The 500,558-nt window shown below is 60.7% G+C and overlaps 32 protein-coding genes, 2 long non-coding RNA genes and 1 pseudogene across 86 annotated transcripts; 17 read left to right on the top strand and 18 right to left on the bottom strand.

Annotated features, from left to right (window-relative positions):
* Positions 1-22,609: 22,609 nt before the first annotated feature.
* LOC128334897 (gonadotropin-releasing hormone II receptor-like) lies at positions 22,610-26,809 on the bottom strand (annotated as a pseudogene).
* Positions 26,810-28,230: 1,421 nt separating this feature from the next.
* On the top strand, positions 28,231-43,886 carry LOC128334910 (uncharacterized). Of its 5 annotated transcripts, none has more exons than XR_008311447.1 (4): positions 28,231-30,572; positions 30,859-30,910; positions 32,202-32,698; positions 33,131-34,438. It is a non-coding gene; the product is annotated as an uncharacterized LOC128334910 (long non-coding RNA). The 5 variants fall into 5 exon arrangements; XR_008311449.1 differs by lacking the exon at positions 30,859-30,910 and adding an exon at positions 34,455-34,493 and having other exon boundaries at positions 28,233-30,572; positions 33,131-34,011; XR_008311448.1 differs by lacking the exon at positions 30,859-30,910 and adding an exon at positions 43,622-43,886 and having other exon boundaries at positions 28,234-30,572; positions 33,131-34,011.
* Positions 43,887-46,171: 2,285 nt separating this feature from the next.
* On the bottom strand, positions 46,172-68,055 carry ANPEP (alanyl aminopeptidase, membrane). 2 transcript variants are annotated; one of them, XM_053272405.1, is made up of 21 exons: positions 67,734-68,055; positions 62,572-63,531; positions 61,174-61,319; positions 58,893-59,029; positions 58,550-58,676; positions 57,954-58,108; positions 57,630-57,743; positions 56,926-57,069; positions 56,528-56,593; positions 55,715-55,780; positions 52,907-53,079; positions 52,561-52,637; positions 51,597-51,736; positions 50,882-50,937; positions 49,463-49,610; positions 49,184-49,275; positions 48,911-49,021; positions 47,950-48,117; positions 47,555-47,695; positions 47,385-47,466; positions 46,172-46,755 (listed from the first exon to the last, which is right to left on the bottom strand). In XM_053272405.1, exons 2-21 carry the CDS (start codon positions 63,300-63,302, stop codon positions 46,606-46,608), a joined length of 3,024 nt encoding a protein of 1,007 aa, XP_053128380.1. In that variant the 5' UTR covers positions 63,303-63,531; positions 67,734-68,055; the 3' UTR covers positions 46,172-46,605. The 2 variants fall into 2 exon arrangements, with proteins under 2 accessions (XP_053128380.1, XP_053128379.1); XM_053272404.1 differs by lacking the exon at positions 67,734-68,055 and adding an exon at positions 66,785-67,169.
* A 6,600-nt stretch (positions 68,056-74,655) lies between these two features.
* On the bottom strand, positions 74,656-84,261 carry ARPIN (actin related protein 2/3 complex inhibitor). Its single transcript, XM_053272481.1, has 7 exons — positions 84,080-84,261; positions 81,548-81,649; positions 79,927-80,002; positions 78,877-79,009; positions 77,667-77,873; positions 77,107-77,270; positions 74,656-76,296 (listed from the first exon to the last, which is right to left on the bottom strand). Exons 1-7 carry the CDS (start codon positions 84,259-84,261, stop codon positions 76,288-76,290), a joined length of 873 nt encoding a protein of 290 aa, XP_053128456.1. The 3' UTR covers positions 74,656-76,287.
* Positions 82,944-103,538, top strand: ZNF710 (zinc finger protein 710). Of its 5 annotated transcripts, none has more exons than XM_053272425.1 (5): positions 82,944-83,046; positions 99,614-101,117; positions 101,468-101,659; positions 102,457-102,631; positions 102,772-103,538. In XM_053272425.1, exons 2-5 carry the CDS (start codon positions 99,639-99,641, stop codon positions 102,954-102,956), a joined length of 2,031 nt encoding a protein of 676 aa, XP_053128400.1. In that variant the 5' UTR covers positions 82,944-83,046; positions 99,614-99,638; the 3' UTR covers positions 102,957-103,538. The 5 variants fall into 5 exon arrangements, with proteins under 5 accessions (XP_053128400.1, XP_053128402.1, XP_053128398.1 ...); XM_053272427.1 differs by lacking the exon at positions 82,944-83,046 and adding an exon at positions 85,467-85,482; XM_053272423.1 differs by lacking the exon at positions 82,944-83,046 and adding an exon at positions 87,060-87,198.
* A 128-nt stretch (positions 103,539-103,666) lies between these two features.
* Positions 103,667-122,536, bottom strand: IDH2 (isocitrate dehydrogenase (NADP(+)) 2). 6 transcript variants are annotated; one of them, XM_053272437.1, is made up of 20 exons: positions 121,055-122,536; positions 120,307-120,358; positions 119,174-119,254; positions 117,761-118,140; positions 117,572-117,665; positions 117,344-117,458; positions 116,436-116,932; positions 115,123-116,003; positions 114,274-114,685; positions 111,971-112,266; positions 108,374-108,465; positions 107,572-107,737; positions 107,115-107,275; positions 106,139-106,282; positions 105,751-105,887; positions 105,481-105,632; positions 104,824-104,936; positions 104,592-104,689; positions 104,224-104,316; positions 103,667-104,082 (listed from the first exon to the last, which is right to left on the bottom strand). In XM_053272437.1, exons 11-20 carry the CDS (start codon positions 108,422-108,424, stop codon positions 103,998-104,000), a joined length of 1,200 nt encoding a protein of 399 aa, XP_053128412.1. In that variant the 5' UTR covers positions 108,425-108,465; positions 111,971-112,266; positions 114,274-114,685; positions 115,123-116,003; positions 116,436-116,932; positions 117,344-117,458; positions 117,572-117,665; positions 117,761-118,140; positions 119,174-119,254; positions 120,307-120,358; positions 121,055-122,536; the 3' UTR covers positions 103,667-103,997. The 6 variants fall into 6 exon arrangements, with proteins under 6 accessions (XP_053128412.1, XP_053128415.1, XP_053128416.1 ...); XM_053272440.1 differs by lacking the exons at positions 120,307-120,358; positions 121,055-122,536 and having other exon boundaries at positions 115,123-115,252; positions 115,605-115,699; positions 115,834-116,003; positions 119,174-119,320; XM_053272441.1 differs by lacking the exons at positions 120,307-120,358; positions 121,055-122,536 and having other exon boundaries at positions 115,123-115,252; positions 115,605-115,699; positions 115,889-116,003; positions 119,174-119,320.
* Positions 122,537-127,150: 4,614 nt separating this feature from the next.
* Positions 127,151-146,451, top strand: SEMA4B (semaphorin 4B). 5 transcript variants are annotated; one of them, XM_053272408.1, is made up of 15 exons: positions 127,152-127,537; positions 131,492-131,849; positions 137,485-137,645; positions 138,770-138,832; positions 139,065-139,163; positions 139,520-139,631; positions 139,905-140,021; positions 140,350-140,507; positions 141,455-141,627; positions 141,767-141,917; positions 142,567-142,777; positions 143,752-143,870; positions 144,295-144,461; positions 144,690-144,760; positions 144,913-146,451. In XM_053272408.1, exons 2-15 carry the CDS (start codon positions 131,711-131,713, stop codon positions 145,692-145,694), a joined length of 2,523 nt encoding a protein of 840 aa, XP_053128383.1. In that variant the 5' UTR covers positions 127,152-127,537; positions 131,492-131,710; the 3' UTR covers positions 145,695-146,451. The 5 variants fall into 5 exon arrangements, with proteins under 5 accessions (XP_053128384.1, XP_053128383.1, XP_053128385.1 ...); XM_053272410.1 differs by lacking the exon at positions 127,152-127,537 and adding an exon at positions 130,041-130,284; XM_053272407.1 differs by lacking the exon at positions 127,152-127,537 and adding an exon at positions 131,160-131,294 and having other exon boundaries at positions 141,773-141,917.
* A 249-nt stretch (positions 146,452-146,700) lies between these two features.
* CIB1 (calcium and integrin binding 1) lies at positions 146,701-149,910 on the bottom strand. Its single transcript, XM_053272451.1, has 7 exons — positions 149,778-149,910; positions 149,505-149,539; positions 148,856-148,958; positions 148,364-148,517; positions 147,573-147,691; positions 147,372-147,460; positions 146,701-147,260 (listed from the first exon to the last, which is right to left on the bottom strand). The coding sequence occupies exons 1-7, from the start codon at positions 149,826-149,828 to the stop codon at positions 147,239-147,241; spliced, it is 573 nt and encodes a 190-aa protein (XP_053128426.1). The 5' UTR covers positions 149,829-149,910; the 3' UTR covers positions 146,701-147,238.
* GDPGP1 (GDP-D-glucose phosphorylase 1) lies at positions 148,952-152,024 on the top strand. The gene is made up of 2 exons (XM_053272443.1): positions 148,952-150,177; positions 150,724-152,024. Exons 1-2 carry the CDS (start codon positions 150,116-150,118, stop codon positions 151,880-151,882), a joined length of 1,221 nt encoding a protein of 406 aa, XP_053128418.1. The 5' UTR covers positions 148,952-150,115; the 3' UTR covers positions 151,883-152,024.
* A 133-nt stretch (positions 152,025-152,157) lies between these two features.
* TTLL13 (tubulin tyrosine ligase like 13) lies at positions 152,158-164,242 on the top strand. 5 transcript variants are annotated; one of them, XM_053272413.1, is made up of 16 exons: positions 152,158-152,898; positions 154,707-155,060; positions 155,323-155,363; positions 155,898-156,016; positions 157,038-157,168; positions 157,407-157,563; positions 157,719-157,862; positions 158,230-158,315; positions 160,010-160,235; positions 160,883-161,067; positions 161,466-161,654; positions 161,764-161,935; positions 162,336-162,536; positions 162,743-163,106; positions 163,559-163,796; positions 163,888-164,242. In XM_053272413.1, exons 2-16 carry the CDS (start codon positions 154,720-154,722, stop codon positions 164,012-164,014), a joined length of 2,721 nt encoding a protein of 906 aa, XP_053128388.1. In that variant the 5' UTR covers positions 152,158-152,898; positions 154,707-154,719; the 3' UTR covers positions 164,015-164,242. The 5 variants fall into 5 exon arrangements, with proteins under 5 accessions (XP_053128388.1, XP_053128390.1, XP_053128387.1 ...); XM_053272415.1 differs by lacking the exon at positions 152,158-152,898 and adding an exon at positions 153,123-153,321 and having other exon boundaries at positions 161,466-161,576; XM_053272412.1 differs by lacking the exon at positions 152,158-152,898 and adding an exon at positions 153,124-153,321.
* Positions 164,243-165,585: 1,343 nt separating this feature from the next.
* On the top strand, positions 165,586-167,420 carry NGRN (neugrin, neurite outgrowth associated). The gene is made up of 3 exons (XM_053272449.1): positions 165,586-165,867; positions 165,979-166,089; positions 166,420-167,420. The coding sequence occupies exons 1-3, from the start codon at positions 165,725-165,727 to the stop codon at positions 166,988-166,990; spliced, it is 825 nt and encodes a 274-aa protein (XP_053128424.1). The 5' UTR covers positions 165,586-165,724; the 3' UTR covers positions 166,991-167,420.
* A 137-nt stretch (positions 167,421-167,557) lies between these two features.
* HDDC3 (HD domain containing 3) lies at positions 167,558-170,003 on the top strand. Of its 2 annotated transcripts, XM_053272453.1 has the most exons (4): positions 167,558-168,525; positions 168,651-168,706; positions 168,869-169,109; positions 169,610-170,003. In XM_053272453.1, the coding sequence occupies exons 1-4, from the start codon at positions 168,411-168,413 to the stop codon at positions 169,738-169,740; spliced, it is 543 nt and encodes a 180-aa protein (XP_053128428.1). In that variant the 5' UTR covers positions 167,558-168,410; the 3' UTR covers positions 169,741-170,003. The 2 variants fall into 2 exon arrangements, with proteins under 2 accessions (XP_053128428.1, XP_053128429.1); XM_053272454.1 differs by lacking the exon at positions 168,651-168,706.
* Positions 170,004-170,465: 462 nt separating this feature from the next.
* VPS33B (VPS33B late endosome and lysosome associated) lies at positions 170,466-179,743 on the top strand. The gene is made up of 23 exons (XM_053272428.1): positions 170,466-170,642; positions 171,239-171,319; positions 171,770-171,831; positions 172,029-172,078; positions 172,662-172,729; positions 173,061-173,106; positions 173,355-173,449; positions 173,961-174,065; positions 174,394-174,490; positions 174,958-175,035; positions 175,388-175,461; positions 175,591-175,677; positions 175,768-175,858; positions 175,952-176,026; positions 176,782-176,846; positions 176,940-176,994; positions 177,070-177,116; positions 177,279-177,411; positions 177,535-177,608; positions 177,703-177,804; positions 177,947-178,022; positions 178,361-178,477; positions 178,824-179,743. Exons 1-23 carry the CDS (start codon positions 170,547-170,549, stop codon positions 178,904-178,906), a joined length of 1,857 nt encoding a protein of 618 aa, XP_053128403.1. The 5' UTR covers positions 170,466-170,546; the 3' UTR covers positions 178,907-179,743.
* A 1,601-nt stretch (positions 179,744-181,344) lies between these two features.
* On the top strand, positions 181,345-189,057 carry PRC1 (protein regulator of cytokinesis 1). Of its 6 annotated transcripts, none has more exons than XM_053272430.1 (14): positions 181,345-181,509; positions 181,892-182,024; positions 183,135-183,257; positions 183,354-183,587; positions 183,661-183,831; positions 183,960-184,109; positions 184,419-184,566; positions 184,661-184,797; positions 184,949-185,044; positions 185,149-185,295; positions 185,883-185,984; positions 186,986-187,087; positions 187,383-187,586; positions 188,159-189,057. In XM_053272430.1, exons 1-14 carry the CDS (start codon positions 181,499-181,501, stop codon positions 188,234-188,236), a joined length of 1,836 nt encoding a protein of 611 aa, XP_053128405.1. In that variant the 5' UTR covers positions 181,345-181,498; the 3' UTR covers positions 188,237-189,057. The 6 variants fall into 6 exon arrangements, with proteins under 6 accessions (XP_053128405.1, XP_053128407.1, XP_053128404.1 ...); XM_053272432.1 differs by having other exon boundaries at positions 181,346-181,509; positions 187,407-187,586; XM_053272429.1 differs by having other exon boundaries at positions 181,346-181,509; positions 185,883-185,993.
* On the bottom strand, positions 188,962-195,115 carry RCCD1 (RCC1 domain containing 1). 3 transcript variants are annotated; one of them, XM_053272444.1, is made up of 8 exons: positions 194,847-195,115; positions 192,547-192,759; positions 192,264-192,417; positions 192,038-192,159; positions 190,341-190,454; positions 190,054-190,218; positions 189,548-189,577; positions 188,962-189,462 (listed from the first exon to the last, which is right to left on the bottom strand). In XM_053272444.1, the coding sequence occupies exons 1-8, from the start codon at positions 195,004-195,006 to the stop codon at positions 189,203-189,205; spliced, it is 1,218 nt and encodes a 405-aa protein (XP_053128419.1). In that variant the 5' UTR covers positions 195,007-195,115; the 3' UTR covers positions 188,962-189,202. The 3 variants fall into 3 exon arrangements, with proteins under 3 accessions (XP_053128419.1, XP_053128420.1, XP_053128422.1); XM_053272445.1 differs by lacking the exon at positions 189,548-189,577; XM_053272447.1 differs by lacking the exon at positions 192,547-192,759.
* A 1,412-nt stretch (positions 195,116-196,527) lies between these two features.
* Positions 196,528-204,617, bottom strand: UNC45A (unc-45 myosin chaperone A). Its single transcript, XM_053272411.1, has 20 exons — positions 204,557-204,617; positions 204,289-204,459; positions 203,587-203,623; positions 203,319-203,494; positions 203,085-203,177; positions 202,420-202,587; positions 201,696-201,864; positions 201,174-201,344; positions 200,923-201,094; positions 200,263-200,563; positions 200,063-200,157; positions 199,765-199,906; positions 199,417-199,557; positions 199,083-199,210; positions 198,261-198,327; positions 198,060-198,173; positions 197,796-197,911; positions 197,562-197,679; positions 197,322-197,477; positions 196,528-197,206 (listed from the first exon to the last, which is right to left on the bottom strand). The coding sequence occupies exons 1-20, from the start codon at positions 204,596-204,598 to the stop codon at positions 196,943-196,945; spliced, it is 2,841 nt and encodes a 946-aa protein (XP_053128386.1). The 5' UTR covers positions 204,599-204,617; the 3' UTR covers positions 196,528-196,942.
* Positions 204,618-209,541: 4,924 nt separating this feature from the next.
* MAN2A2 (mannosidase alpha class 2A member 2) lies at positions 209,542-222,264 on the bottom strand. Of its 4 annotated transcripts, none has more exons than XM_053272402.1 (24): positions 222,233-222,264; positions 221,145-221,319; positions 219,950-220,207; positions 219,728-219,872; positions 218,973-219,144; positions 218,182-218,309; positions 217,077-217,250; positions 216,487-216,673; positions 216,179-216,356; positions 215,801-216,003; positions 215,533-215,715; positions 215,325-215,439; positions 215,132-215,199; positions 214,777-214,942; positions 214,377-214,613; positions 214,141-214,263; positions 212,965-213,079; positions 212,744-212,877; positions 212,491-212,632; positions 211,880-212,013; positions 210,893-210,970; positions 210,474-210,668; positions 210,271-210,381; positions 209,542-210,159 (listed from the first exon to the last, which is right to left on the bottom strand). In XM_053272402.1, exons 2-24 carry the CDS (start codon positions 221,274-221,276, stop codon positions 210,004-210,006), a joined length of 3,534 nt encoding a protein of 1,177 aa, XP_053128377.1. In that variant the 5' UTR covers positions 221,277-221,319; positions 222,233-222,264; the 3' UTR covers positions 209,542-210,003. The 4 variants fall into 4 exon arrangements, with proteins under 4 accessions (XP_053128377.1, XP_053128375.1, XP_053128378.1 ...); XM_053272400.1 differs by having other exon boundaries at positions 221,892-222,247; XM_053272403.1 differs by lacking the exon at positions 210,893-210,970 and having other exon boundaries at positions 221,892-222,240.
* A 1,617-nt stretch (positions 222,265-223,881) lies between these two features.
* FES (FES proto-oncogene, tyrosine kinase) lies at positions 223,882-233,257 on the bottom strand. Of its 3 annotated transcripts, XM_053272417.1 has the most exons (18): positions 232,901-233,254; positions 232,244-232,417; positions 231,872-231,968; positions 231,577-231,760; positions 231,303-231,440; positions 231,070-231,195; positions 230,743-230,865; positions 229,903-230,089; positions 229,517-229,603; positions 229,160-229,372; positions 228,299-228,421; positions 228,129-228,182; positions 227,429-227,547; positions 226,875-226,969; positions 226,320-226,443; positions 225,693-225,853; positions 225,257-225,379; positions 223,882-224,639 (listed from the first exon to the last, which is right to left on the bottom strand). In XM_053272417.1, the coding sequence occupies exons 1-18, from the start codon at positions 233,111-233,113 to the stop codon at positions 224,488-224,490; spliced, it is 2,493 nt and encodes an 830-aa protein (XP_053128392.1). In that variant the 5' UTR covers positions 233,114-233,254; the 3' UTR covers positions 223,882-224,487. The 3 variants fall into 3 exon arrangements, with proteins under 3 accessions (XP_053128392.1, XP_053128393.1, XP_053128394.1); XM_053272418.1 differs by lacking the exon at positions 228,299-228,421 and having other exon boundaries at positions 232,901-233,257; XM_053272419.1 differs by lacking the exons at positions 232,244-232,417; positions 232,901-233,254 and having other exon boundaries at positions 231,303-231,462; positions 231,872-231,965.
* Positions 233,258-234,529: 1,272 nt separating this feature from the next.
* FURIN (furin, paired basic amino acid cleaving enzyme) lies at positions 234,530-255,938 on the bottom strand. 3 transcript variants are annotated; one of them, XM_053272422.1, is made up of 16 exons: positions 255,868-255,938; positions 246,923-247,236; positions 243,139-243,237; positions 242,023-242,118; positions 241,221-241,349; positions 240,625-240,701; positions 239,743-239,831; positions 239,426-239,598; positions 239,128-239,340; positions 238,914-239,014; positions 238,683-238,786; positions 238,298-238,415; positions 237,320-237,499; positions 237,083-237,207; positions 236,527-236,643; positions 234,530-236,216 (listed from the first exon to the last, which is right to left on the bottom strand). In XM_053272422.1, the coding sequence occupies exons 2-16, from the start codon at positions 247,091-247,093 to the stop codon at positions 235,660-235,662; spliced, it is 2,349 nt and encodes a 782-aa protein (XP_053128397.1). In that variant the 5' UTR covers positions 247,094-247,236; positions 255,868-255,938; the 3' UTR covers positions 234,530-235,659. The 3 variants fall into 3 exon arrangements, with proteins under 3 accessions (XP_053128397.1, XP_053128396.1, XP_053128395.1); XM_053272421.1 differs by lacking the exon at positions 255,868-255,938 and adding an exon at positions 252,000-252,128; XM_053272420.1 differs by lacking the exon at positions 255,868-255,938 and adding an exon at positions 251,414-251,601.
* LOC128334907 (gametogenetin-like) lies at positions 251,626-256,025 on the top strand. Its single transcript, XM_053272452.1, has 2 exons — positions 251,626-252,261; positions 255,900-256,025. Exons 1-2 carry the CDS (start codon positions 251,723-251,725, stop codon positions 255,904-255,906), a joined length of 546 nt encoding a protein of 181 aa, XP_053128427.1. The 5' UTR covers positions 251,626-251,722; the 3' UTR covers positions 255,907-256,025.
* On the top strand, positions 255,969-260,024 carry MFAP1 (microfibril associated protein 1). The gene is made up of 9 exons (XM_053272442.1): positions 255,969-256,156; positions 256,518-256,737; positions 256,929-257,058; positions 257,384-257,571; positions 257,859-257,967; positions 258,055-258,215; positions 258,828-258,987; positions 259,253-259,342; positions 259,509-260,024. Exons 1-9 carry the CDS (start codon positions 256,075-256,077, stop codon positions 259,689-259,691), a joined length of 1,323 nt encoding a protein of 440 aa, XP_053128417.1. The 5' UTR covers positions 255,969-256,074; the 3' UTR covers positions 259,692-260,024.
* An 845-nt stretch (positions 260,025-260,869) lies between these two features.
* HYPK (huntingtin interacting protein K) lies at positions 260,870-263,279 on the bottom strand. The gene is made up of 4 exons (XM_053272456.1): positions 263,045-263,279; positions 261,728-261,783; positions 261,200-261,251; positions 260,870-261,097 (listed from the first exon to the last, which is right to left on the bottom strand). Exons 1-4 carry the CDS (start codon positions 263,228-263,230, stop codon positions 261,002-261,004), a joined length of 390 nt encoding a protein of 129 aa, XP_053128431.1. The 5' UTR covers positions 263,231-263,279; the 3' UTR covers positions 260,870-261,001.
* A 2,381-nt stretch (positions 263,280-265,660) lies between these two features.
* Positions 265,661-273,097, top strand: SERINC4 (serine incorporator 4). The gene is made up of 12 exons (XM_053272435.1): positions 265,661-265,765; positions 268,573-268,740; positions 269,171-269,349; positions 269,697-269,776; positions 269,904-269,997; positions 270,137-270,348; positions 270,887-270,982; positions 271,079-271,205; positions 271,441-271,513; positions 272,122-272,173; positions 272,422-272,569; positions 272,681-273,097. The coding sequence occupies exons 1-12, from the start codon at positions 265,661-265,663 to the stop codon at positions 272,898-272,900; spliced, it is 1,554 nt and encodes a 517-aa protein (XP_053128410.1). The 3' UTR covers positions 272,901-273,097.
* Positions 273,098-273,671: 574 nt separating this feature from the next.
* Positions 273,672-274,837, bottom strand: SERF2 (small EDRK-rich factor 2). The gene is made up of 3 exons (XM_053272710.1): positions 274,683-274,837; positions 274,393-274,501; positions 273,672-273,989 (listed from the first exon to the last, which is right to left on the bottom strand). Exons 1-3 carry the CDS (start codon positions 274,687-274,689, stop codon positions 273,920-273,922), a joined length of 186 nt encoding a protein of 61 aa, XP_053128685.1. The 5' UTR covers positions 274,690-274,837; the 3' UTR covers positions 273,672-273,919.
* Positions 274,838-276,914: 2,077 nt separating this feature from the next.
* Positions 276,915-282,840, bottom strand: LOC128335021 (peptidyl-prolyl cis-trans isomerase FKBP8-like). Of its 2 annotated transcripts, none has more exons than XM_053272741.1 (8): positions 282,130-282,840; positions 280,364-280,533; positions 279,880-279,968; positions 279,511-279,731; positions 279,074-279,246; positions 278,779-278,856; positions 277,869-277,988; positions 276,915-277,705 (listed from the first exon to the last, which is right to left on the bottom strand). In XM_053272741.1, exons 1-8 carry the CDS (start codon positions 282,410-282,412, stop codon positions 277,673-277,675), a joined length of 1,167 nt encoding a protein of 388 aa, XP_053128716.1. In that variant the 5' UTR covers positions 282,413-282,840; the 3' UTR covers positions 276,915-277,672. The 2 variants fall into 2 exon arrangements, with proteins under 2 accessions (XP_053128716.1, XP_053128717.1); XM_053272742.1 differs by having other exon boundaries at positions 279,074-279,243.
* A 6,209-nt stretch (positions 282,841-289,049) lies between these two features.
* On the bottom strand, positions 289,050-298,343 carry PDIA3 (protein disulfide isomerase family A member 3). Its single transcript, XM_053272457.1, has 14 exons — positions 298,103-298,343; positions 296,657-297,158; positions 295,778-295,856; positions 295,192-295,309; positions 294,734-294,838; positions 294,360-294,489; positions 293,605-293,721; positions 293,383-293,508; positions 292,013-292,198; positions 290,616-290,724; positions 290,144-290,272; positions 289,886-289,965; positions 289,660-289,717; positions 289,050-289,479 (listed from the first exon to the last, which is right to left on the bottom strand). Exons 1-14 carry the CDS (start codon positions 298,341-298,343, stop codon positions 289,357-289,359), a joined length of 2,103 nt encoding a protein of 700 aa, XP_053128432.1. The 3' UTR covers positions 289,050-289,356.
* Positions 298,344-298,483: 140 nt separating this feature from the next.
* On the bottom strand, positions 298,484-300,366 carry LOC128334708 (zinc transporter ZIP1-like). Of its 3 annotated transcripts, XM_053271762.1 has the most exons (3): positions 300,213-300,366; positions 299,981-300,111; positions 298,484-299,348 (listed from the first exon to the last, which is right to left on the bottom strand). In XM_053271762.1, the coding sequence occupies exons 1-3, from the start codon at positions 300,325-300,327 to the stop codon at positions 298,674-298,676; spliced, it is 921 nt and encodes a 306-aa protein (XP_053127737.1). In that variant the 5' UTR covers positions 300,328-300,366; the 3' UTR covers positions 298,484-298,673. The 3 variants fall into 3 exon arrangements, with proteins under 3 accessions (XP_053127737.1, XP_053127736.1, XP_053127738.1); XM_053271761.1 differs by lacking the exons at positions 299,981-300,111; positions 300,213-300,366 and adding an exon at positions 299,573-299,950; XM_053271763.1 differs by lacking the exons at positions 299,981-300,111; positions 300,213-300,366 and adding an exon at positions 299,497-299,865.
* A 9,697-nt stretch (positions 300,367-310,063) lies between these two features.
* CKMT1A (creatine kinase, mitochondrial 1A) lies at positions 310,064-321,429 on the bottom strand. 2 transcript variants are annotated; one of them, XM_053272466.1, is made up of 9 exons: positions 321,285-321,429; positions 313,146-313,344; positions 312,965-313,060; positions 312,146-312,367; positions 311,818-311,903; positions 311,012-311,135; positions 310,735-310,869; positions 310,496-310,621; positions 310,064-310,301 (listed from the first exon to the last, which is right to left on the bottom strand). In XM_053272466.1, the coding sequence occupies exons 2-9, from the start codon at positions 313,305-313,307 to the stop codon at positions 310,185-310,187; spliced, it is 1,068 nt and encodes a 355-aa protein (XP_053128441.1). In that variant the 5' UTR covers positions 313,308-313,344; positions 321,285-321,429; the 3' UTR covers positions 310,064-310,184. The 2 variants fall into 2 exon arrangements, with proteins under 2 accessions (XP_053128441.1, XP_053128440.1); XM_053272465.1 differs by lacking the exon at positions 321,285-321,429 and adding an exon at positions 317,274-317,567.
* Positions 321,430-322,515: 1,086 nt separating this feature from the next.
* Positions 322,516-343,462, top strand: PPIP5K1 (diphosphoinositol pentakisphosphate kinase 1). 6 transcript variants are annotated; one of them, XM_053272459.1, is made up of 30 exons: positions 322,516-322,725; positions 323,203-323,398; positions 323,491-323,581; positions 324,140-324,225; positions 324,740-324,894; positions 325,326-325,427; positions 325,536-325,697; positions 325,991-326,112; positions 326,284-326,385; positions 326,762-326,848; positions 327,105-327,180; positions 327,285-327,391; positions 327,624-327,709; positions 328,101-328,229; positions 328,719-328,840; positions 329,099-329,281; positions 329,925-330,066; positions 330,160-330,383; positions 330,490-330,617; positions 332,657-332,771; positions 333,301-333,408; positions 333,504-333,623; positions 333,717-333,896; positions 334,141-334,228; positions 334,978-335,100; positions 336,744-336,806; positions 338,641-338,820; positions 340,319-340,456; positions 342,231-342,344; positions 342,442-343,462. In XM_053272459.1, the coding sequence occupies exons 1-30, from the start codon at positions 322,516-322,518 to the stop codon at positions 342,900-342,902; spliced, it is 4,200 nt and encodes a 1,399-aa protein (XP_053128434.1). In that variant the 3' UTR covers positions 342,903-343,462. The 6 variants fall into 6 exon arrangements, with proteins under 6 accessions (XP_053128434.1, XP_053128433.1, XP_053128435.1 ...); XM_053272458.1 differs by having other exon boundaries at positions 333,714-333,896; XM_053272460.1 differs by lacking the exon at positions 338,641-338,820 and having other exon boundaries at positions 333,714-333,896.
* Positions 343,463-344,927: 1,465 nt separating this feature from the next.
* Positions 344,928-378,618, bottom strand: MAP1A (microtubule associated protein 1A). Of its 2 annotated transcripts, XM_053272793.1 has the most exons (7): positions 378,395-378,618; positions 369,511-369,612; positions 358,910-358,992; positions 358,319-358,459; positions 349,154-357,473; positions 347,602-347,846; positions 344,928-347,320 (listed from the first exon to the last, which is right to left on the bottom strand). In XM_053272793.1, the coding sequence occupies exons 1-7, from the start codon at positions 378,603-378,605 to the stop codon at positions 347,165-347,167; spliced, it is 9,258 nt and encodes a 3,085-aa protein (XP_053128768.1). In that variant the 5' UTR covers positions 378,606-378,618; the 3' UTR covers positions 344,928-347,164. The 2 variants fall into 2 exon arrangements, with proteins under 2 accessions (XP_053128768.1, XP_053128769.1); XM_053272794.1 differs by lacking the exons at positions 369,511-369,612; positions 378,395-378,618 and adding an exon at positions 363,979-364,044.
* LOC128335046 (uncharacterized) lies at positions 362,498-366,173 on the top strand. The gene is made up of 3 exons (XR_008311488.1): positions 362,498-362,734; positions 364,820-364,973; positions 365,927-366,173. It is a non-coding gene; the product is annotated as an uncharacterized LOC128335046 (long non-coding RNA).
* A 2,644-nt stretch (positions 378,619-381,262) lies between the features above and the next one.
* Positions 381,263-401,210, top strand: TP53BP1 (tumor protein p53 binding protein 1). Of its 3 annotated transcripts, none has more exons than XM_053272797.1 (24): positions 381,263-381,772; positions 381,916-382,101; positions 383,271-383,295; positions 383,685-383,878; positions 385,323-385,434; positions 385,873-385,964; positions 386,358-386,494; positions 386,865-388,008; positions 388,658-388,783; positions 389,311-389,529; positions 389,924-389,975; positions 390,569-390,664; positions 391,247-391,733; positions 392,934-393,092; positions 393,722-393,981; positions 394,512-394,688; positions 394,799-395,202; positions 395,292-395,483; positions 395,816-396,022; positions 396,272-396,475; positions 398,409-398,503; positions 400,059-400,258; positions 400,456-400,601; positions 400,908-401,210. In XM_053272797.1, the coding sequence occupies exons 1-24, from the start codon at positions 381,406-381,408 to the stop codon at positions 401,090-401,092; spliced, it is 5,466 nt and encodes a 1,821-aa protein (XP_053128772.1). In that variant the 5' UTR covers positions 381,263-381,405; the 3' UTR covers positions 401,093-401,210. The 3 variants fall into 3 exon arrangements, with proteins under 3 accessions (XP_053128772.1, XP_053128770.1, XP_053128771.1); XM_053272795.1 differs by having other exon boundaries at positions 381,329-381,772; positions 386,361-386,494; XM_053272796.1 differs by lacking the exon at positions 390,569-390,664 and having other exon boundaries at positions 381,329-381,772.
* Positions 401,211-403,093: 1,883 nt separating this feature from the next.
* On the bottom strand, positions 403,094-448,537 carry IQGAP1 (IQ motif containing GTPase activating protein 1). 2 transcript variants are annotated; one of them, XM_053272036.1, is made up of 38 exons: positions 447,455-448,537; positions 445,148-445,247; positions 437,427-437,583; positions 436,879-436,956; positions 436,309-436,385; positions 434,754-434,821; positions 434,293-434,406; positions 433,538-433,716; positions 432,868-432,958; positions 432,273-432,436; positions 431,850-431,934; positions 430,426-430,589; positions 429,215-429,375; positions 428,689-428,813; positions 427,651-427,814; positions 425,025-425,115; positions 423,230-423,397; positions 422,918-423,060; positions 422,252-422,422; positions 421,204-421,287; positions 419,890-419,961; positions 419,635-419,704; positions 418,929-419,137; positions 415,312-415,467; positions 415,031-415,194; positions 414,064-414,288; positions 412,938-413,078; positions 412,761-412,845; positions 411,165-411,397; positions 409,669-409,801; positions 409,194-409,296; positions 408,536-408,671; positions 407,283-407,370; positions 406,811-407,023; positions 406,525-406,691; positions 405,926-406,048; positions 404,605-404,713; positions 403,094-403,401 (listed from the first exon to the last, which is right to left on the bottom strand). In XM_053272036.1, exons 1-38 carry the CDS (start codon positions 447,507-447,509, stop codon positions 403,288-403,290), a joined length of 4,980 nt encoding a protein of 1,659 aa, XP_053128011.1. In that variant the 5' UTR covers positions 447,510-448,537; the 3' UTR covers positions 403,094-403,287. The 2 variants fall into 2 exon arrangements, with proteins under 2 accessions (XP_053128011.1, XP_053128010.1); XM_053272035.1 differs by lacking the exon at positions 447,455-448,537 and adding an exon at positions 446,836-447,179.
* A 1,655-nt stretch (positions 448,538-450,192) lies between these two features.
* TUBGCP4 (tubulin gamma complex associated protein 4) lies at positions 450,193-462,207 on the top strand. 3 transcript variants are annotated; one of them, XM_053272038.1, is made up of 18 exons: positions 450,193-450,457; positions 450,685-450,893; positions 451,111-451,215; positions 451,789-451,842; positions 452,069-452,125; positions 452,501-452,580; positions 453,020-453,221; positions 453,878-454,043; positions 455,095-455,219; positions 455,473-455,523; positions 456,108-456,213; positions 457,625-457,732; positions 458,084-458,222; positions 458,379-458,556; positions 459,165-459,299; positions 460,134-460,250; positions 460,751-460,890; positions 462,020-462,207. In XM_053272038.1, exons 1-18 carry the CDS (start codon positions 450,208-450,210, stop codon positions 462,033-462,035), a joined length of 2,238 nt encoding a protein of 745 aa, XP_053128013.1. In that variant the 5' UTR covers positions 450,193-450,207; the 3' UTR covers positions 462,036-462,207. The 3 variants fall into 3 exon arrangements, with proteins under 3 accessions (XP_053128013.1, XP_053128012.1, XP_053128014.1); XM_053272037.1 differs by lacking the exon at positions 462,020-462,207 and adding an exon at positions 461,767-461,997; XM_053272039.1 differs by lacking the exon at positions 462,020-462,207 and adding an exon at positions 461,767-461,994 and having other exon boundaries at positions 450,314-450,457; positions 450,685-450,852.
* A 3,771-nt stretch (positions 462,208-465,978) lies between these two features.
* LOC128334742 (collagen alpha-2(I) chain-like) lies at positions 465,979-477,413 on the top strand. Its single transcript, XM_053271837.1, has 11 exons — positions 465,979-466,665; positions 468,148-468,243; positions 468,987-469,065; positions 470,122-470,200; positions 470,706-470,797; positions 471,601-471,717; positions 472,461-472,539; positions 473,787-473,865; positions 475,787-476,756; positions 476,921-477,023; positions 477,132-477,413. The coding sequence occupies exons 1-9, from the start codon at positions 465,979-465,981 to the stop codon at positions 475,907-475,909; spliced, it is 1,431 nt and encodes a 476-aa protein (XP_053127812.1). The 3' UTR covers positions 475,910-476,756; positions 476,921-477,023; positions 477,132-477,413.
* The last annotated feature ends 23,145 nt before the right edge of the window (positions 477,414-500,558 follow it).

The following is a 500,558-nucleotide window of genomic DNA, read 5'->3' as shown; positions in this document are numbered from 1 at the left end:
CATGCCCAAGGCCGCAGGATCAGTCCCTGGCAGCAGCAGCAGCGGCAGCATCTCCAGGTAGGGCTGAGAGAGCTGCTGCCAGTCAGTGTGGACAGTGCTGAGTGAGAGGGACCGAGGGCCTGACTCGGTAGAAGAGCCGCTTCCACCCCACCCCGTCTGTGCCTGCCAGCTCAGGAACGTGTCTTCAAACCCAGAAGATTCCTCTCTCTATGGGGGTGCCTTCCAAACACCCTCTCCAGGTATCTCTAGACATTCTGGGCACGGTCCGGCCCCTGCCTGGGATCTCCCTCAGTCTAAGGTTCAGATTCAGATTCGCAGCTGCCTCTTTGGAAGCACCCTTCTCCAGACCCCCAACTCCCAGCCATCTGTCTCCTCTTCTCGACAGGCAAGGTTGCCACCTAGGGGTCATTTCATCTCCGACCCACCGGTGGGCTAATCAAGGCAGAGCTGTGCAGCCCTGCAGGACCCAGGGCAGGGAGAGGCACCTTTGTGGAGCCAGAGACAAGGAGGCCCCTCTGTGGTTCTTGGATTCCAGCCTGGCTGCCTCCAGCTCCCCCACTCCTGGGATGGAGTTGCCACTTTCTCCAGCACCTGTAACCGAAATAACCAGTTTGACACGGATGATGCTTCTAGGAAGGGAAACACTTCCCTGAAACTTCAGCCCATCTGGAGACCAGCATCTGCGCTGATCTGTGGGTGGAGGAGGGAGTTATTTGGAGCACATCCACAGGCAGCCAGAGAAGAGGGCACTTCCATGCCCCAGCCGGGGGCTGTGTTTCAGAAACTGCTCCAAGGATGATGCAAGCCCTTTGCCTCCCACCTGCCGTGTTTGTAGAACTCCCTAGCCCCATGGCAGAGAGCCTGGCCTGAAGCCTGGAAATGCTTCTGTTGGGCCACTGGACTCAAAAGAATCCAGCCTGCAAACCCAACATGGCATCAGTCATTGGCAGCTGGGCGGCATCAGGCGTGTTCCGTGAGCCAGGAGAGGAGGGGGCCGCTGATGCCCAGATGGGAGCAACAGTCAAGCTGATCTTGGCCCAGTGGGGCTCGTTTCCCTTCCTTCCTAATTCTGAATAATAATGACAGTAATCTCCAATTTCTCCCAATGGCCATAAAACAGCACATTTGTAGACCATTTCAGGGCACCTTCCCAAGGCCAGGTTCCTCAGGAGGAGGATAAAGGGACAAAACTTGTGTTCCTCGTGGAGACAGGTTGGCATCTACACAAAATGCAAGCCAAGCCCACCAGCAGGCAAGACTGGCCTTAGCAGCCATCCAAGCCCCAGACTCTTTAACATAAGCACAGCCCTGCTGCTGGATCAGGCCCCCCAAGGAAGCCCATCTAGTCCAGCATCCTGTTTCCCACAGTGGCCCACCAGATGCCTCTGGGGAGCCCACAGATAAGAGGTATGTGCACGCCCTCTCTACCGCTGTTGCTCCCCTGCAACTGGGATCCAGAGGCATCGTGCCTCTGAGGCTGGAGGTGGCCCACAGCCACCAGACTAGTAGCCATGGAGAGACCTGTCCTCCATGCATTTGTCCCTTTTAAAGCCATCCAAGCTGGTGGCCGTCACCACATCCCATGGCAAGGAACTGGGGTGTTGTAGCCTTGCCTCATAAGGAAGGTGCTCCAGGCCCTGATCATCTTGGTTGCCCTCTTCTGCACCTTTTCCAGAACTCCAAAAGGTTAGTGAGGCAAGACTGGTCCTTGCAGGAGCCAGGCTGGTTCTCCTTCAGCAAGGCCTTTTCTTCTATATGCTTAACTATTTTGTCCATCAATCTGCCTGGCACCAAAGCTAAGCTGACTGGCCTGTAATTTCCTGGATCCCTCTGGATTCCTTTTTAAAAATCGGAGCCACATTGGCTACTTGCCAGTCTTCTGGTTCAGAGCCTGATTGTAGGGACAAGTTACATATTCTTGCTAGGAGATCGGCAATTTGGGTGGATGCCACCTGGCCCTGGCGATTTGTTATTTTTTAGTTTGTCAAGACAGTTTAGAACACCTTTCCTAGTCACCCCAAATTGGCCCAGTTCTTCAGTCTCCCAACCGGCTGGTGCAACATCTGTGCAAGAACCTGCAAACGCCTCACCCGCTGACTTGGCTGGGCACCGCCAAAGAGCCTGGCCAAAGCAAGGCTCTGTGACTGGGGGGCCTCCTCCAGAGTGAAGGCGGCATCTGGTGGCTCAGCCGTGTCATTACAAGGCACCAGAGCGGGGCGGGGGGGGGGTCCATCCGTCCACATCCCCAGGTATTCAGCTGCAGCAGGAATCCAGCCCGCAGGGTCTCCTGCTACCAGGGCTGCGGCTATGAGTCAAGTTCACCAGGGCTGGAGCGGGGGGGTGGGTCTCACACGGCAACCCTGTGAGGCAAGCTAGTTTTCTCCAAGACCATCCAGTGGGGTGCTGGTGGGGTGGGGGTGGGCCATGGGGTGTGGAGCCTGCACTTCTCATCAGGAAGGCCAGTGCTGCTGCTGCAGCCCCCCCTCCCCCCTCCCCCATGCCCCAGTGCCTGCCTGGACTTGCCCAAGTCAGGCCAGGCCAGGCCAGGCCAGGCCAAGGGGGGCAGCCGGTAGCTGTAGCCGCAGCCACTGTGCCATCCGATGGGCTAGATGCTCCTTGCTGAGCGCCTTGGACTGGGGGGCGGGGCGGGGGGCGGCAGCAGCCCCAGAAGGTATGCCTACAATTTCCTCCTGGCCCCAGAGCAGGAGGATATGCTCCCTGGCTGCAGGTGGGGGCAAGGCAGGACAAGGGGGGCCGGAGTGCAGAGTCCCCAGAGCTCTATATAACAGGCAAACTCTGGGGCTGGGGGGGGGCTGGGGGGGCTGAGGAATGTTAGAGAGCTCAGAGGGGAGCTGTCTTGATGTGCCCCAGCTGCAGCAGACTTGCAGAGGGAAGGAGAGCCTTGCCTGCTACTGGTGTCCGGAGACATGGAGTGGAAGCTCCAAATCAAGTACTTTGTGTAGGAATTACAGGAGGGAGAGAGTGGGGTGCTGGGGGGGGGGGCTACGTGCCTAGCAGGTTGCTACATACAGGAAGAAGGGGAGGGAGAAGACAGAGGAAGTCTCTCTCTCTCTCTCTCTCTCTCTCTCTCTCTCTCTCTCTCTCTCTCTCTCTCCAGGTGAGAGGACGGAACCTGTCAGCCTAACAAGGGGGAAGAGGAGCAGCAGAGAACGGCTGGCCCAAGGGCGGACGAGGCCCTTACTGGCTGCTCTACCCCCAAGGCCCCTCGTGGTCACTAGGGTGGCTGCTGCTGGTGCCCTTGGGGGCTGCTGCATCTGCCACAAGGAAGAGCAGCCCAGCCAGCCGCTCAACAGGTCAGCCCCACCTGGCCCAAGGGAGGTCGGGGGGGGGGCAGTGGCCGGACAGGAGCTCAGGCCGCTGCAGAGCAGAGATGCTTCCTTGGGGCAGGCTTGGTCTCCAGGAGGGTTTGCACCCCTCTGCCCCCCACCTCCTCCAGCCTGGGTCTCTGCTCCCAGCTCTCACCACCCAGTCTGGACAGGCCAGTGCTGGGCCCAGGCCTGAACCTCAGCACCGGGCTGGAGCCTGACCCCCCCCTTCATCCTTCCAAGAAACTGGCCCCCTCCCTGAGGAGCACCAGCAATAGGCGGGGGGAGGGGTGGGCTTGGTGGAGAGAAGCATTGAGGGGCCCCAGGCCAGATGGCTGCCCCTTGAAGACCCCCCCTCTCCAGCAGCAAGGGGAAGCCTGGGGCAGGTGGGTCACCTGGACCCAGAGGGCTGAAGGACCCAGCCCCTCCCTGCTGCTGAGTGAGCTCGTGGGGGGCAGCTGTCCCACTGATGGACTCTCTCTTCACACTGGGGACTTTTTAGTTTAGAGAAATGGTGTCTAAAGCAGGGTGTGTGGGGGGGAGGGAGGGAGGGAGGGAGAAGTTTATAAAACATGCAAGAGGGGAGAGATAAGTTTTTCTTCTTTTCTCACTCTGCTAGAATTCAGTATCATCCAATAGAACTGATTGGCAGGAGATTTAAGAAAGACAAGAGGAAGTACTTCTTCACATGGTGCCTATGGAACCCCCTGCCACAAGATGTGATGACAGCCACTAGGTGACTCCAACAGTGGACTAGAGAAAGTTATGGAGGGCAACTAATCCCGACGGTGGCACCATGCTGGCTCCAGGTGCAGAGGGTCCTTTGCCCGCACGTTCTGCTCATGGGCTGCCAAGCAGTGGCCCTTTGCTCTGACCCAGCAAGGCTCTTCTTATGCGAAGCAGGAGCTCCCACCCACTGGCTGGCCAGGCTGGGCCATCCTCAGCAGTCTGCCTAACAAAGGAAGGACAAAGGGAGTGCCTCTCCAGGGCGCTTTCCAGACGGCAGGCAAGCACAGCCTCACAAGGTATCCCTGGAGTGTGCTTCTGCACTGCCTGTGCTGTCAGCAAGATGCCCTTCACATTTCCGATACCTTCTTTCGGATTCTGTTGCTGCGTTGTAGCCCTAGAACGTCGCATACGCGTCGCAGAAAAATAGCTGTGTCACCCCCCCACCCCACCCCCATTGTAGCTTACAATGGATTTCAACGTTGCCGTTTGCACCACTTTTTGCACTGGAAGGCCCGCTATCTGGAAACCACCCAGCAGAAGAGCAGCTGCAGAGGGCCCCCCCCCACCGCTCCCCCCCAAATGCAGCTGCCCTTCCTGGCCAATCACTCCAATAAAACAGGAGAATTAGCGCTGCCAGCCAGAATGGCACAAAAGGATCCAGCTAAGGCGGTTGGCCAGAAGCCGTGGGCCAGTACACAGCAGGGCCGGGCCGGGCCGGGCCGGGCAGCCACCACCCTCTGCTGTGGGTGGTCAGAGGAGGAGGGCAGTGGCACCTTTGGCTACCAGGGCCACGGAGCAGCAGCTGGCCCACCCTCCACCCTGTGGGAGCACCGCTCTGGATTGTGTGTGGGGGGGGGGTCCCTTCCCAGATCTCCTCCGCCCCTTCTTCCCCCCTGAGAGGGGCCAGGGTCAGGCTGGCACTTGACCGAGGCGGGCTGCGGGGTGCCCACCAGCCGCTCAAGGCCACGGACTGGGGCTTGTGGGCTGGCCTTTCCGTGCCAGTCTCCCCCCAAGAGGGCCTGAGCGGCCCGGCTCTGAACCCGCCCTGGGCTGGGCTCCCATTGCTGGCCACTGAGTCACGGAGGGGTGTTGTGTGCTGAGCTGCCGCTGCTGCTCGCTGGAGCGGATGCTGGGTGCCTGCGGGAAGGGGGCCGGGGATTGGGAAGGGCTTAGTGGGGCTCTGAGCACTGCAAAAGAGAACATTCCTCGCCTGGTTGCGCTGGGCAAAAACAGCTGAGGCAGCTGGGAGGGGGGGGGAGGCACCCCTGCCCCCCCCCCCGCCGCAATCACGTGGGAGAGGCTGTTCAGAAACAGCCAGGCAGACTCTGTGGGGCTTGGAGGTCCGCTGGCCTGACCTGGCAAGCAAGGCAGCTCTTGGATGGCCACCTAACGGGGATTTCAGCAGGAGTGAGTCTGTGCCAGCCTCAGATCACAGGACTCAGTCCGACTGGCGGGGGGGGGGGAGGGGGGCTGGCTGGCTGGGAGCCGACCCCTGCCCTGCGACCCCTGCCCTGCGTACCTCTCCCTACATGGACCCCTCACATGCATGCAGCATTTCAAGGGGGCCTGGGGGGAACAGGGCAGCCAAGGAAGGGGGCCTTGGCACCAGCACTGGGGGAGGAGGTGGGGCTTCTTCTGGGGGACTCACCCCACCGTCTTCCAGCCTCCACTTGAGACTGAAACAGAGAACCTGCACAGAGAGACCTTGACCCAACTGAGAGATCTTTCCTCAGAAGCTGGTTACTTGGGGAGGGGGGGTAGAGGGTGGGAAGCGTCCTCTGTTTGCCCCCCCTTTTGGGAAGGGTCTGGCAGAGACCCACACAGCCCCGCCACCACACCTGACCTGCTCCAGATTCCAACCCTCCCCTCTGCCAGCCTGGGAGTGGCCTGCTTTGGCAGGGAGGTGTTGTGCCAGGGCACCTGAGCTGGCCCCAGGCAGGCGTCTGCCTTGCAAGGCCCTGGGAGGCTCACCCCACCCCCCCCCCCACCCCACCCCACCCCCCCCACACAAGTGGCTGAGCTCTGTCAAGCCGCTCCTGCTCACGGAGCGTCTGATGGGTCAAAACTCCACCCCCGAGCAGGAATCCAACTTACTGCAGGGCACAGAGTGGAGTCGAGCCAGTCAGACCAAGAATGAGGGAAGAGGGAGGTCCCCTCCCAAGGACGCAAGGAGGGCACCTGAGGGCCAGGCGCTGAGCTGCTGAGCCTGGAGCAGAGAGAAGAATGCAGGGCCTCTGTGCCAGGTGAGAGGGCTGGCCGCACAGCTGCTTCCTGGCCTGCGGACCAGCGGAGACCAGCTGCCTCCCCCGGCTCCCCACCCCACCCCACCCCCGCAGCCATTGCTGAGCCACCAGCCTGGGACCCGGCTGCCTCCTCGCGGCGGGGAGAAGAAGAAGAGGCTCCTGGAGGCTCCGGGGGCAAGGGGCGACCTGTGCCTTCCTGCCCTCCTTCTCCGGCTTGCTCCTGTCCTGGGAAGACCCCTGAAGCCACTCATGTCTCCTTATCACTTTTCCAGCCAGCTTCGTGTTGTAACCGTTGGACGGAGAACTGATAAGGGTATGTGTGTGGCGCGCACGACACCCGGGAGTCTCCGGACGCATCTTGAGCTGCCCAAGGGGTTCCTCTCCACCTTGGCTGCTCTTTGTGGTACAGGAGGCAGTTTCTGATCGTTCTGCGAGCTAACGGGCTTAGCAGCCCGAGAACCTTTTGCTCTTGCTGTGTGTGTCTGTGTCTGTGTGTGCGCGCACACTGTTCTTACAAACTTCTTTCAGTGGCTTGATGCAGCTTTTCTATGGAGGTCTAGAGTAACCCCAGATGGGAATAACTTTTCAAACGAATGATACACTAAAAACGAGGGTGCTACTATTTTGCTGTTGCTGCTAATTCCGCCAGGAGCTAGTTGAGGCTCAGGCTGTTGAGCCTGCGTCCCAATCCAACCAGACCATTATGGTTGAAAGTCTCCTTAAGTGATCTTAAATGCTGTACAGTCTTTTAAAATATACTCTGTCTTTAAATGAAGAATGGTGAAATATTTGGATGCATTAATATTGCAAATTATATTGAATGATGAGGATGAAAAAGTCATTCCAGAAACGATCACAATAAAACTTGTTTCCTGGGATTGTCCTTAGCCACAGATCTGCTTGCAGAGGGGCAGGGGTGAGCCAGCTTGGAGGCCCCGCTTGCAGGCAGACTCCTCAGGGCCGGGGTGGCTGCTTCTGGCCCAGCGCTAGTCTGAGGCTCGTGTTGAAGCTGGGTTTGCCCTGAACAGAGTCCCGTCCAGCTCTGCCCACTGTGTTGTGCTTTTGTGTTTGCTTGCAGCCCAGGCAAGAGGAGATCCCCGCTTGGCTGGCCAGTCACCAAGGAGCCCTGCAAGTCACGGACATGCAGGAGGCCTCGGACTCGCCTCCCTCACCGGCACCTGAGCAGTCCTTGGCCCTTTCCTCCCAGCCCACAAGCAGAGGCACTTTTACCACTGGACTTTGGGGCCAAAGCCCAGGGCCTCTACACCCCCTGGGGGCCCCCCAAATCCTCTTTCATCTGTCCCGGGTGGTGTGGTTTGTGCCCTCAAGAACCTACGTGTCAAAAAATGATGCTTAACTTGCAGTGGGGAGGGGGGCCTCCAAAGGCCCCCAAATTACCTAGGTGCCCCTCTGCCCACAAGAGCCGCTCCTCCTGCCCCACACCCCCAGCAGGGAAATGCAGCCCCTTCCTGTTGAGGAGCCAAGGGGGGGCCTCCAAATTCCTTCCGCTCGTCCCTCCTTGGCCAGCCTAGATGGTGAGACACTTCTGTGTTTGGTCTGGACGGGTTTTCCACAGTCCGGAAAATGCGTTCTCTGCACTTTGCACTCTGTTACTTCTTTTCTTGCACATCCACAGGCACATCCCTATCAGCCAGATTTTTATCCTCCTCTGCTTCCAAACTTCAGGGCAACAGATATGGTTCTCCTCTACAGTTCTGCTCACAACCAACCCTGTGAGGTAGGAGCTGTGGTGGTTTGAACAGGAGTTTCTACAGGATCAAATATGAGGACAGGCAGACTGTGTTAAGTTAAATGTGTGTCCCTTGAAGTTTCATTTTTAAAAAGATTTGTAAATCGTAGCCCACAGTGGGGCCGGAGGGTGGGGTCAGGAATCAGGTTTGGGGATGTGCCAGCTGGGCAGAGTTTGGTCCCCTCTCCTTGCACCATGGTTCGATTGCAGACCTGCCTCACCCTTGCTTTTGGCCCTGGATGGGGAGAGTGGAGTGAGTTTGGCCGTCTTTCTGGATGCACAGAATGCTGCTTCTTCAGGCAAGCAGCAATGCTGAGCTGGGTGTGAATGATCGCAAGCCTTACCAGTTAAGAAACTGTTCAGGAGAGATGAGGAGGTGAGCCGGGCAGGCTTGTCCTTGTGCTCTGCTTCTGCCTGAGGCCTTCATGATGCAGCAGCATCCCAAGCTGACCCTTCAGCCCCCATAGGTGGTCAGGAACCGGCCAGAGCAGAGGGGGCCGCACTGGCTGGTTGGCTGGTTGATATAGGCTGACTTTGGATTAAAAATGTAAAAACCTCCTCAAAGCCAAAAAAGGTTGGCTAGAACAAAACCCCAGCCAAAGAAGCCTCCACAAAGACGTGCCCCTGTTGGGAGACCATCAGAGGCACAGGGTCACTGTTTTGGAACAGGGGAATTGAGGTCTCCCCCACCACCACCACCACCGCCATCAAAACAGCCATTTAAGCAGGTGGGAACTTTGTTGAGGGTGAAAGGAGTCTTGTTGGGGGGGGGGGAGAAGAATCTGTTTTCCAGCTGAGGAGAGCTGTGCCAAGGGTCTAACCTCTAGAGTAAGGAAGAGGAAAGGAGATCCCCCCCCCGCAGTGCAAACACAGAGTCCATCCTAAGCGTCCTTACTCCGAGTAAGCCCCATGGAGCTCCTTGGGGTTTGCTCCCTAGTAGCTGCCTTTAGAGCGGCAGCCAGTATCTGTGGCAGACGTGGAGAGTGCCGAGGAGGAGCTGGACTCAGAGCCAACAGAGATACAGAACGGCTTTTGCAAAAAGGCTGACACGGCCATTTTAGGCCAGCGGGGGCTCCTACAAACCTAATTCAGGAGCTTATATCGGAGAGAGTCATTCAAACATGGCTTTCCATCCACCAGCGGCCCCCTCAGATGCAGGCTTTCCCTTTCAAAAAGCTGCCACCCTCCTGATGACTTGGTGCATTTTCCTGAGTTCCAACCAACAGTCTCTCTCCACCACAGACCAACCTTCAGTGATCTTCTGCCTTGCTAGGAAACTGCGTCTCCCAAGGCTTCCTTTTTTGCGTAGGGCAGCGATAAAGCAAACAGGTCCCTGCCCCAAGGAACATACAGGGAAGTGGGGGAAAGGCTCCACAAGCCCTGATAGGCTCAGGCTTAAGTAGTGAATCTGTATCAACTGGGTGGGCAGACAGATCTTGGGAACCCATTCGGCCAGTGACCAGGACTCCAGGCCTGACCCTAGCCTCATGGCATGCCAGGGACCCTATCCACCCCACCAGAAGAGCTGTACCAACAGCAGGCAATCTAGCAACACCAGCAGGTGCACCCCCAGCACCCCCCCTCCCGGGCCACTCTGGGGCCACCCACCAACCCTGAAGCTACAGACTGAGGAGCACCCCTCCCCCATGCATGAGGGTGCCAGCCATGCATGGAAGGCACCCCCTGCTGCCCCCCCCACAAGGCCCCTTTCAGGTGGCAGCTCTTGGACATCAAGCAACTGGCCCCCTCCAAGCCTCACAGTGGCTGTGGCTGGGGGCTCCCTTGGGTTTCGCTTCAGATGGTGAGCCTTTTGGGGACAGGGAACCATCTGATCCATGCAGGCATTTATATTGTCCTCTGCAACCCGTTCTGAGAACTTCTGCCAAAAAGCAAACATTCACAGCCCCAGCAGCAGGAGGAGGCCCCAATCCCCCGGCCCAGGCTACTCACTCCCCCTGAGCACACCAAGTGGCAGCAGGCTGCCAGGCAGAGCCTGCCGTGCCTCCCTTGAGCAGAGAGCAGAGGACGGCCACTTGGCCGCTTGGGGGCTCAGGCACTTCAGGCGGCCTGCCCCCGTCTGCGGAGGGGTCTTGCTGCAGGAGCCAAGAGCACTGGTGGCCAGGGAAAGGGGCGGGGAGGCCGCGTGGCCAGGGAAGGAGGCAAGCCGCACCAAGCTGACTTGGGTTCAGGTTTAATGCCTGGGAAAGGGTCAGGCGAGCTCCACGGGGCCAAGTTCCCTTTCTGGATATTCTGTCAGCAGCAACAAGTTGGGAGAGGCACCAGGATTAGAACCCAGGGCTCAGAGTGTCTAATCACACACAGCCACTAGCAAGCCCCGCAATGGGGACTTGTCCTTTCCCAGGGGCTCAGCCCAAGACATGCCCCCACCTCCTCCACTTAAGCTGCTGGTGATTTAATCAAACTTTGAAACAGAAGGACTCGGGGGGGGGGGTGAGGGTGGAATCTCTCCTGTGCCCTCAGATGGGCCAAGGGAGGAGGAAGGAACACAAAGGGCACACCAGCCCGCTCTGGTCTGGTTCCAGGTGGCAGAAGCCAGCAAGGCAGGCCAAATACACAGGGCAGACATGGATGTGCTAAGTTGCATGCCTACTGCTTAGAGGACCCCTTGGTTCCATTTTACAGCCAATGGCCACTGAGGCCCAGCAATAAGTGACTCGCTCAAGAGTTCAGTCAGTTCCGAGTTCACAGCACAGAATTCTTAAGCACAATCCACAGCTGATGACTCATAAAGAGTGTGCCTCTGAGCATATGCAGTGTCCCTCCCTCACCAGGGCGCAATGGCAGCCTCCCCACACATTCAGAAGGAAGAAGCCGGAGGATTTTTCTGTCATGGCAGCATCTGCCTCTTCCCCACAGCGTGGAACTGCAGCACCTCTTGACAGCAGACTCTAAGCAGCACACACACACACACACACACACACACACACACACACACACACACTGCTCCCCTCTTCACCAAAACCACCACTTTTGGTTTCCCCCTCCCTTCCCATCACCACTCTTGGGGGGGGGGGAGTCCTGTTTTTCTACGCCTACCCCTGCTTTCTTTGAAGAGGTATTGGGGGCAGGGGGCTTAAACAGTAACATGGATTCATGGCCCTGCTACACTAGGCACTTGGTTGAAACAGAGACAGAAAACAAGACCACAAAAGTCCAGATGAGCCTGAGATGGAAGGGAATGAGATGGGTGGGGGGCTAGATCAGAATGACACCCTTCAGTGCCACACAGGCAGTTTTAGGAGTGGGGAGAGCAGAAGGGCCAAGAGTGGCGAGGCCTGACCCCTTTTTGCCTCCTTTTCAGCCTGGTCTAACGGGGGGGGGGTGTCAGGGTGCCAACAACACCTCGCTCTTCCCGGGCTGTTATGTTAGTCATGAAAAGGCGGCTTATCGGAGGCTGGGAAAGGGCTGAGGCAGCAGAAGCAATGAAGCCAACCGTGAGGCCAGGGTCAGCTAAAGGCTCCGGCCCCCTCTGGCTGGGTCTGCCTGGGCCGGTGGGGGCTGCAGACAAGGCCCTCCCACCCCTCACCTTGCTGAGCACACAGTCTGAATGCTAAACCCATCCGTCGGAAATTCCACTCCTCTAGAAAAAAGAGCCAGGAAGCAACCAGCGTCCGGATATTTCATAAGTCTCAAAGCAAGGCCAGGAAATTTCATTCAGCAACGCAATATTAAAGAAGGATGAGCTTCAGGCTGGTGCTGGGACCGAGATGCCCGAGGCGTGGCGGGGCCCCTCCCTGCTCCGTGCAAAGAGCCCTCTTCCTCCACGCCACCCTGGCCTGATTCCCCGCCACGTGCACAAGGAAGGAAGCCCGGCCGGGGAGCAGGCGTTCCCCCTGGCCTGCACTGGCCACATCCACACGCGGCACAGCCAGAAAGAGGCCCCAAAGCTCTTGCAGGTCTGGGCCATGTGTGCAAATGCTCTCCCACCCGCCAGCACTCTTGGCGTGCACTGAATGCACCAGCCCAGATGTGGCTCTCAGCAAAGCAGCTCCTCCTCCGTGGCCCAAAGTGTTCAGAACTTGCCCTGAGCCCAGGCTGGGTCCGCCTGCTGCCTGCCCTGGGTGGGGTGCTGGGGGTGCTGGAGGGGCCCCTCAGAGCCTCTCAGAGCCAGGGTGCCCGCACGGCCCTCTTTCCCTGCCTGGCCCCTCTGCTCGCTGCACCCCAAAGGCAGCAGCAGAGGAGCCGGATGGCAAAGCCGCCTGTTTGCATAACCTCCGCCCGGGGTGTATAAACAGCGGATCAGCTCAATGTGGCTCCCATTAAAATGACCAGACAGCTCAAGCACTGAAGCATCAACTCTGAAAGGCTGGGATTCCTCAGCACGGCTGACTCAGCCCTTCCTTGGCCCACCTGCTCCCTTGTGCTCCGCAGCAGCTCACGGATTCACACGCAACCAAGTGCACAAACCCGCGCCCCCCCCCTCCGGTGCCCCCATTCTCCATGGCCTGCATGGGGCTAGGCAGTGATGCAACCTGTTTGGGGGTGATTAAAAAAAACCCAAAAGGCTTCTGGGACACACACAAAGGGGCTCGGATCCGAGATGTTACTCCGGAAGAAGGAATCCAGATTGGCACGGAGAGGCAAAGGGGTCCAGAGCAAATACAGCCCCATTGTGCACTAAAAAGGTAACCACAGCTGGGATTTCTTCACTACTAAATGGTGACTTCCACAGGAACAGAGGAAGCTGCCATATACTGAGTCAGACCCTCGGTCCATCTAGCTCAATATTGTCTGCACAGACTGGCAGCGGCTTCTTCAGGGTTACAGACAGGAGCCTCTCTCAGCCCAATCTTGGAGATGCTGCCAGGGAGGGAACTTGGGACCTTCTGCAGGCAAGCAGGCAGGGGCTCTTCCCAGAGTGCTCACATGCAGTCTCTTACAACAAGCGCTTACAGTGCTCACATGTAGTCTCCCATTCAAATGCAAACCAGGGTAGAGCCTGCTTAGCAAAGGGGACCAGTCATGCCTGCTACCACTAGGCCAGCTCTCCCTGTGATGGATGCAAGCCAGCTCAGTGGGGCCAGCCGGCGCTCTGGGGCATAAGCCACAAGCCTAGAGCATGATGGGCGCTTGTGAGGCAAACCCAGGAATCAGGCAGGGAGGGGCTAATCCTGCAGAGGGGCACAGAGCAAATGGAATGACCCTTCACCCCACAGCTGTCAGGGCCTGGCCAGCTGATCCACAGCCTTCTCCTAACATGGAAGCTGATCCATCCATCAACCGTCTGCCCCCCAGTCCCCGAGGTGTGCTCTAGGATCCTGTGCAACTCGGTGGGGGAGACTGAGGCACAGATTCATTCTCTAGGGGTCTGTGGAGATGGCACAGGAGCTCTGGCTGGCCTTACAGCCTCTCCTGGCAAAGGCCCTGGCAGGGGAGTTTCCATAGCAGTGGGATGTGGTGGGGCTGGCGTTGCTGTTGGCAAGAATGCCCAGGTGTGGCCCCAGGAGAGGGCTTGCCTGTGTGTGTATGTGTGCACGTATACATGCACATGTGCCCGCATGTGTGGTTTTCTTTTAATTTAACTGGAAGGGGTGTCTGGCAGAGAACGACTACACAGTCTTCAAAGGGAAACAAGAAAAGAACAAGGTCAAGTAAGTTTCTGGCTCAAGAAGGCAGCAGTTGCTGGGAGGAGGGGGCTGCACCGGGTGGGGGGCTTGTCTGAGTTATCAGCTGTGACTCTCCAAAGTGCATAAGAGTTAGGAATGGGACTGGTCTGGCAACACCCAGCATTTGTGACGTAAGCCGTTTTGTTTTGCTGAACAGAAGGACATACATATTGATTATGATGTGTAATGGTAGGGAAGTGGTCCCGTTTCTCTTCTGTCTGTCAGGCCGCTTTCCAAGGCCCAGGAGGAGGGCCCTGCGCGGAACCAAAGCCCCTTGGTGGTCCTGCGACCCACCACCAGAGGGACCTTTCCATAAAAGCTGTGGCTGGGTCAGCTGCAGTCTCCTGATGGGGAGCCAAGACGGATCTTCCCCCAAATCGTTAACTCACCTGGGTTTGCCCTCTGTTTTCGGAGTCTGTTTCACAGCTGTGCTTCACTGAGTGCAGCAATAGTGCTCCCACAGGACGTGGAAACGGACTCCCCACGGAGGACAGAGCAGCACTGCTTTGACTTTGTTTGGGGGCCGTGGTCAATCTGCTCTGGCCCCGCTGACACCAGACAGAGATGAGTCTGTGCCCCCCTGCTGCCTCTGCCTGCACCCACAACACGGCAAAGTGTGCAAGAAGAAGTGGGCTGCAGAGAGAGGCGCAGGTGTGCTCTGAGCCGCTGGTGCAGCGGAGGAGGAAGCTCGGCCCACCCAAAGGCCCCTCAAGGCCTCAGCAGGGCAAGCAGCAGCTTCTAGTTGCTCAGACGGTTGGAGTCAGGAAGAGCGGAGAGACTCCCTTTGCCTCTTGGGCAGGCGGACAGACCTGCTCAGAGGTCCAGAGAGGCTTAGGCCACCTCCAGCCTTTGAAGCCCCTGGTCACCGTATCCATAGTATCACTGAATCAAAAATTCAAGTGCACAGAATAGAATAGAATTGGCTGAGCTGAAGACAAAGGGATCACACACACACACACACACACACACACACACACACACACACACACACACACACACACACGGATAATGTCCAAACATGTCAAATGGGCGTCTTTATGAAACTCGCTGTACAAGACAGTCCTTACAATTGTTCATCTTGAATCTGGGCCAAGAGACCACAAAGCCTATGAGGATGGCCAAGCCACCAAGCTAGGGTTCAGCCAACCAACCAGTTCCCCCTCTCTGATACTGTATGAAGGTAACCACGAGGAATCCCCACACACAAATAAGTCCTTCGTCATCCAGACCTCAGTCCTAAGGAGTTGGGGGGGGGCACCAAAGGAGGCAATGTGGCTTGCTCCTCTCTCTTTTTGCCACCCTGTCTGAATGCTGCCTGGCTCTCGGGCTGGCCATGTGGCTCTCGAGCAGGGCAGGAGAGGGAGAGGAGCAAACTATGGTGCCCCGCTGGCTCCACTTACTGCTAGACATAAAACTGTGAAGACACTAAAGGGTAACAATCCCTCACCTTTCAGCACTAGTCACTGGTTTTGGTTTGTTTCTAAAACCAGCTGTTCTGAGAGGCCACCTTCATCACTGTCTAATCTTGAGCCTTCAGAACTGATATAGTTCTATTATTATTTATGAACCTTTTAAACTCTTTAGCATGACAAAATCTATGCCACTTAATTACAAATTATGTATTTTACCAACCAGATCTCTTATTTGTGGAAATGTGCAGCTCTGAGCTGAAAGGGTGGGTCACATTTTGGTCCAATAGGGGTGTGCCTAAAAACAAGTTGCAAAATTTATCTAAGACCAAAACAATCAACTGGTGTCTAAATGTGAGGCCCCTTTTAAGCTGGAGTCCCGGGCCAAATGGCCTGCTGGAACCCCCCGTGAGTAGTCCTGGTCGGTGTTGGGCTGAATTAAGTGCTGGTCAGCTAGAAGTGTTCCTAAGCTGAGCAAAGAGACATAGACAAAGTCTGTAGGTGGTACGTTACTGTGGAAATAGAGCGTGTGGGTTGTTCAACAATCCAGGTCATCCCCAGCCAAGCACTCTCCGGAGCAGAGAAGGCACCTGTAGGCCAGGTGTTCTGCTGGTGGAGGCTGGAGAGAGTCCCTGTCTTCAAGCTGGAACAAACCACCCACAGTGGTCTCTTCTGAAGTTGCCAGCTTTGGCCTCGAGAGAACAATTCCAGACATTTGCCTGCACAATCCTTAATTGGGAAATAATCACTCCAAATTGAATTTCTGTTCCACACCTCCTACACACGTCTATTAACTCCAGGATAGCGGAATAAAAAGGCGGCACTGCTGGGAAGTCAGGGGCCTCTCCGTCTGTCAGTGAGCATCTCCTGAGCTGGACAGTAGGCTGGCTGCTGCATTTTGATCCCATCACACGGGGCGGCAAGGAGGACCTTCCAACCCGCTCGGGCAACCAGGGCTGGCATGTTCTGAAAATGTGCTTCAGCAGGGATGCTCCAATTTGGGTCCCCAGAAGCTGTTGGACTGCAACTCCCATCATCCTCAGCCACAGGCCATTGTGGTCATGGATGATGGGAGCTGTAGTCCAACATCATCTGGGGACCCAGGTTTGAGAACAAACCCCCTGCGTTAGAGGGGAAAGGTCCTGCTCCACCTTTCAAGCCAGACCGTAAAGGCAGCCCCAAGCTGGGAATTCTTTCACAAATATGAAAAGATGAATGAGCATTCCCACCAGGAGCACTGGCAAATTAGAGGGGAGGACCAGGCCTGTTTCCCTCCCTGCTCTCATCCCCTTGGAGGAACAGCAGCACCTGAGCCACAGCCCTGAGTTGGGGGCTGTCGCTGCCCAGGCTCCCTCCCTGGCATTGCCATCCATTTTGCACCCCACCCACCCCAGTGGCCACCTGGAAGGCCACCTCTGGGCCCAACCAAGGCTCAGGAAGATGCTGCCGCTGGCTGGCCGAGGTCCCTCTCATTCCCCCGGAAGAAATTGATGCCTGCCGTGTTGCTGGGAGCAGCTGAGGCAGCCAAAATAGGTTTCCATACATAGCACCCCCACTTCCATTCAGTTGCACCCATTGTTCGGGGCGGGGGGGCGGGGGAGACCAGACACCCAAAATAGAAAGTGCGACAGCAGCCTCAAGTCCCTCAGGAAGCAGATCCCTGTTTCGCTCACCCAGTTTGAGTGAGGCAAGGTAGAGCATCAGGCTGCAGCTCACACAGCCTGGAGCAGCAGCAGGCCGCGGTGTGTGTGCACGGTGTGAGTGTGTGTGTGTGTGTGTGTGTGCAGTGACGTAGTCATGAATTCAGAAGTTCAGGCATCCTCCATGACAGCCCCCTGGCCACACATGCCATGACAGCCACACCCCTCACTTAGGTAGATGCAGTAATTCGGGTGGGACTGTGACAAGATGTCAAGATCATGTAGAGTCGAGGAAATGGGCTAGAATGGCTGGCTGACTGGCAATGGCCCTAGAAATGCGTTCAACGCCAAGGGCTTTGTGTCCCTGCTGAGACCTTGCGCGGGGGGGGGAGTACTGGGACTGTTTCCCTGCCCTTCCCTATGGCTCTGTGTGTGTGTGTGTGTGTGTGTGTGTGTGTGTGTGTGTGTGTGTGTGTGTTAGCAGGAGTCACAGGGCTGGTCGCCAAGCACAGCAGCACCCAAGGTGGGCAGGGTGCCTTCTTAAAGAGAGCTCACCTCTTTCCCCACATCTGGGTGTCACAGCACTGACAGAACCTCCTGGAAATGCGAAGCACATGGCTGACAAGGAAAGCCAGCCGGGTCGAGTTGTACTGCGGATTGTCTGTCACAAGAGCGACATAGTTAGGCAACTGAGGCAAAAATACCTTCACAACAATGCACGGTATGAAATGCGTTTCCCTTGAGGCGATGTCTCATGCAGGTCCTGCTGCTTCTGAAGCTTGTAAGCGCGATGGGTAGGGAGCCATGCGCCATGCTCCCTCCCTCAGTGTCTTTAAAAAACATCTTAAAACACACCTTTTTAAGGAGGCTTTTAAATGCTCTATTATTATGTTAGATCTGGTAGGTTCTTTAGCTTCTTATAATTTTCAGTTTTAATTTGAACCTAATAATTGTGGTTTTAATCGGACTTTAAATTTTTTTAGTTAATGTTATTACTTTTATTGTATCTGTGTCTACCTTATTGTTGTGAGCCGCCCCGAGCAGTAGTGCACTGGAGGGGTGGGGTATACACATTTTAAACAAATAATAATAAATAAACCATTGCCAGCAGCCTGGTCCGCGGTCAGCCTGCTGGAGTTGCACGCTTGAGAGCCGCTTGGGAGAGAATATGGGCTGATCTGAATTTTCCCCAGTCATCGTTCACCTAGAAGGGGTGAGAATAACTCAGAGAATTATTCTCATCCCTTCTGGGTGAAAAAAGAAAAACCAAACTGGAGAATATTCTTTTCCAAGTCCAGGTTTTGAAGACCGCCTAGTCGGGCTCTGTCCTTGCATCTATCTGTCCTGGCGTGCTTGAGGGTGGGGCAGCAATCTGGAAACCTTATTACTCTCCTGCATGAGCTCGTGCCACGGGGCTCACAGGCGCGCCGCCGGCAGCCTCCCAGCTCGCCCAGGCGCCTTCGCCTCCCTTCTTGGCTGCAGCGCCCGCCCCCCCCCGCCCCCCCGCGTCTCCTCCTCCCGGCCGCTGCTCGCCAGGCAGCTGCCGTGAGCCAGGCCGGGCGGGCAGGAGGTCTGTCTGAGCCACCGTTTGCTCGCCCCTCGCAGGCCCAGCTGGCTGCACCCCCGTCGCGCGGGGACTGGCACGAGGAGCTGCCTGCTTGGGGGCTAGCGGGGAGGCGCCTCCTCCCGAGCCGGCAGCGGCCCTCCAGCGAGCTGGCGCGGAGAGGAGGAGACCCGCCTGGGATGGGCTCCCAGCCGGGAGAAGGTGAGTGTGGCTGCCCGGGAAGGGGGTTGCGCGCCGCAGCCCCTTGGAGAGGCCGCTGCCACCCTGCCCGCCTCCACCGCCTGGCGCCGGCCGGCTGGTTCAGCACCTCGGAGAGCTCCGGGTTCGCGCTCGCTCGGCGGACCGTCGTCCGGCACCGTCCGGGAGGAGGCGCCCCTCGCCAGACTCTCCTCCGCGCGCTCCCGTCCGGTGGTGGGAGCCTCTTGCTCCGGTTCCACCACTGCTGGAGATTTGTGACCCCCATCCGGAACCTCCGCCCCCTCTGCAGGGCTCCATTTCAGCAGGCTGAGCCCCCTCCGACCCCCCAGGGCAAAAGGGGGTGCTGATGGGGGGCGGGGGGCGAGGGCCACTGCCAGTCCCAGGAGCGTCTTGCAATGCCGGGCCTGGGCTCTCTGCCTGATTCGCCCCCAGATCCTGCTGGCAGCCTCCGAGGCTTCTTCCCTGCCGGGCCCCCCGCCCCGCATTCAGGAAAGCTGTTGCCTGCCTGTTGCTGGGCATGCCGGGCATCTCCTCTGGTGCGCAGGAGCCATTGAGCCGGACGCTACTGACCCCAGGGACTGCCTCATCGGGCGGGCAGGGAGATGTGGTGGCCGAGAGAGCGCGGCTGTGGCTGAGCGCTGGACCGTGTGAAGTTCCGTCGGTGGCTGCGGAGCGAGAGGAGGAGGAGGAGGAGGGAGAAGAGGGCTGCCCTGCCGAGGAGGCAGCAGATGCTCACCACAGATCAACCCCCCCGGAGTAGGGACTGGAGAGACTCTCCCCTCCTCACCATGAGCATTTGGGCGGACTTCTGCAGATTGATCCCTTCCAGTCTGCTTGTTCCATCTGTAAAATGGGAGTCTTAGCGGCCTACCCTGTAGGAGTGTTGTGAAGAAGACGGAGCTCTTTGCTGCAAAGCCTTAAAAACAAAGCCTCCCAGAAGAGTCCCATCCCCAGGAGGGAGGCTCTCCCGAGGAGGCTCCCCATCTCTCACGGGGACTCTCCCTGGAGCCAGCTGGGCCTCTGCTTCACTGGGGCCCTCACCAGGTGCTCTGGGGGGAGGAAGTGCAGGAGAGGAGCCCCAGCAGGGCAGCATTTCCTGGAACATGCACAGACTCGGGCTCTTGCTGCTCCCACCGGGTGGGTCAGGCCACAGACAGGGCGGTGACTCACCAGGAGGCCTTCCTCTGGGCTGAGGTGATGGAGCTGGCGTGGCGGCTTCTGGAGGCAGGCAAGACCCCTCCGCTCTGCAGGCGATGGCAAGAGACGAGGGAGCTGGAAACTGGGCTGCCGGGAACAGGCTCTGGCTGGCAGAGTTGCCCAAACCGGAGCCTGGGAGGCACGGCCTGCTGGTGATGCTGCTGGACCTGCATCACCTGGCCTGTGTGGAGGCTGAGCGGAAGTGAGGGCCAGCAGGCCCCTCCCCTCCCCCCTCTGGGGCTCCAGTGGCACCAGCTGGCTCCCGTTCTGTCTCTTCCTCCCGAGGAGGCCCCTTCTCCTGAGGAAGCCTTCCCTCGCCAAGAAGCCAAGCACTCTTGTCATGCTGGCATTTCTCCAGGGGTCCTGCTGGAGAAGGAAGCAGTACCCCCTGGGGTGGAGCTGAGAGTGGGCCTGGCTCCGGGGATGAGTGGAGAGGGATCCCTCCTCAGGAGTCGTGTTGGGGTCCCCAGTGGTGGGTGACTGGCTGGCAAAGTCCCCAGGCTCCCCATGGGGGGGGTCCCCACCACGCCCGACCAGGACGTCCTTAGTCTCTGTGCTGAGGGTTTCAGTGGCCCTTCCTCATCTGGGGTGATGACTGCAGGAGGTTTGGGCTCACTGCCCAGGGCCTTGTCCTCAGAGGAGGCCCCAAGGCTCTTGCGGGGGAAATCCTGGCACTCTGCTGCCTGGGAATGGCTGCCCTCGAAGGGCCTGCAGGGGAGGAGAGGTGAGAGGAAGGGTCCCCTGCCCACCCGCCCATGAGCTATAGGCACCCAAGAGCCTGGATCAGAGCTCAAGTAGGAGTTTCAGGGAGGGCGAACCACCACCACCCACCTTCTTCTGGACAAAGAACAGGTGATTGTTCTGCCCGCTTTCCCTTGTCCGTGGGTCTGGTGTCTGATCCGCTCTGCTCCATGGGCCCAGAGAGCAGCTAATGATTCTCAATGCATGCTTAGCCTCTTGGCCCCACGTCTGGGCTAGCCTCTGCTGACTGGACCAAGAGGCACCTTTTAAAGCAGCGACTCTTTTTTTATAGGGGCGGGGGAGGCGAAACAGCTGCTCCTGTCCAGCCCCAGTGGCTGCTGCCAGTCTCTGCCTTGCGTTCCTTTAAAAACTGCAAGCCCTTTGGGGGCAGAGAACCATCTTCTTCTGCTTTCTATGTAAACTACTTTAGGAACTGTTTTTGTAAGACATGTAAGTTCAGACCCATTAAGGAGGAGGAACCTCCAGTTTGGAGGGAAAACCTCAGCCCTGGATTGGCCTAGGACCAGTGTTACATCAGATGTGCTGACTCTTTCCATTGGATCCCAGAGCTGTCTATCCCTGGAAGATTGGGGAAGCCTCACCCCTCATTGATTGCTATAAAGTAGGGGCAAAGACACCCACCATTTGGGGGGGTCCAGTCCAGTCACGAGTTGCCAGAAAAGGAGATGTCGTAGAGGCTGATGCTCTCTCAGCCAAGGACTTGCCTACTACTAGACTAAGGTAAAACTCAGGGCTAGTTAGTTAGTGCCTTTGAATTTTTTTAAAAATTCCTGCCTGCCTTTCTTTACTTCCAGTTTCCCCAGCCCCACCACACCCAGCTCCTTACTCGATGTGCAACCCGTTTCTTAATAAAGTTCGTATACTTAGAAGCGGCTTCAGTCTGATTTAAAAAGTTCTGGAGGGTTACTTGCAAAACTCTTCCCCATGTGTCTCATAAGGTCATGCGTTACTGATGGCTGGATCTAAGCGCAGTCAGTGATTTTAAATCAGTCTTCAACTGTTGGCAGCCTACCTTGAAGGAGCAGTGTTGCTCCTAGCTTGGGATCAGAGCAAAATCTCTCTACTGGGGGTAGATCCCAGGAAAGCATAGAGCCACCCACATCTCGCCACATGCCGTGATGGCTGGCTTATTTCCTGTGTTTCGGTCCCTGCCCACCGGAAGCAGATATATCACCCACAAAAGGGAGGTGGGATGATTGACCTTCACATTCCAGGAGAACCTCCTTCTGGCAGTTTATGGGAAACATCTCAAGGAGCAAACAGGCCCCAGAGATTCAGGCCTGCAGGCCACACAGACCCCAGGCTGCCTGAGGTTTCGGCATGTTTGCAGAGCGGTCCAGAGACCACACCTGGGGATGTGAATGCGTGTGATGGAAATGCAGCTGCCCTCTCTGTTGCCAGGGCCACAGACTCACTAGCCCCGGCTGCCACTTGGCGATAAACCCAGGAGGCCTCTCAGAGGCTGCTGGGTCCTCTGCGAGAGGGGCAGGCCTGGCCCCAGGCCAAGGGTGGACTGGCCCCCATCTCTGAGAAGGGCCTTGTCAACAGTGCCACTGGCCTCTGCTTTGGCCAGGGCTTGGCCGTCTCTTGCAGACAAGGCCGCCCACCTTCAAATCAGCTCCCTGCTTTCCTCAGCCCAGAAGCCCGCCTGGCTGCTGACTGCTCTGATGCACAGACTATCCCTGCCGCTTGGCAGTGCCAGGCCAGGGAGCAGGAGTGGGAGAGATCAGGGCACGTGATGTTGCCTGCTAGGAAAGGTGTGGCCTGAAAGGTGCTCACAGCAGCTCTGCCTGTCACCCCCTCGAGGCCTGGTCCCGGGCAGAAGGAGGGGCCAAACCAGCCCCAGGTGACTGGGTCCTTGTGTGGGGAAATGTCCCCGGGGGGGGCCACAGGAGGGGGCTCTCCAGAAGGTCCTTGCTACCCGTCGTCCCCTCTGCCTCCAACTGGTGGATCTCAGCCCCTTTCACAGTCTCTGAGTCCAGGTGAGGAGCGTGAAAAGGGCCAGGGAAGCAGTGGGGGGGGGTGCCTGCTGCGGCCAGAAGCGGAGAGCCAGAGCCAGAGTCCCAGCAGCAGCAGCAACAGCAGCAGCAGCAGTGGGGACTCTCATTGGGGCCGCCTGCGCGGCTGCCACCACCACAGCAATCAAAAGATCTCAGAGAGGGACTTTGCGGCTTTATCACTTTTTAATTGAGACAAACAAAAAGCGTTGATGGGGAGCTCAAAGCACCTTCATGCACACATGGTCTTCGGGTCTTGGTTCAGGCTGGAAGCAGAGAACCCAGCCCTGAGAATCAGTCTGGGTTGCTCTCCTGAAAGACACCCCCCCCCAAAAAAAAATAACCCAGCCCAGGGGTCCAATGCAGGGCGCTGAGGGAGGAAAGGCAAGAGGTTGGGGTGTTCGGCCTTCCCACGGCCAAACTGCGGCTCTGAAAGCAAGCAGGGCTGCTCCGCTCTCAAGCCATGGAAGCCTCCCCGCCCCCCCGCCCTGATTTCCTCCAGTCTCCCAGGGCAGCCGAGAACAGGTGGCACCAGCAGCAGTAGCGGGGGGGGGGGGGGTAGGGTGTCAGCAACCTTCAGCCAGAACAAGGAACAGCCAGTCCCCGAAGGCGTCAAGGCCCCGGGGATTCAGGGTCAGGAAGAGCCAGGCTCAGCGGGGGGGGGGGGTGCCCTTGGCTCGCGAGCTTGGCTGCTGGCCTGCTGGGCATTTGCTCCAGCCTCCTCTGGCAGAAGGAGAAAGGTGCTCTGGGGTGGGTGTGGGGGTGTCTCCCGCTCAGGACACAAAGCCCTGGAGGCTCGCAGGGTTTCACGCTACCCCAGCCATTCAGAGGCGCCCCGTGCTCAGGCTGGAGCAGAAGTATCGGCTGAGGCCTGGATGGGGAGCTTGGAGGACTTGCCCTCTCGCCGGAGGGGTGGGGGGCCCCTGGCGGCTTTGGCCCAGCCAGTGGGGGGAGGGGAGGGAGGACCCCAGAGCCAGGGGTCCGTCCCCCCCCCCACGGCAAGGGGCTCTCACAGGCAGCTGCTGCCCACGGGCTCCTTGGGCCAGGCGTTGGGGGACTGGGCCGCCTCTCCAGTGGGCTCTGGGTGGGGGAGCCCCCCTCGCCGGGCGCGGAGGGAGGAGGCTGAGCAGTGGAAGGAGCCGGTGAGGGGGGAGGGGGGCTGCAGCCGTGCCCCCCGCCCCCAGCAGCCCCCTCCCAGCCGCCGGCGCAGGGGCAGGGTGAAGAGGCCGTAGGTGATGGGGTCGAGGCAGGCGTTCAGCAAGCCGAAGAGGAAGAGGATGTGGGTGAGGGAGCGGGGCACGGCCCCCTCCATGGCCGCCGGCCAGAACCAGTACCAGAGGCCCAGCAAGTAGTAGGGGGTCCAGCAGACCACGAAGGAGCCCACGATGGCCACGCTCAGGCACAGCATGCGCAGCCGGGCCCGGGGGATGGGGTTGCGCGAACGGCGCAAAGGCAACTCCCTCGCAGACTCTGGAACGACAGAGCAAGGCGGGCAGGTGAGGGGAGGGTGGGGCACACTGGGGGGGGAGTGCTGCGCACACACAGAGCCCCCCCACCCCATGCCAGACACCTCCTTTTGGATATGGGGAGGAGAGCTGGCCTTGTGGGTAGGAAGCATGAATGGCCCTCTTCGCTAAGCAGGGCCCACCCTGGCTTGCATTTGGATGGGAGACTACGTGTGTCAGCACTGTAAGGTATCCCCCTGAGGGGAGGGGGCCGCTCTGGGGAAGAAGGTTCTAAGTTTCCCCCCCTCCCCGCCCCCGGTATCGACAGTCCTGAGCTAGATGGATCAAAGGCCTGACTTGGCAGAAGGCAGATTCTCCCCACTCCCAATTCCCCACCCTATTGGAGTCTTGTGTCTAGATGTGGATGTTTCTGTGTTTTATCCCACATCAGAGGAAAGTGTGCCTGCCAAAATTCTCCCCCTGCAACTAAGAACACAAGAATTGCTATGCTTGATGAGGCAAAAGGTCCCGGATGGTACCTGGAGTTGAAAGGCCTCTGAGCATACGCAGCTAACACCCACCACTGGCTCTCCAGGTATTTTTATAACCCTTAAAAAAAACAAACCCAAACTCCTGTGGCAATGAGTTCCAATGACCAGGAAACACAGCATGTGCCAAAGCCACAGGAGCCTTGCTCCTTCTTACCCCCTCCCTGCACTGGAACTCACGGCTAGTACTGGGGGACCTCGTGCGGCGGGAGATCTCCAGCAGGATCCGGGAATAGCAGGCAACCATGATGAGCAGCGGGAGCAGGAAGAGGCAGAGGAAGGTGAGCATGTTGTAGGCTGTCTCGTGCCAGCGCTGAGCGAAGGAGCCCTGGGTCGTGCACTGGGTGAAGTTCTGGGGGGAGCTGATGGTGACCGTGTGGAACAGGAACAGCTGGGGTGGGGGGAGAGACCTAGATGGGGAACAGGTGTGAGAGGAGCCCCCCGCCACCACCGAGGTGGAGTTCCTGTTGTGGGCACCACAGGTGCTGCACCCAGCATCCAAGTCTCAGGGTCTCCCCCCCTCCCAGCTCATTGAGGGCCAAGATACCTCCCCCAGCCCGGAGCATCGCAGCTCCGGGGGACCCGTGAGGAACCCTTCCATCCTGCCCAGAGGCTGCAGCCCAGCGGAGGGGGGGCGGAGGGGGGGCCCAGGGTACCTGAGGGATGGAGAGCCCGGCGCTCAGCACCCACGCCGCATGCAGCAGGATCTGGTTCCTGCGCCAGGCCTCGGCGATGGCCAGGGGGTGCAGGATGGCGGCTTGCCGGTCCAGGCTGATGAGGGCCGTGACAAAGGCCGATGCGTACATGGCCAGGAGCCGGAGGAACATGAGGAGCCGGCAGGCCACGTCGCCCCCCCCGCCACTGCAGGGTGACGTTCCAGGCCGCGTCGAGGGGCATCACCACCAGGGCCACCAGCAGGTCTGCGCCCGCCAGGTGCCGGAGAAGCACCCGGGCGTGGGAGCGCCTGGCAGGACGCCCGCTGGTGCCGGCCCACAGCACAGCCACGTTGCAGGCCGTGGAGACCACGCACAGCAGCAGGGTGATGGCCACGCGGGCCTGGGCAGCGGCTGAAAATGTGGGCAGCAGCACCCCGGCCCCCTTGGAGCTGCTACTACTGCTGCTGCTGCTGCTGGCCCCCTCCCAGGGGAAGACGTCCCTGCAGGGTGCCAGGGCGCCCATCACGCTGGCATTCACCTCCTGGGTCCTCATGGGGAGGCCACGGACTGTCCACTTCCTCCTGGAGTGGGGAGGGGAGGGAGTCAGAGAGGGTTGCAGCTGACTGGCTACTCAGCATGGCTCCATGTACAAGGCCCTTCACACAGGATGAGAGGGCAGGTCCCTGCCCTGAGGGGCTTGCAATCTAGAGATGGGCACGACAGAGGTGTGTGGGGGGGGGTTCCCATGCAGTGCTTGGGCTTATGGTGAGCAGGAGAGTACAGGGACTAGGAAGAGGCTTCCCCCAAAACCAGCTGGAAAAGGTGGGATTGTGAAGCTGGAACCCAAGTTTCTCCAAAGCAGAGTTAAGACCAGAAAAAATCCCAAGATGTTAGAGTTGGAGGGGAACCCTCAAGGTTGTCTAGTCCAACCCCCGCTCGGTGCTGCCGCATCCCTGACCATCACAGCATGTTTAGCACTCCAAGCGTATTTCCGAACATCTCCTCCCGCTGAAGCCGGTCCCCAGAGGGCTTCTCCTCCACACCCTCCGGATGGGAGGAAGACAGGTGCGCCCTCGACTCCCCACACCACACCAGCCGCCTCCTCTCCCTGCACCACCACCGCGCTCCTTCCCGCCTCACCTGGAGCTCTTCGGGGTGGTGGCGATGCCGCCGCCGCCGCCTCGACCTCCTCCTCCTCCAGGCTGCTGCAGCTGCTGCTGGTGGGCCTCCCCGCCGAGGGCTCCGGCTCCAGCGCAGCCCCTCCTCCTCCTCCTCCTCTCGCCCGCCCCGCGGGGCAGGGTGGGGGAGCTCCGCGTCTCGCCCGGCTGGCGCTCGACCAGCTCTGCTCCCGCAGGCGGCCAGACTGGGGAGCTCCCCCCGCCCGCAGGGCCTCCCCAGGCGGAGCCACCTGGCGGCGGCTGCCCCCTCGCGTGGCCCGGCCGGCACTGGCAGCCACACGCCTGGCCTGGGCGGGTCTCTTTCGCCCGCTCCTCTCGTGGCGGCTGCGGTCCCGACTCCCGAGGAGTCCCGGGCTTCCGTTCCCGCCCGAAACGCGGACGCGGAGCCCGGGCCATGCCGGGTCAGGCGGAGCTGAGAAGCGAGGCGGCGTCTTCGGAGAAGGGAACAAGCGTTGCCTGGCGGCCGCTCTGCCCTCCCTCCGTCCCAGGAAGGCGGCGGCTGACCACGAAGCGTCCAAGCGGGGCTGCTGAAGGGGTGGGGTGGGGGGGTCCCTTGGAAGGGTGCTGCGCCCTCCCGCCTTCTCGCGGGACCTGACTGAAGCGCGCAGCAAGCTCCTCGCAGAACTAGACGCCGCACACAAGTCGGGCTTTGTCTTGCGAATTCTAGGAGCGAGCGAATGACTCTTTATTAGGGTCAAGGACCCATAACCAAAACAACACAACACAGCTCTTTTCACAAAACACAAGGAAAATGTTAATTAACCTATTTATCATTCTAATACCATTTACTCAAAATTTTGGATCTAGTCTGTCTTGCTGGTGCACCAAATTTAGCCCGAATTCTCGCTTATCTCGATGTCTTTCCGGGTTTTTAAAATGCTGGTTTTAAGCGACTTTTCCTGAAAGCGTCTCCGCCGGCGGAGCAAACAGGGAGAGGCGCTGCTGGCCTAGATCCATGAGCCCGGTCAGAGCAGGGATGCTGCTCTCTTCAGACACGCAGCCGGCCGAGGCAGCTCTTGAGTTCTCTACCCGCCCCGCCTCGTGAAGGGGCAGCAGCTGCGCCATCTGCGTGGTGGGTGCCACTTTCTAGGGGGCAGCAGCAGCAGCAGCAGCAGCGTGGAAAGGCTCTTCCCTTCTTCATGCCCTTCCTGGGAGCGTCCTGTGTTGAGGCATTTGGCGGGCCTTTGTGGGCAACAAGTGGGATGCTGGACGAGAGCGGAGCCAGGAGGACTTGCCTTGCCCTCTGACGAGGCCGACGGGGAGAAGGTGGCTGGAGCCTCCCGCGGAGACACCCGCCTGGCGACATGATTTCCAGCTGACACACAGGCTGATTGCTCGCTAGAGACCTCCCTCCTCCCCGTACTAGCCACGGGCCACCAGCCAGCCAGCCAGCCACCTCGCGCCAGGACCCCGTCTTCCTGGGGAGACAGTTCTCTGCCGAGCACACCCCGCCCGGGGCTGCAGCCGAGCCCACCTGCCTCCCAGGAGGGAGAGTGAGTGTGCCACAACCAATGCCTTATAAAACCACGGGAGCCGCGCCGTGAAAGAGAAGCCGCACGATGGGTGCTGCTGCAGCAGGAAAGGCGAAGCCAGTAGTGCAAAATCACGCGCTCTCCCGCGGCTCGGCACCCGCCGCCACGCCTGGCTGCTGCGGCTGCGGCTGCTGCATTGCTCCCGGGCTCAGCTCTGCAGGGGGTTCGGGTGCTGGCTGGGGGCTTCAGGGCGGGCCACTGGGCATGCGCAGGGGTGCCGAGCCGCCAGACCCCCGCGCGGGAGATTCAGGCGGGCTCGCTCTCCGGCCCCCCCCCCCGACTCCCCCCGCGCGCCCCTGGGAGCAGCCGAGCCCACTGATTGGCTGGCGGGGTGACAGGAGGCGGCATCCTAAATTGGCGGGCTGCGCCTCCCGCAGCTGCTGAAGCGCCTCGCGAGGACGACGCCCGGAGGAGCCGCAGCAGCAGCAGCCCCCGCGCCCCCCCCCGCGCCCCCCCCCAGCCCCAGCCAGGAGGAGAGGTCCTGCTGGTGGTGGTGGAGGAGGAGGAGGAGGGAGAACTGGGGGGCTTCAAGCCCCACCACATAATGGCCACCACTTGGCTGGCTACCGAAGAGCCTCCTCCTCCTCCTCCTCCTCCTCAGAGAAGCCCGCTGGAAGACGGAGCCGGCCGCTCTCCCCCCAGGGCCACCCGCCGAGAATGCCTCCTCCCAGGCAGGGCGGGAGGGGAAAGGGGGGCTCCGTGCCCAGCAGGGGCTTCCCCCTCAGCACTGGAATAAGAGCAGTTAACAAACGAGAATTGCTGAGGGAAAGCTGCCTCCAAGCCTCCTCCTAGCCCTCTGAGGGAAGGGCTCCAGGCCCAGCGTGGCTCTCACCTCACCAAAAGGATGAGGATAATGATAATTAATAAGAAGTCTCTGTTGCCTCAGGAAGAGGAGGAAACCCCTTCAGCCATGCTACTCAGCCAGGATATGGCTTTTTTTAAAAATACCTTGTGGGAGAATGGTGGGGATATGGTCTTCAAGACCCCCTGCCAAAAACCAGTTTCTGAGGGGAAGTGGAGTTTCTGAGAGGGGAGTTCATCTCTCTGCTTGGGCTTCATCTTGTTTTCCAAAAAAAGAAAAAACCTGAGGGGAAAGGAAGTTTCTGAGAGGGGAGTTCATCTCTCTGCTTGGGCTTCATCTTGTTGTGCAAAAAAAGAAAAAACCTGAGGGGAAAGGAAGTTTCTGAGAGGGGAGTTCATCTCTCTGCTTGGGCTTCATCTTGTTTTCCAAAAAAAGAAAAAACCTGAGGGGAAAGGAAGTTTCTGAGAGGGGAGTTCATCTCTCTGCTTGGGCTTCATCTTGTTGTGCAAAAAAAGAAAAAACCTGAGGGGAAAGGAAGTTTCTGAGAGGGGAGTTCATCTCTCTGCTTGGGCTTCATCTTGTTTTCCAAAAAAAGAAAAAACCTGAGGGGAAAGGAAGTTTCTGAGAGGGGAGTTCATCTCTCTGCTTGGGCTTCATCTTGTTGTGGGGAGAAAAAAAACCTGAGGGGAAAGGAAGTTTCTGAGTGGGGAGTTCATCTCTCTGCTTGGGCTTCATCTTGTTGTGCAAAAAAAGAAAAAATCTGAGGGGAAAGGAAGTTTCTGAGTGGGGAGTTCATCTCTCTGCTTGGGCTTCATCTTGTTTTCCAAAAAAAATCTGAGAGGAAAGGAAGTTTCTGAGTGGGGAGTTCATCTCTCTGCTTGGGCTTCATCTTGTTTTCCAAAAAAAATCTGAGAGGAAAGGAAGTTTCTGAGTGGGGAGTTCATCTCTCTGCTTGGGCTTCATCTTGCCAAAAGAACTCAAGCAAACCCCTTCTGTGGATGCTGCAGCCGTGCTGACGTGAACAAAAGCCCGGCCACCTCACTGCCCACATTTGTAGCATTTGTCTGCAGAGGGCAACACGCGACAGATTCTCCCCGTCCTCAGAACACTGGGGCGCCACAGTCTTCTGCATCACGGTGAAAACCTGTCCACTCTTAGCGCGTTCTTGCTCTGTGCAGACAAATGCTAGCACTATGGACCGCGTAGGGCAGGACTTCTGAGCGCAACAGCACAGGGGCTGTAGCCGAAAATTCCCTGAGGCCAGGGGCTGCTGTGTAACTACAGACTGGCCCTTTTAGTCTGAGAAAACTGGGTGCGACTTGAGGCTGTCCCAAGAAACCGGAGGCTTCTTTATTCTCCCAACAGCTGTGTAAGGCAGCATAATTCCTAAGAGAGTGGCTGGCTTGAATGGAACACCCTCCCTGCACATGAGAAGCTTCAGGCTTCTAGATACTCGCAACACCTTTCTGAGGCAGCAGCATCTCTAATTTCCTGGCAGGCTTGTACGGAACATGCTTCATGCATGTGGGAAGCTTCAGGCTTCTTTATTCTTTCAACAGAAGAGAGTTCTCTTTATATTCTCTCAAACTTGTTTTCGTGAGTGATCTCTTTTTATACCTGTGAACCGCTTAGAGCTATCTGGATGCAGCAGTATAGAAACTTAATGAAAGAATGAATAAATAAAAGCTGTGGGAGGCAGCATAATCTCTAAGATGGTGGCTGGCTTGTATGCATGTTAGAAGCACCAGGCTTCTTCATAATTCTGCCACCTTTATCAGGAAGCATACTCTCCAATTTAGTGGCTGCCTTTAATTGAACACGCTTCATGCGTGTTCTATTCCATCCCCTCAACATGACTTCGAGGAAAAATTGGCAAGAAGAAAAAGAGTGGGCACATGTGTCCCAATGAATTCGGTACCTGAGTGCTGCTTTTGGACCATTTTCTCCTCCCAAAAGGCCTGCGTGACAGGTAAGGTTCAGACAGAGACTGGACCAACAAAAAGAACTCTCTGGGTATAGGAGACAATCTGCTGGCGGGTGGGGATCCCTAGCTGTATCACTGCATTTTGTGATGAGCTTTTTCAAGAGAGGACTGAAGAATGTATTCCCAAAATGTTGATCCAATATTTATGAGTCACTGAAAGTGACAAGATCACTTAAAACTCAAATAACTGAAAAGTATGTATGCAAAAGCCTCATGTTATAAGATAAGAATGTGATATTGCCCTCATTTTCCAAACGATTTCTTTTCCAAGAGATTTCAACAAACAACGAAAGGAGGCAACGACATACAAGCCAAGAAGAAATGTAAGGGTGCCAACCACAGACAAGACAAGCCAAACCAAACCAAACCAAACCAAACCAGGGGCTGTGGAGAAGCTTCAGGCTTCTTTATTGTACCCCAAAGAAAAAGAAAAATAGTTCCCTGGGCAGCTCACAACACAACATTACAATACATGACATAAACACACATAAAACACAACAAATGAAATGGCTGTGGCAGGCAGCATCACCTCTAAGATGGTGACTGCCTTTAATGGAACCTGCCTTTAATGGAACATGTTACAAACTACAGACGGATTTGGCAAGAAGAAACAGAATTGGCACACAGATTTCCGTATGCCCTCCATGTGGAGTGTTCACATTCAAATGCCTTTATTACTGGCTTTGACCAGCAGACTGGAAACACAATATACACTATAAACAATGCAATATAATTGCATAATATACAAATTATGGAACAGAACAACACGCTTCATGCGTGGTAGAAGCTTCAGGCTTCTTTATTCTCCGAACAACATTGTTGGGCTACATACACTTTAAGATGGTGGCTGCCTTTAATGGAACATGCTTCATGCATGTTCCATTCTGCCCTCTCGACAACGCTTCATGTCAAATTTGGCAAAAAGAAACAGAGTAGGCGCATGTGTACCAATGACCTCTGTGCCTGACTGGTATGTTTGGACCATTTTCTCCTCCCAAGAGGTCTGCATGGCAGGTAAGACTCAGAGACAGAGACTGGATGAACAACAAGAGAACTCTCTTGGTATAAGAGATAATGTATCTTCGTTGGAGGCCATCCACAGAACCTTAAAGACCCTACATTTTAGCCTGGCTTTAAAGATATTTAGTTTTAATGTTACCTAGATTTTAATTATATTTTTAATCTGCTTTTAAAGCTTTTTAAAATTTTTTTACTTTAATGTAAACTGCCCTGAGCCACATTTGGAAAGGCAATATATTAAATAAATAAATAAATGATCTGCTGTATCATTGCATTTTGTGATTTTTCCTCAAAGGACTGAAGAATGTGTACCCGTATGTGTACCCATGTCTTCAACGTATACACAATACGTTGTTTATTGTTATTATTATTACCATTAATTTTATTTGATTGTTTGATTTAATTATCATTATCATTATTTGATATCTACTAGAAATTGATAGTCACAAGATAATACAAAACTGAAACAACTGTTTAAAGTATCTTATCCCAGAACTCTTGTATGTTATCTTTAGGCCAACTTTACATATTATAATAGAAACATGTGATATTGACAACACTTCAAAATGAATGACCTACTTTCTTTTCCAACAGAATTCACCAAAGGAGGAAACAACACTCAAGTCAAGCAAGCAGGAAAAGAGTCTCCAGGAAGAACTAAAAGAGGCAGCCACACACAAGCCAAGAAGGAATTGAAAGAGCCGACAACGCACAAGATAGCCAAGCCAAGGGCTATGCACTTCACAGCCCAGGATGCTCTGTCAATCCAGGGGCCATCAGTAGGAACTTCAGGCTGCTTTGTTCTCCCAACAGATGTGGAAGGCAGCATGATCTCTCATTCTGTGGCTGCCTGGAATGGAACACGCTTCATGCATGTTAGGAGCTTCAGGCGTCTTCATTCTCCCAACAGCCTTGTCCAGCTGGACTGCCTTTAGCAGGACACACTTCATGTGTGCTGCATTCTGTCTGCTCAGCAACCCTCTGTGGCATGTTTGGCAGGAAGAGACAGAGTTGGCACCAATTTGCAATGACCTCCATGCTGGAATGGCGATTTTGGAACGCTTTCTCCTCCCAAGAGGCCTGTGTGGGAGGTAAGGGTCAAAGACAGGGACTGGACCAAGGTGAAGGGATCCTACCCCTGCCCCCCACCAAAACAGAACCCTTAGGGTGGTGTAAGAGACAATCTAACAGGAACAAGACTAATGCCTGCTGAGGCTCTTCGGCAGAATCTATACAAAATAGGTATTGTTATGGCTGACAACCAGACTACGTTGCTCAACAGTACCCCTCGATGGTTACTCTAATGGACTACTCAATTGCAGTAGGGCTTCCATTGGGTGATTTTGCCAGGATGTCAGCCAGTATTCATTATGCATTGATTTTTGCAAGACAAGATGAAACAGCTGTGAAAATAATTACCAAGACATCTAAGAATTCATCCTTAATGAACTTCTCATATGCTAACAGAAGAATGTGGTATTGCTCACACTTTAAAATCAATGACATGCCTTTTTCTCTTCCAGTGGGTTGCAATAAAGAGCACAAGGAATGAGGAGGATGCAGAAGACAAGACAAGCTGACCTGATCAATCGTATGAAGAGGAGGCGCTTTGTCAGAGAATTGAAGAACTATTCAACAGTTATTCAGTTTTGTTTGTTATAGTTCTTCGATTTTATTCAAAATCTAAATATGTGTAAATATTGAGCATACATATTTATTTCACACTGATTGTTACAAGGGAATGTACAAATGAAACTGTGAAAAGTATATTCACCAAGATTTGCTCACACTTCACAATAAATGACTTGACTTGTTCTTTCCCAACAGATTTCAGGAAAGAGCCGAAGGAGCAAGGAGAGTGAAGACAAGACAAGCTGTCCCAATCTCTTTTGTGATGAGGTTTCATCAGAGAACTGAAGAACGTATACAAAATATAAATATGTATACAAATATTGAGCATCCTTATTGATTACATACTGATTGTCACAAGAGAATATAAAAATGAAACAACTGTGAAAAGTGTATGACACGCATCACAGGGGCGCTCTTGCTCTGGGCAGCAAGTCCTGCCTTATTTCTTATAAGAACAGAAGAAGCTGCTGCTGTCTACCGAGTCAGACCATTGGGCCATTGAGCTCAGTATTATCTGCACAGACTGGCAGCAGCTTCTCCAAGGGGTTTTTCCTTCCTCTCGCGACTGTTATGTGTTGTTGTTGTTGTTGCTCTTTTTGTTCCTTCTTACCTTTGTTATCTAACCTCTCTTCGGAGCACTAGGGAGCTGGCGACAAACTGAAGAAGGAGGGGATTGCCTCTCCCTCCTGGCAAGAGGAAAGCTCTCTGATTGTCGAGGCAACCCATGATCCTTCGGATGCAATCCATACTTCTGAGGAGAATGACCTTTCAGGTGAGTGCCAACGGTTCATTATCTACACAGACTGGCAGCAGCTTCTCCGAGGTTACAGGAAGGAGTCTCTCCCAGCCCTGTCTTGGAGATGCTGCCTGGGAGGGAACTTGGGACCTTCTGCTTGCTAGCAGGCAGGTGCTTTTCCCAGAGCGGCCCCGTCATCCCCTCAGGGGAATCTCTTCCAGTGCTCATGCATGCTGTCTCCCATCCAAATGCAGACCAGGGTGGACCCTGCTTAGCAAAGGGGACGAGTCATGCTGGCTACCACCAGACCAGCTCTGCCTCAGCTCCCAGCGCTGTGAACTACACAGTATTGCGTGTACAGGAGCCCTGAATAGGGTTCTTCTCAGGAATCCCCCCCTCCCCTACCCCCACCAGTTTTCTGGGTTTTCCTCGTTGTCTGGTTTTAAAATTTAATGTGAATGTTACTCTGATGCTAATAGTATTCTTGTGACCTCCCATGGTTGGGCAAGGTGATTGAGAGGGTGGTGGCATCTCAGCTCCAGGCAGTCTTGGAAGAAACAGATTATCTGGACCCATTTCAATCTGGCTTCCAGGCAGGCTATGGGGTTGAGACGGCCTTAGTCAGCCTGTTGGATGATCTCCAGTTAGGAGTCAACAGGGGGAAAGTGACCCTGTTGGTCCTCTAGGATCTTTCTGTGGCTTTCAATACCATTGCCCATGGCATCCATAGGAACATAGGAGGCTGCTATATCCTGAGTTCGACCATTGGTCCACCTAGCTCAGTATTGTCTACACAGACTGGCAGCGACTTCTCCAAGCTTGCAGGCAGGAGTCTCTCTCAGCCCTATCTTGGAGATGCTGCCAGGGAGGGAATTTGGGACCTCCTAGATGCTCTTCCCAGAGCAGCTGCATCCCCTAAGGGAATCTCTTCCAGTGCTCACACTTCTAGTCTCCCTTTCATATGCAACCAGGGTGGACCCTGCTTAGCAAAGGAGACAAGTCATGCTTGCCACCACAAGGCCAGCTCCCCGCCTCCTGGAGCACCTGAATGGGTTGGGGGTGGCAGGCACTGCTTTGCAGTGGTCCCGCTTCTACTCTTGGGCAGGTTCCAGAAGGTGTTGCTTGGAGATCCTTGCTCTTCAACATGAGAGCTATTGTATGGGGTCCCACAGGGCGCCATTCTATCTCCAATGCTTTTTAACAGCTACATGAAACCGCTGGAAGAGAAGATCCAGCGATTTGGTGCAGGGTGTTATCAATATGCTGATGACACCCAAATCTTTTTCTTCATGTCCTTCATCAGGAAATGGCCTAACTTCCCTAACAGTCTGCCTGGAGGTGGTATTGGGATAGATGAGGGAGAACAAACTGAATCCAAGCAAGACAGAGGTACTAATTGTGGGAGGTCAGAACTTAGGAAGTGGCTTAGATCTGCCTGTTCTGGATGGGGTTACACTCATAGTGTAACTGGGGGTACATAGTCTGGAGTACTTCTGGACCTAGACTTCTTCCTGGTTTCTCAGGATGAGGCAGTGGCAAGGAGGGCTTTCTATCAGCTTCGGCTGATATACTAGGTATGTCCATTTCCGGATATAAATGACCTTAAAACGGTGGTACATATGCTGGTAGCATCCAGACTTGACTACTGCAATGCTCTCTATGTTGGGTTGCCTTTGTATGTAGTCCAAAAATAAATTGAACCTGGTACAGAATGCAGCAGCCAGGTTGGTCTGGGGCAGGGGCATAACTAGGGGAGAGGGGGCCCGTGTTCGCTCCTCTCCCCAGTGGCCACTCAGAATGAGGGTGATAGTGAAGAAAAATAGGGAGGGGTGGAGCTGAAGGGCCCTCAGGAGCTGGGGGCCCGGGTCTTTTGAATCCCGTTGTGCAGTGGTAGCTACACCCCTGTCTCCGGGGTTACCTGACGATATCATATTACACCCATTTAAAAGAACTGCACTGGCTGCCAATAAGTTTCTGGGCGAAATACAAAGTGCCGGTTCTTACCTATAAAGCCCTGAAGGGTTTGGGTCCAAGGTATTTAAGAGAGCGCCTTCTTCTTCATCAGCCCACACTGCCTGTTGAGATTATCTGGGGAGGTCCGGTTGTGGTTGCCACCGGCTAGGGTGACCAGACCTTTGCTAGGGTTGCCCCGGGGATTCTGGAACGCACTTCCTAACGAAACTAGAGCCTCCCCTTCTCTGGATGTTTTTAAGAAGGACGGGGGGCCTGCAAACATGCCTATTTAGTCTGGCTTTTCGTTTATGGTTTTAAAGTTTCCGGTTTTCGAGTTGTTATCTGCATTTCGAGTGGTTTTAATTGTGTTGGTGTTTTAATGGTTGTGTCTTTAGATTGTGAAATGTGTTGCGTCGACCCAGCAATTCTGCAGAGCCTCCGCGCTCCTCCAGGAGCTCCCGGTCGCTTTCATCCTGCCCCGGATAGGTGGGAGTGGGGGAGGATTTCCCTGGGGCGGGCTGGGCTTGGCAGAAGGCCGCGCCGCCCCCGCCCCGCCTTTGAGAGGGCTCCGGCTGGCGTGGCTGCCCAGCCAGGCCGTGGGGGGCGGCGGGGCGCCGATTAGAGCCTCTCTGCTACCTGGCTTCTCGGCGCCAGCCGGCCGCCAGGACTGTGGAGGAGCACGTGCCCTTCTTGGGCGGGGGGCGTTGCTGGGGGAGAGCCCCCCCCCGCTCCTCCTGACCGCGCCGCCGCCGGGACCACCAGACTCAGACTCGGCTTTTCTCTGAGTCGCCTTCCACCCCCGGCTGCAGCAGGCGACTCTTGAAAGACCTCGAAATGGCTGGGTGTCTTCTGGCACCGGTTGGCGGGGCGGAGGGCCGCCGGCGGGGCGTCTCTAGGAAGAGCTGGCCGCGTCCCTGCCAAGGAGCAGCAGCCCCTGCCTGCGTGGCCCCGCCCGCTTCCCTCCCTGGCAGCGTCCCCAGGTAGGACTGAGAGAGAGACGCCTGCGGTGACCTTGGAGAGCCGCTGCCAGTCTGTGCAGACAATGCTGACCCCGTGTCCCAGAGGGTCAGTCAGTCAGTCGGGCTCGGGCAGGAGGCAGGCAAGGGCTGCATCTGGGCAAGGAGGAGGTGCCAATCCCAGGGCAGGCAGCCACCAATCTCCCCCTCCTGCGGCTGCGGGCGAGTGTGTTTTACCAGCCCAAGCCAGAAAATAGCCCTGAGAATGTCCCCAGATCTGGGAAGTCTTGGAGGGGGCTTTGCATTGCAGCTGCGTTCTCAGGGAAGGGGTAGCGCCGCAGCGTCGGGGAGTGGCGGGGGTTGGGGGGGGCTGCTATGGTGGGCTGAGGCTAGTGGCCCCTCCCAGTCCCACTGGGTGGCCTGCTGGGCCAGTCACTCTTTCTGCACTGGGTTTATTTGATGCGTTTACAATATTTGCATACCATCAAGAGTTCTACCATCAAGTAGTTTACAAAATAAGAGTTAAAACTAATCTAAAAGCAGTCAAAAAAAATTTGTAGACAAATTACTTAAAATGCCACTTTATTCCCAGTCATTTCTGCCCTACTAGTCTCTCTAAAAGGTCCCCAGAGCAGTTAGCAATAATTTATAAAACATCAATAAATACAACTGGAATTATTAAAATAATGTTTAAAAGTTACGAACTCAACTCAGCTTACATCAAAAAACCAAGTTTTAGAAAGCACTCAGAAGAGGTCTCCTCACCCCATGTCACTGCTCTGACTTTGAGCTAAAAGCAAAAGCCACCCCCGCCCCCGCTGCCCTTTTTCCTGCCAGGCAGCCCCAAAGAGCAAAGGGGGGGCACCTTGTATTCTCAGCCCCCCCCCCACAGCTGCTTTGCAGGGTGCTCTGTGTGAGCCACCAGTCCAGCTGGAGAGGAGGGAGGGCCGGCCAGGGGAGCCGCTGGAGAAGCCTCTCTGGGGGCTGGTTTGCTCTCGGTGGCAGGAGGAGGGAGAGGAGCTCATCTGGGCAAGCGCCTGGGCAAGTCCTGGTGGCCCCAGCAGCAAGGCCCTCCTCTCGAGGTTGCCCTGGGCTCCAGAGTTGCAGGGTGCAGTCCTGATGTCAGGTTAGCCGGCAGAGTGTGGGGGTAGCTGAAGGTCAGTCCTGGGATGCCAGGGGAAGGAAGCCCTCCAGAAAAGAGACCAGCTCCCCGGGCAGGCTCTGGAGAGGGAGAGAGAGAGAGAGACAGCATCCGCCGGTGAGGCGCACCACACTGGTCCTGGCCAGGCTGCTGGGCGTGTCTTGCAGCCTCGCTGCTGGGCCTGCCTCACAGAGCCACTCCAGAGGGGCTCCAACTCTGGCTCCGCTCGGCTTGCCCCCATGCAGAGGAGGACAGCCCCACATTCCCGTGCACTGAGCAAGGAGGCAGCGTGCTGCTTGCTGGCTTGGGAAAGGGCCCCCACCCTGCCGTCCTACCCAGGAGGGCCACAAGAATTGCCCTCCGCCCAGAAGCCTCCCTTTCTCCCTGGTGGGCCTGCAGGACACCGGAGGGTTCCTCCTGCGGAGGAGCAGCAGAAGAGCCCTCCTCTGGCGGCTTCGGAGAAGCGTGGGGGAGAAGAAGCAGGGGCAGAAGCAAAGACCACCTACCTGAGGGGACAGGCCCAGGTCCGCAAGCTCCGCCGGCAGGAGCAGGGGCTCTGCTGCTCCCAGCCCTCCTCCAGATCCCGCGGGGGCTGCAGCGTCCCCCTCTTCCGGGCAGGACAGGGCAGAGCTCCAGGAGGCGGCTTCCGTGGCAGGCGACCCCCAGGCGCCTGGGGAGCTGCCAGGCCTGCAGCAAGGGGCCCCGCCTCTGTCTGTGCTGCTGGTCTCCAGGAAGGACGGAGGCGGCAGGCAATTGGGGGGCGAAGGCCAGGACTCTGGGCCCGGCAGGTCCTGCCTCTCCTGGGCCGGCGGCGGCGGTGACGACGACTGGGGCTGGGGGGCTGGGCCCCGTTGGCAGGGGCACGCCAGGGCGGCTCCCCGGGGGTGGGCCAGCAGGGCCGCCTCGCTGAGCCCCAGCAGCTGCGAGAGGTGGGCGATGTAGCGGATGGCCAGGCGCAGGGTCTCGATCTTGGTCAGGGCCTGCCCGGCAGGGGCCACCGAGGGCGGCAGGAAGTGGCGCAGGCTGCGGAGGGCCTTGGCCAGCTGCCTCATGCGCAGCTTCTCCCGCTGGCTGGCGCTGTGGCGCTGCCCGCTGCCCAGCCGGCCCCGGGGGCCCTTCCTGGCCCCTGGCCCCAGCCGGGGAGGTCCCTCCTCCGTGCTCTGGGGGCCAAGCCAGAGGAGTGGGGCAGTGGCAGCAGTGGCCGCTCCTAGGCAGGCGGGCGAGAGGCTGCAGGAGTCTGGAGAAGAGGCCGGAGAGGAGGAGGAGGTGCTGGCGCTGGCGCTGGCGTAGTAGCCCTGGGTCTCCAGGCAGGGCCAGCCCCACTCCTGCAGCAGGGGTGGGGGTGCCCAGAGCGAGGGCAGCTCAAGCGGCTGGCCGGGGTCCATGGCGGCTGGAGGGCTGGCTCTGTCTGGCAGGGAGCCCAGCAGAGGCTGCCTTTATGCAGGCTGTGGCCGGCAGAGGTGTGAAAGGGCAGCACCTTCTTCGCGGGGCCTGCCTGCCTGCCCGCCCACCGCAGCACATCAAAGCTTCCTGGGAGGGGGAAGCCCTTTGAACAGACGGGCCAGAAATGCCCCCCTGCTGGAGGGGTGCCCCCTGCCCCCCAGGACAGCCCCCTCCACTCGCCCCCCACCCCCGGATGCCCGCCGTGCCTTTGCAGGGAGAAGCCCTCCTCTTGCAGCTGGGTGGGCATGGCTCTCGCTAGCGGTGGGCAGGGGCCCTCCCCACTCTCCTCTCCCCGCCATCCCAAGAGAGCCTGGCTGGTCCTGCAAGGACAGACGAGGAGGACTCCTCCTGGGAGAGGCACTGGCAGTGGAGGGGGCGATGCCCGAGGCCCCGGCAGGCAGGAGCCAAGGAAGGAGGAGGCCCCAGGCGGGCAGCCGCTGCCCTTGCGCTCCTCTGCCTGGCCCTGGCTCAATGGCCGAGCATCTGCTTTGCCTCCAGAAGTCTCCGGCTCCAGGTAGGGCGCTGGGAGGGGGAGACTTCTGCCTGGAACCTGCCTGAAGCCAATAACCATTCTTAGTGGTTTTAAGAGGGGTTTGGATAACTTCCTGTTGGAGAGGGCTATCAGCGGCTACTCGTCGGAGGGCTAAAGGTCACCTCCAGCCTCAGAGGCACACAATGCTGCTCAATCCCAGTTGCAGGGGAGCCACAGCAGCAGCAGGAGAGAGGGCCGGCCCCTTTCCACTCCTGCCTGTGGGCTCCCCAGAGGCATCTGGTGGGCCACTATGGGGAACAGGAGGCTGGACTCGATGGGCCTCCTGATCCAGCAGGGCTGTTCTTGTGGTCTTAACCTCCAAGAAGCTGCTGCCGGCCAGTGTCGGCTATAGTGAACTGGCTGGACCAGTGCTCTGACTCAGTAGATGGCAGCTTCTGTGTTTCTATGTTCCTTCCTCCTCCTCCTCTTCATCATCAGGCAGTCTTTAGGGCTCCTTGTGGCTGTCATTGGCACTCCCTCTGCACAAAGCCCACCACGAGACCTTTCCTCCCAACACCCTGACGGGGTAGGCTGTCCAGAGAGCTCGGTGGCTCCCTGCCCAGCCCTCAGTCCGTGGCACACTCTCTCTATGGGTCATTGCAGCAGGCTCTCCCCAAGAGAGGCCTCGCCCAGCCAGGAGGCCTCTGCTGTGGCCGGTGGGGGGGGGGCAGGCCAGCTGGCTATCCAGGGCTGCTGTGGGCTGGCCTGAGCCTGAGCGCCCAGCTTGGCCTGCAGAGGCCGAGTTTTGAAATGCAGTTTGGGGGAGCGACTTTGGCATCGCCCGAGTCCCGACATCATCAGCTCACTGTCTCCCAGCGAGCAGCACCTGCCTCTCCATAGCAGCCCTGGCTGCCCCCCGCCCAGCTCCTTCCTGAGCTGCTGCTCACCTTTGCTCCATGCAGGGCAGGGAGGGCACCCCAGGGGGCTCCTGGCCCTCCATCCTTTGGGGCACCAGCCCTGGTCCCTGGAGGCTGTTGCTTTGCCCCACAGCTGGTGTGCCTTTTGTGGCATCTCCTCCAGCCCTCATTGCCTGCCTCTGGGCCCTCCCTGCCAGGAGCCCATTCGCACCTCCCCTCTAATGAGCTGGGGATGCCCTCCAGCCGGAGGCGGAGTCTGGTGCAGGCCTGCCACCTCGCAGAGCTTGGCACTGGCATTTTCCTATGTAAATATATGCAGATTGAACCAGTCAATTAATGGCTCAAAACTCATCAGGCATCAACCAAGACTTCTCGGTTTGGGTGACAGCTCTAAGGCTCTCTGCATGAAGACGAGGAGGGAGGCTGGAGCACCTCCTGGCTGGCGCTGGGCCTGCTGGGGCCTGGAGTGGCTGCAGCACCGTCCATCCAGGGACGCCGGGGGTCTGCTCCCTCCGAGCTCCTGGGCTGCACCCCCAGGCCTGGCTTCCCCGTTGCCCCCAGACAACCCCCCCCGGCTGCCAAGAGCCACCCAAAGCAAGCAGAGCGGGTCCCTGCGCCTGGGTTCCCAGCTCAGCCTGCCTGGCCCTTTGCGGGGCGGGGGGGCGCCTCCTGCTCCTCAGCACAGAGTGTGAAACAGCTGCAGGGAGGGGGGGCCTGGGCCGCTTTCCCAGGCCCAGCCGAAGGGGGGGGCACTTGGCACCACAGGTGCAAAGGTTGCCGGGGAAACCTGGGGTGACCGTCCTGGAAAACAACAAGCCGGTTGGGGACAGGCCCAGAGGGAACGGGGCGCAGGGGCAGCTCCCACAATGCTGGCCAGCCTGAAGTGGCGGCAGCAGGGGCCGCATGCTGCAAGGGAACAGAAGCCCATCCTGGGGGACAGGATGCCCCTTCTGGCCAGCAGGGGAGAGGCCCTGCCCAGAGAGGGCCTCCCGTGTGGACCCTGGGGCGCAGGAGGAGGACCCAAATCTGGCGGCTGCTGCCAGCTGGGATATGTGGGTGGGGATGGGCAGCCCCATGGTGTGGCACAAGGCAGACCCCCTTCTGCAGGGATGGGCACAGCAGCTGGGGGGGGGTGTTTCTGCTGCCCCGGCAAGGCAGGCTGGCTCTCTCCAGCTCCAGCCCTGGGGCCCCACTCCCCCCTTCACACCTTGGAAGCCTCATTCGCTGCAGGCCCAGCTAAGCAGGCCCAGGGAGGGGTGATGGAGTGGGGGACTTCTTCACACCTTCCCAGGTCATGTTTGCACAAGTGCAGGGGGTGGCTTCACGCCCAGCCTCTTTGCCCTGGGAACTCGCTCCATCAACACAGATTTCCCAGCTCTTGAGAAAAGGTGCCACTGCTTGGGGGTCCGGGAAGGCGAGGGAAGGCCAAGCGGCAAGCCCTCCCATGCCCTCCTCAGGCGTGCCACCCGCCAGGCCAGCGCTGAGCTGAGCACCCTCCTCCTTCACCGGATCCTTGGCTGCCATCTCCCCCACCCAGCCCCTCTTCCCGAGGATCAAAGGACTGGCCGGGGTTTCCCAGCTTAGGGTGCCCACTCCCTCCCTCCTTGTGCCAAGGGTGAGCTAGGAGCTGTGCCCAGCACAGAGGCATCACAACGCCTGCAAGCAGCAGCAATGGAGGAGCAAGCTGGGAAGGAGAGGCTGATTCCGTAGCAAGCCGCCTCCTACTGAGTCCGACCCTTCATCTAGCTCAGTGCTGACAACACTGGCTGGCAGCAGCATTTATGGACAGAAGAAGAAGGCGGCTTGCAAACCTAAGAATCATTTGAAGATCTTGCTGGATCAGGCCCAAGGCCTGTCTGCTCCAACATCCTCTTTCCCAGGCCAAGGAAACACCTGTTGCTTGTTTCTTCTTCTGAAGTCAGTTTGTTATGGGGTGGCTAGCAAAGTTTATTGTTCGTATTCTTTGTCAAGTCAAAAGTGTCCAATGTCCATGTTGGACTCCCTCGCCAAGTGCCCCTGCTTGCATATATGCCGAGTTTGGCTGCACAATGTTGGCTATCGGAGGCCACTCAGGATTAAGTCCAGGTTTGCCTTCTCCCTGTCAGTTCCATGATCAACTTTTAAAAGGAGAGCTGGTCTGGTGGCAGCAAGCATGCCTTGTCCCCTTAGCTAAGCAGGGTCCGCCCTGGTTGCATATGAATGGGAGACTAGAAGTTCGAGCACTGGAAGAGATTCCCCTCAGGGGATGAAGCCGCTCTGGGAAGTGCAGAAGGTTCCCAGTTCCCTCCCTGGCTTCTCCAAGATAGGGCTGAGAGAGACTCCTGCCTGCAACCTTGGAGAAGCCGCTGCCAGTCTGTGAAGACAATATTGAGCTAGATAGACCAAAGGTCTGACTCAGTAGATGGCAGTTTCCTATGTTCCTAACCCTGTCTCTCTTTGATGATGCCTCCCTGATTTCTGGGCCTTCCAGTTGGCTCGATCCCATCCCTCCTCTAACTCTCAGTGCCCCTCCCTGTCCAAGGGTGGACAGGGGCTCTTCTTCCCCAGCCCCACCTGCAGGGAGGCTGGGGGGGGGCTGCTGTTGCTGCCGCTGCCGCCATTGCTAGGAAGCAGCAGTGTCTGTGCTCCTTCCTGGACTGCTAGGGAAGCACAGAGATGGGCGTCTGGCAGGGCCTCCTGGCCGGACCCTGCTTAGGCTCTCCCTGCCCCACTAGAAATAAAGGCACAACTTGCCTGCTTCTCTTCCCTTCCTCCCACCCGATAGTAGGAAGAAGCGGCCAGATGCTTGGCCCAGGCGGGCCAGCAGCACCTGCCTCTGGAGCAAAAGAGGGACCCAGAAGACGTGCTGATCAGCCAGCGCTCTCTCCAAGGCACCCCACTGCGGCCTGTTTCCACCACGGACCACCGGTTGGTAGGAGTCCCATCTTTGCCCTGCCAGAGGAAGAACCTGCATCGGGCTCCCCCCACTACCCCCCCATGTCTTCACACAGGGCTCTCCCTGGCACCAGCTGGGCAGCGGAGAAAGCCACTTGGAGAGGGGAGGAGGCGAGGAGCTGGATCTCACCCTCTCACTGGGGGGGGGGTCCCTGGGAGAATGGGGAGGGGCAAGGGGGCTCTGGAGACCCCATCAGGGGACAGACCCTCTCCTCGGGACACATCATCTTTTGGGCACTTCTGAGGAGGCGGCCAAGGCGGAGAGGAGCCTCTTGGGGGGGGAGCCTCCTGGACAATCCAGCCCCATGGCAGAAGCCTGCAGCTCCCCCGCCCCGATCCTCCTTTCCTTGGGTCCCAGCTCTGAGTGCCTCTGGCTGGGAGGGGCCCAGGGGGGCAGCCAGCCTGGCCCCCCTGAAGTAGGTCAAGGTCCTCCTGGCCGCAGGGAGAGGCCCCCTCAGGCTGCCCTGGTTGCCGGGCCCTGTGGAGGCTGGAAAGAGGATTAGCAGCTGGCAGGCCTGTGTGAATTGCTCTCTGCACACTTCCCAAGGCCAGGGTGGCGACAATTAAGAGCCGAGTGGCGAAAAGTCACACCTTGGCCAATGGGGCGGCTTTTCCCACCGCTCCCTGGCCAGGGCTCCGGCCTGCCCTCTGACCCCTCCTGCTGGCCTGATGAGGGGCCACTTCGCACCTCCAGAGGCAGCATAAACTAGCCCCCCCCCCCATGGGGAGCTCCCCAGCAGCAGCAGCAGCAGCGCCTCCTTGGCCAGCAGCTCCTTCTCCCCACCTGGCCCAGCTCCCATGCCGCCACCGCCGCCTCCTCCTGGGGCTCCCACAGCCTGCCAGGAGGGCCCCTTTGCCCCCCAGCAAGCCCCCAGTGGTCTGCTCCCCAAACCCAGAGCACCTCCAAGCCGGAGGGCACCATGCAGCAGCAGCAGAGTCAGCCAGCCAGCCGGCAGGAGCAGCTGCGCATGAGGCACCTGGCCAAGGTCCTCCTCCGCACCCTGCACCGCCAGGCAGGCCCTGGCAGCCAAGAGCGAGACCCTGCGCCCGGCCCTCCGCTCCCTCGCCCACCTCTCGCAGCTGCTGGCCCACCACCGGGGAGCCGCCCTGGCGTGCCCCTGCCAACGGGGCCCAGCCCTCCAGCCCCAGGGCCCTGTCCAGCACCTCCCTTCCGCCTGGGAAGGGTCACTCTGCCTCCAGATCCTCCGGAGCGCCAGGCTCTTCTTGCATCCGGGCAGAGCGCCCTCCAGAGCTGGGGGGGCTCCTGCTGCTGGGGCAGGGCCCTGGGGGCAGCCCGCTCCCCTCGGCAGCGGCACAGGACTCATCCGCCTTCATGGCACCCCAGGCGGCGCCCTGGGCAACTGGGACCAGCCTAGGACCAGCCCAGCCCTGTGTGGGGAGCAAGTGGCCTGGAAGGGTCTGGACCAGCCCTCTGCAAGGTGTGTGCTGCAGGGCCCCCCCCTCGTGCAAGGCCCCCCCTTGCCCTGCTCAGTTGCAGTCTGTGCTGCCGTGGCGCCCTCCTCCACGCCCCACCCCACACCCCGCAGCAACAGATGCCACCCAGCCCCACTTCCCCAAGCTGGGGAGGCAGCTTGCCTGGATCCCCCGCTTGGGCAGCAGGATAGGGTGGTGGGAGAGTCGGGGGGGCGCCTTGGGGATCACTCGTGACTCAGAAAGCTCATGGCAGAAGCTGAGCCGGGGTGGCCTCGTCATTGGTGGTGGGGGGAGGGAAGAGTGCATTCTGCACATGCTCAGGGCACTCTGGTCTTCTTACCCCTTACCTGAGAATCCTTCGCCCCCTCCCCAGCCTGCAGTGCCCAGGATTCTTGGGGGGTGGGGAGGTGCGAGAGTTAAACCAGGTACTGCAAGCAGCAACCTGGGCAAGGAGCCCCCCCCGATGCGCCCCCCCCCCCCGCCAAGCATCCTTGCTGGAGTCAAGAAAGGGGGATGCACATCAGGAGGTGCCCTGTGGGGGGTGGGCTGAACACCTCTGAGACGGTGAACAAGCTTCACGCAGACTCTGCCGCTGCCCCCCCCCCCGGGCCAGCTGCTCAGGGGCAGCCCATACACAAGGCCTGAGGAGCAGAGCAGAGCAGAGCTGGGGGGCTCCCTTCCCAGCTGGGGTATGTGTGCAAAGAGGGTCAGCCGTGTCAGCTTTCCGATCAGGGGGCAGGGAGCAAGGAGGTTCACCTTTGGCAAAACAACACAAGGGGTACCTGGACACTTTTTTTTTAAAAGGGAAAGTTTCTCCATAGTGTAGAGGCATTCCCACCTTCATTCAGAATATGAGCCCCCGCCCCGATGCTTCCCAGTTTGTGACATGAATTAATATCACCATGACACACACACACACAGAGCGCCATACTTCTGCACCCGGACATAAAATTCAACAGGGCCTTTAATTAACAAAGTTGGGGTTACAAAACTATACAGAATTGGCTGGAAGGGGGGATATCACAATAGTCAGAGGGGAGATTCCATCCCGCCCTTTCCAGGACCCCTGAGATAGTTGTTGGAACAGGCAGTGCAAGAGGCAGCCCCTGGGCAGTGCAAGGCATTGTGGGAGCAGAGTGGACTGCAAGGAGGGAGGGCGTGGAGTGCACGGGCAGCCGGGCACTGCAAAGCATCATGGGCAACGAGTATGGCTGGAAAGAGCAGGGCAGGAGGGGAAAGGAAGTGGCCTCGCCTGGGTCTTTGGGTGCTCCCGGAAGAAGCAAGGGGGTCACCGGGGCAGGAAAGGCTGAGGAGAGTCAGCCTGGGCAGCAAGGGGGCCAAGTGTCCTCTCCCCACCACCACCACGGGGGGCGCTCTCTACTAGCTGGCCTCCTGGAACCACTGCAGAACGGCTGCCTTGTTCTCGGCCACCCACTTGATGTTGGCCTTGGTCTTCTCGATGGCCTGCTCCAGAGCCCGGGTGCCGGAGCCGAATCCCACGTCAGCATTGTCCTGCTTGAACTGCTCCAACTGCCGTCACAGAGAGAGGGGGGGCGGGATGGGGGGTGTCTCTGTGTGAGTCACTGTCGGGGGCATTCCATGGCGTCACGAGACGTACTCGGCAACGCTGCACACATTACCAGAAGGTCCCGTCTTGACAGGAGCCGGAAAAGGGGACGCAGGGTGGAGGGGGGCTGGAGGGGCCAAACCAGCCGTGGGGTGGGTAGATCTGTCTCCAGCGGCAGGAGCGTTGGAATGGGGGCCGTGGCCTGGGAAGCAGACCCTCCCCCGCCCCCAGCACAGCTGGATCCGAATTGCCCTGCCAGACCTCCCAGTCACCCAAACATGGGTGCTTGGGGAAGAAACGGGACTTGCTTGGAGCCCAGGACAAGCCCAGCAGGCCCCATCTGACACCCAGTAACAAAAGGGGGGGGGGTTCAAAAGAAGGCAATCTGTGGGGGTGGACACCTCTGTGGGGGCAGCTTTGCCTTTTGGACCCAGAAGCCTCCTCCCAGCATCCCACAAGCCGTGGGGCCCCCAGGAAGGTGTCTGGCCCTTCTCCATGGGGACTGCAGAAGGTTCCTGACTCTCCTTGGCTGCCCCCCACCCACCCCCAGTGCTGCCCTCCTCCCTCTCCCACTGCCCTGGGCCGTCCTTACCTGCTGGAGTTCAAATTCAGAAGCAAATCTCTGCGTCACACCCTGGATGAGGTTCGAGAAGGAGAAAGAGCCTCCGCCATACCTGGTTGTGGGGGCAGCCAGGAGGAAAAGGTCAGTGTGGGCTGGCAGCCTGTCCCCCCCAGCCCTGCCCCATCAACCCTCACACTCACTGCTCAAAGAGGGTCTTCCAGTTGGCCCTCACAAAGTCCCACACCAGGTTCTGCCCAACCACGTTGCGGGCGATGCTGGTGATGGTGGACGTGGCATCCTGCCGGCGGATCTTGGTGGGGTTCAGCGAATACTGGAGGTATCTGTGGGTCAAGACTGGGACATGTTTATGGTCTATCCCCAGCTGCAGCCAACCCCCTGCTCACCTCCTCTCTCGCCTCCACTCCCAGGGCTGTCTCCCCCAGAAGTCGAGATGGGGTAACCCTCTTCAGATGCCCCAGGGCTGCACTCCGGGGTTTGAAGAAAGGGTTGTGGGGTGCCCCCTGGCCATCCCTGGGTGGGGCAAAGCCCTGTGCATTCTCCTGCCCTGCCCCCTTGGAGCTCATGGGCACCTCACCTCTGGAGGATCCAGGGCTCCTGGCTGCAAGCCAGGGCTCCACGGAGCTTGTCGGCCTCCGAGGCGACAGTGGACGCCCCGAACTGTGCCCAGGCGAAGTCCCAGGCCTCCTCGCCTCCCGTGGCGATGGCGCTGCAGTAGATGGCGGAGCGCAGGTTGGGGGGGATCCTGGGGGCAAGGAGGACCAAGCATGAGGAGGAGGCAGAAGCCAGCCCTGCCCAAGGGCCAGGCGTGCGGAGGGAGGGCAGAAGGGGGGATGGGCCTGTGCCAAGACCGCTCAGCAGAAAAGGAGTGCCACCCTAGGGAGCCTGCATATGCTTGCTGATTCGGCAAAGCAGCAGCTGAGGCCAGACAAAGCATGCCACTCTCGTCTGGCCCCAGCAAACTCTGCACAGAAGCCCCAGAACTGAATGGCTGAGGAGCACTTTGCAATCGCGAGTGGTGATGCAGAGGGCTGATCCTGCCAAGTGTGAAGTTTTGATCTAACAAGCTCAGCCCTCAGGAACCCTGAAGCGCCAGTAACAGGGTTCAGGAAACTCAAAGGAAGGTGAGAGCAACCGAGACCACGTTGCGCAACTCCAGAAGAGCCCTGCTGGATCAGAGCAGAGGTCTGTCCCACCCGGCTTCTCCCAGTGAGGCCTCCAGGAAGTCCACCAGCAGGGCAGGAAGGCTGGTGCCCTCCCTTGCTGTTACCCTGCCAAAACGCTCTGGTATTCAGAGCGAGACTTCCCCTGAACATGGGAGGTCCTCACAGCGTCACGACTGACAGTCAAAAACAGACGCCCTCCTCCATGAGTCGCTGTAGGTCAAGCGTCCCCTAATCCCTTGGAGAGATCAGCCCTCAGATCAGCTCTTTAGGATGCAGAAGCTCACCCAGAGCACCCCCCCCATCCCCACTTTCCAGAGAGCATCAGGAGCTGCCAGTGGGTGGCACTGCCATCCACTTACACCATCCACTTACGGGTTGACAGTGGCATTTTGTCTCCATTCGTTGAATAAGGTGGTGGCCAGCTGCTCGCAGTCGGGGATGCCGTAGGAACAGGCTGTACTGATGGCTTGGATCTCGTTGTACCTGTGCACGGAGGAGGGGACGTCCAGTCAGGCATGGGGCGGGGAGGACAGTCCTGCCTCTTCCCCTTGGCCACAAAGGACTGCTGGACAGCTCTTCCCCAGCCCTCCTGCTGGGGCCAGCCCCAAAGCCAGGCCCCGCTGCCCCATCCACTCGGGGACTTACTGCTCCATCAGGCCAGCTGGGATTGTGTTCCAGTTTGCAGTGAGGTTCTTAAAGTACTCGAAGAGGGGCCTCACCTGCTTCCGGACATACTTCTGCAGAGGGCGAGAGGAGGGAGGTGTTGGCATCACCTGGCAGACTCGCCCCCACACGGGCCGGAGTGCAGGGCCTGCCGCCAGCCGGTGGGCCATCTGGGGGAGGTGCCCAAGGAAGCCGCCGTGCCGGCCTCTCCTCCAGCCTTTGCTGGCTTCCGCGGGGGCCCTGCCTGCTCCCAGCTCTCACCTTCATGGGCCCGTAGACTTCACTGCGGTCAAACATGAGCTTGAAGTAGCCGAGGTTGCTGAGGGCAGCGTCCCATGGGAGGTACTCTCTCTCCTGGTCCAAGTAGAGGGTTGTGTTCAGAGCCAGCAGGGTGCTGATGTGCTTCGCCCTGGAAGTTGGAGTAAGGAGGTGATGGGCGGGGGCTTCCCCTCACCCTCCACAGGCAGGCAGTCCTGCGGCCAAGGCCCCCACTGACCCATCGCCAACCTCCTCCACCTGGGCCATCCCCACCTTGCAGCTCAGCCTGGCCCTGCTTCTAGTGGGGGGCCCGAACTTGGGACTCATAAAGCAATGGGGCAGCTGGGTGGGGCTGCATGACTTTGGCCCTCCAACTGCTGTTGGACTACAACTCCCATTATCCACTGTGGCTGGGGATGACAGGAGTTGTAGCCCAATAACAGCTGGAGGGCCCAAGTCATGTAGGCCTGCAAAGAGGGTGCTCCTGAACATGTGCAGTGTGTCTTTCCCTCACTGCTGAGTGACCCAAGGGGCTCTTTCTTTCTTGCCAGGCATGGTGGGGCCAGACACTCCTTGCAAGGTGAGGCCCATCAGCCTTCCCCACAGCCTCCCATAAGCCAAGCGAGCTCTCCAGTTCCTCTGCTATGCATTGGGCTCTGGATCCCTGCCGTGGTGGAGAGGCTCAGCTCACTGCCTCCCGGATTCCTCCACAAGAGCACCAGCCACCACAAGAGTGCGGGGGGGGGGGGGGTCACATGATCCATGCTTCATACACAGCATCCTACGTCAGCTCCAGGAGGCCATCCCAGTGGGACCAGTGGCCGGGATTGCTTAATGCCGAGGGCTCCCTGCACGCACAGGGCAGCAGCAAAAGAGTCCAGCAGTAACCGCATCACCCACCAGAGGGCGCCAGGACACAGGTTGGGCTTGCGCAGGTGAGAAAGGGAACCCAAAGGGGACCCAATCTCCTTTCCTTGGGCAGGAGAAGCCCTGAGGGTTGGGAGCTCCGCAGCTTGGGGGGGGGGGGCGGTATTCCTTCCTTAACCCCTTCTACTTGGGCCAAAGAAGAGGCACCTTTGCAAGTGATGGTTCTCTTAAATTTAGGAGGGGAAGAGCAAGAGCCCCAATTTCAGCCCAGTATAGCATTCCAATCCCCCCCCCCGCACACTCTGTCCTCCCTCCCCAGGGTGGTTTCTGAGGTCTCCTAAGACGGCCACTCCCCATTGGGAGAGGGAACCACCTTCGCCTTCCTTTTGCTCTGTAAGTTACTTTGAGTGTGTGTGTGTGTGTGTGTGTGTGTGTGTAAAAAGGCGTGTCTAAACTATTCCGAAGGATAATACTTGGACACCCTGGACCACGAAGGGCAGCCTGGCCACGATCCCCAGTGCATCAGTGAGTGATGGGCAGGAAGCAGCTCCTCACCTGGCCAAGTTGAAGGTATCATCTATCATCTGGGCACGGTTCAGGATGGGGACTGCCTGGAAGTAAGCAGGAGCAGCTTAGTCGGGGGGGGGGGGCAGTCGAGCCCAGTCAGCTTCAGATCAGAGAGAAACTCCACGTGGCTTCAGGGCCAGAGTGTGGTAGTGGCTGGTCCTCATGACCCAGTGGCGGGAGGGGGGGAGACTAAAGAAGCAGCTCGGATTGCTCTTCTCTCTCCCACCCCACCTGAGAACTGCACTGCCTGCAGGCTAGCCATTCGTCAGGTAGAGCTGTATGGTTATCTGCATAGCTCTACCTAATGAATGGCCAGCCTGCAGGCAGTACAGCTCAGGCGGGGTGGGAGAGAGAAGAGCCACCCCAGCTGCTGCCGGGAAGCGGAGGCCATGGCGACGCCTTGGGCAACCCCCTGGCTTGTTAGGACATGTCCAGGAGGAGGCAGGCAGGGCAAGAGCCGTCCCAGGAAGACTGTTCTGATGAGCCCGCGGAGGGTCCTTGGGGAGAGAAGCAGCCGCGGGGGGGGGGGGGCACAGAGTGTGTTCCAGAGACCTGGGGCCACCCTAGAGAAGGCCCGGTTTGGGGGTCACTGCAAGCGGACCGCTCCTGGTGACCTCCAGAGGCGCCAGTGGGGTCCCTGCCCCCATCAGGGCACTGCCAGGAGCACAGAGGTGGGTGGGAAAGGGGGAGCACCTGAGCCTACCGTGTGGTTCGTCTCCAGCTGCCTCAGGAGCCGCTCCCAGTTCCCCAAGTCGTAATTCACCCGGAAATAGCCGGTCACATTAATGTTGAGCAGCAGCCACTTGTTAGGATCGGAAGAGGTGGCGAAGGAGGAATTGGTCGCTGCCAGAAGGAAGAGGGAGAGCCGCCATGGGGGAGCTGGCTTCCAAGCCCGCCCGGCAGCCCCTGTGCTGATCTCACACAGGCTGAGGCTTTACGCGGAATCCGCACAGGCGGGGCCCCTTGCATGCGACGGCCATTTGGCCCCACAGAGGACGGCTGGCCATCTTGGTTTCCTCCACCCCAGACATGCACATCTGGGTGCTGAGGGGGCTCACACTTCAGGCGCCCCTGAGAGGAAGGGGCTCCGGTCCCCCATGGCAGCTCTGCCAGGCCAGTCTGGGAGCCCTTCCTGGCTCTGAAAAGACTCCCCGAAGGTGCCCTAGAGATGCCAGAGCCGTGGGGCTGCCTCCCCCCACCAGCCTGCTCTAGGGATGGGCTCCCCGCCCTCCCAGAAGCCCCAGCCGGACTCCCAGCACCTGCTGCAACCTTGGTTTCCTGGGGAGGGGGCCAGGAAGGGGGGCAGGCAGCTTGGCCAAAGGTGGTGCCAGTCAGAGAAGGGGGGTGGGGGGGAGACCAGCCTCCAACGCGGCCCCCCCTCCCGCCTGGTGACTGGGAGAGAGACGAGCCCCTCCTTGCTCCCCAACTGGCACCCCACAGCAGTGAGCCTGACCAGGCTCAGTTGCAGACCCAGCTGGGACCACAGTGGGGCAGCAGAGGGGCGAGTCTTGCTGGGCTGCCTCAAGCAGCCCTCGGCCTGGCCTTCTTCCACACCCTGGGAAGCCAAAGGGAGGGGCCGTAGCCCAGCAGGGTCGCCCATGAGCCCCTGGGGGACCGAAGGCTAGCAAGGGGGGCAATGGAGGGCCGGCGGGTGCCCGGAGCAGTACCTGTGCGGGTGGTGAGCCAGTACATGCCTCCCTGGCCTTCTGAAGTCATCCAGGGGACAGGCGCTATCCAGGTGTAGCTGCAGGAGGAGGAGGAGGAGGAGTGACGCCTCAGGTGAAGGGGGGTCCTCCTTTGCCCTCCCTCCAGCTGCCCAGGCACAACTGCCGCTAGTCCCCAAGGAAGGGCACACTCAGGGGAGCCAGGCTGGCCCGGGGGGTGGGGGAGCCAGCTGCCCCAGCAGGCACTGCCAGTGGCAGAGAGGACCCTCAGCAGGGCGCCCAGGGGGGTCCTCTCTGCACACCAGGAGCCTCACCGGGCCCCGCCAGTGGGTCAGGGCTGCCCACTTACTTGAATGGCGAGAGTCGCTTAACGGAGGAGGCAGAGTCCAGCAGGAAATGCTGCTGGGTGATGCTGCCAGTGCCGGTGTCCACGGTCAGCACCGGGAAGCCCATCTGCAAGGTCCAGGTGTCCATAATCTCCTTGATGGTGCCGGGGAGCGGAAAGCTGTCCACGTCGACTGCCTGTCCAGGGAGGGAAGAAGGGCTCAGGGCAGGGAAAACCCCACCACCACCCCCAAAAGGAGCCCAGACAATCCCTTCCAGTCGCCTCTCTTGCTCTGGGGTCCAGCTGACCTCCAGCCCGCAGGGGGGCCTGCCCCACTCGTACAACTATTGAGCAGATGGCCCTTCTTAGCCCACTGGGCCAGAAGTCCGGACTTCTGCTGGCTTCTCCACCAAGAACCAGCTGGGCTTCTTTCCTTGAGAAAGGCACGGAGTTATTCAGCAGAGGGAGGACAGCTGGCCTTGTGGCAGCAGGCATGAACAAGCGGGGGGGGGCTTTGCTAAGCAGAGCCCCCCAGCCAGCTTTGGGATGGGCAACTATGTGGGAGGGCTGCTGGCCGCAGGTCAGGAACAAGAGGGGAGGGGGCCATGGCTCAGGGGCCAAGCACCTGCCGGCAGGCAGAGGTTCCCAGGTTGGCAGAAGCATCTAGAGGTAGCAACTCCTGCCTGAAACCTGGGAGAAGCTGCTGCCAGTCAGAGCGGACAATACGGAGCTCCATGGACCAAGGGTCTGACTCGGGAGAAGGCAGCTCCCTACACACCAAGGGGGAGTCCTGAGGGTGCTTTATTTCCACTCCTGCACAGACTTTGGGCTGCTCCCATCAGTCATTCCCCGACCCCCACCGCTGCAAGCAAGCCGGAGCTTTGGCTTTGGCTCCTGATCCAGCGTGTTCAGCCACACAGCCCCCCACCAGCCAGGCAGCCTCTAGGGCTACATGGAGCCCAGCTGAGCTGTCTCAACGTGCCCCCCCCCACACCCCTGCTCAGCTTCTGAACAGGCACGGACCCCTCCCCCAGCATCTGGCTCAGGGTCTGCCAGCATGCCAGGCAACAGGGCAGCTGGGAGCTAGCTGGGCGCATGCGCACATGCACACACAGCCCCTCCCGCCAAGCCTCGGAAGGGCGTTCTCAGCAGCAGAGAGGGCCAAGAGCGGGAGGGGGCAGCTAGCCCTACCCAAGAAGAGCTCTCCTCCAGTCCAGAGCTCTCTTCCAGAAGGAAGGGCTCTCTGTGTGCGTCACGGGTGTCTGGTGAGCACACGTCACTGGACAGCATTCACAGAGCTACGTGTGTGGCGTGGACAAAGGCCTCCCCCACTGCTGAGATGCAGACTGTAGCCTCCTTGGGGCAGAGAACAGAGCAGTGAAGAGGGGTGATGGGAGCAGCTCCAGCCATACAGGCTCGGGTCTTGGCAGGGTGGGGGTCTTGCGGGGGGAAGAGAAGGGAGAGAGAGGGCGGCCCCCAGGGCAGCCTGGGAGGGGGCTGCCGCCAGAGCCAAGGGCCGAGGTGGGGCTGAGAGGCCCTGCGGGTGGGAGAGTGGGGGCCGCAGCGGAGGGCAGCACGAGGCCAGCCAGAGAAGCCACAGGCCAGGAGTTCAGAGCAGCCCGGGGTGGAGGGGAGCTGCTGAGCCCAGGAAAGCCCGACGGGACCTGCAGCTGGGCCGGAGGAGGAGGACCGGCTGGCAGCCACAAGCCACCAGCTGAGCAGGAGGCCAGATGCGCGTTGAGGCTCTGGCCCAGGCGGGTGGCCCACACCCCTTCCAGCAGGGAGGGAGGGAGCAGAGACTCCGGCACCAGGAGAGCCACAGCCCAGCCAGAACAGAGGAGCGTAGGAACAGCCCTGCTGGATCAGGCCCCCCAAGGAGGCCCATCTAGTCCAACACCCTGTTTCACTCAGTGGCCCACCAGATGCCGCCGGGGAGCTCATCCAGGTTCTTGGCTGTCACCACATCTTGTGGCAGAGAATTCCACAAGCGGATCACGCGTTGTGTGAAAAAGTACTTCCGCTTGTTGGTCCTAGATTTCCCGGCAATCAATTGCATGGGATGACCCCTGGTTCTAGTGTGATGTGAGAGGGAGAAGAATTTCTCTCTCTCCACTTTCTCCACACCCTGCATGATTTTATAGACCTCTCTCATGTCTCCCTGAAGTAGTCTTTTTTCTAAACTAAATAGCCCCAGGTGTTGTAGCTTTGCCTCCTAAGGAAGGTGCTCCAGGCCCCTGATCATCTTGGTTGCCCTCTTCCGCACCTTTCCCAGTTCTATAATGTCCTTCTGTAGATGTGGTGACCAGAACTGCATGCAGTACTCCAGGTGTGGCCACACCATTGTTTTGTATAAGGGCATTATAATATTTTCAACCCCCTTCCTAATGATCCCTAGCCTGGAATTGGCCTTTTTTACAGCTGCCGCACTTTCAACAAGCTTTGAACCACGACCCCAAGATCCCTCTCTTGGTCATCCATGTCTCCCATCCAGGCACTGAACCTGGGGGGGGGGGGCGCGGGGGGGGGGTAGAGAGAGAGAGGAGTGTTCACAGCCTACAGATGTTTCAAGGAACGCCAGCCAGGAGTCAGTCAGGGTAGCAACAAGTTCTTTGCTGCAGCAGCTTTTTTAAAAGGATAAATCCCTCTGGCAGGCAGGGAGCATGGCCCCCCAGTGGACACCTAACAACCACACAGCAGTGCTGGAGACCCACATGACAGCCCCCCCCAGGCAGCCTCAGCCCCCCACCCCTGCATGGCCTGGGGTGGGAAGAAGCACTTCAAACTGAGGAGCACACCCCTGTGGGAGGAGCCAGAGGGGGATTCAGGACATACCTGCTGCAGGTGAACCCAGAGGTCATTGACAACAGTGTTCCCGTAGGCAAAGGTGTGAAGGTACGACTGTGGGCAGAAGAGAGTTGGGTGAGGCTCCGCTCCCGAAAGGTCTCCTTCTGGTTTGGTTTGGCCCCAGAAGGCTCTGGGTCAACTGGCCATCCGGGGGGTGGGGGGCAGCAGAAGGCACATCAACTCATGTCTGCTGCACCAGCCCGGACAGACCCATGAACTGCAGAGCATCTGGGGGGCAGATGGGGCAGGACCCTCGTGGCATTCTGTGTGATGGGGCATCACCCCATGGTAACTAAGCATGCTGGGCAGCCACCTGATGCAGGAAGCCCAGCACTGGGGGTGCAGGGGGTTGGTCTAAATGGCCTCCAAGGGTCCCACCCACTCGAGGGCGCCATGATTTTCCAAGAGGGCACTACAAGACTTCCAGAACAGTGGAGCCCAATACATTGTAGCCAGAGGTGCTGGCAGTTGTTGTAGAGCAATACATCTGGAGGCCCTCAGGGTGGGAACCACGGTTCTAGAATAGCCATGGCCTCTGAGGGCCCAACTAGACGTGATGTTTCCCATCAGGGCCAAGAGCAGCTGCCGGAATTATTTCACGGGATCAATGGCGAGGCGGGAGAGGATCATCTCTCCCTCCCCACACGCTGAGGCCCCAATCCATATGGGATCCCCCCCAGCGGCCACCCGCAGAGGGCGTGAAGAGGCCGAGACGCAGTCGCACCTCTCCACCAGTGAAGCGAGAGCAGGCCCAGCCCGCCCTTGAGAGATCCGGCCCACTGGTGCCAAGGAAGACCTTACCTGCAGCCCCTTCTTAAACCGCTCCTCCGTGAGGAATTCTGAGAGCATCCGCAGCACTGAGGCCCCCTGCAAGAGAGGATCGGGGCCAGCCATGGGTCAGAACAGGAACCCAACCCAACCCACCCATTTCACACCTGAGTGACTCCCAGGGGACTCTTGGGTCAACCCCCCCCCCAGCATGGCCACAATCCTCTCCTCCTCACCCGCCACCATGCGCAGACAGAGCTCCTCCATCTGGCTGGACCTTTGCTATGGGGGGGGGCAGGGGAGGGAGGGAGGCAGCGGCTGTTCCTGGGTTACTTCTTGGCAGCCAGCGTGACGCTAACGGGGGAGTAGGAAACGGGCCGGGCACCATGCATCCTGCCCCCCCCCCGCTGCCGCACACCACACACCCTCACCTTGCTGTAGGCAATGGCGTCAAAGACTTCGCTGATTTGGGCGGGGCTGTTGATCTCATCCTCGAGAAAGGAGAGCGGGTGGGAGGACGCCAGGGCATCGATGGCCATGACGCGGTAGACCTCGTTGGATACCATCAGGTCTTTCTGCAAATGAAGATCTCACTGAGGATGCAGTTTGCACCCAAAGAGCCCCGGTGTGTGGGTGGGGAGGGGACACACACATGGGAGTGGTCCCATTTTGCCCGCTGCTCTGAGGTACGTTCAGGGGAGGGACTGGCCCAGGCACCCCGTGAGCGCTGTGACAGCAGAACCCGAACCTGGGTCTCTCTGGTCCCAGTCCAGGGTCTCCTGGGGCCCAAATCCACCTGCCCCACCTTTTCCAGTGCACCCGCCAACCCCCCTAGCGAGATAGCAAGGCTAGTCTGTGCCCTGGAGAAGGAAGCCACCGCCCCCCCCCCACTGCCCATGGGCCACCCGGCTCCCGTCCACACTGTGCAGGGCTTTCCCCCAGTTTAACCCTGAGGAGCTCTGCAGGGAGGTAGCCAGGAGTTCACCCTCCTTTCTGGGGGTCTTGGGAAGAGGGAGGGAACTGCAGCCGTCCTGGCAGGGAGTGTGGACAGGCTCCCGGAGAGAAGCCCCCTGTGGAGCCCAGGCCAGGAAACCCCCCCAGCCAGCCAGCCAGCCCCCTCCCCAGGAGGACTTACAATGTGCCAGGTGGGCTCAGCCGCGTCAGCGCCGAGATATTCCACGTAGGATGCAAATCCCTCGTTCAGCCACAGATCGTTCCACCACTTGAGCGTCACCAGGTTCCCGAACCACTGGGAAGAGGCAGGGAGGCCATGGGTCACAACTCCACCCCACCCGCAACGGAGAGCCCAGAGCAGGCAGCAGGGGAGTTGCTGGGCGGGTGTCCTGCTAATGATCAGGAGGCAGGAAGGGCCAGAGAGGATGGAGCAAGCCCCTTGGCCTGGCCCGTTCCGTGGGGATCATGCCGGGGGGCTGCCCCACACCCCAGGCGCAGAGAGTACCTGGTGGGCCAGCTCGTGGGCGATGACGGTCAGCACCCGCTCCTTGTTGCCAATGGAGGAGAAGAGCGGGTCAAAGAGGAGGGCGGTCTCACGGTAGGTCACCAGCCCCCAGTTCTCCATGGCTCCGGCATTGAAGTCTGGGAGGGCGACCTGGTCTGTGGGTGGGGTGGGGGGGGCAGAGAGAATTCCCATCAGCAGTCTGGACTCCCTGCTCAGAGACTCGCGGCTTTCAGAAGGAAGAAAGGGCATCCCCACAAGCAAGGCCTTCAACCCAACAGAAGCCGTGGACGGGGTTCACATGCTAAGGCCCCTGGAACCGGACCGTGTGTCCTGAGGGGTGGGATGCTCCATTCAGCCACCGGCAATTCACATACGGATCTAAGCAGTGCCTGTGGAAACGCCATGTGGGCGGTGGAGGGAGGGGGAGGCCAGGGCCGCAGCTCAGCCTGAAACCATGGAGGGCGATTCCAGTGGCGGCAGGCGCAAGGCCTGCGGATTCTCCTCGTCGCCCTCCTTGGGGTCGGTCATCCTGTCTGGGGGGAGGCCCCGTTGGGCATTCCAGAGCCCACCCCAAGGGCTCGCCACACCTCACCCACCTGACTTGCTCAGAGGATACGAAGTGTTGTAGTGCTGCTCAAAGAAGCTGAGGATGGTCCCCGTGACGTTGAGGGCGTAATCGCCTTGGCCCTCATCAATGGCTTTGGGCCGGCCCCAGATCCGGATCTGAAAGGGGCCAGACAAGAGTGGCTCAGGCGGGGGGCGGGTCAAGCCCCAGGCCCAGAGCCGGCCGGGGAGGGGGAGGTGCCCGGGACCTCCAAGCAGGGGGCCCTTCCCGAGGCCAGCAAGGGTCAGCGGCAGATACTCGCCCTGCTCCTGCTCCTCCTCCTCCTCCTCCTCCTCCCGAGCACCCACCAGGCCAGGCCCTGCTCCCTGCCCTACCTGGATGGCATCCTGGTAGTCTTCCAGGAACTTGAACTGGCTGACGATGAAAGCCAGCAAGTAGGTGGACATCCGGACGGTGGGCTGGAACTCTGTCCTGTTCCATCTCTCCCCGTCCAAGAGGATCTCTGTGGAGCCTGGGCGGGGGGGGGGGAGGAGAAAGAGACCTTGGAGCCACCAGCCCGGCTCCCCAGCCCCTCCCTCACCTCTGCGCCCCACGGGGGAAACAGAACCCTAACCCTGCCCCACAGGATCATGGACAGACTCTTCCGGATGGAGGCTTGCCAGGGCTGGAGGGGGGCCTGGAAGCATCCACTGACATCAGGGGCAGGCATCGGCGGAGTCCAGCACCGCCGGAGAACACCGACTGGCCACTTTCCTCCCGTGCAACCAGACTAGACTCGTGTCCTGGCAACTCTTCGGGGGGGGGCCTCCAAGGAGGGCTCCCTGTGCCAATGCCCAGCTCAGCCAGGAAGCTCTTCCCAGGCCCCAGCTAAGCCTTTTGGGGGGGGGCGCCTGGGCTTCCGGCCCTGCTGCTCACACCAGCTGTGAGGAGCAAGGACCCCACCAGCACCTGCCCTCCCCACCCAGCCTTGTGTGGGGCAGCCCCAGTGGGGGTGGAAAGGCTTGGAATGCTTCTAGCTTGCCCCGAGAAGGGAGCCCCCGCTTCAGCCAAGGGCCCCCCAACACTCAGCGGAGTGGAAGACGTTGCTCTGGGGCCTCCACACAGGATTTGCGGTGTAAGGCAGCTTCCTGGCTGGCCGGCTCCGGGTTCCTGGCAGGAAGGCCACCCCCACCACCCCTCCAGGCCCTTGGCTGGGCACAAGTCCTGAGCTGGGGGTTGCTGCAGAGATCAGGTCCTGTTCTGAGCATGGGTGAGACCCCCCTTTTGGGGGGGGGCAGCCAAAAGGGTGGGGGGCTGTAAAGGGGCAGCTGGCTAGCCCCTCATCATTCCTGAGTGAAAGCAACAGTCAGTTATTTAGAAAGTAAGTGTTTACAAAGAAAAGCAGGGGGGCTGGAAAATGGGGGGGGCAGGGTGAGCCCGCCCCTCCCCAGCTACAGGTCTCCCTGCCCGGCCTCCTCCTCTTCATGACTGCCCTGCTTCTCCAGGCTGCGGAGACCCTAGGCTGCTTCCACACCGGTGGGGGGCGTGTGTGTCCCTCCGGTGAGTCCCCAGTTGCCTGAATCAGCTGGAGGTGGAAGGGGGGGTGGCCACGCAGGGGGTCCCCCCCACGGCACTTGCCCCCCACCGCGTGCATTCCCCAGCTGTGCCCTCCCCTGCGGCCTGGATCCTTCCGTAGCGCGGTTCCCTCCCAAAGAAGCCCCGTTGGGAGAAAGTGCTTTCTCTGTGGCATTACTGACACCTTCAGGCTTAGCAGGAGTGAGACCCTCATCGCTGAGCGGCAGGACACGCCCGCCCAGGGAAGGCTGGGGTGGGGGGGGGGCTGGAGCAGACTCCCTGGCATTGGCGCTGCTGCCACTCGGGCTGGACGATGGAGCAAAGGTCTGGCTGGGCAGCAGGCGGGCAGCCTCCTGCGCTTGTGGGGGCCGCGCACCTGAGCGCTTCCTGTGGATCCCTGCTGGTGGATTTGGGATGGATGGACTCTGGATGGCCTTTTATTGCCCTGCTATCAATCTCTGTTCCCAAGGAGGGGCGCGGGCTGGAGCGCGGACTTCCTCTCTAGCAGAGCAGCACTGCTGGGTTATTAGAGCAGCAAAAGGGGAAAGAGCCACACGGGGGGGGGGGAGGGAGGAGGGCCCGCACACCCACACCTACTCGGGGCCCTGGCGGTGAGCTTCTGGCCACACACCCTGAGTGGCTCTGAGCACCACCACGCCTCGCTCACTCGCTCGCGGGACCAAGATGCCGTCCGAATCCTCCCCACCAGGGGCGTAACTACCATTGGGCAAGGGGAGGCGGCTGCCTGGGGGTCCCCACGCCTCAAGGGGCCCCCCAGAGGCAAGTCACCTGTGAAGTGAGTGTGTGTGTGTATCAGCGAGGGGCCCATTTTAAAATTTTGTCTCTGGGCCCACTCCAGCCTCGTTACGCCCCTGCTCCCCACGCACACACAGTCAGTGGCCATAGCCCTGCCCCCCCCCACACCTCTCTCCCTCTCCTGTCTGAGCACGGGGGGGGGGGTAGAGCAGCAGCCCCCCTGCCAGGCCCCTCTCCCGGCTCCCTCCCTCCCTCCAACCCCTCTGGCTTCTGCCCACGCAGGGAAGGAGCCGCGGGTGTGGGAAGCGAGGAGGCCAGAGCGCCAAGCCAGGAGGTGCCCCTTACTCTGGACGGGCATGTTGGAGAGCGCCACGTGGTCGGCCGGGTGGATCAGCACCACCGAGAAGTTGGCCTTCATGGCCGGCTCGTCGAAGCAGGGAAAGGCTTTCCGGGCATCGGCCGCTTGCATCTGCGTGGTGGCCACCACCACCCTGAGGAGAGAGGAGAGGCTGCTGAGCCAAGCGGGCCACCCTGACGCCGGGGGTGGGGGGGTGGGGGGCTGTCCTCTTCCTTCCGTGGGGCTGTCTCCCTTCTCCCTTCACTGCCCCCAAGAGACTCTCCAGGCAACCCCAAGGAAGCCTCCCTAGAAGAGCAGGCTCCCCAGGGAGCGAGGCGCCTTTATTCCTGGGGGGCTGCAGGGAGGGGTCCAGCCCTGTTTCCCGTTCGGGTAGCAAAGCTCCATTCCCTCCTCACAGCTCCAGCATTGCTTTCATGCCTGCCCCCTCCGCCCCCCATCCCCCCAGCGTTTGCCCTCATCATGGCCCTCCAGGGATGCTGCCCACCAAGCAGAAAGGTCATGTCCCCCCCCCCGCCCCGTCCTGCCTCCACAAAGAGCCTCTAAACATGGGCCCCCGAGTGCCAGGAGGCGGCCAGGAGAAGGAAGGGCTCAGAAGACCTCACTTCTGACGGGGGGGGGGGTTAAGCACCCAGGTTTGGACCCCACCCCATCATGCACAGCCGCTGCAGGTATCTTCTGGTGGGGACAGGACTGGGGGAGGGTATGGGGGGCCCGTCTCTTTTACCTCTTGGAGGGAAAATCAGCTGGGGGGGGGGTTGCAGTTCTAGGTGGGCAGGTGGCTGGAGCTGAGCATCCCCTTCTCTCCACCTGCATCCCCACCCCGGCTGGTCCCTCCAAGACCATCAGCTGAGATGCCCCAAGCTGCGTGTTTTATCCCCCCACCGGCAGCCCCTAAGGGGCGCTGTGGCTGCCCCAGAGCAGTGGCCGGGGGTGGGGGGGCCTGATGCCAGGTGAGAGAGAGCTCAGCCCCACCTGGGGAGGGATTTGCCATCGACCCTACACAACGGCTGATCCCAACAATTGGGGCGGGCGGGGCAAGGAGGCGCAGCTGCCTCTGCTTCCTGGCAGCCATGGGCTGGGCGGCTCCCCTGCCTCCTGCCCCGCCCAAGAGCTGCGCTGCCTGCAGGGCGGCTGGAGAGAGAGAAGCAAGCTGTGCTGCTGCTGTTGCCAGGGGGCAGAGGCAGCTGTGCCTCCCTGCACCCCCCAACCCCCCTCCCACCCCGCTGCTGACAGGGGGGTCAGCTGGCAGGACTCCGCTTCTGCCTCCTTCCGGCTTCATGCCCTGCGGCGGCCGCGGCGTTCACAGCCCTGCCCTCCCCAAACTCAGACCCCCACCTGATGTGGCCTGGGCACACACACCCCCACCGATTCTCCCCTCCACATACGTGGTGTTTCCATCCTCCTTGTATTCGCTGCGGTAGAAGCCGGCCAGGTCATCGGCCAGCTCGCCCGTGAAGTTGCTGTGCAGCTCGTAGGTCTGGTTCACCTGCAGGTCTGCGCTGAGCTGCAGCACCAGGTACTCCCTGTCACTCTGCAGCCAGCTCTTGGTGATGGAGGGGGCCGGGGCCCCACCCGCCCCGGCCAGGGAGGCGTGGAACCCCCCCTGGAGAGTGTAGTTCAGTTTCTTGCTGTGGATCACGATGAGGTCGGTGGGCTCCACGCACACAAAGGAGGCGGTGCTGCTCCCTTGGAAGACGTAGAGGTTCTCGCTGTTGGGCTTCAGGAAGGGCTGCAGGGTGACCCGGTAGGACTCCGGGAGCAGCGTCTTGGGCAGCCGCCAGCTGGTCCAGGGCATGCTCTCCTGGGCAGTGGTGTGGCTAGTGGTGCTGGCTGGCACCGTGCCAGGTCTGGTGCTGGGCGCCAGGGTGCCAGGTCCAGTGGTGGGCGCCAGGGTGCCAGGTCCAGTGGTGGGCGCCGGCGTGGTGGGCGCCGGCGTGGTGGGCGCTGGGGTGGTGGGCGCTGGGGTGGTGGGTGCCGGGTTGACCACCGGGTTGTCTGCCTTGTGCTTTGCCTGGGCATAGACCACCGAAAGGGCAATGATGGTGGCCACGGCGGCCACCCCGAGGACAACGGCCACGATGCCCAAAGTCCTGCTGATGAAGAAGCCCTTGGCCATGGCTGAGGGTGGCAGGAGGGAGGCGAGCCCGCGAGAGAGGGGCAGCCGAGATGGCACCGCCTTTTCTAGCTTGGCTCAAGGGGCGTTCGGCTCTGGGGCAACCAGTCAATGATTGAACAGCCTGGAGGTGGGCAAAGGTCGCTGCCACTTCCCCGCCCAGGAGGCAGCGTCTCTCCCCTTGCCCCGTGGGAGGGTTAATGGGGAACTGGGTGCCCAGTGTGTGCCGTCCCTGCAGAGGAAGCCAAGAGACAGCGTGTCAGAGTCCGCAGAGCAAGAGCAGGGCCACCTGCCTCTCCCTCCCAGCCCGAGTGGGGCGGGTCCCATGAGGAGGGTCAGGGCTAGCGGGAGGGGAGCCCTTTGCCGGAGGAGCCAGGGCGGGGCAGGGAGGGGCCCTTCCCTTCTGGCAGCCTCTGGACTCTTTGCTGGGCAGAGGAACGGAGAGCCTGTGACTGCTTGCCATAGGAACATGGGAAGCTGCCTTCTGCGGGGTCAGACCTTTCTAACTCAGGATTGTCTACCCAGACCGGCAGCGGCTTCTCCAAGGCTGCAGGCAGGAGTCGCTCTCAGCCAGAGAGAGAACTCGGACCCTTCTTCCCAGAGCGGCCCCATCCCTTAAGGGCAATATCTTGCAGTGCTCACACATGTAGTCTCCCATTCAAATGCAAGCCAGGGCAGATCTTGCTTAGCAAAGAAGACAACCCACCTTAAGTGGCACAGCAGGGAGATACTTGACTAACAAGCAGAAGGTTGCCGGTTTGAATCCCCGCTGGTACTATATTGGGCAGCAGCGATCTAGGAAGGTGCTGAAAGGCATCATTATCTCACGCTGCACAGGAGGAGGCAATGGCCAACCCCTCCTGTATTCTGCCAAAGAAAACCGCAGGGCTCTGTGGGTGCCAGGAGTCAAAATCGACTCAAAGGCACACTCTACCTTTACTCGGCCACAAGGCCAGCTCTCCGGAGGCCTCCATGGCCTGTGTGTGTTTCCTCCCTCCGCCCGGCGCCACGGGCTTCCTCCTCCCACGACTGCCTGTCAGGAATTAGGGCCTGCCAGCCTGTCTCTCTGTAATCATCTCCCTGTTCGTTTTCCTGCTCCAGTTTTGGGCACCGCAAGGAATATGCCTGTTTCTCCAAACAGCCTCCTACTTCATTTTACAGTTCATGCAGTTCTTCTCGTCCTGTGTTGTGCAGTCAAGGCTGTTTGATACAGGCACCAAATAGGTCTTAAAGTTGCGCTGTCGAGTCAGTGCCGACTTCTGGCAACCACAGAGCCGCCCTGTGGTTGTCTTTGGTAGAATACAGGAGGGGTTGGCCATGGCCGCCTCCTGCGCTGTACGAGACGGTGCCTTTCAGCACCTTCCTACATCTCTGCTGCCCGATGTAGGTGCTTCCCATAGTCTGGGATACAAACCAGCAGGGATTCGAACTGGCAACCTCTTGCTCACTAGGCAAGTTATTTCCCACGGTGCAATTAGGTGGCTCGAGTTGTCTTTTCTTGTTGTCATAGTGCACTGTAGGGGGTGTCAAGCACCCACACACGCCCAAGGCATCAGCCGCAGCAGCTGATGGGAAGGCTGTCGGATTCTGGCTGTGCAATGTACAAATGTTGACTGTTCTTCCTTGCTAGTCCCGGGCAGCCCTGGGCATCGCTTGGAATTCCTCTGCATAAGACGTGCTGCATAAGACCAGGCACAACTTGTCTCTTGTAGGCATCTGCATTGGCATTTCCTTTGCCCCGGCCGAGCCCCCCTTGGATGTCTGAGCTGTATTTCTCAGAGCCCAGGTTCCAAGCTACTGAACTGTCAGGAATGCCTCGCCCCATCGCCCCCCCCCCCGCCCTGCAGCCACAGCACAGCCCCAAGAGGGCAAGGAAGCCCCTCAAGGTGTCCTTCCACCCCCCACGCCAAGATGCCCTCCTCACCCGCAGCGGGATCAGCCCAGCCGCTTTTACACAGAGACAAGCACACACACACACACACACACAGAGTCACCACCTCGGCTGCTCCCCTCTCTCGTCTATTTCCCCTGCCCTCCTTTTCCTGCCGTGCTGCCTCCTGGGTCACCGTCCCCCACGCAGCAACGTCTAATGCAACCCTTCGTTGTACAGCAGAGGCACCTTCTGCACCTGTTCGGAGGCACAGCCTGTCCCTTCTCGGGCTGTGCCCAGAGGTCCGAACAATCCCACTTCTGCTCGCAGGCAGCTCTCCCGCCTGCTCGGTCTTGACTTCCTCCGGACGGACGTTCTGAGCTCTCTGGCTGGCAGCCACCAGACCTGCACCTCTCTCCTCCCCTTGGCCCAGGAAGAGGGAGGGTTGGCCCCAGGCGGGCAGCGGCCACTCCCTGCTGGGGGCCTCAGGCATGGGGCGGCGGAGGAACTGCTGAGGGCCATCATGCCAGTCCACGGGGCACTTCAGGAGGCCTCTGACAGACACGGTGGCCTTGAATCACAATCACAATCACACACCCCCCACCCTGCCCCGCCAAGAGCGACAAGTACTCCTTATTGCCCAGACTCTGCGACCCAGAGTCCGTTTCAGACACTGCCAGCCGGGACCAAAGGAAGTCTGGGCCGGAGACATGGCTGGTGCCCCAAAGGGCATCTCCTGACCCCAGAGTGGCCCCATCTGCAGGGGGTCCTGGCTTCTTTGGGGTGCACAGCACCTGACCTGGGCTCTCATTCATGGGTGCCTTTGGAAGGGAGGCCATGAAGGGGGCAGGCCCCAAAGCAAGGCTGTGGGGCAGGCAGGCAAGGGCAGTGCTGAGGCTGCTCCTCCCAGGGGCAGCCTCCTCCTCCGGGTCGCGAGGGTGCCTGGCGTGGGGTGGCCCCAAGCTGGCTTGGTGGGTGCAGTGGCCCCCGCCGGAGGCGAGCAGCCCAAGCAAGCCTTGGGGCCAGGCCTGTCATTAGCTGTGGCTGGCGGAGCCCCATTGATGGATTGATTGGTGTTTTTTGTTTGTCTAGTTAGATTTATATGCCGCCCTATTCCCATAGGACCCAGGGCAGCTCACAAGCAACAACATCCACAACAACACCGTTTCATAACAATATCTCTTACATAGCCTCGTCAACCACAACCCCATACAAGGCTCCTTCCACATGACGCAATAACCACGGATTAGAAGAGCTCTCTCCGCGACCCAACATTTCAGTCTTACACGCCTTGCGAAAGGCCCACTGATCATGGAGAGCGAGTCCCATTCCAGGACACGCCCTCCTCTTCCTCCTCCTCCTCCTCCTCCTGGGGCTGTCCTCTCTGGCTCAGAGGCTGGGAGGAGGCTGTCTGGGGGTGGGGGGCAGAGTTGCTCCCTGGCCTGGGATCTGTGGGGTGCAGCAGAAGTGGGTCAGCCTGGGCTCCTGATCCAGGCTGCTGCTTGTGCAGCCCCCCCACCCCCCCGGGCGTCCCATCCCTGGGAGGAGCCGGCTCCCCCTCCCCTCCCCCTCCCCCAGGAGCAGCAGCAGCCCCTCCCACTTGGTGCCCACTCACCTTGCTGCTCCCCTCTGCAGACTGGCCCAGCAGCAGCAGTGCTCCATGCCAGGGCTGCTCCGGCCCCTTCTGGGCAGGGGGGCTGGCTCCCCTGCCCTCCCCGCTCTGGAGCTCCCAGCAGCAGCAGCAGCAGCAGCAGCAGCCGCCCAGTCCGGAGGAGAGGTTCCTTCCAAGGCTGCAGAGGAAGTCGCAGGCCCTGGGCTGATCCCTCTCCACCACCTTAACCCCTGGGCTGCTGGAAGAGACAGATGCCCGGAGGGAGAGAGGGCCTCGCAGCAACCTGGCCGGGGGCCCTGCTGCCGCAGCGCCCCACACCCCGGCCCTCTGCCCCCCACCCCCGGCACCGGAGCCATTCCCCGCAGCTGCTTGATGACACGGCGGCCACATCTGGAAGGCATTTGTGGCTGGGTGCTGCTGCGAGGGCCCGGGAGCCAAGGTCCCTCCTGGTGCATGGCCGCCAGGACGGGAAGGGCTGCCTCTGGCCAGAGATGCGCACAGGGCCCAGGACGGCCCCCGGGCAGGAGGCGCCTGGGCCCACCCCAGAGGCCAGGCCAGGCGGGAAGGCCCTCTGCCAGCCCAGGGCCGCCTCCTGGCCAGAGCCCCGGCTTCCAAGGAGATCTCCGAGGCAGGGCCTGCTGCAGGGCTCTTCTTCCTCGGCCAGGCGCTCAGCAGCCAGCAGCCGCCTTCCCCAGAGTGGCTCTCCGGCTCCACAACACCCCCCCCCCCAACCCAGGCGGCTCTCTGCAGGCCTCAAGGGCAGGGGGGAGGACGAGGAGCAGCCTCAGGGGTCGGTCACAGCGGTGAGGCTGCCACTCCCTTGAGCCTGGGCTGGCCCCACTTCTTCAGAGGGGCTGGGCAGCAGAGGGGCAGGCGGGCAGCTGGACTGCTCCTGCCCGAGAGGGGCCAGAGGCAGCAGAGGAGGCCCGCAGGAAACGCCTTCCAGCCTCACCGTGCCCCACGGGATCCTCAAGCAGGGTGCTGCAGCACGGAGGGAGAGTTGCCAGGAAGGGCCAGAGAGCCCCCCCACCCCGGGACGAGGGGAGGAGGCAGCTGGAAAGAGAGCCCTGGGCCGGACCCCTGGTTGGCTGCCCATAAGCAAGCCCAGTCTGGTGGCCGGGGGGGGGGGCTGTAGCAGCCCCCTCCCTTCCTGGCAGGCTGGCTTGCTCCCCAAAGCCACACACCCCCTTCAGCCCAGGCGGCTGTGCAGGGAGGATCCCCTGGTCTCTCTGCAGTTTGCCCGCCCGGATGGGGCAGGAAACCACACCCTCCTCCTCCTCCTCCTCCTCCTCTCTCCATAAAGCACCCTTCTTGGCTGAAAAGCGGCACAGGGAGATTCCCACCAGGAACCCAACCGGGGGACTCTTGCGGCTCTGCGGTCCTTTTTCTGGCTGTGTCTGTAGCAGGGATGCAGCGCTGCCTTCCTTGGGCAGGGCAGAGAGAGGCCATCCGTCCAGCGGCTTACTCTGCCCTGGCCACGGAAGCTCGCTCTGCTCTTTCCATCTCCAGCTGAGTCACACTTCCAGCCAAGGCCATCTGCTAACTGCGCTCTATCTTATCTCGTGAGCTTGATTGTGCATAAATCTTCTTCCTTGAAATTTGTGATCCTACATGAGAGTGAGTCATCCATGCAACCAACTTCTGAGGAAGGTCCATGTGACACCCCCACCACCACCCCCCGCGCTGGAGATGGGGCGAGTCTGTGGGAGGGCAGCTCCCCTAAGACGTCCTGGCAGAGTGGAGCTCCAGTCAGTGCTCATTTATGAAATGACTTGCCAAGCATGAGGCTGCCAGTTCGAATCTCCGCTGGTCTGTTCCCCAGACTATAGGAAGCACTTCTGTCCCAGCGATATAGGGAGATGCTGGAAGGCATCGTTCTCTCAGACTGCGCGGGGGGAGGCCATGGCCAACCCCTCCTGTATTCTACCCAAGACAACCCCAGGGCTCTGTGGGCAGCACCAGGAGTGGAAATCAACTTGACTGCACCCTTTACTACAAGACCAGCTTCAGATAACAACTCGAGGGAGGGCGAGTGGCAGGGAGGGGCGTCAGGCTTTGCTTTCTGTGCCACCACCACCAGCAGCAGCTTCTTCTCTGGGCCCCCCCTCCCCCCCTCAAGGGGCCTCTGGCCCCACCAGGCTCCCCCCTCCCCCAGCCCAGGAGCTCCCAAGTGTTGGACTTCAAAGTGAAGGGAGCCTCTAAATGGGGCAGGAGGAGGGGGAACTCCAGGCTTGCAGTGGAATAATGCTTTGGTGGAGAGGCTCTGTGGGGAGGTAGAGCGAGGGGAAGCCGGCACCCACTGCAGAGGGGCAGAAAGGCTGAGCTGCTAGCCCAGGGGCACAGCAAGCTTGGAGGGGCCCGCCCCCTTGGACCAAAAGGGAAGGCAGCCCCTATGTGGCCCCCTTGGGCCATTTGTCTCCTCTTGTTAAACTGTAGCTATGCCCCAGTGCCAGCCAGGCGGTCCCTTAGATTGCAGGCTCCTTGTGGGCAGAGACCTGTCTCCCTTTACTCATGACACTCGGCAAAGAGCCACATACATTGACGGTGCTGTATAAAAGGTAAAGTGGCACCCACAGAGCCCAGTGGTTGTCTTGGGTAGGAAACAGGAGGGGTTGACCATTGCCTCCTCCCGCTCAGTGTGAGATGATGCCTTTCAGCACCTTCCTAGACCGTTGCTGCCTGATATAGTGCCAGCAGGGATTCGAACCAGCAACTTTCTGCTTGTTAATCAAGCATTTCCCCACCGCTTGGTCTTGTAGTAGCCAGCATGACTTGTCCCCTTAGCTAAGCAGGGTCCACCCTGGTCTGCATTTGAATGGGAGACTACATGTGTGAGCGCTGTAAGAGATTCCCCTGAGGGGGTGATGGGGCCGCTCTGGGAAGAGCCCCTGCCTGCCTGCTTGCAGGAGATCCCAAGTTCCCCCCACCCAGCAGCATCGCCAAGACAGGGCTGAGAGAGACTCCCGCCTGCAACCTCTGAGAAGCTGCTGCCAGTCAGTGTAGCAAGGGTCTGACTCGGCAGAAGGCAGCTTCCTAGGTTCCTATGCACCTGAGCGCTGCAGCTCCGAGGAAGGAGACAGGATTCGTGCCCAGCTGCAGGAGGCGCATAGGGCCGGGAGAGGGAGAGGAGGGAGCCCCCGGGGGTACCTGTCTCTTCCGCTTTCCAAGCTGGATCTGTGTGCCCCCCAGATCTGAGGGGGGCACCTGGAGGCCCTGCTAGCCGCAGGCAAGGAGTTAACTCTCCAGACCATGGGGTGGGTAGGCCTGAAGCACGGAGCAGCTTCTGGAGAGAGGCCAGCTCGGCCAGCCTCCAAACCCAGCGCAGAACCCGTCCCGTGAGTCGGATTTCTTCTCCTCCGCTCTTGGGCAGACCAGGAAACCAGCCGGCACTCCTCCGTCCCTTCCTGCCCAGTGGGGGATGAGAGCAGGGAAGCAGGCAGCCCGCAGACGGCGCCCCTCCCCACCCTGGGGGGCTGAGCACCTGGCCAGCGGGTGATGCCCTCCCCCCTCCCCAGGACCCCAGCCCACCTCTGGGCCCTGGGGGTCCTCCACCCAGCAGGGCTCTCCTCTCAGCCTGGCAGTGCCTGATGGTGGGGGCGTCCTCCCCAGCCTCTGGCTGCAGGAGATAAGCACCCCATAAAAGGGGGCAAAGGTCCTGCCAGACACAAAGCACCAGGCTGGCAGGGAAACCCCCAGCCGGCCTGGGCTTCCTGGAGCAGGAGCTGGCCCCACCTCCCCTAGTCTCAGAGAGTTCCAGAGCTCTCCAGGCCAGGAGGAGGCCGTGAGCGGTTCCGTGCAGGGAGGGAGGCAAAGGGCTCCCTGCCTCCTGGGCAAGGCTGGGGAGAGAGCCTGTGTGTCCTCGGAGGCACTCCTGGGGCTCCAGCCAGCCAGAAGGGGCTGGGGGGGGGGCGGCGGCGGCAGGCAGCCACTGGCTTCCTGCAGGGCTCCAGCCACTGTGCAGCTTAAAAGCCCCCGCCCTGCTCCAGGGCTTGGAATCCAAGAGACACCCGAGGAGAGGGACAGGATGGGCGGAGGAGGAGGAGGGGAGCCCACGAGGAGACGCTGGTGGTGCCCAAGTGGCCGGGCTGGGCGGCTCCATCGCTCTGGCCCCCAGGTGGGCCGTGTGGCCCAGGCATGCCCAACCCCGGCAGCAGTGCCCAGGCGCCCTGCAACCAGTGGAGTGCTGGGCTCGGACCAGGGAGACCCGAGTTCAAATCCCCACTCCGCCATGACACTCACTGGGTAACTCGGGGCCAGCCACTTCTCTCTCCGCTTGATCTACCTCACAGGGGTGTTGTGGGGAGAGAGAGAACCATGTACACTCCTCTGGGCTCCCGGGAGGCAGAGCAGGACAGAGATGCAAAGAAAAAACGAATAACGCCCAGCACCCCACGAGCTTCAGATGGAAGTGTCTCCATGTCCAGCAGAGCAGGTCAAGCTCTGCTGCAGCAGCGAGTTCCTCCCAACCCTAACCCACCATTTCCACTGCCCTGATGGCAGCTGGCACTGGGCAAGAGGACGCCCACACAGGCCTGGCACAGCAGCCTCCGAGATAAGGTGTTCACCAAGAGCAGGGTTTATTTCCCTGTGGTGCCGCTGGATTGCTTTATGGGCCCTCTCAGGGCCACGGATCGGCAGAGTTCCCTGCAGGCCAGATAGCTCAGGCGGGGGGGGGGAGGGAGGGCCCAGGCGGGGCCCTGACCTGAGCCGTCCTGCCAGGGCCGGAGTGCCCCGCCGACCACCCACCCGGAGAAGGCAGCCCTCTCTCTCCGGGGGTGCTCAGCTGCGTCCTCTCCGGGGCTGCTCTGGCCCTCCCTTTTGAATAGCGACCAGAAGCCAAGGAGAGCAAGAAGTCCCGGCCGGTGCCCGCCACCAGCCTCTTGCCACAGGAGCCGGGACGTTCTTGCTGCCCCACAAAAGCAAATGCCAGCAGGACCTGCAATCCCTGCTTGCCAGCCGGCAGCAGAAGGGCCCCCCCCCCCCCGCCACCCCGATGCACCCCAAAGTGCCACAGGAGCCTGGAGGGCCCAGCACGGCCCCGGTGCGCGCTTCCTGCCGCCCGTTCAAGCGGTTTGCTTTCCAAGAGGCTGCCCGGTGGTGGCTGTTTTTCCATGGACACAGAGTGCCGAGGGAAGCTGCTCGGCCCAAACAGGAGGGCCAGGGAAGGAGCACGTGAGGCCGGCCAGGCAGGGGCAGAGGCAGAGGAGGGCCTCCTGCTGCAGCCCAGACCCCAATCCGGCGTGTGCAGCCAGGTGGGCCAACAGGCAGGGCTGGAGATCCGCTCTCTCTTGTGCCTCAGCAGGCCTGGGGGTCCCCTGCGGAGGAGGAGGAGGAGTCCTCCTCCTCTGCTCACAGCCTCTCCTCCTGGCCCTCTGCGCGCTGCTTTGCTGTGGGCCCAGCACCCTCCCAGCACCCACGTACCCCTCCGCCACAGCCAGGCTTACCAGGAGGCGGCCGGTTCAGCAGCCGCCACAGGCAGATCTGGGGAGGCTGAGCCAGCCAGGGCCTTCCTTGCCACTGTGGCGGAGACCGAGAGGACTGTGTGTCAGGAGCTGGTGGTCTGGGGATGGCAAGCCCCAGGCCGCCCAGTTCCCTCACTGCCTCCTTTGGGGGCAGCCCTCCTGCTGGGTAACGGGCTGAGCTGGTTCTGGGAGTGCCCTGGAAGCACGGAGGAGGAGGAGGAGGTGGAGGAGGAGGAGGAGGAGGAGGCGGCACCCTTGGCCCCGAAGGCGCTCCTCCCCACTCACACTGCCCTGATGGGGAGGCTCCCGTCCAGAAGGACCTCTCCATCCCCAGGGCAGCTGGCAGCCATTTCACAAGCAGGACCTCCCGAGGGGCCACCTGGAGCGGGGCCAGCCAGCCCGCTGCCTTTGGGCCCCTCGGTCTCCGCCATTTGGGCATCTCCTGCTCTGTCGCCAGACTCTCCCCCAAGGGCGGGGGTGGGCAGGGGGGAAAGGTGCCAAGGGAGCACATGCACCGCCCCAGCTCAGCAGCAGCACCTCCGCCTTGCAGGTCCCAGGACCACGGTGGAAGGAGCCGGGGAGCAGAGCAGGGGAAAGACCCCTTCCCTCCTGCGCCCCGGCTGGCCTCATGGGCTGGCTCAGCACAAGGAGCCTTCATGGGTTCTGGCAGCGTTGCTCAGTCCAGCGGGGCCTCACAGGGGCTGGCTCCTTTCCAAGGGCCCCTCTCTGCTGGGCCCCAGGCCCTTGACTCAGTACAGCCCCTGTAGCTCCAGACCCTTCGACTCCCCCACTTCAAGCAGGAGAAGCCCCCCTGGGACAGCTGCCTTTCCCTCCTCCTCCTCCTCCTCCTCCTCCTCTCCCCAGTTTGACACCTGATCTTACAATTTCACTTTTGCCCTATCCAAATTTTCACTTCTTTGAGGCTTCGAAACCATCGGAGGGACCATGAAAATCAGCGTGGCAAGAGCAGGGCCGGTTCCCTGGGATCAAGACACCCGTGTGCGGCCCCCGCCAAGCTCCTCTGGGGTGGGGGCAGTGTGTGCACATGCGCGGCTGTTCTGCCTTGATCCGGCCCTCCTTCCCGCCCCACCCCCCGCCCTGGGCGCTCAGTCCACCCGAGCTTTGCAAGACCTGTGCTGCTGCCAGATGGCCAGGCTGGAGCTCCTTTGCAAGCGGATAAAGGGCTCTGCAAAACCTGAGCTGCTCAACAGCTCCATTCAAATGTCAGGGGCAGGAGCTTCTGTTCTGCCATCCAGCTAAGCTGGAGCCATGATGGCCAGAAATAACTGCGTAATCCTCCTTTCTACGCGATGCAATCTGGGCACAGGGAAGAACATGAATCACCTGAGACTGGCAGCCGGCTTTGTTTTTAGTCCTAGTTTTGGAATGCACTGTCAAGACACACACTCTTGCAATGACTTCTCACCGATCAAGTGACGGGGAGCAAAAGTGCCCTTGTTTGTTTACTTTCTCCAGTGGCTTGGCTGGGATCCTCTGGGGCACCAGTTTGCTGAGAAAGGGGGGCGGGGGAGCCCGTGGCAGAGCCCCCACCTTCTGCTGGTCCGGCCAGCTCAGGATCGCCAGCTCTGACTGGCAGCAGCTCTGCTGGGTCCCAGGCACGGGGGTCCTCCTCAGCCCTCTCTCTCTCTCTCTCCCTCACACCCCCCTCGCTGCCTGCGCTGCGGTTCAACAGAGACCAAGCTCCCAGTAAAGCAAGATGTTGCGGCAACGCCAGGGAAGGCCACGCCACACCGCGCGGCCCTCAGCCTGCTGCTGGCTGCCTTCCTCCGCCACAGATTGCCCGCCCCGCCCTGCCCCGCCCCAGCCGCTTGCTTCAGCTCAGGGGCTGCTGGTGGCTTCCTTTCTTGCCCAAGAGCACCTGGCAAACCCAAGGCCCCAATCCCCCGCGGCCTGCAGGCCGGCCCTTTCTCTGGCTCTGGTTCGCGCCGGGGGGGGGGGGGCAGGATGGGGCAGAGCCGCTTAGCAAGAGCCGCTTCTGATTTATAAACTGCTTTTCAAGCTTCCCATTTTCCCAGAGTGGTTCACCGTTCAGAAGAGGAAATCACAGGCCAATCCAGCTGGTGGTGACTGGTCTGCAATGACTCACTTGTGCCAGTCGGTGCCAAAGGGGTGAGCCTGCAGCAGCAAGCCAGGCAGGCTGGGTGTGGTGGGTGAGTTCTGGGCTAGGAGCCGGGAGTGCCGAGTTCAAATCTCAGGAGGTGACTCTGGGCCAGTCGCTTCTCTCTCAGCCTAACCTACCCCACAGGGTTGTTGTGGGAATAAACATAACCCCGGACCCCGCTCTGGGCTCCTTGGAGGAAAAGCAGGATAGAAACGCAAACAGAAAAGAAATGTTTAGGCCACTTGGAGTTTGCACTCTCAGCCACAAGGTGGAGAAAGAACCAGAGGTGATTGGTGCAGGGGTTACAATTTATTGAGGCTGGGGGTGATGGGAGTTGTAGTCCAGCAACATCTGGAGCACCACAGGTTGGGAGCCCCGGCAGTAGCAGCCGCTGGCCTCTAGGGGGCCTGGGGGGGGGCTTCCTTTTCAACGTGCCGAGCGGCCTTTTACTGAGGCGGACCCCCCCCCCCCCGATCTGCCTCGCTCAGCAGAGACTGCCCCAACTGGCAGTGGCTCCCCCCCCCGGGCGGGGGGGGGGTGTCCAGACAGCGGTCTCCCCCCAGCCCTACCTGGAGATGCTGCCGCCTGGGGCTGAGCCTTGGGCAGGCCAAGCAGGGACTCTGCCCTGGAGCGAGGCCCTGGCCGTCCAGCCACAGACAGACACACCCAGAGCGGGGGGAGCCAACTCCCTCAGAAGAGAAGAGCCCGGAGAAGCCCCACGGCGGCATCTGGGGAGGGGGCTCAGGACTCCGCTCCTGGCCCTGACCTGTTAGCCAGCCACAGTGGCCGGGCTCTTACTTGCCCTTCCCGAGGACTCGAAAAGCCAGTCGAGGGCGAAACGGCCAAGCCGAGGAGGGCTGGGGCCGTCCAGTCTTCCCAGCCCAGCAGGCAGCGGCATCCCCAGCACAGCCCAGGCCAGGGGCGCACAGCGATTGCCGCCTGGCCCCCGGAAGCTGCGCAGGGCTTTCGAGGGGGTCTGGAGTCACTCCCGGGGAAGAGCCGAGACCCTCAAGAGCAGCTCCGGCTCCTTGCTGCCTCACGCCCGGCACTGCCTGCTCTGGCGGGCAGCAGCTCCACGGCCTCGCCTCGACCCCAGCACCGGCCCCCTGGCTGGAGACGCGGGGACGGAGCCGGGGGCCTTCTGCCCACACGCTCCCTTTGGGGCGGCACCCACATCCCGGGGGGGGGGGAGGAGGAGGAGGGTCTGCCGTCACCCACGCCTGGGGAGCTGGTATGCAAGGTGGGCCAGGCGAGGCCAGGGCCGCAGCTGAGAGCCCGGCCGAGGGAGGCACAGCAACGGCCGGCCAGGCCAGGCACCAGTTTCCAGGCCGCTGCTTGGAATGGGAGGGGAGCCCTCGGTGGGACGCCCCCTCCGGGGTGGAGGGGCCCCTCCGGCACTCTGCCTCTGGCAGCATCCAGCCGCCCGGGATGCAAGCAGCCCCCCCGCCCCCCCCCGGAACTTCTCCAAGGAGTTCTGAGTGGAGGGTGCCCCGAAGAGCCCCCCCCCCCCGCTGCAGGGGCTCCCTTGCTCCAGGCCCACAGCCAGGCAGGGACCCCTCGGTCACAAGGAAAGGTCGCCAGTGTGGCCTCCCTCAGGTCGCTGGGAAGCAGCCAGGACGGGGGGGGGGGTGCCGACTCCCCAGGCGTCATGGGACTGCAACTCCCATCATGCCCAGCCACAATGGCTGAAGGTAACTGTAGCCAGGGACGATGGGAACTGTAGTCCAGCATCATCGGCGGGGCCAAGGCCGAGTCCCCCGAGCCAGGAGGAATCCGGAGTCCAGGGCAGGGACCTCCATCCCGGAGGGGCTGCCCTGCAGAGAGACGATCCAGCCACGCAGCCACCGAGGGCAGAGCACACCAAGGCCTCCGAGACGGGGCCGCGAGCCACAGACGTCCTCGGGAACGGGGCCCCCCAGGGCTCAGTCCTCCTGCAGGGGACAGCCAAGGGAGAGCTGTGACCCCCAGAGACCCTCGCTGCGCAGGGCGGGTCCCCACCTGCGGCTCTAGGCCAGAGGGGGCCCCACAGGACCCACCACCAAGCGGCTTCTCCTCTGAATTAAGTGGCTGAAAAGAAGAGAACTTGGGGAAAGGAAGTAGGGGTGGGACGCAAGGCCCCCCCTCTGCCGCTGAAAGCAGCCTCCTCGAGGGACACCCCCGCCCCGCCTCAAGTGCAGGCCTGCCCTCCTCAGCCGCTGCTCTGCGCTTGCCTCTGGTTGGTGGATCTCGTGCTGGTAGCAAACACAAAGCAGACCCTGCAACCTGGAAGAGCAGCACAGCCTCACACTGGCAGGAAGAGGCCAGCTGGGCCCGGAGAGGAGCCTCCAAGTCCCGGGCTGAGACCTCCTGCCAGAGAGAAGCCGTCTCCTCCAGTAGTGGGGGGAGTCCTAGGGAGCCGGGGGGGGGGCGGCGGCAAAGGAGGTGCAGCTGCCTCTGCTTCCCGGCAGCAGCTCTGTTTGATCTTCTCTCTCCTGCCCTGCCCTGAATGAGAGCCCTGCTGCAGCAGGCTGGCCATTCATCAGGTAGAGCTGCACAGTTCACTGCACAGCTCTACCTGACGAATGGCCAACCTGCAGACAGTGCAGCTCTTGGGAGGGGTGGGAGAGAGAGGAGCAAACAGAGCTGCTGGAAAGGAGAGGCAGCTGTGCCTCCTTCTGCGCCCACCACCATGCCCCAGATCATTGGGACCAGCCAGGCTGCTGTTCTGCCCCCCCCGCCCCCCCCCGCTAGCAATCACATACCCACTCGGCATCTTCTGCGCCGTCCCCGGGCCCTCGGGGCTCGCCAGCCAGCTCCCCGTGCTGCTTGTTAGCAAAGATGTTGTCCGTCCAGGACGCTCCAGCCTGCTGCTCACCGGCAAAGTTGCATTTGGTCACCGTCCCGGCTTCCAGCTTAGCCAAGGAGACTAGAAGGCGGAGAGGAGGATTTGGAAGGCAACGGGGGCCAGTGTTGTTCCCTCCGAGGCGTGCGCATGCTCACTCACGGGCTGATCTCTGCTCAGTTCATTTCAGGTCCCGCTCAGGTTGAATCGGGAAGGGACCCCCCCCGCCCCGCCCGAATGCACACACTGCCTTGATCCTGCCGCCCAGAACCAATCTAATTCTGCACATGGGGGGGGGGGGACAGAGAGGGCAGTGGCGGAGGCCGGAGCAAGGGAAGAGGCGGGTCCCAGGAGGAGTCCTCTCCCAGGGCAGGGGCCGCGGGGGGGGGGGCGGCCAGACTCAGTCTGGCACGCTGGGCCCTGGGATGGGCAGCGTGGCAGGGGGGAACGCCAGGGCAGCCAGGCCAGAAGGACACTTACAAACGAAGGGGCTGTCCCCCAGGGTCTTCAGGCGGACCTGCGTCCCCACCTCCAGCTCCATCCGCTCCATCTCGCTTTCGGGCAGCCAGAAGGCCACGGCCTGGCTGGGCGTGTGGGGCTGCGTCATCTTGGCCAGCTCCGGCTTCCCCACCAGGCACTCCAGCTCCTCCAGAGTCAGCCGGTCTGTGCTGCCCTTGGCTTCCACCTCTGGCCCCACACACAGAGAACGGGGGGGGGGTGTCAGAGGGCACCCAGCACAAAGGCCCGGAACCCCGGCCCTGGTGTGTGCAGGCACTCCGCTTCCCAGCCCTTCGGGAGGAGACAGCCAGGCGCCCGGGAGCTAGCAGTCAGCCAGCAGCTCCAACTCTGGCCCCAAGAGGAGGATTCTAGGCCCAGTTGAATGCCCGTCCTTCTCAGAGGAGCCCCCCAGGGCAGAGAGGGTCCCCCCCTGCTACCCCCACGGGGGGAGTGCAAACACACCTCCCTGAGGTTCAACCCCGCTGCTTTCAGGCCTCTGCTTTGCAGAGGGGGGGCTGCCCTCCTTTCGGGACCCTCGCCCCAGAGGAGGCCGGGCCTTGCCTGTTCTGCCTGCCCCGGCTCCCGGCTCCCGAGCAGGAAGGCCCTTCGGCCACCCGGCCTCAGAGGCTGGCATCAGGATGACTCCGATCACGGGGGGGTGGTGGAGGCCTTTCAGCACTCCTCACCTTAGGGGCACAACCAGACAAGCCAGGGGGTGCCCACGGAGATGGCTTGGGCTGCTCCTCTCTCCTCCGCCCCACCTGATAACCCGCTGCCTGCAGGCTGGTCATTCCTCAGGCAGAGCGGTGTGGGGAACCGCGCAGCTTGACCCCAGGAATGACCAGCCTGCAGGCAAGAGCACCTCCTTCTGGCTTGTGAGGACAAGCTGCTACGGGCTCAACACACGCCATCTTGCACCCAGACAAGGCAGCCCACATCTTCAGCCCCCGGATGCAGACGCAGGACAACTTCCCAGCCTGCTCTGGAAATGCAGAAATGGAGCCCCACATCCAATGGCCCTTGTAACAGGGATTCCCAGATGCTGCTGACTACAACTCCCATCACCCCCAGCCAAAGGCCGCTGCAGCTCGGGACGCTGGGAGTTGCACCGGGGACTCCCTGGGAACACTGCCCACGCCCCCTCCCCAAGCAAAGCAAGCCGGCCACGGGAAGGCTCCTGGCAAAGGCTTACTGTAGGAGGCCATGAGGAAGCCCGTGGTCACCTTCCGGGTCTGGCTGAAGTTGGGCTCCACCTCTTGCCCCTCGGAGTCAAACCTGCGGCGATGGATGAGCGTGGGCCTGACGTACAGCACAAAGTAGCGCCCCTGGCAGTCGGAAAGGGGAGCCATCAGAACGCAAGAACCGCCCGGCTGGATCAGGCCCAAGAAGGCCCTTGTAGCCCAGCCCCCCGTTTCCCACAGGGGCCCCCCAGATGCCTCCGAGAAGCCCACCCACGGGCAGCACCCTCTCCCCTGCCACTGGGATTCACTCTCCGGCTGTGCAGACACAGCCCTTCTTGGTGGCCGCAGTCGCCCCCCAGTGGTGAATCTTGCTGGGAGCATCTCAGTTCCCGGGGATGTCACAAACTGGAAGGTGCTGGCAGCCAGCAGCCAACGATCCTCCCACTGGCCACTGACAAAATTCACACACACCCCGCCAATAAACAAAACAAGCTTGCACCTTCCAGCTTCTGACTTTCAGAGCACCGTTTGCACAGCCCAAAGCTGCAGGACTTTGCATGAGTCACACTGGGGTGCACAGGAAGGAACACACTCTACCCACAACTAGCAAAAAGGAATCGCTCCATGCAGCCTTCCTCTGGAATCAGCTGTGTGCATGTGTGCATGCACGCCTCACCAGTGGGATCTGGTCACAAGACACGACATGGCAAGGCAGATGGTCTACAGCAAAGCCTCTCCTGTTTGGGGGGCTGCCTCCTGTCGCCCCACACGCACCCAGAGCCCAACCCCACCCGTGACCAGTCTGAAATCCCGAGAACTGCAGCTTGGGTAGAAGGTGCCACAAATGATGTTACGGCTCTTTAACCCCCACCCTGTGCCAGGATTCGGGGGCGGGGGTGGGGTGGAGTGGGGCGGGGCTACGATTCACTGGTTCTGGCTTGCAGCACAAGCATGTGCCTCGGTTTCCCGAGACAGGAGCAGATGATAGGCTCCCGCGCTGCCCTTGCCGCTCCCAGCAAGCCAAGGGGCAGAAGAAGGCTCACGCCCAGGAGGAACCTTACCTTCCTGTTAGCAGCGTCCAAGATGAGGTGCCGAGAGCCGTCCAGGAGTTCTCCTTCCACCAACACCCCGTTGCCGCTGCAGAAAAGAAAAGCCAGGCGCAAGCGGGCATCACCAGGGAGCCCCCAGCCAGGCTGCAAGGCCTCCCCGGGCCCGGCTTGACGCCCGGCTCAAGGGCCAGAGCAGCTGCGCTCCCGGAGACGGAGGATCCAGCCTCTCCGTGTGCACAGCCAGGCGGCAGCAGCCCTGTGCACCCTGAACCGAGGAAGGGCGCTGCTGAACCCCACGGGACTTGCTTCCGCGTACACATGCACAGAACCAGGCGGCAAGCACCGCTACTAATTCTCTTCCAGTTTCCAATATTGTTTTTATTTACTCTGTTTCTTTCCTCTTCCTTCATCCCAGTCACATTAGTTTAACACAACTTTTCCTCCGACTTGCTTTAAATTTGGTGGGTTTCAGGAAATGGAAGATTTACCCACACATTTCAAAGAGGCCCCTGAGCTCTTTCATGTGTTAGTTTGTCCCGCAGTTGTTGGTGTGCCTTGTCAAACACTTATTACAGGGACAGGGAGCCATCTTATTTATTTATTATTTTTATGTGTGAACTACCCTGAGCCATTTTTTGGAAGGGTAGTATAGAAATCAAATAAAGATAGGAGGAGGATGATGATGATTAATAATAAGCCTCTGCATTCGGCAGGCTCTGCCTTTGCTCCCAAGATGAGCACCTCTTGCTTTGCGTGTCTGTCTATTTCACCTTTTGCATCCCGCCTTTCCAGTGCGGCACTCAAGGCGGCAGGCAGCAAAAGCGAGACAGGATTGCCAGCAGCCCCTCCTCCTTCGCAGGGGTGTCCTTCTTCCAGCCCACGGCGGCCTGTCCCTTGCGGGATGCCAGGCGTCCCCTTCTCTGCAGGGCTCAGAGTCTCACGAACAAGGAAGGGCTCCTGCGCGAGCGCCTGCAGCGGCCCCTCTCCCTTCTCCCCCCTCCCTCCTCGAGGCGGGCTCCGTGCTGCAGGCCGAGGGTTGCCCCCAGCCCGCCCGCCGGCCCGCCCGATGCCAGGGAGGACATGCTGACCGCCCGAGCGCCTTCGCCAAGGATCCGGGCCAGCGACAGCTGCGGGGCCGGCTTCCCGGGAGGCGAGCCCGGCGTGACTGCTGGCCCAGGCGGCCGCGCGGGCTCCCTGCTGGGGAACCCACCGGCGGCCTCATCCCGCCCGGCGGGGCTGACCCAGACCCACGCGCGGAGGGAGGAGGAGGAGAGGAGGAGGAGGAGGAGGCGCCTTCCGAGCTGCACCGTGTGCCGCAGCCTCGGAGCACAGCCGGCACTCCGGGCCCCGACGGCGGCGCTCGTGCGCTCGTGCCCCCCGGGAAGCGGGGGTGGGGAGCGAGCCCCGCCGCCAGGCGCTCCGGCTCTTCTGCAGAGGCACCGCCTGCTGCTGCTGCTGCTGCTGCTGCTGCCGGCTTTCTCGCGGGCCAGTCCCGGCGGGGCTGCAGCCCTGCAGGGAAGCCCCCGCCCGGCGCCCTCCTTTCTGATGCCACTGCTCTGCGGGGCGGGCGCGGGGGAAAGAGAGAGCGGCGCAGGGGCACTCTGCACATGCTCAGGGGCCCTCGCGGCCGTACCGCTGCCAGGCAGGCGGGTCCCAGCGGCTGGACTGCGGCAGGCGCTCCCGGTGCACCGGCTTGGCGCGGAGGAGGGCGCGGGGCGGCGGGGCCGGCGACGGCCTGCGACAGAAGGGGCGGGGGCGGGGGCGGGGCCCCCGTCTGCTGCGGGGCGGGAAAGAGGGCCCTGGCAGCGACAGCGATTGGCTGACTCCAGGTCCTTCCGAGCTAGTCATTGGCCAGAGATCCTGCCATCGACGGTATTGATTGGCTGTCCCGGAAGTGTTTCGCCAGAACACATAGAGAAGTAGTCCAAAGCTACACAACCCAAATTTCCGGTATACATGTATAGCCCTGAGAGGCCCGGTTTCTCTATGGTCACCAGAGAGAGAAAGAGAATCTAAATTTTTACACAAATAGAGACCTGAGTTAGAAAGAGCACGAACTCCTGACCTTTTCTCTGACAGGGTGAGGAGTCAAGCCTGGAGTCATCCTGGCTTTCTGCAGGGATTTCTAAACCTGAAAACCCCCATTAAGGCCACGGGATGGGCTACTCTTGCATTTTCTTCACAGACGCCGATGGAGGGAGGAGCCGAGAAGACGGAAGCCCCGCCTCCTTCTCTATTAATTCCTTTATTAATGTGCTTGCAAAAGGGAAGTAAAAGGACAGTCTGAAATGTAAAGGGTTTCTTCGGCTTCAGACATTATTTATTTCCTTGCATAATGACCATATGTGGTAAATCTGAATCTGAGAGAGATCTGCTGCTTTTCTTGGGCATTTGCTAGTTTTTGAATTATTGTTGATCTGATTATTGAGTGTTAACAATCTGTTGTGAACAATCACATTTAGAATATGGTGATTAATTTAGAATTTCTGCTAAAAATCAATTCATAAAATATTTAAATGTCTCCTCAAGCATATTCCGGTGTAAAAAGTAGTGCAGTTAATTTAAGTGGCATGATTGTTCCTGCCCAATTTGGTATCTGTAGTATGATCAGTAAGTAGGATATTCAGAATTTCTTTTTAAAACTACAGAAAAGTTATTTAAATTTTCACCAAGCATATTCTGATGTAAAAAGCAATCCATTCAGCTAGTTTCAGTGACAGGACTGTGTATACAAAATTTGGTATCTGTGGGTCTTCAGGAAGCATGACTTTATTTTGCACAAGCAAATTCTTCAAAATATATAATACTGTAGATAGTTTTACCAAATAACATATAACTTCATTTTTTTTAAAAGCTCCACATTGGCATCCTAAAACGACAAATGATTTCAAACTTCAAGATTAACCTGATAAAGCAATGATTCTGATGGTTATTAATTAGAATATATTTTTCTGCCTTTCGACCCGAAGGTTCTGAGAGCAGCTTTTTAAATTTTGTTGACAGGGGCCTTCAAAATGATTATGCTCTTCTCATCCTGCCTGTCTTCAGTTTCTGAGAACCAGGGGTATCTTTCCTTGAAGAGATAGCATGTGTCAGATGGCAGAAATCCCAAGAAGATGAGATTCAGCGTAAGTAAGTGCATGGCGTGACACTCTGGGGGTGGGGGGTGGGGCCCCCCCTCTAATTTCATATATGCACTGCTGGGGTCCAAATCTGGTGGAAATACTCAGGAAAAATACCTTGGAATCACAGCAAAAGGCTCACTAAACATGTCAATGCTATGTCTGCAGCAATCAGAAAGGCTATCCCATGGTCTCAGAGTGGCTTGCTTTTTTTCCTAAATGGTCATAATCCTGTAACCAAGGTGCTCACAACCTGATGATGATGATGATGATGATGATGATAGTCGTTTGGGGAAATCACAGAGATCAAATGAAATCAAAATTACTTTGTAAATATAACATCTATTGGAAAGAAAGTAAGACCTCCGTCCCCAAGCGTGGCTCTTGTGGTCGTGGCCTGGAACTCTGCTTAGTGGGAAGCAGCCTAACAAATTCTGGGTTCGGAATTCTGAAGCCCGGCTAACTGAGCCGAGAGGCACCTTTTAAAAGTCGTGATTTTTTTTATTATTGAGCAGGGGGGAGCCACTGGCCAACTCTCCATCCCCAGCACAGCATCCCTCCAGTGGCGGCTGCTGGTGTCTAGCTTCTGTTTCTCTCTTCAGACTGTGAGCCCTTTGGGGACAGGAAGTTGTCTTTATTTCTTTATTTTTATTTCTCTGTGTAAACCACTTCGGGAACTTTTGTTGAAAAGGGGTCTATAAATATTTGTTGTTTTGTAGTAGAAAAGGACTGGAAACAAAGTAAGTGTAACCACCACCACTGAATAAATCTATGATGCAGCCAATCTGCTCACCACACCTCAGAGAGGATACTGTAGGAATGATAACGAGCCAGAAAGGCGGCTCAGAGCACAATCCGTTCCTTGACATGTGCCTTCTGTGGGTGGGATGGAGTTCTCCCAACCCCTCGTGCACTAGCAGAACACACTGCTATCTATGCCATGCCGGCAGGGAAAGGCCGTGCCCGTGCAGTAGTGCTTCCTTTGCACTAGTGGGAAGTGTTAGAAGCCAGCTACTGTGAGCATTTCATTACTCACTGCTGACATAAGGCTGAAGCCAGCAGAACTCCACCAGCACAAAGGGGGAAACTGGACGGAGCTGGTGGCATGGAGGGTGCGGAGGGTGAGCCGGACTGCCCCGCACTCACTCCGGGATGGGTCTTGCTCCTGAGGGTGGCATGGTGTAGTCAGCCCGTCCCAGCCCTCCCCCTGTGCCTCCCCAGCCATGGTGGAGGAAAGCGTTCAGTGGCCACCTGCAGCACACCCCCCCCAAGGGCATGGGAGCCCCAACTGGGAACGCAGGTGGTGTAGCACAGGGCTGCAAAAACCATCGCTCGGTCCCTGGGTCTAGCGATACTGGAGAAGAGGAGACACCACCTTGCACAAACCGCCAATACCCCAAAGCCTGGGGGCGGAGTGGAGCTGAAGACAAGGAGCCAAGTGCAGGGGAATACTCTTTGTCTTCTCAGACTCCCTCAGGGCTCCCCGTACCAACACCTACCAGGAGCCTCCATTCCTTGCATGTCACACAGGTAGGCCGGGGCGGGGGGGGGGCGGCACCTTATGGCAGAGCAGGACCCTCCCTTGCACTGCCTCCCTTCGCCCTCCCCAGGCACCCCAGAAGAAAGAGAAGTGGGCCCGGCGAGGACTCAGGCCCCGGTGGCTGCAGAGTGTCTCCCACTCCACCTCCTGGAATGTGAGGAGACTGCATCGGCTTCCAGGACTCCACAGGTGCAGCAGGCAGTGCCCTCCCCAGGAGGAAGAAGGGTGCAGAATGCCAGAAAGAGGCCACTGAAGCCTCCCCCCCCCCATGTGCCAGGGCAGGCCGTGGGGAGCGCAGCGGCCTTTTCTTGCTCAACAGCGGGCCCTCCACTCTACCCATTGCACTGCTGACCAGAGACTTTCCTTGGGAGGCTGGGGGCAACGGGCCCTCTCCAGCCCCAACCCTCCAGTGGCTGTTGCTGGTGTCCATCCATTGCGGCTGGGGATGATGGGGGCTGTAGTCAACACCATCTGGGGAACCCGTTACCAGGCACGCCCCCCCCCCCCGCTTTGCCATGCAGAGGCAAGTGAGGGCTAGAGCAGCATTCACTGGGGTGGTGGGGGGTGCCTTCTTGTGCCAGCAAGGCTCCTGTGCCTTTGCGGAGTGCATGGCAGGTAGCTAAGGTGCAGCAGCATCACTCAGCTTGGAAAGGCCGTGCTGATGGGGAAAGATGGGCCCGTGACTCCACTGTCCGTCAGGCAGCTTCCCAAGGCGTGGGGGCCTTGCCAGAAGAAAAAAGGCTGGCAACTCGCTCTGCTTGTGGTGGTGCCAGAACTCGCTCCACTGCTGCTCTTGTTCCACAAAAGCCTCGGCTGGTTCCTCTCTCCCCCGGAGGGGCAGCAGCTCCTGTGTCCGGAACACGGGCCTGGCTGGCGGTGGTGGTGGTGGTGGTGCCTCCAAGACTGGTATGTCGTCCGTGGGGCAGGTGGCACCAAGCTCTCTCTTCTCCTGAGGGCGGGCAGGCCAGGGGGAGCCACCCCCTCTGCTCCTGGCTCCCCTCTGCTAGGACCGACCGGCAGGTTCTCCACTCCCCCACCCCACCCCCGGCAGGGCTGAAGGTCTGGAGCGTGGCACTGGGCATGAGCAAGGGGCAAGATTACGGAGAGGTGGGGAGGGGCTCGGAGCAAGAGCGGTGCTTGCAGGGATGTGCCCGTCTCTCTCGCCAGCCCCTTGCCCTGGGAGCCCAAAGCCTTTGCACGGCCACCCTTCTCCTGGGCAGCCTTTCTGGGCCTGCTTCTTAGCCACAGCCCCCTCGTGGTGTGTGCAAGGCAGGGGGGGGGGTGTGCAGCAGCTTATGTCTGGCTGGGTGAAAGTGGGGTGTGGCCGGGGTTGGCTGGTGCCACGATCAGGGGCATCGCGAAGAAGGGGCACCTTCCATGGGTAGGTGTGTCGGTGGGCAGGCGGTCTCCAGCCTGGCGGCTGCTTTGGCTTCTGTGCTGGGGCGTCTGCTGCTGGCTGAGCAGAGGATCGCGCGGGGCCGCCTCCCATCGGCCTTAGGAGCTGTGGCCTTGCAGCCGCCGGGTGTGCCAAGACCTGGTCTGCCCTGGAGGGTCCGCAGGAGCGTTCGGGGGCACTTTTCATTTGACAAGAAGAGCCAGCTGAGGACCGGCTGCCTGGGGTTGGCTTGGTTTCTCCCCCCCGCTGGGGGGTCATCATTCCAGGAGGCAGGACCCTCCCCCCCCAGCCCCTCGGAGCGCCGGAGCTGCGGGGGGGGGCGGCGGCACCGCAGGCTGCTCTGCCTCGGGTGGCCTCTGGGCTGCTGGCTGCTGCCTCGGGCCAGGCTCGGCGGGGGGGGCTCGGCCTCCCTCTCCCCGCTCCTTCCCGGCCCTGCCCCCCCCCCCCCCGCGCCGCCACACTTCCCCAGCGGCGCCTCTCTGCAGCGGCGGCGGCGGCAGGAAGGGAGAGAAGCAGCCGGGCCGGGGCCGGGCTCCCTGCAGCAGGCCCGAGGAATCGGGGGGCGGTCGGGGCCGGGGTGTGTGTGGCGGGCCTCCCCCTCGGGGGTTCCAGTGGGGCTGCAGCGGGCGCGGGGGGAGGAGAGCGAGGGACGGAGAGAGGCGCTCTGTGGGGCGGAGGAGGAGGAGGAGGGGGGGGGGAGAGCAAAGAAAACTTGGCGAGGGCCGGAGGAGCGAGAGCGAGCGGGGAGGAAGCGCGGAGACAAAAGCGAGAGATAAAGGCGCTGCCGCCGCCGCTCCGGCTCCGGCTCCCCCGCCCGCCGCCTCCTCCTCCTCCTCCTGCGCCTTTCTTCTTCCTCCTTCTCTCTCTCTCTCTCCCCCTTTTCGAGCGAGGAGGGGCGGCTGCTCCCGCTGCTGCTGCTGCTGCTGCTTTGCATCCCTTCACGTCAGCCCTGCCTCGTTCCCTTCTTCCTTCCTTCCTTCCTTCCTTCCTGCTCGAGAGGGGGAGAGAGAGGAGAGGGGAGAGGAAGGGAAGCTGCCTCCGCCTGCCTGCCTCCCTGCCTGCCTGCCTGCGCCGGCGCCCCGATGATCCGGAGCAGCAGCAGCAGCAGCAGCAGCAGGAGCCACCCCTGGAGGAGAGGCGGCCTCCGCTGCCCGCCCCGCTGCTCCCCGGAGTGGGGTTAGCCGCCCCCGCGGCAGGCCAGGCTCTCCGCCGGCGCGAGTCCCAGGGTGAGTGCGCGAGCAGCCAAGCCGCTGAGCCGCCCGCGGTGCCTGGCTGCGCGGGCCGGAGGGGAGCTGGGGGGGGGGGCCCGGGGTGGTCGCAGGCAGCAGGCAGGCCCGGCCGAGCTCGGGCGGCAGCCAGCGCCTCCCCCCTCCCTCCCCCCCGCCGGCTCCCTGCTCATCAAGCCGAAGGCGGGCAGGAGGAGGAGGAAGGAGGGAAGCGCGATGGCGGCGCCTGGAGAAGCCCGGGGAGGGAGGGAGGGGGGGGGACGCGCTCGCTCGCCCCCCCCCCCCGCTGCCGGCGGCACGTCGGGGCGCACAGGACTCGGCGCGCCCCTGCCGGATCCTGCCTGCCTGCCTCCCTGCCCCGCAACAAAGTTTTGCTCCGCCGGGGGCCGCTGGGTGGGGCGGCGGCGGCGTGGGGGGGGGGAGGCCAGCCCGCGAGGCGCTGGGCGGGAGGGATCACCCGGCGGAGGAGGAGGAGCAGCAGCGCCTGCCGGTCCGGCGGGAGGCAGCCGGCGCGCTACGACCTGTTGCCACCCGGGCCAGCGTGCGCCAAGTTGGCCGGGGCGGCGGGGCGCGCGCGCGCGCGCGGGCGAGCTTTCCCTCCAGCACCTGGCCGCGGCGGGCAGCTTTCCCGGGAACAGCTCCCCAGTTCGGAGGGCTGGACTCGGAAGGCAGCCCGCGGGGCTCGCTTGCTCCGAGGAAGCCTGCAGGGGAGGGGGCAGCCTGCGCCCCGCTCGGAAGCCTGCCTGGCCGGGGGGTGGGGGGGGGGCGAATGCTGCCGCCTTGCCTGGAGGAGGACCGGGGGGGGGTCTTGTTCTTCGAGCTGCTGCTGCTGCTGCTGCTGGATCCCTTGGCTCTCTCTGGCGGCTGGGTCAGACCCCCCGCCCTCTTCTGCCAAGTGAAACCTGACAGTTGTATTTGCTGGCCAAGTTTTGTGGTTTGAGCTGTGCTGACTTTCCTGCCCTAAGGGGAGTGGAGGGAAAGCACCCGACAAAAGCCAGGCCTTCTGCAAGCACTGCAGGGAGGGGGCTTGAGCCCTTCATGGCAACTCACTAGTCCATTGGATGTCTGCTGCATCTTAGTGATGCTTAGAGGCTTTCAGGAAGGCAGGTTTGCAGCAAGAGCAGAGGATGCAGATCAGAGATGGTACCCTCCCAAATGACAACTTCAAAGGATTCCATCAGTACTGACCACATGATGGACACTGAAGGTTTCTCACAGAAATGCTCCAACCTTGCCCTTGAGTAGCAAGTGTGCACTGAGTAGGGGTTTTCTGGGTGCCAGCAGGCTGCAGAGGAAAGGCTGTTCATAGGAAGATAGGAAGCTGCCATATGCTGAGTCCGGCCCTTGGTCCATCTAGCTCAGTATTGTCTGCACAGACTGGCAGCGGCTTCTCCAAGGCTGCAGGCAGGAATCTCTTTCAGCCCTCTCTTGGAGATGCTGCCAGGGAGGGACCTTGGCAGCTTCTGCTCTTCCCAGAGCGGCTCCATCCCCTGAGTGGGGGAATCTCTTCCAGTGCTAGTCTCCCTTTCATATGCAACCAGGGTGGACCCTGCTGAGCTAAAGCAGCTCTCCTCTTGCTCAGCATCTCCCGAGCATCTGTTCAAAGGTGACGCTGTCTTGGCAATAAGTCAGGCTGGCCTTTTCAACTTGCCTGCCTACCACTTGGAATGGTGTCCATATCCGTTTGCAACTGAATGGGGCAGTCGGAGGGCTTTTCCTAAGACAGGGCTTCCTTCTCGGCACAACATCTCAGCCTCCTCGATGCGACCGGAACAGATTAGTTCTTGCCAGAGAAGGGCTTCCTCCCGAGCCAAGCTTCTGTTTCACCAGGCAGAAGATTCTGGTTTCCATTGCAGTTGTATTCGATCCGTTAAGTGTTTCTCTGCGCCTTTCCTAATCGCTCAGAGCCCTGTGCAGACATCATCTCATTCGTCCGCATCACCGTCCGCTCAGGAAGGCTGCTGCTCTTTGCCTTCCCACCACCCAGCCTGAAGAGCTCCAGGATGTCCCTTTGGACTGGAGCTCCCGGGCAGGGCCTCCGTGAACTGCCTCTGCATAGCATCGCCTGACTGGAAGGCGGCAGCCCGAGGAGATGTGCTCCCTTCCGGGGTCCAAAAAAGCCCTGCCAGTCTCCAGAAGCCGACATGCACACACACACACACCCCCTTCCCCTTGAATCTGGCTGCAGACCCTTGTAGGTGGAGAGGTCTCCAGTGGCGGCGGGGGGGGGGGAGAGCAGAAGGTGCTGGAAGTTCGCTGGAGACTTTGCAATGTTTTCTGTCTGTGTTTGGGCCCACAAAGCAAGTTAAACAGAGCACAAGAGATTGCTCAGGACCGAGGAGGAGGCGCTCAAGGACCCGAGGCACGGCGGGGGGGGGCGTTCTTCCGGCGAGGCAGAGGCACTGTGGCCCCAGCAAGAGAGGCTCCATGTCACGAGTGCCCAAAGTGCTCAGCTTGCTGTGGAAGCTGCAGAGAGGGCAGCAAAGATGGGCAGCTGTGCCCAGGGGTGTGGCCAGAAGGCTGACGGTGCGGCCGCCTTGCTGTGGCTCAGCAGGTCGGTCCCGTGATGGGAGACTACTTGGGACTGTTGTCCATTTTGAGTTCCATCACGAGAAGAGGGCAGGATGTAGGATGAAGCGAAGGAGAATCCCATCCATGCTTTGCCTGCGGGGGGGCGGGGGGGGGGGGGCGGGGGGGCAGGTTCCATCCCTGGCCTCACCAGCTAAAAGCATCAAGTAAAAGAAGATGGTGAGAAAGGTCTTTCTTTCAGCCAGAGGAGGCAGTGCTGTTTTGGACAGACCAAGGTCTGCCTCGGATCACGTGGCTTCCTGTGTTCCTATATGAGGGCTGGCTGGAGAGATGCTACCCGCGAGTGGCAGGGTCTTCAGAAATGAGGAGAGTTTAAGGGGGGGGCAGGTCAAAAAGGTTGGAGGAGCCTACTGTTTTAGGAGGAAAAGAAGGCTGGTCTGCTTGTCTGCATGATCCACAAAGCCAGAGGTTTGGCCTCTTTCTCGGCCACCTTCCTCTTCCTGTGTAGCAAAGTAGACACGGAAAGCAGGTGACCTGGTGGCGATGGGTGCGTGAGTGGTGGTTCTCCCGTGGAGAACAGGGCGAAGGAGCACTCCTTGTCCTTGGGAGCATTCAGCTGAGCCCTCCCAAGCTGGTGTTTCACTTTCTGTGGGTGGTTGGCACACCCACACCCTGAGTTTCATGCATTGTGTAAAGGTGGGAAACCTGCCAAGGACTGGATAGGTGGCATTTCCAGGGAGCTTCAGATGATCCTGGATTCAGGGACATAAGCACATGCTGAATCTCTCCTGAGGACTGCGAAAGCTGGTGAGGCTGCCACTGCTTCCCCACCAACCTCTCCGGCAATGTCGGTCCATCCAGGTATGGGATCCCGTTCAGTAGTGGAGCCAGGCTAGGCTGCGGTTCCCTTGCGGCAGCTGTCCCAGGTGATCCGGCAGAGAAATGAGGAGAAGAGGAAGGAGTGATGGAGTTACCGAAGGAAGAATGCTGGCTTGTTCTAATGTTATCTTTCCTGTTTCAGCCTCTGCCTGCCTCGGAGTGTGTCTGCCAGCATGCATGTGTGTTCCCTCTCCCTCCACAGACACATTCGCGACGGCTTTCTTTGCTCTGGATTGTTAGGGTGTCCGTCCATTTCCCTCCCTGCCGCACAGCCTTTGGGTCTTCTCACTGCTCTTGCTTTTGTCCGTGTTGTTTTGCTGCTGCGTGTTCTTCCCGGCCTCTTCCCCCTGCCTGGCCCACAGCTCAGCCCAGCTTGGAAGTTGGGGGTTGTTGCCCCCACCCCACCCCACCCCACCCCACCCCGGTTGCCTAGCGTGTGCCTGCTGGGGGAGAGGCAGAGCCCTCTCCTAGGACCCCTGGGTGCCTGCTGTCCCGTGGACCTTTTCAAAACTCTGGAGACTGAGGGCACGTTGCTTTCTGTGTGTTCCTGGTCACAGCACTGCAGTTGCAAGGGGTGCACTGCGTGAGGAAAGAGGGACGTTTCCCTTGGGGAGGTCTTTGTTCCGTAAGCTGGATCTGCTGCTCGCTCCGAGACTAAAATAGGGATGTGCCACTTCCCTCTTCTCCCTTGCTGCCCTGTCTTCACTTTATTTCTCCAGGTCATGAGCTATTCTCAGCCGCCGCCCCCCCCCCTCAGCCCTTCAAGTACACCCCCCCCCGTCCCACCTGTTCCCTTTTCCAATAATATCGCCTGCCAATCTGTGGTCTGCAGCCACTGACCAGAGTCTGAACACTCACTTTCTGAGAGCATTCTCAGCTCGCGCGTTGATCTCAAGGTCATCCCTGACCGGCTGACCGTTGTGTGCAAACCTTCCTTCTGTCTGAAGATGTTTGATCATGAAATACAAATTGGCCGGGTACAAAAGGAGCAAGAGACATTCTGTTAGAAACGTGCAGGAGAACCTTCTCTTTACCTGATGGCTGCTCCGTGGCCATTGTGCCCACCACTGCTGGAGCCGGCTTCTTCGGGGCTTTGTGGAAGTGTGCGTGCAGATTGTCATTGTTCCTCCTCCGAGTAGGGCCTTCAGAGCTGGGCCCCGCATGCTTAACCTCTCGTCCCTGGAGGACTTAAGAAGAGCCCCTCTGGCTCCGCGCAAGGGCAATCTAGTCCAGCACCCTGTTTCCAGCCGCGGTCTGGGAAGCCCCCAGGCAAGGCATGAAGGCCACTGCCCGCCCATCAGCTGAGATTCAGAAATACCGCACTAGCCTCTGAACACCAGCAGCGGATGGCCATAGACACACCTTTCTGAATTATTCTCATTTTAGCAAAGGTCAGGGGGTTGCAAAACAAGCCTTGAGAGGGGAGGCTGGAGGAGCTCTGTTTAGCCTGGAGAAGAGAAGGTGGAGCAGGGCCCGAGGCTGAAGGCGGTTGCAGGGAGAAGCATCAAGAGGTCCTCTGCTCCCCAGAGGGCAGAACCAGACCTCATGGACTTAAGTTACAGGAGGGGGCACTTTGCTTGAACATTAGGAGAAATGCCATAATTGTATATAATGATGTAATTTTACAATGGGAAAAGTTGCAGGGGTGGGGGGGATCTGTGCCTCACTAGAAGTCCTCAAGCAGAGGTTAAGCAGTCGGGGGGGGGGCAGTTCTCTTGCCCTGGATTTCCTGCATCAAGTAGGGGATTGGATGGCCTACAAGGGCCCCCTCCAATTCTATAATCCCGTTAGGTCCATCTAAACCATTGTCCATCGCTAGTCTTGTGGCAGAGAATTCCACAAGTTCGTAACGTGGTAAACATGGAGGTACTTCCTTTTGCCTGTCCTGACTCCACTGCCAATCAGTTCCACTGGGTGACTCCAAGTCTAGTACTGTGGGAGAGGGAGACAAAATCTCTCCACTTTTTTCGGACCGTGTATCATGTTGTGTTAACCCTGATTTGTATCTACTTTAGTCCGTCGGTTCTTTTCTTAAATTATAAACTTTTATGAGTTAAAGATGCAATGTTATGCAGCAAGTATGTGGAGAGAGTTGGTTTTTCCCCGTTTGCTTGGAGAATGTGTAAGAGTGGCCGTTGTTGCTGCTGCTGCCACATCCTGAGACTTGCTTGGCTTTTAGCAACTGGGGAATCTCCTGACCTTGGCAGATCTCACAACTTGGGTTCTAATCAGTTGACGCTGGCACCTTGATTTTTGTGGAGATTCTTGCTCCATGTATTTTCTTCCTGCAGAAATCACCTCAACACATTTCTCATGGATGTTTTGAAGCCAGTAGGAAGCAATTCACTTTGAAGGCTGGGAGCCAGATCTCGGTGTCTTGCAGATTTCCAGGCAGAGCAGAGTTCTTAGGCCTGATATATGACTCTGCTAGGCTAACACTATCTGGAAAAGGTGCAGAAGAGGGCAACCAAGATGATCAGGGGACTGGAGCACCTTCCTTATGAGGCAAAGCTACAGCATCTGGGGCTTTTTAGTTTGGAAAAGAGGCAACTACGGGGAGACATAATGATAAAGGTGTAGAAAATTATGCATGGAGGAGAACGAGTGGGCAGAGACCATTTCCCCCCTTCCTTTCTCACAACAGGAGAATCGGGTCATCCCATGAAACTGAAGGCTGGGAAATTTAGGACCGACAGAAGGAAATACTTTTTCACACAGCACATAATTAATCTGTGGAATTCTCTGCCACGGGATGTGGTGATGGCCACCAGCTTAGATGGCTTTACAAGGGGCTTAGACAAATTCATGGAGTTTAGGTCTATCAGTGGCTTCTAGTCTGGTGGCTATAGGTCACCTCCAGCCGCAGGCAAGATGCCTCTCAGTACCAGTTGCAGGGGAGTCACAGCAGCAGCAGGAGAGGGGGCACGCCTTCCTCTCTTGCCTGGAGGCTCCCCAGAGGCACCTGGTGGGCCACTGTGGGAAACAGGATGCAGGACTAGATGGGCCTCCTGATCCAGCAGGGCTGTTCTTATGTAACACTGATCATGTAAACAAGAGCTCCAGCCAGAGGTGCACCTAGCTAATTTTGGAGCCTGGACCTCAAGGCCTTTGGAGGCCACCCTCCCCTGCAAATTAAGCATCGTCATGCTTGCCTGGGCGACCACACCATCCCGGACAAACAAAAGAGGATTTGGGGGACCTCGGGGGCCGTGGAGGCCCTGGACTTTGGCCCAGAAGTCCAGGGGTAAGAGCTCCTCTGGCTCCAGCCCTGAAGAGTTTTCCTTATTTATTCCTGCCCCCCCCCCACTTCAGTGTCCTCCCGAATCTCACCTGTGGTGGTTTAGACCTTTTGTCTGTGCAATGTGATTCAGATGGGAGCACCCCAATAGGCAAGATAACATGCAGAGGCCTTTGGGTTGGGCGCTGGAGGCTCTGCCCATCTGCAGCTGCTTCATGAAGTCCTTCACAGAGTGCTTTCCGCTCCTGGCCTCGGGGACAAGCCTTGCGATGGGGCTCTTGGTTCTGGCGTAGGAAGGAGAAGGAGGTGTCCCTCCCTCGTGGGGCCTCCTGGAGTTTCATGCCTATTGTCCTTGGTGGGGAACCAGGTTTTTAAAAAATCCTCCTTGAGTGTGTCTGATTAGCTCCACCTTCACTCAGATCAGGGTCACAGATTCAGAATCTTTTGTGCAGGCAGCTGGCGAGCTTCTCTCAATGGGATGTCTGGATGTCTGGGCAGTGCCCCATGCGAGGTGGTTCAGGCCAGCCATGCAGATGTTCCTGTGGCCGCTACTCAGGCAGCTCCTGTTATCCCAGGTGCTCTATTTGCATATCAGGAAATCTGCCTGCAGGCGAGCCTGGCTGCTGGCAAACTGGAGCTCAAGCCTTGGCCTCTTGACAGCAGCAGGTGGCTGCTGGAAGGATGCCTGGCCCTGTGCTCTGAGCAGCAGCAGCAGCAGCAGCAGCAGCAGCGCCCAGGAGCACTTGGTGTGACTCCGCTGTCAACAGGAACAAAAGCCTGCAAGGTTGTCCTGTAGCTGCTGCCGAGGTGGAAAGCTTTGCTGTCCTCCCAGGAGCAGCAGCCGCCGCCTGAGGGGCGGGGTGGGCACCTGCCCTCCCTCCCTCCCTCCCAGTCACTGTTTAGCCCCAGGAGCAACTGACCTTGGTCCACAGGAACTGGGGCTCTCCTTGGTAAAAGCAAAGCCCACACTAGGATGCCGATCCCAAGGTAGCTTTCGAACCCTGCGTTGTAAGTCACTGAACTAAAACCTGTCCTTGGCCACCTGAAGCCTCTGAGGACCGCCAGGCCTCTCTCCCTGCACCCCACATACCTGGCTAGAAGTTTCAGGGGGGACTCCAGGGCTCGGTTGTGCTGACAGCCTCATGATCACTTACCTGTTTACAAACAGTGGCGCCTTTTGCTTCTGTGAAAGCATTGCTCTTCATTTGTGAGAGTCTTTGTCTTTTACGGAAGACGCTTCCATCTTAGAGCATTTCTTTTTTTAATTCTGTGTGTAAACGAAGGTTCTTAAAAGTAGCTTCACCTCTCCTTTGGCCAGATTTATTTTCTGTTAGGCTGAGAATAAATTCTCCTTTCCCCCCTGCCCCCAATGGAAAGAGGGAGAATGTAAAAAAGAATATAAAGAAGAAGGAAAGGTTTTTACATTGTGGTAGTGATTGGCACAGCCTGTGAATCAGAGGTCATTTTGTGTAGCTGTTTCTTTTCAAGCATTCTCTCTCTCTCTCTCTTTCCTCCTTCTATGCACATTCTATTCAGGCAAGAAGCATTCTTTCTTTTCAGAGCTTTTCTGCTTCTCTCTCTCTTCCCCCCCTCCTTTATTTTTCATCCCTTTTCATTCTGTTTCTCTCCACCCCCTTGAGGCTCCAGGGTTTTTTTCTTTCTTTCTTTCTTTCCTCTTTTCAGTTCCCTTTTTTTTTTTTTTTTTTGGTTGCTTCTTTTTGAATAGCTTTTCTATTTTGAAAGAGGACAGGGAACATGTAGGAAGCGAAGCTCTTTCAGCAAGGAGGAACTTGAAAGTCTTTCTCCATTTATTTCAGCAAAAGCACCAGAAGTCTCTGGAGAAGAACCTCATGGCTCTGCTGTGCCTAACTCTTAAAATGGTGCCTGTCCTCCCCACACAGCACAGCCCCAATGCCCCCCCCCCCCCGCATGCTTGCAGACGATAACTTCTCCATTCACCTGCTCAGACCGCTCCTAGCTTTGCTTCTGAGTTGGCTGCTGCCCTGGAGGGGACCCCCTCGGTGCTGGCCCCTCCAGGTCACTTGGCAGCCTCCGACCTCGGCTCTGTGGGTGAAGCGGAGCCCTTGCTTGTGGCTGTGGCAAGCAGGGGCAGCGTGTGCCAAGGGGCTGCCTTGCCTTCGGGAAGGCACTGCTGTGCTGGGCCTGCTCAGGGAGCATCGCAGAGGGCAGGGATGTCCTCCCACAAGCTTAGGGGTCATAAGCTGGGATGTCTCTGGTGTGCAGGGGGTGCCTTGTGGAATGCAACAGGGAGGGCCCATCATGCGTACCCTTAGGCTCTGGGGCCTCCACGGGGGGGGGGGGGGCGTGCCTAAGGAGGCAGCTCGGGTGTGGCTCCTCTCTTCCCCATTCTGCCTTAAGGCTGGCCATTCACCAGGGAGAGCTGCACGGTTAGTGCAGTTCTACCTGGCCTGCCGGCAGGGCAGCTCTTGGGCAGGGCAGAAGGGAGAGAGGCCACAGCCACGCTGCTGCCGAGAACGGAAAGTGGAGGCAGCTCCAGCTCCTTCGTAGCAGCCCCTGGTAACTGTGGCCTGCGCGGCTGCAGGACTGGTGTGAAACAGAATTCCATTCTTGGACAAGTTCTGGCAGAAGGTCACAGAGAGAGACCTCTTGGCAGTAGTGAGGTGGCTTTTGTAGTGCTGGCAACACTTTGCTTTGGGAAGAGAGTTTGGATGCTCAGTTCTGAAGGGAGGAAGTCAGGCTCTCAGCTGGTGATCAGGGCCACACGGGCCTGGGGTCCCATCCAGCCAGGAAGCTGGCTCCAAGGGCAGCAAATGAGCCCTAGAACACTCCTTCCTGTGCCTGAATTTGGCGGTCCCTTTAGGGAGGGGCAAAGGTCTCCTTGGAGGGCCACCCATATCCAGTGTCGGGCCTCACCCTTCACGAGATGGTCCTTCTGGGGGCTGGATCTCGTCCACACCCACCAGGCAACCTCATTCTAAGTGGGGCCTTAATGCCCCACCTTAAACCACCCCCCTTGTGAGGAGAATATGGACAGGAGACAGAGAGGAGGTCAAGCGACTCCTAGGTAGCATCATCCAGGATGCAAGGGCTGTCGGTCCAATTGACAATCGGTCACAAAGGTTCAAGGCGGACCCTTGGTGCGGGAGCAGAAGGCTGGATGGCGTGACTGGGTCCCTGATGGTGGAGAGTGGTGGGCCAGCTGGGTCTGGATCCAAGCCCACAAGCCAGTTCTGATGTGCTCTGCTTCGATTAAATGTGCGCTCACAAAAAACCTGGTCAGGGGTTGTGATTGCTTGTTGCTAGGAGGAAGATGCTGTTAAAGTAGGCAGGTGGAGCAAAGCTCCCTCTGCCAAAGGGAGGCGAAGCCTGCTGAGAAAGAGGCTCTCTCTTTGGCCTGCTGGATGAGGCCAAAGGTCCCTCTCGCCCAGCATCCTGCTCCCCACAGACTCCTCTCCTTCGGGGTGCCCCTGTCTGCACTCAAGGTGGCTGGCCGCGAGGGGGCACAGATCGCCGCCTTTGCCTGGGAGGCAGGCCTGGCCATGCCGGATCCTGGCTGCTTTCTGGAAGGCTGCTGGCCTGGGAAGGTGAGGGAGGTGATCCCGGGGGGGGGGGGGAAGGGGCCTGCTTGGGCGGCCAGAGGCCTCTGGGCTCCCGAGGGGCTGCAGGAAGGAGGGCCAGCGTCCTTGAAAGAGGCCACCAGGGCGGGATTCAGACCCACCTGGAAATGGAGGTGGGGGGGCCCTCTGGGGGCAGAGAGGGAGGAGGAGGAGGAGAGGAGAGGGGGGCACACGGGGCGGAGCCAGCAAGCAGCGAGAGGCGTTGCTAGGCAACGGGAGGAAGGAGGGAGCCAGAGGAGGAGAGGAGAGAAGCATCAGCCGGGGGGGGGGGGAGAAGGGGGGCTTGAGCACGCCTTGGGGGGGGAGACAAAGGCAAGTGCAGGGAGGGCTTGGAAGCAGCTGCTGCCCCCCCCAGCCTGGGCTCTGGAGTGGCCCCTCTGCTCAGGGACCCCCTGCCCGCCTCCCCCCCCCCCCCGCCACTGCCATTGGGGGTGGTCAGGCTGAGGCCAGGCTTTGGGTCCTGCAGGGAGGAACTTGAGGCCAGGGCCGGCTGCTGGCTGGGAGCTGGGTGGAGGAGGGCTGCATCCTGCCCTGCTCAGTTCAAGGGGGGGGCGGGAGTGGTGGACACGAGGGTGGGGGGGTGACGGGGGCTGCAGCTGGTGGGCCTTCAGGGGAAGCATGTGCGGATGTGGAGAGGAGGGCTGCCCGCCCTCTGGACTGCCCCCCAGGCCCCACCCCGCTGCCCAGCACGGTGGCTGAGCTTGCACACAGATGGGTGGTGAGGGCCAGCCTGTGGCGGTGCGGCGTGACACCCTGCGTGGCTTTGGCTGCTTCTTGGGTGACCGGATGGAGCCCCACAGCCCCCCTGGCGGAAGCCTCAGCAGCAGCCTCCCTTCCCCCGCTTCTCCCCCCCCCCCGCTTTCCTCTTTCCTGCCTCCCCCCTCCTCTTTGTCTCGGCCTCCCTCCCCCCCCCCCCGCCTGCCTCTCTGCATCCTTTTCCTTCCCCCTTTTAGTTTCTCTGCTCTGCTCCAGCCAACCTGACCTCCGGGCTCTTCTGCAGGCAGCTGGCAGGGGGTGTCCTGGCTGAGATGTGGAGCCTGCAGCCCCTCTTGCCTCCCTGCCCTCAACCCGGGAGCGGAGGAGCTTGCCCTGAGACTGCCTCTGCCTTTCGGGTCAGCAGCCTTGGCCTGACCGGCCCGGCTGGCAGCTTCCAAACTCTCCCTGCCCTGCAGGCCTTTCATAAGGACATAAGAGCAGCCCCAAGGAGGCCCATCCAGTCCAGCCTCCTGTTTCCCACAGTGGCCCACCAGATGCCTCTGGGGCCCCCTCTCCTGCTGCTGCTGCGACTGCCCTGCAACTGGGACTCAGAGGCATCCTGCCTTGGAGGCTGGAGGTGGCCCACAGCCCTCCGACTAGTAGCCATGGAGAGACCTCTCCTCCAGGAAGTGATCCGAACCCCTCTTCAAGCCTTCCAGGTTGTTGGCTGTCACCACAAGTTGGATATGTGGTGACACATATCACAGCTGCCACAGTGTGAAACCCTAGCCGCCCTGAGCCATTTCGGAAGGGCGGTATAAAAATCAAATCAAATAAATAAATAAATAGGATGCTGGACTAGAGGGGCCTCCTTGGGCCTGATCCAGCATGGTATTCTCATGCTCTTTTGGTTTACAGGCCTGCACTTTGACCCTGCATAATAAATAAAGGCAGAATGCTCCAGACTGGAGACCCTGAGGTTGACATTCTTGCCTGCCTGCTTTCAGAAAGCTAAAACCTCTAAAAACTCCTAGCTGCTATAGGCCACCTGCAGGCTCTGAGCCCGCTGCAGGGAAGCAACAGCAGGAGAGAGGGCCTGCCCTTATTTGTCTCTCGGCGCTTCACAACAAAGCAAGCAAACAAACAAACAGAACAAACATTAAAACACCAGTTAAAACAAAGTAAGTGATACAGCAAAAGTGAAAACACTAGAACAATTCAAACCTTAACACATTTTAAATCCTGTTAAACCAATGTTTAGTTGAAGGCCTGGGTGAATAGATGCATCTTTAAAGCCTTTTTAAAAGTTGGGTTTGGCTGAGGCTTTTGGTCACGGAGATGGTCCCGGGCTCCCAGATGGCAGCCGGGCCAGCCGTTGGCTAGTGCAGGCCGTGAGCGCCAGTGGGCCCTCCTGGCCCAGAGCCCCTGCCTGGCCAGCAGCTGACGCGCTCCTCTTCCTCTCTCATTGCTGCAGGCCCTGAAGCCGGAGGGTGCGAGACATGGACCGCTTCGCCGACTCCGAGACGCAAACCGACGCAGTGGTGGTGCTCTCTCTGGCCCAAGCAGCCGTCCTGGGCTTGGTGTCTGAGAATGAGTTCTTGGGCGCCGCCATCAGCGCCGGAAGTTTCTTGCCAAGCTTTGCGAACCAGCCTGAGCGGAAGGAGCCCGAAAGGGACCTCCCGCTGGAGCCCGAAGGCCCAGGCCAGGCGGAGCCCCCCGAGGAGGAGGGGCTGGAGGCGGAAGCCTCCCTTGGGAAGCATGCACGGCGGAGGAAGCGCCCCCCTGTGCGGCTGGTGCCAAAGGTGAAGCACGAGGAGGGCGAGCTGCAGCCCGAGGAGGAGGAGGAGGTGGCGGCGGCGGCGGCACCCACCTGCGAGAGGCCTGCCTCCAGCCAAGACAAGGAGGAGGAGGAGGAGGAGGAGGAGGAGCTGGGCGGCCTCCTCCCCGTGGGTCTGGAGGAGCCCAGCCGCGAGCAGACCACCGTCCAGAGCAGCACCACCAAGATGCTTGACCTCAGCACGCTGCACAGGAAGCCTCGGCGCCTCCGGCACCTGCGCAGACCCGTGGGGCAGGAACTGGCCCTGGGTGGCTACGAGGAGGAGGGGCTCGCTAGCCCGCCGCAGGCCAGCCTGGAGAGCGGCCCGCAGGGCACAGAGGCCTTCCCCCGCGCCTGTGGCTTCCCGGCCAGCGCGCCTCCCTTGGGCGGCGTGGAGGGGCCGGCGCCAGACTCCCCCCCCGCCGAGCAGCAGGGCAAGAGGGAGCCGGGCTTTGTGTGGCAGGAGCCCCCGCTGGACTTTGGGGCGGAGGTCCCCGCTGCGGGGGGGGAGCACAGCAAGAAGGTGCAGATGGACCGGCTGGACATCAACGTGCAGATCGACGACTCGTACCTGGTGGAGAAGCGCTGGCAGTGCCGCCTCTGCGAGAAGTCCTACACCTCCAAGTACAACCTGGTGACCCACATCCTGGGCCACAACGGCATCAAGCCCCACTCCTGCCCGCACTGCAGCAAGCTCTTCAAGCAGCCCAGCCACCTGCAGACCCACCTGCTGACCCACCAGGGCACCCGGCCCCACAAGTGCCAGGTGTGCCACAAGGCCTTCACCCAGACCAGCCACCTCAAGCGCCACATGCTGCTGCACTCCGACATCAAGCCCTACAGCTGCCGCTTCTGCGGCCGGGGCTTTGCCTACCCCAGCGAGCTGAAGGCCCACGAGGGCAAGCACGAGAGCGGCCGCTGCCACGTCTGCGTGGAGTGCGGCCTGGACTTCTCCACCCTCACCCAGCTCAAGCGCCACCTGGCCACCCACCAGGGGCCCACCCTCTACCCCTGCCTGGAGTGCAGCAAGTCCTTCCACTACCGCAGCCAGCTGCAGAACCACATGCTCAAGCACCAGAACGTGCGCCCCTTCGTCTGCTCCGAGTGCGGCATGGAGTTCAGCCAGATCCACCACCTCAAGCAGCATTCGCTGACCCACAAGGTACCGTGAGGGGCCGGCCGGCCGGGCGGGTGGAGGAGCCCCTTCTGCCTGCAAGCAAGCACCAGGGGCGGCAGCGGGGCTCCCTGTAGCCTCGGGGGGGGGGCTCATTGCCCAGAGGCTGGTTGGTTCTTGGCGGAGGAGCAGCTGCCTCTGGCTGCCTCTCCGCGAGGGCTCCGCGCGGCCACCACGGATGTCCCTGGAGTGGCTCCCACGGGACCTGCCTTGCTCCTGCACGGCCTGGCCCCTCTCCATGGCTCTGGGGACGGGTTTCCAAGGCGGCCTGCAGGACGGGAGGGGGCTTCCCAGTCACACTGACGCCCAGCAGCTCCCCCCCCCCGCGTGGCTTTCAGGGCGTGAAGGAGTTCAAGTGCGAGGTGTGCGGGCGGGAGTTCACCCTGCAGGCCAACATGAAGCGGCACCTGCTGATCCACACCAGCGTGCGGCCCTACCAGTGCCACATCTGCTTCAAGACCTTCGTGCAGAAGCAGACCCTCAAGACACACATGATTGTGCACTCGCCCGTCAAGCCCTTCAAGTGCAAGGTAGGCGCTGCAGCGGCAGAGCCGGGGAGGGGGGCGGCCGGCGGGCCAGAGGGGGGCCTCTGCAGAGATGGAAAGCGGGAACTCTCTCTCTCTCTCTCAGGGGCGGGCTTCAGGCTCGTGGGGTGCAGATGCAAGGCAGCCCCTTGGGGTGGGCAGTGCCCACGTGGGGTTGGGGAGCCAGGGCTTAGCCCGGGGCGGGGGAGCGTGTGCAGTCCCTCCCAGAAGGCAGCCCTTTGGCACAAGAATCCCCTCCCGGTATCCCCGGAGCGCTTTCTCTTTCAGCTGCTGGCTACCGATGATGAAGATGGCAGCCGCATATGGATTTGCTCCAGGGTGCTCCAAGCACCCTTCTTGTGCATTCTCTTGTTAGGCCAGGCACATAGCAGCCCACCACGCGGCCGCTGAGGCTGAGCAGGAGCAGCTGGCCGAAGGCCCCCGCTTGCATTCATGGCAGGGGGAGACTCGAGCTGGGAAATCCTGGTTTGTGGTTCCATCTCTGAGCAACTGGGCTCTTCGTTAACCACCGGGCGTCAGAACCGGGACGCCCCCGCCAGCCCCTCCGCTGCCAACCCCCCCTGGATTGCGGCACCCCCTTCTGCCGCCTCTGCCGAGCCCTCCCTCCGGCCAGCCTCGCAGGTGCATCTCCGTGGCTGCTGCTTCATCGTGGGGACCTGCACGGAGTGACCGGCGGAGCTGGGCTGGGGACCGGGGTGCTCTGCCCGACGGCCCTCAGCCTGGAGGAGCTGGGAACTCAGCCCGCCAATCCCTGCTGACGGCCGCCCTGCCCTTTCCTCCAGGTGTGTGGGAAATCCTTCAACCGCATGTACAATCTGCTGGGCCACATGCACCTGCACGCCGGCAGCAAGCCCTTCAAGTGCCCTTACTGCTCCAGCAAGTTCAACCTGAAGGGCAACCTCAGCCGGCACATGAAGGTCAAGCACGGCGTGATGGACATCGCCCTGGACAGCCAAGGTAGGGGGAGGAGAGGCCCTTCCTTGGGCGGGGCGGCTGCGCTGCAGCGCCCCCGCAGGCCACCCTGGGGCAGAGGCCTCCGTCCCCTCCGCCCGCTGCTCACCGCTTGCCCCACCTTGCCTCCCCGCCCCCCCCCCCAGATCCCATGCTGGAGCTGACGGGCAGAGATCACCACGCGGAGCTGGACGGGCCGCAGGAGATGATGGAGGACTACGAGGAGGAGGAGGAGAACGTGTATGACTACGGGGTGGGGGGGGACCCCACCGACGCGTCTGCCTTGACGGAGCAAGCCATGAAGGAGATGGCCTACTACCGCATGTTGTAGCCGGGGGGGGAAGGCAGGCCTGGCTTGGTCCCCGAGAGGGAAGCAGGGGCCCCCACTCACCCCCCCACCCCCCGGAGTTCTGCCTGGGCTGCACTGAGCGGGGCCCCCTCAGAAGGAGCCTCTGCCTGGGCAGCTCCGGCTCTGTAGCCCCGCCGTGGGCCTGCGGACGTCTCGCCATCGCCCCTGCCTGGGCTCTCCCCCCCCCGCAGCCTGGAAGGGGCAGGAGCGGCCTCTGACCTCCTCTACCTCCCCCCGCCTCCGTGCTGCCCAGAGCTGGACTGGCCCAGCTCCTGTGGGTCTCTCTGACAAAGCTACCTCCGCCCGACACCAAAAAGGAATGACCCGGGGCAGCCCCACGTGGGGGTGAGCGAGTGCCCCTCCCCGTCCCACCCAAGTGGTCAAGCCAGCTGCTGTGCAGAGCAGGGGCCCCAACCCCCCCCCCCCCGGCAGGCTGTGGCCGTGTTAAATTATTCTGCCACTTCCACCAGGTGGGTGGTGGTCCCACTTGTGCATAGATCTACTGTCTTTATTTTCCTGTTCTGAAGAGGTTCGGCAATAAAAGAATATTCTTTGGCAGAAGGACCACGGGCTGGTGCCGTAGCAAAGCCACACGAGGAGGGAGGGAGGCCAAGACGCTCCTGGCCAGCCGGGACGGAAAAGGGCCACTGTGGTGGGCCAGCAGCACCAGAAAGTGGCAGGCAGGCAAGAGGTGTGTGAAAGCTCGGCTTTAATCGCTACGCTGGGCATCGTGAGGCCCAAACCACAGTACATAAATTACAGCCCGGGACCACTCTCCCCCCGGCCAGCCCTAGCAGCAGGTGGGACATCTTCTCGCCCCCCCCACCCCATCCCCACCCCATGAGCCAGGTAAAAAGGGCCTTGGAAACCGGGTGTCAAAGAGAGGGTTCCCTGGTTGGAAGCCTCACCAGCCAGAGCTGCTGCTGCCTAAAAATGAGGTAAACCGTCTTGACGTGGCATTGCCTCCCAGCGACCCCCCTCCCTCCACAAGCCAATGCTCCAGGAGGCAGCCCCACGCCGCCCCTATTTGCCCAGGGCTCTGTCCAAATTGTTCTTGATGGCGTCCAGGAAGTCGGTGGTGTTCACATAGTGCTCGTCCAGTTTCACACTGGAAATTCACAAGGAGGAGGTTAATTGGGGGGGGGGGAGAGCCAGCCCACGACCCCTTCGGCGCCTGCTGGGCAACCGCTGCCACCCCCCACCCCGCCCTAGGAGGAGGCAGCGGCCGGGAAGAGCTGCCTCTGCTTACTTGCTTAATCCGTGGATGCAGCCAGCCAGGTCCTTGGTCATGGAGCCGCTCTCCACGGTCTCCACGCAGACCTTCTCCAGAGTCTGAGCAAACCTGGCATGGGGAGAGGGGAGGGTCAGGCCGGCCTCCGGGGAGGGAGTCGGTTTGCTCTCGGGGTCTCCCTGTGCCCCCACCAACCTCCTCCCGTCCCCCGGGCAGGGGGGGCTTGTGGGGGCACTGGCAGACCCTCACCAGCAGCAGCGGACTGGGGTCCGGCACTCCTGGCCTGGGCGGGCCCCCTCGCTGCTTCCCAGCCTCCTGGGCTGAGCCCAGCAGAGCTGCCCCCCCACCCCCAGGGCCAGAGTCTGAGTGCTGGGCCCCACCCTTACTTGATGAGGTCTGGGTTGCTGTCGAGTTTGCCTCTGTGCTCCAGGCCTCGGGTCCAGGCAAAGATGCTGGCGATGGGGTTGGTGCTGGTGGGACGGCCCTGCGAGGAGGAGGACAGACCCAGGCGGCTGAGTGCACGGCTGGCCAGCGAGGCCTGCTGGGAGGGGAGTCCCGGCCGCAGCGCGCAGAAGTGGCAATGCCACGCTGGGCCAGGAGGGGGAGCACACGACCCACCTTCTGGTGCTCCCGGTAGTGGCGGGTGACGGTGCCGTGAGCCGCCTCCGCTTCGATGGTCTTCCCATCCGGGCAAACGAGGACGGAGGTCATTAGGCCCAGCGAGCCAAACCCTAGAGTCAGGGTGAGACAGAGGAGGCCTCTGGGAAGCTGCTGGGCCCAGCACATCTGGGAGCGGCGGGGGGGGGGGGGAGGCTCCCGTGGCACACCCCACTCCAGGGCCCCCTGGCTGCACTGGCTGACACAGGCCCCCCTCCCTCCCAAGGGCCAGTGAGCAGGCAGGTCAAATCAGGTCTGCTGGTTCACCCTCAACTCAATCCATCCGTGGGGCTCCTCGCATCCTCTCTGCTCCATTTGGAAGCTGAGGACGTCCCTTCTAGTTACAGAGCAGTCCAGAGAGGGACCAGCAAAGGGAAAGCAGCAGCAGCAGCAGCAGCCCTCTCCTGGGATACGAGGCGGAGCGAGGAAGAGGGCTGGAGGACACCCCCCCACACACACACACACCCCTTCTGCACCCCATTCATTGCAGGGACAGAAAGCTGCCCTGGTCAACAGAATGCCGAGGGGGAGATGTGGGGCCAGGCAGGAAGCGCATTCCCTCGGGCCTTCCTTGGCGGGGGCTCCTGCAAGAGGCAGCGCCCCGGGCTCCCTCCGCACCTTGGGCCAGGATGTCAGACTGGACGTCCCCATCATAGTTCTTGCAGGCCCAGACGAAGCCCCCGGCCGACTTCAGCACCTGGGCCACCATGTCGTCAATGAGGCGGTGCTCGTACCAGATCTTGACCTTATCAAAGTCGGTCTTGTAGTGCCTGGCAAGAGAGGGCAGGTGAGGCTGGGCCAGTCTCCCACCCCCACCCCCTCCAAAGCACTCCAGCCCCAGCAGGGAGGCCTGCCATGCTGCCAAGGGGCTGGGCTGGCCTGGCTCACTTCTCAAAGATCTCCTGGAAGATGTCCTTGAAGCGCCCGTCGTAGGCCTTGAGGATGGTGTTTTTGGTGCTCATGTAGAGGGGCCACTTTTTCTGGATGGCGTATTGGAAGCAGCTGTGGGCAAAGCCCGAGATGGACTGCAAGAGGCGGCAGAGAGGGGTGTTCAGTGGGCAGGCCCTGGAGACGAGCGCCAGCAGCCACCCCCTCTTCCCCCCTAGGCCACGGCGGAGAGCCAGCCCGCCAGGCTTCGTGGCAGGGAAAGCCCCCCCCCCCGAGAGGAGCCAGGCACCAGGGCCTGCTCTCAGCCCAGCGTGAAATAAGCTCCCCCCCGCCCCGCCCAGTATGTGTTGCCCCATGCAGGCCAGGCTCTGGCTGGCACTGCCCTCACCTCGTCGGTGTTGTACATGCCCATGCCGACACCCCCGCCAGGGAAGTTGTACACCTCCCACTCCTTGACTCCGCTGCCGTCCTTGGGAGTGAAGACCATCTTGAACGTCCCAGACTTGTCCACCACGAAGTCTGTGGCCTTGTACTGAAAAGCAGAGCCCCAGAGGGGTCAGCATCCAGACACATCCGCAGTGTGGCCCGACACCCTGCCCCACATTGGCCGCGTGCCTGGCAAGGGGACCCTCTGCCTCCTCCCATCTCTTTTAGTAGGAGGATCCCTCTTAGCCGGCGCCGGCGGACTGCCCCCTGGGGAGCAAAGGCAGTCTTCTGAGGCTCTCTGGAAGCGCCTGCCTGGAGGGAGGAGGAGGAGGAGGAGGAGAGGCATTCCCCCAAGTGCCCGTGCTCCAGGGGCTGCTGCCTGTGCCCCCCAGCAGCTTCCCCGCCACAGCCAAGCTCTTCTTCTTGCAAAACACTTCCAGATTCCAGAGGTTAGGTTTTGAACAAAGGGTGGAGACTGTACAAGTTTGTGCCCAAGGCATTCATCTGCTTACATGGAATAGAGCTGCGTGTGTTATTTTGCCAGCCTGGGAAGAGCCCTGGCGAGACAGGGAGTGAGAGCACAGCTGCCAAGCCATCTCCCCTGCAAGGAGGAAGCCCAGATGTCCTTGACAACAACTCCCAGCAGCCCCACCTGCAGGGGCCTCGGGCTGGGGATGCTGGCAATGGGGGTCCACAACAGCTAGGGGAGCGAGACAGGCCAAGGTAGGGAGAGCGAGGGAGATGGGGCAAGACCCCTTCCATCCAGCCATCCCTCACAACCTGCCCAGGGGGTACAGGGAGGGATCCACTCCGCTGTCTGGTTGTCTATCCCACCTGGTTCCTCGTTCATGGGCAGACTGCCACTTAACCTGCCACCGGCCACTGAAAGGGGCTCGCCCTCCCAGCCACATGGTGCCCACTTGCTCCCTCTCACCAACCTGGTCGCCATGGGCATGTCTGCCGATGGTGATGGCCTTTGTCCAGCCTGGGACCAGGCGGGGAATGTTCTTGCAGAGGATTGGCTCCCTGAAGACCGTCCCGCCCAAGATGTTCCTGATTGTGCCGTTGGGGCTCTTCCACATTTTCTTCAGCTTGAATTCTGGAGGGAGGGTTGGAGATTGGAGGGCAGGGAATGTGAGAGAGAGAACAAATTCCCTCGCCCGAGAACCAGCCTTCCTCTTGCCTCTCTGCTTTCATGGGTATAGCAGCCGCAGCTGCTGCTGAACTCCAACCCGCCCTTGAGACAATGGGGGGAACTGATCCCCTCCAGGGGAAACCCGTGCAGGCTCCCTGCTTGGGGCTTGCTCTGGCCGGCGTTGCCTGATGGGCGGGTGGCTGCCGGCCACGTGTGGCTCCCTGAACTCCCGCAGGGGCAGCCGTGCCTCCTCCACCTACCTTCCACTCGGGCCTCGTCGGGGGTGATGGTGGCACACTTGACAGCTACGCTGTACTTCTGGGTGGCCAGGGCAGAGTCGATGGTGACCTGGTCGTCCGTCTGGTCCCGATGGGGCAGCCCCAAGTCAAAGTACTTCAGCTGAACATCCACATTGGGCAGAATCAACTGGGGGGGGGGCAGGGCGAGGATGAGAGTGTCAGTGAGGCCGAGGCCCACGCGCAACACCCCCCCCCCCCGCAGAGGCCGCCCTGTTCTGCAGAGGGCACACGCAAGCCCCAGGAAGTTCTATGCCACTGACAGCCCATTCCACGCAATCCACTTTGTATACAACACATGCCCACACGTGGACTTGATCCACATCTCTTCTCTTAAGGTAGCCCTTCTGTTGCTCGGGTGACACATTCTCTAAATAAAGTGCAATATTTTGTACATGGGGAAATGGCTCCTTCCCAGCATCCTCCTCTGCTGTGTGTGTGTGAGATGCCATCAGTGCCAAGTCACAACCCGAGGAGCAGGAGGAAGGGCTCCCTCTCCCCACCCCTCACCCCCAGGTTATGTTGCCCATTTCCTCAGATCTCAGCCAAAAGGACCTGCCCCCCCCACTGACTTTCTAAACAGAGCAGCGCCCAGCCTTTCGTCAGAGGGAGGGGGCTCCAAACCCTTTCCGTCTGGGCTGCCCTTGGGTGTAGGCGTCCCAGGCCCTTATGCACAAGCCTCTCTCTAGCTCTAGCCTGCCGCTGCCCCGCTCCTCTCAGCCCTTGCTGTGACTCTTGCTCAGTGGGAGCTGAAGGGCTCAGGTACCTTCTCCTTGATGAAGGCCCAGATGATGCGCGTCATCTCGTCCCCATCCATCTCCACCACAGGCTTGGCCACTTTGATCCTTCTGTCGGCATCTGGGGGTGGAGAGGTCAGCATGCTCAAGAGGCCAGAAGGTGGCCCCTCTTGGGCTCAACCAAGGCCTCGGCCACCCACCCCTCCCACCAGCTGTTTTCTCCACACGGGGGGGTCGGGGGGGTGGAACGCTGCTTGGGAACTGGCATCCCGTGAATTAGAAGCCACTGGGGACCACCAAAGACCAAAACAGCAGCCTTGCTGGGGGGGGCACACAAGAGCTGTGCCTCTGAACTGACTGTACCCATCAGGGGCTATTTCCAGCCCCCCCCAGTACTCTTCATTGCAGCCCCCTCCCCGGGAGCCCCAGTACTCTATCTAGCCATCATGTGGTGTGGGGGGTGTCAGGGCGGAGTTGAAGGGGTTGTGGCTAGAGAAATCCTGGGTGCCTGGGAAGGTGCCATCCGTCTTCAGCCCCGTCCCGGGATGCCTCAGTGTCCTTCAAACACTTTGGTGTCAAACCCTTTCTGGGAAATTCCACAGACTGGGCTCTGCTGGGTGCGGGCAGGCAGCGTCCGGAAAGGGAGCCTCGCCAGGCTCCTCCTTTGCAAACACCCGGATTGGTCCCCCTTTGTGTGTTCAGCCACAGCTGCTGCTGCTTCAGAATTTGAACCCTTTCTCAGCCCTGCAGGGGACAGATGGAGGCAGGCTGCTGCCTTTGTACTCAGGCCAAGCTCCCCGCTCAGCCTCCACTGCTGTGACCCAGGCCAGGCAGAAGGGAAAGTGAATTAACCGCTGCCCAGTGGGATTCTAATCCCAGCTCAGTTCTAAGCCCTGACTTTCACAGGCCCTAATCTGAGCACAACGCAAAAGGCTGGCATTCGCCTGGGCGGAAATCTGCCCACCGCCCAGGTTATGTGGGTAGGATCTGTGGCTCTGCTGATCCAGCTGGCCAAGGGAAAAGGTCACCCTCAGAGGACAGGGGGGGGGGGGAGCCAGTCTCTGCAGCCGCCTCCCTGCCCCTCGGAGAATGACCCGGCAGCCTTTTCAGCAACAGGCGCTCAAAGCCACTGCCAGGGCTGCCAAGAGGGGCACCCACAATGAGGAGGAAGAGCAGCCCCCCCCACATTAAGGCAGGGGGGCAGCTCTCGGTCAAGTGGGGAGAAGAGGCCTCTTCAGGCCTGGAAAGGCTTGGGGGAGTGGAGCCAGGCCCCCCCCCATCAGGAGATGAAAGAGCCCCCAGGCAGGCAGAGCGGCTGCCTGACCTAGATTCCCAGGACTGGCACCGCCACAAAGGAACCAGCCAGGGTGCCCAAGCAAGAGAGAGAGTCCTTGTGGGAAGGCTGCAGAGGCTGGGAGCAGACAGAGCCCAGGGGAGCCTCTTCTGTTCCGGGCCCATCCCGGCCAATTAGCCGTGCGCCGGGCACTTTCTGTCCCAGGAGGCAAGGCTGCACAAGCCCCCCGGGGGGGCTTGTGCAGCCTTTGCCTCCTGGGACAGCAAGTGCCCGGCGCACGGTAATTGGCCGGGATGGGCCCAGGAACAGAAGAGGGCTCCCCTGGGCTCTGTTGCCCTCCCAGCCTCTGCAGCCTTCCCACAAGGACTCTCTCTCTTGCTCGGGAGCCACCCTGGCCTGCCGTTCCTTTGTGGCCGGGTCGCCAGTCCTGGCCGCCTCTAGGTCAGGCAGCACTAAATATAGTCCCCCGGGGGAGGCCTAGAAGGGCCAGGCTGGGCGGGCTCTGGAAGAGGCAGCTGGCGACAGCAGCAGCAGCAGCAGGGCCCGCCTGGGCATCCCAAGGTCACCAGCGGAGCGGGCCGGGGAGCGGGAGAGGGAGGCGAGGGAGGGAATGGCCGGAGCCCGCCCGGGCCGAGGGGCTGCGGCAGCGAGCGGCCCGGGCGAGAAGGGCGCAGCGAAGCGGCAGCTCCAGGGCGGGCGAGAGGGCGGAAAGGCGACGCGGCTGCCTCCCGGCCCCTGCCCAGACTCACAGTGGCGCCGCGGCGGCGGGCGATGCGCGCTCAGCGCCGGGAGCAGCGCTGCAACAGGAGGGCGGCCCAGAGCCGCCGAGGCGGGCGCTGCGGCACGGAGGTAGCGGGCCATCGGAGCCGGTGACGGGCGAGCGGCAAGCAGGCAGGCAGGCAGCGGGCGGACGGAGCAGAAGGAAGAGGAAAAGGAGGAGGAGGCAGAGGCGGAGGCGCCGGCGAGCGCAGCAGGCGAGCCGAGCCGGGCGCAGCAGCAGCAGAGCTCATGGAGCCGCCCCCAGCCGCCAGGCCGCCCTGCCCCCTCAGTGCCGCCGGCCCCCCCCCCCCCGCGCGGCGCTGCTGCTGGGCCCTCCCCGGGGCGGGGCGCAGAGGGCGGAATCGGGCCCGGCGGCTGGGGGCGCGGAGGGGAACCGGCCACGCGGCGGCCGCGGCCCTTCCTGCCTCCTGCTGCCGCCGCGCCGCGGAAGCGGTCACCACGTGCGCCTTTGTTCCTTTCCCGCCCGCGGGCAGCAGCAGCAGCAGCCGGCCTGTCTCCCCTGCGGTGGGGCCGGGGGGCTCAGGGGGCGCCCGCCTGCCCTGGCGCGGCGTCGGCGGCTCTCTCGGCCTGGCTGGCACAGCCCCCAGCAGCAGCAGCAGCGAGCAGCAGCAGGGCCTCCGGCTGGTGTCAGAAGGCTCGGCCTGCCGCGAGCACCAAGGTCGGCGGCGCGATAAGCAGCAGCCGTCCGTCAGCGCGGGAGCCAGAGGGCAGCGGTCGGGGCCGCTTGCAGGAGGCGCTACTGGCTGCTGCTGTGCGCTCGGGAGGCGCCCCTCGGCCGGCTGCCCGGGACGCCCCCCTGGCTCCCGCCGGGCGCCCTGCCTTGCATCAGCCCTGTTTGCAGAAGGAGCGGCCCCCGCCCCATACACACGCGGGGCGGCCAGAGTCCAGGCTGATGCGGGGGGAGGGCAGCCAGCTGGCGGGGGCAAAGAGCAGCTTGCGCCGAGGGTGGGCTGCTGGGTGGGCGCCGCAGGGACGAGCGAAGGACGCGGCCTCCAGCTGCCCGCCCCAGTTGTACAGAAGGGAAAGCGGCTGCTTCTAACGCAAAGAGGCTGATGGCAAGATGACTGCTTCGTTTCTGGTCGCATCTTTGCCAAGGAAAAATGAAGCGGTACTGTCCCTCTTTTCATTTTCACTGTTTCTTTCCGTTGTCCTTTTGGCTAGAATGATATTTCTTGGCGGTAAGGCTGCTGCAGCGCAAGGCTGTGGGGTTCCTTTGAGCAAGCCACATCCTGGGGACCCTTTGGCCAGAAGAGGCACACCAACGGAGCGTTCTCCCCCACAACCCCTGGATGGCTGAGAACCTCCTCCACACAGAACGGTACCCTAACCCTAACCCTAACCCACTGAAGCCAGCCTCCCACAAAGCTTATTTATTGAATGCCATTTCTAAAACGGCACCAACTCGGTTACAACCCACTTTTTACCTTTTAATTGCAATGGATACTGGTGGCCAGAGCACAATGTGGGCCTCTTTTACTCTGCCCTGCTCCGCCTTTGTTTGACGATGATCACACGTGATGTTCTTGCATCTGGCCAGCTTTATGGTCCTCACCTTTTTGTCCCAAGTGGGTGAGCAAAGGGCCTTGGTTTCCAGTGGAACTCCTTGGTGCTTCATTGTGAACTGATGCTGTGGCTGAGGTGGACGGGAGTGGACCTGCTGCCTCCGGGGCTCTTCCACTCTTCCAAAGTCCGAGGCGCCTTCCTGGCACGCAACGGCTTGTGTGTGGCCTGTGCTGGCCGCTCCAGGAGGACACAGGGGAGGCCCAAGGCCAGCCAGGCCACTAGGGTCTCCCCCCACACCAGCAAACGAATGTGGAGCCATAGGGCCAGCGCCACCCACTGGGCCATCTGGAGGCACAGAAAAGACAAAACCCCCAAGAAGAGACTGCTCTGTGCTGAGACTCACGGGCACAGAAAAGCTCAAACACAACTGGTTTAAAAAGGATCGCAGTTAAAGCCATCTGTCCTTGGGAGGATCAGGCTGCTTGCTTCTCTTCCCTCCCCCAACAAAACACACACGGTAGTCAAAATATTCTGCAAGATAAGAATGTGGGCAGAATTAAGCCAGGAAGCAGCTCTCCCACAAGCCCTGATGGGTGGTGCACTGGCACCTTTGCCTTCCCAGGGGCGCAGCTCTAATGGAGCAAATGGGTTCGAAGAACTGGGGGCTCCCAGCTCCACATCTCCCTATTTTCTCCATTATCTCCCTCGCTTGGAGGGGCCTCCAGGGCGAGGGGTGAACACGGGCCCCTTCTCCCCTAGCTACACCCCTGTCCATCCCAGTGAGCGAGCGAACCTCTTTCTCAGAGTCAGAACAGCCTCCGCTGGGGCAAGGGTGACATTGGCCGATGAGAGGGGACAGTTGGGAGGGGCAAAGTACCCCCAAATGGGTAAGAGGGGGAAGAGAAAATGCTCCCTCCCCTGGAAATGAAGGACTCAGTTGGCAGGGTAAGAGGAGGCAGAGTACCAGCTGAGGACAAGCCAGCAGTGGAGGGCAGGAAGCTGGCAACCCCAGCTGACCTGCACCTTCTCCGAGAGAGGATCAGCGACCGCCACCAGAGAGCGCTGAGCTTGAAACTTGACAGTCCAGGCCAGCAGCTAGCAATGCATGGCAGATGCTGCCCCCGAACTGCAGGAGGGCCGGCCATATTCCCGGCTGCACACGGGGCAAAGAGGCAGCTTTTCAAAGTGGTGGTTCTCTCTGTTGAGCAAGGGGAGAGCAACTGGCCCTCTCCAGCCCCGGCCCTCCAGTGGCTGTTGCTGGTGTCTAGCTTAGGTTTCTTTTTAGATTGTGAGCCCTTTGAGGACAGGGGGCCATCTTTATTTATTATTATTTATCTATGTAAACCACTTTGGCAACTTTTGTTGAAAAGCAGTGTATAAATACTTGTTGTCATCTTAGGACATGCTGCCTCACAAAAGGGCGTGTGCCCCATTCCCTCCAGGCCAAGCAAAGATCTCCACTGAGAGATACAACTCCCACACGTATTGTTTTACATGATTATTTATATGCCGCTTTTCAGCCAACAAGTTCCCAAAGCAGAAGGGGAAAGATGCATCTGTTGGACTGGTGCAGGGCAACACCAAGGAGACAACATTTGTTGGCTGAAGCCAGAGAAAGGGCCCATTCAAGCTGCTTAAACATGTTCACCGAGAATTCCCTCTGGCCAGCCTTAGGCATTTATATTGGGCTTATGGCAACCATTTTACCAATAGCCGGCCCTTCAGAAATAAGTGTGGGGCCGGCGGCCACCTGGGGGCATCAGGGCGGGTGAAGGACAATACAATGCACCCCCGGCGCATCAACCGTGTTCTAATTTTTTTTAATCTGTGTGTGGAATGAGTTGGGATCTGGGCGGGAGAATCAAGGCAGTGTGTGCACACCATGTGCATGCAGAATGGGACCTTCCAGATTACACCTGAGTGGGATCTAAAATTAACTGAGTGGACAGAAAAAACTTGTGAGCGCGGGCAAGCGGGCAGCATGTCCGAGCAGGGCCAGAAGGGCGCGGTGCTAATGGACAGCAGGGCGGTGTCCATGGTGGTGGGGGCCAGTCCCTCGCACCGCCTCCCCTGAGGTTACCATCTCACCCTGCCCTGCAGAAGGGCTGCCCCACCTGGCTCTATTAGGGGTGCACCAGCAGAAAAAGCAGGTGCTCTTGGGAGTTTCCCACCACGAGGCAGGATGGCTTGGAAATAAATTGGGCGGGAGGCGCGGTGGATTTCCCCTTTGGCTTACTCTTTCAGGAGCCCTGGGGGCACCCGAGACGGCTGAAGCTAGCAGGGCCAGTTCTGGTCCGTGCCTGATGGTGGAAGGCCACCTAGGCTGGGAACAGCCTCACGGATGTCACTCACCTTGAGATCCACCCTGGAAGGAAGGGAGGGAGCGAGGAAGGAAGGCGAGGTACAACATGAACCGCATACAAGGCGGCGGATCGGGCAGGCGCTGCCGCCGAGGGCGTCCTCCCCGCGACCGACACACAGAGCCCTCGGTCGCCGATGCCTGCGAGGCTGAAGCGGTCCATGATCGCAGCGCAGCCCACCAGAGGGGGGCGCTGCTCCCGCAGGCTTCAGAAGCGCCGCCGGGCTTGGATCCGGCAACCTGGACCAGCGTCCGCTGTTGCTAGAGCGGCCTTCGCTCGCCTTCTTCGCCCTTCCTGGTTGTCATGTGCAGCGAAGGACGCGCCGACGGATGCGCAGAGCTTTTTGCCGCCGCCGCCGCCGCCACCTCAATCACCGTGCCCAACCATGGGAGGTCACAAGAATACTATTAGCATCAGAGTAACATTCACATTAAATTTTAAAACCAGACACAGAGGAAAACCCAGAAAACTGGTGGGGGTAGGGGAGGGGGGGATTCCTGAGAAGAACCCCATTCAGACGTCGACAGGGCTCCTGTACACGCAATACTGTGTTGTTCACAGCTCTGGGAGCTGAGGCAGGGCTGGGCTGGTGGTAGCCAGCATGACTCGTCCCCTTTGCTAAGCAGGGTCCACCCTGGTCTGCATTTGGATGGGAGAGCATGCATGAGCACTGGAAGAAAGTCCCCTGAGGAGATGATGGGGCCGCTCTGGGAAGAGCACCTGCCTGCTAGCAAGCAGAAGGTCCCAAGTTCCCTCCAAGACAGGGCTGGGAGAGACTCCTTCCTGTAACCTCAGAGAAGCTGCTGCCAGTCTGTGTAGATAATGAACCGTTGGCACTCACCTGAAAGGTCATTCTCCTCAGAAGTATGGGTTGCATCCGAAGGATCATGGGTTGCCTCGACAATCAGAGAGCTTTCCTCTTGCCAGGAGGGAGAGGCAATCCCCTCCTTCTTCAGTTTGTCGCCAGCTCCCTAGTGCTCCGAAGAGAGGTTAGATAACAAAGGTAAGAAGGAACAAAAAGAGCAACAACAACAACAACACATAACAGTCGCGAGAGGAAGGAAAAACCCCTTGGAGAAGCTGCTGCCAGTCTGCGCAGATAATACTGAGCTCAATGGCCCAATGGTCTGACTCGGTAGACAGCAGCAGCTTCTTCTGTTCTTATAAGAAATAAGGCAGGACTTGCTGCCCAGAGCAAGAGCGCCCCTGTGATGCGTGTCATACATTTTTCACAGTTGTTTCATTTTTATATTCTCTTGTGACAATCAGTATGTAATCAATAAGGATGCTCAATATTTGTATACATATTTATATTTTGTATACGTTCTTCAGTTCTCTGATGAAACCTCATCACAAAAGAGATTGGGACAGCTTGTCTTGTCTTCACTCTCCTTGCTCCTTCGGCTCTTTCCTGAAATCTGTTGGGAAAGAACAAGTCAAGTCATTTATTGTGAAGTGTGAGCAAATCTTGGTGAATATACTTTTCACAGTTTCATTTGTACATTCCCTTGTAACAATCAGTGTGAAATAAATATGTATGCTCAATATTTACACATATTTAGATTTTGAATAAAATCGAAGAACTATAACAAACAAAACTGAATAACTGTTGAATAGTTCTTCAATTCTCTGACAAAGCGCCTCCTCTTCATACGATTGATCAGGTCAGCTTGTCTTGTCTTCTGCATCCTCCTCATTCCTTGTGCTCTTTATTGCAACCCACTGGAAGAGAAAAAGGCATGTCATTGATTTTAAAGTGTGAGCAATACCACATTCTTCTGTTAGCATATGAGAAGTTCATTAAGGATGAATTCTTAGATGTCTTGGTAATTATTTTCACAGCTGTTTCATCTTGTCTTGCAAAAATCAATGCATAATGAATACTGGCTGACATCCTGGCAAAATCACCCAATGGAAGCCCTACTGCAATTGAGTAGTCCATTAGAGTAACCATCGAGGGGTACTGTTGAGCAACGTAGTCTGGTTGTCAGCCATAACAATACCTATTTTGTATAGATTCTGCCGAAGAGCCTCAGCAGGCATTAGTCTTGTTCCTGTTAGATTGTCTCTTACACCACCCTAAGGGTTCTGTTTTGGTGGGGGCCAGGGGTAGGATCCCTTCACCTTGGTCCGGTCCCTGTCTTTGACCCTTACCTCCCACACAGGCCTCTTGGGAGGAGAAAGCGTTCCAAAATCGCCATTCCAGCATGGAGGTCATTGCAAATTGGTGCCAACTCTGTCTCTTCTTGCCAAACATGCCACAGAGGGTTGCTGAGTAGACAGAATGCAGCGCACATGAAGTGTGTCCTGCTAAAGGCAGTCCAGCTGGACAAGGCTGTTGGGAGAATGAAGACGCCTGAAGCTCCTAACATGCATGAAGCGTGTTCCATTCCAGGCAGCCACAGAATGAGAGATCATGCTGCCTTCCACATCTGTTGGGAGAACAAAGCAGCCTGAAGTTCCTACTGATGGCCCCTGGATTGACAGAGCATCCTGGGCTGTGAAGTGCATAGCCCTTGGCTTGGCTATCTTGTGCGTTGTCGGCTCTTTCAGTTCCTTCTTGGCTTGTGTGTGGCTGCCTCTTTTAGTTCTTCCTGGAGACTCTTTTCCTGCTTGCTTGACTTGAGTGTTGTTGCCTCCTTTGGTGAATTCTGTTGGAAAAGAAAGTAGGTCATTCATTTTGAAGTGTTGTCAATATCACATGTTTCTATTATAATATGTAAAGTTGGCCTAAAGATAACATACAAGAGTTCTGGGATAAGATACTTTAAACAGTTGTTTCAGTTTTGTATTATCTTGTGACTATCAATGTCTAGTAGATATCAAATAATGATAATGATAATTAAATCAAACAATCAAATAAAATTAGTGGTAATAATAATAACAATAAACAACGTATTGTGTATATATTCTCCAGTCCTTTGATGTAGAGCCTCATCTTAGAAGGTGCTGGTAGAGCTGGAGATTTTTTTCCATTAGATTGTCTCTCACACGCTGAGAATTCTTTTTTTCATAGATGGTTTTCTCCTTAGCTTGGTCCAGTCAGTGTCTTTGAGCCTTACCTGCCACGTAGGCCTCTTGGGAGGAGAAAATGGTCCAAAATCAGAACTCAGCGATGGAGATCATTGGGACATTTGCGCCAACTGTGTTTCTTCTTGCCAAATTTGCCACGCAGCACTGTCGAGAGGATAGAATGGGACACACATGAACTATGTTCCATTCAAGGGAGCCATTTAATCTTACGAGGATTTTGCCAAAGGATTGCATATTTGATTTCTGGGATAACGTACCTTTCCCAGTTATTCCCGTTTTGTATTATCTTAGGTGACTTCCAAGGGCTAATATATATTGAATGAACACATTGGGTACACATTCTTCAGTCCTCTGAGGAAAAATCACAAAATACAATGATACAGCTAGGGATTATTTTCTGGTAGATAGTCTCCTATACAATTAGCATTCTCTTTTCTTAGGCTCACTTGCCATGCTGTCCTCTTGGGAGGAGAAAATGCCCCGGAAGCTGCTGACAGGCATGAAGCGTGATCCATTAAAGGCAGCCACCATCTTAGAGATGCTGCTGCGCCTCGCACAGCTGTTGATTCGTCTTGATGTGTTGTGTGTGCTCTTATTGGACGTTTTTCAGTGTTGTGTTGCGAACTGCCCAGAGGACTATTTGTTATGGGTGGCTCACAAATAAAGTGTATGATGATGATGTTTGGGACAATAGAGAAACCTGATACTTCTTCCCAGCCCCTAGTGTGGTGTTTGGTGTGGCTCGCCCGTGTGTGTCTCTGTTGTCAGCTCCTTTCATGACTTCTTGGCTTCTGTCACGTTGCCTCCGTTGGTTGTTTCTTGAAATCTGCCGGAAAAGAGCAAGTTGTGACACTTATTCCAAAGTGGGGGCAAAGTGGCATTTTTTAATCTTATGAGGATTTTACCAAAGGATTGCATGTTTGATTTCTGGGATAACGTACCTTTCCCAGTTGTTTCAATTTTGTATTATCTTAGATTATGTTGTAAAAAATTGAACAAAAAGTATTGAATAAATATATAAATAAATACATCCCAAAGTAATTTTGTATTATCTTAGGTGACTTTCAATGGCTGATATATATTGAATGAACATGTTGGGTACACATTCTTTAGTCCTCATCACAAAATGCAGTGATACAGCTAGGGATTATTTTCTGGTAGATAGTCTCCAAAATAATCAGCATTTTCTTTTCTTAGCCTCACCTGCCACGCTGGCCTCCTGGGAGGAGAAAATGGTCCAAAAGCAGCACTCAGGCCTGGAGGTAATTACGAAATACGCACCAACTCTGTTTCTTCTGGCCGCGTTTGCCACGCAGCATTGTCGAGAGGATAGAATGGGACACGCATGAAGCATGTTTCATTCAAGGCAGCCACCATCTTAGAGTGTATGCAACCTAGCAAAGTTGTTGGGAGACTAAAGAAGCCTGAAGCTTCCAACACGCATGAAGCGTGTTCGGTAGATGGTACAATATAAATTATACCTTGTATTGTGTGTGTAATGTTCCTAATGTGCTGGACAGAGCCAGTAATAAAGGAATTGGCATTTGAACACTCCAGCATGGAGGTCGTAGGGACACATGCGCCAATTCTGTCTGTTCTTGCCAAATCCCCCAGAAGGTGCTGACACGCATGAAGCGTGACCCATTAAAGGCAGCCACCATCTTAGAGATGTTGCTGCCGCCTTGCACAGCTGCTGTTTCGTCTTGATGTGTATGTTGTGTTGTGTGTGTCCTTATTGGAGGACTACCCAGATTTGTTATGGGTGGCTCACAAATAAAGTGTATGATGATGACGTTTGGGACAATAGAGAAACCTGACACTTCTTCCCAGCCCCTAGTGTGGTGGTTGGTGTGGCTTACCGTGTGTGTCTCTGTTGTCGGTTCCTTTCATGTCTTCTTGGCTTCTGTCATGTTGCCCCTGTTTCAGTATTTTTTTTAAATCTGTCGGAACGAAAATTTCAATATTTTCTTGAAATCTGTCTGAAAAGAGCAAGTTGTGATACAGCTTGGGAATTCCCCCCTCTACCCCCCGGGCAGATTATTTATTTATTTATTTATTTATTTATTTATTTAATATATTGCCTTTCCAAATGTGGCTCAGGGCAGTTTACATTAAAGTAAAAATTTTTTAAAAAGCTTTAAAAGCAGATTAAAAATACAATTAAAATCTAGGTAACATTAAAACTAAATATCTTTAAAGCCAGGCTAAAATGTAGGGTCTTTAAGGTTCTGTGGATGGCCTCCAACGAAGAGACATTATCTCTTATACCAAGAGAGTTCTCTTGTTGTTCGTCCAGTCTCTGTCTCTGAGTCTTACCTGCCATGCAGACCTCTTGGGAGGAGAAAATGGTCCAAACATACCAGTCAGGCACAGAGGTCATTGGTACACATGCGCCTACTCTGTTTCTTTTTGCCAAATTTGACATGAAGCGTTGTCGAGAGGACAGAATGGAACATGCATGAAGCATGTTCCATTAAAGGCAGCCACCATCTTAAAGTGTATGTAGCCCAACAATGTTGTTCGGAGAATAAAGAAGCCTGAAGCTTCTACCACGCACGAAGCGTGTTGTTCTGTTCCATAATTTGTATATTATGCAATTATATTGCATTGTTTATAGTGTATATTGTGTTTCCAGTCTGCTGGTCAAAGCCAGTAATAAAGGCATTTGAATGTGAACACTCCACATGGAGGGCATACGGAAATCTGTGTGCCAATTCTGTTTCTTCTTGCCAAATCCGCCTGTAGCTTGTAACATGCATGAAGCAGGTTCCATTAAAGGCAGTCACCATCTTAGAGGTGATGCTGCCTGCCACAGCCGTTTCATTTGTCGTGTTTTATGTGTGTTTATGTCATGTATTATAATGTTGTGTTGTGAGCTGCCCAGGGAACTATTTTTCTTTTTCTTTGGGGTACAATAAAGAAGCCTGAAGCTTCTCCACATCCCCTGGTTTGGTTTGGTTTGTCTTGTCTTGTCTGTGGATGGCGCCCTTACATTTCTTCTTGGCTTGTATGTCGTTGCCTCCTTTCATTGTTTGTTGAAATCTCTTGGAAAAGAAATCGTTTGGAAAATGAGGGCAATATCACATTCTTATCTTATAACATGAGGCTTTTGCATACATACCAGAGGCGTAACTATAGGGGGGGCAGGGGGGGCACGTGCCCCGGGCGCCATCTTTTCTGGTCACATGGGGGGCGCCGCCATGACAAAAAATTTTTTTTTAATTTTTTAAAAAAATTCTGTTAATACAAATGTTTCCTGCTCAGTGCAGCAGCGCTGCAGCAGTCAAGGGAGCGCATCGACGCCCCCTCCCCGACGAGCGGTCCCTTCCGCACTGCCCGCGCGCCCCCCATTGCTTTGCTGGCGCCTGGCAGCCAGTCAGTGGCCTGGCTTGGCGGCGGCGGCGGGCACTTGTGAGGAAAAACCTAAGTATAATGTAGTATGTTGGGGGGCGGGGGCGCGCGGGGGGGCGCCATTTCAGTGCTTGCCCCGGGCGCCGTTTTCCCTAGTTACGCCTCTGATACATACTTTTCAGTTATTTGAGTTTTAAGTGATCTTGTAACTTTCAGTGACTCATAAATACTGGATCAACATTTTGGGAATACATTCTTCAGTCCTCTCTTGAAAAAGCTCATCACAAAATGCAGTGATACAGCTAGGGATCCCCACCCCACCCGCCAGCAGATTGTCTCCTATACCCAGAGAGTTCTTTTTGTTGGTCCAGTCTCTGTCTGAACCTTACCTGTCACGCAGGCCTTTTGGGAGGAGAAAATGGTCCAAAAGCAGCACTCAGGTACCGAATTCATTGGGACACATGTGCCCACTCTTTTTCTTCTTGCCAATTTTTCCTCGAAGTCATGTTGAGGGGATGGAATAGAACACGCATGAAGCGTGTTCAATTAAAGGCAGCCACTAAATTGGAGAGTATGCTTCCTGATAAAGGTGGCAGAATTATGAAGAAGCCTGGTGCTTCTAACATGCATACAAGCCAGCCACCATCTTAGAGATTATGCTGCCTCCCACAGCTTTTATTTATTCATTCTTTCATTAAGTTTCTATACTGCTGCATCCAGATAGCTCTAAGCGGTTCACAGGTATAAAAAGAGATCACTCACGAAAACAAGTTTGAGAGAATATAAAGAGAACTCTCTTCTGTTGAAAGAATAAAGAAGCCTGAAGCTTCCCACATGCATGAAGCATGTTCCGTACAAGCCTGCCAGGAAATTAGAGATGCTGCTGCCTCAGAAAGGTGTTGCGAGTATCTAGAAGCCTGGAGCTTCTCATGTGCAGGGAGGGTGTTCCATTCAAGCCAGCCACTCTCTTAGGATTTATGCTGCCTTACACAGCTGTTGGGAGAATAAAGAAGCCTCCGGTTTCTTGGGACAGCCTCAAGTTGCACCCAGTTTTCTTCTCAGACTAAAAGGGCCAGTCTGTTACACAGTCTGTTACACAGCAGCCCCTGGCCTCACGGTATTTTCTGCTACAGCCCCTGTGCCGTTGCGCTCAGAAGTCCTGCCCTACGCAGCCCATAGTTCTAGCATTTGTATGCACAGAGCAAGAACGCGCTAAGAGTGGACAGGTTTTCACCGTGATGCAGAAGACTGTGGCGCCCCAGTGTTCTGAGGACGGGGAGAATCTGTCGCGTGTTGCCCTCTGCAGACAAATGCTACAAATGTGGGCAGTGAGGTGGCCGGGCTTTTGTTCACGTCAGCACGGCTGCAGCATCCACAGAAGGGGTTTGAGTTCTTTTGGCAAGATGAAGCCCAAGCAGAGAGATGAACTCCCCACTCAGAAACTTCCTTTCCCCTCAGATTTTTTCCTTTTTTGCACAACAAGATGAAGCCCAAGCAGAGAGATGAACTCCCCACTCAGAAACTTCCTTTCCCCTCAGATTTTTTTTGGAAAACAAGAGGAAGCCCAAGCAGAGAGATGAACTCCCCACTCAGAAACTTCCTTTCCCCTCAGATTTTTTCCTTTTTTGCACAACAAGATGAAGCCCAAGCAGAGAGATGAACTCCCCACTCAGAAACTTCCTTTCCCCTCAGATTTTTTTTGGAAAACAAGAGGAAGCCCAAGCAGAGAGATGAACTCCCCACTCAGAAACTTCCTTTCCCCTCAGATTTTTTTTGCACAACAAGATGAAGCCTAAGCAGAGAGATGAACTCCCCACTCAGAAACTTCCTTTCCCCTCAGGTTTTTTTTGCACAAGATGAAGCCCAAGCAGAGAGATGAACTCCCCACTCAGAAACTTCCTTTCCCCTCAGATTTTTTTTTTTGAAAACAAGATGAAGCCCAAGCAGAGAGATGAACTCCCCACTCAGAAACTTCCTTTCCCCTCAGATTTTTTTTGGAAAACAAGATGAAGCCCAAGCAGAGAGATGAACTCCCCTCTCAGAAACTTCCTTTCCTCTCAGATTTTTTTCTTTTTTTGCACAAGATGAAGCCCAAGCAGAGAGATGAACTCCCCTCTCAGAAACTTCCTTTCCCCTCAGATTTTTTCTTTTTTTGCACAACAAGATGAAGCCCAAGCAGAGAGATGAACTCCCCACTCAGAAACTTCCTTTCCTCTCAGATTTTTTTTGGAAAACAAGAGGAAGCCCAAGCAGAGAGATGAACTCCCCACTCAGAAACTTCCTTTCCCCTCAGATTTTTTCCTTTTTTGCACAACAAGATGAAGCCCAAGCAGAGAGATGAACTCCCCACTCAGAAACTTCCTTTCCCCTCAGATTTTTTTTGGAAAACAAGAGGAAGCCCAAGCAGAGAGATGAACTCCCCACTCAGAAACTTCCTTTCCCCTCAGATTTTTTCCTTTTTTGCACAACAAGATGAAGCCCAAGTAGAGAGATGAACTCCCCACTCAGAAACTTCCTTTCCCCTCAGATTTTTTTTTTTGAAAACAAGATGAAGCCCAAGCAGAGAGATGAACTCCCCACTCAGAAACTTCCTTTCCCCTCAGATTTTTTTTTTTGAAAACAAGATGAAGCCCAAGCAGAGAGATGAACTCCCCACTCAGAAACTTCCTTTCCCCTCAGATTTTTTTTTTTGAAAACAAGATGAAGCCCAAGCAGAGAGATGAACTCCCCACTCAGAAACTTCCTTTCCCCTCAGATTTTTTTTGGAAAACAAGATGAAGCCCAAGCAGAGAGATGAACTCCCCTCTCAGAAACTTCCTTTCCTCTCAGATTTTTTTCTTTTTTTGCACAAGATGAAGCCCAAGCAGAGAGATGAACTCCCCTCTCAGAAACTTCCTTTCCCCTCAGATTTTTTCTTTTTTTGCACAACAAGATGAAGCCCAAGCAGAGAGATGAACTCCCCACTCAGAAACTTCCTTTCCTCTCAGATTTTTTTTGGAAAACAAGAGGAAGCCCAAGCAGAGAGATGAACTCCCCACTCAGAAACTTCCTTTCCCCTCAGATTTTTTCCTTTTTTGCACAACAAGATGAAGCCCAAGCAGAGAGATGAACTCCCCACTCAGAAACTTCCTTTCCCCTCAGATTTTTTTTGCACAACAAGATGAAGCCTAAGCAGAGAGATGAACTCCCCACTCAGAAACTTCCTTTCCCCTCAGGTTTTTTTTGCACAAGATGAAGCCCAAGCAGAGAGATGAATTCCCCACTCAGAAACTTCCTTTCCCCTCAGGTTTTTTTTGCACAAGATGAAGCCCAAGTAGAGAGATGAACTCCCCACTCAGAAACTTCCTTTCCCCTCAGATTTTTTTTGCACAAGATGAAGCCCAAGCAGAGAGATGAACTCCCCACTCAGAAACTTCCTTTCCCCTCAGGTTTTTTTTGCACAAGATGAAGCCCAAGTAGAGAGATGAACTCCCCACTCAGAAACTTCCTTTCCCCTCAGGTTTTTTTTGCACAAGATGAAGCCCAAGTAGAGAGATGAACTCCCCACTCAGAAACTTCCTTTCCCCTCAGTTGTGTTTTTTGCACAAGATGAAGGCCAAGCAGAGAGATGAACTCCCCACTCAGAAACTTCCTTTCCCCTCAGGTTTTTTCTTTTTTTGCACAACAAGATGAAGCCCAAGCAGAGAGATGAACTCCCCACTCAGAAACTTCCTTTCCCCTCAGGTTTTTTCTTTTTTTGCACAACAAGATGAAGCCCAAGCAGAGAGATGAACTCCCCACTCAGAAACTTCCTTTCCCCTCAGATTTTTTTTGGAAAACAAGATGAAGCCCAAGCAGAGAGATGAACTCCCCACTCAGAAACTCCACTTCCCCTCAGAAACTGGTTTTTGGCAGGGGGTCTTGAAGACCATATCCCCACCATTCTCCCACAAGGTATTTTTTTAAAAAGCCATATCCTGGCTGAGTAGCATGGCTGAAGGGGTTTCCTCCTCTTCCTGAGGCAACAGAGACTTCTTATTAATTATCATTATCCTCATCCTTTTGGTGAGGTGAGAGCCACGCTGGGCCTGGAGCCCTTCCCTCAGAGGGCTAGGAGGAGGCTTGGAGGCAGCTTTCCCTCAGCAATTCTCGTTTGTTAACTGCTCTTATTCCAGTGCTGAGGGGGAAGCCCCTGCTGGGCACGGAGCCCCCCTTTCCCCTCCCGCCCTGCCTGGGAGGAGGCATTCTCGGCGGGTGGCCCTGGGGGGAGAGCGTCGGCTCCGTCTTCCAGCGGGCTTCTCTGAGGAGGAGGAGGAGGAGGCTCTTCGGTAGCCAGCCAAGTGGTGGCCATTATGTGGTGGGGCTTGAAGCCCCCCAGTTCTCCCTCCTCCTCCTCCACCACCACCAGCAGGACCTCTCCTCCTGGCTGGGGCTGGGGGGGGCGCGGGGGGGGGCGCGGGGGCTGCTGCTGCTGCGGCTCCTCCGGGCGTCGTCCTCGCGAGGCGCTTCAGCAGCTGCGGGAGGCGCAGCCCGCCAATTTAGGATGCCGCCCCCTGTCACCCCGCCAGCCAATCAGTGGGCTCGGCTGCTCCCAGGGGCGCGCGGGGGGAGTCGGGGGGGCGGAGAGCCCGCCTGAATCTCCCGCGCGGGGGTCTGGCGGCTCGGCACCCCTGCGCATGCCCAGTGGCCCGCCCTGAAGCCCCCAGCCAGCACCCGAACCCCCTGCAGAGCTGAGCCCGGGAGCAATGCAGCAGCCGCAGCCGCAGCAGCCAGGCGTGGCGGCGGGTGCCGAGCCGCGGGAGAGCGCGTGATTTTGCACTACTGGCTTCGCCTTTCCTGCTGCAGCAGCACCCATCGTGCGGCTTCTCTTTCACGGCGCGGCTCCCGTGGTTTTATAAGGCATTGGTTGTGGCACACTCACTCTCCCTCCTGGGAGGCAGGTGGGCTCGGCTGCAGCCCCGGGCGGGGTGTGCTCGGCAGAGAACTGTCTCCCCAGGAAGACGGGGTCCTGGCGCGAGGTGGCTGGCTGGCTGGCTGGTGGCCCGTGGCTAGTACGGGGAGGAGGGAGGTCTCTAGCGGGCAATCAGCCTGTGTGTCAGCTGGAAATCATGTCGCCAGGCGGGTGTCTCCGCGGGAGGCTCCAGCCACCTTCTCCTCGTCGGCCTCGTCAGAGGGCAAGGCAAGTCCTCCTGGCTCCGCTCTCGTCCAGCATCCCACTTGTTGCCCACAAAGGCCCGCCAAATTCCCGAGATAAGCTAGAACTGGCAAGATAAATGCCCGACTAGTGTATGGCCTGGGTGGGTCGCGAAGGGACTTCGGGCTGAGTTTGGCTGGTGTGTGCACGCACACACTCCCTCCCGGAGGAGATTTGGTATACAAGACCTGTGTGTAAAGCCTCCTGGCTGCAGATTTTTGGAGCGCCAGGTTCCCAGGTTAAAGCCCTGGCCGTTCTGGGTAGGGCTGGAAAAGAAAGAGCCTTGCCTGGAACCCTGCAGAGCCGCTGCCAGTCCGTGCAGATGATGCGGAGCTAAATGGACCAAGGGCCTGACTCAGTATTTGGCAGCTTCCTAGTCCTACGTTTGGTGAGAGGGATAAAGACTTCTCTTCCCACTTTCTTCGTACCCAGCATGATTGTATCAACTTGTCACGTCCCCTCTTGTCCAGTTCTTTCTTTAAGAACGCGAGAAAGTATCAGCATCGGGTGGTTGGCTTTTTTTAGTCTGTCGCCAATGCCTGCGAGGAGTGTTTTAATGAAGGGGGTGGGATTTAATGAACCGCCTTGGGATTGTTTTAATGAAAGGCGGTATACAAATTTAACAATCAAATGAAATAAATAAGGCTATTCCTTATGAGTCTGTTGTCCTCCTCCTTGTTATGGATGCACCACGCAGTAGCATCGGTGTACATGACGCGTTGTCACCTTCACCATCACTGTCTATAGACAGCTTTCCAAAGGGAAAGGCCTCTCACACCCGTTTCTTCCCGTATACAGCAAAAACTCCCTGCCGGGCTGCCGCAAAGAACTCGCAATCTACAAGCCACAAGGAAGAGCCCAGTTCTAGCAGCCGCTGACTGCAGAGACGTCGCCGAATAAGCTCAGCTGCTCTCCTTGGCCCGTTCGCAGCAAGGAATCTCTTTCCAGAGCGCCATCGTCAGGAAACTGGCAGGGTTCTGCCAGCGAGGAGCTTACAATCTAAATTGGAGCGGGCGGGGGAGCGAGCAGCTACCCACGAGCGAAGATGTTCTTGCACGGATGGATCTAGCCCTGCTGCCACTGGGAGACGGCGGCTGAGGGGTTAACCCGCCGCAGAAACTACGCTTGGGCGCCCCACGGAGAAGGGGGCTGGGAAGGATCCCCCCACCCCCAGTCCCCGAGGAGGAAGGAAGAGCAGAGCCCCCCACCTAGGAGGAGGCCCGATGATGCGGGAGTCGCGAACCACACAAAGAGGAGGGGGCGGGACCCTCGGCCGGGGAGGGGCGCGGCGGCGCTTGGCGGCCAGGAGGGAGGGAGGGGGGCAGCCAGATCCGGAGACCCCGAGCGGCGCCCGCCTTGGCCGCCTCCTTGCAGGCAGGGTCGGTTTGGAGCGGCAGAGCGGGCGCCCTTTGCCCGGCTCCTCTGGCCGGCAGCAGCCTTTGCTCGACGGCCGGAGCGTCCCGTGTCGCTCCCAAGGCTGGCGCTGGCGCTGCCTCTCGCCCCGCCCCTCTCCCTGCCGCCACCGAGCGGGCCATTGTCTGGGCCTCCTCCGCGGCTCGAGGGGCGTCACCAGCAACAGCCCGCTCCGGGTGCCGCCGCCGCCGCCGCCGCCGCCTCCCCTCCTGGATGTCTCGTCGCCCGGCAGCAAAGACTGGGGCCAGGCAGGCGCTCGCGGGCGCGCTGCGCGTTCACGGAGGAGGTGAGCTGGACGAGGGTCTTGGTTGCGGCGCAGGGGATGAAAGAGGGTGCCTCTGAGCATGTGCGGAGAGCCTCTCGATGGGCGAGGTCGGGCGAGCCAGCGGGTGCCCTGCCAGACCAGGCGAGTCGTCCTCTCTCCTCCCTCCCTGGCTCAGCCCCCAACCCGGGCTGCCTTTGCCCACCCACTGGGTGGGGATCCTGCCACGGCCGGAGGCTCAGTTCAAGGCCTTCCCCTAGCAAGAGTGGATCAAAAGTCTCTCCACCCACCGGGGTCTCCGAGGAGGATAGGAATGCCGTCTTTTCCTCTCTTGTAAGCTCTGGCAAGCAAGCTGCTGCCAGTCAGAACAATCAGTGGTGAGCCAGACCCACCAAGGGCGGACTCAGCAGAAGGCAGCTTTTCACACCAACCCAGGGTCTTGTTTGGGGGAGGAGCCAGAGGGCAGCAGGAGGCCCCTGGCTGGCACCTCCCATTAAAAAGGTTATTCAGTAGCAGGTGGTTGGAAGGGCCACCCCACCTGAGGGCCGCCATTCTGCCATGGTCTGAGTTGGTCTAGAGGAGACCAGCTGCCTGTCACCACACGAACAGCTGACCACCTTTGTGGCCATTGGTCACCGCACCTGATCTAGTGGTGGGCAGTTCCACAGCCAGCTCTGCCCTCTCCCCCAGGAGCAGAAACTGAGTTGCCTCCAAGCCTTGTATGCAGCCTGGCCGTGGCTTGTTCACAGCTTCTCATATTTGGCGGGGGGGGGGGCCTGCTCTCTCACTGCTGCTTTCTGGGCAAGGGTTAGGCCACTGGCCTTCTTCCCCCCGGCTGGGTGGCCTTGGCACTTCTCTGGGCGGAAGGCGGAGACGCTTTCCCACGGCCAGCTCCCGCCACCCGCTGGCTGGGGCACCCCCCGCCCCTCCTGGGCACCCTGACCTCCCCAGCAGCAGCAGCAGCAGCAGCAGCAGCTCCCCTCTCCCTCTGCCAGGGCGAGATTGGAGAAGAGGCAGCCCAGGGAGGGGGCCGGCTGGGAACTGGTGGTGTGTGTAAACAGGCCGGGCTGCCAAGGGCTGGGCTGGGGGGGGCAGCATTCCAGGGTCTGCTCTGGGCACAGCCCAGGCGCTTTGAAAGGGGCCGCTCCCCCACTCCCGCTGGGAGCAGAGAGTGGGACCTGGAGGCGTGGGGCCCCCCCTTGTGCAAGGGGTCACGTCCCGATGGAGGGGGAGCAAGGGGCAACAGCGAGGACCCTGTCTGTCTGCAGTGAGGCAAGGAAGCGGGGAGGGGGCCGGTCTCTGGGCCCCTTCGTTCCCTCCCACACAGCCTGACGTGAGGCGGGAGACTGGGCCAAGCCCCCCCCCACTCTACCCTCTTCTGCCCCCCCAGCAGGCTTCCACTGCCCCCCCCCCCAGCGATGCAGTTCTGATGTAGCAGGCACCACCTGCCCCAAGACAGGGGAGGGCCGCTCCACACCCTATTCCCGGCTTCCCCCAAAGCCAGAAGCGGCTCCTCCGGAGCAAGACCTGGGCTGCCTGCAAGCCGGCCATTCATCAGGTCGAGCTAGACAGTTAACTGCACAGCTCTGCCTGAGGGATGGCCAGCCTGCAGGCAGCGCAGCACTTGGGTGGGGCAGGAGAGCCAGGAGCAACCCTTGGCACCCCCCCCCCACAGACCAGCTGCTCTTGCCCAAAGCTCTCCCCCCCACCTCCCCCCCCCAGGGTGCCTGGTCCTTGCCCCTTGCTGCCTGCTGCTGCCATTCAAATCTTGCCAGGCAGCAGAGCTGCTCCAAACATGCTCAGAGGCACCCTTTCCTCACCAGCCCTCCAGCAGCCCTGGCCGACTCTGGCACCCAGTCCCAATCCAGCAGGTGGCTGCTGCTCCCCCCTTTGGCACTCCCAGGCCAGGGACAGGCTGCCAGCAGGCAGGGCAGCTGAAGGTGGACTAGGAGGAGGAGGAGCGGCCCAGACCAGCCAGGGGGAGACTCCCTGGGAAAGCAGGCCTTGCGGGAGGGGGGCCGAGGGGCTGGGCGGGGCCAGGGCTGTGGCCACTCCCCCAGCTCCGCTTGGAAGCGGCAGAGCACTCTCTCCATTCACAACCTCCCTGCGAGGGAGGCAGCGGATGGGGCTGGACCCAACCTGGGCAGAAGCCGCTCTCCCAGGGCAGGGCCCCCCCTCCTGGCTTGCCAGGAGCCACCCCCACCAGCCACGCCGCCACCACAGTGGGGCAAGCCTGGGGCCCACAGCGGCCTCCCTCGCCTGCCGGCCCGCTCCTGCCCCTCCCCTTGCCCATTCTCCTCAGGCCTCGTTGCCATGGCAAAAGCAGGGGCTGCCATTCATCACGGGTTGCTGTGGCAACCGTGAGAAGGAGGCAGGGGGCCGTCCTCCTCTTGGAGGGGCCTCTGCAGAGCCAGCCCAGCAGCCCCGGGGTGGGGGGGGGGCTAACGCTGCCCCAGTAATTGCTGCTTGAGGTGCCCCCCGCCCACCCTCGCCTCCCCTGCCTGCCAGGGCTCAGCACTCCTGCGAAAGGAGCCTGCTGCCTGCAGGGGGGCTGTTCTGTGGAGGGCCAAGCCTTGAAGCGCACACCCCTCCTCCCCCTCTGTGGGCCAGCAGAGGGGTCAGGCCCCCCTGCAGTCCTCTCCCAGAACTGCTCTGGGTTCGAGGCAAGAGACACGTCTGAAAGGCATGTCGGGGTTGCCACCTCCAGGTGTCCCCGTCCCTGCGCTGCGTGCAGAAGGCGGGCCCGGTCCAGTCCCTGGCAGCGTCTCCAGGTAGGGCTGGGATGGGTCCATGTTGTGCCCGGCCGCTCCCCATGTGCCGTCTGGGGTGAAGAGGCTCTCAAGGAGTCCCTGCAAAACTCTCCCTCCCCTGCGCCACCCAGTCACCTGGGCACTTGGGTCTGCAGGGTCTCTAGCCCTGCCAGCCAGTCCCCAGCCAGCCAGGCCGGGGGGGGGGGGGCGAAGCCAGTGACTTGCATGGTGGCCTCCCTTGCAGGAGCGGTGTGCTCCTGAAGTGGGCGCTGAGCATCTCTCTGCTGAGGGTGTCTCGTGGGGGCCTCTGTGGGGCGGGTGGGGGGAGGGAAGCAATTGGCCTGGCCATTGCTGAGCGCGAGGGGGGGTCGCCAGAGGAGGAGGCAGAGGTGGGAGCCCAGAGGGCAGGAGGGGGGGGACTGGGCCGGGCGGGCCCTGCAGAGCCAACTCTGGGGTGCTGGCTGCTGCTGCCAGTTGCCAGGGCGACAGGCTGGGGCCTGCTGTGCGCCAGGCCCCAAGAGAAAGGCTGCCTGCCTGGGCCCCAGAACCGCCCTGCTTTTTGTCTGGCTCTGGCTCCCTCCTTGCCAGTCCTGGGAGTGCTGCCAGGGCCTGAGTGGGCACCCTGCCTGCACCCGCTCCAGCTCTCTGCCCAGCACAGGCAGTCCAGAGGCCGCCTCTGCCCTGGAATTGCTGCTGGGCGGGGGGGGGGTCCCGAGTGTGGCCCCCTCCTTACCCCCCTTCTTCCGCCAGTGCCTCAGCCCAGCCTCGGGGGGGGGGGAAGAGGAGGGGGCTTTGAGCAGGGGCAGCAGCGGGTGCCATCAGCAGAGGTCCTTTTTCCGGGGGGGGGGCGCATGTGCCAGGTAGCCCGGGTAGGGTGGCGGCAGGTGGCCAGCTGGGTTGGGGGCGGGTAGCGGGGCGGCCACGGGATGCTGCCTGGAGCTCCGGGAAGCCGGCAGCGGCAGCCGCTCCAAGAGGAGGCGGCCCGAGGGGGGGTGGCGGCGTCGGCGTCGTCGTCGAGGTGGAGGAGACAGGTAGCCCTAGACGGGTCTCTCTCTCTCGGCCGGGGCGGGGCGCCGGTGGGCGAGGCTGCCTAGGAAGGCGGGGGCGGAGAGCAACGCCCTCGCGGAGAGGCTGGGCAGGGCAGCGGGGCCGTGCCAGGCCGGCGGGGGCGGGAGGAGCGGCCGTGGTGGGCCTGCCCGCCCCTGAGCGCTTTCCTCTCGTCTCGCAGCAGGTCCAGACCTGTCACTCCCAGCGCGGGGAGGCGGAGGCGCTGCCAGCCGCGCCCGCCCCGACCAGGAGGAGGAGGAGGAGGAGGAGGAGGAGGGAGGAAGAAGCGGCGGCGGCGGCGGCGGCGGAGTTTTGCCGCTTGATCCGCGCCCGCCCGCCAGTCGGAAGGTGCTCAGCCGAGCGGCCAGCCGCTGCCCCGCGGAGGAGCCGGCGCTGCGCCATGGCGCTCAGGACCCCAAGGGCCCTCGGCTGGGGGGCGGCGGCGGCGCTGCTGCTGCTGCTGCTGCTGGGCCTGCGGCTGCTGGTGGTGGCCGCCTCCGAGGAGACGGTGGTGGTGCCGCGCCTGAGTCTGCGCTACGGTGAGTGACCCGAGTCTGCCCAGGCCCGGCGGTTGCCGTCGTCGGGGCTAGTACCGTAGTGGCCGCGTCCTGCCCCGTAGTGGCCAGCGGGCGGGCAGGTGAGGCGGCGGGCTGCCCTGGGGCCGGAGCGGCAGCGACTGAGGGAGGCGCGGGGACGCTGCCCTTGCGGGGCTGGGGTGGGCGAGAGGCTGCTGCGCGCGCCCAGATGAGGCGGGGCCCGCCAAGCCAGCGCTCCGCAGGCCCGCTGTAAGTGGCGTCCAAGGGGGCAACCTTCGCTCCGCCCGGCGCTCGTGGTGGGAGGCGGCGGAGGGGCCTGGCAGGCAGGCAGCCACGCACCGGCTCCCCCGCCCAGCCCGAGGGGAGGCCTCCTCCCTCCTGTGGGGAGGGGAGTGACCCTGCGCGCGGCAGGCAGGGAGGGGGGCTGCTGCGGTGTGGCTGGGCTGCAGCGGGGGCCGTGCCCGCTCCAGGGCGCCGGCCTCTGCGCACCTGGCAGCAGCCGCTGTGTTGCAACGGGAGAAGGTGCTCTTCTGGGCAAGGCTGCAGTGCCCGCCAGGCCTCGCCCGCCCGCACCAGCTTCGAACCTGCTAGCTGTGCATTCAGGAGGGGGCCCCTCGCCTTCCCTCCCAATGGGGATGCCTCCTTTTGGTGCCACCAGTAGCACCACGAGGCGGGAGGTGCCGCTGCCTCTGCTTCCCGGCTGCTCCTCTCCTCCGCCGCACTGCCTGCAGGCTGGCCATTCATCAAGCAGGGCTGCGAATGGCCAGCCTGCAGGCAGCGCGGGAGACTGAGGAGCGACCCAAGCAGCTGGGAAGCAGAGGCAGCAGAACCTCCTTTGGCACCCACCTGACTTACTAGGACAAGCCACTGCTGGGTGCCACCACCAGCCAGGCCCTGCTCCTCCACTGGTGAGGCAAAACTGGACGCTCCAAAGCCTCATGCTGCCTCTCCATCCCAGCAGTATCCCTCAGTGAGCCCCTGCCTTGGACGGAGGCCCAGCAGCACGGCAGCTTCTCCCTGCCCCGGTGTGGGGCAGCAGGCAGGCAGGCAGGCGGGGCGGGCAGGCCTCCCTCCTCCACCCTTCAGGTTTGTCTGCAAGCAGCAGGACCTGTCCCAACAAGCTTTGCCTGGTGGAGCTGCTGGGCCAGCTGGGCTCTTGGGCAGGAGGGAGGGAGGGGGCCCTGCAGCAGCTGGGGAGGAAGCACTGAAGACTCCAGCGTCCATCCCCTCACCAGGGGAGAGCTCCTTCTGCCTGGGCTGCCCCCCAAGTTCTTGCTGCCTCCCTGGATCAAGTTCTCCTTTTGTGCAAGCTGTTGGCCAGGGAAGGAGGAAGAGACGCCTGGTCACAAAGAGCCCCCCCCGCGCACACAAAGCAGGTGCACAGCTCGGCCCCCGCTTGGTGCAGCTGGTGAGCTGCTTAGCAGAACTGGGAACAGCTGGGGCTGCTGGGATTTGGGGGCCCAGCAATTGGCGGTGGGGAGGGTCCCTGCATGCGGAGTCTGCATCTGCCCCAGAGGAGTCTGTTTCCACTTCAGGCGGGAGGGAGCCCCACCAGGCAAGAGCTCTGGGGGAACTGGCAGCATCTGTGCTCACCCCCCGCCAATCTCCAGTGACCCCCTGTGCAGGTAGCCTCCACTCCTCCGTGGCTCAGGCAGGAGGCCAGTCTTGCATTTCATTGGAAGGGAAAGCTGTTGAGTTGCCACCTGCTCTGCAAGATTGGCGCGGCCTGGCCCTGCTCCCAGCAACAGGGACCCCAATAGCACAGGGAGCCCGTCTTGGGGCCACCCCCTGGAAATGCCTGTGAGCCTTGCAGTTTTATAGTCTGTGGGGACAGAAAGCATCTTCTTCCGGTCATCCTTTTCCTATGTAAACCACTTTGTGGACATTGTGTGGGAAAGCGGTTTATAAAGAGTAGCGGTCCGTGCAGAGAAGGGCTTGAGGTGCCCCCTCGCTGTGGCCTTGCGGATGATCCTGGGAACGTGTGCCCTCCTTGGGGCAGCTGCGGCGGGGGGGGGATGCAAAGGAGGTTTAGTGGAAGAGCATGGAGGTGGCGGGGGGGGAAACACACCTTGTCAAGGTGATCTGGAGCCTCCTGCTGCTGCTGCTGCTTCTCACAGCCTGAAAGGGCTGATGATGGTCTAAAGTGGCACACAGGCCGGCCGGGAACCAGAGCCATCTGCCCAGGGAGCCCCGTCCAGGGAGAAAGCCGGCTGCAGTGCCCTGCTGGGGGAGTCTGCCTGCCGCCCTCAGAGGCAGAGCACTCTTGCCGCCCAGGCTGTGACCCTGAGCCCCGGCCCGGGAGGTCCTGGGTGGGCGGAGAGGCTGGAGAGCCCGGCTTCTTGGCGCTGGCTGGCTGGCCTCAGCCAGGAAGCCGCCCTGCCCGGCTTCCAGAGAAGGGAGGCAGTGGTGGCCCAACCCGGTGACGGGGCCAGGAGTCACCGCGAGGCACCCGTGATGCAGCTGCTGGTGCTGACAGTCTTGCGGGATCACTGCCCTCCCGGGGCAGCCGCTCCCCCAGCTGGCAGGCAGCGCCGGGTGCCTCTGGGGTGGGGCTCCGGTGCCTGGGAGGAAGCCCGTGGCCTGCCTGTGCAGGGAGGGAGGCGACTCCGGGGGGGGGCCTGGAGCTGGAGCCACCTCCCGGGGCACTTGCCCTCTCTGGGCTGCTGCAGCGCACACTCCAAGCGGCCGGCCCTGGATGCTGAGGCCGGGGCACAGCTCTGGCACCTCGTGCAGGCGGAGGAGGCCCCAGAGCGGTGAGCCAGGCTCCAGGGTGACGTTGCCAGGCGGATCGCGCTGCCGGGGGCCTTTGGCATGCAAAGCAAGGGGCTCTGCCAACCCCCCAGCGTCCCAAGGTTAAACAAATGGAGGGGCCCCCACCCCACCCTACCCCAGCCCACGGATGCTTCTTGCCTGGGACAGCATTTGGCCGAGGGCCAGCCCCAAGTGCACAACGGGTGCCTCTGTTTAATGACTCCTTTGCAGTTGAGCTCCTGGGCGGCTCTTGTGGGGGAAGGAGGGGCAAGCAGGCATGCAGGGCCTGACCCTGCACTGTTTTGTGGGAGTGACAGTGTCCAGCCCTGGGCCCTCTGCCCCCTCTGCAGCAGGTGCTGCTCCGCTTCCAAGGGGAAGGAGCTCGGTCTCTCTAGAAGGCAGAGCCGAGGGCGGCCCTGGGCAACTCCTTGCAGCCTTTTGCTCCAGGCCCGCGTTGCCCTGCTGGGACCGAAGGGGCTTCCCTGGATCCTGCGAATACTCCCGCCTGCCAAGAAGCTTTCTGCTGCTCTCAGCGAAACCCAGGCGGCTCCATTTGCTTACAGATCTCTTGCCAGGTGGAACTTGTTGGCCCGGTTCCCACATCCTGTGTAGCAATTTCCCAGGAGAAGTGAAGGCTGATCCAGAGGGGTCTCTCCTCCGTGCCCTTCCTGCTGGGGGGCAGTGAGGGGGGCTCACCCTTGGGCGGGTGGGGGGCAAAGGGGTCCTCTCTGGCTGGCCTCCTTCTGAGCCGCTCTCCGGCCTGCTGCCGCCCTCTGCACGTTCTTTGCTGTCTTTGGCTGTGCAGAGGAGCCTGGCCTGCGCTGGGCACGGGGGGGGGGTCCTGGCTCCCCCCCCCTCCTGGGCAGTGGCTGCTGGACAGGTGATGATGCCAGCAGAGAGAGAGGCAGGAGAGGCCCCAGCCCACAAGAAGAGCAAGGACGCTGGAGCGGTTTCTTCTCCCTCCAAGGACAAGATCCTGACCCTGCACTTGCGAGAGCCTCGGGCCACAGTTGCGCCAGCAAAAGGGACTCTCACTGGATCCTTCTTGCTCCCGCCTGCAGGGGAGCGGCCCGCTTGTTTGGCTCAAAGGGTCTTGGGATTGTGCCGCTTGCGGCTGCCAGATTTGAGCGCGGTCCTCTGGTGGGGCAGCAGCAAAGACAGGCGGTGGGCGTGTGGTGGCCCTGTGTGAGTTGCCCTGTGGCTGTGCAGAGGGGTGGGGCTGTGTTGCAGAATGGGGCTGCCACTTGCGGGCGGGGGGAGCCCTGGCTTTGCATGCCGAGGAAGGCCCCAGGTCCGGCCCCCGGCACCATCTCCAGGCAGGGCTGGGGAAGACCCCTGAGGAGCCTGGAGTCCTGGAGGGCTGCTGCCAGACAGAGCAGGTAATTCTGAGCCGGATCGACCAAGGGTCTGGCTCAGTTTAAGACGGATACAGCAGATATTTATATCCCACTTTTCAACAAAAGGTCCCAAAGTGGTTTACATAGCTATAAATAAATAAAATGACTTCCCGTCCCCAAAGGGCTCACCATCTAAAAAAGAAACGTAAGACAGATAGCAGCAGCAGCCCCTGGAGGGATGCTGTGCTGGGGATGGATCTCAGGTCGGGCTGGGGAAGAGAGACCTGCCTGGAACCCAGGGCCGATGCTGCCAGCCTGAGTAGGCCGTGCTGAGCTAGAGGGACCCAGGGTCTGAGACAGTACAGAGCAGCTCCCTATACTCCTGCCATGGTTGTGCAGCGCTGGGCCTCCAATGCACCGAGGGTGGGTCAGCAGCCAGTTCCGGCCAGGAAGCTCAGAGCAGGTCAGCAGAAGTGCCTGGCCGGAGGCTCCACCTGTGGCCAAGCCAGCCAGCGGCCAGAAGGGTCCTCTGAGCAGCAGCGTGTGGGCCTGAAGGGAGTCGGGAGGCCCCCCCAGATCCGGAGGGGAAGGAGAGGCCAAGGGCTGCCCAGGGCCCTCCTGCTCCCTGCCATCGCTGCTGCGGCCAGGCCTCGCCATCCGCCCAGGAAGGACTCTGGCGGGGAGCGTCGTTTTCCAGCCGCTGACTCCCAGGGCCTCACCCGAGTAGCAGCAACAGGCTGGAACCAGCCCGGCCCCGGCAGTCAAGCACAGGCCTGCTCTGAAGGAGGAGAACAGGCTCTGCTGGGCGCGTGTGACAGGCAAGGTCAGCCGAGGTCATCTGGGCTGGGCCTCGGAGGAGGAGGCAATTCCCAGGCTCCGCAGCCAGCCATTTCCCCTTGGCGGGGGCCAGTGGGTCTGCTGCCTGCACTGCCAGGCATCTCGAAGATGCCCTCCCCAATCCGAAAAGAAGCGGGGCTGTGCCCCCAGGGCCGGAGCTGGGCCCGCCCCACAAGGAGCTGGGCCAGGGCTGACTTGACTCATAGCACACGCGCACACACACACACACACACATACACACACACACCCCTGCCACCCCCCCCCCTCAATCCTTTTGCCAGGAATGTTGCTGTAAGAACTTCTCTGGCATTGCAATCCCTTTAAGGATAGTAAAAGTGTGTAGCAGGAACCCATCCTGTGGGGGCTGAATCATCAGCTCAGGTCAGGTGTGTCATTTCCTGCTTGCAGGAGCCAAGCGGGACCAGGTGCCCTGAGGTGTTTGGGGGGGGGCCGTGGGAAAAACTCACTGAAGGGGGGAGGGGGAGGAGGTTGTTGCCCCCGTGGGTTGGGCAGAGCCGGAGGGCCTCCTCAGCACCTCTTGCCCCCCTGGCAGGAACACCCAGGCCCCGGGGCAGGAGGTGCTGGCGGCGGGGAGGGAGAAGAGGATCCCTCTGCAACAGGCCCAGGCCCTTTGTGCCCCGCCTGGGGCTGGCAGGTGGGGCTGGGCTGTATGAGGCACTCACGGTGGGGGGTGTCTCTCTTCTCCACTCCAGACTCCCCCCACCGGCGCCTGGGCCGCTTTGAAATGCCTCCGGTCACCAACTACACCACGATGGTGCTGAGCCCGGACGGCAGAGTCTTGTACGCAGGGGCCCGCGAGATGCTGCTTGCCCTCGACACCAGCGCCTTCTCCCCCGGGCCCCAGCACCGACTGGTAAGGGCAGGGCAGGGCACCCCGCCCCCTTCCTGGGAGGCCTCCCTCCCCCTCCAGGGTGGCCCCCTCCCTCCCTCCCTCCTCTCTTCCTTTTCGTGGAAAAGTGCTGTCGCCTTTGAGTCGGGAGAAGAGCTTCGGAATACTGGTCAGGGCATGCTGCACTCCTAGGAGGAATATCCGGGGGGGGGGTCTGGCTTCTGGCGCTTCTTGGCGGTCCCTGTGCCCTTCGCACCCCCAGGCGGGAACTCTGGGGCTCTCCTAGTCCCTGCCCGTGGCAGACAGAAACAGAATGAATTCGGAGGGGGTCACTTGTGACGACACTCATTGTGCTCCTTTGGGTGGGGTGGCTTTGGGGGCAGGCCGTGGCTTTCCCTTTTGCGCATCTCCAGTCCGGGCACTGAGCATAGCGAGGCTGATGTTCTCCCCCCCCCCCCCCGGTGGCGTTGCGCAGGCAAGAGAGAAGCTGTTGCAGCTGACGGGGGGGGGGCTGTGTGTGGAAGAGGTCCAGGGGAGCCTCGCAGGTGGCGGCCGGTCCCAGCGATCTAGGATGGCGGGGCAAAGGAGACCGCTTGGGCTGCCCCTCTCCCCGCTGCCCTGCCTGAGAGCTGTGCTGCCTGCAGGCTGGCTGCTGAGCAGGGCTGCTGCACTTCCGCCCTCCTGCAGATGCTGGCCTACCACTCCCACAATCCCTGGCTATTGGCCACTGTGACGGGGGATTATGGGAGTTTTAGTCAAAAACTGCTGGGGGGGGGGCGAAGTTGAGCAGGCCTGCTCCACCTGACGCATGGCCAGCCTGCAGGCAGCGTGGGTCTCAGGCAGGGCAGGAGAGAGAGGAGCCCCCCCCCCCCGAGCTGTGCCAGGAAGCTGAGGCAGCTCCTCCTCCTTTGGCAGGCAGGCACAGGCACACACACACACACACACACACACCCCTCGCCTGCAGAGTTGTGAGGAGGCAGCCCCACGGAGCACACCTGAGTGCCAAGGAGAGTGGGGGGGGCACCGGGCCTGGCCCAAGAGGGGACCTTGCTGAAATGGCTGCTGGGAGCCGCCTCACCAGGGGGGGCAGAGGGGGCAGTGGGCGCACCCCCACACCCACCCACCAAGTGTCTCTTCCTGCCCTGCAGCTGCCGTGGGGGGCTGAGCAGGAAAAGAAGGAGCGGTGTGTCTTCAAGGGCAAGGACCTCCAGGTGAGTGGTGGCCCCACTGCAGGGGAAGCGGATGCTGCTGGTCCAGAGCACCAGGCCGGCGGTGCTGGGCCAGCCGGGCATCGCCTCCACCGCCAGGCAGGGGGTGCCAGCCAGAGCCCAGGGCCGTGGGTGGGCACGGAGGGCTGGCAGCAAGGCCGCCGTGGGGGGTGCGTGTGTGTGTGCCTGTTGCGAAGGGCTGAGCTGAGGGGCGCAACCTTCCCGTCCCTTGCAGAGAGACTGCCACAACTACGTCAAGATCCTGCTGCCGCTGAACAGCACCCACCTGTATGCCTGCGGGACCAGCGCCTTCAGCCCCACCTGCACCTACATAGTGAGGGCCGGGGATGCGCTGGGGGTGGGTGGGTTCCTTGGCCTCCCTGGAGAGCCTGGGCCTCTCGGTGCTGAGCCCCTTGGACAGCATCGGGCCTTTCTCCAAAGCCAGCTGCAAGCAGCTGACTGGGCAGAGGCCGTGCCCGCTGATGTGGGCCTAGGCTTGGGCCTCCCAGCTGTTCAGTGCTGGGCCTTGCTGCTGCCTAGAACACGTGGAGGAGAAGCAGAAGAAACGTGAGGGCCTCTGAGCATGTGCAGAGTGCCCCATCTGTGCAGGAGAGTGCAGCCAGTGGTTTGAGAGGGCTGAGCGGGGGGGGGGGGGCTCTTTCCGAGCCTGACCAGCTCCTCTCCCCTCAGAACACCCCGGACTTCCGGCTGGAGCTGGGCGCGTCTGGAGAGCCACTGCTGGAGGACGGCAAAGGCCGCTGCCCCTTTGATCCGGAATACAAGTCTACGGCCATCATGGTTGGTAAGGAGCTGCGCTGGGGAGGCGGGGGGAGGCCTGACCCTCCTGCGGGGGGGGGGCGCAGCCTCCCAGGAGGAGGAGGAGGAGGAGGAGGAGGAGGAAGGGGGAAAGGCACCCAGAGCTCTCCGGGGGGGGGTCACCCCTAGCCCTGGACCTCTTCCCCCTTGGAAGCCCTCCGGAGGGGAAAGGGGGACGGTGCCGAGTGGGCAGGGCAGGGCCCAGCGGGCGGCAGAGCTCTCTGGCCTTGACAGGGCTGCTCTCTCTGCTCTCTGGCAGAGGGAGACCTCTACACGGGCACCGTCAGCAACTTCCAGGGCAAGGAGCCCACCATCTCCCGGAGCCACAGCAGCCGGCCGGCCATCAAGACGGAGAACTCGCTCAACTGGCTGCAAGGTGTGCGGCGGGGGGGGGGGGGGAGGCTGGCCTGGAGGCAGCGGATGCAGCCGGAGGGAGCAGGGCCCCAAACCACGCAGCAGCTTGACTGCTCACGCGGCCCTGGGGGAGGGAAGACTGGCCCCCTTCACTTGCCCCCTTCACTTGCCATCTCCGGGCTTTGGGGTGCGTGGTGGGTGGCCTGGGAAGAGCCTCCCCGAGAGCTTCTCCGGCTCTTCTGCTGGCCCCACGCTCGGCCCCGGCGGGTGGGGAGGTGCCTGGAGGGTGCCCCCTTGCTGGGGCCTGCGGGGGCCGCGCTGCTGACTGCTCTGTCTGTGCTGCTGCCCAGACCCCTTCTTTGTGGGCTCCGCCTACCTGCCAGAGAGCCTCCCGCCCAGCAGCCCCCAGGAGGACGACGACAAGGTCTACTTCTTCTTCAGCGAAACTGGCAAGGAGTTCGACTTCTTCGAGGACACCATTGTGTCGCGCATCGCCCGCGTGTGCAAGGTCAGGCCTGTGCGTGGGGTGGGGGCTGGCGGGGGCTGCCCGAGCACCGGAGCCCCCCTTCTCTGGGCCCGCAGCGCCCCCTAGTGGCCAGCTGTGGCCGTGCCACACCTGCTGGCCTCCCCCTGTGCCTTCCTGCCCCTTGGCAGCCGGGGGTTGCCAGCTGACCTGAGAGGGTGCAAGGGCAGCCCGGCAGGCACTGCCCGCCCCAGATCGGCGAGCGGCCCCCCTGGGGAGAGCACCGCGGGCTGCTGCACCCTGAGCAGAGTGGGGGTTCCTCTCCTCAGCACCCCACCTTCCCGACCTGGGGATCCTCGCTTATTATGGTCTGCAGCAGCCGCCGGCCAGAGGAGCCAGGGGCCGTGGCCTCGGCCTCAGCGGCCTCCGGGATGGCCGTTCTCTCCAGCGTGCCACCTCTGACCCAGCCAGGCCGCCGTGGCCCATCTGGCCAGGGTGGGCATGTGGTGGCCTGGGTCTCCAGCTCAACGGGGGCCTCACATTTAGACCATTTGTTGGCATTTACCAAGTTTTGCAACTTTTAAAAATGTATTGTCATTTAAATTAAAAAAAAAAAACATTAGGGAGGGGGGCCTCAAAAGCTGGAAGCGGAGGGGGCTCTGAGAGGGTCTGGCCAGGACTGGCTGCCCAGGTGGTCTCCGCGGCAGCAGCTGCCTCTCCTCCTCCTCCTCCTCCTCCTCCTCCTGGGATGTTCTCTGTGCAAAGTGTCCGTTTCCTCAGCCCCTCTTGAGGTGGGCAACTTTTTTTGCAAGGGGCTGAACATCACCCACCCACACTTCCTGGAACCATCGCCCGAGCCTGTTCTGCACGCCCCCCCCCCACACACACGGAGCTCCCCAAAGGAGCTGAGGAGCAGGCAGGGGCTTCGAGAGGCCGGGCTTTTGCCTGCCTCCGCAGCCAGCTTTGCCCCCGTTTGCTCCTTCCCGGGCCAGGGCGACGTGGGGGGCGAGCGGGTGCTGCAGCGGCGGTGGACGACCTTCCTGAAGGCCCAGCTGCTCTGCTCCGAGGACGGCTTCCCCTTCAACGTGCTGCAGGACATGTTTGTCCTGACCCCGGGCGAGCGCTGGCAAGAGACCATCTTCTACGGGGTCTTCACCTCCCAGTGGTGAGCCTCTGGGCGCAGGGAGGAGGGCCGTGGGCCAGGACCTCCCCTCCCGCTCCGGGAGCTCCTTCTGGGCTCCGGCGGGTGGGTGCTGTGGAGGAGATGCGCTTGCCTGTCCTTGACCTCTGCTCCCCTCCGCCAGGGACAGGAAGGGGACAGAGGCTGCGGCAGTGTGCGCCTTCTCCATGGAGGATGTGAAGAGGGCCTTCGGTGGTCTCTACAAGGAAGTCAACCGGGAGACCCAGCAGTGGTACACAGACACCCTCCCTGTGCTGGAACCCCGCCCTGGAACAGTAGGTCCTGTGGATGGGTCTGCCTCCCGCAGGGAGCTGAACGTCGTGGTTCCCCTGTCACTTCTGCCCCCACACACCACACCAATCCCAGGGGTCCCAGGGATATTCCCCTCCCCTCCTCTCCTCCATGGGGCTCAGGGTGGCCTGCATGCTTCCCACCCATTTTATCTCTGCGACGACAACCTTGTGAGGGAGGCTAGGCTGTGCGGGGGGGGTGGCCAAGGCCGGGGTGTGAGCCTCATGGCTGGGTGGGATTTGAACCGGGGTCTCCTTGGCCCAAGCCCACTCCTCTGGCTACTACCCCACAGTGCTGGTTGGGCCAGAAGCTGCAGAGAGCCCCTGGCGGCAGGCGGAGGGGATGGCCGGGCCTGCAGCGGCTGCTCCAGCCCAGCCCGGCCCAGAGGGAGCCGCTTTGTCCTGAGTCAGGCCGCCCGCCCGCCGGCCGCGCTCAGTCTTGTCTGCACGGACGGGCAGCTGCTCTGCAGGGCATCCGACCGGAGCCCTCCTTGCCAGCCCTGCCTGGAGAGGCGGCTGCCGCCGCCTGGGGCTGAAGTGGGGGCCTTCTGCCGGCCAAGCCGCTGTGCTGCTGCCCCGAGCCACGGCCGGCCCCACCCTTCAAGGCCGCCCCTGTGTCCCCCTCCCTGCCCAGTGCATCAGCAGCCAGACGCGCCAGATGAAGATCGCCTCTTCGCTCCAGATGCCGGACCGGGTGCTGAACTACCTCAAGGACCACTTCCTGATGGACAGTGCTGTGCGGAGCCGCCCGGTCCTCTCGCAGCCACGCGCCCGCTACCAGCAGATCAGCGTCCAAAGCGTCCGGGGCCTGCGGCGGGCCTACGATGTCCTCTTCTTGGGCACCGGTGGGTGGCGGGAGCTGGGCGGGCAGGGGGCGCAAGGGCTCCCCCCGGCCTGGCAGGGGCCCCTCTGCAGCTGGGCAAGTGGCCCAAGTGCCGTCGGGTGCCTTTGAAGCCCTCCGTGGCGCCTTGGCCCAGCCGGGCTGCCTGCTTCGAGAAAGTGGCTCCCAGCGCCCCCAGAGAGCGGCAGGAGGCAAGGAGGGGCCCCTGACCCCAGGGGGGGCTCCTGGCCAGTCCTCTGGAGTGGCTGACATCAAGACCCTTCTGAAAAGGCAGAAGCCCCAACCGGGGGGGGGGGGGGCTGGAGGAGACGCCCTCAGGGAATGCAGCCCATGCGCCACTGGGTGGAGGAAGGCGGCCAAGGCCAGGGAGGAGCCCGGCAGTGAGATGAGGCCCTGTCTCGGCGCGGGGGGTGTGTGTGTGTCATTGCCGCCGCCTATGTTTCCAAAAGGGGCTGGCCGCTGGGCCCAGATGAGCACCCTTCAGACCCCCACCCAGGCCATAGGGCTTGCGTTGGGCTTGGAAGGGAATCGCCCGCCCCGTGAATCAGGCCTGGCATTGAACCAGGGAGCTGCCGAGGGGGGTCTTCTCCGTGGGGGGGGGGAGCCTGGGCTCTCCGGCGGTGGTTGTGGCTGTGGATGAGGGGAGGGGCCGTTCAGCAACAGCTGGAGCGCCAGAGTCGTCCCCCCCCAACCTAGTGGCTGCATCTTGGACTAGCCAAGACTTCCGCTCTGGGGCAGCCCCACATTGGTAAATGCTGCTGCTGCTGCTGCTGTAGTGGGGGCAGGCTGAGTTTTCTGAAGAGGCGTGTATGTGGGGCAGGGTTGGGGGCAGAGGGTCTGAAGAGGCGCCCTTGAGCAAGGTGGGCCCCGGCTAGAGGCGCCGAGCAAGGGCTGGCCTGCCTGGGGGGGGGGAGTCCGGCTGGGGGGCAGACCTCCCGCGGGCCCTGACCCTTGGCCACCGCTGCTTGTGCTCGGCAGATGATGGGCGACTCCACAAGGCTGTGCGGCTTGCAGGGCGGCCGGCTCGGGTGATTGAGGAGCTCCAGCTCTTCCCTGCTGGGCAGCCCGTCCTGGAGCTGCTGCTGGACCAGACCCAGGTGAGGCGGAGTCGCGCCCTGGGACCCTCCTGCACCTGCCGGCCGTGTCCAAGCCAGGCCCTGGCTCGGGGGGGGGGGCGGCTTGCCTGCCGTTCTGCTGGGCTGCCCGGGCTTCTGCCGGAGCCTGGCTGGCAGCCTCCGCCCCGCCCTCTGCTCCTTCCCAGAAACCTCTTCTTGGGCTGGGCTCTCCTCCGACCCGCTCGGAACCCGCCTGGGCCCTCCTGGGTCCCCCCAAGGGGGGCTCCTTCCTGGTGCCGCCAGAGGGGGCCGTCCGGCCCCAGCAGGGCTCCAGGGGGGAGGAGGAGGAGGAGGAGGAGGAGGATCTCAGCTTGGGGGGGGGCTGGGGGCACCTGCCTGGCTGGCCCTCCGGGGAGCCTGCCTGCCTGCCTGTCCCAGCTGCCCCCTTCCTCCCCCCACCCCACAGGGCCTGCTTTACGCTGCCTCCTACTCTGCGCTGGTGCAAGTGCCCGTCGCCAACTGCAGCCTGTACCGGAGCTGTGGGGAGTGTCTCCTCGCTCGGGACCCCTACTGCGCCTGGAGCGGAGGTGCCTGCCGGCCGACTGCCCTGTTCCACCAGCAGCCCCCCACCGTGTAAGTGCCTCCTCCAGACTCAAGTGGGGTCGGCCCTCTTCCCCCGCCCCTGCTCTACCCCAAATAGCCCCCCCCCAGTCCCTCCATTGATGGCGGGGGGGCTGTGCATCTGTTGGGGCGGGGCGTCTCTTCTCCATGCAGGGCTTCCCAGCTGGCCCTGGCCCTGTGCCCCCCCCCACCTCGGCCCCTGCTCACCCCCCCGCCCCCGTTTCTCCTCCCCCCCCCCAGGCCCTGGCTGCAGGACATTGAAGGGGCTGACGTGGCCCAGCTCTGCCCGAAGAGCAGCAGCAGCTCAAGGGGTAAGGAGTCTGCAGGGGGGGAGGGGGGCATGTGGGGAAGAGGGGGGCTCTGGCAGGAGGAGCCCCTGGGCCCTCCTCGGGAAGGGGGGGCTGCCCGGGAGCTCCGGCCTGGGCGGAGGGCCGCAGCCTGACCCAGTCTCCCTCTCCCTCAGGAGACGAGCCGCCGTGCCGGCTGGTGCTGCTGCCCTCCACCGGCGTGAGGCCGCTGCCCTGCCCGCTGCTTTCCAACCTGGCCTCCCGGCAGTGGCTGCACGAGGGGAGCCCCCTCAACGCCTCCTCCTCCTCCTCCTCCCTGCTGCTGCTGCCCGAGGGGCAGCTGGTGCTGGTGGGCAGCCCAGGCCAAGCGGGCCGCTACGAGTGCTGGTCCCAGGAGGCCGGCTTCCGCCAGCTGATGGCCAGCTACTGCGTCCGGCTGGAGCAGACCCTGCAGGCCTGGCTGGTGCCCGTCCGCGAGCCGCTGGAGGCCATCGGCAGGAGCACCTCGGCTGACGCCTTGGGGGGCAGCCTCTCGGCCCTGCTGGAGGGCAAGAGCTACTGGACGGAGCTGCTGGTGATGTGCGTCCTCTTTGGCCTGATGGTGACGCTGCTGACCCTCGTCCTCCTGCACCGGCACCGCAAGGCCATGAAGGCTTTCCTCAAGCAGGGCACCTGCACCGCCTCCCACCCCACCAAGCCCCGGAAGCCGGACCTGCCCCCCACAGAAAGCCTGCCCCCCAGTGGCGGCGGCGGCGGCAGCCTGCCGGACCACAAGGGCTACCAGACGCTCAACGACAGCCACGTGGCCAGCACCCCTGTGCACGATGCCCCGGGCACGGCCTTCTCCGAGTCGGACCGGCGCCCTCTCAGCATCCGCGAAAGCTTCGTGGAGGTCCTGGCGCCCTCCCAGCGGCCGCGGGTGCGCCTGGGCTCCGAGATCCGGGACTCGGTTGTGTGAACAGAAAGCAGCCGCCTGTCACGCCCAGCCTTTGCCGGAATCCGAGAGGGACCCTTTGGGGCCGGCCTCACACCGAAGAACTGCCCAAGGGTGGAGCCCCTGCTGCTTGGGGCCCCCAGCCGGAGGCGCTGACGCTGCAGCGGGGAGCACCACAGGCGTGCTGCGCCCAGGACAGGATCCCACCCGTCAGAGGCGGTGCAGGCTAGAGCCTCCCTGCAGAGAGAAGGGCTGGGCTGCAGGGCTGCCACCGCGGAGCAGAGGAAGGAGGGCCGAGGCGAGGCTGGGCCGGGGCAGCCGCCCTCCTCCCAGCTCCCTGGGGGCCACGCAGGGGCCCACGCGCCCGGAGTGCTCTGGAGTCATGATGTGTCCTGGGCATGATGGGGAGTGGTGTGTTGGGGGGGGGGTTGACCACGTGGGGCCCAGCGCCCTGGGTTGTGTTCTGCTCTTGTGCATGCTGAAGGAGACGGGGATCGGGGCCGGGGCCCAGGAAGCCCGTGTCTGTGTGTGGTCGTCTGATGCTCACGGGGAGCGCCTAGGGCTGCTCCTGGCCGGCCGGCCTCCACCGGTCCTTCTGGAATGTCGGGCCATGTGAACTCTGCCCCCAGAGGCTCTGGCCTCCGCCACCTGGTGCAGCGGGGAGGGGGCTTGCTCGGGCAACAGCCACTGCCCCCACTGCCCCCCACCCTTCACAAGTGCACTTGCACAACATGCCTGTGATAAACTTCTCAGTGTACATAAAGTTGATCTTCAGAAAGGACCCAGGACTGACTTCTGTGGGTGCAGCCCCAACTCCCGCTCCAGCCCTCTCCCGGGGGCACCCGCCGCCGCCGCCAGTCCTGCTGGTTTTCGGTAGGGCCCTGGAGCTGCTGCAAAGACCTCCTCGCAGTCGGACCCACAGGGGCAGCGGTCGCCTTGCCTTTCCCGGCCCTTCCCCTAAAGGTGTAGCCACCTGGGCAGGGCCCCCTCCGCTTCCAAGGGGGAAATCAAGACCCCACAACAAAGAGGGTCTGGCTTCTGAGGTTTATTAGGCTCCAAGGAGAACGAGCACAGCAGTGACGGGATGTATTAAAGGCGTTGGATGCTTAAGGCTTTCAAGAGAGCCATCGCGGGTGCCCCCTCTCAGCTGGAGGGCCCAGGGAGGGCCAAAGGCCTCTGGCCGGGCCCCCCAGCCACTTCCCCATGCCCAGGGCCACCCCGAATCGGCAAGAGGGCAGCAGGCAGAGGCGGCCTGGCTCTGCTGCGAAGGCACTGCGTCACTCCAGCACCCGGCGAGCCGAGCGGGAGACAGAGGAATGTTCTCGCAGGTCTGCTTCTCACCTGCATGCCAGACGGGAGCTGAAAGCCAGCCCAGGCTGCCTGGGGCAAGGCTGCAGTTGGTCCCCGAGAAGTCCGTGCCCGCTGGGGGGTGGGGGTGGATGCATGGCTCCGGTCTGGACACAGCAGTCCCCGACCCCGCAGACCATTGGGGGTCCAGTCACGCTGGAGTGGGGCCGCAGCAGCAGAATCCTCCCGCAGGCAGCCCAGCGGGGTCTGCGGGGAGAAGCTCACAGCACGATTTTGAAGGAACTGGAGTGGGAGAGAGGACCCAGGTTGGCGGGTTCTGCTAAGGCAGCCCCCAGGCCAGTCAAGGAGGGGTTGGAGACCTCAGCCGGAGGGCGGGCAGCAGCCGGGAGGTACCTGGTGAAGTCTGGCGAGCGGGAAATGATGTGCTGGAATTCCGAAAGGTTGATGGTCCCGTCTTTGTCGATATCCGACTCCTCTAGGATCTGCAGGAAACGGGAGGAGCCTTGAAGGCCAGAAGCAGCGCCCCCCCCCCCCGAAGAGACTCCCCTCCCACAATACACACCTTCCCTCCCTCCCTCCCTCCCCACCACTCACATTCTGGATCAGCTGGTCCATCTCCACACGGCTCAGCCGGCTCTCCTCGCCTTCACCAGTCAGGCAGTTCACCAGGTTTTCCAAGTCCTTTTTGTCGAGGGTCCCGTCATCATCAAAGTCTGGGGAAGGCAATCACTGAGCTGCACCCCTTTCCCCGACAAGGGGGCTTCTTTGGGAGGGAGTGCCTGCCCTTCCCCACTGTCCTCACACCTCCTTTTGGTACCAAAGCCCATTCCCCATAAGTGGGCCCTTTTTAGCAGAGCTGGGGGGCAGGGGCACTCAAGACCTACAGGCTCTGCTGTCAGGGGAAGGCCCCACTTTGGCCACATTCACACATGCATGTCACTCAAAGTGGAGGAGTCTACACTCCTCCGGTCTCAAACTCTCTTCTGTGGCAGCAGTAGGGGAAAAGGCAACGGGATGGCGGGCAGGGATGGCGGGAGAGCTGCTAGAGCCGCCTGGGAGGGAGGGAGGGAGGGAGGGGAGCCCAGGAGCAGCTCTGCCGGCAGAGGCCCCCCCCCCCCCGCCCAGAGGAGCACAGTCTGCCTTGCTGGAGACAACCAACAGCCACTCCAAGGAAGGGGCCAGTGGGGGTCCTCTTCCTTCAGCCCCAGCTCCTGGGAATCGGGCACTCAGCTCCACCCGCCGGGAGGAGGCCCAGCCCCTCCCAAAGGCACTCGGCCGCCACCCCGGCTTTTGCTCTGGGCTGCGGGGGGGGGGAGGCCCCTGCGTTCCCGGCCTGGCAGAGGAGGACCTGCTCACGTGGGGCCTTCTGGAAAGACGCCCCTCACCAAAGATGCGGAAGGCGTAATGCGACTTGATCTCCGGCGTGGCTGAGTCGCTGAAGACACTCAGCATGTCCAGAAAGTCCTCGAAGGAGAGGCCGCCCTGCCCGTCCCCAGCTGTGGAGAAGACCCGGCAGATCCGGTGCCGGAACGGGTTTGCCTGGCAACACAAAGAGGGCCCCCACGGGCATGAGGAGGGGGCGGGGAAAGGGCGGCCCAGCGTCAACGGTGCACGTGGGCACCCCAAGCAAGGGGTGCGGGCCCTGCCCCAGTGAGATCACTGCCGCCCCCCACAGCAACACTTTCTGCTGGTGTGTGACTTGGGAGAGGCAAACTCTTGGATTTGGAAATGTGCCCAGACGGGATGGGGCGGGGGGGGCACAAGCAGGGAGATGCCGCTGGCCCTGTGGGCTCCAGGCTGGGAGTGCTGCCAGCCGCGTGCCAGCCCAGGCGCCACAGGGGCCTGCCCCACTCCGGCAGACCCCCCCCCCCGCATACCCGCAGCTCAGGCAGCGTCAGGATCTTGCTCTCGGGGATCCGCGTGGCCAGAGCCTGCTCCCGGCTCTCCTTGGGCAGCAGTTCACTGAACCGCCGGTGGGCCCTGGAAGAGACACCCGCAGCTGACACCTGCGGGGCCCAGCACCCCTCCGCGCCCACCCCTGGGAAGGGCGCTCGCTCTCCGCAGCAGGGCAAGGAGGGCGGCCCAGCCGGCCCGGCCCCCACGGCCGCCTAGCCTTTGCCCCCCTGTGGGCTGGGCACACAGCCAGCAGCAGGCACTGCCCCCCCCCCCGTCTCTGCTTACACGAAGCCCGGGGGGGGATTCCCGGCAGCTTAGTCCGGGCTTTGGCTTCCTCGAGAGGCTGCCAGGAGCCGGGGCGCGGCGGGCAGCAGGCCTGGCGGCCCCCGAGAGCCCTCGCCAGGCACCGCTGCTGCTGCTGCTGCGACCCGCGCGCCGGGCGGGCTGGCACCCCCCGAGCCGGAGGAGGGCACGCGCGGGCGGGGCGGGGCCACAGCGGCGAGGAAGCGGAAGCAACCGGCTGCTGCCCCGCCGCCCTCCCCGAGCACCCCCAGACCCGCCGCCCCGGGAGCCGGGGCCCCACGGCGGGAGGGGGGCCAGGCTGGGCGCGGGGGCGGGGGGAGTACTCACAGCAGGATCTCCTGTTTGGTCAGGAAGGTCAGCTCCTGCGGGGGGGGGAGATGGGGGGAGGAGGGGGGGTCAGTGGTCCGCCGGCGGGAGGAGAGCCAGAGCGGCCGGCGGTGGCGGCGCACTCACCGCGGCTCTGCTGCGATCCCGCCGCCCCCGGTGGGGCATGCAGGGCGCAGGGCAGCCCCCACCCCGGACCCCGGACCCCGAGGCGGGGGGGCAGCTCCTCCCCCCCTCTCCTCCCCCGAGGGAGGCCCCTGCGCGCCGGCCCCCCACCTGGTACTCCCCCAGGAGATCGCGGGGCAGGCGGCTGCCCGACCCCCCCATGGCGCCTCGAGCGGACCCGACCCGGCACTTCCGCGTCTCCTCCTCTTCCTCCTCCGCCCCCTCCCCGCCCCAACACGTCACCGTTGCCAGGCAACCGCTCCCCGGCCGCGGCCGCCCCTTAAAGAGACAGGGGGCCCGTGGGACTCCCCGCCACTGCCGCGTTGGAGCAGCGCTTCGCGTGACGTGAGACTGAGACGGGTCGCCCCCTGGTGGCTTTCGGAGACTCTCCCACGACAGAGCGGGCGCGGGACGCTGACCCCCCCCCAGGCCCCGCAGCGGGGGCGAGGATGCACGTGTGCCAGGGCGAGCAGGATCGGGGCGCAGCCGCTGCCCGGCGGCGGCGCTGCAGGTGAGTGAGAGGGTCGGTCGCGCCCCCACCTGTCCGGGCGGGCCTGCCTGCCTTTCCCTCCGGGGCAACGCGGCTGGGCGGGGGCTTTCCTGGCTCGGCTGCCTGCAAAGCCCCGCCCGAACGCCCCGAGCGCGGGGGGGGGCAGCGGCAGCCTCAGGCTTGCGCCCAGGAGCTCCAGCCCCGCGGGGAGGGGGAGGTCAGCAGCAGCAGCCGGCCTTGGGCGTGGGGCTGCGGGACCCGAAGGGGTCGCCCTGGAGGCCCCCCAGCCACCCCTCGCCCCTTCCCCGAAGCTTTGCTTCTTCCTCAAGCGACTTCTGTAGGTGCTCAGAGGAGCCCACACCGGAGGGCTGTCTCCAGGAAGGGCTGCTGCCAGCCTGTGTCTGTCTGGCCTCCTGGGGGGTGGGGTGGGCAGCGCCGCTCCTCCGAGTCCCAGCAGGCAGGTTTGGGGCCTTCTTGGCAGCAACGAGAGCAAAGAGAGATTGGGGCGGGGGCTTGTGCTTGTCCTCCTGGATGCGGCCACAGCTCTTCCCTTCCCTTCCCTTTCAGAGGAGCCGCCTCCGCCTCCAGTGAGGCCACCATGGGCTGCCAGCCAAGCCCTGAGCGACCCCTTGCAGAGGCCTTTGTCTACCACGAAGAAGACCTTTTGCTGCATGGGGTGGCGTGGCAAGGAGAGAGGTCTGTTGAGCTGGCCGGCCACGCTCCGTCCCACTTTGACCAGGCTCTGCAGTCCACCTGGGAGGACAGACTGAATCGGGGCCTCTTCCGCTACCGCTTGGGGGTGCTGCCGACCCGGATCCTGCCCGGGGATGTCGGGTTTGTGGCCCAGCTGAACATCCAGAGGGGCGCGGAGAGGAGAGCACCCCAGGAGATCCACAGCGTCCAGCAGAGCTTCGACCCCCAGCGCTTTGGCTTCAGCCAGATCAGGCCTGAAGAGGTTCTCTTCCGCATGGCCAAAGGCTGCACCACCCCCTCCGTGCCCCAGGTGGGGGGTCCTGGGCCCTGGGCCGGCCCCGCCTGGGTCCTCGTGGTGATCAACGTCAGTCCTCTGGAGTTTGGGCACGTCCTCCTGGTCCCGGACCCCGCTCTCTGCTTGCCTCAGGTCCTCACCGCAGAGGCCCTTGCCTTTGGCCTGGAAGCCGTCCTCCTCAGCAGCCACCCTGGCTTCCGCGTGGGGTTCAACAGCCTGGGGGGCTTTGCTTCTGTCAACCACCTGCACCTGCATGGCTTCTACCTGGACTGGGAGCTGCTGGCCGAGTCGGCCCCCTGCCAGCCCCTCTTGCCCCCAGCGGGCCTGTTCCTGCTGCGGGAGTTCCCGGCCCCGGCCTTCCTCTTCTACAGCCAGGGGGGGCGGCTGGAGGGGCTGGCGCGCCGCATCTGCCAGGTCACCACCTTCTTGGTCCGGAAGGAGGTGGCCCACAACCTCTTTGTGACTCGAGGCGCTCCGCCCGAGGGCCCCGCTCGCTCTCCAGCTCGGCCGGGCCTTCGCATCCTGCTCTGGGCCCGCAAAGCCTGCTTCGGGGCCAAAGAAGAGGCTGCCTTCAACGTGGCACTCTGTGAGCTGGCAGGGCACCTGCCTGTCAAAAGCGCCGAGGAATTTGAGGGCCTCACAGAGGCATCTGCCATCCACACAATCCAAAAATACCTCCTCCCAGAGCCTCAGTTTGCCCAGCTCCAGAGGGAGCTGGTGGCCCTCCTCCAAGAGTGACCTCTGCCTCCTCCCCCTGCCCCAGACATGCTGCCGCCACTGGAGCTTGTTCTTCATAGGGGAGCCCCCCGCCAGGCACAACAAATACGGCCGAGGACATGCCAGGTTATTGCTGGTCAATAAAACTGAACACTCCGCTGGAGGACTGGAATGGCTATCATTTTATGTCACAAGTGGGAGAGAGAGGCCTGCTGGGAAATTATTTCTGTAGGCCACATGCTCCTGGGTTTAGCACAGAGGCTTCTGATGGAGCAAAGGTGCCTGCGTGGGGTGGAAAGGAGCACTTCATCTTTGCGGGGGGGGGGGGGGAGTTGCGCTCTCTTGTACCTGGGACATCATGTATGTATGTGTTTGCAGTAGAAGCAGCCGTGAGGAGGTCTAGAGAGAGAGAGAGAGAGGGGCAGAGACACTTGGCACACAAGAATGCAAAGCTCAGCTTTCTCCCAGCCCCCCGTTCAGTGCCTCTGCTCCATTCATTCGTAGTGCCATGCTGTCTTGCACTCTGGGGAGGCCTACTAAACATTGCTCCCTTCTTCCTCAGAATGCATCTGCCGCCAGTGGAATACAGTTCACCCGGGCAGCAGTTAAAGATGGGTGCTGTGTGGTGGAGCCTTGTGCACTGGAGGAGGACCTCCAGTTTCAGGGGATGAGAGCCCCAGGAAAGCTTGAGCCATTCAGCTTAGCTATGCTCTGTTCTGGGGAAAAAGACCAGAGAGCAAAAAGAGGCCCTGCCGCAGAGGGAGCCTCCCTATCCAGAGGCAGCCTACCTCTAGTCACCAGAGGGGGGCTGCCAACCTACCCAGAGACCCCTACCAGGCTAGGGAGAGCGCCCAGGAGGCCTGCCTTGAACCTTGGCCTCCGGGCGCCCATGCACATCGTCGGAGGAACCCGGTTTGGGCCAATGGCGACGGAGGTACCACTTTGCGTCACAGAGGGCAGGGCGCCTGTCGATTACGTCATGAAGCAACAGGAAGTGTGTTTCCAGTGCCGCCTGGCAGGGCTTCTTAAAACTTATGGTAAGTGCTAACTCTGTGCCTTGGGTGGGCAGCTGTCCCCGCGCGACCCAGCAGAGCCTCTCCCGGGGGCTGTTGCTAGTTGGCGTCTCTTTTGCGTGTCGTAATGGTCGCACTTTCTCTTACTTGGCCGCGCCTCCCTTCCTGTGCATCTGAGCATGCGCAATCCCTTTCCTGGGAGACAGGAAACCATCTTTCCTTTGCGGCCCATCAACTTCCTGTTCCATGGCGCTAGCCAGGATGGGCGCTCTTGCCAGCTCGAGGCGCAGCACTCTATGACGGCGCGCGCCGCTGTGCCCCGCGCCTTGCGCCGGGGGGGCGGGGCCTGCTGTCGGCATGGTGACCGCGTCGGGGCCGAAGGAGCCCACGGGCCGGGCGCTCTCGCCTCCGCCGCCGCCGCCCCAGGGGAAGAAGCCGTGGGGCCCGGTGAGAGGGGCCGCCGGGGAGGTGGCAGGGCGGGGAGCGCCTCACCCAGCGCTGGGTCCTGCTGCGGGTCTCCGTGGCCGGCTCGCTCAGGGCCTCCTCCCCTCACAACAGCCTCGCGAGGTGGGCCGGCGCGGACTGGAACCCGAGCCTTCCCCGCTGGCCGCCCTGGAGCGCCCCTCCTGAGAAGCAGCAGTCTCCAAGGCCAAAGGGGCCCGCAGGACCAGTGTTCCCTGTGACGGGGATTCCCAGAAGTGGCTGACTCCAGCTCCCATCATCCCCAGTCACGATGGCCTTTGGGATGATGGGAGTTGTAGTCAACAACAGCCGGGAATCCCTGTAACAGGAAGCACAGCCCAGGACCCTCTGGGGCGGCGGGTAGAGAGGGATTCCGGGTCTGGGCCTCTCCTCCACTGGTCAGAGCCTGTCCGATGGGGGCTGCCTTCCCCTCCCCGAAGGAGACCCTGGAAACAGCAGGGTCAGCGGGGCAATGAGACCCTACACAAGTTGACTCCCAGTTGAATTCGGTGGGGCCCACGCCCCAGGCACACTAAATGCGTGGTTGGTGGTCTTGTTAGAGGAGAGCTGGTCCTGTGGCAGCAAGCATGACTTGACCCCTTAAGCTAAGCAGGGTCCATCCTGGTTGCATTTGAATGGGAGACTCAAAGTGTGAGCACCGTAAGGTATTCCCCTTAGTAGGGGATGGAGCCGCACTGGGAAGAGCATCTAGGTCCCAAGTTCCCTCCCTGGCAGCAGCGTCTCCAAGAGAGGGCCGGGAGAGAGACTCGTGCCTGCAACCTGGGAGAAGCCGCTGCCGATCTGTGTGTAGACAATACTGAGCTAGATGGACCTATGGTCCGACTCCATGTATGGCAGCTTCCTCTGTCCTGAAACAAGCACAGTCCTCGGACAAGGGCCTTCTCCTTGCCTTGCTTTGTTCTGGGGGCCCGACTGTCTGGCCCAACCCTTTGCAGCCCTGTCCAAATTGTCCCTTCTGTGGTTTACTCTTGCCTGGATTTTCTTTCTTCCAGCCCTCCGACTGGGAAGCTTGTTCAGCTTTAGCTTCTTAGCTCTTGCCCAGTACTGGCATGCCATTTGTAGGAGACCATAGCCTGCTTTCCTGGCAAGCGCCTCTCCAGAGTTTGGGGAAGCGTTTGTCTCCTCTGCCAGTGGATATTAGCGGGTTAGGTAGCTCACCTTTCTGCTTGGCTGGAAGAAGGGACACTTTCAGGCAGCTGGAGGGGCCTAGGGACAGAGCTGAGCAGCACAGAGGGCCTTACAAGGCAGATGGCTGGTTCCTCTTTGGATGTCTTTCTTGGTAGCTAGTAACAAAAGCAACACTGACAAGCTCTGCTAGCAGCACTTTATTCCCTCTTCTCTTTTGCAAGGCTGCCTGAAAGGATGAAGATCAACACAGAAAGCAGTGAGTCTGAGGATGAAACTGATGAAGATGAGGAGGAGGAGGAGGAGGAGGAGGAGGAAGACGAAGAAGGGGATCTGTCAGATGAGTCTGCAAACGAATGCCTGAAGAGACTGACGGCAGGAAGCAAGGTGTCTCCGAAGAAGAGCTCCCAGGATGAGCCCCGAGCCCCGAGCCGTGGGCGCAAAGGCAAAGGGCGAGCAGCGCGCAGGAAGAGTGGCCAGCTGATCGACCTGGAGGAGCCAACCACAGAAGAGTGTGAGTCAGAAGAGATCCGGAAGAGGAGGAGGAGGAAGAAGAAGAAGCAGCAGCAGCAGCACAGGTGAGTCGGGTCTCCCTCCTCCCACATCCCCCAGGCGGAATCTCCTGCTCGGAGCCAGGTGGGGGCACCTCCACGGCCAGTGCTGGTCCCCTGAACCTCCCCCCCCCACTCCCCGTGGCTCCCAGCCAGTTACTGTGTTCTGGGCCCTGAAGCCTGCTGAGTTGGCCCGCTGCTCCTGGAGCCCTTTTCCTCCCAGCTGCCACTGCTTTTGCCCAGCTCTTTCCGGCTGCTGAGCTGTTGCTTTCTCCCGTCTTGCTTCCAGGCTGCTGTCCATTAATCTAACCAGCTGCAAGTACGAGAGTGGTGAGTCCTGGCTGTTTCGGGTGTCTTCCTCCTGTGGCTCTGGCCTCCCACACTGGTTTTCTGCAGTGCTTGGGAAATGGCCCAACAGCAACTGGTGTGGCGCTAGGCAGCCTGGACCCAGAGCCATAGAGCGCCAGCATTAGGGAAGAGACTGGTGATCCCTGGAGGAACCCCTGCTGCCTGAGCACAGAGACACCCTTTAACGTGGTCATTCTCTTCTATTTCGCTGGGGGAAAGCAACTGGTCTTCTCCAGCCCCAGCACAGCAACCCTCCAGTGACTGTTGCTGGTGTCTGTCTTGTGTTCCTTTTAGATTGTGAGCCCTTGAGGAACAGGGGACCATTGGATTTATGTATTATTTAGTTTTCTTGGTAATCTGCTTTGTGAAGTTTGGTTGAAGAGCGGGATATCAATATTGGGAGGAGGAGGAGTGTGTTGCCTCCAAGTCCTGCCACACAGGGGAGGCTGCGGGCAGGACCTGGGGATCCAGGTGCCTCTTGGAGCCCTCCATGGCCCTCTGCTTGTTGGGTTGCAGTGAGACGTGCTGCTCGGTGCTGTGGCCTGAAGGAAGTGGGGGAGGATGAGGAGTGGACCGTTTACTGGACTGACTGCTCGGTCTCGCTGGAGCGTGTCATGGAGATGAAGAGGTTTCAGGTACCTGCAGCAGAGCCTGGCAGGGAGGGAGTTGCAGCCACGAAGTGGGTGGGGAGGAAGAGGGTCCCCAGACAAAGCCCAGGGCTGCCCCCTTGGCCAGCAGCCACCCTCTGCTGGCTCTCCTGGCCCTGGTGTGCCTTCCTGCTGGGAGGCTCTCCCGGGCCCCCACTAGTGACTCTGCCTCTGTGCCGAAGCCTTGCTCTCTTTGGGGATTGCTGCAGGCTGGGAAGAGAGACACATGCTGGCCACAGCCCCTGCTGGAGAGAAGTCCCTGGTCCACAGTGGTCCCGGTCTAGGCCAGCTGCCTGCAGTGCATCCTATGTGAGGCTGCATTTGAAGCCGACTCCTCCGACACCTCCGCTAGAGTCCTGTCTGGAACCAGCAGCATGGAGAATATCTCTTGCTAGTGCTTCTCCATTGCTGCTGGCATCTTTCCAGGCCTTGGCCACTGCAGTCTGCTGTGGTCCTGGGTGGGTGGGGGCTGAGTGTGGAAGGGCTGGCTGCTCTCCAAGGAGCCTTCTTCTCTGGGTGTTCCTGCCTTCAGAGCCCAGGCGGGTGACGATGGGGGCAGGGTGATGGATAGCACACGGTGGCCGGAGTCCTGTCTGGAACCAGAGAGAGGGGGCCTTTCCCCCCAGCTGTGGAAGCCCCCTCCCCACCCAAGATTTGCTCACCCTTAGGCACCAGCTGGAGACGGTTCTTTCTGCTCCTCCCTTGCAGTAGGCTGTGAGAGGCTTTTCAGCGGTTGTGGGATTTGCCTGCGGTGTGGCTATATCGTTCACCTGCCTTTAACGCTGGGCTGGTTTTGCAGAAGTCAGCTACAGTTTGCATTTCTGGTGACATCAGCCAGTGTTTTATCATGCTTTGTGTTCTGTTTTAATTTGGAAGCCCCTGCCCCCCAGCCCCCATGGAAGTAAGCTTGAGAATGCCCTAAATAAATACAGTAGGACCTTGCAGGACACGGAAGCACAAGCAGCCCCTTTGGCTTCCTGGCAGCTCTCCTGCTCTTGCTGCCTTTCAGAAAATCAACCACTTCCCAGGCATGGCGGAGATCTGCCGCAAGGACCTCTTGGCCCGCAACCTCAACCGCATGCTCAAGCTCTTCCCCAAGGAGTACAGCATCTTCCCCCGCACTTGGTGCTTGCCGGCCGAGTGAGTGGCCAGGGGGCCGGGGGAGGACTGGGGGCGGGCCTGGACAAGCCCCACCTCGCTGGGGAACCTGGTCTGAACCCCCCAGATGGGGGCAGGGAGAGAAGCGAGGGAGACTTCTCGGCCTCGCCTTCATTCGAGGCCGGCTCTGCCCCCACTCCCATCCCAGACAGAGAGCAATGGCTGCCAGCCTAGGTGAGGCCCCCCCTGCAGTGCCAACCGTTGCCTTGTCCTTGCCCAGCTATGGGGACTTCCAGGCTTATGGGCGCATGAGGAAGAACAAGACGTACATCTGCAAGCCCGACAGTGGCTGCCAGGGACGGGGCATCTTCATTACACGCAACCCCAAGGAGATCAAGCACGGCGAGCACATGATCTGCCAGCAGTACGTCACCAAGGTGGGTCTGGGAGCCCCGAGGGTGCAAAGGGTACCCCTTGCCCGCTGTGCCCAGCCCCAGCTCTGATGGGCCTCTTTGGGACAAGTCTCCTGAGCCAACCTGCTGGAGAAGCGACCCCTGGTCACCTGGCTTTTCCCTCCCTCCCTCCCTCCTAGCCCTTCCTCATTGATGGCTTTAAGTTCGACATGCGCATCTACGTCTTGGTCACCTCCTGCGACCCGCTGCGGATTTTTGTCTATGAGGAGGGGCTGGCCCGCTTTGCCACCATGAGGTACATCGAGCCCAGCAGCAACAACTTGGTAAAGAAGGGGTTTTCCCAGGCGTTGGCATAGGCTCTGTAGGATAATAAGCAGCTGTTGGCACCCGATGGGACCTCTGGGAACTGGCTACCAGGCAGGGGGGCGGAGGAGGAGTGTCTGTTGCGTGCAGAAAGCCACCCCAAGGGCCATCCCTGGCAGCTCGAAGCTCCCTGGCTGGCAAGGCTGAGGAAGACCTCTGTTGAGAGATGCCGGCTGAATGGATCATAGGCGGCTGCTGATGTGCTAGAGGGAGAGGAAGGCTTTGGTGCTGCAGGGAGGCTGGCAAGCAGAGGAGGAGCCCTCCTGCTCTCTCGCTCTCTCTCTCTCTCTCTCTCTCTCTCTCTCTCTCTCTCTCTCTCTCCCCCAGGAGGACATCTGCATGCACCTGACCAACTACGCCATCAACAAGCATAATGAGAACTTTGTCCGTGACGACAACACGGGCAGTAAGAGGTATTGTGCCACTGTCAGCAGATGATTTATTATTTTGTTTATTTTTATTTTTACATTTATATCCCGCTCTTCTGCCAAGGAGCCCAGAGCAGTGTACATCCTCACAACAACCCTGTGAGGTAGGTTAGGCTGAGAGATACATGACTGGCCCAGAGTCATCCAGTGAGCTTCATGGCTGAATGGGGATTTGAACGTGGGTAAAGAGAATTAAATATTAATATATTAAAGGGTTTAAATTCAGTTTTCACAACAAAAGCATCATAAAGCAGTTTCAAAAATCAAGAACAAAGCATAAAGGTACCGCAGCAACCAGTAGCAAGATCCAGTTAAAGACCACTTTAAAACGTGGTTAAAATCAAACAGCAAAGGCCTGATGAAATGAAAACGTGTTTGCATTCTCAGATTAACCTTGACCCTTTTAGAAGCAGCTAATGGGGCCCCCAAGGTACACCCCCAGAGAAGGAACTCCACCAGCGCGGAGGCCCCTCCACCACAAGAGCTCCGGGGAGCCCTGCTTGGTCACCAGGTAGCTTTGTGCTGGAGCAGAGTCTGAATGAAGAGGCAGACGAGAGGTTTCCACGCAGAGGCTGGGCAGCAGCGGGGCTGAGGCTGACAACAACAACCTAGGGCGAAGGTGGTCCTTGAGACGACTCGGTGCTGGGCCACTCAGAGCGTTGAAAGCCCCAGTCAGCACTCTGGATTGGGCGCCAAATGAACTGGCACCCAGTGCAGGAGCTGCTGCAGAAGAGGCGCTCCATGCAGAAAGGGCTGGGCCCCTGTCAGTCAGCAGCCTGGCTGCGGCATTCTAGGCCAGTGGCAGTATCCATAAGGCAGGGCTGTCCTATACATCCAGTCTGGGGGTATAGATAGGTCCTATGATTAAATGAATAAAGTTGAATTTCAAACAGTGTGACAAGTCTGGAGATTACGGAGACTGGATCCACCTCCTCCAGACAGGGATGCAGTTACATAGGGGGGCATTGCTGGGAAAGACCCCTCCCTGCCCGAGTCCCTGAAGAGCTGCTGCCAGTCACAGGACTGGCCGAGACAGAGCAGAGGTCTGAGCCTGGATCGGGCCGCTTCGGTGTGCATAGATCTGCCCCTTGAATCTCTGCTCCGTGCTGCTCTTGTGAGGATGAATGGATCGGAGAGCACCCCAGGGCTGCAACCCAGGGTTCCCTCTAATTTCTTTCATCCATGCGCGGACTGAGTTTTGTTCTGGGCGGCAGTATCAAGGCTGTGTGTGTGTGTGTGTGTGTGTGTGTGTGCACACCATGTGCATTCAGAGTGGGGCCTTCCTGATTCAACCTGAGCAGGATCTAAAATTAACTGAGTGGACATCAAAAACCGTGTGTGCCTCTCAGGCAGGGGTGGGGAACCTTGGCCCTCCTGCAGATGTTGGCCTACAATTCCCACAATCCCTAGCTATTGGCCTCTGTGGCTGGGGATTATGGGAGTTGTAGTCCAAAAACAGCTGGAGGGCCAAGGTTCCCCACCCCTGCTCTAAGGCGCACACCAGTCCAACCCTGAGCTAGCTTGTTTGCAAGCCAGCCCCACTGAAACAGACAGGGGATCTGCAGTGAGCCGCATTCATGCCCCAGCCCGCTCCTGCCCCTTTCTCTGTGCTGTGGGGGGCGGGGCCAGAGTGGGGCATCCTTGTAGCGCCCCCTCCTCTCCCTGCCTCCCTCCGCCAGGAAGCTCTCCACGCTGAACGTCTGGCTGCGGGAGCACAACTACGACACAGCCGAGCTCTGGCGGGACATTGAGGACATCATCATCAAGACCCTGATTGCCGCGCACCCCGTCCTGAGGCACAACTACCGCACCTGCTTCCCCAACCACATCTCCGGCTGTGCCTGCTTCGAGATCCTGGGCTTTGATATCCTTTTGGACCGGAAGCTCAAGCCTTTGCTTTTGGAGGTGAGCGGGGGGCGCGGGTCCACCTCACAGCTCCTTGGAAGCAGGACCCCCAGCAGGGTCTGCCCTGCCTCTCCATGCCAGCTGCCATGGAAGAAGATCCCATGAGCCTCCTGGCAGGAATCCCACCAGGTCCCCTTCCTGTTTCCTCGCGCGAAGCACTTTGCCCTTAGCAGCTATGCCCTGGTCTGCTCCAGCACTGACAAAATAGGGATGTGTACCAGAATGCTTGGGTGCCATCCCAAGGGTGGTGAGGAGTTTCCTTAAGAGGCGGCGCTGGGGCCAGGTCCTACCTGCCCATCCTCCAAGCCCCACCTGCCCATCCTCCAAGCCCCTGCTGCCCCGCCACGGCGCTGTTCAACCAGAAATACGTCTGTGCAAGCAGCAGCTTGTACCGCTTCCCCCTTTAAAAGCCACACGGCAGCGACCGGGTGCTTCACCCGCATGCCTCTCACGGCATCAGCCTGTAAATGGTGCCGGAGCATGCGCCAGTGACCTCCGCCCCCCCCCAAGTCCCCATTAGAAGAGGACACCTTCTTTCTTAGAAGTTCCAGGAGCAGTCAGGAGAACAGGTCAGGGGGCTCAGATCCCACCCTGGCGGGATCCTGCAGCAGCCGCCAGCTCAGGCACCCTCTCCGGCCCCCCTGCAGGTCAACCACTCCCCCAGCTTCACCACTGACTCGCGGCTGGACCGGGAGGTGAAGGACGCCCTGCTCTCTGATGCCATCAACCTCATCAACTTGCGGGCCTGTGACAAGAAGAAGGTGCTGGAGGAGGACAAGAGGCGGGTGAAGGCGCGTCTTCTTCAGACCCACCAGCCGCCACGAGAGGCCAGGTACCCCGGCTGTGGGGACGAGCACAGCAGAGAGGCCTGGAGCCCCCGAGTGCCTGCCGGGCCCCCAGCACTGCAGCCTTGCAGCCCCTGGGCTCACTGGTGCCCGCCAGGCGGAGTTTCCCGCCAGCAGGGAAGGGCAGACCCGGAGCCAGCCGGCAATAAGTGCCCTCCTTCCCAGCCCTGCTCCCGGGATGGGCAGAGTGGCTCCCGGGACTGTATCCGCTTTGGCAGCGGGGGGAAGGCCAGGCGGCCCCGTGTGTGCTGGGGGCCTGCCCGCTGCCCGCTGGAGAGCTTTTGGGGGGAGGCGGGTGGCCCTTCACGGCTGCCTCTCTCCCAGGCCGTTCCTCTGGCATCTCTCCTCTGCTGCTGCCACTGCCCCCCCCCCTCTTGCTTTGCAGGCGGGAGCAGTTGGAGAGCAGCCAGGCTGCCTGGCTGGCCCAGGCAGAGAAGTACGAGAACAGCCACCTGGGTGGCTACCGGCGCATCTTCCCGGCACGCGGCACAGAGAAGTACACGCCCTTCTTCAAGCACAGTGGCTCCCTCTTCCAGGAGACGGTGGCCTCCAAGGCCAGAGAAGAGTGTGCCAGGTGTCTGGGGAGCGGGGGGGAGCTGGCTGCTGGCCATGCAGGGCCGGTGTGTGCCCTCCGGAGCGCCCGCCCTGTGTGGCCTCTGCCTCAAGCCCCTTGTCCCTGCTAGGCAACAGCTGGAGGAGATCCGCCAGAAGCAGGAGCAGAGGGAGAACACCGCTGGGAAGAAGAAGAGGGATGTGAAGGAGAACCTGCAGGGCGAGTCAGCAGGGGAGAAGGGCAAGGGCAGGGCTGGCTTCACCCGCTTGGCATACAGCCACAGCAGGACCTGGAATCCCAAGGTACCCCATGAGGGAGCTCTTGCCCGGGCCCAGGGAACCGGGGATTCTGGCTCCGCATGGAGCCCTGCAGGGCCGCTGCCTGTCTGGGCAGACAGTCCTGAGCTGGGTGGCCCAGCACCAGAGAAGGTCACTTGGGGGGTTACGGCATCGTTGGCCCGGTGCGAGAGCAGTTCTGGGGCCTGGAAAGGGTGGGTCCTCCCCGCCTTGCAGAGCCAGGGCCTGGCTTGGCTTGCGGGGGCAGAGCGGGGCCGGGGGTGGCGGCGGCTGCTGCTGCTGCAGAGCTTGTCTGTCCGTGAGAGCTGCTGCCGCTGTCAGACGGGGCGGAGACGTTTCCAGCGAAGGGCTGGGCTTGCGGCTCCCACTGAAACCCCCAGTGGGGGCGGCTTCCTTCCCTCCCCAGATGTCCTCCCTGGTGTACGACAGCATGACTCCCCAAGCGATCGTGGAGGAAGAGGAGGTGGAGAGGGTCAAAGCCCTCCTGCGGCGAGAGAACCTCATCCGGGGACTGGGCATTGTGGACCAGCTGACCCGCCTGCTCCACGGCACGGAGCCCAGGCCCACGGAGACAGAGCGGCCCCACATCAACATCTCCGAAAGCCAGGTGAGCGGGAGGCGGAGCGTGGGCCGGATCGGGTCCCGGGGGCCTGGGGTCACAGTCCTGCTTTGTGAAGCATCGGGACTGGAGCCTGCTGGAGAAGCCTGCCAGCCCCTTCCCCGAGAGCAGCAGCAGCAGGGGGGAGGGCAGGGCACCCTCGCCCTGGGCAGGGCCAGTGGCTGAGGGGGTCTCCTGCTGCCTTTCTCTTCCAGCCCCACTTGCTTCAGGAGATGTTTGGAACCCGAGAGCACCACAGCCTGATGACCCTCGTCCCCCTCACCCTCTTTGGGGGCTCTGTCCAGGAAATTGGGCAGCAGATCATGCAGCAGCCCACGGCCAGGGTCCGGCTGCTTGGCAGCCAAGGCTTCATCCCCACCATCCTGGGGGCCCTCTCGGGCCTGGGCCCCTCCCAGGAGGTCTCCTACTCCTCGCACTTCAAGCCGCAGCTCCACACGCAGCCCCCCAAGAACATGAGCTGGCTGGGCACAGCCATGGTGGGCGAGCCCTGCACCCTGGCCCGGGTGCTGAAGGCCGGCGGCCGGCGGTTTGCCAGCGCCAAGGACAAGATGGAAGGCAGTGAGTATCCGGGGGGGGGGGTGGTGGAGTCCCGGGGGGTTCTGCTCTGGTATGGTCCGAGCCTAATGGGGATTCCCAGATGCTGTTGACTACAGCTCCCATAATCCCCAAGCAAAAGCCTTTGCAGCTGGGGATTCTGGGAGTTCCTGTTAGAGGGAACACTGGCCCCCTCCCTGCCCCCCAGAAGTGCTGGCTTTTCCTCTCTGTGTGCGAAGAGGGTCAGGGGTGCTAGGACAGCCACAGGCCAGAGCCTGGCAGACGGGTGTCTGGCCGAGGGGCCAAGGGGTGTCGTCGGGTGGGGGGCACCAACCTTATCACATTGCCCAAGCGCACCCCCCCCCGGTCTCACCAGGAGAGTCCCGGAGATCCATGGTCTGGGAGGCGGCGTCCACTAGGGAGGGCAGCCTGGTGGCCAGCTGGACTCCTTTCCTGGCTTGCTTCTTCTCCTGCAGGCAGCCCCGCTGGCAAGAGGCCCCTGTACATGGGCTCCGGCTCCCTGAGCTGCCTGTCTCACACTGGGAAAGCGCCCGGCCATGTCTTTAGCCACTTCCCCTTCCCCTCCGGGGCAGCCCCCCTCAGCCGCACTGACGGGCCCGGACTGGGCATCAGCTCTGCCTCAGCCCCTCTCATCCGGCGCACCAGTCCACACCGCTCCGGCCACGTGGCTGCGCTGCCCTTCAGCCCGCCCAGGTAGGCCCCAACTCCTCCCCCCGCAGGGCTCAGAGCCGGGGGCCGGGGGCCCAGGAGCCGCCCTCCACCCGCTGCCCCAGCCTCTCCTCAGCCTTTTCCTCCCACAGGAAGGGGACCTGAACTCCCAGTGGAACAGCTGTCCTCGGAGCACGAAGAGCTGGGGCGCCCCCCGTGTGGAGGCCTGTGCCAAGGGGGGGGCGGCCCAGCAGTCTGCTTGAGGAGCCTGGCGGCCGGGCCTTGGATGCCCCCCGAACCCCGCAGCCAGATGCCCAGCTGGAGGCCGCAGTGGGCCCTCAGAGCAGCGCTGGGCACCTTGGGCTGTGCCCCCCCCCCGCCCGCACCCCAGCATCCCCACTGCAGATGCCAGTCAGCCTGCCAAAGCGCTCTGGGCTGGGAAGAGGGTTTCTTTTGTAGCTGACTTTGTATTAAAGTTTTATACAGTTCTACCCTTCGGGGCCTGTCCTCTTGCTGGCACGGTTTCTGCTCGCTCTTGCTGGCTGTGGAGGCAGCCTCTGGAACTGCTGCATCCCAAAGGGCTAGACACGTCTGGCAGATGCTGGGCACCAGAGGTGCTCTTTGCTCTTAAACCCACTCTGGGCTTGCCGAGGAGGAAAGAGCAGCCACTGGAGGCAGTGTGGGGCACGCCCCTCACTCTCAGTCTCATCTCCCCAACAGCGGCAAAGAGGGCTCTGCTGGCCCAGCGGGAACTGACATGGGGTGCTGAGTTTCCAGGGGGGTGGTTCAGCAGGACCAAGAGCCCCTTCTTCTAGGCAAATGCAGGGAGCTCAGCCGGAGTGTCACCAGGGTGGAAAAAAGGAAAGCTGCTTCACCATCCTGTTGTTTTACTACCATGGAGGTGGACGTTAGTGGCATCCTCCTTAGGGGTGAACAAAGGCCCATCACAACAAAGCAAGTTTAACATAATGCAAATCTTAACGAAGCACAAGCCAGTTGAGATTTGTAAAACAAAATTATCTTCTGGTTTTTAAATGCTCACTTTGTCAAGTGTTTTAACCCATGGTTAGGAATGTCAATTAGGCCAACCACTGGAGACAAATTAGTCCAATGAACAAACCAGCGTGAGAGAGGTTGTATGACCGTTTAATAAGATGATGAGCGGGCCTGGGGTTGACTACACCATGGCAGGCTATTCCCTGGCAGGCCGTCTCCGGTGCATTTCCTAGTTTTCTCCCCCTCCTGCTCCGTTCTCCGCCTGTGGAGTCTCTGCCGCCTGCAAAGGAGAAGGAACTGCCGCTGCCCCTCCTTGTTCTCAGGCCCGCGCCACGGAGCACAGAGGCGCTTCGGGAAGTGGCGAGGCCCGTCCTTAGCTGCGGGGGGGGGGGAGCAACTGGCCCTGCCCGAGCCCAGCCCGGCCTCCTCCTGTGTCTCTGTCGGGACTGCGCAGGCGGCTTTCCGGGGCAGGGAAGCCTCTCCTCCAAGTACGCTGCCGCTTCTGCTCGTTTTACACTTGTGAGGACCGGAGAGACATAAGGGCCCCCAGCAGCCGCCGTTCCGCACAGCCGGCGGCCGGGGCCCTCCCCCGCCTTGGAGCGAGGCGCCCGCAGCAGGAGGGCCACGGTGGGAGGCGCCGCTTCGTCGCTCTGTCCTCGGAGGGGTCTCCTCGGCTGGAGGCTGGAACCAGCCCCGAATTCGGCAGCCAGCCCTGTGTGTGTGTGTGTGTGTGTGTGGCTGGGGGGTGCTTGGCCAAATTAATACCGGCCTAGTGGAGGAGGAGGAGGAGGAGGCCGACGCCCCGCCCCCAGCCCCCGCCTTGTCCCGCCCCCAGCCCCCCCCCCCGGTCGCCAGAGCCGGGACAGAGGAGGCGCGCCTGAGCGAGGCCCCGCCCGCCGCCGACTCCCGGCCTTCCCCGCGTGCTCCTCGGGCGCCGCCGCCGCCGCTGGTTGTCGCCCCCGGAGGAGGAGACGACGATGGCGAGGACGGGGCGGCTGCTGCTGCTGCTGCTGGCGCCGGGGCTGCTGCGGAGGGCGCCGGCTCGGCTGGCTGCGCGTTGGGCGGGCGGCGCGCCGGAGCAGCCGCAGGAGCCGGAGCAGGTGGTGGCGGAGCTGGAGAGGTAGGGCGCGCTTCCCGCCCCGAGGAGGCCCCGGGGCTGGGCGGCGGGCTGAGGCCGCCTGGCTCCCGCTAGCCCGCCCGCCTGCCTGCCTTCCCTCCCTTCTTCCCGCAGGAAGCTCCAGCGGCAGCAGAAGGCGGTGCGGTGGCGCAAGCTGCGGAGGCAGATGGAGCCGCGGGGGGCCCCCGAGCGCACCTTGACCCGCCAGGCCATGGAGCAGATCCGGTGAGAGGCTGCAGCGCGCTTGCTCGGGGCCGGCCCTAAGCGCCCTCTGCCTGGAAAGCAGCAACAGCAGCCCCCCCCCCCGCCCCGCCTTGCTGAAGGGGGCAAGGCTCTGGGCCCGGGCGGGGGCGATACGGCTGCAGGCAGGGGGAGGAAGGCCAGGGCTGCAGCGGACCCCCTGCCCATCGGGAGCCCTGCAGGGACCTCTCCCGGCTCCGGGTGCGCCTCTGGCCGGGCGCAGATGACCCCGGCCTGCTTCCTGAGCCCCTCGGCAGGGGTGGGGGGCTGCCGGGAGTGCCGCTGATGCCGGCTGTGCTCCCCTTTGCAACACAGGTACCTCCGCCAGGAGTTCCCCGAGGACTGGCCTGTCCCCCGCCTGGCCCAGGGCTTCCAGGTGGAGCCTGACATCATTCACAGGGTCCTGAGGAGCCGCTTCTCCCCTTCCGTGGAGCGAAGCAGAAAGCAGGACGGCCGCGTGCTGGCCAGGCAGAGCAGCCTCCGAAGCAGCAGTGGGGGGCAGCCCACAGGCCCCGGCCCCGGGCAGCAGGCCCTGCTGACCCGCGAGTCAACCTTCAGGCTGCTGCCAGCCATCTCTGGGAGGGGGTCGCTCCCCCAGCGTGCAGCCCCCTTGGACAGCTCCGCTCCCAAAGCTGTAGAAAGGAAGAGAGCCGACCGGGGTCAGGATGCTCCCCAGCCAGAAAGCAGCAGCCGGGTGGAGGAGGAGGAGGAGGAAGAAGAGGAATGGCAGGGCCAGATTCTGAGCGAGGGGTTGTTGGCTGAGCTGGCAGCAGAGGGCTGGGAGTCCAGCCTCCGGGTAGTGCAGAGGGGCAGGGAGTTCTTGGATGGAGATGGAAACCTCCTCTACAGGGTCCCAGTCCCTCAACAGGACAAGGAGAACCAGTAGGAGAAGGGAGGGGCCGTTGTTGCTTTGAAGGGGGAGGGCAGCACTGTTTCCTTGCCCTAATCTGCAGGCAAGGGGGGGCCCTGAAGAGAGGTTGCTGCCTGCCTGTGCTTTTTCTTGAGTTCCCCTGTCAGCCTGCAGGGTGGCCAGTGTTGTCTCTCATGGCTGTGCAAAGGGGCTTGTGGCATGCATGGGGCAATGCCCTCCTGGGCATTCCAGCTCCAGAGCATCCTCAGCTTGGGGTTTCCACACAGATCGTGCTCCCGGGGAAAGGAAGCATCTTCTCCTTTGCAACTGTAGTTCCACACTTGGCCCAAAATCCCTGATGCAGGAGGACTCTGTGTGTGTGGGGGGGGGGGGGCTTCTCTCATTGGACAAGGGTGGCTTCAAGCAGGACTGGACACATTAAATGAATAAATGGTATTTGAATTAAGTTCTGTACTTTTGCCAGCTGACAGCCCAGCTGCTTTCTGGAAAATCTGCCCAGAGACAGAATCAGACCGCCAACACAGGCCTGTTGCTCTTCTGCTTGTGTTCATATTTCTTAAAGTGTTCTGTGAAGGAGTAAGAGCATTACATAGGAAGCTGCCTTGCACTGAGTCAGACCTTGGGTCCATGTAGCTCAGTATTGTCTGCACAGACTGGCAGCAGCGGCTTCTCCAAGGATGCAGGCATGGGTTTTTCCCAGCCCTATCTCGTTGGAGATGCTGCCAGGGAGGGAGCTGGGAAGCCTAGATGCTCTTCGCAGGGTGGCCCCATCCCCTGAGGGGAATAAAAGGGTGAACACTTGTAGTCTCCCCTTTATATGCAGCCAGGGCGGACCCTGCTTAACTCAGGGGCCAAGTCAGGCTTGCGACCACAAGACCAGCCCCCTTGTTTCCGGGGGGGGGGCAGCTGACCCCGCCGCACAGCACGACGAGCCTGCTTTGATCTCCTTGCCGCAGGCGGAAGTCCCGCCTCCAGGCCGTGGGCGTCAGTCAAGCCCTGGATTGGAACGAGCGGCAGGAGCTGCCCTTCCCCACTTTGACCCGGGGCGAGGCGGGACTTCTTCGGCCCACGTGACCGGGCCTCCTTGTTTCCGCCTGCCGGAGCCGCGGACTCGGAAGCTGCTTCGGGGGGCGGGGCTTCTTGGAGTCCTCTCCGGCTTCTTCCCGGCTGGTCTGGCGCAGGGTGGAGCTTGTGGAACGCCCGGCTACTCTGAAAGGGCTCACGCGCCAATGCCGACATGTGGCAAGGTCACTCGTGATGCCAGCCCCGCAGTGTAGTCCAGTCCAGGGCTGCAAGGCTGGCCGGCTGGGCGCCTCCTCCCCGCGCCGCTTTTCCTGCCGCTCAGAGTGCCGTTGCGGGTGGCCAGCCCACGAGGAGAAAGCCCGGGGCGCCCTGAAGCTGGGCCGGACCTGTCGAGGGACTGCCGGCGGCCCCCATGAGCCCCTCGGAGGCGGCGCGGGTGCTCGATGCCGCCGACTTCGCGGCCCGGAAGCACACGGCGCAGCGGCGCAAGGACCCAGAGGGCACGCCCTATATCAACCACCCCCTCGGTGAGCCCGGGCGTGCATCTGAGCGTGCGCAGAGTGTCCTCTCCTGCTGGGCGAGGGTGGCTTGAGGGAGGGGTGTCGGGCCGAGCTTAGAAGTTAAGCATTGCCCGTTCCCTCTGTACCCTCAGGTGTGGCCCAAATCTTGGCCCAGGAGGCAGAAATCACAGACGTTGCAGTCCTGCAGGTAATGAGGTGGTGGCTCCTGGTCCCTCCCGGCTCCTCAGCCTGTCAAGCTGTGATGTGTTCTTGAGCATATGCAAAGGGCCCTTTTCTGCACCTGCAGAGAAAGCAGCTGGCCTCAGGGCACCCACTGGCTGGGTTCTGAGCAGGCTCCCCCCTCTCGCAGGCTGCTCTCCTGCACGACACAGTTGAAGACACGGACACCACCTTCCTGGAGATCGAGGAGCGCTTTGGGCAGGAGGTGCGGCGCATTGTGGAGGAAGTGACAGATGACAAGACACTGCCCAAGGCAGAGCGTAAGCGCCTGCAGGTGGAACGGGCCGCCCACCGGAGCCGGGCTGCCAAGCTGGTGCAGCTGGCCGACAAGCTCTACAACCTGCGGGATCTGAACCGTTGCACCCCACAAGGTCTGCCTGTGGCCTGACGGGGTGGGCCACGTGAGGGGTGTGTTGGTTAGCTGCATGCCATGGTCCCTGCTGCCCTTGGCTGTGTCATGGAATAGGAGGTTCAAGCTCCTGTGACTTGAGGCTGGTTGCAGGATTTGAAAAGGCATAAGCTCAGCCAGCCAACTCAAATGAGACACAATAAAAACCCCAACCTCCCCTCCTCAAGGAGAGAACTCTGGGTCCTTGTAGCATTTCCCAAATAGGCTCTGGTGAGCAATGCCAGTGACAGATTTGGGAAACAGACCTTAGCGCAGGCTTAGCTGGCAGCCAGCGTGCCAAGGCAACCATTCTGGACTGGGCCAGTTGGCGAGCAGCTGGGGGATCCGGGCTCAGCACCCGCCTTGTCCTGAGAGGCTCAGCATGCAGTGTGCATGGCGGAGCAGCTGCTGCCAACCTTGACTTGTTAGGCACTGGTCTTTGTGTGTGGCTAATGTATGACTTGCAGGTCTCTCTTTGGCCAGGCTGGTCTGAAGAGCGGGTCCAGGAGTACTTCTTTTGGGCCTCGGAGGTCGTGAAGGGCTTGCGTGGGACAAGCCCAGAGCTGGAGGAGAAGCTGCGGCAGCTGTTTAAAGCCAGAGGTCTTCCTGGCTGACCTTGCGGACCCCAGCTGAGCCCATGGAGTGCAGAGATGCTGTTGGTATGCAAAGCAGAGAGAATGGAATCGGGGCACTCCCATCTCCCTGTCCCCAGGATGAAACCACTTTCTTCTCAACTCATGGCCTGCACTAGGGTGGAAGACTAAACACTCTTCTCTGGGGCCTGCAATGGGGTGGCCTAGCTTGGTTGCCATTGGCAGGGCATTGGAGGAAGAGATCTTGAAGGTGGTTCTCAATAAAGGCTTTGAGCAACATGTGATTCTGTGGTGGCCTCGGTCTCATCTTTCCAGGGGTGCGGGTGGGATAGCACTGATGGGGCTGAGAGAGAGAGACTCCTGCCTGCCACCTTGGAGAAGCCGCTGCCAGTCTGTGAAGACAGTGCTGAGCTAGATAGACCAAGGGTCTGACTCAGTATGTGGCAGTTTCCGATGTTGACCTGAGAGATGGATGGCTAAAAGGTACTGCCAGGTGCCCCTCCGGTTGAACATCCAAAAGCAAGACCCCCTCCTGTTTCCAGTGGAAGCAGGTACTGGGCTGGGGAGCCCAGGTGTGTGTGCAAGTCCTCGGCTCTAGCCAAGGGCAAGCTCAGGAGAGGCCTTGGCAGTGGCAACCAGCAAACGCTGCAGGCCAAAGGCTTCGCCAAGTCGGTCGAGGGGGTTGAGAAAGGCGATGCACAAGGGCGTGGGCGGAAGCTGGCGGGGCCTCGTCGTCATGGCAACCGGCTACTTCCGGGTCTCCGGCGGCTGCCGCGGCCGCCCTGGCTGGTTCCGGGGAGGGAAGCGACCTGCCCGGCGCCTCCGCCATGGCCTCCCCCGGGCACCGCGACGCGCCGGAGCTGCCCGACTTCGGCCTCCTGAAGCGCCTCGCCCGGGACCAGCTGGTCTACTTGCTGGAGCAGGTGAGGCCGGAGCGAGCGGAGCGGGGCCGCAGGCAGGGAGGTCGCCTCCTCCAGGGGCGGGATAACCTCCTTGCCGCCCTTTAAAAATAAGCAATACTACTAAAGCAGCCGCTGTGCGGGGGGGGGGGGGCGAGGGGAAAGCCCCCCCCCACTTTAATCTCTAAAAAGGCGGCGGCAGCCACTGCTGCCCCCCCCCCCCCAGATCCCCGCCGCGGGAGGATGGGGCGGGGCGGGGGCTGGTGGCCCAGGGGCGAGTCCGTGCCCCCTTCCTCCTCTGACCCCTGAAAGCCCGCCCGGCGGAAGAGCTCGCTTGGGGCGGAGGGAGGGCCCGCTCCCCTGCACCAGCCCCCAGGCCCCGCTGCCCCCGCGCTCCCCAGACCCCAAATGGGTGGCTCGTGGACGGAGGTGATGCGAACGTTAGGAAAAGCAAAGGATCTCTTCAGGGAGGGGAGAGGGAAGTGCATCCTCCCGTGCAGGGTCCCCCCCTCCCTCCCGCCTGCCTGCCTGCCTGCCTGCCTGGTGTGTGCTTTCACTGGGGGGGAGGAGGAGGAAGGTCTCCCTTAATCCGCGGCTGGTCTCATCTTGCTCCTCCTCAGCTTCCCGGAAAGAAGGACCTGTTCATCGAGGCCGACCTGATGAGTCCCCTGGACCGCATTGCCAATGTCTCCATCCTCAAGGTGCCACGTTTCCTGCTTCCTCTAGGGGGTGCACCCTTCCTTCCCCCCTCCCCCGCCCCCACGCCTTGATAAGCTGCCGGACAGGCAGAAGTTCAACAGGTGGAAAGCGCCCATTCTCGAGGTGCAGGGGTGTTGGGAAGGTGTTACCAGTTGGCACTCCTGCCTGGGGTTCCATTGTCAAAGGTGTAGGAGCTCCTCTAGGAAAGGGGCGCTCAGCACCAGAAGGAAGGAAGGAAGAAGCAGGGCCTGGGGGTGCTGAGGTGATTGCTGCAGGAAGTGAGCTTTGAACTGGGCTTGTGTTTCCTTCTGTGGTCTTGCAGTGGCTGCAGCCCTCCAGGAAAGTGTGGAGGTGGGGAAAAGGTTGCAGCTCTTTTACAGGGGCCTCACAAGACCAATGGGGTGTTGTGATGGATGTTGGGCCAAGAATTCTCTGCTTTCACCCCTCTGCAGCAACATGAAGTGGACAAGCTCTACAAGGTGGAGAACAAGCCAGCCCACAGCACCAGTGACCAGTGAGTGCATGCGTGTCCAGTGCTAACCCAGCCTGCCCCTACAGTGGCCTCCTTTCTTCTGCTCCTCAGAAACACAGGCCAGGATTGCTTGTCCCTGTACAGTACTGGGACAGGTCACCAAGAGAACAACCTGAAGGAGCTGTTTTCCTGATTGCCGCCCTCCAATTGCCTGCCTCTGTCTCTCTTTTCCCCCCAAGATTGTGTTTCTTAGTCCGGCCGCGCATCAGGAACGTGAAGTATGTGGCGGGTGAGTCGGCTAGCATGGAACTGGTCTATAGGGGAGCTGCATCTGTCAGTTCTGCAGGCCGGGTGGGAATTGCCTGTTCAGACATCCCTGACGTGGCAGCAGGCTGTATATTGGCATGCCGGGTACTCTGAAGCCTGGGTGGGGCTGAGGGAGACCAGCAGGCTAGGCCAGAGCAGAAGCCTGCCTTGCCCTGCCCTGCCCATGGCTGATGTTGGAATCATGCAGGATGCTGGGTAGCTGCAGAGGCTGTGCGCCCCCCCACCCCCACCCCCAATTCACCTGAGTTTCCGGCAGCCCTCCAGCCTGCATCCAGTCCAGAAGACTCCTGCCCCCAAGTGGCAGGACTGCCAGCTGCCAGGCCTCTTGGCCAAGTTGAGCAGCAAGGAAGACCCTGCTCAGCTCTTGGGGCGACTGCATCCAGTCTGTGCCTTGAGGGACGCGCTACATTTAAGCGGGTCCTGCCAACATGAGCGGCCGCAGCTGAAGGCAAGGAACTCGGAGGAGGCCCGGGAACACCTAGTGCAGGTATGGGAGGGATCTGGCCTGCCTGAGTGGCGGCTTCCTGATGTGAGTCTTGTTCTAGACATGGTGAACGCTGACAAGGCAGCTGGTAGGACCCGCAAGTACAAGATCATCTTCAGTCCTCAGAAGGTGAGAGTGTAGCTGGCCTGTTTATTGGGACTTGCCACTTCTGATATGGGTACCACTCAGCAGTTCTGCTTCCCGTCCCAGTGGCTGCCCTGTTGGCTTACCTCTCCCGGAAGCACTTCCCAGCCCCCTTCCCCTCCCCGGTTTGGGCTCTCTTATACCTTGAGATGAGCAAAGTAGCCCCATCAACAAAGACATCTCTGCCTCCTCTGTAGCCTCTAACATGCCACTGGGGGCCCAGGGGTGGGGTTGGGGTGGCAGGAGCTAAGCGGAGCTTTGGCTGGTTGCCTTCTAAGGCAATTTGGCTCTGACCATCTGCCTCCCCCCACTGCAGTTCTACACCTGTGAGATGGTGCTGGAGGAAGAGGGGATCTATGGGGGTAAGTCTCGGGGGCTCCGTTGAGTCAGGTGTGAGGAGGAGGATCAGAAGGGGAGTGGGGAGGCCTGGCCTGTCTGCTCCAGAGGCTACCTGAGGAGGGCAAGCCTTCAGCCGCCCCCCAGCGTCCCTTTCCCCGAGCTCAGGAGCCCCTGGGCAGTCACTCAGGTTGTGCCAGGCAGCCGGTGCAGGTTGGGCCCAGTGGGGGTCCCGTCTGAGCCAGGACCGCCCCGCTCCCCCTGTCCCCTCCAGACGTGACCTGGGACGAGTGGTCCTTCTACCTGCTCCCTTTGGACGACGACATCCTCAGCATGGAGCTGCCCGAGTGCTTCCGCGACTACTTCCTGGTGAGTGTGGGGAGGAGAGCTGGCGAGCACGGAGGGCCCCCTTTGCTAAGCAGGGTCTGCCCTGGTTTGCACTTGGGTGGGTGGCTCCATGCAAACGCTGCCTGAGGGGAGGGGGAACGCAGCTCAGAGGAAGAGCATCTGCCCCTGGCAGCAGCATCTCCAGGCAGGGCTGGGAGAGACTTGGAGAAGCCGCTGCCAGTCGGTGAAGACAGTGCTGAGCTAGGTAGACCAAGGGTCTGACTCAGGATGTGGCAGCTGCCTATGACTCCTGCCTAGGACCTTGGCAAGCCGCTGCCAGTCAGTGTAGGCAGTACTGAGAAGAGGCCTGGCTGGGTATAGGCAGCTTCCCTTGTTCCTGTGATGCTGCCCCCACACCTCAGAGAGCACCCTCCGTGCTGCTGAGCCCTTCCTCCGGCCAGCCCAGCCCGCCGCTCGCTTACCAGTTGAGGAGTTAACGTGGGACTTGAGGAGATCTCCCGGGTGACATCTTCTTGCTTTGGTGCCCTGACAGGAAGGGGATCAGCGCTGGATTAGCACCGTGGCCCAGGCGCTGCAGCTGCTCAGCTCCCTCTTTGGGCCCTTCTCGAGGACCTATGGGGTTGGCCGCTGTGCCAAGGTACGGTCTGGGTGGGGGGCATGGTCCAGCGAGTGGCGAGCCGGGTCTGGCTGAGGGCGGAGGTGGCGCAGCTGGTGCGGAGGGATCCCCGTGTGAGGCTTGCTGTGAGATGTTTCTAGAAGCCTCCCCCCCCCCCATGCCGGCAAGGCCTCGGGACTCTGCTCCTGCTCTTGAGGCTGGTGATGGTGCCGGAGGGGTGAGCCGCTGGAGCCTCTCCGGGCATGGTGTGTGGACTGGGCAGGAAGCGGGACTTGTGCTGCCTCCCGCTGGCCCTTGCGCCACGAAGCGCTGGCTGAGCTGACAGGCAGGGGCTGCTCTTCTCCCCCAGATGGCCCACGAGCTCTGGCGTGAGCTAGTGGAGGAGAGCGAGATTGACAGCGTGGGCCGGAAGCCAGAGATCGGCCACATGTTCCTCATCGACAGAGGCAAGGACGGGGGTCTCCACTGGCGGGGCGGGGCTGGGATCCTGGCTGGCGTCCCCCATCCGCTGGCTTTGGGTGCCAGCTCCCAACGGCCCCAGCGCCAAAGAGAACCGCCTCTGCTTCAGCAGTGTCTCCCCCCCCCCCCCAGGAGCCGCAGCCTGTCCTGTCCATACAAGCGGCGTCATTGCTGCCACAGTGGCTTGAACTGGGGTGCTGGCAGCTGGGCAAGCGGCCAAGTGCCCGGGAGGGCCGAGGCGGAGAGGGCTGGCATAGCCCAGCTGCAGCAGAGAGCTGGAGGCGGCCCCCCGGAGCAGCCCCTTGGCAGGAAGAACCCCTCTGGGGGAGGAGAGGAGCCTTGGGGTTGGTTCCCCCTCTGGGGCAGACGGGCTTTCCTGCAGGAGGCACTGCAGAGGCGGGAGGCCTCCCCTGCTGCGCTGCTGAGACGGCTGCCCCGGCCTCTCTCTTTGCAGATGTGGACTATGTCACCGCCCTTTGCTCTCAGGTCGTGTACGAAGGCTTGGTGGATGACACGTTCCGCATCAAGTGCGGTAAGTCCTGAGGCCTCCTTGGGGCTGCCTCCCCACTGGCCCTTCCCTCCGTGGAGGCCAGGCTGGTTGTGTCCGAGGGGCCCGTTGCCAGGGAATGCCGCTGCTGGCCTGTGGGGCCGCGGCTGCTCCTAGGCCAGGGTCTGTGGGTAGTGATGTGCACGGACGGGCACCGGGCGGCCAGGAGGTTCGCTGCTGCCCCGCTGGGCCGCTCTAAAAGGCAGTGCCAGCAGGGGAAATGTGGCGGGAGGGGTAAGAGCGCCCTCCCCCCATCCGGAAAGAGACCCCCGGCCGAAACGCCAGCCTCCCGAACGGGTTCCGCGGGCAGAGGGCAGCCCTAACCCACTTTCTGCAGGGAGCGTGGACTTTGGCCCAGATGTCACCTCCTCTGAGCGGAGCATCAAAGTCCTCCTGAATGCCCAGGACAAGGTACGCCTGGCTTGCTCAGGAGCCTGGCAGCGGCGGGTGGGGCGGGGGTGATGGGTGGGTGGCAGGAGGAAGCAGCCTCTCACCCCAGCCAAGCCACGGCCAGCCTGCAGCCTGCGTGCCCCTCCCCAGGTATTCAGCCAGATCCGCAACGAGCACTTCTCCAGCGTCTTTGGCTTCCTCAGCCAGAAGGCCCGGAACCTGCAGGCGCAATATGACGTGAGTGGTGGGGCGGGAGGGGCAGCAAGGGGCGGGGGGCGGGCAGGCTGGCCGGCCAGCCTGATGCAGCGACGCGCTGTCCCTTTGCAGCGACGGCGAGGGATGGACATCAAGCAGATGAAGACCTTCGTCTCCCAGGAGCTGAAGGGCCTCAAGCAGGAGCATCGGCTGCTGAGCCTCCGTAGGTCTCTCCTGCCTCAGCACCTGGGCGGGAGGGAGCAGCCTGCCCTTGTGTGGCGCTGCCCTTGTCCAACAGCCCTCCATGTGCCTGCAGATATCGGTGCCTGCGAGTCCATCATGAAGAAGAAGACCAAGCAAGACTTCCAGGAGCTGCTGAAGGCAGAGCATGGCAAGAGCCCCCCGCCCCCCGCCCCCCGCTTCCCGTGCTTTGCCTGGAGGCTGCTGAGTTCCGGGTGTTCAGACCCCCGGGTGCCCAGCAGCCCCCCACACCACAGGCATTGGGCCTGTTGACGTCCAGCGGCCTGGTGGTTGGTTTCTCCACTTACCGGGCTTCAGAAAGTCTTGCCAACTCACGGGTTTTGCAGAGAAGCAAGGGAGGCACCCCTGACTGCGTTCTGATTTTTCTCAGACGTCTCACTTGCCCCTTCCAACAGTCTGCAGAAAACTTGCAACGACTGAATAATCAAGAATAAGCCAACTGATACAGAAAACACCATTGCGGTTAATCGTGGTGGCTAATGGCTTGCCCAAAGAGGGAAGCCACCTGAGCCGTGCAGAAAGCCAGTCCAGTGCCGGCTGTGGGGGGTCCCCAGGGAAGGCGAGAGGGTCCCACAGTGGTGGGCAGCCACCAGAGACACACACACACACACACACCCCGGCCGTGGCCATCCTGTCTTGGTAGACGTCAAGGACTGAGAGGTTATTATATTAGGAGGGAGGCGGTTCCTCACTGGTCCTGAGCCTTGACCGCCCCCTCCAGACAGGCTGAGCCGGCCCATCTCTAACAGGCTGGGAGGCAGCGGGGCAAGGCCCTCTTCCCCAGGAAGGGATCCCAAGCTGGGGAGGAGCAGCCCGTCCCCAGGCGGATGGCTCCAGGGTGCTGTGGCTGCTTCTGAACTGAGCGCTGCCTGCTTGCTCCTGCAGCCCTGCTGGAAGGCTTCAGCATCCGAGAGAGCCTCAGTTTCATTGAGGAGCACATCGCCCGGCAGGTGAGGATGGGGCCGTGCCTGCGGGGAAGTGGGCTGGGCTGGGCTGGGCGTCAATTCAGCCCACTGATGCTCCCTCCCTCCCTGTTGGGGCAGGTCTCCCCCATCGAGAGTCTGCGTATGCTGTGCCTGCTGTCCATCACAGAGAACGGTGAGTGCAGGGGAAGGCCAGTGTGGACAGGCACTGCCACGTCCTGATCTCACCCCGTGTTTCCTGCTCCTCTAGGGCTCTCCCCCAAGGACTATCGCTCCCTGAAAACCCAGTACCTGCAGGTGAGGCGGGGTGGGGCAGAGGAATGGGGGCCTCTTTCCCCTTGATTCCCTGGCTGGGCAGCCCCCTCCCCTGTGCCTGCCACCCTCTTCCAGGTAGTGCGGGGTGGGGTGGGGGGGGAGATTCTGCCCTTATCCCCTGCTCCTGCTCCCCCTCCCCTGCAGAGCTACGGACCGGAGCACCTGCTGACCTTCCAGAACCTCAAGCACCTGGGACTGCTGACAGAGCAAGTGGCCGGGGAGACCCTGACGGCCGTGGAGAGTAAAGTCAGCAAGCTGGTGACCGACAGAGCTGCAGGTGAGGGGGCTGGCCCCACTGCACCTGCCTCTGGGGCAGCGAGGGGTGCTCCCTCTCTGGAGCAGCTGAGTGCCAGGAGCGGACCCGGACTTCACCACCTCCCTCTTGGCTCTCGTCTCCCAGGGAAGCTTTCGGACGCCTTCAGTTCACTGGCCAGGAAGAGCAATTTTCGAGCCATCAGCAAGAAGCTGGGTCTGGTGGGTACTGTTGGGGGCGGAGATGGGCGGGTGCCGTGCGGGGAGCAGCCAGCCGCCGGCTCCTGGAACGACTCTCCTGTCCTCCCTCCAACAGATCCCTCGGGGGGATGGGGAGTATGACCTGAAAGCGCCCCAGGATATGGCCTACGTCTTCAGCGGTGCCTACGTCCCCCTGAGCTGCAAGATCATCGAGCAGGTGCCTGTTAAGAGGCCAGCCAGGCCTGGGCAAGCCGCCCCAGCATGGCCCTCTGGTGGGGGGAGGCCCCAGGACCCCTGAGCCCTGCTGCAGGGCAGCTGCTTTGGCCCCACTGGCTGGCTCTACTCTCTGCCTCTCCCAGGTGCTGGACCGCCGCAGCTGGCTGGGCCTGGAGGAGGTGGTGCGGCTGCTGGGGGGGAACGAGTTCGCTGCCACAGGTGAGTGGTTGGGCGGGCGTCCGGGGCGCCCACTGTGCCTTGTCGCCCCTCTCTCTCTCTCTCTCTTCCTAGCCTGAGATCAGCCAAGAGTCCCAGCCTGAGCGGCACAAGGAAGCTTGGTGTGCTCGTCCTTCTGTGTCTGGCTCTGCAGGGTGTTGGGGGTATCTCATTTAGAAATCTCTTCACCTAGAAAGACTCCGAAGACAGCTAGCGTTTTAAAAAATTAAACAGTGGAAGAATATATGTATATGTATCCTTGCCGGAATGTTCCCTTCTGTAACCTCTCTCTTGCCCAGAAAGGAGCAGGAGAGCTGGGTCTAACTCTGCTCTCGTTGCAGATGGGGCTGCGGAGGAGAATCCCGCGTGGGATTCGCAGCGCGTCGTTCTGGCCGTCTTCCTGGGCGGCTGCACCTTCTCTGAGATCTCTGCCCTCCGCTTCCTGGGCAAGGAAAGAGGTAAAGGCCAGCCTGCTGCTGCGGAGGCTGCCTGGCTTAGGGGCCCAGAGATCTGGGGCTGGGCTTTGGAGATCAGTGTGGTGAGGCGAGTAGAATCTGCAGAGGAGGCCAGTGGAGCCTTCCTGCAGTCAGGCTGTGATGCGGACGCTCTGCTGCGCTCCCTGCCCCCTCACACAAATGTCAGGGCCCCAAATCAAGCTGCTGCCAGCACAGAAAGCCTCCTTGGCCTAGCCTTGCTTTTCTGCCTGCCTCGAGGTTCGCTCGGTGGGCTTCTCTCCTGAGCGGAATCCTGCTGGGCTGTGTGTGCCCAGGCTCTCACTTCTCCTCCTCCTCCTCCTCCTTCCAGGGATCCGGTTCATCTTCCTGACGACAGCCATCACCAGCAGTGCCCGGCTGCTGGAATCCATGGTCGAGAGCAGAGCGTGCTGAGCCGGGGTTTGCAGTGCTGGGTCTGGTTTTATAGCTCTGCAGCTCCAGTTCCCTCTCCTAGAGAGAGAGCCAGAGAGCTGCCGTTGTTGCCCCGCCCCGAATGGAGGGGTTGGATATTGTGGCCAGCCACGGCGGCCTCCCTCTGCCCCAGGAGAGGGCAGAGCCTACTTCTTCAGAGGGCTGGTTGTCTCTGCTTGGCGTGTGTCCAGCCTGAGGCCAGGGCTGCCTCCTTTCCCAGGATGGGGGATAGCCCCCCCATGGAGGCCACTTTCCTCAAGCCTCTTGGGCTCCCGCCTCCAGCGCCCCCCCCATGTCTGATTTCTCTGCCCGTGGCACCACCCCGGCACAAGAACGAGGCCTCCCTTGGGGTTTGTGCTGTGTAACCCCCCGCCACCAGTAGCCTCCAACGGAGTTTCTTCCTTCTCCCTCCCGGCTGGCAGTGCATGGGGGAAGTCTGGGAGAGGAGGACTGAGGAATTAACCCTGAAATGATGCATTTCGAGGAGGGGCTGTCAGTGTAAACACTTCCCACTGTTGCCAGTCCCCCAGAGGCCAGTGACTCTCTCCAGCAAAATGTCGGCTTCTGCCCTCAAGAGTGTCCAGGCTTCATCAGGACAGGATGCTGAGCACCCCAGGATCAAGGGAGCCCGCCCACTGCCCCCCACCCCCCAGAGTCCCGCAGTCTTTGCTCGGTGCCTCTGCCTGGATTCCATGGAGTGCATGCATGTGGCTGGTTCGATTTTTGTTCTGCCTTTCCTGCTGAGTTCCCAAAGGAGATGACAACATTAATACTCGGACATTGATAGATTTGGAAATACTAATAAAACTCTCCACCGGTGTCGAGTGTTTTCCTTCATTCTCCACCTCTAAGCTCGGCTGGTCCCCCACATTAGCCCACCAGGAGAGACAGCAGGAGCAGGGGCGTAACTACTATTCGGCAAGGGGAGGCAGTTGCCTGGGGGGCCCCCCAGAGGCACCTCACGTGACTCCCCATTGCCCCCTGCCCAGCCCCAGGTCCCCTCAGCCACTTGCCCTGTTCGCCCTCCTCCCTCCTGCTTGTCCTCCTGGCCGGCAATCGAAGCAGCAGCCCAGCTGCAAAGAGCTCCTTTTCTCCCAGGTGCCTCTCAGCTGATCGGCGGGTGGGCAGGGCTTCCAGGAGGCCTCCGTGAAGCCTGAACTGGAGTAGGGTGGCAGGGAGGCCCCAAGCAAGCAAGCAAGCAAGCAAGGAGGCAGGCAGGCAGAGTGGCCCCCACAGCTCTCTGCAGCAGACCCTCTGCCCAGCCCAGCATTTGCCAGGTAGAATGTGAACTCCTTTAAAAATCCTATAAGTGGCTTCTTTCATGGCAGAAAATTATAAAAACTTCTGGAACAAACAATATATTTACTTATTTATTCATTCATAAATGCACTTATGCTCAAGTTGTTTTGCAACCCAGAAGGTCTGAGTGAGAACTGTGAAGCAGGTGTGGTGCTTTTATTTTATTTTTCTTGCGTGTGAACTGCTCCCCAAGAACTCGCAGGGACTTCAGGGTCAATCTGGCCAACATGTGAATGCAGCACCTCCATTCCAGAGAAGATGTGTCTTAAAGGGCTTTAAAAGCCTCCTGTGAAAAACCTCCTGCAATCAAACTTGACTGAATTGGTTCAGAATTCTGAGAAAACAGACATAGGCTCACCCTGCATGGTTGAAAGTCTCCTTTGCTCATCTGCAGCAGCGAGGGGCCCATTTTAATCATTAGTGTTTCTAGTGTGTTCTATGCATTAAAAGTAGCACAAATATATAGTACTCAATGTATATCAGTGTGCATGTGTGTATTCAGTGAAATGTATTTCTAGGCAGCAGACTTATTTTGAAATATCAGACCTAAATCCTTGGGGGCCTGGGGGGTGCGGAGGCCCTGGACTCGGAGGGGGGGCCCATTTTAAAATCTGGTCTCTGGGCCACTCCAACCTTGCTACGCCCCGAGCAGGAGGCTGTCCGGGGCTGAAAGTCTGGATCCGGCGCTCCCAGCAGCAGCAGCAGCAGGAGGGGCGCCTTGGCAGGTGGGCGAGGAGCGACCTGCTTGTGTCGCGGCGGGCGGGGGCGAGCTTCCCCCGAGCAAGCCAAGGCAGCCCGAGGTGCAGCAGCATCTGTTGGAGGGCTGCCTGCTGGCCGCGGTTCGCCCACGTCCCCCTCCCCAGACAGGCACCGCAGGCGGCGGCTTCCCCGGGAAGGGCTCAGCAGCAAGGCCCGCAACGGGACGCCACGCCCGGGCGAGGCGGGGGGCTCCGCCCGGCCATTCATGGCAAGCGGACGGCCCAGCGGCGTGAGCGAGGCCTCTCCCCTGCCGATTGGCCACGGCAGAGACAGCGCTCCGCTCCGATTGGGCAGGGTGGGGGGCGTGGCCCTGCTCGGCGGTTGTGGGCGTGGCCTGCGCCGCAGCGTCTCCCCGGCAGCCAATCAGGCTCTCGCGGGGTGGCATTTGAATCCGGAGCGGCGGCGGCGAAGAAGAAGAAGAAGAAGAAACGGCCCAGGCTGCTGCTGCTGCGGCTGTTGCGGCGGCGCCGGGATTCTCGGAGCGGCCGAGCGAGCAGCCGGCCGGAGAGCGGAGCCATGCGGAAGAGGTGGGCGGGCGAGGGAGAGAGGGCGCGAGCGAGCGAGGGGCCCGCCTGCGTGCGCCGGTCAGGGGAGGGGGCTTCCCCTCGCGGCCGACGTCACCTGGGATGCCTTCCCGGGGCCTGGCGGGAGGGCGCCGAGCTGCAGGGCCCGCTGCCCCCCGCGACTCCCCCTGACGCGCCGCTACTGCTGCCCCTGACGCGTTGCCCGGGGGGGGGGTAGGGTTGTCGTCGGAAGGCGCCCTCTTCAGCCCTGGCCTGCTGCCGCTGCTGCTGCTGCCAGTCCGGGTTTTTCCCTCGGGGTGGGGCGAGGGGGCCCCCCGCCCGCCCGCCCGCCCGCCTCTCCTCCTCCTGCTTCCCTGGCACGGGCTCTGCCTCCCTTCCTGTGCAGCGAGGTGTTGGCCAATGAGTCGGTGGCGTGTCTGAACCGAGCCTTGAGTCACCTGCGGGATATCTGGGAAGAGATCGGCATCCCTGAGGACCAGCGGCTGCAGCGCACGGAAGTCGTGAAGAAACATGTCAAGGTGAGGCTGAGACGCCCGGAGCCTCCCCGCTGCGGCTAGTAAGGAAGGAAAGCGTGTCCTCCAGTCGGTGCCGGCTCCGGTGCCCTCAGAGCCGCTGGCTGTCTTGGGTGGAACACAGGAGGGGCTGGCCGTTGCCTTCTCCGCCTCAGTCTGAGATGCTGACGCCTTTCATTTCGGCACCTTCCTGTATCCTTGTGGGGATTCAGACCAGCGACCTCCGGCTTGCTCATCCAGTCACTTCCCACAGTGCCCTTAGGTGGCTTTCCCATTCTTGAAGATCGGGAATTGGGTAAAGGAGATGGAGCTGCCATTTTTTGTACATACAGATGTAAATCTTATGGAGGTTGCTAGTCCAAATACAGGACTGGGCCTTTTAGAGGTAGATGTTCTCTTAACTGGCCACACTCAAAAGATTCAAAATTTCATAATCCCTGTAGTCTTTTGCACATAAAGGGGTTGGATCAAGCAATTCATGGAACTGAGAGCCCATATGTTTTATGTGAAGCCTTTAATAGCCATGGTCTTCTATGTCACTGGCCTATCAGCCAAGGGGCTCTGGGGGGGCTTGTAGCAGCCCCCAATGCTGACTGGCAAGGGGCGCCAACCTCCTCCCCCCTGCCCCCCCCAGCAAAGGAGACTCTGCCTTGAGCCGACTGGAGCAGCTCCTGCTCTTCCTGCCCCAGGAATGGAGAAGCAGCAGGAGAGCATTTTCCCTGGGGGCCCAGGGCCACTTTCCCGGGGGCCCCCAAGCTCCACCCCTCCCTACTTTCTCCATTACCTCCCTCACTCTGAGGGGCTGCTGGAGAGAGGGGTGAACCCGGCCCCGCTCCCCTGATGAGCATGATTCTTCCTGGGGACGGCTACAGGCTCTTTCCGGGTCCAGAGGCAGCATGTGCCTCCGCCTCCCCAGGGCATCTGGTGGCCACTGTGGGAAGGGGGGGGCTGGATCACAGGGGCCTGGCCCTGGGATCTGATCCGGCAAGAATGTTCTCATGTCTGATGCTGCCGGCTGGGCTGCCGCATCCTCACGTTGCCCCAGCTCCCTACGGATGGGGGCTGCTGCGGGTGTCCTTCAGGGCTAACGCTGCCCCGTCCTGCCTCTTGCCACAGGGCCTGCTGGACATGATGGTTGCTGAGGAGGAAAAGCTGAAGGAGCGTCTCCTCAAGAGTATTGCTGTGTGTCGCAAGGAGCTGGCAACCCTCTGCAGGGAGCTGCAGCTGGCTCCTTTTGAGGTGAGGCCATTGAGGCCGGCTGCGAGTTGGGCGGGGGGCGGGGCACGGAGGCGGATGGTGCCTTGCTGAGCGCAGGCCTCCCCTTTCCCTCCTCAGGAGGACGAGGAGGCCACCATCCTGCAGCTGGAGAAGGACCTGCGCACCCGCCTGGAAGTGATGCTGAAGCAGAAGCGGGAGCGGATGCAGGAGCTGAAGACGCTGCAGGATCGGGACCAGGACCTGTGCGACCTTCTCTGCACCCCCCGCTACCACATCGACAGCGAGGCCGTGCCCAGCCTGGAGGAGCTGGACCGCTTCCGGCGCCACTTGGCAGCCCTGGCCGCCGAGAAGGTCTGTGCTGTGGCCGGGTGGGCGGGGGGCCGTGGCCCAGGCTCGGCTGCTGACCTCTTGCTTTGCGCTGCAGGAGCGCCGCCGAGTGGAGTTCCTCAGCACCAAGCAGCAGATCGTCTCGTGCATGGAGGAGCTGGAGCACCTGCCAGACTCGAGCTTCGAGCGGGACGTGGCCTGCGAGGACGAGGAGGTCTTCTGCCTCTCCACGGCGAACATCACGGCCCTGAAAGAGCTGCTCCAACAGGTGGGGGGTAGAGGAGGAGCGGGAGGGGGCTTGGTGGGAGTGGGGGGCTTCCCCCCCCACACACACACACACATTCAGTTCTGCTAAGGCCGGCCTCGTTGTCTCGTTGTCCCCGTGTTCTGCCGCAGCTGGAGGGCAGGAGAGCTCAGAATGAGGCGGTGTGTGAAGAGCTGCGTTCCCGGATCCGGGCACTCTGGGATCGGCTGCAGCTGCCTGCGGAGGAGAGGGAAGCCTTTGCCCCATACATGGTGGGATCCAGGGCCAAGACCATGAATGCCGTAAGGACGCGCGTGCCCCCCTTCTCGGAGGGCCCCCCGCCAACCCCAGGGCTGGGCCTGCAGTGCTCCTGCAAGCTGGAGTGCTGCTCAGCTCCCTGGCAACCGCAGACCTCTCCATGCCCACTGGGGGATTGGCCAGCCCGGCCCACGGCTGCCCTCCCTTTCCCTCATCCTTGCGAGGAAGGGCCTTTTTGCATTGCCCATCCCAGCTGAACCTGAGACCCCCAGAGAGGGCAGGGGTGGGGTGGGGTGGGGGCAGCGGCAGAGCCCACAGCCCAGGGCGCTGACTCTGCCCCTGCTGGCCTCTAGCTGCATCTGGAGGTGGATCGGCTGGAGGAGCTGAAGCTGCAGAACCTCCGGGGCGTGGTGGAGGCCATCCGGGCTGAGCTGGCCGACCTCTGGGACCGCTGCTTCTACAGCGCTGAGCAGAGGCAGGCCTTCCGCCCCTACTACGAGGGTGAGTGGGTGGGTGGCGGGAGCTTGGCCTGCCCGGGCGTGGCCCTTGGCCAGCTTTCCTGCCCCGTGACCTGCCTCTCTTTCCTCCCTCCCAGAGGACTTCACCGAGCAGCTGCTGCAGCAACACGACCAGGAGGTTGCAGAGCTCAGGCGCTACTTTGAGGCACACCAGCCGCTGTTTGAAGGGGTCCAGAAGTGGGAGAAGAACTGGCGCCTCTTCCAGGAGCTGGAGGTAGCTGTGAGCTCGGCAGGGCTGTTCTTGGGCCGGCGGGGGTACGTGCCAGTGGAGGCCCCGGCTGTGCTGGGCAGCCCTGGGCAGCCCCCACGCGAGCGGCAGCTGAGCCTTCCTGTCCGGCTGCCCTGTGACCCCCTCTCCTTCTCAGAGAAAGGCCACGGATCCGAGCCGCTTCACCAACCGAGGGGGCCAGCTCCTGAAAGAGGAGAAGCTGCGTGCCAGGCTCCAGAAGACCCTGTCCAAGGTACGTGGCGCTCTGCGCCCTGCAGGGTGGGGGTGCCGGGCCAGCCTTGCCCCGCTGCCGGGGAGAGGCGGCTTGGCTGGAGACGTTGCCCTGCTCTCTTGCAGCTGGAAGAGGAGCTGAGGGGGCAGGTGGAGCGCTGGGAGGAGGAGCAGGCCCAGGCCTTCCTGGTGAACGGGCAGCGCTTCGTGGAGTACGTGGCCGAGCAGTGGCAGCTCCACCACCTGGAGAAGGAGAGGGAGAAGCAGGAGCGCGTGAGTGGGGCAGGGAGGGGGGCCTCCAGAGCCCCAGAGAGTGGGAGCGGGCAACACCAGGGAGACCTTGGCAGCGGCCGTGGGGGGAGGGGGGTGGAAATCTGCTAATCAGGACGGAGCCGCTCTGCACCAAGGTGTCTCTTGGCCCCGGCAGCAGCGGCCAATTGGATGTTCTTAAAGCTTGGTGTGTTGCTTTCCCGTGATTCCCCTATCGCACGTTGATTGTCTGGATTATATTTTAGATGAAACCAGAGAGCAGTGTCTCCCCCCCACCCCCACAGCCAACTTCAACTCTTGCAACATGCTGCAGGATTGCACTGGACCCGCTGAGCTGACCTTGGTGGTCGCCTTCTGGCTTGGGAGAGGGGTTCAGCCTCTAGCCAAGCACAGGAGACTCCGTGGTCTGCCCCTTGCAGGCAGCCTCAAAACCATCTTCTTTCACCTCTTCCTAGGAGGACGTATTTGGAGAAAAACTCTCCGCAATAAAACCCTTGCGTGAATTCCCTTCTGAAGGTCCCCATCCCGTCCCGTCCCTGTGCACAGGGCAGCTCTGGAGGTGGCTTTCTTCCTCTCTCTCTCTCTTTCAGCAACTCAAGAAGACCCGTCAGACTGAGGAGGAGATGATGTATGGCAGCACCCCCCGGACCCCCAACAAGAGACGGGTCTTGGGCTTCAACACCCCCGGCAAGGTGCGGAAGGTAAGCCCAGAATGTCTGGTGCTCCAGGCAACCACGATGATCAGGACCTGGAGCACCTTCCTCATGAGGCAAAAGTTACAGCATAAGAACAGCTTTGCTGGATCAGGCCCGAGGAGGGCCATCTAGTCCAGCATCCTGTTTCACACAGTGGCCCACCAGATGCCGCTGGAAGCCACAGGCAGGCATTGAGGGCACGCCCTCTCTCCTGCTGTTACTCCCCTGCAACTCGGGCTTTTTAGTTTGGAAAGGAGGCGACTGGGAGGGGGGGGAGACATGATGGTGTATTAGATTATGCATGGAGTAGAGAGGGTGGACAGAGAAACTTTTCTCCTTCTCACACTAGAACTCAGGGGATCATCCCATGGAACTCAAGGCTGGGAAATTTAGCTCATACAAGGAAGTCCTTTTTCACACCGCACATAATTAATCGATGGAATTCTCTGCCACAGGATGTGGTGATGGCCATTAGACAAATGCATGGAGCACAGGGCTATCAATGGCTACTAGTCTGGTAGCTGTGGGCCATCTCCAGCCTCAGAGGCAGGACGCCTCTCAGTACCAGTTGTCGGGGAGCAAGAGCAGGAGAGGAGGTGTCCCCTCGCCTCCTGACTGTGAGCTTCCCAGAGGCATCTGGCGGGCTGCTGTGTGAAATGGGCTGCTGGACCAGAGAGGCTGCTTGGGGCTGTTCTTATGTCCGCTGGGCCTCTAGGCCCCCTGCCTGTGCAGGAGAACCGCTCAGGGCCTTCCTAGGCTGCTACTGCAGCCCTTCTGTTCTGGGCCCTGACTTTGGATATTGGGCTGGTTCCTGTTTCCGTGCGTGAAGTCACAGGTCCTACCAGGACGTTGGCGCTGGAGGTGATTTGACCTTGGAGCTGCTAGTTGAGATGGGGTGGGTGGGTGGGGTTTCTAACTGGAGGGAGGGGTGGGGGAAGGCCATCGAGTCCACCATAGTGACGCTTGGCGACCTCCCCCCCCCGCCCCGCCTGCTGCAGCTCAACACCACAGCCGCCACCCCCAACAGCACCTTCCGCTCCGCCTTGGGGGGCTCGGTCTTCCACTCGCCAGCATCTCATCCACCGCTTTCTGCAGGGAAGGTAAGCAGCTGCCCCACTGCACGGGGAGGCTCTCCTGGAGTCCAAGCCTCGGCCAGAGGCTGGGACCGCCCACCTGCCAGCACTGCCTCCCCCTGCCCGATACGTGCCGTGTGGGGCAGGCACGCAGGAGGCACCCGTCCTGTGACATTGATGCCCATGAAAAGAGCCCGAGGTGAGGGGTCCCACGGAGTCCAGCACTCGGGCAGGGCGGCCCTGCTGCCACCACTTTAGCTGGAGCCGCCCCAGGGGTCTGGGGAGCGACATTCCGGGCAGTTGCCCAAGCACTAACCACTAGTCCTGCTTCCCTCGGTCTCCACAGCCCATCCACACTCCCAGCTGCGTGATCCCAAAGCCTCCTCGGCAAGGACGCCTGGAACACAACAAGGAGAACATCTCCCTGCGTGCCGGGACGCCTCTGAGCGGTGGGTGTACCCCCACAGCCCCTGTCCAGCGTCCCTGCAGCATTAAGGCTGTGGCCAGCACCTATTCCGAGTTTGCGGTAAATGCCCCTCTTCTCTACACGCGCCCCCCTCCGGGAGCCATTGCCTGCCCCCTCCCTCTCCGAGCAGCAGCTGCGTCCGCCACGCCTGCCCGCGGGGATCTCTTCCCAGCGGGCGTCTTGTGGCAGGCCGGGCTCTTTAGGCAGGCGGCGGCGGCAGCAGCTTCCCTCGGCCCCCACCAGTGCGGCTGCAAGCTCCCCCTTAACCCCTAACCCTTCCCAGGAGTGGGGTGCTCCCTGGCCCCTCCCCACCCCGGTCATTCCGCCCCTACCTGCTTGGTCCCTCCCTCCCTTTGCCCCCATGTTGTAGGGCCCTCTTGATGGACGCCCTGGCACTGATGGCCAAACAAAAGCAGCCGAGGAAGGGGGCCAAGTGCACAGTGGGTGGAAAAGGACTACTCCCCCCCCAACACACACACACACACCTGCCTCCCCTTAGAATCGGCCCCCTGGAGCGGCTCCACCTTTCCTTGGCTTGACATCCTATGGGGCCCGAGTCCTCAGGCACTGGGGGCCTCCTACCCCCACGGGCCCCAGCTCCCCGGCTGACGCTCTGCCCCCTCTCTCCTCAGCACGGACTTTCAAGGGCTTCCAGATCTGAGTGCCGCTCGCGCATCCTCAACTCCACGGCCTCCAACATTGAGAGCTGAGGGAGGGGCTCCTCCCGTGTGTACTGTGGGGCTGGGGGGGGCGGCCGGGGGCCCCCAGCTGGGCAGGTGGCACCTGGCTTCCTCCTGCTCAGGGACCCCCCTGGCCCACTTTTAACCACGACGTGTTGCTTGTTTTTAGTGCAACTCCTTCTTTGCAATGTTGATTTTAAAAGGAATAAATGTTAAGGTGGGGAGAGGGTTTCCCTGCTGCACACTCTGCTGCCCCGTTGAGAGCGAGCTGGGCCACTTGCAGCCAGGCAGGGGTTTCAGGGCAGGCCCCCCCCCCCCGTGCAGGGGCTTCTTCCCCATGTCTGGGCCCTCCCACTGGTGAGGAAGCGACAGAGGCGGCCCTTGCCGTGGCAGCCTGTGGGGCAGGCCCCTGTGTCCAGAGAGAGACCCTGCTCACCCCGCTGCAGTCTTTCTAATGGGACCCAAGCGGGGCTCGTGGCTGCTCTCTTGGGAGGGACAGGAGGGGGCTTCTGCCCACTGCGCCCGACTCATCATGGCTCGATTTGCACCTTCTTTTCACTACAGTCCAGTTATTTATTGGGGTTTGTTACTCCGGCTTGTAACCTGCCCTCCTTATGCAGCGTAGGGAATTAACGGTGTGGTCTCTGGCTGGAGAGAAGTGTTGGCCCTTCCGGGGCTCGGGGCTGGGTGCCGAGGGCTGTTTCCCTCCCCGCACGGCCCTGTGCCGCCCTCCTCGGATCCTGACTGCCGGCCCATAAGGAGAAGCGCAGCATTTTATTCACGAGTGTTACATGGTTTTGTGTCCCTTGTCGAGTTCTGCTCTAACAAATACATTTGGATCCTGTACTCTTTCTTACCGGCTGTGGTGTGCTCTGTGGCAGTCCCTGCCCGCCTCTCAAGGGGTGGAAGGGGGAGTCCCGAGGGGGGCGGAGGACCCCGAGCCAGCTTCAGTTCTTGGTGTGGCCGGGGCGATGGATGCTGCCTCCCCCCGTGGGGTCAGCGTAGCCAGGCTCCGGCTCCTGGGGCGCAGGAAGAGGCATCTTCTGCACCCACCACCGCCTGCTGCTGCTGCTGCTGCTCTTCTGCTCCGGGGCGGCCGTCGTGCCCTGCTCCTCCCCCTCCCACTGCACAGGCGTAGGTGCTCCAGGGGCCACACACCACGTCCACCACGCGGAGGCTGCGCTCTTCGAAATACTGGACCCTGCGGGCCCGGTCGGAGCTGGCCGAGTCCCTGTGCCCCAGCTGGCCGTATTTCCCTAGAAGCAGAGAGAGCGGCCAGTGCTGCCTCGGAGGGAGAGCACGGCCTGCCCAAAGGGAGCCGGGGCCCCCCGCCCTACTCACCCCAGCCCCAGGTGTAGAGATGCCCGGCGCCTGCAAGACAAGAGGCGGGGGGGGGCATCAGCCCAGGGCCACCACAGGCAAAGCAGGGCCACCGAGGGAGGGGCAGGAGGCCCATCGGCCTGGGGAGCCAAGGGCCTCCCCCTGAGCAGCTCTCCTGTTACTTCCCAGCCCCGGGGTGGGGGGGCAAATTTCAGAGGTGATGACACAAATGGGGCCACCTACAGCTCCCCGTTCCTGGCTGGACCCCCCCCCGGGGCTGCTAGCTCAGGGTCTCCCCGCCCTGCCTGGAGGTGCTGCCAAGGACGGAAGCCGGGCCTCTGGCCGCCCCCCAGCAGCTTGGCTTCTTCACGAACCCTCGCAGGGGAGTGGCTGCTTTTTAGCTCCTCATTCCCTTCAGGCTGAAGCAGCATGACGGGGCCAGGACCCCTTCCTCGTGCAGGGAAGGCGGCCCGGCAGCCTCCGGGTGACCCCCCCCCCCTGCCCCCCCGCACACAAAGTCCTCTTACGTGTCAAAGCGGCCGTGTGGCGCGACCCACAGCTGACCTTGCTGACTTCTGCCATGTGGGGCATATCCAGCAGAGCAGGGAAGGCCTGGATGGCGATGAAGGCCCCTGCGGCAGCCGGGAGGCTCTCTGGGGCCGCGTCCCCGGCCACGCCTGGCTCCGGAGCCCCTGGGAACAGACCAGCGGTCAGCAGAGCAGCCACGCCCCACTTCTCAGCTGCCGCAGCAGGACAGCCACTCTCCAGGGGCTTGCTCTGCACCCCCTTTGCCCTGCTGGGCTAACGGGCTCACCTCTGCCAGCCGCCGTGGAGGTGGTGGTGGTGGCTCTGCTCTCCGCCACGGCTTTGGAAGGCAAGGCGAGCTGCCCGGACACGTTCCAGCCCCAGATGTACAGGTCGCCCACTTCTAGCAGAGAGATTGGGGGGGGGGGCTAGGGCTGCAGGCCAGAAGGGAGGGGCCGCTCTCTCCCGCCAAGGGCTGCCCGAAGAGGCGCAGCGCCAGGGGCCCAGGGAGGGCAGGGAAGTGGACCCCGACTCCTCCTGCGCCCTCCATGCCTCTGCGCTGCTGCAGAAGAACCGGAAGGTCCGGGTGCGAGACGGCACAGTCTCCGCCCGCCTGCCCCTCCTCGCGGCAAATAACCTCACACACTCTCCATTCACCCCAAACACTTCAACACACACACACACACACACACAGCCGGCTCAGAAGCATCCCATCACCTCACTGGTCCCTGCATCCTACATTCCCCGTCTCCCCAGAGCTCAGGGCCCGGTTGACCTCCCTGGCTCAGTGAGGGCTACATCCTTGCAAGCCGCTTTCTCCAGAAGCCGGTGGCTCTGTGCTGACACTGGGGAAGGGGCAGGCTGGAGCCCCTGGACGGCCTTCACCCCCCCACACACACACTGTGGGTCACAGCACTAGCTTCAACCCACCCCCGTTGCTTTGAGGGGCTCCCTTTTCATGGCTAGGGGGCAGATGCAGAAGAAGAGCAACGGAGAGAGCCCCTCCCTGGGCAGAATCCCACCCAGCCCCACAAGCGCATTCTCCCGCACGGGTCACTGCCAGGCAACCTCCCTAGGAGAAGCAGCCCCTGTTCCTCTTGCCGCTGGGGAACAGCCACTTCCAGCGGCCAGAATTAAAAATGGGCTGCAGCTGTTGCTGGAGGGGGGTGGGCCCAAGAAGGCCACGACTCAGGCAACCACCAAGAGATGTATTCTTATGGAGTCACAAAGGTCTGCGCTCTAAAGACCCTCAACTTTGTAGGCCAGGGAGAAACCTGCCGCTGCTAGGAAAGAGGGCAGTCCATATGGGGCAAGGGGAAGAGGGAAATGCCATTGCCCCAGAAAACCCCCCAAAGTGGGGAGGGAAACCCAAAGATGCTGCATGATGATAATCTTTATTTGTTAGCCAGCCCATACCAAATTGTTCTCTGGGCAGCTCACAACAGAGGATTAAAACATACAATGAAAATACGTAACAAATTAAATCATAACAGACAAAAAAGGTGAAAATGCAAAATACAATATAAAGCAGCTTAAAAATTCATTTTAAAATCTGAAAACCAGAATTTAAATGGCCTGGATGAACAAACATGTCTTTACCTGGTGTCTAAAAGAACAAAGTGATGAAGCCAGGTGAACCTCACTGGGGAGACTATTGCGTAAACGGGGTGCCACCACCAAAAAGGCCCTCTCCCTGGCACAAATAGTGGCCAATGCTTTCTGCCACCAGGAAACCCCGTGGCTTGCCTGACATGTCGTGCGTGTGGAAGAGCTCTTCTTCAGAGACAAGAATATCACAGACTATCTCTCTCTGAGAAGCGCAACTCACATCAGCAGGAATATTCCGACACTCATCAGGCCCGGCAAGAGGTTCCATGGTTGAAGATGTAACTGTCCATTCAGTGTCTTTGGGATTTCTACCCCTGCTTGGCTGTCTGTGTGGCCCCAAGATTCCCTCTCCCCCCAGAGGCACCCAGGCCCACTTACCACTGACGGCAGCCGAGTGCCAGCCCCCGGCAGCCACGACCCCCATCGGCAGGCCCTGCAAGGCTTCGAGCAGCCGGGGCTCCTCCAGGCTTTCCAGCCCCCCATGGCCCAGCTGTCCGTGCCTGGGAGGAAGAAGGAGGAGGCGGCAAGGGGCAGAGGCAGCCCGGACTCTCCCTCTGCCTCCCTCCGCCCGAGGAGGCAGCCCGCCCCTCCCCACCTGACTCACCTGCCACAGCCCCATGTGAAGAGGGCCCCCCCCACACTCAGCAGCACCACATGCTTGTGCCCCAGCGCCAGCTTCCGTGCCTGCAAGGCGGAGGGCAGTGGGGTGAAGAAGGGGGGGTGAGGGGCCACATACCCACCAGGCACCAAGGGCAGTTCTGGGGGGGCGGAAGAGAAAGGAGCGTCAGAGGAGCGCGTGCCCCCGCCTCTCTGGATCCTGCCTCTCCCATGGGGGCGGGGGGGGGTCTTCGGCTGCTTCTTCCCCAGGCTGCCCCTCTTCTCCACACCTGTGGCTGCCACTTCCTCGGGCAGGAGTTCCCGTCGCCAAGCTGGCTCCCCCTCCAGCTTCGGGACCGAGTCGACTCCCCAGGCCTCCAGCGCCGTCTGCCGCAGGAGCAGCACCTGCGTCTCCGAGGGCAGCAGGTCCAGGCAGTCGGGGGGCAGGGCGCCCTGCACCGCTCCCTGCAGAAGCAGCTGCTGCTGCTGCAGCGGATCAGACCCTAAGCGGGGAGAGAACGGCAGAGGTGGGCCGGCCGGCCGGCCGTGGGCTTGTTGCAAGGCCCCCTTTCTGCCCCGGAAAACCATCCAAGGCGGTGCAGACCATACCCTCAGAAAAGGAATAAGCAACCTTTTGTGAGGGGGCGGCTAGCAAATAAAGTGTGTTTCTATTATTATTATTAATCACCACCACCACCATCATCAGTTAAAAACCATTACCATGCTAAGAAACAAGGAAGAGCAACAAGAGACCACGGAAAACAACGCCAAGCAGGAAACGCAGAAAAGACGCTGAAGCTCACGCACTGTTGGTGGTGGTGATTTGACCTGATTTTCACACTGACATCCCGCTCCTCCTCCAAGGAGCCCAGAGCGATGTACAAGGTGATGTTCCTCCTCACAACCACTCTGAGGGTGGCTGGCCGAAGAGAGCAGCGGCTGGCCCAGCGTCACCAAGTGAGTCTCATGGCTGACGGAGGATTTGAACTCAGGTCTCCCTGGCCCTCGTCCCGCTCTCTAGCCACCCAATCACGCTAGCTGCTGAGAAGGGCTCTGAGGAGGGAGAGGCCTGGCCGAGGAAGGCCACATCACCGGAAGGGGACACTTGGTCTGGAGCCACGGGAGGTCCCAGCTGAAGGCGAAAGGGCTTCTCCCGCCCTGCAATTGGAAGTGAGCCAAAGCCAGTTGGCCAGGAGCGGCTACTTTGAAGTGCAAAAGGAAGGAGGCCTGAGCTGACTGGTGGGGCAGCGTGGCCAGAGGGCCACCAAAGGCCTGAGCCGCCCCAGCGCCAGAGGAGACCCAGCAGGGGCGCCGAAATCACAAGGCGCCTCAGCCAGGAGCCAAGCACTGAAGTCACGGGAGGAAGGCGCTCCAGAGGCCCCTCCACGGCGGTCCTGCCAGAGCGCAGAGAGCAGCCCAGCCTGGCTGGGCCATCAGGCCAGAGGCTGCGGCTGGGAGTGCCAGACCCCTAACCACAGCCCTGAAGCCTAAGTGGGGCTGGAGTGAGAGTGGGAGAGGAGGCGCGGGCAGAACCTGGCCTGAGCACGGGCAGGGAGAGGCGCTCCGCTCTGCAGCTCTTCCTAAAGGGCTGAGTAGTTCTGCACCCACACAGTGGTGGCTGGTCAGCAAGGGCAGGAGGGGAAACGCACACGCACGCACGCACGCACACACACACACACCCCAACAAAAACAAGCCAGCTCGTAAAAGACCAGACTTGCCAGCAGCCAGGGAAACCTTCAGGGCAGGAGTCTTCTTCCAGGCCCAGCTCCCCTGCCTATAAGGCCTGGCTTTTGATCCTCCTCCTTCATTCATTCTCTATGCAAACTGCTTGGGAAACTTTGGTTGAAAAGCTGAACAGAAATAGTTGTGGTTGGTTTGGTCTTACTGGCTGGAACAGCTGCTACTCAAGCTGCTCCAGCCAATCTGATTCCGAGGGGGCCCCTCTTGTCGCTGCCCCCAGGAAGAACTAAGATAGTGAGTTAAAAGTGCACCCACCCACCCCCCCCCGTTTGCTTCAGGCAGTTTGCTTTAAACACTTTCCCCTCTTCTTCTTGGGGGCAGTTCCAGGCGGCGCCCCCCAGGAATCCTCAGAGGGGCTGGGAGGGGCTCCCTGCTCGAGAGGACTCCCTGGCTCCTGGCGGGTCTGGTCTTTGATGGGCGGGGTGGCCAGAGGCGCCCCTTCGAGGGATGGCCAGAGCCCGGCGGCGGGCGGGAGGGGGCCTCGGGGAGGGGGCGCGCCTGTCCACCGCGGCGCTGCTGCTGCTGCTGCTGCTGCCGCTGCCCGAGGACGGCCCCTTCCCGAGGAGCGCTGCGCTGCCGGCTGCCCCGACGGATGCAGCAGCTGCCACCACTCGCCCAGGTAATATGGGCTGGCCGCGCCGCGCAGAGAGGGAGCCCCCAAGCAGGGGCGGGGGGCAGAAACGGAGCCCCCCCCCCTCCCCGCGTCGCCGCCGCCGCCTTCGGGTCCCCCCGGGTGAGACCGGAGCCCAGCGGAGCCTCAAGGGAGCTCCTGCGGAGGCCGAAGAGCCCGGGCTTGGGGGGCTGCTTCCCTCCGCTCTTCCTCCGCTGTGGAGCCTGTCCGGCGCTTACCGACAGCCGCAGGAGCCACGATCCCGGCGAAGCTCCAGCTCGGCCTGACCGCGCGCACCGGCGCCGACTCGCTCACCGGCTCCGGCTCCATCCGCGCCGCGGGCGCCGCCTCGAAGCGGAACCCGAACTGGAACCAGCCGCCCCGGCGCGCCTCCACCATGGCCCCCCACCAGCACCGGCGGCGCCTTCCCGGTAGACACGTGACGACGCCGAGCGCACGTGGGGAAGCTCCGCCCGCCGCCGCCGCCGCCGCCGCCTCTGCCCCTCCTCCCGCGGCGGCTCTGCGCCTGCGCCAGCCCCGCGGACTCGCCCCCCACCCCCACGGCTGCCTCCTCCCCTCTCCGCGCTTGTATGTTGCAGGGGCCCGGCAGCCGCGGCCGCCTCCCCCCCCCCCCCCGCCATCCTGCTGCGATCCTGAGCGCTGGAGGCAGGCGCAGCGCAGCCCTCCTTGGCCTCTCCCCGCGCAGAGGCGAAGGCGCGGAGTGGGGGCCACAGTGGCGCGACGCAGAGCCCCCGCTCAGCTGAAGGATCTGCCCGGGGGGGGCTCCCCTTGCGGCGGAAGGGCCAGGGCCGCCCCCCGTTGCACAAGAGGGAGGAACCTGGGCCGGCCTGACTTTGCATTGGACCCCCGAGCTGTCTGTCCCTGGAAGAGTGGGGAAGCCTCCCCCCTCCCCCGCGGCTCGTTGATGGCTATAACGGAGGGGCCAAGACCCCCCCCCCAATTAGTTATGTATGGGGTGGAGGGAGTCCGGCCGTGAGTTGCCAGGATGAGTCCAGAGAGGGGGATGCTGTAGAGGTGGTTGCTCTCCCAGCCAAGGACCTGCCTCCTGCTCCTCGAGGGAGGTGAAACTCAGGGCCGGTCTTGCTCTTTCCTTCTGAATCCCTGGCTGCCTTGCTTTACTTCCTGGCAACTTTTGTGGGCAACTTCTGTTTCTTACCACAGTTCATATACTTCCAAGCAACTTCCCTCTGATTTCAAGGCTTCTGGCCTCTTCTCCGTGTCTCCCGAGCAACGTGTTACTGATTAGTTGTTTTCAGGATAATAGATTGCTGTCCAGAGCTGGGGAGCTGGACTCTCTGGCTGCGGGCCAGTCTGCGAGGTTGCTGAAGCCCCGCCTGAGCCCAGTCAGGCCTGTCCCTAAAGTGGAATGCAGAGCAACCTCTCCACTGAGGGCAGGTCCCAGGGAAGCAGAGAGCGGCCCCCAGTCCGGGCAGCCGGGACTCCATGGGGGAGCAGTGATTTCGGAAGTTGCTGAAAGGCATCATCATCATCATCTCGCACTGTGCGGGAAGAGGCAATGGGCCACCCCAGGGCTTGTCTGTGGGCACCAGGAGTGCAGGAGAATTGGGGCTGGAGCGCAGCTGGTGTTTTTTCGCTTGCCCTTCTTCATCGGGACAAGAGGCACTTTAGGCGGACTGAAGAGAGAACAGGAGCAGGGACAGAAGGGAGCGCAGCTGCTGGGAGACCCTCCCCCTCTCCAAGGCCATTCTGGAGTCTGCTGGGTGGGGGCAGACAGACAGTGGCCATCCTTTGCCCACTGGTGAAGGGAGCACCCCTTGCTGTGGCCGAATACCACACCAGACCCCCCCCCCATGAGGCTCTCCTCCCCTGCTACTCCTCCCCCGCCCCAACTTCCGTTCCAGCCCAAATCCACACAAGACCAAGCCAGGAACCACGGAGAACGGAGTGACCTTGTATTGCAAAGAGACACTTGCATAGTGTTCCACCTTCATGCCATCCAGTGCCCAGCACAGAGGCCTGGAATGGTACCACCCCCCCCCCTTCCCCAGAGAAGAAGCGCAGGAATGTGGCCGCCGGTCCTCAGAGCAAGTACCACTGGGAGGCAGGGCCAGCAGCTCAGCGGGGCCCCCCAAGCCCCCTCGGAGGCATGGGGCAGCAGGCGAAAGACAGACCCAAGCCCACCACCAGGCTGCTCAAGCCAGAATGGTGCCCTCCAGCCGTGCTGAGGGGGAAGGCACCTGCAGGCAGCGCCAGCTCCTGGGGCAAGCACCCCCTCCCCTGGCCCCCGAAGCCAGTGCCCGTGTCCAGCAGCGGCGGCAGCGGCAGCAGCGTGTGCGTAGGCGTGTGCAGGGGGTCACTCCCCACTGTCAGGGCTGGGCTTGATCAAGCCGTAGGCCACGGCCTGCGCCAGGCACTCCTTGGCCGCCTGGGCCACGCTGGGCTGGTCCTTCAGCCGGGCCAGGACGGAGAGGATCTCCAGCGTCTCGCTCTCCATCAGCTTCTCCGCCAGCTCCTTGTCGGCTGCCACCATGTTCCTCACCACCACGGCGCCGCGGTGCTGAAGCTCCGAGCTGGGGCTGAGCAGGAGGGCTTGCAGGATCTCCAGCCAGTGGGTGGTCTGGGGAGAGGGGAGGGCAGCAGCTGGCCGAGGGTGGGGGGAGGAGAGGAGAGGCCCGGCCCCCACAGCCCTCCACCGAGCCCAGGGCAGCCCCGGCCCCCCGGAGGCCACTCACCACTTGAGGGATGCGGGCACAGACCGCTGGCAGCAGGGAGGTCAGCACGGCCAGGGTCCCCGAGGCTGCCCGCTGCAGCCGCTCGTCCTCCTCCCCGCTGTAGAGGACCAGCAGCTTCAGCCGGTCGCTGCCTTCGGCTAGGAAGAGCTCCCTGACCTGCACAAGAGGGGGAGAGTGGGCAGGAGAGGGGGCGGGGGGGGGCTCCAGCTCCCTCCCGGCCAGCAGCCCCCCCCCACTCACCTCCGGGCTGAGCGTCAAGTTGCACATGCACTCGGTGGCTGCCAGGCGGATCATCTCGTGCTCCTCAAACATGTAGCCCTCCACCATGGGCAGGGCCTTCTCCTTCACGATCTTCTGCCTGCGGGAGGGAGGGAGGGAGGGCTGCCTGGGAGGCTGCAAGGCTTGGAGCCCTCTGTGCAACCAGCCGGGGAGGGGGCAGCAGCCAGGCCCTCCCGCCTCCCGCCCGGGCCTCACCTGAGCCGCTCACTGGCCCCCGCCAGGTTGGTGAGGGCCATGAGCCCCTCGAAGTTCTGCAGGCCGGTGCGCTGCAAGTGCAGGAGGCCGACCAGGGGACGGACCACCTCGTAGACCTGCGGGAGGAAGGGGCCGGCTCAGAGGGACCCACTGCCCAGATCAAGGAGCCCGGCCAGCGCAGAGAGCCAGGCCCGGCCAGCGAGCACCTCCCCTCACGGCAGGCACAGAGCCAGAAGGCCCCCAGGCGCCCTGCCCCACACTGACCCGCTCGCCAGGGAAGGCCATCTCGGGGGCCGTCGTGATGGTGATCTTGGCCAGGGCCTGGGCTGCTTTGGTCTGCCCCGCTTCGGTGCCCTCCAGGGCCAAAGGGATGAGGGCCTGGGGGGGAGAGAGGGGGGGAGCCGTGAGAGCCGGCCCAGAGGCAGAGCCAGGACAGGGCAGGGGGTGGGGTGGGGTGCTGCTCACCTTCCCCCCGCCGTGGGCCACCACAGCCCCTCTGTCCTCTGGGTCCTCCACAACAGCCAGGAAAACTCTGTGGGCACAGAAGACAGGAAGCTGCCTTACGCCCAGGGAGACCCTCGGTCCATCTAGCTCCGTCTTGCCTGCTCTGGCTGGCAGCAGCCCTCCAGGGCTTCAGGCTCAGGGGCCTTGCCCAGCCCTGCCTGGAGATGCCGCCGGGGGCTGGGCCTGGGGCCCCACCCATGCCAAGTAGGGGCCCTACCCACTGAGGTTCGGCCCCACCCCCGGGTCTCCCATCCAGGCACCAACCACGCCAAGAGCTGCTTAGCTTCAGCAAGGGGGCTGTACTGTGTGTGCCCTCAGACCCCGTTCTGGGAAGAGAGCAGGACAGACGTCCTAGTGGGGGCCCCGACCTTCCTCTTACAGAGAGAGAGAGCAGATGGAAGCAGCCCCACCAAGCCCGTGCTCTTCGGCCAAGCACAGGCCCAGGGAGCATGTGGGTCCCCCAGGCCTCAGGGCAGGAGGTCCAGGGGCTGGCAGGCCGAGACGGGCCAGGGGAGAGACTGCCCCGCAAGCAGCAAATGGAGAGGCCCAGGAGGGGCGCGGTGCTCGGGGGAGCCAACGCGGGGAAAGAGAGCCGCTTCCCCAAAGCCCAGCTCCTTTGGGGCCCAAGGAGAAGCCGGGGCAGGCGTGGCAGTGCTCCAGACGGCAGAGAACACGAAGGCCTGCCCAGGTCAGCAGGAGGCCCCAGGCCTTGGGGGCCAGTCACACGGGGGAGTGGGGGGCGGGAAGGTCTCGCCCACCCGCCCCAGCCCCTGCAGGCCCCACCTGGAGATCAGCTCGCGGCAGGCCGGGCTCAGGGCCGGGCTCTCGCTCTTCACCATGCAGGCCAGAGCTGACACCACACCAGCGGCCAGCAGCTTCCGCACACGCCGCTGCACAAATTCTGGCTTGTCCTGGACAGTGAAGGGAGGAGGAGGAGGAGTGAGGGCCGCCGGTTCTGCAGGAGGTGCGCGCCCCGCCCCGCGGGGTTGCCTGGGCCCAGCATCCGTCCCCACGGCCTCTGCGAGGGCTTCCCTCCTGCCCCACAGCGCTGGGGGGTGCGGGAGGGGAAGGCCGCCCCAGCCCTGCCCACAGGGTGCCTCCTGCACGGCCCGCTCACCTTGGGGTGCTTCTCTGGGACGTGCTGCTTGGCATACTTGGCCAGCTCCACCATCTGGGGGTCGGGCTCCTCGTGGTCATAGCTGCTGGTGCAGTTCACCAGCGTGGAGACCACGGCAAAGAGCAGGCTGCGGTTCTCTGACTGCGGGGAGATATGGGGCGGGGGGGGGGGGGCGGTGAGGCTCCTTGGCGGGGCAGGCCTGACCTCCCTTGCGCCCAACAGCCAGCCCTGGACCCAGCTCCTCCCAGCAGGGCCTGCCCTCCCGCCCTGCACACAGCCCCCCCGCCCGGCCCTCTGCTCAGGACCCCTCGGAGGGAGAGGTGTGGCCATGCCAGGCGGCCTCCTCACCCTGGCCAGCTGGAAGAGGGCCTGCAGGGCTGCCTTGTCCTCCATCAGCTCTTCCTTGACGTCTGCGTCCAAGGTGAGGAAGGCCAGCCCCTCCACCGCCCAGTACCGCGTGCCGGCATCCAGGGCCTCGTTGCACAGCCACCTAGGAGCGGGCAGGGAGGAGCGCAGCGGGAGCACCAGCCCGGCTTCCGCTCCGCCAGACCCCCCGCCCCCCGGCACGGGCAGCGCGGCAGGGGGGCCTCATGGCTCCAGCGGCTTGCCCGGCCAGCCCCGGCCCCAGCCCCGGCGGCTCACTCACTTGCGGCACTGCTTGGCCAGCTTCCGAGTGGACCCTTCGGCAAACTGCTTCATGCTGCAGTCCGTGCCCCCTGCCGAGCCCAGCTTGCAGAGGCCCTGCGGGGGAGCAAGTGGGGTTGGGGGTGGCCCGGCACAGCCAGGCCCGCCCCCTCCCAAGCAGGCTCAGCCGCGGCGGCAGCCTCCCTGCCTCCCTCCGCTCACCACCAAGGCCCGGATGCGGATGCTGTCACGCTCGCTGCGCTTGTAGATCTCCTTGAGCAGCGCCACACCGTTGGTGGTGATGAAGGTCGCGCGCTTCGCCTTGTCCGCCGCGTGGATCAGGGCCTCCACAGCCACCAGCTGGTCGGCCTCCCGCGAGGAAGCACACAAGGCCAGGATGCTCTCCATGATGCCGCTCAGCTCCAGCGCCCGGTTGCCGGCTTCCGCGGGGCCCTGCAGGAGGCACGAGGCCGTCTGGATGGCCCGCAACTGCCCAGGCACGCCGTGGCCCTCGAAGCAGCCTCTGGAGGAGGAGGAGGGGAAGGGAGCACAGCCCGTCTCAGGCGAGGCCAGAGCCGGCCTGCAAGGAGCCCGCGAGCTCCAAATGGCGGGCAGGAGGCCGCTTGGGACAAGGGCAAGAAGGACAAGCGGCAGCTCACAGCCGACTGGCTGCCGGCGGCTCCAGCCCTTCTCCGGGGATGCTGGCGAAGCTGCTGCGAGGCTACCGAGTTCACACGGCCTGACTGCCGAGGGGGAGGCCCCCGGCACAGAAGGCCGGCCAACACCCCAAGCACAAGCGCCTGCCCCCTCCTGCCAGCCGGACCCAGCCTCTCCTGGCAGAACCAGGGGGCTGGCTCGCAAAGCCCCGCACTCGCTCCCTACCTGACGTAGTCCTCGCAGAGTCGGTGGAAGTTCTCCCGCTCTGCGTCGCCTGTCAAGTCCCCGTACAGCTTGCTGAGCAGGACGGCTGTGCTCATGTGGGTGTCCTCCGTCACGCGCAGGGCCCCAGCAGTGTGCCTCACTGTGCCCCCCACCTCCAGGATCTCCCGGAGCCCTGCAGGGACAGAGGTGCTCAGGAGGGCTGCCACGGGGCCCTCAGCAGGAAGACGGACCTGGGCGTGGGAAGCCCTTACCCTGGTCAATGACCCAGAGGGTCAGGCAGTTGTTGGGATCCTGCAGCGACTTCCGGGGCACCACACTGATCAGCAAGTTGAGGATGCTGTCCCGGCCGTAGGAAGAGATGCCCTCTCGGGTCAGGGCTTCCAGCAGTTGTTTGAGGAGCAACTTGAGCTCTTTGGACGCATCTGGAGGAGGAGGAGCAGCAGCAGCAGCAGCAAAGGTGAGGGTGGGGTGGGGGGGAGAGGCAGGCAGCAGCTTAAACTAAGCCAAGGCAAACTCTGCTCCTTCTCCTGAGCCTAGCAAGGCAGGCTGCGTGGCCCTTCCTGTCTGAGAGCACACATACAACAGCTGAGAAGTGAGGGTGTCACTCACGCTTGTCCGTGGAGCTGAAGGCAACCCAACCAGGGATCTGGTCCCTGGACATTGTGGGAATGGGGACACTGTCAAGAGTCCTAGGAAGTGGGCTGGTCTGTGAAACAAGAGGCAGGGGGTGATGCCAGGCCCCTGCCCACAGCGGCAGGAGAACCAAGACTCACCTGGCACCAGAGCGCCCTCCTTGCCGCGCACTTCCCTCTGCAGCCCCTCCTTGAGGGAGTCAAACATGACCTGCAGCAGGTTGCGGGTGGCCAGCGAGACCTGCTCATCCTCCATCTCCAGCACAGCAAAGAGGCGCTGAGCGCCCAGTTCAGCCAGGATCGCCATTGTCTAGAAGAAGGGAAGGGCAGCCCCTGGCTGAGACTCTGGGAGGCATCATCAAGGCTGGTCTCACCACTTGCACTCTGGATCCGGGGCCCAGAGATGCCCATTCGGGGCAAAGAGCAGCACCCCTTCCCTGCACCCAAGTGCAACCCCAGGCAAGAGGCATCAGAACCCGGCTGCCTCTCACCAGTTCTCATGCCAGGCAGGAGAAGTCAAGACCCCAGGGCTGCCGGCCCAGAGGGAGACACACCATGCATGAACATGCTGTGTCAGCTCCAGGAGCAACGCTGTTCCAGCAGAGGAGCGAGAAGGCATCCAGAATCTCAAGCAGCAGATATGAAGGGCACAGCCTCCGCTCCCACCCTCCAAGCCCAGCACAGCCCCTCAGCTGCAAGAGCTCTTGGGACCCGGACACGTGCCAAGGCGGGGAGCTGGAGCAACACCCACACAGTAGATCACAGTCCTCCGTTCACATGCAACACTTTCTCCCACGAGGTTCCAAGCTCTTCCAAAGCCACCGCCAGCCCTGTCTCTGGAAAGACACACCCAGGAAAGACTTACCCGGGAACGATGCCCCTGGCAAAGGCCAGTGAGAGTCCGCAGGGCTGCCAGCTTCAGATCCAACCGGCTTGTGTCCAAAAGCTGAAGCAGCAGACGCACCCCATCGCTCTGGAAGATCTTCTCGGCCCCCGGCTCTTCTCGGGCCAGGACAATCAGGTTCTGAGCGGCCTGGCCAAGAGAAGCAGCACTCAGCCCCGGCTGGGGCTCTCCCTCATCCAAGAGAGCCCCCTCCCACTTCATCACACCCACAGCCAGAAGAGAGGCAGCAGCAGCAGCAGCAGTGACTGCTGGGGAGCTCTGGAAATCTTGGCCCATGAGAAGCAGGCTGTCCTCTCCTCACTCTAGCACAGCACGGAGTCCATCCAAAGCCTCAGAGTACTCCCACTAGAGCACAGGGAATTTCTGCCAAGACACCTGCCAATCCTGCCCAACGAATTCTGCAACCTGCAATATTGATTACGCACCAAGGCACTTGCAGAACACACCTTGCTTCAGCGATTCCTGAAGGAGGCGCCATTCCTGCACCGGGAGCCCAACCTTGCTGCCGCCCCACCATCCAGCCATCGCTCTCGCTTTGCCTACAGACCGCTTCCGCTTTGCAGAAGAACGTGCCCTCCAGAGAGCACGTTTTGCACAGGCCTGGTACACACACAGCCACAACTCACCTTCTGCTTCTTGTCCGGATCCTTTTCTTCCGGGTCCAGCAGCATCTTAAACATCTGCTCCACTTTGGCGTCAGTGCTCGACATGGTTCTCATCTGAGATGAAGGAGCCTTTGGTGAGACACTGGACGCAATGCAAACCCAAGGCCGGCAGAATCCCAGCAGGAAGCCCAGGCCCAAATCCTGGTGGCAGCCCTCAGCCCGGAGCCAAGGCGCCTGCCCTGGCCAGACACCCACCTTCTCATGCATGGAGCTGCCGAGGTTGCGCAAGGCCTCTTGGAAGGCCTTGTTCTTGGGTTCCAGGCTTGCACACCTCTGCAAGTCCAAGACGGCCTGATCGGGGCGGCCCAGTTTCTGCAGGGCTTGGCTGCGACGGAAGAGGCTTTTCACGTCACGTCCATCGGCTTCAATGGCTGGGGAAAGACAGGAAGGTGCATGGGGAAGCAGGCTTCAGCAGAGGACAAGGCTCGTGAAAGACAGCGGGCCACCTCTTCCGCCGGCTCACCTTTAGAAGCGTCCCGTTCCGCTTGGACATAGTCCTCCTGAAAGGAGACAAAGCGTGAAAGAGAGCCCAAAGGCAGAGCGGGCTCTCCCAGCCTGGGGAGGAGCGGCTGCCTTCCTGCAGGGAACCCTGAGCAGTTCCAAGCCTGGTCAAGCCAGAGACTCGGAGCTGCACAAGTGTGGCTGCCCCAGGCAACCGTATGTCAGTATGGGGAGGAGGCTGCCCACCCAGTCCCAGCACACAAGACTCTCCTCTGCCCATCACAGGATCTGTGGCTTCCCGCCAGGCAGGAGAACCAGGCTCTGCTCTGCCAACGGAGCTCTCTAGCGGGTGGGCTTGCTTGGCAGTCTGGATCCCGCTGAGGCTCCTTTTGAGCAGCCTCCAAAGGCTGGTGTGAAGCAAGCAGCTGAGTCACAGCTTCTGTTTAGGCATGTTCTGGAATCCCGAGAGGGTGTGTAGCTGTAGGTGTCCCTGGTTCACAAAGAAGCTGCCTTCCCTGCCAGGCCCCAACCTAGGTGGGTCCACCTAGCCCAGCATCCCAGGCAGATGCTCCCATGATGCCCCACTGCCCGGCCTCGGAGCCTGGCGAGGAGTTGTTGTTCTTCTTCTTCTTCTTCTCCCTTCTCCTCCTCCCCACCCCTATCTCGTGGCAGGGAGTCCCGATGGCTCCCAGCCCACCCCGCTCCCGGGGCCCGACCCACTCACGCGCTTGAGGTAGGCGGCGGCGCGGTTGCGGTGGAGCAGGGCCCTCTCCGGGCAGGGCTGGGGCTCGGGCGGGCAGAGGCGGAGGGCGCGCGTGTAGGCCTCCAGCGCCTCCTCGTAGCGCCCCGACTGGAACAGCTCGTTGCCCTCGCGGCGCAGCTCCGAGGCCTCCTCCTGTGGGGCGGGATGGAGGGGGGCGTGAGGGGGGCGGGGGGGGCGGCGGCGGCAGCGACCCCCTTCCCAGTCCCGGGGGCGCCGCAGCGCTTCTCACCACCACAGACGCTCCTTCCATGGCGCTCCAGGCTGACGTCATCAGGCTGCGCCTGCCTGGCCTCGGGGAGGGAGGGGGCGGGGTTCCCCCAGCCAATCCAACCCGCTCTCTTCGCTTGGCCCCGCCCCCTCCCGGGAGGGACCAGCGTTACCTGCTCGGACCGGCAGCAGCAACTCTTCCAGCTCCTTCCCGCAAAGCAGGCGCTGCGCCCCTGGGCTACGGGTCCCTTCCAGCCCCGGGCCTCCCGAGTCCAGGGCTGTCCACCCGGATTGGCAGCCTCCCGCAGGACGACCCTTGCCACTGGAGTCGATGCTGCCCGTCCGGGCTGGCCCCAGGGGCGGATTAAGCCCTTTGCCGCCTGTGGGCCACCCAGCTCGAGGGGGTCGAGACTATACTTGTAAAAGGGAATCTGGCAAGGATTCCCCTTTATAGGTAAAGGGCTGAGTGGGGGGGGGGGGTTGAACCTTGTTCCCATGTGCAAAGAGCCCCCCCGAAATGGGCCGCAAACGGCCTGACCTGCTGTCATTGGGGAGGCAGGCGGGCGCATGGGAGGCGCTCCCGCCGCCGCCGTCCTGCCGCCATCCCGATGCGCCCCGCGCCCCAACCTTGCCGCCCTAGGCAAGTGCCTTCATTGCCTTGACCCGCCCCGGCCGCCCTTGTGCAGCATCACGCCCAGTTGCTGCCTCGCCCGCCTCCCGCCCCCTTCTCCGGCGGGCGCCCTGCCTGCCTCCTCTCTCGCCGGCTGCCCGGGGCCGGGCTCGGGGCTGCTGCGGCGGGGCAGAAGGGGGCCTCCCAGGCAGCGTCCGAGGCGGCTGCGGCGGAGCAGCTGGTGGAAGTGGTGCTGGTGGAGCCGGTAGAAGTGCAGGAAGTCGACGGCCATGAGCGCCAGCAGCAGGCAGCCGTAGAGCCCCACGGCCAGCAGCGGCAGCCACGGGCGGCCGGCGCTCCTCCTGCAGCGGGGGGCAAAGGCAAGGCCGCAGGGTCAGGCCGCCGCAGCCCCGCTCCAGAGGCCCGCCTCCCGCAGGGCAGCAGCGCCCTCACCTCTGGAGCCCGGCCGAGGTGTTGCGGCGGCTGCTCCGGAGGCTTAATTCGAACTCCGGCCGGGGGCAGCAGAACTTGAGGCCGCGGCCGCTCCCGGGCTGGCAGCAGTAGGCGTGGGCAGCGGGGTCAGTCAGGCGCGGGCAGTAGAAGCCGGAGTGGCGCCGCCCGTCGGGCCCCAGGTAGCCCTCGCAGAGATGCGTGTTGTGGGCCGCCGCCAAGGCTGGGAGGAAGCAGCGCAGGCAGAGGCGGCGGCTCAGCGGCGGACCTGCGGGCGGGGGGGGGGCTGGCCCCCCGCGGCTGGGTTGTGTGTGGGGGTCCGTGTGCCCCCCATGGCGGAGGAGCCCTCCCTGCTGGCCCTGCCTCCTGGCGGGGTGGGGGGGGCACGCTGAAGGGCCGCCCTCGGGGATGCCCGGGCAGAGCGGGGTGCCGCTGCCGGCTCCAACTCGGCCCTCGCCCCCCGCCTCAGCAGCAGCCCTTCCGGAGGGGCCGGGCAGCCTGCCTCCCGCTGAAGTCCGGCCGGAGCAGGCGGGGAGCCCCCGGCAAGGCGCGCGGAGAAAGGCCACCGCTTGCCCCCCGCCCCGGCATCCATGCGGCTCCCTCCGAGCGGGCGCCTCCTCCTGCCCTGCCGCCTGCTTGCCCTGGAGGGCAGATGGTGGCCACCACTCCCATGGTGGCCAAGGGTGTGTGTGTGTGGGGGGGACACACGCTCGGCTGCCTGAGGGATGGCCTGGCCAGGGCCTGGGGGGTCAGGAGGGTGGGGAGCCACGAGCCCCCCAGCACTGGGACTAGGGCGCTCCCCCAGGGCGGAGCCCTCCTGGCAACTGCTCCCTCCCGCTCTCACCCCACACAGGCAGGCGGGGCTCGGCTTGCACGCCCGCCAGCTGCACACTGGCGCCCTGCTGCCAGCATCCTTCAGCGGAGCTGGCCCCAGTTGGTTGGGGGGCCCAGCTATGGGGGTTGGGGGCCCAGGGAGTGTTGTGGCAGCACCTGATGCCACAGACCGCAGTGCCGGGGCAAAGCAGGGCAGAGCAGAGCTGCTCCTCGAATGGGGGGGGGGAGGAGGAGGCCCACACCGGCAGGGGGCTGCGTGGCCAGCATCCAGCAGGCTGTGGGTGGGGGAGGGAGGGGCGTGTGGGTGCCAAGAGGGGGCCCTACCTGTCCCCAGCGAGTGGGGTGGCGGCAGCGGCAGCAGCAGGCTCAGCAGCGGCAGCAGCAGCAGCATCTTCTTCTTCCCGGCAGCTGGAGGGCTGGTGTTGCTCTGGCTGCCTCTTCCTGGGGAGGGAAGGCAGGGAAACCACACAGCCCTGCCTGGCTCCCTCATCCATTACCGGGCACCATCAAGCACCTCCCGGAGCCATTAGGGCCTCCTGCTGCTGCTGCTGCTGCTGCTGCTGCTGCACTTATGGCTTGTCTCCGCAGGGACCTTGCCAGGCTGCAAGGTGGGGGCGGGGCGGGGAAGGGCAGGCCCCGGACCGGCCTGGAGGCGCAGCGGCGGGCAGGGAGGGGAGGCCTCGGCACCCCCCTGGCAGGCCTGGGTCTGGCGCAGGGCTCTGCCCCACGGAACGCACACCTCAGCCGGGGCTGCTTTGCTGGCACTCGAAGGGCCAGGCCGACCCTTCCTCCTCCGGGCGAGGGGGGCACACCTCACTCGCCCAGCCCTCCCCCCTCCCCCCATGTGCTCTTGGCCTGCCTCGGCTGCTTCCTCCCCCCCTTCCCCGCCTTTGCCTGCTGGAGCCCAGAACTGCTGGGGAGACCCCCAGAGTGCTGCTGGTCCTTGCCAGGGAGGGCACAGGCACAAGAGCCGCACAGCTGGTCCTGCAGCGGGCCCTATTGGTAGGCCCCAAAGCCCCCCCACCCCCGGAACAGACCCCACGGCCGACCCCTGGCTCTCCCACAGGTGACCTCCCCCAGAGACCCTTGCTTCCGAGGGGGATGTGCCCGGAGTGGGTTCGGGGGGGGGGTGATGCCAGCCACACCCCCTTGCTGCAAAGCGCTTTGCCCCTCCGCCTTCCATCCATTAGAGCTGGGGGGGTCGTGCCAGTGGGCAGCCCAGAGGAGCCAGCCAGAGAGCGGGTGCCCCTCTGCGCGCAGCGGACCCTGCAGGCGGAGGGTGGCTGCCTGCCAGCAGCTCCATCAGCAGGCGGCTCTGGCCCAGACAGCCCCCCCCCACTGCCCAGCCGGCTCCCCACCGGGAGGACCACACCGCGGTGGTGCCAGCCTCCCACTGCCTGGACTCGCCGCAGCCCCGGCCCCATCTCTGGATCCAGCTCCTGCCCCGTGGAAACGGCTTGGCTTGGCTTCCCACTCCCTGTTCCTGGGTCGCTGCCCACTTGGGCCGAAGGTGGCTCAGGCCCCCACGGATGCTGCCCCACAGGACTCACCCCCCCATGCACACACACACACACACACACGGGGCTGCCCCATGCATGGGCCGGCAGCCCCCTCCTCTGCCTCCTGTCCTGGCACCGATGCAGCCGCTGCCCCCACACGGCAAGGAAGCCGCCGCTGGAGGCACCTACCCAGGGCTCGTCTGCAGCCCAGAGGATGATGCCTGCCCGGTGTGGGGCTGCCCCGCTGGCTGGAGCTGGCTTTGCAGAGAGCCCCCTGGGCGCCACGGCTGACATGGCAGGCCCCAGCCCTGCTTCCAGTTGCCCCGGGAAGGCCCCCCCCCTCCCTGCTTTGGTGATGCTGGTCCCCAGAGCAACCAGAGGCACCCTGGAGGGCCCTGGGCTGGCCAGCAAGTGCTGCTTTCTCCTGGCCCAAGGCCTCTGCCCAGCCCAGCAAAGTGGCCAGCGGCACCATGGGAGGGGGCAGAGGATGGGACCCTCCCTCGGCCCCCCAACGCTGCCCTGCCGACAAGCAGAGCTCTTTGGGGCCTTGATGGGGCAGGCTGAGGCGCCCCACACCCTGCCTGGCCTTGCAAGGTGCCGTTGGGGGTCCCTCTGCAGCCAGACCCACTGGCCTTGGCTCAGCGGCCCCCGCGTTCCAGCCCGGCCCGGCCCCTGGAGGCAGTGGACTCTGCTGCTCCCCCCCCCACGTGCAGTGGCCACACAAGCCCCCTGCGGCCAGGAGGGCAAACACGTTGCTGCACTGACGGCCACAGAACAGCCGACTCAAGGCAGGGCGGGAAGAAAAGGGGGGCTGGAGTGGGTGTGTGCACGTAGGGGGCTGCTCCCCTTCTCCGCCCACTCCCCAAGGCCCCGTGTGGGCTGTGGCAAGGGCCATGCTGGGAAAGACCCCAGCGCTCATCCCTCAGATGTCTAGGCGTCCGCCGCCTCCTGTGGGCTCCCGGTGGCTTCAGGATTTGGGCCACTGGGGAAGCGCCCCCCGCCTTCTGGCCATCTGTGAGACACACACACCCCTCCACTGGCCCTGGGGCAAGTCTCCTGCGATCTCGCCGCTTTGCGAGACTGTGGCCCCAGGCCTGGCGGGAGTCGTCTCTGAGCCTGCGGCAACTTGCCGCCTTCAAGCGATGGCCCGCTGCTTTCCTGCGGGGGCCAGGAGGGATCGACACCAGCCGCGCCGGGAGAGCAGGCTCTTGAGTGTGGGCCCGACCCCTTGCAGCGGCCCATGGCCCGCAGGGGGATCCCCGGCAGAGGGCAATGCCTTGGAGCATGGGCAGGACGCACTTCCCACCCTCCTCACATGACCTCGGAGGCCAGGGGACCAGGCTCCCAGCTTGGGGAGCAACATGGGCCCCCCCCGAAGTCACGCCTGGCTCGGGGGGGGGTGATGTGTGCCTGGTTCCGCCCGGCTCCTCGAAGCAGGGACAGGGAGCCCCCCTCCGCCGGGCTCAGCAGATGCCCAGGAGGGGCCCATGGCTCTGGCTCCTCGGGGGATCCCGAGTGCCTGCCCCCTGCCGACTGCAGGCCCGGCCCCATCTGCCCCCCTCCCTCCAGCTGGGTTCAGCACGGCCCAGAAATGCGACTCGGGAGCCCAACAGCTTCCAAAAACAGGTTTTCTTGACTAAAAGCTTGTCCTGAGCTCCAGGAAGCTCACAGGCTCCGTTTCCATCCAGTGTTTGCGACATCAAGTCCATTTCCCGCCTCGGGGCGTGAGGACGCGCAAGCGCACGGATCGTGGTCGCCGAGAGGGAGGAGGAGGAGGAGGAGGAGGGGGGCGGGAGTGGAGGTCTCCACAGCAGCCGCAGCCGCAGCAGCCTCCTGGTCAGCCCAGCTGGCCCCGCAAGCCTCGGTGGCCGTCAGTGGCTATGATCTCGCCCCCCAGTGGGCACAGCCCGCTCTGGCCTTTGACGCAGCAGCTTCCAAGGGAGTGAATGGAGAAGAGTCTGGCCGGCGGCCTGCACAGCGTCCTCGTGCTGCTGAGGCACTTCCGCCTGGGCAGAGGAGCCCCGGTGGCCCATCCGGCTCGCTCAGCGTGGGGGGGGGTGGCCAGTCAGGTTGCTGCTACCCCAGGCGAAGGCGGAAGGTGGCCACTTCCATGGGGTCCAGGTGGACGGTGGTGCTGTTGGGGGAGGAGCTGGCCAGCGGGTACATCAGGGTCAGAGAAGAGGGCTGCAAGGAGATCACCTCCAGGCCCTGGAAAAGGCTGCCGAGGGGCAGCTGGGAGAGGAGAAGGCGCAGCGGGTCAGGCCAGGGAGGAGGAGGCCGGCGGAAGCCCCCTGGCAGGAGCCGCCCCTCCCTCGGCACGCCTCCGTCCCGCCATCCTCTTACCGTGCCCTGGCTGGTGGTGCAATTGAAGCCCAGGTTCCTGGCCTCCAGGCTGCAGTCGAAGCCCTTGCGGTGCAGGATCAGCGCCGCCTCGGTCGAGGGCAGAGAGTCGTCCTGCAGAGAAACCGGCAGGTGAGGACTCCGGGCAGCGCTCAGGGCCCAGGCCCAGGTGGGCTTCCCGAGGGAGGGGGGCGGATGGGTCTCACCTCGCCTTGCAGCATCCGCAGGTTGAGGAGGTGGAAGTCGCAGGGCAGGGTGGCCGAGAGGGGCAGGAAGGAGCGGAGGGCCGGAGGGGCCGGCTTCTCCTGGAGGACCCGCATGGCCAGCACCTCCGCGTTCAGGTGCATGGAAGTCACGTGACTCAGGAGGGAGGGGAAGCCGGTGGGCTGGCTGTCCGGGACCTGCAGCAAAGAGAGCCGGGGGGGGGCGGCTGAGGCAAGCGCCCCCTCCCAGGCCAGGAGGGGCGAGTCCAGGCTGTGTGCTGAAGGCAGCCTGCAGAGAGGGCCCCCCCCCAGCGTCTAGGCTACAGCTGCTGATCTACTGGCAGGGCTGACCCCACACCGCAGGGCTGGCCGGCCCAGCTACGTCCCCACCAGCTAGTGCACAAGACAGGGCTGGGCTTTACCTCTTGGCTGTCAGCCTTGCTGCTGGGAAAGACCAAGTCTCTAAACACGGAGGCCAGTTTGGAAAAGAAGCCGGAGCTCTGGGGGGCGGGGAGAGGGGGGCAGGGAGAGGGGCGGCGAGAACAGCCACGTTACAAGAGCAAAACCGTCCCGGGGCGGGGGGGGGGGCTAAGCCTCCACTTCCTGCAGCGGGGAGTTCTGGCTGCCTTCCTCCGCTAGACCGCAGGGGACCTGGCCGAGCCCCCAGGGCCGGCATCTGGCCCCCCCTGGCGGGAGCTCAGCACTCTGCCCGCTGGCTGGATGCAGCCCAGCTCTTCTGCTTTCTCTCGCCAACTCAGCAGACCGAAGGAGGGAGGAGCTAAAAATAGCTGAGAGCTGACCTGGCAAGAGAAACAGGTGCAGTGAGCGGGGAGGGAGGAGAGGCCCCACTGCAAGCCCCAGCAAGGGGGCAGGGAGTGTGAATGCCAAGGACCAGCAAGGGGGCCGGGGGGCGGCTGGGATCAGGACAGGCAGTGCAGTGGGTGCCCCCGGGAAGCCGGGGGTCGCCGCTTCCTTCAAGGCCCTCCCTTGCAGCAGTTCCGGTCCCGGGGCCGATTCCCGAGAGAGGGCAAGCTCTTGCGCTGCAGGGCTGGCCTGGGCCCTGGGCTTTGGGGCCCCAGAAACGCCTTGTCCAAGGCTGCCTGAGCACCCCAGAGAACTCTGGGGACCCAAGAACTGGCGAGGGAGAAAGAAGCACCCCAGGGCCACCGTACGCGACATGGTGCGACTAGTCCGGAAGACAAAACGGAGCATCCCTGGGCAGAGGCAGCCTACCTCTGACTGAGGAGCAGGAGGAAACCACCACCGCGGCCTCCATGCCCTGCTGGCGCCTGGCTGGCCGTGGTGGGAAGAAGAAGCTGGGAGCTGGAGGCGGAGCTGGCCTGATCCAGCAAGGCTCTGCTCCTGCTCCCCCCCCCCGCCCCGATCCAGGGCCGTCCGGCAGCCGCTACCTTCGGAGCTGGGCTGCGGCGCTCCAGCAGGAGGCGGAAGCGGTGGCAGGTCCTCTTGTTGTCCTTCAGCCCCTGCCCCAGGCCCCGGTTGTCGTCCTGCATCAGCCTCCGGTCCAGAATCACCTCCAGCTGGCCTGCAGGTGGAGGAGGAGGAGGCAAGAGGCTGACCTTTGCAAGCACCCACAAGCGCCCGGATCCCAGCTGGCCCCCACACGGTGGGTCCTGCCCACGGCTCACGAAGCCCAGCCCAGAGGCCCTTGTGGGGGGGTGGGTGGCCGGCCTCCGGCCCCACCAGCTGCAGCCCTGGTCGCTCAGGCCTCTTGCTCAGTCTTGGGGGCTCCCAAACTGCCCCCCCGCAAGTGTCCGGTGCTTCCCTGGGGGGCACACAGGTACATGGGGGGCCGCCTTGTGGCCAGCCACACCCACCCTTTGGGTGCACCTAAGCTCAGGACGGTCCCCTGGGGCGGGCGGTGGCTCTCCCAAGGGGCATCCGGCAGAGCCCTGCCTGGGGCTGCTGCCGGCCTGGGAGCTGCTGCCAGCCAAGCCCCGCTGCTCCCACTGAGCTCCGGCCCCAGCAGCCCCAGAGCGCGCAGCCCCTCCCCGCCACTCACCACTGCTGAGGCTGGAGACACCCAAGGCTTGAGCCGTCTGCAGGGTCAAGCGGCTCTGCTGGTCCTGGATGTAGGCCATGACCGGCATGGGGTAGAAGTTGGCCTGGAGAGGGAGCTTCTTCAGATACTGCCGGCGCTGGATCTGCCGAGACGGGAGAGGCATTCTCTGGAGCAATCCGTGCTGGCCAGGCTGCCCCCCTCCACCGCACCAGCTCAGCAAGGGTGGGGGTCCAGCCCTTCCCAAGCCCCCTACCTGGAAGCCATTCAGATCGGTGAAGAAAGCCCCCTGGCTCTCAATGTCGGTGCTGAACCGCAGGGCCAGCTCCTTGTTGACGTGGTCACGGATGTCCACCAGGCAGGAGATCTCCAGGGAAAGCCCGTCCACACCTGGGGCCAAAGAAGGCAGGGGTGGCATCTGGGGGGCAAGCGCCCCACTCTCCCCACGGCTCCAACCCACCACCCCAAAGCCCCCACCTGGCACGTTGTAGAGCCGGACAACCTCCTGGACGTGCTGGTGGTAAACGGCCACCTCCGAGAAGAAGGGTCCCTCCGTCACCCGCACCACAGGGGGGTCCTTGGGGACGTAGGGCTGCAAGGAAGAGGTGGGTCAGGGAAGCCACAGCCCAGCTTGGGGCTCTCTCTGGGGGAAGTGGAACGACCCTTGTCTACTTATGCTCACCTCTCCCAGACGTCAGCGCAAGATACAACATAATTGAAACACAAATGACATGCATAACAAATAGGGAAGATATTTTCTGTTTCTTAGAGGAAAGAGCCCGACCCAGACGGGGCCTTTAGAACGAAGCTCTCGCGAGTGTCGGCTCGTTTTTGGTCTCCTTGGTGGCGCCTCCAACTTTCCTTTGCAACCACACCGGCAGTTGCCTAATTTGTCTAAGTTGTCTAATTTTACAAGTTGCCTTGTGCAGAATCAGACTGTTAATCCAGCTAGCTGAGTGTTGCCTGTGCTGACAGGCAGAAACCCCACAGGTTCTCACAGGGGTGGAGATGCTGCCGGGGCTGAACCCAGGGGAAGAAGATTGCATGCTGCTCGCAGCCCCCTGGAAAGAGGGGGCCACCCACCACCCACAAGGGGAGGCACAGAGAGAAGAACCCCGGCGCCTGCAAGTCCGTGGCCAAGTTCAGCCAAGTGCCCACGGCAGGCAGGTGGGTGCACGTGTGGGACACTCTTGTCCGAGCTCAGCTGCATAGGCAGTCGGGCTGACAAGACCAGTGAGGAGGAGGACGCGAACCCCCAACTGGTGAGGCCAAGGGAGGGGCCAGGGCTGGAGATGGGGGGGGAGATACGCCTGGCCCGGCCCAAGAGGCGGCTTGGCCACACTCGGGGTGGGGTGGGGGCCCCAGAGCAGGGAGTTCCCGGGGGGGCAGGGCTGCTCGTCTGGGAGATGGACAGAGACGGGGCCTTGGTCCCCAAAGAGCAGCTCCAGCGCCCCACAGGCTCTTGGCTCGTGCCAGCAGCTGCTCACCCCCTGAGCCTTTTGCCCTCGGCTTCCAGCCGGGGGGGGCAGAGGGGGGGCTGCTCTGGGAGCCCGGCAGGTAGGCAGCAGCAGCAGCAGAGCTGGAAGCATTGCAGCCTGCCTCAAGGCTGGGCCCTCCCCGGCCTCCCCCAGCCAGGCCCAGCTCTGGTCAGACCTTGGCCTCTCCGTCCGGCAGGAAGAGGTAGGCGCCGCTCTTGTCTTTGGTGCTGCGGGTCCCGTAGAGAAGGAACTGCCTGCTCAGCCGCTGCTCCTGCTCGTCTCCCACCGGGGAGAGGCTCTGCCAGGGAGCGGAGAGGGCGTCAGTGAGCACCCGAGGGCACGGGGCTGGGGGGCTCGCCCGCCCTCCCCACTGCTGCCAACGGGGGGGGGCGGGGGGGCGGCTGTCCGTACCTTGAGTGCCCCACTGGGCCCTGAGAAGCAGGCCCGCAAGTGCTGATTCTCCAGGCAAAAGTCATCCGTGGCAGTGGGGACCACGCGCACCGGGAAGGCGTCGTGCTTGCGCACGGGGAGGTCACGGCCGTGGAGGAAGAGGCGCACCGCCGACTTGAGCGTGTTGTGGCTGTCAAAAGACTTGCTCAGCTGCAGGATGCTGAGGCCCAGGGCTGGCAGGCGTGCCATGATGGACACCTGTCAGTCAGAGCAGAGACAAGGGCAGTGGCAGCCCCCCACGGCTCCCAGACACCCCACGCTGTGGGTCGAGGGGGCACCAGCAGGTGGGAGCAGGTCCTGCTGAGGCACAGTGGGCTGTCTGGAGCATGCCACAGCGCCCTCCCCCCGGCCCAGCAGCTACCTGGTAGACGTCGGGCGCCATGTCGGTGGCAGAGCTCCACTGGGCGCTGAGCTGCACAGCCAGGGGCTGCCCCTCCTCGCTCTGGACGCGGACGCGGGGCGTGTTCACTAGCAGGGAGACGACGCTCAGGCGCTCCTGCTCCAGGGGGTTGAAGACAACCACAAACCTGCCGGGAGGCCAGGAGAGTGGAAGAGGCCTCTGCCAACGCAAGCGTGTCCCCCGCCCCCGCGCACAACTGTCCCTCCATAGCCCAGCCCAGGCCCCCCCGCCCACCCCCCAGCCGGGCCAAACCCTGGCAGCCCAGTTCCCGCTGAGAGGCGCTCTCCCTCCCCACCTGGGCGCTGCCCCTCCCCACCTGGGCGCTGCGTCCAGCTTGATGACCGTTTTCTCCGGCAGGGAGTCCTGGTTGAGACGCGTCTCGTCCTGGAAGAGAGAAGCCGGCTCAGCGGGCCAGAGGTTGCGCTGTGGGGCCCACCCCGGCCAGGCCCCCCCCCGCCCCAGTCTTCCCCACATCTGGACCCAGAGGGGGCAGTCAGGCTGGGGCTCACGGCGCCAAGGAAGGGCACGGCCAGGTCGTAGTGGTAGGCCTCCTTGTCGCCCAGCACCAGGTAATGTGCGGCATTGATGAGGACCCGCTGGAGGTTCATCAGGGAGTGAAGCAGCCTGCAGGGCGGAGGGAGGAAAGGGGGCCATCAGGCGGGGGGGTCTTGGGCAGTCGCCCCCCCCGCCCCCGCCCCTCCCCCGCCCCGGACGCACCGGACCCCGTAGTCCACCACCACCGCCTCCTTGGCCGTGCCCGTGATGGCGTCGTGGTGCTGGAAGAGGCCCAGGTTGCGCCGGGCGTCGGTCAGCAAGGCGTAGTCCGAGAGCGGGTACTTGCTGTCCATCCCAGCGTGGCGGGCGTGACTCAGGGCCAGGCTGTACAAGATCTCGGCGCCCCTGAGGCCAAGGAGAGGGCAGCGTCAGCCCGGCCCCCCGGCCGCCCAGAGCCCCCCCCCCTTGGCCTGCCGGCCGGGCTGCTCACCGGAGGTGGGCCTCCAGCACCCGCCCCATGCTCTTGTAGAAGGGCCGGGAGGTATAGTAGCCCGTCCAGTAGTGGTCTTCTCGGTCCGCGTAGGAGAAGAAGTCCCCACTGACGACGGGGAAGCCGGGCGGGCGCATGCCGGGCACGATGCCCATCCGCTTGTACAGGGCATCAAAGTAGTCTGAAAGGGTCCCGAACTGGGCCTGCGGCAAGAGCCCCCCCCCCAGCCATGCATCAGGGAGGAGAGAGGCACACAGGGCAGCTGGGAGGGACGGCGGCCCCGTCCAGCCCCTCGAGCCTCCAGCATGGAAAGGCCCGCCCGGCAGCCACCCGCCCGCCCTCTCCCCCTGCCGGCCCGGAGAGCCAGGCCAGCCGCACCTGGACGTGGAGCTCCGGGTGGGCGTTGAGGAAGTCGAAGAGGCGCTGGTAGTTGAGGAACTGGGCGTCCCACTCCTGGGGCTTGTCGTAGCGGAAGTCGTCCCCCAGCGGCACCAGCAGCACTGGGCTGCGATAGAGCTTGGCCTTCTTCCGGTACTGGTCGAGCAGGAGCTGCGCCCTGCCGGGGGGGGGCGGGCAGGGGGGAGTCCGTGGTCAGGGGGGGCGTCCAGGGCTCTCCCTCCCCGAGCAGCCAGCAGCAGCAGCAGCCCTGCCAGGAAGGGGCCCCTCCCGGGCCGGGGCTGACTCACCGCTCGGCCACGTTGGCGCTGGTGATGGCCTTGGGCGGCACCTTCCAGGGGCAGTTGATGCGCCCTCCCGGCAGGCGCTTGAAGTCAAACTGGCAGCAGATCTTGGGGTCCGGGCCGCAGGTGTGGGGCACGTCGTAACTGTAGAAGGGCATCATGTGGCAGAGGATGTCTGTGCTGGAATCGGGATCTGAGGAGGAGGAGGAGGAGGAGGAGGCCAAAGCCAGCGTCAGGAAGCGTCCGGCGCGAGTGCGAGGCCAGGAGGAACTCCGAGGCCCTTTCGTCCAGCCAAGGCCCACTCGGCCATCCCAGCCTCCGACTGACGAGAGCAGGCGGGTCAGAGCCCACCCCAAAGGGCAAAGGCAGCTCCTGCAAGCGAGCCAAGCCACCTGCGGCCAGGAAGAGAGCCGTGACCCTGCCGCCACCAGCAGGCCCTCCAGGCCCCAGAGAGGGCAGCGGAGGTGGGGTCCCGCCCGGGCAGCAAGCCTGCTGGCCGCCCTGAGAGGCAAAGACTCTGTGGGGCCGGGGCGGGGGGGGGGCGTTGGGGGAAAGCACCAAGCGGGGCTGCTGCCCTCCGCCCTCCCGCTCCTCACCCCAGCTCTGCCTCCACATGAACTCCAGGTTCTGGGTGGCTGCGAAGTGCTTCTTGACGGCGTAGTGGACCCGCTGGATGAGCATGCTGGTCAGGTTGGCGCGCCTCAGGAGGTACGGCATGGTGGAGCTGTGTCCAAAGGGATCCACGGCCCAGCCCGAGCGCGGCATCACCCCTGCCGAGGAGGCCAGCATCAGGCCGGCCGGCCTGGGCCTCCCTGCTCCGGGGCCCTCCCCGCCCTCCTGCCCTTGGCCCACCTCCAGGGGCTCTGCCAGCCCTGCAGAGAGATTGGGGCCCCTCTGGAAGAGCCCTGCAGAGCCCCCCAAGGTCCCTCTCCAGGCACACGGGCCCCGCAGCCTCCCACAAGCACAGCCCCCCGTGCCTCCCTCTCCAGCGGCGACCCCAGGCAGCCTTCGGGGTCCCAAATGGGCCACAGGGCCAGGGGGGTGGGGGCCGGGTGGAGAGCTGCCTCCTCCCCCCACCCCGACACCCGCTGACGAGCCTCTCTGCAGCAGGCGCAGTCCTCAACCGAGTCCTCTCTCTGTGCCGGCCTCGAAGGGAGGCTGCTTCCCAAACGCGCGGCAGGAAGCGTCTTCTAAACCCACGTCCTGCTTCAAACACTGGTGTGAGCTGACATTTTGTGGCCGGTCCACCTCGTTCCACCCTCCCCGCCATCAGCTTCAAGTCTGTGCCATTGCAAAGCACCAGGAGCCACCCACGGCCAGGCCAAGCCACAACTAGAAGGTGACCCTCGTCCCGTCTAGCGGGACCAGCAAGCGCAGTGAGGCTCCCAAAGCCACAAGCCCTTTCAGCTCCCAGAGGGCCGGCCTGCCTGCCAGCCAGCCAGCAGACTCTCTTCAGCTTCTGGGACTTGCCAAGCGGCTCCCAGACTGCCCGCCCAGTGGGGCACATGAGGCTGCCACCCCAATCCCATGTGCCTTTGGTGGGACACACACCCTGCGGAGCAAAGGCCCCTCGGCGCAAAGCGACCCCTGCCTGCCCTCCAGGCCCCAGGCCTCAGCAGCCGCCCTCCCTGCTCAGCTGGGCTTCTGCTGGGCACAGGCTCTCTTCGCCGCGCCCACGGCCCCCTCGGCCCCACTGCTCACCCATGTTCTTCTCCAGCCACTGGTGGCCCTCGATGAGCTGGTCGATCATGGCAAAGTAGTGCGCGTTGGCTTCGTCGGGCATCACCCAGCCTCCGGTGGCCATCTCCAGCTGCCCGTTGCCCACCAGCCTGTGAACAGGACGCCTGCATCAGCAGCCATCTGGGGAGGAGCCCCAGCTTAGACCCCTGGAGAGGGTGCTTTCGGCGAACGGCCATCTGGTGCTTCAGAAGAAAGGGGCAGGCAACACCCCTTGCATGGTGGGACCCACAGCATGGAAGGCAGGCGGCCTGCGGGTAGGAGGGGGAGCAAGAGGACGTGGGCCAGAAGACGAGCCAGCCCTCGAGAGCACGGCTCAGGGGTCTGTCACCACACGCTCCTCTCTCCTGATGGTGCCTAACCCTCCTCCTCCTCCTCCTCCTCCTGGATGACTATGACTATATACCGCTCTTCAAGCAAAGTTCTCAGAGCGAAACAATACATAAGTAAGATGGCTCCCTGTCCCCGAAGGGATCACGATCTAAAAAGAAACATAAGCTTGACACCAGCAACAGCCACTGGAGGGATTGGGGTTGGAGAGGGCCAGTGGCTCTCCCCCTGCTAAATGTCAGAGAATCACCACTTTGGAAGGTGCCTCTTGGCTCAGTGAGCAGGGACCGAGCCTGCCCTGCGAGGCTCCTGTGCCTGGAGGGCGCCTGGCCTCTCCTCCGGCCCTGGAGGCCTTTGCACAGAGGCCACGCGAGGAGTGGGGGCCGCGTCCTCCTCCCCCTCCTCCTCCTCCTCCTCCTCCTCACCTGCGGACAGCAGCCCGCTTCTGGCTGCTGATGTTGTCCCACCATTTGGAGAAGAAGGAGATTTCGGACCAGATGAACCGTCGCCGGGGGTCTTCCTGCAGCTTCACCACCATGCTGTTCAGGATGTGCTGCGTCTGGTCGAAGTAGTACTTGTCGAAGGTCTTGATCCAGCCTGTCCAGGGGGGCGGGGGACAGGAAAGGGGGGGTTGCCACAGGCCCCAGAGAGACTCAGCCGGCCGGCCGGCCCCTCTGGCTCTGTGGGCAGAGAACCGCCCTGCGGAGCGGGAGGCCAACACGCTACCCCTGCTGCCCTCCCCTCACCCCACATCCCCCCCCCCCCGCTTAGTGGCAAGAGAGCAGCTGCCTGGAGGCCCACTGAGTGGAGATCTGAATCCCTGTCCGGAGGAAGCCCTGCACCGTGTGGCGACCGGCCCCTCTCTCTGTCCCGGCAAAGGGCGGGCTGGCTGCTTGTGCGTGCGTGCGCTGAGCCGGAGAGCCACCGCGGGGCCCCCTGGCCCTCACTGGGTGCAGACTGGAGCTTTCTCGGCATGGCTGGATGTGGGGCCACAGACCAGCAACCGGGTGCCTGGGCGGGGGGCTGGGGGCACCTGGGGATGTCCGTCGGCTCCTGCTCCTGCAGCTCCTGCCCACCTGTGGATGGGGCAGAGGCTCCGGCCGGCCCTGCAGCCACCCAGGGACCCTCGCGGGCTGCCCACCCATCCCCGGCCCAGCCACGAAGCAGCCTGCCCGCCTACCTGGGTCGTTGTGGGAATGCGGCACCACGAAGACTTGCAGAGGCTCCGTGCCCCACTCCTGGGGCTCGTAAGTGATGTCGAAGCCTTGCTTCCACACCCCGCCGTCCTGGTTGTCGTAGGGGAGCAGCGCAGACAGGGCCAGCATCTGAGGAGGAAGGGGGAGGCTCACTGGGGCCCGGGGGCCCTCTCCCTCCCAGCCGCCCCCAGGCCCCGGCCTCTCACCTGCAGCTCTGCCTTCTGGCTCTTGCCCCCCAGGGCAAACTGGCAGTCCTGGGAGGAGACCGCGTAGAAGCTGGGCCGGCTTTCTGGGGGCAGCACCCAGGAGCCATTGGGCATGTGGAAGGGCAGCACGGCCGGCTGGCCCTCTGCGTTGGCCGTCAGCTCCAGCACCGAGTCCTTGATGTGGCTGATGATCTCGTGGTTCTCTTCCAGGAGCTGCTCCAGCTGCTCAATCCGGTTCTGCAGCACCGAAATCTGGCTCTGGGGGCGGGGCGGGGGGGGCAAAGGGATGAGCAGACGGCCCCCCGGCTCCTGCTGCCTCCCCACCCAGCACGCCTGCTTCAGCCGTGGCTCCAGCCCTGCCTCCTGGGCAGTTTCAAGCTCGTACTGAGCTCCTTGGGGGTCTCTTCCCCAGGGAGCCGGATCACACCTGGGTATTCATAGCTTTGGAGTGGGGGGGGGGACTGGTATGTTGCACACTTACAATGTTGGGATTTTGAGGGGGGGGCGAAAATAGTACAAGGGAAGCATATTCTCTTGAGTTCGTCTTCCTCATGCCTTGAAGGAAGTATGGATAGCCCAGTGAAAGGAATGTCCAAGAAAACCTTTGAAGCTGGTTGAAACTCAGCATCTCTGTCATTGACCTGACAGTGAGCATGTTTGATGGAGTTTGTCCAAATATTTTTGGTTATTGCAAACACTTTTGTTGGAGATGTTGATACAGCACTTAAGACCGACACGGAGGACTGTTTAGTGTTGTTTGCAGTAAACAGAAGAAGAAGAAGGGGGAGCGGTGGGGGCGAAATCTGGTTTCAGTCCATTTTGGGCAATGAGAGTTCCCAGAAAACGAAAGTGTCGGAGTCAACATTTCCCCGAACCCCCAGTGGACAGCAGGCCCTGGCGTGGGGTCAGGCTTGGGATCAGCCAGGCGAGGACCCTCAGGAACTGGGGCAGCCCAGGGAGGAGCGACCCCCTGGCCTGGCCTGAGAGCGGCGGCTGCAGGCGGAGTCGGGCTGTGCCGGAGGACACCCCCCCCCGCGCGCCCAGTCCCGGCCCGACAGGCAGCCCCCCCCCCGTTCCGGGCCCTGCCTGGCCTCCCAAGGGCTGCGAGGGCGGAGGGAGCGTCCAGGGGCCGGGGCGGGGGCGCCTCTCTCCGGCGAGGTCTGCCGCCCCGGTGGGCGGAGGCGCAGCCGCTCACCCGCGGGAAGTTGCCGCCGTTCTGGTGCCGGGCGGGGTCGTGCTGCACCCGGTCCAGCATCAAGTAGAGGGAGAAGACGGCCACGCAGAAAATGGCCGCCCCGCAGACCGTCACCTGCTTCTTCAGCTTCATCCCGGCGGCGGCGGCGGCGGCGGCGGGGCTGCCCGAGCAGCATCTGCAGGACAAGCCGAGACGGGGCGGGGGGAGCGTGGTGGGGGCGCGGCGCGACTCGGCAGCCCCCGGCCAAGCCCCCGCCTCCCGCGCGGCCCGGCGGGCTCCCTGCTTGGCGGCTCGCTGCCCCCGGGCTGACACCGGCCAGGTCAGCAGCAGCAGCAGCAGCAGCGCAGCCGCCGCCCCTCCCGCCCTGGCTGCCCGGAGCCGCCTCTCCTCTGCTGCCCAGCCCAGCCTCCCGCCCGGCCAGGCAGCAGCAGCAGCAGCAAGAGCCTGCCCGCCTGGCAGCGCCCCGAGGGCCCCGCCATCCCCGCGCGGAGCAGGCCCGCCGCCTTGGCTCCTCCAGCCCCGCAGCAAGGGCGGCAGCAGCAGCCGGCCCCGCTGGACGCGCAGAGGCAGCAGCAGCAGCAGCACGGCCGGCCCTGGCCCGCCGCCGCCGCCGTGGTTGCCAGCCGGCAGGCCGGGCCCTGCGCCGCGCCGACCTCCTTCCCCGGCAGGCAGGCAGGCAGGCAGGCGGGCGAGGAGCCGGAGCTGCTGCCGAGCCGAGTCCCTCCTCCCCCGCTCGCCTAGGCCCACCTGGGCTGGAGCCGGGCCGGCCGGCCGGGCTGCTTCGCCTCGGTGGGGACCTGCCAGGCCCCGGAGCAGCAGCAGCAGCGGGAAGAAGACCCGCTCCCTGCCCGGGGGCAGCCGGACGCGCGCGCCTCCACGGGGGGGGGGGGCGGGCAGGAGGCGCCCAGCCTCTCTCTCCCCTCCCCGCCCGCCTCCCCCCTCCCGCAGCCCCGCCCGAGCGGCCGCGCTGAGACCAGGGGGAGCCGCCAGCGGAGCTGTCCGCCGCCGCCCGAGCGCGGCGCAGCTGGCTGGGACCCTCCCGGGATGGATCGGGGCCCTCTGGCCGCCCCCCGCTGCGCTGGCCTTACCCGCTCGCCAGGCTCCCGCCTCAGCCGCCGCCGGCTCTGGCGCTGGGAAGGGAGGGGGTGGTCGTCGCCCCACCTCCTCAGGCCGCGCCCCCAGCAGAGACCCCGCCACACCAGAAGCAGCCGCTTCCGACAGCAGCCAGAGCGTGCGAGCAGCGCGCCTCTGAGCGCGGACAGAGGGCCAGCCCAGCGTCCAGGAAGGGCCGCCTGCTGCCGCCTCGGGAAGCAGCCAGGACAGAGGAACTCAAGCCCCAAGGCAGCTGGCATGGCTGAGACAGGTTCGCGGCACTCGCCAGGGGCCTGATCCTGCCGCGAGGGCTCCGGAGACCCAGCACTTTCCCTGCCGGCCTTTGGGAAGCAGCAGGAGCTACGTCTGGTCAGGGAGAAGCCTCGACTGGAAAGGGAGGGGCAGTTGGGGGGGCCGTGTGGTGCTGTGGGGTGAACTGCCTGAGCCTATTGCATGGCGAGGTCAACCTGGGACTCGGGGGCAAGTGGGTCAAAGGGGCCTTGGTGGGGCTGGATGTTGTGTTGCACCTGCTGGGTGCTGGGATTCTGACAGCCAGGCTGCCAGGCGGACACGTGGATGCTGGGCTTAAATGGCTCCCAGGTGCCTTCGGCCATTTCTTCACTGCAGCCACACGCTTGTCAATGACCCCAGGTCTGAACGTTACTTCTTGTAACAGACAAGCTCCGCCCCGCCTCAGCTGTGCTGGTCTCCAAGCGGCCCCTGTCAGACCACCTGCCTCCCTCCTTCAGCTAGTGGGCTGCCCCCGCCCCCGACATCACTATGGCTGGTGGTCGTTAGCAAGCATACAGAACGCTCTGCTACTGTCCGGAATCAAAAACCCTGGTCTCTCTCCTGAAGGCAGCTGCTGGTCAGTTTCGACAGATGGCCCCGAGCTCGGTCGTCTTGAGAGGAAAAGCATCACTGTCCTCCCCCCACCCCGTCCCAGTGGGGTGCGTTCCTGCAGCCTCCCCGACTGGTTGTCTTTTGCCCTCAACATCTCTCCAGCCTCTCGAGCCTGCAAAGGGAAGATGGACGATGTTGTCCTTCTTTGGGAACTGCTCCAGGTCTGCAGCAAACACTTTGAACTGTGGACGGAATCTCAGCAATGGGCTCGACTATGGGCTCCAGTTGGCCCCTGCTCACTGGGCCAAGAGGCACCTTGTCAAGTGGGGGTTCGCTTTATATTGAGCAGTGGGAGAGCAACTGGCCCTCTCCGTCCCCAGCGCAACATCCCTCCAGTGGCCATTGCTGGTGCCTCTCTTATGATTCTTTTTTAGATTGAAAGCCCTTTGGGGACAGGGAGCCATTTTATATTTATGGATTTCTCTCTGTGTAAACCACTTTGGGCAGTAGATCTACATATTCACCATATTCATATGCCTGGAATGAGGATGTGAGTCTCTCTCTTGGGGATTCTCGATATGGGAATAGCTGTGTTTGTGGCTGCAGCCCTGGCAGTTCCTTGGGGGTGAAAGTGTCCCTGACCTCCGCACCCGCTTGGTCCTGTCGCGGCAGGCAAAGGCCATTTCGCTCTCCTGCAACTTCCCTCTGCCCTGGGTGGCCCCCCCCCCGGCACTGCTTTCCAGCTTCTGATGTATTGACCTGTCTCCCAGGTTGTGATAAAGATTGCTGAGATAACAGGAAATTGCTTTGCACTCTTCTAAATAAAAGAAGTGCTGCTTTTTATTAAAGTATCGACGATATGCTGCCCTTCCAGCCTTCACGGCCACCCCAAGCCAATGTACAACACAATCAAATTAAAAGCTCCCCCCAAAGAAAGAAAAAACAGCAACAAAAGAGCAGGAGGTCGGGGAGGGGGGAGGAAGGAACCAAGCTAGCGCCCCCCCCCCAGCACTGCGGGGCAAGAACGGGCCTCAGAGGCCTTTGGGGCTCCCTCGCTCCTGCTGCCCCTCCTGCCTTGGGACGCGCCAAAGCTCCAATGTGCTGCCCTTGAGAAAGGCTCCCTTTGCTTGGAGCCAGGCCCTGGGCGGGGAAAGGGAGCCCCTACACGTGACGCTGGGGCCTCTGCCGTGTGGCCTCCCCTCCAGACAGCAACGCGCAGGCAGGCAGGCAGGCAGGCAGGCAGGCGGCTTCTTCTTCCGCAGCCGGCCTGGGCCAAGGTGGGCCAATCCAGGAGGAGGAAGCAGCAGCAGCAGCAGCAGCAGCAGCACGAGAGCCGAGGGCGAGGTTGGGAGGGGCAGGGCCCAGCAGCAGCCCCCCCCCCGCCCTGCTGCCGGCTGCCGTCCAGAGCTCAGAGGTCTCTCCGCTGCCTCTTCTGAATGGCGACCAGCTCTTGGTGGAGGGTGCTGAAGTTTGGCCGCTCCTGGGGCTCATATTCCCAGCACCTCAGCATGAGCCGGTACACCCCCTCGGGGCACTGCTCTGGGGCATTCAGCCGCATCCCTGGTGGGGGGGGGAGAAGCACAGCTGGGGTCACAGGCGGACTTGGCAGGGAGGAGGGCGCTGAGTCTGTGCTCAGAGGCAACGCCAACATCCCAGCAGAGCCGTGCAAAACGGGGGGGTCTTCTCCACCACCACCACCATCCCGCCCCCGGGTCAGGAACGCCACAGGAGGTGGCCTGGGGCTCATTGCCATTCTGCTCCGGCCCATTTCCACAGCAGGCGTCCACGCGGGAGGGGCCTGGCCTGCCCCCCAAGGGCCTTGTGGTCTGACAGGGTCCATGGGCTTCGCGGGAGGGAGACGGGTCTGCCCGAGGCCTCATCCCAGCAGGGCAACAGGGGCCGCCCCTCCTGACTCTCGGGGGCTCTGAGGATGCCCTCCGCGCCCTGACAGGCTCTGCTTCAGTAGCCAAGGAGCTTCTGCCGAAGGCTGCTCAGAAAAGGCACAAGGAGGACCTTGAAGGCAGTCGGGGGGGGGGGCAGGCCTCTGCGCGTCCAAAGCAGGCGGCTGCCCACCTGCCTTCTCCATCCAGAGGGGCTGCCCCACGGGGGCCAGGAAGGAACCTCCCTCCTCGCCCCCCCCATGAGGAGCCCTCGGAGCAGACCCCGGGGCCGCTCACCTCTCTCCACAGCCTCACGGGTCTGCTGGTTGTTCATGGTGGGGTACGGCGTGGCCCCCAGGCTGAAGGCCTCCCAGAGCAGAACGCCAAAGCTCCAGACGTCACTTTCCGAGGAGTACCGGCCTGGGGAGCGGGGGGGGGGGGGAGAGGGTGAAGCGAGGCCCTGCCTGGTGGGCTTTGGGCTGGAGGTCGGCCAGACCCCACCGGCTGCCAGGAGAGGGTCTCCCTCCAGAGACGCCTCCCCTTGCAGGAAGAGGCCTGGGAGGATGCAGGCGGCCGTGGCTGGTGGCCGAGACGGGACTTCTGGCCCAGGACGGCTCATCGGGGAATCTCTGCTGCCAGCTCACTGGATCGGGGCCTGCCTCAGACCCCCCCCCCGCGCCAGCCCTCCCCTGCTCCAGGACCCTCCTGGGGCCACAGCTGCGGCAACCGATACCATAGTTGAGGGCCTCTGGGGCTGTCCACTTCACCGGGATCTGCTTCATGCCTCCGCTGGAGGAGGAATACACGCCGTCCTCGCGCTCCCGGGACATGCCAAAGTCGCTGATCTTCAGAGCATTCTTCTCGGTCACCAGGCAGTTCCGTGCCGCCAAGTCCCTGGGGGCAGGACCAGACCCAAATTGTCCTGTGCCCCCCGGAGACTGGGGGGCTTCTAGGCCTACCTGTGCCACTTATACTGGCAGCTAACACCCAGAGATGTCCCCCCCCCACACGCACGCACACACAGAGCTCTCCCTTCCTGCCCAGAACTAGCTCCCCCCCCTCCCCGGCCCAAGCCCTCTCCTCTCCAGCCGCCCCCCCCCCGAGAGGGGCTTGGGTGCAGCCTTTCAGCCAGCATGGGCAACAAGCGGGTGGCCACGGGGGGGGGGAGGAGGAGGCGGGGCTGCACGGGGCAGAGAGGCTCTGCCTTTTCTCCAGGGAGCCAGCATCCGGCCAGGCAGCCTTTCGGCCCCGGAAGCAGCCCCGCCCCCTGCCAGGGAAGGGCCTTGGAGGTGGGAGGAGCCTTGAGAAGCAGCCCTGGGGCAAGGAAAGCCACCGCCTGGGTGGCCGCCAGGGGGCTCACCGGTGGATGCAGCGCTTGCTCTCCAGGTACTCCATCCCTGCCGCGGCATCTTCCATCATCTTGAGCAGCTCCTTGGCCTTGAGCCGGATCCCCTCGTTCCGCAGGAAGGTCAAGAAGTCCCCCCCTGCAGGAGGAGGAGGAGGAGGAGGAGGAAGGGATGGAGGGCTGAGTGGGCCACCCTTTGGGGCTGGGAAGGAGGGGAGTGGCCTGCAGGGACCCACGTTTTAGGGGCGGCTTGGTTGCGAGGCACCCGAGACGGAACTCCCTCCTGGCACAAGTGGTGGGGGCGAGGAGAGGAGGAGCACCTGGGGCTCTGGGTGGCAACAAATGACACACTGGGGCAGTGGGGGGGGCAGGTGGGGAGAGACCCTGTTCTGGACGGTCCGCTGCAAGACATGGCTCGCTCGGAGAGAAGGCCTCCTGTTCCAAGGGAGGCTCCTTCTGCTCACCAGCTGCTGAGCAGATGACCCCCCCGCCCCCCCCTTGCTCCAGTTTACGCTTTGTGTGGGTTCTGAGCCAGGCGGCAGGGGGGAGCAGAAAGGGACGCGCACGTACCCTGGACCAGCTCCATGACAATGTAAATCGGGTGCTTCTGGGTGCAGACGCCAATGAGCCGGACAATGTTGGGGTGATCGTACTGCTTGAGGATCCTGCAGGGAGTGTCAGAGGAGTCACCGGGGCGGGAGACAGCCCATGTGCCAGGTGAGGAGTGCCGGGGGGGTTCCCCCCCACCTGGGCTCCACTGTGTGCCCCCCCCCAGCACACACCCAGATGTCTGGCAGCTCTGTGGCGGAAGGTGGGATAGATTCCCAGCTCCAAGCCAGAGCTTCGGGGTGGCCCTGACCAGCCACCGCAAGGAAGGCAGAGACCTGCACCGCACGCGTCTCCAGGAAAGAGGCCAAAGAGCTGGCCTTTCACAGGCTTCTTTCCAAGGAACTGGAAGGCTGGCGGGGGGGGGGGAGTGGAACTCTCCCTGCCCTGCCCTGCCCTGCCCTGCGGAGCCGGCCTGGGGACCCCCGCCTGGGTTGGGTTGGGACGGGACTCCTGGGGAAGCACGTTCGGCTCCCCTGAGCTCCACCCCTGTGCCCAGAGCTGTGCTCCATACACACCTGGCCTCCTGCAGGAACCGGGCCTTGAGCTCCAGCGGGAGAGTTTCGCGGCAGGACTTGATGGCCACCGGCATGTTATCGCAGCGCAGACGCCCACTGAACACCTCCCCAAAGTTGCCCTGGTAGCCAGAGATGGGGGGAGAGAGAAGGCCCAGGAGCAGCTGGCCTTTGCCCGCAGAAGCAGGAGGCTGGGCGGGGCTGCAGGCCTGGCGCTCCCAGTGGCCACCCAGGGGCCCCCTGCATCCCTGAGCCCGCTGGGCACAGCCCCTTCCCCACCCCTGCAGGCTGCCAGGGCTCCCTTGTGGGGGGCAGGGAGGCCCGCCAGGTGCAGTGTGCCCAGGGCGGGGATTGGGGGCCGCCTCTTGGTCTGTCCTTGCCATGTCTGGGCAGGAGAGAAGCCTGGAAGCCTGGAAGCCTGGTCCAACTGGGCACCCGAAGCCAGCCCTCCTGCAGGGGTGAGAGGGAGCCACAGAGCAGACCCCCCCCCTCCGCCCCGCCCCGCCCCCGCTGCTGCCCCTCTTCTCTTCTGGATTCCCACTTGGCAGAGGGGCAGCCCAGGCTCAAGGACAGGCAGGCACCTGCCTGGGGCCATTCAGCAGAGGGCGGGATCCCAGAGCACCAGCCCCCCCAGCTGGCCACTGGACAGCTCCAGAGCTGCAAGGGTGGCCTCCTGCCCCCCCCCGAGAGCCGGGTCCCTCACCTGCCCGATGCGCTCTCCCAGCAGCACGTCCTCATGGTCCAGCACCCACTTGTCCTGGAGGGAGGGAGGGAGGGAGGGAGAGCAGCCAGCCCGTTGAGTTCGCCCCAGGGCAGGGGGCTCCGCGTGCCCCCCTCCCCCCCCAGCAGAGCCAAGGCCGAGAGCAGCTCTACCTTGACGACGGCCTGCAGCAGGAGGACACCGCTCTTCTTGGTGAGGGGCTGCTTGGCCTTCAGGAAGTGCTCGATGAGCAGCGGGATGGTGGGGAAGGCTTCGCCCTCCAGCCGGTACAGGTTCTGCGGGGGGGGGCGGGGGGCGGAGCAGCCGAGTTAGTCTGGGGCCAGGCAAAGACACCGCCGGTGCTGGTGGCGGGAGGGGGGCCTCTTGGGCCAGCTGGAGCAGGGGGGCTGCCTCCACTCTGGACTTCATCACAGGGCGGTGGGCAAGACATGGACCTCCCACGGCACCGAGTCTGGCCCTTGGCCCGTCCAGCTGGGTTACTGACTACCCTGACTGGCAGCGGACCTGAGCGGGGACTCCCAGCATGCAAAGCAGAGGCTCTGTTGCTGAGCGGGGGCTCCTCCCCAGCTGGCTCCTGACGCGGGCGCCCCGGTCAGAGGCTGGGCTGGTGGGCCACGGGCAACTTGCGAGCGCAAGCGGAGGTTGGGTCACGCCAGGCAAAGCCAACGTGCACGGCTTGGCCATGAGTGGCCAGTGGCTGCCTAGGAGGAGGTGTGCCCCCCCCCCCGCTCTGCCATTCCTCCCCCTCCCCATTTGGCCCAGAGGAGCCTGCGAGGAGGAGGAGGAGGAGGAGGAGGAGGAGGAGGAGGAACAGCCAACGACCCTTCCTTCCTCACCAGCGAAGCCCCCCCCCCGCCCGAGGTTGCCGACCCTGCCCAGTTGCTTTGGGGCCCTGAGTCTCGAAAGGACCTGAGCCTGGGGGTGGGGTGGGGTGGGGGCTCCAGCTAGCTTGCTCCCCCAGTCGCAGGGAGAGGAGGGGCAGGGGGCCGGCCCTCCGCCTGCCTGTCACTCACGTCAGTGGCTTGCAGGATGAAGTGCCGCGGCTGCCCGTCCCACAGCACCGACAGGACGTACTCCTGCTTGCCGTGGCTCTCCCGCACCAGGAAGTCTCCGCTGGCCTGCAGCAGCCGCTGCACCTCCAGGCGGGGGATGGCTCCGTGGTACCAGGCCTGCTGGCCCAGGGGCTTCTGCACCTCGGGCAGGAGGGGCACCGGGGGCGGCGGCAGCTGAGGACAGAGAAGCGGGGGGAGGGGGGCATGAGGGGGGGCAGCCCGCCAGGCCAGGCCAGGCCAGGGGCAGGCAGAGGCAGGGCCAGGAGCCAGCGGCTTCAGGGGGGCATGGCGGGTTGCTCAGCAAGCGGAGGCACTCACCACGAGACGTGGCCGGAAGATGCCGGTGATGTGGTGCTTCAGGGCCTCCAAGGCCGGCAGCCGGGCTCCCTCACGCTGCTCCTGCTCCTGTCCGAGGAGGTGGGGCAGAGCGAGGGTGAGGGTGGGGGCAGGAGCCAGGCGCCTGGGGTGGAAAGGGGCCCCCTCCAGCCAGGGCCACAGGCGGCCTCTTGATCTGGCACTTCCTCAGGGGGTGGCCAGGCTTGAAGCCAACCTTCACCTCAACCACACTGCCACAAGGGGCGGGGAGGCAGCCGGCTCAGGGCACTTGGAGGAGGAGGAGGAGGAGGAGGAGGAGGGCCGGGGTGTGGGAGGTTGGCCCCCTCTTCAGCGAGCCTCCCCCCCCCCCCACGCACACGCATACGCACCCCAGAGGAGAGTGACTGACTGTCGAACTGCAAGGGTGGGGCAGGTGGGGGGTCCCTGGAGCCCAGTCCGTCCAGCTTGTGCTGCAGAAGGTCCCGCTGGGCCTGCAGCTTGTCCTGAGCCCCCTGGGCCAGCTGGCAGAGGTGCAGCGCTTCGTGCAGGCCCTGGCGCTTCCCCAGGAGGAGGAGGCTGCAGGGCGGGGGGGGAGAGAGAGAGAGAGAGAGAGACCCCCGCCCGGAGGGGCCGTTGAGAGAGGAGGAGAGGCACCCTGAGCCCCACCTCCCTGCCTTCTGGGCTCTTCTCCTCCACACACACACACCCCCGGCCCACAGTCCTGCTCCTGCTCCGAGTGGCTTGACTGGTAGAGGAGAGACCTTGGCAGGCGAAGGGCCTGATCCCTTCCCGAGCTGGCTCACCTGGTCTGGAGCTGCTGGCTTGGGCGTTTGGACGGCTTCAGGCAACTCACTGGCTCCCCCCAGAAGCACCGCCACTTGGCGCCTGCCCCACACTGGGCCCGGGGACATGCGTCAGCCCCAGGCTGGCCCCCTCCTCACTCCGTGCCAGAGTCAAGGCCGAGCTCCTGGCAGCAGCCCGTCCCAACTGTGCGTGGAGGCGGGTGGAGTAGAGGCCAAGACGTGCCCCCAGACGCAGAGCCTTCCACAGCAAGCCAGGTCGGAAGAGCACCCAGGGGGGCAAAGAGGCCGCTGCGGAGGGCATCGCTTCTGCTGGCTCCACCACCTTGCCCCGCCTGCAGGGCCCTTCCCAGGCTGCGGGTGCACAGGTGCAGCCTGCCCTCTGCCCGCCCCGCCCGGCCTCTGCATCCCACACGGCCTGAGCCTCACCGCTCTCCGGGGCCGCCAGCCTGCTCTCCGCTCTGCAGCTCCTCCTTCAGAGCCTGGACCCGCTGCCTGTGGCCCTCCGTGCTCTCCGTGGCCCCAGCCAGCTCCTCCTCCAGTGCGGTCAGGCTGCCAGAGGGAGGAGGGCAAGGCCTGAGCCGGGCATCCAGGGCCGGGGCGCTGGGGCCTCCCTCGGGGTCTCCGCAGAGCACTCCAGCCCTCTGGCTCCAGCACGTGCCCCCTCCGCCCCCGCCCCCCCCCGAGCGCCCGGCCCTGTGGCCCGCTCCCCCTCGTCCCCTCTGGGGCCATATTCCTCCCCTTCCCCAAACCCACGTGTGCTGCATGCTCTCCAGGGTCAGCTCGTTCAGCTGCAGCTCCCCGGCTTCAAGGCCTTCCGTCTCCATCTCCTCCAGCAGGCTCTCGTCGAAGGTCACCGGTGCTGGAGGTGCGCTCCCACACCTGGGGAAAGGCGGCCCAGAGCGCAGGGTGGGCAGGCTGCCTGCCTGGAGACTGCTCCGCCCGCCCCAGCCAGGGCACAGCCCGCCCAGCAGGCAGCGCCAACCCACCTGCACGGCGGAAGGAAGCCCTTGTACTCCAGGGCCGGCTGGAGGCGCTCGATGGCCCTGCTCATGGCCTGGTGCACGGAGGCCATCTCCTCCTGGACCAGGCTGGTGATGCCGGCATAGTCCTGCAGGGTCTCCTTGCTGTCGGGACAGAGACAGGCCGCTGGCCAGGGGGCCGACGCTGCCAACACTGTGGGCCCCGCTCAGCTCTCCCTGAGCAACTTGTGGCCCTCGGCGCCACCTCCCCCCCCCCGCTGCAGGCAGCCCCTCTTCTTACGCGATAGTAGCCATCTCCTGGTGCAGGCCGTAGAGGGACTGGAGGAGCCCGGGGAGGGTCTGCTGGTAATGGTGGCCATGGTGCACCTCAGCAGCCTTCAGGGCCAAGACGTACTGGTTGTGCAGGGAGTAGAGTTTCCACAGGCTCCGGACGTACCTGTCCTTGGCCTTCTCGCGCTCCTTTTCTGCAGGGAGGCCACAGGAGCACAGGGTCAGAGCAGCTGGCCAAGGATGGCGGAGGAGCCGGTGCGGCAGCTGCCGGGGCTGGGAAGAGCCTCCCTTGCTGCCACACCCACCTTTGTTGGCCTCCTGGTACTTGCGCTTGGCCTGGGTGCTCTCCCGGACGTGGGTGCGGTACTGGGCCCTCAGGCGCTCCGGCTCCTGCTGGGTGGCCTGGAAAAGCCAAGGGGGCAGCCTTGAGTGGCCGCCATAAGCAGGCTCGGTGCCAGCCCTGCCCAGAAGGGGATGGCTCCCTCCCTTCTGCCTGGCCTTGTGCCCTGCCTCTCCTGGACCCTAAGCTGGGGTGGGGTGGTGGTGGTGGTGGTGGTAGGGAGAGCCGTTCCCTGCTGCTGCTGCAGCATCGCAGCCCCCCACTAGGTGGCACTGCTGTGTCCCAAGGGAGAGGCCCGGTGGGGTGAGCAGACGGGCGGGCAGGCCGGCCGCCCTACCCGGGTGAAGTCCTGGCTCATCTGCTGCCACTGCTCTTGGTAGCTCCGGCGCAGCTGCTGCTTGTCGCGGATGAGCAGTCCCAGCTTCTGCAGGGGCCCAGCGACCAGGGCTTCGGCGTGGCGCTGCAGGACCTGGCTCAAGGCCTCCGTCTGGGTCACCAGCGACCACCAGCACTGCAAGCAGAGGGCAGGAGAAAGAGGGAGCGCTGGGGTGGCGGGTGAGCGGGCAGGGGGGCACCCAGGCCAGGCCGGACCCAGACTGGGGGGGGGGGGGCCTCGGCCTCTTGCAGCCAGCCAGCCAGCATCATTCGCAGCCCGCCCGCCCCCCCGACCGCTGTGGTGCTTGGTGCTGCACACAGGCTGGTCTGCAGCCGCACTGCCCCCCCCCCATCCTCTTGAGACGGGGCTCACACAAGCCCAGCTTAGAGGAGCATGGCGGGGGAGGGGAAAGGGGGACTGCAAGAGATTCCGGAGGAACCTCCTCCAGGGCAGGCAGCAGCCAGAGAGCAGCAGGAGGGAGGTTTCTCACTGTGGACTGGCGCCTTGGCTACGGCGACCTCTCCCCCAGCCAGAAGCCTGGCGGGGCTGCTGCTGCAGCAGGGGCTGCCTGCTGCCCTGCCCGCGGCTCGGTCGCCCTCACTCCGCCCGCCCACCCACCTGGCTGATCTGGCCGCCGGGCTGGCCGCCGCCCTCGTGCTTCTCGGCCAGGCAGTGCATCTGGTGCAGCTGGGCCGCGTACTCCCGGTCGCTCTTGGCGCGCTGCCCCATCCACTTGCGCAGCCCCTCCAGCAGCCGCAGCTCGGCCTCCTGCAGCTGCAGCAGGGCGCTGTGGCCCTCGGCGCAGCCCAGCTGCAGCCCGAAGCCCACCATGGCCGGCAGGGAGCCGCCGCCGCCGCCGCCGCCGCCGGTCCTAGAGCGAAGCAGAGAGCGGGCGCGGGAGGGGGGGACCTTCAGCCGCCGCCGCCTCGCGCCTCCCGGCTGCTCGGCCAGAGGCGGCCCGCCCGGCCCCTCCTCGGCCCTGGGCCCGCCGCCGGCATTTCCCCTTCTGCATTTCCCACCGAGCTCTTCCTGCCTGCGCGGGGCTCCGGGAGTTCCCTCCGGCAAGGCACGGCCCGTCCCGGGAGAGACCGGCGGCGGCGGCCTCCGGCGGGGAGTCCGGTCGCCCCGGCGGGCTGGCTAGGGCTGGTCCGGCGCACCCCCGCCGCCCCATGGGCCAGAAGCCAGGCTCCAGCTGGTGGGCTGGGCACCTGCGGGCAGCACAGCCAGTGGCCCGGGAGGGTCCAGCTCTCTTGCGGCCACCTGGTCCTGCAGCTGCGGGAAGCTGGGGGTGGCCGCTGGGCACAAGGCGGGCCCCCCCCCGCCCCCGCCCCGGGCGCGCCTGGCCTGCGGACCTACCGTGCAGGGTGCCTGGCAGCTGCTGATGGCGCCTGGCTCGCTCTAAAGAGGAACAGGAAGGGCCCAGCCAGCCAGGCACCTCCCGGCACATTGCAAGACCTGACCTCAGGCTCTTCGCAAGCAGCCGCCTTCCTACCTGCTCCCCGCTGTGCCGCTTGGGGTTGCCAGAAGCCACTCGGCTGCACCCTGGGGCAGCTGCCTGCCTGGGCCACGCGAGCAGCCACCTGCCCTCGCCCCGCCGGGCCCTGGAGGGCCAGCAGAGCAGGCAAGCCTGGTCACGGGGGCCCGGCGGCACCCAGCGCAGGCTGCCCAGCTGCCCTCCCTGCAGGAGCAGGTGGGGTAGAGAAGGCACAGCCGGGCAGTGCTGGTGCCGCGGACGCATCCTGCGGCCACAGCCTCGCCAAGCACCCGGCTCCCCAAGGGCAGAGGGAGGCCCACCCTTCGTGGCGGCTTCCCACACTGCGGGCAGAACGGGGAGGGCTTTTCTCGTGCCCGCCCCCCCCGCCCCGCTTCCTTGTCAGGTGCAAGCGAGTTGCTCCCCAGGGCTCCTTTCTGCAGCAAGGAAGGTCCTCTTGTCTCTCGCCAGCCCAGCGGCGGCTAGGCAAGGGTGGCCTGCTGAGGGCAAGTGGCCTTCCAGGGACTCGGGCCCTTCCTCGGGCACCAGAGATGAACCCCGGATTGCCGTGTGTGTGTGTTGAGGGGGGCCCACTCCGGATTGCGGGGGTGAGGAGGGCGAGACTGCCCAGGAGGGCCTCGCAGCATCCCGGGGCTGGCCGCAGCCAGAGGAAAAACCAGCAGCAGAGCAAGACGACGAGGCTCCAGGGCGTGGGGGGCGGGGGGGGGCACAGCGGGCCCTGGACACTTGCACAGAGAGGACGGGGGCACGGCTGGTTTGCATAGTTTCAACATGTAATAAACTTTAATCTCTCTAGCGTTATATCCACATCCATTAAATTAAAAAAAAAACTGGCCACAGGAATCGGCTCCTTGTTTAAATTACAAGAAAATCATTTGTGCACCAAAAAGGTTGATAGAAAAAGAGTTCCTGGGCAGCCCCTGCGCGGCCCCCCACAATTGCACGGCCCCCACCAGGTAGCGCCCTGGGGTCGGCAGCAGACAGAGGGCTGGGGGGCGGCCCCCAGGAGGGCAGGCAGCAGGACCCCCGGACCAGCAAGAGATTGTCATCAAAGAGGGAGGGAGCAAGAAGGCACGTGAGGAGAGGTGGAAGCTCCGGTGACTGTGGGCGGATCCAGGGTGGTGCTGGGGGGGCCGGGGGGGCGGGGCAAGCAGGCGGCCCTGGAGGGAGGGAGCCACGCCTCGTCCTGCAGCGGGGAGGGGACACCTCTCTTGCCCCCCCCCCCGCCACTGTGCTGAAGCGGAAGCCCAGAAGCATCACTTCCCCCGCAGGCAGGAGAGGACCCAGCTCCGGCCCCTTCTCCCATGGCAGAGGCAGCAGAGCCGGCGGGGGGGGGGGGAGGAAGAGAATAGGGGTGAATACGGGGGGGGGGCAAGAGAGGCGCCAGAAGCAGCAGCAGCAGCACTTGCCCCATGGACCGGCGGGGGGGGGCAGAGAGAAAAGCTCCGCAGTTATTGCTGGCAGGGAGGGGGCAACGGAGCTCCATGGGGGTCCCACTCCCCCCTCCCCCGGAGGAGGGATGCCTGGTGGTGCCACAGGAAACGGGCCGGACAGAGAAGGCCTCCCTCCCCCACCCGAGAGCAGCCCCCCTCCACCCAAGGCAGAAGGCAGGCAGGCGGGCGGGCAGGCCCCTGCCCCACGCCCTCCCCCCCAGAAGACAGACTGGTCCAGTCTAGGAAACACTTTGGTGAGTTAAAACCAGGAGAGGGCGCAGCGGCGGCGGCGGCGGCAGAGGCTGGGCTCCAGCAGCATTGGGCCAGCAAGCGCCAGGCCACAGTCCATGCCCAGCCCCAGAGATGGACGGGTGGGTGCGGGGGAGCAAAGGGGGCAGAGACACAGGCCCCTCGGCTGGCTCCCCCCTGCTGTGCCGGGGGCCACAGGCTCATCAAAGGGTGCTCTGGTCTCTGATGAAGGCAGTCCTCTCGCCCTCCTCCTCCTCCTCCTCGTCGGGCCCCTCCTGCCAGGCGTCCGAGGGCAGCCCCTTGTAGGCGATGATGCTGCCGCTCTCCAGCGAGTAGACCTTGACCCCTCGGAGCCGCAGCCCCGACCGCAGCTGCAGCACCAGGAAGACGGTGACGAAGACCAGCGCGATGAAGGCACAGCCCAGGGTGGCCACCACGATGGGCAGGCGGGAGGGGGCCCCCGGGCTGGCCAGGGCCACCCTCTCGCTCAGGGCGGGCGAGGCCCGGCTGCTCTGCGTCTGGTGGGAGCAGGTCTGCTCCTGGCGGCTGTAGTGGGCGTGGGCCGGGCAGGACAGGCAGTGGGTGGCGGCCGGGCCCAGGCAGGTGGCGCAGGACGGGTGGCAGGGCACGCAGAGGCGCGGGCTCAGGTGGGGGTCGAGGCTGTTCCCCAGCGGGGGGGCAGGCCCCGGTCCAGGGGCAAAGCCAGGCGGGCAGCTCTTCAGGCAGCTCTTCTGGTGCAGGTAGAAGCCCTCTTCACACACTGCAGGCGGGGGGGGGGGGAGAGGAGCGCAGGCTGAGGCTCGCTTCCAGGCAAGGCGCCCGGGGCCCCAATCCCCAGGGACCTGGGCTGCCTCCACGCAGAGGGCTCCCATGGAGTGGGGCAGGGCACTCCTCCCCCCGCCCCCCAGTGGCTGTGGGGGTCACAGCCTGCAGGCCCAGGCGGGCAAGTCGCGGCCAGGGACGGGAAGGCAGCAGACCCAGTGCCGAGGCCAGCCCAGCCCAGGCAGGCAGGCAGCCAGCCAGCCCCCTGGCAGGAGGGGCCCTGGGGGCGGAGAGGGCTCTTCACTCACCCACACAGGCCTGGCCGGTCGCCAGGGTCTTGCAGCCGCTGCTCTCAAACTGGTTGGAGAGGCTGGGAGGGTCGGAGGCCGTCCCGTAGAGAACCAGCGTGAACTTGGTGAGGGTGCCTGGCAGGGAGCAGGAGGGCAGGCTGAGGCAAGGCCGGGCGCAGAGGGAGAGCCCCCCTCCCGGCTGCTCATGGGGTGGGCAACCGGGCCTGGGAAGGATCTGTGCCCCTGCAGGGGGAGGGGGCCCCAGCCCCCCCCCGCTCGCACTCCCTCCCCCCTCCCAGAGTGTGGAGCAGGAGGCACAGCCAGCAGCTGCTGGAGCCTCATCCAGGAGGGGATGTAAGTGACAGCTGCTGGCATGAGGGGGGGGGCAGGGAAGAGCAGGGAGGCGGCACACAGCTGGGCCCGGGGAGGGGAGGGGAGGGGAGGAGGCTGCATTCCGGGGGGGGGGGGAGAGGAGAACAGCCGCCATACCAGAGAGCGGGGAATGCCGCCGGGAGGGTGGGTGGGGGGGCCTGCTTGGCCACGTCCAGCCGGCACCAGGCGGGGGCAGCGTTACCGTAATTGTTGGCTTCGCTGGTGTTCTCGATCTCCAGCAACCAGTCGCCAGCCGGATCCTCGTCCCAGGAGTGCGTCGTCATGAAGGCCCAGTCGCTGAAGCCGTCCGCAGAGTAGTCGTGGGGCCTGCCGGAGGGCGGGGGGGGGGGGAGAAAGCGGGGGGGGGGGTCAGGGGTGGGCCTGCTCCTGCTCGGAGCCCAGGCCTCGGGGAGGGGGGAGGGAGGGAGGGGGGGCCTACCTGGCGGCCAGCAGCGTGGACCGGGTGCCCATCGGGCTGACCAGGTGGATGGCCAGGTCTCCCCGGCGGTTGTAGGAGAGCGTCAGCCGGGCCTGGACGTGCTCCAGCTGGTGGATGTAGCTGGCCTGGCCCAGGCAGGCTCCCACCTTCTGGCGGACCTCCAGCCGCTTCCCAATGTCCCTGCAGAAGAAGCAGCAGCGCCAACAGCAACAGAGTCAGGGCCTGCCCAGGACACATCACCGCCTCCTCCCCCCGCCCCCCCCCTCTGCCCCCCAGCCCTTTCCTCTTTCTCTTTCAAGGAAGGCGGGAGCCAAGGGCTCTCCAGGCCGAGGGGTGCAGACTGCGCCTGCGTGGAGGCTCCAGCCCCTGAGGCGGAGGGCAGGACCGGAGCCCACAGCAGCCTGGAGAAAGGAGGCTCTGGCCCGCCTGAAGGGTCCCGCTGTTGGGCTCACAGGGGCCAGCCAGCGCCCCCCCCTCCCTCCCTCCCCCCGGGCGGAGAGGCTTCCTGCGGCATCCCGCTGGCTGCAAGGGAGGCGGCCATGCCCAGCGCCTGGGCCCCCTTGCATTGGGCCTGGGCCCACCGGTGGGGCTCTGTGCCCTGGGGCCAGAGGCCTGCCCAGTGGGGGGGAGCAGCCGTGCCGGAGCAGACGGCCCTGGCAGCCCTCTGACGCCCCCCCCCCCGGGAGAGCTGCTCTCGTGGCAGTGAGCAAGCAGCAGGAATTGGGGCCGGGCCCCGGTTTGCCTCTGGATGGGGCCGCAGCTCAGTGGGGAAGCGTCTGCTTTGCACGCAGAAGGTTCCGGGCTCAATCCCTGGCCGGGCCGGGCTGGGAGAGACTCCAGCTTGAAACCTGGGAGAAGCCGCTGCCTGGCCGTGTGGGCAAGACCGAGCGGGACGGACCGAGGCTCTGGCCCAGCAGAAGGCCGCTTCCTCGGTGCCAGGCAGGGACCCCCAGCTCCAGCCCCACGCTGAGGACCAACCTCGGCTCCGCGAGGACGTCAATGACGCATCTCCGCTGCGGCCCCACGGAGGTCCAGTTCCTGGCCAGCGCCACCATGGCTCCCGCATCCAAGAGTCCGTAGCCATACGAGTGGCTGACTGTGGGGGGGGAGGGAGGGAGGGGTTGGCGGTGGGAGCGGCAGGAAGGCCCCCTTCCACCCCCCGTCCCCATCCGGATGCTCCCCGGAGTCCCGCCTTCCCTCTACGGCGCTCGGTTGGTTTTAAATCCGGTCGACTCAGGACAGCCCCACTCCGAATGCACAGGGCCGCGCCCACGGCCTGGGTCCTGCTGCCCAGCACCCCACCCATCCCGCACCCGGGGGGTGGCAACGATGAGAGGGGACCGGCTGCTGGGCTCCTGCTCACCTTTGCGGCCCACCCCGTTGGTGCTCCAGTCGTCGGTGTTGAGGTGCGCGGGCTTCGAGGTCCGCACGACGAGGTGCTGCATGTCACGCCAGGTGAGGTTCTTGCTGCAAAGAGAAAAGCAACAGGGTCAGGGGGGGGCCCCCCGGCTCCGTCTGCCCCCCACTGCGCTCTACTTGCACCCCGCAGGCGTTGGGGCCGCCCCAAGGTGCTTCCCGGCTCGCGGCCACTTACTTGGCTTCCAGGGCCAGGGCGATGATGCCCGCTGCGAGGGGCGCCGAGGCCGAGGTGCCTGTGTGCGACTCTGTGCATTTCTGCCTCAGGTCCGTGGTCACCTGGGGAGGAAACAGGGGTGGGGGTGGGGGACGCACCGGCGGGGTGAGCAGAGCCCCTGCTGCAGGGCACCCCCACCCCTGAGCCAACCCCCCCCCCCAGCCCCAGGACTCACGATCTGCTTCTCGTTCTGGCTGCCGCTGCTGTAGGTGGTGGCCAGGGTGGAGGAGCAGGCCTCGCTGTACCAGGGGACGTTGCCCAGCTGGGTGGTGCTGCTGATGGAGAGGGTGTAGATGCTGTTGGTGTAGCCGTCGCAGTTGCAGCTGTCGTGCTCGCGGCCGCCGTTCCCCGAGGCCCAGACGAAGATGGAGCCCAGCCCGTTGCGGCCCTGCGGGGACGGGGCGGTCAGGCGGTCAGGCAGGCAGCAGGGCGGCAGCCACCCCGGCCCGCCCTCCGCCCGGCCCGCCGCTCACCTGGCTGACCCCGCGGTAGAAGGCTTCCTCCGCCAGGCGGGCCGGCCCGTCCACCGTCTTGCCGTCGTCCTCGGGGCCCCAGCTGGCGCTGTAGATGTGGATGTGGTGGGGGTTCAGGCCCAGGGAGCGGGCCTCCACGGCGTCCGTCACCTCCCCGTCCAACATGCGGACCCCTGCGGCAGAGACGGGGGCTCAGAGGGGCCTCGGGCACCCCGGGCGCTGGGGGAGGGCGGAGCCGGCCTCCCCCGAGCCCCACTGCAGGCCTGCCCCCGGAGCCAGGCCAGGGGGCCCGGAGCGCGCTCCTGCGGGCCACTCACCTCCAATCTGGGCGTTGTAAGCCACCCCCACGCCACAAACGCCGTTGCTGGCTGCGGCAGCCACTTCGCCCGCACACCGCGTGCCGTGCCTGCCCGGGAGACAGAGCGAGGGGGGGCGGTCAGGGGGGGCCTGGGGAGGGTCAGAGTTCTGGGGCGGGGGCAGCTGCTCAGACTCCCCCACTCCCGCCCCCTCAGCAGGCTGGTCATCTATGCCAGGCCTGCATGACATCAGGCCCGGGGCCCGGATTTGGCCCGCAGGGGCTGTTTCCTGGCCCCCAGGTCTCCTGCAGCAACACAGCAGCTGGGAACGGCCTGATGGCGCCATCCTGTGCCTGCCTGCTCAGAGACACGCTCCATGGCTGCCCAGTGAGGCTGACTCCCCTGTAAGCATGCCTGGCATTGCAGCCTGAAAGCAACAACAATGTAGGGAGTGGGGAGGACTTGGCCTTTGTTTGGGGCTGGCAGGCACTCCGGGGCCCCACTGATGGAGCAGGGGCAGGACCGATTCTCTGGGCCCTCTCCTTGGTTGAAACTAGGGGTCCATTGACAGGGGGAACAGAGCCACAAGTAACTAATAATATAATGTGCTGAGAATTTGACCTCGGCCCCTGCGTGCCGAGTTGTGGGTGGCTCCGGCCCCCCGGGACGTTTGAGTTGTGCAGCCCTGGTTATGCAAACACCACTGCGGGAATGTCAGAGGGGAGGAGGGAGCCCTGGGACTCACATGCGCAGGCTGGGGAGGGGTGCTCCCCAGAGGCCTCCTCCCTAGAGGAAGGGCATTCCTCCCCAGCCGAGCGCACGGGGCCCAACAGCTGAGCAGCCTTGGCCTGGCCGGTGCCCCCCCCTCCCCGCCCCCCGTGGCAGCTCCAGAAGGGCCCCCACCGGTTGTCGTTCATTTGCGTGTAGCGCGGCTGGGGGTCGGAATCCTGGTCGTTGACATCAAAGCTGGCCTCAGGGTCCTGGGGGGAGAAGAAGCGCTTGCTCCAAAAAAGCCCAGAGAACTTCGCTCTTCTAGACTCCCATCGACAACCTTCCTGTTCTCCCAGGTCTTTAAAAAGGGGGTTTAGAACATCCGTGTTTTGGGCTTTCATGTGTTTCAGCTGTGTGGCTTATTCGGCTGTTTCCCTCTGTGAGTGTCCAACGCCCTTGCTCAGGCTCCCACCCAGGGGCCAAGCCTTGCCCCAGTTAGGGCAGTTGCCTCCGGGGGGGGGGGCAGGAGGAGGAGTCGGGGCACACCTGGGGTCACCACCTTCCCCTTCCTTGAGCCACTGCCCTCCCTCCGCCTGCAGCCGAGACTGTGTAGAAGGGGTGTGTGTGTGTGTGTGTGTGTGTGTGTGTGTGTGTGTGTGTGTGTGTGTGTACACACCTTTTGCCCCCTCCCAAAGCCTCCCAGCAGCCCCTGGAGGCCCTGGCTGAGCAGCAGTGCATGCTGGGAGTGACAGCCCCCTCCACGCACCCCCCCCTTGTCCTCTACTCACATAATTGGCTTCTAGGTCCGGGTGGTTCTTCTCGATGCCGTCGTCCAAGATGGAGACCACGATGCCGCGGCCCGTGTAGCCCTGCTGCCAGGCGGCCCGCACGTTCAGGTCCCGCTGATTCCCGTTGGACTGGGGGGGGGGAGGGAGGGAGGGGGCGCTCAGCCACCACCGGCCGGCGTCCCCTCCCCACCCAGGGATCCCCAGGGGTGGCCGACTACATCTCCCAGCATCCCCAGCCAGAGGCCACTGCTGCTGGGAATCCCAGTGCGAGGGAAGCCTGGGCCTCACTCCCCCTGTCAGCGAGGGGGGGCTAAGACAACCCCTCTGCCCCCCACCCCTGTGGCAAAGTGGCCCGAGGGGTGGGCTGCTTCCTCCCCCACTGCTCCCGCCTCCACTGGGGCTGGGCATGGCGCCCCACCTCAGAGGACCCACGTGCAGGGCTGCCAGCCATCCCTTCTCTGGCCCGGGGCCCGGCCACATCAGCACCGGGGGCAGCTGGTCCTAGCAAGCGGCGGGGGGGTGTCCAAGGAGGCGGCAGCTCACGCCTGCCCTGCCCGAGAGCCCGCTTGGCCCCGAGCTGCCCCTCTTCAGGCCGGGGCCAAGGAGGAACTGCCTGCCCCCCGCCCCGCCCGCCTCTGGGGCCAGCAGCCGGGCAGAAGAGGGCCAGCTGCCATCGGAGCATCCGCACCCCTCACCCTGGATGGGCAGGATGTGGCCAGGCAGGCCGCGGCAGGAGCCCCCCCCGGCCCTCGTGAGCGGCCCAGCGCTGCTCCCGCCCCCCCCCACCGCCCCCCCCACTCACCAGGTACCACTGCTGCGGGAACTTGGGGTCTGTGGGCTCCAGGAAGGCGTCCCGCTTCCTCCGGCGCTTGGCCACCTGCTGCTCCAGCCAGAGCACCTGAGGCAGCGAGAGGGACAGGAAGGCGCTCAGCCCCAGAGCCCCCCCCCCCCCCGCCAGGCTGGCGGCAGCAGCAGCGGGGCAGGGAGGGGGCCGGCTGCATGAGCCATGACCCCACCCCGCTATTCAGAGGAGAAATGGGAGCCCTGCAAATCCCAGCCGGACCAGCCCCGCCCCCCCCCCCCCGCAGGAAGCAGGGACCTGCTGAGACCCCCTTGGCCCTCACTACCCTCACGCGGCTGCAGCTGGGGGCGGGGGGGGCAAAGTCACTGATTCCAAACGAAGCCAAGCCAACCACCAGGTCTCTGCAGAGGGACATCCGTCCTCCCACCACCTTGGAGCAGCAGCTCCCCCCCCCCGGCCAGGTGCTTTCCTTCCTCCCAGGCTCCCCACCCCAAGGCCCCAGCCTCCACCATCAAGACCAGAGGGGCTGCCTGGGTGGAGGGCAGAGGGCGCGCCAGCCCCCTCTCCTCTGTGCCCAGCCCCAGTGAAGCCCTCCCTGTGGCGTCCTGCCCGGCCCGCTTGCTGTTCTGGGAACAGGCCCAGACACAACCCACGGAAGGCCGCGTCTGCGCCCTGAAGCTGTTCCGTCTGTAACCTGCCTCATCGGCTGGCTTGTAAGGGCTGCACGTAAGAGGAGCTCTCGGTGGAAAGAACGGCTTGGAAGCCATTCGGCACAGAGCACCGCCAACGCTCAGCCCACGTCCTCAGGACTCTCCAGTCCCCCACACAGCCAGGATGCCCGCTCAAGCCAGCCCGAAGCCAGCCTAACGGCAGCCCCCTCCACATCTGTGGCAGGCCGCGGGGAGGGGGGAAGGCCCAGCCCTGCCCGGGGGGGGGTGCTCAGAGAGCCCGCCAAGCCCAGGGTGGAGGAATGAGCCCGAGGCCAAGGCTGCCAGCCCAAGGGGAGAGGCCCTCTGCAGCCCCCTCCCCAGCGGGTTCGCTGGCAGCGGCCACACACGGCGGGGTGCCAGGGGCCCCTTCCAGCTCCGTGGGTGCCGCACAGCCTCACGCACTCACCTGCGGCTCTCGGCCCAAGGAGCTGTGCCAGGAGTGATGGGGCGAGAGCGCCCGCTTGGCGACGGCCCGGTGGGAGAAGTGGAAATAATCGCCGACGATCTGCAGAGCGAGGAGGCAAGAGTGAGGCAAGGAAGCCCCCCCCCCCCCGCCCCCGAGACAAACGACCTCTCCCAGGAGGAAGAGCCCCGGCCAGAGACCACAGCTGCAGGGGGCCCAGAGCGGGAGCCCCCCTAAGCCAGAGGCAGCCCTCTCCCCCCCTCCCTCCTCCCCCCCCCGGCTACCAGCTGGCCCCTTCTCCCCCCCCCGCCACGGCTTGGCCGAGATTCTAAGGAGATTCCAATCTAAATCTCTAATCTTTAAACAAACCAGCCCAAAGAAGCCTCATATGCCCAGCCCAGCCGCGCTGCCACCCCCACCCCCACCCCCACCCCGGGTGACCTCATTGCACTGGTGGGGTGTGGGGAGAGCCAGAGCGAGGGAGGGGGGTGCCCAGGAGAGCCCCCCCGGGGCCCCCTCCTCTCCAGATGCCCCACAGACAGCCTCCACGCTTGGCCCACTCCGGGCTGTGACGGGCAACCGGGGGGGGGGAGAAGAGCCACTGGACCCCCCAAGGGCCATTGTTAGACCTCCCCCCTCTAATGCCCCTCACCCACATCTGAGGCAGAGGGAGTCAGCCAAGAGGTGGGGGCAGCCCAGGGGGGTTGCAGGGAAGGGGAAAGAGGGGCTGGCTGCAGGTGGGGGGGCATGCAGGGGGGGCCCCAGGGCCAGACCCCTCACTCCGTGGGCCTGGGCCCCAGACAAGCCGGCTGCCGGGCCCCAGAGGCCGGGCCAGAGAGCCGGAGGGCTCCCACCCCTGGAGCCCGGCCTGCAACCACTGCGGGGGGGGGGGCGGGGAAGGGGCTGCAGGCCTCCCCAGGCCAGGTGCCCCACAGAGTGGTGGGATGTGCAGCCAGGGCAAGAGAGGACAGCCTGCTCCAGCCGCGGGCAGCTCAGCCAGGGAAGAACAGCCCCAGCCTGCTGGGGAGGACGGCCTGGCCCTTCCCCTGCCCGCCAAGCAGGCTCCAGTGGGGCAGCGGGTGCCTAGGCCTGCCCCACAGGCCCCGGGTGGGGTGGCCCCGCCACAAGGAGAAGGCAAAGCGCCGCCCATCCCCCAGCAAGTTGCTGCCTGCGCCTCCTTCCAGGGCTGGGCTGCCTGCCCCACTCCCCCCAAGCAGCAGCAGCAGCAGCAGCCAACACACACACACACACGCCCCACAGACTCCTCCTGCTGCCGCTGCCCCCCCCCCCGGCTCTGCAAACCAGCTCAACCTGCTGCCCTGCCCGCCCCAGAGGAGAGCTGCAGGGATGGGCAGCCAAAGCCCAGAGCAGGCCCTCCCCCCCACACCTGCTGAGAGAGGCCAGCTGTGCGGGGGGGGGCTCCTCCGGGCTTCAGAAGCCCCCCTGCTGCCAAGCAGACCCCTCCTCAGGCCCGGCCCTTTCGTTCTCCTCCAGCTCAACAGAGGCTCGGCAGAAGCGGGGCGTGGTGGGCAGCTTCCCTTTTCGGCTGCAGAGTCCGGGGGGGGGAGCGCCCTGCCGCCACCAGGCACAGGGCTGCCCGGCCAGGCCAGGGCCGCTGCTCCCGGACATCTGGCCTCTGAGGAAGCAGACCCCCCCACCCCCCACCCCCCCTTCCTGCCAGGCTGGGGCAGAAGAGAGCAAAGGGATCCCAGCCCCTCCCTTCCGGCCAGCCTCTTTAAAGCCAGGTGGGTCTCGCCCCCCCCCCAGGGCCAAGACCTAGAACGGGTCTCTCCCCTTCTCTGGTAGCTTTTAAGAAACAGACAAAGGTGTAGCTCTTTGAGCAGGACTCTAGTGAAAACCTTTTGAAATTTATCCGTTATTTACCATATGTATCTAGCCCATTTGCATATGCATGCTGCGAGTGACCCCTGCTAACTGGGCCAAGGGGCGATGCTCCTTCCTGAGCAGGGGGAGAGTCGCTGGCCCTGCAAGGGCCCCCCCAGGGAGGGTTGCTCTTTAGACTGTGAGCCTTTGCGGGACACGGAGGAGCCATCGGAGTCATTTGTTAGTTCTCTGTGTAAAGCGCCCTGAGCCACTTTTGGAAGGACGGTACAGAAATCGAATAAATAGTCAATAATAAGGATGATCTGCTGAAATTATTTTAATGTTTTAATTGTCGTGTGGTTATGTGTCTAAGTTTTCAAGGTACATATTTTGCATATTATGTACGGAACATGCAAAATAAATAGGATAAGGCCAAGGAGAGGGCCAGTGAGAGCGCAGAGAACTGGAGTCCTGGCCTAGGCCGCCTTCTGCACCAGCACCGAGCGGCCGGCGGACCAGGGAAGATCCCCAGCTGCCAGCCTGGCCTTGGGGCCCCAGCCGTGCCCAGTGGGGGAACTGCGAGGAGCCCGGGAGGGGCGGCGAGGGCCTTGCGCCGTGCCCCACTGCCTGGCCCCCAGGAGGACCCCGGGCAGCAGGGAGGGAGAGGCCCAGTTGGCTCGGGGCCTTCTTTGCACAGGCCAGTCGAGAAGGGAGCCGGCAGGAGGAGGAGGAGGAGGGCGGCAGCGCTGGTGGGCCTGGCCAGCGCCTCCTGACCAGCCCTCCTGCCCTCGCCCACCCCAGTGAGGCTGGCCCCATCCTGCCCGGCTCGGCAGCCCAGCGCCACCGCCCAGGCGCTCTCGGCGTTCCTCTGCATGCCGCTGCCACGTCGTCTTCCCGCCCTCCAGCGCGCCCCAGGGCAGCCGCGTCCCCAGAAAGGGCAGCAGGAAATGCCAGCCCAGAAGAACAAGGCCCGTGGCGGCAGCCTTGTCCTTCCCGTGGGCAGCCCAGAGCCGCCTCTGCAGCCCCGGGGACTGGCAGTGCCAGGCTGCTGCCAAGCCAAGCAGGCCCCAGGCCAGCTGCCCTCCCAGATAAGCTCCTGCCAGGGCCGCGACAGCCACCCAGTCACCCGGAACGGAGGCCTCCCAAGGAGCCAGCAACGAGGCCCACTTGCAAGGGGTGCCAGCATCCCCCCCCCCGCAGGGAGCATCGCCCAAGCCCTCCCTGGCGCACGCTCCTCCTCCTCCTCCGTAGCCGGCAAGGAGGGCGGCAAGGGGGGGTGGGGGGCGCTGCTCCAGCTGCCCTCCCGCCCAAGAGCAGCCCAATCTAGGCCGGGCGCCCCCCTCTTCTGATGGCACAGCAAGGAGCAGCTGCCTCCAGAAGGCAAAACAGCAGGCGGCGTGCAGGCAGAGGCGGCTGGCCAGTCCGTCCTGGAGGAAGGCGCTTCCTGAACTCAGACCCTGAGGCCAGGCATACCCTCCGCCTGCAAGGGACCTTCCCATTGCCAACACACACCCCATCCTGCCTCCTCTAATTGGGCAGCCCGCAATGCCCCAGGTGAAGTGTGGGGGGGGAGGGGTGGCTGCTACACACGAAGGCGGCGGAAAGTGCGGCGGCCTCACCAGAGGGCCTCCTCAGAGTTGCCCAACAGGATCCTGGGCTACAGCCTCTGGGGGTCTCCCTCGCCCCCCAGGCATCCCCACAGCAGGGCTTCCGGTAACCCCAGGAGCTCTGCACCTGAAGTTCCCAGCCCCCTCCCCGGCAGCATCTCCAGATACGGCTGGGAGAGACTCCTGCCTGCAACCTCGGAGGAGCCGCTGCCAGTCTGGGTAGACAAGACTCAGCTAGATGGACCCAGGGCCGGACTCGGTCTATGGCCGCTCCCTCTGTTCCTCCCCCCGCCCCATTCCTGCTCTGCCGCCTCTTCCCCCCCCCCGCCCCCCGCAGTCTGGCCAGTGTCACTCACCGGGCCCAGGTTGCGGAATCCGTGCTTCCGGGCCAGCCGTTCGGCTTCCTGGGGCCCGTCCGGCACCAGCACGGCCCAGGTGTTGGTGTAGATGTGCTGGCCGAGCGCCTCTCGGGCCAGGGGGGCTCCCAGAGTCCACAGCAAGAGCAGCAGGCAAGGCCGGGGCTCCATGGAAGCGGGGAGGGGGGCCGCCGGCGGTGCCTCAGAGAGGGGACCCCGTGTCCTGTCCAGCAAGGCACCCGTCCGTCATGAGGCTGGAGCTCAGCCGGCGCGGAAGAGGAGGAGCCCGGAGGGAGCCATCGGCTGCGCAGCACCTGGGGACACAGGCACGGAGTCAGGCTTGGGACAGGCCCAAGGAGAAGGGGCTCCTGAGCAGGCCCACTCACACACAAACACACAAACACACAGACCCCACGCAGGGAGGGTCAGCAGGGTCCCTCACCCCTGCAGCTGGCCTCGGGTGAAGAGCTCGCTCCTGGCAGCACGGAGGGCCCGGGCCAGACCCCCTGGGCACCGTGGGCCTCATCCTGTGGCTCAGCTCATGACACGGACACTGGCAACGGGCCCTCTGCTCTCTCAGGAGGCACCACAGCTCCCAACGCCAGCGAGACACCCATCAGGGCAGCCTTGTGGCAGGGGAACCACAGGAGGCTGGTAGGCCAAGCCCAGCCGGAACAGGGCCGGGTCAAAGGGCGTCCACCCCGCCATCACACGAGACCCCCAGGGGACACCTGGGCCAGTTACCCTTCACAGAAGCTGGGGTGGTGGGGCTATGGGACCCGGTGCTGCCCTACAAAGGCACACTGGGGGGCTTCAAAGGCCCCCCCCCACCGCCCCTGAGAGAACTCAGCCCCTCTCTGATCAGGGGCTCTGGGCTGGGTTGTCCAAGTCTGCAGTTAAGAGCTCGGCAAACGCTTTTGTTTGCACACCTCACAGAGTCCACATATTTACCATTTTGCTGGGAAATGGAGAAAGAAGAGCCGGAGGGGCACGAGAAACAGGGGTTCCCCCAACTGCCTGCTCAGAATCTCTCCTGGGACACATATTTATTTTAATTGATGGCAAACACGCATGCCACACCTTCCCATGAAAATGCTCACGGTGGCTTCCAACAAAGTATCAACCAACAACAGAACACCAAGAAGGCAGGAGAGAGGCAGAGGACAAACCACAGCAGCAAGATCAATTCATTCCTGAACAAGGAGGGGAGATTCAGAGCCCATCCGGGGGGGCGGGGGAGGCCTGCTGGAAACGGAAGCCCACCTGACACCAGGAAGCTCATCACGCCCACTGATCTCAAGGCCTCCCCTCTCCCGAGGCTCCCCACCCAGCCCCATCCCTCTCCCCACCTGCTGCTGCTGCTGCTGCTCCATCATCTCCTGCCCCACGGACATCTCCTCAGGGCTGGAAGCTCCTAGGCCAGGGCTGTACTCCTGCAGATGTTGGACTACAACTCCCATCAGGCCCAGTGGCCAATAGTCAAGGATGATGGGAGTTGTATTCCAACCACAAAGGTTGCACAGCCCTGCACCAGACAGACACTCCAACTCGCTCGCCTGCATGGCCCCCGAAGGGGATCAGAGAACCAGAAAGTTCATCTGGGGACGCACACAGAGCCTGAACTATGAGCATGCCTTGTCCCCTTAGCTAAGCAGGGTCTGCCCTGGTTGCATATGAAAGGGAGACTTGATGTGTGTGAGCCCTGGAAGATTATATTCCCCTCAGGGGATGGAGCCGCTCTGGGAAGAGCAGAAGGTCCCAGCTTCCCTCCCTGGCAGAATCTCCAAGGTAGGGTTGAGAGAGACTCCTGCCTGCAAAGCCTTGGAGAAGCTGCTGCCAGTCTGTGCAGACAATACTGAGCGAGATGGACCAAGGGTCTGACTCAGTATATGGCAGCTGCCTATGTTCCTGGAAACAGAATTCAAGGAACGGGTGGCATTTGCTCCCTGTGCTGAGCCCCAGCAGGTTCACCTTTACCAGACGAAAAACTAAGAGCTGGACTCCCTAACTGGCTGCAGCAGTCACATGAGGATGAGCCAACAGAAGCAGAATCCAGGCGAGGTCGAGGTCACGAGGGAGAACCAGCAGCTCCTGAGAGCAGGGCCACGCAGCACAGGGGGCAGCCGGGGCCCCCGCCGGGCACTCCTGGCCCTTCAAGCTGTGGCCAGGAGGACCCCTGCTCCACATCCAGGATCTGTCCCACCTCTGAGCCTGCAACTGCCTGCAACTGCCTGCCGCTGCTGCTGCCCCAACAGCCACTCAGGAAGTGCGCCAGGCTTCCGTTCCTCAAGAGCTGAACAGCAGAAGCAACGACAAAACCTGAACATGCCCTCAGAGTCCCAGAGTGGTCCCTCCCTTCCTTGGAGGTGAGGGTGGCACAGCAGGGCATCTGCCTAGGCCAGCTCACATTCAGAAGCGGAGAGCAGGCGGAACCCCACACAGGTGCAAACCTAACCTCCTGCCACACAATGGGGGCAGAGCAACTCTGTGTGTGTGTGTGTGTGTGTGTGTGTGTGTGTGTGTGTGTGTGTGTGTGTGACTGTGAGCACAGCAGAGACCCAGGGCCTTTCCCAAACAGCTGGCTTTACTGTGCAGGAGTAAGAAGGGTGAAATACTGCGAGTGACGGGGCACATCGGATAGTTCAAATTTGCCCAAAAACCCGATGCAAAAAGTGGCATTTTTAATCCCCAACATCAATTGGGTTACGCTCCCAAGCGCAATGAACATCCTGGATCGTGTGTGTGTGTGGAGTGCTCATAGGGACTTAGACGTAAATCTGGGCGCTACGTAGAGGCCCACCTGCCCTTCCCAAGTAAAACCACCATCTGGCAGGGCTGCAGGGGCAACTGGAGGCAGAGTCCGGCGGGTGGGGAAGGGCCAGGCAGTGACCAAGGGGGCTCACTTGTGTCCACCCTGGCCAGACGGGGGGGGGGGGGCTTGCATAAGCTCTGGCCTTGCCACGCAGGCAGTTCTGGCTCAGAGCACCTTGCTCTGCCAGGGCCAGGAGGCACCCATCCCACTGGTGCTGCTGGAGTAACTGCCCTGGCACTGAGGGGGCATCATGGCCTTCCAGGGCCAGCTCCAACCGGCTCGACCTTTCCACTGCCCTGGAGGCCACAGATCTCTCGCCACTGAAGGGCTCAACCCCAGAGCTGCTGCTGCTGCTGCTGCTGGATTCCACCCAGATCTCGACACCCCCCCCCCGGGCCCCTTTCCCTGGCGGGTGCCCGTCAGCTGAGCCCCTGCAATGTTTCCCACCAAGTTCTCCTCCTCCCTGCAGCAGCAGCTGCCTCGTTGCCCTCTGAAGCCCAGGCACACTTTCCCCCTCCTGCCTCCCAGACAGACAGACAGCCAGCCAGGGAAAGTGCCGGGGGGCGGGCTGGCTGGCCCAGCAGCAAAAGGCGCCTCTGCTGCAGGGAATGTGGGGCCTGCCCAGCGCAGGGCCGACAGCGACAGCTGCGGCTTTCTCTCGTGGCCACAACGCCGAGCTGAGCCGGCCAGCAGCAGCAGCAGCAGCAGCAGCTCCCTGGGGCCGCCACCGTCCACCCAAGCCGAGCTCTCCCGGAGCCATTTCCGAAGGGCCAGCCGGCCTCGCTCCAGCCCCCTTCTCCGGCCCTTGGCCCGGCAGGGGCCGATGCGTCGGGGAGGAGTTGCCGCCGCCGCCGCCAGGCCTCAGTCAGAGCCCCTCTTCCAGCTGGGAGCGCCACACGCCGCCCACCGCGTCCCGCCCCCGACGCAGGGCACCCAGGCTCGGCAGCAGGGCGCAGCCCCTCGGAGGCCCCGCCTGGGGGTCCTCCCGCTTGGCAGCCCGGCTCGGTGGCGGGCGGCCCCAGAGCAGCGGGGCTGGCTCCCCACTGGCCTGGGAGGCGCGCGCAGGTCTTCCCGGCTCCCGGCAGGCCTCCCCGCGAGGCAGCGGCGCCCTCTCGCCAGCATCATCGCTGGCCTCCAGGAACAGGTTGCCCAGCCCCGCCGCCGCCGCCGCCGCCGCCCACCCCCCCGACGGAAGCCTGATCCGCCGCCGGCCGAGGCCCCGCACCCAGCCGCCCGCACCCACGCGGGCCGGCCTCGCCTGGCGGGCAGCAGCGTGCGTCCCGCCGCGGCCGAGGGAGGGCTTCTCGCCCAAGCCCGATGGAAGAGCAGCTCGGGCAGGGCCGCCGCGAGAGTGGCCTCCACTGCTGCGCGCGCGGCCCTTGCCAGGCGCGGAGCCTGCGGGCGCCGGAGTGCGCACAGGGGCCCGCGGCGGGCACCTCCCCGGCGCGGGGGCAGCAGCTGACCAGCGGCCCGCAGAGCGCCGCTCCCGCCAGCCCTGCCGCGGGGCAAAGTTCGCCACTGAGCGGCGCCCTTCTGGGGACCAGGCTCGGGGCCGAGAGGAGGAAGCGGCCGAGGCGCACCTCGGACGGCAGAAGCTCCGCCGTCCCGGAGCGAGCGAGCAACCCTAACCGGAGGCGGCGGCCATCGGCTGACGGCGCTGGGCCCCTCGCGCCCCTTACCCAGCCTGGCGGGCGGCTCTCTACTCAGCTGGGCTCGCCGTGCGCTCCCGGAGTGCTTGCGCCCGTCGGACCGCTGCCCCTTTATGATCGGCGGCGGCGGCGGCGGCGGGAGGGAGGGAGGAAGGAAGGATCAGCCCAGCTCCGAGAAGCCCCCTCCCCGCAAGCGGCGGCGGCTTGTTTACTCGGAGCGGAGGCTGCGGCAAGAACCGCTGGAGGGAGGCAGGGCTTTGCTGGGCGCCGCCTCCGCTCGGCTCCGAGGCCCGCCCGACGGGCGAGCGGGTGGCACCGAGAGCGCAGGAGCGCCGGAAGATGCCGTCACGCCGAGGAGGAGGCGGCGGCGGCGGCGGCGAGAGAGGCAGGCCGTGGCGCGGCCCCGGCTGCCTGCTTGTCCCTCCAGCGGAGCGCTCCCCCACCAAGCCCGCGGGCCCGGGGCAGTGCGCGCGCCCCGCTGCCCGCCGAGGGAAGCAGGTCCGGCACGGGCGCTCGGCAGAGGGGCTGGTCCTGCTGGCTCCCCCGCTGCCATCGCCTCCCCTTCCTCTCCAGAGGGCGAGGCTTGCCGCGGAGAGGAGAAGCAGGACGGCCCTACCTGACAGGTCGGCGGCGGGAAGGCAGGAGGCTCTGCTGCCGAAGGCGTCTGCTGGGGGCCTGCTCCGAGGCGCAGCGACGGAGTTTTGCAGCCGGGACCTGAAGGCCTGGGAGGCGCCCTCCCCCGCCCCTGCGAGTCCAGCATCATCACCACCACCCCCGCCACACACACACACACCCCGTGACGCACACAGGACTTTTAGCGCACGGGTTCTGGGCACAAACTGCAGCTGGACTCACAAGAATGTCAGAATATCAAACAGGTATATTTTGCAAATGTGCCTTCGCAGAAACATGTCAACATGCAACTGGACATCTTCTTCCCATCCCACACATTGCTTTCCCCTCCCCAGAGGTGCACCCAGGCAATTTTAGAGCCTGGCCCTCTAAAGCAGAGGCTGCCCCACCACCCAGGACAGACTTAAGAGGATTTGGGGGTGGAGGCGGCCCTGGACCTCCGTCCAGAAGTCTGGGTCTGTCTGCTTCCTGATGGATGTCAAGCCAGTCAGAAGTCCTGTGCCGAGTTCCACCAACAGATGCTGCCTGCGGAGGAGGCAGCCCCAGGAGGGTCCCTGGAGAGCTTGGCAGGGCCTGTCCGCCTGGCTAGAGCCTCAGCAGTGCTGCGGGCCCCTTTAAGACAGAGGAGGGTCCCCAATATATTGCCGCTGAAAGATCCTTTCCCCCACCATACTATAGGGCTGAGAGAGATTCCTGCCTGCAACCTGGGAGAAGCTGCTGCCTGTCTGTGTAGACCAATACTAAGCTAGATGGACCAAGGGTCTGACTCAGTATATGGCAGCTTCCTATGCTCCTAACCCAACTGTTGCCCGGCTGGCCCCAGACAAAGGTCTGTGAGGAGGAGGCAGCTCAGCATTCTCTCCCTAGACCACCACCAGGATACCTCAGAGGGGGCTCTTGCTCTCCCCCCCCCGCCCCGTCTACCATTTCTTCACCCCCACCCCCAGGATCAGCTACTGCACGGTTTTTAATAGGGAAGCTGTGCTTGTGGCTAAAGGCTAGTAAAGGCTTCCTTTCCTGATGGAACTTTTCCTACACATATTCATGTTGCCCTTTGAAAAAGTCCTGCCTACTAATGGCCATTGCAGCTGTTTCTTTGGGAGGTGCGTGTAATCAAAACAGCAAAGCGTATCTGAAAGGCAGGCACGCTGTAGACAGGCAGACATGCCCTCGCACTACTTGCGGTGGACTTCTCCATTCCTTTTCCAAGGATTCCAAACACTGTTCCGCCTTGTTCAGTTTATGCCCTTGAGTTGCTTATTGGGGCATATTCAACTTTAGCATAAAGCCAGAAATCAGACGCCTGGCCCAAGGAATGCTTGTGATGGTCCTTTCTGTGCCCCAAAGCCCACAGGCAGCAGGGGGAACACTCCAAGCAAAGCTCTACGTGGCTTTCTCCCCACGGCACACAGGAAATCAGGCAGGTGTCTGATGTCACTGAAGGAAATACCGCGCAAGCAGGAAACCAACAACCTCATTCTTTTAACCCAAGTGCCAGTTCAAGGAGGTTTTCGGGGAAAGAGAGATGTTACTTCGAAACCCATGAGGTTCCAGGGTTCCCCACTGAGGAAGTTAGCGCTCAGCTCTGCTTAGCAGAAAGCAGAGCAGGGGGAAGGTCCTGGCAAGCACAGCATGTCGATGGAGGCGGTCCTCCCCCAGGCTGGCCTCTAGCCACCCCAACCAGACTGCCAAGTAAGCAACTGCTTTCCAAGCTCCTCCTGCCCTTTCCACCACCTCGTGCGTGTCTGTACAACTTGATGCAAACAACACTGCAAGTTCAGAGTGTTATAGAACTGATCAGCAGTAGCTGAGGACCTCTTAGGCTCCCAGCTAATGCCTGGGTTGACAGAGCAGCAGAGGAAGAGTGTTCTGGGGAAATCAACACACACACCTCAAATACTGGCCACATCCTGGACATTCCCCAGCAAACCAGTCCAACCTCTACACATCTCTGTATGCACAGTCATTTGTAGTGGCCCATCTCCCAGCTCTGGGGGCTGCACTCTCATTTTCCTCACTGGTCCCTGTGGTCTGTGGCGGCCAGAGAATGAGGTTGCTCTTGGCTCATGCAAGGCCTGCTTCTCCGGCTTCTGCAGCAGCTGGCCATGGCTGAGCATGGCTTGAGAGAACAGAGGATGATCAGGTGTGGTAGAGGTCAGAGCTCCAGAACCTTCCACTGATATGCAAAAGGAGGAATTTCATGGCACAAGATTACAAGGGGCAGAAGAGACACGAACACAAATTCCTTCTGCACGGCTGTTAAAAGTACCAGAGCCCTGCTGTCCTTGGGACACTGCTTGTCGGCATCATTCCCCATCATATCACAGTCTCATCAACAGTACAAACCATGCAACAACAACAAAAAGTGTGTGTATGTGTGAGGGGTCCTGACAGGAACAGAGCATTTGGGTGGGAACCTTTTAAGGTACTGGCTGATCACGGACAGGCATTCTGATACGAGGACCTGACAAGGGAGAGAAGATCCTTCCACACATCTCCTGGGCCAGACCTTGCGCAACAGATACCAGAGAAAAACAACAATGAAGTACAGCAGAACAAGAAGCAATGTTTCAAAGAAGTGGGAGGAACAGAAACCTGATAATCCTAAGATTAGGCCCACTTACAGGCTTTAGGGCAAGGGAAAATGAACGTTGACAGTGAGTGGAAAGATGAGACACCGGAAGGTTCTGACTACAGCATTGTTGGAGGTTATCACTCTGGACTAAGCCAGAGTGACAGCTTTAATATTTCCTTTAATAACTGTTCACTGAACATTATCTCAACATAAATAATAGTTCTCAGTGCAGTAATACAACATACTTGATAGGTATTCTTCCAGTTTCATCTCATCTTATAAACTATGCTGTACAACTCTGAACAAATCTCACTGGACATCAAGCGCTCTTTCCAAAACGGCATTCTCAGTCCCAGACCGTGAACAGTTCTCAGGGTTCTGTTCTCTCAACAGTGGAGAACATCTGGAAGAGCAAAAGGCCATGGAACAAGTTCCCCAACCTAAATGCAGCAAGACCCTCCGCTGGGAAAAATCTAACCCAGCAACTCCACCACCCTAAAAGCCAATAGTTCTGAAAGTCCACTGACAGTCCAGGCTGGCCTACTTGACAGGGTATAAACCCGATCCATATGAGTGTCTGTGTGCATTTATTTATATACACACACACAGAGGAAACCAGAGGAAAAAGCTGCAGCTGTGGTGCCTCAGGTGAGCCATCCCCGGTTCAGCCTTTAGGCACACAGGAAGCTGCCATCTACTGAGTCAGACCCTGGGTCCATCTAGCTCAGTCTTGTCTACACAGACCGGCAGCGGCTTCTCCAAGCTGGCAGGCAGGAGTCTCTCTCAGGTCGATCTCGGAGATGCTGCCAGGGAGGGAACTGGGGACCTTCTGCTCTTCCCAGGGCGGCCCCATCATCCCCTGAGGGGAGTCTCTTCCAGGGCTCACACATCGAGTTGCCCATTCATATGCAACCAGGGCGGACCCTGCTTAGCTAAGGGGGCAAGTCAGGCTTGCGACCACAAGCCCAGTTCCCCTTTGTGCTGCCAACGCCAGCAGTCAGTCCTCTCCATATTGCGGTCTGAGGGGGCGGCTGCGGCTCAATGACAGCCCTGCAGTGTAGTCCATGTTGCAGACCAGAAGCAGGACTGAAGCCGAGCAGGAGGAGGAGGAGGAGGCAGGTTTACAACAGCCCTGCTGTGTCGCCCAGGATTCCTGGGGAGGGGGGAGTGGCAGCGCTGGCCGCGGCGGCCCTGCTCGGGGAGGGGGGTTTTCTGCGGCGCTGCCCAGCCCGCCTCGGGCCCCTCCGCTCAGGCCGCGTGCGGGCTCCGTCCTCACCCAACCGCGCTCTTCCCGTCACTTCCTTCCAGCGGCTGACGTCAGAGCGGAAGTTGCGCACAGGCTCTTCGTCGCAGCCTTTGGTGGTCGTTCCGCCACTCACTTCCAGTTCCGGGTCACGCAGCGGAGAGAATTTCCGGCTGGGGCCTTGTTGTCGCGGGCGCTTTTCTTCCTCTGGCTGGAACCGCCGCCGCCGCCGCCGCCACCATGTCGGGCTCCAGCAACGCCCTCATGAAGCAGCCCCCGATCCAGTCCACGGCGGGGGCCGTGCCCGTCCGCAACGAGAAGGGTGAGCGGAGCCCCCGGGGGTGGGGGGTGCCGGGGCGCCCCCCAGGGACGCAGCTGGGCCGCCCCCGCGGGGAATGAAAGTGGGACGGCGAAGGCGAAGTGCAAGAGGGACCAGCGGGCTCGGTGCCCTGTATTCCCTCTAACAGGGATTCCCAGAGGTTGTTGACTACAACTCCCATAACCCCCAAGCAAAGGCTATTGCTAGTGGGGGTGCTGGGAGTTGTAGTCAACATCCTCTGGGAGTCCCTGTGCTACCCCCCCCCCCATACACACACATAAATAGGACACCAGTGATGTGTGAGTGAGCCATGGGCACCGTGCATGTGGCAGGCTCTTCCCACCTCACCCTTTCCTTCCCCCAGGGGAGATCTCCATGGAGAAGGTGAAAGTGAAGCGCTATGTCTCGGGGAAGCGGCCAGACTATGCTCCCATAGAGTCCCCTGATGAGGAGGATGAGGAGTTCCAGTTCATCAAGAAGGCCAAGGAGCAGGAGCTGGAACCAGAGGAGCAGGAAGAGGATCTGGCCAGCGACCCCCGTTTGCGCCGCCTGCAGAACCGTATCACTGAGGATGTGGAGGAGAGGTAAGTGGTGTTCCTCCAGGCTGAGCTCTGGAGGTTTGGCTCAGCAGCATAAGAAGGTAGGATTCCTCTGTGGAGGTGATAGGGCAGTATGAGGGGAATTGGCAGGGGAACGCCTGTGCCAGTGTGGCACATTCAGGGGGCACCTGAGCTGGCTGTCCAACTGTCCTAGCCATGGTACGTGTGCATTCCAGGCTGGCCAGACACCGTAAGATTGTGGAACCAGAGGTGATCGGGGAGAGTGACTCAGAAGTGGAGGGAGAAACCTGGCGTGTGGAGCGAGAGGACACCAGTGAGGAGGAAGAGGAGGAGATCGATGATGAGGTATGGGCAGTCTGACAAGCCACACTTGACGCTTCCCCCTTTCTGCAGCTTTGGTGGAACTGCATGAAGCTTACAAGAGGCAAAGCTGATCCTTGCACAAGGCTGGGGAACACAGAAATCAGACTCATTCTGATGATGTCGGGGGCTGAGCGTTTGTCCTGCATCATTTGTGTCAGGGAGCCAGCCTCTGATTTTCCCCTGTAAGAGGAGAAGAGTCTTCTGGCTCCTGTCTCCGGGATATATTTTTTAATGTGCTGTGGATATACGATGCCCTGTCCTGAGGCAAGCACATGGAATTCTGTCCTGTCTCCTTTCCTCTGGCTAGGAAATTGAACGTCGCCGGAGTATGATGCGCCAGCGGGCTCAGGAACGTAAAAATGAGGAGCTGGAAGTGATGGAGCTGGAGGATGAGGGCCGTTCCGGAGAGGAGTCCGAGTCTGAGTCGGAGTATGAGGAGTATACAGACAGCGAGGATGAGACTGAGCCGCGCCTCAAGCCCGTCTTCATCCGCAAGTAAGTGCTACAGCATCTCAGCAGGGAGGGCCAGGCTGAGAGGCCAATTCTTCAGTGGAGGGTCGCGGTCTTTGGAAGACTGGATGTGCCCCATGGAGGGGGCTGAGAGCCTGCTCCGGAGGTACCTCCTGGCTTGTGCCGCTGGCACGGCTGCTTCCAGTTGGCTAGGCCACTTCACCAGAAGGAGGGGCTTCTGAGAATGGAGGCAGCATTCTAAGGAGTGAGCAGGTGCCTTTGGGGAGAGGGTTTGGCTGAAGGTCGGTGCTGAGTGCAGCTGTCTGTTGCAGGAAGGACAGGGTCACAGTTCAGGAGCGAGAGGCAGAGGCTCTGAAGCAGAAGGAGCTGGAGCAAGAGGCCAAGCGGGTGGCTGAGGAGAGGCGCAAGTACACCCTGAAGGTACTGGGGGGAAAGGAGCGGAAAGGAACAAAAGAGGACACCTGAGCTTGCTTCAGAAGACTCACCGTCTTTATTTGCTTGCTGTAGATAGTCGAAGAAGAAGCCAAGAAAGAGCTGGAGGAGAACAGGCGCTCGCTGGCGGCCCTCGATGCTCTGGACACGGATGATGAGAATGATGAGGAGGAATACGAGGCCTGGAAAGTGAGGGAGTTGAAGCGGATCAAGCGAGATCGTGAGGAGCGCGAGGCGTAAGTGGACCCAGAGTAACCCATTGGGCACACACGGGTTGAGTGTGGAGATGGTCTGGGCAGTAGCCACCCCCCAACTGTGGGAGATTTCTGCAGTCCGAGGTATACTTGGTTGCGCTAGGCCGTGAGGTCCCAGCCAGGCACACTAATATCCCTGGGGGTACTCGGAGCCTTCCTGCCTCTCCATACTACAGCCGCACTATTTTGTTGAATTACTGGCTTGAAGCCAACACATCCTTCTGTTGCAGAAACCCCCCCCCCTCTGCTCCTGATGGCCTGGCTGAAGCTCAGCATACCCCTCCCCTCAGCCTGACAGGCGTCAGAAAATTAGCACTCCTAACATTTAAGGTGTGTGTGCACACACACCCAGTCTTGTGAGGTACCTGAGCTGAAGGTTTGCCACAGAAGGGGGCCGCTTGCTAGGCTGTCCCACCAAGATGGAAGGCAGGAACACTGAGAAGCTGTTAGAAAATGCTCCAAGGCAGCTCTGCCTAGGATGCAGATGGGAATGGGAGAACTGGAAAACTGGTTGAGCTCCGTGTCGTAACTCTGCCTACTCTGGAAGGGATTTGCCTGCTGAGATCTGAGGAATGAGCTCTCTGTTCCCTACAGGCTAGAGAAGGAGAAGGCTGAGATTGAGCGGGTGCGGAACCTAACTGAGGAGGAACGCCGTGCAGAGCTCCGAGCCAACGGCAAGGTCATTACCAACAAGGCCGTGAAGGGCAAATACAAGTTCCTGCAGAAGTACTACCACCGAGGGGCCTTCTTCATGGTGAGTATCTAGCCCAAACCCTGCTTGTTCCTGGAATGACTAGAGGTGCAAAATGCATTACGCTCCAAGGTCTGAATGAGGACAGGGCAGCGGGAGATGCTGAATACATTTGTGAGAGAGACTCCTTTGATCCTCTCCTGTGACTTCCTTAAAAAATCTGCACCTTCCCCAAGCAGAGATCTCTTTCTGCTTCCAACTCCTTTTGGTGTGGGGAGCTGTTTTTCCAAGGGCTGCAGTGAGCAAGCTATACCCTTCCTTTCTGCAGGATGAAGATGAGGATGTGTACAAGAGGGACTTCAGTGCCCCTACCCTGGAAGATCACTTCAACAAGACGATCTTGCCTAAAGTCATGCAGGTGTGTAAAGCAGACTTGGAAGTAGAGCCACAGCTGGATGCTGGTTCACCCATGTGTATGTAGGTGTCCCCCTAATAGCATCTGGGCCTTGGCCAGGTTAGTGGTTGAGGCCCTTCTGCAACATTTTCCTTTACCTGAAGCATCTTATGCTCTCCTTGCTATCCAGGTGAAGAATTTCGGGCGCTCTGGGCGGACAAAGTACACACACTTGGTAGACCAGGATACAACTTCCTTTGACTCTGCGTGGGGCCAGGAGAGTGCACAGAATACAAAATTCTTCAAGCAAAAAGCAGCTGGTGTGCGGGATGTCTTTGAGAGACCTTCTGCCAAGAAGCGGAAGGTTACCTGAGTGCGAGAGCAGCATCGGGCACTCAGTGGGGTCCACTTGACCAGTTTGCCCTGTAACTGCTGCTTGGGGCCACAGGACATTGCTGCAGGTCTGGGCCGGGATCTGTGTCACCCTTGGGTGAAAGCCCAGTCTCCCTTGAGCTGCCACTTTATCCTCTTTCTAGGGGAGCTGGCGCAGCTTTGAAGTCCACCTACACCCTCTACAGTCTTATTTTTAGTTTATGGTGGGTTTCCCCCCAGCTGTAAAAAAATGTTTATAGACACATGGGGAAGGGGGGTGGGATGTATGGAAGAAAAGCAAGTTGAAATCATTATTAAAGGTGTCTCTTGTCAAGTTTCTGTAGTACTTGATTGGGGGGCAGAGGAGTTATTGATTTGATTTCTATACTGTAATGTTGTAATATGAGTCAGCCAGTGCTCCCTGTGCTAGCTGACAACTACCTTAACAGCTGAACACTAGGGAGGCCTTTGATGCTTGGTAGACATGGTGTGTGGAATTCTAAGTTGTCATGAGAACTCAGAAATTAGCCTTCCCCAGTCCTTTTGTTCATACATCTATTGCCAAGGTTGGGTCAGTTCCATAGGATTGCTTGCAAATACAGGCTCTTGGAAGGGATTTAAGTGCCAGGGCTGGCTGCCTGAGATTCCTCCAATCCATTAAATTGAACTAGGGGGCTGTCAAAGAATATTCAGCTACTGCTGAGGGAAAACCTATTAAAACTGGAGCAGAAGTCAGCTTGGCTAGCAGAGAGGACCTCTGCTTGGTACTGGCAGAAGTTGAAGAGTGCCTAAGGCACTCAGAGATTAACTGAGAAGGCTGGGGGAAATCTATGACGTGGAGTGGCCCTCACCCTGCTCTCCTTGAAAAGAATCAGAATGTGAAGGAGTCTTGGAGCGTATCTAGTCCAATCCCTTGTTCAATGCAGGAAGTTCAGAACTAGGGAATCCTAAGGGATACTCCATTCCAGCCTCTGCTTGAAGAACTCCAACAGACTAGAAGTTTGGGTTTTAGAATAATTGGCAAGTATGTCTATGCAGAACTGGCTCCTCTAGGTCAGAGTAAGGGCAGCCTTGCTTGTTGCTTCTTTCTGCCCCAAAGAAGAAAAAGTGCACATGCCAGATGATTTAGCTGAGAGGAGACAGTCACATCACTCAGTATCGTATAAGCCACAGGAAAAGCACGTTCAAAAATGGCAGCTTTATTCCAATAGCTTTAAGATGTGGAGTGCAGTATAGAGCATGCCCAGAGACAGCAGATGAAAGGCTGTTTCCCCCTCCCCTCACTCCATACAAGTCAGTCCAACAGCTGGCTCAATTGGTGAGGGTGATCAGTGCCTCCACGACATTCCCCATGTGTTCTCGCAAGCTGCGCTCTGCTGCCACCCTGGATATCTCCATTTCGTTCATCTGTAGGAAAAGAGGGGGGGAAGTGAGTTCCCACACAAGAGTGTAGTGGGACTGTCCCAGCCAAGTGAAAGCCACTGGCCAAGCTAAAAATGCCAGACTCACAATCAACTCCAAATCCTCCTTCTTGATAGTAACTTTGGCCAGTTCCTTTTCCCTGAAAGAGAAAGATGGGAAGAAGATTCAGGGCTCTGCTCCCTTCCCACACACAGGGAAGCAAAATGCACCACAGCCCTTCAGCCATTCTTGAACCTGCAGAACAGGGTGTGAGGTACAAGTCAGGACACAGCTCTGGCTTTGCAAAAGCAAGTTGGCGTTTGTTGGTGTGACACTGTCATGCTTATCGGTTTGAGGTGTTGCAAAGTAAGCCTGCAAATAAGGATGCATACACAACACAAAATGCAGGCAGCAAAAACTGATTTTGTTTTAAGCTTCCTTAAGGGACACTTAAACAGGTATGGAAACATCATTCCACGTTTCCTCCAAGATTGGCTGTCGCTATAAAAATCTAAATGCCATGTTAGATGTTACGTCCAGCAGCTTGCACGTTCTGACAGAAGATGGCTGCTTAAAGCTGAGACGGATGAGGCTGCTCCCCGACAGCAGCAGGAGACCAGCAGTGCCAGCACTCACCGCTCCTGCTTTGCTTTCTGCTCTCTGGATCTCCGGTCTCCTATCACTGACATCGCCTAGGCAAGGAAGCACAAAAGGAGATGTTAGTTTTATTTTAATAATTCAACAAATACATTGAGAGGATGATCTAGCACACATTATACACTTAAAAGGCAAGAAGGCTCCAGAAGAATCTCTCCCAACTGGGCAGATCAGATGCAGTGGAAATTGCCCAGAGATGCACACCAAGGCAAACGTCTGACATCACCCATGCACTGATGGGCCTTACATTGGCTTTGACTCAGGAGACCACTGAAAAGACCTCCAACAGTTCTGGCCTCTGAACTGCTGCTCTGATTGTATCTGAAGAGGAATTTCTGCAAGGAAAGCTTATAAGCCGAGTATTGTGCAAGTTTTAGGAACATAGGAAGCTGCCATATACTGAGTCCGCCCCTTTGTCCATCTAGCTAAGTATTGTCTTCACAGACTGGCAGCGGCATCTCCAGGGTTGCAGGCAGGAGTCTCTCTCGGCCCTCTCTTGGAGATGCTGCCAGGGAGGGACCTTGGGACCTTCTGCTCTTCCCAGAGCAGCTCCAGCCCCTGAGTGGGGGAATCTCTGACAGTGCTCACACTTCTAGTCTCCCTTTCATATGCAACCAGGGCAGACCCTGCATAGTTAAGAGACAAGTCATACTTGCTCCCACAAGACCAGCTCTCCTCCCTTTTGGGGGCATGTCCATCTCTGTTGGCAGGGTGGGACTGATCTACTATGCAAAGCCAGGCTGGGGCTTTGGTTCTGTTCCACTAATATGGGTCTTGTGATCTGGCAGCCCATATGCAGGATGAGAGAAGTCTTGGGAAAGTGGCTTGAAGCAGACGGCCCAGTGCAGACACATTCCTCATCCAAAAAAACCCTAGATCCTTAACTGGGGCAGCCGCAAAGTCTGACCTACTAAACAAGTGGGTGCCTGTGTTTTCGATGCAGCTGAGCATGTTGGCAGGAGGGGAGAGACTCCCCCCTGCATGCAAGAACCAGAGCCTCGCAGACTCTCTCCTCCAGACACGTGTACCCCACACCTTTCCCAAAAGCTAGAGGCGCCCAAAGCGGCGATCAGGTAAGAGATGCCTCTGAGGCAACTTTCCAGAAAGAGACCGAGGCTGGAGGAGTCTCCTTTTCTCGAGTCGCGAAAAGCAACCTCGCCGCTTCCTCTCGTGCGAGGCAGACACGTGAACAAAGACACGTGCCCACCGCAGCCCCAGGCCCTCCCGTGGCTTCTGGTTCCCATGGCAACCGGGACCCCGGCAGCCCACCGTCCGCGGCCACGCGCATGCGCTCACCGTCTCCAGGTTGGAGCTCTGGATCTCCTTCTCCTCGGCGTAGTCGGTGACTCGCTCGAGGTCCGCCGCGCCGCTGTCGTGCTTGCGCGGCTTCTCGGCCGGCCGTCCTCCGGCCCCTTCCCCGCCGACCGCCGAGCCGTTGGGCTCCGCTTCCAGCTCCAGCTCGACATCCCCCTCGGCCGCCATCGCCCCAGCCGCCTTCCGCCTCCGTCACGTGAGGGTCCGCACTTCCGGAAGCTGCCCGGGGAGGGCGGGGCTACCATAGATACAGGAGGCCTAGAGAGGCAGGCAGAGGCTGACCGACCCGCCGCGAAGCAAAGGAGCGCCGCCGGTCATACTGAGCATGCGCCAGTGCTTGCGCGCATGCTCAGATGCACAGTAGGAAACCAGGCGTTGCTCAATCATGGAAAGTGTTGCTGCTGCTCCACCCCCGGTGCTAATCAGCTGGGGCGGGGGGCGGCGACCAGACTCTCCGGAAATCCTGAGCGGGGAAGAGGAGGACCCCCCCCGCCCCCCAGCCCGGCGGCGGGGGCGGCGGCGGCTCAGTGGTGAAGTGTGTGTTGTGGTCCTCGGGTTGCCAACTGTTCCTTCTCCTGACGCAGGAGGCCCTTCAAGTAGTAACCCTCAATCGGGGTGGGGAGCCTTGGCCCCCCCGCTGTTGAACTACAACTCCCACCACCCCCAGCCACAATTAGGGTTAGGGTTAGAGTGTGGCTGGGGATGGTGGGAGTTGTCGTTCAAAAACAGCTGGAGGGCCAAGGTGCCCCTCCCCTGCCCTAAATAAACTCTTCCAGGGACTAGAATCTGGCTGGTCCCATGAGCATCAACTATTCCGGGTTCCTCATGCTACCTCATATTTGGTTTATAATATACAAATGATGTATTTTTCTTAAATCATCAGAAAATGTTGATAGATAAAACAATTAAAAATTAAACCAGTGACATGTCTGCAAGTAGTGGGGGAAGAGCCGGAGGAGAATGAAAGAAAGGTGTGTGGTGTGTGGTGGAGAGGAGGAATAATGGCCGGGCAGGGAGAGAGATGGCCGTCCTCCTTGGAGGGGGGGGGATGCACGAGGAGGCACCGACTGCAAAGAAAAGGGCAGCCAACAACTCCCCAAGTAAGATGTGTGGGAGAAGGAAGGGCTGGGGGAGGCGAAAGGACTGGAAAAGGGTGGGAGAGGCCGAGGGAGAGAAATCCGAGAGGGTGGTGCAATGTTAGCACGGAAGGAGGAGGAGATGGAAGGAGCCAGGGAGGCAGCAGAGAGGCAAGCCTTAGCAGAGCATGAAGGGCAGAGGAAGGCTGGAGGTTCCTCGAGTGTAGTACAAGTAGATGGAGGAGGAGAGTCATGCAGTGGGCAGGGTTAGGGTTAGGGCCTGGCTTCTGTTCTGTGCTGCAAGGTCCTGTGGCCGCACAAGAGCAGGACAGGAACAGAGACCAAGCTCTAAGCCAGGGCTGGTGATGAGAGCAGGGCAGACGTGCCAAGAGCTGAGGACAGGGATGAACCGGTTGGAACCTGCGGGGTCTAAGCAAGAGACGGAAACGATGGGAGAGAAGGCCGTGCTTCGCCTGGAGTCACGAAGGAGACAAAGGTGGCCAGATGTGGGGAGGGTGGGTTGTGTGGTGGGATGCTGAAGGAGGCAAGGCGGAATTCTGCAGCAGGGATCAGACAGGGAGCCGTTTGAGGCCAGGCGGAGTGCCAGAGAGAGCCCGCGAGGTGACGCTCTGGCTGGGCAGCAGCCCCCCCCCCGGGCATCCACGAGGCTCTGCGCAGGAGGGGAGGGGGGCAGCCTGGGAGAAGCAGCAGGCTCTCTGGTCCTCGCCACCTCCTTCCTTGTGCCCTGGAGATCTGGCACAGCTTGGAGTGGAGTGGCAGGCGGAAGTTGCCCACACGGCCTGCTGCAGTTTGCCTCCTCGGGCTCTTTCCAGAGGTTCCCTGGGCAAGGCCACCTGTGTGGAATTCAGCCCAGCAGCTCCTGCCAGCCTGTGGTGGTGGCAGCAGCAGGGGCCTGACATCTGCTTGAGCCTCCCGAGCTCCGAAGCTGCCACCTTGTGGGACTGGCCAGCCAAGGCCCATGGATCGGCCGCCGGGAGTGGGGTCGGCAGGCGCCCAGCTCCCTGCCACCTGTGCTGGGGTCACAGCATGGTAGTGGTGGTGGTGGGGCTCTGGGCAGGCCAGGGCTCTGCTGCCTGCCTGTGCTCTGCGGCTCTCCCTGCCCTTTGCTCCAGGATGACTTTAGGTCACCAGAGGCCAGCACCCTTCAGCCGGCAGCAGCAGCCCAAGCTTCACCTGTGCACAGAGGGACAGCTAAGCTCTCTATTTCTGCTGGGTAAGAGGGTTAACGAGGCAGATTTGTCTCCTGACATAATCAGGCAGAAAGGCAAATTTCGCCTGGCCATGGGGTGGGGAAAGCACCCTCCCCTCCACGGCGGCAGCGAGGAAGATCAAAGGTGGGGGCAGGGCTGCCCAGTGCTGGCCAATCTCCGCCTCCCAGCTAATTGGCTTCCTCTTTGCAGCCACCTTCCAGCAGGGAGATGGGTGAAGCGCCTGGCCGGCTTCACCTGCTCCCTGGACTGGACTGCTGAGCAGGGGCCTGGCCCCACCCAGCCCAGACCTGATGACCAGGGGGGGCCAAGACCAGCACAGCCAGGCTTCCCCTTGGGGAGCTGGGGGCCTCCTTGGGGTCAGAAGAGGGATGCTTCCCGGCTGCTGCAAGGCCCAGGTAAGCAGGAGGACTCCCCCCCCCCCGCCCGGCCCCCGGGGCTGCTCTGCAGGGGGGCTCAGCTGCGGTCTGGCCAAACCCCTCTGCGAAATAAAAGGCACCCCCCTGCAAGGGTGGCCAGAGCAGACGATGTTGCCCACAAGATGGCAGCACCACCGAGAGGAGGCCCTGCTGCTGCTGCTGCTGCCACCCCCATATTGCAAGTGAGCCCAGGACACCCTCTCCTCCAAGCAAGCTGACCCCAGGAGAGGGCCCTCCTCCCATGGCCTGGCAAGCCAGATCGCTGGGGAGGAGGCCTGGGGATGGAGCCTCTGAACTGCCTGGCCGGCTCCTCCAGCCCCAGGAGCAAAGCGGGGCCTGGAGGAGGGCCCCGGGCCCCTGGCTGCTGGGCTTTGGCCAGGTGACCAGCTTCAACCCTCCAAGGCATGTCTTGCTGGGCGAGACCAGGTCTCCCTTCTCTGCAGTGGACAAAAAGCTCATGGGCCAGGCAGCCGGCGGGCGAGCACCACTCCCAGGTGTGGGTGTCGACTGGGTGGCCAGCAGGGCCTCGGCCTCTTCCTCTGCGGTGGAGCCTCCCCTCAGCCAGAGTGCCCGGCCTGCCCGCAAGGCAAGTGAGGGAAGGGCAGCCGTTTGCCGCCAGCCTCTCTGCCCTCCGGGCCGGGACAAGAGAGGTCCGTGCATGCTGGGCTCCTCCTTCCCCCCTCGGCCATCCTTGCAACAGGCTAAAGACAGCTAAAACTCTCCTCCGCCGGCTGCAGAGAGCTGGGATGGCGACGCCGCGAATGCAGACGCCTCACCCTCGGAGAGCTCTCTGGACCCCTAAGATCAGCCCTGCGGGGCCAGGTCCAAGAAGGCCCCTCTAGTCCAGCATCCGATTTCCACAGTGGCCCACCAGAAGCCCCTGGGAAGCCTGCGGGCAGGTGCTGAAGGCACACCCTCCCCCCGGCCACTGGTATTCAGGGGGGTATTGAGACCCATGCCTCTGTGTGTGTGCTGCGTTCTCGCGGGCGGTAGCTTTTCCTGGGTTAGCACCGTTGATCGAGGCCTACTTGGCAACACATCCGGGTCTCGATACTTACCCACCCCTTTGTCTATCTGCCTTGCACCCCTGTTGAAGCCCAGGGCAGACCCCACCCACCTCTGGGAAAACGGCAGGTATCTCAGCTGGCACTCACCAGCGGGGAAAACTACCCACCTCCAGGTCTCCCCCACCTCCAGCCTCCTCCTGCCCATCCAGCCAAGACCTCCAGGAATCCTACGGCTCCCCCATCCATCTCTCCCTCCCTCCCTCCCACCCACCATTCTGCTGCTTCTGTGGGTGCCCCCTCTCAACTGGGCTGCTTTGGCAAACAGGACGGGGGTGGGTGGGGGAGTATATGTACATATGTCCGGGGCCAGGAGAGAGCGAGCATGTGATTGGCCTCTGGGGCCTCCCCATTCCCCCTCAGCTCTGATGCTGGCTCAACTGCAAGCCACGGGGAGGTCGGCACTCTGCCCAGCTCCCAGGGAGGGGGGCATGCCAAAGTCAATTAGTGGCAGCTCTAATCTTGGGCGGGATTAGATGGACAGGGCCAGTGGGTGTAATCCTTATGCATGGGCTGGACAGAGCCGGGAGGGGGAGGGCTAGGAATCCTGGGGCCAGCTTCCCTGTGGGACCACTGTCTGGTGCGGGGGGGGGACAGGTGCAGAAGAAGAGGGAGACATGTTGGCTTCCAGAAAGCCGGCAGTCTTGGTCTGGGGGCAGCCAGAAGGAGCACAGCCAGCAAGGCAGCAGGACCTCTGGAAAGCCCGAGAGGGTGGAGGAGGGCCGCCCCCCCCCAGCAGATGGACCCAATGATCAAGAAAGAGAGAACCCTGATGGGGCAGGAAGGCCCCTTGGAAACTGGGGCGGCTTCCTGCCCTCCAGGAATTGTCCAGAGCAAGAGTGACATCAGAAGACAGCTGGTGGGACTCCAGAGCCCAGGGTTGGTTGGGGCTGGGGCTGTAGCAAAAGGGGCAGAGCAAGTGGGGGTCACGGGGGGGGGTAGGTTCACATGAATGGCGGGAGGAACCCAAGGAGAGCCAGGCACTGGACACGTTTCTGTCGAGGAGATTTCCAACCCAGAGCCTTGAGGTGAAGGACACGACGTCCTCCAGTGGTGACCCAGCCCTGTTGGAATCCACAGCGAGACGGTGGTAGGAGCAAGCGCAGCGGACAGAAGCCCTGCGTGGCCCAAGACGAGCGCCCCCGAATGGGACCCTTTGGGGATCGGTTGGCTGGCTAGCTGGGCAGGGCCCTCCGACCCTGTGGCAGGCGGGTGAGGTGGGGGTGGGAGCACCCTGGACGGAGGACGCTCAGTGTGGCCCGCCCCGCCCGCCCCCCACCCCAGCAACAGATGGCGGAAGCCTCCCAATCCCCTAATCCCTGGTCTGTGGGAGAGGTGGAAGCCGGCGCTGGGCTCTGCCCCACATGAGGAGAGCGCCTGGCTGGAGATGCAGGTGCCTGGAGACCTGGGGGCCGAGTTGAGCGGGGGGGGCCCTGGCCCTGCCCAGTCCGACTGCTACCCGAGCACAGCCACCTTCCTCCGGGTGCTGAGGCGCAGCTGTCTGCTGAAGACCCTCTTCCACCTGGTGAGCCGGGGGGGGGGGGGCTTGGGCCTGCCTTGCCTTTGCCAGCTTGGAACTGGGTGTTGGCGGGGGGGGGAGCGGGCCCCTCCTGGGCGGTGGGGGCGCCGTGGCGGCCCTGCCTGCCGTCCACTGACCGAGCCGCTTGGGGGCCAGGACAGCAGGGGCAGCTCAGCTCCCGCCCTCTTCCCCGCCCCACTCAGATCTGCTGCTGCTGCGGGCCAGCTCCCTGCGGTCTGTGTTGCCCCGGCTGCCCCAGGATCAAGGTCTCCACCGGCACCCGGCTCCTCTACATGGCCTTCCACATCTTGGCCTGCGCTACCTGCTGCCTCATGCTCTCCCACCACGTGGCTGAAGCCATCAAGGAGAACGTGAGTGGGGAGGACAAAGGGCGAGGGGAGCCCCTCTGCCCCCACCCTGGGGGCCGGGGTCAGGGCCGCTGGCTGACGGCTCCCTCCCACAACCAGAGTTTTTGCTGCTTGGCCAGCGGAGGGAGGGAGGGAGGGAGGGAGGGAGGGAGCCATCAGAGCCTAACGCTGGGGATGGGCGGCCTTTCTAGGTGCACTCTGCATATGCTCAGAGGCCTTCTGCTACCTCTTCTTGCACAAGCTCCCCCAGCGCTGAGCTCTGGCCTTTGGAATAGCTCCTCCTGGAGCTCAGCTCAAGCCCTGCTTTGCACCTGAGGCAGGATGCGTGCTCAGGCCCCCCACCCCCCCACCCCGTGATTACAGCAGCCTGCCCTGGGCCAGCTCAGTCTCCGCTCAGGGCTGCTTCCCTTCCTCTGTCACACACACACCGCAGGTGCCTTTCTACGCCGTGCTGTGCGAACACCTCTCGGGAGCCACCAGCTGCGACATCCTGGTGGGCTACTCGGCGGTCTACCGGGTGTGCTTTGGCACGGCCTGCTTCTACCTGGGCCAGGCTGCCTTCCTGCTCAACATCAAGTCCAGCAGCAACTTCCGGGCCCTGCTGCACAACGGGTGAGAGCGGGAGCGGGGAGGGGGGCCGCCGGGGTCCCTCTGCGTTTTGCCATCTCTGGGCGGCAGGATCAAGGCACTGTGTGTGCACTCCGGGTGCAGTCAGAGTGGGGCCTTCTGGATTCAACCTTAACGGAGTGGACACCCAAGCACTTGTGCACACACCTTGGAGAGACCCCTGGAGGGAAGGGGGGGCCCTGCCTGCCTGCCTGCCTGCCCCCCATGGAAACCTGAGGGAGGTTGCTTCCCCCCCCCCCCGGTCGCTTTCTGTGCACGGGGTAGAGGGGGTTGCAAGTACTCTGATCCTTCCTGGGGTCAGACTGGTCACCTGGGGGAGGGGTCTGTTGCAGGTTCTGGTTCCTGAAGCTCCTGACCTTGGTGGGGCTCTGTGCAGCAGCCTTCTTCATCCCTGACCAGCGCTTCATTCGAGGTACCCCATTTAGGACATATAGAGGGGGAGCCCCAGCCCAGAGGGAATCCACACCTGGCCCCAGCAGATGGCCCAGGAGGGCGGCTGGGCGGAGCCTCTGACTCCTCTGGCTTGGCCCTCCTCGCAGCCTGGCACATCATCGGCGTCTGCGGCGGCTTTGCCTTCATCCTCGTCCAGCTGGTGCTGATCACAGCCTTTGCTCACACCTGGAACAAGAACTGGTGAGTCCCACCCGCTGCCCCGAGCAGCGGCAGAGAGGAGGGGGCTTCTGGCCTCTCGCTAAGGAGTGGGGTGCAGACCTCTTGGGTCTGGGGAGGAGGGAGCCCTGTCCTGCCTGACGCCCCCGAGCGCTTCCCCCAGGCTGACGGGTGCCTCCCGGGACAAGCGCTGGTACCTGGCCGTCTTCCTGGCCACCCTGGGCTTCTACGGCGTGGCCTCCGCAGCGTGCACCCTCCTCTACAAGTTCTACACCCACCCAGGGGGCTGCGTCCTCAACAAAGGCCTGCTGGCCTGCAACAGCGGCCTCTGCCTCCTGGTGTCCTTCCTTTCCGTCACGCCCTGCGTCCGCCTCCGTGAGTGCTGCTGTGGGCAGAGTGGGGGGGGGGTGGGCAAAGGGCTGGGGCCGGGCCTGGGCCTGGGCCTGGGGCTGGCTGGGCTGCTCGGGAGCCTCCTCTTCCAGGCGCTCTTGGCTTCCTTCTGCCACGGAGCATTCGCCTCGGAGGCCACAGTGGAAGAGAGGGAGCTGGGCTGGTCAGCGCTGGGGCGAGCCGAGTGCCCCTCCGGCATCCTGTCCAGAGCCTCGTGAGATTGCAGACTTCGGAGAACTCATTGCAACGCCTTTGGTCTCCCTGGTCATCCCAAAAGTGGGCTTGGGAGGTTCCAGACAGACGTCTGCGCTGGTTAACCCTGGCATGTGAAGAGGCCTTGAAATGCGGGGCGGGGGGGGCACCATTCCCAAAGCCTTCCAGCCGTCCTAGGGGCGAGTGTTTTCTGCGTCCAAGTCACAACGGAACCTTGCAGGCTGGTTTTCACTGCAGGACGGTGCCGGCGGCGGGGGGGCGTTGCTGATGGCACTAACCCCGCCCCCCCGCCCCCGCGCTCTGCTCCCAGGACAGCCCAGCTCCAGTCCCCTGCAGGCTTCCATCATCTGCTGCTACGTCATGTACCTGACCTTCTCCGCTCTGTCCAGCCGCCCACCCGAGAAAGGTGGGTTTCCTCAGCTCCTCTGCCAGCCCAGGGACGGGAGCCCCTTCAGGGAAGGGGGCCCCCAAGCGACTCACCCTTCCTCTTCCTCTCCCTCAGTGCAGTACAAGGGGCAAAACCTCACCATTTGCTTTCCCAGTACGAGCAAGGATGGGCTGCAGACTGAAGACACCACGGTCGCTGTCCTGGGCGCTGCCGTCATGTACGCCTGTGTCCTCTTCGCCTGGTGGGTATCTGCCTGCGCGCCTCTAGCTATCACAGATCGTCGCAAGCCTGGGACTGGCCCCAATGGGCCCCCAGGGTGCCCAACAGGACTGGGCCCCCGACGAGGCTGGGGGGGGAGCCCTGCCTGCATGCGCGCACACCCAGATCGCCATCGGATCTGTCCCACCCCATGGCAAGGCAGGGGCAGGGGGTGGGTTTGTGTCAGCAGCTCCCTCTTGCCCCCCTGCCTGCTGCAGCAACGAAGCTTCCCTCCTCGCCGGGTTGTTCGGCCCCCTCTGGATGGTCAAGATCTACAGCTTTGAGTTCAAGGTGCGTAAGAGCCACCAGCTGAGGGGGCGGGGGGGGCAGGGAGCCCCCTTCAGGAATGAGAGAGCCAGTCCCTGCACTGTCACTTGCACGTAGGCAAGTCGGATGCAAGATAGGAACCGAGGAAGCTGCCATCCCCTGAGTCAGACCCTTGCTCCGTCTCGCTCAGTACTGTCTACCCAGACTGGCAGCGGCTTCTCCCAGGCTGCAGGCATTATCTTGGAGATGCTGCCAGGGAGGGAACCGGGAACCTTCTGATGCTCTTCCCTGAGCGGCTCCATCCCCGATTAAGGGGAATATAATCTTCCAGGGCTGCTCACCCTCCTAGTCTCCCCTTCAAATGCAACCAGGGCGGACCCTGCTTAGCTACGGGGACAAGTCCTGCTTGCTGCCACCAGACCAGCGCTCCTTCTCCCTTGAGGAGATGCATGCCTTGTCTCCTGGGCGATCCTCAAAGGCAGCCCAAGGGTCTTCCAGAAGGGGCGGAGGCCCAGGGGAGGCCCCATCCTGGCAGGCACTGCACACCTTCTCGGCCGCAGTACTGCCACCAGCACGGCTTGCCCAGGGGGGAGGCGGCAGCCTGGCCCACGCCTGCTTTCTCCCCGCTGCAGAATCCCTCCTGCTGCTTCTGCTGCCCAGAGAAGATGGAGGAGGAGCTGGCGGGTGAGTGCAGCTGAGCCGGGCGCTGGGCAGGAGCGTCCTCCAGCCTGCCCGGGGAGAGGGGCGGAGGGGGGGGGCTGCTGCCCACGTCCAGCCACAAGTGCCCTCTGGGGCGGGAGGACACTGGTCCTCCTCCGCGCCCAGCCCAGCCCCCCAAGCGCCGCGCAGTCGGGCCAGGCCTGGGAGGAGCCGCCGCCGCTGCCGCCGCCGCCGCCATTGAGAGCTGCTCTTTCCCGCCACCCCTGGCTTAGGGCAGAGATGTGAGCCGCAGGGACCCTCGGGGGGGCAGCTGGTGGTCCACAATGAAGAGGGCCAGGTGGTCTACAGCTACTCCACCTTCCACTTTCTCTTCTTCCTGGCCTCGCTGTACATCATGATGACCCTCACCAACTGGTTCAGGTAGGCAGGGCTCCCCCTCCGCGCAAGCCCCACCTCTGCCATGGGTCACGCCTGCTCTGCAGAGCCCGGCCCCTGAGCCCGCCGCTCCTCTCCTGTCCTCTGTGCCTGCAGCTACGAGAACGCCGAGCTGGAGACCACCTTCACGCACGGCAGCTGGTCCACCTTCTGGGTCAAGGTGGCCTCCGGCTGGGCCTGCGTCCTGCTTTACCTGGGGCTGCTGCTGGGGCCGCTGTGCGTGCCCGACTCGCGCCAGCGCCGGCGCAGCAGCCCCCCCCTCCGCATTCTACGGCGGCGGCGGCGCGGACTCCACCGCATCAGCGTGGCTACCTAGACTCCAGCTGGGACTCGTCCAGTCTCTCCAAAGGCTGACCCCAGAGGCCTCCCTGCTGTCGGCTGCTTCCCTGGACGCTTCCCATGTGGCCCGACCCGCAGAGGGCGCAGGGGGGCAGGCTCCGGTGCTCCAGCCAGGCCCCTCAGGGAGGATGCCCCACACAGGGGCCAACGGTGGGCCAGAGCTCCAAAGCCGCAGACTCCCACTGCATGGGGCCAGGAAAGGGCATGGCGGGTGGGGTGGGGTGGGGGTCCCCCTGCGGAGCCAGAAGGACCGGCTGCCCAGCCATCAGCTGCAGCCAGTGGGGGTGGGGGTGGGGGGCTCCTTGTGGGGCAACCCAGAGAGAGGTGGCCAGTGCAGAGAGGGGGCTGGAGATCGGCGTCTCTCTCTGCCACGCTCTTCTGTTTTAACGCTTGTTACGACTGTTTGTATGAATCCTTAAGCCAGGCTGAAGAATGCCATTGATGAACAGAACATGGCAGACGGGCTTTGGAAATAAAAGCTCCCCCCCCCCCAACACACACACTCCCTCTCCCTCCTTTTGCATGATGCTCAGGCCAGGTCTGGCCAACTCCCGCGCAGCATCTGTGGTTCTGCTTTAGCAGCCTGCCGGGAGGGGCCACAGGGAAAGGTGGTCCCACGAAGGGCTGCCACGCGCGCACACACACACGTGGGGCTTGGTGCTTTGCCTGAGCCCCCGCCTGCCTGCCTGCCAGCTCCAAGGCAGAAGAGCTGCCCAGCCCTCTGCTGAAATCATCTGCACCAAACAGAACCGGGAAAGCTGCTACTTTAATAGCCAAGCAGGCCCATTCAAAGGGGGAAGGGAGCAGCTCGCCACTGGATTCTTCAGCAGCCCAGGGCCCCTTCCCGGCCGCAGGAGGCCTCACGCTGGCCGCCACCAGCATCCCACTGCGGTTACAGGTGAGAGCAGCAAAGCAGAAAGGCGAGAGGCTGGGGCAGGGGGAGGAGGCAGAAGGCACCTGCTGGGCTTCCTCTGGGGCCCTTGCTGTTGGCAGTATCTATTGGGGCTGTGGAGGCTCCTTCTTCTCACTGGCCGCCTTCTGCTTTTGCTGCATGATTTCCGAGTCTCTGGGGAAAGAAAGAGGCATAGCATTCAGGCAGCGGCTGGGGCCTGAGAGCTGGCAGCAAGGGAAAGCCATGCGATGCCTGATGACTGTGGAACTCATAGCCACTGGGTGTTGGCTGGACTAGAGGGCGTCCAAGGCCCCTTTCCAGTCCCAGCATTCTACGTGCGGCTCCTGGCTGCCCAAGCAGAGAGAGCCCCGACAGCCCAGTGGGTGAGCGGAGCCCGCCTGCTCCGAGGCAGCGCACCTCTGAACTGCGGCCGCGTGGAGCACCATCGCCGGAGGACCGCTGCCGCCGCCGCCGCCTCCGGGCTAGTTGGCGGAAGCGGGGCGACGGGCGGCTCAGACGCTCCTCCCTTCGGGCACGGGCGGCGGCGGCGGCGGCGGCTGCTCGGGCCCCGGCTCACCTCTGCTTGCGGGCAGCGGCGGAGAGCCCGTCGTCCCGGCGCTTCCCCTTGGAGGAGTCGGTCTGCTTCTTCATCTTCTTGCTGCGCGCCAGTTCGCGCTGGTTGCCACCTGCCGAGGCAGAGCAGAGCCGCCGCGTCAGCGGGCCAGGCAGGGCTCGTCGGAGGAGCGCGCCCCGCCCGCATGCCCCCTGCCCGAGCCGACACGGGTCTCATTCACACGTGCACTCCCAGCAGTCCCGCCACCTCCCGAGCCCGGGCGGAGTGGGGGGGTGGGGGCCTGGCGGGCTCACGGGTCATGGCTCGGCTCCCGTCCGGTCCGTGGTCCAGCTGCGGCCACCGCCACGTCTCTGCCCCGCTCGGCCCCCCCGCCCAAATGCCGGGCGGAGATTCGTCCGCAAGCGGCAAGAGGCCGCCCCGCCTCCTGATTGGCTGAAGAGGCGGGGAAAGGGGCGGGCCTAGAGAAAGCAAAAGGGTAGAGTGACACTCAGCTGCCCCCTTGAAGAAGAAGTTGCGCCGGGGAAGCCCCCTCCGCGGAGAGAGGCGCCCCCGTGGCTGGCCCAGCCCTGGCCACCCCGGCAGGCAGCCCAGGGAGGCCGGCGCCCGATGCCGACCCGGGCCCTGCCTCTCTCGGGCTCTGGGTCTTCCGCCCTGCTGAAGGAACCAGCCCTTCTCGGTCCCACGGCAGACCCACCACCAGGGATTCCGCCGGCAAAGCTGGTCTTCGCCCCGCCCCGCCCCGCCGAGAGGAGCCGCCGCCTTGCTGGCTTCCATCCCTGCGGCCAGAGAAAGAGTCCCGCTTCTGCTGCAAGCGGCGAGGCCGAGTTGGCGGGCGCTGCTGCTGGGTCAGGCTTCGGTTTCTCCAGTGGGCTCTGCTATGGGGCAGGCAACGCTCCCTCCGCCGCAGGGAGACGAGAGAGGATCGACGCGTGGACCAAAGCGGGTTCCAGCCCAGCAGACCGCGAGGTCCCGCACGCCGGCGACATCCTGAGAGTCCAGTTTCTCAGTTACGAAAATAAACAAGCCCACTCTATTTATTTGCACAGTGGAGGAGTTCGAGTGATTGATTGATTGATTGATTGATTGCTATGTCAGCCGTTTTGGGAACTTTTGTTGAAAAGTGGTGTAGAAATACTCGCGGAATTCCTATCCCTGTTAGGGCAATGCGGGGTCTGCACTGTTGGCTGAGGCGTTGCAGACTGAGTCCCTGGCCATCATCCAGCTCTCTTCCAGAGACAGTATCCTCAGCAATCTCTCTCCCAAGAAAGGCAAAGGCAGGGAACACCGGGCAATTCGCCACAACTTTCTCTACGAGTCTCTGGGTTGGTTTTCTCAGCCTTGTGGATCTGCAAAGTGTCAGCTGCCTTCCAGTGATGGCTTGTCCTTTGTTCACATTGCCTGGTGTCATTTGTAGGATAAGAACAGCCCTGCTGGATCCGACCCTCCAAGGAGGCCCATCGAGTCCAGCATCCTGTTTCCCACAGTGGCCCACCAGATGCCGCTGGAAGCCTATAGGCAGGAGCTGAAAGGGGGCCTGCCCTCCCTCCTGCTGCTGTTGTTCCCCTGCAACTGGGACTCAGAGGCATCCTCCCTCTGAGGCTGGAGGTGGCCTCTAGCCCTCCACCTAGTAGCCATTGACAGACCTCTCCTCCATGAAGAGATCCAAACCCCTCTTCAAGCCATCCGGCTTGCAACCATGTTTGGTTTCTCCTCCTGTGTTTGCCTCTGGGAGGTGTAGCTGCTAAGCCCCTCTTTGCTATGTCAAAGCCCCCTTTGACTGGCTTGGGGTCAGTTTCCACCACAATTGATCTTCCATACATAAACACATGAAACTTCTTGCAAGCAAACACTGATGGCAAAACCTCCATTTTCCATTTGCGCATATTGTTGCTCTGTTTTGGTTAAGGCTCTGGACACACAAGCAACAGGTTTCTAGTGATCACCACATCTCTGTAGCAATGCTGCTCCAAGGCCTTGCTGAGAAGCATTGCTGACAACTTGATGTGCCTTTTGCTGCCATTAAACTGCAGAACTGGTGATGTCTGTAGTAGATGCTTAAGTTTCTCCAACTCCCTGTTGTGACTGGCATCCCAAGTCCACTGAGCATTTTTACACAGTCGGTTCCGGAGATTAATTGCATGATCAGCTGAATTAGGAGCACATTTCCCAACAAAGCTCCCCATGCCCATATATTTTTGTAAGTGCTCTTGATCTGTGGGTGTTGGCATGTCTGTGATAGCTCGAATCCTGCTGGGATCAATGTGGACACCTTGCTCAGTTAACTTCTCTCCAGGATAGGTTCTTTCTTTAACTCTACATCTGCATATTTGCCTGCTGAGTTTTAAACCAGCTCCCTCTCCAGAACCTGTGGTCATCTCAGATCATGTTCTTCTAATCATATATATGACCCCCAGATCAAGATATCATCTATGAAGACTCTAGGACTTTCTCTCCCTTCAAACATCTGTTGTATTTTTCTGTGAAAGACTTCAGGAGGGGAAAGTAAATAAGTAAATAAAACTAGGTGGTGCTGAAGTGAACATTTAATCAGAAACATGTTTTTAAGCTCACCCAAAAGTCTGCCTGGCTCAGATCTGTGTTGTTGGAGGAGCAAAGGTCAGAAAGCTCACCCCCCCACACCCAGCAGTAGCACAAAACCCTGCACCATCCCCTAACCCACGCCTGGACTACACACCCTTAGAATTGCATCGGCACTCCCCTCCTCCAAAGCGTCTGTCCTCGACATCTGGGCTGATGGAGACCCCGGCCTGCTCCTCTCGGAGGAGGTTCTCGGTGTGGGTTGCCGGGGCGGGAACCAAGCCACAGGCTCCAGCTCAGAGAGTCCGTCAGGCCCACCCATGACGCAGCAGGGCTGCTCTGGAGGTCGGGCGACATCTCACACCACAGCAAGCGGCTTCCATTTGCCAGGATGAGCTGGCCTCCTTCGAGAGGGTTCTGGGGCAGGGAGCCGTGAAGACAGCCCATGCGCCTGTCCTTGTGCCGCTGAGCATCATCGTCCGGGTGCCTGGAAGCCTCCATGGGAGCGGCCATTCTCCTGCAGCGGCTGCCTTTCTTTCTGGACGCGCCTCCTCGTGAGCCAAGGAGGGGCCGCTGCAGAGTGTGCTGGAGCTGCCCCCTCCCCGCTGACCTTGTGAGGAGCAGAAGTGGGGGGGGGAGACTAGGCCTCTCCCCACAAGGGCCTCGCAGTCTTCGGCTGGGCCACAGAGGAGGTCCTGGGCCACCTGCTGGCTCCCATCAACGCTCCCAGAAGGGAGAGAGCAGCTCAGCTTGCCTGTGGGGCAGGAGTGCCTACCACCTGTGGGGGGAGAGAGGGAGGGAGCCTGCCTGTCAGAGTCCCCATGCCTGTGCAGGGGGTACCCCAAGGAGGGGCAGAAGCCAGCTGTCTGGCAAAGGCTAAGGGGCCTGCCCCCCCCCCCGCCCTCCCCATCCCTGGCCTTCTCTGGTCCCTGTTGACGAACCTGAGAGTTGGGAGCTGCTGCGTCTGTGCTGGAGTCCTCCTGGAGCAGCCCTGCTGGGCTGGGAGATTCCAGCTGCCCCCTCTGCCGTCTGGCCAGCTTGGAGAGCTCAGCGTGGATGGCCTGGAGAGAGGCAGGAACACAGGAAGCTGCCATATACGGAGTCAGACCTTTGGTCCATCTCGCTCAGTATTGTCTGCACAGACTGGCAGCAGCGGCTTCTCCAAGGTTGCAGGCAGGAGTCTCTCTCGGCTCTCTCTTGGAGATGCCGCCAGGGAGGGAACTTGGAACCTTCTGATGCTCTTCCCAGAGCAGCTCCATCCCCTGAGGGGAAGATCTTGCAGTGCTAGTCTCCCTTTCATATGCAACCAGGGCGGACCCTGCTTAGCTAAGGGGACGAGTCAGGCTTGCTACTACCAGACCAGCTCTCCTCCCATAGACCTGGTAAACCCCTTCCTCCCAGGGAGGAGCAGGTGCTGGGGTGGCAGGACCCTCCCCCTCCAATGAGCCCTGCTCCCCCGGCCATGCCCCAAGACCCCTAGAGCCAGAAGGGGGGTGTAGATGGATGAGCAAGGAAGGACCCCCACCCTGCTCCAGTTTGGAGCAGTTGGCTCTCTTCCAGCCCTCTTGAAGCTTCTCTTCTCCTTAAACCCCAGACGTGACTTGGGGAGCTTTCAGGGGTCCTGCCGCTAGTGGAGCTCTGGAAACCTCAGACGGGTCCTTTCGGGGGGGGGCTGAGCTGTGTGCCAACAGAGCACTGCAGGCCTGTGGCCCTTGCAGGCAGGGGACAGCCTCTCCCGGCACCCACCGAGGCCAGGATGCGAAACCTCCCCCGACCCCCCCCCTGCCGCCAGCAGGCTTCCAGATGAATCTGGCCCCCCTTCCCGCGGCCTCCTCCGTCCTGCCTCCTCACCTTGGTGCTGGGCTCCAGCTGCAAAGCTCTCTTCAGCACCGCCATGGCTGCCTGGTCCTCTCCCCGCTCGGACAGCAGCTGAGCAGCAGAGGGAGGGAGAGGTTTGGAAGGGGGGGAGATGAGGCCAAGTGCGGGTGGGGCACAGCTGCCAGCTCCCCTCCCCCCAGGGATGCCCACTTGGCCCCACAGGAGCCGCAGCAGCGCTGGGGGGCCCCTGAGTTGGGAGAGGAAGCCCACATCCCAGCCGGACTGGCTGGCCCCCCTGCCCCCCCCCATAGGGGCTGGCCGCCTGTACCTTGCCCTTCCGCGAAAGAGCCTTGACGTTGTCTGGGTCCAGGCCCAGCACCTCGTTGCAGGAGGCCAGCGCCTCCTCGGGCCGCTGCAGCTTCAGCTGGGCAGCTGCGCAGTTGTTGAGACACTTGGCCTGTTGCTCCCGCAGCTGCTGCTCCTCTTCCCTGCTCAGGCCTCCTGGGGGAAGAGGGCCCAGCAGAGCCCCGGCCAGCTCACGTCCAGCTCTGGCCAGAAGGCACTTGCAGAAGGAAGGCTGCCCCTGGGAGTGTGCAGAGTCCCCCCCCCAGAGTGGGGGCCGGGGCAGCGCCCAGCTGCTTGCCTTCAGCAGACCCGGCTCTCCTCCCTCCCTGGACCTCCTTCCAATCCCAGGCCCTCCCGGCTCAGGGGCTGACCTCTGGGCAGGCGGCTTCCCACCTCCTGCCGGCCGCCAGACGGCCTCACCTGCTGCCTCTGGCAAGGACAAGACCTCGAGGGCCAGCTGGTAGCTGTGCAGGGCCCGCTGGTGCTCTCCCCGCTCAAAGTGGAAGTTGCCCCATTCCCGCTTCTGGGTGCCAAGGCTGAGGCGCTCGGTGGCTGGCAAGAGCGCCAGATCGGGGCCAGCCTGCACCTGCAGCAAGGTCACCTCGTACAGCAAGGCGGCTTCCTTGGGGATGTCGGGCTCCCTGCGGGGGGGGGGGAGAAAGAAAGGCCCACAGGTGAAAAGGTGCCCTTGGCCACCCCCCAGCCCCAGCAGGCAAGCCATCCAGCTGAGTGCCGCTGCAGATCTCCCTCCCTCCCTCCCTCCCCCCAGAGCGGGGCGGGTGGCCCTACCTGCCCAGGGAGCCGTAGGCACATGCAGGGCGAGCAAGGAAAAGGGCCACTTCTCCCAGCTGCATGGACAGGACGCCGAGTTCCAAGGCCTAGGAGGGAGGGAGGGAAGGAGGGAGCAGGGCTCCTGGGGGTCTGGATCTGGGGCCCCCAGACCCCCTCCCCTGCCGATGCCCAGAGGACTCTCGAGTCCATAGTAGGCAAAGCCAGGTAGGCCCACGGAGAGGGGGGCAATTCATCCCCACAGGCCCCTGGGTGGAGCCCAGCCAGGAAAGGGCCTATGGAAGGGACAGGCTGCGGGGGTGTGTGTGGGGGGCAGCTGGCGAGCAGAGGCCCAGCCATGGCGTCTGGGCCTGGGGCCAGGGAGGGAGGGAGGGGAAGTGCCCCTGCTGCAGCCCCTTCCTCCCCGCTCGCTCATGCCATCTCCCCAAGAGCGACGCCTCCCCCCCCCGAGAATCAGCCCCCCCCGCCCTCTTCCCGGCCGGACCTGGATGGCCTCTTCCTGGCCCAGGACGAAGGTGAGCTTGGGGTCCTTCTCCACCAGGCTCTGGTCCTCCAGAACTCCCAGGAGCTTCACCGTCACCTCCTGGCCTCGCTGGGGCCGGCTGCCCTCACCTTGCCCGCCTCTCACCCGTCGTTTCCGCAGCTGCTTGTCCTCTGCAGGGCAGAAAGGGGCGCCCGGCCGCCGGGGTAAGAGCTGGGCCTGCAGCCGCCGCAGCGTTTGGTAGGTGTGCGGCTCCTCCCCAGGCAGGGAAGGCCCCCCCCCATTGGCGGCATGGCCTGAGCCCCATCCCAGACTCCCTGCCTAGCCACGGAGGTGGGGAGCCCTGGCCCTCTGGGCCCACCAGGGCAGCCTCCACTCTTGGGTGCCGATGAGGCAAAGGCATCAAAGGGCCGCCCAACGGCCCATTCAGAGGCTGGGAATGCTCAGAAGAGAAGGTGAGAGCGGAGGGCCCTCCTGGGGAAGTGTGGGGGGTGTGTGTGGGGTCTGGCCACCTGGGCTTGGGTCCCAGAGGGACACAAAATGGAGGCAGACGGGCCCCGAAAGGTTTCATGACGTCAAGAACAGCCACACACATAGACACAGCCCCCCCACAGCCACCAGGCTGAAGGCACAGGGTGGGCTGGACCCTCCTCTTTCCACAGGACCAGAGGTGCATCTAGGTACTTTTGGACATAAAGACCTTTGAAGCCCCCCCCACCACCACCACCGCAAATTAAGCATCCTCCTCCTCCTCCTCCTCCACACACGCACCCTGTGGCACATGCAGTATTTTTAACTTGGGGGGTGGGTTTCTGGAGGGCACAAACAGCAACTGAACTCACAATAATATAAACAGGTATATTTATGCAAATATGCAGTAGCAGAAACATTTCAACACACAACGACATATCCCCAGACCACATATTTCTTTCCCCCACTCCCCCAAGCACCACCCAGGACAGGATTTTGAGGGGGCCCCCCGGGGCTGTGGAGGCCCTGGACTTGGGACCGAAGTCCTGGGGTAAGGGTGCCTCTGCACAGGACAGGCATCTTCTGGCGGGGGTTCCCAGAGGGGCTTTGCCAGCCAGGCATACCAGCATGCCTGGAGGACCTACCTAATGGCTGGCAGCAATTCCAAGGGGGTTGGGAGGCAGTTGGGAGAGAGAGCTGGCCTTGTGCTAGCAAGCATGGATTGTCCCCTTGGCTAAGCAGGGTCCACCCTGGTTTGCATCTGAATGGGAGACTACATGTGTGAGTGCTGGAAGAGATTCCCCTGAAGGGATAATGGGGCCATTCTGGAAAGAGCATCTGCTTTGCAAGTCCCCTCCCTGGCAGCATCTCCAAGACAGGGCCGAGAGAGACTCCTGCCTGCAACCTGGGAGAAGCTGCTGCCGCCAGTCTGAGTAGACAAGACTGAGCTAGATGGACCCAGGGTCTGACTCGGGAGAAGGCAACTTCCTGTTCTCCACTGTGCTGCTCCAGGCCACTGAGACGCTGCTAGCAGGGCTGTCGCTATAACTGAGCAGATGGGTTCCAAGAACCGGGGCCCCCAGCTCCTGAGGGCCCCGCTCCAGCCCTCCCTATTTTCTTCTTCATTATCTCCCTCACTCTGAGGGGCCGCTGGGGGGGCTGAGCACGGCCCCTTCTCTCCCTGCCACACCCCTGGCTGCTAGGAAGGGGGTCTTGCTGTGTGGCCTGGAGCCAAAGGGGGCCCCTGACAGCATGGCCCCCAGGAGCGGGCCAGCGAGCTCCCCCCCGCCGCATCTCACCGAGGAGGTCCTCCCAGCCATCCGCAGCAAAGAGCTCCTCGAAGCCGCCCTGGGCGGACGCCAGCAAGCCCTCCAGGCGCAAGTAGAAGGGCTGCTCCTCCTGCTGGGGGGGCGGCAGCTGGATGGTCGTGTGTGGCAGCTGGAACTGGACTCTGCCGCTGCGCCCCAGGCCAGGACGGCCCCCGGCCTCCTGCTCTGTGCCTGCCCCGGGCGGCGGCGGCGGCCCAGGCAATGTGCCGCCCCCGGCTGCCCCTTCGCGCGCCTCCTGGCCCCGGTGAGCCATCTCCAGCAGGACTCCCGTGCAAGGAAGGCCGCCTCCCCCTCCGCCGCCGCCGCGTAGGAAAGGGCTTCCCAGGAGGAGGAGGAGAGCTTTGCTGGGACCTAGTCATCAGGTGCCTCCAGCCGGTCACTGGGGAGGAAGAGAGGCTGGCCAGCCGCGGGGAGCGGCTTTAAATCCCTGATGGCGTTTGCAGGGCGATTAGAGTCAGCCCTCCCGACGCCTCCGCCCGACGACTCAGGCTCCCTGCCGCAGACACACAAGACACAGGCGGCGGCGGCGGCGGCGGCAGGAGGTGGCGTTGGTGGGCAGGCGCAGGTGGCTTCTCCTCCGGGGCCTTCTGCTTGCTCACCAAAGCCGCCACTCCTTGGAGCCATTCCTGGTATTTTGCCTGGGCCCGGAGGGGCACCTCCCGAGTCCACCGCAGCAGGGCTGCAGACCTCTCACCACTAGGGGCGCCAGAAGGGTTGGCAAAGGGCCGGGGGGGGGGGAGAGACACACGGCCTCCTTCAGCCAAAGGCCCCGAAGCTTCTCCAGTTTGTGTGGAGAGTGATGGGAACTGGTGGAAGAGGGGAGTCTGGGTGGGGGGAGGGAATCGGCAGGAGCAGCCAGGGGGTCCGGGCCCCTTTCTCCCCTCCTGGCATCACCCACCGGCAGGAGCGGCTGACACTCTCCCCCCCCCCCCCGCCCAGCCACAAAGGTTCTTGCGGGGATCGGCAGCCCCACCCTGCCTGGATTAGGGCCTCATGCCTGGGCTCTAATAGGCTTAGCGTGACAAGAAGCACATGTGGCCAAGCACCGCAAGCCGGGCCCTGGTCCATCTGGCGCAGGCAGAGGAGGAGGGTCTGCTTCCGCTGCGCGGCCCGGGATGCCGCCAGCCTGGGATGCGCGCACAGCAGGGGCCCCGCCTTCCCAGACTGGCTGGGCGGGGGGGAGCGGCAAGCAGGGCCGGACCGAGCAAGAAGCAGCTCCGAGTCCGGGCCGCCCAAGCAGCAGCCGGCGACTCCGAATTGGGGCCTCGGGAGGAGCCGCCTCGCTCCGAAAGCCCTTTCAAAGGGGACGCCGCCGCGCGTCATGCTAAGCAGCGGGAGGGCGACCCAACCGGCCTTGTCGTCACTCGCCTCGAGGCGAGTGGCTGCGGCGGCGGCGGCAGGTGGCGCCTGCCTCGTAGGCTCGCCTGAGCCCTTTGGGGACCGGCGGGCAAGGCAGCCCCCACCTGCTGCTGCTCCTCAAGGGCAGATCTCTGCGCCGCTCGCCTTGGAAAGCAGCGCCATTCTGTCTCTTGCCGTCGCAGCAGCAGCAGCCGCCGCACGAGGAGGAGGAACACGTGGACACAGGCCAGCCCCCCCACTGACTGGTGAATCGGGGCTGCCGGCAGCGAGGCCCCGGCGGCCAGACAGCCCCCCTCGCCTTCCAGGGGCCAGCGCGGCCGGGGAGGGGGAGCAGTCGGTCCCTGCCACCGGGAAGCGCAGCGGGAGGGCCGCCCGAGCGGGGCCGGGGTGGGGGAGACGAGGAGAGGAGGCGCCCCCACCACCACCACCTGGGCACGGCAGGCTCCGGCATGGATCGCGGCGGAGAAGTGGAAGCAGATCCGGCCTGCCCGCGAAGGGGGAAGCCGGGCGGCGGCGGCGGCAGCAGCCCCTAGACGGCTCCCTCCCTCCCTCGCTCGCTCCCAAGAGCCCGAGCCGCCCCAGCCGCCGCTCACTTCAGCCATGCCGCGGCCGCCGTCGGAGGTGGCGAGGCGCTTCTCCTACCGGCCCGGCACGCGCGGCGGCGTCCGGCTCAGCCTCTTCCACCTGAAGCTGACCGACGCTGCCTTGCGGGCGCTGATCGCCCACCAGCGGCTTCAGGTAAAAACGGAGGGCGCCGCTGCCGCTGCCACGCCCAGGCCGGGAGCGGTGGGTCGGGGGCAGCGAGCGACCTCTAAGCCCTTCTTCGTGATCCACAGGGAGGAGCGCCTCGACCCGCCATCGCCTTCCAGGGCAGCCAAGGGGTGAGTCCGTCGGCGGGCCGTGCTTCGGACTGGGGGTGGCCGGCCGGCCTGCCTGCCTCCCCCCGCCAACCTCGGGGCCGCCGAGGGAGCTTCTCGGCTGCTTCCCCGCGCGCGCTGCTGGCTAATGAGCTCCCGGAGGCCTCTGGCATTAAAGCCGCTAACGAGTCTCCGGCGAGCCTGCAGTCCGGGGCCGCTCGCCTCGCCTCGCCTCGCCTCGCCTCGCCCACGGAGCCCTCCTCCGCCCTCCCCCTGGCTCTCGGGCCGGAGACGCGTCCGCCCGTCGGAAGCGCGTCTAGACGAGAGCTGGCAGCGGCAGCAGCGCCGTGTGAATGGCTGTCCAAGGGCCCCTTCCTCGGGATCCTGCTGCGGGACTCGGAGAGTGTGTGGACTCCCCTCACCAGTTCCGAGTCACGCACCCCGCCGCCGGACAAAGGGAAGGCCGGCCGCGCAAGCAGAGTATCCGCCTCTCGCGGCGGGGGGGGGAGTCCTGGGTCGGGGGGGGGGCGCTGGGCGGGGCTGGCCGGGACCCTGCCCCGCCCCCCTCACGCCGCCCCTTTCCTCCCTGCTCTGCGGCGGGACAGTATCTGCGGATCCCCAGCTGGGCCGCCGCGGGCACTCCTGGCCCCCCCGCGCCGCCGCGGAGCTGCCTCTTCAGCTTCTTCCTCTCGCGCTACAACAAGGAGACGCCGCAGGCCAGCTTCGACTGCGTCCGGCAGTCCTCTTCCAGGTGGGCCCCCTCCCCTGGCTTGGCCGGCAGCTGCATCCTGCCCGTTGCCTGGGACGGCGGCTGGGGGTAGCAAGCATGACTTGCCCGCTTAGCTTGCAGGGCCCGCCCTGGCTGCATAGCAAGAGCATCTGGGCTCCCCTGGCAGCATCTCCCGGAAAGGGCTGAGAGAGAGGCCTGCCTGCAGCCTGGGAGAAGCTGCTGCCAGTCTGGGTAGACAGTGCTGAGCGAGAGGGACTGAGGGTGTCTGACACAGTATGTGGCGACTTCCTGTCTTCCTATGAGCAGAGGGGCCCAGCAGCCACCTCTGAGAAGTGGGGCTGGGTGGGAGTAAGGCCTGCCCTGAGGATGGTGCTCTTCTTTGCCCAGGTGGGGCAGCCACAGCCAGCTGGAGAGCCAAGGTGTCATCCAGGAGAAAATCACCATCTCTGCTGCCACCACCATGGAGACCACTGACCCACTGACCCAGGGGTGGCGGCGGCGGCGGCAGCAGCGAGGGCCTTGGGGCAGCCGGGCAGGCAGCCCTGAGACTTGGCCGGCGGCAGCTGCTGCTCAGAGCCAGGGTGAGAAAAGGGCCCCTGCATCTGGGTGTGTGTCCGTCCACCCAGGAGGCACTGCCCGCGGCCAGTGTCCTCCTTGCAGCCAGGCTCAGCGCTTCAGCCCATCACCACTGCAATCTCAACGCACGGGGGGACCTGGTTGTGTGCGGAAGGGCTCAGCACCACTCGGCCTGCTCTTTGGCCGCTGACCTCTGGGGGGAAGGGCACCTCTTGCCACCGGGGCAGGCGGGCAGGCGGGGCCCTGGCATCGGCCGGGGAGGGGAAGGAGACTCCCCCCGCTTGGTGGGGGCCTCTTGCTGGGCCGGCTGGGGGCTGCCTCTAGCCCGCTCTCTCGCTCTCCTCCCCTGCAGAGAAGGGCCCCCCACTCCTCACGAAGCCAGGCCCAGAGGCTCCAGCGCCTGCTGCAGGGAGCGCCGGTGGGCGAGGCCGGGCCAGCGAGGTGCTCCAGACTCCTCTGGCCCTGCGGAAGAAGTCGGAGCTCCCGGCACGGTGCACAGACCGGGACCGGCTGGGCCTGCCGGACAAGCTGCGGTTGCTGGCTGCGCTGGACCATGTAGGTGCTGGGGAGGATGCTGGGCTCCCCACCACTGCCCTTCTGCCCTCCCTCACGGCCCTTTTGCCCCACAGGTGGGGCAGCTGGACCCCCAGAGGAGGAGCTGCCGCCTGCAAGAGGAGCTCTGGGGGCACGTGCAGGAAGCCTGGCCAGGTTGCGCTCCCCGAGAGCAGCAGCAGCAGCAGCAGGTGGCCCGGCTCTTGCGCAGGTAGAGCGGTGGGGGGGGGGCTCCACCTGGCTGGGGAAAGGGCCCCTTGCTGCCCCCCCGGGCCCCTCCCTCCCTCCTTTCCTTCCGCCCAGCCTGGGTCTCCCCTTCTCTGCCTCTTCTTCCCCTCCTGCAGGAGACAGGCCCACCAGGCCTTGGCCAGGCCGCCTTCCCAAGCCTCCAGTGAGGTGAGTCGCGCTTCTCCCTGGAGGCAGTGGAGCAGCAGCAGCAGCTGATGCCATGGCAGGCCGGGCTTTGCATCACCTCACTCCGCTGCCTCCCAGCAGCCCCAATTCCCAGCCCTGGTGGCGGCAGCAGCCTCTGTGTGCGCGCAGACTTCTCGGAGGGGAGCGGCAGGCGGTGCCCCCCCCCCCCCGGGGTTGCGTCTCTGCAGCCATTTGAGTCGGAAGCCAGCGCTGGTGCCTGCCTAGGCCGGTGGGGGGGCTCTCTGGGAGGCCTGCCCCGCCTTGCTCTTTGGGGGCCCTTATGTTGTTCCAGGGCAGGGAGGCTCTCCGGGCCGCCCTGGAGCCCCGAGCCACGAGGTGGCAAGGGCCCGGATTCCCCGGCGCGGAGAGTAGCTGGTGGGGACGCAAAGTGGAGCCTCTGGCGGCAGCAGCAGCAGCAGCCCAGAGCAGCAGCCCGCCTCAGCGCAGTGGAGATCCTCTCGGCCGGGAGGAGGAGGAAGCAGCAGCAGCAGCAGGAAGCAAGGGCGGCCCAGAGGAGGCGCAGCCCAGAGGAGGGGGCGCACTGCAGCCTGCGCAGCATTTCCCCGCCCCGGCAGGTGAGGGGGGGCCACATCGCCCCAGGAGGCTCATGGCAAGAGCCAGAGTGGCCAGTCAGCTCCCTCCAAGCAGAAGTGGGGCGGGGGGGCAGTGCCATCGGACCGTCTGGTCTGGCAGAACTCTCTGGCTCTCGCCTCCTCTGGCTGGGACATGGCGGGGGGGGGCTCTGCTGGTGGACGGGGGCCTCTTGCGGCTTCTCTGCCCGGGAGCAGGCCCTGACCGGTGCTCCTTCCTGTCCCCTCCTCAGAGCAGCATGCCCATGGCGGCAGCACCCAGGCCGAGACCCCCGACTATTGCCGGTAAGGAGGTGCGCAGGTGGTGCCAGAGGAGAGGCTGCAGCCAGGCCGTGAGTGGGGTGGGCTGGGGGGCAGCCAGCCCTCCCGGGGGGCTCTGACTCGCTTCTCCCCGGCCCGCTAGGCAATACGGCCCCATCCGCTCCACGCAGCAGTGCTGGGCCTACCAGGCGGACTTTGGCGCAGACTACGTGGAGTACAGGCAGCTCCACGCCAGGATTGGGAGTGTCAGCCGGAGGTTTGCTCAGCTGGGCAGCCGGCTCAGAGCCACGCAGCAGGGGACCCGCGAGTACAAGGCAAGAGCCAGGAAGCCAAGGGGGGGAGGGAGGGGGGGAGGGAGGGGGCTCAGCCCCCAGCTCACCCAGCCGGCTCTCTTGGCTTGCAGGTCCTGGCGGAGCAGATCTTGCAAGAATACGGCCAGTTCAAGACGGTGAGGCTGCAGCGGGGGGTGGGGTGGGGACTGCCTCCTCCCTGCCCGGGGTGCTCACCTGCCCCTCCTCTCCCTGCAGGCCTACCCCCACTACCAGAAGGAAAAGAGGCACTGCGAATATCTGCACCAGAAGCTCTCCCACATCAAGGGCCGGATCCTGAGCTTTGAGCAGAACCTGCCCCCAGAGGGGATGCCCAGCGGGGGCCACAGTGGAGGCCTGTGACGGGCCGGGCCTCCCAGGATGGAGGCCCCCCCCCGCCTGCTGTTGGCCTGGCTCAGCCTGGGGCCCCAGCCAGGCTGCAAGCATCCTCCTCCCTTCTCCCAAAGCCCCAGCAGAGATGCTCCCTGGGCTGCGATCTGCACCCTCCCAGCGCGGGCAAGAGCAGCCCTGTTGCCAAGGGCCCACCCCGGGCTGCACTGCCCCCTGCCTCTGGGGAGCCCCAGGCTTCCTGCCTCTGAGCCTGGAGAGAGCACCAAGCCATCAGGACTAGTGGCCCCCCTGCCGCCCCCCCCCCCCCGGTTCTTCATGAAGCTGCTTGTCAATGAGGGTCTCTCCAAGTACTCACCAGCACAGCAAGAGACTCCGGACCGGATTCCTAAAGGAGCTTCCACTCTTCACAGCAAAAGCTGGTGTCCCTGCCCCCCCCCCCCACCGTATGTGAGACTGTAGCAGTTTTGCGGGGGGGGGGCTCATGGCCCCCCCCCCCAGCGCACCCTCTCATTTTTCTTCATCTGTGTGCAGAAGGAGTTTTCTACATTCGGAACGGGGCCTTCCCCATTCAACCTGAGCAGGATCTAAAACCAACACCCAGAAGCGTCTGAGCGTGCGCAGGTGTGCACGGCTAGGAGGGAACACTGCCCCCCGCCCCCACTGTAGTGGACACTGTTTCTTGGCCCCCCTCCATTTCCAGGAGGCTTCCAGCATGCCCCACCCCAGGGAGTGTGGGGCAGAGCCACCCAGCGCCTGCCTGAAGCCACAGGGGCCAGAGCTGGGCCTGGCCTGCTCCTCCCCTCCTTTCCAAGGGCCGGCAGCAAGGCGCTGGGGGGCAGCCCGGGCCCTTTGCCAGGCTGGAGGCTCTCCCTCATCAGACACAGAGGCAACATGGGGTCAAGGGGGTCATTTATTGAATCACTCTTCCAAATGTACAAAAAAATTAGAAAACAAGCCCCCCTCCCACCCCCACCCCAAACATCAACCAGTCCAGGGCATCCACGGCCAGTGCAGCTAAGAGACAGGGGGGCAAGACGGACAGGGTGGCGGCGGCAGCAGCGGCGGCAGCAGGGCCCCCTCTGCGCCTCCTCGTGGCTTCTTCCCTCTTCCACAGCTGGATGGTGCAGCCCAGGGCTCCGGCCTCCACGCCCCTCCAGACACGGTGGTGGTGGTGCTGCTGCTGCTCCCACCAGGGCTCCTCACAGGTCTTCCTTGGGAGCCGGCTTCTTCTTCTTCTTGGGCTTCTCATCCTCCTGCAGGATGGGCGGGTAGGTGGCCTCCCGCTTCAGGTAGCTGATGAAGTCGCTCACCTCACGGCCCCCCTGGTGGCAGAAGTGAGGGGAGATGTGGCTCCTACATCCCTAACACCCCCCCCCCAAATGGGCACCACAGGTCGTCCCCCCCCACACATACTTAATGCCACCTCCTCAGGAGCACCTCCTCAGGAGTAGCCCTGGCCAGTGAGGAGCACAGCTTGCTCCAGCGAACACAGACTCACTCACCTCATATTTCTTTGGACTCTCTTTACTACCCGCAGGAGAGAAGTAAATGGTAGGGAAGCTACAGAGAGACAGAGACGTTCAGAACCATGCAGAGCAGCCCGGGGGCCTGGCCCCCGCCCCAGGTGCTCAGCCTAGTGCTGGGGCTGCCTCTCTGGCCCCGCTTTGCCTGGGACCAGTTGGCCAACCAAGCAGGCCAAGCCGAGAGCGAGACCTCGCTCCAACTCACCCCCGGACTTCATAAGGAGAAGGCACGTCGTTGGCTGTGGCATCCATCTTGGCTACAAGGATGTTGGGATCTTTGCCCAGCTGTTGGAAGGACAGGATGGGAGGGGGGTCGTCGTCGTCATCATCATCAGCAGCAGCAGCAGCCCCCCTCCCCCCACTCAGGTCCTGAGGGGTGGCCCTCACCAAGGCCACTCCCCCACCCTGGATCCAGGGGCCTCCTCCGAGAGAAAGGCAACGCTCAGGTCCCCGCCGGGCCTACCTTCTCCCCCAGCTCCTTGTACTTGGGCTCCAGGTTCTTGCAATGCCCACACCAGGGCGCATAGAACTCGATGAGCACGTCCTTGCCCTCAGCATTGACAATGTCATCAAAGTTCTCAGCCACCACCACCTGGTCAGGGAAGAGGCAGAGTCCGATGAGCGGAGGCAGCCTGATCAGTGACTCCAGCCTCAGGCCTGCGATTCAGAGCAGCAGCTGCTGCTGCACTGAGCCAGTGCCCCCCCACCCCTACGTGCGCACACCCCTCCCCAACCCTGGCGCCTCCAGCTGCCTTCTCAAGCATGTTGTGCATGTGCTCCTGCCTGCAGGGATGCATCCAGCCTCCACTTAGGCAGCTAGAAGTGTGTGCAGGCACTGAGCCAGAAGCCACTTCCTGCGGTCTGGGTGCTAAAAGGACACCCCGACTAGCCAAAGGGTCTCCTTCAGGGAGGGCAGAAGTAGCAGGCGCTCCCACCTTTACAGGCCCATCGTTGCTCTCTGGGATGGGCTCCGATTTCAGGTATTTCTTCAGGTTCCCATCAAAGTAATCCTGGAGGAACCTCTCCAAGGCCTTCCCATCCCGGCTGCAAATTTAAAAAAAGAGAAACGTTCCAGCCTGTCTGCACAGACCCACAGAGGGGGACAAGATCCTGACCTTCCCCACTGCAAAGGCTTTCGAGCAGGGTGGATCTGTTTTAAATCAAACCAGTTTAAATCATGATTTAAAATCACTTCACAGGAGGACTCTATTTTAATGATTAAAATCACAATTTAAATCACTAGTCAGGAAGAGTCTATTTAATCATCATTTTCTAGTCAAAGTACATTCTTCTTGTCTAATATAACCTTACTAGAGATTCAGAGATGTCAGTTTCACGCTTAGAAGTTAGGTACACACTTCTTGTGCACTTTCATTCAAACAACCCGGCCTTGTGTTTCTTTGTTGCAGAGTTTGCATTTTGCACACATGCCCACCTCACCCACAGGTACAGGAACTGAACCCCTAGTGGGGTCTCTTTTACATCCTGCCGCCATGGCAGGCGTCCCCCTTCTACAAGGGAGGATGCAGTCAGGAAGGCATGAACAGGTTCTGTTCACTTCTGGTTTTGCTTGCTATGCCCCACCTCTCCCCCTTGCATTTATATATCCAGGCTCCTCCTCACTCAGATCTGCTCCATCCCCCCAAATGCTCCATTCATTGGCCTTCCTTAGCATAATTCAGACATTATGCTGTACACATTCATGTGCATTACTGCACCTGGTTTCATTTCGAAAGTGAACCTGGATCCAGACCTTTCAAATGCATGGTAGGGATAGGAAGTGTACTGCCGTACCTGCATTCAGCATGGCATGGGAATGACAGTACCTGTGCAGATTTGTACCTGTGTGCACTGAACATCATGTGTAAGTGGGCCTCATGTCTTTGCACTTTTAGGGGGTCAGGGGCTTGACTGTGTGTGTGTGTGCGCGCGCTCATGCTGCATGTACGCTACCTGCAGAATAGGACTGATCAAACCAGTTCCCTCTCATCCCCATATACTGCTGTTAACACATCCACAGAATATAGTTAGGAGTTATGATTAACATTCACGATGAGCTCTTTGACCTAGGCTATTTTTATTTAAAAATTTAAAATCTGATTTAAATTGAAATAGTTTAAAAAAAAATTAAATTGTTTTTTATCAACCCTGCTTTCTGGCCCGCAGTCTTCCCTTTCCCTCAGGTTTCAGCTGCTCAGATGATGCTCCATGGGATGTCTTTGCCCCAGCCACCCGCAGAAGGGCTTCAAACCCACCTCCTCCCTTCAGCATAGCCCAAAGGCTTCCTTGCAGGTGCAGCCTGAAAAAAATGTTGCCGAGGACCCCGACTTACGAGAACTCCTCCTGCATGACGTATTTCTCCCCCTTGGCTGTCCTGATAGCAACCACAGGGACATCACTGGTGCTGCTGCTGTCCAGTCCGAACTCGGAGAGCTCATGGCCAAAGGTCTTTCGGCTAGCAACGGCAAAGTTGAGCTTGTGTCCTGCGTCCAGGAAGGTCGAGGCCACCTTCATCACCCTGCAGAAGCCAACAAGACAAGTTCTTCTTGTGACCAGCCACCAGACACTGCCAGGGAGGGAACTTGGAACCTTCTGCTCTTCCCAGAGCGGCTCCATCCCCTGAGTGGGGGAATCTCTTCCAGGGCTCACACTTCTAATCTCCCGTTCATATGCAACCAGGGCAGACCCTGCTGAGCTACGGGGACACGTCTTGCTTGCTGCCACCAGACCAGCTCTTCCTCTCCTCAGCAAGAGTCAGGCCTTTCATGGCCAAAGCACAGTTAGCGATTCACAGCCGCTTGAAGTGGCCTAGAGAAGCCACCAAGACAGGCAGTGTTGGGGCGGGGGGGGGGGGGGGAGCACGCCAAGAGCCCAGAGTTGCTGCCAGGCAGAGATGCCTGCCAGGGCTTGGACACTACAAGGCAAGACACTCTTGGCGCAACTCAGGGCTAGCAAGATGCTGCCTTCCTAGAGAGCCCTTGTAGACCAGCAACAAGTGAGGCCTGGAAGAGTGCTCTGCCAGAGACGGGGCGTAACCGGCTGGAAAGAAGCCCAAGGCAGCTCCTTCCACCTTATCTACCCAGTTCCAGCTGCCTTTCTGCAGATACTTCACATGCAATGCAATCCAAGGGCCTCATCAGCCCAGCACATGAGGCAGCAGCTGGGAACACCAACTGACAAGACTGCGCACTCTCCCCCCCGCCCCCGCCATGGTGGGCCTTGCGTGCGTTACTCCCAGGGCTTGTTTCCTTTGGGCCAATAAGCCTTTCTCCTTCGAACCCCAGCACAGCACCCCTCCAGCGGCAGCTGCCAGTCACTTTCTGTTTCTTTTCAGAGCGTGAGCCCTCTTGGGACAGGCAACCACCTTATGAACTTGTGTTGAGAAGAGGCAGAGAGATGCACGCAATGGCAGTTCCACTGCAAAGAGCCCCATGCTCGGGGGTGGCCCAGGGGGGCGGGGAGGCCTCGCTGCCTCCCCATTTCGACAGCTGGTGTGGGGAGGGGAGTGCTGCCCGGGCCCTTTGCTGCCTGCTGCAGGCACCCAAAGATGATGTGTTGCCCCTTGAGTACATTAGAGCCTTAACACCAGGCCCAAGACACACACCCAGCCCGCCAAGCCCAGCTTCCTCCCGGAAGGGGCACACGCCACTGCCAGCAGCGTCTGCTCCCCAGGGAAGCCAGGACAGGGGGCAGAACTCTTACCTGTTGCGCCAGTAGTTGGAGCCCTTGGGGTTCTTCTCGTAATCCACGTCGTAATAAGCCACCAGCAGGTCCTTCCCCTGAATCAGCTCTTTGTTGTCCTCAGTCATGTGAGGGCAGATGCCAAAGCTGGAACACAGAATGAGGAGCCCCCTCCCCTGCGTTAGAAGGCAGAGCCCACCTCTGAGCAGGAGGAACATGCTGGAGAGAAGCTGCGGCACTCACAGGTTGTCCTGGAGAAACTTCTTGATCTTGCCAGTGGTGATCTTGCTCTCCGTGTATCGCACCGAGTTCTCCTCAAACTTGTTGGCCAGGTGTGGGGGACGGAAGAGGAAGATGCCTCTGTGGAGGAGGGGGGAGATTGCAGCCTACGTGACCGAGGGCAGACACCACCTACGCCCCTACTCCCCCCCCCCACACACACACTGCCAGGCTCTAGCCTCAAATACAGCTGCTGTCTCCAACACAAGCGGTTAGTGCGACGCGCTGACAAGTGTCCCAGCTGCTTCTCACACACCCCACTGAGGAAGAGCTGACAGCCAGCCAGCCAGCCTCTCAAGCTGCAACTTGCCTGTTCCCTGCAGAGAGTGGGATAAACAAGTAAGTGCCAGCCCAGCAGAGACTTGGGACTCGGCCGGGGGCGGGGAGGGAGGCATGCCTGTGTGGAAGGTGCAAGCCGTCTTCCAATGGCAGCTGTGGACAGCAGCGTGCGGCTAGACCCAGGAGCAAAGCAGTGCAGGTGGCCCTGTGCCACTTCGGGCTGGAGCCAGCCAGAGCCAGAGGAGTTGCCAGCTTGACCCTCCCCGTGCCTCTGGCCACTTTCGAGGAAGAACGTGCGGCACAAGCAGGGCGCGTGGCAAGTCAGGAGAAGGCAAGCGGGACCGGCAGCTACCCCCGACCCTTCCGCGTGCCCAGGCCTGTCATCCCGGTTGCTTCTTGTCCCACCACCAGGAGGACAAGAGCGGACCCCGAGCACTTACTCGCCATCTGACTCGTACTGCTTGATCAGCCCCTCGTCGCTGGTGTGTCCAAAGCGGTAATGGTCCCGCAAGTTGCTTGCAGCTTTCATGAATTCTGAATGTGCCTCACCAAAGAGCTCCTTGAAGAAACCTACAGAAGGGCAGCCACTCAGCCAGGCTCCGTCCTGCTCTACAACTCCCACCCAGGGACTTGGCCAGCCCCAGGCCACCCTCACGCCCAGAGCGCGCCCACTGGGGGCCCCGAGCACCCCAGACCGAACAGGGGAAAGCGCAACAAGGCACGGCCACGGCCACGGCCCTCCTGTTGCAGACCGTGCTGCCTGCTCCTTGGAGCAACAAGGCTCAGAAAGGACTTGGTTCCCCAAGCAACTCACCCACCACAGCCGCATCCTTTTCACTGATGAATCTCTCAAAGTCCTCAGCACGGATCGCCACAGAGGCAGGCCCGGCCTGTTTCTTCAGATGGCTCACAATCCCATCTGGGGGCGAAGTTGGGTGTGGAGCTCAGAGGCCGGCCTCTCAGCAAGGAGGTGCACACAGCACTCTGCACGAGGCGCTGCGCACTGGCCCCTCGTGGCCTCTCCTTGAGCCTGGGCCCACCGAGCCAGGCAGCAGCACGCCTCGGCACTCATGCCCCTGGGGGACCCCTTGGGCCGCCTGCACACCAGGCACTCCCACTCCTCCACCACTGAGCAGCAACTGCCCTGTAGGAACGCAGCAGGAGGTCAGCGTACTGCCCCCTTAGCAACACGGTGGCCTCCGGCCGGAGAGCAACAGAGGAATCGCGATGTCGAAGCAAACCAATCCAACCACCGGCCAGACAATGCCTTACCAGCCGTTCTTGGGCCGTCGTAAGAGCCCGACTCCTCTCCGTTCCTGAAGATCTTGAGTGTTGGATAGCCACTCACCCCATACTTGTTGCAGGTATTTGAGTTTGCTGTGCAGTCAACCTGAGAAACGATGCAAGCAAGCCTTTCACTGGGACGGACACTGAGAAGGTGGCAGGTCTCATTTTGCACACACACACACACACACACAGAGGCCTTTCAGTAAAAAGAGGGCCCATCCCCTCAAAAGCAGCAGAGTGTGCAGTCTGACTGCGTGGTCTGATACACCCTCACCCCAGCCCACCTCTAAGCCAGAGGAGCCCCTTTCTCTTCCTACATAAGAAGGGGCTGGGAGCACAAGAGCAGCAGACCCACAGATGCCACAGCCCACTTCCACCCCACCTTGCTGCCCCAACACACAGACAATGTGTATGACGGAGCCCAGGAGCTGACTCCCCCCCCACTCCCAGGACTCAAGCCACAGAAGAGCAAAGTTCTCGACTAAAGAGGGCCTCTGCCCGCCCCGCAAGGAGGCTTCCAGAGCAGCCCGCTTCCTCCTGCTCACAGCAAGGACTCTCACGCAAGACCAACCTTCACAAGCGGCACGATGCCCTTTAGCCTCGTGGCAGCCGACTCGTACTCTGGCGCGAGGCGCTTGCAGTGTCCGCACCTGCAGAGAAAGGCTGGTGACCACACGGCTGAGCCAGGGCATCCTTCTGCAGCAGCAGCAGCAGCGGCTGATACCTCCGTTCTGCCCCATGGAGTTTTACGGGGAAGCAGGCTGCACCTCCCTGCCCGCCCTTCTCCCAAGAAGCAGCTGGGGCAGGCAGCAGGCCACGGCGCGAGATGGGCAAGGAAAGCCATGCGGGGGAAGCCCACCCCTGCTCATGCTGGGGAGGCTGGAGTCGCCTCTCTGGCCCCCAAGCCCCTCCCAGGTGTGGCTCAGGAGCCAGGAGGAGGAGGCTGACAGGAGGCTCCTCCCCTCCCGCAGGGTCTGGGCCGGTCAGCAGCCAGTCAGGAGCGGCCACGGCAGCGAGGCCCCACCCCCGTCCCAATGCATGCTGGGGGATGCAGTTCCGAAAGCCTCCCGTTACAGCAGGGCTCCCCAAACCTGGGTCCCCGGTGTTGCTGAACTACAACTCCCATCACCCCCAGCCACAGTGGTCAAAAGGAGGGACGATGGCAGTTGTAGTCCCACACCTCCGGGGAGCCCAGGCGTGAGAATCCCTGCCGTGGAGCAGCCGCAGGCCCGGGGCTCCTCCGCCCGCCCTTGCAGGCCCTGACCCGAACCAGGAGAAGGAAGCCGCGCCAGGGGAGCCGGGCCCAGCCCCGCTTGCCTGCCTGCCGAGCCAGGGGCCTCTGCTCGGGGCCCTCCTCTCTGCCTGCAGGCTGGCGCTTCGTCAGGGACAGCCACCCGACGAACGACAGGAGCCCCCCCACCACCACCGCACGCCCCCCCCCGGGGCTCACCAGGGGGCGTAGAACTCGACCAGGGCGACGGGGCGGTCGGCCAGGCCGGAGTCGAAGTCGTCGTCGGTGAGCTCGAGCACGTCGGAGGCGCGGCCGGGCAGGGGCAGCAGGGCCAGCAGCAGGGCCAGCAGCAGCGCCTCCATCGGGCGGGGGCGGGCGGGCGGGCGCGGGGCGCGAGGCGAGGCGGCGGCGGGGCTCCGAGGGCGGCGGCGGCGGCGACGGCGACTTTCGCTTTCCTGGCGCTGCCTCCGCGAGAAGCTAAAGAGGAGCCGGAAGTCCCGCCCCCGCGGGGAGACGGGCCGGACCTGCAGTGTGGCAGCCGCGGGTTGGCTGGCGCGGGGCGCGCCGCGGCCAACCAGGAGGCGCCCCGCCCCCTGAAGGGCCCCGCCCCCGCCTGGCTGGCACCTCCTCCAGGGCTGCTTCCAGGAAGTGAGCGGGGTGGGGGGGGGGGTGATGTGGGGAGGGGAGTTCCGCAGGCACTCGCCGCGGCTGCCCGCCTGAGCTCCTCGGAGGTCGGGGCCCCCACGCTGAGGAAGCCCTTCTCGGAGCCCCCCCCTCACAATCCCAGCCGAGGCTGACGCTGGAGGCTCCCCATTCCGGGCAGCAAGCGGGGCGGGGCTGCTTCACTCTGGCCCTGCTGCAGATGCTGGCCTACAAGTCCCCTAATCCCTGGCTATTGGCCGCTGTGCTGGGGATCATGGGAGTTGTAGTCCAAAGACAGCTGGGGGGGGCGCTAAGTTGGGCTCTTCCCGAAGATCCTTCTCCCGAGATCAAGCCCTGGAAGTCTCAGGACAGGAGGGCTTTCCAGCAGCCCTTTCTTGGGCACTCCAGACGAGGGACACCCCTCTGTCGGGCAGCAGCAAGGCACCGCCTCCCGAATACTCCTCCTGTATTCTACCGAAGAAAACCACGGGGCTCTGTGGGCGCCAGACGCCGACTCAACAGCACACTTGCCCTTTGACCAGGCTCCAGAGAGGACTCTCTGTGACCTAGGGGGACCCCCCCCAACAAGCCAGGCTGCCTCAGTAGTGACTTCTCTCAAGACCCCCTGGAAGCAGAGGCCCCTTCCAGCTGGATCCTTCCCAGTGCCCACCAGCAGGGGAGGGAAGACTGCTCAGGATCGCAGGGGGCCCTCCCTATTGCAGGCCAGCTGCAAGGGCTGGGCTCCCTTTCAGGACTAGGGACCTCCAACGGGGCAGGCCGCAGCGCATCCCTGGCCAGCTGCCCCCAACCATTGCTCTGGGCCGCCTCTTCTTGCCTGGTGCGCAAAGGGGGGCACCTGCCTACGCACACAATGCGGCCGTCCTGGGGCGCAGGCAGCCTGGTCCCTGTTGTGTCTGCCATAGCAGAGCCCTCTGCGCTCTCTGGCCACCCAAAGAGAGCAGGCTGGGCATGTGGGGGGGAGGCCTCTGCGCTACCCTGGCTGCAGGGGAGGGCCGCCCTCACTCCCTGCCCAGGGGAGGATCAGCGCTCTCAGCTCCCAGCCTGTCCGCCAGGAGATGCTGCTGCCGCCGCCGCCGCCACCTCCACTGCCTCTCAGGCTAGAGAGAGGTCTTCTCTGGCATCCATCATCGCCTTGGCCTTCCTGGCCGGGGAAGCCTCCTCTCCACAGTCTGGCCGGCTCTAGCCAGCCGCTGCTCCCCACCGAATGGACCAGCAGGGGGCGCTGCAGCCAGCTGCACGGCATGCTCTGGAGCTGAACCCCCCCCCCCAACTCAGCACAGCCAGGCTCTTTATCACCTGGTCAAGGTGCAGGATTACTCCACACCGGTGGTCTCTCTTGGCTAATCTGTTGCGATGGGCCTACTGGGGGGCGGGGGGGGAGAGCAAATAAGAAGCAGAGAGGCTTTTGTTCCAAACACTGATAAAATAAGAGACACTTTTAATAAAATCAGCAAAGGGCGCAGCCCTCTGTACCTGCTGGAGAAAGGCAGGGAGGAGCCACAGCAGCCCCGCCATCAACCACAGTCCATCGGCAAGGAGGACCCCCAGGGCGGCTGCTCCGCTCCAGGCAGCCTCAGCCCAGGAGGCGCAGGCCAGCCATCCCGGAGAAGCCCAGCAGCACAGCCAGGACCTTGGGCAAGCGGCTGGCAGGCGCGCTCAGCTCCTGGGGCAAGATCTCCAAGAAGGTGATGTACATGAAGGTGCCGGCGGCCACGCCTTCCAGCAGGCTGCGGGCCGTGGCGCTGTCCGGGCTGGGGCTGTGGGTCACCACCATGCCGAGGCCCACGCCCAGGGGAGACATGAGCGCAAAGGTGGCGACGGAGGCGGTGAGCCAGCGCAGGGGGAGGCGGCTCTGCAGCAGCAGCAGGGCCAGGCTAAAGGCAATGAGGCTCTTGTGCAGCAGAATGGCCACTGCCAGCTGCAGCACCTTGGCCTCCGCCTCCTGCAGGCCCACCGCCAGGCCCTCGAAGACGGAGTGCAGCGAGAGGGAGAGCGTCAGCACCAGGGAGCGGAAGGGCGAGGCGGGGGAGCGGCCTTCGCTGCTGCCAGGGCCGGGGGCTTCTCCCAGCCCGGGGTGCCGCCCGGCGGAGGCGGCCTCTTCCCTGTGCTGATGATGAGAAGGGCAGGGCAGGAGCGGGAGGGTGGCTTCGTCCAGGTGCTGTTCGCTGCAGGCCAGCACCACGTGCTCCGTCACCAGAACCAGCAGGAAGCCCGTGGCCAGGATGAGCTCCGGCATGGGGAAGTCCAGCTGTGGGGTGGGGAGGACAGGCAGGTTAGGATGGCCGGAAACAGCTGCTGCCCCCCCCCCGCACCCCAAGTCTTTTCTGCCTCATCATGACCCAGTAGTGTTCATGGACACCCTGCCCTCCAGGGGGCTACTGCGCAGGGCCACTCACTTCAGCATCCTCTGGGCAGTGCCACAAGCCGGGTGTCCCCCAAGAAAGGAGGCTTCCCTTCCCCTTCCCGCCCCACCTGGATTCTGCAGCATGTGCCAGGAAGGCAGACAGCCGGAACAGGAACCTGGGCTGGCCTTTCAGGGAGGAACTGAGGCAATCCAGAGCAGAGCAGCAGCCAGGATATTGTGCCTTGAAGCATGCCGCCGCCCCCGCCGCCGCCGCCACTGAAACGCTCATTGTTCGGATAGACTGCTCCTGTGCAGCGGTCCGCCGCGCCAAGGCGGCTCCCGGGGCAGTCACGTGCCCCCGCTTGGGTCCTGCCCTTGTCGACACAGGCCGGGCGGCATGGCTGCAGGGGCATCCCCAGGAAGCGGGCTTTCCTTCCTCCCCGCCCGCGGACTGCTCGTTCTTCCCCGGGAGCCCGGCTCTAGCAGCTGCGCCCCGTCCCAGGCCCGCCCCCCGCCCCGCCCCGCGCAGTACCGACCGAGAGGCTCTGCCGGCTCAGCTCCTCCCGCAAGTCGGCCAGCGCTTCGGGCACGACGTCCAGCAGGCAGGCGGCCAGGAAGACCCCGCCGGCCGCGCAGCTCAGGATGCTCCGCCACTGCCCGGGGCAGCCTGCGGGGGACACAGAGAGAGGGAGGAGCGGGGTTCAGCAAGGCCCCGCCAGCCAGCCAGCCGGCCGGCCTACTCGCCTGCCCGCCCGCCCGCCGACCCACCGGGGGCGAGCTGGCCGCGCAGGCGGAGGAGGGCAGCCGGGAGCAAGCCGCAGAGGAGCGGCGCCAGCGCCAGCGCCAGGAGACAGCCCAGCTTCAGCGCCTGCAGCGACCACATGGTCCCGCCCGCCTTCGCGGCCCCCACCGCCCCGACGGCGGCATTTCTACCTCTCCGCCACGTGACCGCCCCGCCCGACCGGGTCGGATTGGGCGCTGCAAGGGCCGGGCGGGGTCTCGGCGCCCACTAGGGCCCCGTCAGGGGGCGGCAAAGGGGGCGGGGCTCCCTCGCCCAGGTGGGCTTCCTCACCTGGCCGCTGCCCCCGGCCGTCGCCCGCGCTCTTCCCTCGGGGCCCTTCGACGGAGGGAACGTGGCTGGTGGGCGATCCCCGGCTGCGCAGCCTCCTGCCCCCGCTGGCTTCCCCTCGACGGCCCTCCACTGCCCGCCCCGTCGCCCCGCTGGCGCCTAGGCGCGCTCTCTCCCTCCGAGGCCGTCGGGGGAATGGCGGAAACGGAGGCTCCACTGCCGGCTGCGAATGGGGACCCGGGAGGAGGCTCCCTCCGTGGTGGCCAGAGCAGCGCGCAGAGCCTTCCTTTCCGGCCATCACGGCATGGGGGGGGTCTCCCCTGCCCCCGCCCTCCGGCGCCTCAGAAGGCCGCACTGGCTGCCCCGCCTGTGCAGTTGATGCTCAGGGCACCCACAGAACAGAAGAGCCCTTCAGGGCATAGCTGGGGGGGGAGGGGGCCTGTTCACCCCTCTGCCCAGCAGCCCCTCGGAGTGAGGGAGACGATGGAGCAAATAGGGAGGGGTGGCGCTGGGGGCCCTCAGGGGCCCGCTGGGGCGGGCAGGTTCTTTGAGCCCATCTGTTCAATTAGAGCGACACCCTGGCTGGTGCTCTTCCCGCGTATCCGGCATCGGAGGTGGCTGTGCCCCGGTTGGCTCTCAAATGAGCCGCCATTCTGTGCGGTGGAGTCCTGGGCAAATACACGTGCAGGGATCTGGGAGCAGAGTCTGCCGGAGCTGCAGCCAGGTCATCCTTCCTTGCAGGGATATTCGCTTCCTGTGCCCTGCTCTGTCTCTTGCCAACCCTGGCAGGGGCGCCTGAGGAGGGGGCACCTCCTCCTCCTCTCCACGCCCCCCCCCCCACACCTTGTCCCTGGTGTCGCTTCCTTACCTACCAGGCTCAAAGAGGTTCCATCACTTTGTGCCCTCTAGCTCTGCCTAGGGGATTTGACCAGCTTTTAGGTAACAAGAGAAGAGGCCTCTCCGGCAAGTTTGCTGTAGGTTGCCTTTGCTCCTGGCTGCACCAGTTTCTTCTCTTTAAGCTTCACTTTCTGAAGCAATCCATCTGTCCACAGAACGAAGGGGAGTTCTGTGGGAGTTCTGGGAGTTCTTCAGAACGAAGGGGAGTTCAGGGGAGAAGGGGTGCCTGTTGCTTCACCTGGCTGGGGCAGAGAAGAGGAGACGTTGGTGAAGGGGCTGATTCTGACGTGCAAGCCGCCTGTCAGCCTGGGTCTGGGGTGCTCCCCCCATGAAGCCTGCCATGAATTAACGTGTGTGTGTGGGGGGGGGTTCATTGCTTGCTGTCCGCAGAGGGGCTATCCTCTGCCCCAAAAGAAGCTCCTTCCCAAGAGGAACCCACAAGGCCTGCCCTGCTTGGCTAATGGGGACCACACACCCTCTTTCATCAGGCAGACATCACCGAATGTTCCTCTCAGCTGATATTGTGAGTTCTTCACTGACTGTGTGAGGACTCGACAGAGCCTCCAGACTGTGCCAGTTTCCGTGTTTGCTGCCTGAGCGACCTGCTCACACATTACTTCATCTTATGTCTTTATATTTTGACTTGTAGGTCGGAAGTTCTCTGCCTTGGAACTTGGAAGCCTGGGCTCACGAAAATGGCTTGGAACAAAGAGGAAGATGTTTTTATAGAAGTTACCATACAATTCCTAGAATCACAGAATTGTAATTGACTGTGGCATTGTATATTCTCATGGGGCGTGGGGGCAGGATGGGAGGAGGACCCAAATACCTGTATGGGAAGAGAGTGGCCTTTTGCAGCAAACCTCCTGATAGACCAGGCTAGGAAGACCAGGCCTATCGTGGAGGAGAGCTGGTCTTGTGGCAGCAAGCACGACTTGTCCCCTTAACTAAGCAGGGTCTACCCTGGTTACATTTGAATGGGAGACTAGAAGTGTGAGCCCTGGAAGAGACTCCCCTCAGGGGATGGAGCTGCTCTGGGAAGAGCGTCTAGGTTCCCAGTTCCCTCCCTGGCAGCATCTCCAAGATAGGGCTGAGAGAAACTCCGGCCTGCAGCCTTGGAGAAGCCACTGCTGCCAGTCTGTGAAGACAATACCGAGCTAGAGAGACCACGGTCTGACTCAGTATCTGGCAGCTTCCTATGTCCCTGTGTAAGCCAAGCCCTGTGGTCCAAGGAGGGGGCAGTCTGTGACTCCCACGGGACTGTGACTTCCCACCCAGCTGAGCTTCTGGGATGACTCTCCGCTGCTGGATGACTCTGAGTTGGCATTAACCCTTTGGACTCAGCAAGGCTTTGCAGCACCCCTGCCTCTTTTCCTGAAGTGCTTGTTGTGGACAGGAAAGCAGGGCAAGGAGGAGCTTTGTGGAACTGGGCACATTTCCTGATGTGTGTCCTGCAGGTGGGAAGACAGCGAGGAGTGGGCCTGGCTTTCTTACAGACGCACAGGGTGCCTGCTGCCTCTTGGGCCCTGTGGCCTCTGGTCTCCTCTCCTGGGAGGACATTGGCTCCAGGCATCAATAAGGCAGCAGCCCCTTTGTCCCCTGGACGGTCGAGGCTGAAGGAGGGAGCTGCCACACAGCAGGGGTGGCTTCAGGTTGCCAGTCTTGAGGACGACCTAATTAGCAAAATGGCAAGGTACTGGTATATCATTTGCAACATCCGCTGAGGTTTTCAATAATGTTTTGTTTTCTTTTTTCCGTGATTCCTGTTTTATGATTGTAATGGAGGGTGCTCTGCTCTCTTTGGCTTTCAGTAAGATCTATCTGGACTTCACCACAACTGTCCTAATTTTAACTTGTCAGTATTGCATTACAATCTGTTTGATTTATTATGCTGAGTTTTTTGTAAGTAGGTATGTTTTACTAAGTATTGGTCTATGACCGCAATAAAGGATGACTGACGGACTGGAGGGAGGGAGGGAGGGGCTGGTGGCAGCGGCTGCCCCTGCTGTGGGAGGCAAAAGGCCCTGGCTGGGGGAGGGGGGTTGGTGTGCCTGCATGGGTGCACGAGGAGGAGGAGGAGGGCATCTGGGTGGCTGAGCTCATCCCCTGCTGGTGGGGCTGCTGCTTCCTACAGTGCGCAGTGCAGGCAAAGAAGCATCCCAGCAGCAGCCTGGGCTGTGGGCCCTACTGCAGTGTGTGTGTGGGGGGGTGCCCCCCTAACTGCTGCTTGCTTCCTGCTTTCACATTTCCTGGCCTCACTAGTCTATAAAAGAAGAGCAAAAAAACCCCATGGACAAAAAAATAATGAACCAACCCTCAACACACTGAAAACAATCAAACTGATATGCAATAAACTGATATGAAATATGTAACAAAGATCATTTTTATGAAATTGACAAAGCTGCCTGGCCAAATGTAGACACTCAAGACAGGCGTGACGCCGAAACGGTGGTAAATTGACACCTTATCCAACTGTGGTCAAATCACATAAATTGCCATTCCACAGTGGAAACATCTTATAACACATACAGGAATTAAATAACTGAATTCAACATAGAAATGCAGCAAAATATGAAAAACTGATAAATAGTATATATAGGTATCCAGGCAGAGTCCAAGATGTTTTCCAGATAAGGAAATGTGATAAGTACATACAGTTCAGGTCATGAGTCCTTGAATCAAGAAAAAGCAAGTGACATGCTCTGTGATAGATGCGGTACGGATCATAAGTTCTTAAATCATCATAAGTCCTTAATACAGGAAAAAGCAAGCGATATGCTGATGGTAGATGACAAATCAAATAGGGGAGAGCACACTACAGCCACCCGGGGATAAGTAGCTGTTTCTCAAGGCGCTTCATCAGGGGCTGTTTCCCATTGATACAAGCTGAAATCCTATATAATAAAACCCTAGGGTACCTGCGTCCGTGTCTCTGGGAGGTGTTCTGCGCATGTGTGGCGCGCGCGGCCTCTCATTGGCTGAGCGGGAGCGGAAGGTTCGTTGCGGCGGCGGCCATGGCCACTGGTGGGCCTGGCCTGGCAGCGACGGGGAGAGGCCGAGGAGCCGAGGAGCCAGGCCGGGCGAGGCATGGCGAGGAGGCGGCAGGGAAAGCCGGGCAAGGTGGCGGCGGGCCCGGGAGGCGGCAGGCCCGGCCAGAGCCGCGGGCTCAGCCAGAAGAGGTGGTGGGCCCAGCCGGGAGGAGGCGGGGGGCTCGGGGGAAGCCGGAGCCCGGGGGAAGCTGACCCGGGGGGAAGCCGGGGGGGGGGGGAAGCTGGCCCGTGGCAGGAACCACCCATCGCCACCCAGTTGCCGGAGGAGGCCCGGAGGAGATGAGGCGGGGGCGCGGGCGGCAACGGTTCTTCTAGCGCCCGTCATTGTAACGGGCCTAATGTGACTACTAATGATATCAAATACATGAAACAGTATATATTAAACAGTGGAACATTACTCGTACAGACCACAAAGGAATAAAGATGAAGGCACTCACATGAAGGTTGAGTAACATTACTATACAGCCGCACTTTACCAAGCATATTAAAGCCTCAGGGTTCGCCTTACTGATGAGAACTGTTCACAGGTTGTAAACAGGAGGAGTAATTAGCCCAAGAGGCTGTACAGCTGTTGTAAAGAAAACCCTAACCCTCACTTAAAGGTGTAGCCTATCATCAATGCAAGAAGGCGAACCCCCAACTATACCACCCTGATCCTAAAGCTTAACAGGTGGAGACGACCGGTGAGTCATCCCTTCAGTCATTACAAGCCCATCGACAAAGTACAACATGTCTGCCATGCCTGAGGGAGACCCAAAGGGACAGAGCCTCGCAGAACTGCAGGGGAACCACGACACCCCCAAACAAAGGAACGTTGCAACCCTGCTGGGCAAAGAGCGGGATGTCCCGCGGACGGTAACAACAGCAAAAAAGAAAGAAAGAAAGAGCCCGCAGATAAACCTCCATATTCTGTGCCTCTCGGACTGGCAGAGAGACGATCTTGTCGGCCAGGCACAGCGTCAGCTGCCTGGGACCCCCGCAGCCTGGGCTTCGGTTCCGGAGCCTCCCCCCGCGGCTTCTCCTCCGCCAGGGCCCGCCCGCCTGCCTGCCGCTTGCCGGGTGAGCCGCCCCCTCCCCAGGGCGGAGCCGGCCTTCCAGGGGGCCTGGGGTGGGGCTGGGCTCTTCTGGAGGAGGCACCGCCCCTGGCCCAGGCCCTGGAGGCCCACCCCCCCGCCCGGCCCGTGTGCAGGGCATCTCCAACTCCGCCGTCTCCCGCACTGCAACCTCTCCAGCGCTTCCCGGGAGCCCAGCCGCCTGGCCCCAGCCCCGGAGGCCTTGTGCTCTCAGACCCTGCCTGGAGGTCCCTCTCCTCCTCCGGGGACTCCAGTACTTCCCCCAGCAGTCCAGCAGCGTGTGTGGCCACCCAGCAGGAGCTGGCGGGGGGCTGCCGGGGGGCTGGCGGGAGGCGCTGAGGACTTCTGGAGCTGCCTGCTGGAGGCCCACCAGCCCCTCCGGGCACCCAAGCTCTGCAGCAGGGGCAGCCTGCAAGGGCTCCCGGCAGCCCCCCCCCCAGGCCTGGCTGCCTCTCCTCTGCCTCAGCAGCCCCCAGCGGCAGGGGCAGGGGCAGGGCAGCTCCTCCCTCCCTCCCTCCCTCTGCCAGGGCAGCGAGGGGGCCTGTGATGCCAGGGCTTGGAGCCCGCAGGCCCTGCCCAACGCCAGCCGCCGGGCCCAGTGCGGAAGGCCCACGTGGTGGACAGCTTCCAGGAGCTGGTCTGCAGCAACAGCTCCCTCCTGCAGCCGGCCCACCCCTGGGTGGCTGTTCACTGCCTGGCCGGGGCTGCCGTCCGTCCGGGAGAGGAGCTGTGCCCTGGGGTGGCTGCCAGCGGGGCCCTTGCCTCCCTCCCCGGTGGGCCCCGCCGAGACCCCCCTGCTGCCCTGCCGAGGGGCTTGCTCTTGCAGCTGGCTGGGAGCTCAGTGCTGGCTACCTGCTGCACCTGCTGGATGTCCTCCTGGCGTGCCAGCCCTCCAGGCAGTGGGGGAGGGAGCCCGGCAGCAGCTGGGGCAGGCCCTCCTGCTCTCCTGGGCAACAGCAGCTCCTCCGTGGGGGGCTCCTTCCACGCCCACTTCTCCCTGCACATCCTGCAGCAGGTCAGCCAGTTCCTGGGAGAGGAGGAGGAGGAGGAGGAGGAGGAGAGGAGGAGGAGGAGGAGGTGGTCGTGGCTGCCAAGGAAGACCTGCTGAGCTGCTTCAGTGTGAGTGGGGGCCCCTGCCCGCCACTTGAGGCCATGTGGGGCAGGGGCGGGTGCAAGACCCACAGCCACAAGGAGTGGGGGGGGGCTGCCTGCTGCCAGGCATGTGCTCGGGAGCCTCCTCCTGCATGGAGCGCCTGGCCTCCTGCGCCCCCACCCCCGTGTGGAGCAGCCTCGGTGGTGGGGATGGGGGTCGTCCGCCTTGGCCCCGGCTCCCCTCAGCACGGCTCTCTCCACAGCCTCCTCTCTGGGATCGGCTGCAGAGGGAAGGGAATGCCCCAGCCCTAGAGCTCTTTGTGCAGGTAGCCCCCCCACCGCTCCCCTGCCCCAACCCTGGGGTTAGGGTTAGGGTTAGGGTTAGGCAAAGGCGCCCTCTGACTCTGCTGCTCTCTCCCCCTCCCTGCTGGTTCCGCCCCACTGTGGTTGTCTGTGTGACTCTCCTGGGAGCTGTGAAGGGGGCTGGCCCCACCTTTGTGCCATCAGCCCCCTATCCAGGAATACCTGCTGCAGATATGTCCAAAGCCTGCCCAGCGGCTGCTCCAGTCAGCGGAGACGGAGGCCCTCCAGAAGGACCTGGCCCTGCTGCACCACTCCTGGCCCCACCTGAAGGTGTGGGGTGGTTGCATGTGTGTGCCTCTCGCAGCAGGCTCCTCGCTCTGCCCTCCTGCCCTCCCCGTGGCTGCTTTTCTCGGGGGCCCCGGTTCCTCCTTGGACCCTGCAGGCCTCTTCGGAGGGGTGTCTGGCTTCCTGTCACTGCCCCAGGAGCTCCCGGCTGCTCAGGCAGGCCCTCGGTGCTGCGAGGGGCGGTCCGGGGCCTGGCCAGGCTTGCTGGGGGGCTGGTCTGGGCTCCTTCAGGAGGGGCCAGGCTCGCTGCCCCCTCCTTCTCCTTCTGTGGGCGCCACCTTGGGATAAGGCAGCCCTGGCATCGCTGGCTGTGCAGCTCCTGGGCCAGCTGCCCCCGCTGATGCCCCCCCTGCCCCACTCTGGCCCCCCCTCTCCCACCTGGTGCCCTTCATGGCCGTGCCGGAGATCCTGCGCTTGGCCACCGGCCCTGCTGGCCAACAGGAGCGTGTGAGTGAGTGGCAGGACGGGCCTCCACAAGGGCCCCCCTGCCCCCTATCCCTGCCCAATAATCCAGCCCCTCTGAGCTTTGGCCAGAGATGGGGCCCAGCCCTCCAAGCCATTTCCGACACCTGGTTCGGCAGCTGTGGGACAGACAAGACAAGAAAGATGGCTTGGGAGCCTGGGCAGCCACATTCAGCCAGCCCCACACATCTGGGGCAAAGGGGAGAGAGGAGGGTCTGCCCCACACCCGATCACCCTGCTTATGCACTTCCCAGCAGGTCCTTGTTGTGGTCTCCTGCCGGAGGACATGTGTGTTGGGGGGGCTCCCCGTCCCTGCTCCCAGATTGCAATGCCTGCATTTGTTCTCCTTGGGGCAGGAGCAGCTCCTCCTCACAAGCCGGCGGGGCGGGGGGGGGCAAAGGAGGTGCAGCTGCCTCTGCTGCTTCCTGGAAGCTCCGGCTGTTCCTCTCTCTGCCTGCAGGCTGGCCATCTGTCAAGTCGAGTTGGGCCATTGACCATGCAGCTCTACCTGGTGAATGGCCAGCCTGCAAGCTGCGTCAGAGAGGGAGAAGAGCAGCCCAAGCAGCTGCCAGGAAGCCGAGGCCGTGGCCTCCTTTCCTGCCTCCACACACACACACACACACCCCGGCTCATGAGGAAGAGCTGCTGCTGCCCTGGAGAGGAGCGGGCTTTGCTGACTGGGCCCCCCACCCCCAGCCTGGCCAGCAGCAGCAGCCGCCGAGCAGAGATGCAGCGGGCACAGAAGCGGGCCCTCCTTCGGCACCTGCTGCAGGCCCCACAGCTGCGGGGGGGGGACGTCCCCTCCTGGCCCCGGAGCTCCTGCGGGCCGCCCAGCCCCTCCCCCCAGCTGCCGCTTTGCCTCTTCCTGCAGGTTGGTTGGGCGGCTGGGATGGGGGGGGGCTCCTGGGGCACCCCCTTCCCATGCCTCTGGGAGGGTACTGCTGTGGGTGGCGGGGGGGTGTTTCCCCATCTCCAGTGTCTCTGGTCCGCAATGCCCCCCAGCGACCCTTTCTGTCCAGCTGGTCCCCCTAGCGTCTCCCCTCCGGAAGGCAGCTTGGCCCTCTTGGGGACCCCACAAGCTCAAGCAACTGAGCCTCCTCCGTGGGGCTGGACCAGCACTGCCACACTGATGCTGCTGTGCTGCCCCCTTGGCTGCTCCCCGAGGCCAAGGGAAGGTCTGTGTGCCCCCCTCCAGACCCAGGGCTTGGGAGACGGCCTGTGCTGGCCCTGGCCTGGGGCACCACCTGGCCCACAGCTGCCTTGGAGGACAGGAGCCCGGGAGCCCAGAGGCGCAAGTGCACAGGTGAGGGGTGGCTGGCAGGCTGGGGGGCCGCCTGTCCATGTGTGCGTCTGTGGGGCTGGGGCAGCCATCCCCAGAGAAGGGGGCCGAGCTGGAGACTCTCCGCAGGCAACTCTTCTTGTGGCTGCCAGACCTCTGGGGCTGGGTGGGGGGAGGGAGGCAGGCAGCCGCTGGACCGAGGGGGGAGGCATCCTGCCTGCAGCCAGCCCTCCTTCGGGGCCTGCTCCTGGAAGCAGCCTGGTGGAGCTTCCCTGGCAGCTGGGGTGGCAGGCAGGGCATGAGGGGCAGGCCCAGGAAGGCGCCGGCCTCTCCCCCGCAGGCCTCCCGGACATCATCCTCTCCTCCCTCAACCCCGAGCAGCTTCGGGCTTTGACCCCACAGGCTGTGGCCCTGATCCCTGCGCGGCCCAAGTTTGCCGCGAGTGTCTTCCGGGCCATTCAAAGCTGCCCCGCTGTGGGTGGTGCTGCTGGGCCCAAGAAGGGCAGCGGGAGGAGGCTGGTGGGGCTGGGCGGAGCTGCAGGCAGGCAGGCAGGCAGGCTGCTGGAGGCCCACCCAGGGAGGGCGCCCTGCCCTCTCCCGTCTCCCCACTGCAGGTGGTCTTCAGCCCCACCCAGCTCCTCCGCTGAGAGGGCTCAGCCGCCAGCAAAGGCGTGAGGGGGCGATCTCCCAGGACTACAGGGGTATGTGGGGGCCAGCTCCCCCTCCTTGCTGCCCCACCCCACGGTCTGGGGAGAAGGCTTGTCCTGACCTCCCTCTGCCTCCCCAGGCAGGAACCAGGCTGAGCGCCTCCTGCTGCTGCTGCTGCTGCTTCCTGCCTGCCTGCCTGCCTGCCTGCCTGCCCTCTGCTCTGCCTGGAGGGGCGTCTGGCCATGCACTAAAGCTGCCCCTTGGCCTGCCCCAGCCCTGGCTCTGACTGTGTCTTGTGTCTGGGGTGTCCCACCCCCAGGTCCTGGGCACTCTGGAGTGGCTGGCCCGGCCCCCCTCCTCCCGCCCCCCCCCCGCCCGGACAAAAGAGCCAGAGACAGAAGAAGGGTCTCATCACAGCCGCTGGAGGTTTATGGGAGGGGCGCAGAGCCTCACGAGCTGCAAGGCCGCCCCGGGTTACACATGCAGGAGGGGCCTGCAGAGCCTGGTCTCCAGGCACTAGGCTCAGCTGCGGAACTGCGGCACAGGCGACGGGATGCGGATGTCCTGGCCACGCTCCAGGCGCCGCTCGCAGTCGATCAGGTAGTTCACGCCGTCAATCACCAGCTGCACCAGCTCCACCTGCCCGGGAGAGGAGGGCGAGCAAGGGCTGGCGGAGGGTCTGTGGGGCTGGGGCCGGTCCTGCGGGCTCCCTCCAGCCTCGCCCCTTACCGGGGCGGCCCGCTTCACGCCCCCCCCCCCCCCGCATCCCTAGGAGCGGTACTCTCCGGCCCGCCCCGCCACTTGCACCAGCAGTGCTGGCTCCCCAGGGGTACCTCCGATTTGCCCAGGCGGTCCAGGTTGGAGATGTCAAAGGTGCTCCCCGTGGCGGCTGTGTCCACCCCACCTGTGCCCCGTTTCTGCAGCCTCAGGTTCTCTAGGATCTTAGAGAAGCGGCTGTCCTGCAAAAGCAGAGGAGAAACGGGAGGCTGCGTGTGGGGCTGAGGGGTGTCCTCTGGGCAAGGAAGGCAGGGGCCCCTCACAGCCCAGGGAGGGCCCCTGCTCGGCCTCTTACCTTGCTCAGTAGGGGCAGCTTGATGTGCACCCCAGCACGCAAGCCCGTGCCCAGGTTGGAGGGGCAGGTCAGGATGTAGCCCAGCCTCTCATTCCACATGAACTCCCAGCCCTTCTCCTGGATCAAACGCTCCACCTGGAGGAGGAGGAGGAGGAGGAGGAGGAGGAGGAGGAGGAGGAGGAGGAAGGGCCGGTCATCACCAGGGAGGGCTTCCTTGCTGGGCTCCTCCGTGGCTGTCCCCCGCCCCGCCCGGAGAGAGGGGGGAGCAGGAGCTCACCTCCTTCAGGCCCCGGCAGAACCTCTCGAAGACACGCTTCATGTTGCCCCCCTTCTCCATGGAGATGACGCGGGTGTGGTCCTCCTCGTTGACCCAGACCAGGAAGGTCTTCTCATTGTTGTGCCTGAGTGGAGGGATCCACAGCAGCTCAGGGGCGGCAGGGGGGCCCACCCCACCCCCGGGCACGCGGAGCTCCGGAGCAGCTGGGCCTGGGGGCGGTTGGCTGCTTTCTGCCTCCCCGCCTTCTACACACACACACCCCGGGGCGGATTCAAGGCGGTTCCCACCGAGAGCCCCACAACAAGCAGGCAGCCCGGCCAGCAGCGAACAGGGCAGAGGCAGACCCCGACCCCTCCCGCGCCTTGCTGGGCTTGCCTCGCCCCGCCCCGCCAGCCTGGGGCGGCAGCAGCAGCAGCAGCAGCAGCAGCAGCCAGGGACTCCCGTGGCGACCCGGCTGCTGAGAGCCCCTAGAGGACACCTGCCGCCGCCGCCCGGACTCCCCCAAGGACGGCTATGCCGCTTTCCAGCCAAGTCCTCCGGGTCGTTGACATCGGGCAACCCAGGAGGCAGCAGGCGGACATCCGCCCAGGGCTCACCACCCTCGCAAACGTCGGCAGCCCGGGCTGGAGGGATGCTGCCGGGGGCGGAGAGGGCCGGCCGCTCGCCTGCCGCTCCCGCTGCGAAGTCGGCGCCTCTGGGCTCCGCGAGCAGCCGCCGCCGCCGCCTCCCTCGCGCTCTCGACCCAGCCCAGCCCCAACTCCCGAAAGCCGCGGGAGGGAGGGAGGGAGGAAGGAAGGCCGGCCTACCAGATGCCGCGGGCATCGGGCCAGTCGCGCGCCATGCCTGCCGCGGTCAGCAACGGGGAGACGGGCTTGTCGAAGAGGAAGTGGTCCTGGAGGAGAAGGGGCAGCGCGGCAGCTCAGGCCCGGGCTTGGGCGAAGCAGGCGGGAGGAGGGAGGCCAGCCGCGGGGGAGCGGGAGGCAGCCCCGGGGCCGGGCGGGGGGGCGGCGCACAGGCTGCCCTTGCCTCCCGCCCCGCTCAGGGCCGCCTCTCTCAGCGGAGCTGCCCGCTCTGCTCCCGCTCCCGCTGCCGCTGCCGCCCCACGGACTCCGCCCGCCCCCAGGAGCCACTCACGTCGATGAGCTGCTGCTGCTCCTTCTCGGTCATCTCGCTGAGGCGGTAATACCTCCCGGCCAGGTCTCCGGTCAGGCCGCTCAGGGCTTCGGCGGCGACCTTCTCCACCTCCCGCCGCTCGGCCCGGGTGCAAGCCGGGGGCAAGCTGAGGCCGCGGATGCTGCGGCCAGTCCGCACCCGCGAGGACAGCACGTAGCGCTCGTCGAAGTGGCCGGCCTTGATCTGGGGAGCAGCAGCAGCAGCAGCAGAGGCCCCCGCGGGGCGAGTGGGTGCCAGGGCCCTGACCCGGCAGGGGCGAGGCCAGGGCCGTCCTTCGAGAGCCCTGGCGGGGGGCGGGGCGGGGCAAACCCGCCAGTGGGGGGGGGGCTTCCCGTTAATTCCAATGGGGGTTAAAAGAGAGGGGCCCTGGGAGGTCGCCCTGCTTGCCATGCCCTGGGGGAGGCCGTGCGGGGCCCACGGCTGGCCATGGGGGTGGGTGGGTGGCTCAGCACAGCCAGGCGACTGCAGGGGCGACACTTGCCCTGGGAGCTGTCGGGGGAGCCTGAAGTCCGCAAATGGATGGCCCCACAACTGACGCGAATCCAGACTCTTTCCCTGCTGTCAGCTGTGGGGTCCAGGCCACTCCTGGCAGGGGTCAGCAGTCCCCCCCCCACCAGTGGTCCAGGGAGCCCCCGCCTTCTTTCCCAAGTGCTGAGGCAGACGCTGAGTGTTCCCTGGTGGGGCTGGGAAGGGCCCTTGGGGGGCAGGGGGCTCCTAGTCCTGGCAGGACCCCCCTCCCTCCGGTTACTTCAGATCCCCTCTGCCCCCCTCCCCGCACACCTTACTGGCTTCCAGGTCTGTGGGGTGCTTCATGGTGTGGGGGTTGTAGCCGTTGTGCCGCTCCTCGATCACCGGGTCGAACACCTCAGCAAAGACCTGGAGCCACAGAAGTGGGGGGGGGGTGTGGTGAGGGGTCTGGCTGGTGGGGCGGGGGGACCGGGGGGGCAGCCCCAGCACTCACCTCATAGGACTCCTCGTCACCTGCCACCATGCCCACCGTCTTGATGAAGGGGTGCCCGGGGTTGTCCACCCCGGTCTGGATGCACTGGTCCAGGGTCCAGCCATTGGGCGTGGCTCTGTCACTGAGCCGGGCATAGATGGCCGGGGTCAGGTTGCTGGCCATGCAGTTGTTGTGTTTGCGCAGATCCGGGTACTCGGCGCTGCGGAGGGAGGGAGGGAGGGAGGGAGGGAGGGAGGGAGGGACGGAGGGGTGTGAACAAGATGTGGGCAGTGCTATTTAGTCATGACGAACTAGTGTGGATGCTGCCCAGTCTGTGGGTTTTTACTTGAAGCCCAAATGGAAACCGAGGCCGTTTCAACCCAGGTGCTTTTGGTCTCTCCTCACAGATATTTCATCAGAGAGGAATTCCCAACTTTGTTATAAATGTTACTTGAGGTGAAATTCCATGGCAGCTCTCATGTCCCTGCTTCTCAAGGTAATGCACTCTGCATGTGCCCAGAGGTACTATCTTCCCTAAGATTATGCCACATATACTACAACTAAGCAGGCAGCTTTTGCTGACCTGTAAGAAGACCTGGCTGTTTCCCAGGTTAGCCATCTTGAGGGCTCTGTGGAGGAGATCACAGTCAAGGTGTGAAGACAATAGTACATCCTAGCAAGACACGCTCAGGGGTAGACTGCACATGGTTATGGAGGTTTGATTCATAAGACCATAAGAACAGCCTTGCTGGATCAAGCCCAAGGCCTATCTAGGCCAGCATCCTTTTTCACACAGTGGCCCACTGGATGCCTCTGTGAAGCTCACAGCCGAGAGGCGAGGGGATACCTTCTCTCCTGCTGTTACTCCCCTGCAACTGGTATTCAGAGGCATCTTGCCTTTGAGGTAGGAGGGCGCCTATAGCCACCAGACTAGCAGCCATTGATAGACCTGTCCTCCATGAATTTGTCTAAGCTCCATTTAAAGCCATCCAAGCTAATGGCCATCACCACATCCTGTGGCAGAGAATTCCATTGATTAATTATGTGCTGTGTGAAAAAGTACTTCCTTTTGTTGGTCCTACATTTCCTGACCTTCAGTTTCACGGGATGCCCCCTGGTTCTAGTGTTGTAAGAGAGGGAGAAAAATTCTCCTCTGTCCACTCTCTCTGCTCCATGCATGATTTTATACACCTTGATCATGTCTCCCTGTAGTTGCCTCTTTTCCAAAGTAAAGAGCCCCAGATGCTGTAGCCTAGGCTAGGCTCCAGGCCCCTGATCATCTCAGTTGCCCAGGGCCCTCTTCTGCACCTTTCCCAGTTCTACAGTGTCCTTCTTAAGATACAGTAACCAAAACTGTATGCAATACTCCAGGTGTGGCCACACAATCGTTTTGTATAAGGGCATTATAATACTAGCATTTTATTTTCAGCCCCCTTCCTAATGATCCCTAGCATGGAATTGGCCTTTTTCTCAGCTGCTGCTGCACAAGGCCACACTTCCAGTGAGGTCAGCCTTGACCTCAAGATCTCTCTCCTGGTCAGTCATTGCCAGCTCAGACTCCCTTCAACGTTGGTGAACTTGCTGTTTTGTTCTGATGTTGTGTTTGTTTTTTGCCCCATATGCATCACTTTGTGCTTGCTTACATTAAATCACATTTGCCATTTTGTCGCCCACTCCCCCAGTTTGGAGAGATCCTTTTGGAGCTCCTCACAACACAATCCATTTTGGATTTCACTAGGTAGACCAATTTGATTTCAAAGCAGCCAATGAGCTGCTTACCCCAAGTTCTAGATCATGTATGGACACGTTAAAGGGCACTGGTCCCATGACCAGTCCCTGGGGGCCCCCATTTCTTACTTCCCTCCATTGTGAAAACCCTCCATTGATTCCTCCCCTCTGTTTCCTGTCCTTCCACCAGTGACCCATCTACACATGAACCTGTCCGCTCATCCCATGGCTGCTCTGTGGACTCAAGAGCCTTTGGCGAGGAGCTTTATCCTAAGGAGGATCCTGGCTAATAAGAATATAGACAGTGTCAGGTATCGCCATGGTCTAGTGCCCCCTCCTGCTTCCTGTAGTGGCAGCCAGATGTCTCCAGCAAGCCCACCAGCTGGCCATGAAGGCTCCCGCCCCCCCAGGGCTGCTTCCCAGGAACTGACAGCTGTTGCAGGTTGCACTGGCACCCTCCGCCCCCCCCCCCCGCATTGGTTGGCCAAGAGCTCTTGAGGAGCCTCCTCCAGGAATGGGCCTCACTGGCTTGGAGGGCCTCTGCTGCTGCTGCTGCTGCTGCTGGCCTTTGGGGGGTCTCCTCCCTGCCAGCTCCTCCTGCTTCCATGCTTAGGGGGACTCGAGCCAAGAAGGGGCCTGTCCTCCCCCTGGCTTTGAGGCCAGGCAACTTGCTTCTGCCCCTCCCTCCCTCCCTCTTAGCCCTTCCCTTGGCTTAGCTCAAAAGGAGACTCAGGCGGCCGCGGGGGGGGGGGGCAGGGCGCCTCGCACCTCCGACCCTCCTGAGGGCGGGTCGGTGTGGCTCCTCTCCCCCGAGGGCAGGGCCCCGGCAAGCCCCCTTTGGGGCTGCTGGAGGAGGGACTGAGAGGTGAGAGTGTCCCGGCGGGCGCAGCCACCACCAGAGGGACCCGCTTGCTGGGGACGGAGGAGCTGATCGCCTTAGCGAGGCGCTTTGCCTTGATCCGCTTAGCAAGCGGCCGCCGCCTGACCTCCTTCTCGGTTTAGGGCGCTCTGCGCCTTGCCCGACCTCCCAAGGAGAGCAGCAGGGGCGGGGAGGGGCGGCGGCGGCGGGGGGGGGCCTCTAGTCAGGCGTCTGGCGGGGGGGACCGAGAGGCAGGCAACGCACTGGGCCTCCGTTCGGCCCGCCGCCTTTGCCTGCCAAGCAGACAGACGTCCAGCAGGTGCAGCTTTCCCGCCTGATGCCGTGTGTGTGTGTGTGGGGGGGTGGCGGCGACATGTTGGCCGCCGCCGCTGCCTTTCATGCCCCGGGAAGCCGGCCCCCGAGCTCCTCCTCTCCTTCCTGGAGCGCACCGCCTGGAACCGGGGAGGCCCGGCGGCAAATGTCTTGGTGGCGGCTCAGCTCACAAGCGGAGCCAGCCGGCGGCTCTGCGGCTGCTGCTACCCCGGAGCACCGCAGGATTCCCTGGCCTCCTTCGGGGAGGGAGGGAGGGAGGGGTGCCATCGGGTGCTCCGGCCCGGCTGCCTGCAGCGCCGGCTTTCTCTCCCCCAGCCCGGGGGTCCTGCCTGGCGACCTCCTGGGATGGACAAGTAGGGGGAAGAGGCTGATCCGGAGGGAGGGAGGGAGGGAGGGAGGGCCTGGCTGGGCCGCCCCACGAGGAGCCTCTAATCCGTTCTCCTTGAGAGGAAGATCAAGACAGCTGGAGCTTAATCAGCTCTAGAGTTCCTTCTCTGAGGACAAGTCAGGGACAAGGCAGAGCAGCGCGAACGGGAGAGGGCCCCTGAGCGCGTGCAGAGTGCCTTTTCTCTAACACAAGGAGGGGGGCTGAGGACTCTGCCCTGTAACCACCTGGCGCGCCTCCCCGGCTGCTGTCTCAGGCCTTCCGCCACCCGGGGCAGCCCTCGAGAAGGAGCGAGTCCTGGGACCCAGCTGGCCGGGAGCGAGGGCTGCAGCGGGGCAGCGGCTGGGCCCGAGGAGGGGCGGGAGGACGGCCCAGGAGCGCTTCCGTGTGCGGGGCTGAGGCCGGCGCTGAACGCAAGTCCCAGAAGTGGCAAGTCTTCAGCCTCTGGACCACATTGCCTCAGTGCGGCAGTGCTGCGTAAAAGGGGCGGGGGGGGGCGGTTCGGATCTGCTCTTCTGCATCTCTCCGGGTCTCGCTGCAGGCGACGCTGGCGAGGACGGGGCGGGGGGCGGGGGCGTTAGGACCCGCCATTACCGCCCTGCCCGCGCTCGCCCACAGCCTCTGCCCTTCAGCCTGGAGACAATCGTGCTGCTCGGGGCGGACCCGGTGCCAAGCGCGTCGGAATGCAGCGGCCGGCCGCCCAGCTCCGCAGAGCGATGCCCTTGCCGAGGAGGACGCCCGCCCGCCCGCCCCGGAGCTGGTGTCCCTCCGCGCCCTGCTTCCTCCCCACTGCCGTGCTAGGAGCACTGCCCCACCCCCACCCCACCCCACCCGGGGACCATACCTGGGCGGATAGAGGCGCCGCTTAGCTGCCGCGGCGCCCACCGGGTCCCGGGAGAGGAGGAAGCCCCCCGCAGCCACCGAGCCGGCTGCGCCCACCAGGGCCAGGAGGCCGGCAGATCTCCGGGCGGAGAGGGCGCGGGCGAATGTGCTGGCCATGGTATTGCCGCGGCGAGGACGCGAGGCGAGAAGGAGGACCGAGCAGCGGGCGAGCTCGGCAGGCAGCGGGGAGGACGCACAGCCAGGCGGGCGGGGACGCGCAGGGAATGGCAAGTGCTGGGCGGGGGAGGGGCGGGCAACGCGGGGATTACGCGGCTAGCCCGGCCCAGCCCCGCCTGGCCCGCCCGGGTCGGCTGGCGAGCGCTGGCCTCCTGCCAGGCCACCTTCAGCACCGGCGCCGCGGACAGCTCCCCTCCGCCGGCCGGGGCTGCCGCCGACGCTGCCCACTGCCGAAGGCACCCGGCCCGCTGCTAGGCGTGGAGGGGCGCCCTTCGCCTCCTCGCCGGCTGCTGCCTCTCTGCCCTTGTCCGCCGCCGGCGGGGGAATCTGGAGCGGCCCGAGGAGCAGCAGCCGCCGCCGCGGGGCCAAAGTCCGGCCGGGCCGGGGACACACCTGCGGGAGCGGCCGCCGCCCGCCCCACGCGCCAGGTGCCTGGCAGGAGCCGGATGGAGGGAGGGTGGCAGCCAGCGAGCGAGGAGGAGGAAGCCGCCACGGGTGGCTGGCGGGTCGCCCTCCTGGGGGGAAAGCAGGACTCGGCGTGGAAAAAGGAGGCGTGGCCCAGGAAGGGTCCCTCGGTGGCCCCCTCCCTTCCCGGGGCGGCGGCCGATCCGGGGCGCCCCGCGTGAAGAGCTGCTCCTAGGGCCGCGCTTTCCCCAGAGAAGCCCCCGGCGTCCCCCTGGGCGTGTGCATGGGAGCCAGCCAGCCAGCCAGCCAGCGGGGAAGCGCCAGCGCCGGGCTGCAGCAGCAGCAGCAGCAGCAGGAGCAGCAGCAGCAGAAGAAGCAGGCCGGCCGGGCCAGGGCCCAGTAGCGCCGCTAGCCGGCTGCTGCAGTCCCATCAGCCGCCCACGTGCAGCCTTGCTGCTGGGGCCTTGCTGGGGCCGCCAGGGCTGCAGTGGAGGAAGCCTTCCAGGGAGCAGACGCAGAGCGAGAGGGAGCGGATGGGCCAGCTGGCTCCAGAGCAGGGGGTCAGCGGGCAAGGGGGCTGGGAGCCCGGCTCCACACCCTGTGACTTGATGGCCCTGACTTTCCTTTGGAAATTGCCTTGGGGAACATCTGTGGAAGGTGGTAGAGAAATCGAACTATTGATAATCACAATACAGTCATAAAAACAACACCCCTGAGCAGAATACAAGGCAGGGCACGCTGAAGTGGGACCGCACAGGCCAGTGGCGGGAGCAACATCTGTGGGAGGGGATCATGTGCCACCTGGAGTGGGGGGCGGGGGGGGGGCGCTGCACCCTGCCCCAAAGAAGGCCTGCTTCTCTCCACCAGCAGGAGGCCTTGCAGAGACCCCCGTCTAACCTGTGACCCTCAAAGCACCCCACCCCCATTGCTGACCCCTCTTCTGTGCTCCAGCAAGCTCTCCGGGCCTCCTCTCCTGCCCTGGGGCTTCTGCATTTGTGGCTGCAGTGGCTGGATGCACAGCCCGTCCTGGGGGGGCCCTTCTTCTGCCGAAGCCCCATCTCCTTTCAGAGGCCTCTTCTCAGGAGGGGCCATGGTGGGGAACCTGGCCAGATGGCAAAGCGCCCAGTGGGAGGGGCCTTTAGAGGCTCCGAGCAGCACAGCCAGGCCAAGGGCATCACCCCCAGCGCCAGGCCCAGTCGCTGCTTGCAGACTTCCAGCCGGGGGAGCCCCTCCCACCCCAGGATCAAACTGCGCCCCCCTCACCATTATGAAGTCCCTCCTCCTCCTCCTCCTCCTCCTGGTGTTCAGTGCCCTCTGCTCTCCTGGAACTCAAGCCCATGAGGGCTGGCCCTGCCCTCTAAGGCAGCGGAGAGTAAGCCTTTGCCCTCTCCCCTCTGACAGCCCTTCTGGGACGTGGAGGGTGCTCTCCTGGCCCTCTGCAGACACCAGGCTGCTAAAGATACCCGCCTTTCCTCATTTGCCTCCTTTCCTGCCAAGGTGTGCCTGGACTTTGCTTACCTGTGGCAGGGATGAGCAGGTGATTGCTGCCTTGCGCTTGGGACAAATGACCTTTGGTCCCTCCTGCAACGGGTTTGTCTCCCCTGGGAAGGGCAAAGAAGCCGCTGGGAATCCGTTTGGCTGGGGCAGCCCCTGGTGGGCATGGGAGCCCGCCTCTCTTTGGCAGGCACAGCGCCGTGGAGGCCGGCCTCTGCAGTGGGCCTGGTGGGGGCTCTGGGGTGGGACTGCCTATAGCAGGCCCCTCTGCAGATTTTGGCCTACAACTCCCATAGCTCCTGACTATTGGCCACTGGGGTTGGGGACTATGGGAGCTGTAGTCCAAGAGCAGCGGGGGTGGGGGGGCAGAGTCGAGCAGCCCTGGGCTACAGCGAAGGGACTCATTATAGCCCCCGGTTGCCTTGATGGGTGCGAGCTTCAACGACTGTAGAAAAGGTTCAAACAGATCCCTGGGAATGATGAGGCCGCTTCACCGGAGGACAGCCCAATGGGCCCGAGGTCCAGCTGCAGGCAGGATACCTGCTGCAGGTCAGAAGGAACACTGGTGGGCAACGCCCAAAGCTGCGTGCGATGAAGTCAGCCCCTGGAGGCCCCTCTAGCTCAGTCCTGTCTCTGTGCTGCTTTCCAGGTTTCGGGCCGAGAAGGGGCTTCCCCAGCCCTGCCTGGAGGGAGCCACTGACCTCCCCTCTGCAAGCCAACTGCAGGACTCTGGCCCCTCCTGCTGACTGAGCCCAGAGCAGGCCCCTTTAGAGGGGTGGTTCTCTTCGATTTAGCAGGGAAAGCAACTGGCCCTCTCCAGCCCCAGCACAGCAGCCCTCCAGTGGCTGCTGCTGGTGTCTACCTTGTGCGTCTTTTGGATGGGGAGTCCTTTGGGGACAGGGAACCATCTTACTTATTTCTCTTTTTATTCTTCTACGTAAACTGCTTTGAGAACTTTTGCTGAGAAGTGGAATATAAATATTAGTAGACCTTTGCAGGGGAGGAGAGCTGGTCTTGTGGTAGCAAGCATGAATTGTCCCCTTTGTTAAGCAGGGTCCACTCTGGTTTGCAGTTGCATGGGTGACATGTGAGCACTGTGAAATATTCTGGGGCCACTATGGGAAGTTTCCTCCCTGGCATTTCCAGATATTTAGCTTTTATTTATTTACTATATTTCTATACCACCCAATCCAATGGCTCTGAGCAGTTTACAAACTAAAACAAAATATAATCATGCAAAAATCAAATGTAAAAACATAAAATCTGAACAATTTAAACAATTTAAAACAGTTTTTAAAACCCTGGAAGGCCAGACCAAACAAATAAGGGCTCTTATTTTAAGGGCTCTCTTAAAAGCTGATCATTAATTTAAACCACAAATTTCTGTGTGGAGTGCTTTCCACAACCTAGGAGCAGCTACAGAGAAGGCCAGGTCCAAAGTTGCCACCAGACACACTGGTGGCAGCTGGAGGCGGACCTCTCCAGGTGACCTCAGTGTGCGGTGGGGATCATACAGAAGAAGGCACTCAAGGTAACCTGGACCTAAGCCAGGAAGGGCTTTAAAGGTAACAATCAGCACTTTGGATTTTGCCTGGAAACGTATCGGCAGCCAGTGCAGCTGTTTAAGTACAGGCATAATATGGCCTCTCCGGGTTGCCCCAGAGACCAATCTGGCTGCTGCATTTTGAACTAACTAAAGTGTCCAGACTACATACAAAGGCAGCCCCACATAGAGCGCATTGCTTTAGTCAAGCCTGGAGGTTACCAGCTGATGCACCACTGTTCTGAGGTCCTTCTCTTCAAGGAATGCATGCTGACGGAAAGCACTAATGGCCATAGCCTCCACCTGAGATACCAGGGTGGGGCCTGGATCTAAGAGCACCCCCAAACTACATACCTGTTCCTTCTGGGAGAGTGTCACTTCGGCAGCTTTTCTCCGATACCCTCGAGGAGGAGGAGGAGGAGGGTCGTCCAGCCAAGTCCCTTCACCGACCCCCAGCTAGCTATTCATCCAAGCTGTAGGACCAGGCCTGGCACTTGGCTGAAAAGTTCCAGTCTGGTGGGTGGGGGAGCCGAACGAGGAAGGCCGGCAGTTCCCCGTTGCTGCCCCTTAGAACATGAGCCTCCAGGCAGGGCTCAGTCGCGCGCCGGCGGTCCTTCGGAGCCGCCCCGAGGAGCCTGCAGGGGCGCCGGCCCATCCTTCTCTTTCAGCCCCAGGCGGGGCGGGGGCGCGGTTCGGCCGGCGCCTGCTGTTCGCGCCTTGGCCACCAGGGACCGCCACGCTCCCTCGCGGGAGCGGCGCTACCGAACAGAAGCGCCTGACCTCGTGGTGTCCCGCCTCTGTCCCGCGCCGATTGGGCGGCCTTCGGTGGTAAACACGCGGCGATTGGCTACCACTCTGCGGTGCCGCTGCTGCCGGGTTAGGCTGTGCCCGGAGCGGGCCGGGCAGCAGGGCGAGCGAAGAAGCCCGGGAGGAGGAAGAGGAGGAGGAGGAGGAGGAAGAAGAGGAGCAAAGGGAGGAGGAGGAGGGGGGGAGGAGGAGGTAATCCGCGCCCCCCGCCCCGGGGAGGGGAGGCAGCCGCTCGCTCTCCCGGGCTCCGCCCCCCCCCGGGGGAACTTCCCCGGGAGCAGCTTCTCCCCGCGCAGGAGGGACCCGCGGCGCCTCGCCCCCCCCGCCCCCCTGCACGTGCGGAAGGGCGCGCAGCAGCACGCGTGTCCGGGGGAGCCGCCTGGCCGGCAGGGAGGCGGCAGCAACCGCAGCCCCCCTGGGGAGCCCCGCCGGGGCAGCTCGCTCCGCCGCGCTCCGGCTGGGCTGGGCTGGGCTGGGCTGGCTGGGCGGCTCCCTCCAGCTCTGGCCTCTCCACCTGCAGCTGCTGCCAGCCGGAGGAGGAGCCGGAGGAGCCGGAGGAGCCGGAGCCGCCTCTTCTGCCCGGCCCGCCCGGCCCGCCCGGCGGCTGCTGCTGCTGCTGCTGCCGCCGCCGCCCCTCCTGGGCGGGCCCGGGACATGCAGCGGCAGGTGGCGGCGGCGGCGGCGGCGGCCTAGAGGGCGAGCGGGCGGCCGGCGACTCCCGTCTGGCTCCCCGGCCCGGCGTGCTCGCGGAGCGGGATGGTTGGGCCGCCGGTCGGGCATGTCGTCCTGGACGACGACCACCCCTGAGCAGGCGGAGGAGCGGGCGGAGGAGGAGGGGGGGGGCCGCCGCAGCCGCAGCCGGAGCCGGAGCCGGGCCCCGCGCTTCTTCGTGGGCTCCCGCGATGACGAGGGCGACCCCCTGGGAGGGCCAGACATGAAGATGGACGAGATCGACTTCTTCGAGGATGAGGAGGAGGAGGAAGGCTCGGTAAGCTGCTGGGGTGGCCCGCCGCGGGGGGGGGGCTGCCCTGGAGGGGCCTGGGTGGCCCCCACCCCACCCGGCCCCCTTGGCCAGCCCCCTTGGCCAGCCCCCTTGGCCAGCCCTCTCCAGCTGCTGCTTCGGCAGCTGCCTGGCTCTGCCTGTCCGAGGAGGAGGAGGAGGAGGAAGGAGGAGCCTCCCGGCCCCCCCCCCCCCCGCTGAAGAGCAGTCTGGGCTGGGGGGTGGGGGGCAGGAGGCTGCTGCTGCCCTGCCTGAGAGCGGACAAGTGGCCGCCTGGCCTGCAGCTGCCTCTCCTCCTTGGGTGCCCCCCTGGCTTGCTGGACTCCTCCCCCGGCGCTCCCTGCTGAAGCGAGTGGGGGGGGCCACGGTTGACAGCCACAGCCGCTCCCCCCCCCCCACGGCCTGTTTGGGACCTGTTGCTTTCCTCCCCCCCTTCCTGCTGCTGCTGCTGCGCATCTTGGGCAGCCTCCGGAGCGGCAGATTGTGGTTGGCATCTGTGCCATGACCAAGAAGTCCAAGTCGAAGCCCATGACGCAGATCCTGGAGCGCCTGTGCAAGTTCGAGTACATCACGGTGGTGATCATGGGGGAGGACGTCATCCTGAACGAGCCCGTGGAGGACTGGCCCCCCTGCGACTGCCTGGTCTCCTTCCACTCCAAAGGTAAAGCCCCCCCCCCGGCTGCCCCCCCCCACCCGCCCCCCTCGCCTGCTGGCCTGGCCTCCCTGCAGCCTCCCCCCTCCGCTCTCTTCCAGGGTTCCCACTAGACAAGGCGGTCGCTTACGCCAAGCTGCGCAACCCTTTCCTGATCAACGACCTTGACACGCAGTATTTCATCCAGGACAGGTAGGGCTGGGCAGGTGGCTGGGGCCCCCCACGCCCCGCTCCCTCCCCAGTGCCCGAATGGCCTCCTCCTCTGCCCACAAGGGGCTTCCTGCCGATGGGGCCGCTCAGTCATCTGGGAAGAAGCTGGGAATGGCTTCTCTCTCGCCGCCCCGTCCTGCCACGCAGGCAGCAGCGTTGGGTTAGAAGGGAAACGGGAGGACTGGCTCCTGGTCCCCCCCTCCCAGCAGCTGCATCCCTCGCCCCCCTTCCGCCGGTCAGCGCCGTTTTAAAAAAGGTCAAGGGGGGACTTACCCCTCGCTCCCTCCTCTGCAGCCGTGACGGGCATTGGGGGCGGCAAATCCTTAGCCGCCTTCGGGCAGCAAAAAGCTTAATCCCCCCGTTTGTGCCTTGCACGGCAGCAGAGCCCCAGAAGAGTGGAGGGGCTTGAGTGGCTCTTGACCCAGCTCCTCTGCAGCTGGGTGGGGGCCCTGCTGCGGGCAGTAGGAGGCTGGACCCAGGCGGGCAGCCTCCTCCGGTGGCAGACGCCCCCCCCCATGCTGAGCCCCGTGTCCTCTGCAGGCGGGAGGTCTACCGGATCCTGCAGCAAGAGGGAATTGACCTGCCCCGCTACGCTGTGCTCAACCGGGACCCGGACAAGCCAGATGGTGAGTGTCCTGTGCCTGGGGCCGGGGCAGTGGGGTGGCCTGCTTGGGGTTTGGAGCAGCAAAGGGCCCCTGCCCGCCCGCCCGCCCGCCCCCCGGCTGCATGGGGCAAGTGTGGTGCTCTCCCGCCTTCCCTGCTTGGCTGGCCCTGCATCCTCAGGCTGTGCTGAGGGACCCTGGTGGCGCTGGAGTGGGAGGTCTCTGGCTTCCCCCAGTGGCTTCTGCCCACAGCCAGAGAATCCCCGGCGGAGTCACTCTGGCTTGGCAGGGGGTGGAGGGGGTGCCTTGGCGAGGCTCCCCCCAGGGTGCCGGAGCTTGGCTGGGGGCCATTTCTCCTTGCCAGAAGGGGCGGCTTTTGTCTGAAGGCGATGGGCCCTTCTGCCTGGCCAGTGCCTCCTCCTGGCTGGTCTCCTTCCAGGCCTTCGGGCCCCCCCCCCGACACTCTGGGAAGGGGGAGGAGTTAGGGCGCCTGGCCGTTCCGCCCTCCTCTGAGGCAGCCTTGCTCTGGCCGCCCCAGAGTGCAACCTGGTGGAAGGGGAGGACCACGTGGAGGTGAACGGGGCCGTCTTCCCCAAGCCCTTTGTGGAGAAGCCCGTCAGCGCCGAGGACCACAATGTCTACATCTACTACCCCACTTCAGCCGGCGGGGGCAGCCAGCGCCTCTTCCGCAAGGTGAGGGGGGGCTGGGGCAGCAGGATCCCGGCGGGCCCCGGGGCGAGAGGCCTGCCTGCAAGGGCCACTGCTTGGCCGGGCTGGGTTCCTGGAGGGTCCCAAAGGAGGCTGAGAGACCCTCTGAGGAAGGGCAGGTGGGCTGCAGTCTTGTTGGCAGTCCTTTTGGGGGTGGGAAGGCCCTGGCCATGTCCCCCCCCCCTCAGCCTTCTCCTCACTCGGCTGCCCGTCACCAGTTCTTCCCACGGCTTCTCCTCAAGCCGCTTCTCCAGCTCCTCCTTGTTGCTCTTCTGAACCCAGCCTGATTTGGCCACCATCTCCTAAAATGATGATGCCCACGCCAGGCCCGGCCCTCTGGGCATCCTGCAGCTGGCACGCTGGCGCCTGGCCTGCTCCTGCGCCTGCTGCCCGGCTGAATCTGCTGCCTCTTCCAGATTGGGAGCCGGAGCAGCGTCTACTCGCCGGAGAGCAGCGTCAGGAAAACGGGGTCGTACATCTATGAGGAGTTCATGCCGACAGACGGCACAGACGTCAAGGTAGGGAGGGGTGGGCGGGGGGGGAGGAGTGGGCCGAGTGCTCTGGGCGGCTGGGGCTGAGCAGGACCCCCCCCCCTCTCTTTCTCTCGGGTGGCTTCTGTGGCTCAGGTGTACACGGTCGGGCCCGACTACGCCCATGCTGAGGCCCGGAAGTCCCCCGCTCTGGACGGGAAGGTGGAGCGGGACAGCGAAGGGAAGGAGATCCGCTACCCGGTTATGCTGACAGCCATGGAGAAGCTGGTGGCCAGGAAGGTCTGCGTGGCCTTCAAGGTGGGCATGGCTTCCTGGGCCCTGCTGGGTTTGCCTGGACGGCTCTTGGTCCGCTGGGCACAGACGCACCACGGCGGCCTCTGTGTGTGTGGCTGCCCGCCTGGCCCCTCCCTGCTGCCGAGCTGCGTGGCAGGGCCCCCGGGGCCTCCGTGGGGAGCGCCTGGGCCCTCCAGTCCCCTCCCGGGGGCCCCTGCCTCCCAGTGGTGCCAGGCTTGCTGGGGGCTGCCCAGATCTGCTGGGCCTGGTGCCACGGCTCCCTGTGAGCCCCTCGCACCTCGTCTTGCCCCCTGCAGCAGACGGTCTGCGGCTTTGACCTCCTGCGGGCCAACGGCCACTCCTTCGTCTGCGATGTCAACGGCTTCAGCTTTGTGAAGAACTCCATGAAGTATTACGACGACTGCGCTAAGATCCTGGGGTGTGTGTGGCTTGCAGGATGAGGCCACGGCCCGAGGGGTGCCTTCGCTTGCCCTTTGCGGCAAGGCGCTCTCTGCCTCTGTCTGCGGTGGGCGGGCTTCTCTCTTGGTCCGGCTGGGGGTGTGGGGGGCTGCTTCTGTGGGGGTCCGAGCCCTCTTTCTGACTCTGGCAGGAACATCATCATGCGTGAACTGGCCCCCCAGTTCCAGATCCCCTGGTCCATCCCCACGGAGGCCGAGGACATCCCCATTGTGCCCACGACATCGGGGACCATGTGAGTGCTGCTGGGCCGTGTGCTGGGGGCGGTGGGTTGCTGCAGGTGCCTCCTCTGCACGGGGGGTGGGGGCTGCTTTCCTGAGAGCTGCTGCCTGCCCTCCTGCTCCCCGGAGACTGGGGGTCAGCTCCTTCTGCCTGCACGGGGTCAGACCGGACTGGACCGGACCCTTCTCCGTGAGGCCAGTGGAGGATTCCCCCGGCCCCTCTGAGCTGGGCAAACTCCTGCCTGCAAGCCGAGGCAGGGAGAACTGGCCGGCCAACTCACAGGCCCTTCACTGCCTGGGGGGGGGCGCGCGTGTGTGTGTGTGCCCCACTTCAAACAGAGAGCGTAGTCAAGCGAAGGCCCTGAATTCTCCCGGCTGCCTTTCCTGCAGGATGGAGCTGCGTTGCGTGATTGCCGTTATACGGCACGGGGATCGTACCCCCAAACAGAAGATGAAGATGGAGGTGAAGCACCCCAGGTAGCTGGGGGGAGGGCGGAGGGCCGTAGCACGATGCTCCTGCAGGGCGGGCAGGGGGTGGGGGCTCTGGGTTCCCTGCCCCGGGAGCCTGTTGGGGCCACAGAACATGACGGAAGCCCCCACCGGCCGGGGTCTTCCTCGCTTGGCCTGGCTGTGCCGCGGTTGGAGGGGGGTCTTGCTGGCTCCAGCCCCTGAAGGGGACTTGCTCTGGAGCGCTCCCTGACCCCACCGCTGACTCCGCTCCTGCCGGCCGTAGGTTCTTTGCCTTGTTTGAGAAGTACGAGGGCTACAAGACCGGGAAGCTCAAGCTGAAGAAGCCGGAGCAGCTGCAGGTGAGGGGGGGCCGGGGGAGGCGGCCGGGGGGGCCGGGGCCGGGGGGGCCGGGCTCTGTGCCTCACAGCCCTGGCCGCCTTCGGACCGCCTTGGTCCCTGGCAGGAGGTGCTGGACATCGCCCGCCTGCTGGTGCTGGAGGCGGAGCAGCCTGACTCGGAGGCCCAGGAGTGCCAGTCGAAGCTGGAGCAGCTCAAGACCGTCCTGGAGATGTGAGTGGCGGGGCTGGGGGGGGGCGAGGGGGCTGGAGGCTTCTCCGGGGCAGGGCAGCCCCACTCGCTGGGGCAGCGGGCAGGCTCTGGCAGTGCCTCTCGGGGCCCCGCAGCCTGGCCGTGGCTTCCTCCTGGCTGCTGCTGCCGCCACCTGTGAAGGCGCCGCTCAGGCTGGCGAGGGGTAGAGGCTGACCCCAGGGTGTGGGCCTCGGCTCCTCTTTCCTCCTGGCAGGTACGGACACTTCTCAGGCATTAACCGCAAAGTGCAGCTGACCTACTTGCCTCACGGGCGCCCCAAGGCCTCCAGCGAAGACGAAGGCATGTGTCCAGCTGCTGCCGGGGGGCGGGGGGGGGGGCGGGAGTGGCCCCTCGGCTCCGGAGGAGAGGCTCTGGGGCAGGATTCCAGGGGCTTCCTTCCTTCCAGGATCCCAGCCAGAAGCCACCTGTGGGAAGCTGACTGTGGCTCTGAAGTGGTCCCCTGGGGCCCACAGCCCTCAAGCATGGGTGTGTCCCCCTCTCGCTCTCCCCCAACCCCCCCTCGCTCTCCCCCAACCCCCCCCTCGCTCTCCCCGACCCCCCCCTCTCTCCCCCAGCTCTAGGGGTGGGGAGAGCAGAGCTGGGTGCTGTGAGACCCCCGACTCCACTGGGGGGGGGGAGGCGGGGGAAGCTGGTCTTCCTCAGGGCTGGCTCTGCCTCTCCGCCTCTCCAGATGCCCGCAAGGAGCTCTCGCCGGTGCTGCTGCTGGTTCTGAAGTGGGGGGGCGAGCTCACGCCTGCTGGCAGAGTCCAAGCGGAGGAGCTGGGCCGGGCCTTCCGCTGCATGTACCCCGGGGGCCAAGGTGAGAGCGGGGTGGTGGTCCTGGCTGCTGCTGCTGCTGCTGCAGCGGTGGGGAGAGCGCGGCTTGGAGGTCGCTGGGCTCTGTGGGGAAGAACGCCCCGGAGGTCCCCCACCTTACACTCTTCCTGTGGCCGGCCCATCTGCCCCTCAGCTCGCTGAGAGGACCTTGAGGGTGGGGTGGGCCCAGGCCCCAGGCCCACCCCCACCCCCCACCCCCCGGCTGCTGGAAGCCCCGGATTAGCGTGTCGCGCCAGAGACCCCAGAGGAGCAGCTGCCGACACTCCTGGCCGCCTGCACCAAGCTCCCCACCACCACCTCTGCCGCCGCCTGCCAGAACTGGGCCCCTGCCTCTTGCCGCCACCACCACCACCACCTCAAGCAGCACCTGTCCCTGGTGTGTGGGGGGAAGCAGGCAGGGGGGCTCCCTTCCCAGGTGGCTGCCAGTTGGCCTTGAGCTCCCCCCACCCCCTTCTCTCCGCCCCCCGCCCAGGGGACTACGCTGGCTTCCCGGGCTGCGGCCTCCTGCGCCTGCACAGCACTTACCGCCACGACCTCAAGATCTACGCCTCGGATGAGGGCAGAGTCCAGATGACGGCCGCGGCCTTTGCAAAGGTGCCGGTGGGCGGGGGGGGGGGGTCGCTGCCCCGCCTTGGGACGCTGCAGGCAGGAGGGGCCCTGGGTGGCCCTGGGCGGCAGAGAGAGCACGTGCTGAGGGCTGAGGCTTGTCTGCGGCCACCTTTTTCGGGCAGGGGGCGCATCTTAGGTCTGGGGGACATCCCAGGATGAGTCCTCCGGGGTCCTTTCCGGCACCTGCGTCAGCTGATGCCAGTGCTGCCCCCGCTTTCTCCCCCCCCCCCCGGTGCTCTGCAGGGCCTCCTTGCTCTGGAGGGGGAGCTGACGCCCATCCTGGTGCAGATGGTGAAGAGCGCCAACATGAACGGCCTCCTGGACAGCGACAGCGACTCGCTCAGCAGCTGCCAGCACCGGGTGAAGGCACACCTGCGGGATATCATGCAGAAAGACGCCACGTTCTGCGAAGAGGACTACGAGAAGGTAGCGGGCACCCCTCTAGCCCCCAAGGAGCCCCCCCGCTGGGGCCCCTCCCCGGAGCCCACCACCACGAGGGGTCCCCCCGCTCCTTGCTGCCACCTGGCTGGCGTTTCTGGTCATTGTGGGGTGGGAAGGGTAGGCAGCCCCTTGGCACGATGGGAGCTCGGTCCTGATCCCGGAGCAGCTGAGCGATGGCTGCAGGCCGAGGCAGAAGGGGCCGCCTCGTGGTGGAGGGTGCTGGCTCTGCCCCTGGACGGCCAGATGTGGGGTGGCTCACAGGCGCTCCTGCTGGGGGTGGGGGGGCAGGGGTGTCCTTCCAAGCAAGCGGAAGGTGAGGAGGGTGAAGGCATTCTTTGAAGGGGGCACCGTCCCCACCCCCAGCATCTTGCTTTTTAGAACAGGGGCGTTTTCAACCCCCTTGGAGAAACTTCCAGGCAGTCTGGGGAGGACGTGAAACTCTTGGGGCAGGAAGGCAGCCCTTCGTCCCGCTCTCAGTGGGGGGGGGTGGCAAGAGGTCTCCTGGGAGCCCAGAGGTGAAAGGGGGAGCTGGGGGGGAGTCCCCCGGGGTGGGGGGCTGGGCTTCCTGGGGCTGGGCCCATGAGGGGCCCAAGCTGGCCTGACCTTCTGCTCTGTTGCTGGCCGGCAGCTGGCTCCCACAGGCAGCACCTCCCTCCTCACGTCCATGAGCATTATCCAGAATCCAGTGGAGATCTGTGACCAGGTCTTTGAGCTGATCGAGAGCCTCACTGCACAGATCCAGAAGCGGCTGGAGGACCCCAAGTCTGCAGGTGGGGGGTGTGTGGAATAATGGCGGTGGGGGGGGAGATACCCCCGATCCTTTGCCCAGGGGCTGACTGTGGGTGCTGTGGCCTCCTCCCCAGACCTTCAGCTGTACCACAGCGAGACCCTGGAGCTGATGCTTCAGCGCTGGCGGAAGCTGGAGCAGGACTTCCGCCTGAAGAACAAGCGCTATGACATCAGCAAGATCCCTGACATCTATGACTGCGTCAAGTATGACGTGCAGCACAACACCGCCCTGAAGCTGGAGGGCACCGCTGAGCTCTTCCGGCTCTCCAAGGCCCTGGCTGACATCGTCATCCCCCAGGTATGGCCGAGCGGAGAGCCCTGGTCCCGGGGCTGCAGGTGGGCTGGCCCGGCCCAGGCTCTGGGGGCCTTCTCTCCACCCCACGCACTCCTTGCCGTCCACCCAGGAATACGGCATCAGCAAGCAGGAGAAACTGGAGATCGCTGTGGGCTTCTGCCTGCCTCTCATCCGGAAGATCCTGCTGGACCTGCAAAGGACCCACGAGGACGAGTCCGTCAACAAGCTGCACCCCCTGTAAGGACCCTCCGTTTCGTGGGAGGCGGTCTGTGCATGTGCGCCTGGGGCTGTGGGCCATACGAGGGGTGGGGCTTCCTGTCTCCTCCGCTGTGGGGCTTCCGTGAGGTCTTTCCATTTTGCTGCCAAGCCACGGAGGAGTCTTTGTGGAGAAGAAAATTGGGGAAGCCTCCAAGGGAGACAGAGCTGTAAGAATGGCTGGATTACTCTCACGTAGACTGAGCAAATGCACATTCAGGTAATGTCAAAGAGGCCAAATTTCTAGATGGGCAGAATGGCTGTGCCTCAGAAAAGTTGGCCATGGAACCAACCAGAGGGAAGGCAACCTTGGACTTAATTCTGAGTGGTGTCCAGGACCTGGCGCGTGATGTCATTGTCATAGAACTGAAAGGGAACAGTGACCACAGTACAGTCCGGTTCAGGATGTATGCGAGGGTGGAGAATTGCCAAGGAAGTCCAACTTCTGTCTTTGGAAGAGGAAAGTTCTCAGAAATGAGAGGACTGATGAAAAGAAAGCTTGAAAGGGAAAGTCAGGAGGGTCAAGTCACTCCAGAGTTCATGGAGCTGAATTGCCAGCAGCATAGTAGAAGTTCAGTTATACGCCAAAAATATACACCCAAAATAAGAAAAGGTACCACCAACATGAGAAGGATGCCAGCACAACTGACGTGCTCCCAGCTTGGCTGAAGGACAGGAAACAACACGGGGAAGTCAGAAGTGGGGGTCCCTCGGGGGTCTGTATTGGGACCACTGTTTTTTCATTTATTCATCCATGATCTAGAAATTGGAGTAAGCTGTGAAGTGGACAGATTTGCAGATGATACTAAACTATATTTAGGGTAGTGAAATCCAAAATGGGTTGTGAGGAGCTCCAAAAGGATCTCGCCTGTTGGGGCGAGTGGGCAATGGAATGGCAAATGCGGTTTAGCGTAAGGAAGTGTAACGTGATGCTCATTGGGGCAAAAGCTCGCCAACTTCACATATACACAGATAGCGTCTGAGCGATCAGTGACCAACCTGGAGAGAGATCTTGGGGTTGTGGTGAACAACTCGTTGAAAGTGTTGATCCAGCGTGCAGCAGCTGTGAAGAAGGCAAATTCCATGCTAGGGATTGTTTGGAAGTGGGCTGAAAATAAATCTTCTACTATTATAATGCCCTTATACAAGTCTGTGGGGCATCCACTTTTGGAATACGGAGTACAGTTCTGGTCACCTTATCTCAAAAACGAAATTACCGGACTGGAGAAATTGAAGAAGAGATCAACCAAAATGATCAGGGGTCTGGAGCACCTTCCTTGCAAGGCAAAGCAACAACCGCTGGGGCTTTTTAGTTTAGGGGAAAGGGTGGCTAAGGGGAGACATGGTAGAGGGCTATAAAGTTATGCGTGGTGAGGTGAGAATAGTGGAGAGAATTTTTCTCCCTCTCTCATTGCACTAGGAACAGAGGTCATCCCATGGCATTGATTGCCAGGAAACGTAGGACCAACAACAGGAAGTATATTTTTCACATGGTGCATAATTAATCTGTGGAATTCTTTGCCACAGGATGTGGTGATGGCCACCAGCTTAGATGGGTCTAAAAGGTGCTTAGACGGATTCATGGAGGACAAGTCCGTTTCATCAATGGCCACAAGTCTTGATGGCTGTAAGATGCCTCTGGGGGCAGGTCTTCATCTCTTGCTGGTGGGCTCCTGTGGGGAACCGGAGGCTGGAGTAGATGGGTCTTCTTGGGCCTGATCCATCAAGGAGAGCTTCCATCCCGTGCTTGGCCGCCTTTTCCCAGGGTGTCTGTGGCCAGGAGAGGGGGGCGACTCGGCCTTGGATTCCCCACTGAGCCCTCCTGCTGCCAGGATCCTCAGAACTCTTGGGGGGGGAGGGTGGCAGCCCCACGAAGGAGGCAGTGGGGAGCCAGAGAGGGAGAAGGGCCCAAGGTGTCCACCTTCTTCTTCTTCTGATTGATTGATTGATTGGATTTATATGCCGCCCTCCCAAAATGGCTCAGGGCGGTTTACAAATTAAAACCTTCTTCGTGGTTTCAGGTATTCGAGGGGGGTCCTGTCTCCGGGGCGCCATGTCCGGACCCGCCTGTACTTCACCAGCGAGAGCCACGTCCACTCCTTGCTGAGCATCTTCCGCTACGGAGGCCTCCTGGACGTACGTGAGGACCTGTCTGTCAAGTGGGGCAGGCCCTGCAGGAGCTCTGGTGGGGTCTGCCCCATATGAGCCGCTCCAGCTGGGGCTGCCCCTGCCTGCCGGCCTGCCTTGGCCTCCCTGTGGGCTCTCGAGGATGCAGAGCTGTCTCTCCTGCCAGGGAGCCAGGCGGATGGCCGATCTCCTGGCTGTCCCAGAGTCCCATGCCTGCCCCCCCCCCCGATATTCCGATATTTGGAAAGCCGTGGGCTTGCCCCATTTCTCATTCTTGGGGGTGCTCTTCAGGCAGTTTTCTCTCCCCACACTTGGTCCTCCATGTGTCTAGGTTGTAGGAACCCAGTGGGGTGGGTTGCTCTGAAGGGGCCTGAAGCATGCTGGGCTTCTGGACCCACACAGGTCAGAGAAGTGGGGGGAGCCTGCTGGCTATGGGGTCCCTCTTCAGGAGACTTGGGGGCCCAGGGTGGATCAGGGGCAGGGGCCGCTCTGGGGCGGCCTCTGACCAGCCCCCTTTGGCTCCCTGCTGGGCTGTCAGGAATCCAAGGACCCCCAGTGGAGGAGGGCGATGGACTACCTTGGCGCCATTTCGGAGCTGAACTACATGACACAGATTGTCATCATGCTGTACGAGGACAACAACAAGGTGAGCGGGGGGGGGCGGGATGGGGGGGCAGCGGGGGCCGTGGCTGCAGCCGCCCCCCTCACCCTGCAGCCCCCCCTCTGCCCCCCCCCCGGCAGGACCCTTCTTCCGAGGAGAGGTTCCACGTGGAGCTGCACTTCAGCCCCGGAGTGAAGGGCTGCTGCGAGGAGGACGGTGCGGCCCCTGCTGGCTCCGGCTTCCGGCCGGCTTCCGCAGAGGTGAGTCTGCCCTCCCGGCTCCTGAGCGGCCTGTCTGGGGGGGGGGGGCGAGGGGGGGCTGGTGGGAGTCCCCGTGTCCTCTCGCCGCAGCAGGAAGCCAAGAAGGCGGAGCAGGGCAGCCTGGAAGACGTGGCCAAGCCGGCCCCCATCGACGAGGTGGACCAAGCCCAGCAGCGGCAGCAGCAGCGGCGGCCGCCCTCCCAGGCCCCGGAGCCCCTCCTCGTCCAGCGACGGTCGCCTTTGATCCGGAACCGCAAGACGGGCTCCATGGAGGTAGCTGGCGTGGGGAGGGGTCGCGCAAGGCCTGGGCCGGGTGGGTCTCGGGAGGGGAGGGGGCCGGCCGGCCTCCGGGGACTGGGCTGCAGGAGCCTCTCGGCTGCTCGGCTCCTGGCTGAGGTGGGGCTGGCTTCTCTGCCCCCGCCCCCCCCGGCTGCTGAGCCAGGGCTGCCCCTTGCCCCTGGGGGGGGGCGCCCGAGGGCGGCTCTGGCCCACTTCATGGTCTCCTCGTTGCCTGCAGGTGCTGTCCGAGTCCTCTTCCAAGTCTGGCGGGTATCGCCTCTTCTCTTATTCTAGGCACTCCTCCGAAATGAAGCAGAGCGGCTTAGGTAGGCGCCTCCCCAGCCCCCGGCCCCCGGCCCCCGGCCCTCCTGCCCTCGGCGCAATGGGGCCTCTCCCTGCAGCTCCTGGGGGTCGGAGGCTTCTCCTTCCAGACCGGACCTTTTTCTCCTGCCCCCCTTTGTGTGCTTTGGATGGGAAGGGGAGTTGCTGGCAGGCAGCCCCCACGGCGGGTGTCCTTTTCAGGAGACCAGAGGCTCCCCTGCCCTAGGGGAGAGGAGGGGGGCTGGGCCGCCCGCAAAGACAAGACGCAGCCTTGGGGGAGCTTTTCCGAGGACCCCCAAGGGGGAGAGGGGTGTGTGTCGGGGGCTTGGAGCACCCCCTCCCCGCTGCTCGAAGAGAAGGCCCCCGCTGGCTCAGGCCGTGGATCTGGGGCTGGGGTGGTCCAACCCTTGGAAGCCCCCCCCCGCTGTTGCCTCTTGCGCTCTCGGTGCTGCGGGGGGATGGGGAGAGAGCCCCTCCTCTGCTCTGTGCCCGGCCCGGGGGGCTGGCGTTGGGTTCTGCCAAGTGTGCTGTGGGCCACGGACCCCCCTCGCCCGCCCTGGCCACGGGGAGAGGGTGGCGGTCCGGGAGAGCCCCCTCCCCTCCCCTCTGTGCTGTGCCGCGTCTCTTCTTCCTCCGCAGGGGGTGGGGAGGTCCCTGCCCGCCTCCATCCCGCGGCTTCTCACCCGGGCAGGGGCCGCACGTGGTGTGGGGGTGACGCAGCTGACGCCCCCCCCCCCCGCCTGTGCCTCTCCAGGGTCCCAGTGCACAGGGCTCTTCAGCACCACGGTCCTCGGAGGCTCTTCCAGCGCCCCCAACCTCCAGGACTATGCCCGCAGCCACGGGAAGAAGTTTGCCTCCAGCTTTCTGCACAAAGATGGTACGTGCATCCTCTGCCGCAGGCCCCCAATCTGTGGGGTTGCCAAGAAGAGCCCACACAAGGGGGGGGGTGGCCATTTGCCAGGCCTTGCTGGGGCTCCCTGGGGGCTGCTGTGGAGGGGGGGGCAGGAGTTCCCAGTGGGGGCCCCTGCCAGAAAGGCCGGGCTTTTTCTCCCCCCTCCCCCCCCAGCTACCTGAGTAGGTGGCCGGTGGGGGCTTGACCCACACTCCCCTCTGGAAGTGGCGCCCCTTGAGCCTGGCTGCGTTGATGCCAGCAGAGCAGCACTTTCCCTGCTGAAGGGCTGTGGAGGGGGAGGTGGGGGGCAGTGCCGGGGGGCTGAGGCGGGGCTCTCTTGCTGCGTGTGCGCTTGCTGGGCTTGGGATGGAGTCGGGTCCCTCCAGGGCTCTGGGGTCTTGGGCTGGTTCCTCTGCTCCCTGCGGCTGAAGGCGGCCCTCACAAGCCTCTGGCCTGGGCAAGGGGGCGGCTAGGCAACCCTGGCTTGTGGGGCCCGTCTGGGTCAGAAGGCTTGGCTTGCAGGGCGAGGGTCTCCGCCTGGACCCTCCTCCCGCTCTCACCGGGCGGCTCCATGTCCTCAGGGGCGTAACACTAATGGGGCAGGCGCGGGGAGGCCGTTGTCTGGGGGCCCCCCCCACAAGTCACACGACGGACTCCCCCCGCCACGCACCCGCCCGGCTTCCTCCCGTTGGGTTCATCCTCCGAAACTGACGTGAGTGTTCAGCCCTGGAGCTGCCAGAACCGCAGGTCTTTCTCTAGGACCGTGACATGACCTGCATCGCCCACAACGGACAAAACCTTAAAAAAACCATTTAGGATGATGTCCTCTTGGGGCACATCAGAGAGACAGAGAGGGGGGGGATATAATTTATTCCACTCTGCTTTCTGTCATCTTGCCATCCAGCCTCGCTTAAGACTTCTTTACTTCATGAGCTGAGCTTCGGGGGGGGGCATTTTAAAATCTTGGCTCGGGCCCCCTCCCCCCTCGCAACGCCCCTGCACGTCCCGCTCTTGTTGGGCCAAGGGGGGGCTGTTGCCCGGAGCCTGGTCCAGCCGGCTTCTCGCCACCGGCCTCCAGAGCTCCTGAGTCGAGGCCCGTCCCGGCTTCTTGGGCCATCTGCGTGTTTGCGGTGGGAGCTCAGGCGGCCGGGTGGCTCTGGGAGGGGCCCGATCCCCTCCTGCCGGGACTCGCACAGGCTCCGTGTGCAGCGCTAAGGCCGGTGGGGGGATGCGCACTCTCCTGCCCCCCCCGGATCAAGGGCTTCCCCCCCCCAGGGGCCGCCGTGAGTCTGCTGGGCCTTGGAAGAGGCTGCCGGGGTGTGAGGGAGTGCAAGCCGCAGCGGCAGCCGGGCTGATCTGGGCTGGGCCCTTGCCCCCCCCCCGGAAAGTGGCCGGGAGAGAGCAGGCCTCCCCCCCGCCCCCCCCCCCCGCCTGGGGCCAGAACCTTTTCCTCCAGAGAAGAGCCTGCTGGGGCCAGTGCCCCCCCTCCCCACCCCCCGCCTGCCACGCCAGCCTCCCCTGCCACGGCTGCTCCTGTAGTGGGGGGGGGTCCCTCTGCTTCCGGGCTGGGGGCGGCAGGCAGAGGTGGGCAGTTAACTGAAGTGATGGTCTCTTCTTCTTCTTCTCAGAGCTCTTGTCTATGCCAGCCGTAAAGCGATTTTCTGTGTCATTTGCAAAGCACCCAACTAATGGTACGTTTGCTTCTTAACAAGGCCCCCCCCCGGCTCGCTCCCCCCCTTGTGGTGACTCCTGCCCCCCCCCCAGCTCCGCCGTGCCCTGGAGTGGCAGCAGTGGCCTGTCCTGCGTCCTGGCTGCCCCCCACCTCCTCGCTTGCTCTTGGCCTGCTGTGTTCTCCCCGTGGGGGGGCGGGGGGGGGGCGGCGGCAGCAGCATGACTGGTGGGCGGGGCGAGGGGAGAAGGCCCTCGGCCCCTCTGTGGGGCTGGCCTGGGGCTAGAGGAGCTCCTGAGAAGAGGGGGGTGGGCCAGCCGGCAGGCGGCACCTCTCCCCCCACAGCTGGCTGGGCTGGTGTGGGGCTGCTCTGGGGCTGCCCTGGCAGGAGGGCAGGGCTGGGCTCTGGGGGCTTTGCCCTCCGGAGGTGGCAGAGGGTGGACGCCCTGCGTCTGCCCCCCTGCCCCCTGGTCTGGGTTTCTTTTCTCACTCCCCCCCTCCTGGGAGGGGCCTGGCTGGCCGGGGCTGCCGGGTTCACTTCGCAGTTTGGGGGTCTTCTAGTTGACAGTAGATGGCAGCCCTTTGTTTCTCGCGGAGGGCCTGGGTTTGGCTTCAGGGGCTCCAATGGCCATGGGGTGGGAGGGGTGTCCGGGCCGGGTGCTTCTTAAGGGGAAAAGGGAGCGGAAGCAAGCCGGGGGGGGGCCCTGCCCACGTCCCCCCAAGCCCAACGCATGTAAGTTCCCTTCATGTTCCCAACGTGTTTCTATGCTTAATTTTTAATTTTTGTAATGTTTATTTGTCTGCTGGCAAAAAGTAAGGCTTAGCTAACAGAGGGCAACAAAATCAGCGTTACCTCCATCTCTAGCATTGGGTACATGTCTAATTATTCTTTTGGATATTTTATAATTAAATTTCTATACCTCCAGCCTAACGCGATGGGATAAAAATGACTGGATTCTGCCTCCTGTGAGCATGCGCAGGCTGACCGTGCAGCCTTGGAATCCAGACTGCCGTGGGTTGCTTCCTTGCCCCCGCCCAGGTCTTCCCCTTGGACCTCGGCAGCCTCCCAGCTGAACCCATCCCCATCCCCATCCCCATCCCCATCCCCATCCCCTGGTGCGGAGTGGAGGGCCCCCCGGCAAGGCTGCCCCGGCGAGGTGGTCGGATCTTGGGGGGGCGGGGGGGGTTGCGGTCTGGAGCCCAGGGACTTTGAGCCTGGGCGCGGCGGGGGGGGGGGGGGGCACCTGGCTGTACACAGTGGCAGGGAGTGACCCAGAAACCCCGCGGCCCCCAGGCGGCCTCCCTCCTGGCCTTGGAGCAGCTTCTGGGGATGTGTTGGGAGGTTTCCCGCCGGGCTGGGGATGGGCCTGCTGGCGAGTGGGTCGCTGTTGTTGCTGGGTGGCGTCTTGGCCGCGTGCCGAGGGGAGGCCGAGGGGCAGGGCCAGGGCTGGGGCCAGGCTCCCCACTCTGCCCCACAAAGTGCACCTGGGCTGAGCCCTGCCCCCCGCCCCCCCCAGCCCCCGCCCCCCAGGAGCAGCCTCAGTTCCCTGGTGCTGCTGAGGGTCTCTGTAGGCCTGGAGGGGCCCCTTGGCTGGCCGGGCGGGATCCTGCCCCTCGGGCGGCTTTGAGAGGCCTGGCAAGAAGTCGCTGTCGGCTGGGGGGCTTCTGCCTGCCCTCTGCTGGGGCGCCTGCCTGCCTGCCTGCCTGCCTGCAGCCCCTGTGGACGGTCCCAGGCGCGTTTGGGCCTGGTCTTTGGGGGAGGGCTCTCCCCTCCCACCTTGGCTTTTGCTCAGCTGTGCTTTGCGCGCCCCCCCCCCCGCCTCTCTCACCCTTCCTTTGTGGCCCCTCCCCGCTAGATGAGCCGGAAGGCCCCCCCGGTGCCCACCCCCTGCGCCGCTCTTCCTCTGACCTTGCTGCCCACCAGCCCGTCTCCCGGGATGCCGCCCTGGCCCACCACCTCCACCAGTGCTCCTACCACCTGCGCCTGTTCCGGACCTGGCTGGTCTCCGGCTGGGGTGATCTGGACAGCCTTGACGGTACGGCATGGCATGGCCCGGCCCGGTCCCTTCGTTGCCTTGCCCGAGGTGTGCTGGGGGGAGCCCCGGTCCTCGCGCAGCCTCTCTGGCGCGCGTGTGGAGCTCCTCCCCAGCCACTGCTTTCTTCCTGGCTGTCTGCCCGCTTGCTCTTTGCCTGGTGGGGGTGGCTTGGGGGGGTGGCACTTTGCCCCCAGAGCCGGAGGTCTGTCTTGCTCCTGCTGCCAGCTTTGCATGGGGTGGGGCTGGCTCCTGGCAGCCCCCCGTGCCCACCCCACCGCCTCTGGCTGCGGCTGCAGCAGCCGACGTCCCAGCGAAGGCGGCTCTGCCGGCCAGGCCCCTCCTGCATCCTGCGCCCTGAGCTTTGCGCTGCCTTGTCGGGGGGAGGCTGGGCTTGCAGAGCGAGCTGACGTCCTCCTGGGACAGGCAAGGGGTCGCGGGACAGAGCTGGGGGGCTGGGAAGGGGCCGCGTGGAGATGCCTGGCCCGGCCCGGCCCCTGAGCGCAGCCGGGTCTCCTCCTGAGCTGCTGCAGCGGTGGGGGGGGGGTGCAAGGAGGAGGGGCTGTGGAGGTGGGGTTTGCCTTGGGGCAGGCAGCTCTGTCTGTGTGCTTTGGCCTCCACGTCCCTCTGCCAGCAGAGCCCGGGGGCCCGGGCCCCGGATCTGCCTCTGCCCCGGAGGCTGCCTTCCTGCCAGCACCGCCTCCCAGTGCGCTGGGCTGGCCCTGCTCCTCAGGCTGGGGCCTGGCCCCGAGATCCTGCCGCCCTCGCCCACCAGGCCCCGAGCTGGGGGTCGCGAGCTCAGGGCCGGCACAGCCCCCAGAAGCAGGAGACTCTGCCTGCTGGCCCTCTCTGAGCCCCCGGCTGGGTCCGGGTCTAGCACAGAGAGAGCTTTGTGGAGCTGTTGGATACGAGGGGCAGCAGAAAGGTGGGGACCGGAAGGGCCTCCCAGGGGAGCCGTGGTCAAAGCAGGTGGCTTGTGGCGGGGGGGGGGGGCCGTGAGCTAGGCAGGCACAGTCTGCCCGAGGCTGGGGTCGGAGGGGTCCCTTGGGGTGGGGTCGCCTTGGCAGCCCACCTGCCCGCACCCTCTCCTCCTCCTCCCCCTCCCGGCTTGCCCTCCTTCCTCTCCAGGCCCAGCAGAGTCTGGATAGGGGCTGTAGGCCGCTCGGGAAAGAGGGCCGTGACTGGAGCCCCGGAAGGAGAATCCAGTCAATAACCTGCTCTTGGCGTTTCCGAAAGATACCCATGAAAAATGTGGCATGAAATGTTGTGCCTCTGCCTCTTTCCAGACATTTCCGAAGTGCGCTTCTGCCCACACACACCCCATGCCATGCACACGGGCACACACACACACACGGTAGTGGGGCTTGTTTGGGGTGTCTAAGTATTGCGGGGAGGGCTTGATGGTCCCCATGTCTGCAGTGTGCACTTAGGAGGGAGCGGGCTGGGTTTCTCCTCGGCCCCTCGGGGAGCTGACGCTGGAGAGTGTTTGGCTTGCTTGCAGGTTTTGAAGGCTGTTCCATGGTGCCCAGCATCTATCCCTTGGAGACGCTGCACAACTCTCTCTCTCTGCGCCAGGTCCACCATTTCCTGTCCACCATTTCCAGGAGCTGCAGCAGCACCCACTGCAGAGCCCCCGCAGGTACCAGCCATCTGAACACCTGCCTTGGTTGCCAGCTCTTGAGTCGGCACCAACCTGGGTGTCGGGGGCGGGGGGGGGAGTGGTGACTGTCCCCGGGCCACGGGGGGGTGGGTCTGCTCCTTGCTCTCCCCCAGCACCTCTCTGGGGGCCCAGCTTCACGGTTTGTCCTGGGGGACCCGTCCCAGCCTTGCTATGCCGCTGGCGCCAGCTCCTTTCACAGCCACCAGGTTGGTTTATTTTGAGTCTTTCAGTCCCACCTTCTGCTTTTTCAAGGTGACGGGAGCTTAAATCTAAAATCAAGAATTTTAGATTTTTGAATTTTAGTTTTATTTGACATGCATATTGGGAGATAAAACTAAAATTCAGAAATCTAAAATCCCGTTTAAAAGAGGAACAGGAAACAGACAGCGAGTTGTTAGAAGCCAGGGAATGAAGAGGGTCTTCTCAGGGTGCCTGGAAGCCCCAGAAGGGACCCTGTCCCTGGTCACCATCTGGCCGCCAGAGATGCTCTTAAGGAACTGGAAGTTCCGCCCAGCAGGAGGGAGAAGAGGCTCCTTCTGAGTCCGGGGCTGCCTAGAGCTGGATAGGCTGAAGCCCGGAAGTGACTGGGCCCCGTGAAAGTCTTCTAGCGTGAGGGCATCTGAAACAGCCCCGTGCTGTGAAGCTAAGCCGGTCTCAAGCTGGCCAGTGGATGGGAGGCGGACGGAGACCCAGGATGCAGAGGGAGGCAGGCGAGGGGCAGAATCCAGCCAGCAAGCAAGCGGCACCTGTGGATGTTTCGGAGCCGACTTCCACGACAGCCCCATGCATAGTCATCAGAACAGCCCTGCTGGATCAGGCCCCCGAGGAGGCCCATCTAGTCCAGCATCCTGTATCCCCACCAGATGCCGCTGGAAGCCCACAGGCAGGAGCTGAGGGTGTGCCCTCTCTCCTGCTGCTGCTGCGACTCCCCTGTAACTGGTAGTCGCAGGACCAAAGTGGCCCAACCCAGCCATCCGCAGTGTGTGGCTGGGCCATCTCTGCCCGCACAGGAGCACCAACCCAGGCTGAGGGAAAGAGCTTTGTGCTCTAGAGCCAACGCCAAGCTGAAGAGCGGCGAGCTTGATCCGAGGACTGGAGGGGCCTGGAGGGCTGTCCAGCCCAACTGGGGGCGTCCCTGGCCTGTGGCAGCCGGCTGCCGTGGTGTGGGTCAGATCACCGGCTTCCGCAGCAGCCGTGATGGTGCCTCTTTGGCTGGCTGCAGTGGCCGGATGGTCCTGGAGAGCCATCTTGCCATTTCTGCTGGGATGCAGGCAGGGCCTCAAGGGGGAGACGCAGCCGCCCGTCTCAGCTGCTCCTGTTGTGCCAGGCTTCCTTTTTTCGGGCGACCGCACTGGGGAGAGAGAGAGGGTGGTGGCAAAAAGGGGCTGCCGTCCCCTCCCAAAGTGGGTCTTCAAGTGAAGCTCTGCTTGGCCAGACTTGGACTCCAGTGTCCCCCTCCGGGGTTCCAGCTGCTCCCTTTGCTGCTTCGGGCTCCCTGGTATATCGGGGTGACCAGGCTCTTTGCAGCGGAAGCGGGTGCTCAGAAGGGGGTCCTCGCTGGCCTGGTAATCTCTCTGCTCCAGAGCGGCTGGGGCTGCCGTGGCACCCAGGGCCAGCATTCCCTCCCCCCCCCCTTCAAGCTGGCAGCAGGGGAGCTGAAATGCCCCTACTGGGGCTGGCCAAGTGGGGGGGGGTGGCGGCACCCCGCAGCAGACCCAAGAGGCTGAGGGGACGGTCTCCCTCTCTCCTGCAGCACTCCTGGGCTCCCTGATGGACCAGCAGGCACCGGGCGAGGCCTTCACCCCCCAGCAGATCCTGGCCTCCTCTCTGCCCTTGCGCCCCCCTCGCATGGACAAGCCCCCTTGGTGTAAGTGACCAGGGCCTGGAAGAGTGGAGGGGAGGGGGCTTGCGGGGGTCGGAGGGCCAGTGCCGGAAGAGCTCTCTCCTCCTCCTCCTCCTTGCAGACAGCAGCGGCCCCTCCAGCACCGTCTCCAGTGCAGGGCCCTCCTCCCCGACCTCCTCGGACTGCTGCCCTCGCTTCGCCTTCACCGACAAGCCGCCTCCGCTCAGCTCCCAGGCCAGCAAGGAGAGGCTCCACGCTCAGCTGGCCGGAGAGGGGCCTCCCAGGGCGGAGGAAGCCGGCCTGCCGGGCAGCGGAGCCTGGCCGGAGCCCCTGAAGGTGGCCGGCGCAGAGCAGCTGGGAGGCCCCTGGGAGCGGGGCCCAGAGGAGGCCGAGCCGGTCTGGGCGGCAGGAGGGGAGACGCGGCCGGAGGAGGGGGGCGGCCGTGGCAGTGGAGGGCCCAGTGGGCAGGCCGACCCGCCTGGAGGGCCGCCAGGGGGCGAGGAGGAGCTGGCCGCCTCCGGGGGGCCTGCCTGGGAAGAGGCTCTGCTGAGCCCCTTCCTGCCCGTGGGGGAGAGCGGCTAGGAAGAGGCCTGCTCTCTCACCACCACCAGCCCAGGTGCTGAGCAGGCAGGAGACCTCCAGGAGCCCCGCTGGACACAGGCCGCTGCCCCTTGTGTGTGTGCTGGGGGGGGCAGCAAGGGGTGCAGGGTGGGGCAGCCCCCTGCCCGGGCTCCTGCAGGGACAGCGCTTGTCCTCCAGAGCGTCCATCTCCAGCTGCTGCCCCCACAGGCCGGGAAAGAGGCCCTCTTGGGATGTGAGGGGGGGGGGGCTTTGCTGCCCAGGCCTTCCTGGCAGGGGCTCTGTCCAGAGCGCCCACCCTCCGCAGAGCTGCACTGTGAAATCAGGTTTTCCTAGAAACAAGAGGATGCGATGCCAAATGGTGTACAGTACAGAGCGAATCTTTAATATATTCTGACTGTGGGGCGGGCTGGGCTGAGGGTGCCCCTCTCCCCGCATTCGTGACAGGACTGTGTCTGTGTGTCTGTCTCCCTCCCTCTGGGACTGGTGCCACTGCCCCCCCCCCCACCTTCCTTGTGCTGGATCTTTTAAGTGTAGTAAAATGCCGAGGCACTTGGTCTGCTTCCGTCGTCGTCGTCTCTCTGTCTGGCCTCACTGCTTTGGATCCGTGCCTGGTGGGGCAGGAAGGAGAAGCGCGGCTCCCACCCACCCACCCACCCACTGGGCGCTGCTGCCCTCACAGAGTCTCCTCCCTTGGCCTGCCCCCCGGGCACAGCCAGGTCTTTTTCGCTGCCGCTGCCTTTGGTGGAGAGGGCAGGTGTGACGGGAGTCGGGTGGGTGGGTGGGTGGGTGGCGGTAGTGCCGATATACAAAAGAAGTTCAGCAAAAGAAGTTATTAAAACAGTTTGCCTTGAACGAGAAAGCAGAAGATGGTTCCCCTGTCCCCAAAGGACTCGCCGTCGCAAAAGAAGCCCAAGGCAGCCGCCACTGGAGGAGTGCTGGGGCTGGAGAGGGCCGGTGGGTCTCCCCTTGCTAACCGCCGAGAACGGCCGCTTGGCTCCATCAGCACGTGGGGGCTGCCATCTCCAGAGAAGCGGCCAAGGGAAGTCCCAGGCTTCGGTGACTGGGCCAAGGATCCAGCCACACTTGCCTGCGTGGAAACCCTTCCCTCTCCTGCTGTCTCTGGGCAGCTGGGCCCCCGTCGAGGGCATCCTGATGCCCCTGGCTCAGCACGCCGACTGGCAGCGGCCCCTTCCCGCCCTCCTTGGGGAGGCTGCCGGGGAGTGAAGCCGGGACCTTCTGCAGCCAAGCAGGTGCTCTGCCCCTGAGCTGCGGCCGCGTCCCGCCCCCGAGGGGAAGGTCTTCCTGCCGCTGCCCCTCCCAATGCAAACCAGGGAACCAGAGCGGTGCAGAGCTGGGAGGGAAGGCCCAGGGGGCTGTGTGCACACCCGTTTCAGCTGCCCCTCTTGCTGGAGAGGGAGAGGCAACTTGCCTAGGCGGCATGGGCACACAGCTTGGCCTTGGGCTGGTGCTTCGAAGGGGGGCCGGGCCAGTGGGGGAGAGCCCAAGCAGCCTGCAAAGGGCTTCTTCACCCGGAGGGGGGTCTTGCTGCTCCTCTGCTGCCCAAGGCACAGCCCCATGGGGGCGGAGGGGCTTTCTTCCTGCCCACCCCCATGCACTCTCTGTGAGACGACCAAGGGGGCTGGCGGCTGGCGGGGCCTTTTTCTCCTCCAGCACTCACTCAACAGACACTCACTGCCAAAGCCTCCAGCTGCACACCAGCAGCAGCCTGGCCTGGCCTCCTAACCCTAACCCGAGACGTGCTCTTGGCCCTGAAGTGGGGAGGGCAGGCTCCCGCTCTGGAAAGGCCCCCTTGAAGAGAGGTGGAGGCCCCGCAGCCCGTGCCTCCCTTCTGCCAGGATGCTGAGGGGCTGCTGCCCAGGGAACCCGTCCCTCGAGTGTTGCTCTGGCACCCGAACGCAGCCCACTCCCTGCCCGCCCGCCCGCCCGCCCAGCCCAGCCGGAGGGGGGGTCTTGCTGTGCGTGGTGCTGCGGAGGGCAGCGGAAAGAGGAGAGGAGCCCGGCAGGTTCGCAGTCGATGTGGCTTTATTGGTTAGTGCAGGCCTCTCCCTTTACAATCATCAGAAGTACAGAGCAATGCGCACAGGCATGGGGCTGGAGAGGAGGAGGCGGAGGAGGAACTCAGTCGAATTGTACAGAAGGCAGCCAAAAAGGCTGGGGCGGGGGGGGGGCTGGGCTCTGCTTGTATGACAATCAGCAGGAGGAAGCCAGCCCCGCGGCTGCCCTCTTGGAACAGTCTCGAAGAGGTGGCCTCGGTCCTTGGTCACGCTTCAAAAGACTTCTGGACCTTTGATGTGCAGGTGTCATTGCGCAGTTGTTGACCACATGCAAGAACAAGCAAAAGCAGGGTTTTAAGGGTTGTTCCTTTTGTTGGTTTCCTGGGCTGCTGGGGTCCAAACAGCCTATTGTGGCCTCTGGCTGGGCTTGGGGGGGGGGCGTGGTTAGAAAGAACAGGGTGGCTTCCTTTTTTTTAACTTTTTACAAGTTTGCCATTAAAAGGAGAGAAGTTGCTGAAGCCTGCTTCAAAACTACAAAAATGTTGGAAAGAATCTCAGGCTGTGGAGAAACAGAGAAATAATTGGGCAAGGATGTCAGAGCAGCAGGACTGCAGCATATGGGGGCGGGGGGGGGCAAAGTGCCTCCCCTGTACCTTCTTCCCAGAAGGAGTGAGGGGGCTCCCAGACCCCCCTGCTCCTAGCTTCAAGTTTTGAGACAGAGACACATTCATAGGTGGGTTTGTCTAGGCCTGGCTCCCAGCGCCCCGATGCCTTCCCCCTTCTGCCTGGGCTGAATGCGTGCAGCTTGCAGGCACCCCGGAACGGGGCAAGTCTGATGCCCTTGCAAAGAGCAAGGCAACAGGAGAGTGGCCCGTGGGCTTGCACTGCCCCCTTGTCCATGACCGAGTGGACGGAGCCCGCCTAGCCCAATGCCTGACCTTGTTGCCGGGGCTCAGGGAGTTGTTTTTCACGGCAGCATTTAGGACCTGGAGTGCCCTGAAGACCAGAAGCCGACAGTGCCATGTTAGTGCACACAGGCCAAAGGGTGGTCAAAAGAAAATCTGCCTGCGTGCGCGCACACACACACTCCACAGCAAAGCAAAAAATAAATAAATAAATTAGACACTAGCCAGAAAAGGAGCCCCTCCAGCGCCCTCCCTGCCCCACACCCGGCGCGTCCTCCCGAGCAGGTTCTGAAGCCGCTGGGGCAGGGCGAGAGGGCTTGCTCCGGGCCATGATCAGCGGGTGAGCGGGGCTTCCCCCAAGTCTGCCAGGAGTGGCGTTGCCATGATCCGCGGCCTCCAAATCCTGTGCTGGACTCTTCCCCTGCCCTCCCTGCCCAGCACTGCCCTGCAGGAAGGAGAAAGGGCTTCCTTGGGCCCCTGGCGCTTGCGGCAGGAGTTGGGAGACTGGCAACCTCTGGGGCGGGGTGGGGAGCCAGCCGCCCGCAACAGGCGCCTGACTTGGGCCCTCTGGCCTCAGTGAACAGGCATCGCCACACACACACCCCCACTCCCCGCTACCACGAATGTGCCTCCCAGCCCTGTTTCGGTCGCCTTCAGCGATGTGGGACCTTGTGTTGGGCGGGTCCCCTCAGTAGACCCACCCGCCCCCTGGCAATGCTGCAGATGCTTCCTTCTGGGACTGCGGCACGTCCACCTTGGGGCAAGAGGCTGCTGTGGAGGGCTGGCCAATGAGGCCCCAGTTTGGCGGGGGGGGCGTTGTCCAGTCCTCGCCTCGCCCTTCAGGCCTTGAGGGGCGGAGCCCTGGCTTTGCTGGCAGGGTAGCCGGTGCCTTCTGTGTCCCGTCATCTCTCTTGCTTCCACCACCGACCCGAGTGGCCCCACGGCCTGAGTCAGGTGGAGAGGTCTGTGGGGCTGACCCTGACCCTGGGCCATCGGGGAGGAGCAGCCAGGGGAGTGGGAAGAGGGGGGCGGGGGAGTGTGCGCGGGTGGGGTCGAAGCAGCCGGGTTATTCTACAGCAATGATGGCGGCGGCGGCGGCGGCGGCAGCAACAACAGAAAACCAGGCAAGCAGGCCCCTGCCCCGCTGCTCACATCAAGAGGCCACGTCCTGGGCTCTTGGCCCACAAGAACCGATGGCAGGTGGCTGGCGGGGCTGTGGGGGCCGTGGCTGCGGAGGGAAGGAGACTCTGGCGGTGGCTGGACGGAGCAAGAGCCGAGGGCTGCATGGCGGGGCGGGGCGGGGGGGGAGGCGATCCATGGCCGGGTGCTGCTGGCTGTGGCCTCAGAACTCAATCTTGCATGCCGGGAAGGACTCGTCCTGCATCACCACAGTGCTGCTGCTGGCCAAGACCATGATGCTCAGCTCCTGCTGCTTCTCGTGCGTCTGTTGGTACCATTCACGGGTCACCTCCGTGTCGTGCGTTGGGATGAGAGTCACCTGGGGGGACACAGCACAGGGTGAGGCCGAGAAGGCGGCAGGCCTGGAGCACCAGGAGGGGGGGGCCCGGTGGTCCAGGGGTGCCCCTGCCTTCCAGGGGGCTCCGTGCGGGAGCCTCCCCCCCACCCAGCTGCTGAGCGGCCTCCTCCTCCGGGGAAGCTTTGCTCAGGGCTTGGAGGTTGGCAGCCAGCCTAGGCCTCCTTCTCCTCCGGACTGGACTGGGGGCCCAGGGCTGTGAGCCGCTGAGGAGCCAGAGCCCCGCTCCCCCCCCCGCTGCTCACCTGCAGCTTCTCCGGGCCCCAGTGGGCCTTGCCCTCCAGCAGTGCGTCCAGGACAGCCCGGCTGGGCTCCCCGTTGGCAGGGTCATTGCCGCTCACCACGTAGTAGGCCGCTCGCACCCGCTTGAAGAACTCCTGGTCAGCTGTCTTCCCGCTGCAGTGGTTGGGGATGTAGGCCAAGTCCACGTAGACGGGAGGCCCTGCTGGCACGGACGAGCCGCTCTTGGCCCCGCTGCCACTGCTGAGTGCTGTGGGGCAGAGAGCGGGGGGAGGGGCGTGTTGGGGAGACCATAGCAGCCTAACTCGGCGGGGTATGTGTGTGTATGGGGGGGCATCTCCCCCCAACCCATCTCCTGCTGCAACCACCCAGCCGGGTCCTTCAGATGATGGACATGAGTTTTCCCAGACCCGGCAGCTCAGCATCAGAAGAAACCTGACACACCGGAGCATCAACCCCACGCAAGCACAAGGCAGTCCGGCAGGCGCAGCTACTTGTCCCCATGGAGCCAGACGCAGAGGGCTTGCCCGGCTAGTGCCGAACGGTGGGCGAGGACCCTGGCAGCCCGGACTGCAGCTCTCCCCTCAGCCATGCAGCTCACTGTGGCCCTGGGCCCATCGCCAGCACGTGGGGAGGGCCCTGAGCACTGCTTTGCATGCTGGGGGCCCCGAGTTCAGTCTCTGGCCGCATCGCTGGTGCAGCAGGAAAGGTCCAGGAGGACTCCTCTGGGAGGCGGCTCAGCCAGCGCGATCGGCGTGGCTGCTGCTCCTGGCGTGGCTGCTGTGGGCTCCTTCCGCCTCTGGGGCGCACTGCTGGCTACTGCCTTGCCCGGCTGCAAGCCAGGGAGACAGAGGGGTGCCAACTGGGGGTCCCAAGGGCTCCCAAATGCCCCCTGGGTGGGGGGGGGATAACTGGCGGCGCTCTCTGCCTCCCCCTGGGAAGAGGTGCCCGAGGAGGCGCCAGTGGTTGGGCAGTGGCAACGCCCTCTCGGTGGACTGCATCCCAGAAGGGGTCACTCAGTGAAGGGGGAGCCCCTGGGACCGCGTTGGGGGTTGCTCTTCAAGGAAGAGGCCTCCCTGCACACCTTCACTGCCCAGCAGAGTGGACACTCTCCTGCCTGCAGGGCCAGATGCCCCCCCCCGCCCGGAGGGCACCCTGCACTGGTTTGGCTTTCGTGCCCCCCACCCCCAGGCAAAAGAGAGCTTCCTGGACACCAAGAGGTGCAAAGGAAATGTGGGTCTACTCTACATCCCCAGGCCCAGAGGTGCCCGGAGGCACGGGGAGGAGAGGGCCTCCTTGGCACCGGCCTGTCCTGTTGTCTGCTGCTGCTGTGCCAGGAATGAAGGGCCTCTGCTCTGCCCCGGCTGGGCCTGGAAAGCCCCGAAGCCCCCCTTCCCGGGGATGTCACGAGCGGCCCTGTTTCCCAGCAGGAAGAGGTGCTCCCCCAGAAGGGACTTCCCGATGGGAGTGAGCCCCGCTCTTGGCAGGGCTGCCTTCTCCGCCCAAGCCCCACAACCTTCCTCCGTGGAGATTCCTCCTCTCGCTTCCCCGTCTTACCTGGGCTGGCTTTGATGCCGTTCGGGAGGTTCTTGCTGCCTCGGAAGCCCTCGTCCCTCTCCTCCAGGTGGGGCCTGGGCGGTTTCTCTCGCTTGGCCAGGGCTGGCTTTGCAGACCGGTCTGAGGGCTGCTGCTTCATGGGAGCCGGCGGGGCCCGCTTGTCTGCCTTCCGGGCAGGGGAGGAGGGCTTGGGCTTGCCCAGGGGCTTCCGCAGCCCTTTGCTCTTCTCTTTTAGGTCCCTCCTGGATATTTTTTCAGTCCGGTTCATGTTCTGTTCATTGAGCAGCACCTCGGGGTCCATCATGCAGACATCTGGGTGTGGTGGGTGAGGGTGAGGGTCTACCATGGAGACGGGCTGAGGGTCATGACTAGACCGTGCGCTGCTGCTGCTGCTGCTGTGATGAGAGCAGCCCACGGCTTTGTCCACAGGGAGGAAGTCGGCCTCTTCATCGGAGTCCATGGCCGCATCGGCTGTGATGGATGGGCACTCCTCTGTTTCCGGAGGCACGTCCGAGTCGGACTGGGAGGTTCCAGAGTCACTGGCCGAAGTGGGGGGAGTTTCTTCCCCCAGGGTAGCGGCTTGCTTGTGTCCACCAGGAACGGAGTGTGGCCGCCCCTTCACGGAAGGATGCCCTTCAGCCTGGGAAAAGTCACTGTCTTCAGATGAATCATGAGGACTTGGGTTGATGAAGGACGGGGAGAGTTCACCCTTTCTCTGTTTATACTCACAGGAGACCTTCGGCCTGTATTCCAAGGTGTCTCCTAAGCATGGCTCCAGTTCATGGGACGCATCACCATGGTCCCCTTGGCTGCCCTGCTGAGTGTCTGGAAAGAAGGGCGGAAAGCTGTGGTCAGGGGTGAGGAGAGAAGAGGGATGGCTTTGCCTTTCACAATCCTCCCCCTGCTCCTCCTCTTCCTCCTCCTCTTCCTCCTCCTCCTCCTCCTCCTCTGCACTCCTATGTGCTTTCTCAAAGATATGTGGCACTGCTTGGAGAGCAGGGCTGACGCCCACCTCTGTGGGCCCGTTGGCTGTGGCTGCCTCCTGCTGCCAGTGGGGAGGAGCTGCCAAGGGTTCCGGAGGAGAAGCGGTTGCCACCCGTTCTTCTTCCGCAAGGCTCCGTGGCTGTTGCTGGGCAGCCAGAGAGCTCGTGTGCAGCAGACGGCTGTCGCCTGAAAATGCTCTGGCAGACCCTTTGGGAAGCAGTGGGGACATGTCCCCTGAGCACTGGGCCCCCGGCTCAGCAGCGGCTGCCCCCGAAGAGACGGAGAGGGTGTGGGGGTAGAAGCTCTCCCCGGCTGCTGCTGCTGCTGCTGCTGCCACCTGCATCACTGGGGTGGAGGCCTTGGAGGAGGTCCCCTCGGAACTGCTGGGCGACTCCTCCTGGGGCTGCTCCTCAGAGAACAGCTTCCGCTCTCCACACAGACCTGGCAGTGAGAATCCTGTGAAGGGGGAATCCGCTTTAGTAGCCTTTTGGGAAACCTCCAAGTATTCATCCCCCCTGTCCTTTTCTGAAGAATTGGGATCCAGCAGGCTTGAAGGGAGAGATTTGTCCCTTAGGTGGGGTGGAAAATGGGCCTCGTGTCGGAACAGAATCGACGGTTCGTGCTTTTCTAGGGAAGAAAGTTCAAAGCCAGAGGAAGAGCAGTCCAGCCCTCTGTTCAGAAGTGCCGGGCCCAAGGTGGGGCAGTCCTTCTCTTTAGCAGAGGCTGTGAAGCAGAAGCCCGTAGCACAGCCCTCCACACTCCGCTCAGCTTCCTCTCCAGAGGAAGGCCCTTCCTTGGAGGGTGCTGGCGCCCTGGACTCCACGCTCTCTCCCATGGACACACGCTGGGGCCGAGAGGGCAGGCCTGGAGCCCACCTCTGGCACTCTGAGTCTGGGCGGCTGCCACAGATGCTGCCAGCACCATCCGCCCTGAGGGCTGCTTCCTCTCCCAGCAATGCCCCGTGTGCCCCTGGAGGAGGGCCAGCCTCTCGCCACAGCTCAGACGCGCAGTCCTCCCCCCACCGGGAAATGTCTGCATATGGTTCAGCCTCTTCCTCACTGACTGGCCCTGTGGCTAGAGAGGATTCTGGGGGCTGGGACTCTTTCTCCGACTTCTCCTTGGCCCCTTTCTCTAACTCTGAGTCACTGGTGGTCTCTTCTACTCCAGCTTTCTCATAGTAAGCCTCCTTGGACTGGGAGGGCTTTGGAGAAGGAGATCTCGGCTGCTGGCTGATATTTGGATCTGGATGATGTGGAGCTTCAGTGTAGACAGCTGGTTCTTCCTGACTGAACCGGTCTATGAGGTCAGTAGGAGAGGTGAAGTCTTTGTCTCCGAGGGAAGATGCAGCAGCCAGGGGACTCCCCAGATCTCCTGGCAGGACCAGTGTTGAGCCTGCTGCCTTCTCCTCTTCACCCTGGTGTGCCAAGCCACGTGGCGCACTCTGCTTTCCTGTGTGGGGGTGGCCTTGCTCCTTGTGAACGTCTGCATACTCAAAGGAGGCTTCTGCCTGCTCCTTTGGGGAAGCTGGAGAAGACAGCTCTTTCTCAGTAGGAGTGTAGAGGCAGGACTCTTCTTCCTTGGAGGAAATGGGGTAGAGGGATTCCTTCTGGGACCTTTGTGTTTTCCCTGCCCTGGAGATGGCATCCTTTCTAGAGTGGCCAGCGTCAGATGCCACCAGATGCTCATAGATGTCTGCATACTGGAAACTCTTCTCATGAGGGTACGGTGTTGCTTCTCTCTCTTCCTTCTCAAAGAGACTGGAAGGCTCCCTGAGGCTGGCCTGCAAAGGAGGAGACCCCACTGGTCCAAAAGGAATGGTGTCTGGTGAGTGGACGGTGAGAACGTGTCCTGGGAGGGAGCATTTGCTCTCCTCTGCCTCCAGTGTTGCCTCGTCGGGACCTGGTGGGCTCAGGGAAGCTGTGCTGGCTGCCTTCTGCTTCTGGCTTTCATCCGAGCGATCATGAGCATCTAGAGGTTGCCCCTCTGCTGCCTCCTGGGTCTGTCTGTGGTAGAGCATTCCTTTGTGTAGAGCACCAGAGTCTGGCCTCTCCTCTGTGGCTCCCACGTGGAGTCTGGCCTCGCTTTGGTCTACTGGAGAAGACTTCTCCGGCTCTGGTGAGGCTGCTTCGCTCTCCTCTGAAGCAGCAGATGCAGGAGGCTGTGGAGAGGTGGCCAAAGCTTCACCCACAGAAGAGTCAGGACACAGTTCTGTGGCTACTTTTTCATCATCTTGCCTCAGTGTATCCACTTCACTTCCTTCCATTGCAGTGGCCATCTTGGCCTTGTGTGGAAGGGGTGAGGCCCATTCAAGGCTACATTTCAGCCCACTCTCAAGTTCAGGAGGAGCCGGGCTGATGAAGGCAGGCATGTTAAGCTCCTTTTCATCTCGTACTCGCTGCTCAGCATCTTCTTGGGCACCGTCTTGGGCTTCGGCAGTGGCTCTCTCCTTCACGTGCTGAGGCACAGGCTTCTCATCCACAAGTCGGAAGCCATCCTCAGGAAATGTCCCTTGCTTCTGAGTGGCAGTTTCTTCCTGGAAGTACCTGTCTTCAGTATCCCAGATTTCTTTCTCAGCTGCTCCAGAAATGTAACCTTCAGACTCGACAGAGTGGAGCATTTCTCTCTCTTCAGTTACAGAAAGCAGAGCTCGCTTCTCATAGCCCTCTGCTTCTTCATCCAAGAATGTGCATTCCCCCCTTTCCTTATCATACTTCTGTCGTCTTTCTTTGCATGGTGGAACCTTCACGTCCTCTGGAAACCACACCTTCTTGTCATAGTTTGTGTCTTTCAGGTAAATGTCTTCCATTTCCGGAGATGGCTCTGCCGTATGGTCTCCCTGTTCCAGAAACTCACCAGGCCCTGTCACTCCCGAGGAGACTTCCAAGGACTCCCTGTCCAGAACTTGGCCAAGCTCTGTTAAGCTGGAGGATTTCCTATCTAGACCCACTTCTTTGAGGAAAGGGACTGGATACGATTCCACAAAGGGGTCTTTTCCTGTGATGGAAACTAAGCTGGTATTTTCCAGACAGGTGTCTGCAGAAGGCATGAGGGTACTGTGGGTGTCTTGCAATGGGTCCTGCTCAGAGAAAGTTTGGGGCCTGGGTGAGTCCTCCTTGACAAAAGTGTCTTCCGGTTTTTTGCTTTTGGAGGGGCTTTGCTCTGAGGACACCAGGTGCTTTGTTTCAGGAGAAGATTCCTCTGTGAACAAATCTCGTGGGCTTTCTGTAGCAGGGATCTCTTTTGTAAAGAGAGATTTAGCACCTGTTTGAGAACTGTCTTCTGTGAACAAGTGCAAAGGAGTTTCTTCACCAAGGCTCAGTGAAATGTTGCTTTGTTCTGGAGAAATGTGCTTGAGAGCAAAAGCGCGCACTTCCTCTTGATCTAAGTTGTGTTCTGTGAAGTGCTGTGTGTTCTCCTCTTCTGGTGATGCTCCTTTGGGGGAATCATCTGGAGATTTTTCCTTTCCAGGAATATATTTAGTGAAAGAAAATAAGTTTGTTTCATCTGGTGAAATATCTTGTATTGGTATTTGTGAAGATTTGTCCTCTTCAGGTCTCTCTGCAAGTGTCTCCCACCCTTTTGGTGGAGGTATTTCTGCAGCCGAGAACAGCTCACTCCCAGCACTTTTTAAGCATTCTGGGGAAGAGCCCACAGTGGTGTCCACTTCCTTCAATGGAGAGCCATTCTTGGACTCTGGGAGGGCATCTTTGGTGGGAGGGTAGAGATCGGAAATGTCAATCGTTTCCTGCTTGTGATAGAAGCTTATTGCGAGCTCTTCCTCTCGGTCTAGGGGCTGGCTCCACTTTTCACTCTGAGGAAATCCGAACTCTGCAAGCCGAGGGGCCATGCCTCCTGGGCCAGGCATCATGTCCTGACGAAGGAAAGCAGAAGCCTCTTCTGCCTTGCCTTCTGCAGCCCTGGGTGCTTCTTCTCCGGGCCACCTGGCAGGAGCCTCCGCTGCCTTTTCAAACAGCTCTGTCTCCACAGTGTCCGATTTTTCCTCCACAGGGGATTGGTGGAAAGGTGTGTGCCCAGCACTAGTGGGGCCTGACTGGGTGGGGGATGCCATCTTGACTGTGCTGTCATCAGGGCTCATGCAGCGTTCCTCAGCCTCGCCAGAGCCTGCATCTGCTTGAAGGGACTGGGATTCCCCTTCGCCTAGGAGCAACATGGTTGCTGGTGCTCCTTCTGAGGCTGCCTCAGTTAAGCCCTCTCCTAGCAGCCCTGGCTGAGAAAACATTGGGGCATCGTAATGCCCTTTGGCTCTCTGAGGCCTCTCAACGTTTGGAGTCTCGTCCTCCTCCTCCTCTTCCTCCTCCTCCTCCACCTCCACCTCCTCCTCTTCCTGTAAGCCCTTTTTGCACGTCTCAGATTTCCTCTCGCCTTCGGTTACTGCATGGAAATCCTCTGGAGGAGGAGACTTAAAGCCTTTGTCCTCCTCCAGCGACGACGTAGGGGAGATGGTGCCAGCAGAGGGCATATAGTCTAGGCCTTGGGTAGCCTCCGTTCGAGAGGAAGGGATGCTGTTTACTGTATCCAGGAGTAAGGAACTTTTGCCGGTCTCCTCCGTCTGTGGAGCGGTTAGTGATGCAACAGACTGGTCTTCTGCAACGGAAGTGGCGAATGAGGACAGCTTGTCGCACTCGGTGATGGATGTGGCTGAGGACACGTGCTCCTCTTCTGCCAAGGGAGCAGCCACTATGTTGGTGGGATAGGCAAGGATGATTTCCGGCTCTTGGCCAGCATAGTCTTTGGTCATTCCAGCAGCTGCCGTGGCCTGGATCCCATGGATGGTTTCGAATGAGCCTGGCTGGTCTGGTACAGAAATGTCATAGGAGGCGAGGTCTGACTTGAGGTGTGGAATCCTCTCCTCCTGTTCATCATGGATCTCCTCATCGGAGATGGTCTGTTCTGTTTCTGAGTAGCCAGGGATGGTTTCGTCTTGGATGTAGGAGATGTGTTCTCCTGGAGGGACAGTTGTGCTGCTGAGATAAGATTCCTCCTTCACGGCTGACTTTCCAGATGCTTTGCTTCGGCTCACCCGTTCTTCCTTGAGCTCTTTCCCCTTTTCTTCACAGGGCTGCTGGGACAGAGAATACCCTCTTCTCTTTGTCTCTCCATCTTCCACCTTGCTGCATTGCTCTTCCATTCCTTCCACCTCTGCCTTTTCTATCACATCTTCTCTCACTTCTGTCGGTCTGTCTTCTGTTGTGCCCATCCATTTCTTTCCTGAAGCAGCATCCTGTTCTTCCTCTTGGAGCACGAGGTCTGGGGTCTGAGCTCTCTCCTCTCCTGTCCTTTTTTCAGGAAACTCTGTTACTGCCTTGGCAATGTCCTCCTCAAAGTCCCTTCTCCCGGGAGGTTCCACCAAGGCTGCCCTCTCCTCCTCCGCTCCCCTTCCAGCTGCCGCCTTCTGTGCTTCCTCCCCTCTGACCATTTCCACCTCTGGCCCAGCTAGGGAAGGGGACTTGGGGCTGCTGGGTCCCCCTGATCCAAGGCCATCCTGCCAAGGGGCCCCGTCGCAAGGACGCTCCTCTTCGGCCCGCTTGAAGGCAGCCTCACTCTCCACAGAAGCAGGCCCTGGCAGAGGCCTCGCCTCCTCTTCAGACTTCAGCTCCTCAAAGTCCTTCGTAAGGTCTTCTGGCGAAGACAGGACATGCCTCTGCTGGGGCTCTGGCGGTGGGGGGGCTGGCTTCTTGAGCCCAGGCGGCGCTTTCTGTTCGGCCAGGGCCTCTTTGTCAGCTCTGCTGCGGGCCTTCTCGGCTCTGATCCTGCCTGGGGGCTTTGCCTTGTATAAAGTTTTCCTTACTTCAGGGGTGAAAGGCTTCAGGTCTGGCTTAGCCATCTTTTTCAACTCTGGCTTGGCTTCTTTCTTGGACTCTTTTCTCTCTTCTTTCTTTCCATCGTCCTTCTTAAACTCCTTCCTCTCTTTCTTGATCTCTTTCTTTTCCTTGTCCCTTTTCTCCTCCAGTTTAGAAACTTTCTCCTTGAGGTGTTTCTTGCCAACTTTATCTTTGGTGAGTTTTCTTTTCTCTGCTTTAAGGGCATCACTGGAGTCTGTTCTGATCTTGTCAGCTCTAAGGGGCTTCTCCGGAGTCTTCTCCGTGTGCTCTTTCCCCTTTTTCTCCAGTTTGGCGTCTTTTGCTGCCTCCATCTTTGTTTCCTTAGCACCATCCTCAGCAGCTCCTTTTGTTGCAGGTGGCTTAGGGGAAGATTTCAGGCTCTCTTTACTGTCTGTCCTTTGTTTCATTTTGGTCTGCTTCAGGGCAGGGGAGGGCATGCCAGAAGCTAGTTCCTTCTGAGTAGCTATTGGATACTTCAGAAAATCCAGGTGCCGGAGCTTCTCAAGACCTTCCAGAATCTTATTTTGTGGAGCATTCCCAGGAAACAAAACTCTGACTATTTTTTCCGCGGGGCTTGCTGGGAGCCACACAACCAAGGCTGTGATGGAGGTCAAGTAGGGGACAGAAATCTCCCCCTCTTTCCCGCTGGCAAGGATGATGCCTGTCTTGGCCTTACTGTTGCCAGCCCACTTCTGCATGAGGAACTGCATCTCTTTGCTCTCCTTGACCGGGTTCAAGATGTACATATCCAGCTTTCCGACCCCCATTTTGTGGAATAACGTGATGGGCTCGATGGCGCTGCTGACCACACGGTAGAGGGGCTCTGGCTTCATGCCCAGCCTGCTGAGATGCTGCAGCGTCAGGCTGGCTTCTTCAATGCTTCTTTTGACCTTCATGGAGGACTCTGGCATTCGGAGCTTCTCTGGGACATTGAAAAAAACTACCCCAAGTTCAGGGGAGATGAGATTCTTCATCCAGTCGCTGTAGTTGGTGGATCCTTGAGATTGCTCTTCGTCCTGCTCTGCAATCTTCCTCTGCAGGAGTCCATTGATCCCTGGCAGGTTGTCAGCTCCAATGTGGGTCAGGAGAATGGAGTCAATCCTGTCCAAGTGGCGGACCAGCTTCCAGAAACAGGACTTCTTCTCAGAGCCACCGTCCACCAGGATGTTGAAGCCATTGACAGCAAAGAGAGCCGAATCCCCCCTCCCTCCTGGGAAAATGTAGCAGCAGGGCTTGGAGAGCTTGAGGAAGCCCCCAGAAGTTGGGGGCTCCAGGAGATCAAATGGTGACGGAACATCCACCGTTTCGGAGACATACTCGGTGAATTCGGAGACCCCGTCCATCTCTGGCAGGATCGGGTCAGGGTTCAGTCTCAGACTGAGAAGCTCCTGGAATCGGGGGTGGCCAAGGCTGCTCCAGTCACCCCCTCCCAAGCACGACACAGTGAGGGAGGCCTTAGAAAGTGGGTCAGTGTTGCTGAGGAGCTGAGCAACCTGCAAGAGAATCAAAGGCAGGATCAAAGACACCCTGAGACCTTCCTGAGAAAATCCACAGAGTCTTTTGGGTTGGCAGGGAACAGCCATAGTGGAGTTCTCCAGCTTGGGCTTCTCTGCCCAAAACCCCAGAGAGCCAGTGCCAGTCCTCACAAGGGTTCCCTCTCACAGGGATTCCCAGATGTTGTTGACTACAACTCCCAGAACCCCCAGCTGCAGTGGCTTTTGCTTGGGGATTCTGGGAGTTGTAGTCAACAACATCTGGGAATCTCGGTGAGAGGGAACCCTGGTCAGGAATGGATAAGCCAAGGGTCTGACCTGGCGGAAGGCAACTTCCTATGAGTCAAGCCTGCATAAATTTAGCTGTGGCCTGGAACCATGGACAAAACCAATCCATCTATGTACTGTTGTCAGATACGTAGTCAACAGCTTGACAGCCAGGATTCTTTCTTATGGATAGAGATGTACAAATAATATAATATTCTGTCAAAAAGCTGTCCTGTGTGTGGAGAAACCCAGTCATCTGAAAGGAGGCCTTGGGGGACATGGGCTGCCACATCCCAGCCCTGCCCGACCAGGGTCCCTGGACCGCCTGGCTGATAGCATTGGGTCGACAGCAGAGACATCCTGAACCTCTGTGAAGATCCTGGGCGTGCGCTAGTCACAGGCCTCGTTTGAGGTGGCCCCCAATGGCACATAGAGCTACTGGGTGCTGGAGAAAGGGCAGCCAGAGAGCTTCCCAAGCTAAGTGTTGGATTCAGGCTCCAGCTCCGGCTAGAAAGAGGGAAGAGCCTGTAGGCAGCCTGCAAAGCTGACTACTGTGGCTCTATGGCTGGAAGTCTCACCTCTGGATCTGCAAGAATGTCAGCAAACTTCTGGTAGGTGAAGGTCCCAGCCTGCAGGATCAGGTCTCCTTCCGGGTCTGAGCTCTGCCCGCACAGGATCAGCAGTTTGTGTGCCGAAGGGTCACACACCAAGGAGCGGACCTGTTGGCACAAAGCAGGGCTTTCAGCTCTTGGCTCACAAGCTCTGTCCTTGCAGGAATGTCCGAGCACCAGGCTGTGTTTGTGAGCTGGGCTGGGGATTCGCCTTGGGAGAGATGGAAGTGCAGGGAAGAAAGCTCAACTTCCTGTCTGAAGGAGGCTCAGTTGGAGAACAGAGAAAAGCGCAAGGCTATCCCAGCTCTGGTCCCCAGCAGAGGGAGAGGCTGGAGAGGGGGCAGAGAAGCGGGCTGGGTGTGGCAGTGACCCCAAGGCTCCCCCTCCCCCTGCGACTTGCCAGAATAACTCACACGCTGCAATAGGCAGCAGGGCTGGGTGGGCAGCAGGAAGCAGGCAGTGGGGCTCCTACCACAAAGTGCCCCTTGTAGGGGCTCCCTGGTTGGGCAGGCAGCTCTCCAGCCACGCAAGCAGGCAGGCAGGGACCTGGGGCATTACCTGGGAGATGGCACTCCGCTCATCTGGGTTGACGAGGATGACTGTGTCCAAGGCTTCGCTCCGGTGGTGGAGGGTCCTCTGGCCTAGGGAGAGAGACAGCAGGAAGCGGCTTTGCTCCCACGGCACTGCCCACCAGTGGCACCTAGCCTGCCCTCCCACAGGGCTCAGGTCCCCAAGGCAAAGCCGCTCTTCCCGGTTTCTGGGGGCCAGAATCTCCAATGCCAAGAGACATTTGCTACCCCTACATATTGAAAGGGGGCATCCAAGACTTGAGCACCCGGCTGGCTCCTCCAGCTGAGAGTCTGCATTCGGGGGGGGGGGGCAGCAAATGGGCCTGGCTGCTTTCCAGACAAGGCACAAGCGTGGCCATGGCTGGCAAGCCAGGACTGTGGGCCCAGGACTCCCTGACACAGCTCCTCCCCCCAGCTGCTGCTCACCAGCTCTGAGCTGAGTGGAAGAGCCGGGGCGGGGTGGCTACAGGGGCCTCCAAGGCAGCACTCCAGCCCCCCCAGCCCCCCCAATCCCCGGGCATGCTGCAGCTGCTCTCCCCCCATCCCATCACGGCTGCCTCCCCCTCCCAGCCCCCACTCTTTGATGAGTGAAGACAAAACAGGACATTTTTGGAGCAGAGGCCATTCTGGAAGCCCCTCATGGCAGCCCCACCGACAAGACTGTTCCCTCTTCAGGGCTGCGTTCTGGGGAAAGCTGGTGCTTCAGATGTGATGCAGAAGACTTCTCTGGGTGGCACGGAGGTCACCACCAGGAAAGCTCCCCCCACCTGACCCCCAACCACCACCACCACCACCACCACCCTGCAATCTCAAGAATGTTTTTGAAATGCTTGTGCACTTTCAAACTTTGCCATTTTTGAAAATAAGAGAATGAATAGCTGCGTAGGCGACAAAGGTGGGCACCCACCTGAAGCATGGGGGGGGAATGTGGGGGGGGCAGCACCAGCTTCTACTTCAAGGCCGCCCATGCCTTTCCACTGCCAAGGGGCCCCGGGCCCTCGCTTCTCCCCCAGACGCTCCCGTCCCCCCTTCCTCTTGTGAGCCTGCTCTTCCTCCCAGCTCCTGGCCGGCAGGCAGAGTTCTCCTCTCTCCTGTTTGTGCAGCTGCTGCAGCCGCCTCTCCGGGCTCCCCTCCTCCGTGCTGCCCTGCGGCTGCTTTCAGAGCACCCTGCTGCAGAACAGTGGCCAGTCCTGAGCGGCCCAGCCGGGGCTCTTGGGGGAGCCTGGGCTGGCTTGAGGCTCCTGAAAGGCGGGGCGGGGTGGAGGTGGAGGTGGCAGTGGCCGCTTGCGCTTCAGGGCTGCTTCTGGGGGAACCCAAGGTGGCCCTGGAGGAGCAGGCCTGCCTGTCCTTTGCCTGCCTCCCGCCAGGGAAACAAAGCCTGGCTGGCTGCTTGCTAATCTGCCGGCATCCCACACGCTCATCTGCTGCTCCGAACCACATCATCTGGGGCCCTTGAGCAGTGGCTGGGGGGAGGGGAGGCCCAGAAGGAGCCCCAGAGCTGTCTCTGTGGGGGGGGAGGGGGTGTGCATGCACCGGGTTGCTCCTTTCCTCATAGCCCCTCACTGCACCCGCCCCGCACACCAAGCCCTCCCTCTCCCCTCAGCAGGCTGCTGGGACCTGCCTCTTGCCCTTGCCAGCTCCCCTCTCCCTGCAGCTCCCTGGCCAGTCAGCTGGGGATGGCTCCAGGGTGCTGCTGGCACCTTCTGGCCTCCTCCCTCCCTCCCTCCCTCCCTCCCTCACCCGGCCCCTCTCCCATGCCTCCTGCCAGGCTGCCCACCCAAGCTCCCCCTCTGCCCACCCACCAGCCCCTCCCAGCTCAGCGTCACCCACCCCCAAGGGACCTGGAGCTGAACAGTCCTAAAGGCCACTGGGAGGGCGGTGCTTTGTCCTGGAGGACTCTGCCGGCAGGCCCTGAAGGCCCAGGGAAGCCACTTTGCCAGCAGCCCAGGAGAAGACCATCAGCTTAAATGGCACCAACGATGAGAGTGAGCGAGTGGTGCCTTGGTTAGAGAGTGTGAGACTGGGCCAAAGGGACCCGGGTTCAAATCCCGGCTCAGTCCTGAAGCTCCCTGCTGCTGCTTCACAGAAGACAAGATGTGGGGAGGGGCCCCGAGGAGCCCCTGTGGGGAACAGGCAGGAGAGCAACAGTCACCAGGGCCACCACCAGCTGGGACATCAGAGAGTGCCGGCCTTGGCTGTGCAGGCAGCATCCCCCTCCTCCCCCCCCCACAGACTCCCCCCATCATTTCTGTCCACTGACTCTTCACTTCATTGCTCCTCCTCCTCCTCCGCCTTAAGCCTTTTGTGCAGACCCAAGAGGAGCACTAGGAAATCCAGAGCCAGTTGCCAGGGAGGGAGGGAGGGAGGGAGGGCCGAAAGAGAGGGAGAGTTTGCCTCCCACACACACACCTGAGAAAGCGGAGCTGGAGGGGCTCCAGGGTGCTGCTACCTGCCTGGGCAGCAAAAGCCGGGCTTCTGGCCTGCAGCCAGCGTGGGCCAGGCCCAAGGGCCTTTGCAGCCGGGCCAGACAGCACACAATGACTTGGTGTGTTCTGGGCGCTCTGCTGTCCAGTGGGGGGGGCGGTGGGGGAACAGCTGCCTGCTTCTTACCCTCTGGAGAGAGCAGAGCCACTGAGCTCATGCATCGAGCAAGGCTGGCCCAGGGAGAGGTTTGCCCTCACGCTTCCCACCCCCGTCTAGTGGCCAGGATACGTTTGGGCCTCCCAGCTGTCAGGGCTGATGAGCCCCCCCTCCCTGGAATCTGTCCACTTCCTCACTGAATCCAGGGGTATCTGCCTGCCTCCGCATCCCACAGCACAGCAGTCCTTCTTTCCAGTGACAGCCAGAGCCCTTCCCAGCGGGGTGTGTGTGTGTGTGTGTGTGTGTGCTTGGAGAGCCGCCATGGCCCCTCCCCCGCCATCACCCTTTGTAGGAGAGTGGAGCCCCCAGCAGAGTGCAGGATGGTCCCCGAGTGATGCCCTGGGCATTGGGAGCCGGCCTCTGCCAGTGAGATGGCTGCCTGAATCCTGCAGGTTTGCTTCCGGACTCACAGCCTGCTTGCACTGCCTTCCACAGGCGACAGGATGTTTCCACAGGAGACTTCCTAGGGCCCGCCCCACCCCACCCGGGGTTTTCCTTTGTGACTCAGTCTCAATTACCCCAGCAGACCCTAGTCCAAACCAAGTGGTCTTGGACTAAAAAACAACACAGCCATTCAGGTGATATCCCTCACTTGTTGTCGTTCCAGAGGGCACACCTGAATGCAAAACTATTTGCATCCCGGGCATGGCAGCCCATTTCAGAATCTGCATGGTGGGCCAGCGGAATCTTTTTGAGCTGGTGCTGCACAAGGACTGGGGGGGGGGGGGCGGGGGCGCATTCACTGAGAAGGAGACCAAATGTGCGCATCCAGGAGCGCAAAAGGGGCCGTCTCTGCCTGTGGTCGTCCCTCCTGCAGTCTCCTGCGCCAGCAGTCCCAGGTGAGGTGGGGGGCGAGATCCCGGAGGCCAGCCCTTCCAGTAGAGACCCCTCTCTAGCTTCCCAGTCCTTGCCTTGAAGGGAAACTGCGACTGGGCGCCTCTGCCGCCGGCTTCAGGCCTCTTGCGCGCACACAGAGCACCGCGCAGAGAGCGGAGGACCGGCTGGCTGACTAGGGCCGCCGCCGCCAAGAACCTTCGGCAGCAGCAGGCGCCGGCATTCTCCGTGCTGGGGGCGGCTTTGGGATGGGCGGATCGTCCTGCTCGCTCCTCGGCCCTTTGGAGGGGCTGCGAGCGACTCGCCTCCTTTCCAGCTCTGGCTTCCCGTGCCTGATGAGGTCTGGGCCTCCGCCGCCCCAAAGCGCCGGTCCTAATCCGAGCGCTCCGTCCGCAGCAGGAGGCGCATGGCCAGGAGGGCGCGACCCGCCCAGCCCAAGGGGCGCTGCTGCAGCGGGGCTTCACCTGCAGACCGCTCAGCTCACTGCTGGCACGCGGGACGCGCCCTGGCGCCGGCGGGGGCTACCTGCGGCTCACCCGGGCAAGCTCGGCCTCCCAACCGGCCCGGAAGGGTGCCGTGGGGGGCACCCTTGAGCGGGAGCAGCAGCCGCCGGCGGCGGCCACTCTGTCTCTGGGGAAGAGCGAGGAAGGCCTTTTCCTCTTTGGGCAGCAGCAGCTGCTGCTGCTGCTGCGGAATCAAGGGCTCGGCCCCGAGGCTGGTCCGCCCCGTCGGCAGCATCCTTCCAGAGGATTTCCACCAGCAGCAGCCCTGCTGCAGAAGAGGCCGGGCGGAGCCAGCCAGCCTGAGCGCAGCGCCTCAAAGGCGGCGGGCGGCGGCGGCCCAGTTTCCCAGGCTGCTGCCCTTGGGGGTTCGGGCCGGCGCTGCGGCTCCAGGCACTCGTCTGTCCCCCCGGCGGTGCGGAGAGCGCCGCCGCCTGCAGCAGCTCCCGCGCCCCAAGCCTGGCTGGCTGGCTGGCATGCTCCGCATCCCGCTGGGGCTCTCCCGCAAGCCGAGCCCGGCAGGCGGCCGGGCGAGCACCCGCTGCAGAATTTGCCGCAGTATGCGTGGCTGGGGTGCGCGCGCAGCACCAGCCGGGCCCTCGCCCCCCTCCCAGGCGCCCTTCTCTGCCCATGCCCAGCCGCGGTCAGGGAGGGGGCCCTTCCAGGGAGGGAGACGACGCAATGCAAAGGGCGGGCCGGCCGAGGGTGGGGGTGCGGCGCGGGAGGGCGCCGCCGCTCTGCGAATGCCCTCCCTCCCACCCAGGCGCTGCATCTTTTGCCCTTTGGGGATAGGGGCGGGGGGGGGTGGCTCTTGCCCCAAGAGGCTGAACTCGGAGGGGTGGGGGCAGAACCAGTCCAAGGCCGGAGGATGGAGGATGCCGCCGGAGGACAGTGGCCGCAGCCGCCCCGGCAAGGGTGTGTCGGAGGCCGGGAATGCCCGGCTCTGGCCGGGGGCTCTTGGGGTTCGGGCCGAGCGAGGACCTCCTCCTCCCCCCGCCCCACCACCGCGCATCCACGAGGCGCAGCAGCGCGCCAGCCCGGCCGCCCTGATCCCCGGCCGGCGCCCCCCAGCCTGCGCACGTACCATCGGCTGCCAGTGCTGGCCGGCGCGCCCTTCCGCCCTCGGGTGCCCGCACGGACGATGCCGGCGGGGCCTGGGCTGCACCAGGCAGCTGCTGTCAGCGCCGAGCCGGGAGGAGGGAGGAGGAGGAGGGAGGAGGAGGAGGAGGAGGAGCCGTTCTGCGCGCCGCTTCCCTCCCCCCCCCCGCCCTGGCAGCCGCCTTAACCCCTCGCGAGCCGCGGCCGCCGGAGCCAGGGCCCGCTTGGGGTCTGGTGGCTGCGGGGCTGGAGGGGACGGCTGAGCCCCGCCGCCTCCCTGCTTCCTCCGGCGGCCAAGGGCATCCTCCTCCCGGGGAGTGGTGGGGCGCTCCTCGGCTGGGGCCACAAGAGCCCCGCGCTGCTGCCGGCCTGCTCCACCTGGCACCGCGCGGCCGGCAGCTTGGAGGGCTGGCAGCAGGGCTCTTTGCTGGCCCGCCCGGCCTCCCCCGCAGCCCTAGCGGCACTCCGGCCGCCTGCCTGCGTCGTCTTCGGGCTGGTGGGAGGCCCCGGCGTGCCGCTCTTTGGAGCCGGGTTGGAACCAAGTCGTGCTCCCTGCGGTGCTTCGCGGGCACGGAAGCCACACGCGGGGGCTGCTGCTTCACCCCACCCCGCCGCCCTCCTCCTCCTCCTCCACGAGGCCTGGCATCCCCTCTTGTGCACCCCCACAGCCAGCCTGCCTGCCGGCTGGCCAACTCGCTCCCTTCCTCCAGCCAGGAGGCTCTTGGGAGACGATGAAGAAGGTCAATAACTTTAAAAGGAATAAAGGGGGAAACTGAGGACACCATGGAACAAACAACATTTAATACATTTCTATTCCACTTTTCCAGCATGCCCGCAAAGCAGATTACAACACAGAAAACCCATTTTTAAATGCCCACACAGTCAGAAAAACTGTGCAAACCCATTCGCAAGCTACACCAACTGGATGAGGCCTCAACCCCTTGGTTACACCACGGTCAAAATTTGGATTGCGTCACTCAGGTTAGTCGCAGACCATTGTAGCTAAGCTGGTGGAAGGGAAGGGGCTGAGCAGTTTTGTGGGTGTGCTGCTGGGGAGGAGCAAGGGAGAGGTCAAGCATGATGGAAAGGTGAGGGACCCACCCTTCATCTCCTGGGAGCTTCCCAGAGGCATCTGGGAAACAGGAGGCTGGACCAGAGAGGCTTCCTTGGGCCTGACCCAGCAACGCTCTTCTTATGTCAGATATTTCGGAACTTTGGCCAGATTACAGCCCCCCCACCCCACTAGTAGGGTCTCCATGCCAAATTCCACATTGGTGGAACAAATAGTCTTGATTTTAGAATGAGCAGAGCTTTCAGGCTGTGTGCTGGCAAAACGCTGACAAAGTCCCCTGTCTGAATTCTAGCCATGTGGCTAGACGTGGATCACCTCCCCTTTGGAGCCAGCAGAATTCCTGGATAGGGATACAATCTCCAGATTAATATTCTAATTTTAAACTTACCATGAGATTAATCGCTTCACCAATATTGCTTACTCTCTCTACAGGGCAGGCTGGTTATAAAAACATAGTTTATTGTTGGTTATGTTTGTATCTTGCTCTTCTTCCAAGCAGCCCAGAGCATGGACATGATTATATCTATCCTCACAAGAACCTTGTGAGGTAGGTCAGGCAGAGAGAGACATCCGGCCCAGAATCACCCAGTAAATGTTCATGGCAGAATGGAAATTTGAATTCAGGTCTCCTCGGTCCTAATCTAACCACTAAAACACTTCGGCTCTAGATAATGGATTGATAAAACTGACATTTAACTCAGATAGAGAAAGGAAATAACTAGAACATATTTTAAAGAAATTGGTTTGGAAATAGTTTGCCATGAATTAGAACATTATACATAAGGATGCTAAAGAGAAGAATGTGTGTTAATAACCCAGCGGTTTGCCTATTGGGTTCATTTTCACTTTCTTGTATATGAAGAATCAACATTGTGAAACCAACCAACTCAGCAAACAGAAAAAAGGAGCCAAGAAAGGGGTCCTCCTGGTCCAGTGACAGATTCCCTTCTCAACTGCAATGCTGGTCTGGACCTGGGCATGCTGTGAATGCCAAGCGAGGTCTCCCCCCGCCCCGCCCCACCCCACCCCCGGCCACACTGACTGGCTCATGATTTGCTCTCCTTGCAGCAAAGCTCCAAATAGGGAATAAATGGGTGGAAAATCAATAACTGGCTCTGAATTATTCACTGGCAGAAAACATGGATATATCTGCAAGTAATCCCGAGTCATCTCTGTGGGAGCTCTCTCTCTGGACACCCCCAGCTGGAGGCTTGGCGGCGGCGGCGGCGGCGGCTGTGCCTTTCCTCTCCGAAGGTGGCCTGATGGGTCCAGGCCGCTGTGAGTCTCAGAGACCTGGGCTGTACCTTTTCCAGGAGTCCAGAGAGACGCCTTGCCTCAGTGCTCCCCAGGAGGGGTCACTGGGCACCCCAGAGGGATCCTTGCAAAGGATGACTTCTGCTATCAAGGCCTAGACTGGGGCTCAACAAGGCCTGGCTGACGAGGGAGGAGAGGAGAGTCGCTGGGTGAGAAGCAGCCATACCAGCTGCAGATTAACCTGTGCAGACAGAGCGGCCTGCCGGCTCTCCTTGTGTGAGGAGTCCCATTTGGGGACGTCTCCCTGCAACCGCTTGGCTTGGAAAAGAAAGCGGGTGTTGTATGCAGCTTCAGATCTGTGGGAAGGCCAGGGAAAGCCAAGCGAGGAGGAGGAGGAGGAGGAGGAGGAGGAGGAGGAGGGCCTTCTTTGGCCCCTGCTCTGTCTCCCCCTCGCTCTGCGCAAGTCCTGTGAGTCATCCAAAGGCGACTCTTCGAGGGCTGGGCATGGGGCCCACTCTTCCAGCAGGGGGGACTCTTGCCAGCCAGACGGTCTGGCTGCAGCCACAGCCTGCTGCCCCCTTGCTTGTCCCTTGAGGGAAGGAAAGACCTTCACTCTTCTGATGGGAGCCCCTGTAGGCCAAGGTTCCACTGGGCAGGAGAAAGAGAAGCTGGGGAGACCAGCCAAATGCTAGCCGTTTGCTCTGTTGTTTTTCAGCCTGGATCCTCTTGGGCCAAGCTTCCAAATTAAGCAGCAAATGGTCCTGTCACCTTCGCAAAGCCCAAGGAGGGGTTTGGGGCTTCCTCCTTCCAGCAGGGGGTGTTTACTGGGTGGAACCTCCAAGGCCCCCAGTTAACTCCTTAGCTTCTCAAGTCTGGCTTTAAGTCATAAGAACAGCCCTGCTGGATCAGGCCCCCCAAGAAGGCCCATCTAGTCCAGCATCCTGTTTCACACAGTGGCCCACCAGATGCCGCTGGAAGCCTATAGGCAGGAGCTGAAAGGGGCATGCCCCCTCTCCTGCTGTTGTTCCCCTGCAACTGGTGCTCAGAGGCATTCTGCCTCGGAGGCTGGAGGTGGCCTATAGCCCTTCAACTAGTAGCCGTTGAAAGACCTCTCCTCCATGAGGTGATCCAAACTTCCCTTAAAGCCATCCAGGTGCTTGGCTGTCACCCACATCCTGTGGCAGAGAATTCCACAAGTGGATCATGCGTTTTGTGAAAAAGTACCTCAGTTTGCTGGTCCTAAATTTCCCGGCAATCCATTTCATGGGATGACCCCTGGTTCTAGTGCTATGTGAGAGGGAGAAGAATTTCTCTCCATTTTCTCCACACCATGCATGATTATATAGACCTCTATCATGTCTCCCCACAGTCGTCTTTTTTCTAAACTAAATAGCCCCAGCTGTTGTAGCCTTGCCTCATAAGGAAGGTGCTCCAGGCCCCTGATCATTAAGTCAAAGCAAACACCATGTTGACTCCTTATGACTGTTTTTATTCCCCGAAGTGGCCTTGAGCTGTGCCTCTGGATCAAGCACAAAGCAAGCCCTGCCAACTGCGCCCCTTCTGTGTTCTCAAAGGTAAAGAGGGGCATGTTCTCGCTACGCAAGGGTTAAAGAGCAGAGGCTCAGATCCTGGCATGCAGCCAAAAAGCTCTCCAGCATCTGTTTTCTAGGGAGGGAGCAAGGAATTATGGCATTAAATGTACAGCCATTAACGTGGTGATGAAATAGGATTGGCAGGACCGCTCGGGGAGGCCTTGTTTTCTCAAACAGGCCACTGTGATTCTGGCCCAACAGAGAGCTCCCCCTTTCCCCACAAGCCCCATTCTTTTTATTTAGTTGTGTTCACATTTATAATTTTTCAAATTGGCAAAAATAAGGAATATGATTTGCCAAAGTACACAAAGAAAACAAATTCCCAAGGATCAATATTGGGAATTTTTTGAAGGAGGAGAGGAAGAGAGGGGAAAGAGAAATAAGGCCCCATATAGCTGCTGGCCACATCAGGCTCAGCTGCTCCCAGAATCCATGATGCTGATCTCCAATGTGCCATCAAAGCAACATGGAGGAGGAGGAGGAGCGCACGCACACACACACACACACACACAGACACGGTCCCCGCGCCTGCACAAGGCAGGGCTTTTTAGTGGAGCCACAGGCTCCCTGTCTGTCTCCGCGCCCTGCTGCCTACGCTCCTATGCCCCAGCCCTCTTCTCCGGCATGGCTGTGGAGCCTCTGGAGGAGGAGCATGTCCCCCAGGGCTGTGGTGGAGGCATGGCACAGCAGGACTGGCATCTTTCCTCCAGCCTGAGGGTGGCAGCCCTGGGATGCGAGGAGCTGCTTGCAGCCACCGCCTTCCTCCTGGTGCCCCCCCATCTGCCAGTGCAGAGAGAGCACCTTGTAGGGACACCCAGCATGTGGCCCTCCTCCTCCCTGGAGACGCGAGCACCAATTGGGCTTGGCCTTGCCGGCTCACCACACCTGCTGCTTCCTGAACTTGGCCAGCAGGGGAGTCCCTGCTCTTCTCTTCCCCAACTACTGGCCGAGCGCCCATCACATCAGTCAACCCAGTCAACCCTCTGGGGTGTGCAGCAGGAGGGGCTTCTTGGGTGGGTCGTCTGGGCTGCTTGGCAACACCCCCCCACCCCGTGTCTCAAATCTGGCTGCTCCCAGTCAGAGCCAATGCCGTGGGAGTGGTGCCCTGCCTCCCTCCACAGAGGAGCCCATGGCAGCCGAGGCTTCACCATGGGCTCTGCTGGCTTCCTCAGACCTAACCCTAACCCTAACCCTAACCCTCACCCCAGAGGGCCTGCAGCCAGGAGGAAGGGAGGAAAGCCCAGCAGAGAGGGCCCAGATTCTGGCTGGTGAGAGGCAACGCAGAGGCCACGACTCTCCAAACTGGCTGATAGGGGCCAAGCCTGATGCCACAAGACAGGGAGGACAACACTCCCCACCCCCTGGGGGTTCCGGCTGCACACCCAGCTCACAGCACTGGGTACACACACACACACACTCTCTCTCTCTCTCCTCTTTCTGCTTGGCATACAAAACTAGGGGAAGGGATGCCTGGCCCTGTGGATTTTCTCTGCCTCCTTACCAGGCTCTGGAGACTACTGGGCAGAGCTTTTCCCAAACAGCACTTTCACAGACTTCATAGAAGAAGCTCAAAAGGAAGACAGAGAAGCTGGACACTGACCTTTGACCTCTGACGAAAAGTGGGCAAGGTGGCGTGTGACAAAGAGCCTCAGCTGCTCACTCAGGTCACAAGAGTGAAGGTTGATGTCCCACGAGCGGATGCCTGTTGAGAGAGTGGATCCGGAGGTGAATGCAGAGCACTGGCCTGGCAGCGTTGGGTAAAACAGGAGCCTGGCCTTGATCCTGGGGAGAAGGGCTGGAAGGAAGCAGGGGGGCTCTGTGGCCGGAAGCCCAGCCCAAGCTTCCATCTCCTCATCACTTTGCCAAAGCCCCGGATCCTCCTGAGACCCTTGGCGTTTGCTCTTTAATCTGTGTAATCTACAAAGGCTAATCACCTTCCTATCCCAGCAGGGTGCAGTGCCTTCTCCAAGACCAATTCAGCCTCTCCACCCAAAGTGTGTGGCTCCCCTATTAGGCAGTGGAAGTCACCTTCAAGCCCAGAAGGCTTTTCAGCACATCTCCTCCTCCACCTAGCATGGGGGATGCCAGCCTGGTGTCAAGAGCAGGCCTGTCTGCCTTCTGTTGCCTGGAGCAATGGCCACTGAGTAGTTAAAGAATAGCCTCAAGGGGAGGGGTGGGGGAGAAACATACTTTGAAACCACAGCCATAAACCTCATTTAAGGAAACGGTTAAAACCAGCAATTCTGAAGTTAAACTATCATCAGTTCAAACAAAACTGGTGAAAGGAAGTTGTCTTGACTTGCTAAGAGTCAAGGAGGAGGAAGGCCAGAAGGCAAACTGCCCTGGGCAGGAAATTCGGCAACTGGAGGACACGACTGAAAAGGCTCTGATCCTATTGCAGCTCACCATGCCTCACTTGCAGGAAAGCCCCCTGAGGAGATCTTGTGCATGAGGCAGGGAGAGTGGGGGTGGGGGGAGGCCACAGCAGTCTTTCAGCTATGAGGCTCAAGACAGCACAGAGCTTCCAAGGCTCCAGTGCCTGCTGAGAAAGACAAGCGCCCTTGCTGGCTGCTGGGGCTGAGAAGTGAGCCAGAGGGATATTTTGTCCATTTCTGAGATTGCAAACTTCTCAGGTCAGGTGCTCAAACCTCTTGAAATGACCATTTTAGTTTACTGTTCTGATTAATGAATGCTAGAAGCCAGGGTACATAAGAACAGCCCTGCTGGATCAGGCCCACGGCCCATCTAGTCCAGCATCCTGTTTCACACAGTGGCCCACCAGATGCCTCCAAGAAGCTCACAGGCAAGAGGTGAGGGCATGCCCTCTCTCCTGCTGTTACTCCCCTGCAACTGGTATTCAGAGGCATCCTTCCATTTGTTGGTCCCAAATTTCCTGGCAATCAATTTCATGGGATGACCCCTGGTTCTAGTGTTATGTGAGATGGAGAAAAATTTCTCTCGACCCACTTTCTCCACACCCTGCATGATTTTGTAGATCTCTATCATGTTTCCCTGCAGTCATTTCCCCCCAGGCCTGCTCAGCTTTGGCTCTCCAGCTGATTTTGAACTGCAATTCCCATAATCCCCAGCCTCAATGGCCAATAGCTCAGAATTATGGGAGTTGTAGGCCAACGTCTGCAGAAGGGCCAAAACTGGCAGCCCTTTTCTAAACTAAATAGCCCCAGGTGTTGTAGTCTTGCCTCATAAGGAAGGTGCTCCAGGCCTCTGATCATCTTGGTTACCCTCTTCTGCACCCTTTCCAGTTCTACAATAACGTCCTTCTTTAGATGTAGTGACCAGAATTGTACGCAGTACTTCAAGCGTGGCCGCACCATAGTTTTGTATAAGGGCATTATAATATTAGCAGTTTTATTTTCAAACCCTTTCCTAACAATCCCTAGCATGGAATTGGCCTTTTTTCAGCTGCCGCACATTGGGCTGACACTTTCAACAAGTTGTCCACCATGACTCCTCTCCTGGTCAGTCACTGACGGCTCAGATCCCATCAGCACATATGTGAAGTTGGGTTTTTTTGTCCCAATGTGCATCACTTTACACTTGCCAGCACTGAACCATATTTGCCATTTTGTCGCCACTTCCCCAGATTGCAGAGATCCATTTGGAGCTCCTCACAATCTGTTTCGGATTTCACTACCCTAAATAGTTTGGTGTCATCTACAAATTTGGCCACCTTGCTGCTTACACTTAGGGTTGTAAGTAGTTGACAGTAGGCAGGATAAGAGACACTGCTTGAGAATGTTGTACCTGCCTTTCCACTTTCAGAAGTCTTCAACGTGGCTTATAACATCAATTAAGTATCACAGCAATTAGTCAGAAGACAGATTATAAGTAAAGTATTCAAACAAAAGGCACAAGCCACGGAGAGCAAGTCTGCTGCTGCTCAGGGGCCTCCATCCTTTTAAAAATAAGTGCATTCCTTCTGTCACCAACCTTCAACCCAGGTACCCCATAGAGATATTGTGTCTGTGTGTGAGAGAGAATGTTACAGTTAAGAGACAGTACTCCCTTTGAAATTAAGGGGCAAAGTAAACTTTCCCCAATGATTTCAATAAGATTGCTTAAGAGCAGTTTAATCTGGATGTAAGACAGTGACTGGAGTATCCCATCTCATGATTGTAACATTTAAATGTGCGTGTACACATATACTTAAAATCACAGACTTAAGAGTTACAATTAGGGAGACAGGCTACTCCAGTAACTGGTTCACAACCACACTAAGTTACTCATAAACAACCTCAGCGAAATTTCAATGGGAGTGCTTAGTGCTAATTTTCTGAAGCCTGTCAGTCAGGCTGAGGGGAGGGATATGCTACATTTCAGCCAACCAGTCCGGAGCGGGAGGGGGTCTTAATCTTCCTCCCCTTCTGTAGCCGACACCTCACTGAGGTGATCTTCAGATGGGGAAGAAATACCTCAGCTGCAATGAGTGGGGAGGGAGCCGGAGAGCTCAAATTACTCCCTGGGAGCCCTTCAAGAACCCCTAGGGGTATTAGTGCCCCCCACTGGGGACCCTTGATCTATGTGACAGACACCTGGACAGCAATCACAGCTGCCCTTCGCCTTTCCCAGCTCCTCCACCAGTTCCTCATTGGACCCCTCCCTGTCTCCAGACCCCTCCCTGTCTTGGCTGCCCCACTCTGGATCCAGTCCCAGCTAGCCTCTGAGGAGTCTTCCTGAAGCCGCCTGCCTTCTGCAAGATGGGCCATGTCCCTGCTTCCCAGACCCACTCAGATATTGTGCCTTGGCTAGATGTTTCCAGATAAGATAGACAAGAAGTGAGCAAGCACATTATTAATAATAATTTATTATTATTATTATTATTTCTATTTCTATACTGCCCTTCCAAAAATGGCTCAGGGTGGTTTACACAGAGAAATAATAAATACATAATATGGTTCCCTGTCCCCAGAGGGCTCACAATCTAAAAGAAATATAAGATAGACACCAGCAACAGCCAGTGGAGGTACAGTGCCTGCTCAATAAAGAGAATCACCACGTTAAAAGGTGCCTCTTTGCCAAGTTAGCCAGGGTTAACTTGGCAGGCTGCGTCTCTCCAAGCCCTCTGCTCTCCACAAGCAAGTGCAGCCACGGCACTGAGAAAGGAGGAGGCCACATTTGTATTGCATGCAACAGGGAATCCAAGCTGGAGTGGATATAAGCGATTAGACCTCAGTGCAAAGTACTTGGCACATCAGTCACAGTAGGCTTGAAAGTTCTGACCTGCTTGAGAAGATCCCTCTCTATTTGGAAAAAACTCCACGGGATCAGGATCAGTGGCAGAGAAGTTGTTTACTGCCATCACGACTACAGAGAGCCCTTAGACCAGAGGTAGGCCACCTTCCCGCCCCCCACAAGTCCTGCTATGCTGCCTCATCATGGTGGTGGTGGTGGTGGTGGCGGCGGCGGTGGCGGCTGTTCCTGGGAGGAATGAGCAAAGTAGGCAACAGAAGAAGAATCAGTCAAGGCTCTAACCAAACTATTCCAGCAAATCTGGAGAAAGACAGAGCGGCCAACAGATTGGAAGAGGTCAGTCTATATACCCATACCAAAGAGAGGAGACTTAACAGATTGCGCAAACCATCACACAATATCCTTAATTTCACATGCTAGCAAAATAATGCTCAGGATCATCCAACGCAGATTAGAGCCCTATGTGGAAAGGGAAATGCTGGATGTTCGAGCTGGTTTCAGAAAAGGCTGAGGAACAAGAGACATCATTGCTGATGCACACTGGATAATGGAGAAAGCCAAAGAATACCAAAAAGAAGTCAATATGTGCTTTATTGACTACAGAAAAGCCTTGGATTGCATCGACCATGTCAAGTTGTGGAATGTCCTTAGAAAAATGGGCATCCCAGAATCTCATAGTTCCCATGAGAAATCTATACACAGGACAGGAAGCCACAGTCCAGATGGAACATGGTGAAACAGACTGGTTCCAGATTGGCAAAGGAGTAAGACAAGGCTGTATACTTTCTCCTTATTTATTCAGCTTATATGCTGAACATATACTGAAAGAAGCTGGATTGGAAGATGAGCGTGATTTAAAAGTTGAAGGAAGAAACATCAATAACCTGCGCTATGCTGATGATACCACTCTGATAGCTGAGAATGTGGATGATTTGCAAGCTCTAGTAATGAAAGTCAAGGAGAAAAATAGGACTACAGCTAAATGTAAAGAAGACTTAACTAATGACAACGGGTACAGCAACCAGCCTCAGAACTGCTAAAGACACTGAAGTGGTGGATAGCTTCTGCCTTTTAGGATCGACCATCAACAGTAAAGGATCCAGCAGTCAATAAATATGCCGTAGATTAGCACTTGGTAGGGTTGCAATGAAGGCCTTGGAAAGGGTATTTAGATGCCGTGATACGTCTATACCTACAAAGATTAGAATTGTTTGGACAATGGTTTCCCCCATGACATTCTATGGATGTGAAAGCTGGACTTTGAAGAAGCAAGCAAGATAGAAAAAGTATTGACGCTTTTGAATTTTGGTGCTGGAGAAGACTTTTGAGGATACCATGGACAGACAGGAAAACAAACAGATGGATCATAGAACAAATAAATCCAAAATTTTGACTTGAGGTACAAATGACGAGGCTCAAACTATCATACTTTGGACACACTACGTGAAGACCCAGCTCCCTTGAGAAGTCCATAATGCAGGGGAAAGTTGAAGAAAAGAGAAGAAGAGGACAACCAGAAGCAAAGTATTTTACGACAGCAAAATGCTCCACTGAGAGACCTTAAAGGTTAAGTTGAAGATAGGTCATCCTGGAGAGAATCTATCCATGTGGTCGCTAAGAGTCGACTCCGACTTGACAGCACTTAATCAATCAATCAATCAGGCCACCTTGGCTCTCCAGCTGTTGCTGAACTACAACTCCCATTATCCGCAGCCACAGTAAATTGTGGCTGGAAGTGATGGGAGTTGTAGTTCAACAACAGCTGGAGAGCCAGGGTTGCCTACCCTGCTTATGACAAAATGCAGATCTCCATCTTAGCTCAAGAATGCCTGTTACTTCCAACTCCACTCCTGATACTTCCACTCCACTCCTCGGAGTGCTCTGAATGGGAGACATTCCTCCCTTTTGTTACTGAATGAGGACAGTCCTTGCTTTTGTCATTGGAGGAACAGAGCTATTAAGCTATACCCTTTTCCACAATAGGTGACTAGCTCAAACCAGACATGCCTTTAAACATGGAAGTTCAGGCCCCATTAAGGAGGAACCTCCAGTTTGGAGGGAAAACCACAACCTGGATTGCCCTAGGACCAGCATTGTATCAGATATGCTGACTCTTTCTATTGGATCCCAGAGCTGTCTATCCCTGGAAGAGTGGGATTGATTGATATAAAGTAGGGGCCAAGACCCCCACCATTTTATCACCAGCCCAGTCATGAGTTGTCAGGAACCAGGTACCAGCTGCTACTGGTGTCCAGAAAGGGAGATAATGTAGAGATTGATGCTCTCTCCGCCAAGAACCTGCCTACATCTAGCTAGACTAAGGTAAAATGCAGTGCTAGTTAGTTAATGTTTTTGCATTTTCTTTTGAGTTCTTGTGTGCCTTTTTTTACTCCCAATTTCCCGTTTCCCCCAATTTCTTATTTTTGGTGCAACCATTATTTCTTAATAAATGTAACATACTTAAAAGTAGCTTCAGTCTGGTTTTAAAGGTTCTGGAGGGTTACCTGCAAAACTCTCCCCCAGGTGCCTGAAGGGCATGCACTACTGATGAGTTGTTTTCAGAATAATATATTGTTGTCTAGAACTGGGTTGTGTGGACTCCAGCTGTACAGTGCCTGTAAGTCCCAAGCCAGACAGTCCTAAACTGTTGAAGCTGTGCCTAAGCCTATTCAGTGGCTTTAGAGCAGAGCTGGTGGCAGCCAGCCTTGAAGGAGCAGCGTACTCCTCAATTGGGATCAGAGCAATCTCTCCACCATGGGTAGATCCCAGGAAAGCATAGAGTAACCTCCGTCTCATCACGCTGCCTTAGACTCTAGCCTGTGGTCAGTTGGATTCATCCAGATTTGTTCTCCATTTGAATTTGAGTAATGATCTCAACTGTCCTCCATTGCTCCAAACTCCCTGGAACCGCCCTGAACAAAAAAACATTTTTGGAAGGGCAGTATAGAAATAGAATAAATAAATAAATAATGATAATAATACTACTATCAAGGGGCTGACCTGGCTCTGGGTTCTGCAAGCATGCCTAATTTATCTTATTTTAGTTCATCTCATTTTCTTCAACTGTTTTTTAGTAATTGATAAGAAAGTGTTAACAAGGAAATGAGCTTCTTCCATGTTCCTTGGAAACAGGGCTTCTGCTTTGGTCAGCCCTCCTCCCAGGCATCTCCCAGGCATGCCTCCCATGGACTCCCCTGCAAGTTCTTGACTACCTAGCTGTAACCTTCATGACCGTCTTTCCTTCTTTCCTTTCAAAAAAAGATCTGTGTTAATTTGAAAACCTGAGCTGGCATCAGCTTTATGCAAAATAAGTCCAAATATGATGAATATGACCAATATGTATATACCACTTTATAAATATTCCATGCTGGCCAGTTTAGGTAACTCCTAAACCTTGATTCTGGCCAGTTGAGATAACTCTTAAACTTGATTCTGAGACTATACAGGGGAGGGTTTCTCCTGCCCTCTCCTCAGACCCTGCAGTGGTCTGAGATGGCCTGGCCAAACACACACAAAGGAAAGGAGAGATTCTCAAGTCCATTAGTTGAAGGTGGAATCAGCCACAAGGGTGACTCATCCATTCACTTGAAATGGCCCAGAAGTGCTGACAAGCTGCTGCAAAGCTCGGCCAGAGGTGAGGGCCAAGGGGCATCTCCTCACTCATGCCCAGGAGGTGCCACTTAGGAGCAGAGCCCTATGACTCACAAGGCTGGTGCAGGGCAAGGAGGACGGGACATGAAATGAATCCCACAAGGAAGGTGGCTGCTAGAGAAGAGAAATGTCCATTCTGCATCAGCTTCTACCAGGCCTGTAATCAGCTTCAAATTCTTTTTCTGCGGGGGGGGGTGGTTGCAGAAGTCAGAGGAGGCAGGTGATAAAATGTTCAGCGAAAACAGTCAGTGAGGCTGGGGAGGAAAGAGGATTTGTTGGTGTGGCAGGTACACACCATGCCACCAGCTGGCTACGGGCCTGGCTTCTGCCGAGCACATACTGCAGAGAAAAGGCCTGGGAATCAGCAGGTTGGCCGCAAGCTGCACTGCAGAGCCCACTCCAATAACCCAAGCAGCCTGGCTGCCTGCTTGCCTGCGGGGCCGCCCTTCAGCAACGTGCCTTGCTCAGAGCCCGCCGGCTTGCTGCCATCCACTTGCTCCCCTTCTGCAGAAGCAGAACGGCATGGCCTCCACATGAGCGGCTCTCCAGGGAAAGGGAGCTGTGACCGAGGCGCCCCTCATGGTCCCTGCCGCAATGATCCCCTTGTGCTGATTAGCAGTCCTGGGGGAATGCTGCTGCCGCGGCTGCTGCTGCCCATTTTGCCAGACGGGCACCAGCCACACCCTCCTGGCTACCGAGCAGAGGGACCTTCCTGTCCCCCCGAACCCCAGCTATTCCCAGGTCCTGCCGGGCTGGGTGAAAGGGAGTGGAAGCACCCGGTGCGCTTCTGGCCAAGCCAGAAGGTTTCCACCCCTTCCTAGTGCTGCAGCGCCCCGGGCCATCTCGTGCAGGTGTGGGGTGGGCGCCGGAGGGCACCGCCTTGCTTCCCAGAGATGTGTGCTACTCCGTCTAGCTCAAGGTGCAGCGACCTCGCGCCGGACAGAAAGGCAAGCATCGGTCGGACTCTGCTACTGCAGCAGGGAGGCGAGGAGGCGGGCGCGCCCGCTGGAGAGGACACCCGTTTCCAAGGAGTCAGGCGGGAGGAGGCTTCACGAGAAGCCCGGAGAGAGCGCGCGCGCGAGAGAGAAGGCACCTCCTCCTCCTCCCCTTCCTCCGGCTCCTCTTGCCCTCCAAGGGGAATCGGCAAGTGATGGGGGCCTCAGCACCTGGGGATCGACAGCAGCAGCCGCCCCTTTCCGGCCCCTCCGTCCTGCAAGGCACGGCCAGGTCACCCCGCCGTCGCTCGCACAAACACCCCCGGCGCGGGGCTTGCTGCGGGGGCTGGAGAGCCGGCCACCCGCAGCAGCAGCAGCAGCGCCGCCTCCTCCGCCTCCTCCTCCGCTGGGGCTCGCAGCCCCACAGGCCCGCCCCAAGCCGCCACGAGCGGTGAAGCTTGGGGTGCTTTGCAGGGCGGGCAGCGGGCCCCGGAGAGTGGCGTGGCCGGGGGGCGGCGGCGGCAGCGGCGCAGCCCGAGCCCCACCAGGCGGCCCAGCCGGCTCCTGCGCGCCTGCCTCCGCCCGAGCACCGCCGCGGAGCGAGCCCGCCCGCCCGCCCGGCAAGCCGCCCCGGCCCGGCCCTGTCCAGGGTGCTGAAGAGGCGCCCGCCCGCCCTGGGCGGCTCACCTCGCTGCAGGGTCCCGCGCAGCGCCTGCCGCTCCGCCTCCGAGCCCACCTCGCCGATGAGGGCCAGCAGCGCGTGCCGCCTCCCGCTCCCCGCCCGCGGCGGCTGCTGCTGCTGCCCTGGCCGCCTCCCGGCGGGCCCCGCTCCGCCCGGCAGCCCGGCCTCCCCTTCTCCGCCTCCTGGCAGCCAGCGGGGCGGTGGCGGCGTCTCCATGGCGACGGGCCCGGGCAGCGTCTCCATGGCGACCGGCTGCCGCGGATGCTGATGCTGCGGCGCGGAGCCACCTGCGCGCGCCTCTTAAGGAGAGCCGCGGGACGAGCGGCCATTGGCCCTTGCTAGCACGTGGAGACGAGAAGCCCGGCGACCCCGCCCAGGGGGCGGAGTCCAGCCACCCCTGCCGGCGGAAGGAGGTAGCGCAGGTGTCGGGACCCCCAGCCCCGTCCCACCCGCCGCTGCAGTCGGCGCGACCGAACCCAAGGCGCGTGCGTGAGGCCTCGGCCCTAGGCACGCTAACTTGCGCGAAAGCGCTCTCGGAAAGCAATGGGCCGCCGCGCAGAGGCTGCGCCTGCGCCAGGTTTCCTGTGCAAGGACTGCTCGTCAGCAGCTCCAGAGGGCGCAGCCTGGCCACGGCAGCGAAGTTTCCAGGCGAGTCATCTCAACACCTGGACGAGTGTTGCAAGCAATGGCCATTGCTAGCAAGGGAGGCGGGCGGGGGGGGGATGGCTCCGCTTCTGAGAGCTGCAGCGGCCGACTGCACTGCAGAGGAGAGGCTCTCCAAACGGGCTCCTCTCCAGCGATTTGGCCACGGTCTCTCCAGTTAGGCGGGGCAGCGGGCGCTTCTAGCACCACCAGGCCTCTGCTCTCGCAGGTCTCGAGGAAAAGGCCTCCTTTCTCCAGAGGCAGAGCGGGCTCTGCTCGGTTTGGAAAGCATGGAGCCGGTGCCGCGCATTTCTTTTGCCCACTCAGAGATTTCTGTTGGTTGGCCACACAGATGCATTTGCATCATAACCGAAAGGATCGGAGTTCAGCTCGACGAGGCAGCAGACCTATTCAGAATAAGAACAGCATCCAAAGGGAGTCGAATGGGGCGTTTGCTGGCCAGGAGGAAAGGGCTACCCACTGAGAACTAGTGTGATGCAGTGCCTAGCTCGTCGGTTAGCAACTGCTTTGCCAGAGGGTCATCCGAGGGGAAAGGAAGGTACGCCCCTCCGCCACGGCCTACTAGTCAGACCCCTTTCCACCTACACTTCTCTTTCTCCGCAACATTGGCAATTGGCGGGGGCGAGTCCACAGGGCAGAGCTGGCCAGCTCGTCCACCAGGAGGCAGATGGCAAGAGGCCATTCGGTGAGCGGGTCCAGGAAACCGAGCGCCAGAAACGAGGGTCAAACTGCACGTGACGGCAGACTTTCCACTTCAAAGCAGCTGGGAGTGGGGGCTGTTTGCTCGAGAAAGCAAGGCTGGGAGAGGAGGAGGAGGAGGAGGTTAAGCTCCCCAACTTCACACTCCCAGTTGAAATCACCCCCCTCATACCCACCTGCCTTGGACCACGAGATTTAGATGAGGGAATGGGGGGGGGTTGGCGGTTGGCCCCCCCCCACCCGGCTCCCAGCCCTGCTTCCCCTGTCAATTTTGCAGTTGCCCACGGCTGCTCTGAAGCCACAAGACGTGGGAAGAAGAGATCTGCGCCTGCCTCTTGGGCTTCCGCATGGGTCCGGGGCAGAATCTGCAGGACCAAGGACAGCTCCCAGGGAGCAGGCCACTTGCTGCAGAGGCGGACTAGCCCTGGGCAAGCCCTGGCCCCTCAAGGGGGTCAGCCTCTTTTGTTTCTCTCCTGACAGGCTTGTAAGCGTCTTCTTCTTCGCTGAGATGGGCCAGGAGACTGTGGAGCTCTGGAAAGACAGGTGGCCCGGCGGCAGCTCCTCGAACGGGCCAGGGACTGTCTGGAGGCTTTGCTGAGAGCAGAAGCGGCTTCCGGGCACCAGGGGGCGCTGCTTCCGCATGTCGCGGGTGGTTCCACGGTCTGAGTGGCCAGCAGCAGCAGAAGGGAGTCGGAGGTGCTGCTGACACGATCCGGCTGAATCCCGGGAACGGCCGCCACCTGGGTTGCGACTGTCTGTGCGGGCCCAGGAACCTCTGGCTGGCCCTTATCCGAAGTGTGGGTGGGTGCAGGCTGCAATTGCTCAGGGGACGCACTCTGCTCATGCTCAAAGGCACTCTCATTTCTTCCTTGACTCCAGCCACATGTACAAAGCATGCACGAAACCCTGGCAGGGCACCATTTCCTCTCCGACTTAAGCGGCATGGCAGCCGGTATCCGCTTTCCTCCAGGCTGGATTCACAACGCATTGCTCTGCCCGGAGGCCCGCGGTCTCTCTGCTCAAGAAGTGGAAGCCTGAGCCGGCGGTGCGTCGGACTGGCAGGGGTGGGGGGTGGGGAATCGGGGCGGGAGGAGCCCCCCGCGCAAGGCCGCCGCCAGCGGCTCCTCCAGCCGGAGAGTGGGGCGGGAAGCGCGGCTGCTTTGGCCTCTGGGGCTGGGGAGGAGGCACAGCAGAGCCGGCTGCTCTTCGGGCCCCCCGCTGGTCTTGGCGGAGGGTGACGGCAGGCGGGGGAGGGAGCCGCTGCCCCGACCACGGACCGAGAGCCGCGGCCTGGGTCTCCGGGAGGAAGCCGAGGGGAGGGGGGTGTCCCCGACCCCGCCGCTGCACAACCCCTCGGAGGGTCTTCCCCGGAAAGGCCGCCAGCAGCAGCAGCGGCGGCGGCCACCTCCTCTTCCCGACCCCGAGAGGGGGGAGAGGGGACTGCCCCCGCCCCCGCCCCCGCCCGGCCGCCTAGCTCGGCCCTTCCATCCTCCGCCGCTCGGGCGGGGCGCTGCGTCGTCGCCGTGGCAACCTCCACGCAGGCGTGCGTGGGGGGCGGGGCCTGCGGCGTGTCTCGCCGCGGGAAGAGGCGGAGGCGGGCCCGGCGGTGCGCTCGGCCCGGTCGGAGGGTTGCCGCCGCCGCCGCCGCCTCGCCATGGAGCCCACCGGCCTCAGCCGCAGCCCCCCGCCTCCGGCCTCGCCCCGCCTCATCGTGGAGGACTCGCAGCCCCCCGGCCCGGACCCCGACCCCAGGCCGCCGCCGCTGCTGGGCCTCGCCGGAGAGGGGGGAGGGGCCGCCCTGGCTCGGGCCGGGGGGGAGGGGGCGCCTCCCCCCGCCGGGCTGCCCCTCCCCCCGCCCCCCGCAGACGCCCCCCGCGGCGGCCTGGGAGCCCCCCTCAGCCAGGCGCTGCCGCCGCTGCCGCCGCCCTCCAGCCAGAGCCTGGTGGCCGGGCCCGAGCAGGCGGGGGAGGAGGCGGCGGAGGAGGAGGGGAGGGCCGCCACGCCCCCGCTGGCGCGGCCAGGTAAGCCGGGCGGACCGCGGGCCTTGGGCGGGCGGAGCCGCAGCAGCAGCAGCTGCCCGGCTCCGGTGCTGACGCCCCCCTCCCCCCTCTCTCTCTTCCCCCCTCCCCCTCCCCCCTCCCTCTCTGCGCGGGGTCGTCTCCAGAGTGGGGGGGCGCCTCCTCTCCTTCCCGGTCCTCGTCGCCGCAGCCGCCGTGGGGCGTCGGGGCTCTGCAGCTGTCCCAGAGCCAGGACTTGGAGCCGGGAGCCGAGCCGGCCGCCGGAGCCCCCCCGCAGCAGCAGCAGCAGCAGCAGCGCGGGCGCAGCCCCCCCGGCTCCCCCCTCGCAGGCGGTAGGGCCCCCTCCTTGTCTCTTGGGGGCGGGGCGGGGCGGGGCGGGGGGCGCGGTCGCCTCGGGCCCCGGGAAGAGCGGCGGGCTCTGGGCGCCACGTGGGGCTGGTGGCGAAGGGAGGGCCTCCCCCCTCCGCCCCGCCCCGCCCCGCCCCGCCCGCCGCTGTGCTGGACGGGAGGCCTCGCTCTCTCTGCCCGCGGCTCGGGCGCTGCTGGGGCCCGCCTGGGGCGGCGTGGACGGAGCACCCTCCTCTCCACCCCCCCGGCTGGCGGTGCTCTGGCCCGGCCCCTCCTCCTCCTCCTCCCGCCCTGAGCCGCGGCTGCGCAACCCTCGGCCGCCCTTTCCTCCTCCTCCTCCTCCTCCTGCTGTGTCTCTTGGAGCGCCGCGCAGAGCTGCGCGTGGACAGCCTGGGGAGAAAAGCGGGCGGGGGGGGGGGGAGGCGGCCGCCCAGCTGCCGCCAGGGCTGCTCCGGAGCTGCCGCCCTTGCTGCCAGCAGCCCCGGCCTCGGGACACGTTGCTGGTCTCCTGGGGGCCCACCGAGAGAGAGAGGACACTTTAACAGGCCGGCTTGGGGCTGCCGCTGGCTTAGTATTCCAGGCTGTTTGTTTTATGTATTAGTGCATCCATATGCTGCCAGTTATTAAATCTTTCCATGGTTTCCAAAGAGACCAACAGAATTACAATAAAGTTGACTGAGCTATTTTACTTTACCTGCAATTCTCTCCTGCTCTTTCTCTGAGAAGTCTATATTTAACCTCACAAAAACCCTGTGAGGTTCCTCAGGCTGAGAGAAGTGACTGAGTTTCATGGCTGAACAGGGACTTGAATTTGGATCTCCTTAGCCCTAATCCATCACCCTGACCACTACACTGTGCTGCCTCTCTGTTAATCAGCAACTGAAAGGTTGAAGGAGAGGATGTTTAGAAAGCCATAAAGACCACCAGGGACTTCAGCTCTCTTGTTTCAGGTCCAAATGGCTTTGAATTGAAGTCTGGGTTTGAAATTCTTTGGAAAGGACTTTGAATAGAGTGCAAGAGATCTAGGCAAGCCTTGTGCATGTTGGGGGGCATTCTGGAGGGAAGCTAGGTTGCGCAGAGAGCCAATTTCTGTTTCTTTTTCTGCCCTGACTGCCTGCGGACCCCAATATGGTGACATGGCGTGGACTAACAGGGCCTGGGAGGGATTGCCTTGCAAGGTGAGTGTCTGCTGTCACCCCTCCTCGGTGTTCTTTTGGTGAAGGGAGATAAATCTCTCCCCCCCCCATAGTGGGGTATAGGGGGTAGTTTATCCCCCCTGTCTCCTCTGGACTTTTGCAAGAGGTGACAGCAGCAGTGAGGTTCTGTGTGCACCTTTTACGCGAGCCCAGTGTGAGGGCAGAGACCGCTCCTCCATGCCTTGAGTCCTCTGCATGTGCCGCAGGACCCGGGAAGTGGGGTGGATGGTGAAAAAGCGGGCTTGTCCAGCAAGCCAAGGCAAAATGGGTGGGCCCTCACCTGCTGTCAGGCTGGTGCACTGCCTTCTCTCTTGCCGCCAAGGCGGCTTGCTCTTATGCTGCCCTGTGTCTGGATACGCTGCTCTTCCCAGGTCCCAGGCTGTGCCCAGCAGCGGCACCCCCCCCAGAACTCTACAGCTTCATAAAGAAGTTCCCAGGAGCCCAACCTCTCCTCCTGGCCAGCCTGAAAGAAGGCCGCAGGTGAAGGATCCCTCTAGTTGGGGTTCACAGAATGCTGAGCTTTTCTCTACCCAGGAAGATATGTTTGGCCAGAGCAATACAACAGGTGAGAATGGACGGGGTGGGGTGGGGTGGGGTGGGGGAGGGGTGCCGCTTCTCTCCCCTCGTTCTCTGGGGGAGGGGCTGCTTATGCTGAGAGTCTCAGACTCTCCAGCCGTCTTGAGATCCATGCCCAGCGCTTTGCAAGGTGCAGGGTAGTTGGGGGAGGAATGGACAGCAACTGGAACGTGGCTAATGGGCATTCCGGTGACCCTGAGGTGGCGCTTCCTTCCTTTCCATCTGGAGGTGTTTCAGAGCCCATCTCCGGGCCACCCTTTTGTTGCATTCCTGACACTGCTGTATTGCCAGCATCTTTTGCATGCTGCAGTGTTTCCCTGTACTGATTGTGCAGAGGATTTGGGGTGTGGAGTGCCCGGATCTCCAGTGGCTGAACGAGTGATATAGGGCTGGGGAGTCGAGCATGGAATTTCTCAAAGTGAAACTCATCCATTGTCGTGCTAACCTTTCTGTAGCATCCTGGAAGTTCAAATTCTCAGACAAATATGCAAAATTATTCTCTTGTGACTTAACTGAAAGGCATTTGCAAGTTGCCTGCATAGTTTAGGAATATATTCGTTGCTTCCCATGGTCAGTAGGAAGGACCCAGCGGAGCATGTAACTAAGTTGTTCACCAGTGAACAACTCGGCACCCAAATAGATGGTGGAGACCATTGCGGGTGTTCCTCCACTGTACTGTTGATGGATGGATTGGTTGGTTGATTGATGAAGTGCCGTCAAGTCGGTGTTGACTCTTAGTGACCACGTAGAGAGATTCTCTCCAGGATAGTCTGTCTTCCACTTGGCCTTTACGGTCTCTCAGGGGTGCACTGTACTGTTACCACAACAGTGGCTTCCAGGGTTAGAGATGGCAGCTGCCTTGCATTTGCATAAACTAGGCTGGAAGTATCCCAGCTGAGCCCTAAGTGTTAAGTGCTGATGCCCGGGAATGTGAAATATTTCCCAGTCCTCTTGGATGTCCTTGAAGTGCTTCTTTAATGTGAAAAGACATAGGTGGCCTAAGGTCTGCCTAAGGTCTTCACAGGCAACAGGAGATGCGCCAACGGACTGAGAAGGGCTAACTGAGCAAAGAGGCACCTCTCCAAGTGGCAATTATCTTCTGTTGAGCAGGGGGAGAGCAACTGGTCCTGTCCAGCTTCAACAGAGCCTCCTTCCAGTGGTTGTTGTTAGTGTCTATCTTGTGTTTGTTTTTAGATTGTGAGTCTCTTGGAACAGGGAATCATCTTATTTAGTCTTCTTCTGTGTAAACCGCTTTGCACACTTTTGTTGAAAAGTGGTATATAAGGGGTACTAGAAATAGCAGTAGGGGGAACAGGGAGAGGGTTGCTGCTGGGATGCCAGTTTGCCGGGCTGCAGAAGTGTCTCATGGGTTGCTTGGCACAGCTGCACAGGCGTTCTCTTGGCTGATTGGAGTTTCCTCTTGTTTGGAATAGCTCCAGGTGGTGGCTGTGCCATGTCCCGGGTGGAAGAGGCAGGTTCTCCAGCACGCACTCCTGCGGACTCCCTGCACGTCCTTCACCTCTCTGGCCAGGGACCTCTTTCCACGTAAGCAGCCAGCCCCCCGGGGTTGCTCTTGCTCTCTTGCAGGCCTGGCTCACAATGTCCCTCCTCTCGTTTTCTTTTTTCCTGACAACACGAGTTGAGTCAGTTGCACAGCTAGTTGTCCCTTGCATGGAGTTGCTTTACTGGATCACTTTATTGGACCGCGTTTGCCTGATTGGATCACTTGCTTCCTTTGTTCCTCCTCACCCTTGTTGGGACTCCGTTCCGTCATCCGTTTGTGAGCTGACGACCCTGCCCTCCGTACACTCTCCCTTTGGCTTCAGGAGGAGATGCAAAGAAGGCTCCTGTCTGCGAGCGGGCTTGCCCCCCAGCTCTGGAGGGGCTTTTCTCTGAGGCCTTAACTGGGAGAGGCCTCCTTTCTTCTTGTGAGCTTGTGGAGGCAGAAGGATGCTGGTGCAGTGGTGTGCTTCTTTTCTGCAGCTGTGCTTCCGGCCTTCTGGCACTGTCTCCGGGCGCTTTGCAGCCGGTGCCTCTCCTCGTCCCAAGAAGCCCAACAGAACAGGGAGCAGAAGGTACGGCATCCTTCCCTGTTGGCATTCCCTGCGAGCCACCTCACTGTGGTCCCTCTAGGCCAGTCCTGCGTGTGCTGACTGGCAGCAGCAGTTCAGGATCTCAGACGGGCCTTTCCCAGCCCTGCCTGCAGGTGCTGCCGCTGCCCGGGTGGAGCCTGGGGCCTCCTGCATGCCAAGGAGATGCTCTTCCGCTGTTCCAGCCCTTCCTCGTGATGGGAGCTCCGTGGTGGAGATGCCCCAGTTTAGCGTTCTGGGGAAGAAGGACGAGGCAGTGCATCCCTCTCCCCACATCAGTTGAGCCTCGGCAGTGAGACTTCTGCTCCAATGGCCGGAATAAATCTGCCCTCCTCCGCAAAGGGGGTGATCGTCCATCTTCCCCTCTTGTTGTTGCAGCAGCAGCAAAGCAGGAAGAGGCATCCATGGAGCTGAGCACTACAGGGCTCCCGCAGGCATCCACGCCTGTTTCTCACAGTGCACCAGGTTTTGCCCCAGGATTCGTCTCTGTCCCATCCCAGCCAGAGTTCTCCCATGTGAGTGGTCAGGAGTCCCCTGCCGAGAGACAGGCTGCCTTTGGGGCTGGTTTGGGGAGGCAAGGGGGCTCTCCTGAGAGACCCAAGCAGGAGTTGGTGTTTCCTGAAGGATACTTTCCTGTCTCCGTGGGAGGGGCCCCTTCCTGGGGTGGCGGCTTGGGGTGGGCCATGCCCAGAAGGCCGATGGCAGCATGTCCTCTTCCTGGCCTGCAGGAAGCTCCGCTCTAGGAGGAGGAGGAGCCCTCCTGGTGGCACTGGTGTTGGGGCCACCACAGCACCCTCAGGGAGCGGGGCAGGCTGCAGAATCTGGCTCTTGGGCAGGGACAGCTGGCCGGCTGCTGCAACCTCAGCTTTGTCTTTCCCCCCGCAGGACACCTTCCTCCCAACTCCGAGCTTGGAAGAGGGGCCCGAAGCGCAAGCAGAGGAGGGGGATGGCGCCAGCGCCTGCTTGCCAGCAGACGGCTCTGACGACCCAGAGGCCCGCTTGCCGGTGCACTCCGGAGGGGGCTGTGCGTTGGTGCTGTCCGCTAGCGAAGGCAGCCCGTCCATGGAGGTGGCAGGCAGGATGGTGCACACCCAGGAACCGGCCACAGCAGCTGGGGGTGCTCCGGGGGGGCGGCCCTGCTTGGCCAAAAGCGGCAGCCTGCAGCAGAGGCCTGACGAGGACCCCCCAGCCCCACTGGCACAGGCTCCCGGAAGCGCCCCCGCTGGAGATGCCCTGGGCAGTCCACCTTGTTCCGGGGGCCTCTTGGACAGCGGCTCTCTGGGACTCGAGTGCGAAGGTGTCCCAGCAACGCCTCGTGAGGAGGAGGAGCAGCAGCAGCAGCAGCCGCCGCCGCCAGAGGAGAGCCCCTCTTCCCTCCGCTTGATGCTCTCTCAGGACCGGTCCCTTGTCCTGGAAGGCCAGGCAGGGCCAGCAGCGGAATCCCCGGCAGCCAGGGAGGACTCTGGCGCTCTGGCCCAAGCAGCGGGCAAGCCGGCAGCAGCAGCGGTGGCTCCAGACAGCTGTGCAGGAGGCCCCTCGGAAGACTCCAGTGAGGTTCTGGCCGCCCAGAGGGCTGGTCTGGAGGTGGAGCTGCAGCCCCAGCCTTGCCTGGAGGGCAGTGGGGCCCAGGGGAAGGCCGGCCTTGCTCCTGGGATGCTGCTGCTGCCCGCCTCTGCAGGCCCGTGTCGCCAGCCGAGTAGCGCTGTGCCAGGGGAGAGCTCGCCCTTGCCTCCGGGAGGGGCGGGAGGCGTGCCCAGGCCCAAGCGGGACAGAAGGCCGGAGGGCCCGGCAGCTGCCCTTCCGGGGCCAAGTGGTGGGGAGCCTGCCACCCTCCCAGTGAGCCCGCCAGCTGCAGGCAGAGAAGCAGCCCTGCTGGGGAACCAAACCCTGCCTGAGGAGAGAGACGGCGTGGGGGTGCCGGCTCAGAAGCCCTGCCCCATGAACTCCGAGGGCCCGCAGAAGCCTCGTGGGCTGGAGCAAGAGAAGCCGCCAAGGGCCCCGCCTGCCCCGCCTGCCGGCCTGCCCCATGGTACGTCTCCTGGGTGAGCTGGAGCCTCAGCAGGCCCGCCAGGCCCCGGGGGTGAGTCTTGTGGCCTTGGAACGGCAGCAGCCCCACGGAGCTGGCCGGGGCCTCCCTTCTGCCTCCGAGGCCCCTGGGGGGCCTCCTCCCTTCTAGACAAGGCCTGAGGGGGCCCCCCACGGCTTGGCGCTTGAGGCTCCCGCCTGCCTCCCCAGCCCACGTGGGCCCCTTCTCTCCATTCCTGATGCTGGTTGGGGGACCTACTGCTCTTGGAGAAGCCAGCTGTGCCGTGGGGCAGGGTGGGGGGAGCGCTGCCCTCTCCCGTCTCGACATGAGAGCTTGTGTGCTTCAGCCATGCGGGCGACATCCTTGCCACAGCCCCCCCCCCAACGTGCCTGTAAAACGGGGGGTCTGGGGCGGTCCGTGCTGCGCTGTAGGAAGCACGGATGCTGGTGGTGGGATTTGGGGAGGGATTGGCGCTTCTCCCTTCCCGCCCCTGGGCTGGCTGACTGGCGTGTCTTGGTTGCTGCGAAGGTGTGTTGGGAGGTGCCGGAAGCAGCCCCTTTGCGTCCAGCGGGGTGAAAGAGCAGCAGGCTCCTCCACTCAGCCCCCCATCTCTCTCTCTCTCTCTCTCTCTCTCTCTCACGCTGTATTTCAGAAACTCCCCTCCATGTCCCTTTGCTGAAGGAGGGGGGTGTCCTGGCCCAGCCCCTGGCCAGCCTCACCCCGCCACCTCTGCTTGGCCAGCTTAAGAAGGGCCCCCGGCGACACAGCACTCCGATTGGTGAGTCGTGGGGGTCACGGTTGCATCCTGCCCACCCGCCACGCCTTGCCCTGAGAGAGCTGCTTGGCGGGGTGTGTGTGTGTGTGTGTGTGTGTGTGTGTGTGTGAGAGAGAGAGAGAGAGCACACCTGCTGGGGAGGAACGATGCAGTCGCCTTGTCTGGTTCCCTCCACCTTTGCTCGCAGAAGTGTGTGTGTCTGGGGGGGGGAGGATGCGTTGCCAAGTAGCCTGTTGGCAGCGAAAGGCCACCGGGGAAGCGGAGCTCTGCTCAGCAGGGTGGGAGGGAGCCCTTGAGACCCGCCTCGGGGACTGTGCTGCCCCCCAGCCCCCGTGGTGCCGGAATGGGGTGGCCAGACCGCTGGGCTGTTGCTGTGGTGCTGGCGGGGGCCCTTGGAGAGCGGCAGGCCTGAGGGTTGTGGGGCAGGGAGCCCCACGGCTGGGTGTCCGTGGGGGGGGGTGCTGGAGGAAGGCCAAGCATGGGCTGTGAGCGGCCCCTGGCAAGCTGGCCTCTCCCCTTGCTGCTGCCAGTGGATGGAAACTGCCTGGAGAGCCCCCTGACGGCCAGCGACATCACCGCCGAGGGGGCCCACGAGGACGACGACGACGACGTCACGGTGGAGAGCCCGGGGGAGAGGGAGGAGAGCGGCCGGCGGGGGCCGGCGGGGGCCGGGGCGCTCTCTCTGCGCATGGACCTGGTGACCCCTGCGACTGAGGAGAGCGACGGCTCGCTGCCCTTCAGCTTGGAGAGTAAGCGGCCGCCCCCCCCCCCCCGTGGCGCGTCCTTCCCTGGGGCCAAGCAGCCGCCCTGGCGCCCGTGCTGGGCCACAGGGCCCTCGGTGGGGCTGCATGATGTGGGGTGGGGGGCGGCTGAGGGGAAGAGCCAGCAGAGCGCTGCCAGGCCGTGTGGGGCCCTCTCGCTCAGGGCTGCCTGCACTGGCTGGCAACCGTTCTCCAGGTTTCCGGGTGGGGGGCTGGGAGCCTGTGTGTGTCTGTGTGGCCTCCCCAGCCCTGCCCGGGACGGAGCCGGGGGCCCCTCTGCCTGTCCTTGCTCGGGCTGGGCTGCTTGCCCCGGAGGCCAGGCGGCGGGAGGGGCTGGGGGTCCCAGTCTGAGGCAGCCCCTTCCTTTCTCGCTGCTCCTCAGAGCCCGCAGCTGGTGACAGGAAGACGGGGTCGGTGGCAGGAGCTCTTGCCAGGTGAGTGACGCGCGTTGCTGCGGGGGACCTGGAGAGCCCCCAGCCCTGGCTGGTGGTGGTGGTGGGGGGGCTAGTGGCTAGTGGCTGGCGCAGGGGGCAGTGGGGAGTGGCCGTCCTCCCCTCATGCATGGAAGGCCCAGGGGGTCAGCCCCTCACTGCGTGCGGCGGGTGGGAGGCTTCCGATCTGGGGCTCCTGGCTTGCTCGTCGGAACAGGGCGGGAGGCGGCCTCTGCCCCCCCCCCCAGCTTCAGCATGCTGGAGACCGTCTTGTTGCAGCAACTTGTGTTGGGTCCCACACAGAGGGAGGGAGGGAGGGGGGGGGCTCCCCAGAGAGGAGCTGGCGCTGGCCGGGCACAGCCAAGAGGGCAGAGCAGCTGTTCAGCAGCTGGTGAACTGCAGAGCTGGTGTGGCGCTCTCACCTGTGGCCTGGGGGCGCTTCTGCCTGAAAGGGCCCCCCCCCGGCTCCCAGGGCCTGCTCCTGCAGCCGAGTCCTGGCCCAACGGCCCTGCTGGAAGGCTGCCTGCTGGGCACGGCCTGTCGCCTGGGCAGGAATGTCTCCCAGCTCCTGCTGCTGCTGCTGCTTCTCTCCCCAGCTCTCCGAAGAGGCCCTCCGTGTTCACCCGAGTCCGCCAAGTCCAGCAGGAAGAAAAGGCGGCAGCAGGCTCCAGGCGGCCTCGCCCGCCATTCCGGCAAGTTGGTGGGAGGCCTCCTTGTTGCCTTGCTTGGGCTCTGAGCAGCCTGCCCGGCCCGGCCCGGCCCGCCATCCGCTCCCAGGCGTAGGGTGCTTCTCGCCTCCCCCCGGGGGGCTCCTGCCTCCGGGCCAAGCGTGCTGTCTGGGCCTGCTGCTGCTGCTGCTGCTGCTGCCGCCACTGGTTGCCATCCAGCGGAGGGTGCCGGGGGGTCTGGGAGGGAGCTTGATCTGAGCCAGACAGCCTGTCCCTGGGCGGCTGGAGCGGCCACTCTAGAGGCCCTTTCTGCTAGCCATGCTTGGGCTGCCATCTCCCGGTGGAAGAGAGGGGTGGGCTGCCCGTGGCTCCCTTGGAGGTGAGCCTTCTGTACGTGGCGGTGCGGTGTGCTTGAGCTCTTGCTGAAGTGCGTGCGTGTGTGTGAAGGGGCCTGTCTGCATGGCTAGGCACTCCTTTGCCGGGCTCTAGAGAGGTGGGCTCGGGCTCTCTCATGAGGGCATTGGGGCGACACATGCTGGATTGGAGGGGCCTTGGGGCTGGCCCAGAGGGACTGTTCTCCTCCTTTGTCTTGTGATTGGCTTTCAGGGGGGACCTGTTCAATTTCCCAAGTCCTCAGGAGGAGGAGGAGGCGGCCGCTGCTGCGCCTGGAGCCTGGCAGCCCCCGCGGAGACCGGCAGCCCTGGGACAGGGGCAGGACCCTGGGCTGGATGCCGAGCAGGCAGGCGAAGCGATGGAGGTGGCGGCTGCTGCTGCTGCTGCTGCTGTTGTGGGGGCTCGGGAGGAGCCCGAAGCAGCTCTGGCTGCAGAAGGGGAGGATCGGGGCCCCAGGCCCCCGGGGGCTGGCACCAGCAGCAAAGGGATCCAGACTGCGGCAGAGGTCCGTCAGGGCCCGGCAGGCTTCGTGTCGGCTGCCACGCAGACGGCCTCCTGCAGTCGTGCCGAAAGAGGGACCAGCATGGCTGGCTCGTGTCCTGGGCGGCAGGATGCTCAAGTGCAGACAGAGGACGGCCGTGGGGGGAGGCCTGCCCCTGCTGCTGGGGGGCAGCCAGAGCCCCCCACCCCCCGTGACCAGGTGAGAGGCGGCAGCAGGAGCTGGGGCTGCTGGGTGGCAGCGGGGAGCTGATTGAGGGGGAGCCTGTCCCAGCGGTCTGCTTCGGAGGGTCCCCTGCAGGCTGCTTGGCTCGCGGGCGGGGGGAGGGGGGCGAGCGGCCCCTCGAATGCCAGCTCCCACCACCAGCACCTGAGCACAGAAGCCGTTCTGGCTGCGAGTCGCAAGAGAGACCCCGTCAGGGAATATCTGTGAAGAAACCTCTTCACTGGATAGGAAGAGGAAAGGTCTCTCCCACCCAAACGGTACAACCAAGAGTGCCAGGCTGGTAGGTGTCAGAAGCACCCTTCAGCTCACGCGCCTTGATGGCTCTAGTCATCCTTGATGTGTTGAGGGAATGTACAAGTAGTAGATGGATCTTTTAAAATTCAGATCAAGATTTTTTGCCCTTGGGGGTTTGATGTGACTTAAATCCATGCTTGACTAACAAGCAGCAAGGTGCTGGTTCGAATCCCCGATGCTGGGACTCTGTCGGGCAGCAGCGATGTAGGAAGGTGCTGAAAGGCATCACCTCCTACTGCGCAGGAGGCGGCGGCGATAGTCAGCCCCTTCTGAATTCTACCCAAAAGACAACCCCAGGGCTCTGTGGGTGCCAGGAGTCGAAGTCGGCTTGACGGCACACTGTACTGTACTCTGAATCAGTCCAGCCGGAAGCACAAAGGAAGGCTCTGTGCTCGCGAGTGGCCATTGCCTCCTTTCCAGAATGCCATCCTTGCCCGGGCCTGGTGATGAGCAGTGAGTGGTGGTGAAATCCAGACCCCTCTTCCTCTCTCCAGAACCTGCTGCCATTCTCTTTCACGGGTGTCCCGAGAGAGTAACGTCCCCAAGTAGACGCTGTCTGGGCCGTCATTTTATGGTCCTCATGGTGGTCCTTCTTCCTGCAGTTTGCTTAGTACAAGGATTCACAGCCTGCCTACTGGGGATGTGCATGGAACTGGGGCGGGGCGTTTGAAGGCGGCGGGGGTCTCCCTTTAAGAGCGGGGAGGGTGCACTGACTCCTCCCGCCGGTGTCAGTTTTTGGAAAAGTCACTTCGGGGCAGCAGCGCACCTCCCTGCCACCCCGTTGCCCTCGTCTTCCAGATATAACCGGAAGTCACCGACACGGGCTGCGTTGTGTGTGTGTGTGTGTGTGAGTCGGCTTTCTCTGGCTTTCCTTTCCTGCAGAGAGAGGAGGAGTCGGAGTCCGACCTGCCTCACCCGCTCCCAGGCAGAGTCCTGCAGCGCCATGTCCGGACGATCCGGGAAGTGCGCACGCTCATCACGCGGCACATCACAGATGTCTACTATAAGGACGGGGTGGAAGTGGAGCGTCAGGTGGTTGAGGTGAGGCGTGCCGCGCCCCTGCCCCCCTTGCCCCCCCTTGGCCAGGACTTCCTCTGGCTGGGGTTGGGATCCTGTGCAGCAGTGAAGAGCCTTTGGTCCAAGGCTGGGCGGCGGAGGGGGGCCGCCTCTCCCTCTGGAAGCTCCCCCGCCCCACCCAAAGGCAGCAGGGGCACCGGAAATGGGCCACACGTCCCCGTAGATGCACAGTTGGCCTGCTGTGGAACTGGGCATCAACCTCTATTTCTGGCCTGTCAGTCTGTCTGAAGGAGGTGGGTGGGGGGACGCCCTTCTTCTTTCAGGGGTTGCAGGGTGAAGTGATGGGCAGGTGTTTATATTCTATCTCCCACCCACCCACTCACCCCTGAGCCGCTCAGCAAAGGCAGATTTTTTCTTCTGAAACTTATGTAAACACACTAGTGCTGCAAAAACACCTGGTGGGGGCTCTTGATGCTGCTCTGAGGTGGCGCACCTGGCTCTGGACACTCTGTGTGTGTGTGTGTGTGTGTGTGTGTCTCCACCCTGGGATTTCAGGGAGGCCTCTGCGGTGGGTGCCTGCTGCTGGCCCTTGGCGTCCTCCCCGCCTGTGTCCTGCCTGGTCTCTCTTGGACTCAGCTCCACTTTCCTTCCAGGAGACCGAAGAGCCCCTCGTGGAGTGCCAGGAGTGTGAGGTGGACGTCTCGCCCTCCCGCACGGGGGGCTCTTCACTCACCTCGGGAGACCTGGGAGACATCGGCTCCTTCTCCTCCAAGGCCTCGGGCCTCCAGCGCACCTCCAGTGGTGGGAGCAGTGCCTTCTCGGCCCCGCAGAGTGGTGGGAGCTCCGGGCGTGGAGCTGCGTCCCTGAAAGGGGGAGCCTGCAGTGACCTGGAGCCGGGGGTCAGGCAGCGGAGGTGGGTCCAGGGCCTCGGGAGGGGCCGAGAGGGCCGTAGGCACCGCTTTCTGGCCGTTCCCTCGCAGGCAAGGCTGCGTTGCATTCTGGGTGGCTTTGGCTTCTGAGTCGGGAAGGTTAATCGATCTCTTCAAGGAGATCTAGCATTAAAGGGTTCGGCATATTGGTGGCCCAGTTTCAAAACTGCAAACTTGTGTCAAAGGACATGAGATCTGAGTAGAAAACGAGTTGAATTTGTTCAGAGTGACAAGCGTTGGTGTTCCTTTTGGGTAGCGTGATGCAGAAGCATTGGGAGACCATATCATTTTCAGAGTCGTCCGAAATGGAGTGGGGGCGGGGGGGTTGAGATGGCCAGCTGTGCTGGCATGGCCTTGCCCTCTCCTGACCACGGGGACGTGGCTGTCCACATGAGCCTGTGGCTTCCCTTCGGGGTGAGGGCGGGCTGTCCACCGTCCCAGGGAGTGAGGGCACTGTGGCCCGTGAGGCGTGCGCTGTGCCTCCCGAGGGCCTAAGCTGCCTTTGTCTCCCTAGCCCTGCCAAGGGGGGTGGCCAGGCCCGCCCTCCGGTCCAGCCTGAGCATGTAGCAGCCGCAGGGTGTGAGGAGGAAGAGCCCGGCCTCAGCGACCAGCTGGGCAGCAGGAGAGCGCCTTCTGTTCCCCGCGGGCGAGGGAGAAGGGGCCGCCCCACCTCGCGGCCGCCTGGAGCAAGGTAGCGTCGTGAGGGTTGGCTGCAATTGCTGAGGGCTTGGCGCGGGGGGGGTGGGGTGGGGTGGGGGGGCTGCCTAGCAGTTGCTCTCCTCTCCCTCTGTGCTTCTGCAGGCCTGGTCTGTCCACAACAGAGGACCTTTGGGCTGAAGAAAGAAACGCGCCACACCTCCCAGGCGGCCTGCCAGAGGGCCAGGAGCAGGCGGGGCCCCCTCTGCGCCGCAGCGGCTCCCCGGAGATCCCTCTCCAAGAGCGCTTGGGCTTCTCTGACAGCACTGGGCCCTCCAGCCCCTCTCTGGGGAGCAGCTTTGTGGGCCTCCGCGTGGTGGCCAAGTGGTCCTCCAACGGCTACTTCTACTCCGGGACCATCACGCAGGACGTGGGGGCTGCCAAGTACAAGCTGCTCTTTGACGACGGCTACGAGTGTGACGTGCCTGGCCGGGACATCCTCTTGTGCGACCCCCTCCCGCTGGAGACGGAGGTGACGGCCCTCTCGGAGGACGAGTACTTCAGCGCAGGTAGCGGCCTGGAGGCGAGGGGGGGAGGGAGGGAGGGGGGGGAGCTGGCCGCGGGCTGCCCCTGACGCCGCCCTCTGCCTTGGCTGCAGGCGTGGTGAAGGGCCATCGGCAGGAGTCCGGGGAGCTCTTCTACTGCATTGAGAAGGACGGGCAGAGGAAGTGGTACCGGCGGACGGCCGTCATCTTGTCTCTGGAGCAAGGAAACCGGCTCCGGGAGCAGTTTGGGCTGGGCCCCTGTGAACCCATCACGCCCCTGGCCAAGGCGGCTGACATCAGCCTAGGTACGGCACCCGCCGGCGGCAGCCCAGACGCCCTCCTTGCGCTGGCCCCAGAAACGGCAGCCTCGGCCAGCTGCAGGTAACTGGGGGCTGGCTGGGTTGCGGCGGCCGAGAGGGACCTTGGGCCAGCCCCGCCAGCCTGATCTCTCCACTGCCCAGGGGCCCTTTGCCAGCCTTGGCCTGAGCCCGGGACCTTCTGCTTGCAGGGCAGCTGCTGCGCTCCTGAGCGTGGCCCAGTGTGCAGGGGCACATTCGGGGGGGGAGCGGGGGGGCGGCACTGCTTGCTTCTGCCCGCGGAGGGCTGGGGCTGATGGCGTTCTGCCTGGTGGGTTTAGACAACCTGGTCGAGGGCAAGCGGAGGAGACGTGGCCACCTGGGCTCCCCCAGCACCTCCAGCAGCGGGACGCCCCCCCGCAAGGGCCCGGAGAGTCCCCAGACGCCACACCGGCTGCCGGCTGGCAAGAGGAAGCTGCTGGCCTCTGAAGAGGAGAGATCGCCAGCCAAGCGAGGGAGGCGGTCAGCCTCCTGCCTGAAACCAGCTGGTAAGCTGTGTGGGGAGCCTCCCTAGCCACGGTGGCGGCTGCTGCTGCCGCTGCTGAGCTTGGGCGGGTTGGCGCTCTGGTGCAGAGGCCCTGCCTGCCTGCCTGCCTGGTGGCTGCTGCCATGAGGGCGCTGGAGGGGCTCCTTGAGACTGGGCTGGCCCCAAGAAGAATGGAGGGGCTCCCACTGTCGGTGGGCAACACGTGCCTCCCCCCCTCCCTCACAGCCCCCCCTCTCCCCCCCCCATCCAGGGACTGCGTGTGCCAGGGAGGCGGTGAGCCCGTCCAGCAGTGGCGGGGACTTGGGAGACGCCTGCGTCCCTGATGAGCGGTGGGGTCCTCTGCCCCACAACAAGACCCTCTTTCTGGGCTACGCTTTTCTTCTCACAATGGCAACCTCCTCGGATAAACTTCCCCGTCATCAAAAGTCTGCCCTGAGCAGCGAGGAAGAGGAAGGTGAGACCCTGGCAGCCCCACTTCCCTTTAGGGGGCAGCTTTCCTCCGAGCTAAACAGACCATCTCTGTTAGTTCATAATGGCAGCATGCAGGGAGGCTTCCTCCTTTTCCAACAGTCACGGTTGTTTATTCTGCCAAGGTGAACTTTCAGAATTCAGTCAATGTGCTCTGTCATTTTCTGCCATCAACTTCTTCTATCCGACTCCATATAATCCAACTCCCTTTTAAATCATCAATATACAAGCTTAGTTCCAGCAAAGAACTTCCAACGTTCCATTTAACTCTGTAACCAATCAAGCCCCATTGAGTTGTGTTGCATCCTAATAGCTGCAGTGATGGTGAAAGTGTCTCAGAATGCCGGTTCATTGAACTTCACACATTCTTCAGTTTGGGCGTTAGACAGGAAAAGAATTTCTTCTTCTTGTTGGCAAACACACTGGCACAAACAAAGAAAGGAGTCTCCTTCTCGGTGAAATCCTCTTATTCAATAGAAGTTTATTATGGGTCCTACTCACCCCTAACTCCCCCCCCGCCCCGCCACCCGCCTGTTCCTGCCTTCCCCACAGCGGCCATGCTGTGGTGCTGAGGAGGCGGCTCTGGGCTGCCTCCACCTCCACCTCCCTCTGGCTCCGCCTGCAGATCTCGATGGAAGTCTTGTGAGACGGGACTTGGGAGGGGATTTGCCTTCTGCAGGCGGAGCCCGAGGGAGGAGCCAGGCCCTTGGGGAGTTGGGGGGCCGTGGCGGGGGCCTGCCTTTTTGTGCGCATGCGCAGCCTAGCGGGAACAGTGGGTGGGAGGCAAGGCTGCTCAGAGTCTGGTGTGTCTGGAGTGGGTTTTAAAGTCAAGGCAGCTCAGAGTGTGTGTCTGTAGAGTGCGTCTACAAGGGAGTAATTGAAAACCCATCAGACTGTACTGGAAAACAGGAAGAAGCTTTTCTAGGCAGATGAATTTACGGCCTCCTTTTTTTTTTTTTTTTTTAAGAGAAGGGGACATAGCAAAGCTTTTCTGGGAGGGCATTTTGGAACTGAGGGCCACAACTGAGAAGGCCCTGTCTCTCGTCCTCACCAACCTAATCTCAATCAATGGTAGGGCTGCAAGCTGGGCCCAAGGTGATGAGCGGAGGGCCCTGGCAGTCTGGGTGGATGGGATCTGACCGATATCCTGGCCCCCGGCCGTGTAGGCCTTGAAAGGTCAAAGCCAGCACTCCGAAGCTTGCTAGCATGCCTGAGGACACCTGGGGCCTTCATAGCTGAGGAGCACACTGGCCTGGGGAAGTCCTGCTTCTTCCCAGCTCCCCCGCCGTATTGCCCCCACTCCCTGGGAGGGCTCGGTCTGGTCGACTGCCTTGCCCCTTGTGGCTTCTCCCGTCATAGTGGCGGCAGCAGCAGCAGCAGATGCTTGGCTGCTGGCATCCCGAGGGGTCAGTGAGGGCAGCCGCAGCGGGGGCTCAGCTCTGAGCAAAGCGGCCGGCCCCTCCTTCTGTCACAGTCTTGGACAGCTGGACGTACAGACGCGCTGTCTGTGTGCCTTGCCATGAGCTGAGAAGGAATAGGGGCCACCCTGTGGGCTGTACAGGGTTCAGCTGGCCATGTGACGCCTCTCCAGTGACACTTCAGGAGGGCGTGTGCAAGCTGGCCCTTGGGCAGGCAGGGGGTCTGGAAGCCAAAGGAAGAGGGACAGGCCCAGTGTGGGCAGCGGGCCCTGGCAGGAGTGACTCGTGGCTGCTGGGGCTGGGCTCCCAGGGCCGAGCCCCTCGCTTCCCCCAGTGTCGCTGTGCAGCCCCCCTGACCGGGGACTGGTTGGGAGGCAGTGTGGGGTCTGGAGGAGGTTGGGGCTGCCAGGGGTAAGCAGTACAGCTGCTTGGGAAATGAAGTGGGCGGGTGGGGTGGGGGTCCGGTAGTCCCAGCGCCGTAAGCACCCTTCTCTCTTCCAGAACCCGTGGCAACCACCCCTTACAACAAGCACTATGTGGAGCTCCAGCTGGAAGCTGGAGGCGGCTTCATCCTGGAGGACTTCAATGAAAGCCAGGTCAGGCTTCTGCTCCCACTGTGTTTGAATGACAACTCCCACTGTTCCCAGCCACAGTGGCCAGGTGCAGGGATGATGGGAGCTGTAGTCCAACATCTGCAGGAGGCCTGGAGTTGGGCAACCCTGTGCTAGAGCCCTCTGAAGGGGCCCCCTTGGGAGGGGTCCCCACGCCTGCCTGGGCAGGGCGGCTGTTGTCAGGGTTTTGACACTTGACTGTAATTATGGTTCTGTGGGGTTTTTTTAAAGTAAATCTCTCTGATTGATGATTTATACTGATATTTATAGGCTGCTTTTCCACCTGCAAGGTTTTTCTTAATTAATTTAATTATTTCTCCATGTAAGCTGCTTTGGAAACTTTTGTTGAAAAGCAGTATATAAATATTTGTTGTTGTTTACAACTAGCAATCAATCAAAACAAAAGCAGCACAAAATCCAAACTACCAGGGAGATGAGTCCGTTTGCCAGTTCAATCAAGGCCCAAGGCCTGTTGAAACAAAGCAGTCTTTGCAGCCTGTTGGGATGCATCTTGTGCCAGAGGGAGCTTCCTCCCTTCCTGGGGCAAATAGCAGCCTTCCTGTCTGAAAACTTTTACACACGGGATGGGGCGGGGGGGCACCTTGCTCACAAAGTCCTTGGATCACAAAGACCCTACTCTTTGTAACTGCCTTACACTCCACCCACTCCCCATTTTCAGTTCCAGTATCCTTCTGGACCGTCAGAGAGTGTTGGGAATGGTAGACACTGCTTTGCAGTGGCTCCACTCCTACCTTTTGGGCAGATTCCAGATGGTATCACTTGGAGATCCTTGCTCTTAGAAACAACAGCTTCTGACTGGAGTCTCACAAGGCTCCATACTGTCTCCAATGCTTTTTAATAACTACCCAAAACTGCTGCAAGAAATCATCAGGAGATTTGATGCAGGGTGTCATCAGAATGCTGATGAAACTCAGATCTGTTTCTCCCTGTCAATGTCATCAGGAACAGGCATAATCTCCCTAAATGTCTGCCTGGAGGTGGTAATGGGCTGGGTGAGGGATAACAGACAGACTAAATCCAAAAAAGACTAAAGCACTGGAGTTTGTTAGCCCTGGCAAATCACAGACACACAGACTTATCCCTTAAAGAGAAACCAGCCCCTGAAAATCTCCCCTCGTCCTGTTAGTTAGTTTGAAGGGGGGAAAGGCTAGATGTTTAGAAAAGCTTGCTCACCACCTGAAGCTGTGTCTGCTCTTCACAGAGAAGGACCGATGGAGTCCTGCTCCCTCTCTGTCAATTCCCAGTTGGAAATCATCAGGCTGACAAATGCAGTCTCCATCCCATAGCCCACCCCAAACCCAGTTTGAAATGGGTCTAGATAATCTGTTCCATCCAAAACTGTCTGGAGCTGAGAGGCCACCATCCTCCACCACCTTGCCAAACCATGGACAGTTGGAGTCAATTGCAGCTGACTGGGGCAGCCCCACCTGCTGAACCGTTGGGATGTTAGGCCACCTGCACGGCCTGTTGGGTGGGTGGCAGCCTACTCGAACAGGCTTCTCTCTACCCCCTTCTTCAGTGCAGCGCTGCCTATAAGTGCCTCCTGATAGCAGACCAGCACTGCTGCAACCGGAAGTACTTCCTGTGCCTTGCGCGAGGAATCCCCTGTGTGTCTCACGTCTGGGTCCATGACAGCTGCCATGCCAACCAGCTCCAGAACTACCGGAATTACTTGCTGCCGGCTGGGTATAGCTTGCAGGAGCAGAGACTGCTGGACTGGTGAGTGCAGGGAGGGAGTGGTGGTGGTGGTGGTGGTGGGAGCAGTAGTCAAGAGCACCTGTGAGGCCAAGAAGTGGGCGCTCCTGTTGCAGCCAGACCCAGGCTGGCTGTGCAAAGGGAGCAGGGTCCAGGTCTGCAGCTAGCCCCATCTCCTTGGCTACCTGCTGAGCTGGCTGCTCCTCCCCGGCTCCTTCTAGGCATCCCCGAGAGAACCCGTTCCACCAACTGAAAGTGCTTCTGGTGTCCGATGAGCAGCAGGCCTTCTTGGAACTCTGGTCTGAGATTCTCATGACGGGGGGAGCCGCTTCGGTTAAGCAGCACAAGTCAGCCGCTTGGAGCAAAGGTGACGGTGCCTGGAAGGCCCCTGCTGGGCTGCTCTGCGGGGGGCTCATGGGCAGGCAAGGCCTTTGCTGGCTTCCGGAGTGGGGCAGGGGCACTCCATGCCACTCCCTTGCTGCTGTTAGGCCCACTGCAGAAAGGGAGAGCTGAGGTGGTGGCAGCTTCCGCGTTTGGGTTCCAGTTTCAAACGGGCCTGCAGAGGAGGGGCATGGGGTTGGCAGTTGCTTGGGGAAGTCTGGTGCCCTCTTGCTTTTGAGCTGCCTTGCTGGGCTTCAGCTCACAGGGCTGTTCTTACCTTCTGGTCCTGCAGATGTTGGTTTGGGTCTGTTTGATGTGGTGGTGACGGACTCTTCCTGCCCAGCTGCCATCTTGAAATGTGCAGAAGCATTACAGCTGCCCGTGGTCACCGAGGAATGGGTCGTCCAAAGCCTCATTGCTGGAGAGAGAGTTGGATTCAAGCACCCGCAGTATCGACCTGCCTCTGTCTCCTGCTGAGGCTGCCTTTAGACCGCCACTTTAGATGTCTGTCTCTTGACTGTGCATGAAGTGCTGTATATAGTTTTAACTGCTGGACTTTTATGATGAAATAAATGTTGATTTTTTTGTTGTGGTACCAGCGATGTCTCCTCTTACTGGCTATATAGTGCCATGTCCCTCCGAGAAGCAGAATTCCCTCCCCCTCTTTCATAGCGGCTTCAGCATGCAGCTTTTCTCATTGGAAGCTGTAGCTGGGAGCCCTGAATGTGGCAGGAGACCCAACTATGTGGCCAGTCCACTTTCCTCCATGGCTGTCTTCACCATGGCTGGGGCTAGTCCAGCACTTGTGAGCCGTGTTGCATTGGTGCCCCCCCCCCCCCCGAAAGTCCAATCGATTCCAGACTGGGAAGGTCCTCTACTGCAACCTCAAGCCTTCTGTGGAGCAGGACTCTGCTAAAGCCGGGGTTTCCAAACTGGGGTCCCCGCATGGCTTATGAGAGCTGTAGTCTGGAAAAGGGAGTTGTCTTCAGGGGCTGATAGCTGACCAGCCTCCGTTGGAAAACCTCTGGGGAGATCACCACGGCAGGAGGTGGGCTGTTCCACTGTCGGCGCGTACGGCTGGGAAATGCCTCCCAGCATCTAGTTAAATGTTTCCTTGTAATGTCAATCCAGGGGCTCTAGTCATGTCCTCAACAACAGAAGAAAAACCTGCTGCTGCTGCTCCTGTGCAACAGCCCTCCTGATTTTTGAAGACTGCTATCACAGAAGAATATTTTCCCCAGGCCAAACACACCCAGCTCCTTCTGGATTCTAGACTGCTCACCACCTGCATTGGTGTTCCCTGAGCCCGTTCATGTTGATCAATATCCTTTTTAAAATGCAGTGCCCAGAGCTGGCCGTAGACTCCCAAGGGAGCTCTTTCCAGCACAGGATAGAAAGGGAAACTAGTCTCATGCCTGCAGCCGGAGATTGCATCTGCCTGCCTCACGTTCAATTTGTGGCCCAAGATGGAGCCTTTTCACTTGTCTTCTTGTCAAGGCAGGTCTCCCTCATCTTGTACTTGTGCATTAAACACAGGACTTGGCTGTGTTTAATCTTGGCTGAACTTTATCTTTGGCTGAACTTAAATCTTGTGGGTTTTCGTCCAGTAATAGAACCTGCCATGATCATTTTGAAGCTTGATTCTGCCTTCTGTCAGCTTCCCCAGCTTTGTGTCATCTGTGGATTAGATATATGCTCTCTCTGCTCCTTCATACAAATCATTTTTAAACACATTGAAGGGCCCCGTGATGGCATTCCCACTCCCTGCAAGTTGATGTGGCCCTCTGAATGAGCCTGTTCGTCATGTTTGGTCAACCAGCTGCAAATCAGCTTAATGGTAGGACCCTCTGACCTGCATTTTACCCTTTTATCAACAAGGCTATTGTGGGAGACGTATCAGAATCTGTTGCAAAGGGAGAGGTGAGGAGTTGGGCATGATGAGCCTTTGAGAGTGCCATGGGGGCTCCTAGTCATGGACACATTCTCCAGTGGGGCAGCCTTGACTGTGGGGAGGAACCTCCTCTTGTATGACAGGCAGGGTCCCTCAGGAGACCCATACCAAGGCGGGGAAAGCTTCCCCTCAGCGTCCAGACTAGCCCTGCTTGGTTCAGAGGCAGCACGATTCTGGTGCTGCTTGTACTCCAGCTCAGGAGACAGAAGGAGCTACTGTAGATTATTGTGGCTCTGGCCACGTGCAGAGTGCAGTTCTCTCTCACCACCCCCACCCACCCAGACAGGTGCCGCTTGAATCTTGGTGCCTCTCTGGCTGCAAGCCAAATTGACTTCCAAGCACCATTCTCTTCCAGCACCAAGGATTTCAGGAAGCTGCTCCGGGCTTGTCTGCTGAAGACTAAGAATTTTGGACACGAGCCAGACTGTGTCCACAGGTGCAGTCCACAGCTCTTTGTCCATATGGACCAGGAATGCTGCCTGCCACCCAAGGACCCAGACCCCAAATACACAGAGAACTTGCACAGAGACTCTACAAATGGTTTAATTCATGGCGCCACAGTTTGCATAGAGGGGAAACAGGAGGCAGAAGCTGGCACAGCAGTGGAGGAGATGCCACGAGGGCTGCTGGGGGCCTCCAGGCACTGGGTGGCTCTGTCTGTACTGGAAAGATACGAAACAAGCATACAGAAGGACAAGAGAAGCTTCCCTGGGAAGGAAAGCTACTTCCCATAGAACTTCTTGTTCAAGAGAAAGATCAGGAGATTCACGTTAACTTTTGCTCGGTCAAACAGCTTCATGACTGCCACGCCTTCATACTGCAGCTGCAACAGATCCTGTGGAGAAACAGAGGGATTAGCCAAGAAAACCGGTGCCTTATGGAGGGAGCTCTGCAAAGACTGAAGGGGACAAAAACCCCAACCCCCACGCTGTGGGGCCAACTGCTGCCTGCAGCTTCTATCTCCCAACTTGGGCCTCAGTGCAAGTCCAGGCAGAGTAATTCAAGGAGAGACTTGGCGGCAGCCACAAGCAGCAGCCTCTTTCCCTAGACAGGGAGATTCCCGCCAAGGGGGAACGTCGCCACTGGAAGCAAAGGGAGCTGGAGGAAATTCTCACACAGCTGAGAAGGACAAAGTACCAACTGGCAAACTGCTGCAAGTGAGCACTGGCAGCCTTAGGGACCCCCAGTGGCCACTGCGGCGCCCCGGGGCCACCTCTAACGGCAATGCTGGCTGCAGCACAGCCCCAAATGGACCAAGGCCGCTCCCCACCCCCAGGCAGACGGAATAGACCTGACATCCCCCAGCAACCCCAGGGGCCTTCCTAGTAGGTCTGGCACACACACACACACCCCGACCGTTCCCATCTGGAGTACTAACTCAGCAGACCGTCTGCAAGACCAGGGCCTGCTCAAAGAACACCCGAGGACTAGATCATGCCAGGCTCAGGAGTAGGAAAGGCCACTTGCCAGAAAACTGTGGAGCAAGCCACAGAGTTAGTCCCCCATTTGATGAGGCGGGGTGGGGTGGGGGGGATAGCTTGGAACACCACAGGGGAGAGAACAATCCTCCCTCTACTGGAGAGGGATCATGGATGTGAACACCCTTCAGTTTTAACCTCTGTCTTTGCTTGCCGTCTCAGCCTGCAGTTTGTCAGGCTTTTGCGGGGTTAATTGACACTTTTCAAAGGCTTGATCTCTGCCTTTTGCAAGAGCCTCCTCGATGTCTCCTCACTGGGTCATTCCTAAGCACTGTGTTTCCTTCTACCTATTTTGTCTTGCATACTCTGAGAAGATGGTCTAGGGTTTTGTTCTGCCGGCTGCCTAGATTTTCACTTTGCTCTTCTTTTCTCGAAAAAAGGCAGGCTACTTAATGGTCTTTAAGCTTAACTCAAATAAACTTGGGATCCAGCTAGAGTCAAGGTTCTCTCTGCCAAACTGTTCAGGAGCAATAAACAGGTGATTTTTATTCAACACTAACATTTTCTATACCCTCTGGAGAAAGCCACTATAAACTCAATGCAAACATCAAGAGCCATACCTGATAATGTAGCATGAATGTCTCCATCTGCACACCCATAAACTTTGCTTTCACCTCAAAATCTCCAACTTCCTCTGTTGGACCGATTTCAAATATCACATTTTTAAATCTATGTAGTTTGGGAGAAGAACAGGTAAATTATTTTAATATGCAGGTGGCAGATGAGGCCCACCTGAAGGACTCCCAAGTCGGGATGGAGGAAAGGAAGGAGGTATCTGGGCTTGGCAGGGGTGGGGGGCTCTCCTGCCACCATGTCTCCTGCTGGCCTCACTTCGGAGGCTCACCAAGGGGACGCAGCAACGGCTTCCCCCACTCAACACTGCACTGTTGCTCTTTGTAGCACAGAGAGATGTGGGGGGGGGAGGGATTTGCCACCTGCTTTTGCTTTCATTCTTTCAGCCGGGTGCAGCAAAGTCCTTTTGTCTAACATTTGGCCTTGCCCAGTTTTCATTTCCCCTCCACCACACATTTCCACAGAGGGGGATGAATCCCACATGGAGCCAGTCTTAAGTGGCACAGTCTCAGAAGCAACTTCCCACTTTCATTGGGCTGAATAGCTGGCTCCAATCACCCACGAGTAGCTCATTACAGCAGTTCTCTAAGGAAGGATAGACGGCAGATGTTCTCTCCAAAAGACCCTCCTCCTCCTGAAGGAGGACAGGGGTGTCGGGAAGAGGGGGTGGGGAGCAGCGGATGGCCATCTGATGCCAGGTGTAGCCGAGGAGAGACATTCTTGGCCAGGAAGCTCCTACATCTGAAGCCCAGCTCTGCCACCCCCCCCCCGCATGCAAAGGTCAAATGCAATCTGTGCCATTTCCATTTCAAGGGCAAGGATTTGGCCAGTCAGGTGGCTTTTAGAGACTGTCTCAAGGAGCCTGAAAAACTGTGGGAGGGTGACCAGAAAGACGTGGCAGGGTTAGGGGGTCATTCCTGGAGCCACACCCGAGACTTTCCCCACTTGCCCCTCCAGCTCCAAGGCTGGGGCTTGTTGGCCATGGCAAGCACAACTCGGGGGGGGGGTGCGGGGGGGGGAGGAGAAGAGAGAGATCGAGATCAGATGTGTGTGTGTGACTAGGGCGGCCATGGCTTCCGTGCCGCCTTGTGTACCGTTTCATGATCAGCTATGGCCATGGAGGAACCTTTTCTCTCCAGGCTAGGTCCATGGAGACCAGGTCACTGAGAGGGACTTGCCGGCCTGCCTGCGGACTCCTGAAGCCTGCCAAGTGGCGCGAACGCTTGAGCAAAGCCCCCAGCAGGCCGTCCTCCAGCTGCAAAGCCCGGCCTCTCTGCCCGCTGCTCCTTCACCCAGCAAGATACTCACTGGCTGGTCTGGAGGTCCTCGATCTCCAGCAGGACTCCTTTCTCGTGGAGTCGGGCGGCTGTGTACTTCAGGAAGATCTTCTTACTTTTCTTCCCTTTCATCTCCCGTGGCTTTTTTGAGACTCTGGGGAAAAGAAGAAAGGGCACCCCCTGAGCAAGCCATGGCAGGGCGGGGGGGGGGGAGCACTTTCCAAGCCAGTGACAGGCAAGAGTAGGTCTGCTATGGGTCTCGCTCAAGGCAGCTGTGGGGAGTCTTGTTCTCCACCCCTCCACTCGGCACTGCCACCACAATGGTCACTCTCACAATTTGCCATGGAAAGAGCTTCCTGCCTGTGGCACTTTGCGTGTCTCCCCCCTGACTGAAAGCTGCGCCCCTACACTCTGCCTTGTTTCCACCTCGTGGCATCTTGGGCCTTATGGCAGTTAGGCCAAGACTGCACAACTGTGACCCTCCCCCTGTAGTGGGACTACAATTCCCATCATCCCTGACTACTGGCCGCTGGAGATGGTGCTGGAGTTGTGCAGCGCTGGGCGAAGTGGACCCAAAGATCTCAGACAGATGGCCAGCCTGCCTGCCCCGGAGGCGGCGGAGTCACTCACTTGCCCTTGCTGGCCAAGTTGTCCAGACAGGTCTTGATGTAGCTCTTGTAGTAATCCACCTGCTCCTCATAGAAGGTTGCCTTGGAGTTGAGTGCGTTGTAGGTCTGCTGCAGCTTCACCAGCTCAGCTTTTCTCCTTTGGCGATATCGCCGCTGGTTCCGAATGTCCTAGAGCAGACAAACCACGGGCTCAGGCACAGCCCGCTGGCCAGTGCTGCATGAGGACCTGGGACTAGTGGGGAAGACCAAGGCCCGGGCCTCCACTGGGGGCCCAGCTCGGCACTGACCTTTGCCACGTCATTGATCAGGTCCTGGTATCGGTTCTTGGGGTTCACGGTGCCCAGCTCTCCCAGCTTCTTCAGCCCCGACTGGATCTTCTCCTTCTTCTCTTGGAGACTCAGGTTACTGTCCTCTTTGACAGCTTTGGATTTCTTCATCTTGTCCGGCGTCTTGGCATCCCGAATGGCCCGTCTCTGCATTGCCCTCTGGTGCTCAGCTTCCTGAGCAAGGGATGGGAAAAGTGGCTGCTGCTGCTCAGGATCCCTCCAGCCCCACTGCCCTCGAGGGCCCCTTAGCGGCTGCTGCCTGCTCCAGTCCTGCCCGCCTCTCCTCTGGACACTGAGGAAGAGCAGCGGCCCCCGAGGTCGCAACCTCAGGCGCAGCCCATCAAGGTCTCCCTCTTGGATCTGGAGCTGCCGTCGCTTCTGTACACCCACCTAGCAAGGTAGAGAGGGAGGTGAAGCAACGGTGGCCCCATACCTGCCCAGCAGTGGCTGGCGCCTCCAAGATCTCCGTGAGCGTCTCTCCTGGCTGGAAGCGGATTACGTCCACAATTAAACGCTTTGTGCTGGAAGGAACAAGGGGAGGGAGAAGCAGATCAGTTCAGCTTTCCTCCTGAGTCAGTGATGCCAGCTCCATTTCGGAGCTCTGTGGGGAAGCTGCTACGGGGAAGTTTATGAACGCAGGCACTGGAGGCTCGATGCCTCAGTCTGGCACAGACTGCAAAGCGACAAGCTCAATCTTGCTGGGTTTTGTGTTTCAAGTTGGGTGTGATCAGGTGATGAGTTCAAAGGACCCAGGCGAGCCGACACCCTTGGGAAACCACAACTGCACTGCCCGCAGCACGGGAAAACAGAGCCAGGCCTTGAGGAGGGAGGAGGAGGCAGGGTCCAGGGCAGCAACTATCTGCCCGCTCACGCCAGCTTCTTCTGAGGCCACTTGGCAGGCTGGTCCCCAGGGTACTGGCTGCATGCCGCGTTGGAAGCCCACCCCCACCCCCGGCCCTTCGTCCTGAGCAACAGCAACAGGACAGGTTAAACAGACATTGGAAGTGGGGGGGGGCAGGGGACCCCAGCCCCCATGGCAGGAGCGGAGGAAAGGCCTCCAGAGCAGATCCACTTTCTGTTCCTCCCTTCCCTACACAGCAGCCAGCCGCCTTATGGAAATTCACAACCAGAGCGTGTTGGGACAATCCATTCCCTGCATTAAGGCCTGAGATGTTGGCAACCAGCAATTTGCTGTCTCTGGACTCAGAGGCTTTTGCTTCTGGAGACCACAGTCCCTCCAGAAGTTGCACCCAGTCCTTGTAAAAAGCCACAAGCGCTGCTGAGTGTCACAGCATCCTGTGGCCATGCAGTCCTTAATTACATGGGCAAAGAAGTTTCCTCCTGTGTGTCCCTTAAGCAGCCCCATGAACAGTGGGGCTCTCTTCTCTCTCCTGACTAAGAGCGCCCTCTCCACCTCCCACATGCCCCATCACAGCCCGCCCTTGAAGGGTCACACGCTCCCCATCCCTGCACCATGAGAACAAGCACAGATGAGCAGGACACATTTCAGTGGTCTCCTTATGAAGTTTAAAGGCTGCAGTGGGTGGCATTTGCCTTGCCTGGCTGGGGGTCTGGACACACACACACGTTCCCCTCCCAGCCTGGGCTCTTCTGAAAAAGAGGCGTCAGGAGCAAGGCCTGAACCCTGGACGAGGGCTGCCCCATCGCCAGCTGGCGTTTGCTTACTTCAGCAAAATGGTCTTGGCATCCATCTCCGCATTCTCATCCCCTGGAACATCAAATTTGTTGGTCAGCGTGAGCGAGACTTCCGTCTTGGCGAGCGCCTCCTTGCTGGGCTCGTTCATGGGGCCGGAGCCTTCCCCTGGGAGGATACAAGCAGAGAGGGAAAGAGGCTGTCAGGAGGATTTGCTGCCTGCCTGCTGCCTTCGGTCAGAGCTGCTTTCAAAGGTGATGGAGTTTGCAATGGTCTCACTTGCGGCTCAGATGTCAGCCGGGAGAGGGTGTGGGGCAGGAAGATCTGGTGTGTTTAGAGGGAGCAAAAGGAAAGCCACAGAGGCCTGAAGGCTAAGGCAAAGCAGCTCGTCTTTAAATGATCTGTCTGGCAAGACTGATTTAAAGAAAAAACACAACGTCAATTTTCCTAAAGAGCAGACAATTCTACCATTACCCTGATATCTACAAGAGTGAATGCGTTCTTTCCCACAAAGACTCTCAGGTGTGTGCCTTCTGTACCCTCCACGGTTAAATCCAATGTTTGGTTTAAATGCCATCACCAGCAGAGAACAAATAACTAAAATTGTGTGTGGCTAAGGGCACCATAGCTCACCACTTTGCTTTTATGTTGGAATTGTTAGCACTCACTCAGCGACCAGAAAAGGCTCACCTATCAGGGATTCAATGGTGGAGACTTCTCCCAGGTCATCCAGGAGTTCATGGATGGGGTCGTTGTGTTCAGGGGCGATGGCATCTTGATGATCCAAAAGCAGCTGTGTGGAGGATGACACGGTGGGAATGGTTAGCTTGGCATCCCGTGGCCAATATGCTTTGGAAATGTTTCCATCACCCTCATCACAGAATAATGTCACGGAACGTTCGAAGCGGCCTTATTGGAGTCCAACTGCAGGCCCCTCTAGCTCCACATGGTCCACCCTGATGGGCAGTGGCTCTGCAGGGCTTCAGGTGTCTGGAGGGGAGGGTCTTTTGATGTGGTCAGGGACCTTCTGCATGCGGGGGGGGGCTCTCCCGCTGAGTGGTGGGACAACCCACAAATGCCCAACTACTGGCTGCAGCCCACATGCTGTCTGCAGACCGCCCACGGTGTGAAGCGGACATGACAGTCCAATATGCGAGAGACTTACTGTGTGTGTGTTGATTATTTCTCCAATGGAAATATAAATCACGGGCTTTGTGAGAGTCACGAGGTCAGAATACTCATCAACGTTAAATTTATCTTCCAGTTCTGGGACCTCACATGCAGCCTGGAAAAAGCGCCTATAGAAAGACCAAGAGAGTCAGCCTCAGCCTGCAAGTCTTCCATGGGCTTCTCTGCTCTGCCTAGGGCTGAGCATTCCCTGAGCGGTCGCCCCCAAGACCACTGTTTCTTAAAGCACAACCTGATCATGCACGGGGAGCTGAGCGATGATACAAGCATCCATACAATGATGCTGATGCAAGTTGCCAGCTCGCCTGTGGGTTTGTTCCCATGGAACGCCAAAGGATGGTCTGACCCTGTGCACCCCTTCCTTCCCTTGAGCACTATTAAGACAGTTATTTCCTGCTCTGCAATGCTGGTGTGAAGGTCAAGTGGAGGTCAAGTGCAGGACAGTGTTTGCTAGTGAGCAGAGTGCAAGGGGAGGAGAAAACAAACCAGCACCAGAGCACGCCTGTGGCCTGGTGTGGGAGCAGAAGTGGTCTCAAAAGCGAGGCAGCGACAGCATCAAACACCCACAGAAATCCAGCAAGTATGCAAAATCTCAAATACATGTGGGGTACTCTTCCACATGTGGAGAAGGACATGATAGATGTCTGTAGCATCTAGAGCGAAGTAGTCCTGGAGGTTTTGCAAACGACCAAGTCCTTGCACCTGAACTTCGGCCCAGGACAATCTCCAGCCAGCTGCCAGCATCTTTTACGTGAAGCCCTAATTATTTCTTCAGTATGGATCACATGCTTAGAAACTGCAAAGCAGCAGAAGCCATGATCCCTGCTGCTTTGCAGTTTCTAAGAATGGGTTGACTTTCATGCGACACCCCAGTTACGATGTGCGTGGTGCCCAAAGACACATTTTTCCTTGATGGATGGAAAGCGTGCCCAGAGCCGACCCTCTCGCCTCTTTGGGTGGGAAATCTGGTGGGCCACTGCGTGGAACAAGATGCTGGACTAGATGGGCCTTGGGCCTGATCCAGCAGGGCTGTTCTTCTGTTCTTATGCAGCTCTAGCCATGGAACTGCATGGCAGGAAGAAACAGCACCCTCTCAGGTTGTCTTGCACAACCACCCTGGTGCATGATGCCAGGCTTGGCTAGATTGTTTGCCCTTTGGGAAATATTTTTTGTAGCTACTTTGTACAACACTCCAAAAAGCTTTTAGGGAAAGGGTTAGCCAAAACCCAACCATCACACAAAGTCACCAGGAGAAGGTGTATCCAAATGCAGACCTCCTGGGTCTGGTAGGACCTGAATGCTTCACTGCATTTGGCCCCAAAGCAAACCTCCTTGCTAGCTCCTTTGGCCTCCCTGCCTTGTTCGTAAACTGCCCAGAGAGGCAAGTTTTGGGCAGTAGACAAATGTGTTAAATAAAACAAACAGACTCTCTTCCTTTGTGTGCCACCACATGTGTTACCTGGACTCTCCTACCTGAATTTCTGATAGGATGCAGACAGGTACTCATTAATGATGCCAAGATGGGCATTGTCCCCCATGAACATCTTGTTGGACGCGGCATGCTGCAACATCTTGGCAATGGAGCCGAGGTTCCGCCGCTGGTCTGTCGTCAGCTGCCCTCCAGCAGTCAAATCGATGATGTCAAAGGCGTCAGGAGCCACAATGGCTGGGTTCATGTAGCGGTAGTATAGAAGGTTACCCACAATCTGGGGGGAGGGAAGGAGGGAGGCATCACAAGGGCTGGAAGTCGCTTGGCCAGGTGGTCACGTGACTCTCGTGATGGGTCTTCCCCAGCCTGGCCCCTCCAACTGCTCATTTGCACAGAGACGCAGAGGGGAGATGAAGGAAGAGAGAGCTGCCAATACTGGCAGCAGAAAACCAGCTGCTACTTTTATCTAGGAAACTCTGTTCTAAGATGCAGAAAGAGCAAGAAAAGCAGGCACGAGGTGGTTACTTGGCAAACAAAGTGCAGCACTCAAACCTTCCAGGGGGGAAAGCAAGCCCAGAGCAGAACATCTCTGGTCTTCATGGAGTGGCGGCTCGTTGGCCATCACCTACTGGCCAGTCAGATATGTTGGGAAGGCGAGACAGCCCCACTGAGCAGCTCCTCCTTCCGGGGCCTGCAAAGCGCCTCCTTGGTGGCCAGGAAGCACCCAGGCAGCTGCTGCAATCCAGCCCGGAGGGGGGCAACCGCTGTGCCAAGCCTTTCACCACGGCTCAAGGTGCCCAGCTCTCTCCTCTCTGGGGAAGGTGGGCAGAGCCGGCCCTGGGGGGAGAGGGCCCCTTCCGAGCACCTGGGGGGCCCCCGGCAGCAGGCAGAGCCTGGCCCAGTGCACTGCTGCTGCTAGAGCTCAGCAGCCACTACGCTGCTGCCATCGGAAGCCACTCTGCAGGGAGACCGAAGAAATGCTTCTGCTTCCCACCTGAATGGACATTTGAAAAAACGAATTCACCTGCAGAGAAAGCCTAGATGCGATGCCTCAGTGTGGGAAAGCACAGAACTAGAAGAGAGAAGAAAACAGCATTCAGGAATTGTGCAGGAGGAGGAGGAACAAGATTGGTTTCCATCTTAAAGAGGAAAGGCCAAGAGTGAGAGCAGCAACTAGTCTTCTGGTCCAGGACCACGGGGCAGGCCTGCCAAGCAGGCTGGAAGCAGCCCGGTCATCTCCGCTGACTTTCTTGGCTTTAAAAGGCATCCAGGGCCATTGACTGCCCACAGCACAGACTGCGGGATTAATGTGCAGGCCATTGCAAAGCCTTCGCTTGTTCTTTCCCCTGACAAGCACAGATGAAGGAAGGAAGGAAAAGCTGGCCCTCTCAGGAAACAAAGGAAGCCCAGCGGAATGCCAGGGCAGAGAGAGCGCGAGAGAGAGAGTGTGTGTCAGGGCGGTGCTGGTGGCAGCGGCGGCGGCAGCAGGAGGGTGCCCCCTCCCCAGCCCCCCCCGGGAAGGACGCGCCTCCCTTCTCCCCCTCTTTCCAGGGCAGGCTCTGCCTCAGGCCCCGCCGGGGCACCTGAACCCCTCTCCTCCTCCTCCTCCTCCAACTGGCACAGGGTGCTGGGCTGCTCACCTTCAGCAGCTCGTCCTCACTGGCATCAGGAAACTTCTCGTGCAGGGAATCTTTCAGGACCTTGGCAATGAAGCGCATGCCGTAACTGCAGAAGGGACCAGAGGGCGAGTCAACAGGGGGTCAGGGGAGGGCCCAGCTGGGCCGGCCTCAGTTGGAGGAGCAGCGGGCAGAACTCACGGGATTTTCTCCAGGGAGCCGATGATGGCCTGCAGGAACTTGTCCGTCACTGCCCGCATGTTCTTGATGGAGGTGTCCAGGCGGGTCTTCACCTCCTCGTGGGCCAGAGCTTGTTCTGGCGTCACATCGTAAGGCAGCTTGCTGTCAGGAAGAGCCACAGGCAGAGAAGCCCCTGTAAGCCTTGCCCTGAACACAGCCAGGCCAGCCAGGAGCAGCCAAGTCTGGGTCTCTGCAAGGCCTGCCCTCCCCCAGGACAGGAGAACACGGCACCTCCCCCCCTGGGACTTCTTTTTGCAAGGGATTTGCTCCTCTGCAGACCCAGAAGCCGAGTGGAGGCAGCTCCGTGAACGAGAGGGTGATTGCCGGAGCAGAGGCCTTGATGGAGAGACAGCCAGTCTGCATGGCTGCACAAGAGCTGCGTGAGGCACCCTGAGCACACCTGTGTGCTCCACGGAGCATCCAGAGGATCGTTGCCACGATGTTTCCAGGTCTAAGTCTATAAACTTGTGGCCTGGTTTCTGGGGGAATCACACACGCTTGGGCCTGTGCGCCTGAGCAGAGCGCCAGCTGGGGAGAATCCCAGTCCATACAGGGATGGAAAAGGGGGGCGGGGGGGCAGGGAGAGAAGACCCCCCCCCACAAAACACGCGGATTGAAATGTACTGAGAGGAAAAAGGAGTGGAATGTAATAAAAAGGGCAGACAGACAGGGCAGGGTGGATAACAGCAACACACCCACCCACCCCACCTTGTTTTTACAGGAAAGCTGACCCGATGAAATCCCCGAGGGCAGAACCAGAGAAGCTCTCGCTGTAGCGGACAGTGAAGCACAGAGAAGAGAGTGTCCCTCAGTGAGGGGAGGCATGGAAGGTTCTCGGGCGGGCTCACTGTCCAGGCACAGGGACCCCAACCCAGAGTGTGAGTCACAGAGGCCACAGTGAAGACCAGACTCCAGCAAAAGGAGGGGGGGGCCTTCCTAATCCGGCTGCCCCCAGTGGCACTCGGGCCCCCTCTGACCTCTGTGCCCTCCAAGCCCTTCTAGAGCTGAGTGGTGAGACGTCCAGCAGGCATCTCAAGGCCCTGAAGCCGCCCCACGAGCAGCCTCTGGCCAGGAAGAGTTCTCGCACCTGGCCTCTCCGGTCTGTGACTCCATCTGGTTGACCCACGACTTGTAGATGTCCACTGGATCCGTTTTGATATTGAGGGATTTGTCCTCCATGATCTCCTTCACGACAGGTGCCAGGATCTGCCGCAAGGCGTTCTGTCCACGAGCACCACGGTTAAAACTCACCACCATCTTGATCACAGTAGGGTTCCCAGTCACAATCTCATGCAGCTGATCCACCTTGGATCTGGAAGAGAAGCAGTGTGGATCCCACCCAAACTCAGCCCCTGCACTGCCCCCCCCCCACGGCAACACCCAGGACTGTGTACCCAGAGGCATCCTGCCCCTGAAGAGGGAGGCGCTTTGTGTCTATTCCCCATGGCTCCACCTCCAAGGCCATCTAAGCCAGTGTTGGCTGACATCACATTGTGGGGAACGGAAGGGCCAAGCTGATCATGTGCCGGGGAAGTATGTCCCAAGCGGCACTCCTTGCTTTTATTACTTTTTAAACTCATGGCTGTCCCCTTTTATCTGTCCCGAGCAGCACTCACTGCTTTCGCTACCAAGTCCTACTCTTATAAGATAATCTCTCTCTTCACGGAGTTGCTTTTTTCAATAAATCTCAAATCACACCCCCGTAGGCTCTTCCCCCCCCCCCCCCGAACAAGAGAGTCCCAACTCCTTTCCCACCTTTTCTTTCTAAGCCTCTGGCCCGCCTTGCAATGAAGAGACCTGAACTCAACACCCAGTTTTAGCATGTGGCGTGGCATGCCATGATGCTGCTCCTTGCCCCAAACACCGAGATGGCCAGTTGTTCTTACTGGATGGCCACCTGGCCTCCCAACTCCTCTCCCCATGGGGAAGCAGGAGGTCCAGGGCTCTCCAAGAGAGAGAAGCTGCCATCTTCAGCCTCAACTGCTCCCCCCTAAAGAGAGGGACAAACTGCTTGAAACCTCCAGAGCTAAGTCAAAGGCCTCCATGCCACATACTTGATCTCTTCCTGCAATGCAGTCTTGAAGAGGCGCAGTAACAGGTATTCCTCTCTCTGATTCGATGCATAGTTGTACAATGTGAAGATCACCGAGTCCATGAATTTGGTGGATTTGTTCTGGGGCATTTGGAAAATCAGTTTAGCCAGGTAGGTTGGGTTCGTCTGCAGCAAAAAGGGAGGAAACAAAAGTTCACGAAGGCGAGACGGCAAGAGTGTGGCCAAGCAGCACACCCTCTCCAGTGGGTGGCGGGAGACCCCCCGGAAGAGAGCCCCCCTCACCTGCAGCAGGTAGAAGAGATGCTGATAAGCTTCCAGCTTCTCCCTCTTCTCTTTGCTCAAGGCCTTCAAGCCCCCCCTCTGCTTGTTCAGCATCATCATGTCTGACAGCTGCTCCTTGTTCTTTTTCGTCAGCTTCTTACTGTGGGACACGACGTCCTGCAAAAAAGGAATGCCGGGCAGGGTGGGACTCAGCCCCTGGCTCGGTCACTCCCACCTGCAGGCACGTCCAGAAAAAGTGCCGTCGGTGGCGAATGTCCTGAAGTCTTGGGATGGCCAGTGAGCTTCTTTAGGTCTGCTACGGTTAGAAAGTCGAGACGCTGGAGGGCCCCCGCGACGGACCTTAGGGACTCCAAGCGGAATTTCCATTTTTGTACGTAGAGGTTGGGAATTTTAAATCCAACACCGCCCGTAGGGAGCCGTCTTTTCCGAGGACAGTGAAAGTGATGGAATAGATGCCTGCATCCTGCTGATTTGCTAGGGCATGCTCCATGGCCCGTATTGATAAGAGATGCTGCATGGTCCCTGTGAGACCCTCGTGTTTTAAGGGTAGGTGGGAGGTTGGAGTGGGCAGGAAGCGTTGAGGGGGATTTGTGTCCCGCTCTTATGGAGTAGCCCGCCTCAGTGGAGGCAAGTACCCAGCGGAGGGAGGCAATGCATTCCCAGGCGACCCCCCAAGAGCACACACATGCACACCCCCCAGTCAGAATTGCTGCTTAGACTGCTTTGCGGTGGGGAGGGGGTTGAAGGTTGCCCTGTTGCCAAAGCCCTGTCTGGAAGGCCTGGGTTTTTCTTTTTCCTTTTTTAAATTGTCACATTTATATACTGCCTTTCATTAAAACAATCCCAAGGCAGATTTGTTCCAGGAGGAGCACTGTGACCTAAAACCTCACTCTCTACCACTAAGGAGGGATGAGGGAGAGAAAAAAGGGCTGAAAACAGCCTCCCCCAGTTTACATGTCAAGGAGGGCATAGCTTTCTTCTTATCTTTTGACTCCATGAGGATTTATTTTAAGGCCTCACCCCCAAACAATCCCCCCTGCCCTTGAAGGGTACTGCTGTGAGGCTGCTTTTGGAGGTAGCGCCAACCTGCCAGTATGCCAACTTTAAATGACAGCAGCTCACTACTGAAGCCATGGCTGCCTGTGATGCAAGGAGAATAGAGTCACGCGTGGAAGCCGAGACAGAGGCCTGCGCCTCATGGAATTTTACGAGTGTTTGCTTCATGCGAGCGGTACCAGAGTCTGGTTCTTGTATCAAGCCCTCTCGCCAGATGAGGAGTGTCCTGGCTACCATCAAAGCAGCTGTGGAAGCTCTCACTGCTAAGGCAGCCGAATCATGACTGGGCCTCATGGCCCCTTCCAGGCGTTTATCAGTGGGGACTTTTAGGGCGGGTTCCCCGTTCCAGGGGAGGACCGATCTCAAATCCTTTGCCACCACTGGAGCATCTGTGGGGGTGTAGAATTTGTTAGCTATTGCTGAGTTCTTTCTATTGGAGGTGGGAAGTTTTCATTCCACCTTTGCTGCCTCCATGAAAAACACAACTTTGGGACTGGAAAGGCCATATTATTCACCCTCGGGCTAGGAAACACCAGCGCACTTTTACTTGGCGGCTGGGATTATGGAGACGTGGCTGGATCGAGCGCCAAAGTACGTATAGACTTATTTATCAGTGGAGCCAAGTCCGAATAGTGGGAAAGTCTGTGCGAAGCCTCGGAACCGTCTGGTTCTTTGCCCGTCAGACCACTTCCCTTCTTCTTCACTGTCGGTGTTCAGAGTCTGGCACACCAGAGGGGTCCCCTGGGGAATCCTCCATTGGGACGGGCTCCTCATCCAAGGGGCTAATACTCCCCAGAGCAGATGGAGGCTTAGCTAGAGGATTCTGAGGGGTCCCGCTCCGGGGTGGGGTGGGTGGCCTCTGGTACCCTGGGGATGGGCCTTCTAGGGTCAGGCAAGTCAGAGCCCGGGAGTTCAGAAGAGTGTGTGCTCTTTTCCCTTTTGCTTGGATCTTAAAAGGTGTTTTGTGCTTTTCCCTGTGCCTTTTTAGGGGCAGGGCTCCCAGAGGTGGAGGAGGAAGCGCTTGAGGGCGAAGATGGCCCCCTTCTAGCCCGCTTTTTAATTGGTCATAACGTTCAAATGAGTGCGCCAGCATATCTACAGACCAAGAACACCAACTAGGTGCCATATCTGTAGGCATCTGGTCCAAAGTCTGCTGAACTGGCACAGGCTGGGAAGTTTCAGACAACCCCCCCCCCACCGTACCCCCCTCCCCCAGGCTTGCTAGGGCAGGGAGGGAAGCAGAGGAAGAGGAGAAAGCCCACCAGCCGGCTGCCTGCTCCTGCCACGGCACCCCTGGCGGCCTCTGTCCTTGCTCCCAAGGAGGCCTTTGCAGCTGGGCCCTGGCCGGATGCTGCTCCCTCCGGTGCGGCTGCAGCCCATTCACTGGCAGCCCGGCGCTTGTCCTTTGCCGTGCCGGACATGTCGCTGCTGGAGGCAGTGGCGGCCGGCAAGGAAGCTGGGCCGTTCCCAGCAGCCGCCGCCTGCTCCACAAGTCCCCAGAGAGCGGGTGGAGGGGGCAGTGCTGCTTCGCTGCTGCTGAGGCTAGGGCTGCCCCAGTGGCGGGGAGTGGAAGCGAGGCAGCTTCCTGGCCCCCCCGCCCCGAAGGCCCCCTTTCTGCAGGCGTCTGCCTGAACTCAGGGCCGGCTGACGGGAGGCTGAGGCGTCCGCGCTCTCTGGAGCTCTCTGGGCAGTTGCGGAAAGGCGGCCTCCTGGCTGCCTGAGTGGCCTTGGGAAGCCTTGCTGGGCCTGGCCCTCCGGGACCCTGACGTGGACTTTGCGTTTAGCTTGCTCCATGCAGGGAAGGGGAAGAAAGACGACAAGAAGAAGCGGGGGGGGGGGGGGGTGGAGCAAATCTGAGAGGAAGACTAAAGCTAACCTCTCCCCTGTTTTTTCTTTTAGAAGATCTTTGAACAAAGAAACAAATCAGTCAAGAAGAATAAATGGAACTAGGGGAGGGAGAAACAAGGAAGCAATCAGAGAAGCACAGAGAGAGAACTGCCTGGAGCCCAACGCAGGACTCCAAGCCCTGGGCCGGGCCACGCTGCTCCCCTGCTCCTCTTAGAGGCTTCCACGTCACGGGCAACATCCTGCCTCGGCGCATAACCCACGTGCAGACGTCCTGGCATGGCCACAGCAGAGAAGAGAGCCATAGTTCCCTCAAGCCTCGCCAGTCAAAGCTGGTAGTTTCTGCCCAGGGGACTGGGATGCCTTGTCAACTCTGGAGGGTTTGTTTTCCTGCTGCTTGCTAGCCACGGCAGTGTGCAACACAGCCTCCATCTTCAGAGAGAGGCTGCCCGTGGCACCAGGCCATGTGGACAAGCCACAGGGGGCCGATCCCCTGCCAAACCCTTGCCCTTCTTCTGGGGGGTATCTGCCTCACCAGCACCCAGGATGCCGCACCCTTGGGCACGACTGGCCTGAGTGGGTGATGCTCTTTGGAGGAACTCCTTGCCTACCAACAGGCCCCGCTCCGGCGCCTGCTGCCTGCACAGGATGATCTGGCAGCCAAGGGCCTGCTCGCCTCCCAGCCGCCCCGGCTTCCAACCTGGAGTGCACTGTACCTGCAGAGTGATTTTGTTCTTCACTAGCAACCCAATTTTGATGTCCATGAGGTTGAGGTCATTCTCCAGTTGCTGATTGGACCTGATCAAGGTGACCACCTCCTCACGTAGCTTCATCAGCTCCAGTTCCTCCTGGAAATCCTGATCGCTCTGATCCAGCAAGTGGACAAACTTCCGGACTACAGCCATGGGGGGGTCGTCAGCACTGACTGCGAGGAAAGATGGCAGCGAAGGAACAGCCTGTCTCAGGGATGCCACTTGGCAGGGGTAAAACCCAGACCCTCTTCGGGAAGTGGGAGCCATTTATTCTTGAATGCAAAAGCAGGAGGGGGGGGGAACCCCAAGCCACACCGAGCCTAGTTAAGATGGGCAGCACCCAGGAGCCATCTGGCCCAGGCAGCAAGCGGGGGCCGGGGGGGGGGGGGAGTGCCACAGTGTGAACTCTCTGCTCCTGTCCTCCATCCGGCGTGGGGTGCCAGACCGACCCAAGGGCTGTGGCCAGGCTCACCTGACAGGTCTGTAGCAACCCTAACAAGGAAGAGCTGAGTGCCGGAGGGGCATCATCAGAGGGGAGGGGCTGGCCGACTGTTCCATGGGGGGGGGGCAGGGGGGCACTCCAAGGTCTGCAACCCTCTGGTCACCCCACAGAGCCCTTTAAACAGCTCAAAGGCTGGCCAAGCTAGCCTCATTTCCTGGCTCTACTCACTCAGAGTTCTGTAGTCATCACGAGCTTTATTGGCACGGATGAAGGCCTGGATTTTCACAATATCATTGATCTAGGCAGAAAACAAGAGTTTGGGTATCCGGTCCCATTTCAGGAGCACCACCTTGCTTTAGTGGAGGTGGGGTTAGGGCAGGGCTGCCCCACGCCAGTCCTCCTGCAGCGGCGGGACTAGAACTCCCACCTCCCCGACTACTGGGAACCATGGTAGTCCGATGGTGCCCAGGTTTGGGGTCTTACGTGGTCCCGGAAGTACTGCAGGCGATCTTTGTACCGCTTCCGGGCCTGATGCATCCTGGTGACGGCTTGAATCTGGGGAAACACAAGAACGTTTTCTGGGGCTGGACGGAGAAGGAAGGTGGCCACAAAGCCCAACAGGCAGAGAAAAAACAGCCCCGTGGAAGCCAACGCCAGCCCCTTCCTGGAGCCCAAAGCAGCCAACGTGGGGCAGCTGGACCTGCAACGGAAGCACTGCAGGTCTCCGGGGTGTGTGTGTGTGTGTGTCTTGCAGACCACGAATATCTAGATACTGCTTTTGAGCAAGAAGTTCCTAGAAATCAATAAAGAAAGATGGGTCCCTGTCCTCAAAGAGCTCCCCGTCTAAAAGGGAAACAGGACAGACACGCCAGCCCCAGCCCCTGGAGGGATGCTGTGCTGGGGCTGGAGAGGGCCAGTTGCTCTCCCCCTGCTGCTCAGTGAAGAGCAGCCCCCCTTGGAAAAGGGGCCTCTTGGCCCAGCCAGCAGGCGGCTCTGGGTCCCAGCCCCGTCACGAAGGAGCCGCGGGCAAGCTGGGCCCTGCCTCCGAGGAGCACTGCTGCGGAGGGATGCAGAGACAGCGGCGGTCCTGGCCAGAGCAAGGCAGGGAGGCCACTGGCGGAGCAGCGAGAAAGCAGGCCGCCAGCCACCGAGGCTCCTCCTCCCCCCCAGGCAGCCGGGCAGGGCAGTGGCAGCAGAGGCCTTGCACGGGCTCCAGCCGGGGCTCCTGAGCAGAGCGCGGACCCCGAGAAAGGAACTCTCTCCTCTCCCTCGGCCCCAGCAAGAGCCTGGAGACTGTACAAGCACCGCCTCGCCAGACATCTGCCGCTGCCGCCGCCGCCGCCATCCCAGAGGGCACCCAACACTGCTGGGAGTCCGAGGAGGACTCCAGAGCACACGCGGCAGGCTGCCGGGGAACGCGGGGGAGACACCAGGCCACGGCACGGCGCTGCCCGGCCCCTCTGGCACATCCCAGGCCCTCAGACAGTGGCACACGCACAGGCCCGGAAGACCCTGGCTGGTGCAAGGAGGCAGCCGCCACCTTTGCTCCTGCCGGAGGAGCCCTGCTGGGCCCTGGCGGGACGGAAGCGTGTCGGGCCCGTGGCCACAGCGGGGGGCAGAAGAGCTGCTCCAGGTCCACTCCCTGGCTAGTCCAGGCCAGCTTCCCTGTCTGAAACCTTGGAGAGCTGCTACCGGTCAGTGTAGATGCTGCTCATGGCTTGATCTGGTTCATGGCCGCTTCCTCTGTTGCTCTGTAAGGAGTCGAGGCCCACAAGCCTGGCTTGGAACGCACGTTACCTTCACTGCTTCGTCCTTGTGAGCATGCAGGAACCTCAAGCGATCTTGGTACGCCTTCCTCTGCTTATAGCCACGCCACTGCGACTGAAAGCAAACACACAGCAGGTTTCCTGGCTGACCAGCATCTCCCGCCTCCCCCCTTCTGCTCTCGCGGGCTCCCTCCTCCCCGGCACAAGAACAAGCGAGTGCTTTCTGGGCTCAAGCCCCCTCACTGCCACTGCTCCTCTGCCCTCGGCTGCTGAATCCATGGGCCCCTTGCCCCCCAGCAGAGGTGGCCATGCCAAGCCCCCCCCACACAGCCCAGCTGTGAGAGGCACCAGAGAGCCACCCCCTTGGGGAGGGAGCACATAGCAGCACCAGCCAAACGCTCCAGGGAAGTGAGGGAGAGGCAGCAGCTCCCCAGGGGAGCACGGAAAGAAGCTGCCAGGATGCCCTCAGGAGGACACAGCAGGATGAGGCCAGCAGCAGCAGCCGCCGAAGCAAAGGTCCACCCCCTCGGCCCCGAGGATTTCCAGTGGGGCTGCCGGACTGGGAGGCTGCCGCTTCAGCGGCTCTCCAGGGCAGCCGTGCTGTCTGCCCACAAGGGCTCCGGACCAGGAGCAAAGGAGAGGGTGGGGCCAGCCCAGAACCAGGCAGGCACGGCCCACCCCGCTGCTGCTTCTGGCCCAACAGCAGGAGCTCAAGGGCCAAGCAGCCCCGGCGGGGGGGGGGGGCAGCCCAGAGGGCTTGCTGGGCAAAGAGGCACCTGTTTCCAGTGGTGGCTCTCTTTGTGGAGCAGGGGGAGAGCAACTGGCCCTCTCCAACCCCAAGACAACTCCCCTCCAGTGGCTGTTGCTGGTGTCTATGTTTCTTTCTAGACTGTGAGCCCTTTGGGGACAGGGAACCATCATATTTATTTATTATTTCTCTGTGTAAGCCATTTGGAGAACTTTTGTTGAAAAGCGGTATATCAATATTGGTAGCAGCAGCAGCAGGCACCGCAGCCCGCGCCCCCCGAGCCCTCTCCCCCCGCCTCAGGCACCCTGGCTGTGCAGGCCAGCAGCTCTACCTGGATGCAGGTGATGGCCGGGACCTGTTTCTTCAAGAAATGCATCCTGGCGCTGAACTCCTGGCGGACCAGGTAGCCGCGGCAGCAGGCCTGCAGCCTGGTGATCAGGTTCTCGTTGGCCAGCCAGAGCTGCTCCCGGTTGTAGGCAGCCGTGACTGCAGAGATGGTGCTCTAGAGTCCGGGGAGAGAAAGGCAGGGCGGCCCGGCTCAGGGAGATCTCGCTTCGGGCGGAGCCCTGGTGGTCTCACTCCCTGTATCCAAGAGGCCGGGCGGCTGAGAAAAGGAGCTCAGGGTTCGCTAGGATGAGGTGACACCCATTGCTGTGAAAGCTGGGAGCCCCAAGGCAGGAAGGGGAAAGGTCGATCCACAGCTACGACCGAGAGTAGCCAGTCATATGCCTCCTACATGGGAGGAGAGGTCTGTCCGTGGCTACTCGGCTGGTGGCTGCGGGCCACCTGCTCCAGCCGCAGAGGCACGAAGGTGCCGCTCCATCCCAGTGGCAGGGGAGAGGGCATGTGCTCACCACCGCTTGCCGGTGGGAAACGGGAGGCTGGGCTGCAGAGGGTGCCCAAAGGCACCGACAGGGAGGGCCCTGAACCGCGTGGGCCCCGAGTGCCTCCCAGCAAGCCCCCTCCCCATTCCCGGGGAGGCGGAAGTGACACCTACCTGGATGTCCTCCCGGGTGAGCTGCACACTGTTCTGCACAAACCCCGGTGGCTCCTCCCAGCTCCCTTCTTGGGTGTGCAGCTGGTGGTAGTAGTGGAAGCCTCCCTTCACCCAGTGCTTCACCCACTCGCTGCCATTGTCCCCTGGGAGAAAGAGAGCGTCAGCTGGGAGCCGGCCTCTGGCCGTCGGACAGGCAGCCCATCTCCCACCCCAGGCCAGCCCCAGAGACTAGCAGGGAGGCAGCTGCAGCCTGTGGGGCCAAGCCACCCCCAACTGGCTCTCCAGACTCAGCGCCTCTCTGGGATTCTTCACCTGCTGCCAGTTTCGTGCGCTTGACTCCCGCCAGTTCCTGCTGGTAGGTCTCGGCACATTCTGGGGTCACACCATACAGTCCGATGTCGGCTGAACGGAGGCAGCCAAGGGTGGTCCCAACGTTGCCCTGGTCCACTGCCCCATTGATGGCCAAAATGCCTACGGCAACTGGAGGAAGCAACGGGAGAGAAGCCCTTGTCATCTCATCACGGACAAGACTAACATGAAAGAGGCCAGAAAGAGCAGCAAGAGACTTTGGGCTGCCATCCGCTCCAACTGCCTGCTGCTGAACTTTGGAGTGGATCACACCCGTTTCCAGGACTAGCCGACTGGCCAGGCTAACCTGACTGGTACGTAGCAACCCTAACACGGAAGTTCTGATGCCCCCACGTGACGGAGAGGCACCATCAGAGGGAGGTGCAGCTGCATGTTTCAATGGGACAGCCCCCTTGGCTGGAGTTGGGCATGATGAATACAGGCAGACTCACAACTAAATACTCTCCTCTAGCTTTCCCCAGTCACAGAACAGCTCCTTCAGAGAATACTGTCTCTCCCCCCACCCCCAAGAACGAATGTTGGGTTTAAAATTTCTTTTTTGGAGGGGGCATCGGTCGCCCAGGAGTGGGCTGCTCCTCCCCCCTCGCCTTAGACTAGGCAAATTGCTTCCTACATGGTACCTCTTTTTGTGGGGTTAGGGAGCCTCCCCGTCAGCTGCAGGACCTGGCGTCCAAGAAGGCAAAAACAACAGCTGCCTCCAGGAGCCAGAGATGCTCCCGGTCCGAGGCAGTGAGGCCACCTGGGGATGGGTCTGGACAGCCTCCATCCCCTGAAGAGAATGGGGTTTGTTCTGAAGGTGGCAGAAACAGCCTCCTCCCCACCACTGCCTGGCAAATAAGCCAGGCTCTGTCGGGCCCCCAAGTCATGGCTCATGTGCGAAAGGAACCCTGCAGGCTTTTATCCACTCAGCGAAAATGACACGGATATCTTTTCCCATAGTGGAAGGAACTGAATCACTGCTCAGTCTGCTCAGACTCTCAAGGCTGTTGAGCATAGACCCAAAGGTCTCTGCACACACCAAGTGCATCTCACACTTTGTCCTTGGGGTTCTCGGGACAAAATGATGTCCACAGAGCCCCTTGCCTTCTACAGAACAATGAGTGGTCGTGGAAACTGTCTTCCACAGAGAGTGCCTCATTCCCTCCTCAGAGAGGTGTCTGAAATGAGAACCACCCCAAGCAAAACCTTCCAAACTAGAACTTTAAGGGATGCTGACCCAATAGGCTCCAAAGGCCCTGTAAGACCTTGGAGCATCTTGTAGACTCTTGTACGGGATCTTGCCTATCCATCATACAAGAACTACCACAAATATTTATATGCCACTTTTCAGTAGAAGTTCTCAAAGTGGTTTACAAAGAAAAACAAATAATAAGAGAGGCTTCCCTGTCCCCAAAGGGCTCACGAGCTAAAAAGACACCCAAGGCAGACAGCAGCAACCACCACTGGAGAGGTGCTGGGCTGGGCTGGATCAGGCCAGCTGCTCCTAGTCAGTGGTGTGGATTGAACCTTTGACCACTATGGTTTAAAATGGCAACTTCACAGAAGAAGATAATTTAGGACACAGATCTGCTGAGGCAAGAATTGCAGGGACAGAACAAGGGGAAACGGCACGTTTAAATAACTGGTGGGCCCAGTTGGCAGGCAGCTGCTTCCCCACCATCATGGCTGCACCTTCTGCCCCAAACGGAAACAAACAGGCTTCTTCAAAAAGCTGCTGTCCTATGCAAGGGAGACTTACACTTCTGGGCTTCCTCCGTGTCCCGGTTTGACTGATGAACCCCATTCTGAATTTCATCCAACCACAGGACAGCAGTCTCATCCCGGGTTTCCTGAAGGCAAAACAAAGAAATATGCATCTCCAACTGTGAAACTGAGCCCAAAAGCTTCATTTACAAGGGAGGCAAAACTAGTTAGGCACCCAGCACTTTTCCAATATGCAGAAATGAGAGGACCTTTGTGCCATTGGCCAGCAGAGGGCACTGTAGCTGCATCATCAACCCACTTGCACAGAGCTCTGGGGCAAGGAGTCTGAAAGGGCCCCCCCACCCAAAGAGAAGAGGACGCTTCCGCAGAGTAAGCAACGTGAAGCGTGCCGTGGAGGCGGTGTTGACTCCTGGCGCCCACAGAGCCCCGTGGTTGTCTTTGGTAGAGTACAGGGGGGTTGACCATGGCCATCTCCCCCCGTGCAGGATAAGATGGTGCCTTTCAGCTGCTGAAATAGTATCTTCCTAGATCCCTGCTGCCCGATATAGGCATTTCCCATAGTCTGGGAAACATACCAGCGGGGATTCGAACCGGCAACCTCAGGCTTGCTAGGCAAGTCATCTCCCCGCTGCATTTTCTGAAACCTCTGGCCCAGCCGTGACTCGGCTGGAGAACCAGTCAGCACCTGGCCAGCAGAGGGAGCCCTAGCTGGGGGCTCCTCCCTGGGCCACCATCAGCCTCAGCAGCTCCACTGGCACCTCTGCCCTGAGGGCCTTCTAGCTTCAGCCCTTAGAGCTGCCCGCCTTCCTTCCCGGTGTCTGGGATCTGCTGGGTGATTTGTTGTATTGGGTGTGACTCGGCTGCAAAGGGGCTTGCATTTCCAGGCTGGTAATGCCGGGCTGTCTTTTGTCCTGGGCTCTGTGAGCATTTTGCAGCTCCCCTGGGGGCCTGCTCTTTGCTCTCCTCCTCTCTTCCCCAGATCCTTTCTTTCGGCATGGGCTAGGAGAAGAGCTTCTCAGCTGCTGAAACTGTAAGGAGGCTTCATGCTTGCCTCCTTCCTGATGGCTCATTTGGCTTCAAAGGTCGACACCCTCTCTCTCCTCTCTTTCTGCCCAGGGACCTCCTTCCTTGTGCCCACATAAGCAAGGAAGCCGCCTCCGCCTCCTCCTCCTCCATGGCAGCCCTTCAGATATTTGAGGTCAACGGTCAATCATCTTGTTAGCTAGTCCCCTGCTAACTGGGCAAAGGGGAACCTTTCTAAAGTGGAGATTCTCTTTACTGTGCTGGGAGAGAGCCACTGGCCCTCTCCATCCCCAGCACAGCGTCCCTCCAAGGGCTGCTGCCTCTCTTGTGTTTCTTTTTTAGATCAGGAGCCCTTTGGGGACAGGGAGTCATTTCGTGTATTTGTTTATATCTATATAAACTGTTTTGGGAACTTTTGCTGAAAAGCAGTATATAAACATCCATCGTATTTGTATTCTCCTCCAGAGCAACCATGCCCAGCTCCTGGATCTGTTCCTCACAGGCTACGAGGCAGGAATCTCTGCACACTGCACGGTGCGAAAGGGAGGATAAAGCTGGAGGAAGAGACAATATATTGAGGGAAATGCGAAAGGATTGTCGGATAAGTGAAGGAGGAAGGAGGAAGAGAACGAATAAACCTGAAAAAGGAATCAAGGACAAGGTAAAGACGGGAGCCCAGGCCCTGCGCGTGGGAGCAGGACCGGACCGGACCTGGGAGGGTCCCGCCAACCCCAGGGCCCCATGATGGGACTGCTTTGAATTTACATACGGTCCTGTCTGCTGGGGAAGAAACTCTGTGGCGTGGCCCATCTCCTGGCAGCACAAACAGAGAAGCCCCAGGCTGACGGTGGCCGCAAATGGGGCTGCTCTTTCTTACTTGCAAAAGGCACTGCAATATCGCTGGGAGCAGAACTGCCAGAAGCCCGGGTGAGGCCTCCAGCGGGCCTGGCAACCCCTACCTGGAAGACTGGGCCGGCCAGAGGGGCCTCACCTCACCCACTGCAGAGGAGTGGCAGCCAGCCTGAGCAGCGGGAAGTGCCCGCGGAACAGCTGCTCTCCAGAGGAAGGGCCGGCCGGGCTGCCAAGGACATTAACGGCAGCCCAAATGGCTGCTTCTCTGAGGAAGGGCTGCTGGCGTCTCAGTCCACGCTTGGCAGGGGCAGGGCTCAGCGGTGCCCTCCTGGCCACAGTTCCTCCCAGGAAGCTGCCAAGGACAGCTGCCGCCTGCTGGCCATGTCTGCAGGGTGCCTGGCCCGCTCCTCGCAGCCCTTGGCTGGGCAGGGGCAAACTCACCTGGCAGCACCACCGGCCGGCTCTCGAGAGTCTCCGAGCAAGCAGCCAAGCGGCTTCCTAAGCAGCCCTTTCTGGCCACTGCTTCCCAGGGCGTGGGGCGATGGCTAGAGGGCCAGGCGAGGACCCCAGAGACCCTAGGGGTCAGATCCCCGCTCAGTGATCCGATTCCAGAGCTCAGCACAACCCCTCTCAAGGTAGGCCGTGGGGCAGAGCCATGCTTGCCCGCGGGCGGAAGACCGGCCCATTCCCAAGTCCTGTCCAGGTCCTCCAGACGCCACTGCCTGCTTGGCCTGGGGGCGGGGCGGGGGGGGGCTGTTTCCAGCTGCTGCAGCAACCCCACTCACCTGCGCTTTCTCTCTCTTGGTCCGGAGCAGCACGTCCTGGTAATGCTGGGCCACTTTGGGAGTCACTCCCTCCAGTTTAGCTGCGGGGATCTGCAGGGCCTGCAGGGTCTTCTTTGCATCTCCCTCATCCAAAGCTTCATTGATGAGGCCGATGGCCAAAATCCCTGAAACAAACCAAAGGGAGAGGGGCCCCCGCCCCCGCTTAGCTAGCGCCGAGAGGCAAGGCCTGGCCCTCCAGGAGCGGAGGAGGCCCTCTCCTGTGCATCAAGACTCCTCTCCCCCCCCCCCCGGGAAGATACAAGAGGGTCACACTCCAGCATCTGAGCACCCATCATCCCTAGTCTAGATCCACCCTGGTTGAAAGGGAGGTCCCAGTGCTACAGGCCCCCTTACTTCACGGCACAGACGGACTGAAAGGAGTCCATTCCATCCTCAGCAGCAGCAGCCCCCCCCCACCCAAAAGCGTGTCAAGCTTTCTCTCCTGAGCCAGCTCCGGTTTTTACACACTAGGTCTAGTACTGAAATGAGGCTTTTAAATAAGGATGCTGTGCTGGGGATGGAGAGGGCCAGTTGCTCTCCTCCTGCTCAACAGAAGAGAGTCACCACTCGGAAAGGGGCCTCTTCAGCCTCTTGGCAGGGAGCGGTCCGGCCAGCAAGCCAACGGCACACGCCTCTATCCCCAGGGCAGGGGAGAAGCCAGCGCCCTCTCCTGACCACATCAGAGCCGGCCAGGGCAGGCTGCCTCCCACGGCTGACAGGCAGTGAATTTACTCTTGCGGAGTGACACGGAGGGCCCCGGCGTTCTCTCAGCGCTTGACTCTTTGACGGCCCGTTCCCGAAGTGACCCCCTGCCAAACGCCACCATGGCGCCCGGTCTGAGAGAGGGCAACTCCGCCAGCCCCCAGACGAATGCGGTCTGGCCAGGCCCAGAGCAGGCCCCGGGGCCCGGGCTGCTGGCGGACGGGCTCCAGTGACAAGGCCTCCCTGCCTGCCTGCCTGCCGGGGTCCTGAGGCTGGGAAGCCCCGAGCGCCACTTACGCTCATGCTCCTCGCGGACCACCACATTCACACGGTCCACACAGGACTGGATGTCGTTCCATGTGATGAACTCCGTCCCTCCTTCCCGGGCCTGAGCTTTGAGCTTCAGCAAGTTGTCGACGTATCTGCCAGGAGACAAGGAGACATCTTCAGGGGCCGCAGGAGGACTCAGCACCCCCGCAGAGCACCGCAAGGGGCCCAAGGAGACGGGCCTGAGCAGCGCTCAGAGGAGAACGGCCTTCCGGGAGGCCATTGGGCCTGCTGGCTGGAAGGAGCCACACGACGAGGCCCCTTGCCAGGCCGGAGGATCGGGGCCCGGGTTGGTCCCCCTTCCCCAGATGCCTGGGCCTTGCAGAGAACAGCCTTCCCCACCCCTTCACTCCGATCCAGTATTGCCCCAGGGGTGCAACTTGGAGACCCTGCCTCTGAACCCCTTTAAGTTCTCTTCGGGTGTTTCCGTCCCCCTGAATTGCCCCAGGCAGGCAGTGGGGGCCACGGAAACACCAACTGCCTGGCAGGGACTGACCGCTGTGAGTTTTCATCCTCGACATTCGTCAGGCCCGTCACTGGGCTACTCAGCTGCTTCCAGACCATGCCGACATCCCCGGAATCCAGGGCCCGGTTGATGAGCGCCACGGAAGACAGCATCTCCACAGCCACCGACAGCTCTGGGTGCGTGAGGTTGCCCTGGGCAACGAGAAGGAGATGAGGACCGTTCCTCCCGCAGGAGCACAGTCCAGGGGAGCAGAGGCCGGGAGGGAGGGATCCAGAGAGAGGCACGCAGAGGCCGGCAGGCCCAAGGGGACACCCCTGGGACGAGTGGACTCCATTCAGCTCCTGTTCTTAGGGAGGAGGGCCTGAGCAGCCTTCCCTTTCCTAAAGCCAGCACCAGAAGTCGGGGCACCTGAGGCAGAAAAGCCAAACTGGGTCTCCACCCCCCAATGGAGACCAACGAGAGACCTGGACGAGCGGCTTCCTTGCCTTGGGTAGGAGCAGGGCTCTTCCCTTCCACGGGATGGTGTGTGTGTGTGGCGCGGGGGGAACAGCAGCTACGGAGCACATCTGAATCCCAGACACAAGATGGGGCCAAGCACAGCGGGGAGCACAAATCTGCCCCATGTGCTGCGGGGCAGAGTTGGCGGAAACAGGACCTTGGTCTGATCTGCCACCAAGGCCGTCCCTCAGACGACTCCCCCCCCAACCCTGGAAAAGCAGAGCAGAGGCCCACTCTGGCAAGGGTGCCTCGGAGTCCCTTCCGGGGAGCACGTTCAGCCCACGGAGCCTGCGTGGCAGGCAGAATTCACACAGGCTTGGGCCAGATATCCAGCACCATTTGCTCTGAGAGGCTCACCCACGATTCTGCAAGCAAATCAAGCAGCAGACTGGAAGCCAGAGAGAGCCAAGCGCCGCTCAGGGACCCTCCCGTGCCTAAAGGCAAGTCCCAGTTGTGTAGCAGGAACACAAGAGGAGGAGGAGGAGGAGGAAGCAGCAGCAGCAGCAGCAGCAGCAGGGCTGCCAGAGAGACGGAAGAACCCCTCTCTGGGGGGCCCCTCCACCAGGGAACAGGCTGCAGGAAGCGGAGGCCCAGCTCCTTGGCCTGGGTCCCTCCCTGCAAGATGGACATGGCTGAAAGCAGGCATTTCTCAGGGCCACCTCTGGCCCGGGATGTGTGAGGCCACCCTCGGGGGGGGAGGGGGGGAGAGCGCCCGCCTGCCCGCCTGCCCGCCTGCCCCTTACGTCGGGACTCTGCTGCTGCAGGGTGGACAGTTCTCTCTGGTAGAGCTCAGCTGCAAAGGGGCAGACGGGGGGCAGCTGCGCCTCCGGGTTCAGCAGCTCCGCCATGGTCTTCTCGGCCAGCCCGTTCCGGATGGCCACGTTGATCCTCCCCACAGCTGCCAGTCCTGGAAGCACAAAAACTCCTTGCCCCACTGCAGACAGGCCGGGCCAGCTGGCCAGCCGGAAGCCTCCCTGCCCTGGGCACGTTTGCTTCAGCCTCTCTGCAGAAGACAGCCCTGAGCACAGCCTCTCTGCCCCAGGGAAGAGGGGGGCCTGGACAGCAGCGCTCCGGCTGAGGCCTCTCCTTGACGCAACTGCACACAGCAGGTGCTCCCAGCAGCACTCATGCAGGCCAGGCCAGGCCAGGCCAGGCCACCCACACTTTGGGGGCAGCGGGAGCCCCCCTTCTCCAGGCCTACATGCGTCTTCCCTTTTAACACCGGCAGAAAGAAGAGGGGCACTTCAGCAGTCCTGGCACGCCATGCCATGCGGCTTTGCCATGGTGGCACTTCAGTCCGCCAGGGCAGGATCCAACAGGAGCAGCCAGATGACTCCCCCAGCCCCTCCCCCCGTGCCTGTCACTTCCTGGCTGGAACAGCCCTCAACAGAGCTGCTCCAGCTCCTGATTCCTGGTGGGCGGGCGGCCCCGGGCCTTTTGCTGCACTCAAGGTAGAAACCGGGCTGAAAATGCAGCCCCGGAAGCCCAAAGGAACTGTATTTCCCCGCCCATTTTTGCTGCCTTTTGGGGTTGGGGCCAGGCTGGCGCCCCCTTGCAACCGGATTGGCTGGCGCAGCTTGATGAGCAGGTTGTTCCAGCCAGTAAAAGCAAAACAGGAAGTGAGGGGGAAGGAGGGATTGGAGGAAGCTCTCTCCTTGGAAGAGTCCACTGGCAGTTGTAAGTGATGATCTGCCCGTGTGTTTTTGTTTGGGGGGGGGCGAGGGGGCTTTGGGTGGCAAGGCTTGGTGTGAGGGAGGAGGGAGAAGCCCACGACTGGCTCCACTCTCCCTCTGCCCGCCTCTGCCCATCACCTGCCCTGCCTCTCCCCACCTCCACCCCGAGCCACCAGCCGTCACATGGGACTTGACCAAGGAGGGTTGGGGGGCGTCGAATTCAACAAAGGGAGGCAGACAACGAAGAGAAAGGGAGCGAAGAGGACCCTCTCGGGCAGGAGAGTCCAGCTCTGCCTCTCCACACAGGCAGAGCAAGGGCAGGGGCTGCTGTGAGGCAGTCAGAAGAGCACTCCCCCCCCGCCCGCTTTGGGGCATGCGTAGAGGGAGGGGGCAGGAGTGCTGGCTCCCCGGCCAGAGCGCCCGCTGTGGCTTGGTGCAGGTGCCAAGCCCACCTGGGGGGCTGCAGGGCCCCCCTACCCCAAAGGACAGCTTACTCTGCTGGTACTGCTGGGCTGCGCTGTTGGCCAGGTCCACCCCCGCCTGCAGCTCCTCCTTCTGCAGGGGCCCACTTCCGCCAGCCTGCGGAGAAACAAGGGGGAGCCTTTTCTTCTCCAGCAGCCTCCAGGAGGGCCTTCCCCGTTGCTGGTGCTTGGGAAGCCCGGAGGAGGAGCAGCCGCCAGGTGAGGACCTCTTGGGGGCAGGTGGCCCAGCCAGGCCAGAGACGGGCCGAGCCCCAGGGAGGCCCACCCAGCCTGCCTGAGGCGCCGTCCTCTCTCCCCGGCACGGTGGAACCGCCCGCGTCCGTTCTTGCGGAGGAGGCGTCCGGAGGAGCCCCTTCCCAGAGCAGAAGGGCCGGAGGGGCAACGCGCTCGAGGGATGTGCCCAGCCACGCGGCAGCCGCCGCCGCCGCCGCCTACCTCCTGCTTCTGCTGCTTGTCTTGCAGCAGCTGCTTGAAGTACCAGTCGCTGTTTTCACGCCGCAGTCCGCGGAGCCCCAAGGCTGACGACGACAAGGCTTCATACAAAGCGGCGGCATCTCCTTGGACCAGAGCCTGGTCAATCTTGGATAAGACCGAATGTGCTTCAAGAAAGGGGGAGAGGAAACGCAACTGAGCACCCCGGCCCCAGAGGGCTGCCCCTCCTCACCCTCCTTCTCCATCCCCAGAGAGGAACCAAGTCGGAGAACAAGCTGTCTGCACGCCGCACCTTAGGCGCGATGGCACATTTCTGAAGTTTGGGGGGGGGGCAGCTCTGGCAGCTGACCAGGTGGGACGCTCAGCCTCCCCAGTCCTGCCACACAGTCCAGCCCAGTCCCCGCGTCCGCTTAAGAACGTGAACTAAATCACACCCACGAGGCAAGTGGAGACTCTTCCCAGGCCTGCACAGTGGCCGGGGGTGGGGGCTTCTTCTCCCTAGAGGGGCTCCTGGAATCTAGAGGCAGCCTCAGGCAGGCAAACCCCACCAGGGAGGGAGGGAGGGATGCTGCCGCCGCTGCCAGCCCCAGACACTTACAGTTGACTTTGCTGACATTGCCTTGGATCTCCGCCTGAGTCAACAGCTCTTCGTAGACATCTCTCTCCCTTTCCACATCCTCGGAGGCAATCTGAAAGGAGAAGGCCTGCCTTGCAGCGTCATCCACAGCCGGGCTGGCTGGCCGGCCAGTGGCTGCACAAGCCCCACCTGCAGACACAGCTGCGAGCGGAAGAGGCTTCCCCACTCCTTTCCCCGCCCGCCCCAAGCCAGAGGGAGACCCAGGACAGCACCAGGGCATGTTCTTGTGTATATCAACAGCCTGTCTCAAGAAGCAAGAGAGCCCTAGGCCAAGCTTCTCACGCTCCCGGCAGAGCTGGTGGCACCTGGGGGGCGGGGAGACCAAGGGATCTCCATCTCACTTTAATTTGGAAGGCAGCAGTCCTCCGTTACACAGCACTGTATCTGTGCCTAATATTTACTACCAATTGCTATTATTTCTTTAGCGCCTAAAAACCAAGATGCTGTACAGAATGGCTGATCCCCTCCGGCCAACACTTGGAGCTCCATGGAAAGAGCTGTGCATCCATGTTCCAATTTACACACTCCTGGAGAGGGAGGGGTACCCTCAGAGGCCATCTAGTCCAGCCCCCTGCTGGATGCAGGGAGGCCAGAGCAAGCATCCCCCACCAGGAAGGAAGGGAGCCTCTACCCGGTTCCGTGCGTTTTCCATCTTTTCCTGCTTGGCCTGATACAGGGTACTCTGATAGACTGGGGCCAGCAGCTCCTCCAGATTCACCAACATGGCATTGGGGTTCTTCATTGCAGCCAAGGTTTCAGCAGCAATCTGGCGGTCAATGGCATCATTGATGGCAATCACAGCTGCGTGCACTGGAGTGGACAGAAGACACAGCCTCCGTCAGTCACTCGCTGGAGGAGGCCACCGACGGGGGACCTGCCCGCAGGGCACACTGGGCAGCCCATCCAGCTCAGCTCTCACGCAGGCCCCCTTCTTCGGCACGGAGGGGGACTCTGGCCCTCGCACAACAGACAGGAGTCCGTCAGAAGAGAGCCCCCCAGGGAGACACTTGTTCATCAGAGGCAAGAATCTGTCTGTGGCAAGCAGGCAGCAGGCCTGTCTCCAAAGGGCCCACTGGGAACTTTGCTGGGGGGTATAAAAGCATCGCAGTCTCTAAAAGAAAACCTACACAAGTCCTGTCTCGGGAGTTTGTTCCGCTAATTTTAAAAAAGGCTCTCTCCATCAGTGTCCCCAGATGTTGCTGACTACAACTCCCATAATCCCCCGCCAAAGGCCACTGCAGCTAGGGATGCTGGGAATTGTAGTGAACAACATCTGGGAAACCCGGTGAGAGGGAACACTGCTCTCCATGTTCACTTTATGCCTAATTTGGCAGATCCGACCAAACAACCAGGAGAGAAAGATTTGCTTCCCTCATTTCCTCTTACGTGCTGCTTCGTCCACAGAGAGCTCATTGGCCAGAATCCCACCAATCTTGCTGAAAGCCGGCATCTGGATCCCGTACTTCTCCAGTTCACTCCTCATGTTGCTGATTTCCTCCTCTGAAACACAGTGGAGACGGTCACGGACGAGCAGCAGAGCTCAGAATGCCGCCGCCTCCTCCTCCTCCTCCTGCCCTTGTGAAGACAACTTGCCCTGGCCACTGGTCCCGGGCAAGCTTGGTCTGCGTTCCTCCCATCCTAAGGGAAGCTTCTACAGGCCCACGGAGGAGCCTGTCCTGGGCCAGCCCTCTCTGGCCCTGGCTCAGGGCTTGTTCTCGGGAGGCAGCCCCGCGCTTTCCTGCTCCAGAGGCTGCCCTTCTTCCCAGGACCTGGCAGCTGCCGTGGGCACGGCGCTTCCGACCCCCCTGAGCCGCCGCCACCAGCAGGAAGGACGACGCTCCCCTCACCTGTGAAGTCCACTTTGCCATAGAGGTCCTGAATCTGGGGGGCCAGGCCCAGCTTGAACAGGTACAGACTGGGGGTGGGGGGAGGAGAAAGAGAGCAGAATCACCTGGCAGGCGAGGGGGAAGCCGCTGCCGCCGCCGCCGCCGCCGCCTCACACTCACCCTGCGATTCCCCTGGCCTCTCCCTCCGCTCTCTCTTTGCAGGTGGGGGCCTCCTTTCGTCAACTGGCCCCCAGATGCCCCACAACGACCACAGAGGCTCATCGGCAGCAAGTCAGAAGTGACCCACCCACAGGACAAGCAAAGGTCCAGGGCTCAAGCAGAGCTCTGCCGGCCAAGCCCACTTCCACAGAACTCCTTCCAGGGCCGGGAAGCGCTTGCCGGGTGTTGCAGGGAGCAGAACGACACGGGGGACAGGAGAGCCGCACCGGGGCAATGGGTGGAGGGGTCTCCACTCCACTGCCGCTTGACCATGGCAGAAGGGGCCCGGAGGCAAGGCACTGTGCTAGGAGCCAGCCCAGACCCAGACCCACTCCAGAGGGCGACGGGCCTTGCCTCCCCCACGCACAGCCTCTGGAACGGCTGTTCAGAGGCAGGCCTCTGCAATCCAAACAGCGGCTTCCTGCCGAGAGTTCCCTCCGAGCTGCAGGAGGTTCCAGAGGACCCAGCTGGCCACCTGGATGCCTGCAGGGCAGACACAGAGGCCAGCTGCTCAGGGACCCACGGAGGAGGCTCTCTCGGCAGGAAGCCACCTGCCCGTCTCCCCGCAACGGGTGCCTCAGGCCCGTCCACCCCGGCACAAGAAGACCCAGCTGCTCCTTCACATGGGCGGAGTTTGCGGTTGTGCCGCTGTCCCGAACCCCACCCCAAAACCGCAGATTGTCAAGGCACACTGCCCCCGTGGCAACACAGCCGCAGGCAGGCAGGCAGGCAGGGGCGCCTCTCGCAGGCAGTGGACACAGATCTGGAGCCAGGGACAGAATCTGGCTTCCTGAGAAGCTCAGCTTGCATTCAGAAATGAAAGCCAGGTGTTTGGGCTTCCTGGTCACTCCACCAACAGAAGGCTGGCTGGGCGCTCGCTGCTGAGGGTGGCCAAGGGGACCACCACAGGAGAAGGCCCACCTCCCACACAGGCCCCAGCCTCGCTCCGTTGCTGCTTCTCCTTGGCTAGCCCAATTTCTGCCAATGTCCAGAGGAACCCAGAACCCCACACTCAGCACAGTTCACACCACTGATCCCACAGCCTCTGAGGCCTCCTGCAGCATTTGGCTAACAAGGGCTTTAAGGCTTTCAAGTGACCATTGCAATAAGGTGGGTAAAGGTGCCTGGTTTAAAGTCTGTTATAACAGTGCAATACACTATTTCAGGCTCAGATGGGGGAAAGGATGTTGTGAGGATTAAGAGCTCCCTGATTCTGCTAGGAAAGAGGCAGTTTATGGCTGCCGCCTGTGGAATACGAGACACACACGATTCCCACCATCGGGCTCCTGTAAGGGAAGCGTCTTTCAGCTGAAAAAAGCTCCTTGGGGTGCCTCTCCAGGTCCCTCAGCAGGATTACCTGAGTGCATGGATGCAGTAGATGCAACGCGGCATGTTCTTCCGGTCATAGATGTCCGTCGTTTCTGGGTAAAAAATCTGAAGCCAGAAGGAAAAAGTGTTTCCACAAATGCCCCCTTTGGACTTGGCAGGGCAGACCACAGAAATGGCTAAAAACAAAACATACCCCCCTCCCACATATCCCCCACCATGCCTGTCCCATATGCTCAGAGCCGCCACGCGGTTGGACTGGGAGATCTGGCAGCACACCGAGGAAGCCAGAAGGGACAAGGAAATCCAGGTCATGCCAGGAAGAGAGGAGAAGCCCATTCGAGAGAAACTGGCCCGGCTGCTCAGGGGGTCACAGGAAGGAGAGGATTCGAGCCTCCTGCAGAATCACAGAAGTTGTGGGGCAGAAGCCCCACAGCTCTTCCTGGGGCTTCACCACCAGCACTGCTCAGGGCGCTGTCTAAAGACAACACCCAGTGACACCCAGCAGGCGTCCGAGTCCTTCCTGGGCCCCCACCTCTCCCCGCCGTCCCCAGAGCACCCCCTCCAAGGCTCCCTCTGCCCCCAGTCAAGCCAAGGTTACCTTGGGGAGACCAATCTCAGCCATGGCATTCAGCCACTGGATCACGTTGTCCGTGTGCCGGAAGTGGAGGCCGGTGGCCTGAAAGGCAGAGGGAAGAGCAGGGCGGAGGCATGAAGGTGTCCAGCTAAGTAGCCAGCAACACTGGTCAATGCGGCGGCCAGTGCCGCCTTCCTCCTCCAGGCGCCAGGGGGGGGGCAGGCCATCCTACGGAAGCATTCACGCCTGGCGGGCACTGCAGAGCGGCCCCTCCCCTGGGCCTGAGGACGGGCCCTTCAGAACTGGAGGGTCTGCTTCGAGGCGGAGATGCAGCTGCCACCATCAGCCACACCATGTTGAGCCACCAGGTCCAGAGGCAGCCTATCAGCTGCTGGGCAGCAAAAACAGTGTTGGGGGGGGGGGCTCTGGCCTTCGCATCCCGCTGCTCAAGCATCTCCTGGCTGGTCACTGCGTGAAGCAGGAGAGGCAGCTTGTGAGAGCCCTGGTCCATCCAAAATGGCCACGAAACCACAGCCAGGTATGTCTCAGTCTGCAGAGGAGGAGATGCTCACCTTATACCTGGTCTGTTCTCGGTCGTAGATCTTCTTGAGAGAGACCACTTTGGGGGAGAAAAAGTTCCCGAGTTTGGCCAGATAGACCCCATTCCTAAGCCCCTCCTCCAGCTCCGTTGTGGGGGGCAGGTCTTCATTAAGGCAGGCCTCCATCCACCTGGGAAGAGAAGGCAGGTGTGTGGCTGGGGGGGCACTTATGCCCATTCGAGAGGGTGGAAATGTCCCGTCCCCCCCCCCGGCGTTCTGTGCGTCCCTCAGCCTGGCTTGGCCGACTGCCTCCCTCCCATGAAGCCTGGCTTGCCTGGGACTCCCCCCCCCGCAACTAGCAAAAGACCTTCCCAGCAGCCCAGCTCCTCCCTCCCTCCCAGCAGAGGATGCCAAGAGGCCCCACGGAGCAGATGGCCAGCAGGGAGGGGGCGACGGGGAGCACCCAGGCTGGCTGTGCCCAACTAGCCGCTGCCCACTGGGCTGGTCTCTGGGCCGATGGGGTGCACAGCGGCCTGCCTCCACCCGGTACTGTTGCCCAAGAGAGCCCTCCTTTGCAAGAGGACTGTACAGCCAGGTCTGGCACCCCACCCAAGACCAAACGGCCAGGGACCAGAAAGGGGCCAAGAAAGAAAGGACCCCAAACCACCTGGCTGCGGGGAGGAAGGGGAGAGGCCTGGGGCTTTCCATGCAAGCAGAGTCATGGCAAAGGGGGGGGGAGCACCTTTGCTGGCCTCATCTGCCCGTGCACCAGGAGGTTCGATGCCGAGGCTGCCAACTGCCGTGCCCCTCGGGGAGCAACTGGGCTCTGGCCTGGCCGCCGGAGGAGGCCGCCTCCGCTTGCTGGGTGCCGAAGAGCCTTCCAGCCACAGCCTGGCCAAGAAGAGCCCCCCCCACCCCCGGCCACAGGCTGGGACCCCCACAAAGGGCGGCCTGCACAGCCCAGCAGCACAGAACCTGCAATGCAAGCAGAGCTGTGTGGCAAAGGGGGGGGGAGGGGAGCAGGCGGCTGGGAAGAGGAAGGGTTTGCTCAGCCCTGCCTGCTGGGGAAGGAGCCCAAGGCGGCTGGACCAAGGACAGGCTGGAGGAGACGCAGCAGAGAGCGCCCAGCACCTGCCACACCCCACCGCCTGTGATCTCCTCTTGACCAGGGCAGGGAGGAAGCCCCCCCCCCGAAGAGGCAGAGGAACAGGCAGCCACCAGCTGGCCGGAGGGACAGGAGCACCCTTGGCGGCCTCCCAGCGTTGATTTCCTGGCTGGCTCTGACCGCCCACAGCTGCCCTCCTCCAACTCAGGAGAGCCCAGGAGAGCAGCAAGGGAAACCTGGCCCCCCGCGGCCGGCCTGCCTGCCTGCCTGCCGCCCAACCCTAGCCTGCCCGAGGGCCCCCAAGAGCCTGCCTCTCACTCAGCCACCCAGCTCTGCCTCCACGGGGGGCGGGGGGGGACGGGACTGCCTCGTCTAGAGAAACCCAAGCGCCAGAGGAAGGCGTCTGGCAGGCCATGCAGAGAAGAAGGCGATTTCCCAGGGACTAGGCAGCGGTTCTCAGGAGCGCCCGCCAAGTCACAAGATCTCCCGGCTGCAGCCTCTTCCCCCTCCCGGCAGGCCCCCTGGAAGGCACTTTCCAAGCAGTGGCGCAGGCAGGCAAAGCCACCCAATTTAGACCCTGACGTCATCCCGGGCCACACCCAGAGCCTCGGTGGCTGCACATCTGCATGGGCTCCTCCCACAGCCGTGCTGCTGCTGAGCCCCGTGGCTAGGTGCGGAGGGAGGGGGCGCCCCAGCAGGCAGGCAGGCGGGGAGGGAAGGAGCAGCCCCGATCCGGCAGAGGCGGAGGGGGCGGGAGAAGAGCCCGTGGGCTGAGCGGTCACTGTGGAAGAGGCTGCCTGCCAGCCGTGTGCCTTGCAGGCTCACCCGGGACTGACTGGGAGAGTCATAGTAATAAAACCCAGCAGAAACACAACATCAATAACAAATGCAAACTTAACCTCAAAAAAACCATATAAAAGGCGGTGCATAGAACAGCACCATTCGTAAAAGCAGCACTCTCTAGAGGGCAAAGACCTGTCTAGGTCTTCAGTTCCCTGTTAAGAGAGTGAGGGAGGCCAAGGAGTGAACGGAGGACATCCCCAAGTCTGGGGCAATGACCAAGAAGGCCCTGTCTCGTGTGCAGGACGACGGAGTCTCTCTCAAAGTCGGCACACAGAGCAGAGCATGCACTGATGCTCTTGAAAAAGGGGCAGAAACCCCCGGGAGCAGGCAGTCCTCCGGGGACCCAGGGCCCAAACCGTGAAGGTAAACCACTGTAGAGGTGATCAGCAGCCCCTTGAACAGGACACAGAAACAAACTGGGAGCTAGTGACAGAGGCTAGGCTTCATATCGGGAAGAGCAAGACAGACAGTGTGAAAGCCAAGAATATACAAAACCAGCCAGTCATGAGGAAGCTGAGGAGGAGGAGGAGGAGGAGGAGAGAGAGCAGAGCCGGCCCAACGAGGGAGTGGAGCACGCCCCACCTGGCAGGCGGGGAGTGGGGAGCAGCAGCAGCAAACCTGCCCGACCCGTTTTGCCGGAGCTCAACCACTTCCCCGAGGAATCCAAAGCAGCACAAGGCAAGAAGCACGAAGGCTGCTCCGTGGCCCAGAGAGAGGCGCTCCCACGGCAAAGTCCCCGGGAGAGACCCCGGAGATCATCCTGCCCCGAGGCACCGGTCCCAGAACCTGCTGCTCAGGACAGGCTCCACCTCCCCTCAAAGCTGTCTGCAGCTGTGGACCTACACAGCCCAAGGCCCACTCTAGCCACAAGGTCCTCAGGCCTGGGAGTCGGGCAGGTTTGCTGCTGCTGCTGCTGCTGCTGCTCCCCCCTCCCCGCCTGCCAGGTGGGGCGTGCTCCACTGTGACATCCTGAGCAGTCTCTGCATCCATGTTGATGTCTGTGCCCCTAGGAGTAGGTCTGGGGTCTCCAATACCAGGCCAGGGAATGTGTCTGCCGTCTCAGCAGCCAGCACCCCCAAGGAAATCCCCACACAGCTGCTGCCAGACACTGTCTGCCGTGGGTCCTGTGTGAGGAGAAAGCCTCACGCCAGACGACTGCGGGGCCACCTCCCAGGCTCCCCTCTGATGTGGGGCCCGCATGTCTGGCCACAACTCCACGCTAGCAAACAGCTCACCCTTATCTGTGGCCAACCGAATCCCTCTCTTTCAAACCAGAGGCCATCCAGTACTAAACAGAGGCTTCTCCAGAGGAAGGGGGCAGAACCCAACATCCTCGGCAGGCAGAAGGAAAGGGCCCCGTGCCCCGGCTCAGCGGCAGGCCCATGGAGGAGCTGCACTTGGCAGGTCCAGAAGCCAGCGAGGGCTTCGGCAGGGAAGAGCGGCAGCTGGCAGCCCTTTCCTGCCCATCTCGGAAATGGCGCAAACCTGAGCCCTCTTCCTCGCTCAGCTCTTGAGTAAGCAGCTTGTTGGGGGGAAGTGAGTTCCTCTCCCCAGACATGCTTCGGTATGCCTGGCAGCTGACAACGGGGTTGGGAAAACCCAGCAGGACTCAGCAACCAGCCCACCCAGCCTCTCTGGAGCACCAGCAGGCAAGAACAGCTTCCTGGTCACAACTCTCTCCCAAGCGAGGCGTTTGGCACCACCACCACCAGCACCGCCAGCCAGGGGCTCTTTCCAACCACACGGCAAGGAAGCAAGTACCCACGAATGCCAACCAACGCGGGCCGCTTTTTCTAGCCCTCACAGAATCCTCTCCAAGGCCCTCATGAGCAGCTGAGAAGCCATGGCTGAAACCAGCCCAGGCAGCCAGGTCCGGTGCTTTCCCTCTGTGTCAGCGTGTCCAGAGTCACCACAGGACCACCGGCCGCGCACACAGGCTCACCACGCAGCCGGATGCTAGAATGTCCCCATCAGGACCCCCCCTGCCCCCCACCCCGCCCCACTGATCAGGCGCGTCCTGGCACCAGGGCGCATTCCGAGAGGACCAGCCTCTGTGCAGCGAACCCAACGTCCCCGATCCTGCAGGGGGGAGAATTCCAGCCAGCCGGGCTGCACAAGGGCTCAGCAGCCGGCAAGCGGACGCGTCTGGACATGCTGCAGATTCTTCCGCTGTGGATCCAGGAGGATGCTCGCCAGGTGCGCCGCCCAACCCTGGGATCCTCCCCCGGCTGCAACAAGCCCAGGCACCTGCTGCAACTCCCTGGCCTGCCAAGGATCCTTTCCAGGCCCTTGGAGAAGAAGGGACCGCTGGAGAGGCAGGCTGGGCTGGGGGCAGGCGCGTAGCTTGGGGAGAGGGGCCCCGTGTTCATCCCTCTCTTGGGCAGCCCCCAGAGTGAGGGAGAGAATGCAGAAAATAGGGAGGGATGGAGCTGGAGGGCCCTCAGGAGCTGGGGGCCCGTGCTCTTTGACCCCTTTCGTTCAACTATAGCTACGCCCCTGGGTGGGGGATATCAGGGCCTCAGTCCCAGGACCACCTCTTGTGCCACTGCCGCTGCTGGGCACAGCTGAATGCAAGAGCCCCGGCCTGTGGCAGCAAGCGGCACCCAAGGGCGGGAGGAACGGGCGGGTGGGAGGCAACGCCGAGAAGGAAGGTCCAGAGCTGTGCTTCATGGGTGGAAACGGAGGAGGGGCTCGGATTCAGGCCCAGGCAGGGAAGGCGGCCACGGGGCAGTGGCCACTTCTGCGCCGATCTTCACGGGGCTCATGGAAGAGAGCCCCTTCCATGAGGGTCTGCGCCCCAAAGGGCTTACAGTCTGCCAACACTGCCGGAGGAGGCCTGGGAAAGGCCAAGGCTGCCCTCAGGCCAACAGGCACAGAAGAGGGGGCTTTACTCGTGCTCGGTTCAAACAAGCCCTGGCTATTTTGCTCCGACCCAGAACTCCAATCAGGGCATCCCATTCTCACCACAGCAAGTGGGAAACGCTGACCCCGAGCCCCCCCCCCCCCCGTCTGACCAAGGCCCAGAGCTAGTCGCAGCCAGGACTGGGACTCCTGGCTTAGCACCAAGGGGCCAGTGACCATGTCACCAAGCCCTGTGCTGTCAGGTGGCTCTTTCTGGAAGTATGGCTTCACTCACTGGAAACCCCTTTGGGGGAGGGCAAGAAGGAGCAAAGAGCCATGGGCAGGCAAGCTGCTGAGGCGGCAAGTTGCCAACACTAGAGAAAGGGGGAGCTGCCGAGCGCGTCTCACACCCCGCCAGGAGCGCAATGCCCTCCCCTCCCAGAAAGGGGCCCCCGGCCTATGCACCGTTGACAAGCTCCTGCCTGCAGCACGGATGTGCCTCTCTTCATCGGAGCCGGAGTGACACGGTGGGGTATCCGCGGCTGCTGCCGGCACCGGAGGGGGGCGCAGGGCAACGCCCTCTGGCGCCCTGCAGCACCCGCCCTGCCAGCCCCGTCGCTCCAGCCGAGAGAGGCCAGGCTCTGGAAGGGCTCGGCGGCCCCACACAGGAACTGCTTTCTGCCTCGGGCTGCAGACCGAGGCTTTCAAAATTGTATCCAGCTTAGAACTGCCGATAAGCCCCGGCGGCAGCAGCAGCAGCAGCGGAGGGGAGCCTGCATTCCAAAGGCCGGAGAGGAAGCAACTTGGCCCAGGGCATCCCTCACTCTGCCACCAGGCCTCTCCAGGAGGACAGGCCAGACCCCTCGCCAGCCGGCCCAGAGGCCGAGTCTGCCCCTGCACATCTCTGCCCTACTTGGCAGCAGGCAACCGCCGGAGCGGCCGCCCAGAGGAGTTGGGCTGCTGTGCTCCGTGTAGCCAGCTTGCCACCGGAGAGAGGCACGTCCTTGGGGCTGGGCTCTTTGGCCCGGAAGAGAGCAAGGGGAGGCTGCAGGAAAGCGTGAGTCACTTCCTCCTCGCATTCTTGGGTCAAGGTTTCCTGTCATATTAGGAACCAAAAAGCAGAGACGCAGGAACCTCTTGTGCTGCTCGGAGGGAAGAAACACCCAAACCAGCCTGGTCTGGCGAGGGAGCAGCAGCAGCCAGCGGAGTCAAGCCCAGCCCCTCCGCTCTGGGCTGCTGCCCTTGCCCAAGAAAGGTTCCTAGGCTGGCGCACGGCTCCTGCACCAGGGATGGCCACGCTCCACCCCTGGGAGGGGGCCCGGTTCCCAGCAGCCACGTTGCCCTCCCCTGGGCCAACAGCACATACATGGCCCCAGCCCCCCTCCAGCTAGGAGGCAGAGGCACCTGCAGAGAAGCCTCCCAGTGTGAAGAGAGGCCCCCGTCCCCCAACCCCATTGCGACTGGGATGGCTCTGGCTGGGAGGCAGGAGAGAGGACGCCTCCCCTCCTGTGGGGTTTGTGTGGCTCTGAGTCTGCTGCTGTGATGGAGGGGGCGGAATCAGCTCACACCTGCCAGGAGCTCTGGAAAGAGCCCCAAGAGGACAGGCTCCACTTTGCCACCTTGGTACAAGCTGTTCTGCCCAGACACAGCCGTGCCCCTCTCTGCACGACTGGGAAACCTTTGCACGTTTCACAGAAATGAAGAATAAGAAAGAAAGAGGGAAAGCAAAGCAAAGCAAAGCCCCTCCCAACCAGAGATGGCCGAACCAGAGTCCTCTGGAACCTGCACTGCCAGCACAGTCAAATGATCAACAAACTGCCTCAAGTATTTGCAAAGGTGAAGGAAAAAGGGTTTTGCATAAACACGTTACCACTGGAAAACAGCTACACCTCAACACAGACAGGACACTGACACACCACAAAGGTTTATTACCACTACAACTGTGAAAAACACAGAGGAGTTCACCTAATAACAAGCACTCTCCAGCAGGGGGGCAGCAAGGTTGGCGTGGGCCCAGAGACAAGATTTCAAAACGGGCCCCTGCCCCCCTCACGAGGCAAGTCATCAAGTCACACAAGGGCCCTAGAGAAAGACCTGCTGTTCTGGTAGCTCCAGGTCTGGACACTGAATCAGTCATGTGACTTGCCTCTGGGGGGCCCCCAGGGCAGTGGGCCCCCAGACAACTCCCCTTGCCCTATTACAGTTACGCCCACACTTCCAGTTGCACGACCGACCTTCCTCTAATTCCAAACACTAAATAGGATCATCACACATGTCGCAAATGACTGGGAAAGCTGCATCTGCTGAATTTCTGCCTGGACATGTTCTCTGCTTGCTGCTGTGTAGAAGTTCTGTAGCAAGATTTACTATATTTAGCTGTATAAAACTGCAATAACTTCTCCTCCTTAGTACTGAACACCGTGAGGCGGGTCTCACGATCAAGGAGATCCGCCTCCACAGGGTTTGCAGGCTGCAGACAAGCAGGGCGGAAGCCCTGGGCAGCCGGATGGGCCGTCCACACGAATGCCAGCTCCGTTACGGGGGCTGGGAGGATCGGGGGCCGCACAGCCCCTGGAAGCTCCAGTATGCCCAGCACAAGCACGCAGGGCACACTAGAGAGACCCCCGAGCCTGCTTTTAAGCCTCCCAGTTGGGGGTCTACTTGTGAGTTGCTGCGGTGCGGAGCCGCACCACGGCAACTCACAATGAGAAAAAACAGGTTGGTGGAGCCCTCGCCCCTTCCTGCTACAGAAGGACTTTCTGCCAAGCCTTTGCTGGCCCAACAGCTCCAGACTGAGCGCGCCCAGCTCCTCCCCTCAGCTCCATGGGTCCCGCTCCACCTCCCCGCAGCAGCAGGTATGGACAAAGACTGGGGGGGGCGGGGGGCTGCTATGCAACCTTCCCACCACTCCGCGTGAACAATACTGGGCGCCAGGGGCCAAGGGCAGCCCCCCCCAGGGTCTCACCTCTTGGCTTCCTCCAGGTGGCAGAGGTACTCGTAGGCTACGTTCTGCCGCCTCCGTTCGTCCATCTCTTCTGCCGTCATCCTCTCATTATCCAGGACAGCTGCATGGAGACAGGCACACCCTCAGGATCCGGGCGGAAGGAAGCCCCGGTGAGCCCCCCCGCCCCGCCCAGTATGGAGTCTCCTACCCTCGGGGTGGCTGGCACAAAACTGCCCAGCACTGCTGGAGGAGCGGGGGGGGGGGCTCGGCAGGGCTTGGGCAGCAGCACCCCGGCTGGCGGACCTCGCACGCCCCTCTGGCTTCCCCATCCAGCCCCAGAAGCTCCACCGGGCCCCGTGGGGAGACGGGGGCCCACCAATGCCCTCTTGCCACCCTCTCCCCCCACACAGCAGGTCTCTGCAGCCAAAGCACCAAGGCCTGGAGACTTGGGCTCTTCTCGCATGCAAGGACTCGCCCAGTGCCAGAGACGGTGTGGGCCCAATCCAGGCTGTTGCCAGCCACAAGCAAAGGAAGGCAGGAAGCGCCCCCCCCGGACCCTGCCTGTATGTGCCATCCAGGTCCCCCCACCCGGCAGAGGGCACACACAGAAACAGCCCACGGCCTGAAACTGCAGCTCCTGCCCAACTGGCAGCGGCTGCTCACCACTACAGAGGGGCAGGCGTCCGGCCCCCAGAAACATCACACCCCTCTCTGGGAGGGAGGACAGGTTGGTTTTAAGCCACCCCCCCCAAGTCCTGGTTTCTCCCCACTACATTATCGTTCAGGAACTAGACGAAGCGTGCAAGTGACTGGCTGATGCCACGACATGGAGCTCTTCTGCCCCACCACTTCTGGCCTCCCCCCCCCCCCCGCCGCAGAATGCTCTGCTTCCAGGGGCCTGGTGAGCTGCTCTGACCCCAGTGCCCGGCTCTGTCCGCCCCACACAGAGCAAGACCCCAGGAGAGCTCAACGCCCAGCACTTTCCAGATCAGCCCACCGGGAAGCCGACCACCTCCTGAGAAACCAGCACAACAAGCCTCCCCCCTTGGGAGGGCTGGACTGAAGCGGGCGGGAGTGTGTCTGCCTCCCCCCCCCAGCCGTGGCTCCCGGCTCCGCCTGCCTCAGGACCCCCGGACCCCGACCCCCACAGATCTTCTCCTTGCTTGGAAAAGCTGGCTTGGCGGTGCTGATGAACTGAGGGCCGCGCCAGTGACGCCTAGCGAGTTGCTCCGAGAGCCCCCTTCGGGTCAAAGACGCAGAAGACTCCCCCAGCTTCGAAATCAGAGGGGCAGTTTTGCTTCACTTGGCATGCGAGTTGGAGTTGGTTTCCTGAAGAGTTCCCTTCTGTGGCTGAACAGAAGGAGACTCAAGCTCCAGCCTACATGCCAAACGAAAAAAGAAACTTTCTACAGATATGTTGGTTTCCAAAGATGCTGCTAGGCAGTGCCAGCCATGCGGGGGTGGGGGGGACGGGCCCTTCTTCCCTGCCGGACTCGGGTCTCCTATTCTCTGGCTCCAAGCGCTCCAAGCAGGATTCGAGCCTGGCAGGCCAAGGCTTGCCAGATCCAGCCACCCCCACCCTGCGGCTTCCCTTGACACCCGGCTGGGCCAGGATTCCACCCTAACCATGGCGGGGCCCCATTGCTGACCACCCCAGTCTCAGCCAGGCCCCTCAGTGCTTCCTTTTCCTCACCCTCCGCAGCAGTCACCTGGCAAAGGGAGATGTGGGGCGGGGGGGGGGGCAGTTCCGCAGAGCAGAGAACATGGCCGTTGGGGGCTGGTGGAGCGGGCCCTGGGGGCAGGCCCTGGGGGGCAGGCCTTCTGAAGAGGGGCCAGCCGGCCAGCGCCCCCATCCTTGCGCCCTAGCAAGCAGCCCCGCCCCGCCCCGCCGGCCTCCCCCTCCTCGAGAACGAAGGGAGAAGTTTGCCCTCTGCCGCTTCTCCGCCGCCGCCGGACAGAGAGGTCTCCTTCTCGCCCCTCCTCCGCGGGCCGCCGGCTGCCCAGCCCAGCCCAGCCCCGCTCTGGGCGGCGGGTCATTCAGCGGGCGCCGCCGAGGGCCATGCGGCCAGCCGGCCGGGCGGGAGAGCCACCGCCGCCCGCCCCCGGCTACCAGCCCCCCCCACCCCCGCTTGCTGCGCCGGGCACGGGAGCGGGGGGGGGCGGGGGCAGGATCTGTCCCCTCCTGGGCGGGGGGCGCCACCACCGGGGGTGGAGGCCGAGGAAGGGTCGCGCCCGCCCGCCCCCCCGCCCGCCGGCAGGCATTGGGGGCTGGCGCAGTTCTGCCCGCGACCCCCTGAGGCGGTCCCAGAGCGCGCGCCCGAAACTCACAGCCATAGTGGGGCCGGGCCACGCCCGCCCCGTCGAGTTCCTCCGAGCTGGACATGAGGAGGGCGAGTCCGGGCGGCGGCGGCGGCGGCGGCGGCGGGTCCCTCTGGGCGAGCTGGGGCGCGGCGGCAGCAGCAGCGTCTGCAACGAACCAGCTCCAGAGGCGGGGAGGGAGGGAGGAAGGAAGGGGCGGACTCGGTCGGCTGGGCGGCGGCGGCGGCGGCAGCGAGCGAGGGCGGAGAGGAGGAGCCCGAGCGGGGAGCGGCTGGCTGGCTGGCTCGTCCTCCCCCTCCTCGTCTTCTTCTTCCGGGCGTGGCGGGGGCTGCTCCCGGGGCTGCGCAGCACCAGCAGCACCACCACCAGCACCAGCAGGGCGCCTGGGTGCCGCCTCTCCGGCTGGCGGCCCGAGGTCCTTCCTCTCCCTCCCGCTCGGCGGCTGCTGGCCGCGGGAAGGGCCGCTCTCTCGGCCAGTGACAGCAGCCCCCGCCCAGGACCCGTCGCGGGAGGAGGGAGAGCTCGCCTGCCGGGCCCAGCTGAGGGAGGCGCTCCTGCAGCTTCGGAGGCGGAGGCAGGAATAAGCGGCTTGATCTCGTTGTGCACCGCCCAGAGGAGCCTTTGGATGCGGCGGTATAAAACAGAAATGTCATAAATACGGAACTTGGTTAGCCGCCCCGCCCGCGCCCCATAACAAATCGTCCTCCGGGCGGCCCTGAGAAAGGGGGATGCTGCTGCCGCCGCCTGCCTGGGCCAGGCTTGCCACCATTCGCAGTTCTACCAGGACTCAGACATCCAGGATGAGGATGGTGATAGGATTCCAGGGCACGTAGATCCCTGCGTGGGCTACGTTTCCTCGGGTGTAAACCCACTTAATTCGGTGGCAGGATGCAGAGGGCTGCGCTGTTCTGCTATACCAGACTGACCGTCCCGGAATCTAATCGACTGCTCTTCCTGATGCCGCGGGGAGGCAGGCGCTCTGCACATGCTCCGAGCTCTCGCCGCAGGACAGAGCAAGGCTCGTATTCCGGCTAGAAAACTAGAGCAACCTGCCCCCGCTGCCGTGAGGGAGGCCTTCACGGGGCGCTGGGACCCGGCAGGCTTGCGTAGGTGAGAGCTGCTGTCCAGAGGCGGCTGTAGGGGCATGTCAGGGTGGGAAAGGAGCTGGGGAGGGGTCTTTTAGCCCACACCCCGCTCTGCACAGGAACTCCCCCACAGCATTCTTGACAGGGGCACCCAGTCTGTGGCTGAAAACCAACACTGGAAACATTTTTCTGGATAAAAACATCCAGAAGTGCCTGTTTTGCCCAGCTCGGCTGCTTCTATTTAGCAGGAGGATTGTTGGAGGTGGCCTGGTCTGCATCATAAAAGCATTGCTAAGGGAGGGGAGGGTGCAGTGTTCCCTCTAACAGGGACTCCCAGATGTTGTGGACTACAATTCCCAGAACCCCCAGCTGCATTGGTGTTTGCTTGGGGATTATGGGAGCAGGGCCGGGCTGGGGGCACGGAGAGGGCGGTGGCATGTGTGTTTGGAGGAGGCAATGGCTAGACGGCTTCTTAAGCAGCCTTCCCTAGAAGGGCATCACTCAGGGATATCCATCACCATATCCCTTAGTGATGGACAGAGGCCAATCTCCCATGGCCGGGCAAGGTGATGGGGGGGCGGAGCACCCTCCCCTGCCCTTAAAGAGGCACCCCTGCCGCCTTCGAACTGCCCCGCCACGGTTCTGTGCACATCCCTAGTTGAGACAGCCCGGGTTGGTCTGATGGATGACCTTGACTGGGGAATCCACAGAGGGAGTGTGACTCTGCTGGTTCTTCTGGATCTCTGTGGTGTTCAGAACCATCGACCATGGTATCCTTCTGGATCGCCTGGGGGAGTTGGGGATAGGGGGCACTGCTTTGCAGTGGTTCCGCTCCCATTTCTCGGGCAGATTCCAGATGGGAGAGCTTGGTGACAGTGGCTCTTCTAAACAAGAGCAATTATATGGGGTCCCTCAGGGCTCCATTCTGTCACCAATGCTTTTTAATAGCTACATATCTATCTACCATCATCAGGAGATTTGGTCCAGGGTGTTATCCGTATGCTGATGACACCCAAATCTATTTCTCCTTATCATCATTATCAGGAAATGGCATTCATCCCCTAAATGCCTGCCTATGGGCAGTAATGGGCTGGATGAGGGATAACAAACTGAAACTGAATCCAAGCACGACAGAGGTGCTCATTATAGGAGATCAGTGTGGTGTAGTGGTTAGAGTGCTGAACTAGGGCTGGGAAGACCTGAGTTCAAATCCCCTTCAGCCGTGATACTCGCTGGGTGACTCTGGGCTCACCTCCACTCCTCCGCCCTGGGAGCCCCTTCCAGGTCGCTCTCCGGGTGTGGTGGACTCCTGGCCGCGGCTGCTGCGCCTTAGGGGGGCCCAGAGCTGGAGCCCTGCTCGCTCGGGCAGCTGCTCCTCCCGCCCTCCTCCCTCCCAGCTCGGGTCTTCCGGCCAGGATGCTGTGCAGCGGCAGCAAGAGGAGGAGAGTCGCGCGCCTCGGGAGACCCCCGCCCAGAGCGGGGGGGGAGGGGGAGGAGGGGGGAGCACCACTGAGCCCCTCCCTCCCTCCCTGCCTGCCTGCGGTGGGCGGCTGGGGAGGAGGGAGGGGGCTCTGGAGCGCCCCCGCCTCGAGCACCGCACCGCAGCTGGGCGGGGGGTCGTGCTGCGATCGCCTCAGTCGTTGCCTCCGGGGGTCGATCTGCCTCCGGGACGTCAAGATGCTCGTGGAGGGAAAGCCGCCGCCTCAGCAACCCGGAGGGCGGGCTCGAGCCCGGAAGCAGGCGCTGCCGCCCTGCTCTGGCCTCTCTATGGCTCTGGAGGGGGAGCCCCCCGCCCTCCCCTCCCGTCGGCCCCTGCGCGGAGGCGGCGGCGGCGGCCGGGATGATCCACGAGCTGCTGCTGGCGCTGCGCGGCTACACCGGCGGCCTCTTCGTGGTGGGCGGCGGCGGCGGCGGCGGCGGCCTGCAGGTGGTGCCCTCGGCCCGCGGGGAGGAGGGAGGGAGGGAGGAGGCCCCCCACCCCCCCCACCCCCACCGCAGGGAGGAGGCCCCCCCCCACCACCACCACCCCCACCCTCACCGCGGGGAGGAGGGAGGAGGCCCCTCACCCCCACTCTCTCCCTCACCCCCACCCCACCCCCTCCCCCTCCTCGCGGGCTCACCGGCTCCGCCGCTCTCCCGTCTCGCCCCGGCCAGGTGTCGCAGGAGCTGCCCTTCCTGCACCCGAGCGAGGCCGGCCTGCTGGGCCGCATCCTGCGCCTGGGCAGCTTCTACCTCCGCTTCAGCGAGTTCAGCGAGGAGTTCGCCGGGCAGGTCCAGCCGCTGCTGCCGCCCCCCGCCCCGCCGCCGCAGCCCCCGCCGCAGGTGGGCTCCCCCCCCGCCCCGGGTCGCGACAGCCCTGCCAGGTGGGCCAGCCCTCGCCCGAGAGTGGGGGGGGGCGCTCCTCGCGGAGAGCCCAGAGCGGGGCGGGGGCGGCCTCTCCCTCTCTGGCGCTGGAGGTCTCGGGCGGGAGGGGGCGAGCAGGTGGGGGCTGGTCCTGGGGGGCTGCGGGCGGGCGCTCCGCCACCGGCTGCTGGCTTGCGGGGGGGCGGGGGCTGCTGACTCTCCTTCCTCCTCCCCCAGGAGCCTCCCCCTTCCCAGCAAGGGATCTACCTACGGGCCTTCTGCACCGGGCTGGATGCGGTCCTGAGGCCCTATCGGCAGGCGCTGCTGGACTTGGAGCAGGAGGTAACCCAGAGGGAAGAAGGCTGTGCCGCTGGCCTTGCCGAGGTGGGAGGGCCAGAGGACCCTGAGAGCAATGCCATCGCTCATGGGGGGGGTGGCAGCAGGCCCCCTTGGACAAGGGCAGGGGAAAGAGGCACATCTCTGAGCCCCTGAGGGAGGGGGGGCTGTGTGGGGTGCCAGCTGGTGGCAGCTTGGTCTTTACTTCCCCCCTACATCTCTGGAGGTGGCGGCAGCGCTGTGGGGGTGGGGGGAGACAGGGGCCCACTTTCACCTTGTGAATAAATCCACACCTGAATTGCAACAGAGCTGGGACTTGGACCTCAAGCTCTGAAGCACCCCAGGAGACCGGTAGGAGAGCCGCCGTTTTACAGGCAAGTCGCCCAGAGGCTGGTGCCACCCTCACCAGCATCCGAGTTTGAGCTGCAGAAGGGATGGAGAAAGATACCCAGCAGGCATTGGGGCGTCTGTGTCCTCAGCAGCCTCTCCCAGCACACCCCTCCTGCCCGGGCCTTTGGCCTTTGGCCTTTGGGCTTAAAAGCTCTTGCTGGTCTTCTCCCATCCCTTTGTCTTTGACAGTTCCTGGCTGATCCTCACCTCACCATCTCACACGTGAACTATTCGCTGGACCAGGTGAGTTCTGCTCGCTTGCGTTTCTCCCCAGGGATGCATTCTGCAAATGTCTGCCTTGACAGCCCATCCTGCAGGGAGAGGCGGACAGGCCCTGCTCTGAAGTCAAAGGCAGAAGCTGGACTGGTGGTGAGGCTGGCCAGATCGCCGCCGCCGCTGCTTCCCTACCCTGCCAACTTGCCACTTCAATTTGCAAGCCTCTCCTTACGTGCTGCTGCTTGCTTTGCAGTTTCAGCTGCTTTTCCCCTCCTTGATGGTTGTGGTGGAACAGATAAAGACTCAGAAGGTACCGCCAAGAGTGTCCGGTCCCCCCCCCCCCCCCGCGGCTTGCTGCTCTCCCTTCTGCCGTGGTAGTGGCACAGTTGGCCTTCCTGGCGCCCCAGATTCCCACTAGCAGGGGCTGCCTCTTCCCAGACACTGGTCCAGCTGGATGAGGGAGCATAAGCCCTGCTAGGAGCCCAGATGGTGCTTGTTCTTCTCAACTCGTTGAAATGCAGAGTGAGAAAGAGGAGCTCTTCGGAGGCAGGGGCACTTCTTAGAGGCACTTCTGGGCTTAAGATGAGCTTCATCTCTTTGGGGTTGTCAGGAGGAGGGAGGCCTTGTGAAGTCCACCTGGACGCTGCCTGTAGAAGAGATGTCTGTGGCTCTGTTTCCTTTGCAGATTCATGGCTGTCAAATCCTGGAGGTCACCCACAGATACAGCCGGGGGGGGTTGCCGCCTGTGCGCAGCGCTCTCGAGAAGTAAGTGGCTTCGCTGGGGCTCTCTAGCTCCTCCGGCTGCTTGGAGTTGTGGCCAGCCTGAGGACTGGAGAGGCATGCCAGGCGGCTGGTGCCACAGCAAGGTCTTTTTTCCTCCAGCCCCACTGCTATTCAGGGGGAAGGCGAGTAGCCCCGGGCTCCATCTCGGGCTGGCAGCAGCATCTCCTGGCAGGGCGGGGAAAGATCCCTGCCTGCTGTCCTGGAGAGCCGCTGCCAGTCAGTGTAGACTGACCTGGATGGTCCCAGGGCCCGACTCTGTCCAAGGCAGCTTCCCATGTCCCTCACCGCTCTGCGGAGCCCCAGCGCTGCTCTCCCCCTTCAGCCAGCCGGAGCGTGGCGGCCGTGCCTGTGGGGATGGCTGCCCTCCTGGTGCCTGCCCCCCACTGCCCTCCTCCAGCTCCAGGCCCTTTTCCCTCTCCAGGGTCCTGGCCATGTGCCATGCTGTCATGTACAAGCAGCTCTCGGCCTGGATGCTGCATGGGCTGCTCCTGGACCAGCACGAGGAGTTCTTCATCAAGCAGGGTCCTTCTTCGGGGACTGTCTCTGCCCAGCCGGAAGAGGATGAGGATGATTTGGGCATCGGGGGGCTGACAGGGAAGCAGCTGCGAGAGCTCCAGGATATGGTGAGAGACGGGAGTCGGACGGCTCCCAAACCTGCGACAGCCAGGCTGACGGCTAGTCCTGAAGTGGCTCCCCTGGACCACTCAGGTCTTCCCTTCTGCTCCTTGGGTCAAGGCCCCCTGGGTTAGGGTTAACCCTAACCCCACCCTCCCCCATCCCTCAAGCCATAACCTTGAAGTCTGTCCCTCCATCCCCACACTTGATGTGCAGCGTGCTGTGTGGACAGTCCCCGTAGAGAGGAGATTTCTCCCAGGGGTCTCTTCTAACTGGGCAAAGAGGCACCTTTAAAGGGGTAATATGGCTTCTGTATTTAGCAGGAGAACAACTGGCCCTATCCAGCCCCAGTACACCAGTCCTCCAGTGGCTGTTGCTGGCATCTGTGTCATGTTTCTTTTTAGATTGTGAGAGATAAATAGTATATGGATTAGCGACAGGGATGGGCGGATGGGGGTAAAGAAACTGCCGGCAGGAGAACGGGGGAGAAGGGGTCATCAGGCAGGGAGGGCGAGAGGAAAGCCGAGAAGAGAACAAGAGGTGCAGATGCTCTCCGCCCGGTTCAGCTCTTCTGGAAGAGGTGGGGTTTCATCTCTGGGCTGCACGTATGTCGCGTCCCGTTGCTCTTCTTCGTCCCCACCTTGCCCCCTCTTTGTTCTGACAGAGGCTGATCGAAGAGGAAAATATGCTGGCCCCTTCTCCAAAACAGTTCTCTCTGCGAATCGAGATGTTGCCTTCCTACATCCCTGTGCGCGTTGCAGAGAAAATCCTCTTTGTGGGCGAGTCTGTCCAGATGTTTGAGAGTCAGAACATGAGCCTTACCAAGAAAGGTAGGGCCCTTTGGTTGCTGTGCCAGGACCGCTGGCTGTGGGGTGTTGGCAGCCTGCCTTGGTTTGCCGTCCGAGTGGCATTTGGACCCAGGGCCCGCGGAGAGTCTGCTGCATAGCCCTTTGCCCCGATTCTGCTCAGGGTGGCCTTGCGTTTCCTCCTGCAGCTGGGGCCCTTGCTGTGCGCAGAAAGCCTTGGCTGGAGCGCGGTACTGGCAGGGTGCCAGCCAGCTCCAGCTCCACCCAGTGCACCCACCCCCCTGCCCAAGCCGTGGCCCCAGTTCAAGAGAGGTCTTGATCTCTCGCTGGTGAAGGCCAGCTCCCTTGGAGCCAAAGATGGCTTGCGGGTCTGCCTCCCGCAGTGACTGCATGCCCCCGTCTGCAGATGGCGGCTGCTCTCCTCCGCACCAAGCAGAGGGAGGAGCTCTGACTCCTGAGAATCACTTTCTGTCTCCCCTGTGCTGCCCCAGGGTATCTCAGCCAAGGCTGAGGATGGGAACTAGCAGGAAAGCCTGGAGCTCAGGCTGCAGCTGGTGCTGATCCTTGTTCTGTAGGAAGGGACCCTGTGGGCTATGGCGTCCTAGTGCCCTGAAGGCACTTCAGAACGAGGAGAGGCTTTCCCAGCTGTTTCCTGCAAAGAGCAGGAAGACCCACCCACAGCCAGCTTCGGCTGCACCCCCCAGTCTCGAAGCGGGATCTGCTGCCCCTTGCCCTGATCGCCATGGATAAGGGGGAGCAGTTGCCCCCCCAGCTCCCTTCCGTGTGAGGCTTCTCGGCCATCTGCCACATAAGCCCGTCATCCCCAGCTCCTTCAGCTTGTCCTGTCAGCACTTGCCTTCTCGACCCTGTCACGAGGTTCTCCGGCACCTCGACCTTCCATTTGCCACCCTCCCTCTCACGGTGCAGTGGTTGGAGCAGAATGCAGGGCTGCATCAGGGGAGCCTTCAGTGGCTCCTGGTGTCTGCTCTGGGTGCAGCCTCAGACATTGCAGGCAGGAGAGACTGGGCCCCACTCCCCCTCCTTCCTTCCTTCCTTGCATTTTCTTGCCCCACAGGCTCTATCTTGAAGAACCAGGAGGACACCTTTGCTGCTGAGCTGCATCGCCTCAAACAGCAGCCTCTCTTCAACCTGGTGGACTTTGAGTCTGTCGTCGACTGGATCCGGAGCACTGTGGCTGAGGTCAGCCCCAGTCCTGGGACTCTGCCAGGTGGCAGGGAGTCTTTCATGGGCCCCACAGAGAACCAGCCAGGAGAAGGTGCCAGCAGAAGGAACAGCCAAGCCATCTTGGGCAGGCGGATTCAGCCCTGGCCGCAGGGAAGAGGGAGCTGGTGTGCTCTGTGGGAGAGGAGAGGGCCTTGTGGGAAGCAGCAGCAGCTCCAAGGAGTCTGCTGGGGTCTGGATGCTGTGATGAGCTCTTTTCCCCTTTCCTTAGCACCTGTGGAAGCTAATGGTGGAAGAATCAGATTTAATGGGGCAGCTGAAGGTAATTTATTGGATTGGCTGAAAAGTGGTCTGTGTATGTATCTATATCTAGATATTCTGAGCAATAAGAATAAAGTTATGGGCACCCAGGTCCCCCTCTTGCCTCGTGGCCCCGAGTCCTTCCTGTGGCTCAGCTGGGAGGAGCCGAGAGGTTCAGGCGCCAGAGACGCCCATCTCCCCGAGTGAATGCTGCATTTCTCCCTCCTCTCTGCTCAGCACTGGGTGAAAGGTCTCCAGGCAGTTGCTGCAAACCTTGTGGAAGGCCAGGCGCCCATTCTCCCACATGACGGCCAGTGTCCACGAGCCCCAACTCCTTCCCCTCAACTGGGGCCGCATGGATGGACCCCCTTTGCTCTGGCCAGCCAGGCCTCCCTGGCCACACAGGCCTGGTGGTGCCTGGCCAGCTGCAGTCTGATGCGGCCTCTTCCTCCGCAGTATTCCTTGCCCACTTTCCAGAGCTCGCTCTTCCTTCTCCTGGGAGTGGGCAGCCATGCCAGGGCTCTCTTGGACAGAGGATTCATCACCTGAAGTCTTCTAGTAACCCATCCTCCCTCCCTCCCTCCCTCCCTCCCTCCCTCCTTCTAGATTATTAAAGACTTTTACCTCTTGGGGAGAGGAGAACTCTTCCAGGCTTTCATTGACATTGCCCAGCAAATGCTGAAGACGCCTCCCACTGCAGTGACAGAGCACGGTGAGTCTCTGGGAGCTCTCTCTGTCTCGGGCCCCTCCTGTCGGGCGGCCCCAAGGGGTTGCTGAGCTGTGAGCCCTGGGGAGTAGGTTCGGCCATGCACGTGCTGGCCATCCAGAGACTCTGCTTCCTCTCCAGTTGGCGCAAGGACTGGGGAAGGAGGGCTGCAGTCCCCCCTCCCAGGCGGAGATGGAGCCCTTGCAAGCGGCCTGGCCTCTGTCAGGCTCTGGGGCTGCTGCTCAGTGGGTGGGAGTGGCAGGAAGCCTCTCTCCATCTTGCTCTCGGGAACAGTGAAGGGACGAGGCCGCAGCCTCTTAGGTTTCTGAAAATAAGCCCCTTTATTGTATCGTGTGTTAATATTCCAAAACCTCTTCTTGTTGATAAGCCCTGATAAATCAATTGTGTGATATTCATAAGGACTCTGCAGTATGCCAAGTAGGATTTCTGTGCTTGCAGATCGCTGTGCATGGAGAAGGGTGGCAGGGTCAAAAGGGGGCGTGCTTGGTTTTCTGCAGTTTCACTTTGGGGTTAGCATTTTGACAGTTGGTTTGGGGGGAGATTTTTAAAAATGGAGATTTGGGGGGTTCTGATTGGCTGGGCTGAGGAACTGATGGGCCAGAGAAACTGTATATATTGGGAGTGTTTAGAGAGTCTGTTAGTTAGAAAGTCCTGGGAGTGAAGTCAACAGTCTTGAGAGAGAGTCGGCTGGACAGAATCTTGGAAGTCAGAGGCAAGACAAGTCTGCTGGAGAGAAAGAGCTGGAGGTTGCAGAAGAAGGAAGCAAGTCTGGAAGTCTGCTAGAGTGAATCCATGCAGAGAGTGAGCAGCCAGCAAGAAGGAGAGCAGGAGAAGCCTTCTAGCCGAAATCACTGCAAGGAAAGGAAGAGCCAGGCTGGATGGAGCGCCAGACCTGAGCCAGCCGGCCAGCAGCTGAGAAGAAAGCAAGCACAGAAGACTCTGAGTAGGGACCAGTAGAGAGTCGGGTAGTAGATGCATTTCCCCCAGTTTTTATTTTCCCTGACCTGCTCTGTTAATAACTGTTTTGAATTTGTATTTTTTTGGCTGCAAAAGTAATGTTTTAATTGAACTAATTTTTCTAAAAGTAAATGTTCTTGTTAAAAAAATTAGAAGCTTGTTGATTGTCTCCACCCCATGCCTATAGGCCTTTCCACCCTACTGAGGGGTTTTGGGGGTGGTTTTCTGTTTTTTGAAGGGCTGTTGTAGTGGACCCAGCCATACCAAAATTCCACTTGGTGGCAGTGGTAAAAAAGTTAGGAGGGGCTGAGGGGGCTGTTCCTCCACACCTGGTGGGAGCAGTGGTCTCTGTTACCCATGGCAGTGCGGTGGGAGAGTTGTTCCTCCACAGGAACACCGCCTGCGCCCAAAGCTGGCAGCTCTCATTTCTGATCCTCAGATGTGAACGTGGCCTTGCAGCAGTCGGCCCATAAAGTACTGCTAGATGATGACAACCTCCTTCCTCTCCTCCACCTGACCATCCACTACCATGGAAAAGAGCACAGAGGTGGGTACTGGGCCCGGGCTGGGGGGACGGCAGACTCTGCTCCCCTTGCCAACGGGTATGTTGTTGCTGCAGTCAACCCCAACCCTGCCAAAGCTGGCCTGACGCCATTAAGAGGGGGCCTGTGTCTGGGAGGTGGGATGCTCCAACTCGGCTCCCCACAGCCCAGTCTTCTAGACTTCCTGGTGCCCCACTCACTTATAAAATGGGGGAAAGGGAGACCTGTTCAGTGTGAGGGGAGACCACCCTTTGGAGAGGCCTGCATGGAACCGTCTTCCACAGCAGGGCAAAGAGATGTCCTTTCTGGGCTCCATCCTGGCTGAGATTCAGGCCATCCTGGGGCTTCCTTTTCAGACGCTGCTCAGGCTCGTGAAGCACCTTCTCGGGAATTGTCTCCCCACGAATCCCCGACGTCAGGCTGGGCCGCTCTGGGGCTCTCCTACAAAGTTCAGTGGCCGCTACACATCCTCTTCACGCCGGCCATTCTGGAAAAGTGAGTGCTGCCTCCCTCTCTGGGTCTGGGCTGATTCGAGAGCCCTTGGTGCGGACGCTCAGTAGCAGCTGGGGTTTTGAAGGGCTGCTGGAGGGAGAGGGGGCTTCCTTGCTCTGTGTTCTGGAAGGCTCCTGCCCGCGCTTCTCTTGGCTGCAGGTATAATGTGGTGTTCAAGTACTTGCTGAGTGTGCGGCGAGTCCAGGCTGAGCTGCAGCATTGCTGGGCTCTGCAGATGCAGTGCAAGCGCCTGGAATCCAACCGGACCGATGCCATCAAGTGGCGCCTGCGCCATCACATGACTTTCCTGGTGGACAATCTGCAGTATTACCTGCAGGTGAGGGACGAAGCCACTGCCTCTTCCTCTTGGGGAGAGCGTGGAGCAGGGAGGAGAGCCGTCGGCATGAATGATCCCTTGGCTGAGCAGGGTCTGCCCTGGTTTGCATTTGAATGGGAGACGACATGTGAGAACCCTGGAAGATATTCCCCACAGGGGATAATACGGCTGCTCTGGGAAGAGTATCTGCATTATTGTGTGCAGAAGGTTCCCAGTCCCCTCCCTGGCAGCCTCTCCAATATAGCGGGGCTGAGAGAGACTCCTGCTTGCAACCTTGGAGAAGCCGCTGCCAGTCTGTGAAGACAATACTGAGCTAGATAGACCAGGGGTCTGACTCCGTATATGGCAGCTTCCTCTGTTCCCATGTGAGAACTGCCCTGAGGCAGAGCTAGAGAAGCAGTGTCTGAGGTGCATGATCTCCAGAGGCTCAGTTGTTGCTGCTGCTCCTCGGGACACACGTCACCCCTTTTGATACCCAGAAATTGCCCATCTAAAATGGCTGGAGGTGTGAGGCAGTCTGTTTTCACCCTTCCTGCAGACCTTGCCAGACAAAGGCCGCTGGTCCTTTGCAGAACTGGAAGGGGGCTCTCGGGGGGTTTCCTCCTCAGGTGGATGTCCTGGAGTCCCAGTTTTCACAGCTGCTCCAACAGATCAACTCCACTCGTGACTTTGAGAGCATCCGACTGGCACACGATCACTTCTTGAGCAACCTCCTGGCCCAGTCCTTCATTCTGCTGAAACCAGTGAGTGCCTCTGGCTCTGACCCCAACAGAGACTGTAGTCAGTCCACTCCTTAGGTTCGTGCAGGTATAAAAGCTGCCTTGCCGGAAGAGGCCAAAGGCCCCCTGAACTGCAGCACGTGGAGGGCCTGAAGGAGCCACAGCAACTGCCAGCACCCTGTGGCAGTGCCTGGCGTGGGCACCCACCTGCCCACCCCAGGTGCCTCCGGCATCAGAATGCTGCAGACCTGCCCGTTGGGTGGGGGCAAGGGGCGATCTTCCTGGCTGCTCAGTGGCCGCTGTTGGACCAGGGCTGATGGAGCGGGAGGCAGCCCCAGTCCTCCCCCAGAGTACCATGCAAGAGGCACAGCTGCCACTTGGACAGCAGTTTTGGGCTTTTCGAGACCGGGCTCTAAGCTGTGCTAGTAGCTGTGGTCTTGACGAATGCAGCAGCACAGTTGCCCCAGTTCCCTTAGCTAGGGTGCTTTATGGAGGGATAGTTGATATGTGAGTGAGCATATCAAGAAGCCTGTTGCTCACCGAATGAGACACCCTAAAGGCCAGCGTGGTGGAGTGGCTAGAGTGCTGGACTGGGACCGGGGAGACCAGAGTTCAAATCCCCCTTCAGCCATGAGTCTTGCTGGGTGACTCTGGGCCAGCCACTTCTCTCTCATCCTCACCTACTTCACAGGGTGGTTGTGAGGAGAAACCAAAGTATGTAGTACACCGCTCTGGACTCCTTGGAGGAAGAGCAGGATATAAAATGTAAATAATAAAGCCGGAGTGGTGTGAAGGTAAGAGTGGCAGCTCTGTACAGAGACCTCTCCTGGATGCCTTTTCTGCTGTTTTGCTTTGCAGGCGTTTCATTGCCTGAATGAAATCCTAGATCTCTGCCACAGCTTCTGCTCACTGGTCAGCCAGAACCTTGGACCTCTGGATGAGCGGGGTACCATTCAGCTGAGCATCCTGGCCAAGGTACCATCTGTCTCCTTGGTGTTAGTAGCCCAGGTGATGGGAGAGACCCCAGCTCCTGGGTCATTCCCGGCCATTTCTCTGATGGGGATGTGGCTGAATCAGGAGGGATTGAGAAAGCATTTGGCTGCTGTCACAGCAGAACACCGCCGACCTCTGGGGGCAACGCTGGGCTGGGCTAGTAGGTGAAGCTGTGTGCAAAAGGAGGCCTCATCTAAGCCACACTCGGTCCGTTCACCAGCCTGTGTTGGGAGGGCGGGGTGAGGGCCCTGTGGCACACTCCTGCCCTGGGCCAGCGGTCCCCAAAGAGTGGGGAGGAGTCTTCCTTGCCTCTGACTGCAGGAGCTTTCTTGCCCTCCCCCACCTCAGGGCTGGTAACCAAAGTCTTGTGGGGTGGGGTGGGGGGGACTGTGTGGCCCACAGTTGCGGCCGGTAGTCAGGGCTGCCGAGTCCGTGGGCAGCCTCCTCTTCCTCACGGGGCTCACGTGTTCTGGCCTTTGCAGGGCTTCAGCAGCCAGTCTTCCCTTCTGTTCAAGATCCTCTCCAGCGTCCACAACCACCAGATCAATTCAGACTTGGCTCAGCTGCTGCTGCGGCTGGACTACAACAAGTACTACACCCAGGCTGGAGGCACTTTGGGCAGGTATGGCTTGGTGCAGGCAGGGAACGTGTGCTCTGCTGAGGGCTGGTGAGCTAGCAGCCTCAAGCACCGCAGCTCAACTGCCCGAGCAACTGGGGCAGGCAGGTGCTCCCCCAGCCCTGTGCTAGGGCTGTCTTGTCCCATGCTTTCAGCCATCCTCGCTTTCCCTCCCCACAAACCAATGGGATCATCTGTCAGTACTCAGATGCGGGAGTGTGTGGGGTGGGGGTGGGCGGGCTTGTGGATTAATTGAAATCCATAAGTCCCACCATCTCTCTTTCCTCCTGCTAGCTAACCTTACACCCACCCCATAGACACGCACACCCCTTGTCCCTTCTGAAAACAGTAGCTCAGCAGGGAAGGCCTCTGCCCTCCTCTTGTAAGGCTAGTGCTGGCATCTGTGCCATCTGTAGACTCCTCCTTGGATGCATCTGCCTCTCCTCACATTCCTCTGCATCTTCAGGGACCTAGCTTTGACATCCATGTTCTGAAAAGCCCCAAAGCCTTGACCTAGAGGCCGGTCTTGGGCCCCCATTGGGGAGCTGCTGGTGAACAGGGATCTGGGATCCTTCATTATTGGAGCCTCTACTCAGGCCTGTTGTGGGGGCGGGCAGGCAGTGGAGTCCGTTCAAAGACATACAAGCCAGATCCTGCACCAGGGAGAGCTGGGCTGTGCGACCCCTGAAAATCGCGGGCTGTATCCAAAGGGAGTCTTGTGACTAAGCACCACTGAGACGAGAAAGCCAGAGCTCACCTAAGCCCCCTTAAATGTCAGAGGTTAGATCTGAAGGAAGTCAGTCCTGACTGTGTAAATGGAGCCGTTGGAGTGAGTGAGTGAGAGCAAGAGAGAGAGAGCACTGTCTTGGTATTGTTCTGCAGTTCTGGTGCAAGATCAACTTCCGGTCTTTCTGGTACTTGGAGCGGCAAGGAGACTGGAGCCCAACCAGCGAGAGTCTTGCCTTGCCATGGGATGGGCCTTTACCGCTTCAGCAGATCTTGTCCACCCCTTTCCAGCACATTTTTCTGTAGCCAGCTGGCTAGAAAATTGCTCCTCTCTTTAAAAGACAGCTGAAATTTATTCCCAGGAAGCTGAATTCCGCAGAACTGTGCACTCTTTCTTCTTTCTCTGCAGTGTGGGGTTAGAGTAGACCATTCTGTCTGCCTGAACTGGAGCTGAAAGCAGGAGCTGTGCCAGTGTTCCCACACCTGCTGAAGGGAGGAAGGGGAGTTGCTAACTAGTTTGCCACGTGGCTGTTGGAGCTACTGGGACCTGCTCCATCCCCTCCCTGTGAGTGCTATGAAATAAACACTGCTGCTTTCCTTGTGTTGAAGTTTTTGGGGAGGGAAGTGAAACTGCTGCTTCGCCCTTGTGGCCCTTCGTGCTCTCCTGTCAGCCTTTCCATATGTGGCCGTGAGTCAGTAACTCCTCCATCTGGCCTGACACGTCCACTTCTGCCGCCAGCCCCTGGCTTACATTACAAGGAGCAAGAGTCACTTGGCCCCACTCTGCTCCTGCTGAGGACCACGCTCAGGTGTTTACTGAGGAGGGTTGGCAGGCAACCCTCACAGCAGCAGGAAAGGGCTTTAGTTACCGTTTAACTTGGGGCCACCCTAGATGTGATGTTAGTCACAGCATTTGGCCTTGTGTCTCCACATGTCGGTTAGGGTTAGGGTTTTGACTAACAATAGCTATTTCTAGATTTGTGCAGAAACAGAGAGTTTGAAACAAAAATGGTTAAGGCCCCACCTTGATGAGAGGGGACAGATAGCTGGCGGCAGGGGCGGTCAGGGTCCAAACTCTGAGCCTCCAGGTGTGGGCAGGTCCAGTGCCAACTGCCTTTGGCAAGCTGGGAGAGGGTTGCACTGGCCACCCCTTTCCACCGCTTCTGCCTCTGCTGCCATCTAATGGGTTAACTGTTCACTTTAGGCAACATAATTTGACAGCTGTAAGGGTGGATGATGGCGGTTAAGAATGTGTAAGCTTTTGAGTTCTTGAAAACTCTTTAAGTTGGATATTTTGCAGGAAAAAAGGGGAGGGGAGGGAGAGGAAGAGCTGTTCCTGGGGAGAGTGGGAAAGGTTCTCCTCTGCACTTGGGGAGGTGGGACATTGGCAGCTGCCCTCTACTGAGTCAAACCACTGGTCCATCAGACTAGCAGGAGTCTCTCCGCCCTATGCTGGAGGTGTCAGGGAGGGAAACGGGACCTCCTGCAGGCAGGTGCTCTTCCTAGAACAGATCCATTACCTCAGGGAAAGATCCTAGAGTGCTCACACATGAAATGCAAACCAGGGCAGACAGACCCTGCGTAGCAAAGGGGACACTTCATGCTTGCTACCACCAGACCAGCTCTCCTCCCTTCGTGGCACAGGGGGCTGCCATGAGCACGTCTGCTTTCTCTAAACAGCTCTGCTTACTTTCCTGCAAGTGTTGAGTGAGTCTCTTTCCCCCTTACCTAGCAGCAAAGGGGGAAGGAAGGTGGGAGTCTGCAACCCAGATGTGGCACCGCCATGCCACTCTTCCAGCAGGCCCTGCTGCATCTGCAGGCAGCCAAGCAGCACACGTGAGACTCTTCCGAGCACTGCCCAGTGGGGGTAGGGGCTGGGTAAAAGGGTTGGCAGCCATCCTGTTTGCCCAGTGTTGTGTGGGCACAGCAGCGGCTTCATTTGGCTCAATCCCGAGGGAGTGCTGGAGATTTGCATCTCTTGCAGTGTGAGTGTGCGCATGCACACACATTCCTGACACTAATGTTCTTCATGGCAAGGTCCCAACCAGCTGCGGGTGGCGGCTGGAGGCAGGCCTCGAGCGGGGCCCCAGCCAGGATGATCCGGTCTTGGTCGGGGGGGTGGGCTGAGCCAGCTGCTCGGCAGTCTGGGCGGCAGCTGCTCCTCCGTGGGGAGGCTTCACATGTAGGTGGCGGGGCACATGCTTGCTGGAGGAGGCAAACATCCCCCCCCCCCGCTGCCTGTGCTGCTCCTGCTGCCATGGCAATAGGGGTGGGGCCTGAGGGAGGCCTCGCCAGCCAGTGGCCTGCTGCTGAGCTGTCTGTCAGCAAGGAGGGAAAGCTGGGCCTGGAAATTGTATTGGCCAGCCGGCAGGCAAGACGAATGAGCCCGCCTTCTCGGTTTCAGGATTCACAGGTAAATAGCATAGCACAAAAGGAAAGACAAAAGCAAGGTGGGAATATCAGAGATTTGACAGAATTTGAAATATTAATCATGAAAAATGATGAACACTTACTGGGTTTGCTATACAAGTTGTCAGTGAAATCATGACTCAGAAAGACTGTGATTCAATGGTAGGGATGTGCACAGAAGCGCGGCTGGGCGGTTCGAAGGCATCAGCAGGGGTGCCTCTTTAAGGGCGGGGGAGGGTGCTCACTAGGGTTAAAAGCCTTTGGGGTGGCAGTGGCACCCTAACCCTAGCTCACCCTCCCCGCCCTTAAAGAGGCACCCCTCTTCTGTTGAACTTTGAACCATAAAAGGGCCATTAATGGATGCAGAATAGGAGTAAAACAACTGACATACAACGGGAATATCAAATGGAAACTGGATATTAAATTTACAGCGAATAATACTTTAAGAGAAAATTGGTGCGGAATGTATTTCCATTGGTATATTACTAATATATTACTTATCTCGAAGATAGGTGCTGGAAATGTACGAATTAGCCGGGCACCTTTTATCCTAAGTGGTGGACATGCACTAAAGCTCAGAAATTTTGGAAGTTAATCCACAAAAGATGCAGGGCGGATGGACGGCTCTGGTTCGTATCGTTGGTCAGCAGCAGGAAAAGAGGATGACGGAGAGGTTTTAAAAAGTGCTAGCACGGAGCTCGCGACTCGGTTGATGCTCGCCTCCCTCGCAGGGCTGCTTTGTCTCGCTCCCCCGGCCAAAACGTAGAGCGAAAAAGAGGCCCGCCCGCCGCCTCTGCCTTGGCAGGCTGTGACTGAGTCTATGAGAAAAGGACTGTCGGGGGGGGGGTGGCTGTCTTTTTAGCAAGACGAGGAGGAGGGAAGGGCGGGAGAAGGAGCCCGCCTGCCAGAGGGAGCCGCAGAAGCCTGCTGGCGCTCCAGACAGCCAATGGCTCCTTGCAGGCTGAGGGATGCAGGTGCACGCGCACGCACCACTGTAAGAGATTCAATCAGGGGAGGGGGAATCCGCTCTGGGAGCAGCCCCCGCCTGCCTGCCTGCTTGCCTGCAGAGGGTCCCACGTTCCCTCCCTGGCAGCAGCATCGCCAAGACAGGGCTGGGAGAGACTCCTGCCTGCAGGGCAGCCTTGGAGAAGCCGCTGCTGCCCGTCTGGGTAGACGGCGCTCAGCTAGGTGGAGCAAGGGGCTGACTCGGTCGTCTACGGCAGCTGCCTCTGCTCTTAAAGACCCCTGCCCTGCACTCGCGAGCCCTTAAGCACCTCCAGAGCTGCCTTCACGAGGAGTCACTGGGAGGGTATCCTGGGGGGGTCCAGGCCAGTCCCAGAGGACTGGCAGCCCGAGCTGGCAGCAGCCAAAGATCCTCGCCCCCCCCCGACTCTGGCATGCTGCTGCCAGCCGAGTAGACAATACGCACCGAAAGAGATCAAGGGCCTGACTCGGCAGAAGGAACGTGCCTGCCATTGCTCGACTTTAAAAAAAGAACCACTACAGAAAAGCCTCAGGAGAATGTGCAACCCTTTATAGAATAACTGGAGCAGAGTGCAGAGCACGATACAGAGAAGGAGAGATCGTTTTTTAAAAAACCACACGCTCTCCCTTTGCACCCGCCCCCCGCTTGGTGCCTTCATTCCTGGGGGCTCCCTTCTGCAGTGGGGTGGGGGGTGGGAGTTCGGAAGCTGCCAGGCTATCCAAAACGGCATAGAGGCTTCAGGGCGGGCCACTGGGCGTGCGCAGCCGCCGATACAGACATGCGCAGAGCCGCAAAGCCTTGGCGGGGGAATTCTGGCGGGCTTTCTGTGCTCCTCCCCGCCGCCCCTGGGAACCGAGCACACTTCTCTGATTGGTTGGCGGGGTGACAGGCGTATTACTGATTGGCGAGCAGCTGGACAGCGGGCTCCGCCTCCCGCAGCTGAAGCTCGCGACACCTCGAGCGCGCCACGTTTGATGGAGAAACAACTTGAGACAGCTGAGGCGGCAAAGGAGGACGACGAGCAGGGCCGAGAAGGGCCAGCAGCCCTGAGGAGGAGAGGTTCTCCTCGGGGAACGAGGGGGCTTCACGCCCCACACTGCAGCAGGAGGGCCAGGGCCGGGGAGGAGAGGTTCTCCTCGGGGAACGAGGGGGCTTCACGCCCCACACTGCAGCAGGAGGGCCAGGGCCGGGGAGGAGAGGTTCTCCTCGGGGAACGAGGGGGCTTCACGCCCCACACTGCAGCAGGAGGGCCAGGGCCGGGGAGGAGAGGTTCTCCTCGGGGAACGAGGGGGCTTCACGCCCCACACTGCAGCAGGAGGGCCAGGGCCGGGGAGGAGAGGTTCTCCTCGGGGAACGAGGGGGCTTCACGCCCCACACTGCAGCAGGAGGGCCAGGGCCGGGGAGGAGAGGTTCTCCTCGGGGAACGAGGGGGCTTCACGCCCCACACTGCAGCAGGAGGGCCAGGGCCGGGGAGGAGAGGTTCTCCTCGGGGAACGAGGGGGCTTCACGCCCCACACTGCAGCAGGAGGGCCAGGGCCGGGGAGGAGAGGTTCTCCTCGGGGAACGAGGGGGCTTCACGCCCCACACTGCAGCAGGAGGGCCAGGGCCGGGGAGGAGAGGTTCTCCTCGGGGAACGAGGGGGCTTCACGCCCCACACTGCAGCAGGAGGGCCAGGGCCGGGGAGGAGAGGTTCTCCTCGGGGAACGAGGGGGCTTCACGCCCCACACTGCAGCAGGAGGGCCAGGGCCGGGGAGGAGAGGTTCTCCTCGGGGAACGAGGGGGCTTCACGCCCCACACTGCCACTACTCGGCTGCTGAGGAAGACTAACTACAAGCCTCCAAGGGGCAGCAGCCGCTTTCCTTCCATCCCGCGGAGAAATGCTCTGAGGGAAGGCTGTCTCCACAGGGCAAGGAAGGGCTCCAAGCCCGGCAGTGGCTTTCACCTCAGCATTTTAATGAGAATAATTAATAAACAGTCATGGAGGAAAAGCTGTCTCTAAGCTTGCTTCTAATCCTCTGGGGGAAGTGCGCTATGCCCAGCCTTGGCTTTTACCTCACCAAAATAATGATAATAAATCTCTGTTGCTTCAGAAAAAGGAGGCGGAAACCACTCAAGCCATGCTACTTAGCCAGGATAGGGCTTTTTAAAAGAATACTTTGTGGGAGAGTGGTGGGACTACGGTCTTCAAGACCCCTGCCAAAAACCAGTTTCTGAAGTGAAGTGAAGTTTATGAGTGGGGAGTTCATCTCCCTGCTTTGGCTTCATCTTGTGCAAAAAACAAACAAACAAACAAACAAAACGGAGGGGAAAGGAAGTTTCTGAGTGGGGAGTTCATCTCTCTGCTTTGGCTTCATCCTGCCAAAATAACTCAAACCCCTTCTGTGGATGCTGCAGCCGTGCTGACGTGAACAAAAGCCCGGCCACCTCACTGCCCACATTTGTAGCATTTGTCTGCAGAGGGCAACACGCGACAGATTCTCCCCGTCCTCAGAACACTGGGGCGCCACAGTCTTCTGCATCACGGTGAAAACCTGTCCACTCTTAGCGCGTTCTTGCTCTGTGCAGACAAATGCTAGAACTATGGGCCGCGTAGGGCAGGACTTCTGAGCGCAACGGCACAGGGGCTGTAGCAGGAAATTCCCTGAGGCCAGGGGCTGCTGTGCAACTACAGACTGGCCCTTTTAGTCTGAGAAAACTGGGTGCGACCTGAGGCTCCTTTATTCTCCCAATAGCTGTGTAAGGCAGCATAATTCCTAAGAGAGTGGCTGGCTTGAATGGAACACCCTCCCTGCGCATTAAAAGGCTTAGGCTTCTAGATACTCGGAACACTTTTCTGAGGCAGCATAATCTCTAATTTTCAGGCAGGCTTGTATGGAAAATGATTCAGGCTTCTTAATTCTCTCAAGAGAAGAGAGGGTTCTCTTTATATTCTCTCAAATACTTTTTAATGAGTTATATCTTTTCATATTTGTGAACCGCCTAGAGCTAACTGGATAAGGGGGTATAGACACTTAATGAAAGAATGAATAAATAAATAAAACAGCCGTGGGAGGAGGAAAGATACTCTGCAATTTAGCACCTATCTTTAACTGAACATTTTTAATGTGTTCTATCCCCACAATATCGCTTGGAGAACAATTTAGCAAAAAGAAACGAAGTTGGCGCATGTGTCCCTGCAACCTCCAGGCCGGAGTGCAGCTCTTGGAGCATTTGCTCCTCCCAAGGGGCCAACGTGGCAGGTAAGGCTCCAAAAAGAGAATGCTAATTGTACAGGAGAAAATCTACCAGAATAGAATCCCTAGCTGTATCATTGCCTTTTGGGATGAGGCTTTCCTCAGAGGACTGAAAAAAGGGTACCTCAAATGTTCCTCCGATATATATTATATATTACGGATTATTTTTATTTTTTCCATTTTATATCCCGCTCTTCCTCCAAGGAGCCCAGAGCGGTGTACTACAGACTTAGGTTTCTTTCTCACAACAGCCCTGTGAAGTAGGCTAGGCTGAGAGAGAAGTGACTGGCCCAGAGCCACCCAGCAAGTCTCATGGCTGAATGGGGATTGGAACTCCGGTCTCCCCAGTCCTAGTCCAGCAGTCAAATCACTACATCATGCTGGCTCTCAATCCTTTGGCCAAATCCTCATAAGATTAAGAAATACCACATTGCCCTGACTTTATATATATATTTTATATCCCACTCTTCCTCCAAGGAGCCCAGAGCGGTGTAGTACAGACTTGAGTTTCTCCTCACAACAACCCTGTGAAGTAGGTTAGGCTCAGAGAAAAGTGACTGGCCCAGAGTCACCCAGCAAGTCTCATGGCTGAATGGGGATTGGAACTCCGGTCTCCCCGGTCCTAGTCCAGCACTCTAACCACTACATCATCCTGGCCCTGAATCCTTTGGCCAAATCCTCATAAGATTAAGAAATGACACATTGCTCCCACTTCAGAATAAGTGGCACAATTTGCTCTTTTCCAACAGATTTCAAGAAACAACCGACAGAGGCGACATCACAGAAGCCCAGAAGACGTGAAAGGAGCCAACGACACAGGCACACAAGGCAAGCCAATCCACAACCCAGGGGCTGCGTAGAAGCTTCAGGCTTCTCTCTTGTCCCAAACATCATCATCATCATCATCATCATCATCATCATCATCACACACTTTATATGTGAGCCACCCTGTAACAAATAGTCCTCTGGGGAGCTCACAACACAACATTGAAAAACGTCCTAGAAAAGCACATACAACACAACAAACACATCACAACACGAAACGGCAGCATCTCTAAGATGGTGGCTGCCTTGAATGGAAGAGGCTTCATGCCTCTTCAAGCAGCTTTGGGGAAACTGCCAAGAAGAGACACAATACCATATAGAGGTTGTATTCTGCCATTTAGAGAACACGCTTCACGCGTGTTGGGAGCTTCAAGCTTCTTTAGTCCCGCAATGCTTTTCTTGGGCTGCATACACTCTAGGAATTTAGCTGCCTTGAATGGAAGAGGCTTCATGCCAATTGCATTGTGTCCCCTCGAGAACCCTGTGTGGCAAAGGGGGCCAGAAGAAATGGAGTCGGCGCATGTGTCCCTATGACCTCCAGGCCGGAGTGCAGATCTTGGAGCATTTGTTCCTCCCCAGGGGCCAACGTGGCAGGTAAGGCTCCAAAAAGAGAATGCTAATTGTACGGGAGAAAATCTACCAGAATAGAATCCCTAGCTGTATCATTGCCTTTTGGGATGAGGCTTTTCCTCAGAGGACTGAAAAAAAGGTACCTCAAATGTTCCTCCGATATATATTATGGATTTTTATTTATTTTTCCATTTTATATCCCGCTCTTCCTCCAAGGAGCCCAGAGCGGTGTAGTACAGACTTAGGTTTCTTTCTCACAACAGCCCTGTGAAGTAGGTTAGGCTGAGAGAGAAGTGACTGGCCCAGAGTCACCCAGCAAGTCTCATGGCTGAATGGGGATTGGAACTCCTGTCCCCCCGGTCCTAGTCCAGCACTCTAACCACTACATCATGCTGGCTCTCAATCCTTTGGCCAAATCCTCATAAGATTAAGAAATGACACATTGCTCCCACTTCAGAATAAGTGGCACAATTTGCTCTTTTCCAACAGATTTCAAGAAACAACCGACAGAGGCGACATCACAGAAGCCCAGAAGACGTGAAAGGAGCCAACGACACAGACACACAAGGCAAGCCAATCCACAACCCAGGGGCTGCGTAGAAGCTTCAGGCTTCTCTCTTGTCCCAAACATCATCATCATCATCATCATCATCATCATCATCATCATCATCACACACTTTATATGTGAGCCACCCTGTAACAAATAGTCCTCTGGGGAGCTCACAACACAACATTGAAAAACGTCCTAGAAAAGCACATACAACACAACAAACACATCACAACACGAAACGGCAGCATCTCTAAAATGGTGGCTGCCTTGAATGGAAGAGGCTTCATGCCTCTTCATGCAGCTTTGGGGGAACTGCCAAGAAGAGACACAATACCATATAGAGGTTGTATTCTGCCCTTTAGAGAACACGCTTCACGCGTGTTGGGAGCTTCAAGCTTCTTTAGTTCCGCAACGCTTTTCTTGGGCTGCATACACTCTAGGAATTTAGCTGCCTTGAATGTAAGAAGCTTCATGCCTCTTGCATTGTGTCCCCACGAAAACCCTGCATGGCAAACCGAGCCAGAAGAAACAGAGTCGGCGCATGTGTCCCTACATCCTCCAGGCCGGAGTGCAGATCTTGGAGCATTTGTTCCTCCCCAGGGGCCAACGTGGCAGGTAAGGCTCCAAAAAGAGAATGCTAATTGTACAGGAGAAAATCTACCAGAATAGAATCCCTAGCTGTATCATTGCCTTTTGGGAAGAGACTTTTCCTCAGAGGACTGAAAAAAGGGTACCTCAAATGTCCCTCCAATTATATATTATGGATTATTTTATTTTTTCCATTTTATATCCCGCTCTTCCTCCAAGGAGCCCAGAGCGGTGTACTACAGACTTAGGTTTCTTTCTCACAACAACCCTGTGAAGTAGGTTAGGCTTTCCTCAGCGGACTGAAGAAAGGGTACCTCAAATGTTCCTCCGATATATATGATGTTTATATCCCGCTCCTCCTCCAAGGAGCCCAGAGCAGTGTACTACAGACTTAGATTTCTTTCTCACAACAACCCTGTGAAGTAGGTTAGGCGGAGAGAGAAGTGACTGGCCCAGAGTCACCCAGCAAATCTCATGGCTGAATGGGGATTTGAACTCGGGTCTCCCTGGTCCTAGTCCAGATCCATTGGGAGCACATACAACACGACAAGCACATCACAACACGAAGCAGCAGCATCTCTAAAATGGTGGCTGCCTTGAATGGAAGAGGTTTCATGCCTCTTCAAGCAGCTTTGGGGGAATTGCCAAGAAGAGACACAATACCATATACAGGTTGTATTCTGCCATTTTGAGAACACACTTCACGCGTGTTGGGAGCTTCGAGCTTCTTTAGTCCCGCAACGCTTTTCTTGGGCTGCATACACTCTAGGAATTTAGCTGCCTTGAATGGAAGAGGCTTCAGGCCTCTTGCAAAATTTTGTCCCTTTGAGAACCCTGCGAGGCAAACCGGGCCAGAAGAAACGAAGTTGGCGCATGTGTCCCTGCAACCTCCAGGCCGGAGTGCAGCTCTTGGAGCATTTGCTCCTCCCAAGGGGCCAACGTGGCAGGTAAGGCTCCAAAAAGAGAATGCTAATTGTACAGGAGAAAATCTACCAGAATAGAATCCCTAGCTGTATCATTGCCTTTTGGGATGAGGCTTTCCTCAGTGGACTGAAAAAAGGGTACCTCAAATGTTCCTCCGATATATATTATATATTACGGATTATTTTTATTTTTTCCATTTTATATCCCGCTCTTCCTCCAAGGAGCCCAGAGCGGTGTACTACAGACTTAGGTTTCTTTCTCACAACAGCCCTGTGAAGTAGGCTAGGCTGAGAGAGAAGTGACTGGCCCAGAGCCACCCAGCAAGTCTCATGGCTGAATGGGGATTGGAACTCCGGTCTCCCCAGTCCTAGTCCAGCACTCAAATCACTACATCATGCTGGCTCTCAATCCTTTGGCCAAATCCTCATAAGATTAAGAAATACCACATTGCCCTGACTTTATATATATATTTTATATCCCACTCTTCCTCCAAGGAGCCCAGAGCGGTGTAGTACAGACTTGAGTTTCTCCTCACAACAACCCTGTGAAGTAGGTTAGGCTCAGAGAAAAGTGACTGGCCTAGAGTCACCCAGCAAGTCTCATGGCTGAATGGGGATTGGAACTCCGGTCTCCCCGGTCCTAGTCCAGCACTCTAACCACTACATCATCCTGGCCCTGAATCCTTTGGCCAAATCCTCATAAGATTAAGAAATGACACATTGCTCCCACTTCAGAATAAGTGGCACAATTTGCTCTTTTCCAACAGATTTCAAGAAACAACCGACAGAGGCGACATCACAGAAGCCCAGAAGACGTGAAAGGAGCCAACGACACAGACACACAAGGCAAGCCAATCCACAACCCAGGGGCTGCGTAGAAGCTTCAGGCTTCTCTCTTGTCCCAAACATCATCATCATCATCATCATCACACACTTTATATGTGAGCCACCCTGTAACAAATAGTCCTCTGGGGAGCGCACAACACAACATTGAAAAACGTCCTAGAAAAGCACATACAACACCACAAACACATCACAACACGAAACGGCAGCATCTCTAAAATGGTGGCTGCCTTGAATGGAAGAGGCTTCATGCCTCTTCAAGCAGCTTTGGGGGAACTGCCAAGAACAGACACAATACCATGTACACGTTGTATTCTGCCCTTTAGAGAACACGCTTCACGCGTGTTGGGAGCTTCAAGCTTCTTTAGCCCCGACAACCCTGCGTGGCAAATCGGGCCAGAAGATACGGAGTTCTATAGTCAGGGCAACTCTGCAGGGGGTTTCCCAGAGTCTATTTCTTGGCATTTTGATTTTGAGTTCTTGGCACATGACAATGGTAGCATTTGTAGAGTTCTGGTATGTCACAACTTTTTTCTGTGTAGAGAAGCTTAAAGAAGGTAATGTGCTTGGAAGAAATTTTATATTCAGTGACAAGGAAGACTTAGATGGTGTGTGGGGGGAGTGCTCAAATGTAGCCTGCATCACTAGTGTTTTGGTATTTTCAAACAATATTCGTATCTTTTTCATACAGCTCATAATTAATCTATGGAATTCTCTGCCACAGGATGTGGTGATGGCCACCAGCTTGGATGGCTTTGAGCAGGGTTTAGACAAATTCATGAAGTCTATCAGTGGCTACTAATCTTGATGGCTGTATGCTATTTCCAGGTTCAGAAGTAGGGTGCCTCCTAATACACAAGGAGCTGCAAGGGAACAAGAATAGGAGAGGGAGCACACCTTCACCTCCTGGTTGTGAACTTCCTGGAAGCATCTGATGGGGCACTATGGGAAACGGGATGCTGGACCACATGGGATTTGGGCCTGATCTAGCAAGGATCTTCTTATATTCTTGTTCTAATTGTGAAATGCACAAACCAGTTAAGCTGAGAGAGATGTGACCGGCCCAGAGTCACCCAGCAAGTCTCATGGCTGAATGGGGATTTGAACTCCGGTTTCCAAGGTCCTAGTCCAGCACTCTAACCACTACATCATGCTGGCTCTCAATCCTTTGGCCAAATCCTCATAAGATTAAGAAATGCCACATTGCCCCTACTTCAGAATAAGTGGCACAATTTGCTCTTTTCCAACAGATTTCAAGAAACAATCGACAGAAGCAACATCACAGAAGCCAAGAAGACGTGGAAGGAGCCAAAGACACAGACACACAGGGCAAGCCAAACTAAACCACAACCCAGGGGCTGCGTAGAAGCTTCAGGCTTCTCTCTTGTCCCAAACATCATCATCATCATCACACACTATTTGTGAGCCACCCCATAACAAATAGTCCTCTGGGCGGCTCACAACACACCATTGAGAAATGTCCAATAAGAGCACATACAAAACGACAAACACATCACAACACAAAACAGCAGCAAATATCCAACCGGCAGCGACACAGAAGCCACAAAGGAATTAAAAGAGCCGACAAGGATGCACAAGATAGCCAAAGCAAGGGTTGTGTTCCTCACCGCCCTGAATGCTCTGTCAATCCACAGGCCATCAGTAGAAACTTCAGGCTGCTCTGTTCTCTCACCACCTGTGGAAGGCAGCGTGATCTCTCATTCTGTGGCTGCTTGGAATGAAATACGCTTCATGTATGTTACAAGCTTCAGGCATCTTCATTCTCCCAACAGCCTTGTCAAGCTGGATATCCTCTAAGATGGCGACTGCCTTTAACAGGACACACTTCATGTGTGCTGCATGCTCAGCAGCCCTTTGTGCCATGTTTGGAAAGAAGAAACAGAGTTGGCACACATTTGCAATGACCTCCATGCCGGAGTGGTGATTTTGGAATGTGTTCTCCTCCCAAGAGGCCTGTGTGGGAGGCAGGATCAAAGACAGGGACTGGACCCAAAGTAAAGGGATCCCACCCCTGTCAAAAATAGAACTCCCAGGGTGGTGTAAGAGACAATCGAACAGGAACTAGATTAATGCCTGCTATAATGAGGTTCTTCAGCAGAGCACTGAAGAATCTATACCAAATAAGTATTGTTATGGCTGACAAGCAGACTAGGTTTCTCAGTAGTTATCCCTCAATGGTTACTCTAAAGGAGGACTCAATTTCAATAGGGGTTGCATTGGGTAATTTGGCCAGGATGTCAGCCAGTATTCATTATGCATTGATTTTTGCAAGATGAGATGAAACAGCTGTGAAACTAGTTACCAAGAAATCAAAGATTTCATCCTTAGTGAACTTCTCATATTCTAACAGAAGAATGTGGTATTGCTCACACTTTAAAATCAATGACATGCCTTTTTCTCTTCCAGTGGGTTTCAAGAAAGAGCATAAGGAATGAGGAGGACACAGAAGACAAGACAAGCTGACCTGATCAATCTTGTGACGAGGAGGCGCAATGTCCGAGAATTGAAGAACTATTCAACATAGTTATTCAGTTTTGTTCATTATAGTTCTTCAATTTTATTCAAAATCTAAATATGTGTAAATATTGAGCATACATATTTATTTCACACTGATCGTCACGAATGTAAAAGTGAAACTGTGAAAAGTATATTCACCAAGTCTTGCTCACACTTCAAATAAATGACTTAACATAAGAACATAAGAACAGCCCTGCTGGATCAGGCCCATCTAGTCCAGCATCCTGTTTTGCACAGTGGCCCACCAGATGCCATTGGGAGCCTACAGTCAGGAGTTGAGGGCATGCCCTCTCACCTGCCATTACTCCCCTGCAACTGGTACTCAGAGGCACCCTGTCCTTGAGGCAGGAGGTGGCCTACAGCCCTCCGACTAGTAGCCATAACTAGACTTGACTTGTTCTTTCCCAGCAGATTTCAGGAAAGAGCCTAAGGAGCAAGGAGAGTGAGGATAAGACAAGCTGTCTCAATCTCTTTCGTGATGAGGCTTCATCAGAGAACTGAAGAACATATACAAAATATAAAGATGTATACAAATACTGAGCATACTTATTTATTACATACCGATTGTCACAGGAGAATATAAAAATGAAACTCTGAAAATGTATTACTCAGGAAATCTAAGGTGTCATCCTTCATAAATGTCTCATACTCTAACATCACGTGGATTTGCTCACACTTCAAATAAATTATGTAACTTGTGCTTTCCCAAAAGATTTCAAAAACAGACCAGTGGAGGCGACAAGAGACAAGCCATGCCAAGCAAAACTGCATTACCCTTTTAGGTCTTGTTTTCAGAAGATTAGTCTCAAAACCAGTGGCTGGCTGCTGCAAATAGAGGCTTCAAGCGTGAGCTGATTTTATCCTTGGTCCTGTGAGGTAAATTAGCCTGGAATATTCTGTGCTGGCTTCAAGGGTTCATGCCTAAAAAATAAGAATACGTTTGTTTAAATTGTTTGTATCCTGCCTATTGAAGAGCCTTAAACAACCATCTCTTCAGCCTGGATTTTAATGATATCTTGTTTTAATCTTAATTTTAATTAGATTTAATCTGGTTTAAATGTTTTTTGATTTTAATTGTTTTATTCTGTGTGTTTTATTTTATTTTAATGTAAACCAGCCTGAGCCAATGAATGAATGAATGAATGAAATAATAAATATTCAACAAAATGCTATTCAGGGCCTCTTACCCTCTCTTAAATTAAAACAACCCCCCCCCACTAAATGCAAAACAACAACAAAACCCACTATTAAATGCAAGCCCCCACACTACTAAATTTAAAAAAAAACACTACTAAATGCAACAACCCCCCCAAAGCCCACTACTAAATGGGGAAAAAAACCACCACTAAATGCACACACTCCGCTAATAAATGCAAAAAAGATTCACTACTAAATGCAATAAAACTGAAGATAAAATAGACAAGAAAAAAGAGCATTCACAACTAAAAACTGAGTATTCTAAACAGGAGTAAAAAAAAATAACCACCATTGGCTCTGTTCACCAGCCATTCTCATTGAGCTCTGTTGGTACATTACTCGTCAGGTTTTTTCACCCGTCAGGCATCCTTTTTCACTTGTGACAGATGGGTAGACTAGTGGATTTTCTGAGCCCTGATTCTAAACCTGGATTGGAGAAAAATGAAATTTTTCTTGGTGCAGATCTCCTGACCTAGCTGCTTTGCGTGAGTATTTGTTCAGTGAGTCTGAAAAAAACTATTATTGTGATGTTTGAAACTAACATTTAACACATTTGTTAAAGATTTGTGGTAATGTTTTATTTTGAAACATGAATTATTTGAATTGATGAAAGAATGTTAATATGCCTATATGTTCTCTTTTTACCCAGCATGTTGACTTGTATGCAGTGCCATGTGGATTGTGGATAAATCCCTACAAAGGAGGATATTGCAAGAAATCGGAAATTTATAAAAGTGGCTACTGTCAGAGAGGTATGTATCAACTCCTATTTAGATGTTTTTACTCCCTTATTAGGATGTTAGATATACAGTTAAGGTGACTCTATTTATTTAAAAGTCTTCTGATTTTCCTCTCAAAAGAGACTTGTGCAGACAGGTTGAAAGTTGCTCTTACAATAAGTGATGTAGGGACATAGGAGCTGAAGTCCTATGGTCAGGGTGAAGTGCTGGTAACCTCTCCCCTGTAGCCTCCAAAGAAAGAGGAGAACTTTCTGCAACTGGAAGAAAAAAGATGAAGTCTGAAGAAAAGATTCACTGTGGAAGGAGCGGTCCGCTTGCCATGGACTGTGATGCTTTCTTGCTCCACGTTATTGATAGCCAGTTTAATTTATTCTTACCTTTAAATTGTTGTTCTGTATGTGAGCATTCTGTGCATTCAGTATTTCTTCTTTTTGGGTTCTTCTTTTTGTAACGTATTTTAAATGTCTGGAAATTTTTTGTTGTAGCTGCTACACTTCTGATCAAACCTTCGATTTTGAAGAGCAATCCTGACAAGATGCAAAACAAGGGAGCCTTCTTCCTTAGAAACCTGTGGTAAATCCACGGGGGCTGCTCCAAGGACAGCAATATCTGACATTTTGTTTGACAGAGAATTCCACAAGTGGATGATGCGTTGTGTGAAAAAGTGTGTGTTTGTTTGTTGGTTCTAGATTTCCTGCCAATCAATTGCATGGGATGACCCCTGGTTCTAGTGTGATGTGAGAGGGAGAAGAATTTCTCTCCATCCACTTTCTCCACCCTATGCCTGATTTTATAGACCTCTATCATGTCTCCCCGCAGTTGTCTTTTTCTAAACTAAATAGCCCCAGGTGTTGTAGCCTTGCCTCATACGAAAGGTGCTGTAGGCCCCTGATCATCTTGGTTGCCCTCTTCCGCACCTTTTCCAGTTCTACTATGTCCTTTTTTAGATGATGTAACCAGAATTGTACACAGTATTCCAGGTGTGGCTGTACCATAGTTTTTGAATAAGGGCATTATAATATTAGCTGTTTTATTTTCAGTCCCCTTCCTCATGATCCTTAGCATGGAATTGCCCTTTTCCGCAGCTGCTGCACATTGAGTCGACATGTTCAACGAGCTGTCCACCACCACCCCAAGATCCCTCTCCTGGTTAGATCCCATAAGCATAGACTTGAATTTGGGGTTTTTCGTCCCAATGTGCATCACTTTACACTTGTCAGCATTGGAGCTCCTCACAACCTGTTTTGGATTTCACTACCCAAAAGAGTTTGGTAGCTGCAAATTTGGCCACCTCGCTGCTTCCCCCTGCTTCTAGATCATTTCTAGGGCAGGGTCTTCCCTTGGGGGCCAGAGAACCAACCAAGCCCTCTCCAGTGCAGCACCCTCCCCCTGCCCTCGCCTTTCCCACCCCGAGCAGCATCTCTGTGGGTTCCTTCCAAGCACTCCACCCTCCCCCTCTTGATTGGGGCCTCACAGACCAAGGGCAGGTGTGGGGTTCTTCTGGTGGGCCTTTCCACTCTGGCACATCCAAGACCAACATGGCAGCCTTAGGAAGCACCTGTGAGATAACAGCTTCTGTTTTCTCCCAGTGTGAGAACTTCTGGCTGTCATGGGGTGTAGCACTTGCTGTGAAGGTGGGAGAGGAAAGAAGGAAAGCCTTCCAGCACCAGGGCAAGGTGGAATTAAACGGCTCTCCTTCACTTAAGCTGCCTCCATTGAGGTGGGAGACCATTTGAGAGGCCTCATCCTTGGCCCCCCCCCCTTGCCCTTTTTATCTTGAACAGCCTGGTAAGGCAGGCTCAGCTGAGAGAGAGCGGGGAGCCCAGAGCCAGCTGTGTGACTTAGTGGGGATTTGAAGCGGGGTGTGTCTTTGTCTCTAACCACTACCCCACCCTGTGCTGCTCAGCATGCAAAGAGAGGCAGCCTCCAGCATCCCGATGTTCCTGAACTACAACTCCCAGCATTCCCAGACACAAGGCATGATGGCTGCGGATCCTGGGAATTGCAGAGCAGCCATATCCGGAGTCCTGCTTGTCCTGAAATGGTCAACTGTCCAAAAAGGCAGAATAAGACAGAGGGTGTGATTCCTGGCAGCAGGGAACACAGAGCTAGGGAAGGATGGGAAAGGGAACGGTGCAGGAAAGAGCCAGAGGAAGGTGCCTTGTGCTGCTGAGTCAGGACCTTGGGCCATCTGGCTCAGGACTGTCTGCACTGATTGGCAGCAGCTCTCCAAGGTTTCAGGCAGGACTCACTCCCAGCCCCAAGTTACCTGGAGAGGCTGCCAGGCCCTGCAGCCTGGAGAGGAGAACTGGTCTTGTGGCAGCAAGCATGCCTTGTCCCCATAGCTAAGCAGGGTCTGCCCTGGTTGCATAGGAATGGGAGACTTGATGTGTGAGCACTGCAAGATCTTCCCCTCAGGGGATGAAGCCGCTCTGGGAAGAGCAGGAGGTTTCAGGTTCCCTCCCTGGCTTCTCCAAGATAGGACAAGATTTTTTTTTTTAATAGGACAAGATTTTTTTATTGAACCAACTACCAAAGCATACAGTACGATGCCAAAGCACAATTATATACAAAGTGGTTGTTTGTACATGATATATCTACAAAGATTTACACACAAGGATTTGGAAACACACAAGGTTATGAAGTATATGCAGGTAGTACTGTAACTCGGGTGGGGGATTACAAGGCACATCAGGTAATCGGGCGGGTTACGTCCGAGGTCTATTTCCACAATTTGTCCCATTGCTGTTTAGAAGTGATACTCTTGTCTTTTTGCACATATCCATACAAACTTTTCCAGAAGAGATATTCCTGCCTGCAGCCTTGGAGATGCCGCTGCCAGTCTGTGAAGACAATACTGAGCTAGATAGACCAATGGCCTGACTCAGTATGTGGCAGTTTCCTATGTTCCTATGCTTGTGACAGGAAGGGGCAGATTACCATGACTTCTTAGTCTGGCAGGGGCTGGTTTTGCCCCTGGCAGAACTTGGCAGGGGGTGCGCTCTCTCTCTCTCTCCCTCCCTCCCCATCCCGCCCCCCCCCCCCCGGCAGTCTGCCATTCAAATGCAAAGCAGAGCTGGCAGGGGAAAGAGCCAGGAGGAGAGCAGCAGAGAAGGGGTGTGGGGGGCTTCACCCAAGGAAAGCTCTTCAAGAAACCTGCACGGCTGCTGCTGTGCTTGCATGCAAAGCGTGGGAAGCAGGCTGCATGCGCAGCTCAGGGTCTAGGCAGGGTTGATGTCCTGATCACGGGCTGGACCCGCTCCGTCTGGCACCTGCAAAGCAGAAAGGCTGCCTGCTGCGCATGCTCAGCAGCCAGAGTCCACCACGAGACTCCTTCTGCGGCTCAGAGGCAAGACCTTGACAGACATGCTGCACATGGGGACCCTTCTGGGAACGGGTCCTGTTTCCTCCCAAGCTGCATGGATGGTGGGGGGGACATATCAGGGGCCCTTTGCAGTTTTTCCATGCTTGGGGCTGCACTTCAGCCGTGCAAAGTCTCTTAGCCCCGAGATCGGGGACTGTCTTTAGCCGGATGAGGAGAAGAGACAGGGTGGAGTGAAGATTTGGGAAGGGCTGGAGAAGGAGCCAGCCTGCCATAAAGAGGGAGTTGTATTCGCTGCAGAAGCCTGCTGGCCAGACAGCTAATGGCTCCTTGCTGGCTGAGGGATACAGGTACACACACGCATGCACCACTGTAAGAGATTCAGGGGATGGGGCCGCTCTGGGAGGAGCACCCGCCTGCCTGCTTGCAGAAGTTCCCTTCCCACGTTCCTTCCCTGGCAGCAGCATCTCCAAGACAGGGCTGGGGGAGCCTGCAGTGCAGCCTTGGAGAAGCCGCTGCTGCCAGTCTGGGTAGACAACATTGACTCGGTAGTCTATGGCAGCTGCCTCTGCTCTCAAAGATCCCTCCCCCACACTCTCGAGCCCTTAAGCATCTCCAGAGCTGCCTTCATGACAAGTCACTGGGAGGGTATCCTGGGGGGTCCATCCAGGCCAGTCCCAGAGGACTGGCAGCAGCCAAAGATCCTTGCCCCCCAGGCCCTGAGACTGTGACATGCTGCTGCCAGCTGAGTAGACAATACGCAGCGAAAGGGACCAAGGACCTGACTTGGTAGAAGGAACGTGCCTGCCATTGCTTGACTTTAAAAAAATAACCACAACAAAAAAGCCTCAGAATAATGTGCAACCCTTTATAGAATAATTGGAGCAGAGTGCAAAGCACGATACAGAGAAGGAGAGATCATTTTTTTAAAAATCATGCGCTCTCCCTTTGCACCCGCCCCCCACTTGGTGCCTTCATTCCTGGGGGCTCCATTCTGCAGTGGAGTGGGGGGGGAGTTCGGAAGCTGCCAGGCTATTCAAACCAACATGGAGGCTTCAGGGTGGGCCACTGGGCATGCAGCCAGATTGAAAATCCGAAAGATAGCCAAAACAAGACAAATAAAGCCAAAAAAAAAAGCCAGAATGGGGGTGAGCTCCTCTGTTCTCTTCTTTGTTCAACTTTGAGCACGGCAGGAAAAAAAGAGGGAGAGGCGCGAGACACTTGGAGTTGCTCTGTGTCTCTGTGTGTCACGTTGATGACAAGATGATGACGTCAGGGAGGCACTCTGAGACATGATGCACGTGGTGACTAAAAAAAAAGTGGTCTGGCTTATTTGGCTTTTTCATGGCCTAGTGAAAAAAGCCAGAAATGTGCCAGTTTGGCTTATTTGGATTTTCATGGCTGGTGAAAAAGCCAGAAATAAGCCGAATGGCCAAACCATGTTTTTTAAGCCAAACAACTTTGAGATAGACCAGTTTGGCTTAAAATTAGCCAATCTGCCACACATGTTCAGTAGGCCGCTATTGCGCCTGCGCACTGCTTGGTTTCGGGCGGGAAATCCTGGAGGGCGCAAGGCATGCTTTGGCCAGTGGCGGCGCTGCTCAGGTTTTGAGGGCACTTGTTCTTCCCTGGCGGCGCGCCGGCAACAGCCTCGCTAGAAGCCACTCTGCTACACTTCTAGTTCCCTCTTGTCACTTCCGTAGCGTTACATCCCGTCACTTCCGCCAGAGGCCAGACGCAGCAACGCAAGCCGCTCTATACTTGCGCTTCCTTTTCATCACTTTCGCGAGGAACCAGTAGTTGAGCGTCTGTGTTTCCAGTTCGGTGTTCACGGCTTCCTGTGCCACAGGCAACTATGGAGACTGAGAGTCCCTGCCTGGCCTAGGCAGGGACTGCCCCTTGCTTAGGCCGAACAGCCGGAGGCCTGCCTCCCTCCCTTCCCCCGTTTCTAGGGGGCTGCCCAGGCCGGGCCCGCAGCTGTCTCCACTCTGCAAGCTGGGCAGTTCTGGGGCCCCGAAAAAGACCAGGGGGGCTTCCCCCATCCCTCGCTCTGGAGCAGGGTGCTAGAGCCCCGCAGGGGCGCCTGCAACAGCAGCTCCTGCAGCACCCACTCTGGTTGTGTTTGCTGAGCATGAGCTGCCTCCACGGAGCTGCTTTCGGTGATGGTGGGGAGGGGGAGGAAGTCCCCATCCCTAACAAACAGGAAATGCCCATCCCCAACAAACAGGAAGTCCCCATCGCTAACAAAAAGGAAGTTCGTTAGGGATGGGAACTTCCTGTTCGTTAGGGATGGAGACTTCCTGTTTGTTAGGGATTGGGACTTCCTGATTGTTAGGGATGGGAACTTCCTGTTGTTAAGGATGGGGACTTCCTGTTTGATAGGGATTGGGACTTCATGTTTGTTAGGGATGGGGACTTCCTGTTTGTCAGGGATGGGGACTTCCTTTTAAGAATGGAGACTTCCAGTTTGTTAGGGATGGGGACTTCCTGCTTGTTAGGGATGGGACTTCCTGTTTGTTAGGGACTCGGACTTCCTGTTTTTTAGGGATGGGGACTTCCAGTTTCTTAGGGATGGGGACTTCCTGTTTGTTAGGGATGGGGACTTCCTGTTTGTCAGGGATGGGGACTTCCTGTTTCTTAGGGATGGGGACTTCCTGTTTGTCAAGAAATGGGACTTCCTGTTTGTCAGGGATGGGGACGTCCTGTTTGTCAGAGATGAGGACTTCCTGTTTGTCAGGGATGGGGACTTCCTGTTTGTTAGGGAATGGAAGTTCCGGTTTGTTATGGATTTGGACTTCCTGTTTGTTAGAGATTGGTACTATTTATTTGTAAGGGATGGGGACTTCCTGTTTGTTAGGGATGGGGACGTCCTGTTTGTTAGGGATTTAGACTTCCTGTTTGTTAGGGACTGCGACTTCCTGTTTGTTAGTTATTGGGACTTCCTGTTTGTTAGGGAATGGGACTTCCTGTTTCTTAGTGATGGGGACTTCCAGATTGTTAGGGATGGGGACTTCCTTTTAGGAATGGAGACTTCCAGTTTGTTAGGGATGGGGACTTCCTGCTTGTTAGGGATGGGGACTTCCTGTTTGTTAGGGATGGGACTTCCTGTTTGTCAGTGATGGGGACTTCCTGTTTGTCAGTGATGGGAACTTCCTGTTTGTTAGGGACTTGGACTTCCTGTTTGTCAGGGACGGGGACTAACTGTTTGTTAGGGATGGGGACTTCCTGTTTGTATGGGACTGGGACTTCCTGTTTGTTAGGGACTGGGAGTTCCTCTTTGTTAGAGACAGGGACTTCCTGTTTGTTAGGTACTGGGATTTCCTGTTTGTCAGGGAATGGGACTTCCTGTTTCTCTGGGACTGGGACTTCCTGTTTGTCAGGGACAGGGAGTTCCTGTTTGTCAGGCACAGGGACTTCCTGTTTGTTAGGGATGGGGACTTCCTGTTTGTTAGTTATTGGGACTTCCTGTTTGTTCGTGATTGGGACTTCGTGTTTGTTCGTGATTGGGACTTCCTGTTTGTTAGGGATGGGGACTTCCTGTTTTTTCGGGATGGGGACTTCCTGTTTGTTCGGGATGGAGACTTCCTGTATGTTAGGAACTGGGAATTCCTGTTTGTTTGGGATGGGGACTTCCTGTTTCTGAGGGACAGGGACCTACTGTTTCTGAGGGAAGGGGACTTCCTGTTTATTAGGGAATGGGACTTCCTGTTTGTCAGGGAATGGGACTTCCTGTTTGTCAGGGAATGGGACTTCCTGTTTGTCAGGGATGGGGACTTCCTGTTTGTTAGGGACTTGGACTTCCTGTTTGATGGGGCATGGGACTTCCTGTTTGTTAGAAATGGGGACTTCCTGTTTGTCAGGGAATCGGACTTCCTGTTTGTCAGGGACAGGGACTTCCTGTTTGTTAGGGATGGGGACTTCCTGTTTGTTAGTTATTGGGACTTCCTGTTTGTCAGGGAATGGGACTTCCTGTTTGTTAGGGATGGGGACTTCCTGTTTGTTCGGGATGGGGACTTCCTGTTTGTTAGTTATTGGGACTTCCTGTTTGTTCGTGATTGGGACTTCCTGTTTGTTAGGGATGGGGACTTCCTGTTTGTTCGGGATGGAGACTTCCTGTTTGTTCGGGATGAGGACTTCCTGTTTGTTAGCGACTGGGACTTCCTGTTTGTTAGGTACTGGAACTTCCTGTTTGTCAGGGAATGGGACTTCCTGTTTGTCTGGGATGGGTACTTCCTGTTTGTTAGGGATTTGGACTTCCTGTTTGATGGGGCATGGGACTTCCTGTTTGTTAGAAATGGGGACTTCCTGTTTGTCAGGGAATGGGACTTCCTGTTTGATGGGGCATGGGACTTCCTGTTTTTTAGGGATGGGGACTTCCTGTTTGTTAGTTATTGGGACTTCCTGTTTGTTCGTGATTGGGACTTCCTTTTTTTCAGGGATGGGGACTTCCTGTTTGTTAGGGACTTGGACTTCCTGTTTGATGGGGCATGGGACTTCCTGTTTGTTAGAAATGGGGACTTCCTGTTTTTATGGGACTGGGACTTCCTGTTTGTTAGGGATGGGAACTTCCTGTTTCTTAAGGAAAGTGACTTCCTGTTTGTCAGGGAATGGGACTTCCTGTTTGTCAGGGACTGGGACGTCCTGTTTGTTAGGGACTTGGACTTCCTGTTTGATAGGGCATGGGACTTCCTGTTTGTTATTGATGGGGACTTCCTGTTTGTTAGTTATTGGGACTTCCTGTTTGTTAGGGATGGGGACTTCCTGTTTGTTAGGGACTGGGACTTCCTGTTTGTTAGGGACTGGGAATTCGTGTTTGTTAGAGACAGGGACTTCCTGTTTGTTAGGTACTGGAACTTCCTGTTTGTCAGGGAATGGGACTTCCTGTTTGTCTGGGACAGGGACTTCCTGTTTGTCAGTGACAGGGAGTTCCTGTTTGTCAGGGACGGGGAGTTCCTGTTTGTTAGGGATGGGGACTTCCTGTTTGTTAGATATTGGGACTTCCTGTTTGTTCGTGATTGGGACTTCCTGTTTGTTCAGGATGGGGACTTCCTGTTTGTTCAGGATGGGGACTTCCTGTTTGTTCGGGATGGGGACTTCCTGTATATTAGGAACTGGGACTTCCTGTTTGTTTGGGATGGGGACTTCCTGTTTCTGAGGGACGGGCACTTCCTGTTTGTTAGGGAATGGGACTTCCTGTTTGTCAGGGAATGGGACTTCCTGTTTGTCAGGGATGGGGACTTCCTGTTTGTTAGGGACTTGGACTTCCTGTTTGATGGGGCATGGGACTTCCTTTTTGTTAGAAATGGGGACTTCCTGTTTGTCTGGGACTGGGACTTCCTGTTTGTTAGGGAAGGGAATTTCCTGTTTCTTAAGGAAAGTTACTTCCTGTTTGTCAGGGAATGGGACTTCCTGTTTGTTCGGGACAGGGACTTCCTGTTTATTAGGGATTGGGACTTCGTGTTTTTAAGTGACAGGTACTTCCTGTTTATTAGGGATGGGGACTTCCTGTTTGTTTGGGACTGGGACTTCCTGTTTGTTAGGGACTGGGACTTTCTGTTTGTTAGGGAGTGGAACTTCCTGTTTTTTAGTGACAGGGACCCACTGTTTGTTAGCTACTGGGACTTCCTGTTTCTTAAGGAATGGGACTTCCTGTTTGTCATGGAAAGGGAGTTCCTGTTTGTCAGGGACAGGGACTTCCTGTTTGTTAGGGATGGGGATTTCCTGTTTGTTAGGGATGTGGACTTCCTGTATGTTAGGGACTGGGACTTCCTGTTTTTTAGTGACAGGGACTTCCTTTTTGTTAGGTACTGGGACTTCCTGTTTGTCAGAGAAGGGGATTTCCTGTTTGTCAGGGACAGGGAGTTCCTGTTTGTCAGGGACGGGGAGTTCCTGTTTGTTAGGGATGGGGACTTCCTGTTTGTTAGATATTGGGACTTCCTGTTTGTTCGTGATTGGGACTTCCTGTTTTTCAGGGATGGGGACTTCCTCTTTGTTAGGGACTTGGACTTCCTGTTTGATGGGGCATGGGACTTCCTGTTTGTTAGAAATGGGGACTTCCTGTTTGTCAGGGAATGGGACTTCCTGTTTGATGGGGCATGGGACTTCCTGTTTGTTAGGGATGGGGACTTCCTGTTTGTTAGTTATTGGGACTTCCTGTTTGTTCGTGATTGGGACTTCCTGTTTTTCAGGGATGGGGACTTCCTGTTTGTTAGGGACTTGGACTTCCTGTTTGATGGGGCATGGGACTTCCTGTTTGTTAGAAATGGGGACTTCCTGTTTTTATGGGACTGGGACTTCCTGTTTGTTAGGGATGGGAACTTCCTGTTTCTTAAGGAAAGTGACTTCCTGTTTGTCAGGGAATGTTACTTCCTGTTTGTCAGGGACGGGGACGTCCTGTTTGTTAGGGACTTGGACTTCCTGTTTGATAGGGCATGGGACTTCCTGTTTGTTATTGATGGGGACTTCCTGTTTGTTAGTTATTGGGACTTCCTGTTTGTTAGGGATGGGGACTTCCTGTTTGTTAGAGACAGGGACTTCCTGTTTGTTAGGTACTGGAACTTCCTGTTTGTCAGGGAATGGGACTTCCTGTTTGTCTGGGACAGGGACTTCCTGTTTGTCAGGGACAGGGAGTTCCTGTTTGTCAGGGACGGGGAGTTCCTGTTTGTTAGGGATGGGGACTTCCTGTTTGTTAGATATTGGGACTTCCTGTTTGTTCGTGATTGGGACTTCCTGTTTGTTCAGGATGGGGACTTCCTGTTTGTTCAGGATGGGGACTTCCTGTTTGTTTGGGATGGGGACTTCCTGTTTCTGAGGGACGGGGACTTCCTGTTTGTTAGGGAATGGGACTTCCTGTTTGTCAGGGATGGGGACTTCCTGTTTGTTAGGGACTTGGACTTCCTGTTTGATGGGGCATGGGACTTCCTTTTTGTTAGAAATGGGGACTTCCTGTTTCTGAGGGAAGGGGACTTCCTGTTTGTTAGCGACTGGGACTTCCTCTTTGTTAGAGACAGGGACTTCCTGTTTGTCAGGTACTGGGACTTCCTGTTTGTCAGGGAATGGGACTTCCTGTTTGTCTGGGACAGGGACTTCCTGTTTGTCAGGGAGAGGGAGTTCCTGTTTGTCAGGGACAGGGACTTCCTGTTTGTTAGGGATGGGGACTTCCTCTTTGTTCGTGATTGGGACTTCCTGTTTGTTCGGGATGGGGACTTCCTGTATGTTAGGAACTGGGACTTCCTGTTTGTTTGGGATGGGGACTTCCTGTTTCTGAGGGAAGGGGACTTCCTGTTTGTTAGGGACTTGGACTTCCTGTTTGATGGGGCATGGGACTTCCTGTTTGTTAGAAATGGGGACTTCCAGTTTGTCAGGGAATGGGACTTCCTGTTTGTCAGGGAATGGGACTTCCTGTTTGTCAGGGATGGGGACTTCCTATTTGTTGGGATTTGGACTTCCTGTTTGATGGGGCATGGGACTTCCTGTTTGTTAGAAATGGGGACTTCCTGTTTGTCAGGGAATGTGACTTCCTGTTTGTCAGGGAATGGGACTTCCTGTTTGTCAGGGAATGGGACTTCCTGTTTGTCAGGGACAGGGACTTCCTTTTTGTTAGGGATGGGGACTTCCTGTTTGTTAGTTATTGGGACTTCCTGTTTGTTCGTGATTGGGACTTCCTGTTTGTCAGGGAATGGGACTTCCTGTTTGTCTGGGATGGGGACTTCCTGTTTGTCAGGGACAGGGAGTTCCTGTTTGTCAGGGACAGGGACTTCCTTTTTGTTAGGGTTCGGGACTTCCTGTTTGTTCGTGATTGGGACTTCCTCTTTGTTCGTGATTGGAACTTCCTGTTTGTTCGGGATGGGGACTTCCTGTTTGTTCGGGATTGGGACTTCCTGTTTGTTTGGGATGGGGACTTCCTGTTTCTGAGGGACGGGGACCTACTGTTTCTGAGGGAAGGGACTTCCTGTTTGTTAGGGAATGGGACTTCCTGTTTGTCAGGGAATGGGACTTCCTGTTTGTCAGGGAATGGGACTTCCTGTTTGTCAGGGATGGGAACTTCCTGTTTGTTAGGGACTTGGACTTCCTGTTTGTCAGGGACGGGGACTAACTGTTTGTTAGGGATGGGGACTTCCTGTTTGTATGGGACTGGGACTTCCTGTTTGTTAGGGACTGGGAGTTCCTCTTTGTTAGAGACAGGGACTTCCTGTTTGTTAGGTACTGGGATTTCCTGTTTGTCAGGGAATGGGACTTCCTGTTTCTCTGGGACTGGGACTTCCTGTTTGTCAGGGACAGGGAGTTCCTGTTTGTCAGGCACAGGGACTTCCTGTTTGTTAGGGATGGGGACTTCCTGTTTGTTAGTTATTGGGACTTCCTGTTTGTTCGTGATTGGGACTTCGTGTTTGTTCGTGATTGGGACTTCCTGTTTGTTAGGGATGGGGACTTCCTGTTTTTTCGGGATGGGGACTTCCTGTTTGTTCGGGATGGAGACTTCCTGTATGTTAGGAACTGGGAATTCCTGTTTGTTTGGGATGGGGACTTCCTGTTTCTGAGGGACAGGGACCTACTGTTTCTGAGGGAAGGGGACTTCCTGTTTATTAGGGAATGGGACTTCCTGTTTGTCAGGGAATGGGACTTCCTGTTTGTCAGGGAATGGGACTTCCTGTTTGTCAGGGATGGGGACTTCCTGTTTGTTAGGGACTTGGACTTCCTGTTTGATGGGGCATGGGACTTCCTGTTTGTTAGAAATGGGGACTTCCTGTTTGTCAGGGAATCGGACTTCCTGTTTGTCAGGGACAGGGACTTCCTGTTTGTTAGGGATGGGGACTTCCTGTTTGTTAGTTATTGGGACTTCCTGTTTGTCAGGGAATGGGACTTCCTGTTTGTTAGGGATGGGGACTTCCTGTTTGTTCGGGATGGGGACTTCCTGTTTGTTAGTTATTGGGACTTCCTGTTTGTTCGTGATTGGGACTTCCTGTTTGTTAGGGATGGGGACTTCCTGTTTGTTCGGGATGGAGACTTCCTGTTTGTTCGGGATGAGGACTTCCTGTTTGTTAGCGACTGGGACTTCCTGTTTGTTAGGTACTGGAACTTCCTGTTTGTCAGGGAATGGGACTTCCTGTTTGTCTGGGATGGGTACTTCCTGTTTGTTAGGGATTTGGACTTCCTGTTTGATGGGGCATGGGACTTCCTGTTTGTTAGAAATGGGGACTTCCTGTTTGTCAGGGAATGGGACTTCCTGTTTGATGGGGCATGGGACTTCCTGTTTTTTAGGGATGGGGACTTCCTGTTTGTTAGTTATTGGGACTTCCTGTTTGTTCGTGATTGGGACTTCCTTTTTTTCAGGGATGGGGACTTCCTGTTTGTTAGGGACTTGGACTTCCTGTTTGATGGGGCATGGGACTTCCTGTTTGTTAGAAATGGGGACTTCCTGTTTTTATGGGACTGGGACTTCCTGTTTGTTAGGGATGGGAACTTCCTGTTTCTTAAGGAAAGTGACTTCCTGTTTGTCAGGGAATGGGACTTCCTGTTTGTCAGGGACTGGGACGTCCTGTTTGTTAGGGACTTGGACTTCCTGTTTGATAGGGCATGGGACTTCCTGTTTGTTATTGATGGGGACTTCCTGTTTGTTAGTTATTGGGACTTCCTGTTTGTTAGGGATGGGGACTTCCTGTTTGTTAGGGACTGGGACTTCCTGTTTGTTAGGGACTGGGAATTCGTGTTTGTTAGAGACAGGGACTTCCTGTTTGTTAGGTACTGGAACTTCCTGTTTGTCAGGGAATGGGACTTCCTGTTTGTCTGGGACAGGGACTTCCTGTTTGTCAGTGACAGGGAGTTCCTGTTTGTCAGGGACGGGGAGTTCCTGTTTGTTAGGGATGGGGACTTCCTGTTTGTTAGATATTGGGACTTCCTGTTTGTTCGTGATTGGGACTTCCTGTTTGTTCAGGATGGGGACTTCCTGTTTGTTCAGGATGGGGACTTCCTGTTTGTTCGGGATGGGGACTTCCTGTATATTAGGAACTGGGACTTCCTGTTTGTTTGGGATGGGGACTTCCTGTTTCTGAGGGACGGGCACTTCCTGTTTGTTAGGGAATGGGACTTCCTGTTTGTCAGGGAATGGGACTTCCTGTTTGTCAGGGATGGGGACTTCCTGTTTGTTAGGGACTTGGACTTCCTGTTTGATGGGGCATGGGACTTCCTTTTTGTTAGAAATGGGGACTTCCTGTTTGTCTGGGACTGGGACTTCCTGTTTGTTAGGGAAGGGAATTTCCTGTTTCTTAAGGAAAGTTACTTCCTGTTTGTCAGGGAATGGGACTTCCTGTTTGTTCGGGACAGGGACTTCCTGTTTATTAGGGATTGGGACTTCCTGTTTTTAAGTGACAGGTACTTCCTGTTTATTAGGGATGGGGACTTCCTGTTTGTTTGGGACTGGGACTTCCTGTTTGTTAGGGACTGGGACTTTCTGTTTGTTAGGGAGTGGAACTTCCTGTTTTTTAGTGACAGGGACCCACTGTTTGTTAGCTACTGGGACTTCCTGTTTCTTAAGGAATGGGACTTCCTGTTTGTCATGGAAAGGGAGTTCCTGTTTGTCAGGGACAGGGACTTCCTGTTTGTTAGGGATGGGGATTTCCTGTTTGTTAGGGATGTGGACTTCCTGTATGTTAGGGACTGGGACTTCCTGTTTTTTAGTGACAGGGACTTCCTTTTTGTTAGGTACTGGGACTTCCTGTTTGTCAGAGAAGGGGATTTCCTGTTTGTCAGGGACAGGGAGTTCCTGTTTGTCAGGGACAGGGACTTCCTGTTTGTTAGGGATGGGGACTTCCTGTTTGTTAGGGACTTTGACTTCCTGTTTGTTAGGGACTTTGACATCCTGTTTGTTAGGGATGGGGACTTCCTGTTTGTTAGGGATGGGGACTTCCTGTTTGTTAGTGATTGGAAATTCCTGTTTGTTAGTGATGGGGAATTCCTTTTTCTGAGAGACGGGGACCTACTGTTTCTGAGGGAATGGGACTTCCTGTTTGTCAGGGAATGTGACTTCCTGTTTGTCAGGGACAGGGGGTTCCTGTTTGTCAGGGATGGGGACTTCCTGTTTGTTAGGGATGGGGACTTCCTGTTTGTTAGTTATTGGGACTTCCTGTTTGTCAGGGAATGGGACTTCCTGTTTGTCTGGGACAAGGACTTCCTGTTTGTCAGGGACAGTGAGTTCCTGTTTGTCAGGGACAGGGACTTCCTGTTTGTTAGGGATGGGGACTTCCTGTTTGTTAGTTATTGGGACTTCCTGTTTCTTCGTGATTGGGACTTCCTTTTTGTCAGGGAATGGGACTTCCTGTTTGTTACGGATGGGGATGTCCTGTTTGTTCGGGATGGGGACTTCCTGTTTGTTCGGGATGGGGACTTCCTGTATGTTAGGACTTGGACTTCATGTTTGTTTGGTATGTGGACTTCCTGTTTCTGAGGGACGGGGACCTACTGTTTGTCAGGGACAGGTACTTCCTGTTTGTCAGGGATGGGGACTTCCTGTTTGTCAGGGAATGGGACTTCCTGTTTGATGGGGCATGGGACTTCCTGTTTGTTAGAAATGGGGACTTCCAGTTTGTCAGGGAATGGGACTTCCTGTTTGTTAGAAATGGGGACTTCCTGTTTGTATGGGACTGGGACTTCCTGTTTGTTAGGGATTTGGACTTCCTGTTTGATGGGGCATGGGACTTCCTGTTTGTTAGAAATGGGGACTTCCTGTTTGTCAGGGAATGGGACTTCCTGTTTGTCAGGGAATGGGACTTCCTGTTTGTCAGGGACAGGGACTTCCTGTTTGTTAGGGATGGGGACTTCCTGTTTGTTAGTTATTGGGACTTCCTGTTTGTTCGTGATTGGGACTTCCTGTTTGTCAGGGAATGGGACTTCCTGTTTGTCTGGGACGGGGACTTCCTGTTTGTCAGGGACAGGGAGTTCCTGTTTGTCAGGGACAGGGAGTTCCTGTTTGTCAGGGACAGGGACTTCCTGTTTGTTAGGGACTGGGACTTCCTGTTTGTTAGGGACTGGGACTTTCTGTTTGTTAGGGAGTGGAACTTCCTGTTTTTTAGTGACAGGGACCCACTGTTTGTTAGCTACTGGGACTTCCTGTTTCTTAAGGAATGGGACTTCCTGTTTGTCATGGAAAGGGAGTTCCTGTTTGTCAGGGACAGGGACTTCCTGTTTGTTAGGGATGGGGATTTCCTGTTTGTTAGGGATGTGGACTTCCTGTATGTTAGGGACTGGGACTTCCTGTTTTTTAGTGACAGGGACTTCCTTTTTGTTAGGTACTGGGACTTCCTGTTTGTCAGAGAAGGGGATTTCCTGTTTGTCAGGGACAGGGAGTTCCTGTTTGTCAGGGACAGGGACTTCCTGTTTGTTAGGGATGGGGACTTCCTGTTTGTTAGGGACTTTGACTTCCTGTTTGTTAGGGACTTTGACATCCTGTTTGTTAGGGATGGGGACTTCCTGTTTGTTAGGGATGGGGACTTCCTGTTTGTTAGTGATTGGAAATTCCTGTTTGTTAGTGATGGGGAATTCCTTTTTCTGAGAGACGGGGACCTACTGTTTCTGAGGGAATGGGACTTCCTGTTTGTCAGGGAATGTGACTTCCTGTTTGTCAGGGACAGGGGGTTCCTGTTTGTCAGGGATGGGGACTTCCTGTTTGTTAGGGATGGGGACTTCCTGTTTGTTAGTTATTGGGACTTCCTGTTTGTCAGGGAATGGGACTTCCTGTTTGTCTGGGACAAGGACTTCCTGTTTGTCAGGGACAGTGAGTTCCTGTTTGTCAGGGACAGGGACTTCCTGTTTGTTAGGGATGGGGACTTCCTGTTTGTTAGTTATTGGGACTTCCTGTTTCTTCGTGATTGGGACTTCCTTTTTGTCAGGGAATGGGACTTCCTGTTTGTTACGGATGGGGATGTCCTGTTTGTTCGGGATGGGGACTTCCTGTTTGTTCGGGATGGGGACTTCCTGTATGTTAGGACTTGGACTTCATGTTTGTTTGGGATGTGGACTTCCTGTTTCTGAGGGACGGGGACCTACTGTTTGTCAGGGACAGGTACTTCCTGTTTGTCAGGGATGGGGACTTCCTGTTTGTCAGGGAATGGGACTTCCTGTTTGATGGGGCATGGGACTTCCTGTTTGTTAGAAATGGGGACTTCCAGTTTGTCAGGGAATGGGACTTCCTGTTTGTTAGAAATGGGGACTTCCTGTTTGTATGGGACTGGGACTTCCTGTTTGTTAGGGATTTGGACTTCCTGTTTGATGGGGCATGGGACTTCCTGTTTGTTAGAAATGGGGACTTCCTGTTTGTCAGGGAATGGGACTTCCTGTTTGTCAGGGACAGGGACTTCCTGTTTGTTAGGGATGGGGACTTCCTGTTTGTTAGTTATTGGGACTTCCTGTTTGTTCGTGATTGGGACTTCCTGTTTGTCAGGGAATGGGACTTCCTGTTTGTCTGGGACGGGGACTTCCTGTTTGTCAGGGACAGGGAGTTCCTGTTTGTCAGGGACAGGGACTTCCTTTTTGTTAGGGTTCGGGACTTCCTGTTTGTTCGTGATTGGGACTTCCTCTTTGTTCGTGATTGGAACTTCCTGTTTGTTTGGGATGGGGACTTCCTGTTTGTTTGGGATGGGGACTTCCTGTTTCTGAGGGACGGGGACCTACTGTTTCTGAGGGAAGGGACTTCCTGTTTGTTAGGGAATGGGACTTCCTGTTTGTCAGGGAATGGGACTTCCTGTTTGTCAGCGATGGGGACTTCCTGTTTGTTAGGGACTTGGACTTCCTGTTTGTCAGGGACGGGGACTAACTGTTTGTTAGGGATGGGGACTTCCTCTTTGTATGGGACTGGGACTTCCTGTTTGTTAGGGACTGGGAGTTCCTCTTTCTTAGAGACAGGGACTTCCTGTTTGTTAGGTACTGGGACTTCCTGTTTGTCAGGGAATGGGACTTCCTGTTTCTCTGGGACTGGGACTTCCTGTTTGTCAGGGACAGGGAGTTCCTGTTTGTCAGGCACAGGGACTTCCTGTTTGTTAGGGATGGGGACTTCCTGTTTGTTCGTGATTGGGACTTCCTGTTTGTTCGTGATTGGGACTTCCTGTTTGTTAGGGATGGGGACTTCCTGTTTTTTCGGGAGGGGACTTCCGGTTTGTTCAGGATGGAGACTTCCTGTATGTTAGGAACTGGGAATTCCTGTTTGTTTGGGATGGGGACTTCCTGTTTCTGAGGGACAGGGACCTACTGTTTCTGAGGGAAGGGGACTTCCTGTTTGTCAGGGAATGGGACTTCCTGTTTGTCAGGGAATGGGACTTCCTGTTTGTCAGGGATGGGGACTTCCTGTTTGTTAGGGACTTGGACTTCCTGTTTGATGGGGCATGGGACTTCCTGTTTGTTAGAAATGGGGACTTCCTGTTTGTCAGGGAATCGGACTTCCTGTTTGTCAGGGACAGGGACTTCCTGTTTGTCAGGGACAGGGACTTCCTGTTTGTTAGGGATGGGGACTTCCTTTTTGTTAGTTATTGGGACTTCCTGTTTGTCAGGGAATGGGACTTCCTGTTTGTTAGGGATGGGGACTTCCTGTTTGTTCGGGATGGGGACTTCCTGTTTGTTAGTTATTGGGACTTCCTGTTTGTTCGTGATTGGGACTTCCCCTTTGTTAGGGATGGGGACTTCCTGTTTGTTCGGGATGGGGACTTCCTGTTTGTTCGGGATGGGGACTTCCTGTTTGTTAGCGACTGGGACTTCCTGTTTGTTTGGGATGGGGACTTCCTGTTTCTGAGGGACGGGGACCTACTGTTTCTGAGGGAAGGGGACTTCCTGTTTGTCAGGGAATGGGACTTCCTGTTTGTCAGGGAATAGGACTTCCTGTTTTGCAGGGATGGGGACTTCCTCTTTGTTAGGGACTTGGACTTCCTGTTTGATGGGGCATGGGACTTCCTGTGTGTTAGAAATGGGGACTTCCTGTTTGTCATAGAATGGGACTTCCTGTTTTTCAGGGAATGGGACTTCCTGTTTGTCAGGGATGGGGACTTCCTGTTTGTTAGGGATTTGGACTTCCTGTTTGATGGGGCATGGGACTTCCTGTTTGTTAGAAATGGGGACTTCCTGTTTGTCAGGGAATGGGACTTCCTGTTTGTCAGAGACAGGGAGTTCCTGTTTGTCAGGGACAGGGACTTCCTGTTTGTTAGGGATGGGGACTTCCTGTTTGTTAGTTATTGGGACTTCCTGTTTGTTCGTGATTGGGACTTCCTGTTTTTCAGGGATGGGGACTTCCTGTTTGTTAGGGACTTGGACTTCCTGTTTGATGGGGCATGGGACTTCCTGTTTGTTAGAAATGGGGACTTCCTGTTTTTATGGGACTGGGACTTCCTGTTTGTTAGGGATGGGAACTTCCTGTTTCTTAAGGAAAGTGACTTCCTGTTTGTCAGGGAATGTTACTTCCTGTTTGTCAGGGACGGGGACGTCCTGTTTGTTAGGGACTTGGACTTCCTGTTTCATAGGGCATGGGACTTCCTGTTTGTTATTGATGGGGACTTCCTGTTTGTTAGTTATTGGGACTTCCTGTTTGTTAGGGATGGGGACTTCCTGTTTGTTAGGGACTGGGACTTCCTGTTTGTTAGGGACTGGGAATTCGTGTTTGTTAGAGACAGGGACTTCCTGTTTGTTAGGTACTGGAACTTCCTGTTTGTCAGGGAATGGGACTTCCTGTTTGTCTGGGACAGGGACTTCCTGTTTGTCAGGGACAGGGAGTTAGTGTTTGTCAGGGACAGGGAGTTCCTGTTTGTTAGGGATGGGGACTTCCTGTTTGTTAGATATTGGGACTTCCTGTTTGTTCGTGATTGGGACTTCCTGTTTGTTCAGGATGGGGACTTCCTGTTTGTTCAGGATGGGGACTTCCTGTTTGTTCGGGATGGGGACTTCCTGTATATTAGGAACTGGGACTTCCTGTTTGTTTGGGATGGGGACTTCCTGTTTCTGAGGGACGGGGACTTCCTGTTTGTTAGGGAATGGGACTTCCTGTTTGTCAGGGATGGGGACTTCCTGTTTGTTAGGGACTTGGACTTCGTGTTTGATGGGGCATGGGACTTCCTGTTTGTTAGAAATGGGGACTTCCTGTTTGTCTGGGACTGGGACTTCCTGTTTGTTAGGGAAGGGAATTTCCTGTTTCTTAAGGAAAGTGACTTCCTGTTTGTCAGGGAATGGGACTTCCTGTTTGTCAGGGACTGGGACGTCCTGTTTGATAGGGACTTGGACTTCCTGTTTGATAGGGCATGGGACTTCCTGTTTGTTAGAGATGGGAAGTTCCTGTTTGCATGGGACTGGGACTTCCTGTTTGTTCGGGACAGGGACTTCCTGTTTATTAGGGATTGGGACTTCCTGTTTTTAAGTGACAGGTACTTCCTGTTTATTAGGGACTGGGAATTCTTGTTTGTTAGAGATGGGGACTTCCTCTTTGTTAGGGAATGGGACTTCCTGTTTGTAAGGGATGGGGACTTCCTGTTTGTTTGGGACTGGGACTTCCTGTTTGTTAGGGACTGGGACTTTCTGTTTGTTAGGGAGTGGAACTTCCTGTTTTTTAGTGACAGGGACCCACTGTTTGTTAGCTACTGGGACTTCCTGTTTCTTAAGGAATGGGACTTCCTGTTTGTCATGGAAAGGGAGTTCCTGTTTGTCAGGGACAGGGACTTCCTGTTTGTTAGGGATGGGGATTTCCTGTTTGTTAGGGATGTGGACTTCCTGTATGTTAGGGACTGGGACTTCCTGTTTTTTAGTGACAGGGACTTCCTTTTTGTTAGGTACTGGGACTTCCTGTTTGTCAGAGAAGGGGATTTCCTGTTTGTCAGGGACAGGGAGTTCCTGTTTGTCAGGGACAGGGACTTCCTGTTTGTTAGGGATGGGGACTTCCTGTTTGTTAGGGACTTTGACTTCCTGTTTGTTAGGGACTTTGACATCCTGTTTGTTAGGGATGGGGACTTCCTGTTTGTTAGGGATGGGGACTTCCTGTTTGTTAGTGATTGGAAATTCCTGTTTGTTAGTGATGGGGAATTCCTTTTTCTGAGAGACGGGGACCTACTGTTTCTGAGGGAATGGGACTTCCTGTTTGTCAGGGAATGTGACTTCCTGTTTGTCAGGGACGGGGAGTTCCTGTTTGTCAGGGATGGGGACTTCCTGTTTGTTAGGGATGGGGACTTCCTGTTTGTTAGTTATTGGGACTTCCTGTTTGTCAGGGAATGGGACTTCCTGTTTGTCTGGGACAAGGACTTCCTGTTTGTCAGGGACAGTGAGTTCCTGTTTGTCAGGGACAGGGACTTCCTGTTTGTTAGGGATGGGGACTTCCTGTTTGTTAGTTATTGGGACTTCCTGTTTCTTCGTGATTGAGACTTCCTGTTTGTGAGGGAATGGGACTTCCTGTTTGTTACGGATGGGGATGTCCTGTTTGTTCGGGATGGGGACTTCCTGTTTGTTCGGGATTGGGACTTCCTGTATGTTAGGACTTGGACTTCCTGTTTGTTTGGGATGGGGACTTCCTGTTTCTGAGGGATGGGGACCTACTGTTTCTGAGGGAAGGGGACTTCCTGTTTGTTAGGGAATGGGACTTCCTGTTTGTCAGGGAATGGGACTTCCTGTTTGTCAGGGACTTGGATTTCCTGTTTGATGGGGCATGGGACTTCCTGTTTGTTAGAAATGGGGACTTCCTGTTTGTATGGGACTGGGACTTCCTGATTGTAAGGGACGGGAACTTCCTGTTTCTTAAGGAAAGTGACTTCCTGTTTGTCATGGAATGGGACTTCCTCTTTGTCAGGGACGGCGACGTCCTGTTTGTTAGCGACTTGGACTAACTGTTTAATAGGGCATGGGACTTCCTGTTTGTTATTGATGGGGACTTCCTGTTTGTTAGTTATTGGGACTTCCTGTTTGTTCGTGATTGGGACTTCCTGTTTGTTAGGGATGGGGACGTCCTGTTTCTTAGGGACTGGGACTTCCTGTTTGATGGGGCATGGGACTTCCTGTTTGTTAGAAATGGGGACTTCTTGTTTGTCAGGGAATGGGACTTCCTTTTTGTCAGGGACGGCGACGTCCTGTTTGTTAGCGACTTGGACTTCCTGTTTAATAGGGCATGGGACTTCCTGTTTGTTATTGATGGGGACTTCCTGTTTGTTAGTTATTGGGACTTCCTGTTTGTTCGTGATTGGGACTTCCTGTTTGTTAGGGATGGGGACTTCCTGTTTGTTCGGGATGGGGACTTCCTGTTTGTTAGGGACTGGGACTTCCTGTATATTAGGAACTGGGACTTACTGTTTGTTTGGGATGGGGACTTCCTGTTTTTGAGGGACGGGGACTTCCTGTTTGTTAGGGAATTGGACTTCCTGTTTGTCAGGGAATGGGACTTCCTGTTTGTTTGGGATGGGGACTTCCTGTTTCTGAGGGACGGGGACCTACTGTTTCTGAGGGAAGGGGACTTCCTGTTTGTTAGGGAATGGGACTTCCTGTTTGTCAGGGAATGGGACTTCCTGTTTATCAGGGATGGGGACTTCCTCTTTGTTAGGGACTTGGACTTCCTGTTTGATGGGGCATGGGACTTCCTGTTTGTTAGAAATGGGGACTTCCTGTTTGTTAGGGACTGGGAATTCCTGTTTGTTAGGGACTGGGACTTCCTCTTTGTTAGAGACAGGGACTTCCTGTTTGTTAGGTACTGGGACTTCCTGTTTGTCAGGGAATGGGACTTCCTGTTTGTCTGGGACAGGGACTTCCTGTTTGTTAGGGATGGGGACTTCCTGTTTGTTAGTTATTGGGACTTCCTGTTTGTTCATGATTGGGAATTCCTGTTTGTTAGGGATGGGGACTTCCTGTTTGTTCGGGATGGAGACTTCCTGTATGTTAGGAACTGGGACTTCCTGTTTGTTTGGGATGGGGACTTCCTGTTTCTGAGGGACAGGGACCTACTGTTTCTGAGGGAAGGGGACTTCCTGTTTATTAGGGAATGGGACTTCCTGTTTGTCAGGGAATGGGACTTCCTGTTTGTCAGGGATGGGGACTTCCTGTTTGTTAGGGACTTGGACTTCCTGTTTGATGGGGCATGGGACTTCCTGTTTGTTAGAAATGGGGACTTCCTGTTTGTCAGGGAATGGGACTTCCTGTTTGTCAGGGACAGGGAGTTCCTGTTTGTCAGGGACGGGGACTTCCTGTTTGTTAGTTATTGGGACTTCCTGTTTGTTCGTGATTGGGACTTCCTGTTTGTTAGGGATGGGGACTTCCTGTTTTTATGGGATGGGGACTTCCTGTTTGTTAGTTATTGGGACTTCCTGTTTGTCAGGGAATGGGACTTCCTGTTTGTCTGGGACAGGGACTTCCTGTTTGTCAGGGAGAGGGAGTTCCTGTTTGTCAGGCACAGGGACTTCCTGTTTGTTTGGGATGGGGACTTCCTGTTTCTGAGGGATGGGGACCTACTGTTTCTGAGGGAAGGGGACTTCCTGTTTGTTAGAAATGGGGACTTCCTGTTTGTCAGGGAATGGGACTTCCTGTTTGTCAGGGACAGGGAGTTCCTGTTTGTCAGGGACAGGGAGTTCCTGTTTGTCAGGGACAGGGACTTCCTGTTTGTTAGGGATGGGGACTTCCTGTTTGTTAGTTATTGGGACTTCCTGTTTGTCAGGGAATGGGACTTCCTGTTTGTTAGCGACTGGGACTTCCTGTTTGTTTGGGATGGGGACTTCCTGTTTCTGAGGGAAGGGGACTTCCTGTTTGTTAGGGATTTGGACTTCCTGTTTGATGGGGCATGGGACTTCCTGTTTGTTAGAAATGGGGACTTCCTGTTTGTCAGGGAATGGGACTTCCTGTTTGTCAGGGAATGGGACTTCCTGTTTGTCAGGGACAGGGACTTCCTCTTTGTTAGGGATGGGGACTTCCTGTTTGTTAGTTATTGGGACTTCCTGTTTGTTCGTGATTGGGACATCCTGTTTGTCAGGGAATGGGACTTCCTGTTTGTCTGGGACGGGGACTTCCTGTTTGTCAGGGACAGGGAGTTCCTGTTTGTCAGGTACAGGGACTTCCTTTTTGTTAGGGATCGGGACTTCCTGTTTGTTCGTGATTGGGACTTCCTGTTTGTCAGGGACGGGGACGTCCTGTTTGTTCGGGATGGGGACTTCCTGTTTGTTCGGGATGGGGACTTCCTGTTTTTATGGGATGGGGACTTCCTGTTTCTGAGGGACGGGGACCTACTGTTTCTGAGGGAA

This window comes from Hemicordylus capensis, chromosome 10, assembly GCF_027244095.1.
Source record: "Hemicordylus capensis ecotype Gifberg chromosome 10, rHemCap1.1.pri, whole genome shotgun sequence".
NCBI classification, from domain to species: domain Eukaryota; kingdom Metazoa; phylum Chordata; class Lepidosauria; order Squamata; family Cordylidae; genus Hemicordylus; species Hemicordylus capensis.
This window is presented reverse-complemented; position numbering and strand designations above follow the sequence as displayed.

Coding starts and splice junctions, on each gene's coding strand:
- IQGAP1 (XM_053272035.1), bottom strand. CDS start 447,163: ATGACCCGCCGCCCAGAGCGGGGCTGGGCTGGGCTGGGCAGCCGGCGG. Junction 414,289..415,030: donor GCATTGCAGGAAGAGATCAA/GTATGTGGCATG, acceptor CTTCTCTTCCAG/ATCCAAGGTGGATCAGCTGC. Junction 413,079..414,063: donor TCACAGACCGGAGAGGCCAG/GTGCGAGAACTC, acceptor TCTTCCTGACAG/CAAGCTGCCTTACGATGTGA.
- TP53BP1 (XM_053272797.1), top strand. CDS start 381,406: ATGGAGCCCACCGGCCTCAGCCGCAGCCCCCCGCCTCCGGCCTCGCCC. Junction 396,023..396,271: donor CTCCTGCCTGAAACCAGCTG/GTAAGCTGTGTG, acceptor CCCCCCATCCAG/GGACTGCGTGTGCCAGGGAG. Junction 400,259..400,455: donor GAGCAGAGACTGCTGGACTG/GTGAGTGCAGGG, acceptor GGCTCCTTCTAG/GCATCCCCGAGAGAACCCGT.
- VPS33B (XM_053272428.1), top strand. CDS start 170,547: ATGGCCTCCCCCGGGCACCGCGACGCGCCGGAGCTGCCCGACTTCGGC. Junction 177,805..177,946: donor GCTGCAAGATCATCGAGCAG/GTGCCTGTTAAG, acceptor TGCCTCTCCCAG/GTGCTGGACCGCCGCAGCTG. Junction 178,478..178,823: donor CTTCCTGGGCAAGGAAAGAG/GTAAAGGCCAGC, acceptor TCCTCCTTCCAG/GGATCCGGTTCATCTTCCTG.
- UNC45A (XM_053272411.1), bottom strand. CDS start 204,598: ATGACGTCAGCCTGGAGCGCCATGGAAGGAGCGTCTGTGGTG. Junction 198,174..198,260: donor TGGCCCACGGCGGGGGGAAG/GTGAGCAGCACC, acceptor TCTCCCCCCCAG/GCCCTCATCCCTTTGGCCCT. Junction 197,680..197,795: donor GGGGCCAGTGAGCGGCTCAG/GTGAGGCCCGGG, acceptor TCCCTCCCGCAG/GCAGAAGATCGTGAAGGAGA.
- GDPGP1 (XM_053272443.1), top strand. CDS start 150,116: ATGCACGTGTGCCAGGGCGAGCAGGATCGGGGCGCAGCCGCTGCCCGG. Junction 150,178..150,723: donor GCCCGGCGGCGGCGCTGCAG/GTGAGTGAGAGG, acceptor CTTCCCTTTCAG/AGGAGCCGCCTCCGCCTCCA.
- ARPIN (XM_053272481.1), bottom strand. CDS start 84,261: ATGGCTGGGGAGGCACAGGGGGAGGGCTGGGACGGGCTGACTACACCA. Junction 79,010..79,926: donor TGGACGCTGCTAACAGGAAG/GTAAGGTTCCTC, acceptor TCCGACTGCCAG/GGGCGCTACTTTGTGCTGTA. Junction 77,271..77,666: donor GGGGGACAGCCCCTTCGTTT/GTAAGTGTCCTT, acceptor TCCGCCTTCTAG/TCTCCTTGGCTAAGCTGGAA.
- MAN2A2 (XM_053272402.1), bottom strand. CDS start 221,276: ATGAAGCTGAAGAAGCAGGTGACGGTCTGCGGGGCGGCCATTTTCTGC. Junction 217,251..218,181: donor GTGGCTGGAGAAGAACATGG/GTGAGCAGTGGG, acceptor CCTCCTCGGCAG/GGGTGATGCCGCGCTCGGGC. Junction 212,633..212,743: donor CCGATCTGAATGGCTTCCAG/GTAGGGGGCTTG, acceptor CCGTCTCGGCAG/ATCCAGCGCCGGCAGTATCT.
- PDIA3 (XM_053272457.1), bottom strand. CDS start 298,343: ATGCCGTGCAGCTGGCTGCAGCGCCCCCTGCTGGTCCATTCGGTGGGG. Junction 295,310..295,777: donor GCATCGTGCCGCTTGTGAAG/GTTGGTCTTGCG, acceptor ATCGTTTCTCAG/GTTGACTGCACAGCAAACTC. Junction 290,273..290,615: donor GCAACGATGGGCCTGTAAAG/GTGGGAGCGCCT, acceptor TTCCCTGACCAG/GTGGTGGTGGCTGAGAACTT.
- PRC1 (XM_053272429.1), top strand. Junction 184,110..184,418: donor GGGCCAAGACCATGAATGCC/GTAAGGACGCGC, acceptor GCTGGCCTCTAG/CTGCATCTGGAGGTGGATCG. Junction 187,088..187,382: donor CACCGCTTTCTGCAGGGAAG/GTAAGCAGCTGC, acceptor ACTAACCACTAG/TCCTGCTTCCCTCGGTCTCC.
- CKMT1A (XM_053272465.1), bottom strand. CDS start 317,428: ATGGCCAGCACATTCGCCCGCGCCCTCTCCGCCCGGAGATCTGCCGGC. Junction 311,904..312,145: donor AGCAGCAGCAGCTCATCGAC/GTGAGTGGCTCC, acceptor CTTCTCCTCCAG/GACCACTTCCTCTTCGACAA. Junction 310,622..310,734: donor AGCTGCCCCTACTGAGCAAG/GTAAGAGGCCGA, acceptor CTGCTTTTGCAG/GACAGCCGCTTCTCTAAGAT.
- LOC128334907 (XM_053272452.1), top strand. CDS start 251,723: ATGCCGTCACGCCGAGGAGGAGGCGGCGGCGGCGGCGGCGAGAGAGGC.
- TUBGCP4 (XM_053272037.1), top strand. CDS start 450,208: ATGCTCGTGGAGGGAAAGCCGCCGCCTCAGCAACCCGGAGGGCGGGCT. Junction 451,216..451,788: donor TGCTGGACTTGGAGCAGGAG/GTAACCCAGAGG, acceptor TGTCTTTGACAG/TTCCTGGCTGATCCTCACCT. Junction 452,581..453,019: donor GTGCGCAGCGCTCTCGAGAA/GTAAGTGGCTTC, acceptor TTCCCTCTCCAG/GGTCCTGGCCATGTGCCATG.
- FES (XM_053272417.1), bottom strand. CDS start 233,113: ATGGTGGGCTTCGGGCTGCAGCTGGGCTGCGCCGAGGGCCACAGCGCC. Junction 231,761..231,871: donor GTACCAGGAGGCCAACAAAG/GTGGGTGTGGCA, acceptor GCCTCCCTGCAG/AAAAGGAGCGCGAGAAGGCC. Junction 229,604..229,902: donor GTCAGTCACTCTCCTCTGGG/GTGCGTATGCGT, acceptor CTCCTCGGACAG/GAGCAGGAGCAGCGTGAGGG.
- TTLL13 (XM_053272413.1), top strand. CDS start 154,720: ATGAAGATCAACACAGAAAGCAGTGAGTCTGAGGATGAAACTGATGAA. Junction 155,061..155,322: donor AAGCAGCAGCAGCAGCACAG/GTGAGTCGGGTC, acceptor TCTTGCTTCCAG/GCTGCTGTCCATTAATCTAA. Junction 163,797..163,887: donor CTGCCCTTCAGCCCGCCCAG/GTAGGCCCCAAC, acceptor GCCTCTCCTCAG/CCTTTTCCTCCCACAGGAAG.
- HDDC3 (XM_053272453.1), top strand. CDS start 168,411: ATGAGCCCCTCGGAGGCGGCGCGGGTGCTCGATGCCGCCGACTTCGCG. Junction 168,526..168,650: donor CTATATCAACCACCCCCTCG/GTGAGCCCGGGC, acceptor CTGTACCCTCAG/GTGTGGCCCAAATCTTGGCC. Junction 168,707..168,868: donor CAGACGTTGCAGTCCTGCAG/GTAATGAGGTGG, acceptor CCCCTCTCGCAG/GCTGCTCTCCTGCACGACAC.
- ZNF710 (XM_053272425.1), top strand. CDS start 99,639: ATGGACCGCTTCGCCGACTCCGAGACGCAAACCGACGCAGTGGTGGTG. Junction 101,660..102,456: donor TCAAGCCCTTCAAGTGCAAG/GTAGGCGCTGCA, acceptor CCTTTCCTCCAG/GTGTGTGGGAAATCCTTCAA. Junction 102,632..102,771: donor CATCGCCCTGGACAGCCAAG/GTAGGGGGAGGA, acceptor CCCCCCCCCCAG/ATCCCATGCTGGAGCTGACG.
- MFAP1 (XM_053272442.1), top strand. CDS start 256,075: ATGTCGGGCTCCAGCAACGCCCTCATGAAGCAGCCCCCGATCCAGTCC. Junction 258,988..259,252: donor ACCGAGGGGCCTTCTTCATG/GTGAGTATCTAG, acceptor TCCTTTCTGCAG/GATGAAGATGAGGATGTGTA. Junction 259,343..259,508: donor TCTTGCCTAAAGTCATGCAG/GTGTGTAAAGCA, acceptor CTTGCTATCCAG/GTGAAGAATTTCGGGCGCTC.
- PPIP5K1 (XM_053272458.1), top strand. CDS start 322,516: ATGTCGTCCTGGACGACGACCACCCCTGAGCAGGCGGAGGAGCGGGCG. Junction 326,113..326,283: donor GACTGCGCTAAGATCCTGGG/GTGTGTGTGGCT, acceptor TGACTCTGGCAG/GAACATCATCATGCGTGAAC. Junction 334,229..334,977: donor AATGAAGCAGAGCGGCTTAG/GTAGGCGCCTCC, acceptor GTGCCTCTCCAG/GGTCCCAGTGCACAGGGCTC.
- MAP1A (XM_053272793.1), bottom strand. CDS start 378,605: ATGGAGACGCCGCCACCGCCCCGCTGGCTGCCAGGAGGCGGAGAAGGG. Junction 369,613..378,394: donor GCGCGGGACCCTGCAGCGAG/GTGAGCCGCCCA, acceptor CTCTCTCAACAG/GCATCCGCTCGTGGGACATC. Junction 347,847..349,153: donor CGGCATCAAAGCCAGCCCAG/GTAAGACGGGGA, acceptor TCTGCCCCACAG/CACTCAGCAGTGGCAGCGGG.
- NGRN (XM_053272449.1), top strand. CDS start 165,725: ATGGCGAGGACGGGGCGGCTGCTGCTGCTGCTGCTGGCGCCGGGGCTG. Junction 165,868..165,978: donor GTGGTGGCGGAGCTGGAGAG/GTAGGGCGCGCT, acceptor TTCTTCCCGCAG/GAAGCTCCAGCGGCAGCAGA. Junction 166,090..166,419: donor CAGGCCATGGAGCAGATCCG/GTGAGAGGCTGC, acceptor TTTGCAACACAG/GTACCTCCGCCAGGAGTTCC.
- LOC128334742 (XM_053271837.1), top strand. CDS start 465,979: ATGGAGAAACAACTTGAGACAGCTGAGGCGGCAAAGGAGGACGACGAG. Junction 469,066..470,121: donor CAACGACACAGGCACACAAG/GCAAGCCAATCC, acceptor CTTTTCCAACAG/ATTTCAAGAAACAACCGACA. Junction 471,718..472,460: donor CCAAGGGGCCAACGTGGCAG/GTAAGGCTCCAA, acceptor CTTTTCCAACAG/ATTTCAAGAAACAACCGACA.
- HYPK (XM_053272456.1), bottom strand. CDS start 263,230: ATGGCGGCCGAGGGGGATGTCGAGCTGGAGCTGGAAGCGGAGCCCAAC. Junction 261,784..263,044: donor AGAGCTCCAACCTGGAGACG/GTGAGCGCATGC, acceptor TTCCTTGCCTAG/GCGATGTCAGTGATAGGAGA. Junction 261,252..261,727: donor CAGAAAGCAAAGCAGGAGCG/GTGAGTGCTGGC, acceptor TTTCTCTTTCAG/GGAAAAGGAACTGGCCAAAG.
- IDH2 (XM_053272436.1), bottom strand. CDS start 110,499: ATGGCCCGCTACCTCCGTGCCGCAGCGCCCGCCTCGGCGGCTCTGGGC. Junction 107,738..108,373: donor GGGCCTTCATCAAGGAGAAG/GTACCTGAGCCC, acceptor CCCCCCCCCCAG/TTGATTCTGCCCAATGTGGA. Junction 107,276..107,571: donor CGACGAGGCCCGAGTGGAAG/GTAGGTGGAGGA, acceptor CCCTCCCTCCAG/AATTCAAGCTGAAGAAAATG.
- ANPEP (XM_053272405.1), bottom strand. CDS start 63,302: ATGGCCAAGGGCTTCTTCATCAGCAGGACTTTGGGCATCGTGGCCGTT. Junction 58,677..58,892: donor ACTACCAGGATGCCATCCAG/GTAGGGCAGGGA, acceptor GGCCCCTTTCAG/ATCCGGATCTGGGGCCGGCC. Junction 55,781..56,527: donor GGTTTAAGAAGGGGCTGCAG/GTAAGGTCTTCC, acceptor TTCTGCCCACAG/TCGTACCTTCACACCTTTGC.
- SERF2 (XM_053272710.1), bottom strand. Junction 273,990..274,392: donor GCCGCTGCCCGCAAGCAGAG/GTGAGCCGGGGC, acceptor TTCTTTCCCCAG/AGACTCGGAAATCATGCAGC.
- LOC128335021 (XM_053272741.1), bottom strand. CDS start 282,412: ATGGCTCACCGGGGCCAGGAGGCGCGCGAAGGGGCAGCCGGGGGCGGC. Junction 280,534..282,129: donor TGGCTGGGAGGACCTCCTCG/GTGAGATGCGGC, acceptor TCTGCCCTGCAG/AGGACAAGCAGCTGCGGAAA. Junction 279,247..279,510: donor GTCCTTGCCAGAGGCAGCAG/GTGAGGCCGTCT, acceptor CTCTTCCCCCAG/GAGGCCTGAGCAGGGAAGAG.
- SERINC4 (XM_053272435.1), top strand. CDS start 265,661: ATGACCAGGGGGGGCCAAGACCAGCACAGCCAGGCTTCCCCTTGGGGA. Junction 265,766..268,572: donor CCGGCTGCTGCAAGGCCCAG/GTAAGCAGGAGG, acceptor CGCCCCACTCAG/ATCTGCTGCTGCTGCGGGCC. Junction 271,514..272,121: donor TCTACAGCTTTGAGTTCAAG/GTGCGTAAGAGC, acceptor TCCCCGCTGCAG/AATCCCTCCTGCTGCTTCTG.
- CIB1 (XM_053272451.1), bottom strand. CDS start 149,828: ATGGGGGGGTCGGGCAGCCGCCTGCCCCGCGATCTCCTGGGGGAGTAC. Junction 149,540..149,777: donor ATCTCCTGGGGGAGTACCAG/GTGGGGGGCCGG, acceptor CCCCCCCCGCAG/GAGCTGACCTTCCTGACCAA. Junction 147,261..147,371: donor CGCTCGCCAGACTTCACCAG/GTACCTCCCGGC, acceptor CTCCCACTCCAG/TTCCTTCAAAATCGTGCTGT.
- LOC128334708 (XM_053271761.1), bottom strand. CDS start 299,857: ATGCCCCTGCAGCCATGCCGCCCGGCCTGTGTCGACAAGGGCAGGACC. Junction 299,349..299,572: donor GCACATGCTGCAGAATCCAG/GTGGGGCGGGAA, acceptor CCCACCCCACAG/CTGGACTTCCCCATGCCGGA.
- RCCD1 (XM_053272444.1), bottom strand. CDS start 195,006: ATGGTGGAGGCGCGCCGGGGCGGCTGGTTCCAGTTCGGGTTCCGCTTC. Junction 192,418..192,546: donor CGAGGAAGTGGCAGCCACAG/GTGTGGAGAAGA, acceptor CCGCCCCCCCAG/AACTGCCCTTGGTGCCTGGT. Junction 190,455..192,037: donor GCACTCGGCTGCCGTCAGTG/GTAAGTGGGCCT, acceptor TCTCTCTGCTAG/AAGTGGGCGACCTGTACATC.
- FURIN (XM_053272422.1), bottom strand. CDS start 247,093: ATGGAGCCCCGGCCTTGCCTGCTGCTCTTGCTGTGGACTCTGGGAGCC. Junction 239,832..240,624: donor ACGCAAATGAACGACAACCG/GTGGGGGCCCTT, acceptor TCTCCCGGGCAG/GCACGGCACGCGGTGTGCGG. Junction 239,015..239,127: donor GCCAGAACGAGAAGCAGATC/GTGAGTCCTGGG, acceptor TTTCCTCCCCAG/GTGACCACGGACCTGAGGCA.
- SEMA4B (XM_053272406.1), top strand. CDS start 131,190: ATGCTGCCTGGAGCTCCGGGAAGCCGGCAGCGGCAGCCGCTCCAAGAG. Junction 141,628..141,766: donor GGGGTCTTCACCTCCCAGTG/GTGAGCCTCTGG, acceptor CCCCTCCGCCAG/GGACAGGAAGGGGACAGAGG. Junction 142,778..143,751: donor TGTCCTCTTCTTGGGCACCG/GTGGGTGGCGGG, acceptor TGTGCTCGGCAG/ATGATGGGCGACTCCACAAG.